The sequence below is a fragment of the Myripristis murdjan genome, chromosome 18, assembly GCF_902150065.1.
Source record: "Myripristis murdjan chromosome 18, fMyrMur1.1, whole genome shotgun sequence".
Taxonomy (NCBI): Eukaryota; Metazoa; Chordata; class Actinopteri; order Holocentriformes; family Holocentridae; genus Myripristis; species Myripristis murdjan.
This window is the reverse complement of record NC_043997.1, coordinates 17,469,078-18,045,793: the sequence shown is the minus strand read 5'-3', so window position 1 is coordinate 18,045,793 and position 576,716 is coordinate 17,469,078. Positions and strand designations below refer to the sequence as shown.

Genomic DNA, 576,716 nt, shown 5'->3' with positions numbered 1-576,716 from the left:
CTGTGTGTGTGCGCCCGCGGCCTGTCATGGAGTCACGTTTTCAGGATCTGTGTTTTGCACGTCTGTGTGTTTGCGAAAGAGAGAGAGGGAGAGTGAGAGAGAGAGAGTGAGAGAGAGAGTCCTCCATGGTCATGCAGACAACAGTTGATAACAGACTGAATTCTTTCCACATTTGACCTCTCCACCAACACCACCTCCTCTAAAGTCCCTTTATATCACCACACACTACCTCTGCAGACCACCCCAACATGCACACACACACGCACGCACACACACATACACGCCCACACACACACACAGGCAGGGGAGGCCTTGAGTGTTAGTTGGTGTGACCGTGGCTCCTCTGTCGTCTGAGAGTGATATGGCCTGCAGTCGATGAGTGGCTCTGGGGATGGATAAAAATACCAGCAAAAGTGTGTGTGTGTGTGTGTGTGTGTGTGTGTGTGTGTGTGTCTGTGAGCATGCGTGCATCATTTTAAAACACAAAGGAACTTGTGGTCACTCAGGAACTGGATGAGGGAGTCAGCTCTGAGGAAGAAGCAGCGTGCGTGTGAGCGATTAACTGTGTGTGACAGCCTGTGTGTGTGTGTGTGTGTGTGTGCGCACTTTTGCACGTGTCTGCATACGCATGAATACTGCACATCACAACAGCAGGGGACATTTCCACACACTCAACAAGCCAGCAGCTATTGTATTATGCTGAGAACATGGAAAGCCTTCTAATCAAGCAGTGAGAGCCGGGTTTCAAAGCCAGCCTCATAACACTGATACATTCCCTGACCAGGGATTTTTTATTTATTATTATTTTTTTTTCCCATCTTTGGAAAGTTTCAAGTCACCATATGAAGTGCTCAGTTCATCATACGGCAGGACTCAGCTAATCCTACTTAATCTGACAGGGGAAAGTTTGCTGCTCGGCAAGGATCAGAAGGCGAGGGCTGCAGCTGCACTTCCTGCCCTCCTCTGATTGGCTCGCACGCGGGGCAGAGAAGCGTCCAATCAAAAGTTGAAGATTATAGACCGCGTTAATAAATGGCCAGACTTAAAGGCTTTTTTTTGTGTGTTTTTTTTTCACACGTTCAGCTATGACTTTAAAAAAAAAAAAGAACACATTTTTTTCCTGCTTTCTTCAGTGTGTGTGTGTGTGTGTGTGTGTGTGTGTGCACGTGCGCGTGATTAATCGTGAGAGACAGCAGGTAGGGGAGGATCAAGGCTGCTCTGTGTCACAGCTGGGTGCAGCTGTCACCCGTGGCCCCCTCTCGAACGCGGAGGCCCGGAGTGGAACCGAAAACAGAACCCCCTCCCCCCCCTTCAACAACTGTAACAGCAACAGATGCGCAAGTGTGAGGAAAGAAAGAAAGAAAGAAAGATAGAAAGAAAGGAGGAGAGAAACCGAAAGAAAAACAGGGAATCGGAGAACCAAACAAAACCAAACCAGCAAAGACAGAGTTTCTTAAAATTCCCCCCGTCCAGCAGCGTTCTCTCTCTTTCATCAGGCCCGTCTCAAAGTCGACTCCCTAAATGATTTGCAGACACAAAGACCAGCATCTCATGTTTTCTTACGTGTTGGTGCCTCATCCAGACTTCATCCGCGTGACGGGCGGCAGCAAATGAGTAAACAGGCTGCGACTCGGTTAAAAAGTCGGGGACTGGAGACCGTGGCCGGGACATCTCCCAAAGTGTTATCTGATCATTAACGGGCCGGTGGAAACTGTTTACATCCTGTAAGAGGCCTTAAAGTGTGCATGTGTGTGCATGTGAGTCAGTGTTTCTATCTCTGTGTGTGTGTGTGTGTGTGTGTGTGTGTGTGTGTGTGTGTGTGCCTGTGTGTGCGGGGGGGCTGTTCCGTAAGCAGCATACGGTGTTAGACCACAAGCTGTCCCCTGGCTGGCCTTTTGCTCTGTCCCCTGCCACTGTCCCAACTGTCCCTGACACGAAATATGGCAAATGATACACCGCACCGACACACACACACACACATATGCATACATAACCGCTCTCACTCCTGGCACAACGTGTTTGACACCTCTTCCAAAAGGATCGAGCGTGAATGTCCACACTCTATTTCGGGCTGCAGTTGTTAAGGGGTGGCTGCCTCAATAAGTTCCCAATGTCCTGCCAAAGATAACAGCATGCAGGCGTGACCCGATGTCTCCCTAACCACAGATCGCCACTCCGATTTCACATCAAGCTTTAACCGTTTGATTGATGGAAGCGCATCCCACCACGTTTTTTTGGGGGGGGGGATTCGGATTCCCGAATGGTCGGGGACGCGGCCCGGCGGGACGTCCGTCACCTTGCACGCGGGCGTGCGGGACAATCGGCGACATGTTATCTGCGTTGTACCTGTCCGGGCGTCGATTTGACGGACAGACGGGAGAAAGGGGGCAAGGACAGACGTGCGACCAAAAGGGAGAGGGGATGACAAGGCGGACAGATGGGAAGCGAGACGGGACAAACGGAGAAACATATAGGGCGGAGAAAGACTTGGGCCCGCGCCAGAGCAAATCAAAGCCCGCGGATTGCGAATAAAAGGCTCGGGGATTCTCAGATAGTTAAACAGAAAGATGGCAGGGCTTATGCGGCATTACCTCGACGGCATATAGGGAAATGCCGCGCCTCTCCGAAGAGTTACACCGTCACGACGCTTTGTCTCGCTTGTTTGTGCCTTTTTTTTTGTGGGGACAGATGCTCGGGTGCTTACTCCTAAGCGAAGGCAGATTAGATTGATCGGGTCATCTTTAGCGGGGCTTTGAGAGAAGATGCTCGACATGTTGTGAGAAAAAAAACGCGTCGCTCGGCGCCTCCGCCCTCCACCCCTCCACCGCGCTCGGCAAACACCGCCGCGCACACTTGTTGGCGAAAGGCAGGAGGAGTAGGAGCCGGGATGAGACTAAGAGACTGTCAAGCCGACACACACACACACACTGACACAGGCGTACACACACACAGCAGAGACCCTCATTGTCCCCGTTCCTCCTCCCCGCTGAATGCTGCTTGCGTTTATTTTGCAAATTTATGCTGACATTTGAGAGTACACCGCCCGCACCGGTTCACCGCTCCAGCAAAGGGTGTATGAATTATCATATTCCACTGTATAATATGATTTCCTCAAGTGAGTTTTATTAGAATACACCATACTTTCCTCATCTCAACTTCCCCCCCTGATTTCCAGCGTGCCCGCGCCGTCTGATGGAAGATGTCCTCCATCAAGGCCTCGCGGTTGTGTCATTTTTTTTTTTTTCGACGCGCACACACACACACAAACTAGGGAGGAAAGAGGCGCGCGGAGATGCAGAGCCCGGGCTGTCCGAGGCGGTGTGACGCCGGAGCATCTGTCAGATCCACTCCACCACGAGAGCTCTCAATCCGCCGCCGCCGCCGCACTGTGGGGGCTCTGCTCTCTTCCCAGCCATCTCACTCGCTTCCGCCTCTCGTCCCTCGCCGCCTCTCTCAAGGAGGCAGAGCATCCTCTCCCCAAACGGGCTGGTGGAGAGCTGAAACTGCAGCGGGCTAAACTAATATATTCAGACCTCTAGGAAAAAAAAAAAAAAAAAAAAGAAAAGGCTAGAAGGAGCAGGGGAGCAAAAAGGAAAGGAGGACGAGCGAGGCAACAGAGGGGGGAGAGGGGAAAAAAATGTCCAGAAAAATAGTCCCCTCGGGGGAATGTTTGGAAAAAGAGCAAGGGGAATATCTTCTGGTCTGGTGGCGGCTGCTTGGCAAGCTGACTGGTTCTCTCTCTCTCTCTCTCTCTCTCTCTCTCTCTCTCTCTCTCTCTCTCTCTCTGTGAAACACACACACACACACACACGCAACTCAAGCCCCAGAAGACCACTGCTGCTGATTGAGGCAGGGTTTGGTGCTCTTGCCCCAGCTGATCCCCCGTCCCGAGTGGATACCCATCTCACTCATCACACCGGGGGCCGACGAATTGCATGTGTGTGTGTGTGTGTGTGTCTTTGTGTAAGCGAGACACCCTAGAAAAGTTCAGACAGGTCTTTTTCTGGCTAGACATAACACTTTCCTAGCCTTCGCGTGTGTGTGTGTATGTGTGCGTGTGTGTGTGTGCGTGTCTATTTTTAGCGCCAAGGGTAATCTCCACTAAGAGCCTTTCAGGGCCGTTTCACTTTAACCTGGCCAGAAACACTAAGCCAATAAGCCACTCCCTTCAGCTGACATAAACACACACACACACACACACTCTCACACACTCACACACACATGTACACAAACATGAAGCATCGGGGAGCCTCGCACGATAAGCCAAACCTTCCTGTATTATTCAGGAGTGTACACTTTGGAGTGGGAGGACGGTATAAACAGGGGGTTCTTACACCACTTTTATACTCTTCCCCCTTATGCAATGAAGAGAGAGAGAGAGAGAGAGAGAGAGAGAGAGGAGGGCGGCAGAACACAAAGCAGCGTGCGCGGAGATGAAATGAACTGATCAAAGAGTGACAGGGAGCGAGGTACAAGGGAAAGCGAGCGAAAGCGATACCCGACAGCGAGGGAGCGGTATGAATAACAGACGGCAGGACGGCGAAAGGGGAAACCTCGAAAGAGAGGAGAGAGAGGAGGATGGAGAGAGAGAGAGAGAGAGAGAGGCCTTCAGTGAGTGAGCCGTGATTCAATGTGAAGCGCTATCAGTCTTGGGTGATGGGCCGCTTCCCCTCTCCAGGAAAGGCCGATCGATCCCAGGTGTGTGTGTGTGTATGTGTTTTTCGCCTGTGTGTGTGTGTGTGTGTGCTCCCAGCCCTTGTGCTCCAGCGTTTTCCCACATCCCGTCCAGCTCCGCGTGCACCCCAGCAGACAAATCATCTCTCTTAGCAGAAAGAGGTAAAAAAAACCAAACAAACACGGTAACAAAGTTTACTGAGGAATTTAAGCGTCAGGAATGAAGTTAGCCCCGTTAGTCCTCGTAGCAAGTTAATCACCGAGCGCTGCGGCGAGCGTTTCTGCACCGGAAAGACATCCTCACCACCGCGTCACTGCTGCACGACTTGGGTTTTGTTGTGTTTTTTATTCTGGATTTGATCCTGTGGTGTGGGATAATTCAGGTGGTCTCATTACAACGCATGAAGCGCAAGTTTCCATTTGGTTGAGAGTTTATTTTGAAGAGCTTTGCCGTGCCACAAAAAAAAAAAAAAAAAAAAAAAAAAACCTCAATTCTAAGCTATATGATGTGCAGTGCATGTTTATAGCTCCAGCTTCCACCCCTCCCCTCCCTTCTCCCCACCTGAAACATTCAGGTCTGCCGAGGCCTCGGATAGTTCAAGAGGCTCTCGGAGGCTCTGCTGAGGCATGAGTGACTGGACGCTTGGATGACTCTCGCTCGCTGTCCAATCAGCCGCTCCCGAGTCCGAGCTGAAAAGCATTTTTTTTTTTTTTCAAGCTTTGGCATTTTCACAGTCGTTTGGCCGCTGCGGATGGAAAATATTCCCCCGCTCTCTCCTCGTGGTAAAACAAAAGCTACGGAATCGCAATCGAGGAAGAGTCAGTCCGACTTCTGTGATGATGCTTAAACATGTACACTTAATGATGTTTCGCATCATTTGTTATGAAATCGTAAGATCCTGGATAAATCTGCAGTGTGTTTCAGCCGGTGATCTCGGGGGCTCCAACTAAACTGTGGCCAGCTAAACACTGCAAAAACTCAAAATCTTGCCAAGATTATTTGTCTTATTTCAAGTCAAAAATGTCTTATTACTCGTCAAAATATCTCCTTACACTTAAAATAAGACATGATCACCTCAGAAGTAACTTGTTTATAGACAACTGTCTCTTGTTTCAAGTGGAAATTTGCTTGTTTCTAGCTAATTTTCACTTATTTCAAGTGACTTTTTCCACTGGCAAATTTTGCCAATGAAACAAGCAAATTTTCACCTGTTTCAAGTGAATTTTCACTTGAAACAAGCGAAAATGGTCTAAAAACAATTTACTTCTGAGGTGATCATGTCTTATTTTAAGTGTAATGAGATATTTTGACTAGGAATAAGACATTTTTGACTTGAAATAAGACAAATAATCTCGGTGAGATTTTGCGTTTTTGCAGTGAAGCACCATTCAAACAGGGGTGTTGTGTAATATCTAGATGGATCGGCGAAGGATTTTGAGAGTCGGATGCTTGTCGGCGAGTGGTTTATGGCCATTGATTGTTCTGCATTTGGCAGAAATGGCAGAATCCAGCACTGCACTGCAAAAACGCAAAATCTTACCAAGATTATTTGTCTCATTTCAAGTCAAAAATGTCTTATTTCTAGTCAAAATATCTCATTACACTTAAAATAAGACATGATCACCTCAGAAGTAACTTGTTTTTAGACAATTTCCACTTGTTTCAAGTGAAAATTCACTTGAAACAAGTGAAAATTTGCTTGTTTCATTGGCAAAATTTGCCACTGGAAAAAGTGAAAATTCCCTTGAAATAAGTGAAAATTAGCTAGAAACAAATTTTGCCAATGAAACAAGCAAATTTTCACTTGAAACAAAAGACAGTTGTCTAAAAACAAGTTACTTCTGAGGTGATCATGTCTTATTTTAAGTGTAATGAGATATTTTGACTAGGAATAAGACATTTTTGACTTGAAATAAGACAAATAATCTTGGTAAGATTTTGAGTTTTTGCAGTGTGTATGTAGCGAGTATGGCAAGCATTCTGTAAAGCTACCCGACCTAAAGGGAATATGATTAGTATTTTTGGGGGGTTTTTCCAGCAAATGCACTTTAGGATTTTATGTTGACACTATAAAAAGACTCCTTCAGAGCTTTTATGCCTGCCAATCCTTTCCCATAGTATTTCTACCTCGTGTTGATCGCGCGGTATCATATCGACTCAACCCTTTGATGTTTGTTTCTTCTCTCGGAAAAGCAGATGAACCGTCGGCATCGTTCCCTCGAAACACACAAAGGCACGCGAAGGCCTCTGTGTTCGGCCACCGATGCACACCGGCTGGGCTAGAAAACACACAGAGCAAAAAAAAAAAAAAAAAACTCAGATAACACGCTCACAAAGTCACGACACGGATAAGAGGCGTACGCGCCGCGGCGGCGAACCCCCCTACCTGGATCCAGGAGCGACAAGGCACCCGCGCACCCGCAAGTCAAGGTAAAAGATAATGCGTTTATTTAGTAATCAGCAAATAGCTTTTATGCAGTGGGTAAGTGGTGAAGCCTGTGAGGCCCCTGATAAGATCATTTGCTTTCAGGTGTTTCCCCGTCGCGCCGCGCACGACGCCGAGCGCAAATTGAATCGGGTGACCTTTTTTTTTGCCGCGGAATCAAATTGACTGCGTTCCCCCCCCCAAAAGATTCTGCCATTTCAATTACCATAAATTTGTGATACCGGGGTCCCGCGCCGCATGCAGGAAAACATGTGCACGTGTGTACACGCGAAAAAAGTCGAATAGCACAATAACACAAAGACACACGGGCCCACGCTGTTGTTTGAATAAAACACTGTATCTTGTCCAGGCCGGCTCTCCTCGCCTTGGCATCCTTCCTAGGCAGATATTACTGTGACAAATGAAAAGCCACAAAACCCTCGATGGGCTTGGCAGGGCCTGAAAGGTCAGGAGCTGTGTGTGTGTGTGTGTGTGTGTGAGTGTGTGTGCTTCGTTTATGTCAGCGGTGGATAATAACGTTGAGTCTTCTGTGTGGAAAACAAGAACTCGACGTCTCTTCTGCTCCGCTCGCAAATCTATGCAAATGCCACCACCAAGAGCACCCAGCCTTCGATATGTGTGTGTGTGTGTGTGTGTGTGTGTGTGTGTGTGTGTGTGTGTGTTATTCTTTTTATGTGTATCTATGCATGACTGCATGGCCGTTACTGCCTTGCGCCCCAGCCAGGAAATGTGGCAGTGTCCATTTAACAAGATGGACACTGGAAACGACATGTGCCCTCCTCTTCTCCTTTCTCTCTCTCTCTCTCTGCATTCCCTCTTCCTGTCCTCCGCCAGCCCATTATCAGCAGCGTAACGGTGTGTTCAAAGACTCCTTGCTTAGTGCTGCACATTCAGAGCTGCCGACTTAAGCAAATAGCTATTTGCATGCCATTAGGCGAAAAAAAAAAAAAAAAAAAAAAGCAGAGGGAAGCACCATTCGCCGCTCCATCTCTGCGTCGAAACTTGAACGTTCCTCATCCGAGGTTCCAAATCTCAGTTTTTTCCTCCGCCCCCCTGCTGCGACCGGAGTCGGGGCAATCACGGCAATCAGTGTTTTCGCGTGCCAGGCGGAGGGAAGTCGTTGCCAGAAAAACAAAAGGACGAGCATCCGATTGGCGATGGCGCCGTGCGATTCTGCGGTGCTGGAGGACGGCGGCTCGGACCATCTGCTGGACGGCTGGAGCGGGAAAACAACAGCAGCTCGGGGCAGGGCTGTGGATGGGGGACGCTCCACCAGGACACACTGAAGCCCCTTGTCGTCCTATCAGCTGTTTGCATGGCTGTGTGTGTGTGTGTGTGTGTGTGTGTGGTTGTGCTCTTTTGGGCTCACGACGAAGCATACGCTGTTCATAGTAGCTTCTTAAGCACCCTGCAGTTGTTGTTAGACAACTTAACCAGCCTAGTGTGTGTGTGTGTGTGTGTGTGTGTGTGTGTGTTTGCTGTCATGCATGTGTGTGTTTGGAGGAAATTATTGTCATAATTCTATGGCACATGGTGTACTATCTCTGCAACACTGGTTTAGGGTCGCTGGCTTTGTTCCTGAGGTCCTCACTGGAGTTTTGTGTTTGTGTGTGTGTGTGTGTGTGTGTGTGTGTGTGTGTGTGTGTGTGTTTATGTGCAATAGGGTACACTACTGAACAAGTGTCAGACAATGTCTTTACAGTGGCCTCAGCTGCAAACCATAAACCTCTCCGCGAGAGTTCAGGTGGTTCGTTTCCCCATCTGGAGCAGTGGGCTCACCAGTCGGGTCGCTTTTCTAGAAAAACTCCCAAAAGAGCCGAATTCGGCCGCGTGGCTGTGAAACACTCTTTGGGTCGCCGTCTCAATCAGATCTGGCCTCTGTCACGTTTCACAACAGCGCTTCCTCCTCTGTCTTTGTCTTTCACACACACACACACACACACACACTCACACAAATGCTATACGTCTTCCTCTCTCTTTTCCTCTCTCTTTCCCTGTCAGCTCATCTGATTGTGCTATAACAGTCCCAAATGGTTCCCGGGAGACGCATCATCTCACACACACACACACACACACACACACACACAAGCAAGCTTCACAGTCCTCATCAATGGGCCGAGGCACTTCCCCACAGTTTTAAAAGTCACGCCGCCTCCTCGGCGGACACAGACGTCTGACACGTAAACAGGCGACACGCTGCCGCACGTCCCCAAACGGCGGCGACCGGACCGGACCGGACCTGCCATTTTGGCTCAAACGGCTCCGGTGAAGCCGCAAAATAGTGGATTCCTGCTGGGAGGAAGGGATTACAGCGAGGCCAGTTGTGGTGTTATCGCTAAGTGGGATGAGAGAGCCTAAAAATCGACGGCCTGGATCTCCCACGGCGCTCAGGCCGGACAGCCTGTGTTTGGAGGGCGCAGGATTAGGACACTTAGCTTGAACCATCATCATAGACCAGAGACTAGACTTTGTGTGCTGATAGAGCATGTCAGTCCAGAGTGTGTTGCTGAGGTGAGGTGGTGCTCATAAATACCGAGCAGCATTGATGGGCTGTGATTTTCGTGGCCAAAGAAGCGGGCGGGCAAGGCAGGCCCTCAATATCCGGTGCACGGGATCAGTTGCTAGGGAAATTGTTTCTGAGTAACGAGACGCTCCGCCGACTCCGGTAGTCAGACGGAAAACGACCAAGGCCTTCGGCGCGCGCATATCCGTTCCGGACCCGATCGCAGCCTTGACCACGGCGGCGCTTTAAACATTTAGTTTTATGATTTGGAACATCGTCGGACGGCGCCACGGCCACCACACACCAAGACACAGGGGGACTTAACGGCGTTATGTATGGTTTCATCGCTCCGTATAGGATATAATCACCCTCTCTCCATCTCAGTAAGCCCATGCTAAATGACCAGACGTCTCCGGCGGCGGCCGTGATTTGTCTCTCCGCCGTGCTTCGCGCTGTACCTTACCCCCTCCTCTCCTCCCTCCCTCCCCCCCCGCTGCCATATGTTGTGCCCGTGTGACCGGCCGACGTGTCAGGCCTGACTAACGCCTCAACGGCAAGGCTGACTTTGATTTATTTCCTCTGAAATCCAGGGGCCGGGGGTAATAACACAGAATGACATTATTTGTTTATCAAATCCGAGGCTGCTTTTCTTGGCGGAGTCGAGATGTGGCGACTCGATACCACCCTCCTCGTCCGCCGCGCACACACACACACACGTTTTTTTTTTGATTGTGCTGTGATTAGAAGGTCTGGCTACTCGTTTAACCTCGTCCGAGGGAATGTTTTTGAAATCTGACAGAGCAGAGAGCGGAGGGGGAAGAAAAAAAAAAAAAAAAAAAAAAAAAAAAAAAGATCGAGACGAAGCAGTGCAATTAAATTGTCAAGGCGCAGATTTAACCCCGAGCAATTCGGGGGCCAATTTATTAAGAATGTTTTCTGTCTGAACGGACTGGTTTCTCTTCCTCTCTTTGCCAAGAGAGAGAGAGAGAGAGAGGGGATGAATGAGCAACAGAACGCGAGAGCAAGCATAAACAGTACTTTTGATACCAGATGACCCATTTAGTGAGCGATTTTTTTTTTTTTTTTTTTTTTTTTATCTTCTCACATCCAGCGTCTCCGTCACATGTTGTGTCTTCTGTCTGAAAATAGTGTTGAAACTTCACGTCTGTGTGGTCAGCTCTGTCATTTCTGGCGCCTCCGCGACACATTTGCTTCCTCTCAGTATGTAAAGGATGCGCTACCCCCCCCCCTGAAAAGCTCGTTAAAATTTGATCCCTGGCAAATTTGCTCAGGAGTTTGGAATCCTTCAAGAGGCAATTAGCCGATTTAATTTGGTGATTTGCCCCGGTGTGCCAGAAGTAAGTGTTTGGATAAAAACAATACCTTTGCCTTCCGTTATCAGCCGTGTGAATAGTATCTCCTGGAACACAATGCTGCGGCGCGGGGCTCAATAAAAGAGTTAAACGCAAGGACAATTTCAAAGACGGCCTGGCTGATAACAAAAGGGCCTCAACCTAATCATGAACAACTGGAGTTGGCTTTCTTTTCCGCGACATGGGAAGGCTTGGGGGAGGGAGAGAGGGAGAAGGAGAAGGTTTGCCAGCACTTGCCAGCATGTTTTATGGCTAATTGAAGCCTTTGGAATAAAACAGCCACAAAATGGCACCCTTTGGAATTGGAGCGGGGTTAATATATTGTGATCCCACAATTAGCCCAGGATTGTTAAGATCTCTTTAATTCGGTGAGGTCCATTAAGCGGGACGGGCGAGAAAGTGCTCCCGCCGAGACGATTTTTCTCTCTTCTCGCTTGTTCCTTTCTGCCCTCTTTTTTCTCCAAGGCGGCCGCTGTAGTAATCAATACAAGTGGACGTGGCCGTCAGCGGGTTGCCAGGTTATTGTGGCGTCCCCCCCCCCCCCCCCCCCCTGGGCGCCATCGCTTCTCAAGTCCGCCCACGCAGAGATTTTATATGTAGATACACAAGGGGCGGATGTTGTAGACTGACTTGTGTCCGGTGGCGCTGCGTGGTGCGCTCCTGACTAGAACCGTTTACTGAGGTTTTTCTCTTTACCCCGTTTCCCAAATCCCCACTTGCCTCCGCCGGAGCTGCGGTGGAGGGCTGCGGCGTGATCGTCACGACTCGGGGTTTTACAAGCGTCCCTTTCAGCCGCACGAGAGTCCCTCCCAGGTTATCTTTTGGGGATGCGGCACGCCCGTGGGAGCCTGCCAGTCGGTGGAGGTTTCTGAAACAGGATTGAAATGTGGCCACGTGTCAGTCTGAGTGAAACCCGGCGGCCGCCTTGGAAATTCACCGATCCCCGCTGCACCGTGACACAATGAAGCCCGCGCAGCCCTCTCAACTTTTAATGTAACGGGCATGCATGCGGCTGCGGATTCCACAGAATATGCGGGGTTGAAATGACTCTTGTTAGGTGAATAAAACCCCACCCAAATCCAGCCTTGCTTGGATAGTTTGTGAGGATGAACCCTAAACAGATGGCTGGTCCATTAAAGACTCATTTGAGATAATCTAAAATGATCCCGCTTTCAATTTCTCAAGTGAGGATGCATGTTTGTGCTAAGAAAAGGCTCCGGCTTTATCAACTGTTATTACCCACCCGCTTAGCGCTCGACTAATAAATTGGGATGCCGGAAAATGGTGAACGGTAGCGCGGGGTTCCAGCACAGTGGATTTGAGGCTCTTTGCAAGTAATTAAACAGCATGCCACCTCATAGAGAGCAATTTCCTGCAAGGCGTTTACTTGGCAATGCGGCACGGCCCCGGTCTCCGTCGCGTTATCTCTGTGAAATATGTCCCCTTTATCATTTTTTAATAATGACTGAATGTGCGTGTTGTCAGGAGACTATCTGGCCAATGAGCATCAGATTAGCGTCTCCACTGTTCGCTGGCTAACTGGATGTCCAGGCGCTCCGTGGCAGCTTAAAATGGAATTTGAAAGGAGGGGGGACACATTAAAATGGCCGCTATCTCCCTGCTGGCTCCAAAAGCCGCTCCGAAAGATATATCCACGGTGGGTGCGTGATTGTGTAAAATTGGAGGGGTGAGGAGAAACAAGTGGGTGAGTGAAATGTGCACATCTGGGAGCCTGAAACGGAGTGGTAGAGCTGTGCTATCTGAGGGGTTGGTTGCCCCCTCGGCATAATGATGGCCACACGCTGTCGCCGAGCGATGCTAATCCCGCCTCGTGCATAAAGGGATTTGTTCTTGTTGGGCTGGCCGCAGAGTGTCCCGGGGTGACGACGCTGTTTATCTTTCCACTGTCTTAGCGTCCCCTGGGCTTTTATGGCCCTGGAACTTACAGTTCCTGTTGTCACTTGTCACAGCGCAAAGGTGCACACACACTCTCTCTCTCTCTCTCTCTCTCACACACACACACACACCTCTTTCTGTCACCTTTTCCGACCAAACCTCATCCCTCTTGGTCTTAATATCTATTTATCTGTGTGTGCAGTTTCACTTAATTCTCTATTTTCCCTCATTCACACAGAAGCAGACGTATTCCCCTCACACACAGACACACATGCGCAGTTTTTATCCCTCTAACACCTCCCTTGTTGGTCGTAGGCAGCTCTCAATCACTCTGCCTCTCTCAAACAAACTCTTTCTCTCTTGCTCTCGGTATCCATCTCTGTGTCTGTTTCTTTCTGTCTCCCTCTCTCTCTCTCACACACACACACACACACACAGTTATAATCTCACCCATTAAATGAGGGAGTCAGCTGCAGCGCACATAAAACAGCTCTGCTACATCAAAGAGGGGTTGAGTGGCATGAACAGGCTTTATTTTCATGAAACGTTGATGCTAACTTCCCGCCCCTTGCAAAACGTCAGCTGTCACGCCGACATTTTAAATATATCACATTCATTTAGCATTAGCAGGCAGTAATTCGCCTTATCTGAGGATTGCTTGCAAACATCTTGTCGGCAAGCCGATCGTCCCTCTCTCTGTGGGGGGAGAGAGAGAGACTTGGATTGAGGAGACTCAACTTCCACTCATTGTTTCCTCTCCCCCCCCCGCCGCCCCCACACCAAAACACCACCCAACACCATCTCTCTTCTCCCCAGATACTTGCTATGTGTCAGCCCTGGTAATAGGTTTCTTGGGGGAGATATTATTTTGGGTCCAGTAAGCTGCGTGCTTAAAATATGAGTGACAGGCTTGACTCACTTGCAGAGGGAGAGAATTTTGTTTTTAAAAAGGCTGCCAGAAAAGAGGCAGCTCTGCTGCAAAAAAAACTGGAAAAAAAAACTGAAAAAAATCTTCCCACTCTAATAACAATGAAAGCTCGCATGCAACCCACCCACCCTCCTTACTTCCCTGGAAGAAAAAAAAGAGAGATTCAACTTCTCCCAACTAAAATGTCCTATTTTTCTCTCTCTCTATTTTTTTTCTGTCTCTGTCTTCCCCCTTTTCCCCCTCCTAAGAAGATAGATGAAGAAAATGAGGCCAACTTGCTGGCAGTGCTTACAGAGACCCTGGACAGCATCCCGGTGGATGAGGACGGATTGCCTTCGTTTGAGGCCCTGGCAGATGGGGACGTGACCAATGCCAGTGATCGGAGCTGTCCCTCCTCCCCTGACGGCTCACCGCACACCCCAGAGCCAGAAGAGCCTTCCCTGGTAAGACCACCAACCCTTGCCTCCTCGTGATTTTCCCAGATTCAACCCCGTGTTATTGCCGATCCATGACCTCCAGCCACCCCGACCCAACCCCCAACCCCCTGCCCCACCGCCGCGTCCATGCAAGTCCACGCATGCAGACCCCGGATAAAGTTGGTCCTCTAGACTTCTGTTTTTGGCAGCCCCCTCGAGTCTTTTCCACCACATTGCGTGTGAAAGAGCGCCGCACATGCAGACAAAGAGACAGAGATGCAGATGAACGGAGATGGAAGTAAATGGACATGGTGTTTGCGTCTCAGTTCTAATGACATAACAGCCCTATTCAGTGATATGAGCACTGTGGTGGGGCCAACTATGGGTGACACTGTGCCACGGGCCTTGAAATCAAGCTGGGGCATAATGAAAGTAAAGAGGGAAAAAAAAAAAAAAAAACAGAAATCCATCTCATCTCATCTAGTCTCAGTGGGCCTCGACTAATCCCCCTGCGCCCGAGTCATCTTTTGGCAAAAAGACAGGCCTCTTGATGAGAATTCGGCTTACCTTTGTGGTGTTATTTTTACACATAACCCCACCATCTGGGCATTTTCTCTCGCGTTCAGGCTTTGACCTAAAATGTTGTTCTGTTATGTTCAGTTATAGTCCATTTTATTCCATGCCGGTCCCTTTCCCAGTGACCTTTATCCATGTGCCCCGGCAGTGTTTATTCAATCACAGTGGAGAAGCCTGGCTTTGTGTACACAAAAACACCTGCGCCGCAAGACCTTTTTTTTTTTTTCGTGTTTTTATTTGACTTGTCCTTTCAAGCGCCGTAAACCAGTTTAAAAATCCCTTTCAGTAAAGAGGGGTTTTAAATATGTTTAGGGCTCTCGTCCTTTTTATTTTGTTTTTTTGCTGCCGTATCAAGAAACCGGCCCTCCAGTTGCACATTTACAAAGCGTCGAGTGTCTAATTGAAAGGAGGCGGGCATTTGCATACACCGCACTCGCGCTCACCCCTCGCTCTTGTTCTGTTTGGGTCCGTTTACAGCTGAAGAAGCTCCTTCTGGCGCCCGCAAACTCCCAGCTCAGCTATAATCAATACACAGGTGGCAAGGCACAGAACCATGCAGCCAGCAGCAACCACCGGATCAGACCACCACCTGCCGTCGTCAAGGTAGGCACGGACACACACACACACACACACACACACACACAGACGCAGACACACACCATCGAGTAGCTTACTTCACTCCCCACACACTTTTTGTTAGCCCTCTCTGTGTTTGTTTATCTCTCTCATTCTGTTCTCGCTCTCTTTTGTCGCTTGTTCTCTCTGTCTCGACTTCCCTCCCTCTCTCTCTCTCTCCCTCTCTCTGTTTCTCTCGCTCTCTTTCTTGTTTTGGTGGCCGCCTTTAGAAGATGTTAGACTACTGCTCGAGTCGGCTCTCCCAGGGGGCCATCTCGTAATGAAAACAGGCTGATTGCTGTTGGGCTTTCCAGGCGAGGCATCGGCACCGTTGTCTCATTAGCTCCAGCACTTATCCGCCTTGGTATGGTGCCTGTCGAGAAGGGAGGGAGAGAAAAAAAAAAAAAAAAAAAAAAAAAAATCTAACAGCGACAGGCGCTCTTGCCACGAGATTGATGCCTTGAGACGACAAGATCAAAATATCAGGCTTGATGTTCTCATTAGATGGCTCTCGTAAGAGTCGCAGTTTTTTGGGGGCGGAGGTGGGGTCGATTAAGATTAATGTTAGCCAGTTTAAGTATCATAGGCTTAGGAATGTGAATTAAATGAAGTATGTGATTTCGGTAATCTCTTTGCAGTTCAGTGTCGGAACATGATAGATGCTGTAGACAAGTTGACTCTTATTTACTGACACGCGCGGCATAAATAAAGCGCTCGTTTGTTTGCTCTTGTTTCGGGGAAATGTTTGAAATCTGCATTTGTTGTGCCTTCCCCCGGTGTTTAAAACCCTATGAATTTAAAATGCATCTGTATGTGCTCATATTGTTTGGTAAACAGCGCGCGGTGCAGACGCCGATGCCGACGTGTGTGCTGTGTTTGCACATGCGGTGCGTCAACCTTCCTCGCAGAGTCTATTTTCATACTGTGCCTTTGAGTCATCCATTTCTGGAGCACGGCGAATGAGGGCTCCCGGAGGACATGGTGCGCGTACGGAGCGGCGCGGTGGCGCTCGGGGGGCCACGCAATTAAGATGATGGGCGGACCGCTCTCCCACCATCGCCTCCCAGACAGTTGGCCAACCACTGTGCTGAGCCTGTCTGAGTCGCTCTCCCGCTCTCCCTCTCTGGCTCCGTCTCTTTCAACCTTTCCTTTTTACCCACTAAATCACTTAAAATTTCACTTTCGGTAACAAACTTTCACTGGATCAACTCCACTCTGCTAACACCCATGAGCAAAACGTTTCAGCACAAAAAACTTACCCTCTGTTTTTCTCTCTCTGTGCCTAACAGACGGAGAGCCCCTGGAACGGCAAAGCGAGGGGGGGCTCCGGCCAACAGAACCGCCCGGTAAGGCGGCCCTGTACCGAGCTGCTGAAATACCTGACAGCCACTGATGACATCCTGCTGCACACCAAAACCAGTGAAGCCAAGGGCGCCTGGGGGGCTGCTGGCAGCAGGGAAAAGGGCGGCCTGGGTCTCGGCGCCTCGTCCTCCTCCTCCTCGCCGTCCTCGTCATCCACGTCCTCGTTCTCGTCCCTCTCCTCCACCTCCTCCTCCTCTTCCTCCTCCAACTCTAAGAAGAAGTCAGCCGTGCCGTCTCAGCAGCAGCAGCAGCCGCCGCAGCAGCATCACCAGCGAGGTGAGAGCCGGGCTGCAGGCGAATGTAGTGTGGCTGGTGTTGGGGCTGGGAAGTGGCGGCGTTGCGCTCACGATGACGGGGTTGAGGAGTCGGAGGGTGCTCCTGTCCCTGTCGGCCGCAGGAGCTCCACCTGCGGCCATGCCCGCCCCAAACTGGAGCACGGGCCGTCCAGTGAAGAAGGAAGGCCGCCAGGCGACGCCGGCCGCCTGGCCGCCGCTAGGTTCATTAGGTACATGCATTCTTATTCCCTCCCTCCCCGAGAGGTGAGTCACAGCTGTGAGCATTGCCGAGAGGCTGCAGGCGCCACTCAGGCTAGTGAGGGCTGGGGCAGGCAAGGCCATAGTGGTAGTAGTGGTGCCAGCAGCGCACCACATAGGCACATCACAGTGACCATTAAGAAACGAGATGAGAAGCCGGGGCACCCCTTACTTAGCCAGCTGCTCACCTCCAAACAGAGGCCCGCCCACTACCGGGCCCACCTGATCCCACCCAAGATCACCCCTTTACCCAGCACCCAGAGCAAATTAGCAGGCAGGCGGTCTGAGAACCCCACCCAGGCTGTTGCAAAGGAGGAGGAGGAGTTTAGGGGGACCATTGACCTCAGCGACCGGGCAGTAGGCAAGGCTCAAGAGCCTGACTCGAAGGCCCTGCTGTCGCTTCTCGCCTTAGACCTAGAGAGCTGGGTTAGTCAGCCAGATCCAGGGCTAGATCTGGGCTTGGGACTAGAGCTGGGGTGGCCAAGCCAGGGGGGCTTTGGGGAGGATGTTGACCATGATGATGTTGATGATGATGATGATGACCATGTCACGGGCAGCCCCACAGCGGTGCTCTCGCAGGGCCCACCGAGCCCACTCTTCCCAGATACTAGAATTGCAGAGCCCGCCCCTCCCTCCATCATACAAGGGCAAGGGTCCCCACACAGGCAGGCACTCAGCGAGCACCCCGACGACCAGGGCCACCCGTTGTTAGGTAATCATCGCTGCATCCCCCCCACCGCCCTTATCTCCGCTCTCTCTTCTCCCTCTCCTGTTCTAACCACTTCCCAGTTTGACTTCACGACTAACCCCTATCCTAATTCGAGCCTAACAGTCACTCTGAGAGCATAAACAACAATGACAACAAACAGCCTGCTAGCCAAATGCTTTTTTCTCCTAGTCCCAGAGGCATCCTTTCAAATTGGAACTGAGAGAAATTCAAAGGAGGAGGTGGGAAAAGGGGCGAGCCTTGTCTTGCTACTGTACATCCTGGCATTCATAAAGCCGACCCTTGAACTATCTTGGCTGATTGAGCTGAGTGTGCTGAATATGTACATTTAGTCTCAGGGCCCGGGTGCTGCTCCTTAGCGACTGTCGTACTACCAAAGCCACGCTGCCTTAGCTGGAGCACAAGTCGGCCAAAGCCTCGGGCAACTGCACAAGCTTTCTTGACTCTCCTTTCTTCCTTCTTTTTTTCCCCTCCTCTGCTGTTGGTGCATGCGATTATGACTTTATTGTCCGGGGAGGGGGCTCACCCACTGTCATGTGTCTTGTTTGTGGCATCGTCTCTGTTTGTCTTTATTTCATTTCGATCCGTTTGTTGTCTTAAGCTGGGTATGTCTGTGTTCAGACACCTGAGTAGCTGCAACACGTGCCATCACTCCATCCTGCCTCACAGAGTGAACAGTCTATCCTAAGAAAATAAGCTTTTAAAATGGGGTCAATCTAAAAAACTCTGTTAAATAGTTGTAGCCATCAAGAGACTTTCTAACCAGGGATGGGTGTTTTTGTAGTGGTACTTGGTTTAATCATCCAATTTGAGATTTTTGCAGAATGTGGACCTGTTCTCTTCTGCCTTGAGTGTCATACCTAGGTCAATAATTACCCATGCTCCTTTGTGTTCTGCAGCCAAACCAACCACCTTGCCACTTCCTTTGACCCCAGAGTCTCCAAAGTAAGTGCAAGAAGTTTTTCCACATTCTTCTAGGCAAGAAAGTAACAACAACAACAACACACACACACACGCACAAAAAGACAAAGCAAAAGCAAACCATGCAGACTAGCACCCAAGATGAGGCATTTTTTTTGTAACTCTCATTTCCATTTCTTAGATCACAAAAAAGCCTTTAAACAAACCTCTTTCACCTGAGAAGTAAAACTTCCCGTTTTTTTTTTTTTTGTTGTTGTTGTCTTGCAGTGACCACAAGGGATCACCGTTTGAGAACAAAACCATTGAACGCACATTAAGTGTGGAGATCGCTGGAACCCCAGGTAAACACACTTTTGATTTTTTTTTTCTTTCTTTCTTTTTTTTTTTTTTTTTTTGGAGGGGATTTGGGAAAAGTGAAAAAAAGATATTTCACAACACATTTTGTTAAGAGAGGAGAGAGGAGTCAGTGGAAATTCCCAGCTTGATTTCATGGCTAGTTAATGGCTCCATCACAGTTCAGAGTTCAAGGTGAAGGCATAGGAGAACATTTTTATGTGCCTGAGTATTGATTAGGCTTTCCAATCTCCTTAGGCTTTATTAGCGACGCCCCCACACCACCGCTGACTCTCCTCCCCTGCAACTCAAGAGTTAATATGCTGTCACTCCCCTTCCTCTATCAGATCCTAATGTGGTCTGGCTGACAGCTCACTTAAAGCTCGTGCACACTAGAGGATTTAAAAAAAAAAAAACATGGGAGACCACAGACGTAATGACAGATTGATTCGATTTTTAATATTTTAATGGTAAGAATGCACACACCAGACAATTCAGTCAAGACGCGGGACCACACACCTGGTACTTACACCAAATGATTTCAGGGTGGTGATTCCAGAGACTCACAGAAACTCACTCATGTGACTTGTGTGACTTCATATAATAATATTTTCTAAGACGGGCTTTACAAAAAACATTTATTTATTTCTCTCTACCGCACATAATGTCGACCCAGGTTAAGAGTTTCATGCCGAACCTTTGCAGCTACCTTGCGTTTGCATTGGCGTTTGACAACACTGGTACTCTTTCCATATTTCCACAAGCTTGTCCTCTTTTTCTCCTGTCCACCTCATTTGAGAGACGTAAGTCCCCTCTGATTGGTGACAATTCCTGGTTTTGATCCATGGTCAGCTCACTGTCATTGGCTTTTGAGGGTTTTAATCGCTGTCCCTTTCACACTAAAAGATATCAAACATGTTTGATATTTACGATTCGAAATCAGGGAGACTCTGATCTGACATTAAGATCCTGTCTGTAAACCCCTCGCGCTATGAGATCATTTGGGCAGATAATCGGCTGACGCCAGCGTTGAATGAGGACCGCTTTTCGGGAGGGCCGAATCGGACCCAACATCTGCCCGATCAGGCACTAGTCTGGGCTTTAACCTATACGTCACCAGCAAATTGAAACGTGTTATTGTTTTAATTGGTGTTATTGCGTCGTTTAGTTGTGCTTATGATCTGCGCCTTCCTGTCGTTTCAGTCCCTGGACATCCAGGCAATTAAATCAACTGACAAGGGAGTCATTTTCCAATGTTAAGACTGTGATATTTATGTAAATGATGCTATTTTGTAAATGGGGTTAGTGTCAGGGATTTTAAGCATCATTATTGTCATCATCCTTTTGTGGTATAGAGTTGTTCATTAACTGCATTAGAAGAAAGCTATAGGCAAGAGTAATTAAAGGAGTGAACTGAAGAGAACGTTGAAAAACTGAGGAACTGAGGGTCATCTCCCTCTCTTTCCCTTTCAGTCTATCTCTCTCTGGTCTTTATCTTTTTACCTTCTATCTCAATTAATCAAGTCAATAAAAACATCGTTATCCTTTTGCCTCTCACAATGGGTGATGTTGCTGACAACAGGGGACACAGTCCTCGCCGCGCACACCTTGCATCCGACCTCCTCACCTTTTACGTAACTGTTATTGTGGACGGGAACTTGTGGCACCACAAAGCCCAAGGGTGCTCCTCTTGTTGACCTTGTTGGAAGTGCCATTTAACCCTTTTGTGTAGATAAGCACCAGGGGTCAAAGGGGGATGCCTGCGGAGACCTAGAGAGGGGCAGGGAGAGAAGGGCCAGGGGCAATCAAGCACGGTTAATATTTCTTCCCGTTTTACTGCATCTGGGTGAGTCGACTGACCTTTGGCCAAATGTGGGTGTCCGTTCTGTTCCGTTGCTTCCAAGTTACGTACACAGTCCAACAAAGTCCTTCACCTGACTTCACCGTTCTCCGCAGATTTGGGATTGAATATTAGCAGGAAAAGTCATTAGTGCAGAGAGCTCTTGGACACTGAGCCCCCTTTCTACTTGGGGATTAGTCCCTGAGTCTCGTGGTGGATGAGACAGATGGATATGGATCTCGGTAAGCGGGGGTGAAAGCTTTATGGTCCAGGGTGACATGTCCTTCGCAGATTCAGAGTAGCATACTAGTATAATAGAGATTACGGTGGTGTAATTGATAACCAGATGGAGGTTAGCCAGGTGGGCGGTTCCACCTTCAAGGCAGGTCAGCAGTTCACTGATGGAACTTTCCATGATCTGTTGCCAGTGACTTATTATTTTATGCCTTTACGCTCAGTTGTAGTAGTAGTAGTTCTCCATGATATATAGAATTTTCCACTGTATTCATGGAATACAGACCTCTGTAATTTCTACTCAGCTAAATGGTGTTTTACGCCAAATGACAGTGTTTTTGACTCTTGCCTGTGTTTCTTATTGACGTTTCTCAGAGAGGTACTGTAAATCAACAACAGGCAGGGCGGCCCTGGGGATTTGACTGTTAAGGCCTAATCTCTGCCAAGCTAATAGATTTACCCTGTGCTGCCGTGTTGTCTTTAATTACTGTATCTCATGACACTAGGGTGGTCTATGTGTTTCTATTTGCATGGCTTACCGCCGGATCAACTCCTTAAGCCCGGAGTTGTTATTCGCTCCGAGGTCTCCTCGCAATTTACAGCTGGACGGAAAAAGATTAGAAAACCCTTCCCTCTCTTTCCGTCTCGCTCACTTGCTCCATCTTTTTCTCTGCGGTGGCTGCATGATTGGTGTTTGCATCTGCGGTTCATCCATCACTAGCAGGTTTGACTGAGAGGCACATATTTATCTAATTCTGATTTATTTCACCCCCATCGCTAATGGCTCCTAGTTTATGACCCCGTGCGCACATTGTTTTGGACAGATGGCGCTTCATCGGTGAAACTGAGTTCCTCAGGCACTGTGTGGCACCCCCTCTCCATCCCCCTTTTCATAGCTCATTTCATGGGCATAATGATATATACATATATATAGATATAGGTGGCTTCTTCAGCGTTGTGGAACAGAGTAGCAATCCTTGTGTCACTATCAGAGCTGAGAGAGGGAAGGGAGAGAGGGAGGGGAGAGGGGAGGGAGGGCTTGCAATCCCACTTGCCGACACATCCAGATAATAAGTGGGATGATAAGCCGTTGGATCAGGCATTCCAAACACAGCAAACGGCTTCAGAAACTTGCATATTTATGTATCAGCCTCCTGCACTCCCTGACGAGCTGCCTTCCTGGTGTGTACTCTTACACTGGATTTGATACTAATAGCTGTCATTTGGTGCAATTCACCAGGAAGGGAAGAATGATGTGCATTATAGGAAAGGCAAAGAAAAGGGGAGAGCGTGGGTGGTTCAAAGTGCCTGGGTTTGACTCTAGTGAGAGACTGTTAGCGACAAGTGTGTGACTGTGTGTGTGTGTGTGTGTGGTGGGGAGGGCACATTTGTTCTGTCTGAGACAGAGAGAGAAATAGATGCTGAGAGACGGAAAGGGAGAGGGAGAGATTGATCCGTGCATGATGGCAGACAGGAAGACAGAGAGAAGGGAGAAGACAACAGTAAAGGAGAGGAAGAGAGAGAATGAGACTAATGGCAGTGGCTGTTTGTGTGAGTGCATTAACAATGCTATAAAGCAGGCTCATCTCAGGACTTCCCATATAACTGCCATCTGTCTGGCTGTAAATCTGTCAGGGGGGCTCTGGTGGGGGGTCAGCTTGGGCACATGCGGTATAGGAGCATGCCATCTGAGAAGAATGACACCCCATTCCCCCAGTAGCTCCCGTGCCTCCATTACATAGCAGAGGTGACATCTCAGCGTGCCCGTGCGCCAAAACATGAAGAGCAGTGATGTATCGGCCTAACTTGTCTGGCACTGGGGCGAGATGGCAGCGGATAATCTTGAAACATGCACAGCTTCATGTCAGCGGTCAATTTTTCAAAACAAGGTCTTTGGTTTTATTCCAATGAACTGGCTGCTGTCCAGTGTGGACATTTGCGTGAGGCAGGCAGAGATGCGATATGTACTGTGCTTTTTTTTTTTTTTTTTTTTTTTTTTTTTTTTTTTTTTTTTTCGACAGATGCATTACCTTTGTCCTCTATGGGGATGTGTGTGACATTTTTTTTCATCTTCCATGAGCGAGGGGATCTGTCCAAGGTCAGAGAGGAAGGGGATGGCAAGTCATCCGTATTACAGCGCCACCATATTAAGTTACACCGAGCATTACATTAATCTGTCAAGATTGCAATAAAATAGAGATCAGGATTAGGCCAAGTGAAAGTGAATATTTTAATCAGGCACACGTGTGTGTTCCCCGTCCATAAACTAACCCGGGAGTTTATAGGTGAAAGGGGGGAGGAGGAAGAGGGGGTTATTTCGGGGAGGTTTGCATTATGATTCCATTTCCTTTTTATTGACCTACCCCTCCGTTCTCTGCCTTTGCCTGCCTCTCCAGGTCTGACACCACCTACCACGCCCCCACACAAAGCCAGTCAAGAGAACCCTTTCAAAGCATCGCTCAAAACCAAGTTGTCTTCATGTTCCTCCTCTGCCTTGGCGTGCAAAAGGGCCAGGCTGAGCGAGTCGGGCCCCGGCGCTCTGGCCCTGGCCCCAAGCGCCTCAGGCGGAGGCCCCACCAGGAAGGGTCCCAAACAGACTGAGCTATATGCCCAGCTGAGCAAAGCGTCCACCGCCCTCCCCTCCTCTGTCACCCTACACCCAGTGGGGGGCGGCCTTGAGGAGCAACGCAGCACTGGCAACAACAAGCGGGCGGCGCCCCGTGGCTATGGTGACCACGACTATTGCCAGGCGTCAGCCGGCACTAAGAAGGACGGTGGCACGGCCAGCGCCACCGTCACCATGACTACTACCGCGGCAACGATGGTCACCCCAGGTGCCATCGTTGCCCCCATGCCTGCTGCAGGCATGGTGGAGGACAGGCATGTGGAATGTAAGGACTCAGCCATGCCGCCCTCCTCTTCATCATCATCTTCATTTCCTTCTACTCCATCATCAGCTTCATCCTGTTCATTGGCTAAGCAGTCCCAGCTGAGTTTTCCCTCCGTGGATCGAGAAGCAGCCCGGGGCCAGGGGTTAGAGGAGCAGACCCTCACCCAGAACACCCAGATTCCCTCACAACAGGCCACGACCGACAGGGACCAACAGCACCCTTCTGCCACCAGCCGGAAGCTCCTGTGCGACCAGGAAATCAGAGCGGAACTCAACAAGCACTTTGGCCACCCGCCACAAGCCATCTACAGCCAGGGTGGCGAGGAGAGAGTGGAGGAGGCAGGCGGCAAGGTGAACCAGGCTGCCGACCCGCAGTCCCTTGAGGAGGCAGAGGATGATGACTACTACTCCCAGAGGCTGCCTGGCTCAGGCTACCTGCACCCGGGGTTCCTGCCCTTCCACGATGAGCTAGAGCTGGGCGAGGGCCACGAGGGTCGCTTCCTCCACCCGTGGGAGGGCACCCCTCTGGACCTGCTCTTTGACTGCCCCCCCTGCTCGCCCTCCTGCTCCCCACCATCCAGCTGTTCGCCCTCACGAGGCTCTGTCTCCCCACCTTCTTCCCTCCTCCTTTCACCCAGCAGGCCTTTCTGTTGGCCCAGCAGTGGGTCCCGCTCCCGTTCTCGTTCCCACTCCGGCTCCCGCAGCTCCTCCTCCCGCTGCCGGAGGCGCTCCCTTTCCAGCTCGCCCGATGGACGTCCCTCCTCTTGGTGAGTTGGTTGTAGTCTCACCTGCCCGCACACACACACACACACACACACACACACACGTACCCCCTGCTTACTCTGGGCAACCCTTGGCTGCTCCCTTCTCATGCCTGTTTAAATGGGGCTAGAACGTGGCAGGGGGTCCAGCTTAGCAGTGTAAAACAGGCCCGCTCAGTCGACAGAGCCCTTGTCAGAGAGGATAGATCAGTGAGTCTCTTTAAGCAACTGCACCACGCCGTGCCTGGGCTAAACACAGAATGGATTCGCCGTGTCTTTGACAAAAAGATTTTAACAAAGAGGTGAGAGAGAGAGAGATGGAGCGAAAACTAACCAAATGGCCCGCGTGTGTTTGACTAGCCAAGTTCATCCCTTTCCGCCTGCTCGATAAAGTGGCACCCACAATCTGAACTGAGAAGTGGGGGGAAAAAAGAGTGAGATCTCACAAGGCAGACAATGAATCAAAAAAAGAAAAGAAAAAGAAAAGAAAGAAAACCAAGAAAATGAGTGGCGCTGGAGGCGTTGGACTTTCGAACAGTATGAGTTTTCATCCCCAGGCAGGGAGTTTTATTTGAGCTTCTTCCTAACAGTCATCCCCCTCGCCCCCCTCCCTTTGCATACTCCCGTTTCTCTGTTTGATGTTGGGGCTATTGTTTTAAGCGGCAGCTGTTGTTTTTACTGAGCGGCGAAACCCCCCTCTTTCACATCCCCAGAGATGAAAGCCAAATCCAAGCTATGGGAATGCAGTCCCGCACCCCTTCTCTCAAAAGAGACTCTCGTAGCTCTCTCTGAGAACTACATTTCCCATGCTTCCCTTTGATCAGAGCCAAGGGGGTGTCTGTTGGGCTTTTGGTAGAGGAGCGGAGACGAGCCTTAGTTGCCGAGAAGGACGGGGAAGTAAGTAAATTCAGTTTGTCAGTAGCTGCTCATTGAGTGCTGCACAGCGTCGCCGCTGAAGTGACTCAGTTTGTTTGCCTGATTACTTAAAGGTCAGTTTACTCTGCAGACCTAATGGCATCGCAGGCTTTATTCTGTGCTGTTCATCGCTTTGCTATAACCAAGTCACTTAAAACACACAGCTTGCTCACAAATTGTGCACTGATAGTCTCAAGGCTCGATCTAAAACAAACATCCAGAAGATTTCTGAAAACACTGGGCTTGGTGTTTTGGAATGTGAAAGAATATTGAGAAGACAAAAAAAAAAAAAAAAAAAAATCAGACAGTCTCTTATCTTTTTCAGGCAAGTTTTCTGACAGGGCTTCAGTGGGAAAATTTTCAGCAACATAATTCACCAAATCCCTCTTCTGTGTTTCAAGTTTCACAAGTGAGATCCTCCGTGTCTCCAAACTAGCTGGCATTCCTTTGCTCCGCTGTGCTACCCAAACTTCAAGCCCTCCATTATTCAAGTCCACCCTCTTGAGCAAGACTTCAATAATTAAGCACTGGAAGCTTAACGAGTATAGAGGCACGGGCTCTATAGTGTGGCCACTGGGGCACATTGACCTTATCCTCATACAACATAGATAGCAGGTGCATGTATATGCTACCTCTGGTGAGGTAAAAGTTGAGGACTTTTTTTTTCCCTCAAATAGAGATGAAACATAAGAAGCTCTGTGGAACATCACAAGCCAGTTCAGTGACAACGGGTTAGACGAGGCCAGGAGAATACAGAATGCTTTAATATGGAATTAAGCTAATATGTGAATGATATAAAGATGATATAAAATTGTTATTTGTTTGGTTTTGTTGTCAAGGTGTCAAAAGTTTACACAAAACAATGAAAATAGCACATTTTACCATCACCAGTGTAAGTCTACATTCACTGTGCGCGGTACAGTTTTCCCATTTTTTTCCTGGTAGGCTGAAAACTTCATTCTTAGAAAAAAGTGAATTTCTCATGTGGATGAACTTTTTCGTTTGTCATCAGTAATGTGTTGCTAACGGATGACTGGCGTTCTGTTTTTGGCCCCAGGTCCCGTCACAACACAGATTCAAGCTCGTTTCGCTCCAGGACTCACAAGAGCCCCCACTCTCAGTCTCGATCTCCTCTCAGCCGCAGGCCAAGGTGAGTATTTAAATTCTGTCATTTGGCCGCCACTTTATTATGTGTTATTAACCTTTGTTTAACCACATGGTCCGGCGAAGGACAAACGTTCACTCGCGGTGACAGGCTGACAAAAGTCGAAAGACCTCGGAGTGGTATGCGGGGGATTACGACTGGGGGGGGAAAAAGAGCCGTCGACAAAGACAAAAGGACAGGCGCAAAACGGAAACAGGCAGTTCTCCCTCACCACTCAATCAGCGCTCAGAAATAAGCTCTCTGTGATTCCCTTCACACGTCACGAAAAAGATGCCTTCTCACAGTCTGTCCCAGCCACACAGCCACACAGCAGCCCAGTGACAAAGATTCAGGGCAAATGTATAATTGATCATGTTTTATTGGACTAGTGATAGAACAATCCCAAATCATAATGATGCACACTCATCGTTCGCTCATGAGTTTATGCCCCCGGCTGTACGATGACACTTATTCAACTTTGCGCCGCTGTTGCTTCCGATGAGACTCCACAGCCACTGCAGAGGGACCGTTTCATACGCAGAGAGGAGCTGGCACCGTGCAGAGGGAGCGAGGGAGACGGACGCCGTCTCACCGCTCCGAGCTGATTCGGCGCCCACGTGCCTAATGACACCCGACAAGCCCGAGAGTCGCTCGTCAGTCGAAAACTTAACGGACACTTCTCGCGCTCGTCTGGGGTTGGGGGGAGAAAGTTGCACTTTCCTTCTTGATGAAGCCCTAACTAAGCAGAAAGTAATGACATGTGAAGTTGTGCTGACAGTGGCAGCTGCCTGGCTCCCCGACCGCGCCGCTCGCCGGCTCTCCCGCGAGGCCTCTCCTGCGCAATCCGTAATCATCGCGGCGGCGAGGAGACGTCTTATTAACACGTCGGCTTCTTTTTCCCCTGCGCAACGCCCCCCCCCTTTTCAGGCGTCAGCGGTGGGAAAATAGGGGAGGAGTAGCCACTCCTCGGTGAATACTGACCGATTGCTCTTCGTAAACGTCACAAGGAAGGGTACATTTGGAGGACGGGACGGGGTAGGGTGGTGATGTCATATGTGTCTCATCCTCCGCAGGTATGACAGCTACGAGGAATACCAGCACGAGAGGCTGAAAAGGGAGGAGTACCGCCGGGACTATGAGAAGCGGGAGTTCGAAAGGGCCGAGCAGAGGGAGAGGCAACGGCAAAAAGCAATAGTGAGTCAAGTGACCCCAGCCGACATCTCATATTCTCTATGGCCCCGCTTATTTGTTCTTTCCCACTCTAGGCTCTCTGGGCCTTCTGCTGACGTTGATGCAGCAGCACATACAATCACTGCACTGACACACGTGCACACCCACCCACAAAAAAAAAAAAAAAAAAAAAAAAAAATCAGACTCACACACTACTTAGTGAGAGAGCCTACAGCCTAGTGCCACGTGCCGCTGTGTGTCTCCGCCGAAAGAATACAGACAAAGTGAGTTCCTGAATGATTCAGGCGACAGGCCCTTCCTCTTTATCTCTGGGTTGTGTATTTTTAACGTCTCTGTCGTCTGGAAACACTGTCGACTCTTATTAATCACACCGCGGGGATAAAATGTTGAAATAGTGCAAAACAGGAACCGGGAGAGCAAGAGGGGGGAGATGAGAAGAAGGAAATGACTGCCAAGGGAAATGTATATTCTCTTGAGTAAGGATCTTTTCGGTTATCTTTTTCAAAATTCACTCTGATGCAGCGAATCATATTTCTCCCGCATCTCCGGTCCCCTTGTCTCAGTGTGAAATTACTCAGGTTTCCAACAGGGTAGCGCCACCGCCACCCGTTGATAACGGCGCGCATCAAATAATGCAATAATGCACACTTGGCTTGGCGTGCATACATTTTCCGACATAGAGATAGAAACAATTATGAGCAGTAAAGCCCAAGCTGTCAACCAAAGTTTGGGAGGCCAGGGATGTGAAAGCGTATCTTTCTCTCTCTCTCTCTGTCTCTCTTTTTCTCGCGTTCCCTCACTCACACACCCACACACACAGGCAGCCCTCAGGGTGCCATCAAGAAAAGACCGCCTATTTATCAGTTGTCAGCAACTAAACCCCTAATTCAGCAAACACTTTTGTCTCAAACAGTATGTAAGCATTAAAGATAGTTGGGAAAGCACAAAAAAAAAACAGTGAATTCTAGTTAATATGTATTTTCTGTAGCTCTAAAGGGGCGAAGGTGAACTTTGGCTTTAGTGGCAGGCAACTGATTTACATGTATAAGTTACCGGCACCCTCAAGACAGCATTCAAAATTTGAACGGGTCTCAATGGACTTGCCCCAGTAATGGCAAGTAAATGAATGAATAAATAAATAATACTAGTGATACACCATAGCCCCAGGCTTGCGCTGTATTATATGATTAGCAGACACAATTAAACTACTCAAAAGCTATAATTGCAGCCTGGTGCAGTTTGTACCTAAATTATTCTGCTATGACCCCCGTGTCCTCTGAGGTTCAAGGAACACCATGTTTTTTGCCCCGTGGCTCACTTGCTGTTACTCTTAATGCTCCCTCTCTCTGGATGTGAATGTCTTTCTAATATTAACAAGCCTCTATTAAAAAAAAAACGTGCCTGGTTTACGGCGTTTCAAGGAAGTACTGCAAGTGTGATTTAGTGGCAGGGTTTTCCTGATGTATACGTGAAGCCGAATCTCTCCACGGCTTTATTTTTAGACTCTCCAAAAAAGAAGGAGCGGGCCCAACTTAAGACATGACATCATTTTGATAAAAATCACCCTGACTCTGGTTGATTAGTTGCCGGGGAGAGAGAGGAATTGTGGTGCCAAGGCAGATGGAAGGCACTTCCAAACGGCAACTCTATCAAGATAAGAGAAAGCCAGTTAGAGAAGTGAACCCATCGCAGGAGGAGCACAACAGACAGAGGAGGGACAAAAAAGGGGGCCCTAAGTCAGGTCTCGCCGCAGGGGTGATCAAGACCAATTCATTAGGCCTTGGCGAGGAGGGAGGGAGAGGGGACAAACAGACCACCGCCCCCTTTCTAATCTCCCTCTCTCGCTCGGTCTTTCCTCTTAACGAGCAGGAGGAGAGACGGGTGGTGTACGTGGGGCGACTGAGGTCCGACAGCACCCGGACAGAACTGAAGCGCCGCTTTGAAGTCTTTGGCGAGATTGAAGAGTGTGCAGTGAACCTGAGGGACGATGGGTAAGGCCCCAGGACTTGGTGTGTGTGTGTGTGTGTGTGTGTGTGTGCACTTTTATAAGGTAGTTGCGAATCAAAGGCAGGGGGATGGGAAACCTATTTATTTGTAGCTTCATTCCTACCCTTTGGGCAATATGTACAGTAGCACAGAGAGAAATCTTAAGAGTTTTAACGTACGAGTCAAAGCAAAGGCAAGGTCTAAGACAAGATAGAGGCTTGGCATTCTCAGAGCATTCTTGATCCATCTATTTCTAGGCCCTAAGGTGCCCTAAAGATACACTTTTATTGATTTCTCTTTTGCATATAAATAGTGTGGACGTCAGCTAAGACAAGGCCCCCCTGTTCAGTTGCTGTTGCCCCACTGCGCCACTCTGATGTTTCATTTTCTATTCTTGACCAGGGACAATTTTGGCTTCATCACGTACCGCTACACTTGTGACGCTTTCGCCGCCCTTGAGAACGGACACACCTTACGCAGGTCAAACGAGCCTCAGTTCGAGCTGTGCTTTGGCGGACAAAAGCAGTTCTGCAAATCAAATTACACAGACTTGGGTAAGTGCCGCTTTGTTGTTCACCCCATCAGCCCCCCTGGGAGTCGCGCAGTATTTTGTGCGGGGCTCGTGCAGCAGGCGGGCTGTCAAAGGCAGGAGAAAAGGGGAAGGGGAGCGACGGGGAAAGCGAAAAAAAAGGGCTTGATTGATGCGTTCGGATTCAAAGGGAGCCACTCGCATGTTGCGCACGATCCCCGCCAGCTTAATGCGCCCAGGCATTCGTGGGCCAAAAGGGCAAACAGAGGTCAGGGGTCAGTTTGTGAACATGCCAGGAAAAGATCAGCCACTTTTCCCCTCTGCTGATGAGAGAGGTCGCTGCTGTGTTCTCCGAGAATACACAACTCCATTACTCATGTGGACGTGCGCTACTTGTTTCTGCTTTGTTGATATGAAACCCAAAGCAGTAAAGGTGTAAGATCGCACTTAAAAGCATGCGTGCAGCTGTTTGGATCTCCTTTACGTGGTACTTTTCATGTTCGCGTGCGCGTGAATGGAAGAAGTGGAAATACATAGAGAAGGACATCGTTGACGAGAAAAAGAGAGAGATGAGGCGAGGAAGAGGAAGGTGGGAGCAAGGTTAAGTCCCAGCAACCCCCCTCCCACCAGAGTGAGGCTCCATCTGTTGCCAGCTGTTGCGGTGCCGAAACGAGGCAGGACCTTGATGTGGCACATAGGGGCTTGTCATTTATATGGAAGGAGGGGCCGCTGTCGAAAGCATACCTGTGCCCGCTTATGCCTTTTCGGGGGGATTTGGGGAGGCGGCGGGGGGGGGGTCGGGGTGGAAGTAGACTGCAGAGTGCGGTGTAGCTGAATGTCAGGCTTTGTGCACAGTATGTACTGTAGGGCAGAAGGTGCTGGAGACTACAAGGAGATCATCAAAGTTAAGGAAAAAAAAAATCTCCACATACATACGTGGTTGTAGCTGCAGACTCCAAGGTCCAGGACTATGGATTCAATGTAAAATAGATGTTTACTGAAAACTGTCATGAGCCATATGTTTGACATACAGCTTCAACAGACGCCTGTAATGCAAAAGCAGAGAATTGAACCAATCGATTTTTTTTTTAGAGCAAACATGTCTCCTGCATGTATGTGCATGTGTGGTAGCTTCGATGTGGGTAGGATCCATGAATCTCAGAGGGCCCGCGGGTTACAGATGGATGCAGCTATAGGGTTGAATGACGCATTTTTGATAAATAATGCACGTTATCGATGAAATCAAAGCTGTTCCCCCCCCGGCGCCGTGCCCCACTTTGGACAGATGAACAGAAAGTAAGTGTTGTACCTCGCCGCCGTTTGGAACACAGCGAGGCGGGGAGGAATACTTGAGCGGTCATGTTGAAACTTCAGCGCGAGACACTCCATTACATTACATGTTGTGCACAGCCACAAAAGATCATCTGCTCCATTTGGTGATGGAGTGGAAGATAGATATTGACTCCTGTATCGGCAGCCGGTTTTCCGCTGACATTTATTTACCAGCAATATGTGAGGTGAGGAATGTATAATGCACCGCCACGAGAGGGTCAATAGGTCATTTGAGAGAAAGAGAGCTTTTTCTTCAATAAATGAAGAAGTTATTATACATTTTCAAATCACAAGGCTGTAAGCCGTTGGCATTTCCAGAGAGGGCATGATGTGAAATTGACACACACAGAAACATTTGCTAATCCAAGAGTGAGAGGCTAGACATTGTGCCCAGATTGACTAATCAGTCTGCTGGAATGAAAAGGCCTTCATTCAACTGCCTCTTTGTCAGGAGCAGGCTATTTCGGTTGTCCCTATACTGATAGTGCAGGATAAAGAGAGTGAAAGGAGCGGAGAGAAAGACTATTATAATAGCATCGTATCCAGGCCTCACCCCCTCTTCTCAATCTTGTGGGCTCTCACTTCTTTTTTGTTGTTTTCTGAGACACTGTCCATTAGTTTTAAGTAGAGCGCCGGGGTATTTTTCATCCCTCAAGGTGCGCAGTGTGACACAATCCACCCCTCGGCCATAGCATTAGATCACAACTGGCGTCTCCTGGCTGCCATGGTCATTCCCATTTCTCAAAGCTCTTGGAGTGTGCTGCTGGCCCCTGTGGGGGCCCCATTTGTGAAGCTGTCTGCCTCCAGAGATAAGATACTCTTTATTTATTATCGGATCCACCAACAAAAATATATGCCTCCCAGTTTGGGCTGTATTTTGTTCCACGTGAAATAAGCGTTGTTTTCTACCCTTCACATTTAAATGCTGCAAAGAGTTAGTGTCTAAACATTTTTTGTTGGATTAAGACTCTTGGCAACTGTTACTGCTGTTGTGCATCTAATGTTTGGCTCAAGACTGAGACTGTATATCCTGCAGCGTCTCTTTCATGATTTCCTTGTGAGTCCTCCTCAACAGGGAACACACGATTTCATCTTCTGATTGTTTTCTGGGGTTGATGCAGATGTGACAACCGCCGAGCTTAATATGATAGTAAGCGTCAGATTAATGTTGTGGTCACAGATGAGCGAGCGCTAATGTTGAAAAGGCAGCGTTCTGTGTCTTCTGTCAGACATACAATTTCATGTGACGAGAGAATACAGAGGTGAAGCTCCACTTTGATGTGCACTTACAAAGAAATCCTGTCTTGCTCCACACTGACCACCAGAAATCTTCACGCTTTCAGACTCCCACTCGGACGACTTTGATCCAGCCTCCACAAAAAGCAAGTACGACTCCATGGATTTTGACAGCTTGCTGAGGGAGGCCCAGCGCAGCCTGAGAAGGTAACAAGTTCAGTGACACCTGCTGTCTGTCTACAAAAGAGGGACTTCTGATACCTCACTGTTGTTTCTCGCTCCTTTGACGACGAGACTACCAGAAGTTTTACACTCTATGTCACAGAGTATATAAAAATACGTCTATAGACCTATACCTATATATGAATATATCAAAAATAAAGTTTACATGAACATAGCTGCTGAAGAGCTGGGAAGAGACATTGCATACTGGGAAAAGCCAGTGAACCCTCAGAACCCTGTGCACAGATTTGGTGCGCTCTACTGCTGTACCACGGTCAGTGAAAGATAAAAAAAAAAAAAAGAAGAAAAAAAAATGAAAGAAAAAAAAAGCATTCATGAGTTTGTTTGTTTTTCTCCAAGCACTACAACACCCACAATGCATTGGGGGGTGAAAACATGCAGCTTGTTCAGTCAGATTATTATTGATATTATTATTATTTTGCTGTTGATTGTCTCCCTTCTTTTTTTTTTTTTTTTTTAAACTTGGTGTTTGGATGTGGTGTTACATTACAAACAAGAGTATAGGGAATTGTATCTCGGAGGTAAAATTCTCAAGGTAACATTGCTGTCTACATTTTAAGGAGAAATGTAGCCCTGTATTTACAGGTATTAAAAAAAAAAAGGAATATTTTTATTTTATGTACATATCGGACAAAGTTCTTTATTTGTTACAGCTATGCACTGTAAAACGCAGCCTTTTTTTAAAAATGAGGAAGAAAATTTCTTAATTCAGAATGTCGATCTGCAGTTATTACAATAATGTAAAGCATATTGTACACCTACATGATGTTTAGAAGACATGATGTGATTGTAAAAAAAAAAGAAAAAAAAAGAAAAAAGATGTGTCAGAGTGCTCATTTTGAGGGAGCATGTGAACAAACTTCCTTTTTTAAGAGTTATTTTGTTGGGGAAAAAAAAAAAAGAACAGTCAACCATGTATAGTTTTCTCTGTTTATAAAGTTTCTCAATCAGTGTTTTTTGCTTATACAACCAGTGTAAAATGCATTTTTAACGTGTTTTTCATGATTGTAAGAAGGAACCCCCTTTTTTTTTTTTTTTCTTTTTATTATTTCTGAAACAATCAGTATATATTCAACCCAGTTTGATTTTACTGCTTTTTATGGTTTCTATCTGATTTCCCTCTCAGTGAACACTGCATTCAAATCTTTTCAATCAGTATGAACACACATATTTATTTATTTTAATATTTGAATCAAATATTTATAGGCTCCATTTCACATGGTGTACCTCACTAAATTTATTTGCTATTTATGTTGTTGTTTGATTTGTGTTATTTAACTTACAATCACTGGTTAGGTCGTACAATAAACGGTTTTGGTGGGGAAATATTACTTTCTATGCCTTTCAGAAACAATCAAAAACGTTCAGCTAATCACTCCGGCCGTCAGCCCGCCGCTCGAGACGCGGCTGCTCATCGCTGCCGTGGTTTCTGACTCCACGGCAGCGCTTTGCAGCTCCGAATCCCATCCGCAGCACATCGTTGGTTTTCCTCCTACACAGTAGAACATGAAGCAATAAAATGATTTTTGCAGGAATTTTGTTGTACCACCGTCAACACCCGCTCCACACACGCTTGATTATGTGAATGCCAAACAAAAGTTTACAATTTTCTTTCCTGAATTTTTTAAAAGATCTTGTATTTGATGTACAAAATATATATACACGATGATGATACTACTAATATTATTCACGATAATTACCAGATGATTAATAATAACAATGACAATAATAATATAAATGAAAGAAAAAAGTATATAAAAAGCAATAAATTATTTTTCAGAGTTGTATTTTAGCTTCTACTGTTGTGTGATTTTTGGACTTGACCCATTACCCAGTCGCTGGCTAGCTAGGACGACTCCATTCCAGTGTCTTGGCATCTCGACATCGCGGTCTTACCCGTGGAGGTAAACGCTCAAATGCCCCAATGCCCACCTGCTCTTTCCCTTTAATATGTATTTGAGTCACTATGTAAGTGTAATATCCCCATCACCTTGTGACAAATGTGCAAATGTGACTGACTCTTACTCCACTCTGTGTGTAAAATGTATAGAGTTGACTTTGGCACCTAAACTGTGTGTTGTGTAGTGCATGGCTATTAGAAGATGACAGTCAGTACAGCGCATACCACTATGGATATCTGGCTCTCAGCTGTCTGAATGGCAGATCTGAAATGACATTCTATAAGCCTAGAGAAAACTACTCAACAATGTATCGCATGCCGCACCACTTTCCATCACCACCCGGCCCCTGCCCCGCTCCCCCTCCCCGCACCCCCCCCCCCCTACACCCGCCTCAGCGCCTCACAGTCCAGATATCACAGCGCCGTCGACATGACATAAAAGGTAACCTTGCGGTTTCTGGTTCAATTAATATCCCGTTTCTAGCGCGAGCCAAGTAATGAGAGAACCAGCTTCCATCAGAGGAAAGAGAAACCTTTTGTATGAAAAGCCTCTGCTGATCACAGGCTACCTTTCATGGAGTTTGACTGTGGAGACGAGAACCGGCTAATTTTTGTGATGCAAAGAGGCAAAAATTGGTTGAGGGAGGGGAGAAAAAAAAAATTCCCTTTACCTGTGTTTTACAACATTGTTTTACTTTTTGCTGTCTGTATAGCGTTTGGGTAATGGTGTCGTGTCCCATTTGATAGATGTGGCTTTAATCATTGTAATAATAAAAAAAAAATGCTTTGTAAATTGCCTAGAATAGCAATATATTATAACACCTTATGGTTCAAATTTCAACTGTGGCAGACTTTTTAATAATGTGACCTACTGAGGAATTTGCCACTGCTTAAACGTTTGTTGGGTAATCATGTTTCTTTTGGAAGGACAATATGTGTGCGAGCGTGAGTCAATGTATGTACCGTGTGTGTGTGTGAGGTTGTGTTTTTAGGCAGGTATGTGTGTGTGTTTGGAAACGTGTGTGTGTGTACGTGTCGGGTGGGGGGAAGGGGTCGCTTCGGGTTGTTACCGGTTTGTGTCCTATCCACGTTGCCTTCTGCCAAGTCCTTACCAATGCCTTTGTGGTTCTACCTATTGTATGACTTTCTTGTGAATTTTATTTTTTATGTGCAATTCTCATCAGCCTCACCATGCCAATAAAGGGAAATGTGTTTGAAAGAAACCTTAGTGGGAGCCTTTCTTTCTTTCTTTCTTTCTTTCTTTCCTTTGCCTTCCCTGTTTTGTGATAAATATCCCCCCACCAAACACAGTCACTCTGTCTGGGCTCTCTACCTTCACCATCAAGACATCCATGAAAGCTGCAAATGGAGGATTTAAACCCTGCATGTTGTAAAATTGGATTTGTGATAAATTTAACATCACTATTTCCCATGCTTATGTAACGAAGTTTTAAATGAAAGCTGACTGGCACGGTGCAAATGACACGAGGCCCGTCCTCGGCACATCTGCCTCTCTCTGAAGTTTCTCCCCTAATAAAGAAACTCGACTTAATTCAGTGCAACTTCCCTCTTTGATATTCATATCACCTGGGAGAGAACACTGTAGTCTTTGTCTGTGTCCACAACTCGACTCCACACCATGAGTCTGCGAGTTAATTAAAAAAGTTGGGGGGAACAAATTCATTAACGCGATGGAGAGCTATAGTGAGTCGATGGTGTGCTTGATATGCAATGGTGCTTCATTATGACTGTAGCCCCCCCCCCTCCCTCCTTCACACAGCCCCCGACACCTCCAAGCCCGGGAGCTGGGCTCACACCGGGAGGCTCCACTATAACCTTTTTTTTCACTGGTGCAAAGGGAAATATGGGAAGAATGTGCATTAAACTTTAAGGCTGGGGATCTGATTGTGTTTTTTATTAAGGCCGCTGTTTAGCCCCGGAGAAGAGAGCGGCTGGCTTTCATTTCGGCTTGGCCGCAGCGCTCCAGCGGGAGGTCTCCCTCTGCTTGCCCTTTCCACAGAATGAAACTGTCCCTGGAAATCTCTCCGCTCCCCGTCGGCTTTTTTTCCCCCCACCTCTCCCTTTCCAGCACGATAGGATGGCTGTTTTTATCTGTTATGTGTCTTTTTTATTATTAACCAGTAGATAAGCAGCTATCTCTACTCCAGTTGGAAGTAAGTGGTAGCCTTGGAGATAATGGGGTTTGATGGGGTTGGGCTTTCTCTGGGACAAACACTGAGATGTTGCTCGTGAGAGGTGTGTAGCAATGTTTCCCTTTTTTTTTTTTTTTTGGCTCGGCACCTAGCGGAGGTTCCACTTTCCACTGAAAAGCCGAAAATGGGACCTGTTTAAAAAAGGCTGCTAAACTGGCACGGAGCGACGCGGCGTTTGTTTTCAGTAATGTGACAAGACTATCGATGCAAATGGCTAGTCGCTCGGGGAAATTGGTGGATAAGAGGGGGAAAGCAAATTGCAACAGTTAAGGTGGCCTTGCTGAGAAAAGATATGATCAAGCACACCGCATCCATCCACTGCTTTTTCTCTCATGTTTCTTTTCATTTCGTCTCTCTCTCAGTATCTTGTGAGTGGGTCGGGGTGCGGGGAAGAAGCAGTCTTTGATAATAAGATTAGACTACCTGGGACTAGTTAATTAAAGCCTGTGGGGTGGAACATGAGCAGTCCTACCAGTAATTTACTATCAAGAACTTTTTCCTTTTTTTTCTTGGTCTAGCACGTGATTATATCAAGAGAAAACTATTCAATTGCTGAGAGAGTAATTTCCCCATCTCGCTTAATAGGGTAGAACTATTTAAGCAAAATTATTTGTCTCTATAATTCCATCATGATAATTACAGTTAGCTGACACAGATAGGAGTACAATGTGGGCCAAGACAGAGAGAGGGAATAAAAACCAAACTGATAGTGTGCCATGATGTAGGATTAGGGAGCTGAGCGAAGACAAAACACCATCAAAAAAAAATGGTGGCAAGGCCGGGTCCCAGTCCCTTCAAGGTTTCCTTTGCACAAACCCCAAACTCCTCTCTCTTTTTCTCTCTGTCCTTTCTTTCTCCTTTTGTTTTTACCAGATTTTATCCACAGAGTGTGTTGCAGTGCAGACTCCCAGAATGCTTTAGTGACACAAAATCAACAAACCTTGCCAGAACTTGGAGGGAAAAGCTCAATCTTGGAACATCATGATGCCATTATTCCCACAGCGGGAGTCCAATAATGTGTTCACTTGTTATTCCAAACAGTTTCCATATATAAAAAAAAAATTGTGATCTTTGTTTAAAGGTGCATTATGCAAAGCTGAGGACTGTTTTGAGGACAAAATTTGATGGTGCTCATCAATGGCCTGATTCACTGATAAATTACAAGCTTATGTTTTTCCATGTTTTTGTCAGTCGAGTCTAAATATTCCTTCCTTAAATTGACCCTTGGCAGTTTTGCAAAGTGTACCTTTAAGTCATACAGCCTGTCGGTGCTCTGCTTTAACACTCACGCAGGCAAGTAACCACAAAGCCAGTGGTCCGATGGCTTTCAAATCAAAATACAGCATTGTTTCCACTGTGGCTTTGGGTCCCATCGACTTGAATCAAACTGTCCATTTTGTCCCCATCAGCTGTGAAAGTGCTCCTTCACGAATCAGCGTCGAGTGAGCCACTAGATGTTGCTTAGCATCCATTTGTTGAAACTTTGTCTGCACCATTTCCCCCCCCACCCCCCCACAAGCCCTCTATTCTATGCCATCTTATGGGAGAGGATAATGACAGTGCTATTAAAATCGCAATCCCCCTTTTCAGCGTTCGTGTTTCAGCAGTTTCTGCTTTAAAGAGTAATGAGGAACAGAAGGACAGTATTCTTCTTCCCCCCAACTATCAACTTTGGGGACTGAATGTATTCTTCGCTAGATAATTAATGGCTACAGACAAATGGTGGTTGATTGAGCGACTCATCCCTCTATTTTCAATCACCATCTGCTGTGTGTTGCTGGCGAAAAACAATGTTAATTACCTCGAGTGTGCCCAAGACGTGGCGTATTAATTAGAACAACAAAAAAGGGAAACCTTCTAAATGATTCCAGTGTTCCAGTGTCTGTAATGGTGTATGTGTATGTGTGTGTGTGTGTTCATACAGTTTATACTGAGTTAGTGGCTTTGCCTAGCCACCACATCCAGAAGGCGCTCCTCTGGTAATTTGCCCCTTTGATCAGTTACTAACTGAACAGCATTGCCTTGACGTATTTGTGCTGTACCTTTACCATAACTGCTGTGCTTCCTGTGCCTCGGGGCAATGCAGGCCTTTCAGAATGCTGGGGCTGGCAACTCTCTGCCACACAGCAGGAACGTCAGCAGAAAGATGAATCTCAGCCGTGACCGCAGGGACAGCCAGCTGACAGAGAGCGTTAGGCCCGTGGACGCAGACGGACGGGCTTTTTCTGTGTGCGCATCACCTGACCGAAAAAGAGGGAGGGAGGGGCGGGGAAGGGAGGAAGCGGGATTGACTCGACGTGACAAGACTGTGAGGCTGCTCTGCGAGGCCAAAGCTGCGCTGCCACCCTGCGGATACCTCACCATGCCCAAACACGCTGTCCCCCGTCCTCTTATCCCCCCCCCCCCCCCTCACCCCAGCTCCACTCCCAGGCTACATGCGTGCAGGCGGTGAAAGGTTGCGAGAGGATCCGCATGGTCTGGGCCTTACAGCATCAGCGCTAACGTCTGAGGCTGACAAGCTAGCGTTGAAAAATAACACGCAAATGTGCCGATGTGAGTGCCATATCATCAGTAATTATTTGGCACTCATCAAGCAGCATCAATAACAATTAGCATAATTTCCACGATTTAAGTCCTTAATGGCTTTAGTCAAAATACTGACAAATCAAATATGCTTATTTCCCTCACATAAATAGGTCATTTACAGTCTGCCATGCACTGGATGAAGAACATCGAGCCTTACAAATAAGAAGCGGGAGATACAAGATCACGTCGGGAAGCCGCAAGAAAATGCAGATGTAAACATCAGGCCTCTAGAAAAGCACTGACGTCATTCTAGAGGCAGCAAATGTAAAGCTAGCTGTAGTTTTTGTTCTTCTCCTTCCATACTAGTTGGATCCAGGCTTTAATGGCTAAAGCATGACTCCACTCAAGCATTCTTGACAAGATGAGTGCTGTCTCTCTCTCTCTGTCTCCCTCTCTTTTATCTGCTCCTTGTCATTTTGCAAAGTGGTCCTGATGAATCTCAGAGATGTGTTTAAGGCCAGTTGCAGCCATACCTCCCAATACATATGCACACACAAGAGCATGAGAGCCTCTCTCTCTCTCTCTCTCTTTCTCTCCCTCTCTTAATCTCTCTCTCTCTCAGACCCATGTTTGAACCCAGGCATGATCACATGACAAGCCATTGGGATGCATCAGAATGGGCATGTGGACAGTCATTGTTTGTTTGCACTATTTATTTCAGCTTACAGTCTACAGCAAATGATTTCACATTATCATGATGGCACAGTAATGCAGCCATTCATTCTCGTCATTCCGTACCCCCATCCATTAGACTGATGGTATTCTGTCCCAGGATAACTGACTATTGAAATCTTGAATGTGAGAAGAGAGAGAGAGTAGGACGACCAAACTATTAGGGCTCATATTCAAGCATCCATATCAGTAAACATCTGGCTTGTTGTAGAGTCTTTGAGCAAGACACCCTACCAGCTCCAGGGACGCTGCTCCGCCGCTGAACCCTGACCTCTGACTTCCTGTGGAGGCAGAGGAAAATCCCTACAGTGAAATAATGAGGCATCAATAGAAGATTGTCAGTCTATCCAGTGAGCAGGGCTGCGTACGTGCCTCATCATTTCCCAGTCCAGATGCACATTCAGTGACATCATCACTCCATTTAAATTTCTAAGCGTCTCTGAAAACAGGCCGTCTGAAATAAAGTATGATTATCTCCACCAGCCTCAATTCCAAGCAAAATGAAGTTCATTTGTGCGGCGCGGGCCAGCAAGACAAAAAGGACGAGCTGGGTTTTTATCAGCTGGCAAGAATCTGTTGTTTCTCATACTCTGTGATGTAACCAGTGATTTCCTGCTGAGGATTGTTTGAACATTTTCCGTTGTTGATGAGTTTGGATCTGCGATTGAAATGCAACCTGGAATTTAAAAATGGCCATTGTGAAGTGGGAGTTCTGTTGCTTTTATGTTGCTCCTCTAATACATAAATAGCATCAAATCAAGGCTTTGTCTCATCAAATTAATTACTCATTAGCACCATATATCCATTTAATCCTTGTTTTGTGAGTAAGATTACAGCTGAAATGCCATCATTATCCGAAAGCATTATAGATACATTTTGTAATGGAACTTTCCTCGGTGTTTGGATTGTCAAAAATTTCAACCCAAATCATCTCAACTAAAGTACATTAAAATGCATGGACAGTCAAGCTATAATTACTGGGTAAAAATACCCTATGCCTTAATCCACATGGTAATAATGCAATTAAAGTGCTGTTTCTTGGGCTTGGTAATCTTCTGTGACAAGGCTTACAATTCAATTAACCCCGTTTTAACACTTTGTTTCAACTTCCTGCAGGAGGCTAATTTGCTCAAAACTTACTTCTGTCGCTATAATTATGGCTTAAAAATTGTCCAATTTGAGAATTATCAGTTGTTTATGTCAGTGGAGCATTGATTTGCAGTGGATGCCATCAAAGAGACTGACCAAAATTCCCCGCCAACTGGATATGGAAAGTCTGATTCCCAGTAAAATGATAGCACTGGTTGTATTGGTCACTTCTGATGTGTTGCACAGATCCTGTATTAGAGCTGATGATTGTCAAAGCAAATGCTGTGTGGCTGCAGTGTCCAAAAAACAATGATCAAACGCATGTGAAATCAGAAATATTCACTTTCAGGTTCATGACCCTCCCCCCCCGAAAAAATGCATCCACGATGAGAGTTTCAGGCTGATCCAGTTTTCGATAATCTCATCGTACAACCGGAGCTGCACTCCTCCTGACATCTACCAAAGCCGACCACGGATCTAACCCATTTAATCACTCCTTTCTTGTTCTCTTTCTAAGCTCACGCTGGCTGTGACATATTGAGCCGGCAAACTTTCCATGTTCTCTCAGAGAAGGTCATTGGGCCAGCCCCAATCTAGCCTCTGAAACCAAGCCAAGATTTCCACTGCTGTCGTTCAGATTAGTATTAGACGTGAGCGCCTTTCCTAAGCAAATCAGACAGTGTGAAGGACAGAACCGTTCTTCCATTCAAGCACGCCCGCTTCTTGTTAAAGAGAGACAGGGCAATAAGTTGTAGGACAAAGGGAAGTTTGTGGGAAGTCTTCACATTTCATCAGTGGTTATTTTTAAATGTGACGAGCTGGTTAGTCATGTTAGATGAAAACAATTGTGTTACATTGGGTAGAAGCATAGGAGCAGCCTGAGGCCACGTTGGATGACTGGACAAATACCGCATTACCACAGTTGCCCCATAATTCTGTACCTTACTGAAGCAGGCACTATTCATATTGTTTTGACTAATATTTTTTTGGGTTTATGTTGGAACGACAGCACTTCTGAGACATATTTTCACACTTGCATCAATAAATGCCTTAATTAGTAATTGTAAGGATAATGATTTAACATTCAAAACGCTCAGCGGGGCACCAGAATCACCAGGCACACTAAGTTCCTTGGAAACATGAACATGAGTTTGTCTTTTCAGCAGCGGCGCAGGGATCACTCTGAGTAAGTAGGCGCTGGCAAACATGATGCAAGGACAACAAGATCCCGCCGTCACCGCAGGAGGACATGCAGCGGCTATGAGCATTTGGATGTAAAAAGGCAACATAATTCAAGAGTTTTGTTGCGAGCGTGAACAAATTTGGTGGGCGAATTGGTATCGATTCAACTCCATAGCACTTGGAAGGACAAACTCGCACCTGGACTCAATCAACGTTGATTGGAGAGCGGCAGCTTGCCCGCCTGCATGCAACACAGCTGATATGGCTGCCCGGCCAGCTCTGCAAAGGAGGAGTCCATGGACAAACTTAGCTCTTGAGAAAGCTTGGTAATGTTCTCCAGTTATCATTTCAGATTGAACTTACTTTTTTCTTGTAAGATGAATTGAATTTTTGTCATGCTTTGTTCTGTCACACACCATTAAAAACACTATCCATCTTAACAAGTAATTTTGTCCCATATGTACTCTTAAAATCAAATTTGGTGCAAAAAAAAAAAAAAAAATGTCAGTCATGAGCTACTTCCCCATGTTTCTAGTGCGAATGAAGTGGTTTCCAGAATTTTCTTGAATCAAGTGTCTTTACACTACTTGGCTGTTCTGCCTTGTTTCAACATATTAATGTGTTCCCAGAAAAAAAAAATCCTTAGACAAGCAAAAGTGTATTGGAAACAAGTGGGATTATCTTATCCCAGCGGCAGTGTTTTTCACTTGTTTGAAGAGAAAACAGATTAAAACGGAGTATGAGACCAAATGACTTGTTAAAACAGTTGATGGAGGCACATTAAGGAGGCCGTATACCCTCCTGGTCACAGAGGGCCATCCATTAGCAAGGGCCACCATGTCTGATGCACTAATGCAGTTCATAAACAGCAGCTGAAAGGAGGAGCAGTATTTTCTGATGCTTCAAAAGGATGGTTTGCTAATAAGAGATTCTTAAAATAATGATGCTTTCACTCATTTAATAAATCGCCTCAGAGAGCATAGAATAAATTCAGTAATCGCTATGTATGGGCATATGTGCACAGGCCTGTAGGCCAACATGTGAAGAGAAGCACGAGCGCCGCTGGAGGTAGATTAATTTAGCCCGCTGTTGTTAATCTAGCACAGACAGCCAAGCAGCAGCAGTCAAATGAGGGCTGTGTTGAATTTTAGAAGTGAAATGCCTCCGCTTTATAAAGTGCTCTTTCATGTGTTTGCTTTGCTTTGCATCCTTTTCTGGAAATTTCTCTGGGAACAAGTATAAATATGGTTAAGCAAGGCGACATAGTGCAGATCAGCTCATGAAGGATCAAGAAAATGCCCCTTAATTGAAGAAAATTCTGGAAACAAGTGGGATTATCTCATCCTGCCGGCAGATTTTTTCACTTGTTTGGAGAAAACATGCTTTGTTAAGTTGTTGAAATGTTTGCCCTGCACTATTATGGATTTCTGCTTTGGGTTGTTGGCCAGTGATTCAGACCAAGGAGGTCAGAGGTAGAGCTCAAAATTCTCTATAACATTGTGTTTTTTTATTTTTTTTATTTTTTTTTAGAAACCTAACACTTTTTCTTCCTCTATATAAAATCAATTTCTCCCAGGTCTGACATCCCAATGGAGAGCGCGGCAGGTTTTGTGAAGGCAGAGAGGAACAGAGCGAGGCACAGGGGTGGAGCAGCTATTTTTACCTGAAGCCCAGGAGTGCGCGCAACACAGAAGGTGAAGCGGGAGGGGAGTGGAATTTGGGTGACGTTTGGGAGCAGGAATCGGGTAACGTTAATCATCTGGACAGCAGAGACATTAACTGTGCATGAAGCTGAGTCTCTGGGCATCGCATGCGCTGTACTCTGTTAAAACTCTGACAGAGGGCGTGTGTGTGAGAGAGAGAGAGAGAGCATCTGAGGAAGAAAGAGACAGAAGGACACGGTGCGATTTTTGTTGTTTGTGTGTGTGTGAGTGAACCTGAGAGAGGACATAGTGTAATTGTGTGTGTTTTTGCCTGTGTGTATAATGACAATGTGTCTGCACCGAGGTGATATACAGTGCCCTGACTTGCTCTTGTAGACGGAGTGCACTTTGCTCCGAGCCACACACACCCCCAAAGGAATAGACCGTGTTTTCCAACTCACTTTTCAGGTTGGGAAAACATACTGATGAAAAAGGATGAGGCTATAGCGGCACACTCAGTCCTTGCGGCAGCCCCGTCACACACTAACATCATTACAATTTCAGCTCCACTGCCTTCTAACAAAACTCTGCATATTTACAATGTGTGTGTGTATCCACTATTGTCTTGTTTAAAATTTTACAATGGCAGCTGAGCGCCTTCCCATACTGAATGCAATATTGTGCCTTAATATGCCCTAGTATAATGCCTACAGATTTGGAGAGTGCTGATACGGCACATTTCGCCGTGGAAGCATGCGAGTTGCACGAAAGCGGAGCATTCACCCCTGAGAGAGCGAGGGGGCTCACCTTTTGTTATTATTTTCGGAGGCGCCGATTCATGCTGACCTACTTTAGGAGCTGGGATTGTTGAGGCACAGAGCTCCGGTGCATATGAAATCTGTTGCTTCCTGCCTGTTGGATTTTAAGGATTTCCATGCACATGGTGCAAGTGAAAGAACGGCTAAATGTCAGGGATTCGATGCAGTTTATGTGGGCCTTGGTGAAAACGAGGCTAATGAGAGCATCTTTTAATCTGCTGCTAATGTCGGGTTTATAGGGGCTCGTCGATATCCTATCAGTGGCCTTGTACCAGTTTGAATCCTGTCAGCAGCGCATTTAGTTTACATACAGGACCTTACATAAACCTGCTCAGCATTGCAAATGACAGTGATCAGACCATGAGCCGCACATTGTACTCCATCTGCTTGACAGCCACCTGTCAAGCATACCTGTCATTACTCTGTCATCTGCGTGGCCTATCCGCTGCCATCACCGCCGGTTTTTACAAGTCTCACATTGTGTTGCATCGTGTCTCGCACACAGTTGCACTGCAGCAAAAAAAAAAAAAAAAAAGTGGATAATTTGAATGTTTGCCTGAGCATGATGTGTCAACTTGATTGGCAAGTGCCACAATGAGGTGCATGTGATGTGATGTGCACTGCCTCCTGATTAATGTAGGGGAATAAAAACTGTGATGTCCAGTCACTGATGGAAATAAGGCATCACTTCCAGTATTGGCAAAAATCAATTACATGTATGGAAAAGCTGCAATTTGATTTATTTCTTGAAAAAAAAAAAAAAATCATTTCCTTGTACCATTATCTTCCCCTTTAATACTACTTACTACAATGTAGGATTAACAACCAAACTAAAAGGGAGTAAATTATATTCCATATTGAAAAAAATAAGTGAAGTGAGTTTAGGTGGCTATTGGGCTGCACTATATAGTTTTTAAAAAAAAAATTACTGCAATTGCGATGTGATTCATGATTTTAGTGGGAGTAATCATTTTTTGCCTAATAGTTTTCATTTTCACTGGAAAAAAAAAAAAAAAAATCTCGAAATGATGATGGTGCAGTTTTATTGCATCTGGAAAATCCAGTTTGTAGGCCGGGGCATCTCTGTAGCAACACAATACTTCATTTAGAGTTATTAATATTTTGTCACACATTTTACCTTTATCAAAAACATTCGTGCTCCTGTGATTTGGGTATTGCCAATACTGCAATTTTGCTCGTGCTTTGATTATTTTTTTCACTGTTAGGTGGATATGTTGTCCACTTTATCCCTGGTCCTGACTGTATGGACTTTAAAACCTTTGCTTCTAGCATTATACATACTTGCAAATCCAGTACTTTTTGAGTTATTGGCAAGTTACAGTGTATCTGTAATGTGGGTGGTGGTGTCAGCATCTTCCAATACACACTATAATTGTAGACATATTCTTAGCAGGTCGCCATTTTTGGTAGAAAGACGATTTAGGACCCCGAGTACCACTGCCAACCCTGCAGGGGAGTAGATAGAGTCCTCTAAATGTGGTGTGGCCTTTGTAGCCACGTGTGAAATATGATTTGGTGAAGGATGTCATTTGAAGGGGCCCGGTTCTGCAGTTATGACAGCCCCCAAGCACTCTCTCTCTCTCTCTCTCTCTCTCCGTCTCTCTCTCTCACTCACACACACATTCACACACTGTCTTTCTGCTCTCTCTGTATTGCTATCTATCGCTATCTATCTGTCCCTCACACATTCTCTCACACCTTTTTCTCTCCCTCGCCCTCCGACTCCCAGTGGCTCTTTTTATTGGGCCGCTTTAAAGCCAGATGTTCCTGCGTTGTGAGGCTGAGGTGGGAGCGAGGGGGGGGGGAGGTGGCGAGGAGGAGGGGCGGCCAGATGACTTGTAGCATCACGGCAGCTCATTCCCTGACACACGGTATAAAAACCACCTCCCCCGTTTTTTATTCTCTCTCCTCTCTCTCTCTCCCTCTCTCTCTCTCCTGCCTTCACTCCGGTCTGCCTCACATCCTCCTCATGTCGGCACACAACTGTTTCTTCCTCATTTTACTCTCCACTCTGTCTTCCTCGCAGCCACGCACACACACCCATCCAAACTTTCTTTCTCCCCCCTTCCCCCCCGCCTGCCATGTGATGTGAGCGACCTAGTTCTAAGTTGAACCAACAGTTACATTTGAATTGGGAAAGAGGCCGGAGCTGTAATTCAGGCTGCCTTCGACACCGCCATGCCACATGCAGGAGATAAGAGGTGTGATCTAAGTGGCCCAGCCCTGTTTTCAAACCCAGATAATACACCCTCCCCAAATCAGATTCCCATGACGGCACGCTGGCCCCTGTAATTGTCTGCTCTCCAGCTGCAGTGGGTTTCTTCCGCGCTGAACTTTCGCACAGTACCGAGGAATGAATAATTCTGTTCTTATAACCAAAACTATCTCAGGCATAGTGTGCTCTTTATTCACCAGGCATTCCGAGTTGGAAATGTCAAGTTGCCCGGTTCTCTCTCTTTTCTCAACTATAATCAACGACAACTCCTATTTTTGCAGATTATACAGACATTGGTGTAAGGAGGGGAATAAAAATTGCCGCCATGCTGAGTTTACGCCTGACAAACAACATCCACACGCAGATCTGACACTGCAATTTGCACTTATACACACAGGCAAATCCTAGCCTTATTCAGATACATTTCCAGTACAGGCCTATTTTGCAAATCAATCATGCAGCACAAAATAGTGGCGCCGAGGCTTATATTTTCCAACTGCCCGGAGTCGGAAAGCAGCAAAAAATCCGAGATGTGGCGGGGCATTTATGGAGAATATGAATGAAGGTAGCATGCAGGTTTTATGCCTCCTAATAAGCCCCCAAGGCTGGGGAACATTACGACTCTACAGTTTTACAACCACTGATGGTCTGCTCAGAGATGTGCGTTGTGCCTCTCTGGGGTGGGGGGGGGGGGGGGGGGATCAGGCCCATAGCCGCCTACTAAAACGATCCACATGAATATCTGGCTATGAATCAGACTGCCAGGCTTCCTCTCACATGATACTCCTCACAAATGATTTGCTTGATAAATAGGGAGCGCGTGCGTGTGTGTGCGCACGTGTGTGTGTGTGCGTGCGTGTGTGTGCTTATGTGGTTCATCACAGCAAATGGATTGGTATCTGACAGGCATTCCAATGAGCGGCTATGATGGCGTGATGAAAACATTACCGCTCACTAAAATTTTCCCGCACACACACACACACGGACACACACACAACCTCGCATGCTGCTTCCCATTTCTTAATCATGTCACATCAGACTGTTTCATGATGGCTACTGTGTAGGTGTGTGTGCACAAGCGCGCGTGCCTGGCATGGCGAAGGGGCAGTCCATCATAGGGCCAACGAGGGAGAACTGACGCAAGTGCATGAGAAAAGGCAGTGAAATAATTTCTCCGGCACAGATCTGAGATGAGCTCTGCAGCCATAATCAGACACCGGAGGAGCTAATTTGAACTTACAGCCACATGCTCGCCGTGTAGCTACCGTTCACCTCCCTGGCTAGACACCTTTTTTTTTTTATTTTTATACCTCTTTCTTGGATTGTAGCTTAAAATGTTGGCTGGGGTGCATTTGTAAATTGGCACACTGGCGCGGCTCCATCAAACTGTTTAATTCAGAGCCTTTTGCATTTATAATTTTGGAGAACACCCTCTCTAAGTGTTCAGGGCTCACGCTGGGCTGAGACCGGCCAAGGAAGAGGTGCAGCAGAGCATTCAGATGTTTAGTAGTGAAATGATATCAAGCTAACCGAATAAGGTTGCCGGTAATTTGCTGCTTTACAAAGTGAAAATAACCCGCACTTCTTAGCCTTTAGTTTATACGCTGTTTTGGAGTGTTTTAGCATAAATGTTCCACTTTCCCCTCATCATATCCACCATCCAAATCCTTTTAAAGATCCCACCACTAGAACGAGAGAGCCCTCTTCTTTTAAAGGGACAGTAAACTGAGCTAATTTTTCACTGAAATGTTTTATTATCATTATTTGGTGTAGAGAACATCATGAAAGTCCTTTCCCTGGAGAGAGAGGGGCCGATCAGTTAATTTCTCTTGAGTCAAATGATCCGTTTTGCTGGGGATTAAAAGCTATTTTTTCCCATATGAGATTCAATCAGGACATGCCCCATGAATGACTCTTCAACCGCACCTTTCATCCTTCACTCATTATCTCGTTAGCACGGCACGCCAAGGGTTATTATTCCCATCTACTGTAAGAGGAAGCAAGGGCGAGCAAAGTGTTTGAATTTAATCAGAAACTTTAGCTCGTAATGGCATCGGACGTGGACTTTGTCGCATCAGCTGTATTACTACAAGCCTCCCAAAGTGTACGTTTTCAGCAAGCGAGCTCTACAGCGATGTTTGCTGAGTAAACACTTGCAAACATACTGTTGCAGTGCTAGTAAGATTTCCAACAAGCTGAATATTTCCCTCTTTTCTGGACAAGGGGAACTAAAGCCCACTCAGCCCTTCTGGAATGTTGTACTGTAGAAAATGCAAGCCCTGAAACTCCAATTCATTACCGTTATTGACCTTTAGGAACTCCCTAATCTTGGTGGATGATGAAGATAGCACTCAACAATAACACGAAATGAGAAAATCTGGGTGTACCATCCCTTTAAATAAAGACAAAGGCTGTAGGGCGTGCACAGCATCCTAGGATAAGAGTGAATGATGTCATCCTGTCCCTCTCAGTGTTTTCCTCATCCCCAGTTGTGGATGTACTGTAAACACGGGGAATGAAAGCAATTGTTTGAGACATCATCCATCACCATAGGCTCATGCAGCTCTTGTTAGCTCTGGCGATGCTCAGGCCATGAGCTTGTTTCCCGCTAAGACAGTTCTGTAGGTGCTAAACAGCCTGCCCTCCCCGTGGAGAGGACCAATTTAGATTGGCTACAAGCAATGCCAACATTTTGTTAGGACAGAGATAATGTGTAAGCAACGCATTGTCTTAATGGAATATTGATGGAGTAACCGGGCTCAGAAGAGGAAGCTTTCTCAAATTTTGGAGATACTGCGGAGGTTGCATTAGAAATCCTCTGGCCCCGACTTTTGAAAATCCTTATCTCACCCTGCTTTGTATAGCTAGCTCACTTCAAAGATGCTGAATACATTAGTTTTGGGGTGTGTTATTCAAATTTGTTGATCCCTTTTGGCCCTTCATAAGCATATTAATAGTATTTTGTCACACAAATGGCTTCTGGTCATTGAAGCGTAATCAAACAATGAATTGCAGTGTGCCACCATAAACGGTTTAGAGCCAGGACAAAACATTGTAATATTTATGCGTTATAACCATTGTTCCACACTGCATTATATATGCTTAGATTTTACCGTTTCTAGATTATAGTAAATGCATAATTGTAGCTGTTAATTATAGTTTTAAGTGCTTAATTTGTAAGATATATGCACCCTGTAGTGTAAAATGAAAATATCTGCTGTTCGTTTTCAGCTTTGTATTAACTGTTGCCCCATTAGCTTTACATAAGAGCTCCATCAGCCCTGTGATAAAAAGAGGTATCTTGTGTTTTTCCTTCAAAGTAAATACTTTGATCTTTTAAAAGTCATCGAATTTGAATTACTTTGATTTTAGGTACAAAACTCGCCTGCAGTACAATTAGCCGTGTCGATGCGTATCTCCCAGGATATCTGCAGAATCGGCACCCAGCAATTTTCCAGAAAGATTACACACACACAACACATGCTAGAAGTTAACTCGGTGCAATTAGAATCTAAGTATTGCCTCTCCTTAAATAAATTCTGGATGTGAATCAATTATTTATGCATTTTAATGTTGGGTAGTGCTAATTCGCAATAGTTTCATTAAAAAGGCAACCATAGATTAACCACGCAGAGAAATCAATTTCTTAAAGCATCCATTTGCACCATTTAGCAGAACTGGCGAGGACGTCTGAGAAGACTAATGTTGTTCTTGTGAAAATTGCTGCGTGTGTGTGTGTGTGTGTGTCTACACGTGCACCCATGCATGAATACGTGTGTGTGTGTGTGTGTGTGTGCGCGCACTTTTGTGTGTGCATGTGAGAGAGAAAGAGAGAGAGATTGGTCAGAGCAGCTCTGTCTGTGTATGCTTGCAGTATTAGACAGCCCTTGCGGTGTGTAGAAATATGGGCGCAGTGTGTGCTTGCTTTTTGATTTGGCTTGCCGCTGTGACACTGCCTATAGGGCCAGCGGGCCGCCTCCATCGAAACAAGCAGCAGTTAGGAGATAACACTGAGCACCACTGCACTGCCAATAGAAGGAACTAGTGTGTTTGGGAAAGACTACATATTACCTTGCAGACTATACATTTTCACAGGGGTATACCGGTGTATTTTGAACGATTTGATAGAGTGCGTACATGGAGGGCAGATAAAAATAGCAGCATTGTAGAGCACTATACATTTTGTTTTGTCTTGTTAGGACCATTTGACATGGCATCTATAGAACCATTTGTCTGAAGTCAAAGCCCTTTGTTTCTCCTCGACACACACAGGCACTTACTGTACATTTTCTCTCCCTCCCTCTCTCTTTGTCAGACTCACACACACACACACACACAGTCAACATTTGTCTGTTAATGCTTCCTGGAACACACTGGCCAATAGAATTGATGGCTTTCTAAAAATATTTAGACCAAGGGGGGGGATCAATGTGAGAGATCATCCTCGTTCTACCGCGGTATGTATACACAAATAGACCATTGACAATATTGAGTGCCCTGGGGGGGTGTATGGTTATGTTGCCTTGCTGTCGAGGTGATGGCCCAAGTTGGTGCAAGCTGCAGTTCGGCAGGCCCGGCTCCTCTTCGCTGACGCACACGCGGCTTTTTTACATCGCATAATGTGAGGTTGAGCTTGTCTCGCAGAGAATAAAAACCTCAGGCTTAGAATAATGCCTGTGAAAAGCAGCGTATACCCTGTCAGAGACACTATCCTTTGGAAATGTGATTATGCTGGGAGATTTCCCCCCGCCAAAAGTTTCAGCTGAGGACTACTTTTTTTTTTTTTTTTTTTTTTTTCCTTTTTCTTTTTCAATCTGCAATCTCGTGCCAAACTTTTGGAACCCAGCTGTTGTCAAATCGTTTGCATTAGGCTTTCTTGTAAAGCCATTTGATCGCTATCTGGCTAATACTGCACACAGTGATGTAAAAGCAGTCGGGAAGTGTCAGCTGTTGTCTGTTGGTAGTGCGGCACAGCACAGTGAATGACCTGATTTCCACTGATACTGTTAGAGAGGGATCTGTTGGCACTGCCGCTGCTGCTGTTTCCAACCCTTAAGAAAAGTTAAGTGTCGCTTAATGGACTTAATAAGACGATGGCAAGGCCTCTGTCTTTGTACGTGGCCGTCTGCTGTCTCGCTCACTTTTTTACACACACACACACACACACACACAAGCCAGTGCACAGTCACTACCTGTGTAATATATCCACTCTCACACCAGAGTTCCCTCAAGACTCATTACACCATCAACAGTGTATTAAATGACCATGAAAAGCAGTGTGTCTGTGTGAAGGCGTGTGCTGACATGCAAATTGGCTTCCGTTCATGCTCCTGTGATAGTAAACAGACAACTAATTGGTCAATTTTGTCCCAGCTAGCAGTGGCCATGAGCAGTAAACCATAATGTAAGGCAACTGACAGCAAATCACCTGCTTAGCATTAATCCAACAGGCCGGAGCATGAGGAAGCAGAGCTAAACCGGGCTATGATGGAGGATGTGAGGGTTCTTTTGATCTATGAAATTGCACCAGAGGTGGATGCGAGATGTCGAGCTGCTTCAGTCGCTGCCGCTGGTTTTTGCCCTCGCTGAACCAGCTTTATCTTCATTTCCAATCGCTCAGTAACCAAGTCGCTGCACTGCACTGTAGCTAATGACCCCAGAAGTCTTAGTTTTAGTTTGTTTGTGTTTTTTTTCTCCACACAACAGTGGATTTAGCAATAACCTCATCCCATCACCCGTGTCTCCCAAACCGGATTTGGCCAAGCTTTGCCTGGTACAATGCGATGTTACTCAAATGTGCTCCCGTCAGCAGGTTGGGAACTGAAAGATCACGCCTGTTGACAGGGGATACGGAGGGTATTACAGCCTGGAATTAACCATCTCCACAACATTGCTTGCGACTTAGCTAGCTATCAGGGGGCAATGCCGTGGCCGAGCCATCGATCCCACGGGGCTCCATAAGCCAACAGGCAGTTTGGGCAGCGAAGCTTTTTTATCCCTTGAACCCCTCCTCCTGACCCCCACCCACCCCATTCTGCCTCCCCAAGGGCTATGCTGCTGTTTCTAGGCAACAGGAGGTGTGTGTGTGCGCGTGTGTGCGCGTGTGAGCGCGTGTGTGTACATGTGGAGAGCAGGGAGGTGGGGGGAGTAATGTGTCCAGTTATTATAGAGCACGTCATGATTGAGACTTAAGGAAGCTTAATATAAATACACTTGCGGTCCATTTTTCACCTCGGTAATTCCTGGAGTCTGCCCTCTGAAGTTGTAATGATGTATATTCACTTTTAATACTTTTTTTTCTTTAGTTATTGTTTGTAGATGACAGCATTATTCAACCTCTTCCTTTAGTGTTGGTTACACTGAGGAGCATGTTATAGAGAGAAAAAGGTATTAAATAAAAATTATGTCTTGGCACACCCCATTGCTCCATTTGCTTCCTCCATTAAATTCACTCAAATTCACTCATGTAGGACAAGATTTCTAATTGCCGTATTTAATGTGTTAATGATTTAATTATTCTTTTAATTAATTTGTTACGACTAAATGATTGACTTAATTCAAGGGCTCTTGGCTTGTCTTTGGGGAGGGTGGGGGCATGGGCGCCTGCTTGAGGATGCCTTTCCGTATCAGATGTCACAGAAAGAAAACAGTGAACAAGAGACATTTGAGTTTGAACGCAACTTTTCATTGCAACAGTTTTGTGTACACACTATTTTTTTCCACCAGCAAAAATGAATAGGCCACATATTTTTCTTTGTCAGATGGAGTCTTTCATAGTTAGTTTGCAAAATGAGTCCTGTGCATTACAAAGATTGACAGAGAAAGCAAGTTCCATTTTTTTCCCCTCCCCAGTGAGAAATGACTGTGGGCCTAATCTGAAGTAAACAGGCTCTCAAGGCCTCGCAGTCAAATGGGGGGCGTCGCAGCTTTTCAAGCACATCAGCCAACCAAGCTGCAGCATCAAAGGGATCACCATTTTTAATTGAAATGCCTTTTAATGTATAATGTAGTTCATTTATTTAATTTAGATTCGATAGCCACGGAAGAGGAATTGAGCTGGAAAGGTCAGCTGAAATATAAGCATTCCAGAGCACACCAGCTCTATTAGTTTTTCAAACAAATCTACCTTCGCAGACTTGGAAAATGTGGCGTGAACTTTTTGGGCGGCTGCAAATTGCCTCAAAGTTTTATTGATGATGGAGTAAAAACCTCACTTTGAGGATGGGGAGGGGCAGCTTTTCAGTATGCGCAGGATACAGCATTCTATTGAGGGGATGCTTTTATCTCTCTTCTCGCAGCTGAGGCACTACATGTGCCTCGCCGTATACGTTCCATGCACGGCCTATCAACAGATGTACAGCATTCACTTACTGTCAGTCTGCAAGACAGTCATATTCCTTTTTAAAGCAGGTTGCATGTACTGTAATTTGCATGGGAGTACTCTCCGTGATTACTCCATTTTCACTGTGAATGCATGAAGGTAAAAAAGTGACTCTAAATGTAGATTGCCAGTTCAGTGAGCAAGAATGAGTGAACAGGAAGTGTGTTCACATCACTCAGTAACATTTAAATGTCCCTGAGAACGGCACAGAGTGAAGTGGTCAATGGCCAGCAATTCAAAACTATAACAACATGGGCAGCACAGTCGGTGTGTATACGGGTATGCTGACATTATTCCATTTTTTGTAGATAAAACACTGCGTCAACTGCATTTTGTGTTGGTAATTTGACAAAATAGGTCGTGCCACACGCACTTTGTTTCCATAACAACCAGCTGCCACCAAGTCTGCAAATCGTAGGCCTATTTATGTCAAGCTCACAAATGCTGTGCAGAAACTCTGGCAAAATAGTCAATGTGCTCCCATCAAGGAAACTCCTGACAACTTTCCGAGCACTAGTTTCCTTGTTTTCATTCCGCCTGTTGCTGTAAATTGTCCGCTGCCTTGCAGTCCCTGAAACCCCACCTCCAGCTTGCCCACGTCATGCTCTCTTCTAAAATGCTGAACTTTTCTCAGCTTAAAAAAAAATGTAATGAAGTTATGTCTAACTTTGCAAGCAGTCCAGAGTTGCTGGAGTTTGCCTTTTGCTGTGCTGTTAGTAACGGTTAAAAAAAAAAAATCATCTCCGGCAAATAATTTTAAGCAATGTACAATACACCTCTGCATTTCAGACTCTCCATTCATCCCAAAACCACTCAAGCATACATTTGCCTTGTATCACTGTGTTCTTCACAACCAAGTGAAGCACTCTGCAAGTCTGCAGAGCTAACTGGCATGATGGAGAGGCGCAGGATGTAATCTGGGATTAATTACTGGAATTCAGTGCACTGCGCCGTGCTTCTCCTCTCCTGGCGGCTCCCAGGCATCTGGTGGTGTCCAGGCTAATCTGGATGACAGTGGATTTGGATGCCGGTAGGTATCACTTAGTATACACCGCACTGTTGTGAACACATCCTAGTTTGTGTGTGCATGTACGTTTTTTGTGATAATTGTAGCAGGTGCTATACATGATGCGTTGTGTGTGCATGTGCATGCACGAGGCCGAGCGTTTTGTGTGTGTGTTTCTGTATCAACACAAACACAATTTTGGTCATATGAGAGAGTAGGTGAGTAAGTAGCAAGTGGAAAAGCCTGACAGGAGGCCCACGCAGGCTGTCGAGCCACGGGTGTTTACAGTTAAAATATTTGCCTGTCTGGGGGATCTGAGAAGCAGGAGATAAGGCAGAGACAGGCCCTGTCATGAACAGAACTGTCTGTCTCCCTCCCACCCAAGTCCTCTTTATTAAAAGAACATTGATTTCTCTTAGCTTTTGATAATCCCCCCCACCGAAGTCTAATCAAAACACATCAAATGTTCGCCACCGAGGACGCCTACGTCAAAAAATGCCTCGCTCACAGGGCTGCCTTGTTTTGCAGACTCGTGTCAGTGCAGCACAAGGCGCTGCAAAATGAGGAATAGTTTAAGGATATTACTGTAGTTTTGTAACTGCAACAAGCCATAAATAACAGTCAAAGCAGCAGTCTAATGTTACAGCACAGTAATATGTACCTCTTTTTTTAGCATTTGTATTAACACCATAACCTAAAAAATGCCACTGTTTTGATGTATCTCTCCACCTAAACCAGGCAACATTTGACTTAAATTGCTACAAACTTTTTGTCCTCTCCAGTGTAACTTCTCCCTAAGCAGTGTGTTTTACGTATGTGTGCGTATAGACAAGCACACTCATACTTTCTGCCTCCACAGGTTTTATTCGAGCACAGCGTTCCCATGGTGACAGGGTGGCCCACATCAGGAGTGTGGGGGGTTGGGGAGAGATGTAGCTTAAGTAGGCATCTGGGCTTGTCTCCCAGTTGCTGGGTTGGGCCCCTCCTGGGCCTGGCGACGAGCAAAATTATTTTTAATAGATCTTCATAAAACCATCTGTATCAGCGCACCTGCACACTGGAAGGCTATCGACAAAGTGATTACGACCGCAGGACCCAGAAATTGCTCTAAAATGTGTAATCATTTTGTTTGCTGTATCCACAGCCTCCCCTCTCTTTCATGTATCTGTATTCTTTGGGCCCAGTTCAACAAAGCAAGGTTATTTTCCTGCTCTTGGGCCCACAGCCTGCAGGATTTCCATTTAGATTTGAGGCAGTGTTCATAACACATAACAGGTTCCCTGCTCTGCATTCAAGGATGCTTTGTCTTGAATGTCATGCAAATGGGTTGTGTGACCCGGCCAGAGGTGCATTGTCTGCAATAAATAAAGGTTAATTGTGGATGTTAATTTACACAGATTGTGGATATAATGAAGCTGATTTGCCGTCCAGGTTCCATAATGTCTCCCTATCTTTCTTTCAAAACAGTGTTGACAGTGGTTGGCATGCATACTGGCAGCCTGATGAATTCTTCAATGAAAAGAGCACATTCTGTTACACAAAACTCAAGCCTGTTTACCGTTTTAAGTTTCAACCGTGTGATTGACGGAGAAAAAAAAAGTGCTATTTAGGTCATTGTAGCAGGTCAGTAGGCTGTCTAGCATACCTCCAAGTGGCAATCATGCATTCTGAATATCATCTTACTTTTTTCTTTTTGTTTGTCATTACGTAGCCCAGCCATAGATCAAACTCCCACCTTACCACTTCCTGTCATAATTTCAGATGCTGAGGGGGACCAACACAGTGTTAACTGACACGTTCAGCCGTTTCCACCACACATTTCCCTGTCACTTCTCATCAAATTGGATTTGTATGAAGGTCTAGGCAATGTTTTATTTATTCATGTCCTCTGGGACAACCTGCAGGGACCCTCTGTGTGTCATGATTTATACGTTAAAAGAGAAAAAAAAAAAGTGTCAGCCATTGTCCTTGCACCTTCTGGCATACAGTTAAATGAAATTCACTGAGATGAGATGCACAACCTCTATTAGGGTTGGCCACATTATTTTGAAGTGCTTCATTACAGCAGTGGTGGGGGCATGTGGGATATCTTCATTTGGGATGTGGCATGCCTCATTCATCACTGTAAGACAAAGAGCCAAAGGCCACAGAGTTAGAGCACAACCACAATTCAGAGCAGGCAGCTTTCTAAGTTTTCATCATGTTTGGTTTGGCTAAGCCACTTGCATCATCCCATGAACTCCGCATCCAATCGGATTTGGCCCAAACTCAGCAAACAGAGGCTTGATCAATAAGGTGTACAAAGCAGGATGAAACTTCAAATGTTTGTAATGTTTTATGTGCCTGTGTGTAAAACACAGTAGCACTGATAGAGAATCAGTAAAAGCAGTTACGGCTGCCTGTGAAAAACAGTTGTGTTGCCTCCCAGCTGTGTGCGCCTGTATGGACTGTCTCCCAGGGGTCCTCTGGGATGACACACTGAGGCATGTATGTGTCAGATCTGTGGATGCCCGGCCAAAAGCTCTTTTATTGACCAGCTTTAGACCCAGATGTTGCAGTGATGGGAAGTTGAGGAGGGAGCACTGAGGAAAAGAAACAACCAAATAATCAAGTTGCATCAGAGTTGCCCCTCTATCCACCACTCTCTCTCTCCCTCACTCTCCCAGTTTGCTATTCTTCTGTGTTTGAGTTTCCTCTGTTTCTCTTTACTCCTCTGTGGCTCTTATCTCCCTCCCAGATTTCGCAATCTCCCCTCTTTTTTTCCCTGTTTCTTTGTGCACTCCTTCTCTGTCTCCACTCAGCCTGTCTCTATCTCTTCCTCCCTTCTCTCACTCTTACTGATGCGGAGGCAGATGCTTCGGGCCCCCAGAAGGGGAGAGTGTCTCTGATATAAAAAGGCCTAATGAATGGGAGCCGCCTGTTTGTGTGCCTGCCGCCAAGTAGCGCAGCTGCACAGGCACTGGATGGCACAAAGAAAAGCCGCCCATCCCCCTCTGTAAATCCCCTCCAAAAGCCAGGATGTTGCATGTGTGCGACCTCGGATTGAGGGCAACTTCCTCCAAATGAGTTAATCCGTGACGAGACCTAACACAGAAACAAAGGAGTGTGCTTTACTCATTTGTAACTTCGGTCCAGTGGGCATTACCCCGATGCAAGGTAAAGTTATTGATGAGGCAAGGCGACTAGATTACTTCCAGAGCCCCGCGAGTCTGCCAGCGGTAACCTCACGCTGGGGCAGTATCACCGCGCCATAGTCGCTCACTGTTTCCCGCCTGTGTTCCGTAGCTATTTTTGGTTAATTACGCCTAATGAATTCGTATATCCTTATTGTCCTCTAGAGCACTGAAGAGTGGCCTCTTGTCAGCGGGAAAAAATAAAAAATAAAAAAGCTATTCTCTGTCAGTCTATAATCAATCTCCTCGTTTTTGATTGATGTCTGCTCTGATTTTTTTGGGGGGTGGCAAGGGAAGTATTATTTTTGCCTCTTTGTTTATTCCATTATCTTAAAGCTTTGTTGGGGGTGTAATGGAAGTTTGGCGGAACAGGTGATGGGGCTAATTAGTCATTAGCGAAGAGATTAGGGTCCCAAATGACAAGTGCATGCTTTACAAGGTCATAATTTGATTAAAGTGGCTGCCAGTTGATGGGAGAAGCTACTCTGAGATGATTAACTCATCCCTCCATCCCTGTCTCTTCCTCTTCACATACCACTGAGGCAATCTCTAATTTTATCATACATCAAAGCAAGCACATAGTTGTCAGTTCATGTATGACAGGCGGAGGTACCATAGACATGTGTGCAGAGTCAGTTTAGCTGCCTAAATAGTGTTTGGCCCTCTTCTTTTGAGATCGAGTGTGATATGGACAAAATCAAACATCCCCATATCTTTGACTGAGTAATTTGACATTATTATCGGGACAATATTGTAGGGACTGTTGGTGCTTTATACAATATTTATATGCAAGAGTTTTTTAAATACATTTTTTTTTTTGGAAATATTGACAAGCACACAATAAAGTGAAGCTATAGTGATGTTTCCATTTTTTTTAACAACATACAGCAAAGCCCCACCACCCGTCCAACCACCCAAGTGTACACACCTAGAAGAGCAGAGAGAAAAAAAAATAAGAGGAAAAAAGAAATGTATGTATGCATATATGTATCCACACGCGCACACACATATTTATGTTTTCACATATACATACATATACGCACCTATACATGGCCAAAGTCACATTTAGCCGTACTCAGTGTCATTGTGTGTCAACTGAATTGCAGTGTTTATTTACAATGACCTCCTGGCAGAAAACCTTGCCACATGTACATAGAAATGTAGCAGCGCAAAGAAACATGCAACTGCCGTGGTATAATTTCAGTTCAAGACAGAAAGAAGTCTTGTTCTGTCTGGAGATACTGGGCAAGGCAAAGAACGGAAAAGGGTCAGGCATGACAGATCTTAAACAACCAGCCTTAAACTCGCGGTTGGCCTGACGAGCATTCAGTGGTGCAGTTTGAAGTTTGGTTTATCAAAGTCACTATCTGAGCAACGTAGACATGGGAAATAAACATAGAATAATCCCAAACCTTTCAAACTAACCTGTCCAACTGTATATCAGTGAACGTAACACTTACAGCTGAATGACAGCCACAGGTACTATGAAATTTGCCAATCTTGCAAGCCACAGTTCAAATGGGCTGCGGGAAGTGACGGTTGTTAGTGTGATGGCATAGCGACTCAGTCAGTATGCATTGATTTTACAGCACACATCTCCTCATGTATACATGCCTGCATCGGTTAGATTGGCATGTGAGGGTAAAGGGGGCATATAAAACAGACAAATACAAATATTCGCAAGGGAAAAGTGCAAAAAATAAATAAATAAATCTAAGTAATTCTATTAGTTAAACTATAGTGTGATTAAACATCCTAACCTGGGAAAAACTGCTAGGGGATATCAGGTATAGATTTAAGTTGATCTAGATATGTCAAAACCAGATCCCACATGGAGAATTATCTGTCCCTGGACCCCCGAAGTGAGTATTTAATCTTCTCTAACTGTATGAATTGCAAGGGATTTTTGATAAATATTCTTTAGTAATGCAGATATGATGACTAGGCAGGCAGAGGAAAATACCTCAAAAGCCATAACCATCTAATAAGTTGAGAGAGTGGTGTGCCTTTACTGTAATGTAGCCTTTAAACTAGAAAAAGACACTGACACTCTATTACGATATCGAAAAACCCAGATGATATCTAGGTTCATATCACAATATCAAGATAATAACAATACAGTACATCACCCGGCCGTAACGATGATATAGTGTACACTATGTAAGGTCCATATGTGCTTTACTTACAAACACAGCCCAAAACTTTCTGATTTTTTTTCATAAAGACATCGCAGCATCCAGCACAACAATGGCTAAGTGCTTCTGAAAGTGCATGCATGTGAACATACACTGTTTACCTTGGAGCAAGCAGCTTTTCCATTCCCTGCTGATAATTGCTGGATCATCAGTTATGCTCAGGTCAGAGGGTCAGAGCAGCCCTAAGGCAGTGTACTTCCTCTGGACTGATGCCTGCGCGGTTAAAAAGCACTCCAGCAACAAGCAACCTCCACGTATCTTTGACCTGTGCAAATCCCAAAGACAACGTGCGCATCTCCTCTTTTGGTCTTCCATAAAAGAACCAAGGCGAAGTGCTTGACACGTTTCTGATCAGCTGATGGACAGATGCGCTAAGAGGGATGCTTTTCTCTTTGGTGACCTCATTTTTATTTCATTGCAACAAATACTTTCAAGGCTGGAAACTGTCAAAAGTTGGATCATGCTTGACTGGCATGCGATGAAGTTTCGAGTGCACACATTTTCCAGGGATGCAGTCGTCTGCTCTTCATGGACATGCCCTCCCCTTCACCCCTCCCTCAAATCACCTTCTTCCCTCATTGTTTACTTGTTGCTGTTTACTGCTATCAAATATTGATAGAGGTCACCAGTAGAGCAAAGTCACCCCATCTCAATTTTTAATGTATAATATAGTGCTGCAATGGTGTTCCCTCCACTTTAATGCTTTGGAAGGCAAATACCTCCCTACCAGTCCCACTGGTTCAGAATTCAGTTTATAAATGTGTTCCCCCTCAGGTCCACTGAAAGCCACACTGCAGTTTCATATGTAGTGAACCATGCCACCAGTGAATTAGAAATACTCTCGAACCCCTTCAAAAACCGAAGAGAGTCAACATATTACCACTGTGCATCCTAAGTGGCCTTTTGGAGAAAGTAATAACCTTGAATAATCTTTGAAAAGGATGAGGGGGGGGGGGAAAAGAGCAGCGGAGTAGGAGTAGGCAATGGAAACTTGAAAAGGCATCTGCGGTTGTGGTGAACTCCCTAAGTGTCAAAGACGCCATAAGTGAGATATTGAGTCCATCTCATTCATGTTTAATACACACATGGATGACGAGTCAAACTGGATATGCGGGGTCAGTTTAGACAGGTCACTGAGCTTTGAAAACCGTAAGGAAAAAGTGTTTGTGTGTGTGTCTGTGTGCATGCATGTGTGAGTAAACACGCTTGTGCATGCATCTCCCCTTTTCCTCTCAATTGTATTTCTTATTGCAGTCTGTGTGCATCCCTGGAAAAAAAGCTAGAATTGTGTTTCTATATGCTCCCAAAATGAGCAAAATGTTTGTTTTGTGTTAGATGAGATGTGCAGTGTTGAACTGATACAGATATTTTTAGGAATGCTCGGGTCTCTCCAAAGAGGTAAAGGATTTATATCTCTGTCTTTTGCCGCCGTTCTCTCTCTTTCTGTCGCTATCCTCTGGCAGGGCCTCGTTTATTTTACTGCCCCTCGGTGGACGAGCGGTGGCTCCTTGAGGGTGTCAGTCGCCACCACTTTAACAGATGAGCATATCTGGAATGAGCTCTGGGGCCAGGGCTACTCCGACAGATGTGGTTTTGGCATTTTAATCCACCACCTCCTGCTCCTCTTTACCCTCACATATGTAGACAGATACGCACACGTGCTTGAACATTGATGCCATCTCAAAACTACTCAATATACAAAGCCAGACAGAGCACAAACAAACACCCAGTCCATTACTCTCCACCTTTGTCCATCAGTGAACTCCAGCTTTACTTTTGAAAGCCACTCCATCCTAGAAAGAGTATCATGTGAAGAGGGCACCAAGGGGTCTCAGGTCTCCTGTGGCTTTCAGAAGGCGATTCCTCCATGGCTTATTTTAGACTGCGCTCGCATCTATATGCAGGGGTCACATTACATTCACGGCCAAGCCATGAAACCCTATCCGGTACTCATGAAATAAGAATGGGGTTAAGTGAATCACCAATCTAGTGCTTCTTTCTCCTGAAAGTGGCCCAGGCCTTTAAAAGGGTTAAAAGAATTGTGCCCTCAGAGAAAGCACTTGACATGGTGTTCCTCAGAGAGGTGGGGGGAGGGTGGGGAGAGTGAATGATGCCGTTCAGAGTTCCTAGACAGGGGTTACAAAGCCACATCTGGCCACATTCCCGCTTCTTCCTCGGCTAATGCATGCCCCTAAGTTTTGGATAATAGTTTTGGAATCATCTGAAAAGAGAAAGCGACTGTGCAGCAAGCAAATTGTGTCCTTGGCCCTCACGCATGCCTGTTTTCCTCGAGGGCTCCAGGAGCTTAATCCAAGCACAACAGATGATAATATTCAAGGCTTGCCTCATCGCTGCAACAATTTTATGATGCCATGTGTACTATTTCTGCTTTCCTGAAGCATAAGACTAGTAGCCTAAATATCAGCAGGGGGTGGCGGATGGCAGCGAGAGAAACAAAGTAGGCAATTCACAGCACACACAGATGTCTCGAGTCAGAAACCACAGGAATGATTTGAAGCTGTGTTTTTGTTGTTTTTTGAAGGACGTCTTACCACTCAAGAGTTGTACAAGTGATTTCCAACCCCCCCCCACCCCTTCAAAAGACTTATTTGCTCACTCTGACAGTCCTCCATGAACTATGCATTGATCGCTGTGAATTAATAACCTTAAGGCTTTTGAAAATGGCATTTGCAGCGGCTCCAGTGGTGGCCAGCAGGCATGAGGACAAGGGTAGGTATGAGTAACTGCGACTTTGTTGGCCTGGGAGCTCACCAACATTAGCATAACCTTGTGCTCTACCATTTGTTTGTTATTCTACATTGACTAGTTTGCCCTCTAGCTAGCGCATAAGAAGTGATTGCGAATGCAACATCACAGAATATGTTTGCTAGACTTGCCAGAAACATTTTTCCATATGTTTTTTTCCCCCTTAAATATTTCGTAATTTCACTCTGTGTTATCCTTTTCTTATTGCTCACACCTCTGTGCTGTTTGTGGAGAGAACGTCAGGCCAAAGTCCATTCAAAAATCCGGCAATTTATTTTTTGCCTTGTTTACTGGCATTTTTAAGGACATACTTAAAAACAGAGCTTAAACCTATTTATTTATTTAAATAACTAACCGGTAGGATAACCTGCCATACCTTTTTATATTCAGTTTAGCCCCTCCTGGCTCAGCAGTGTTTTTCAGTAAATGTGATACTGGACAGCAGATCCAATCTGAAAACTGAAAATGTATCAACATAAATGCATTTTAATGGGTAATGTATATTAACGAGGGATGTTATTTTGCTGAACAGTTTGGTGACCTAAAAATGCAACAAACTCAAAGCTATTATCCCAGTGGTTTATTGTGCTTACCTCTAACTTGGCATTGTTGGCTTGTTTACAGTGCTGTTTGTGTTTGGTATCTTCTACATTTCCATTTGAATCAGCTGGCCTTGCTTGTTTGTCTTGAGGGAAAGAGAAAGGGGAGGGTGAGGTGTGGCATTCGAAGCCAGGACATGCTTATTTTGATCTGTAGTTGTTATTTTATCCCTGGACAGTAGAGGTCAGCGTTGGGGATGAAAATACACAATTGTATCTTTAAACAGTGAATGTAAAGAAACTTGAGGTGGGATAAAAGATGAAGCCAATACAGCGCTTAGTAATCAAAATCTCTTAATTTGGATTATAGTGAGGAAGCTATTTAAGCTCATAAATGTGATTCTTGATGAGCTCCGATTTAACCTGGTGCTTGTGATCAAACTAAATGGGAACAATAATACAATGGCAAAAAATAAAAAAATAAAAAAACAGTGACGAGCATTGCTTTGTTGTTTACTACAAAACGCATAAGCCAGTGGAACAAACCCCTGGGTGTGGAGCTGCAGAAGAAATGTGCAGTCCTCAAAGATGTGGGGACCTGTGTTGAGAAATAAACAAAGGCTTGCATTGAAAGATGACAAGAAAATGAAGAAAGAACAACTGAAATAGTTAGACGCTCCCCATCTCTGCCGTTTCTCATGAGAAAATAGAATGGGGAAAAAACAACCTCTATTTCTATCTATTGGACCAGCCAAAGGCACATCAACTATTTTCTCTCCCCTCTCCCCATTGTCCCTGAATGCAATCATTTCAGAATTGATTTTCATGGCTCAGAGAAAAATAATGGGAATTCTTTCTAATGTAGAAAATGTATGTGTTCCTTTTGGTTAACCAGGATAGACCATATTTCAAGCTTGTCAGTTAGAGGAGTAAAAATATCTCTCATCTTTTGCTCAACTTTTTCTCTCCCCCTCTTCCCACTGTCCAAAATGACAACTCATCTCTAAAAATCAATCATCTAATGCAACATCTTTAGATTCCTGAAACGACTGAGAAGTTTGGCTCTTTTTAGTACTTCTCGAGTCCACATTTGTCTATGTTTTGAAGAGATAAAATGGCGCGCCAACCAGCAAATCATTCTTCATAGTGATGAGAGGGTGGGGGAATGACAATTGCCTTAACATGCCCCAGTTAGCACTCACTTACCCAGTACATTTTCATTCATCCCCGCTCACGCATTTTCACATCTCATTGCTACGGGGCTGGAGTGAAATCTCCATGTCCATCCACAGCAGTCATCAATGCCCCTCCGTCCACCCTAATTTGAAAAACGAACTTCCACGTGCCCATTGCATTCTCCAGCAATTGTAGCTCTCCTATTCACCTGCTGCAACTCACAAAAGCAGAGGCAATCCGAAAGCAGCAGCTCTCTCCCCTGGATGAGCCCAAATCCATTTACCTAGGGTTTATCCATCAGCAGCTGTCGAGTGTGTAACACACTGCCCAGGTGCCATTACTGTACCATTACACACCAGATTCCCCCAGTTTATTACCACTATAGGAGCGTGTCAGCTATTATTAATGATATCTCAACCCCTGCCGATGAAAGAGACTATTGATTGACAGAGGAGGTGAGGAGGTTGGGGATTGCCCAGACATTACCTATGTTTTTTTCTCTATTTTAAGAGTTCTTCAGCAGCATGCTGCAAACTGGGACAAAGTGTGCTGTATAACTTACACAGTTGCTGCTATTTCAAAAGTAGATTTGCTGCTGAGATTCAGGTCAGCAACGCCTCTAACACAAGGCTCTTTGCATCTTAGAAGAATGAGCCTGTACAGATATGGTATCAGATTGGAATTTCACTTGATAACTCCATTCTGGTGGGGCCCTAACTGTGGTTAATTTGATCAGACATGGGTATAAACACACTGAATAAACAAGTGGCCAATCATTCAGTGTGTTGCTGTGATAGCATGTGAACAACAGCTAATTGTCATTTTAATTTTCATCGGTCTACACTAGATGGTCCTCATTTCACTTGGAAAAAGTTTTACCCTAACCCAATCAGTGTTAATTCCGACACTGCATCTTGATGAATGCCAATCTAAAAGCAAATCTCTATAATAACTCACTGAGATGAAGGGTGTTGGAATTCTACCTAGCTGCCATGACACTCGCACAATAAACAACCAAGTTGTCAAAAGCAATTAGCGCCGAACATGATGTGAGAGGAGGGGGAAAACTCATCTCAACTCATAAGCCTTTTCATCAGTGCCATGCTTTGTTAAATTATCATCAGCCAGTGTCAGGAGCAATCTGCAAGTGGCCACTCCCGAATCCTGATGGGAAAAGGTCCATTGGCCTTCATTTTGACCAACAGAATATCAATCAGCGTTTAACTACACAAAGTGGATGACAGAGAAAAGGAGAGTAAATGGGGGACCGGAGATGAGGAGAGAAAATGCCCTGGAGATTTCTGTGGAGTGTTTGCATCTTCCTTTCCCTGACAGATAGAGGAGAGAGAGAGAGATGACTGAATTTGGCTCAGAAAGTAAACAGACTTTGTCTGGCAGCAGCAAGAGAAGTTTGGTGACAACCCTAGTCTTTATCTGACAAGCACCCCCAAAAAAATCCCTCTTCGATAAGGAAGAGAGGTGGCTATTAAATTGTAAAAGGTAGAGGAAAGCAATACGCTGAGGACGGCATAGCGGAAAAAGTACCGTTTCACTGTTGAAAGGACACAAGAGATGGGAGATGTCCCGTTTCTATCCTGTCATTCCCCTTTTCCTTAGTTGCTGTTGTGAAGGATCAAAAGTAGTGTTAGGCATAACCTGGCAAGGTTATTTTCTCAGTATTACTTATCAAACTGAGTGAAAACCTGTTGGTTCAGCCAAGCACTAGGCATACAAATGTCGGTGGTGGTGTTGGCTTGGCTGCTGCGAGGTCACAGAGAAACATTTGGGCCTTGAATTGAATTAATGTCCTCTCGGCTTTATTGTCACCACTAAGGGATACACAAGTGGAAGTATTGCTCTGTCACATCACTGCCATTTCTAAGTGTCTTTTCAGAGTCCTTTAAACCAACATAACACATGAACAGATTGGTGGCAGTCGAGGATGCTTCGCTCAAATCCACCAAGTTAATCTAACAACCCACTATCATCTCTGTTTTTCAGAGAGCTTTTCTCTTTGATTATCCCAGTGCACTGTATGAAATGGCATATCAAGAAGTAGGTTGGGGTGTTGGGCGGAAATGGTGTGGTACTATCGCTCACCACTGGGGTTGTGTCAGGGCTTCCTGTAGCATTACTTAATCATACATCTTCCCTCTGACAGGCTTTTTGTTGTGCCAAGGCCTCCATGCGGGAATATGCCGGCGGCCTCATCTAAATTTCAGATTGGAATCAATTATTCATTTATGACTAATGCTGACTAATTGTGGCCCTTTTTCTCCCTCATGCTACGAGAGAAAGCAAGAAGGGATGAGAAAGGAATAGCATTCAAGCTCTGTAAGCACAGCGATGCCACTTGTGAATTGGTTTGAAAAAACAATTCGTACTTTCCTTTTCAAGGCTTTGTGGATTTTCTGTCCCAGGTGGATTTGCCTTAAAAATATTTGCCTTGCTGGCATCGCTCAGTACTTATGGTGCTGCGGTGCCTGATAATCACCCTTCATCTGAATTGAATATTAGCTCTCGTGTTCATCTCATGTTTATCAGCTGATCTCAGGTCTTGACATTTTCCTAAAAACCAGAACAGGTGTTTTAGTAATAGCCTGCCATTCAAAGAGTTGACTTTACTCTTTTGATTAGCAGCTTCCCATTGAGTGAAGTGCCACCCATTGTGCCCACTACTTTCAGGGCTTTCCTCTCTTTTATACACCAAACTGTGTTGTAAACGATGAAATAAAAGAACGCTGTTGCTGGTCCTCCATGTAACAGAGGAAATTAAATTGCACACCACCTCAAAAAATTATTCACTCTTTATGAATTTGTTTTCAAATGTGTTGTGTCTCAGAATGAGAATAACATGCTCAATAATAACGTTTTTTTTGAATAAATCTAATTAAGTCCATTGGGTCCGTACTGAATTCCTTTGACGGCTGCTTTTCCACATGCTCCCTTGATTCAAATGATGCAAACTGTTGAGTGGAGTCATTTCAAAGTGTGTGACAGTTCAAATGCTTGAATCACATTTGAACTGCATGACAGATGTTTGAACAGCACGCTCCTGTCTGAACGGAAAGATTAAAGCAGTTGTTTATAGAGGAGTGCCATTCAAGAGCCAGTCGGGATGCATTATCTGGAGCTAATCTGTAAATGTCTACACACTGAATGGATTTTTAAAGAGCGAAGCAACTTTAAATAAACTGCTCCCACCAAATTACAAATTTTGACAGCATTTTCATTAAGCATCCTTGATCACTCACCTAGAAAGTCTTGAAATCCCATAATTGTGTTTCTATAATGAGTCATCAGCTTGGCAATGCACCAGCTGCATGAAGATGAACATTGCATTGCGGGACAGACGATGGTGTTGAAAGTATGAAGAATCCCCATCCTTATGCGTCTTTTCTGTTAACATAAAAACGATTCAGAAAACAAACTCGACAATATGATCGTTCAGGACCAGGCAGAGTTGTTCTTTTCCTTTTTTCATGTATTTGTTCAAAAATTTCCACCCAGGAAATTATTTGCTGGTAAACAGATGGCTCAAGGAGTTGCAGAGTGACACTCCAACACGGTGGGAGCTGCCACATCCCCTCCCTCTCTGGTGAGGGCACTGGTGTTGTGCAGGAGGAATGGAGGACAAGGCTCTGTGGACCACAGCCATTACTTTATAGCTAATGAGGAAAGAGGTGGGTGATCTCCCTGTGGCATGTATGCTGCATGTGTGTATTCAGGGATGCAAGCATACACCGTGCAAGGTAATGGCACTGTGAGATCGTGGCCCTAGGCAGTCCCTTTGTCCTCTTTACGTCACAACACAGGAGGCAAGTGCGTGTTAGGGAAACATGCAAAAGGCAGCAAGCTGTGCGCGCTTACCTATCTGCATCACTGAACCTATAGTTTCACTGGCGTCATCCTCAGAAATAGATGACTTAACTAGGCAAAGTCCTCAGCTGACGACTTGTGCACGCGTGTGTGAGGTTGCATGCCGCCTGCATGCGTCAAACAGCTCTATTTGAGGTGGCAGGCACAGGTGCACTGGCGGCATGGCGGGCTCCAGCAGGTTATTGGCCGACAGATGGAGCGGAAGGCGGCAAACTCGCTGTATGTTTATCAGACCCGGGCAACAAAAGGAGCTAAATACAGACCAACTGCTTGAAAAAACATGAGGAGCGCTTAATTAATCTTACTGTGCAGGTAACACATTTATATCTGAGGCTGTTAAGTTGACTAGTAAAATTAATCACGCGCGTCTCAGTGGTAAAATATTTGAACTTATATCGAGTTAGGCAGAGAGTTGCTCATATAGTATTCATAGAGCAGGTACATTGATGGTTAGTGTTTAAAATATTTCAGGAACTGTTTTTGTCACACTTTTTTTGATGTTGCCAGATAATGAGACGTCTGGATAGGCATCATAAAGACGACAGCAATTAATGCAGAAAAGCCGGCTAAATAGGACAGTAAAAATCAAGCGGTGCACTGGTAAATAAAAGAGCACACTGTATCTGTAAGTGTAGCACTCTCAAGTGGTTTTGCCCTTGTTGCTGTAAAGGATGTCAGCCCACTTCCCATTTCACATATTGACTTGGCATTTTGAGCCACACAGACCAATTCACCTGGCAATAAATGTTTCTTATAAGTGCAGCTCTGCTTGTTTTTCATGGAACTGGCAAACTAAAGTCGCAAGGGGGAGGAAAAAAAAAAAAAAAGCATTGTTGTGCCCTGCCCATTCTGCATATTTTAAATCTCTTCTCCATGCTGCTGGATTGGTTATTGGCTGAATGCAACATTTTACCTAAAAAGCTCCTACCACACTGGGAATAGATCAGGAAGAAGAATGTTATTAAATGACATCACAGGAAAATACTGAGTAACACATTTGGCGCTCCACCACCCCAAGCATGTCTAGCAAAGTTAATTTCCATTCCAATGCTTTAGAATTAATCACACCTTTGCTGATCATACCACTGACAGCTGGGTGAGTCACAAAAGCCTGCAATCTGACAGCATTGTGCCTTCAAATGAAAAAAAAAAAGAAAATATGACCATTAATATTAATACAGAAAAGGGAGTAGAAATGGGGTTTGGAAAAACAGGGGTGTCGGAGGTTGGGCAAATCAGCTCTTATTGAGTTTAATACTATGGCCCCTCTGTAGGGCTCATATTTTCCATTAATCTGCACCGCATGAATACTAATAGCCCTGGTGGCTTAATGGCCCTGCCCAAATCCCCGTATTTGATTTCCACTTTTCAAAGTGACCTTTTCCCCATGCTAATGGGCTCACCTGTACTAGATCATGTTGTACCATGGGGAGGGATGGGACAACCTCGCTATTTCAGCTCTCACTCAAAGAAGAACATCCACATTTTAGCCTGACACTCAAGCGGTCAGACAGACAGACGCCAACACACGCACACACACACATCTACACCCACATATACACACATATATACACCCACACATACACACAGGCCTGACAGTCACTGAGCACTCCACCCTTTCATCTCATTTAGAGGTACATTATGAAAAGCCAGGTAGCAGCCAAGCCATAATGACCTGCTACATCCCATTTCTGGCTGAGCTAGCCAGGAAAGCCATTGGGTTGCCTTTACTGCCTTAGTTTGAAATTATCACCTTGTCAGAGAGGGTTTCGGTTTCACTTCATTTCAACAGTGCACCCTGTTCAATGGATTTTTGAGAGTTCGGAAAGCACAACAAGTATCCATGGACAGAAAAAAAAAAACCTCTCTCAAACTGGTCTTTAGCCCACAGGATATCCAAGATAGGATTTTGTGATAATACTGTGGCAAATCCTCTGGAAAGTTGGGCTATTATTGGAATACCTTAGCCCATTTTATTTTTTACACTACAACCAAATGAACGGGAGCTATATTTTGCAGATTGCTGTTTACTGATTTTTGCTTGATGTTATATGTTGACTGGATGCTTCCCATAGGCAGGCCTGATGGACATTTCCATTGTTTGTTTGTCTATCATTTGGTTTTAATAAATAGCTCACGTTGGCGTCCTACTTTTGTTTCTTGTTGTGTTTGTGTTTGCCACTGACATACCGCTGTTCTTTGCATATTCAATTAGTTGATTTATTTGTGTAGCATGCAAACAGACATGCGATGCCTTACAAGGTTATGCGCAAACAAGCTCTAAATTCACTTTGCAATGCTAATTAACTCTTCATCTTTTTCCTCTTTCCAAGCCCATACTGTACGCTGAGTTAGCAGCATGCACTTTTGACCCACATTGTAATTGATAGTGAATCTTTTTTGTGTCCACTGTCAGTACAAGGATCGTGTGGGGAATTTAGATTTTTGGTTGCAAATTATGGACACATCGGTGGTGGATTTACTCAAAAGAGCACATGAGGTGTCAAGACTTCATTCACACAATACTTGGCATGGAATTATCACATTAAAATCTAATAATGTCACTGATTATTTCTACCCATTATGCAAGTCAACAAATAAACCGTGTGAAAGCTCTGCACACTGCACAAGCAAACATTTGTACCCATTCTCTGCCACAGCAATTCAGCCACAGGTTTATGTGTTGGTGAGTTAATTCTCACTGCTATCTTTCTGCAGCTAAGCGACCATACTGTCACTCAGTCCAGCAAGATACTGCATCCTCCCAGCATACAGGAAGCTGGAGGGGAAAATCTGCTTTCCAATCCGGCAGCATCAGCCTTGATTGATGTGGGCCAGATCAGATTGTCCACAGATGAAGGTTGGCAGTTAGCAGGCGGTGAGAGGAGGTAGGTGCACGGCTTGGTCGGGCTGTGTTACCCTTTATGGGCCCCACAACCACCCAGACGGAGGCGGACAGGGGCCTTGAGGTCCAGATAAGATTGGACAGGTCAGCTTCACTTGGGCGCTGGGGCGAAGACCCAGGGGAAGAGGCCTGTCGCCACTGATAGATGTTTGTCCAAAGCTCCAACCACTTGGACTTGAGGGAGAGCTGATGGTCACATAGATGGCTGCATGCACACACACACACACACACACACACACACACACACACACACACACACACACACCTACCTCTCAGACTCTCAATCTCCCCCTTGTTCTCCAGCCCATTGTCTATTTTTCCATCCCTAGCATAAAGCCCAAAGGGCAAAAGCACTTAAATGTCTGTCACAATTGTTAAAGGCCACATAACCTCTATTGCCTTTTTCCTATTCGAACATCTCCTGGGTCACTGTCTGTTCAGGTTTGTGAAACCTTTCTCTGGATGCTGCAGTTGCTTGGCTTTCAAACTTAAAGGAAAATTCCACTCTAAAACACAGTATTTAAAATGAAATCCTTGGATTGGTAATTCCGATGATGGCTTTTGGGCGGTTGTATTTTGTTGTTCTGTGGCTAACAAGCAAAAAGCGAATCCAGGGATGTCACTGGGAAATATTCTCAGCACAGTTACATGGGTGTTAAAATGTTAGCTGTCAGGTTTCGGTGTCAACCACTGAGAGAAAGGGCTTCTTTGTAGATTCACTGATTTGCAGCAATATTTAACAAACACACAGGGAGAAATCCAGCACTGAAACGGAAGACTTTTTTCTCACATTGAGCTCGATTGTAGTTGCAGCTGATCTCTATGTGCATCACATTTTTCAGTTTTACCCATGCAAAACTGATATTACACCCTGAAACAACAAAATAGCATCAGAAATGCAATGTTGGACGCAAATCCCTGTTTTAAATAGGGTTTATGCACACTAGCAGGCATTGTAAAGCAAAAAAAAATGTGGCACTCTGTGTTTTACATCGCAGACTTCAAGCCTAACAATGTGTCAAAAACACCAAAAAGCAGGGGGGAAAATGATGTCCCATAGATCTTTGAAGGGGGACGATAATTTTTGACAGCTTTCTCTTCCCATCTGCCCTGTTTGACCCTTTTCACCTGTCTGGGTGCTGTGGGACCCAGTAGACATTATAGAGGTCTGTCATCAGGAACCTGCTCAGTGGCGACTGTGTCTCTGGTTGTCACATCGCAGAGCTGTGCTGGTGCCAGGACCCCAGGGCTCTGCCGGTGACAGAGCTATGTGAGTCCCTGCAGTCCCCACGGGCTGCACGATGAGTGAAAGGGGTCAAAAATCTCCCAGCGCACCACTCCCCTTCTCTCTAAATGGAGCCCCTTTAGTGTCTCTCAAGGGATCTGTCATTTCCTGGCCCAGTATTAGGATGTAAGCGGGACGTTGGATGAATGAGGCGCTTCTTTGACAGGACAGGATGTGGTGTGTTTATGATGGTAATAGAAAATCATGGCCCATTACGATTCAACTATCATCTTGAAATCCATGCATTTATGTGCAGGACGTGGAGAGATGTAAAGATATATGGCTGAGTCAAACAGATTTGCTCATTCAATATTGAAACATTTCTCTCTGAATGCGCTGTACTTGTGCTCTTTGCATTATACAAATCATATGATATCCATCATGTTTGATCTCTCTGGTCGTAATTGGAACCTGGAGAAGCTTGCAGGCTTGAGCTGGGAATTTGCAGACTGCAAGGTAACAAAGTAGTGCGGCGTTTATGTGGACGTGCGTGTTTCTTTTTTTGTGATTCCAAGTGTAAATCCACCTCCAATATGTATCAAATGTTTCTGCACAGCTCATTCTTTTTGGTGTCTACAGCCCCTCTGGCTTTCAGCTCACCTTTCACCTCTTCGCCTCGTTTTGGATTGGGCCAGAAGGCCCTCAGAGGCCCGAGCCTATTGTCAAGGCACAGCCCCGGGCACAGGGCAGGGTTAGCACACCCCCTTTCCATCAACAGCAAAGCCCCCCAGGCCTCCACCCTTCATCATCTTCCACCAGTCGTCCTCTCATTTTCTTTCATTTGCTTTTTCTCAGCCCCTCCATGACATTCTTTCTCTCCTTTTCCCTTTCTTTCACATTGTTCCTACACCTCTTGCACTCTCCCATCCCTTTCTTTCTCTCCTCCAAGGCCAGTCTTCATCACAGCCCCTCTCACAGCCCACTCATCCATGGGCTCCATCCATCACCATCACCCGGCAAGAGAAAGAGGGAGGCGAGCAGACATATCAGCGAAGAGAGGAGAAGGAGGAAAAGAAACACCCAGGATCCACAAAGGCAAAAAGTCAGACGTTAGCATAAGCGAGAGAGACACTGCGAGCAAGAAAAAAAAATGGAGATGTACAGACATCGTCACAAAAAGGGAAAGAAAAGAAACACTGGAGTGGAAATGACAGAGAGGGGAGGGATGAAACTGGGACACCAGGTGAAAAGGGCGAGGAGAGGTAGAGATGCACTGTTTCATTTTGACAAGATAAAAATGGAGACTGAAATCGGAGGGGTACAGATGAGCATTGCGTTATCAAATGACATTCATCCCATAATTTGATACCTCAATTTGGTGCAAATTCAGTGATAAGAGAGAAGCAGTGGTTGAGGAAGGTCTGAAAGAAAATCCAATGGATTTCAACATATATGTCTTGCTTTGTCTCAGTGTTTGTGCTCGAGGCTGTGACCTTTTGACAGGGTGCTCTCTCTTTTGTTGAATGCGCCATAGGCAAGGGTAGCAAAAGCAGCGCAGCACCAAGAATGATAAAGCTGTTACACACACTGGCAGGCACTTTTTTGAAAGGCTCGAGTTTATTTTAAAACACCTTACCTTGAAAGACAAAAATGCCACAAAGTTGGTCGATGGACTGAAAAAAAAATACACACACACACAACAAAACAACACACAAAAAAAAAAAAAAAAAAAAAAAAACGTCTGGGAAAAGGTAGCAAGTTGGTTGAAGTGGAATCAAAGCCAAGCAGCGGTTCCCAGCATCATCCTCCAGCTATGCCTGGAGGCCTAAATGTCTAGCTGGCAATGTCTATTTCCATCAATCAGAAATAATGGGCTTCAGAAATCCACCGCTATGCCTTGGAACCTCAATCAGCCGAGAAGGAATTCATATGATTTTACAAAAATTGATCACTAATGGAGCAGCCGATGTTGAATCTGAATCTGAGCTCAATACGTGCGACATGTTCATCATTCACTGCCGTATATTGTGCTGCATGTAGCACAAAAATGATCACAGCACTTTGATATCTGCATGGCAGCACTCATATGTTCAGATAGTGCTGGTCATGAATGTGGCTCTATAAGACAAGGCTAGCTTGCCAATAGGAAGCCGTCTTCTGTTAGACAAATTACAGTCTTACTGGTTTGTCTATTTAAAATCTGTCTGTCTGCCTCTCTCTTTTCCCCCCCTCTGTTTCTCTCTCCCTTTGTCTCTCTCTCTCTTTGCATCGAATCTCTTCTTTTTGTCAGAGCCACAAATATAATTAATGGCAGAGCGCAAGGAAGCATGTTACTCGTTTATGGATTTTTGATGGTAATCTTCTGGATTAATTATGTGATATATGTGCCTTGTTAAGGTAATCGGGCTCGGGTAAATACAATGCATGAACTTTGATAGCAAACTGGCAGGCGTTTCTCCCCTGCCTCCCTAAATCAATTTGCCTCGTTCCCCGAGTCATTCCCGCATCGCTTCACAGAGAGATACTGCCAGGTATGAAGGTTGCGCGTTTACCGAAATGGCCAAAAAAAAAAAAAAAAAAAAAGGGTCAGATGATTACAATGATTACAGTGATAATGGCATGGTAAAATCCGTGCAATCACTCATCAACTGTATTATAATAGACGTCTCGCGCGCCAGTATGTTTGGATGCGTTTATACTGTAAATTCAGTTTCATCAACATGGAAATTGGGTCTGGGGTGGGATAGATATCATTCACGTGTGGAACAGCCAATTCATTTGGATGAAAATGGGCCGCTGTTTTATATGTGTTGCACGGGTGTGTGCGCACGTGCATGTGTGCGCGTTTGCATGCACATGTTTGCATAGGAGCATGTATGTCCGCAGATGTGAACACAAATGCCGTCTGTGTGTGTGTGTGTGTGTGTGCTCCTGCCTGCGAGGCGAGGTGGTATGTAATGGGAAGAGAGCAAGCTGGCAGGGATAGTAAAGAATGCATTGGGAGTGTGGACACCCACCCAGCGCCGGCAGACAGTCAATCTTCTCCGCCGCATCGCTGAAAATGCCACTCGGCTACCAAGGTTGTTTAGCAAGTAAACAAGCCCCTGGCCGTCGTGCCTCCAAAGGCGTATATTTCCCCAGGAATAATGGCTGTGCAGAGGGGAAAGAGGTGAATCGGGCCCTGCTGCTGTCCCACCGATCGCCCATGTAGCCAGCTGATAGGTTTCCCCCATCCTCATGCCTTCGCGTGCACGGGCGGATAAATGCAGCCGCGCCTATGCTCGTGCAACTTGTCACACACAAGTACACGCAGGTCACGGTGAGGCAGAAAAGAGAGAGAGAGGAGGTTTTTTTTTTTTCCCGCTCTTCCCTTCCTCCAGGGTTCCTGTTGACAGCTTTGATTTGAGCGCCGCGGTGGCAGAGGGACTTCCAGGGCTTCATCTACGCCAGTAAATCACCACACCGCATGTACATGTTTGTCTGCGTGTAGAAGAGAGCAAGCATGCATGCGACATAGCAGACACGCATGTGACAGAGCATGTGTGCGTTTTTGTGCTGGGAGTGTCACGGTGTGAATTGTTAGGTCGTGTCTGTTGATTTTATGTGCCATGTATGACTGTGTTCTTCTTTTTTTTTTTTTTCTAAGCTTCACATGTGAGAGAAAACATGCATACACGCAGACCTCGGAGACAATGTTTATGTGTGTACATGAATTTTAAATTTTAAAAATAGATTTCCCCTTTTCCTTTGAACCAAAAGACTGATGCAGTCACACATCTTGATCTCATATCACCCATTTAATGTGACATGTATGCACATTAAATGGCTATATGGTATCTCACAAACAAATGCTGGGTGTAATAGGCCCATAAATACCTTAGTGCAATGGTAAAGTCAACATGAGTTATTTTAGATTAGGTTCACAGTGTGTGTATAAGCAGGTCTCAATCAGATTCACTTTAGAACATAAATTCTCACGCAAAGCTGTCAAAATATGTTTAAGTTAGACTGATACACTCAGTGAAAATAATGGATATTGTATACAGCCACCACTGCCGATACAGTTAATTACCAATGCTAATCTGCCGCGTATAGGCACATATCTGGAGAAGAAACAAACTCAGCTGATTTCATGCAAACTAAATGGCCTTACACTCCCACAAACCGCATAAAGCAGGCAGCTCATTTTCTCTGTTCCTAGCCAAATGATAGCATTGTTAGCGGCAGACCATGGTTGTCGCTCTTGTTCCGTCTCTCTCTTTCTCACTCTCTCTCTGGTCTGGTGGTCACTTATTGGGACTTCTGTGGCTGAAAACAGTCATCGCGAACACACACATACATACACACACACACACACACGCATGCATCCACACACAGCATCCACTGCCCCAGCGGAGCTCAAGGCCATTCACACAGCCACTGGGCGTGCTACAGACTCCGATATGGCCTAGTGGTGCGAGCCACGCGCAGCCAGCACCATTGTCCCATATTAATACACTATCGACCCACCCAGACATGCTTTGTCAATGGAAGGTGCCGCCGGACCAGATTTTCTCTGGGCCATATTGATGTGGGGGCACCAGAGGAAGGCAGTAATGGATACATAGTCGGCAATAAGAACCTCGGCCACGCTTGGGGAACAGACGAACGGGGTATTTTTGTTTTTTCCCTTCCCATAAACTCCCCTCTTCGAGCTTCTCGAGGGTCCTGCGAAGCATCGGTGCAGCCCCATTCCCAGGCCAACACACAGACTGGGACGTCCATGGAGGGTTGGGGCTGCTATTTCAGTTTCTGGCATGATGGATTATTGCTCACCTCTCCTTCTCTGTCGCCAGCCATGCATCTCCACCGCCATACTGATTTGGCAAATATGAATGTATATGTTTATATTTATGGGTTCAGATATAAAAATGGGTGGGCGTGGGGGAGGTTTGTCTCAGCAGTTTGTCGTCCCATGATGCCTCCTCTATCTGTAAATATCTCCAGACAGCCATGTCAGGGATTTATGTGAAGGTGACAACACCAGAACTAGCTGTCCAACTGTTTCAGTCAGCTCCATATCGGAGCCTGTGTGGAAATAAATGAAACAGTTGACAGACAAGGTCTGAAAATGGTACACTGCATGCATACTGTCAGCAGAATAGGTCTGTTGACAACAAGACACATAGACATGTCAGAATTATATTTGGGCGTATGCTAATACATCAAGCTCATTGTCCAACATGCCATAGATCCACACCGTTATTAGGATGACTGTCAGAGATTAGAGATTTAATCAAAAGCTTACATGGTGCATTTGCTTTTTTGTGTATTTGTCCGTTCCCGAGGAATTAACTGACAAAATGACTCATTTGTTACCAGACATGGCCTACTTTCAGTTTCTATCCTGCATTTAAATCATACAGCAGCTGTAGGTTTTTGCAGCATACCATAATGTTGGTATCTGTTTCGAGTGGGAAGCAAGAAGAGACACAAGGTAACATCGGCTTAGAGAAGACAAGTTCGCATGCAGCTGTGAGAGACAAGGGAATATGTCTCCCCTCCTTTACAAGTCCCAGAAAACTGCCTAATGCATGCAGAGGCGGAGAGGTCAGGTACACCTGTCCAGCATATGACAGTCCCTTAGCGCTACACTGCACCCCACAGGGGAAAGTTTGTGTGCAGCACGTTGACGAGGAGAAGTAGACCACGCTGCCAGGTTCGGACTCAGCCGCCACACCCACAACAACTCTTCAGGGACACGGAGGTGAACTCCCGCAAGAGCTGACCTAGAAGCTTCAGGTGGGTTACTTTCCCGCCTCGGCCTTTTCTGCTGCCGGAGAATAGATCACTAGATGGATGGATGGGTGAGCAGATAGAGGGACACAGCGGAAAGAGCCAACAATTTCATTTCCCATCTGCCATGTTAGTGCAGCATCAGCAAGCGTATCATTCCCTAACCTATTTTGGTCTGTAAATACAGCGTTTTTTTTGGGCGGGAGGGAGGTATCTCCCATATCAGCATGTTTCAATCAGCGTAAACAGAGGCTAGGTATATTTTTGAGAGAGGGCAGGTGGCATTGAGCTCCCATGCGGCGTCACCCACCAGACCTTTCTCTTAATCTGAAAGGCCAAGTGATGAGTCAGCGTGAGGGATGGTAGGTATGGGAGCGAATGGTCTTGGCTTATCATGGTGTCAGCCGGCAGCTGTAGCCTCCATGCTGAGAAAGACCCTCAGTGGCATCAGTGAAAAGGATTGGCTTCATTAAAACATCCTGGGATTGGGTAACATCACTGGTTGAGCTGATAAAACCAGCTCAGGCCAACTGTAGCAATTTGATAAATGTCCCACAGTCGATCGCTATAGTAAAAGTGGACACTTTAAAGATTGTGGGTGAGGGATGGGGGTTGGGGTGAGGGCAATGTTGTCTTCAACATGCAAGACAGTGTAGAAAATGTTGGGGATGTGCAGTATATTCCAATAAGTGTCAGAATTGAATAGTTCTGGTTGTGGACCTGTCCCAGGAGAATATGCTGCCCAGCAGAGTATGCTGAAGTGTGATGTCTCCTGTTTCACACCCAAAATGAATTCAATCAATTTAATGCAATAATTTCCAGGATTGAAGCATCATTACCATAAAGGCAGATTGATACACTGTCCGGGCGAAATGGTGGAAGATACAAGGGGAATAAAATCACGCAAACAGACAGCTCATTAATTTCCCGGCCCGCGCTCGGGCCCGGCGACCTGAGTTTTTCACGCGGCGCCGGGAAATTTACTGCTTTGACAGACTAACCAAGCGCGCTCCTCCTAATTTGTATCATCTCAGATTTGTTTTTGTTTTGGCGTCATCTTTATTTTTTATTGCAAATTACAGAGTGCCCCAAGTAATCTGGTGGGTCTGCTGAATGCTAATGAGCTTCGCACAGGACTTACTGTTCTGGGAATACGAGTCGGATGTTTATGATTATTGGAGCTTTTTCTCTCAGTCAATGTTTTCTTCTCCCTCTTTCTCACTCCCGCTCGCTCCCTCCCCCTCCCCTCTTTCTCTGATGAGCTTCCTGATCGTCGTAAATCTTGAGCCACTTGTCTCCCCAGAGCAAGCGCCCCTGCTTATATTGTAATCTACTGTACCTCGCTACAACCCGTTTTCAGTGTTAAAGGAGAAATGCTTCTATGCAGAAGGCCAGGGAAAGGTCAATATATTCTCAGTGGGGACATAAACTAGCCAAAACAATATCAAATGGAAAGTAAATGTTTTATATTTTGCCGTAAACATAATATGACTGTCATATAAAGGCCAGAATGTGGCAGAACAAACAAAACGTATACCATTAGTTGTTGCTGCATATTTCAATATATATTACTGTCTGTTGATAAAGGATTGTGATATGATGTTCAGGGCGAGTTCAAACAGATTGTGGCTAATTTATCTTGTGAAATTCTCCCTCATCTGCATGATATTTGTTTGGTAAAAAAAATTAAACGTCCTCTCTCTCCTCGAGTGTGCTCCCTCCCTCCTCCCTGGAGCACCTATCCTCCTCCATATGCATGATCACTCAGCCAGTAGGGTATGGGTGGTTTTTAAAAAAAGGAACACTAATGTCATTAAACCAGTAGACCAGTTTTAAGTGGTGGGGACTAATCAAATGATTCCAAAAACTTGTCAAGGTTATGCGGACAGATGCAACACTAAATTAAATTTGACACTCTGGCTGCTTGGAGGGAGTTTGAACAGCACTAAGTAGAGTTCACCTCGCATGCAGCTGGTATAGTCGGCTTAACTCATCCCTAAGAGAAACACTGTGTGTCATGTTCCTCGCTCCATATTGAATCATACCCCCTTCTCCCATATCTTCCATCTGCTTGCTCTGAATATGCCCCTGATGTGCAAAAACAGCACAATGCCCCTTTCATGTGATTACTTTAAGACATGAGTAATGTAATGGATTACAATTTCAAATCCAACAGCAGTGCATGCCATATGCTGGTACTTATTATAGCACCCCAGTCTTTTCTTTTTTATGCTTTCATTTTATTTCCCAAACCCAGTTTGGTTTAATATGGTCATATTATGTGACACATGCACATAGCGACAAAGCAAAACAAAGGATAGCAGATACAGATGATGCACTAACTTCCAGCCACGGCGGGCATTCCAGTTGCTTTGGCCTCATCGCTTCATTTCATGCACTTTTATTTTCTGCTCTTTGGACTATTTGCCGTGAAAATGTGTGCAGCTGTGCCCATGCAGTTCTGCTGATTCTTGGATGTTTCTTTTGCAAACTGCGGTCGATAAAGCTCACCACTGGCATGTGATAGTTCTGATACGGTCAGGAGCTCCACCTTGTTTTGTTTTCATTCAATAAAGGGGATTAATTTAAGATGTTTATCCATCATTCCACATAACCGATGTAGATCTCGGTTGTGAAGCAACGGTTGAAATGAAATAATAGCAGTTAGGGGTGGACTGGGATGGACCGGGATAATAAAAAGTAATGTAACGCGTAATATAAATAATTATTTTTCCTGTTGAGTTATCAGTAAGGTACTGTGATTACATTCTGAATAATGAGTACTATATTATTTTTTCTGAGTAACTTGTCCAGCACTGGTCTCTTTTCCTCTTGGTTTGCATTTCTTTGCACAATTCTCTACCTCACCTGATCATTGGAGGGGCACAGACATACTGTAGTTGTTATATCTATTTCAGAGTACCACAACACAGGCCCTTGCACACCTTAATAATGGTTGATTGTAATGTCTGTGACCGAGAAATTTCAACGTATTCTCCTGCTGCACTCGTTGTCTGGATGAGACGTGAGCTAAATGCCTAAAATATCACTCAGCAAAGCTCTGATGTTGGCTGTGATTTGTTGGATGGCTTTCTCAATTCAAGTTTCATTTCTGTGTGTGTGTGTGTGTGCGTGTGCGTGTGTGTGTGTGTTTTATTTTCCTGTCACTATTTAAAATGGGAATGCAGGTGTGAGATTTGAATTTAAATCCTCTCCAGAGCTTATCATCGCAATGATACAGTATGTACCAGACCAGAATCTGTTCTGTTCACAAAGTGGGGGGAAGAAAAAAAAAAAGGTAGGGCTTGTCACACACCAGGTGACATCACCAAATGAAACAGGTGACATGGTTTTCAGATTAGCTCAGGAGATTAAATGTTTCTGAAATGTTAATCTGTGGAAAAACAAACAGTCGTACAGTATGTCATGCGGGGCGTAATCAGGCTGAGAGGAAGCCACAGTTTGTTTGGAATGCGATACAAAGGCCCAGTGCCGTGTCACACTGTGTGCATACATGTGCAAGTGTGTGCGTGTGTAAATTTGTGACGTTCTGTGTGTGTGTGTCATTGCATTTGCACACACCTCTGGTATGCATAGAAATGTGACTGATGACTTTCATTAGCGGGAGTGAGCGAGGATTAGGCCTCCTTCGGTGTTGCCTTCTTTCACCTTTACTTTACTGTAATGATTTTCTCCCTTCCTCCTCTCTTCAAGGTTGACCCCGTCACTCCACCGGCCCTCTCTTTCTCTTTCTGTCTTTCTTTGTCTCTTCTTTCTTTGTTTCCTCGCTACTTTCTTCCTTAACTTTACTGCCGTCTTGCTTTCTTCACTTTTTCCATCTCACATACATTAACAGACAACTTTGTTACAAAACTCTCCAGCATACACACACACACACACATTTAGCAGGGGTCCAAACAAGGCATGCGGTGTGTGTGTGTGTGTGTGTGTGTGTTAGGTAAACAAAGCCTGGCTCCTTTTATTATCAATGAAGCATAACCGAATCAATTTATAAACAGCCTTATCTGCTCACAGGAACGCCGGTAGCCCAGGAGCGATTAACTCCACCAGCCATTAACTCTTTGCATACAGAAACACAGCCACTAAGCTATTTAAGCGATAGGGAAAGGTGGGTTGCAGTGGTGGGGGCCAGGGCTGAACTTCATTTGTCCTTTCATGAGTATGTGGACACGTGTGCATGCTTACGTCTGTGTTTGTTTGCGTGTGTGTGTGTGTGTGTGTGTGTGTGCGCGCCTCTGTATGATTGTGTGAAAATTCAGGCTGATGCCATGTAGGGGAATGCGAAGAGGCATATATTGAGAGAGAGGGAAAAGGAAGAGTGAGCAAGAGTGAGGGTGGTGGTGGGGGGGACGAGGGGTGAATTTCGACATGTCATTTCTGAAATTGAGTTTTGATAACTGACAATTTGTTCAGCTAGTGAAATGTCAAGAGTCCAAAAAGATTGATGAAGTGCATAATAGATGTCTCAGATTGACTCTCCGCTGTGGGCTTGAGTCCCACACACGCATCAGACCCCCGAAACGATACAGAAATGAGATCACACACACACACACACATACACACACACACACACAGGCAAACAGATACACACACACTTGACTGGTGGAGAGCACCTCTGATATGGAAAACTGGTCCACGTCAATTTAGTTTGGGTAGATGTGATTTCTGCCTGAACACGGAAGTGTCATTCAAATAGGATGCTGACCAGTGACGGAGGGCTTGTAGATTGATATGGGAGGTGTAGAGTTGTTGAAATGGCCTATCCTGCTCCCTAAATGGGACCATATGAAGGTATAATTTTCTGATTACTACTGCACGAGCGTTATCCCTGCCTAATCCACTATCCCCCCACTCAAGCACTAAGCTGTCACTGGTTTTACAGTTTGAAAAGTGCTTAAAACTTTTTCATTCAAAGAAATGCGGTATAATAAAAACAAAGAATTAAGTTGTTTGATATTATTAGGTATCATTTAAGCAGGTAGTCATTTTAGGCAGACTATTGGAGTTGCTGGATTTTAAAGAGAGGTTTTTTTTTCATATAACAGTGCATTATGTTTGTGTATATAGGAATATAACAAAACCCTGTGGGACCTAACAGATTGCATATTGGGAAGAAGGGATGGTAATTTCTGAAACAGCAATTGTTACTACCGCAAGCTCTGAATTATATATCAACCCAATGTTGGTAAATAACCCTGTTGAAATAAATGTTGAAATTTGAGAGTCATTAATTGGGAGGCCTATACATTTGGAAAGCTCCGCTCTTAAAAAACTGGGAAAATTCGTGGTGTCAGGGAGCTGTTGACAATAGATAAAATACTAAGGCCCACAATCCCTTAAGAAGTTTGTTGGAACGCTATCAAGAGGACAGATGGTGGACTCCATGTTGCAGATATAACAGAACAAGTCATTTAATCTCACATGCACGTCGTCTGAAAATCTTGCTCTTCTTATAAAAAGTAAAAATTCAGCCATCAGGAGGGAGATGAGTCCACCTGTGAGCTGAACCTCCAGTGAAGTTTTACTTCTTTCACAAACTTATTTGCATTGGGGTGACGTGAATTGATTGTACCCCATTGCCAGATTTTTTTTTGTTTGTTTTTGCTTGCTGGAAGAAAAATAAGATTTTGCGACATATTAAATGATCAAATAACTCGGTATTCTTTTTTTAAATTTTTTTTTGCAGTGTGTCAGGCATCTTGGGAAAGCAACAGGATGATTTGTTGCCCTTGGCCACAGATCCAGTCTCCTAAACCTCCTCTCTTTTTCTGTCTGTTTTTATAGTGCCAGTCAGACATCATGTTGAAAGCCTCTTAAGTTATGCTTATACAAAGTGACATTATGTTATGTATTACGACAATGTTAGTCTTTTGACAATAAAGTTATAAGCTATTGCTTAGGATAAGCACTGTATCAGAGATGGAATTGCTCCCAAGCCCATTCAACTCAATTTATCACTGCTGGCAATATTGTATTTCAAAATAATCCTCTATTGATAATTCAGGTAGACAGCAAATGTTAATTTAAAATTTGTTCAGTTTCAGTGTGGGTGGACAGGGGTTGATTTAAGAACTTGGAGATGAAGCAAAGAGGTAGGAGGCTTTCCAAACACAAAGGATAAAGCAAGCTTGCAGCAAGACTCGGCACAGCTAAACATGCCTCGGCTCACAGGGATGAGCTAAGATGTCTCTCCTCTGTATTTGTCTAGCTCAAGGGTGTGACTTACAAAGGTCACACATGTCATTAAAATGAAGGCATCAATAGATGAGATATTTTCACAAAGGTGACACTCTCCCATTCCGGCGTAATTAGCCTCATTTTTATAGCGCGCAGGTCACTTAAAAGTCAATTCCAATCATCACGCCAATGAATCTTTACACCAGGTGATATAAACCTGTTATGCTGTGGCTACGAATCCCCAATGCACAACACCGCTAGCCTCGGTAATACCTCACTTTAGGAAGAGGTCCAACTTTCCCTGTTATCTTTGCGTGTCCTCTGTGAGTTGTGTGGATGCAGCGCTTCAATAAGCCTTAAGGATATTGGGAGCCATCCAGCAAATACATCTGACATAACAAAGGAGTTTTGAAGAGCGAAGGCAAATGGCCCTGACGGCACTGAAGGCATAACTTTTTTTTTTTTTTTTTTTTTTTCTGTGAAATGCCGTGTTTTGTTATTGAGTTGTACCTACACAATTTTCACTTGTGCAGTTATAACTTCACAGTATCGTGTCACAACAGGAGCATTCATTACAGCATAAGCATAATAAGGGCATAACTTTTCCCACATGTCAGCAATACAAAAACGTCCAAGTCCGACAGTCAATTCTTGGCAGTGGGAAGACCGCAGCTAGATGTTTTTGCGGTTTTAATGACAAGATAAATTACGGCGAAGCTAAAAGTATATGCTTGGCTGATATTCACTCGCTCTTGCTGTGAATTACTGTGAGTGATCCAATCGCTTTGCATCACGCATGTATGTGGGGGCTGCATCAGCTCTCTGCAGAGAGGTGTGTGTGTGTGTGTGTGTGTGAGCAACGCCTCACCATGATGAAATTTGATTAACAGAGATTAACCCCCCCAAATTCAGTACAGTACAGTTAGTGTACATCATCATGACACCAGGTCTTAGTACAGGGTTGTGCTGATTTAAATAACAGTGCATGAAAATGGAGTGTTTTTGAAAAGATAAAGTATAAATTAATTGCTTTTTGGGTTTACAGTGCTGCTTGTTTGTCTAGCGACTGCCACGTCTTGTTTTTCTCTGAATAAAGTGAACAATCAGTATTACACATCAGTTTTTCCCCCTAATCAGAACATTGGTCAGCAAGAGCAGAGCCTCCCTGCACGACCTCAGTGCAGCTGCTGATTTGCCGTACTGTATGCACTGTGTATTCCCTGTGCAAACACACTATTAGAGTTTAGAGCGGAGGAGCTTGTGCAACTCCTCTTATCTGCCAAGGATGCCTCTGATGGCTTCTGATTGAAATGCCAGCTCTGAAGTTCTGTGCTCAGCCACACGTGTAAACGCAGCAACAGAATGTAACTTATTCCCTCAAAGGCGCTTGTTTTCTCTCCCCAGGCAACTGGAGATTAGTTAGTTCAAATTCTGGACGGGTGCTTTTTGAAGAAAGCCGTTTTCAGGGAGATGTGCGTGAAAAATTGGCAAGCAAGCATTAATATGTATAATTAATTTTGTTGTTATCCACGTATTTGAGCAACGGAGGGAGAGGCGCACACTGAATTTGGAGCCCGTACTCAGGAAACTCAGGGCCAGCATGTGGATCATTTTTAACATTTACATTCCAATTCAATTTGCTCAACTGGAATTATCTGGCTCCCCTTCTTGGTGGAGATTAATTCAGTTTCCTTGTTGTTCATTTCTAAGTTTAATAACATAACCCAAAGGTATTTCTTTTCTCAGTGAACAAGCTGAAATTTTGTGAGCTTTTTCCGCAGTTATTTTTGTCTGTCCCTTTTTTAGATCTCCATTTTTTTTGCATTCCCTATACATGAATACATTATAAATTCCCGTATTAGGCTTATCAATATCTGCACATCTTGGCAAGCAGCCAGAGCTTGACAAGATAATCAGCTTCGGTAGGAAGAAAAATAGATGTTCATGCAGCTCATTATCACACTTCTTTAAATACACATGTATGTGCATACGTGTGCACAGAGATACACCCACACACACACACACACACACACAATCACAAGATGAGAAGGCTCGAACGTACACAAACACACAGAGGCTCTCAGAAGGGGGAAATCACAGGACAAATTACCAACAACAACTTGTGCATCTGCTGTTGCTTGTCTTTTCAATCAACACCAATTTGACACCTGCTCATTGTGCTCCGCCGTCGTACGAGAATTTGCCGAGATGCACGTGGAAGCCTCTTTCCAGGTGTTCTGCAGCCTTAACGCCAGCCGCCGTTCGTCTCATAGGTGGTTCGAAGCGCACCGGGGTTGCAGTTACCTTCTCCGCCACCCCCTCATCAGGATAATTAAACCTTTTCAGCCCCGCCACACACAAATGGGGAACTTCGCCAGCCCCTCCAAGTTCTAGAGCTACTCTGCAAATTGCCACTGATTCGCCACCTGATTGTGCTATGATTATGTTGTCACTGGATGCTGTGATTATGATGGCCCGTAATTGCTGGTGTGCATTAGCTGCTGCCAACGCCCCCCCGATCTCTTCGTCTACCTGTCTGTGTGTCTATAAACGTATCGACCTCTCTGTTTTTTTTTTTTCTTTCCCCTGGCCCACCTTCTTGCTCTTTTTCTGTCTCAGTCTCTCCTCCTCGTTTTTTTTCACAGGTATAAGCTGAGCATACATAGTGGGAGTATAACGATTCATTCATTGCATTGATCCTTGATTATAAATTCTGATGAATCAACTACACCGTTCTGCTAAAAGATGTCAAACTAAACAAACAAATAAAATACTAAATAAATGGCTTTGGCCTGAAGTGATACTAAGTTATCTAAGTCGATTTTCTGGGTCATGTTGGTCATAATATGCTGCTATTTCTAGTGGAAAACATCTGAATAATTTGGTCATGGGGAACAATTCATTCTAAAGCAATATAGGCCAGGGTTGGTGGACTCTAAGCAGCACACTTTGTAGAAAGGGTCGGAGAGAGGGACAAAAGGGGGAAGGCCAGGTGTGTGTGTGTCTCTTGAGGGGCCAGCGCATTGTTTTACAAGATGTACTGATACACCTGTCCAACATTTATTGCATTTACCAAGTCCCTCCACATGGCACACGATTGTCATTTTCATGAATGGCATCAAGTCACCTGTGGCGAGCCAACAGAATGTGGCACATCTTGGCAGAGCCGAGCCGTTTGTTTGGGTGGTAAAACAGGGAAGTGTTTATTTGGGCTTGCTGGACTGACAGTGTCCCCTGTCAAAGCAACGCTTCAGCTGTCAGCATTTGAACAAATGTGGACTAATTTGCATCTCATTAATCCCACCACCTCTCCCAGCTCCTCTTGAAGAAGTCTACTTTCTTCTTTCTGCCCCCCCCCTCCCTGAATTCCCTCGCTATTTCATGCCATGTTACTGTCTTAAGCCAAGCTCATTAAAGAGAGCACTTTCTTGAAGTCCAGAATTGCTCAAACTGGTCCTAGTGAATGACTGATAGATGTGTGTTTTCCCTCTTTTCAGGTCTGGAGTGCTTGATTAAAAAGGCATGACTTGGACCCTTGATGAGCATATGGATTAAAAGCGTTCAGTGATTGCCTGGCCATTCCCCCAACTCTAATTGAAAGCCTAATGTGCACCCACCGCATATTAATTAAAACCAGGGGTTATAGGCCCTTGGGGCACACCATTTAGGTCTCTCATTAAAAATTAATAACCTCAGTTAATTATTATTATGGTGTTGTGAATCACGTCAGCAGATAAATAAGACAATGGAACTGTCTGGCTACAAAACCCCCAAACACCCGGTATAAAGAGCTCTGGTGGGAGGAGTAACTTAGAGTGTACGATGCAATCTATTTGACAACATGGACCGCTTTTTAATCACAGCGCAACCAGCCTTTATTTGCCTTGCAATTCTTACCACGGCAGTCATACTGCATTCAGCTTGTAATCAATGACACAAACTACAGGATTAAATGGGAAGTCAATCCATTACAGAAATGGAGGAAAGCCATCCTCAACACAAGCGCGCTCAGAATCTCAAAGTGCTCGGTTTACCACAAACACATCATGTTTTTTGTTCACTCACTGAACGGTATTGGCCACGTCAGTGCCACTGGAAAAGGACGATTGACTGACTGTTGATCTGCATTTATCAGTGGGTTATGTGCCTTGTTGACTTATTTTTAAATTTTTTGAACATATCATTGTGATTCATGTATTGTAAGCAGGGGCGTCGTAGTGGGGGGAAAAGCGGGACTGATTACCCAGCGCCACAATGGGGGAGGGGGCCCTCGAAAGGCCTGAAATAAAAAGGTCGGCTATGCAAGGGCCCAATAAGATTTCTTTTCATGGGGCCCAAAATCCCTGGCGGCGCCCCTGATTATAAGTTATACCAGGTGGGATATGATGTTTTTGTCAAAGGACTGCAATACCCTATGTACTTAGAAAATAATGTTGTGTTTATGTGTTTACATATTACAAGTTGCATAATGTTCACTCACCTTGAGTAATGAATCAACCAAAAAAACAAACAAAAAGAGCCTATCAGCTGCCTGTGTTGTGTGAGCCCTGCCTCCTCTTAATTGTGAATGCTTGGCTCGCAATTAACGTGGTTGCAAAGTTCCACATTCTGCCTAAAATTAGCTGTAGGCTGGATGTATATATACTTGTTTAGCTAATGGTTTAATTCCTGTTCTCCGACTTCAAACTGAGCTTTCCATTTTCCTGTTTTTATGACTATCTTGAATGCCTGCAAAAATGATGTGGTTTGGTTCAACAGATATGCACACACACACACACAAAAAAGCACCTGCATGCAATCCAACATGGCAACCATGAGGAATGTAAGAATAACATGATATTTCCTTCAGAGGACACTGGCACCGCTGATATCTCACCCCAAAAACACATCATTGCCCACAACTGGGAGAATCCTAAAAGCTCACAACTGCGCACTATAATACTAAGAAGCAGCCCAAATAGATAAATTTTCCGTCATCACTGAGCACTGATGTTTTATTAATGTAGAATCCAGATTTATGTTGAGGCGAGCCTCAAGTTCTGTAAAAATTCTCTGGGAATTGCATTGAATCTTGGTGGGGAAAAAAAGCCGCTTTTCACCCCAGTTATTTTATTCCTCTGCCACCTGAGCGTAACCTATGGCGGGGCGCCTAGATGATTTCCATGCATATATATTTGATTAATGACATGCCAGCATCACTGTCAAGTCCAATGCCATTCAGCACTGCCAGCTACAAAAGAATAGCATCACCCTGCGATGGATAAGGAATTATAAGAAGCAGCAAAGCTTTTAATAGTGCTTCAAACCGTGATTTCTGCATTGTTTATGTGGTTGCTAATTTTCTCTTTGAAGTGAATAATGATTTCCTGACTTCACAGACGACATTATCATCATCATACCTGTCAGCCTTTTTGCAGCCTAAGATGTTTGGAGTGCAGCAAACACAAAGCATCTGTTTACACTGTTTTTGTCTCAAGATCAAAGACTGTTCTGACTGCAAACAAGTTCAGCCGACGACACGAGGTGCCAAATGTTTCCTCTACATCAGATGGCTCCTTTCCGATCCATATTGCATTCTAGGCCAAACCCTTCCAAGCACCATCGCAAGTATTTCCCTGAGGGTCCTCCCTCTCCATTCACAGTCGTGAAACATCCCGGCCCCGGAGCACAACACATGAAATTAAACGATTCTGAAGAATTCCAATCATAACATCAGAGTTTTGTGCAACAGCAATCCAAGAAACAAGATAGAAGAGTGGGCAAGACGAGGGTAAAATAAAAAAAAATGAAAGAAACGATATCATAGAGCGAATCAGGGAGACGATACAAATAAAGGCACAAAGCCGGAGCTGCTGTCGGATTCCTCATAAGAATTATTCAAGGAGAAATGGCACCTGGCCTGGGGGAAATCAGCGCTGCCTTCAGCCGGATTACTCCTGGCACAATCCGGACACAGTCTTGTTTGATGTCCCCCACCCATCCGTCTTGTATGTAGTCTTTTATCTCACTCTAAAGTAATATAGTCTTCACTGCAATTCAATAATGGCCCAGCCGAGCCTGTCAGCCTGCGTTTGCCCGTTATCTCACAAAGGCCTGTCCACTCCAGCAACGAGCCACCCGACATTTGTGTGTGTGCGCGCGCGTGCATGTATGTGTATGTGTGTAAGTGAGTTCATCCCCAAGGGAGGGACCTCATGCTTGGGTTTGTGTGGGTGTGTTTGTGTGTGTGTGTGTGTGTGTGTGTGTGTGTGTGTGTGTGTGTGTGTGTGTGTGTGAAAGCGAGGGGGAGACGGGAAGAGAGATGCACAATCAATTGATGTGTGTCTGCACCATGTGGCAGACAGAGGGGGAACTGGGGAGACAGACGGTCTATTTATCTCTCAGTGTGTTTGTATGTGTGTTTTGACCTGTTATCCTACCTGAGATCTAAATTAAGAAATAGTGCGGGTGATGAGGCAGATGCTGTGGCCACTGAGTCTGTGTGTGTGTGTGTCTGTCTGTCAGGTTGTCCCAGTGTAAGTGAAGGGTTTTAACTCATTTCCTAATTGGATGAAAGGGGCAGATAAGGCCCAGTCTGACCTGGGCCATACAGCAGGACAGATCACTGGGAACCACAGTAATTTACCCCAAGAGTGACAGCCATGCTGCTCCTCTCAAGTTCCTCTACTGCTTGAGAGAGGAGAGAGAGAGCGAGGGGGGCCAAGCCTGGAGCCCAGACAATGGATCGGCCATTCTACATTGCCAAATTGGACGGATGTTGGATACCAAGATTGACTGACCGGGAAACAAAAAAAAAAAAAAAAAAAAAACTGTACCCAAAGAGGATCACTGGACAGAGTAGTGGATGAGGAGGTGCAGTTCCACAAGACGGATGGCGGCAGGGATTGATGGATAAATCATAAATACACCCAATGCACTGATGCACCTACACAGTACTCCATCTCTGTATAAAATGTTTGTGGCCATTTTCACTTCATGTCGGGTTGTAAATGCATCTGAATAAGCAAGCAGCTTTCATTTACCTTGCAGTCATGGGGCATCATGTCCCACAGCTCATTCAGCGCATGCTAATATATGGCGGCGCAGGCCTCCCCATCATAATCACCCATAACGCTAACATGAGGTGCATGACAGTAAATAGCAGTCACGGCATAAAAAGACTCTGGCATGGGTATGATTCTTGTTGCAAGAAAATACTTCAGATGCCAGTAAATCAGATTTCTGATATATTAAGCTGCTTCTTTTATTCTCATGCTTTAGTGCACCCAGTGCACTATACACATATATATACAGTATATATGTAGTAGAGCTGAGAGTGAACAATGCAGGGGCAATGGGGAGGGGCTTTTATGCCATGCACAAAAAAGTAAACAAACATAAGAATGAAGAGCATTTCTCATTCATGCCCCTTGTAATATATCATTATTTATATTGTCGCATGCCCACATATCTTCTGGGTTGCACCATCACAGTATCACCAAAGGCTTTAATTGTGTACATAGTGAGACACAAAAACAAAATTGTAGCATCAAAAGCTTAACAGCTTTATTTGTCATGCAGATGGTCAATTCTGTCTAGGTCTCCTGCTGCCGTTCCAGCCGTGCCTTAACATTATTTCCTAAAACATGTCAGCATTATTCAACATGCTGGACACGGAGCGGCCATATGTGCACAGTGTGACATGTGTGGCGAGGGCTTTCACGTAGGACACACTGGTGCTAGCATCTGCATGGAGAAACGCGACGGAAACACCCTGCTGATGCAGGGGGCTCTGAGGGGTCAGGTAGACTTAATTGCACTGGGGGAACATGTGTGGTAGTCCAAGCTGGTGGATATGCTAACCCCGTACCCGCTCGGTAAGGGGGCAGCCATCTGCCACCCTGTGCCTCCAAAGCCTAAAGAGCAATTTGAGCTCGGCAAAGGAAGTGACAATACTGTCAAATGACACTGTTTCATGTAAGCTGCGGTGGTAATGCAGTTGACAGAGAGCACCCATTCAACAGATCCAGAACTCTCTGCATTTAAGAAATAAAGACTTGCACAATCGCACTATTGCATTTGAAAATCTTTCAGTCAAAAATGGTCTGCACACAGTCACAGGATGCATTTGTGAAACACACAGAACATTGTGCAGAAAATAAAGGAGGTAATTGTTTGGCTATAAAGGTCTGCAGTCTGTGCACAATCCGCGCATTGATTTTAGACATTTTGTGGAGTCCCTGGTTTAGTTGGAACAATCTGGTTAGTGAGGATGGAAAGAGAAACTCTCTCCCCTTTCTTCCCAGATACTGTTGAAGTGCCGTTGAGCATCAGATATAACCACCAACTGCTACAATGGAGCTGCTCAGGCAGCCAACAGTTGGAGATTGATGTGCTGGGCAGCTCTCGGGTGTGAATGTGTGTAACTAAGTGAATATGAGCCATGCTGTTGCTTTTTTATACTCTTTACTGAAAAGACAAATAACAGAAAACAGCACCAATTACTGACAACACACAAAATTTATAAATACTAGTGTAGTAATAAATAATTACAGCAAATATTTTCAACATAAGGTAGGAGGACAGAACAAGCATGATGTCTTGAATGCATATTCAAATATGCACTAAATACAGGAAAATATAGTCAGACATTTTTCAAGTTTGTGTACAGCTTTCACCTTTTGTGAGCACACAATTAGCCTAACTTCACTGATGTTTGTCATCCAAAAAGGGGCAGTGAGAGAGATTTCCTAAGTACAGTGATTATGGTGCATACTGATACCTCATTTTAGGACGGTGACAATTGTCTGAGTTTCATCTTCATAATTGAGACAATCTGTAGGCTTGATTGCAACTTTACACCCTGCTGCTACTTGAATAGCTTTTGAACAGAGTCCGTGTCACTTTTAGTAGAGTGGTGTACAAAGCTTATTTTGTCTTTCCTGTAAATCAAAGGTAATGGATATGTTTTGTGAGTTGCAGAAGACAAGAAAAGAAAAGAAAAGAAAAGAAAAGAAAAGAAAAGAAAAGAAAAGAACAGAAAAGAAAAGAACAGAAAAAACAAAGCATACACAGATAAACTGCTATTCTAAAGGACCTCTGAGAGAATTTAATTCCAGCCTTTACAAATGTCGCCACACCTTGTCTGTCTCCTTCACCAGTGTTTCTAACTGTGCAGGCCACAACGGAGATGGTTTCTAACATAACTTCTAAATAAACTAAGGATAAGGCTAAGGATTCTTTGCTGATGATCCTCTTGGTGAGGAGCAGAGACAGTTATGCAGACCGATAATCAGAAGTACAAGTTGCCAAGTGCCAATGCCAGTGTTGCCTGTGAAAGCCTGCATTCTGACTCCCTTCCTTTGTATCTATTTTTACACTGCACCCTATTCATTAAGGCTGATGACTGATAGGCTACTTTGTTGGCAGCCAGTGTCCATAGTGTGATGCAATGACCTTGGGTCTGAACCAGGGAGACAGCGCTCTAAATAAAGAGCAGACGGCCATTGAGTCAGTGGGGCTGGCACACAGGCCTACAACAATGGCATTTTCCCCTTTCAGCAGCGGTGATGCACCTAACAAGAACGCCAACACTTTACTGTTATTTAGTGGAGTGAGTGAAACTATGCTGACTTTAAAAACTCCACCTCTTAACACCAAAGTGCTATGGGAGCACAGTTTGGTTGGAGCTAAGAGAATCAGTGAACAAATGATTTTATGAAACACTTATATACAACCATATATATATTTTTTATCAGGTATTCACAGAGTGATCTTGAATTTCCAACAGAAAAAGTTTGAATTGTATTAGTTATGGGTTCTAAAGGTTCCAAAAACTTTATTATTATTATTTACTTATTTATGTTACCTTGGAGTTGACTGGCGCCTTCGACAAACAGTAGCAAAAAAGTAAAAAATACATTTGAAATTCTCAACCTCTTTTTTGCAGCTTAATCAATTTGTATGTTTAGTATGTTCTAAACCAATGTACTCTCCAAATGCCTCATGCATGAGCACCTGTGTGCAACTGGCTAAGCAGGCAGACATCAAGCTGGTTTGTTTTCATGGACCAAGAGCACTACTCACTGTCAGTATTGTCAAGACACCCATCAAGTCCTTGGTAACAGAGTCAACCAGTTTTAGAAACTTTCATTTTCTGTGACGCATGCAAATGAAACTTTTTCCATCGGGCATTCATTTCTACAAGTAAATGACACAAAAGATATTTTTGGGTGAAGTATTCCTTCATTCATACACTGACTTTGCCACTAGAAGCTTCTTCCAGTATGTGGACCTCACACCACTGCTCTTGTGGTTCTCCTTAGGACTCTTGTGGTTCTCCATAGGACTCTTGTGGTTCTCCATAGGGTTCTTGTGGTTCTCCATAGCTTAAAGACTAAAGAGCACAAAGCATTATCCCCAACGGGCATTGTGGAAAACATTCTGCTCAAACAAAATATGAACAAACCAACCAAACAGCACACAGAGTCGATCTCCGATAGGCTATGTGTGCTCCCAATCAGGAACCAATCGCCATTGCCCAGCCCTCTGTATACACTTCTCACTAATTTAATTTATAGGTTGTTCATCCACACAGTAGTTAGTACACTAAGCTGTCACTGACATCCCAAGAATAGCCTGGCTTTACTCTCCCTTTTTTTACTTTATGTCCAGTCATCAGGTTCAACATCTTGCATGACTGCCCACAATGGACTCACAGGCGGGTTGTAACCAATGGGACCCTTGGTGTTAATGTGTGTTTTGAACTGGGAGGCAAGACTCAGAAATGAAGGCCTTCAGTCATATCACATCACTGCCCTCCCGCTTCTCCATTTCCACTCATATTTCCCTGACGGTCCATAAAGAGACAGCCATTGGAGAGGGTGCATTGATTTCTGGGCATATCTGGTGATAAAATGCGCTCCTCCACCCGCAGCTCTTTAACTACCCAATTTGAGGGCCCTTGATTTGGCCGGGCCATGCAGGAACTGTAAATAGAGCTGTGAATCTAAAGGGGGTGGGGACAGTGTCTCTATTAAAGACACATAGAGACAGGAGCAGCATGGCTGGAGCCAAAGGGAGTTCTTCTCCAGGATTTCGAGGCTTGCTGCAGGTGGAGGAAAGCCAGAATGAACAGCAGTGTCCACAAAAATCAGAAATAAACTTCATCTAAGTCCCAGTCATTTGTACCTATCCAAACACTACTGTTCCTCTGTGGATACTTTGTGTAGATCCCCTTAATAAGTAAAAGTTTGCTGTCTCTGTTGTAAATTTGCCCTTCACCTTGCGTTTGCTTCAAATATCTACACGAAAGTAGCTTTATTTTCCAGCTTTATTGAGCTGCAGATGAGAAAAGGGTGTTTCTTCAGAAACACTCCCGAGCTTTCGTCCCCTCCTAGTCATTAATGAAGCATTGTCCCGGTCGCACCACTTTATCATGATCTATGAATCTCTGATTTTGATGCAATAGAAAACCAATCACTTGCAGCGAGTCTACAGGCAAAGCATTAGTCATCATGTCTTTGACACCGGAGAAGAATTGGGTCATTCTTTTAAATTAAAAGCACTCATTTGTAAATATACACTTGCAGACAAAAAAGACACACTCTCTTCTTATTTTGATGTATGAAAGAATAAAGCAACAGTGCTCAGGTGAATTAATGCTGGCCCAGAGCGCAGGGACACTCTCATCCCGCTCCGGCCCAAGGAGGTTGGTAGGGGAGAGTGCCGATGATTGAGCACTTTCCCTTGAGCTTGGCATTTGTAAATTTGTTTTCTTTATTATGATTATTTCTCTGAGCCAGTGCATCCTATTCACCATGTCAAAGAACATACTAATGGGCAAGTGTAAAGATGCTGCGAGATGCCAATAGAATGCCAATATATGTATACTATCCCCTCATTCTTCTTTATCTTATTTTCCATTAAACCTCTCTCCTCAGCACTACTTGGGTGTATATCTTTTTTTTTTTTTTCTCAGCTGGGGAGGCTCAAGTCAAGAAAACTAATCTCTGTTGCTCAATAGAGAGCTTCTGTCATCTGATGGAGTCTGACGGTTATTGAGCACCTGGGGTGTATTCAATAAACCTAAAGTTTGTTCCTGCTTTAGTTCAATAAAGGAGCACTCCTTTCCAATTTGCCCATTAGATATATGTCTCGCATAACTGACTGTGAATTGCCACATGCTCAAGCAATGATATATCCCAAGTTAGGAGACAAATACATTTCTTTGGAATTGACCCAACCAGCTTAATTCTTGTCAACTTTAGGATTTTCTCATTATTTCTGCAATGAATGGAATCTAAATAATTTGGAGGATAATGTACATACAGTACCCATGTTCTTTCAAAGGGTAAAAACAGAGCATGACCCTTGTGGACACAGAAAATAATCTTCACAGATGTCAGTGGACAATAAACCTTAAAAGTACAGTGTTTATCCAAAGGTAACTTGCTCAAATTCGCTGTTATTTCATTGCTTTCTGTTGGCACCAAAGGTCGAAATTCCATCAGAAAACCTCTGCTATCATTTATCTTTCGATATCAAGTCCAATTCATCTTGACACCCAATTGGAGAGGATCGGCCAGTCCTGAAGGGGAGGGCAGCTTATCCGTAGTCCCAGACCCAATGAGGGACTAATCTGGTTATTTCTTCCCAATCGATGTTACTGCACCACCTTGGCACACCTATCATTAAAGCTGTCTCATTGAGTGAGAGGAAAAGCGCCAAACCTCGGGGGCCGCGACGGGGCCTCAATGCCAATGAGACTGCCAAGTCTTTTAAAAGGGCCACAAGTTCAGCCCCTTGTCTGAGCCTATTGTCCCTGGGGAAAGCTAGTAGTTACCACACAGTCACAATAAGTAAAACTCGCAGTCGGAGGTGGAAGAAATAAGACCATTTCTTCCGACTGATAATTACTCCATACTGGCGAAGCACTTTGCTAAATCCAATAGGGTTGCTCTGGGATAGCTGCAAGTGAGTGTGACAGTGATATTTGTAGGGCTCATTATTGGCATGGGATGGCAGGAATGACTGTCTGGGTAAAAATGAGGGAGTGAGAGAGTGAGGGGGGGAACAGCAGAGGCAGGCGTATATGGTTCTGCGCGGTACAGTATGAGGGAGTTGGGGAGTTAGCGGCGGAATGCTAATCGGCCTCTGGGGCGCTGAGCCGCAGCAAATCAACTCCTCAGAGCGGATCATGGCCTGGGCTGACATTAAACCCCCTCCCCCTCAAACACACACTCTCATCTTACTATTCACGAGGGGAGAGGAAGTGGCGAAGGAGAGAGGAAAGGAGTGAGAGAAAGTGAGTCCAGGACCGAGTATGATTATGTCTGTATGTGTGACAGAGAGAGAGAGACACAGAGAGAGAGAGAGTGAACTGGGGGAGAATAAGGTAAGAGAGTCGGACAGACACACCTCAGAGACACAGAAAAAAGAGCAGACAGTCAGAAAAAAGAACGAGGGGAAAGAGTAAGGAGCAAAAGTAAAGATTGCGAGAAACTTCAAGGACAACTTTCCAATGGCCTATTACAACCCAATTGCCTAATGGCTTTCTCCACAATTGCTGTATATCTTTTTTCCTAAAAAAGATTTTGGGCATTCCATTCACCTTTAGTGGATTTACTATTTTTATCTAAAAAGCGGGGAAACAGTGAAGAAGACAGGGCAGATGAGACACAGGCATTTGTGTTCGTGGTGGACTGGGTGGTCTGAACCATTCGATCATCATCAGGAATCCTTGTTTACTGTTGTAATTTCACTCATCTCCGAGACGCAATTCCTTTTTAATTGACAATAAACGTTGAACGGACCAGATTCATTTTGAATTCCGCTAACATGCCTCCCAGGGGACCAACCTGTACGGCGTCTTGCAGCCGGTGTTTGTGCAGACCAAGGTGATGCCTGTCAAAGCAGCGACACAGACGCCTGGTGACTCAGGTGATTGGGGGAGGAGGAGTGGGGGTGGAGGGCACAGCACAGCGATCAATTAGAGAGATTGCAAGCGCTCGGGTGACGCCTGTGTTTTCGTCCGCCATGACACCGTCCCCGCCGGAAAGGCACCTGGCAGGGCTTGCGAGAGCCTCTGCAGTTCTTGCGCGCGCACGTGCACGTGCACGCGCGCCCCACAGCCGCACGCAATCAAAGACAATGACACGCATAAACAAATTACTTTGCTCCCCTCTGTTCTTTTGGGAGACGTGCTTGCCTCAGCATGCTGAGCCCACAGCATCCCCTCTCACCTGGGAGCTGTGTTGGACCACTGAGGTGTGTTAAGATACTACACGCTCTAGGGCTCCGGTGACCTTTGAGTTATGGCCGTCACAAACTGTACGCGTGTGTGTGTGTGTGTATGTGTGCAAGGGACGGAGACAAAGGGACACAGAGAGGATGAGAGGGACAGACGGTGTGCATGTTTTTTGCAATTCCACTGACGATATAATATTGCACATGACTTTTTCCTCCAACTGGCGTGAGAATCTGTTTTTGTTTATGCTTGCATCTCCAACTGTCCTCACCTGTAGGCGAGCCATGCCCTTTTCTAAACCACATTCACATGCAGCATTATTGCGGCCCTCTGAGGAATATATGGTGGCGTTTGAGCGCCTCTTTGTAGTATTCAAGCACTTTACAATGTAGTCAAGTGGGGTTACTTGAAGACCAGCGACACTGCCATATTCAAGGACATTATCATATTCACTGTACAGAAATTGCCGCTCTCAGAGCTGTTTTGTTCTTCAGTTGCTAAACCATGCAGACTCTTGAAGGCTATTTAGCTGCCTCAGATATCAGGCTCTTCTCATAAGGAGCATTAGTCTTTGGAGCATTAGGAGGTTGAAAGGGAGATTCTCCTCAAGTAACACTTTCCTCTGTATTTTCATAGTCATATCATGCACCTAAGAGAGACATTTACACTTATATTGCCAGTATTTTAACTACTTGGCTGTGAGGATGCAAACCGTCACCTCAGAAAGAACATGAACTCAAATTACAGCATTGCAAATCCTTCAGTTTTTTTTTTTTTTTTTTTTTTTTTTTTTTTTTTTGGAAGTGTAAAACTAGAGTGTTAATATATTTCTTTTTCGCAGCATCCGTGTGACTTTGACTAGTCTTGAAAACACAAATCTGTCTTACTCCTTTGATTTTTCTGTTTGGTGTTAAGATGCAGCCTTGTAAGGCACCACAGGGTCCCTGAAATAGTTTGTTATGTTTTGTTACTCCCACACACACACACACACACACACACACACACACACACGAGAGCAGCGAGCGTCTCCCCTAAGATGGAGAGCAATCTGATATCTCGGCAAGCCTCCTTCATTTAAAATATGGTAAAGCCTTCTGCTTTTGCTTTTGAGAGATGCTCCCTGTCTTGCGTGTGTGTGTGTGTGTGTGTGTGTGTGCGAGAGTGTGAGTGTGTGTGCTCCTAGGACTAGGGGATGATGCATAGACTCTGACACTTTGACAGATGAACAGATTTAGGGTGCTCGAAGGACCCGACCCGTTCAATATAGGCAGGAGAGAGTGTGAGTGTGATAGCGCTTGTGTGTTTGTGTGTGTGTGTGTGTCTGACTGCTTGTTTATATGTGAGTGCTGCGATTCACTAAATGCACAGTTCGTCAGTTCTGCCTTTATTTCTGATTATTGATATATAAAGTTGTATAATGGTCAGGGAGACATGGGCGTGTCAATCACGTGCACTGCCATGATCGGAGCTAAAGCGTGTGCGAGGTGTTTATGAGAGCGAGGAGCGACGCATGCATGTTTGTATCTGTGCATTTCAATGTGTGCTGACGGAGCACGTGTATTGAAGCTTTCTAGCGTAGTTTCGGGAGCAGGACCACACCACAACCACACCTCTTCCGGCATTGCATAAATTCTCCTAACCCCTTCCTCCCCTGTCACTCTCGTACTCTGCACGAGAGCCGAGACACGGCAACTTCGTACCCTAAACTCGAAGCAATCTGCGAATTAAACTTTACTCGGCAGCCACTCACCTCACTTCAGCATGGAGGTCGTTTCCCTCTCTCCTTCGGAAGACGACTCGTTCGACCGGGATCAGGGCAATCAGGCCCAGAGTTTTAATCAACCCTTCTCCGCGGTTCCAGCACCAGACGAAAAGCATCTCTCCGCCGCTTCGGTGCCCGAGACCCCGCTTCCGCCATCCAAAATCCGGTCAGTCCAGCCAACACAGTTTCCTCCATATGTGTGTATTCCGCCCGGTTCATGTCTCCTAAATATCCAAAATCATCTCAGTCCATTATCATCGTCGGACGTTTCCTCCACGTCCCCGAGCCTTCCTCCTCATTTCTCCGCCGCCGCTCTCCCACTCTGCCGCCCCGAACACGTTTCAAATTCCCCGCCATGGAGGCAACACTCCGGCATCAGAACACGTAGCAAGTCGCATCGTTACCACGCTCCAGCAAAGTCCCCATATGGCCAGTTTCCCTCAGAAATCTCCGTTTGGACCGTAGCAGCTCTTCACAAAACACTGAAACATAAAGGAATCCCATTTCATAGAAACGATAATAAAGCAAAACTTTTAACATTCCGATGTCGGCCCGACACCTAGCAGCCGCTTTCCGGATGACGTCACCACGCCCACTACGTCATCACGTCCTAACGTCACCACCCCCGCCGCCGTTAAAGGAACAGTTAACAGACACTCCCTAGCTCAAAGTCAGCAGAAAGATGCACCTCAGAAGAAAGAATACATTGCAGCTAGAACAAAAACAGACAGCCTCTTCCTTTATCCAGAGCAGACAACCACAGGACGGCTCTATTCCAGCAACCGCTTCCTCAAGCACAGGCCCAAGGCACTGGGATGCCAGCGCCCTCTGCAGCCCAAGTCCAGCAACAGCAACAGATTCCTCCAGCACAGGATTATGGCACTGGGATACCAGCACCCCCCGCAGCTCTATTCCAGCATCAGCTTCCTCCAACACGGGCTCCTGGCACCGGGATGCCAGCGCCCCCTGCAGCCTTATTCCAGCAACAACAACAGCTTCCTCCAGCGCAGGCTTCTAGCACCGGGATGCTAGCGCCCCCTGCAGCCTTATTCCAGCAACAACAACAGCTTCCTCCAGCCCAGGCTTCTGGCACCGGGATGCCAGGGGCCTTCCACAGCTCTAAATTAGCTAACACTAACCCTAACCCTTCCACAGCTCTATTACAGCAATAGCAGCTTCCTCCAGCACTGGCTTCTGGCAATGGGATGCCAGGGGCCAGCCACAGCTTTATTACAGCAACAGCTTCCTCCAGCACAGACTCCTGGCACCAGGATGTCAACATCCTCCACAGCTCTAAATCAGCTAACACTAACCCTAACCCTTCCAAAGCCCTATCCCAGCAATAGTAGCAGCTTCCTCCAGCAGTGGCTTCTGGCACCGGGATGCCAGGGGCCTTCCACAGTTCCAAATCAGCAACAGCAGCAGATCTCTCCAGCAGTGGCTTCTGGCACCGGGATGCCAGGGGCCTTCCACAGCTCTAAATCAGCTAACACTAACCCTAACCCTTCCACAGCTCTATTCCAGCAAAGTAGCAGCTTCCTCCAGCAGTGGCTTCTGGCACCAGGATGCCAGGGGCCTTCCACAGTTCCAAATCAGCAACAGCAGCAGATCCCTCCAGCAGGAGCTTCTGGCACCAAGATGCCAGGGGCCTTCCACAGCTCTATTACAGCAATAGCAGCAGCTCCCTCCAGCAGTGGCTTCTGGCACCGGGATGCCAGGGGCCTTCCACAGCTATCCCAGCAACAGCAGCAGCTCCCTCCAGCAAAGGCTTCTGGCACCGGGATGCCAGGGGCCTTCCACAGCTATTCCAGCAACAGCAGCAGCCTCCTCCAGCCGTGGCTTCTGGCACCGGGACGCCAGGGGCCTTCCACAGTTCCAAATCAGCATCAGCAGCAGCTTTCTCCAGCAGGAGCTTCTGGCACCAAGATGCCAGGGGCCTTCCACAGCTCTATTACAGCAATAGCAGCAGCTCCCTCCAGCAGTGGCTTCTGGCACCGGGATGCCAGGGGCCTTCCACAGCTATCCCAGCAACAGCAGCAGCTCCCTCCAGCAAAGGCTTCTGGCACCGGGATGCCAGGGGCCTTCCACAGCTATTCCAGCAACAGCAGCAGCCTCCTCCAGCCGTGGCTTCTGGCACCGGGACGCCAGGGGCCTTCCACAGTTCCAAATCAGCATCAGCAGCAGCTTTCTCCAGCAGGAGCTTCTGGCACCAAGATGCCAGGGGCCTTCCACAGCTCTATACATCAATAGCAGCAGCTTCCTCCAGCAGTGGCTTCTGGCACCGGGATGCCAGGGGGCTTCCACAGCTATTCCAGCAACAGCAGCAGCTTCCTCCAGTAGTGGCTTCTGGCACCGGGATGCCAGGGTCCTTCTACAGCTATCCCAGCAACAGCAGCAGCTCCCTCCAGCAGGAGCTTCTGGCACCAAGATGCCGGGGGCCTTCCACAGTTCTATTCCAGCAATAGCAACAGCTTCCTCCAGCAGTGGCTTCCGGCACCAGGACGCCAGGGGCCTTCCACAGTTCCAAATCAGCATCAGCAGCAGCTTTCTCCAGCAGGAGCTTCTGGCACCAAGATGCCAGGGGCCTTCCACAGCTCTATACATCAATAGCAGCAGCTTCCTCCAGCAGTGGCTTCTGGCACCGGGATGCCAGGGGGCTTCCACAGCTATTCCAGCAACAGCAGCAGCTTCCTCCAGTAGTGGCTTCTGGCACCGGGATGCCAGGGTCCTTCTACAGCTATCCCAGCAACAGCAGCAGCTCCCTCCAGCAGGAGCTTCTGGCACCAAGATGCCGGGGGCCTTCCACAGTTCTATTCCAGCAATAGCAACAGCTTCCTCCAGCAGTGGCTTCCGGCACCAGGATGCCAGGGGCCTTCCACAGCTTCAAATCAGCAACAGCAGCAGCTTCCTCCAGCAGCGGCATCTGGCACCGGGATTCCAGGGGCCCTCCATAGCTCTATTCCAGCAACAGCAGCAGCTTCCTCCAGCAGTGGCTTCTGGCACCGGGATGCCAAAGGCCTTCCACAGCTCTAAATCAGCAACAGTACCAGCTCCCTCCAGCAGGGGCTTCTGGCACCAAGATGCCAGGGGCCTTCCACAGCTCTATTACAGCAATAGCAGCTTCCTCCAGCACAGGCTTCCAGCTCCGGGATGCCAAGGGCCTTCCACAGCCATTCCAGCTACAGCAGCAGCTTCCTCCAGCAGTGGCCTCTGGCACCGGGATGCCAGGGGCCTTCCACAGCTTTATTCCAGCAACAGCAACAGCTTCCTCCAGCACAGGCTTCCAGCACAGGATGCCAACACCCTCCGCAGCTCTAATTCAGTAAAAGCAACTGCTTCCTCCAGCAGGGTCTTCTGGCACCGGGATGCCAAGGCCTCCCACAGCTCTATTCCAGCAACGGCAGCAGCTTCCCCTAGCACAGGTTTCCAGCACTGGGATGCCAGGGCACTCCACAGCTTTCTAGCAACAGCAGCAGCTTCCTCCAGCACAGACTCCTGGCACCAGGATGCCAACACCCTCCACAACTCTAAATCAGCAACAGCACCAGCTCCCTCCAGCAGGGTCTCCTGGTACCGGGATGCCAGGGCTCTCCACAATTCCATAGCTCTATGCCAGCAACACCACCAGCTTCCTCCAGCACAGACTTCTGGCACAGGATGCCAGAGCTCTCCACAGATCTATTCCAGCAACAGCACCAGCTTCCTCCAGCACCGACTTCTGGCACTGGGATGCCAACACTGTCTGCAGCTCTTATTCAGCAACAACAGTCGTTTCCTCCATTCGGGGCTCCTGGCACCGGGATGCCAGCACCCTCCTCAGCTCTATCCCAGCAACAGCAGCAGTTTCCTTTATTCGGGACTCCTGGCACTTGGATGCCAGCACCCTTCGCAGCTCTAATACAGCAACAATCGCAGTTTCCATCATTCGGGGCTACTGGCACCGGGATGCTAGCACCCTCCTCAGCTCTATCCCAGCAACAGCAGCAGTTTCCTTTATTCGGGACTCCTGGCACTTGGATGCCAGCACCCTTCGCAGCTCTAATACAGCAACAATCGCAGTTTCCATCATTCGGGGCTACTGGCACCGGGATGCCAGCACCCTCCTCAGCTCTATTCCAGCAACAGCAGCAGTTTCCTCTATTCGGGACTTCCAGCACCGTGATGCCAGCATCCTCCTTAGCTTTATTCCAGCAACAGCAGCAGTTTCTTCCATTCAGGACTTCTGGCACCAGGATGCCAGCAACCTTCGCAGCTCTAATTCAGCAACAACCGCAGTTTCCGTCATTCGGGGCTCCTGGCACTGGGATGCCAGCGCCACCTGCCACTCACATCCAGCTGTCGCGGCAACTTGCAATTAGCCAAAGTTCATGGCACCGTGATGCCAGCGCCCCCTGCTAGCTACCAGAATTCTCACGATATTCTGAAACATCACGTCCACTTTGCTTCCGACGCAGCAGCCCAACTTCATCAGATTCCGGGGCACACTCGATAAGGAAATCTTTTACCGCATCTTTGCGCCGTGCAGCCTTCTGCGCTCTCCGTGCGTAGCGCCCCTCCCACCCAGCCTCCTCCTGCTCTATGGCCGCCCACGCCAAGTCATTTCATCCATTCTAGAGCAAAAGCAGAGCCCTGCTTTCTAACCACAAAATTACGTGGATCGTCCACTTCTCGGATGATTTCTCATAATTCGCCACCCTCATCATCACCAGCTTCGGGTTTGCCTACACTCACTGCAGTCTTCCCTGACCTAGGAGTGTCTCCGTCCTCCGAGAAAACAGAGGGCCCCTTCACATCTTCGGAATTCCTCGGTGTCACACCGGACACAAAACAGCTGCAAGCTTCTCTTTCAGTCATGAAGCTCAATCGAATCAGCTTCCGAATTCGAACGTCCTCACCCCTTAGTGCACCAAACCCCAACTTCCTTTTCTTTTAGGCCACCTCCACTTCGCCATGCATATCATTCCCCAGGAGCAAGCTTCATCTCCCACTTGCTATCCATCGCTGCTTCTGTTCCGTCCCTTCTGGACATCTCACAGTCCCAGTCAGGCCGAACTCCATCCGTGGCTCAACCTCCCCTCAATCTGGAATGGGATTACCTTCTTTACGCTGACCATCTGACTCACCTCACGACATTAACTCTTATACCAATGCTGCTCCATCCGCCGGTTCCTTGGGGGTTTCTACGATGGAAGATGGTTGGCAACAGAATGGTTGCTCGCTAGCAAGTGCTAGATAACATCCCACATTATACATATATACCTTTTATTGTTCATGTTCTGTGTTTACAACATCTATTGCACGTCTGTCCGTCCTGGGGAGGGATCCCTCCTCTGTTGCTCCCCTGAGGTTTCTTCCTATTTTCTCCCCGTTAAAGGGTTTTTTTTAGGGAGTTGTTCCTCATCCGATGTGAGGGTCTAAGGACAGAGGATGTTGTCATTTCTGTAAAGCCCTTTGAGACAATTCGTAATTTGTGATTCTGGGCTATACAAATAAATAAAATTGAATTGAATTGAAAATTGAATCCCCAACGCTCTTCGAAATATACCCCATCGTAGTCGCTGCCATCCTTCGGGGACATGATTGGTTTTGCAAGTCTATCCTCCTCTACTCCGATAACCTGGTATTCATTACATCATCAACAAAGGCCGTTCCAATTTCTCATCTATCATGCCGTTCATGCGTCGTCTAAGTTGGCACTCCGTCACTCACCAGTACATCCTCCGAGCTGCTCACGTCTCTGGTCACATCAATGTCATTGCACATTCGCTCCCGCTTCTCGTTCAAGAAGTTCAGAAGCTTGACCCCTTACGCGGTCAACTACCCAACAACGGTCCCTCCATATTCGGCTCCAACGTTCAATCGTAGACTGCGCCTCAATACCGCTGATCATCTAATCCAACTCCACTCAATTCCGTCTCAAGTAATGAAGCTTTTGGGGGTTCGTCGTACCCGGAGCTACGGCGGATTCCCTAAGAAGCTTCCCCACACGCAGCCGCACTACAAGACTATCAATCAAGTTCAATTCACTTCGCAATAAATCGTTCAAACGTTCCTTGTTGTTGGTGTGGTCCTTGCTCGTGAATTGAAGCTTTCTAGCGTAGTTTCGGGAGCAGGACCACACCACAACCACACCTCTTCCGGCATTGCATAAATTCTCCTAACCCCTTCCTCCCCTGTCACTCTCGTACTCTGCACCCTCCCTCCCACCCTGTGTTCTCTCCCTTCTCCTCTCCTGTCTTCGTAGGGTCCTAAGGGGGGTTCGTCGTACCCGGAGCTACGGCGGATTCCCTAAGAAGCTTCCCCACACGCAGCCGCACTACAAGACTATCAATCAAGTTCAATTCACTTCGCAATAAATCGTTCAAACGTTCCTTGTTGTTGGTGTGGTCCTTGCTCGTGAAACAACCCTCCACACACACACACACACAAACACTACTGTCTCCTCGCCCCTGCCGGGTGTCCTTCACTCCCAGGCCCCTCCCATCTCAATTTGATTTGTTAAGTGCCTTATTTTATCATGCTTTCTGGTCATACGCGTGTTTGTGTGTGTGTGTATGTGTGAGTGTGTTGTGTGCTCACCTGCCAAGATGCACACGTGGATTCGTGAGAGACGGTATATCTGCGTGCATGTGTTTGCATATATGTTTGTTTATGTGCATTTGAGTGTGCTCGCGTGCCGCTGTTTCAGTCCAAAATCTGGCCTCACGCTGCCAGTCAGACACGACTTGGACGCCTGCGAACACAACACAAGCATATGGTCTGTGTTCTTTCCGCTGTCAATCAAACACCGAGCGGCACCGTAGCTCTGTCCTTTCCGGATATCTTAAGGTTACTCGCCGTGTGCCTCGGCATCTCGCAAAATGGGTGAAAATCCACATCCTCTGAGTCGGATATTTTCATACCCTCATAAAACCTGCATGCTCCAATAAAAATCTGGAATTCAAGCTTCCGTGTGGCTGATTGCAGCTCACAGTGCTCACAGTTTGGTGTCAGGACATAAATGGTTAATTAGTGTCTGCCCAGAGACCACGAGACTGGCCTAGCCTCATATTTCCAAACGTAAGTGAAGATGACATAGTGCCCCCGCCCATCACACACATGGACAAAAAAAAAAAAATGTCACAAAAGCTCCATTCGTGGGCTGTCATCTGCTCTTTTCTCCCCCAGCTACACCGCTCCATTCCCCTTGCCCTCATCCGGACACAATGTTCCCCTGTCGAAAACTGCCGAACACAGACAAAATGCTCACTTTGTCTGCCTAAGCAAATAATTACTCCGATTAATTAGCCATGCTGTGGATAGCTGGAGGCAAACATTCCATTAAAAGGAAGCAAAACGCAGCAGAAAATGGCTGCGGCGTCACCACTGGAGGGCGCTACTCCCGCTGACCTTGTCTGACGAGGCCGAGGGAGGCAGATCATGTGCGGGCCGTGTTGCATCTCTTTTGGTTCGACTTGTTGCCTTCCCTCCCTCGGTGCAGAGCTAATTTAAACTGGATGGTTCAAATGGATCAGCTTACACACACACACACACACACACACACACACGCACACACACACACACACACACACACACACAGGCCGCGTGTGAGAACCTAACACCCCTGGATAAATCTCACACTCAGTGACAGCATCACACAGGCTCCAAAGCAAACAATGCCAGATATGTTTAGTGTCTTAATGCCTGTTTTTTTTTTTTTTTTTTTTTTTTTTTTTTTAATCATCCCTTGAGAGGGTTTGGCTTCATTTGTCTGTGATGATCAACGGTATTCCAAACATGACATCCAGCAACTGTTTACTCATTGAATAACTTACTATTATCCAGTGAATCCCTGCTTTGAGAGACAATTATGCAAATCAAATTGATGAAATCTTTTCCCTTGTCATGTCTAATATGTGCAGGATGTTTTTCCCCTGAAAGTGTCACTTCAAAGTTAGAAGAGAGTTTAGTGGATATTGAAAAAAATAAATAAATAAAAATAGGCCACTGGGCTTGTGGTCTATCTCACCTCACTGTGTACAAGTGGTACAAATCTATAAAAGCAAGGTTGTTGTTGCCTCTGTGCTACAAATGGAGAAAAAAAAAAATATTGGTTTAAACATTGGACTCTGAGGACAAATCATTGCCACTGGAATTTATTCATTTCATGGCTGCATGAGAATGGCATGTGATTTCTCTCCATTTATTTCAAGAGTCCGCGCCTAAATTATTCCAAGGATTAGGCGGTCACTCCAAACATGTTCTAGGTGCAATATAAAGTTAATATAAAGTGTGATGTAAAAGCAAAATACTCTCCACAACAACTTTTACTTCACCACATTTGAAAGACAAATCATTAGTTAGCTTGTTAACATGCATAGCTTTGAAGTCAACAGTTGATTTTTGTTTTGTTTTGTTTTGTTTTTTCCTAAAATGTGATCGGCCGCAAAGTAAAACTTTCAAAGTAAAACGCATCCATTCCATTTAATTTGCAAAGCACAAACAACTAACTAAGCAGAGTGATTCTACAAGCGAGTCAGTGCATCATCAGGTGGTTTCAGAGAGCTGCCAGGTTGTGTAAATGCACTGTGAACACACTACAGCAATGTGTTGATGTTAAAAAGAAAATGTACTTTTGAATACTTCAGTATTTTTAAAAGCAAGTACCCCAATACTTTAACTCAGGTAAAAATTTGATTGAGCAACTTATAGTGGAGTAATGTTTGACCAGGAGTATCTTTTTTACTTTGACTCAAGTAATGAGGTTGTGTACTTTGTCCACCACTGGAAAAGAGAGCATATAGGTCACAGCGATGTCAAGTGCTTGCTTATTTCCCTTCACAATAGCTGCTTGCAGCTTCAGCCTGATGGCTGGAAATGAATTCAGAGCACACGCTCTCGTCTAAGGAGACTTCTTGAATTATTTTGGATTTACCCAGTAGATTTGTAGCATATAAATGCACAATTTTTAGGGTTGTCCCCAGGGATACCATTTCATGCCTTCCCGCCTCTGACAGTGAGCAAGTGTGCCTTCCAATGCTCATGTCTGCATGTTGTTTATCTCATGCTATTTGGGCCAAATTGTATGCTTATGTTTTGCTTTTTAGTGTATACATCCATGTGCACGAACATGTTATTAAAAACGCATGGCTGTGAATGGTTTTGTGTGTCAGTTTGTTTATGTAAGAAGGCCCTGATCATTTAATGTGTTGTTTTTTCTTGTTTTTTTACCTGGTCCTCCTGTTTTTCTGGCACCGTCTGGCACCATTACCCGCTGAGTGACTAATGAGTCTTAGAAATGTGTATTATTTGCATCAAAAGGTATGGCACATTTCAGCGCCGAGACGCACCAGTGCCTAGGCAACGAGAGGCAGTTACAGGTATGGCCTGTTGATCTGCCAACAGAGAAAAAGGGAATGAGAAAAGGAGGGAAGATTATATTGTTCCTCCTCTTTCTCTGCACCAATCATTTTCTGTTCTATTGTCCGCAGCAGAGAATGCTGTTGTGTGCATACTGATCATCTATCCACCTTGTTGCATTTCTTTTTTGTACTTCGTATCACCGTGTGGATGTGCATGACTCGTCTGTATATGTGTGCTGTTCATGCTTCTATGCTTGCACGTGCTTGCATTCGTCCATATGTGTGCACAGCACCTTCACTCGTGTGTAAATGTACACATGCACCCCTCCTCCCGTGTCCCTCCCAGTCTCTCTCACACTGCTGGAGGAGGATTAGGATTGACTAATGACCCGGCACCGGATCTTTGCACCTTATTATCCGCAGCACCCACAACATGGTATTAGGGAACGGCAAAGCAGCTGACCCCCAAATCACTGCACTGATCTGAGCTGGAGCACCAACATAGCACAGCAAAAAATAATAAAAACTCAGTTGGAACAGACTTGGGAGCTCTCAGGAAACCCTTATTGACTCAAAACGACCACTCCCCCTAGTGGTTCATGGTGAAATATCAGTCAACATTGGCACCCTTGCACGTGTATATGTGTGTGCGTGTGTGTGTGTGTCTCAGAGGGAGAGAAAGGTAGGAGTGTGTCTGCATCTTGTGCATATCTGTATTTCTTTGCATGGTCACTTCTATTTTCTGCTCCTGTGTGGATGTGCATTTGTTTTTGGACTTCTGAGTCTTCGGCCAAATTCAGCCCAGAAATTCCCCACACGTGGAATTTCCTCCTTTTGTACAGACAGAATGGGCAAAATCGGACCGAGCCCGGTGTCATTCGGGCAAGTGGATGAGGTGATTTCAGTTGTAATGTCAACTGAGTTTGCTCTTGTTTCATTTGCCGCCATTCCTCAGAGCCGCCCAGTCTGTTGTTTTATTCTCTTTCAAGATTATATTGCTCGGCGAAACGACTTGGAAATTGTCACAAGTAATTTGCAGTAATCTGTCCCCTCAATTTTCATTTTCCAAGACACCCAAGACGACAATCCTGACATTACCTTGTTGCGAGATTGTGGACTTCCCAGATATCCTCCACATAATAACGTTCCTTATGTGCCAGTGATTCTGCTGGTGAACGCATACGGTTAGATCCACCGCTCCCGGGGGGTCAAACTATTTTGATGAAGTGAAATATCTAGGAATCCGGAGGGAGCACATCTCCTCCTTGCTGCCACACCACGGGTGGTTGGGTAATGTAACCAAATATATGCGCTACAGCGTGATGCTTGGCAACACTCTCCATGGTTGTGGCGAAGGCAATTTAGAGCTCTAACAGGTATGACAGAGCAAGGCGCCTGTGTATGTGTGTGTGTATGTGTGTGTGTGTATTACCACAGTTTTCAAAAAAAGGTTAGCTTTCCCCACATATTAATGAACCAGGGGAGCAAGCTGTTTCGCAAACGTCTTGATTTGTACAGGTCACTTATTGCATGACACACAAGCTCAGGTGTCCATTTCTCCTATCTCACCAAACATCTGTGATTGGAAGACGGACAAGCTCCTTCAAAATGCCGCCACAAAACCTCTCCCACTGCAACCCGCCCTGTGACTGGCCCTCTAGTTTGGGATTGGGCCAGTGGGGCAAACCAAGGATGGAATTAGTCTCTCAGTTCATGTTAAGGGACCTTGCGGAAAGCAGATATGGCTGTCCCAACACCCATCCCTATTTCCTCTCGCCTTCCTCTCTCCCGCTCTCAATCCATTAGATGGAGCGCTTCCTACACCCGCAGGAAGCAGCAGAGGCCGTCTTGATAGCATCCACCATCTATTTTATTTTTTCTTATTCTTATTTTTCAATTTGGCGGCTGGGGAAAGGTCAGGATTAGTTATCGACGTGGCTGTGTCTAAGCCAGTGACAGGGAACCACAGCCACTGCCCCGGGTCCCCTAAAGCCATTTTCCTCAGTCCCAGCAGTAGTCTAATCTGTGTGTACACACGAATGTGTGTGTGTGTGTGTGTGTGTGAGCACTGCACACACACCTGTGTATGTGCACACCTGTGTACAGTTATGCACAAACATGTGGTTGTGTATTTACTCAAGGGAGACAGCTTATTTGTGTGTGGCTGAATAAGGTGTTCTTGCATTTGTGTGTGTGTGTGTGCGTATGCATGCAGCTGTATTTTGCTCTACATTGTGTTTCTCTGAAAGCAAGTCTTCACATTTGTGTACAATGTATACGTATGCATTTACCGAGCTCTATTTGCATGAATTTGCACAGGAGCAGCGCCACAAAACCGAGAAAATCCTCCCTATATCTCACCAGATGACTTAAGCATTCCCTATACATTTCCATTCACACGGTTCTCAAACGCCATTGTGTACAGTTTCAATCCGACTGTCAATTCACTCGTTTGCTAATGTCAGTGATTCTTTTTTTTTTTTTAAGTGGCAGAGTCTAGTCAACTAAAGTGATTGCATTCCACCTTTCTTCAGCATCCCACCTTTCTTCTCTTACAATCTCCCTCCCAAACCAGCAGTGATTCCCAGTGTGAGACTCTGCTGTCTCACAGTCCCAGACCTGTGAAATGATGATAGAGGAGCCCCAGCCCCTCACCCATCAGTCTTTATCTCGCACTCCTGCCCCCATTCTACTCCCCCCACCCCTCTCTCCCTTATGCTAGAGTGAACGCTGGTCGTGGTCATTCTGATGGTGACGGATGCTCATGGTCAGAGCCCCCTAAAGTCATCTTGGCCCCGGCCTCAACCTGCTGGCAGGGTCCCCTGTACGGGCCCCCACAGGTTAGAGGTCAGAGAGTGATGGAAAGTTCTGTTATTCAGCGTGGGAGAAGGTGAGCATGGAGGGAGGAGGAGAGATGAGCGGCAAAGCTTACCAAACCCTCGCATCATCCTATAGCGCTCTCGGCTGGCTTTGTTTCCTCTGTGCCCTCCTCTCAAGCAGACGATGGATTTTTAAGCCTCTAGAGCGCCGTGCCATGTTTCATGTCATCAATTTATTTTGTGTAGCGCAAATGTATTATTTAGACGATGCATATCTCAACAGCAAAGTCAATATCTTACGAAGAGAATGCAATACCGTTGCGCGGAATGGCATCCGTATCTCCTCCGCTCGTCACGGCTTCTCATATATTAACCAAAAGGAATTCTGCGGGAAAGAAGATATGCCACGATGATTAGATGCTCAGAAAAACTTTGATGCTATCTGTTGGCAATTGGTTTTCCTTCATCTCTGTGTAGCTGCTAGATCTTTAAAAGACATTACCCACATACTGTAAGGAATAAATCAAACAAATGGATTAGCACAGCTAAATAGTTGTCAGGAGCCTCACGAGGCCTTATGAAGACAGATCTGCCTCTTAAGGAGGCAATCAGGTATGGAACTTATCATAACAGAAATTAAGAGTGAGACCCATTTTTTATTTCACAACCCAAGGCTACATTTCCATAAAAAAGTAATGGCCAAGTATATTATTCAACTACACTGACTTATGTGCAGGCTCCCCCGGAATTTGAATATACATATATATAATGTTTAATTTGTCAAGATTAATGTGGTTGACATAGCACACACAAGGGAAATACTTGAGGTTTGTTTTCAAAAACATAAACCTCCAATTGTATTCATCTCTATAAAATATGTTTTTATTATACATATATATTTTAACATGCTCTATAGGGGAAAAACGTCAATCTCCTATGCTAATGTACAGGCAGTATATATTTGGGGATTTTGGAATACATTACATGCACACTTCATGTTTTGTTTTGTTTTTTTGTTTGTTTGTTTTTTTAGGAAGGGCATTTATCTATTGTGAAAATGAATTCTTCATTTGCAGTATGTCATTGCAGTTTTTTTATTTATTTTTTTTGGTGTGGTAGATGGGTAGCTGGTCTAACTTCATCCCCTCACTGTTCAACTGATAGTCACAGAGCTCGTGCAACAGTCTGTCCCATTCACTCCATACATTCAAAGAAATATAAGGCACATGCTTCCACTTTAGCTCGTCTTCCCTCAAAAAAAAAAAAAAAAAAAAAAAATTACATATTTCCCATCTGCTATTTTTCATGAGGGCTGCTAATTTTCAGTTTGGGTAGTGCAAAAAAAAAAAAAAAAAAAAAAAAATCCCAAATGGTCCTCCAATCCAGGATCCACTCAAAAAAGAGAGGTAAACATAGCTGTTCAGATATTTGAAGAGGCTTTCAAATTAAACGCTGTCAATTAAAGAGGATCACCTTTTGAATGTGAAAAACACTTGAGTTGGTATACCCACACTTTTAATTTTTTGCGCATTTGCATGTTTGAGTGTATGTGCTTGTGAGTGTGTGTGTGTGTGTATTAGCAAAGGATGAAGGAGAAGATAGGCTCTCCTTATACTGTATATTGACCTCAGGGGGCAAGCTATAGCACAAACATGCTGATTTGTATAGGTCACCAGCTATAGGTAATTCTAGCTCAGGTATCCATGTCTCCTATCTCGACCGTCCATCTGTGACTGGAAGACGGACATGTTCCTTCCACACTGCCTGACCCCCTCTCCCGCTGCAGCACCGTGACGATTGTTTTTGAAAGTTAAACTGCAAAAAGCTAGACAGTTGGCATGTGAAAATGTCATCACTGTAAACCCACCCCCCCTCCCTAGACGGAAATGGAAAAGGAGGGGGGGGCCACAGCAAGCCAAAAGGCCATTAAAATCTGTGATCATTTATTTCCACTCCCTCGTCTAATCCATCTCTCTGGGGAATGGTTCTGTCCTTATCCACCCAAGGCTACCAATCTATTCTCCTGTCTGTCTCCATGCATCAGAATGAACCTGTGAAACAGTCAGACAAGCTCTCTCTCTTTTTACCCCTCTCTAACTGACTCGACCCCTTTTCTGATTTCCTTTTTTTTTTTATCTCTCCGTCTCTCATTCTCCTACCTTCTGCGTCTCCCTTTCTCTGATTGGCCCCTTGTCTTTCTGTCTCCCTTGTTTTCTCCCTCTGCGTCTCCGGTTCTTTCTTTCCCTCCTCTGCCTCGCTCCGTCTCATTGTGTCAGTGGAGTCTACATGAATCCAATTCAAATCATATCCCGAAAGCAGTCGCAACGACAAGACTTTGTCAATGGCAATTTAATCCATGGTGAGCAAGGTGTATGTAGCGCTGTGCTTGTTCCAGGAAAATGTCTGATTGCATTTGTATTTGTGCAGATCTGGTTGCTGTTCACTTGTAGAGAGGAGGGGGAAAAATACACACAAGGAGACAGCTGACTCATTTTTCACAATGCAGTTTAATTTCTCTTCTCTTTGCTTTTTTGCTTAATCTTTAGTATTTCTGTAGATTTTTGCACGGCAGGATGCTTATTTAGGCTTTGACGGATTTGTTTTGTTTCTGGAAAGGGTGTAGGAGGGTGCGTGGCTTCCTTCCCTAACCTTGTATTTTGGGGAGATAAGAATGAGGGGTCTGAAGCATGCGGCTCATCACTCACTGCCTCACTAGTCATGAAAAGCCAGAGAATAAAAGTGGTGCCTCAAACCAAGGTCTAATTCCCCATCAGGCCAGATCCCCAAGGTTAGCCATGCCATCGCACTGTCACGTCAAGAAATAAAAAACTCCCATCTGCCTCGCCGCCCGACGCAAACGTATTTTGCTAATGGCCACCACAAAGTAGCACTAAACATCGAGTGAATATTTATGGACCATTAATAACCTATGTGTAAACCGCTAGTGTCACCAACCAGTTGAGGCAGATGATAGGGAATCATGGTCACGGCATTAATATTGGCTCAGACTTCCCCATAGATAAATGGGCCTCGGTATCTCAGACTTGTGTGCACATGGGATTGGCTGCCAGGAATCCCAGACGGAGAGGTCTGTGATCCACGCCCGTCCAAATTCCAGCGACATAATTGGTGTAATAGTGTGATGAATTGCACCCATTTAGCTTTTTTTCCCCTCTATCTGCAAGCTTCAGCAATTTTCTTTATAAAGGTATAGCCAGCTGAGTTAGTTGGGCATCGTCTTATAGTCAGGCTGCAAGAGAACCAGGGCGATGTTAAATATGTACAATTGGGCAAGTAATTAGATTAATAAGGCCTAAATGAGCACAAGGGCAGGAACTGAAACCAAAAATCCCTCATCCTTTGAGAGTCAGGAGCGAAACACATTAGGGTATCCGTTCAAAGTTTAAATGGAGCCTGAAAAAAGTTTCTATGCCATGGTTCCTATGCTAGTTTCTCTCCCCCTGGTAGGCTAAACCCCCCTGCACACACACACACACACACTCATCTCCCTGTTCACCAGACTAAGTCAGAGATGTTCAGCAGAAGTAATAATGAAGCAAAACTTGTGAGGCTCTTGTCAGAGAAAAAGAATAAGAAAAGAACAAGCCCCTTCAGAGTACTTAACTCATCTCACATCTTTGGCTGCCGGAGTTTCATGTCAGCTTTTCCTTGATGATTTGGCTTCAACATGCTATAGATTTTTTTTTTCATCTGATTCAAGTGCATGTTATGTGTGGGCCAACCAAGCTGAGTACACAGAGACACTCAGCTCGAGAGGGGACTGGATATAGGAGACCCCCGGGAGCTCCTGGATTTTTTTTTTCCTTCTCTTTTTTTGAGACTTGAAAGTAAATTCGCAAAGTTAGATGGAGTGAACTGAACAATAACAAGGGGGACTTAGGTGCCGGAAAAATAAATTTTCATGGATTGTTTACAATTATACTCTTTCCCCTGTGATGCACTAGAAATGACTGGCATTTCTTTCTCTCTCTAATCAGTCTGATTGGAACTGCTTTGCCTATGATTGATTTATTAAGGCAGTCAAAGTCCATATGTCCCTTTCATTGTTTGGGATGATGAGATGTGTTGATACTCGCCGAGCTACTGTATCTTGCTGTTTACTGCGGTGCAGATTTCACTCATTCCAAACTGAAAACTAGGGCACTCAAATGACACATGCCACTCCTGCGTGACCTACCATTCCCATTCTCACATGCAAGTGTTTGTCATCATGACTGACAACCACAATCCCTATCAAGCTAATTCAAAAGCTATTGAATGAGATGAACTATCATTAAATCACCGACAGTGGAAGTGAAACCAACCGTTTCATCTCCATTAAACCCGAGAAATTAATCGCACAAGTATTTCTTCTCCAGACATTTTGACTTTGCACAGAGAACATTTTTGCAGTATGTGGTATTTTCTGTATGTATGGCACATTTTAATTTCAGTCATTTCCACGCTCCTGGTTTGAGGGTGCCAGTGGAAATTGGGGTTATACTGTGGTCACACATATATGAGCGGCACCAGTGTGCAATGTCTTTTGAAGATGTATATATTTTTATCACTGTAATAAGTCTATTGTTCAAGCCCCCCTTAGAAGGATGGCTCTGTCCTATACTGGGGAGCTGTACAATGGGACAAATGGAGCTTTAGCAGGCATTAGAAACATGAAAGTACTGTAGGAGGCCCCAGATCCTTGGGGGTCCCAGATTTTCCTCGTGAATGCAAAACAATATAGCGCAGGGGGGCGGAAGGATTGCATCATCAAAGGCACCTCGTACTTCAGCTCGTTTTCTTCGCTTTTTCTTCCTCTTTCACTGACCTGACATGGATTAATTACAGCACAGCACAATTTACACCCTGCTGGAACTGTGGCAGAGAATAAAGAATGGTTGAAATGTGAGCCCGGTGACAGGGCGTTAGAATGCTGAATTGCTTTGTGCCGCACGTGCCGCGCCTCCATTGCCTTTTGCAGGGGAGCATGTTTACGAGCCCCGACTCAGAGGTGAGCCTCTGGGCCTTAAAGTGACAAAATGTCCTCACTTACATCAAGACAGCCCCGGTGTTTTATGGACTACACAGAATCTGCTCCATTTTTGTTTTCCGCATGCTGCGGCTCGATCATATCGGCCTTATCTAGAAATTACAGCTCACCTCTTAGCGTCTGTCACCACTGTAATTCTATGCAACTTGCTTTTGAAACCCAGTCGGGGATATGCGTGACATGTGCCACATACCCAGACGAAAGCATGCGAAATTTACACTTATGGAACATGCGCCACGAGGCATGCACGTTGGCGAGGCAGTGTCAGCCAGACAGGCATTAGCGGGCACCTCTGCCAGAGTCAGCCTGGCGCTGCCAAGGAGGTGTCAGGAACAACTGGCACAGCGGGCTCTCAGCCAGCCCGCCTAGCAGCTCTGGCTATGAAAGGTGCTTTTGTCAGAGGTGGCAGGGAGGACAGTTGAGAGGGCTGCAATTAACACTCCCCAAAATTAGAACGCATGACCCTGATCGTCCTGCTTGGAACAAAAGTCTCTTTTCTTTTTCCTGAACACGTTATTATTACTGAGGACATTTTGAAAGAAATAGTTCTGACAAGGTCCATGGGGGGGCAACCACATGTTAGAGGCCACATATGGGAGAGGGCCCACGCAGCCGCCGAGCGCGCTCAGGTTAAGTGGAAGGGACTGAGCAAGAGGAGGGAAGCCATCTTGGCTCAAAGTGACCGGCAGATCAATGCACTAAAAGGCAGAGCCAAAGGTTAGGCTGCTCAGTGGCAGCTCAGGGATTCACTGTGACAGCCACCAGGAGGGGGGAGAGTCACCACCTTTATGTGACCACACACTCAATAGCTGTATATTTAGACAACAGACATGGCTCTTAACAGGATACAAACCCGGGCGTGTTTCAAAAACGGCCCAAAAAGCATGTTGCGGAAGTAGATTTAAACATATTTGCACCAATGCAATCAACTACATTTTCAGCCGACTAAATTCAGAAAATATGTGTGTGACGCATATTTGTAAGTCGATTGAATTTTTCGCTGATCAGGGCATCCATTGCATCAAAAAACTGAATCTTTGACCATAGAGATCTTAATGTCCCCATGAATATAAATGGTATTCTGAGAGGAAATTATCAATGCTTCTGAGATAGGATTGCATGCGTGAAGCAACAGCGTTTCTTCTCCCCTCCAGTCTCATCTCTCCACACCGGCTACGCTGGCTCGGGGGTGGAGCAGTTGATATATTGGTCAGGACAACCTGCTTTGAATACTGCTACCGCTGAGTGGCATACTTGGCACACCACGCCCAAGGCCTCGGTGCTTTTATAGCCGGCGAGCCAACAAGGGAACATCCTGTCCACAAGGCTCACACCTTCGGCTTCCAACTCTCTAAAACAAAAACCTGTTGTGTTTGGCACGCGTTCCTCCCTTTTCATCTTTAATCCTTTATCTCTTATTTATTTTACTATACATTTCAATCCGCTTTTGCGAGGGCCCCTGTTGCGCGTATTGCTTTCATCATTTCCATTCCTGCCTCTCTCTCACTCCTCCCATCTTCCTTCTCTTTTCCTCCCTCCGATTCATTTTCCTCCTCCCTCAGCTGACTATGATATCAAACTGTCCTGCAAAAAAAAAAGAAAAAAAGAAAAAAAAAGAAAACAACTGAATTATAGATTTTCTGAGGGGTGGGGTGTCGTGTTTGGCAGCGAGACTCAGTTGTGGCAGGAAATAAACAAGATGCCCACCAAATTGAAGAGAGGGGAGTTCTCCTGCTGTGCATTCAAATTGGTCCGCGCAGTTTGACAGACCACTGACGAACACGTCTGTGGGATTAGAAGCTCCGAGACGCTGTTTATTTGTGTCCGCTCTTTCGTAGCATATCTTCACTTTTGTCCGCAGCTTATCGCCCCCCCCCCTCCTCCCTTCCCAACCGCCAACATTGCCCAGCCATCCTATTAGCAGCTACAAAACCTCTGTCAGGAAGCACTGACCTCAAAGTCACTCCCTTTTTTGATGTGTTCCTTCCCCACCATTGTTGCTCCAAACAATCAAGCATGGAATATATCGGAAGGATTATCCATATTGCTTGACAGTCACATTGTACAGTCGGATAATGCCCGCGGAACTCTGTGACCGTTTCAGATTACTCTTTTTCACCAGTAATGTGAAAGGTACACAGTGGATGAGTGGAGATAAAAACTTATACATGCCTCATTTTGCTTGTTTACTTTTATGCACTGGCTACTCCACTGTGGGTTAATCTGAGTGGAATCCTCTTGCTGCATTTTGAGAGGAGCCTGAATACGGTATCTTTTTTTTTTTTTTCCCCCAGTTGATCCGTTTCTTGGCCTTTTTGCACCAGAAATATCACGTTTTCTCTGCGGTAGGCACTTCTCCGCATAATAAATTGCCAAAGAATGTATGTTCCTTTTTAAGAAATCCAAACCGGTTTCCTGTACCAAAAACACCAAAAAAAAAAAAAAAAGCATGGCTATCACAGTCTTCTTCCAGTTGTAAATATTGCTGCACAAACATAGAATTGCATATCCCCGTGCAGCCCATTCCCCCCCCCCCTGTGAATGCTGGACGCCGAACAGGCAAGAAAAATGACCAGTATGCTTTCCTTATTCCCATGAGAAGCTAGTCCTACACATAGGGATGGGGCTATTACTTATCATCATCAAAAAGTGCTTGTTTGGTGATAATAAGGGCCTGGGATAGAAATCTCAGCTAAAGGGAGGGAGGGGACTACCTGAAGTTGCGAAGAAGGAATCCTTCCTCTGCTTACCCAAGCATTTTTTGCCTCCCTGTAAAATGGAGGGGCAGCTCTAAGACCCGGCTTAGCCCAGAAATAGAGGAAGATAGGAAAAACTGTTTTTAACTGCGGTTAGGAGGAAGAGAGAAGATAAAGAATAACAGACAACAACTTCAGATGTGCTTACTGTGCAAGAAACAATCGTCCGGGAATAAGGGGAGTGGGAATAATAAAGCATTAGGTCGATAGCGTCTTGTCTTTATCTAATATTGGCGGGTCTGTAATGGTAAACATGAAAGTAATATCACTTCAGACGGAAAAGCTGTCAATTTGTGAGGCCCACCTTGAAGGACTAAGAGTAAAAAAGGCTTTTGAGTGAACAAGCTTTATTGTGTATTCTATCGCTGTGTTTTCTGTCCCCAAAGTATTCAACCTGAAGCGTGGCCACATTGCTAATAGCAACGCTCAGCCCAAAGGGAAAGTCGGAGCACATAAATTTCCATCCACCTTTTTTTTTTTTTTTTTTTTTTTTTGCTGTAGGTCAGACCCGCGGACTCAGGGGGAAAGCAGGACAGCTCACAATTCACCGTGAAACATAAGTCATGTCATGCAACGTTGGGAGAAAGTTCATACGATACATAAATTTAGGGTCATATGTTACAGCTACAGCAGGGGTCATGCTCGATAATAGCCCAATTGCGATGCAGGACTAGCGGTCCTTATCTGTAAAAGTTGGAGACAGTGCTGTATGCTGCTCATTGCCTCCCTCTGCAAGCGCTTCACGTTCCTTGTTTGTTTTATCTATCGCCATTCAGCTATTTGAGTTTGACACTAGGTTCACGACCACTTCAATTCACCTCCTCGTATCTGATGATTCCGTCGCTCACACTCCTTTAATGTATTCTGAGCAGAGGGGGGATACGTGTTGGGGAAAAAGCACACGTCCCATCTGATTACAAGGTCTTCTCTTTACGAACCATACCACAATAGACATCTGAACTATATCAAAGGACAATTTTCATCTGGCCAATATGATTAATCAGAGACGGGCTTTATTGTCAACACAAAAAGTCACTGCAGATGACTGGTTGACCATTTTCATAACATCAAGTATTTATTCTCTCTGTCGGTGTATGGGACCATGACCTCAGCATAATAGGGTGATGTGCCAAAGCTCATTTCCACCAAGCGTAGTGGCACCAAGGCCTCTGTGTACAGTGAAGCCTCAAGGTTTTATCTCCAATTAAACGTTGAGCTTTGTGTCTAATATTTTCGTAAATAATGAAGTTAGCCATAATAGAATGGAGGGATGATATTTGCGTGCAAATCCGAGACAAAAAAGACACAGCTCCATCTTTGAAAAAAAAAAAAAAACAGAATGGGAGAGAACAAAAGACTCCTAGATTAGTGTTGACAGAAATACGAGTTTTGCCATTAGCATTTCTCTGGTTTGTGCCGATTTTTCCAACAGTCACAAGTGGTAAAGCTATACCTGTAGGACAGAAGGGGGAGAGAGAGAGAGAGAGAGGGAGAGGAGGAGAAATTGAGAGAATGAAATAAATATCTATTTAAAAATAGCCTCTCAGCCTGGCAAGGAGAGATTTGAAGATATTATCCTCAAAGGCTGCTTTGAGTGAGGCCGGGAGAAGGGAAGGCTGTCTGCGGTGAAATATGAAAGGCACATACTCTGTGACAGCCCATGGCTTTTCCTGATACTGCCAACACCAGCCCACTGGAGTGATCCATAGACTCTTTGTGGAGACTTGTGATATAAATGCTGAAGGCTAGATGTTGAAGATCCTCAGCTCACTCCCGCCCCGCCCTCCCTCGTCATCCTTCGCCATCGCCTTGCCCGCCGCATGGGGGAATTTGTTATGTTCCCCCTCGTACGCCTGCCTCAGAAATATCAGGACAGCAGACAGGGGGCAAGCTGAATGACTTGTCCTTGTGCCTTTTCAATTTGACAAGGCAAGCAGCCTTGGGGACTTTTGACTCTATTTTCAAATTGACCATTTATAATCAGTTTTCTAAAGGAGAGAGAGAAGGGGTGGAGAAGTGGCGCTGGCCCTGTGTTGTTGAGGAAGGTATAGAGCTGGGGGTTGGGAGATGATAATACAACAGCGTGTTGTCAGATGTGTCAGCAGGTAAGATGAATGAAGAATGGGGAGAGGGTGCATAAAAGGAATGCACGGTGGGGAATTGACCTCTATTCAAAGAAGAAAAGGAGAAAAGAGGAAAGGAAAGAAATCTATATCCTGAAGCAAATAAAAATACACAGCCTGTCTTTGAAATATGCACCACCTCTCCATGAACCCGCAGCGGACAGGACAAAGCTGCGCCGGTGGTGGCTAAACCCTTCCAGGAAGACGAGGCGTCCGTTGTCCATTTTTTTTTTGACGCCAACGTGGCCGCATACATCAGCACCTGCAAGGTCAGGCCGGCTCGGGCGTGGCAGCGTGGCGAGGCCCCCAGCCCGGGAGGCGTTACAGCATTCTGTCACGCTGCCTGCTCCAACACCATCACACGCTGACATTTCCACAAGATGGCTCCTCTGAATTACGCGGCCCAATGGAAGGGTAAGAAGGGAAGGGGGAAAAAAAAGCTCATTTTCTGGGTGTCTGCTTTTGACCTGAAACCGCCACTTGTTTTCATCAGTGGCTTTTGCCGCTTATGCAAAATCGTGCACAGGGTAATAGGGGAACAATCAAGTTGGCCCGCCACTCCCGTTCTCCACGCCGCAGCCGCTTCTCTCTCTCTCTCTTCGGGGCGGAACAACACAGTGTCACCTCTAACACTGCCCCCCATCCTTCCCGAATTAATCCCAATTTGGCCATCATGCACGGGGCCATCGAAAGGGGCAGGTGCCAAGTAATTGACATTCTCAGGTGCATGGGTTTTGTTTATGTAGCGCTGCCGAGCCAAGGCGTTTCACTGCGGATGACAGCGGACCCGGTTTGCATACGCTACTTGATTTGGGAAGCCCTGCATGAGTGACTGCTCAGCAGCGCGTGGCCCCGTGGCATTTCAGCAGAGGACATTTCAGTAAAGATCACCTCAGGTGTCAAGCGGCTTGGAAGGCGCAGGCGGCAGCTGGAGGTCGTTTGTCCAGTGCATTGATTCCACCATGACCCCGCTGCTCTCCTTTAGCTATTGATCCATCCCCGAAAGACCCCCATACAATGCCCATGCCACACTGGGGAATTGGAGCTCAGGCATCAATGTGGCCCACCCTTACACGAAAGAATGGCAAATCTTCAATAGGACAGACCGCATCACTATATGAAATAAGCATTGCGCCGGCCGCTTTCGTCTGAGGTCATTCCGGCGATACATGAAGTCCATTTTGGTTATTGAGATTCCACGAATGTAAGGAGGGGGGTTATAAACATGAGAGCGTGCTGGGAGTAGGGAATGACCATAAGTCATCACAGGTGGTCGCTGTGTGTGTCGAGTGTGTGTGTGTGTGTGTTTGAGGGTAGGGGGCTGGCCTGCGTACATGGAATACCCTTTCCTAAATGCTTTCCTAGGCAGATCTCCCATGCCTTTTAGCATGTCACCCAAGGCCATGAATCACCATTACAGCACCTACATGTTTACCTGGGCACCTCCGGGGCTTTTTCATTAGGGTAAAAGGGACCCCAGGCAGACATAGACGGGGGTTTCTGGGGGTTGGCTGTGTTTGTAGAGGGGAGGTCAGGGATTTGGGTTGGGAGGGTTAATTACAATAACAATGGGGGCGGCCAAAAAAACACTGCAGCAGGGCTGAGCCGCTCTCATTTGTTTCAATAAGGTAAATTGATTCCTATGTCCTCTGGTGCCATTTGCATCGCATCCATTTAGCGCGCCCCTCTCTTCCCACCCTCCCCCTGTTTTTCCTCCTCCTCCCCCTCCATTCTCTTCACGTGCGGAGGGCAAGACAACGCCGACAGGGACACATTGATCTTCTCGGACAGAGGATGCATGAATACACGCGAACTCATGTCCAAACGTGCACACATACATGCGCATTCACGTGTTCGGGGTCTGCGCTCAAAGCACACTGGGCGCACACATGCATTTCCTCATGAAGATGTTTAAGGGCTCGCGCAGATCAATGATTCACCGTGAGTCTTCATGCAAGAGGCGACCACATGCAAATGGATGACATGATGGCCGACTGGCAACGTCCTAAAACCGGCCAGTTCACATCAAAGCGACAACGTTTCGATGACAACGCATTTCACGCACTTAGCAAAACTTTTTTGTTTTCTATGTTGATAAAGACAAAAACAGAAGGTAAAATGAATTACACTAACTCGCTAGCAATCTTTGCAGTCGCACTAAAAAATAAATAAATAAATAAATAAATACAAATTCTAAAAAACAAACAAACAAACAAAAAAAAAACAGCAAAGATGGCAAGCAGATTGGAAGCCGAGGATCTGGAGCCATCTTTGGCTTTTGCAACAACAGACACAGGGAGCCCATGCCAATTTGTGCCTGGAATTGGAGACTGGGACGGCACCGGCCTTTATCAATCTTGCCCGAATTTTCCCCAAACAATTTGATACACAGCATATGAATTAATTTTTGAATGTTCGAAAACAACACTTTGCGATTTGACAAATCCAATTTTTGAGACTCTGGGCAGACACACTGCAGCTAAACAATTTACATAGCTGTGGTCCTCCTTGCATGGGTCTTTTTCTACATCAGTCAATCGTCATATTCCTCCATCCATCTGTATCTGTTTCTCAACCCTTTTCCATCCCTCATCTCTTTAACTTTCCCCCTCCATCCCTTCATCCCATAACCATTGACCTTTCATCCCACACCCCTCAAAACCCTCATCCCTTGACCATGACCCCAGCCCTCCATCACTCATCCTCTCCTCTGGACCCTCATGACATCACCTCAGTTCTCCATTATAAAATAAAGTATTTTCAATTTGTATCCTATAGGCGTGGTCTTTTGTTTGTGATACTACTTTGTGCAGGTGTGTGTAGACATGTTTGTGTGTGTATTCATACTATATGTCTGGAGAGACTTCAGTCACTGTGGTCAAAAGGAAACAGTGGCCAGTTATTCTAAGGCTTCAAGAGAGCCCCATTGCTTATTCCAACAATGAGCATCTTGTCAGTTTTGAGTCATAGTAAAACTATGTCTGACGAGAAATTCAACCCCAAATTAGAAAATAGGGAAGTCTTCCAACCCCTGAGTGTATTTTCTGCAGTGGCAGGATTAAACCTCTCACATCTTTCTGTTTGCTCATGCTGAACAACAAAACAGGGCCAGCCAGCACACTCCAACAGACAACGCCTTTCCCAAATCTTTTCAGTGTCCGCTGCCTGCGCGACAGCTGATCCATCTCGTCAGTGTTCTTGTCCTTGCTTGGCTGGTGTGCCCGCTGCCCCTGCGTCGCACTGCCCACCGGCCTCCAGCAGAGCCTCCAGCCAGGGTGGTATCCATCTCGCCTCCCTCACCGCCTGCCTGCCACAGACCCCCCTCAGTATGACACACACTCCCGCGCTAACACACACACTCGCTCGCACTCCCATCATCAGTCACCGTCAGGGCAGATAGCGGCGGCCGTCAGGCGGATGAGTGACGACTGGGCCCGTTACCTGAGCGCCTGCATGACAATGGGCTTGTGGGCTGAGATAGAGAGACAAAAGCTGCAAGTCCTGCCGCACGCAGCCTTGACGCAACACACCAACTGATCTTTATTGTCTGCTGTACAATTAGCTGTCAGCCAGTGAGATGTAAACATGTGCTGTACAGTGTGCATCATGTAATTGAATACTGTCAGCCTGTAAAAGTTTTTCATCCAACATACTTAGAAGAATATACCCCCAAACACCAATAGATGTAATCACATATGCAAAGCAATTATAATATAATACAGAATGCCTCAGTCGAAAACAGTGGAAACCAGGGTTTTGTATTCTATGTCTATTTAGACATAGCTGAGAGAAATACAGACAAATATGACTATAAAAAGCCCTAGCCTAGAATAATGATTTTATGTATCTAATTCAGCCATTATTGCAGTTTCAGCATAACGCCTTTCACCAGTTCCTTCTAGATGACAAAATTCTCCAAAGAGCTCATTGTTCAGTTAAGAATGGAACTAATAACATACCAGGGTGGATTGGCTACCCAATGTATAGCAACACCTCCTTCAATCTGCATTCAGCAAATCATGTTAAATCCCTCTTAATTGGGCCTCATTCAACGTAATCCCGACGACTTGTAAACGATAAAAAAAATATAGATCCTAATGAGTTTGGGGAGGTGGACGCGCCAAGATTTTCTTTTCTCTGTCGCTCCACTCTAAAGTGGGATGGCTGTGGGCCAGCAAGCTGTGATTACCTTCACAACTTTGATTCTCGAGTTGCCACATGCAGATGTCCCACCCCAACTTAAGTCCGACTCCCCGGAGCACACAAACAGTCACTCAAACATGCACCCTCCGAGTATGCCACAAGATTTATTACAATAAAAGTCCCCCCAAAAGGCACTGAAACGCACAAACCATTTTGCAAGCAGCCTTGAACTCTGGCTGATCTGCTATTTGTTACCTCGAGCACTTGGCAAAACAAAAACGGCTCCAGCCCAAACACTTGAAAGGGCTTATTGCTCATGTTGCCCAAGTTCAATGCTGTCTGGCTGAAACAAACCATCACAGCAAGCTCACCAGACAACGAAGCGACAATACCTTTATCCAATTAGAAACACAGGCTTATTTGCTCAAGTATGAATGCTTAAATTGGTAATACCAGCAGGTAATTATTAAATTCCCCCAACCCACCCCCTGCAGAACGTTTGTATTGCATCTAAAAACAGTGTGCACACAACAATTGAGTCACAGGTTCGGGCACCAAAGGATGATGATTATGGTAATCCAACAATGCCAAAGCTCTATTGTATGTCACAGAGTTTTGTTGCAAACTCGTGACCTTATTAACCTTTCTAATCCTCGACTGGGTGCTCATGATAAGGGGCTTATACACACCCCTACACGTTCACACCCACCGACACACACTCAAACACCCCTTTTCACTTTGATGCCTGGCAAAACGCTATCCACCTGTTTTATCCTGCACAACGGAGGTTCTGCTGCATAATATAAGCAGAGGCCCTCAAGTCATCCAAGACAATTAACACTCTCTGTTAGATCAACAGCACACACACACACACCCAAAAAAAAAAAAAAAAAATGGATGGCGGGGTTTGGAGCAGAGGGCCCTCCCGATGTGGGCACATGTGAAAGCAGGTCTGATTGGTATTAAGTAGTGAGATTAAAAAGCCATCTCATAGGTCAGGTCAGCTGGTGTTCATTTGAATGCATTACCAGGGTCCGGGGCTAGATAATTCTCTCATTAGCGCCACTCAAACCCTGAGTGACAACGCGGGTGAGAAGGGAGCATGTCGTACAACACTTAGAGTTAATTAGTCCGCGCGCACTGTTGCTCCCCGCCCCATGCGTCTGCTCCCTCCACTTATCCTTACAACAGCCCAAACCAAAGACGTCTGCGTTTACACAGAGAGACGCCGCTGAAGAGTTTCCCTGAAGCCGAGGAGAAAGTCCAGTCCTCAGCAGCTGGGCGGACCGTCGAGTTACCTGCAGAAAAGTTGGCTTTTTCACCCCTTGAAACTTTAAAGGGACAGTTCACCCAAAAGAATACATTTTCCAATTACCCTGAGTGCAATCTTAGACAGTTTGCGTGCGATTTGGTGAGGTTTCCAGGCTGCCACTATCCTCCCTGTCATCATTCTCCTCGGTACAATGCGGCTGGACGGGTATTCCTTTGGGGAGATTAAACCGTCGAAAGTTTACACGTGGAAAACTCGACAGCAACCGCTCTTTCCAAAAACTAAGACACAAACACCTTGCAAAATCCACACCTCTCAGAGGCAAAGAGTTTTTTTTTTTTTTAAAGAACTATTTCTTGCAGAAGAACACTGGCAAACCGTATCTATCCACTTCTAATTTGTCGTCAGTGGGGGCAGATAGATATAGTTTGTTTATCTATCTATGCAGTGCCAACAAGAGCAATTTGAGGCAGATAAATACAGTTTGCCAATGTTCTTCAGCACACAAGGGCTGTGGAATTTGGAAGGAGCCTCTGTCGTAGGGTTTTTTTATAATAATAAAAAAAAATTCACAGTTTCAGCTCCACAAAAACATACATATAAAGCCCCATCATATAGAGATGAAGTATCTTCCCCACTGTTTTTCCCCATTTGGAGTATTACTAAACTACAATGGCATTATTCAACAAAGAATCATGTGAGTCTCATGGATAACTACACAACACTACGGGGTTATATTACGGCCATCACTCCTAAATGTTCAATGTTCAAGAACCTCCCCACCACACTTTGCAACTCCATTAAAGTGAAAACCTTGCCAAATCACAAATCAGACACACACACATGCACTTCCACACACAGAATCTATCTGAATAGACCGATTGTACTAGGGCTAAGTTTTCAGTGAACTGTTCCTTGAAGAAAAAGGTTCGCTCTTGAAACGGTCCAATGTCTTTGCGCCAGACTACAAACGGTTAATTCCCCATAAATGAGGCAAGACAAGAAAGGCCAAGAGAGAATGTGGAATGGCTCTTTTAAGTTGCTCCTCACATTCCTTTTTAGTATTTGCAAACAGATAAAAGCTGTCAGGTAAGCGACTGTCGGACCGCTACACAGAGAGTTTTGGATGAGATTTAGAGCTGACTCGTTCTTTGTTGAGGACGCTGTGTTTGCATATTGGGAGCACGAGGTTATATCCATGTCATTAGTCTCTCTGCTTGGAACCGGGCCTGATAAGCACACCGTCATCACAGTATATTCACTTCTGATTTGGAGCCTCTTGTAAAGGCCCCATAAATTCTCTCTTTTTCTCTCTCACTTATGTTCGCTCACACTGATGCTCCCACTGCTGTCCCCATGGGAGAAGATGCTCGGCTCATTGGCCACCTCACACACATACACACACACACAGAGTGAGAGAGAGAGAGAGAGACTGGGGGGAGTCTTTCACCACCCCCGCTGGGCTTACCCACCGCACACACACACACACACACCCTGAATACCAATCTCTGCACGTGCCCCACACACCCCACCCACTGTGCGCACAGGGCCAGCTGAATATTCTAGGAGCTTTCAATTTTTCAGGCAGGTCTGTGAACCCCCTCCCATCATGCAGCGCCACCGTACTCAAGGGAGCTGGAACTTCAACAGTCATTAGCGGGGTCATCTCTAGTCCCTCAGGGAGGGACTTAAAAGAAAAGATGTGGATTGTCTTTTTCCCTTTTTATTCCCATTTCTTCTCTCTGGCTTCAGTTCCCCGTACGGCCCTGTCATAATTCCACTTCCTGTCTCCGAGGCCCTGGTGATATTCATCCCCCTCAATCTTGTCTCTTCCACCAAATTCACCAATCAAAGCCGAGGCCTTCCAAAGTACTTTTTAACTCCGATGTCACGCTTCTTACGCCACTGACAAAAGTGGTAACAGAAGCTGTGGAGCATCGGTTATGCCGTGGTAAAGCGTTTATCCACTTGTATAATGTGCTGTAGTGTGTGCACAGGATCAAATTGGGGATGTGCAGAAAATGGCTTCCAGCTGAAAGAGAAGGAGGAGAGGGAGGGGGTGGAGTCGTGAGGAAGATGGAGGGGGGGAAAAATGAGAAAACATTTCTTCTAACTCTTTTGCACTAATATGAATTCCCAGTGAAATGTCTGGCGAAGTAGGTCAATGGGATTTAGAAAGTTTGTGCTGTTTTTTTTTCTCTCTCTCCCCCTCTCTCTCCTCATACTCTCTTGTCAATGGAAAATGAGCAATGCGATTAGGAGAGGGGAAGATGATGAGCTAGAGAGAGTGAGTGAAAGAGAGAGAGAGAAAGGAGAAAGACAGAAGACAGGCTGAGTGGCGGTCGGGGCCTCTCGTCGGTCCCTCGCCAGCTGACTGTGAGACCAAGACAGAGGAGGAGGGAAGGAGGGAGAGCAGAGAGATATTCAGATAAAGGAAAAAGCAAGCCATCAGTGCTGTGGAGGAGGAGGAGGGGGGTGGCTGGCATCTCTTCATCTTGATACTGAGGCAACAATCTAATTACACAATTTCCCCTGGGAATATGCATATGAAGGTAATCAGTAAATAGAAAAGGTAATTATTTGCCAGAAGTCATACCCTTTGTACCTTTAAGCACTGCACCCATACATGAGATCAGGATTTTGCTATAATTTACGATGATAGTTTATTAGCAGCTAAATTATTTAGTTAATTTATAATAAGTAAATGAGTTTCTCGGTTGGTGAATATTTCATAGTGCCTGTCAAAATATAACAAGTTAAGTTTGGTCAAATACAAATGGGCCTCCCTTGGTAATTTGCCAGAATGTTCCTCCGGGCAAATCTCCGCCAGCGAATGTGATTGAATGTTACAATTAAACGTACTAATTCATTGTCAAAAGCAACTTATCTATACACATGATATATTTGGCGCTTAATTGGAAAGCACATTTAGAAATGGTTTCTTCGGTGACTTTCTACATCACAGCCTAATCAGAATAAATTCTGCCCTCCGTAATGAATTGAAGTTGAATATTCGTAGCCGGGGCTATTAAAGCGACTGGGAACAGTGAATTATTTAAATACTAATTAATGTTTTAAGCTTTCCAACCTGCAATAGGCACATATTATTCCTCAGCTCTCTCAAATGGCTAATTTTGACATTCACTAAGTGAAGAGCAACTTTTTTTTTTAAAAAACTCATAGTTCATTCAATCAATTCAACAGCAGTGGTGGTTCTTTCAGCTACCTCTAGTTGATCACACAGGAAGAAGAAATCCATCAATATTGAAAGACAGTTACTGGAGGAACTAATCAACTCCTGATTGGGAATTCGGTTGTCCATATTCGAGCTGGGTTGCCCCATCAAATCATGAAGAACAAGTGCTGTGTTGCTTTCAGTGCTGATTTTGTTTCAGAAGCAGAACAGAGAGAGAATTTGAAATTGCTGCTTTTCATGTTTTGACAAAAATCAATGTTTTTGTTTCTTTCTTTTTGATTTTCAAAGAATGAGCTTGATTTTCAGTGAAAGTTTCTCAAGCCCACAACTTGCTTGTTATGTTTGTCTAGCAAGTCAGTGTTTTGTGCCCCATCACATGTTATTACAGCTGGATCCATAATACTGCAGGGAATGAAAGATCACCGGCAGCCTCTGGCAGAGCCGCAGATATTAGATGAACTTGACTTCATAAGCCAAGTGCTGAAATCGGCCAAGGCGCGGTTCAACTTTGTGTTTAAAACAGTGTGCAGACGACTTCTAATACAGGCAGCGGTGGCATTATTCATGGTTCCACAATAGCTTGTTATTCATCATAAGACAAAGGAGAAACTCACTCAGCCTGACATAGATGGAGAATGGCCACAAGGGCATTATTCACATCTGTTGAAAACAATATGCACAGCCAACTGGATGTCACGATACACCATGCTTATTAATGCAAACACTGTCTCCCAACATAGAATATAAATGACATTTTCCTTCACATCAGAGCATAAATATTAATTGTGTTAAATCCATGATGTATTGTGGTTACGGGGCTGCTTTAGTGGCTTATTGTTACGGCAATAGGATGCATTTTATTAATCAAAACACCATGTCGTGTGCCACCACAGTCTTTAGAGTTTACAGAGAGTTGGATGTTCCCATTCAAGTGTAGTGCCCTTTGATACCACAAGGTGGCACTGTAGGCTTACAAAAGACAACATCTATAGGTTGTTTTCACCCCACTGATGATAAACATTGGGTTCATTTAAATTGGTATGTCACCAAATGTGAACCAAGGAATTTTCTCCAGTGTCCCCCTCTCCTTCAGTCACACATGTGCACATACGGTACCCAGGGCAAATTCCAAATAACTCCCTTTACTGTGTTGTCACTCTTGGCGCACACGCTTAACAAGGAAAACCTCAAGCTTTGTGGATTTTACAGCGCACCGTTACACAATCCACATAAATAATCCCACCTTAACCGCAGTATGTGCGGAGAATCGGCAGAAGGCCCAAGGGAGGCTTTTCACCTTGTTTCCTCACTTCTCCCTCACAGCGGGGAGTTTGCACAGCTGTCCAGGGCACACAAATGGCATAACACTCTCTCTTCCTGTGGCAGGGCATCTGTTGCTTTCAGTTGGCATCACTTCTGAGCCTACTGAAGTGTTTTATCCAGCCTGACAGCCTTATAATAGCTATTTGAGCGGATGGTTGTATTTCCTCTGGAATTAATGTTTTGTTGGGCCTTCTCCACACAGATAGGTGGAACGGCACTGCAGGTTTGCGTTTTGGCTCTCAGAGTTCTCCGCAGATATGGAGCTCTAAAATAACAAGTGTTTATTAATAGCTTCAATTTCACTTCATTAATTGTTGGTTATTGCAGAAAACATAGGTTGTACGATCAACAAACTAAAAGCTTTATCAGAGAGGTCCTGCCATCATTACAATACGGACTTTTATTCCCGTTTTTGTTGTTCTGGGGTATTGTTTCCCTTCTCCCACAGTAACAGGCATCTAAGGAGGCCCTTTTATACGCCTCTTGGCAATATGTGCAATAAGCTTGTTGAAAGGGTTTTCACTTTGAGTAACGGCATTGTGAAAATGATTTGGAAGAACTGTTAAGTTGGTTTCCAGACCACCACTGCACATGTGGTTTCCTTTCTCCAGGGGATATCTCCACCCGTCAGGTATGGCTGTATTTTTTATTTATTTATTTATTTATTTATTTCAAGTGGGCATGCTACACTTGTTCAGATTCACAGAAATCACAGAAATCAATATGACTTGTATTTTCTAGTCAAAAAATATACCATCAGGTGCCCAAAACATCTTGTTATCGCTCTCTGTCTACTGTATCTGTAAGGTTTAATCTTACAGTTTTACATCAACCTTCCAGTCAACATGAAACTTCCAAAAAAAGTAAAATGTAATGCATATTCAGGGCTGCATATCAGAGAAACACTCATGTGACTCTTGCACTGGGCTTCAGGGACAGATATGATGCTTGACAAGTAAACAGACTGGCAGTATAGGTACATGCCTACGGTGCACACAAGTAAGTTTATTATTTTTCAAAGTGATAACATGATATTTGTACTGACGCACACACACGTTCCTCCCCCAGCCTCTGTGCTGGCAGCAGCAGCTCGGTCTGGAAGGCTTACAGCTGGCCTGGCCCGCTGTGTGGGGAATTCTCCCCTCTTCATAAACCTCCTTGCACAGATTGACTGGGAATTGGGCAAGATAGAATACTAATTTCCATTCCGTTGAATCAACTTAACACTCTTTGGCCATGTCCTCGCATCCCCTGCCAAAGTCAGATTTTCTTGTGAAGACAACCAAGTCAGCTTACTCCTTTCTTTCCATTTCATGAAACATTTTCTGAATTGATAGGACATTCAGGAACAATCGTCGTTTTCAAATCTGGATGCATGTGTAAGTGCGCATGTGCACAGCTGACATACCAAACGAACAAACAAACAAAATGTGTATGCAACAGCTGTTAGTTTATTAGGAATGCATGGAAAAGTGAAAACGGTCTTCAGTCCTTGGTGTGAGTTTTGTGTTTCATAATGATTTCTGCATACTCCTGTCCCGAACGGTAAATGGCTCGAGTTCGCTCTGCTTTAGAGAGGTCCACATGGAACAGTCCAAAACGAACGCTGAACCCATCTGACCATTCAAAGTTGTCCAAGAGCGACCACGCAAAATATCCCTGGACGTCGACACCATCTTCTCCAATAGCTAAGCAGTCGAGGACACACACAGAGCAAGAAACATGGAGAGGAGTTGTAATTGTGCACATATGACAGGAGTTAATGCAAATGCACTTGTTTTACAAGAGAAGTTAACCCCTGACTGCTGGCATGACATGTAAAGGGATTAGCATCCAGTGAGCTGCTGCTATTAACTTTTCTGAACCGAGCGAACCAAGGGAGAGATTTATGTCCAACAAGTTATGACTATCTTAGCCTTGTTTACACACAGCTGCGAGTGCCTTGGCAAGTAATGTATGAATTATGCTTTCTGCGACTGTTAGGGATAAAGACAACATCTTTAATCTCTTACCAATACCTTTTACTCAGACAATAAAAGGTTTGGAGCAGAAGACTGTAACATATAAAAAGTTTAAAGAATTGCAAATCTCGCCAGAAAAAGCTTTTTGTGACCAGTTATTACACATACCTACTGAGGAAATGGAAAACAAAAAATGCAAAAAAAGGAAGGAAGGAAGGAAGGAAAAACACTACCCAATTAAAAGGAGAATTTTAGTGTTTATGTCTCCTAGTAAACATCAGGTACATGGAATAAAGACAATTCCACCTATTTTACCACAAAGTCATACAAATACAATAGGAAATGTTTTAAGTCATTATCCTATGTGCTCTAATGGTTCTATATTGTCTTAACACAGAACTAAAGTGATTTTCTATAAAGCTTAGATGTCCCTTACTGCATAATATGTGACCTCCAATAACAAGCAGAGATGTTTTGGTGGTGCATTTTCTTTGACTGATTAACAGTAAATGCCAAGTAACATGATTATATAGATTAGGGAATTGGTCAGTGGGTTGATAAATGGGTCATCCTGATGATTTTTGACAGTAAACGAGTAAAAGAGGGAAAATGTGTTAACAGCATTAAGCAAAAGGGGAAAAAATAGTCAAGGAGGAGCTGATAGTAATGTGTCATGTATTAGCTGATGAGTAGAATTTGGGCATAGAAAATGTAGTAAAAATAACTAAGCCCTTCGAAAATATAACCCGTTTTTTATAGAATTACAGTCTATTGCCACAGAAGCAGAATGGCCATCACTACACACACTTAGTGTTGTTTTATTTCAAGCAGAGGGAAACTGACAGAGAGAGACAATCTGGTGATGAGGAGAGTGAATGCAAACACACAAGCATAGAGCCAACAGCCATCACTCGATGCCTGGATCCTGTTATAATTGTCATGGAAATCTGACTAGCACAAACATGGTTTAAACTCATTATGTTCTTGGGTGCTGTTGTTTTTCAGTGGCAGACGTTCAATATGCAGCACTTGCCAGCCATTACCTTTAGCCACTTCCAAGATAGTGTCCCGGTAAAACGCACAGCGCTGCACATCCTCCGTCTGCACGGGCCCCGTCTGAGAGAAGCCATTCTCTGTGATGTAGACTGCAGGGCTGTTGAAGGTGCCCTGCAAAGTCACAGGTTCAGACATCATAGTGCAACAAGGCGTCAAGGCTGTCAGACATTCCAGCAAGAGACAAAGTGGCCAACAGTGTGCAGTGTGTGTGTAGCTGCATTTCAACAGTGCCAAGCTCAACTTAATGGCCTGTGACAAGTCACAACAGCAGGAAATTGCTCGTTTGCAAATAGTTTTCACCCAAATAACCGCTTCATTCAATGTGACAGCACTAATGAAGCATCAATGTGTTTCTAGAGGTGTTAAAAGCAGATTACTTCATGCAAAATTGATAGCAAGACACTAAACAAATGTCAGAGTTTTCTGCTCATTTGGCTGGAGGTAATTTGTCTCTTAGTTGGTCTGTAAGGGAGACACAGAAAAATGATTTCACATTTCAGCTGATTGAATTCAAAGTCAAATTGAAGGACACGGGCAAGCCCATTTTTGAGTTTTTTTTTTTTTTTTTCCACCCTTAGTGACGAAGACCAAATGGTAACTGCCTGCTTCCAGCTTCATGCAAAGTACAAATATAAACCAAAGCTGTTGAGGTATGATTAGGACTGGGCAATATATCGAGATGGTATAGAAAGATATGCAATACCGTGGTACAAAACTAGATATATTTTTGGATTTTCATTATTGTAGTATCATGACATGGCATAAGCGTTGTCTTCATCTGATTTATAGGCTGCATTACAGTAATGGATGCCATTTTCTGCACACATTAGACAGATATGTTCTTTTATTTGTCTCTGTCTGCTTAGTTATATCCACACTACTAATTATTTGTCAAAAAGCTCATGTGCAAAAATCTCAACCCTACAATATTGTCACAATATCGATATCAAAGTATTTGGTCATGGATACAGTGATAATCCTTTTCATTCATATCACCTTGCCCTAGGTATGATCCCTAATTCGGTATCTATTTTTTTATACCTTCATACCTTTCTGACATTTCATCTGAGGATATGGTGAATGATATTATTGTGTATATAATTTATTTTTTAAGTAAAAGCTGAGCTGTTGATGACAGACATCATTGTAGCATGTGTGACATTGTCTAGCCTGCAATGCTGGGTGTCTAATACACAGTTCGCCTACTTAGACAAGTCTTGTTGGATTTAAATACTTATGGCCCAGAGAATAATGGATAATAGATAGGAAATAATATTATGGCAGTGCGGTGCACTACCATACATCACCTCAATACAGCATCTCCACATCAGTTTAACGGGAAGATGAGCTTCTGTATTTTTGACGGCAGTGGAAATCATACTCTTGGGATTTTTAAATACCCTGGAGCAGCGTAATACGGTGATACCGCCCAAGCCTAATCCCTTATGACAAAGACCTTAGTCTCCCTTTACCTTGATGTACTTGAGGAGTTTCCTCAGACCATGAGGCACCACAGCAAGCCAGGACACTCCACACACCGGCCATGATGGATCCAACACTTCCTCTGCATCTCGGTCAGCCTTCATGCACAGCATCTGTCCACACCCTCCTCCAGGCTTCACGTTACGGGACGTGTAGTAGTTCAAAGCAAAGAAGTCCGCCGTGCCCAGAACAGAGGGTTCATCTTTGGAGAACCTGGGCAGCCTCGATCCGCCATTGTATCCCAGCTTCTTACTTTGAGCGTCAATGGCAGATCTCATACTTTCCGGATAATCTCCAGTGACAAACACAGGCCAGGCGAACCAGCCCAGTGTAAATGCAAGGTACCGCTCAGCAGCAGCGATGTCCTCTGTGCTTGCTGGGTCTAATGGCTCAGCCCAGTCACTGTTGATTGCCAGTGACACCGCCCCCCTCTGTGCTGGCCTGTAGAGGGAGTTATAGCTATGCCAGGCCATGGCATGGGCTCGGAGCATGTTGTGGCCCACCAGGTAGGCAGCGGTCCCCGGTTCTTTAAGCCCTGGCGCGTGGACACCGTCCTCATGGCCCAGTTTGGCGCACACGTACGGCTCGTTGATGGTGATCCACAGTTTAACACGGTCCCCAAATGTCTGGAAGCAGAACTGGGCATAGCTATCAAAGAGAGCTGCCATACCTGGTGATTTCCAACCACCCTGGTCCTGAAGAGCTTGAGGCAAGTCAAAGTGGTAAAGGGTGACCATGGGTGAAACATTACAGGACAGCAAGTCATTAATCACCTTGTTGTAGTATTGTACACCTGTTGGACAGAGACAAAGGACAGTCGTAAACAGGGTAAATGGTAAAATAGGACTAAGACTGTGACATTCAACATTTACCCCCTTTTGTTTTCCATGACTTCTACATATATTATAGTTTCATGTCCAATTTTTTCAAAGTTGCCACTGATAAGATGTTTTAAAACAATATATGTTGCAGAAGTCAGTCTTTATTTCAAATACTGTATATGAGTCTCTCTAGAAAAAGTGAATAACACCTTTATTTGGCATTTCTGCTGTATTCAATAGCGGCAGTGGAGAGAGACAGGAGAGGCAGGAGAGAGAAGGGGGATGACATGCAGCAAATATGCAGAAAAAGAGGCTGGATTTGAACCTGGGCTGGCAACTTGCATTTGTTTGATCAAAGATGTGGCTGTATATTAAGCAATTTTCCATTTTCTTCACCAGACTTCACCAGACTGAGACAAACTGATGCATGAGAAATCATAAAAAATCCTCATGCATCACCTGTGTGCACTACTTTCACTACATTGCTAAAACTTTTCCAAAAAAATAAATAAATTATAAATTGTATTTTTCATAACTGTACAGAGCTGTGATTCAAATGCAGCTGTTTCTCTGTCCTGCATTCACAAATAATATCCACCAGACTTGTTATAACTCTGACTTGTATTTTATGTTGTGTAACTCTGGCACTGATCTCCCAGGGATACCATGGAAGTACCTTTGTGATTGACATGCTGTGTGGTCCCATCAGGCAGGAGGCGGGCCCAGGACAGAGACAGACGGTAGTGTGTTAGTCCAAGCTGCTGGATGCACTTGAGGTCCTCCTCCCACAGCTCGTAGCTGTCGCAGGCCACATCTCCGCTCTGCTCCCCGAACACTCTGCCTCTCTCACCGTGACAAAACGTGTCCCAGATACTCGGTCCTTTACCGTCGGCGTCCCAGCCACCTTTACACACACACACACACACACACACACACACACACACACACACACACACACACACACACACACACACACACAAATGTTTGTTGTTTTTTCTGCATGATGTTAAGATTGCTTATGTATGCATGACATTTCTCAAACATATGTAAACCTATACTTTTTACTTTTGCTGTTATTGGCATATCATCAGAAAGTTCAGATCAGATTAAGACAGCTCTTTTGGAAAGAGTGCAGCAGAAATATTATTTATAACTTTTTTTTACATGCGAATTCAAGTGTGTCCCGAGTAATTACGGTGATAAGGAAATTCCTGTTGTGTTTTTTCATGGGTTATAACTGCATCAACACAACATGTGGGCCAACATAAATGTGTCAGAGGAACACTACGCCTTGGGTTTGAATGGAGTGTGCTTGCAACAAGCAGCGACCCAACTCTGGCTGGGTTTACATACCTTCTATTTGATACGCAGCGGTGCCCGCTCCCCATGCAAAGTCACATGGGAACATGTTTGCCATTAGCGGTCTTAGATCGACTGACACAAATCAGATTTTGGATATTTCTGGTGGAGTTTTAACTGTTTGCACATTCAGCGTCTGACCGATCCAAACAAATAATCTGAAATCAGCATGAAGAACCGAGCGGCGCTTCCGACTCAAACACTGGGAAGAGGAGTGTTGCCTTTACTTTCCGTCGGATGTTACGGTTTTTACGCTCGTGATTGCGAGGAGCGCTACTGAGATGAAATGTTCAGAAGGCGGACGGGGTTGCAGATAACTCGGCACTTGATGGTAAAATAAACATATCACTATGACATTTTTAGTACTTTACAAAAAATGATACACGTTTGTATTTAGCCGTTCATTTTGTGCATTTGATTTAAATTCGCTCCTATTTATTTTGACGCTGCAAATTAGCTCCGCGTCCACTTTATCGCAAAAAACAAACAAGATTCTCCAAAAAAATATATACCTTTCTAACAGGGTCCGTTATGTTGTCTTCTCACTTGGAAGTTTAGGATTGGGAATGGGATGTTGGGGTGAACTTTACAAGGAGAGCATGAAAGCAGCACGTTGCGCTCCGTGGATACGTCCAGCACACGTCACATACGTCAGTTTTGCAGTGCGTATTTTGGCCTCGATGAGACGGGGAATTGTTTTCTCATGACATGTGTTGATCATTTTGTGGATAGGTTTATTTTATTTTTAAGAAAAAAGTATTCACCCGCATTGTCCAGTGTATAAATGAATTATGTGATATTGTGACAAAATTGACATTTGATGCATTACTCCAGAAAAAAAAAGAAATAAGTGAAAGAAAAAGTTGAAAAAGAAAAAGAAATAAGGTTGAGGTAGAGTGAATTAAACAAGCAAGTAAGTCTCTTTGTATTCAATGACATGTTTTTGATTTATGTTGCACACTCCTGTTCTGCTCATACAATGACCAACCACATACTTCATTCCTGCTTCAGCTGCACCAACAAAAATAACATCTCATCTCATCTTCTGTTGTTGTTGTTGTTCAGGGAGATTCCTGTTTGCAGACAAACTCTTGTCAGTGGACTCCGGGCTCCTGCAAGGTCCTGACAACAAACCTAGATTAATTGAAATAGGAGCATCATGGCCTGGAGGCACTGGCTTTCCTGGCTTGTGATCACTGCAAGGTTATCCAGTGTTTTCCTCCCCTAAAGTGAAGGCACTCACTCGACTAGATCACAACAAAAAAGACGAATAGGCCTCTGGCGCACAAATCCTCTTCTTCAGCAGACCCACCACCACCCCTCCTCTGACATTGACGTTATGAAAGCATATTATTTTGCTCCATGCTCATTTTTCATGGCCACTGTTTCTTGCAAGCAAGCCTGGACTTGTTTGAGGCCAGCAAAGCTGAGAGCAGGCTGGATGTATAGGCCACAGGAAGAAAGAGACACAATAGGAAGAGATAGACATCAACCGCACATGCAATTCATTTATAGCCTATGGTTACTGGCTTGTTCATAGCATCTCAATTATGGCTAATTATAATGTTATGATGTTGTAATATAATAGTCTCTACTACGTAAAATATGACCATGTAACCATAAACTGACTAGTTATATTACTATAGTGTTGTTTTGGTATTTTTACTTCTTCATAACACATGAGACAGTTTCACACCGGCTTTTCATGGATTTATGCCATCATGATGAAAATAATGCAAACTCTGGCAGATGGTGAGCAGGTAGGGAGGCAGTCCATTTGTGTTAAGGGGTACATGACGTCACGGGTTAGGGTTAAGGTGACCAGTTAGGTGAATCGGCCCGGAAGACAGGCGAATTTGCCTTCAAAACAAAAGTGATGAATTTGTCACCTCCAGAATGAATGGGTGAATGAATGAATGAGAGAGAGAGAGATTTTAACTAGTCTGACAGGATTAACTCAAGGTTGGCTATTTGAAGACTAGAGGCTGTGATCCCGATTGTAAAAATTGGGATGAAGATTAATACGCAAATGACTTGTGCACTTTTCCTTCATGGACGTTCACTCGTCTGTTTCTCTTCTTGCTGTAACCTACTGACGGAGGTCTGCTTCCCAGGACGACACATCTAGATTCTGCAAACCTGATGTTGTGGTATCTACATCAAAATGATTCTGTTTGAAAGTTATTTGAAAGTACTGGGACAAGAAAATCAGGGGAATTTCCAAATCTGAGTGATTGCCACAGCCTACAGATTAGGCCTGCATGGCTCAGGAACAGTGGCAAACATGCCAGTCAGAAATAGCTACATTAATATTGGGAATTTTGTCATGTAAGATTACCTGTCGATGCATTAGAATTAGGCAGTAGCATTATCTGCTTTGCATCTAATTACAGTGTGAGATTCGCTGATATTGATTTGGATTCACTGGGATTTAATGGAATTCGTCCAGCTGGAGTAGAACGGACTTTGCCACTTAAATCAACATGCCAGGCTGGGCAAGGTGCGGATTAACTTCCGTATAAAGCGACTCCAATTCCACCTCTGTGATTCATTCACACTGTGCGCCACACTAGGCCTACTAGCCCCCCCCCCCCCCCCCCCCCCCCCCTCCCCAAAAAAAAAAAAAAAAAGATGAATCATTTCGCTGTTTATTTTGGAGGCAAATTCGTAGAACTTCCGGTGCCTTCCAGGCGCCCTCTGGTGAGCTTGACGCAGCTGGAGTCACGTTGACTAGAGGGAAAACTTACTTTGAGTCCACAGTATTTGAAAAAGAGAGGGTAGTCAGTGTTCAATGGCAGGCATGAGTTTTTCCAACGGAGAGTATGGATTTCTACACTGACAGGGTCTTGCAACAAAATTGCCTAGAACGACTAACAGGAAGTTCCTCCATACTCACCTAACCTTCGTTCATGATAAGTGTGAACGAAGTATCAGGTTGGGTGACCAGGACGGCAAAATCAAATCGAAACTTCGAGAAAAATCACTCAAAATACATCAGATATAGGGTTATGGTTTTATAATAAGACATAAACTCAACGTTCCTCCTTTATTTACTGTTTTGTGGGTTGAAAAAGTTGCACGAGACGTTCGTCATGTAGGGTTTTATTTTGAAAGACCATACGGGATATACTGGTTTTGTGCTATCTAGCTTGACACTGGTGGGACCCGGGGCAGGACTATGGGAAAGGACTTCTCAATGGGTAGGGAAGTGGCAGTGTAACTTTCTAAAGAAAGAGGGGGACTGAAAGAGCAACAACAGCCACTTTGGATATTCTTCATTTCATTGCGGGATGTAGCGTAATACACTTTGTTTACGGAAGACTCAACTCAGGAAGGCTTGTTTATTGCGCTTTCGTGTATTTTTTTTTTTCCTCCTGAGTAATTTCCTCTTGGAACTAAACCTGGATACCATTCCTTTGGGGTAAAGTTGAAGCTTTACAGAGAGAGAGAGAGAGAGAGCAAGGGGAGAAAGTTTACTTGCTTTTCCTCGGTTCAGTATACAGTCCACAGAGTCGGGAAATATCCGTGAGAAAGTTTGAGAGCTTCCTGAAGTTAGCGCACAGTGGCGGCGGTGGTGTTGATAACCTGGGATGACTGCAGCCGTCTCCCGCGGAGCAGACAACACTCTCGCTCGGATCCGCGCTATGGCCAACAAAGAAACCCCCTCAACACTTGGACAAGTTATTTTATAACCAGTGGACGTATTCAACACTTGTGAATTTTTTTTCCGCTTTGGCGTGTTGGAGGAAATGAGCACCACATCAGGATGGAAAGGGAATTATAAGCGAGTCGTGTGGCAAACAAAGAAGGACACCTCAGTCGGGCTGAGCGCCGCCGAGCCAAGCCAAAACCTTGCGAGAAATGGAGGAGGAAGGTTCATTTGAGCCAAATGAGATTATCACAACATGACAGAGGTTTCATTTTTGTCTCTAACGGGGTCTATTGAGTGTGTCTTACAGACCACCTTTTCATAGCATACCCTATTGCCAGCCGCCCTGCTCTATTTATTATTTATACATTCTTTTCTTTGCCAATGCTGCAGTGGTTTTCCAGCCGTGTTTGAAAATGAGGGTGGATCTGTTGCAGTTGTTTGTGATTTTACTGCTCGGCGGCGGCGGCTCGGCCGTATCATCTGATTGCAAATCATATGATGAACGCTCAAAAAGCGCTGGGAAAAGCCTGCCGTCGGACAGGAAAGTGGTTTGCAGCAACATGGAGCTCCATCAGGTGTTACCCCCAGACTCCTTCCCCAACAGAACAGTCACTTTGTGAGTATACAGGCAGCAAATCACAGCTCTTGCACCACTGATGCTGCGCCGGCAGACTGATTTGAAGCCATTTAGCCTAACCCCCAAGCCTGTTTATTTCTTTCATTAAACTTTGAATACTGACCTGTTTATTACCGCTGTATTTCACCAGTAGTGTTGCAGTAGTAGTGCATTAGACTACAATGCAATCACCATTCTGTTCTATTCTACAGACCCTAACGATGAATCAGACTGTGTGTCTGTGCAAGTCAATAATAGCCTAAGTTTATAGTGGCCTTATTCCCAGTGGCATCATATAATATCCCTATTATATCCCTAAGGGGACTTTACACACTTCTTTTACCTTTGTCTTTCTGAAATTATTATTGGATTACCACAGTTCTTCTTCATGAAGGAAAGAAAATTTACTACTGCCCACAAGACACATGCCATAGATGAACTTTCACATAGGTGCTTTGTCTTATTCATAATTTTGAGTGAAAATCACTCCATTGTCTGACTTTAAAAAACAGATCTAGGTTAGAAAGAAGTGCACTGTTATAATTGTGTCCATTCTTTATCACCCACATATCTCCTTTTCACAGCAGCATAATGCAGTGGTGTAAATGTAAACCCAGTGTAACAGTAGCCTCATGTCTTTCTGTAGTCTGGTGATCCACACATAGGAAGGTATTTTGGCTATTAAGACAGGGCTTACGCCCAAGACCTATTCTGTCCTCTTCCTATATCTCAGTGGTATTTTAATAGGTATAGCAGCTGACTGGCTGTGAATTGATCCTGGTGGGGTTTGTTCCATTGCCTTGAATATACACTTCCTGATAGGGCTACATCTGGTTTGTGTAGTGCACTGCATTTGGCAGCACATCCAAGTAAGCATGAAGTTGGGACCAGTTTTGCTAAAATCCACTGAAAATCCACTGTGTTGCTTTCACCAGTTGATTATTATTAAATGGGAGATCTAGCTAATTCCCACTGTTGTATTCTAATCTATTCCAAAATGTGATGTTTTATGATGAGAAACATAATGAATGTCTTTCACAGCATCATATCAGCCAATATTTGAAAGGCTTATTGGTACAGCTGTCAGTCTTTGTTTTGGCGCCCTGACTCCCCAAAAGGATGAAAACACACTGGAAGTTGAGCATAAGTGAATGTCCATTTCAAAACCCATCCATGACCCCACTGTTAAAAAAAAATCTTGTAAACTGCAGAGGCATTTATGTAAGTGTGCTTTAGAAATACATTGATTTCATTTTAAGTGTACATTTTGTGCTCGTGGTGAGCATGGGGGTATATAGAGACCAGGGGCGGCGGGGCCAGAAAGCAAATGATAGACTGCTGGGAAGTAAACAAAGGAAAAGAAATGGCTGGTGTGAGTTATCTTCTTAGTTGGATCTAATAAATGGATGTTGAATCAAGACAATATACTCAGGCGACTACAGTGTGACACATCTCTGGTGACAATCTCGTATTAGTTACAGAATAGGAAAATTGGAATTTTTAAATTACACGTTTTGGATTACTTTTACATCTTCGCTGTTGAATACTACCATAACTAGGGAGGGTATAGCTGCTTAGCTTTGTCAGCTCAGTGAGTGAATGAAGTTGCCTGCGGGCCTTTTCTCCAGTTGTGTTTGCTGTGTCTGTTGTCTTCAATGAGCTCGGAGTCTGTCATCTCATTCCTATTGACAGTGACGGATTGGATGTTGAGCCACGTTCCTCATGGCTTCGCATTGAGCTTAAGCGCCGTGACTCAGGGATGGCCTCCACAGAACAACAAAGATGTAATTAGAGAGCCCAGACAGCAAGCAGTGCATAACTCTCAGGAATTCCTCCCAGTCCCCACTTAACTTTCTTTGGGTTTCTGGGTATTTTTTTTGACCTCCTTTGTAAACAAATTTTACAACAATAGCGGTTTGAAATCTCCCTCCATGGGAACACTCCCTGCAGAAGAAAGTGTCAATGAAACAGAAATTCCCGTTGACTACATAGTTTGTGGGTGTTAATTTATGACCTGTAAAATGGGCCAGTTCTCCCTGGAGGTGCTGTGGTCCAAGGGCCTGTTTTATGGCTCTTCCACTGTCTCGTAGTGGGGTTGACAGTGGCCTGCCACGGACACAGCTGGTGTGGACTTAAGTGAACTGAAGCAAGGGTCTCAGCTGCTCCACTAAACCCTTTCCCGAACTTGAAAAATCAGTCATTTACCTGGTTTGGCCAACATAGAGCCCAACACCTCTAACCAAATATGTCCCTTTGCAGACCTGAAAGGATAATATTTAGTTTTTTTTTCCCAAGAAAATGAACAATAATAAACATTACCATGCAAGAAAACTGAACGAGCCAACATTTTTGAATGCCATGTGCTTTCAAGAATCATTCCTAAAAGGATATTTTGATTATTTTGAATAAAAAAAAAGCCATGTTCTCTGAATGTGTTCATGTGGACCTAGATCGAAATGGATTGCATAAGCATAACTGGCTTTCATAAGTGTCAGTAAACACATTTCTCTTTGGTTTGTTTCATTCGGAAGTTTCAGGCAGAAGTAAAAATTTTTCATTTGTAAACATGACACAAAACGACAACAGATTTCACACGTGACTTTTTGAACTATACCTTTCTGGGGTAATGTTGTTATTTCGTTGATATGGCAACCGTTGCGGTACAGTTCCCCTGTGATCTGGATGATATTCAAATTGGCAGGCCTTCCTCTGCATGTTAATTAAAGTCCTTGCCAGAAGCTGCAGCAGGAGTTAGGTGTTATTAGAGACCCATATATCATACCCACCCTTTCTTTAGACGTACACTTTCCTGTTTTCCTCTTTAGCAGTCTGGACAGTGCATCTGAATTTTAATTTGAATCCAAGCTTTCCAGAGAGAGAACTAGTGATTGAAACCAAAAGTGGAGTTGTTTGAATTTTTTGTTGAATGCTCTTCAGGCTATGGTGACTTTGTCGAACCATCTGGATGATCGGTCTGACTCCATGCCAGTAAATTTGCCCCAGACCAGGGTGGAACAACCAGAGCCCTCTACTATTGCATGTCTTACTCTTTATTGTGAGCATACCTGGCCTGCACATGAAGTAGTAACACAATAAAGTATCATTTTAACCGACTTAACTGATTGTGTGCGGTATTAGTTCACCCTGAGTGTGAATGCGTGTAGTTATCCAGTGCAGTTCTCCCCTAGTTAGGGCTCTGAATGCCTCTCTGTAGAGGAGGGATGAGTGATGCATTCCCTGCATTTGTGCTTTCCAAATGATACCGCATGCCAGAGTAATCTGAGAGGAAATGACACAAATGTGTTTACAGCTGGCCTGTCCTCCCATGTCAGTGCAAGACTCTGCTAAAACTGCAAGGGCTTGAATGTAACCTTTGCTTCAGATGGTGGGATAATTCAGGTTGCGTGCATAGTATGTTTGGGTGTGTACATGAGTGATTATTCTTGTGTACCTGTTCATGTTTCAGCCCACATTCCCGTGCAGACAGGAACTGGAACTGACTAGCCTATATATAAGCTGGCTGTTCTTAGTCTTTACTCACCTGGCTCATATTTCTTTACAAGGCTTGTTTGGTGTAATCAGGATCCATTCTCAGAAGCACCTGGGTCGGATCGTGCAAACAAGCACATCTGTTTCTGGCCCCTGCAGTGCAGCGCAGGGACTAACGTAAAGAAGAAAGCAGGGATTTCCTCGCTGGTTGCAGGAAAAGCACGCTGAGGTTGATGACACCTTGGAGTGCAGTAAACTGTCATGGTTCACGGCAGCAGAGACCATGAGTTAAGGTCACACACGCATCTGGTTTCCTTGAGACTTAACTTCCTTTATCTGCCACTGGAGCCGACCAAAGTGAAGTCATACCTGTGGAGTAGCTTTGCCTCAATTTTGTGAAAAATATTTCCACCGATGCAATTTGTATTCATACAGCAAAAAGTCATACGGTTCTGAAACCAACTATATTTTTAAAATGTACTCACACATCCCACTCCTTATACCAGTCATCTGATTTGTTGATCTAACGCCAACATTAAACAGCTGCCCCACAATGCTGGGAGCCTTTGATGTTCTTGTGTAACTAGTAACCAGGTGTTTGCTGTCATGCATGTCCGGTGGTAAGAGAGGTTTTGCTTTTTGTGTGTGTGTGGTTTTCTTTCTGTTTTCCATGCAGGCCTTTGGACAAAGGCAATGCTCCCGTGTTTTCATTTGCACTTCTGCAATGTTTGCAGAAGAAAAACAAAAAAAAAAATCACAAAGGAAAGGCACTGACAGCTGCATATTGAGTCAGTCAGTTCACAGCCTTTCATTATGCAGACCTGTCGAGCTTTGAGTTGGCCAGCTCGCAGTGAGGTTTAATCCCAGACAAGCTATTCAGTTTTGTGCACGGACCTGAGCTAAGTGCATATGATGCCTTGCTGGTGTGAGTTCATTTACTCCTGATCTGCTTTTGTTATTGTGTTTGCATGGTGGATCATTTTTCCATTCAGCCAGAGGAAGCTATAAGGTGAATGCCTCCTCCTGATAGCTTGGCTTGTTGGATGTTGAAAGGGGATATTGTCAGGCTTATGACTTTAGGAGAGTGATGAGGCAAGGAGAGCTTGTATGACAAGCGCTCTTTTCAGCTTGCCTCAACAAAAGTGAATTCCTTTACAGGACTAGATACTGTTTTTCCCTCACTAAGACTGTATGCAGTTGTAAGTAGTGAGCAGCTGGCAGTGTCAATACACAAGGGCTACAGTACTCCATGGGAAAATCAGATGAGAATCCACTTTGCCAGAGGTTATTTGGTATAATTTCACATATTTTTGTGCTAGTTTGTGAAGTGACAAAGTGTTAGATTGCAAAAAGAATCACCTTGGCAAGTCTCCCCCCTCAGCCCCTCAGCCACTGGCGCACTCCCTTTTTCCACCTGAGCTGAGGTCCACTTTTCCATTCACTGTATTCACAGAGGAAGTCACTCCAGAAGGGATTTATGAACTCAAATGCAGTCTCAAAGTTTTCTGAAACCCTCTTGAAGGGTCACAACTCTGTGCTCTCGGGAGTTCTTTGTCCGTCTCTTGAGTATAAAGATGGTGTGGAGAGAGAGCCCCAGTTGGCCTTGTCCTTAAAACGCTATGTGCCTGTGAGGGGCTTATGTAGTGCCCGTCCATGTTAAGTTCATCTCTGGCTAACGTTGTGCTTACAACCTGATGCCTTTGCTTTCAAAGATGGAGTTTAAGTGGAAAAGAACACAGGCATACTCCCGAGACATATATTCCATTTGAAGACAATGGTAACTATAGGCCATTGCAGTTTTTTATTTTATATTACTTTCTTTAAATCAAAGGACAAACCAAGTATGTCTCTCCAAACAGCAAGAAGTAAATCTAAGCTGAATTTCCCAAAGCTTACTATTCCAAGAATTACTGCCATAAAACTTCAGAAAAAAAAAAAATTAAACCATATCTGCCTTTGAGATTTACAACACCTACATCAGGGGGACATGGTTTGAGATTTGGTCAGATCCCACTGCAGCTTGTTCCTGGCTTGAGCTCTGGCAGGTCTTATCTATGCATCAAGATAAGGGTGACTCCCCTCCTCCATCGTCTCAGGCCTAGCCCAGAGGAATTTCCACAGACTGGGCCGGCAACCGAAAACAGACAGTCAGGAAGCTGTCTAGCTACAGACGTCCTGGGGGTGGTGGACACACGAAATGGCAGGGCTCTGCACACAGATGACCACACGCTTTGCTGTAAATATCTGACTAATGCCCTTACACTTAGGGAGATTAAATATTATACTTACTTTATTCACTAAACAGTATAAATGTACAGGAACTTGTTTTGGTGTCAGTTGTGCACAAACTAGTAAAGATGCTAGGGAGCTCCTTCCTAACGTGGGAAATAAATATTTGTACAGTGATCTGGGGTGGGCCACAACGTAATTGACTAATTAGGAACTAAACAACATAAATGTGAATGTCCTGTACTCTGATATACAGTCCTTTAGAGATGCCATGATATCTGAACTTTGTTAGTTGATACCAGTTTTCAATACCTCAGTAGAGCTGATAGTGCTGCAAAAACAGAAGACCCTTTCAGAATTTGCTCCATGACTTTAAAAAAAAAAAAAAAAAAAAAAAAAAAAGATTTGTATAAAGACTAGCAAGTGAACAGGGATTTTATCTGTTTCTATTATTTAAACATATAGGCTAACACTAACCCACAAGTGCAACACTGGCTTGTGGCCTTCAAGTAGAAAACAAATCTGCCCAACAAAATACTCATTTCAAATTGGAGAAACTACACGAATGTTATTCTACATCAGTAAATACAATGGCATGATTCTGATTCGCAGTCCTATAAGCTTTTCTGCAACTTTTAATGTTTCTGCTCTATAAACATAGACCAAAGCTCCATTAGAATACAGAGGGGAACAGAGTGAGGGATCAAGTTGTATCGATCGTACAGATACTGTAAACTCTACTATTGATCATTTTGGTCAGCTTTGGTGTTGACTTGGCACCTCGGTATCAATTGATTCTTGTCACATCCCTACAGTGCTTATTCAAATAGCCCTCAGCCCTGGACAGATTTTCTCCTGTCTCTTATGTGCTTGCCCTGTCCCAGCTGGGAAATAAATTATATTACGGGTCAGCAATGTTCTGTCCAATGGGAGTGTGTAAAGAAGACTCTGTTTTGCAGCCAAAGCAGCTTCCATCACACCGAGGTCACACTGCTGTCATGAGGGAGAGGAAGAGGGAGGGACAGGGCGGACGAAGGAGGGTAAGCATGCAAAGGAGGGAGGGATGGAAAGAGGGCAAGAAAAGGGCTCATGACTCTCAGGAGAACCCTCTTACACGGATTTATTTTGACGATCCATAGAGTCACATGGTTGGAAGTGTATATTTATGCAGGCGGATTTGAATGACTCCCAAGAAGTGTTGTTTTAAATTCATAATCTACTCTGTAAGCCTAATTACATAGTGTTCTGTGAAGATAAGCTCTAATATATATAAATTTGTAAGAAGCATTGGTCTCATTTGCGCTGTATGCAACCTCAAATCACTTTTGTGGTTTGGGACTGAGGATGTTTTGTTTGTTTTCATAATCCAGTGAGCAAAAAAAGAAAGAAATATTGTAGAAAGTCAGCATGGTTAGATGTATTTGATTATGCTGAGCCCCATGGCCCTAAATTCAAACAAGCCCTATGATCAACCTATCCCTGTGTCATACATGATGATCATCATCCATAGGCGCAGGACTTGGGCGGGCCAAATTTTCTCTGATATAAATGAGAACTTTGTGAATGAACACTTGCTGGGAGGCCCAGCGTGTCTGCCTGTATCATCAGTTCGTGATAGAGTTTGCAGTCTTCACCTCACCATGTTTTTACATCTGCCATTTCAGCGTGCAGAAGCCTGCAAAACACACGCCGTGAAACACAGGAACTGTTTGTGTGCACACTCTCCATGAGTGGTTGGGAGCCAAAAAGTAAATCTCCAATGAGTCTCCACTGGCCAACCCTGTAATAAAACAACCCCTCAACACCCCATAATGACTCCAATCTGGCCCCGGGTTGTGGGTGCTGCTAGCATGTATGTCACCCACCACATCCCCTCCCTGCTAGCCAAAAACATACACTAACCACAAGTCCTTGCTTGGTTTTCTGCCAGAAGTTAGCGTCGCTATTGATTTACCAGGCCTTCTGGGAGAGGTCTCAGACATTTAACTGTCACGGACTGAGGATGGAGCTGCTGCCCTTTGCTTTTTTTTTTGCCCTTGGCTTTGCACGAGATTCCTGAGCTTGTCCATTGCACTTGGAGTAAACTTAATAATATAAGCTAGTTTATTACATATTTAGGAACTAATCAAGAATCACACTTCCACATGGACTTTGTCTCAAATTGTCTTTATTCTTAGGGTGATGATGCTGAAAATGACATGACTGATATCTGACTAAACAGGATAGTCTTCCATCGCTTGCTGTAAGGGAATGTTGAGTATCAAAACCCAATTATGGATGCCATTTAACACTACTGGGAATTATTTTATCACACTCTGTAACTGATATTTTGACACTATAGTGCAATCGAACCACAGCTTAAATAGGATTGTGCATTTTGTCTTTACAATGGCATATTTTACTTGTTCCAGTAGATGAAACTTTAGATGCTGATGTAAGCACCCCATCTACAACATGCTCTTTGTTGTAAGATAGCTCCCGTTTGGCAAGTAGGTCAGATTCAGTAAGGATATTGTCAGGCATCTTTTTATGAGTATTGAAATTGCAGGGAAGGAGATAAATCATACATTGTCTGCAAAAAAGGAGGCTCAGAACTGTTATTGGAGTGCATTCAATGGCGGTAATACTTTTGAGCCACTCTAGACATTTGGCGTGTTACGTCGCAGCGAGCAAACATCTAACACAAGTTCACAGTTGACCCTGTTGGTGATCAAACATATCCCTGTTGCTAGAGCACATTACTTATTGTGGCATTTGGACGGGAAAGAAATCCTGGAAGCGCCTCACCAATGAGTCACTGCTACTGCGGATCAGATTATGATACCTTTACCCGCAACAGCCAAGGGGGTTTCAAGGAAAGATTGCACGTTATCTCATTTTGGCTACCTGTTTGAAGAGTGTTCAGATGCTACCAATTTAACATGAAAGAAAATAGTCGGCTGAAGATCATGTTGTTTTTCCTCTGATGTCTTCCTGGCAGCAGGGAACGTTCTGTGACTAGGTCTCGAAATAGGACAAAGGATGAGATCTGACATAATATTGTTATATGTCAATAAGCAGCAGTGTGGCACAGTGCTACTGGCTGTGGAAAGAGACACCTGGTTCTATCAAATTCACTTTGAAAATTAAATCAAACACATACATTCCCTTGCTGCCAACTTGAAAGCTCTGTTGGACCTTTATACATGAAAATTGCATTTATTTTACAAACGCATTCATATTTAATTTGACTTATAATAAGTGCAGAGTAGTTCTTCAGCTAGAAACCACTACTGAGACTTAGTTACACACAAGAGCTCATATATCGTGCGAGACACATGTTTCAAGACACAAATTCTCCCTCCAATTTACCCATAAGAGGCTTCAGATTAAGATTTTTCTTCCAATACTGTACAACAATGCAACATGGCCTGTAATACTCATCCAACGCCTCACTGAAGCTACAGCATACTTGTAGTGAGTGAAATATTCAAACCCAAGATCCCATTTTTATGGCTGTGCAATTAAATCAAGTGGAAAACTATCTAGATGCCTTGTGGATCATTTATACACAATTCTGTGTAATTCAGCATGACATATTTGGTGTCTTTGGGAACATTGGAATCTTGACTAGAATTTAAAATAAATTTGTGTTGGTTTGAACAAAGCTTGGCCACGTAACATGGGTTTGTAAAGATGAAGCGACTGGTGGGGTGGAAGAGATTAATAAGTTAAGACCGTAAATGGTGTGCTTTTAATTTGCTGACTGTATTTCTGATTTTTTTTTTTTGTCACCTACAGAATCCTAAGCAACAATAAAATCCAAGAACTCAAAAATGGATCCTTCATTGGATTGTCTACATTGGAAAGACTGTGAGTATGACTATTGTTCTCTTTTCCTGAAATGTATTTGCATGAGCAGTGCTATATCAGTGTTTACAGTCATGTCTTTGCATACTCAGTGGCATTCTTTTGAATACTTCCCTCCCCAAAAAGTTAAGATGAGGATTTTAATCTGTGGTTGGAATACAAATAAGGCTAAGAGGGACATCTTAGTTTCAGTTGTTACCATCCAGCGTTCCTCGAAGCAGACACATACACTTATCTGTGTCCATGGATCTTGGTCGTGTTGTCAGACAGCCAGGCAGTATTTCATGTTAAACCTACCAGTGCATTAGCAGGAACTATCCATCACTCCACGATTGATGCTGGCGGAGTCGGAGCTTTGTAAAACACACACTGGCTTCATGCCAACAGAACATCCAGGTCATAGAAAATAAGCAGGCATCCACACAGCACTTAGCCTCAGTTAAGAATATCAGTTCATGGCGGAAGACCATGTGCATGGCACTAGAAATGGCTAATTATAGGTATCGGCCTCAGGGGATGGCCGTTGTCTGCCTAGTGACATGCTCACAACATGCAGGACAGTGAGTATTTGGGGGATGGGGCCTGTGTTCCTCACAAGGAGTAGCACAGAGAAACAACTCCACAACCTGTCCTAGATATGCTAAGGCAAGATTTGTGAATTTGATGTTTATTTTATGGATACTCCATTGCTGGCAGGCTACAGTTGTTTTATTGTTAGTGAAGATTGTAAAGTTGCTATAGTTTGTCATGAAAGGGGAATGTCTCATTTTGAGTGCTTACAAACTGGAAAAGATGAAAGTCGAAAAGGAAATGAGCTCTAGTAGATTGTGAAGACATTTATTGGGGTTGTAGTGTATGTTCTCCGTCAATATTTAATGCACTTTGGGAGAATTGCTTGAACCATGGAGGGATATCATTCATGCCATGCAACTATGACTTTGGGGTTTGGAATGTCATCACCCATGTTTCCCCCCAAGATGTCAAGGAAATGGCTCTGGGCCTACATATACGGGCTGTGGGTGATTTATCACTCTGGAATGGCTTCATGCAGATAAAATAACCAGACCATTAATGGCCTCGCTTTTTACCCAAGGCTGCAATAACACATGACTGCATTGATAGGGAATTCTAAGAGTATGGTTCCCCTTCATTTTTCCAGGTTTTGTTAAAAAGGCCAGAAATCTGTGGGAAGTAGTGTATATGAGGCCTTTTTGGCCACATTTAGTGCACTGCTATCCGTTCAGAAACCACTGCCAAGTAGGTGAAGATGTACATGTGAACATGGCAGCAATTCAGAATCGTAGACAGCATCATAAATACTTTGCTGATCCTGTAGGGAAAATTGGGTATTGGGCAATTGTTTGATATCATAGATGCTTGATGCTTGTGGATCTATATTGTAGGCTATGTCCCTACTAAGCGAAGAAAACACTGTATTTGTATTCCATCCACACTACATGGCAACTGTGTTTTCAGACCATTTTCAAAATTTTCTTTTGAGAGCATTGATGAAAAATCATGTTTTCCCGGTTGGAAAACACTGGCATAGTGTGAATCGAACACCAAAATGAAAAAAGATGCATTTTACCCACCTCAGTATGGACATACACAGCTCAAGTCATGAATGGTAGTGGGATTATAGGTAAGTGTATAAGGGTTAATGCACATAAATCTATTTTTGTGAACGCTCTAATAGTGGATTCATGATTCTGTATCTCTTAGGCATGAAACACATGCAGAATTTCTTTCTCCAGTATTCCTCTCATCTTGTGGTCATAATTTTTGGTTTTGAGTTGTGTGAAATTGCCCTGCATGCCTTTTCTCTGCTTGACTCCCATATTAATGAGACGTTCATCTGCCTCCAGATTGCTTATGGATTTGCAGGAGAATTCCCTCTGGACTTTTGAATTAGGTCAGATGTTAGTTTTCAGAGCTGAGGCCCAGAGGATAAACAGGAGGCTGTGTGCTGAATCAACAAGTGTAAAAAGCTTTGATCTTACTGCACCAAGGAAGCCCTGAGGGTGCTTCTGTGCTTTGTCTGTGAACGGCCAGTCAATTCCACTGTAGACTTGGTTCTGCCTGTCGTAGCGTCTGTCTACAGCGTCTACAACCCCCCCTCACCCACCACCACCACCCCCACTCCCATCCACCCACGTCCAGTGAAGCAAACAAGCTTGCTTGCCTGCTTGCTTGCTTTGTCATTGTAATGAGGCCAAGCCAAGGCCAGAGGTGTCGGCAGTATGATTCTCTCTCTCTGTCTCTTTCTCTCTCTCTCACTCACACACACACACACACACACACACACACACACACACACACACACACAGCCAACTCGGCTGCATGCTGAAGCCTTTCCCTCCTTCAAATACTGCTACACCCCCTCACCCTCCCCGTTCCCCAAACTCCAGTAGAGGGGAAAAAACAGAATTTGCTGCCTGAGTCTGTCTGAATGCGCTGAGGCGCTCAATCTTGCCTTTCACCCCTCCTTCAGTTTTTTCTTAGCCCACAGTCAACAAAGAAACTCTCCCTCATTTGGACTGCCTGTATGCAGTTGTGAACACTGAGACAGCAGCTGGCTTTGAGTGGCAGAGAAAGGGGGGGAGAATCGATTAGGCCTGTCCAGCGCTCTGCGTGAAATTGCAGCGTAACTGTGGAGACCACTGTGTTTTCTTAGGGCCAAAGGTGTCCCTGCTTGGAAATAAGCCCCACAGAATCCCCATTAGCACTCCTTTTCACAGGAATATGAACCAAAGCTAGGCAACCGTCACATGCTAATTCTTTCCGAAATCCGCTGCTGTTGGAGGAATGCTTATTACGGAAAAAAGAGTCAGGATAACGGCTCTAGTGTCTGTGGTTCCTGCAGACTTGATTATCTGTTCATCAATGGTACTAATATACTTGCATAACACACGCAACTATGAATTGGCTTGAAATGGAAATTGTAACAATGGCGTGCTTTGCCGGAGTGCACCATTGGAAAAGTGATATTAACATTTTCAGGTACTGTTGACAAGGCTCTTCTTTGTTTTATAATTGAGACTGAGGAAGATTTGGCAGAGTTAACTATTGAGAGAGACATTTCTTTTTTATGGCTTCAGTAGGACTTGTGATCTGTAAACAAGGAGCCATCGATCATTTTGCTCCAGGCTGAAGGCTTGTTTCACACCATCAGTCTCTGCTTCCTCCAGTTTTCACTGTTGTTCAAGAAATCCTCCATGTAAAAATAAAATGACTCCAAAAGACTAATTTTAGGCCAAGTTTAAGAAAAGCTCTGAGACAAACAGACCTGTGCAGCCATAAACCTTCATTGAGGCATGTCACAAAAACTCAGCATGTTGCTGAGAATAGAGCTAATAGGTACCAGGTCATTTGTGGTCAGCAGTTTTTAGGAGCTGCTGAGCAGTTAGCTATGGTTACACATGGGCTGGTGCGCTCGCCTCCCACACAGTGTATCCACAAGCTATCCCAGTGTTTATTATAATGATTAGCAGTCGTAATGGTAGTGATAGTAGTAGTATTTTGAATTACTCTAGACAAGTCTGCAGGCACCCTTCAGTCAGTCATCCCCATCACGATTACTGATCATGACTGAATGTTGATTTGACCTCATTGCACTTGAAATGGCATCAAATAGTAATATAAATATAGTAACATCAACTTCTGGTGATTTTTTTCCCCCCTCTTATACATACAGATGCAAAAATGGCAATTGTGAAAAGCATTCGGTTTGCATGTGAATGTATTATTGACTCTGGGAAAAAACGGACAGTAATCATAAATTTGTCATTCAATTAGAGATTGAATTAAGCCCAGAACAATTCTGTATTGTTGAGGCTGTTTCCTGCATTCTTCAACCAGGATCCCTTTTTTCAGGGAGTGAATAACTAATGTTGGGATTGATTTGCTGCTCAGCTGTGGCACTGATGTTTTGAAATTTGACTTTTGGCTGGCACCAGTCCTGCCTTGGCAAAAGGCTGGCTGATCAAGGAGCTGTTGAATGTAAGATGGATTTTTGCCAGGTCAAGCCAGACTCAGATGAATAGGGGGTTATCGGGTTTTTGTATCGGCCTATATCACGAGCCGAAGTCTGATTTCTTTGTACTCTCTTTTCTCATTTTTCTGTCAACACTGCTGTACAGGGAAGCCAGTTCTGCTAGCTCACATCAAAAGCTAAAACTAGCAATAGATTTTGTTGTCTATGACCTAGCCATAGCACCGCACCCCCGTCCCACCCACCTTCAGATGACAGCTCCTTGACATCAAACGGACAGAGTTACCCAGAGGCCTTTGTGCGGGCTCAGGTGGCGACTAGCAAGCCCCTTGAACCCACAGAGTAATGAGTGACTAGGCAGTGCCAGTGCAGGTGAGCACCGCAGGTATTCTGTGACCGCAAGCCTTTGAACCTGCCGGGGGTGTATGAGTGTGTGTCGGGGTGAGTGAGGGCCTCTGTGGGTGGGTGCTCGAGTGCCTCTGTGTGTGTGTGTGAGTGCCTGTGGGTGAACGGATGTGCGTGCGCGTGTGTGTGTGTGTGTGTGTGTGCGTGACAGAGAGAGAGAGAGCGAGCAAGCCTGTGGGTGAGTGGATGCACGGGTGTGTGCCTGTGCGTTTGTGTATGTGAGCGGACAAGAGCCCCCTAGGGATCAGGCTGTCAAGTGACAGTTGCGTAGTGATGATTGATTTGGGGCTCTGCTTGGTGGGCCCATGGGATAAGAGCCACGTGCGCACCATAGATTTCTACTGTGTACAGCAAACAATTATGAGGTTACTGTGGTGATATTAGGTAGACAGCGAAAGAACTTCTCTCTTTTCATAGTGATGTTGCCTACTGAACTGCTGATTTAAAAAAAAAAAAATGGCAGGGTAACCCTAGTGGTTAAAGAGGTTGTCTCCTAACAGGAAACTCCCAGGTTTAGTTTCCATAATACTGAATCCCTACCTGCTCCTAAGAATGGCACATACATCCTTAACTCTATTCACTTGGAAACCCAGAGTAAGATAATGTTCTACAGAGAGCCAGGTTGACCAGAATTGGAAAATACATTGACATAGTCTGACTAAATCTATGCAAGGGTGTTTATTTATTATTGTTGCTGTGTAATTTGCTTTAGACCTTAACTTTTCTCCCCCTTTTTTGACAGGGACCTGCGGAGTAACATGATCAGTCGCATTGAGCCGGGAGCGTTCCTTGGGCTGCCAGCGCTCAAAAGACTGTGAGTAGTTGTGGAGCCTCTGCAGCTTCATGGTGTCATCTTTTAATGTGCTCTCTGCAGGTGTCTTTGCATACTCTGCATGCATACCACATTAAGTCCCCCTCAGCCAGCATAACTCAATTCTAGCAGTTCATAGCAAGGCGAGATGGAGTGCTTGCTATCGTTATTTGCCATGTGATCATTAGGGTTTATGAAAACTGCAAGTCAAAAGATACATGATGGGCTTGCAGACAGGGACTTTTGTTTGGTTATTCTTGCTTTAAAATTGAAGATTTTTCGGTTCCTTGCACTGACAAATTCTGTTGGAGTCTATACATTGTTTGGACCTTGCCTGTACAGTATGCATGGATATTAATATGATTTAGGGAAAACCAGCTTGACAGCTTTCAGCAGAGACTCTCATCACACATCTTGTGTTTCAAGCAGTTGTTGTTCGCATCTATATGCGCAGCCTGCTGTGCATGTGCGAGCAAGTCCATAATGGATCCCGTGTCTATAAGGGAGCATGGTCAAGCTGCAGTCTGCTCGTATGCTTGGCTTTCTCAAGGCCCTGCTGGCATTCTGCCAGAGACCACTCCAGACAGCATGAGGCCCTATCCACTTTCACACACACAAGGAAAGGAGGGTGGGGATCCATTTGTGTGTGTGTATGTGTGTGTGAGTGTAGTGTGTGTGTGAGTGTAGTGTCTGTGAATATTATGTATAGGCGGTCATTTTAATATGCAGAGGACATATACAATAGGATGGTAGGAATCCATCTGAGATATACATATTATGTGTGGGCCAGATTGTATAGTAGTGTGTTTGTCTTTGTGTGTAATGTGTGTGTGAGTGTGTATGTGAGAGAGAGGGAGAACACGGCATGAATTGGAATCATCCAACAGTACCCAGTTGCTGCCAACGTAAACTTGAGTTTGGCTGCTGCTGCGGAGCAATGAGAGCGAGACAGGAAGGCCGTCAGCTCCTTGGCGCAGACACTGCCTCATTTCCCCCTCCCCGTTGCATATTCATACCTTCATACCTATATGTCCTCTGCATATTAAATTCGCCTCCCACGCATGATAATCATAAACAATTTCCCTGTCATCACTTGAGTCACCTAAAAGTGATGGCAGTGCGTCTTCCAGAGCACAGTTTGGTCGTCTCAAAATACCCCCCCCACATGTCTCAGTTCATTTCAAAGGGCTGGTTTTGTTCTCTCGGCTGTTGTGGCATTTTCCATGAGCAAAATGGCTGAAAGTGGAAAGAGCAAAAGAGTGAAGGAGAAGATGAGGTAACGGGTGTCCTGAACCCTTGGAATGTACACACAGAAGCCCTGTGCTGAGTGTTGGCACCGGCCCACAAATCCACTTGACATTTTTTCTTCAGCTTTTGGAAGATGGCAGGGGAGTTAATTGGCAATGAGGACGACATGGACATACACATTGCCTTTCTCCGTCAGACGGCTTTGACATAGATTGAGCCCTGTCCCTTCCTCTTTATCTGTCTCTGTCTGCAGCTCCTCTAGCCAGTCTTTATTTTCTCCATCTGTCTCTCCATCTCCCTCCTCAGAAGTGCCTAATTAGATTTCTGCTCATTTAAAGGCGTGTCATTTGGAGAGCCAAAGAGATGCTGCTGCTGGTTTTACCTGCATTGTCAAAGAGGAGCAACGGGGACAGTGAAAGAGAAAGTAGTAGACATTTGGCTATTATAGGATTCACCACAAGAACTGTCCCAAGAACTCAGGAACCCTTTTGTTGAACCGGAAAGCCTTACGCCTGTTTCCACCAGAGGAACCAATTGCTCTTTCTGCTCCATGGGTTGAGTTCCTGTCCTCAAAATGGTCCCTGTAACATCAATACTCTCTTGAGTTCCCGGGAACTATCAATGCAGTTTTAAAAATAGGAGCATGCAACTGCAAACACAAATTTCTTTGAAGATCTTTCAGTCAAGAGATTGATAGGAAGGTAATTGTGTGAAAAACAAAGCGTTATTCTCTGCTTGCGACTGCATGACGTCACAGTGTATCTCCATTAGTCCACGTGAAAGCAATTTCCTCCTTTCAGAGGAATTTCAAATGCAACATCACTACAGCACAGTAGTAAATCATGAACATAACGATATATTTGACATCTTCCATGTGAACAGTTTTGCTCTTGTCAATGAACACAAAAGAGGCCCGGGAACCCGCTTCAAAGAGTACGATCCGGAAATTTTGGCTGCGGAATATTTTGATGGAAGGGGGATTAATAGAATAACACTCTCATCCCTCAACAACTACTGTCAAGCTGCTGTTGAGCAAACCACATTACCCTCACCAAACCCCTGCTTCAGAGGCAAACTATAGCAGACTGGTTTTAACGAGTAGTTACAGGTAGGTTCTAGGCAATATGGACAAAATCAAACATCACAAGATTTTTGATCAAATACCTCAATGTTGATATTGTGACGATACCGTGAGGATGATTATTCGTGCTTTCCCTAAATATTTACACAATAACATTTTTGATAAATAATCACCGGTAATGGCTATATAATAACTAATGTTGTGAAGGCCAATAATAGAACAGCTATAATATTATAATATCCAAAATCCCTGATGATATCTAGTATCATATCACAATATCAGTATAATATTTGTATGCAGCCCAGACCTATTTACAGGTATAAATGTCCATGTAATTGGGCAAATATGAAGCAGGACATTGACGGATAAAGAATCTGCATACTTTGCCAACTTTCAATGGATAAACAAACAAAATAAACATTCATTAAGTAATGAGACAGTCAACCCAGTTGTCAAGTTAAATCTGGCGTCAGGAGACTAACAGACTGGCGTCGGGAACTCTCCTTATACACCCTTACGACTGGACTAACATCTGATCTGGTGGTGGTCAGGTGGTGCCTGGTGGTCCCAGTTGTCTGGGGTTCATTATTAGAGCTGGGAGCTGAGGTGTAGGGTGAGCTGTTGGTTACAGCCGCGGGGGGAAAGGCAAGTCTATCCCTTAAGCCACTGAGATCTCTTTACACACAGATTGTTGCAGGCATACTCACCCAATGCATGCATGCACATGCACACTCGCCCACAGTCTCTCTCTCTGCCGCTCTCTCTCTCTCTCTCACACACATACATGCATACACGCATATGTCGCCTATGGATCCCACTGGCCTCAGCCCCCTTCACCCCACATTCCATCAACAGCTGAACAGCCATTGCCTCAGCCTTAATCACATTGGGCTATTTTTGCATCTGCTCTTCATATCATTCACAACAACTGAAGCCACTGCACTGAAACGCCCCTCTGTGCTGTTAATTTGCTACATGCCTGTGGCCAAAAGACTGTGTGTGAGATTAGACTTTGGCAATGAACACTGGGCCACCAGGCTCATAAAGAAAAGCAGATGGAGAGTAGTAGAAATTAGCTGAAATATTATTATTTTACTGGCATTATTGGGTTATGTCAATATAACAGCAATAGAAAAATCAGTGATTGACACGTTTATTTGCGTGATCTTTAATAAATTATCATTTATTGTTGTACTGCATGACAATACAACACTGAATAATGTTTACTGTGAAAATGAGTTTCATGTTAAATAAACGCATCACTCAAAATCATCTCCCAAGTCTTCTATCCTTTGAAGTGCAGTACTTGTAACCCCAGTATTCGAATCCAGGCGATAAAGTAAGATGAAAGTTTATCCCTTTAGCTAAGGAAGCCCCCCTCCCTCGCTGCTACTGCATTATCCTTCCCCTGACACATAATGCTAGCACGAATTGGCAAGCCCGCAAAAGGCGGCTTTTTCTTCCTCTCCAAGCGGAACTAATAACCTCACACAGTAAATTCCCCAGCTGCCACCTTAAGGACCAACAACAATAATTAAAGAGGCTTGGATGTTAGCATATGCCTGACAGTCATTTTCCAGGTATCACTTTGTGTCAGTATCATATTCCTCCATCACCACAGGATATACTTTTGCTTGTGGGTTGAAGTAATCGTCTACCTTTTTTTTCCCTGGCTCTTATTTCTTTACTTGGCACTTCTCTATCATATGATCACTCTAATAGGAACAGAAGAATACTTGTTACAGCTGCTGCCTGGGTGCTGTGACTTTGAACTTTGGGAACCCTGCAACTGGTTGCTTTTGATGTTGGCAGTCTAAGAATTTAAGGTTACTCGACTGCCATGCTGAATGCAAGAGCCTAAAATGTAAATATTGAATTATAATCACATATGTCAACCTTGTTTCAGCCAACTTGATGTGGCTTAAACATTTAGACCTGCGTTGCTTTTGCTTTACTCTTCCCTGACACAGTGTTTAAAAGAAATTGACTATTGAAGTGCTGCTGATGTGTATTAGTGGAAAGTTTACTGAGGTTGACATGGAGCTTCAAGTGAATGATTGCTTTTCCCCTCCAAGCTGTTTCGAAATGTTTGCACATTAGGTGTAATTCACAGAGGCAGGATCAGTCTTTTCCATGTTAGGTCCTGGAATCTGTAATTCCTTACAAAAGGCCTCAACAATCCCAGACACTTCCATCTGATGTTTGCCAGAGACATCATGTCAGGTCGCATCTAAAGGAGAAACACACACTTTTGACGTGTTTGACATTAATCATGGGCGATTAATCACCTCACAGAGTGTTACTCTGCCTTTGATGTGTAGGTTGCCCCCCAGGCCAACACAGACATCATCTGAAATTATCTCGAAAAGTTGTAAACCTGACAAAAGTGAATTTTTGGGCTCTTTGCCTCAGCCTGTCTCTGTCAACTCCTGGCTCTCCTTTTGAAAATCCTGTCTGGCTTTATTTAAGTGACTTGAACATACATTTCCTGGATTTAATCAATTTGTCACATGATTCCATTTGGTTTTTCACGGCTTATCTTGTTGTTTCATGGCCTTAGTGTAACTTTATAATTAATGGTTGCTCAGATCGTTGTAGCTGTCATTCTGCATTGTTGTTCGAAGTGTGGGCAAAACAAACCAGAAGCTTCTTTTCTGTTTATACCACAGAGACTTATCTAACAACCGCATCGGCTGCCTCAATGTGGACATCTTCAAGGGCCTCACCAGTCTGGTCAAACTGTAAGTCATCCTATTGCTGTTGCTAATATCGCCCTCATGTCAGATGGCAATGAGACATTCTGCTCTTATCTTCTATGAACTCTTAGATGTTTGTGTTACTTTTATAATAATGAATGTTTTTCTGCTGGATAATCAATGACTATGTCAGCCTTCGTTAACGTAAAGCACATTACCTCATCAGCTGTTTTGACCAGTTTCTATAAAAGGGAATAAATCATCAAATGTTGTGCTTTTCTTTTCAGAAACCTTTCAGGGAATATGTTCTCCTCGTTGTCTCAGGGGACCTTTGACAGCTTGGTATCTCTGAAGGCACTGTAAGTGTGAGGCGGAGTCAACATGTCGCTCTAAAAGCATGTGATCCCGAGGTTATTTGCCATGAAAATTAAATTAGCCATAATGTTTTTTTTACCAGCATTAAATAAAATACAAATACAAGATGGCCTTTGTTCATGAGGCAAACCCTGTACTAATTAGTCACTTAAGTTATGGCTGCATAGTACAATTCATTGCAATAGATACCTCCCCAATGGTAGTGTAATACCATTGAAATGATTTTTTGTGTGTGCTGCTGTGCTGCCGTGCATCTGCAGCGACTTTCAGACACCGTACCTGCTGTGCGACTGCAACCTCCTGTGGCTGCTCCGCTGGATCAAAGACAGAAACATCGCGGTGAAGGACACCATGTGCTCCTACCCTCGATCTCTCCAGGGCCAGCTCATCACCTCCATAAAACCTGAGCTCCTCACCTGCGGTACGGACCCGCACAGAAGTACATCTGCATACATACACACATAGGTTTATGGATACAGTGATACCGCTTTTCCACTACAATACAAGCGGTGGAGAAACCCTCAGATACTTTGTTTCAGCCTAGTGCTCTTTCTATAATTCAAAATCAGTGTCTGTGCATTAGGTCCAAGCCTAATAATAAACGTTTGTTATATTTTCAGCATTTCACAGAGAGATAGCTTACCTGTATTAAAGTTGAGCAGGTGCACAGAGTAACAGAAATAGCATGCATACATCATTCTTATTGCACACAATAATTTTGATGAATGTGCCATTCTTGTATATAAAACACCTAATTTAGGAGATGATAAAGGAAGAATTTAGATTAATAAAAATATTTTTTTAAGAAATTGGGGTTGGGCAACGACAATGAATGTTGCAATTTCTCAAGACAATATTGTGATATTAAAATTTGATTACTTAAAGGTTACCTGCAAACATTGCTTAATATGTGATTCACTCACACCACCCCCATGCCTGTCCTGTACATGTTCACACATTTCAAGTACTCACATTAGGAGCAAAAAAAAATTGGCACACCATTTTCTATTCAGCATACATACTTACCTGTATGCACACTGAAAAGGCTGGCAACACAGCCATGTCGAGATGTGCAGTCTCACTTGTGCACACTGAAGATTAATCGCTCTGACACTTCAAAAAGGAATTGTTCATCATTTCAGTGAAGCTATCTGATGTGTCATTTGTCCAGTCTTGAAAATGTTGAAAGGCTGAAATAAGTCCTGTTGAATGATAACGTGGATAGTATTGTCAAAATGGCGAGCTGTCTCTTTAATTTCTTCCCTTTTTGGTATCAGAGAAGCCGGTGTTTGGGGAGCAGGGGCTTGTGCAATGACACGGAAGATAAGAGAAGGGCCACGCAGGCCACTGCTGCCTTTGTTTGTACTTGCTCATGTCTTATCAGTTTGGCACTCATCACAGTGAGGGGTTATGAAATACATGGCACAGATCGAGCAAGAGCCAACTGCATGACATGAATGACAAATAGCACTAAACTACTCCCTATCCAGAATTCAAAGCACTGTTATTTTTCCCCTGTTTGTCCAAAATATGCCAAGGCTGACAAAAAGGAATTGTTTTCCTGAAAATGTTTAAAAAAAAACAACCTACAATTTTGTTTTTGTAACAAATAAGAACCAAGTGAGAATTACTCTCTTGAGAGAAATGAATAGCACATCCTTTTAATCAGTTTTTTATTAATTACTTTTGAAATGTCAGTCTTTTTGTTACACTGCTTCATGTTAAAACTCCATTCTGACTTCCTGTCTCCTGCAGACGCGCCCCTCGAACTGCCCTCCTTTCAGCTGACGCCATCCCAGCGACAAGTTGTCTTCCAAGGGGACAGTTTGCCTTTCCAGTGTCAGGCCTCCTTCGTAGCCGAGGACATGCAGGTGCTGTGGTACCAAGACGGCCGCATGGTGGAGCCTGACGCTGCTCAAGGCATCTTCATCGAGAAGAGCATGGTGCAGAACTGCTCCCTCATTGCTAGGTACTGCTGTGCCGATGTTTATGCGAATAGTGGGAAGGCTGTGCTTGTAGATTTGTCATTGGTAATGCATATTTTGATTTCACTCTCGGCCTCAATAATTCTGTGCTTCGGTTGATGCATCATTTTGCAATCCTTCGCTGTTCTTGGAAAATATTTTGAGGGTGATGTCATTCATTTTTGTCATCCCCTGTAAATGTTGCCTGCATGTTTTGTTGTTTGTTGTGTTTACAACAAGATCTCTTTTTATCTGTTCATTCTATGGGGAGTAATTATATTTAGTGTGATTATTTGACATGTGTGTTGATTCTTTATTAGCTGTGTTATGTATCTGCAGTTTGGCTTGCTGCTACAACAGCTCAGTTTCCCAGTAGGATAAATCAAGTGCCCCTATCTGTCGAGGAAACAAAAAACACAATGTTCAGTAGGGTCATGGGACTTAAGTAAATTCATTGTCTTGACTGAGAGCGGTAGTCCACCAATGCCTAAGGCCTATTCTTCTGACTGCCTTGTTGTAACTCTGGTTCTTGGCCAGCATCATGAATAAATCTTCTTTCTCCTCCAGTGCGTTGACCATCTCCAACATCCAGCCTGGTTCTACGGGGAACTGGGAGTGTCGGGTTAGGACGAGCAGGGGTAATACCACCAGGACTGTCCACATTGTGGTGCTGGAGAGCTCCGCCAAGTACTGCGGTCCTGAGCGTGTCTCCAACAACAAGGGAGAATTCAGGTTGGTATATACTGACACAGTTATTGTCAGAGGCAGTACACAGGGTCAAATGTAGCTGCTTCTGATCTTGTGAGAGAGTCTGTTTGTAAACCTGACTTGAATTTTAGAGGAAAGAAGTAGGTGAGCTGGTATATTGTTGAGGTTATCAGTCAGGCATCTCCTTTCACAGAAGGTAAGTTGAATTAGGCCAACAATATTTCCAGAGGGCTCCTTTGCAAATTCTTGTGTCTGATCCAAACTAGAATCATCTGTACTACTCTGTGTTCAGCCTACATCTTATTCCCCAGTAATTTTAAACTTGCTGTAAAGGCACAGCCAACCTGTCTGGCTCGAAACAACCTACTAAGAATTTCTGAACCGGCAGCAAACAATATGCTTATTTAATGGTAAAGTTTGTTGTTAAGATTAGACAAATTGTCTTTGTCATCTGACTTGGTCATTTGTACAGTTTAACCTTAAAGGTAAACCTAGATCTGCTCTCAAAAATGTAATACATTTGGGAAGGATGAACCAGTGTTTATTATGTAAATGGTTCTGAGAGATTGTTTATGTGCTCCGAAGCTGCAGCTTTACAGCTATGCCAGCCCTTTGGCACCCCCTTGTGGTCAAACATATGCATGATAAAGCAATTTCAACAGCTTTGACCTCATTGGTTACATTATGTTGCTACTGCTGAATATGTGCTTGCCTTTGGCAAAACGTCTTATTTTACATTTTATTCTGGGTTATTTACATTATATAGTTCAGTTGATGCTAAGGTTGGTCCATATATGACACAGCTGTCAAAGACATTACAGGAAACAACTGGTATTACTTTGGGTACTTCCAGGTGGCCACGCACCCTGGCAGGGATCACTGCCTACCTGCCCTGCAACAGACTGTCATCGGGCGCGGGCATCTACTCGGGCAGCTCTGGCGAGGAGCAGCGGGCTTGGCGGCGCTGTGACCGTGGGGGGCTGTGGGCAGAGGAGGACTACTCCCGCTGCCAGTACCAGAAGGACGTCACCAGATTCCTCTATGTTATCAACCAGGTCAGTGATTGATTGGTTAATTGGTCTACTGCACGGTCTATCTTTTATATCTCGTTTATTGCATTTTCAACCAATTTTATCTATGATCTGATTTGTATCTACATCCTTCTTATGAATCTGTGATTTTTCTCCTCGGTAACTTTCTGACCTTCACCGTCATTCTAATCCTTTCTGTCTTCTGTCCGTCTTGCCCTCCTTTGTTATCGTCACACTGTTTCATTTATTTTTCCAATTTCCTCTCTCACCTCTAGCACTTGTCCTTCTTTGCTTGATAACTGTCCATACTGATATATCAGACCATTTCAAGTTTTAGTCCTGAATCTCTTTGTCTCTGTCCACTAGATGCCTCTGAATGTGACCAATGTGGTGACGAGGGCCCGGCGGCTGCTGGTCTGCACAGTTGATGCCGCCAACTTCTCAGACAAGATGGACATAATCTTTGTGGCTGAAATGATCGAGAAGTTTAGCAAGTTTTCCGAGAAGTTTAAAGATGTAAGTAGCAGCTGCCATCAAGTTCCACATCGTCAAACTGACGTGCAACCAGGCTTTTATCAGATCATGTTGTGATTATAAGTAATTTAAAAGAAAAGTCATTGGTTTGCATGTTGTTACTGGAATGAACTTACAGTAAAAAACAATGGTTGTATTTCGTGTATTAGCAGGTTCACGGACAAAGACAAGGTCTTCTTGTTTGACTTTCATTTCCACACTGCTGTAGTCCAAACAAAGCAACCTTGTCTCATACAAATCCGCAAAGGAATCAAAATGAGCAGGGATAAGATCGGATCTGGAATGAGAGATATGTGGGTTTTTTCTCCCTGAAGCTCAGGGTTGAAAATAAATGGGATCAGATTTCCACCTCTTGCTGGGATTTTTGTGGTGCACCTGGGTAGTCAGACCTTATAGAGGAAGGGTGAGAATGCGACACCAGGAAACAGACTTGTGGCTTAGACTGGCAGTTCGAGGAGCTGTAGCCAAAGTGATGATGTGATCAAAAACACTTACGTTACCTATTAATGGAGAGCTTCGGGCTATTCCACAAAATGGGATTATCACGTTAGCCTGATAACTTTAAAAAGTCTTAAAAATGTCTTCTGAAAAGTTAGGGTTAGGGTTATAGATAATCTGAGTGTATAATGCATTTGCGTTTGTGTTGACACGGGTTGCCCCTCTCTTGTCTCCCAGCTGGGTGAGGTAATGGTGAGCATGGCAAGTAACCTAATGCTGGCTGATGAGAGGGTGCTGTGGATGGCCCAGCGTGAGGCGATGGCCTGCTCCCGCATCGTCGCCTGCCTCCAGAAGATCGCTGCCCACCGCCTGGTCACGGCTCAGGCCTTCTCCCTGGTCAGTCATGTTAGCAACACCGTGTAATGTTACATTACAGAATTAGAATCGCCATTTTCATTTGTTTTTCCGATGTTTTGAAGAGGTAAAGCCCTTTTCATTCATCAGTAACTTTGCACATTGTCTGTCATACCCTGTGAAAAATGTAACTTCAATTGCTGGCATAAACATGCGAGTGTTTTCCATGCTGAACATGTTGTATGTCCTCCCAGACATCCCCCAACATAGCGCTGGAGGCCCATGCTGTCAGAGCCAGCGACTGGAACGGTATGACCTGCATGTTGTTTCAGAGGCCCAGCCCGGAGCGCACGCCGGGCCAGGACCGGCAGCTCACCTTCAAATGCAACACCACCAGCACCTTCTCCAGCATACTGCACAAGGTCAGTTCATCAAAATGTTTGTGTTATTTTGCCATTGATTTGGTTGCCCACTTGCAACAAGCCATGGCCCATAGCTTGGAAAGCACTGGAATAGAGGGATACTTAAGACTTGCAAGTCAGTGAAATTACGTAGTTTGTGCTTCTGTGTATTTATTTTTCATCATATACCTGGGTCCTCATCCCTGCAGAGCACCGTGGTGGAGGCGTCACTGCAGCTTCCTCAGTCTCTCTTCTCCCAGTCTGTACTCCCCGGGCAGACAGATGACACGGTCTACAAGCTCCACCTGCTGGCCTTCCGCAACGGCAAGTTCTTCCCCTCCACTGGCAACTCCTCCCAACTGGCTGATGGAGGGAAGAGGAGGAGTGTGGCCACGCCTGTCATCATGGCCAAGATAGGTGAGCTTGAGGTGGAGAAGATGCCCGACCGATTTCTACGGTCTCTGGTGTAGTCATACATCATTGATGTTATAATGAGAAAGTCTGCATTGTTTTTCTTGTTTTTAATTTAAATAAGTTGTGGCTGCTTTATAGATCACATGACATGGTCAAAAACCCATCCCATTTGATTAGGAGAGTTATTATTACATAAGTGGATGTTTTGTCTTGTTCCAATCTAATACCCGTGTCTCTGTGGCTGATCAGACGGCATGGCTCTTCGAGGCCTGCGGACCCCCGTCAACGTCACCCTGCGCCGCTTCGCTCGCGGCTCAGACGCCGTGTCCGCCTGCTGGAACTTCAGCCTGGTCGGCGGCCAGGGAGGGTGGCAGAGCGACGGGTGCCGCATCCTGGCCCACCACGACAACTTCACCACAATATCCTGCGATTCGCTCGGCAACTATGGCCTGCTCATGGTAGGACTTCATGTGATCGGCAGCCGTTATGAGGGCCTATGGTTGGATGTTGTTTCTTGTGAATGTATTGTGTTTAGTGTGTTTGTGCTTCAGCAAATTCCCAAATGTGAGACAGTGAATCAGGAATTGTTTTGGCTGTCAGAACAATCTGTACAAATGACATCAATGTGCCGTTGGTTGTTGTTTCCATAGAGTGATGTGACATAATGATCTTATATGAATTAAGAACTCCAATACACTTTGTGTCTTATCCAGGATCTAAGCAGCGTGGAGTACTTCTCACCCAGCATCCAGCCCCTCCACCCGGTTATCTATGCCACTGCCATCATACTCCTCCTCTGCCTGCTCACTATCATCATCAGTTACATCTACCATCACAGGTAAGATCGCAGTGGTTTGACTAAAAAATGCTAACAGAAAAATGTTGCATTATTCTCAACCAGGATGTACTGCAAAGAATCCCCCAGTCAAAACCTCCCTGAATCACTTATGGTAACCCAGGGGAGGCAGTGTTCACATTCAACCATGGAAATTTGACAGCTCAACAAATAGGATATGAGAATGGTGTAATGCAAAAAGCATACTTTTAATTACTGGCTGCATTGTTTTAATTTCATAGCCACTGGATGATCTTCTAAGGCAATTTTTGCTCTGAGCACCCATTAATTTCTTGCCCTGCCTGCCCAGTGTAACCACAATCTTCCCTTGTCCACTTTTGGATTACATATGCTTATTATTGGCCATAATATTAATTTTTTGAGAGTGGTTATGAAACTACATATACATCCATCTTTTTCAGCTCAAGTTGAAATTCTCACCATCTACCGTCTGTCTTGTCCATTACAAGTAAATGCTTGTACAGCAGACATTTTTACCCGTGTTAATTCTGTGTGATTGTCATGTGCCCGTGGCTCCAGGTCCGTCCGTGTAAGCCGCAAGTGTTGGCACATGTTGGTCAACCTCTGCCTGCACATCTTCCTCACCTGCGGCGTGTTTGTGGGTGGCATCAATCAGACGCGCTACGCCAGCGTCTGCCAAGCAGTGAGTATATACTACCAAGCCGTCAAAATCCCCCCACCCACACACCTCCAACACAACAGCGTGTTCTGTTCCAGACGTGACAGGCAGCAGTCAAAAATGAACGAGAGCTTCTTGGATGTTTTCAGGATCTAGAAAAGGCTGCCTTTGGCTAAGTTCACCCCACTCAAGAAACTTGTAGGCGCACAGGGAGAAACACAGAGAAACGTACAGTAGATGCTTTCCATAGCTTCAGGCAGTTCTAACTCACCCTCAGAACACACACACACACACACACACACACACACACACACACACACACACACCATGTTCAGTATTGAGCCATATTACTTATTCATTTTCCTTTTGCAAAAAGTGCCTGCTTGGCTGGAAAAATTTTGGCAAAGTACTTGCTTGTTTATTTACTTTCTTCCCTGTGGAATGCAGCTTTAACTCACAGGTTGATAATTTCAGGAGTAATTTTCCATCTCATGCAATGATGAGGTATATAGGATGAAACTGTTCAGGAGTCACACATGTCATATAAAACACACCCATGTACTGGCGTCCGGCATTCTTACATGAGGGTTTGATTGTGTCTCTGTTGTTTGATACATGTCAGTTCTCATTTGAACTTTTTATTTTGCAAACTCAATTCCTGCTCAAACTAACTGAGCAGTTGTATTACAAAATGAGATCTCCACCAGCTTAAACAAATGGCTCACCCTCTTCCAGGTGGGAATCTTGCTGCATTATTCCACTCTTGCCACAGCTCTGTGGGTGGGCGTGACCGCACGCAACATATACAAGCAGGTGACACGCAAGGCCAAGCGCTATGAGGAGCTGGACGAGCCGCCGCCCCCACCACGGCCCATGCTCAGGTAGGACACTGCAGCACCCACAGAGAAGTCAGTCAGTTACAGAACATAGTATGCACCACATTTTTTGTAATTGACTTAAAACGGGGAGTTGAACCCCAGAGTGGAGAGAAAGTCAAAGAACTGGAAAAGATGTCCCTTTGTCCCACAGTTTCACATCAGCAAGATCCCCAAGTGCATAAATCATATAAAATTGCAGCATGGATCAGTTCACGTTGAGCATTAAATTACAAATTAAAAAAATTTCATCAGCGGTATCCTTGTAATGTAAATGGAAACTAGAACACCTACAGTATTTTGTAATTGAATTTCATCTTTGTGGTCTTTGTGTATTATGAGCAGTTTCCTCGACAAGCAGATGAGTCATTTAATCTGAACTGTCAAGATTTGAACAGATCTGAAGATTTTGTCTTAACTGGGTTCAGTGTAGTTTTAAGCCACAGTATGAAGTTGATGCTTTTTCTTTTAATTGACTTAGCAGTTAGTACCATGTTTACATGTGACAATTTGTAACTTACATGTTAAATATTGATATAGTTGATAGTCCAATTCCCCTTGTTCTCAATGGTCATGTTTGTTGTGGAGACTGCCACTTGGTGTCAGTGTAGAAGCCTGAGATAATGATGGACTCAGATGTCCAGCCCATGCCCATTTTCACTGCCTCCAAAGCAGGGGCTAAAGCAGAACCCTGTTCACTTCTTCCTCCAACAGGTTCTACTTGATCGGTGGAGGAATTCCCATCATTGTCTGCGGCATCACTGCGGCAGCTAACATCAAGAACTACGGCAGCCAGACCAATGCGCCATAGTAAGTACTCCTAGCTCAGCTGACACATTTGTACAGAAGGCAATTATTCCTCAATATATGTTCATGGAAATGCTGTCACATTTTATCTGGGCAACAGTATTTGTCTATTAAAGAGCCCTCCACCCACTCCCAATTCTTTTCCATTCTGTCCTCAGGAGAAATTGCTTTGTTATCGTTTGGCCAGACTGTGTGTATGAGTGTGCGTCACTTTCGTACATAATGGATATTTTTGTTAGGGTACGAAAAGTTCAGTCTCTGAAGTTCTGATTATAAAGGTCTATTAATGGTTTGTGCATCCAAGCACCGAGCAACGGCTGCTGTTTTCACCTAGCCCCCCTCCCCCTCTCCTACAGTGGCAGCTGTTTAGATTGCCTTACGTCGCTAACTAATTGAGAAATCTGTGCCCGTATCTGTCCTTGGTGTTTAATTAATTTCCAGCTAGCAAGACAAACCCAGCCTGTATTATTTAATGTAGTGGAACAAAAACTCCGCAAATTGGTAAAAACATCTTATCCAAAGCTTCTCCATTTAAATTTTGCATTTTACATAACTGCTCTGCTGTAGCCACTGAAATAAAGTGATAAGATGAATTGTCGATTATGATGAAGGTAATTGTTTTTGTATGAAAGCATTTATTTCTTCTCAAAGACTGAATGGTACTGTAGTGCCATAGAGTACGATGCAAAAAGCTGCTGTGTTGCCTTGCTGCACTAAATGTTGACAAATTTGCTTGCTATGTCTCAAGAGGTGCTGTGTAATTTTCAGTTATTTCTAAAAGGTACTGATTGACTTTAAACTCCTATGCCAAAGCTTTAATTGTAGTTAATACCTTATTTGAAATATTAACGTAAATTGCTTTGAATATGTGATGCCTTGCCTCTCTCTTGTAGTTGCTGGATGGCATGGGAGCCGAGCATTGGGGCTTTCTACGGCCCAGTGGGGTTCATCATCTTCGTGGACTGCATGTACTTTCTCAGCATCCTGCTCCAGCTTCACCGCCACCCTGAGCGCCGCTATGAGCTGAAGGAGCCTAGTGAGGAGCAGCAGCGTTTGGCATCGGGCAGCAGCGAGGCCGGTGCAGACGGCCCGGGCAGCCACCTCCACTCCCTCACCCTGCAACTGCAGCCTCACGAGGCCTCCTCCTCCACCGTCTCCGCCCCCCACGCCGTGCCCCTTTCGGCCCTGGAGAATGAGCACACCTTCGCCGCCCAGCTCATGGGTGCTGCAGGGGCATTAGGGCTGTACGCGGCCCTGTGGGTGTTCGGTGCCATGGCGGTGTCACAGGACCACCCTTTTGACTTGGCCTTCACCTGCCTCTTTGGAGTGGCTGCACTGGCACTGGGAGCATTTATGGTGGCGCATCACTGTGTCAACAGGCAGGACATGAAACGCTACTGGACCCAGGCTTGTTGCTCAGGGAGGCGCGCCTACTCTGCGCAGGAGGACGTGCTTTTGCCCCAACCAGGGGTGTCGACAGCATCCACAGCAGGATCCATTGGCAGGGGAAACGGGGAGGTGTCAAAGTGTGGCCACAGCAGCGCCGAGTCCTCCTGCACCAACAAGAGTGGCCCTAGCATGCGCACCTCTCCCCAGGGTAGCAAACTGACCAATCTTCACGCAGAGGCTGCCCAGTGTAAATCCATCCCGCTCCCAGTGCTGGCCAACGGCGCGGCTGTTTTGGACAACAGCCTGACTGAACATTCGCTAGACAATGAAATTAAAATGCACGTGGCACCAGTTGAGGTGCAGTTCCGCCCCATGAACAATAACAACCATCCCACCTCTGCCACTAATGGACACGCGGGCAGGCACCACAAAAATAGGGCACGGGCCCACAGGGCGAGTCGCTTGACCGTGTTGCGAGAATACGCCTACGACGTGCCTACCAGCGTGGAGGGCAGCGTGCACAACGCCCCCCACAGGCGGCACCACCATCATCATGATTTAGCGGCGCGCAATAGCCGGCGGGCGGCCTACATGGCGTACAGGGAGCGGCACCAGAGTCAGCTGCAGCAGGACAGCAGCGACAGCACTAGCCTACCTCGGCGCTCTCGCTACACAGATAAGGGAGGGGGCAGCACCCTGAGTAACGGGGCAGCGGGCGGAGGAGGAGGAGCAGTGGGAGGAGCGGTAACAGTAGAGACTGAGCATGTGACTTCTGCTGCAGTGTCTAGCTCAAGTAAAGACAGTAGTGCAGGGAACCAACCCAGCAACACAGAGCTAGAGAACCAACCCAAGTCATACGGACTCAACCTCATCACTCAGAATGGCACGCTCAAAGACAGCGGGCACTCCATACCTTTAAATAACACAGAGAGTACTGCCAGCATAAAGACTGGCTTATGGAAACATGAAACTACTGTGTAGCGACAGTTTCCGTGCCAAAGACTGCATTGCAATATGCTCTTTCCTCCTCAACTGTGAAATGTTTTTTTTTTTTTTTCTGATTGTGTTGTTTTTTTCCCTATTTTTAGATTGCACATTTTTCTTTGAAAAAAAGAGTTCTTTGAAAATAATTATTGGACAAAATAGCCACATTATTGAGTATGCCACTCAGCTGTCCCTGTAGATATATTTTTGTAAATGGTCTATTTTTGTAACCTTTAATCCAAACCTCCTTACTGCATTCAGAGTTTTGTACATTGTCTGTGCTATGGCCCTGTGCATACCCTTTGGGGCTTTTTTCCCCCCATTTTCTAGTTTGTTCTAACATAATAAACCAAAAGTTACATTCACCTAATTGAAAGTTTTTATTCCTCTGATAACACCCACACTCTCCTCTCTTGGGTCTCTGGAACGAGTGCAAAGGTGAGTCAGGGTTGTTTTGTTTCCAAGAACTACCCTTGCTGACAGCGCTTATTTGACAAGCTGGTAATTGGGTTTTTCAGTGAACTTCATGTGGCCTCAAGTTCCTTTCCCCCCCGGTGAAGCCACACTTTAATTGCGACTGGCTGTGGCTTTGGACTTTGTGGCTGTTTTCCTCCCTCGCCCCCGGCAGATTTGATGTGTGCCCTGTACATTTCTGTGGGCTCCTGCTGCCTCGATACCCAAACTCTGATTGACAGCTGACTCTCAGGGCAGTCGGTCTGCCATGAGAAGAAAAGATAATGAGGGGTGCATGTCTTCCCCCTTTTCCACCCGCCTCTTTTCTCTGTCTCCATCACAGCCAAACACTTGAGCCCAACTCACAGTTTGATGTCACTACTGGGGGAGAGAGTAAGAGAGACACAGATTGTGTTTTGACAACCTGAGTGCTGTCTAGTGATGCTTTTGTTCAAAGATGGATTATCATCACTTCTGTGTGGGTTTATGTCATATTTGACCTCTTCGTACCAACCCGAGACTTGCTGAAGTTGAAAAATTGTTTATCCGAGTTCTTTGGATCTTTAGGATTTTGTAACACTAGAAAGAGCTGTCATTAAACATTCTTGGTGTGAAGACGTTTGCCTCTAGCTGTATAGTCTCAGGCTCACTTTCCTCAGGTATGCAGAGTGATATTCCATAACTTAATGCTGCAGTTTTTGACTAAAATTCTGTCTCGAAGCATTGTGCAGGCAATGGTGTGTTATTTGGCATACTAATTAAATCAAGCCCCGCCTGTTGAACATGATGGCATAGTCATCAGGCAATGACAAATGGTCCTGTTTTCACCAATTAACCTTCCTGAACTTTTGAAGGTCGTGTTGAATAATATTCCTTGAGCGCTGCACATTGAAGAGATTATCAGTAATTGTCACCTACTGATCATCCCAGACACCGAAGCGGCAAAGAGACAGCACTGATTTTGCTCCAATTTTCCATTAATGGTGTATTAATAAAAAGCATATTTCACCCAGGCAAAGATCTATTGCCCAGACTTCTTGGATATGACAAACTATAATAAGACTTTTGAATTATGTAGGGAACAGTTATGCCTTGATTAGTGGCGGCCTCACTGATTTCCTTGAGGCGTGAAAGAGTGATCTTCAAATAATGGCCAAGGTTTTTTAGTGGTCCCATCTGTTATAAAGTTCACTTAAGGTTGTCAACGAGACGGGAATGACAATTGCGCGCGTGCGCTCAAGGCACATTTTCTGTTCGCTTTGAAGAGCTCATCAAAGCAAATAAACTGATAGTATCTGCTTGGAGATCACAGGGACACCTTGGGCAAAAATCGATAACAAATTAAGATTTCATTTAGGCGTCTTTTCTCCAGGACTTATTCAGACATCTTAAGGAGGGATCAAACATCACAGAATCAGAATAACAAACAGTCAATGACATGTGGAAGTCTTCAAAAAATATTTGGCAACTTGCTACTTATTGCACCAAATCAGACCAGATCTGAAAGTCATAAGTAATGAAACACCCATAGCATGACTGAAACTAGGACTGGCTGATATTGACAAAATCAAACACCAGGATATATTTGACCTTGATGGCAAATTTGTGACCATATTGTGGGGATGAATGACATTTTGAACAAACAATCACTGGCAACGTGGATATGATCACCCAGCAGGAAGACCCAAATAACAGAGCCGCCAGAACAGTCCGATAAGTTCAGTTCCTTTACTCCAGTGTTTTGGGCAAAATACCATTTTTCCTACTTACCCAGACTAAGACAAGATGTTTGATACCATTTTCACCTCTGTACATCCAGTGGTTCAGTTCCTATGGGTGGCATTTTGTGTTAACTTAGCATAAAGACTTGAAGTCTATAGGAGTCATTAGCCTAGCTTTTTTTTTTTTTTTTTTTTAATTCCAAGATGTGTACTTAAAATACACATGATACACTGTGGAAATAAGACCGCTTCAGAGTTCTGGTAAGGTTTATTTTTTCACTTTGACGGAGCTCGGCTAATGACTCCTATAGACTTCAAGTCTTTATGCTAAGCTAACACAAAATGCTGCCCATAGGAACTGAGTCACTGGACATACAGAGCTGAAAATGCTACTAACATCTTGTCTCAGGCTGGGTATGTCGGAAAAATGGTATTTGCCCCAAACATTTGAGTATTCCTTTAAAAGCGGGAAAAGACATGTCATATCACAATATTACAACATCCCAGATGAAATCTAGTCTCATATTGATGTAATAATATATCGCCCAGCTGTAACCGAAGCCTGAGGTGGACTAGATAAACACCAGTCCATCTAGCTGATCTCTCCGTGACATCTCCTATTTGCTTCCACCTGTTAGGAGGCTCTGTGGAGCATATCTGAGCGCCGAGCCTCACCGGGAGGCTCGGGGACGACCGGCATCAGACAAGTGATGCGCTGTTTACATTTTCCAGCCGCTGTCCATAGCGCCTGGAGGAAGCATCTGGCTCTGTTGTGGAAACTTGCCACTGGAATGAAGATTGATACCTTGTAGAGAGTTGAGCCATCTGTGCTGAATGTAATTAGTTAGCTTTAACTGTCCAGGGGAACCTTAATATATTACCTGCAGCGTGCTAATCATCAACAAACTTCAGAGGCTGCAAATATAGATTAAAGCATTAATTAGCATCCAGGGTCTGTGATGATCACTGCGCTGTCAGGCAGCTGTCTGTCGAGGTAATTGGCAAATGTATGTTGTTTGACTTGTAGGATTTTTTATTTGCAAATGAAGAAAAAGCACAAGAGTATGCAAATTGTGTTTGAGCTTAGGTCAGGACTTCAGCAAAAATAGTTTTGTTTACTGAGGCATAAAAACAGTACTGTTGCACCGACGGAGCATGACTTCCCTAAGAGATTAATAAATAACAGTGCATAAGATGAAACTGACGATTCCTTTTCATGTTTAAGGCATGCATTTTTAATAGTGGCTGAGTGCCCGTTGGTTTTGTTTTGGTTTGTTTCACTCGAAACTTATGGCACTGGGTGAAAAAGTTGCTATATTTGTGCATCATTCTGTCTAAAATGGCTTACTCACATTTGTCGCTGAAGCCAAAGTGTGCGACTAACTGGCAGTCTGCAGTTAGCAGTGCCACATGTTTTTTTTTTTTCTTGAGGACTGCCAATGATGCCTACAAGACAGTTTAGGAAAACTAAATTAAAAATACCCCTTTCCCCCCCCTGTATAATAATAAAGTGAAACAGGGAAGGGTGAAAATGGTAAAGGTGTAGAAATAGTGACATGATGGGTATTAAAACAGAAACGAGAGTGGCCACTGGTCAGCAATGCCTGGTGTCATTCATCATTAGGGTGCTGTCAGCTTTTGGTCAATGTTTTACCTAAATTTGACATTATAACTGTCAAGGCTCATGGCCACTTCACTGTCAAAGGCATCTTGTCTTCGAGGTTATGTCTCATCCAGCTGGTCGATCACAGATTCTGAGGAAAAGGAAATTCAATACTCTCCGCTTTAGAGGTCAGTGCAGCATTTTCTCTGAGACGATGGCTTTGTGTTGGAGCTGCGTTTTTTGTTGTGGAAATTTCACCTTCTCCTATTACACATAAAACTTATGAGTACTTATTTTTCTTCTCTACTGCCCTTGGCTAGAATAGTGGAACAGTAAATTGATGGCTTTTGGAGAGTGCCTTTGTGAAATTCAGCCGGGATTGACTAAGAATGATGGGACACATTTCTGTCTCACTTTATTCAAACTGATTAAGGCGCCCGAGAGAAATCTTGGCACAGGAGGTGGCTCCAAGTGCCATTGTAAAATTGAAACTCGGCCTGTCACAGAATGGAGATTTCAAGTACACACTCTATCCTGTCCCATCACCTGAGGCTGCCAAATCAGCATCTGGAATAGACATTTCTCCAAAGCTGTTGAGTGTCAGAAATTCAACAGTGACATATTTTGACTCGCGGCGATGTTTTCTCCCATGTGCTCGATGAGTATATTACAGGCGTATTCAAGCTTCGCTATATCCTCAGAAGAAATTAATATCACTGCCTCCTCATTAAACACAGCAGAGAGAGCTTTTGTGCAAACCGGAATGTATCGTGATTAAACTTTTGGCACTCGGCAGCATCAGTGAGAACGGTCTAGCCGGACAGAAATAGATGCTCATTTAGTGATCTCAGGGGGCCAATAGGAGAAGGGGAGGGTTCTGCTGGTGGTTTGATCTCATCATTAGATTGGGATCAAACTAGATTGTGTGTGTGTAGTAAAAAAAAAAAAAAAGACAAAAAAAGTTTTCAAAAGCACTTGAGACACTTTCTCTATATCCAGCCAACCCTATTTAACCTCTTCAGTTTTATTGGGACCACAGGTGAATTTGTCAGTGCTGCACTGCCAAGTTTTGTTCAACACCCCCAGAACTTTATTTCAAATTCTAGCAAAGGTCCCAAGCTTTCCAAAGATACTAAATATGCTCTGCTGAATTACAGGCAATCGTGTATGAAACGATGCACAAGACATCTCCATATTTTCTGTTTGATGTAGCATAAAACAATGGCATCTTGGGTTTGAATATAAGTGTGATGTAGCTTCAGTGAAGTGTGCCAACCAGCTGGTACAGAATGTTGTTGTACAATATGGAAAAAAATGTAGCTATTTAAGGGGAAATTTAAGGGAAAATCAGAGTTCAAGGAGTAAAAAAAAACTCTTATGACAAGGCATATATTAATGGAAATTCAATTCAAGTCAGTTCAGGGTTCTGAGTCGATTTCAAAGGAAAATGCGTATCCATTTAAGTCAACCTACTTTTTTAAAAGTAACAAAACTTTTCATTTTATGATGATGATTATTATTATCGTTATTAAGGAAAAGTGAAGGCCCGTCATTCTCAGTAACCTTTTTCCTTCCTCTTCACTGACAGGCACGCACACACACACATACACATACACACATCACCATTTAATGATGATATCACACCATCTGCAGAGCTCCCATCCCCATGTGTTGGCAGACCTGCGCTCTCATTAAGGCCCTCATATTGCCATCCATCTACCTGTGCCAGTCTGTCTGAACAGATTTTGGCTTCATCTTTCTGTCCAGGTGCTCTGTTATTTATAGCCACCTCAAAAACAGTATTAGTCACTGCTCGGTGACAGCTTTCACTAGTCCTGTCACCCTTGTCTCAGAAAGCGAAAGCTGTCTGTTGGAATACCTCTGTCTTGGTTGCACATAACTTCATTTTGGCGATTCCTGAGGAGGGTTAGGAGTGAGGCTTTAGCCGAAAGCCCATTAGCACCGGATGGACATTTCCAAACAATGAGCCCATGCGAAAGGCTTTATCTGTGACCTACTTCTGTTCAATAGATTATTTTTAAACCACATCGGCGCTCTTTTCCTATGCCAAATCGAGATTTTGGAAGATGCACAAATGAACTGTTGTCTGCAGAATCCCTCAAGCTTGTGATATCCAAAGCATGTTGCTGCAAGCTACTTTTAGCCTCTGACAACCTACAAAACCAAGTCATTTTACACTTTTGAGTTACATAAGCCCATCATGCAAAAAAAAAAAAAAAAAAAAAAAAAAAAAAAAAAGAAGAAGACCTTGCCACCCCCTAGGCCATTCTCATTTCCAGTGCCACATGTTGACAATGAAGTGGAGACCAGTGGTGTCATTCACTGTCAAAGTCACACATAATGGCATTTTAACCGAGGAACATACCACCCTGTCAGACTTGAGGACCGTCTGCCGCCACTGGAATGCCATGTTAGGGGTTGAAAAGCTGAATGTCAGATGTTGCTATTAATCTTGATGGGGTTTACAGCTCAAACACTGAATAGGTTTGAACAATGCAGGACATAAAGGACGTCTGCAGTGTTATGACTGAGTCTCACATCCAACACAAGGCGGACATTGTCGGTCTAGCCTCTGCGGACTTAATCTAATTTGCACTAATTTAACTTAATATTTCATGGCTTCATTTGGCAATAATGAATTTTGCATCGGACCCTTGGACATGAGCCCTCATCAATCACGGTATAATTAGGTCAAATAGATGATAAGTTTATTATGTGATATGTGTGTTGCCTTTTGTTTTCCCGTATCTGCTGAAATCCATGTCCGGAATACTAAATTTCAGCATTACACATCCCTTTTCTGCTGCACATTATGCTTGAGCATCAAAGAGAGAGTCGTGTCTGACATTCTCATCCAGATCTTTTAAGAATTAGCAACTTAGCATATTATCAGCTGAGAAAACTGCCGTCTGTTCTGTGATTTGTCTGCAGCTGTCTACTGCATTTAAAGAGACCGAGTGCAGGTTACATAGCGAGACAGGAAACTTTTCTCCCTGTTGTATTCTTGGGAGGCAGTTCAGCACCCGTTTGCAAACTCCCCTTTTCTCTGGCAAGCAACTGATCCGCTCTGTGATGTTAAAAAATCTTCAAGCCGGCTGACAGTTGTTGTCATGATTTGCTGAGAAGGAGTTCGATTTATTCTTGGTTAGCTTTTCATCATGGCCTTTTTAGCGGGCTCTGGTGGTTTTGTTTCATGGTTCAGCTATGCGTGGATAAGCACCACTTGTTTTTGCCTGCTCTGTCTGTATAGAGACATTGTATCTCTTGTTTTTTTTTTTTTCATTTGTTACTGCAGTTTGATTGTGTGCGATAGACAGAGAAATAAAGATATAGGAAAAATACAGTGTGTGCATTGAATGTGTGATATGTTTTGTGATGTGTGTGTAAATGAGTGTGTCTACTTGTAGACTTGCATTTTAAACAATAGCATCCCAAAAAACTCCATCTGAGAGGATGTTTATTGTTTGTTTTGACTTGGTGCAGAATTATATAACTGTCTAAACTGTTGGTGGGGAGTTGGGAAAGTGGGGAGAGGGGAGCATTTCATAATAACAGCCATCCTATAGATACTCAATGACTGGGCATCTAGGGAGTGGAATACAAAGTAAATTAAATTAAACTATCTTTCATTTTGCTGAGGACCCACTGGAACCATCTTACAGACCCCTGGCGGTCCCCAAACCCCACTTTGGAAACTGCTATTTAATGGTTTAGTATACCTTTAGGCATGAGAAACAGCCTTGTAACAGAGATGCCATAATTACGTTTGTGCCTGGGAAATGCTATATGGTGAGATTGAAATTATAAGATAGTGTTTGGGTGGAATACTGCTTTGAGATACTGAGCATCACAGATCTGAAATAAGATCTCACCTGGCAACACTGGGCTGTACTTTATTTGGAAATATTTAATCCTAAACGGTTCTTCCACACAGACAACAAGCCTTCGAAGATTGTTTTTTATTGGAAAATTATTGGTATGACATAGACAAATTGTGCATACAATTTGTGTGCGAGGAGAATCTCACTTTTCAAGATTCAAGATATATTTATTGTCATTTTCACTGAGTACCTGCATACACAGAGAAAAATGAAAAACTGTTTCCCCTCAGTGACAGACAGTGCATTAAAAAGTCAGTAAAATAAGTTAAAAATCTAAAATATTAAGATAAAATAAATAAACTAAAATAACAGAATGCCATACAAACACACACCATCAACTCATAACACACACCATCAACTCATTCAAGTCTCCTTAGGGTTTTTAAGGCAATTCTCCCTCATCTTTCCCAGGTAATTTTTAATTTTTTTTATATGTGTAAATGTAAAAAAATCTAATATCTAACATATATAATTCAGTGTTTGCATGGCTTTGCTCTCACAGTCCAAACACATGCCGCATGGTCAGTGGACTGCAGGCTTTATGTTGCCCATATGTGCATATGAACATGAGTGGGCGTGTCTGTATCTGCCTGTAAGCGACACAGTATGTTAACCCTTAAGTGGGCTTGCAACCTGTTTCACGTGTCGCTCTATAGACGACCCCCACCCCCTGATGCACGCTCCCGCGAAGACCACAGTGCACGAGCAGCATTCCAGCGCTGTCTCCTCACACTGCGAAACTTGGAGTTGGAGGAGCAACAACTAGTATCCACTGCTTGCTTGTAAGTCAGCGCTGGAGAAGGCAGCCGGTGGACCAAACGAGCGTGCCTCGACTGGACAAAACAAGAAAACCGACCCAACTTCGGAAAACTATGGATGCAAAGAGAGTGGAGACCATTTCTGCCAGGGTGGACGCTGCTGTTTCTTCACCTGGTAGGACAGTGGTCGCATGCTCACCTGGTGGATGATTTGGTGACGGTTATTTGTCACGCTAGCCCCAATCAACGTCGCTGTTCTGCCTTGCATGGAGAAAACTCCGCGCCAAACCGCTTTCAAAAATTAAGGCTATTTATTTATTGTTTCCTTGTTTATCTGTAAACATGTATGCCCACAAGAATGTAACCTAATACCTTTAATAAAAGGTTAAGAGCCACCCGTCAATTGGGCACAGAACCAACACACCAAAGAGAACTTTATATAACTAAAATATACACTTGTATAATTAATTATCCCTACAGTAACCTTCCGCCAAATTATATCGGCGCTAACGCGTGAGTCAATTCGAAAAGTAACGTTTTTTAAATTAAAATAAAGTACGGTTTGTCAGTACTTTTCATTAATTAGACACCATTGAATCGAGATAGATTTAAATTAATCATGTGTGATGCTTGTAAAGGCAGTATTAAGTTGCTATCTTGTTGAATAGTTTGGCGTGATGTTTTCGCAACAAATTTGAACTTGCATGCTTCTTGTACAAGACATTTCTCGTTTTTTTTGTGATTGTTGAGTCGTGTCAGCACTTTTGCCTTCTCTTGAAAGGATAATGATATAGTTTTTGATGTTGAATTGATACTATTGGTACTTTGTTTGAGCTACTGTCGCCAGTTTCATCTAGTAAAGCGCAACCTCAACCTGTCCTGCAGTCCAAAATGGGCATTTGGGAAAGAAACTAGCCACATGGCATTGAACTTTTGCTGTCGCACCTCAAGTGCGGTTCTCCTAGTGCGCTGTCCCGCAGCTTTTTGTTCCTCCCTGATGGTTAATGAGCCACACTTGGACTCAGGTTGATTTGACATCAAGGGGGAGCAAAAACCTGAAAGTCTCAGGAGCTGAAGCACCAGGTTTGAGCATCATGTGGTCTGCAGCAGGTAGGTTGACGGCTGCCTGACACATTACTGTTGCACAAGGATGGGCAGATGAGGGCCCAGGGTGCTTGGCTGGCCTCCATGATGATGATTACCCTGTTACAGTCTATAGGTTCCCCCTCAGGCTTCTCATTGCCTCTCTCAAAGCTACTCATTATTTCTGGCTCAGGTCAATGTTTTTTTGGTGTGTTTGTACACCCAATTGACTTCTAATTATCCTTGGTGAAGAGTGTGAGTCATGCCCTCAAGGATTCAAAATGATTTGTGCTTTGGAGTGGTAATATATAGCTCTCTAACTTAAAACTCTGTTATAAATGTTGCTGTTTGGCTGAACTTTGTTTCCAAGTTTTTTTCATCACTGTTACCTGTGACCAGTGTGTGATGGATGGCGATCTGTATTGTATGCAACTGTTAAATACTGACATTGACAGATGAAACCCAAATGTCAGCCAAAGAACAAATGAAAATGTATTATGCATTTGAGAAATGCTCCTTTCTGTGTGCACAATTGTAAAAGGATCCTTGTACACAAGACAAATTTTCACATTTTAACCAGATCAGAGTCAATTTTGTTGTGTTGTTGAAGGTTTATCTGTCCATTACATTTCATATGATCTCTAATTTGTTAGTGTAGACTACTGCTGTATTGGAAGTTTGATTTTTGCTGTGTTGCTCTGAAGTTGTCCTTCTGAAGGATACTGATTGTTGTCTCCTGTCCAAGATGATGTTTTGTAAAAGATACAAATCCGTAAAGTTTGAATTTGTGCAGATCCTGAAAAGTTGAGAGTTGCAATGCATTGCATAAGAAAACTGGTGTGCTACTAGCAGCACATAACACACCGTTGCTGTAATTGGCACTCCTGCCCAAGCTCCTCATGAATCAAGTGGCTGCATTTTTTTTTTAGGTGGTCCATAAAGTCAACTGGGGGAACTAGATACATTCTGGGCATTTGTTTGTAGCTTTAATCACTCACATCAGTGATTCATGTGAAAAATGAGATTAAATCATGTCACAGGGACTGTTTTCGCTATGCTGTCTCCACTTGTTTTTTCCCCACTCTCCATCTATTTGTCTCTTCTCAGATGTTCTCTCATTCTCTAATGCCCCCTCCTCTTTCTCTCCGCCTGTTTGTAGCTTCATGGTTGGTCCTCGGGGAAATCTTTAAATGTAATGGTCGCCTACAAAAATGCTACAGCCACCCAGCCATGAGTTGATCCTCCCAAGAGCTGCTTCCTTGGGCGCTGTGATTCTTTGCATCAGTGCCTTGGAGCTCTCTTAGATCACCAATGCAACTTTTGTCTGTGCCTGCCAAAGGTTCCCCCCAGACATTTCCCTCCTTTAGTACCATATTTTGAGTTTCAGAAATGTGATGAATAGTGTACGGCCCCTTAAGGCTTATTGTTCCGATTGAGCTACTTTCAGCACCATGGCTAGCTCCGTCTTTTGCCATTTAAGCAGCTGAGCTCTGTGAGCACAAGCTATGGCCGGTGTAGTCTTTATGATGCACGTCCTCATTTCCTTTGCTTGAATATTTACTATCACTGCTAGCCCTGAATACATATTATATATTCAGGGCTTTGAGTGGTGCTGAACAACATTAAACAATAAAACATTAACCATACAAGTGGTACCATGAGGCATCATGTCATAGCCATTGAAGCGTTGCTTTCTTTTGCTGCAGTTCAGATTGTGCTGAATAACTCAGGCTTGTTGTGTTTGGCCTGTCATATATATCAAATCTTAGATGTTCATTAAGCAAAATTGTTGCAGGAGACTGGCCACAATCAAGAGATAACCTAATATGTAAATCAGTGTAAAAATATGGCGGGGAGTTAGGGGAGCTTGCCGATATTCACAGTTTTCTCTGAGGGTGTGTCGATATACGTCTGCTGCATATGCATCACTTAACAAATTGGACTTGGGAGGAATGGATCTTTGTGCAGTAATCAGTGTTAAGGACATCAATATTGACTCAGGATTTGCAGTTTCAGCTGCTGATAAGTTATGTACTTTGGCCCTGAGGCAATGAGATGCAACAACCCTTTTTGCTGCCTTTACAAGTGTTGTCATTTTGTCACCAAGATATCTCACGGTGGATTATAAAGCATTTGATAGTGACAGCAGTTTTCTCATGATAATAACTGCATATTAAGATAAAGACCCATCTATCTATCTGTCTATCTATCTGCATCAGATTTACTTCCATTCTAGTCAAAGTCTGACCTATTCAGAAATGGTTAAAAATCATACATGGTCATATAGAATACAGAACATATTTAGAAAATGCAGATGAGCATTTTTGTTTGGGATGTTTTATACACAGGTCCTTTGAGACTGTGCAGTCCACATGAAAGTAAACCAAGCCTTTTTGTTTTGGGAAGATAAGGAACTAATAAATAGTCATTTTCAAACAGACTTTTTTTTGTCTCCCTCTAGACAACAGCTTTGAGTTTTTACGGAGTGTAGAACTGACCACATACTGTGTGTGTGTGTGTGTGTGTGTGTGTGTGTGTGTGTGTGTGTGTGTGTGTGTGTGTGTGTGTGTGTGTGTGTCTTCCCTGCAGTTGTCAACCAGGGGTTTTGAGCTCACAGTGATGTTGTTGTACAGATTGAAGAAGCTGCTCCAAATCTGTCAGAGCAGTGTGCTTTTTGTTTTTTAGAGAGTAGTTTTGACAGTGTGTAGCACTGGATCAATGAGCTGAAATTTCTTCTGTCTTTGGGACTGCAGAAGACAGGTGCACTAAGATTCAGCATTTGACCAATTACTGTGTGGCTGGTCATGTTCTCACTGTAAAGCACAGGTGGATCAGCTGAATAAACTTGATACAAACACAAAATCAAATACAAAGACAAAATACGGAATACAGTACATCTCTGATTTTTACTTAGCAATTGACAGATTTGAAATGTTTTTTCAGTTGCACCAGCATTTCTGACAATCTCTGGAACGTGTTTACTTGTTTTAGGTATTTGTGCATTATTGGCATCTAGCCAATCTATTAATAGATTCACAATTGGATAGTTTGACTCATCACCATGAGACCTGGCACATACTAGCCCTCAGTAGGATGAATTTAATGGCAATACCCACTGCTATGTAATTAACTATACTTCTTGGCAGTGGGATTAGACCCAGAGAGGAAGACTTGGGTCTTTTAGGATTTTTTAACCACCTGTGCACTTCTTCTCTTCCCCTCTATAAAAAGCAATCTGCAGTCAAAGCCAGGATTAATTGCAGCAAAGAACATCCCCAGTCGTCTCCAGGGCGCCCTCCAGCATATTTTGTTTGCTTTGGATCCAGCCTTTGTTTTTCCCATCGGGAGACAGGGTGGGGAGCATCTGCTTGCATGGACCATCTGCCTTGGGACCCAGTCCAGTGGAGAAGGAGAGGGAGGAGGGGGAAGAAAGAAGGGATGATGGGGCTATGGAAGAGAGAGGGAGGTGGAGTGAGAGAGTGAGTGATGTATAAAGAGCGGAGGAGGAGTGATTGTAATATGGAAGGGGAGAGAGTCACAACAGGCTGCGTGGAACGAGGGACAAGGCAGTGAAGTGAAGTGCCGCCGCTGTAGCTATAGCCGTAGGCAGGGGGGAACAGAAGGCACTTGTTTATGATTGCTGAGGGCCAAAAAGGAGAAGTGGACTGTCTTTCATGTTTATATTTCCACCCTCAGGCTTGTTTACGCCACAAATTCACTCCATTGGACTTCCTTGGATGGAGTGCCAAGCAGTCAGTGCCAACTGGGTGGCAAACCTTGGCCCTCAGATTGCAAATGTCACTGTCTTTGATTGTGCCAAGGTCATTTTAGGGACAGACCACAAGCCCTGGTACTGAATTGAATAACATATTTCATCATCATCAACTAATATAGCTTGCCTCAGTATCCAGGCTTTTAAATGACTCGAGCGGTATTTTGCCACAAAGAACCTTCGAGGAACCCTTTAATCTTCAGCAACACACCCACTGCTTTTCCTGCAGCAGAGATCTGCAGTCTGACCAAACTGTCCAGGGGCAGGTGAATAACACATTCAGAGGATGAAATTCCTCATAACTTTTAATATTCCTAATTAACTTTCCATTGGCTTTCTTTAAGTCTTAACAGATAATGGAATGTTCTTTCATATCACTTTTGCAGCAAAGGAGTTTCAGTGAATTAAAGCTGTGGTAGGCAAATTTTATAAATTGATTTTTTGCTTGAGTTGAGCAAAAGTAAGTCCCTTAATGGGAGGACGCTTTTTGAGTATGCTAATATGTCAACATCACAGCAATATTAATAGCGCCATTGTTCAGCTGTTTGCTTTTTAAAGTAAAATTTGAGCCGCAAGCAGCAGACACATGAGGCAAACTGAAACTGGAGGGTGTCACCACACGCTTGTTGATTACTCACATGGACAACGCTGTCTCCTGACACCAGGGTGAGCAGCTGTAATGAATGGTGACATCAGCACTCAACAATTTCCTGTTTAAATATTTTTATATGAATTATTAGTCACTGGACCTCTACCTTGTGTGCAGGTGTGGTTTACGCATGGATCTAGAGCAGAGGAAAAGCCATATAAATCGAAGTTAGAGCTGTGAAAGTTGAGTCAGTCAGGTGTGCATGAAGGAAGTAGCAGCAGCCAAGGTGGGTCAAAGAGAGCCGGGGGAGGAATGAGCCATGTTGGCATGTGTTTTTCAGTGAACTTTAGTTTGTTTTTGTTTTTTTGTTTTTTTTTATTGTTTCATCTCACACCTGGTTTAGACTATCCTACAGCAACTTTAGTCACAGTTAGTCACAGTAAGTGACAAACATTTTTCACCTTATTAACTAATTTTAGATGCCCATTTAATAGGCTAAACTTTCATTTTCTTGTATTTTTCTCAGGAGAGTTTTTTCCCTCTCCAGTGTATCGTTAATAGGGACCTGATGCTGAGCAGTACCGCCCTTTTGCCCCTTCCACTGAAGGAAAATGCCTTTCTCTACTTGACCAGTATCCCATTGATTTATGCTTTTAAGGCTCCCTCCCCGCGTTATATCTCACACCATCATCCTATTTCAGTAGAGAATTTGTTAAACTATGGAAGGATGCTCTCAAAATGCTGTTTCACTGACTTCAAGCTCAGAGTTAGGCTACTTCATATGGAGATTAACGTAACCTCGATTGGCCTATCAGGAAGACTTGTATATGTTTCAAAAGACCAGACTGGACAGAGTGGAAGGAACAATAGCAAAAAACAACACTTGGATTTTTTTTTTCAACCCAAAGAACAAAATGTGCATCCATTTTTAAATGAAGTAAGCAAATGTTTAGCGCACAGTTAAAGCAGAGTGTGGCATGTTAAAAATCGGATGGTTGATCTGTGGTTTGGATCTGTGTTGCCTTTTACAGTGCTATAAAGTTCCACTGCAGACTGCTGCCAAGACTATCGCTTATTTATTTGTTTGTTTATTTATTTATTCGGCTGTTTGTTTGGCTGGCTAGTTGTTCATTATTAATTTTACCAGTTGTTCCGTATTAAGTGGCATTGATGGTAGCTGCAGTGTTGGCTGCTGGATAGAGTGACTCTCCAATAAGCAGACAGTTGCAGGTTTTTTCCAACAGCAGCCTGTGTGCTTTCAAAGTGTCCTTGAGTAAGACGCTGAATCTCTGCCAGCTCACTATTTCAAAGTGGCTGCAGGTAAGAGAGTCGGTTAAAAAACTGAAATTTAAAATGTAGCGGAAGAGGAAGGTAAAGTCTTGCTGCTTTTTGGTTTCTAACAGTATGTGGCTTTGCTTTGTGAAATGCATTAGATGCATAACACAAGACTGTGGGAAGCAAATGCTATGCAGATGTTGTGTTACGCTCGCACTGTGTGCTCTACGTTTTATGAGATCTCAGCAATGGAGAAAAAATAGTTTAGCGTTTTATAAAGGCTTTGCTGTCAAACCTTGATTATTCATCTTTTTTTATTGCACAGTATCCTTATCATTATACTGACATACACACACACCCTCCCACTTGATGCCATACTCATTTCCCCTAAGATTTCATTTTCTGTGTTAAGGCTATTTTAATTTGTTTTATTTTCCATTTCATTTTACGGATCCTGTTCTGCTGTTTTCCATGGTGTTATATTTGTTTATCAAGGTGGTAATTTTGTTGCATTTAGATTTTGTTTCTCCCTTCTTTGTTATCTGTTCATTTTTCACTTTTTAGGAAACATTTCAGACCTAAGATGTCAGAACAAATCCCTTTGGGCTTTAACTTACACCTGCACAAATTAGTTAGTTAGTTAGGCCTATGTATGAGTCATTTTTGTTTTATCACTTTACCTCCATTATCACTGTGTAAACATAAACAAATGGAAACTGAAAGGAGCATATCATATGCTGGTGTGTTCAGCTCCAGCTTATGACTTTTTTCATATTCTCAGCTGTTCACCGTTATTCTCCAATGTAAACTAAACTAAAAGAGAGAGACAAAAATGCTGAAGCTGTCATTGAAGATTCAGCAGAATGCATTATATGACGAATCCTACAAAGGACTCCTAGATGAATTGGTGTCAGTGCTGAACATCTTACAGGCCATATGTGGAGGCAGGTCTGATCAGGACACTGGAAGCATGGCCAACTGGAGGGGCCGTCTGTCTTTCTTCTGGTTCCAGCGGGAGGGTTTGGGGGGCACAAAAGCCTCTCTAGCTCTACATTTCAGTCCCTCCAAAAGTCTGTGTCCTCAAGAGTCCCCAGCTTTCCAGACTTTCCAGTCAAAATCACCACACAAAGTATAACAGCCTCAAGCAGATGGGAACGGTTGTTATACAAGACCACATTGCCGTCTGCATCATACTTATTAGGCTAAAACTGGAAGAATAACACCATTTTTTTTTTTTTTTTTTTTTTTTTGGATGATGATAAATGTCAGCTGGCTTATCTACAGTGACTTATTAAATTGTTTTGGTCTTATGTCATCTGGCTTTCAACCTGTAATATCTCTGAAATAGTTTGCCTGTGTGGTAGTGGCGTCCATGCAGTATGCAAGGCTGACACCAAGTGGTTGCCTTGAGGAAATGATCTTTCCTTAGGGGAAATGACAAGTTGTTCACACACTATTCAAACACAGGATTAGCAATAGATACACTGGATAAATGCCTCAGCCCTGCTTATGGTATTAATGGCCTATTTCTATATTGTTATATAGGGAAAGCAGAACTTTGACATTATTTGGAAAGGGCAACTTCAATTGGAAAACTGTTTGATTCTGGTAAATAATATGAATATGCCTGACTAGTTAAAATGGAGCAATAATTTCAGGAGACATGGTTCCTCTTTGGATCATCTGGCCGAAAATATATTATGAAGATTGCCTGTTTTTAGGTTTCTTTGTAATATACATCAGTAAAAGGTTTCATCTTGTAACAGTATAACAGTATTTATACTTAGACCAGGCATAAACAGCAAGAAACTTTAATTCCAGGCTGTCAGTCTTAGTTAATTATGGTGTTTTTGTGGCAAAAGATTGCCCTTTGTTTTATGAGCTGAAAGAGAGAATCCCCTGGAGAAAATGAAAGTGACCTTACAATATAAAACTGCAGATAGGCTATATTCTTTTGTATGCTCCGCTGCCACAATGACACGCATCCTTACACAGAAGGTGCCCTAAATCCCTCTAGGTGCTTGTGTAGTCACCAGCACAGTGTCTCTGTACATGCTGACCGATAAAGAGTCACTGTTATCTTCAGATGGCAGGCACCGTGGCTGAATAATTTATGGAGGCATTCCAACACATTGACTCAGAAAACGACACACACCCACAGAGGGCACGGCAATGGGAAAATCTTCTGTGTGCACTGGATGTGTGTGTGTGAGTGTGTGGGTTTATGTCTCTGTATGGTCTGCCTGTACACTTTCTTCCCGGTGCATGTATGTTTGGATTTCTCCTTTTTTTTTTTTTTTTTTTTTTTTTTTTTGTCCCCGATGTGTTTTTTTTCTCCCCTGTCTAAACTTGGCTGTTACTGGGGCCATAATACCACACTCCATTTAACAGGTGGAAGTGGCAGCAAGTGAAAGAGACTGGGCAAATATAAACTGATGGACTGTCCCCACTATTCATTTTCATTATGCTGAGTTGCCCTCTCCCAAGAGCATTGTCAATTACCCATTAAAAAGTGCTGAACTCCTGTTCATGCAATAATTAATACTGGTGCATGATTAAAGCATGATGATGAAAAATGTTATGATTGACACATAATTGTATTGGCAAGGTTGTGAGTTGGATTCTGCAGCATGTTTTTCATTATCTTGTGTTAACCTTTCAGTTAGCCTTAATAACAGACAACGCTGTTGGTATTTTAATTTGAGTAAACCAGCGGCGTTCTGCTCAGGCTGCTTTTATCCCAAATTCTCAGATACTGTCAGAAAACTAGGAAGTGAGGCTTCTTTTTTTTGACATTGACCTTGACTTTCTTGCTTCTTGTGCAGTATATTCTTACTGCTATCACATTACACAGTGAAGGCTGAAGTGGTCGTTGTATTGATTTCAGGTCAGGGTAAGAAAATTATAAGTGAACATCCACTGTTTCCGTAAGGTATAGCATTATGAAGCTCTCATCTTTCAAATGCAAGAAGGAAATGGAGATGCTGGACATCTTGACATGAGCTGGGTGTGCTATTGATTTTTATTTATTTATTTATCTATTTGTTTCTTCATCTATTTATTTTTTCATTTATTTTAATGTGGTGCTTAAAGTTTGACTTGACTTATATAAGCCTACATCACATGGTTGTTTAGAGCCGAGTTCATGATAAGGTTAAAAATGGTTCACAGCAGTTTATTTAATCTGGAAGACTATCTCCCTCCTGCATTCTGTTAATTTTAGCCACTACTTTGGAGGACAAGGTCATGGCGGGTGTGTGAGTGGTTGGGAATCTGTGCGTGTGTGTATGTGTGTGTAAGGGAGAGAGAGAGACTAATATAACACACGACTGCAAACCCGATGCATCTTGTCTGGCCTTGCTGTGACTCCCCACTGATCTGCTAACACTAAACCGCAGGGTTTCTGACCACCATGACATTGGAGCGGGACAAGATGGCAGACAAACTAGCTTCTCATTTCAACTTATCACACTACAGAATATGTTCAGGTTCACGGCCTGACATTGCAACATTTTTTTTTTTACAAAAAAGGTGGTTCTGCAGTTGCTTTTTGATTGCATGTAAACTTTAACTGTGCGGTTCAGATGAGGCCATAATTTCTTAAAGTTGAGATATGCTGAGGTGTAATGTTTACTGTCTGTCCTGATGTTGTCACAGGGAAAAATAAAACTTTCGCTGCACCACAGTTTTGCCTCACTTTACTCTTAATTTCAAGTAATACAGTGTTTTAGGACTGGTTCTCATCACAATCATCACACTCCATAAAAGTCATTCAATTTAGGTCTACATAAATGTTTTCTTTTCCAAAAGATTTAACTTAATCTGTTTAGTGTTGGCTAAGGTATATGAGGCTCTTCCTATAGACTTAACACCACACTTGAGTAATAAAGGCAATTAGAGACTGCAGCTCCAGGAATGTAGCAGAGAACATTGAAGAAATGAAAAAAGCGGATTTCATGTCATGTTGCTGATGCTGCTGGGCAGCAACCTCCTTGACTGTGGGTAATGGCCTCTTTAATGGGCTATTGCATTATCCTTGCAATGCTTTATGGAAATGTGGGACTGGGTTCAAATGAGCCTGTTGTCTTGAATGTGTGTCTTCCATCATTTTATACTGAGACAGCGGGGTTGTTGATATTCCTTTAGCTCCTCTAAACCGCCCTCACCAGTGAGACAAGAGGGCTTGAGTCAAGATTTCCCTTAAAGGAACAGAGACTCCAAAATAATTGGAAGTTTTGCCTCTTAAATTACAATGGCTTATTGACTAAAACGCTAAAGTACCCTCTATTTAAAAAGACCATTTACTTGTATCTGGGAAATCACTGATGCTGATGTTGTATATCACCCGTCCGTCTTCCAAAATGGTCTGACGGGATGAAATCTGATTGTGTGTACAGAGAAAGATAGTTCAGTGTCATTCTTGATATTGTTCAATTGCAGGCTGGTTTGCAAGTATTTAAGCATGTGTTCTGCAACTTTGAATGGACACAGCTGACTTTATAAATAATGCACAAGTACATCTTGAGAAAATGATCTCATGATCAAGTTGAAGATGGAACCCAAGTACATTTTTATAAATGAGTTGGGGACACGCACTACTCAGAAACTGCCCATGGTGAAATGGAAATGACACGATAATGCTGTGAATTATTCAAAAGCCAAGTGAAGTGTTTTGTTTATGTGTGTGGCTTCAGGCTGTAGCAGTGTTGGGATGGTTGTTAATATGTGTATGATGAAATAATGCATGCAAGCTTAGGTTGCTGTCAACAGCCTTATTATGTTTTATGCAATGCAGCTCTTCTTCACACACACACACACACACACACACACACACACACACACACACAGTGTAACAACCTTCCAAAACCAAAGAAGTGGTAATGTCATTCATTTGTAACCCAAGACAAAAAAGGTGAGAGGTGTTGATTGATTTTAGAATACGTTACAGCAAATGGCTTTTAACCGAATCAATGGGTGTCTGTAGTTAAGGAGCAAGGAAGATTTAAGTGTACAAGGCATTCACACGTACCACAGTATTTCACTCAAACCAGCATCATTATAGGATCTGTACATGCACACTCAGCACATTTTATTTTTTCCCCCATCCACTAAGTTTTAGTTTTTTTTTTAACTGTCCCGCTTAAGTGATTTCAACATAGTGTTAAAAAACAATTCTCTGCTTTGAGTTTTGCGCTGCAGGAAACAAGAATAACAGTAACCCAAACCTGGCTGCCAGAGTTGTTGTCCTATAATGGGAAAGTCACAGATTTGATTCCTTGGACAGCTGTCAGTACCCATGTATCACGTTCAAGTGTCCTTGAGCGAGAAACTGAACTCTTTGTCTACTCGCTCATTGTAAGTGACTCAGGGGAGGAAGATCAGTTCAATGCATGAAATGTAAATGTCACCTCAAAACTCACTTGACACTCACAACACACTAGAATGGAAGACTTTGAGTCCTTGGGATTTTGCCCGGGCTGTAGTACATGAGTCGGCCCTTGATTTTTAGTCTAGTTTGTAGACAAATATTCTGATGCATTGCACAGCTTTTAATCTGAAATAACATGCATTAGATAAGATAAAGCCCTTGAAGCATGAGATTTATTTTTCTCCATAGCTTGAGCACCAGTCGTCTAGCTTTCTTCCTCTAGACCGCTTTTCTAACATCTTGGACTCATCTTTACCTTTTATCTTTTTTTTTTTTAACATTATTTTTTGGCATTCCTGTTTTATTTGACGGTGACAGTAGGAGCCTTTTACCTATTACTCATATTGGCCTCTGTCTTGGCCACAAGGAGATAGTGATTGATGTTTTCCTGCCTGTCTGAAATATTTCGAAGATATTTTTTCGCCACCTGGTCCACCTTTGTTTTAATTTCTCCCCAATATTGTAAATTATTTATTCTCTCTGTATAGTATGTAATTGTCCTGAAGCTTTATTGCAATGATTAGGTAACATCCCCTACATAAATGAATCAGAAATTGCGGTGTGTAGTGCAGAGTGCCTGTCTGTAACAGGTAAATGTATGTCCTCTAATACTCAAGAAACTTGTTTTTAAATTTGGAAAGACATGTACATTGCCTGTTTTGGTCTAGAATAGAACATCATCTGTTCTGGTCCGACTCTGTCAACTTGTGCTTGAAATTTTGCCGTATATTTCAGGTGTTGGATGTTTACTGAAAGATAACGACACCTACCGAGACACCCTCCTTTGTCCAAAGTTGTGTGAAGCCGCTCGAAAGATACATGTGTTTTTATGTGAAGCTGCACCTACTGCCATACCCCACTTTGGCCAACCAGTGTGAAAATTAATCAGTTCTTCCACGTGCCATAACCAAAATTTCCACAAAGTTTCATGCAAATTCGTCCATAACTTTTTTGTATTCCAACATTTGTTCAACCTTTGAGCACAGTCTCTTCTACAGTCTCTGTTTACTGTTTTACAGTTTGAGGTTTTCACATCAGACCTGATATGTATATGTTGGAGAGGCAGGAAAGAGATAAAACATTAGATATGATAAACGCAACATGCAATTCCTGGAACATAATTTCTCCTATTAAAATTGCGTTAATTCACAATACATTAACACAAAATTGACTGGTGTGGATTGACTGCATTTACTTTTCATGTAATATTTCAGTCTTGCTCTGTCTATGGGCAGACAGCAACAAAGCAGAGTCTGACATTCTTGAAAGAGGAAGCATGGAACTCAGTTCTTGTTGGTCTTTTTGACCTTTGTAAAATAAAAGAGCAAAGGCAGTGCCTGAATCCATCTTGATTTAAGTAGCCTTTAACTACAGCGTGAACAGGCCTGATGACTACAGCACAAGCTGGAGTGAAGAACTCCAGTCTGATGTCTTGTTGGAGGATTGTTCCTGCTTCTTTTCCTCAGTGTCAGCCAGGCAGGTGGTCAGGCCCTCCTGCACTGCAATGATGGCAGCAACTTCAGCAGGTGGGGTTGGAGGATCCAGAGCTAAATTAACATCAGTCTTTTTCTGGGCATGTTCTTCTCTCTGACCATGTCCTGGATAGAGAGAGCCTTTGCGTCCCTGATGGAGCAGGAGAAGATGACCTGATGCTCGATAAATGTCAAAGAGGAGGAGAGCTTGTCCAGAACCGCCTTTGTGATCCCCACAGCTGCAGTTCAGGTGTGATGGAGGAGAGGCTATGTGAATGGACCCAGGAGCCCTGCAGCTTTTTGGGCATGGCTACCATCACCTCCTCCTGGGGGGCGAGGAGCCATGCAAAGACGCTCAGTTTCACCAAATGTGAGATTGATACGATTGTTGGTGAGATTGAGATATTTTCTTTGGAGATTTTGCACCAACTAGATGTAGAACGGAAATCAATGAGTGAGTGTGCAACGTGAGAGCTACAGAGGGAGGAAAGCTGAGGAGAGCTGGGAGCTAATCAAGTCGTAACCCATCGGCTATCATCTGATGATGATTTAGCCTGTAGGGGCAACAGCCAATTTTTTGAGGCTCCCAGTGTAGAAGCTTCGCACTTCTGTTTGTTTGTGCATTTCCGATTCTTTTATTACTGGAGTTGAACATTCCTCTGCACAATACACAAACACTGACACTGTTTGTGGGTGTTTCAGTTCCATTATTGTGCTGTGACACACAGCTGTTACACATGGCAAGATCTTTTTATAATGCATGTGTGTCTTAACCTTATTTTAAAGGCTTCATAACATTTAAGGGATGCAATGGCAATCAAATTGTCATTTTGTAAATATTTTGTGAAAGCAACAACAGTCATCTCCACAATTTCGTCACAATATTGATATTGATGTATTCAGTAAAAATATCATGACATTTGATTTTGTCCATATCACCCAGCCCTACTCTCATTTCTGTTCACCCCACACTCATGTCTATTGCAGATACTTCTAAGCCATCATCAGTAGTGTTTTCTTAATTAGTGGACTGTATAATATGTGACACAGCCATACATGCACAGTGAAATGGGCTGTTATGGCAGAACATTTAGTTTGAAGTATGTATGCATATGCAACTGAACCAATTCTGGAATTGGCATGGACTCTACTAAGCTGGTCTGAAGTGCATCATCGGCTTCATGAACATAAATTATTCAATATTTTGAGCACAAAGATACTCCGTTAAATTCCCTCAGGTTGTGCGCATTCCATGGGGCATGTTCACCTGTGCACGCACTCACCCATATTCCCATATAACACATAGTGTACTGTCACTGTGAGACCAATCAGCTCACTCAGTTCAGGTATCAGGCGTATGTCTCAGCCTGCTGGGACAGGATGGCATGATTCCCAGCTCTCTCTGTCCAGAACCCCCCTTTGTCCTCACAGGTACATCATATGCCTTGCTCATCTCCGGGGAAGTAATTAGATTTACCATTGTGGTCTCCCACTCAAGTGCAACCATCGATCACCACACAGTAATTAATGTCATGTACTTTTAAAATGTTAACCAAGCCTATTTTGCAGAAGACCAGGGACAAATCATTTGCATGTGATATATATATTTATGATACATTTGTGCTGTGTTAGGTGCCATAATTTAGAACAAAGAGTTTTGCTATGAGCCTGTACTCACTAATTCAATGCACAGCCAGCATGCTCCAAGGAAGATGAGCACAGCGGTGATAAATTCAGGGCTGTGCTGCGGTATGCATCCCCCTTTAGTGAAGAGCTGTAAGACAGGTTTATATCAATTATGAAAGGGAAGCTGTTATAGTTTTGTAAGTGAGCATCTACACTTTAGTTAGACTGATGTGCCACCACAGTTTGCTGCTGACGTTATTAGCACTGACATGAGTCACTCTTGATCCAGTTAATGACAGCATAACACTTCATTGTTCCCTGTGAGCATCAGATAAAGAACAGTGCTCCTAGAGATGTTAGGATTTAGTGTCTTGCTCTGAGACACTTTGGAAGCGTGAATATGTGTCTGATGTGTGTCTTGAAGCCAATTTAAGTATCATATTTCTACTTTCTTTCACCAGGATACCTGCTATTGTTCCGGTGCCTGGGAAGGGTGCGAATTAGGGGCTGAACAGTCAGTCGAAATATTATAGAAGTTGCAGTATGGCCAAGTGCAATATCCCAATCACAGGAGCTACAATATTTTGACAAATGGAAAATGTAAGAAAATATGTTTGTTTGCTGCAGACTCCAGCAAAATTCACACCATCAGCATTTTAAGAGTTTTTTTTTCTCAGGGAAAATAAAAATGATGATGCAAAAATCATCATTTCCACTGAAATCATGAATCATACTGCCATATCTGTCAAAATAATGGTGATGATTTTTTACCATACTGTTCTGTCCAACTGTGAATGATATGATAATAAAAACAGCTGCTATTTCTTACCTACTTGTTTTAGCACAGTTGTGGATTTTGTAAAGGGGAAAGAGACGCCACTAAGTTTGAGAGTAAATTGTTGGGGAGATTGAGCGTGTGTGTGTGTGTGTGTGTGTAAATGGCAGCTTAAAGCAGAAGGTAGAGCTCGTTGAGGCTGACCATATAGAGTTGATGCAGAGCCATCAGCATATACGGTATATATAGCATAGTTATACATATCTCTGTTTCCTCTCTATACATGTAGGCTACATACACAAATGTACACCTTTCCAAAGTGAAGCCAAAATGAGTTTCTGCCAGAAATTTCAACAGACACACACTCTCTCTCTTTTCCTGCTCCCTAGAGCGGACATTGCTCTCCTCTTCCTCCTCCTCCCTCCCCCTTTCACACTCTGTTGATCAGCTCAGGAATAGAGAAAGTGCTTGTGTGAAACCTGAGGTTCACTCGCAGACCGAGGACCCAGAGAGAGCACACATCGTGTCTTAGCCTGCAAGGTAAGACGATGCCTAGAGAGACAATTGATAGGAATTTTTGCCTCCACACTGTACTGTACCTTCATTCCAATCAAGTTAGCAGTGGGATGAAAGCTATAAATAGTTGCAGTGTTAAAAGCAAGTCCAAATGCAGCCAGTCTGGGCAGGTGTGTAATGTGTGATCTGTTGATTACTGAAACTTCTGCTCTTGAAACAGGACCTTCAGGGGGATTGTAATCATAGTACAAGCCAAGGTAGGATATCTCGAGTACATGTTTTATTCAGGAGCATCATGGAATCCTGTTTGTTGTAGGATGATTATTAGGGGACAAGCAGAAAGACACCTCTTTTGGAAACCAATTAGTGCAGTATAGACTGCGGAGAAACATTTTCAGGCCATTTTCAGTTTGTATTAACATTTCAAATGGATTGTTTGGCTCATTTTTACTTTTGCTGTCTCTGTCGTTAGAATAATTTGCCAACTTGATACACAGACAGTGATATATATTTGAATAAAGCAAGTGTTGCTTGGTTCCAAAAGGGCATGTTGAAATGTCTTGCATTTCATTAGGGCCATACATGGCTGTGGGCGAAACAACATTACAAATTAGCATATGGACATGAGATCATCGCCTGAACTGTGTAACAGCTTATTTTGCATTCTGCAGTGGCTGTAGCTGTTTGATTGTGTTTAAATATTTACCAGATGTTATGACCGGGCCTTAATTTTAATTACGGGGCTAATAATAATAACCTAATTGCCCTGTCATTTTGTATAATCATAATTACTACGCCCTCACGGCTACGCACTTTTTTGGTGTTTAGGCTTCAAACTTGGAGGCAGCTCTGCACCAGTCACCTAAATAATAATTATGCCTGGCCCTGCACAGAAATTAATTTGAATACATTCTTGGAAATAATGGCACACTGTATTTCACAGTAGTTGGGTGCCAGCCATGTCTACACCGTCGAAGAGGACCCAGTGGAGGGAGGACCTGCAGCATTTACGTAAAGAGCACGGCTTCTCCAAGAAAGTCCTTCTCAACTGCTGCCTGGTGCGGCGCATCATCACCTGGGCCTCCCCAAACCCCAAAGGTACCCTTTTAAAGCTACCTTGCTCCACAGTACTGCAGAGGTTTGCAACATGTGCATCAGTTTTGATTAAGTTAAATTTCCTCTGAGTACCAGGGCGACGCTTGAACGATTTAGTGCAATCCAAGTCAATTTGGATAAACTCCTACAAGAGTATTGTGTTGAGACCCCTAACAAGCGTGTTTTGTCAGGTAAATAAATCAAATTGTTTTAGCTAGTGATTATCTCATCTTGTGACCTTTTTGAAAAGCTTCAGTTTGAGAAAGTTCTCAGGGGAATATCTTGCATCTTGACATTTAGTGTAGTAGAAACACTAATGTGAAAAAACGGTTGTAGTCTAGCGAGTGTGGAAACACAATTGATCCTCATTGCTTTGTGTTAGGGAATTATTAGTTTTGAAGCTCTTATCATACCGTCACACTCTATGAAGCAAAAGAAGGATCAGCAATCTTTACAGGGCTGCATGTAATCCATTTTTTTCATTTTTCGCCTAGCTGTTGAATTCAAGAAAGTTACAGCCTAAATGTGAAAATAGTAAACTGTGAATGTAATACTGTGACCTATTAATAATTAATCAACTTTGTTGCAGAGGATAAAGATTAAATTCCTCAACCAGTGCATCGGTGCCTGGTGGTTTTTTCCACTGTATCCCCACTTCCACATGGCTATTGAATCAATGTAATCAGCATATAATCATTTGTATGATTTATGTGATTATGTGCTGTAAAGATTTAATGATAAGTCAGCATTTTAGAAAAGAACTTAAAAAACACAAAACTTGAAGTTTTCTTGTTTTTTTTGTTTTTTTGTTTTTTGCTAATTTGACTTTTGTTGACCAAGTTTATTGCATTAAAAAGGCTGGTACTGCAGTGTCACTCAAAACATTATGATGCAGCACACACACACTTCAGATTTTTCTATTTGGTTTTATGAATGCACACTCTGTAAGCTATACCGCTGAAGGAAATTTTGCCTGACTTTGGACTCGAAGGCAATGGAATTGAAGCACTGGAGTCAAGGAAGTGTACGATCCAAGAGCCACTCAGGCTGTCAAGACCATTTAAGAAGTATTAATACAGTATTGATCAGTCATGCTTTCGCCTCATAGGAACAGTGGGATTGATGATTTTTATGGGTTGAAAAATGATGAGAACTCATCGCACCATAAGTCACGGCCGACAGGTCTAGTAAATTAATTCACACTGGTCCTGAAGCATTATTGATTACTGCAAGGGTTTTATATTTACATTGGTCATATAGCCTTATGAAACAATTTATTGCAGCAAAGGTTCCTTGCCATGAGAACGGGAAATTATGATCAGTAAATGCAATTAGGTGCTTGAAGGAAAACAATTACTTGTCATTGGCTAAGGCAATTACGTCACGTTTAAATTCATTACAGAGTGATTTAACCCACCTTTTCTGGTTTAGCAGATGATGGAAATGTGCTGATGCAGGATTTTCTTTTTCTTTGGTGTTAACAGTTTTAAAAACTCAACTCAAATGTGAATTTTAAAAATTTGCAGGGCATAAGAAAGTCCGTTTTGGTGTTAACATGCATGAACCATCGGCATGAGCTCAAACTTTGAAGACATGAATTGAACTGATAGCCAGACTTGATCTTTCCTCAAGGCAGTGCTTCTTAATTGGACATTTTGCTGTCTTGCATAGTGATATCTGCTTATAATTTGCCTAGAGGCAGAGTTAATGAGAGATAAGCTCTTACAGTTTTTGCTCTGCCTTTGCGTGTCATGTCAAAATGCTACTCGGCCCCATAGTAAAACGTGATAAATGAAGATTAGCTTGGATTTCGGTTTGTTTCTCATCTGTTTTCATCGTTTCTGGTGATCAGTTACAGGTGCTTGGCTTTCATGATGGTCCTCTATTTTAGCTCTGCAATATGCCACACATAACTTTAAGCTCTTAGGTATTTTTTTGACAGGTGCTGTTCCATAATGATGTGGCTTGTCCGTCCTTATGAAAAGTGGCTCATGCTTGAGGATGATTTATGAGGCTATTAGACCATCACAAATGTCACTCCAGGGAGTCATAAATCGCATTTGCAGTCAAGATGTTTCTGCAAAGGGAAAAACAACAGCAGACTGATAACAAAACCAATGTGCATATCATGCATACCCAATGTGGAATTATGCACATTCTCTTTCTTGGAGATAGCTTTTCTCATTTTGCTTTGGAAAGAATATTAGATTGGTGTCAATGGGGCAGGTGCAATTTCTAGATGTCTTCATCAGTGGAGTTTCATTTTTGGTTTGAACTGTGGCTTAGCCATTGCCCATTCTCTCTCTCTCTCTCTCTCTCTCTCTCTCTCTCTCTCTCTCTCTCTCTCTCTGTGTGTGTGTGTGTCTGTGTGTGTGTGTGTGTGTATGTGTGTGTGTGTGTGTGTGTCTGTGTGTGTGTGTGTGTGTGTGTGTGTGTGCCTGCACTGTTATTTGAATCCCTCCGCCTAATAACATTGGAGCTGAGGGCCGCAGCTGGACCCACACAAGGACCCAGGTGTTTCTGTCAGCCATCTCACTTTTGAATACATTTTTGGACCTTTATTTAGACTTTCATTTCTTTTTATTGCTCTTTTTTCATTGTAAAGATGCTGCTGTCATCCCACCACGGCTTAGTTTTTGGCTCTAGGTAGCTGATACATGAATTATTTAGAGCAGCACTGCAGCAGGCGTATGTTTTCCCTAATGAAAAAATTAGGTGTCTATTGCTAAACTAACTTGACAGCTAATGCAGTGTTCTTGCATGTTGATTGCAGCTGGATATGTAATATTTACTTTGCTCCTGTCTCTTCTCTGTGTTACTCAGAGTAACACAAGATTAAAAATTCAACTAGTGTTCTTGATTTATTGTTCATTATCTCAGCATATGCTTTGTCCTTGGTCTTGAGTATCACTGGATTGTGGCTCAAGCTAATATTATCACCCCCTTGTGTCACTGCCCAGACTGTCCTCACAGTATGCAGATGATCACAGTACAAACTTGCCAGGTGGCAATGATCCCCTCAGGATGTCGGAGCAGTCTCCAGAAAATGAGCTTGTACACTAAAGCAGGTGTTTCTGGAAATACACAAACCCCATGATGTGTCCTCAGGACATTCGTGTGTTTTCAGACAGCTTTGTGCAAATCACTGTTGTCTCTCTGACTCACACAAATGGGTCAGTTGTTTTATCCACTGGGTGAAGTAACAAATTGTTGTATTGAACCTGATAATTTTAGCCCTAGTTTTACAGGCAAAGTTGGTAAGTTCACATTCAAGAAATAGGGCAGTCAGTATACCTCAGTCTAGGATTTAGGTCTAAGTCATAAATGTAGTTTTTGCCTTATATGGGGACCAGAGCAATGCCTATTTGTTGCTTACTGTTATGTGTATCATACATACAATAAACACAGGCTTGGTGTATTTATCAGATTGAATTGTTGGTAAATAGTGTGTAGGCACATCAACACTATCTGAGTGGGTATTTTAATCACGGATGGCTCGGAAACTGTAGGAAGAATCATACATTTCGTCACAGTAGACTCCTCATGGTGTATGTCCCAATCTTTGAGCATTGATGTACCACGTGTTTCCCACCAGGAGAGGGCAGCAAGCTACAAACTGATTGAGACGGTCCACTCTTTGCTGCCTTGAAAGCAGTTTCAGTGTATGGGTTGGATACATACTGAATGCACATACTGAATTGGCAGATCTTATCGCTTGTGTTAACTTGATGAAATCATTTTCTGTTATAAACTTTGCTCATTTGTTGGGTATGGTAGATGCATATGGTTTGCAACAGCAGTGTGTGAAAAACAATATTAAGGCTAGACAATGATGTTTGTTTGTAAAGATAACAAATTGCAGTGGATTACAGTGCAGCAGCAGGCTACAGACATTCAGCTGCCTTCATCAGACTTTATTTAGACTGTAATATATGTAATCTGCCTCATAGTAACACTCAGAGATTGTAATGGCTCCAGAGCAGATGATATTGCTGTGTACTGCCCCCATGCTGTCATATATTTTCTGAATGTCTGCACTGCAGTAGTCTTTTCCAGCAGTTCCCCATCCACTCAGCGTAGATAGACTGCGTCTGCTCGCTGATGGTGGCACAGCACGAGATTAAAATACGATTACTGTGAAATATGAATATGGATGCGAGGCTGACACACTGTGTATTATTGCACACCCAAGACATAAAGTAGAGTGTGTCAGTATTCATCAGAAGTGAATACCACTCAAGTGAGATTTCTAGCTCTGGTAACTTGTGCCATTTTTCACTCTCGATGCAGAGAGTTTTAATTATATGGAGTGGAGTTAACGTATATCTGCCAAGGCTAAGACATGATAGAGAGCTGTTTGATTACTATGCTGCGATGTCGTTTTAGCCAGTAAAATGTGTGAAAATCAAAGTAAAGATAGTGTTGAGTTGGCTGTGCTGTCAAAGCAAAGTAATTCACTTAAACGAATCTAAATATTGCTGTTGAATGAAAACAACATATGCAGTCCAAGTAAATGTCTGTCGAATGTCATACCAGTGTCATGTAAATGCAGTTTGCCAGGGCCCTGTTCTTCAAACTGCAGGGATAGAAATACGCAGGAAAACAGTGCACAATGAATTGGATTGAACTGGATTTACTGTGGGTCTTTCTGATTTTTCAATTTAAATTCATTAATCTTCTACCATTTTTTTGTCTTGTAAAACACTTATCTTGTTCACAAGGCAATTCTCCAGAATGGTTTTAGATGATCTAGTGATAAATTTAACTTGTGAGCTTTTTTCACTTCCCCCTGCTAATTCCCAGTGCATCTCCTCCACTGATTTGAATTTAATTGCCGAGAGTCCGCTCACAGTGTGACACCACACCCAGAGGTTTGACACCGCGATGAGGAGCACTGCGAAAAAAGACCCCTTAACCTTGAGAATTAATGTCCGCCACCGTAGCGCTCTATTTGGGGAACATGTTAAAAATCAACACAATAAGCAAATAAGAGGCTTCTGCCTATTTATATTGTGATGGATTGAGTAATGTAAGAGTATGCATCCTGAATTAGACAGTTCTCAAATGTGGGATTGACCTGTGCAAATTAGCCATGTTGTTAATGGCTGACTGCCCTGAATGAGAAATCCTCTGTACCAGTGGTGGGGTTTGTGTATACCCTCTTTTAGCCTCAGCCCATATGTCTGCTTTCAGACCATGTGCGTTTAGTTTTTTATCCATTTTCCCACATGGTCAAGAGTGCAGGCCTCTGTAGAGCCCTTGTGGCAATGGGAAAAGGAAATGATGGATTAGGTGGAAAGTTGAGGTAGCATGCAGCCTCTGCATTAGGAGGAGAGGTGAAGAAGACGGATTGCCCAGGGAATGCTGGCTGCGATGCAGACGGTCCTGCCATTGTCATCCTCTTGATTCATATATTGTGAAGTGGTTGCTGGATACTGGGGAATGGGATCCAGCAGTGATACCTATCCCTGACATTAATCTCATTCACGACGGGAGAAGTAGTGACAGGGAGAGAGGAAATACTACATGGTGTTTACACCTAATGAGCTCAGAGATGAAGATGCCATATTTGCTGGAATGCTGTGACCAGCTTGCATGCGTAAAATATAACATCTTTGCATAGATCTTTGCATATGACTTGCAAAACATTGATTTACCGAATATGTGAGGCTTATTCAAATTTTTAAAAATTAAATTTCTGATTATGAATTTGTGAACACTGAAAAATAAAAATGGGAATGAGTTATTGAAAATTTGGAGATGAGTTGAATTAAGACGCAAACAATTTCAGATACATAATTTCAATGAAGAAAAAATTCTGTGCTAAATTCAGCAGCTTTTAAATTTCCAAATCTAATCTAATCGGCTGTCTAATCTTGGTTGATAATGACAATGCCAATGGCAGGTAAACTGAGAAAATTATCAGACAGAAATATTTGTTACCAGCCATAAACTGCATTGTGCAATATTTACATGCTGTGCTTTTGAGCTTCATATTTTAGGCATGATCTCGGGGCTCCTGTGTCGTTCAGATGGCATCTGTCACAAGAACGCCGACCTCTGTGACTTTTGTCTTTGTCTTCATGTTTTGTTTTTGATGCCTTAACAATGGAAATGTATTGCCACATCTCTACTAGCATAACCACCCAAAATCCTGCATTTGGCTAGTAAATGGTGTTAATTTTGGACTCTGATTACAGTGCAGCTGTATTAGACTTACTACTCTCTCTAAACCTCTCTGTAAACAGCTGAAATGCCGGACAGCTTGAACCACACATGATTTGTGAAGCACTTTCCATTCTGTCACACAACAGTGAGTCCGCTGTTGTCATTCCCAGACTCGGCTACAACCTGTGCCCTGTGTTGATAAACATGGATTAGCAACTAATAGCCAAGGATTATCTTAAGAATAGGCGACCCCCGTGAACCATCTTGTCAGCAAAACACCTTAAAGTAGACTGTTGACAGACAATAAGGCTCAGACTGCGTCTTGCCATTTGATACAGATAACTGAGACACCCGGTCAGCTCAACATGTGACCGTGAAGTGGTCATGCCTGTAACCGGCCCGGCTCCTCTGTCCATTCTATACGAGCGGCTCATTCTATACATCATTAAAGCTGCATTTGCCGTGTGAGTGTTTTTCCACCGACTTGTCAGCAATGTTTGTCTCTGAGGAGCAGCAGCATGTGACGCTTGTAATGATCACTTCACCCGTGTTGAAGTATATCGGTGATCTACACCAAGGTAGCCATTTTATTGATTTTTAGAAACATGTTAAGGAATACTAACCGGCTTTGTGGAGGGCCATTGTGGAGATGTAAAGACTCTAGTTCAATAAAGTAAATGGGCATAAAAAGTATGGAAAATGTTGCAGCAAATAGGTAGTTTTGGAAATAAAATACCTGTATCTCCACATTCACTGTCACAGTCAGGGTGTGTTTGTATTATTGTTAAACAACAACTAAATGCTAAGACCTGTTAACGCTCATGATCTTATACCAATGACTAGGTACAAGATCAGTGCTGATTCTGATAAACAAAAAAAGCTACTAGAGTAAATGTTTTTAGCAAAATGTCCAAATAAACAGAAGAGAATACTTAAAATGAAAAACACATGAGAGATACTGTCAAACAATATTGAAAAGTCTTTTGTAAAATTAGATCTAGATCATATCAGAGAGGGAAGACATAGACTCACCATTAGTGATGTTAGACATCACTAATTCCAATGCAGTAGAGCTATTCTGCAATATGTCATAGACCCTTAATGCCGATTGAAATTGAGGGAACAGGGAAGGAAAACAATTTCCTAAAAGGCGGCATAATGGTGTCCTGTATTTTTTGATAACTTGCTGCCGTCAATCATCTCATCAACTATTTCTGCATTGCTTTCATTCAGGTAATAAAACCCAGTTTTTCTTTAACCTTGTCACCCTCCTTTCGTCAGATGCCCTCCTTTCTCCTCTTGTCCGCCGGTGATACAGTAGTACGCCGGTAACCTACTTCAGTCCAGTGTTTGTATTCTAGCAGTGGCCTGGACGCTCTATAAATAGGCCCCGCTGATTGATACGGGGTACAGTGAAACCTCGTAAGCCTTTCTCTGCTGCCGGGCAGAAATGACTTTCATGCGTCTGTGTCACTCGGCTTTTACACACCTGTCCCTGTCACGGTCTAATTTATCTCCCCCGCCTGTGTGTCAAGCAGCATCCCAACAGCAGGCAGAGGTTTACCACCATGCCTGAAAGACCAAACAAGTTCATTCACCCGCCCCCAGGAAAGGCTGCTAAATAAGTGCATGATGTATTTAATGTTGAACATTTAAAGTATAAGCATCTCAGGCCTACTGTAATTTTGGCATTTTAATATTTGTTAATGCTTTGAACATTTACAAAGCCATCATCTATGACATCTATTTATAAATAATTTATTCATAAATAATTGCATGTTTGCTGCTGCTGCTGCATATGTGCTACTACTTAACTCAAAAGCGATTCCGGATGCCAGATAGGTCTTTCCGATTTTTTTCAGACTGTTTCGATTTTTTTCTGCTGAATCTGGTCAGTCTGTTCTTGCGTGAAATGGTAGAAAACTAGCAACAGCCAATATAGAAGTTTAGATGGAGCAGGATGAAAAATGCTGTGCTTGGTTGAATCCAATTATTCTTATAATGACGTCAGTTCAAAATACATTTGTAATGTAAACTTAAGGCTAACAGTGTAAGAGAGTACAATTTTATATTTATAACACGTATCAAAATCTTGGTTACAAAGTGCTAGTCAACAAGTTAAAAAATAAAGCATTTCTCAATAACACAAGAAAATTGCCTAGTTCTGTTTTGTGATGAAACTGCACTGTAATTGTAACTTCTACACAATAAATCAAGACACCATTGAAAACCTAGTTTGTAATTGATTTAACAGTGAACTGATCTGCATGAAAACATTCTCGAGTGACAGAATCGGGTAATGTGTGATCCCTCATCTTCATGTGTGACCCCCGTCATTGTCTTGTCACCTGTTGTGAACGGCATCCGACCAGACTTCAGACATTTAGTTTGAACTGTTCTAGTCGGGTGGGAATAGAGAAGTTTAGTCTGTTCCAGGCAATTAAATTCTGATCATCACTTTGACTCTGATGTTGTAAAGGTTTTTCAACTGAGAAACCTTCGTCATATCAAGCTCCCGTATGGGGTATTCATGACAAATCCGACACAAGGTGTAAACAGTGTCCCAGATGGCTTCGTGGACCTGTCACTATGGGAGGTGGCAGGATAAGCCCTGCTGGGACCAGCTCAGTAAAGCTGCAGTGCATTTATCAGCAGATTGCTCCCACATGACAGCCGTGCAAGACTTTCAAACTGCTGGTTGATGGGCGCTCAGACCGTATCCCGGGATTTGAATATGCAAAAATATGTCCATCACATCATTGGTGGTCATGCTTTGATGTGGTTGTTTGATGAGGGTTGCAGGCAGTTTATGATTTTGGACTGGTTTGGATAGTTTCACTTTATTAAATGTAATATACTGGTAATATGGTGACATCTGTATACGCTCTGAAAGAAGGTAGACATATGGTATATATTTAATTCTGCTGGTTTTTAAGCTACGCTAACACTTTTTCTTAATGGACATTTGATAGCGTGGTAAAATCTCTCAAGTGGTGTTTGCCTTTCATTGCTAATGCTGTTCTCAGCTCATTTCAAAACCTTTTCCCTCAGTCCGCCACTTTTCAGACTCACAAAACTGAGCACATAAAAATTCAACTAGATACTTTTTGACATATGGAAGTTTGATACTGATGTTTTTTCAGTTCTCATCAGAACTGTGCATGAAAAAAGGACATTAATTATTCAGATCAAGTGAGTTAGCATGATTAACAAGCAACAAGAAATTCAGTAATGCAAATCTGTGAATGCCGTTACAGCCTTTACCAAAGTAACTGAGGGTAAGAGTCTCATAGGGTTTGAGTACTCTTCAGTTTTTATCTCATTTCAAGCTTCCAGCTGAGGGCATCTCTGTGGTGGGTAGATATTCGATGGCTGCAGCTCAGCTCTAAATGAGATTATGATTTTAAAACAGGGCCAATCAAGTCCATGCTTATTAAGATATTAACGTTCTGAAGGCCAGAACATTGATTCAGACTGTGCAAAATGCCATCAGGATCATCAGTCGGGCCAACTTCCAGACCACATACATAGAGTATATGGTCTCAATTCAGTTATGGCACAGTATGTTCAAATGAAATGAAACTGATAAGAAATTAAGATGACAGCTTACGGAGTGACTTCTTGTCACTGGATAGAGTTCATTTCTAACCTTTGCTTAAGCTCCAGTTACACTACCGTCTCTTGACTGTGTGATATTTAAGAACACATATTTGCTTTGCCCTACCGAAATGAATAATTGAGTGATGGCAACTTTCCTTACACTGATTATAAAGTCAAATCACCACTGCTGTTAATAGAGCAGATAGGCCTGCTTTCTATGTCACTCCCCCATCTGCGCTGCATTTAGATTTACACAATGTAGCTGTCACTCATCCAAACTGCACTATAATAGTCACTATCTCTTACTGGAAACCTGTTGGCCATTGTTGTATGTGGAGGAAGTCTGATGAAGGTCCACAACTGAAATATCACATACATTTTATAAATAAAATCGTGACGTTTTGCTAGTTTCATTAGTGTACGGGACTACTCCTAAGGCTAAAGTGTTAGCTCCAGGTGAGTTGTGCCACTGTACACAGTTTATTACACATTATAATTTTTTGTCTGTGTACATGCTATGTCTTTATATAATGTCACTATGAATCATGTTTTGCTCCATCTACCACTATTGAAAGTGTTAGTTTACATTTTGCTTTCAGTTGGATACTTTGCTACTCCTTTTGATGGCAGTACTTAGTTGACTATAACCCACTTTGTCACATGAGGCAAGACAAAGCAATATAAAACATTTAAGAACAAAAAAATGCTGTTTTTTACTTAAATGTAGTAAATCACAGATACGTAAAAAAAAAAAAGACAAAACACAACCTGGGAGACCTTGAGAGAAAAATTCCTGCTAATTAAGGAATTGGTCCCTCTGAGTACTGTTTCCATTTTTTCGTCTTTCTTGTGCTGCCAGTGTTGTTGAGTCGAGCCTGAGAGACTGGTGAGCAAGGTTAGATTCTGTGGAAGTTGAAAGGTGGACCGGTTATTGGTCCAGCAATGTAGATCACACCGGCCAAGAGGGACGACGTGTTTGAGGAGACAGATGGTGGAGGTTGGGAGGTGGGACTGTTGGAGGATGGAAAGCTGGGAGAAAAATAGTGAAAAGACACTCCAGAGGGAGAGAGTGCTGAATGAATGGAGATGGATAGAGTGATAGCGGTGGGGACAGGGCACTTGGGGAAGGGCAAGAAAAAGAGATGGCACAGAAAACAAATTTTTAAAGTGGCCTTCTGCATCAAGGAAGAGAATTCACAGAATCCTCTGAGACGCAAGCAGAAATTTGTCAAACAGACTAAAAACTGCTGCAGCTGTGATGAGAAGCACAGATGTGACGGATGGACAGAGGCTGATCATCTGCAGTAGCTTTAATAATAGAAGAGGATGAAAACGTTGCCTTGCTGCTGTATATGTGTATTGCACAGGTCACTTCATAAATTAGATTAATGTACTCTATAGTTCTTTAGCGTTCCATCTCCAGAGGTGTAGAACCCTATTCAGTTTCCCTTGCTTAATTTATTTGATCAGTGATGATTTTGACTCTGTCATGGATGTGAATTAAAACGTAGTGAGGTACAGTAGTCAAGCCAAAATGTACTTAAGTAAAAGTAAAATTACCGACTTTAAAAAACTGCTGCTCGTGGCAAGTTTTTAAAAGCCAATTGCTGCACACGTGCCTTTGAACCATGGTTGCCAATTGCAATCCCCTACATATTAGTTGAACTCCTAAAGGGCTTGATTGCTTCACGGAGGTTGCTGTAAGAAAGAGAAAGCTCTGCTCGTTATCTTCGTTATAGTTAGAGTCCCTTTGCGAGTCTGCAACTAAAAGCCAGTGTCTTATTAGTCCCCTGGGTGCCCTGAACCCAGCCAGAACATTCTTTTTAAATGGCATTTCTAGGTTTTCACACCTTCACGGCGAACAGTCAGGCAGTTCTCGCCCACACAGCTACACATTAAGGGCAACCTCTATGTGCTGCCCTACTAATGGCACCGGTCCCATTTGTTCTCACTTGAGAGGAAAACCGAAGCACCAGCAGTCCCCATGGATGAAGTCTATCATCCTTAAGTAACTGTTGTAGTTTGTGCGCGTCGACCCATCTAAGGCACATCCTTGGATGTAGGTCAAGCAACCACACCAGGCCTCCTGGAAGAATTAAACCAAACAAAATGAGGTCATGGAAAAGAGACGCCTCTCAGCTGGCCTGCAGAGCTTTTTAGCGTGGCACAATATACGCTTTGTTATGACAGTTAACTCCATCTTAACACTAACACAGTTCTCCGCCAGAATAAATTGTCCTCATGAGCTCTTGCCGTGTGTTTGTTTGACGTTCTCAAACCAGCTTAAGTAACAACACCTATTTTGGAGTAACAGGTCTAGTTCATTACACCTACATGCTTGGATTGGGGCAAAAAGTTTGATACAAATACAGGATTAAAAGGACTCTTGTATCATCCAGTGCAGTGTTTACAGAAGCGGCCTCCACTGATAACATTCAGTACATTATCCATACATCCAGACTCCCACATTTACCTTACAGTGGAGTAACGCACAATTCTGTACCTAGAAACACAGGCTCTTTTCCAAGAACTGCCGGAGTAACACCTTTTTGTAAAATGGAGGACATTAGCCCACCACATAATCCCCTTGTGATGCATTTCTTCATACTTCCAGGAGTGCTTACTGGCAGTCCACTTTTACTGATGAATTTCAGACATGATGGCCTCCGGTAATTACAGCGCTAATGATCACTTGCGCAGTGTGGTGGTGGGTGTAATTTTCCCATTCCCATGGCAGCAACAAAGTTATTTTATTTTTCTCATCTTCAAGGCAGTCATTCAGTAAATAGCTTTTTTTTTGTGAGAGAGAATTGTGATGGACTCCCTCAGGGTAAACCAAGGAAAACCTTCATGAGTTGCTGCAAAATAATTGATTTGAAAGCTTTGCCGATAATTAGCACTTGCATGAAATAGTTAAGCCACATTTCTATTCCTGACTCTTACCAATTATTTACTGTATTTCTTCACAGACACAAGTTTATTTCAATTCCACTTACGTCGGCTTAGAAGTCATCTTATTTCAGTGGAGATTTCATTGCTGCTGCATCGCTGCTAGCCGTTGAGGCTTCATCGGGAAGACAGCTGTAGGTTTTATTGAGCCTCAGCTTACTTTGCAATGTGATTCTCTGATAGTTTCGTCTATATCACCCCTCAGTTGAGAATCTGGCAGGTTCATTTGTGGAGTTTGTCTTTGCTCTGGGCTGGTTAACAAAATGAACGACACAACACCAAACCCTGATTGTTCCCTCTGGACTGAATAACTCCACTAGTGGCTGAATGCCGAGTGTGATTTGAAGATGAAGCAAGGTTATTGCGTACCACACTTAAATTACCTTTCCAAGTATTCAGGAGCAAGACTGAATTCCCTCACGAATACCAGTTTGTGGCACATGGTATGTAAAATATTATTTCCTCCTACTTCCTCCCTTTATGTGTCTCCATCTAGTGAGTACTCGCAGCGTGACCTGCTCCCTCTCCGAGAGGATTAACAGATCTCATGAGATGACACAGACTGTGGAGGGTATGAAAAATGATTGGCCTGTCTCATTGATCCTAACTGATTGTTCAAATAGACTCAGGCTTTTTAATAAGTAACTCAATATTTTATGTACACTTAAAAAGTCCACGTTTGATTCACTGATGGAACAACTGGTACATTTTGTTTCACTGTGAATATGAAAATCACATCAATGGCAAGGAAGTAAAATATTATAATTGATTATTTTAGTGGGAATATTTGGCTCTATGCTGTGCAATGTGAGTCTGGCCTGACTCTTTTTAAGCACTCCCAAAGTTGCTACAAAGTCAGCCTGGCCCATGACTGTGGCAGTTAGTAGACCTTTGTGGGTTTTCTCTGCATCATGAAATGTGAAATGAAAAACAGCTATACAACAGTAAAACTTGTCTTCCACCGTGTATACCCCCCTCTTTGCCACCCACACACGCCTACAACGCTCAGGGCTGCCTCTGCCAGGTTATTAGTGAGTGAACTGAAAGTAGCCTTGGTGAGCCGGCTCCACCGCGCTATTTCTCTTGTCCATGATTTAGGGTGTCACGATTGTTGTTCACACCCCACCTCAATGTTCAGTCAGTCCTTCGGCTCTCTGTTTTCAATATTTGGTTTGTCCATATTATGTTTTTTAGGGCCTTTGGAAGGAAAAATGTAAATGCTTTATTTGCCTAGCTGTGGTGGGAATATCTTTAGAGAGCATCGTCCTGCATACACAGATTTCTTTTGCAAATACAGTGTGTTTTCCTGGCTGACAGGGAGTGTACCCCTCCTTACTACCTTGGTTAGTCCAGCATTCAGTGTTCCTGAGATTTTGAAGAAGGACTTATTGGCCTCTGTTAGAATGAATTTGCATAAACTACTCCCACATGAGTACTGTAGAACTGGAGTAGCTCGATTACTGAAATCACAATATTTTCTATTGCGGTATCCACATCTCAAGAGATTGGAAGAGGAAGATAAGCTTCCTAAACAAAGTGGTGCAATGTAAAGTCCCTGGAGCTTTCATTCAGTTCAGTCTGCAAACTCTAAATGCTTGCATCTAAGTCCACCCTATCCTCCTTTTTTCAGGTTTTAAGGGATGAAAAAGAAAATTTGTAGATAAAACTATACTACCAAATGTAACAGGATTTTCAGTCACTATTGTGTACCTTTCACACCAAAATCAGCAAGAGACAAAGTTTTGATGCAGTTTAGCACATTATCCTTTCTTTTTATCGTGTCTGAGCTACTTTGTTTTCAGTGTTACAACACCCTAACAAACCTTGGGCATGTTGTTTTCCTCATATGTCTTGTGTTTGTTCGTTGGCAAAAAGTTAGCTCTTGCATCCTTTCACCTGTTCCAAAAAGCTAGACACCTATCTTAACTAATTAGCCTCACACTCAAATAATAGAATCTTAATTTTACCATTGCTCAGTTAATTAAATATAATTATGAGGCACTTGATGAACGTCAAGTTGTTGGGGTTTTTTTTGTTTTCCGTGCTAATGATTAATTATGAAGCAAGGGGTGTGATTGCTTGCTAATTCTCTATGAGTAGGTGATTTATTTATTAATTTTTAAAATTTTGTTTATTCACATTGAGACCATACTTACCTGCTTACTATAAAATATGTTTCTAAAGATCAGAATGTATTTCTAAGGCTCTGTGCCCTTAATGGCACAGCTATCAAATAGAGAGACACTTAACCATACAGCTGGCCAGAGAATTTGGTAATTATTTTGTCCATGAATTACAATATGCAAAAATGACAATATAATATCGGGATCTTCTTGACACAACATTCAATATTTGACCAACCCCATTTATGATAGAAGCAGCGCCACCAAGCTATAATTCAAACGCCATGTATTTTTCCTCAGTGACACTCTGTCCCCCATCTCCCATACAGCCACCTGGAGGAAATTTATTGAGATTCATGATGTCTGCATCTCGAGTGGGGCATCATATTTAAAGACCTGGCAGGCCCTCCGAACGGTAAATGGGGTGGACTGATGCCTTCCAGATCATTATTGTTTTTGCTCTCACTGAAAATGAATCCTGACCCTTTACTCAATCAAAGAGAGTGATGAAGATGGGGAGGGGAGGATGAACATCATTACCATTCCCGGCCCAGAGGTCTTCATTACTCTGACATATCTCGATTCCTCTGATCTGTCCTTCTCTGGCGTTCTCCTTTCATTCATGTCGCTCCCATCCCTGTGCCCTCTGAGTCTCCTCCTTTTATTTTTGTCTCTCTTTCCCAGTCCCTCCTGAACTTCCACTCTACTTATTTGCTCAGCTGGAATAGACTTGACTTTCCTTTTAAAGTAACAATTTTTCCTCTACAGTGACAGAACTAATAGCAGTTAAAAGCCAATATATTTTACACAAGTAGATGAAGTCAGTGAATGAGGTGTTACGCTGATAGAAGGAACTACATGGGCATTTTTTTCCTGATAGTAACCAAGACGTGATGCAATTTTTTTTCTTAACTTCCATATGTCATACATAGTCTGCATTTTCTACTTTATCAAGTCAGATTGAAATTTCAGAGCTGGACAGTAATCTGCAGACCAGTTTTGAGTGTCATATTTATCTAGTACTGTAGCCACCGATATGGATTTTCAGACATTATAGTCTTTATCTTTGATTTATTCATTCCCAGATCAAGACAGATGATGTAATTTAGCCTACTGTGCTTTCATACTGCTGTTTCTCCTCCATCCTGTAACCTTAACATTTACTACATGACCTTATGCCTTTCTATTTTTGGCAACCATTAGGCTAATAGCTTTGTTTCCCAGTGATGAATACGAGTTCTGGCCATTTGAGAGATGCTGACATTACACTTTGATATGTAGAACACATAAAGGACTGGACATAAGACACGAAGGACAAAAAGAACTGTTGCTCTGGTCTTTTATTTTCCACAGTTTTTACAAACTACAGTGTTCTTTCTGAACCTTGTTCAGTATATCACCATGACCTCTGTTAAAGATGTTAAACCTATGTTATTCACTAATGCTAGTGATAAACTCTGATTTAATTTTGATTAAGTTCACTCCCATGAAACCTTAGTAATTACATGAACTACATGCAAATAAAACAACTAAGCTGAATGCCCATTCAATAACCACCTTGCCGTTACAACAATCACACTTTGATAATTCACATTTTAATTAAGTCAGCCCTTCTTTCATCAGGCTACAGGGGCCTGATGCATTAACTTTTCCCTGGCCTCACATAAGGTGCTACATTAAAAGATATGCAGCATGCTTTGCTGTTTGATTAGCCAGAGCAGATGACCTGAGTTTTCGCAGTGCTAAATGGATGTACACAGAGGTGTCTTTGGTTCAGAGCCAGCCCAGAGGTGATGACCTGCCAAAATGACAGGGCTGGAGACGCACCGGTGATTCACCAAGGCTTCGTCAGCTGGCATTAGTGGAAGACCTAGTGCCCTGTACAAAAGAGTTCAAGTGAACTTTACCAATTTGGAGCCTACAATTAAAAAGGCAGCAGGGAAGAAGTCAAGCATTTATCTTTGAGTCAGAGCCAGGCCCTAGCTCATCCTTTTGCCCTTGCTTCTCAGTCCGAAAACTTTTCCATGGCTTATGTTTCTCAGAAGATAAGAGTCTTCCATTACAGGTCCCTTTCGAGCCATATGTGAGGAGACATTCAAAACAAGTCATGCTTATCAGTGTCTTGTTCCGAAACCTTCATCTCCCCAAAAAGCCTCAGCAGATACTGGACTTGAGATAAAACATCGACAGCGCGTTCAAAGTGTAACAACGAGAGATATACTCTGTTACCACCTGGAGGAAGGCAGGATAGTGTCTCAGGTTTTACTGTGCTCTTTTAAGTATCCCATCAGCAAGTTTATAATGAAGGGGATTATATCACTTTTCTGTAATGACCTTTTTAAAACAAGCTCCACCTAATTCGAAGGCATGGGAGTGAATGCTAATGAAGCCTGACTGCAGTGGGACTCTTGATATCACAGGCATTAACGCACTCCTAGAACAACATTACACCTCACATATGTTGAGTTATCACTATACATCACTGCATGACAACTCTTGTTTTCTTCCACATATCAAAAGTGGCAGGATACCTATATCGTATGTAAATGATTTGTAATGTCCCGACTGCATACAAAAGAGCAACGGATTTTAATGCGAGGAGGCATCCCCTCTGCCTTCCTGCAGTGTCCTCAGGGAACAGTTGCACTAACATTAGCACGCTGATGTCATGAGCGATTCAGTACTGTCTTAGGATAACGACCTGACTCTTATACGGGATGACACCCCACTTTAACGCAACCACCATTAACTCTGTCTCAGAAAAGCCCTGAATCGTTTCATGTGACTTTTTAAAATATTTCTCACTGGCTGTCTTTTCCCATGAGGTTAGTTGATGGCTTCTTAGCGCCTTGTCTAACACATGTTCCTTTGGATCGGGAAAGTGTTTTGTCCCACATGTAAAAATGTGCCTCAGGGATTGAAGACAGTCAAGTGCAAGCCGTTTTGTAATGGACAAAGTGTCACGTTGTGATTGACCCTCAGTATTTCCTTCTGGTGAATTGTGATAGAAGCTGTTGCTGGTTTGAAATGGCATGCGTCAGTGACCTCACACCTGTAAATTCTCTCAGAACATATTTGATTGGTAGAATTGATTTCAAATGGGAGTAATGCACTTACTCATACATTTACATGTAGGCAAGGCTTTATATTCTGTACATGTACAAATATTAATCAGTATTCAATATTATGGAGTCTTACATTAGTAATGAAACAGACTTTGCTGTTGGCAGTTCATTTCCTGTATTTATGATATTTCCTTGTGAGCACTCCACTTGGATTGATTGTTGAATGATTTAAATTTAAATGGCGCTTTTGCCCTTTGAATGAACTCTCAATATTTAATGTGGCAACCACACTTATGATCAGTACACAGCTAAGAAAACAACACACACTCTATGCACAACAGATGTACACCCATGTGCTGTGTACATGCTTACTGACCTTTGATCCTTCATAATGAGTTTTTCCTAAAAAGTGTGTTTTATTCGAATTAAAGACCCTGTCTTCCTTAAATAAAACCCCAAACCTTATATCATCAACCACACAAAGATATTTACCTGCCTCTTGCCAAAGCTGTTGTATCCCCCAGGTCGGTTTGTCATCATCAACGAAGAGGAGTGGTTAACTATCGCTGTACATTGACTGATTGTTGGCGCTTACTGAGTAACGCATCGATGGAAGACTGAACCCTTTCCTGGCTTCATGAGTTTAGCCCCGAGGCTAATTCCCAAACTGCTAACTTGATCTGCTGAGGGAAAATGCATCAGCTTTCTCTTATTGACAGCATCTTGAGCCTGCATCTTCAGTCTCTGCTTCCTTTAGGCACATAATCCAGCCTCACAAATACCTCTGTTTTTTTTTGCAATGATATTTTAACATTGTTTTTTAGGCACACACAGCCATCTCATACCTTTTACTGGCATTGAGCAGAAATAAAACCTTTATGTAGTATCTAGAGAGGTAGAATGCTCTCTGGCTTTATTGGGTTCAACATGACAGAGTATATATCAAACTTTGAAGAGAAATTCTACAGTTAGGTTGTTTTTTGTTTTGCACAGGTTTTCTGAATAAATCCTTCTGTATCTAGTGTTGAAAGGACTTTTCGGTCATTTAAGGTTAGAAGCTGCAAAAGTTTCATTTGTTCTATTTGCATTTATTTCTACTTGTTTTGTCATGATCCATCACTGTCTGTCTCTCTGCTCTGTGATTGTCCCATTTTACTGCCCTTGTGTTTAAGGGGTGCACCGATCGATTGGCCACCGATCGAAATGAGCCGATTTTACGCCTGATCGGCTCAGTCCGGTCTGAGTCAATCAGGTCTGTCAGGTCTGTCTGACTATATGTGAAGTCAATTTGTCGTCACACTGTGGCTGCATTGTGCGTTCTGTAACCTTCAGTATTGCAGATCAGGCTTTTAAAAGACTCAACAATCGGAACTGGCCAAGAAAAATACAATTGGTGCATCCCTATTATGCATTGTTGGCAATGATGCATCATATTACCATCCTGATTTAAGGCTGATGAAACTTTGTCCTCAGTAAGCATTCCTGGGCAGAGAGCCCAGATCTAACTGTACTTTGTGAAGTTGAAGGTATCATCCTAAGTCTATAGCTACTGTTTTTAGCAATTTCTCTGCTTACTTTTGAAATCCACTGCAGCTAAAGTGTTTACTCAGGCAGCCTCCTAGGATTTATTCTTTTTCAAAACATTAACTAGAATTGATAGTTTTACTTAGTCCTCTCAGCTTTCCTCAGCAAAACTCCCTGTATATTAGTGTCTTATGTTTTTGATTACATTTTTTTCCTTGCTTCATGTTTGTGGAACAGGTTGGCTATTCTTTATACCCAGTGACACAAACTACACTGGCAATGAATCACATAGCCAACGGCCACAGAAGTCAGTTCATTATTACATTTATTTATTTATTCATTTTTGTGATTACAAATTGTGCAACATGGATGTAGCAGCTTTGCGAGCACACTAATTTGTTTTCCCAGTTTTTGCAGTGTCAAGTAAGCATTTGAAAGTGGCAGCAAACACAAACCAATATTAAAGTTCTATTGTGCAATTTTCCATAGTTTTTCATGGGGGCATGGTATAAAGCACTATGTTAAACATATCGTAAACATTTAAAAAATTGAACTCCATTTCTGTTTGACCTGGTGTGTCCTGCACGTTGACTGGGTTCTCTACGGTAGCAAACATCTGTGAGGTTGTTTGTCTTGGTAGTTCTCGAGGAAAATGAGTCTTGCATTTTCAGGTCTCCACTGGCTCAATGGCTGCTTGCACCATAATGAAACCGCATGCCATTTTGTCATCCCCTTCATGCTGTGGTGAAACACCTTAGCGAGAATGATCCCTTAATGGGCTGATTAGCTTGAAAACAGTGGAGAGACAATAACATGCTTTGGCCAGCTCATTCATCTTAGTCAGTCTTGTTGTGTTGTGTCCCTTCTAAGCACTACACTCAAAGCTATATACTCTTGTTTACTGCATTGTGGCAACTGCAGAAGCTGCACTTTGCATCAAAATAGAGCCAGTGTCAGTACAGGATGTATAATTTCCCATAGTTAGCTGTTTTGCATGTATACATGTCACACTGAAGGGTATGTCAGTAAATTGTATACCCATTTTTCACAAAAAGCTCGTATCTGCAGTTTTCCAGCCAATCAAGCTGCTTTCAAAGGGTAGGGGGAGAAAAGCTCTTGTGGTAATGGTGGCCATTTCACCCCCAGGCACCAGCGCTCATTGTTTTCTAGATGGATCAATATATCTGTCAGCTTCTCACCGAGTGGAGACTATTTCATGTTACTCCTGTCATTGCCATAAGGCTCAACATGGGAAAGTTCATGTTCCATCAAAGCCTGCAGTGAAACAAGTTTCTTTTAGACTTTGTGCTATATTCCCCCAATGCTGTATACCAGACAACTGAGTAAATGCTGAAGGGGAAAAATATGGGGAAAACATCTGCTCCTGTCTTTACTGGATTTGAAGGTTTGTTACAAAACAGACAAATTACTTTTCATTCCTTTTCCCTTGCAACACTTGTAAACATACATTCTTCTAGCTGTTTGGTATACCTTCCACTTTAATTGAAAATGTATTATAAATTCCTCAACTCTTAAATCTTTGCCACATCCAGATCCTCTTTTCTTGACTCTGAGTTCATGATTGATTTGCACCAAAAGAGGCGAGGCTACCCTTGACTTGATTCTACCAGTCATATTGTGTCTTATAACTTCACAAAGATGTCTTCTCTAATTAGACAGTGGACCCACATAGTGTGTTCTGCACCACAGCATCCAACTCATAGTTCCTATCTTTTTCCCTTGTAGAAGCCCTGGGGAGTCAAAGAGGTCATAGGGTTTTGTCCACATTTTTAATTTTACAGGCAAGCACCCTTGGTCCGCAACTTGGATTCTGGCTTCCTTTCAGCAGGAAAAGAGTTGAAATCAAGCCACGCTTCATCAGCTTAACTACTCTGGTAGGCTCAGTTGCACCGAGGTATGTCAAGTCTATCCAAATGATACCAAGTAAAGGCTGCAAGCTTGTTAGTCCATGCTCAGTAGCCACATCTGCCCATGTCATGTGTAATAGTGAAAATAAGCATTTTCATTTTGAAGTAACCAGTGTTGAAATAGAACAGTCCTTTGCAGTTATGCAGGTATGGCTTAAATTAAGGATATATAATTTAACGACTGCATATAGAAAGCTCCTACCTGTTAATTTGCTCAACTAATTCATCACACTGGTCTTAGCGGCTGATAGTGGTGGTTGAAGATATTTGTGCTGTTTCTTCCTCAGAAAACTATCTTAACAAGCCTTTGCTGAATCAGGGCAGCAATTTCTAAGAAGTTAGTAATTTTAGAAATGCTATGTTTTTTTTTGTTGTTTTTTTAATTGTTTATTTGAGACACTGACTATTTTTTTTTAAGCTTGTCCAGTGATTAGTACTCAAACAGATATTTGTTTAGCCAGAGACAGCCTAAAGGTCCACACTGAATGCTCCCTTTTATAGCAAAAGGTTCTTGTCACCATCTTTATGGAGGTGCTGCTGTGCTTTCACACAGACCTTTTGAAAATTATGGACCTTAGCTGTTCTCTCAAGACAGAACACATTTTCAGTAGTTACCCCCCACCCCCAATCCAACACATGCTCACTTGCACACCATACCATTTCAACATTTGTGCTTGTAGCGACCCCAGCTTCCATATCTGTTTTTGTCAAGACCAAATTCATTAAGATAAACACGACTCTTGTTGAGTTTTTTCCTGACTGTATATGGACTTGGAATGTAGTGATTTGTTGCACACATCACACTTCGTAGTGTGTTGGGGCGGCGAGGTAGCCGTCAGAGTGATCTGTGATTTCACTTACTCATGGGCTGGGTCAGTGAGCAAAAAAAAAAAAAAAAGGCAACTTTTAAATTTTCTGAATGCAACATATTCCAGAAGCACAGCACCTGAATGATGTTGTGGTCAGTGTTCCTTTACCAATGACTCATGTGAGCAGCAGGCCATCTGTTCACCGCAGAAATATTGAGGTGACAAACCTCATTGAACTCATTTCTCATTTCCTCTTTGTGTCCTTAGATGAGTGTGCATTGTGTGACCTTCTGTGTGGAGCTCCTCCTAGCCAGGCCTATGATGGAAATTACTGAGACTTTTAGGGACCCTTTTTGTTTAATGGAAACATGGATGAAAATGAAACCTGTTAGAGAGGACAGAGTTGCACAGATGTTGATCATGTTTGCCTTTGGGGCAGCATGCAAATTTTGGGCCAAATGCACGTCCATAGATGTGTACAAAAGCAAATAAACACAAACACACATTTAATGATTTACAGTATTCATCCTTTCTCCATTTTTTTTCTTGTACCATTTTGAGACGAAATTAAACCTCTATTGAAACTGCATGTGGATGGGTAGTTTTCCTTTTTAAGGAAAAGGCAAAATGGATTTTTCTCCTGTACTAGTAGAACCAGTCATTTCTCACTTTAGAGACTATTGGGGGCAAAAACATACTAAAACAAATATAAGATAAAGATGATAAAAGTGGCACTTAAAAAGAGTGAGTACAGAAAACTTAAGAGACTTACAACAACAACTAAACAGTACAAACAGATTGGTGTGACTGGTAAACCTGAGTGATTAGGCTGGTGTTAAGTCTGCTTTCTGATATTAGTTGATAAGGAGTTTCACGTATGAGCACCACGGTCCTGATGCCGATATGCCCCATGGTCTGGTTTGTGAAGATCCTGGCCTCAGAGTTTTATATGTGTTGTAGTCTATTCTGAGTTTTAATAGGGAGCCAAACAAGCAGTGCATTTCTGTAGCCCAGATCTGAAAAGACGAATGTCTGGAGAAGTGTTTTATTGCCAGTGTCACTCTGCCAGGATCAGAGCTGTGCAGTATTTCTTAGGTGGAAAAAGACCGATCTCAGATCTTGGGCACACTGGGGTTGAAAGAGTTGGATGGTCCCCAGATTCCTGACTTCTGTGCTGGTGGTGATAATGGTTCTATCATTTGGCAGGCTTCAAAAGCACTGAGTTTACCCCAAATAATGTAAAAAACAGGCTTTCCTGTGATTATGGCCAAAAGACATGACAAAATTATCTTCAAATGAAAACAACAGCAAAATCTAGCTCTTTGTTTGGATTTTTCTCAGTGGCATCATCGGAGGGACCAGTGATTGTCCCCAGTCTGTTTATCTGTCCGTGCGTTATGCACAATATCACGGATGCTGCTGTTCGGCTTTTTATGAAACTTCGGGGAATGATGCCTGTTTTTATTCCATTCCAGCATTTACAAAACTGCACTGACTGGAGCTGCAAGGTTTGTTTAATTGTGTGTATGTCACGCATAAAAAATCTTGGATGTCACTGATGGAATGCATCTCGCTTCATCCTTGTATTCATTTTTATGTCATTTACCCTGCCAGGATCCACTAAAACAATTGAATCTTGTCATCAGGGAGCTGCTACACCCCACAGGTACCTCGTAAATTATTCACCTAATTGAGACACAGCACTAGTTCTCAGTGCTGCGCTGACCCATTAAGATAGCTTCGTCCAGCCCTTTGAGTCCTTGAAATCTTCATTTTCTCCTCACCTTCATTTTTTTCTCTCTCCTCATCTGTGGAAGAATCCCCCGACCAGAAAGTGTGTACTCGCATCACATGTGAACAAGAACTCTGAGGTCAGAGTCTTCAGAGACTTCTTCGCTTGTGGAAAGAGGTCTCTACATGGAGTGGGATTCACAAAAATAGACCTGTCTCTCTGTCAAGTGACCTATGGAATGTTAACCTCATTTCACAACAGATTTCAGCCAGTCTTATTTCACACCTGATGGGGTTGGCTTGCTGGACACGTAATGATGAGTAAAATACCCTCGTCCTTTTGTCTGGCATCAGTATTTCCTCAAGCGAATGCGCTGGGATAATACCACCGAAAAGAGAACTGATGGCTGTCAACCTTCACTGAAGGAGTTGATGAGGTTTGAGTTAATGACAGCCTCTGCAGAAGGGGCAGCTTGGCAGTGACAGATGAGGGCTATTGTGGTACAGTATGGGCTAATTAGTGAAGGAGATGATGCACTTGGCTAGTGCTGATGTCATTGCAGATGCTGGGCATAGTCTGTCAGTCATTATTAATACTGACCTTGCCGTTTTGTTTTTGGAAAATCTCATCTCATCAAAATTGGCTGTACAAGTTGACTTTTTATCGTTTTCTCTCCGCTAGTGCCACTTCATTTTTCTTTTAACCCCCTTGGCCCCCTGCTTTGCCACAATGTCATATCATTGACACTGTCCATCACACTGCCAATCAGTACTTTAGTCCTCCATGACACATCATGTGGCAGGCCTGTAATCAGCTGTCATTGCTGATTTATTGAGGTGGACACTTTCCCCTTAATTCCTTCTACTGATTCTTCTTTCTGTCCCCATCTCTTCATCTATCCTTTATTTCTCTCCTCCTCCTTGTGCTCTCTCACTCTCCTCCTCCTCCCACTGGGCCAATCAGGCCACGCCTCCATGGCAACCGTCAGTGAGGGTAAAACATCCACAGATGGTGCTGAGTAGAGCGAGCAGCAGGCTCACTACGAGATCAAGTGAGGGAGTGTGTGTTTGTGTGTATGTGTGTGTGTGTGTGTGAGAGACAGAGAGGGAGAGTCATTGGATAACCACTGTATTGTGGAGCCAACAGAGTAGTCTCTAGTTAAACAGGGAGAAAAGACAAAAGAAGGGCAAGGGAGTGTGTTTTCAGAGAAAAGCAGAGCAGTTGCAGAGAAGATCTGAGACAGAAATAGAGATAGATACTGGGGAGGAAATAAGGGTGGGAAAGAAACTCCCACAGAGAGCAGGAGGTAAACCGCCGGTAAGCAAAAATTAATGACCTGACAAAAGAGCGCACAGCATCTGTGTTGATCAGAGAGCCTTATCCTGGAGCCGCGTGGTAGAAGAGCCCTGATATACATGCACACACACAGACACACACCCACAAAGCGAGCCCCCCTTGCTGCTCTCCACTCATGATCGACACTCCCGCCACACGCAGATACAAGTGTCACGCTGATCTAGCCAGAGGAGTGGTGGAGAGGAGAGGATTGCCACTGGTTCTTGGGACTTTGTCAAAGTAAAAAGTCTTCTCTGGATTTTACCCCTGAAGCCAGAGTCCTCCTTTGCACTGAGCTTTCCAGCCTCCAGAGCAAAGATGAGCTGCAGGAAAAGGTGCAAACGGGAGATCTTCAAGTTCGCACAGTACTTGTTCAGACTTATCACTGGCACTCTCAACACAGGTAAGGCTCCAGTTGGACTTCGAGAGGCACCAGTCTCACTCTCCTCATGCGTTTGTTTCCATTTGCTGTGATTCCCTTATTTGTTGCCAGATACATAGTTGGTAGTTTTTGTCCTTTTCCGTCATCCTCTCGGCAGTTCTGGCAAACTTGTCTGCCTGATCCACAATGTGATGAAATTGCGTGTAACCAAAATCCATACTTCACACATGAGACACATGGGACACACATTTACTGTCAAAGCCTCACAGTGCCTCCACTTTAAGTATACATTTATGCCCGTGAACCTGGCTACAGCACTGTGAGGAATCACAGATTGGGCTTGAATTTATTACATACTCCAGATCATTTTGTGCTCAAGTGCATGTGCAAGTGGGAGCAATAAAGTTTAAGCTTCATGTAGGCAAAGTTGACATTAATTAATGACACAAAAACAAACTGTAAAGTAGGGAGGACGGAATCAGACTGAAAAGAGGGCCATGCCTCGTGCTTTTATCTGATTGTCGCTTGTATAGGACAGTTGACACTCAGCCAGGAGTACCACTCATCTTGCAGATGGCTTTTTGAGTGTGAGTGTGGCTGTTAAAAGCATTGGTGTGCACTAAGTTTAGGGATGTGTCACTCTCATTGTTGTCAACTGTTTCATTTCACTTGTGGTAATTGTTCTTCCAAGTGCAGCGCGTAAGTGTGGTCATCATTGGAACTGAAAGAATGACCGTGGGGAACATACCCATACCCAGCCATCCAAAATGATCCTCAGAAGCAGATTGTTGCCCACTCCGTTACTTCATCACTCTCTCTGTTCCTCTAGAATGCTGCAAAGCTTGTTAGATTTTGCTTCCCCCTTTGTCCCAGGCACACTCACCAGGAGCTTTTCTAATAAGACTGATAATGAATCAATGGTTTTAACGAGATTAATTCCCGGATTATAGTGGATTACCGGCAGATTACTGCGTGAAGAGTTCAGTGCGGGACAAAGGTTGCCTGCAGTAACGTACACTGATCACTGGCACGTATTACGCTGGTGTGCATCACAGTGTTGCTATTGATTATTTATGTGCATTACCCAGTCTGTGTTGTGATTGCTTCTCCTTGGTGTTCACAGTGTAGTGTGCCTATGTGGACAGTGTATATGACATTTTGGGGAAAAACATGACTTACCATGGACACCCTTTTCTTTGTGTGCCATAATTTGGCCATCTCATTCTTACATTGATTGCACTCCAATGCTGAATAATTTGTTGATTGTCTCACTGCATGAGTGAGATGGTGCTCAGCCCTGGAGAGGTGCTACATGAACATGCTAATGAATTTTCACCTGCTCCCTAACACTGACTGACTGTGATTCTACATCCTCTAGCTCCTCAAAAAGCATTTTAAAGCTTAAAGAACACACACACAGACAGAAATTTGATGAAAAGGGGATTCCAGAGTTATTCTACTACCTTCAGCAGAAATATCTGTATGTCTGTGACCTACTTTCTACAAGCTCAGCTTGACCTTGGGAGACAGAGAAAGGGGATGGTAGCCTTAGATGGTCCACCAGTGGACTGCACCCTAAAAATAGTAGGTGGCATCAGCTTTCCAATCATACCAATTAATTTAGGCTCAGTGGGAGATACCAAGCCTCAAGAAATTCTCTCTCTAAAACAGATAGCTGTTAGTTTCCATAGCTACCAACAGGTTATAGTGATGATATTAGAGTTCTCATTTAGGGATTATTATTAAGTTCATCAATAATGTCCTTTGTCTTCAAAGCTTTGAATGATGAGTGCTGAAAGTATTACATTGCTGTACCATGCAGTGTTGGCTGCACTGTTTGTTTGGGTGTAAACCTGTGGTCTTGAATGTCAGTATGTACTTATTAATTATTAATAATGATAAATAGAAGGTCAGACTTATTTCCCTTTGGACTATGCCCAATTACTCTTAAGTGTGCTGAGTCGGAGAAAATATTCCTTTTTATTGACCACACTGCCTGCTAAATATTGCTTTGGCTGTAATTTCCTGAACCTTTTCTTTCCACACATAAACATCAAAGTCCCATGTGTGGCATAACGTGATAATTAATTTTGCTAATAAAAAGGTAATGCACACCGCTACCAACAGCCTCTATATCAGTATACTGCCCATGCACAATCACCTTTTCAAGTGTATTCTATATTTTTCTTAGACCATTTAATGTGGAAAGCATGGTGGTGCAGCATTTTTTGTATGTTTGGATGGAGGTCATGTGTTAGATTACTTGAGGAGTCACATTGGTCGGCTCACAACCTGTCAAATCCCCCCCCCCCCCCCCCCAAAAAAAAAAAAAAAAAAAATGGATTGTTTGGTGTAAAAGTCTGTATGCTGGCTCATGTTCAAATATCATCTATGTGGTTAAATCATAAAATCAGATTAGACAAAGAACCATCAAACCCATTATCAATCAGTCATTATAAATGCCATTTTCCTCTTGAATGGATTCATTTCTCCATGAGTGCTGCACATTAAATTACCTTACACAGATTGTGCTGTAGAGGTTTACAAATGTAGTTCGATCAGAGCAAAGCTGGTTTGACCAAAGCTGGGAGAATGATGCATGAAGTCAGTTAGCCGACCATGGGATTTTAATTGAGATGTTTATTGTCCTGGAATAGGCCCTTAGTCACTGCTTCATTGATCCCTTACTTTGCATGGGTGACAGACATATAGGTTAAAGGTAAAAGCATGATTTAAGAAAAAAGTGCTGTAATCTGTAGTGTCATTAATGTTTTCAGTGTCTGCCTTTGTATGAGATGCTGGTTGGAAGTACAGCTGTGATGGTGTTAACAGTAATTTCCGTTTTTGCTACATTATAACTGAGTTATCACACAGTAATCATGATAACACTGATTCAATGATATAACACAAAGAGGATTATTTTATTCTTGCAGATGGACAAAGATATATCTTCAGTGAGCTTCTTAAACCTTTTAGCAACCTAAGCAGAGGTGTCCTTCTTGCAAGGCAGTTGTTTGTAAGGATACAGTGGATACAGTAGGCCAGAAGTTCCATTTGTATTCATGTCACTGTGTTAGCAGTGCTGCCCAGTAGGCCTTGAATTTTTCAGGGAAATCTGCCAGTATGAGGGGGAGAAAAAAAAAAGAAGAAACAAATCACTGATACACAGGCTCCCTGGTTATAAATCCTAACAGCACTGTCAGCACTTCTTCAATATATTAGAAAGGAGAAACATATCCCTTGCTCACACCAGGGGGAAATATTCATGTCTCTTCCGACATTGAAAATAGAGTTTCTCTGACAGGAGAGGGGAGAAAGATACCAGTGGACTGTACACCAGAACATCTATCAGGATCATTTAGACATCCTACAGCCTGGTGATTTATACAGCTTACTTTTAAATGGCACAACTTCTGTGCCTTCCCATTATCTTATCAGTAATACTGAATTTGCAGGGAGTCTGCATATTCAGTCTTTTGTACCCCTTTCAACTTGTGCCGTGTATCAAGTACACAGTACATCTGCTATTTGCTCCGGATGAGAGCGGTTTATTTTTTAAAAAATCATTCTACACATCTCCGCAGTTCACTAATTCCTGAGTGTTTTGGTGTCAGGTGCAGCAGCTTTTGTAACACATCGTCCTTTTTTTGTTATTATCAGGACAATCTCAGATACTCGGAAATGATTTTAGTATATCATCTGACATCGCATCCCCATGCCCTCTCAACCCTTCCACTCACCCTTTTTTAAGAAGACTAAAGTGTAAAACATTTCTCTGTGCTTGAAATGCACATAACTTGAGAAAGTTTGCTTGGCTGAACTTTTCTCTATAACAGCTTTAATGGTCCTCTGAGCTATAACCCGCTGGTATTGATTTCAAGTAATTTGATTTAGCTTGTCAATTCAATTGCTGTGAGTTCTGAGGAAATAAATATTTCCTTGGCCATGTTCTTCATAATTGAACAATGGCAACATCTCAGTGGTTCTAAATTATTATGCGTTGGGTGTGTGAGACTGCAGTAAATGCCATGCAGACATTTATTTTTCTGGCTGCCTCTCTCAAGAGGAAGTGAAATTAGATATTTCATTTTTATTGTTTCTTCATGATGCAAATGCTGCTTGTGGTTCAGTAGTTTTGTTTTTTGTATTTTTTTTATTTATTTATTTATTTTTTTTACATTGCAGTTCAGTTGTGCATCTAAAATTACATTCATCTATTCATGTTCACCTGTGCGGGTCCAAATCACAGTGGTTGCAGGGCAAGCAGAGCAGCCCTGGTCCCAGGTCCTTTTTTCTGTCAGCTGCCTCCAATTTCTCCAGGCCAAAGGGCAGCTTTTATCCCTTTTCCACCAAAAATTTTGGGGCCAAAGTTCCAGAGTCATGCTCTATGAAGAGAGTTCATGCAAATAAGGAGGAGGTGTCGAGTCATTCTGCTTGCGACTGACAGTTAACAGTAGACATAGAAGATGTCAAATCCATCTGTATATTTATGATTATTTACTACTGTACTGTTGTGATATTGTATTTGGTTTTGGACAGAGCACGCTAGAAAAGCAGGAGCTGTACAGAGGAACCTGCTTTGGCATGGAATAATGGACATCTTTTGTGATATGGCATGCAGTCGCAAATGGAGAGCATTTATCAGTTTTAGCTCGAGCGGATATGCTTCTAACCTTCCGCAGTGACCTTTCAGCCTGACCCCTTTCCCACAGTTTACTGGGCATTTTGTGCAGAGTATCACAAGATCATTTTAAATTACTGCCCTAAAATTTAGATCATGAAAATCTAGTGTTATCAACTGTCCTGTAAAATACTGAACCATTCTCTAATTGGAAATGTTAAGCCACAGCTACATCATAAGCGTCACATTATGTTGATATGATATATAATTAGATATCATCTAGGATTTTGGATAATGTAAAATTGTGATATGGCATCTTTTCCTGGTTTTAAAGGCTGAATGACAATAAAGAGATGCAATTTTCTGAACGTGGCAGTCTGTTTTAGATGTTCTGTTTTTTTTATCTCTACCTACACAGTCATCAAATCAACATTGCTAATGATTTTCTCATTTTGTAAATTTTGTGAAAGCAATATTGATATATTATGGTACTTGTATAAAAAATGGGCAGCAAAGGAGCAGCCAGTTTCTCACATGTCTGCATTGTAGAGTTCTCAAAGTCATAAAAAAATATCCTGAAGTTGCTTTAGCCTGTACCTCTAACCGTGTGTGTGGACTGTGGAGCGTTTATGTTGTTGTTGTCATTCTGTACGGTTTAATGGGACTGTTACAATGCATACAATGCTTTCTCTCTCTTTACTCCTCTCTCTCTCTCTCTCTCTCTCTCTCTCTTTTTCTCTCTCTCTCTCTCTTTTTTCTCTCTCTCTCTCTCTCTCTCTCTCTTTTTTTTCTCTCTCTCTCTCTCTCTCTCTCTCTCTCTCTCTCTCTCTCTCTCTCTCTCTCTCTCTCTCTCTCTGTGTGTCTCTCCCCACAACAGCTGTGTTGTGTGTGTGTGTGTGTGTTTGTTTGTGTGCCATGCAATGATGCATTTTGACTGTGTTTAAAGGTACTATTATTTCTGTACAGCGCTGTTTTCTTTCATTATTGTATCAGTGGCGATGTTATTCTCTCTCCCACTCTGCACCCAGTATTGACCACGTCATTTTACTGAAAGTGACAGAAATTCTATCAGCAGATATATAGTAAATTGTAGTAAACCCATGAAGTTTGAAATAATGAATAGGCTGTAAAATGTAGAGACATAAATAAATTCAGTGCCTAGTATGTTTTTGTTGCTTTAATTTGAGAAATATCTTCCAGAAGAACTATTTTTATCTGGTACTTCACACAGTTAGCAGAGCCTTTCTTAAGCATCCTTTAAATTTGCATTGGTTCCTGCCCAAAAATAATTGCTTTTAATTATGAATTAAAAATGTCTCTTATGTGAGTCCAGACAGACAACATCAGACTCAAAGTACTCAAACTCTCCTGCACAGAGGAAGTGTCTGCATGTGGCCTTTGTGTGTGAAATTGTGCTACACTCCAAAAAAGCAATAGTGACAGCAATAGTACATTGTAACAAAAAAAGTCTTGGTGACATTTTAGTGAGTAAATGTGAGCACACAAGCGTGGTGGCCTGCCCCATGACGCCAGGGCTCGTCTTTGTTTCCCTCTCTTTGGTTTCCTGATGGCTATTAGCAGGTCATGTTCCACCTGTCCCATGAGGACAGTGCGTTCAAAGCCCATAATCCCTGACCAAACACTGAATATTTGATACCCGCAGGCAGATTGGGTTGGCATCATGTCTGTGCAATGGTGTCTCATTCTGAACATCAAGAGAAGACTTGTTTTTTCACTCTGCCATTTCTATCCACTGGAGCGCAGAACAGAGATTAGGCATCATGTATTTCCAGTGTTTTCCTGTATATACACCACTCTGGTATCAACAGTGACAATGCAGTGCACATGCAGATGTGTTCGGAGACTAGCATCTTGCTTGCAGAGAAGCCTCATAATGCTGGTTTGTAGATTAACTCCCACTCTTTGTGTTGGTTTTGTAATAATTTCCTGAAGTTGTGAATCTGTGCAACCTCTGCAGGAAGCCTTGAAATATTAAATTGGCATAGAATGTGCAAGGGAGCTTCCAATATTTCCTCTAGTTTCTAATCCATTTTTCTTCTCGCTCTGTAGTTGCCGAAGAGCTTTGCTGTCAAATTCACAGCGATGTAAAAAAGCACTTAGATAATTTATGATTGCCTCTAAAGTAGAGTATGCACTGTGCTGTTCACTGTATCAGTTTTAGCTGGACATTTCTCCCTTGTTATTTGGACAGGCTCAACAATAACAGATGGCTAGCCATGTTGCATAATGTTTCCTTTCACACCCAGTGAACTAACATGGCATCTGCTTCATTACCTGAGAAGCATCTGTGTGCATCACAGGTGGAGGTTTGATGTTGGTGTTCACGCCATAAAACACATGATGACTTTCTTATATGCTTATCTCATTTTAAAGACAGTGTTCTCCCAAAATCTTCAATCCTGCAAGTTTGATCTAATTTCTTTTGAATTAGTTGGGATTCCCTAGACATAAATTCTCACAGAAAACTTCTAGAAGCCAAAATAAACTGTGAGCACAGACCAGCCTCAGTTGACAACAAAGTACATATCAAATGAGTTTCAGAAACAGCAGCTGGATAATAATATATAATGGGGACAACTAAATTATCATCATTCCAAGTTATGGCAATTCATTTACAGTGTGTCTTCAAAACTGTTCCACTTCTTTTGAGAATATTTTGAAGAAACATTATTTTTATAACCAAAAAAAATTATATTTTCAAGTTAGTATGTGGGACGACACCAGTGTGAATTCAGATTAAAGGTTCATACTGTGTTATTTTTGTCACTACCGAGTAATCAAATACAATAATGCGGCTCAGCTCCATGTCCAACACCGCCTGACTTGATGCAACAGCTGATTAGGGTGTTGTTGTGGACCACATGTCAAAACATAATCGCCAAAACATCACCGCTTAGCCCCTTACATAATGGAAAAACGAGAGCGCGTATCAGTTTCAGCTCAAGCAGGCGTACTTCTAACCTTCCACAGTGACCTTTCAACATGACCCCGTTCCCACAGTTTACTGCCTCATTGCTATTCACATTGTCTTTGACGTCTTGCAGTTTCTGGTTTCTGTTGATGTGCAAGAGTAGGACAGATTCTTGGATGTACCGGGACTTCACATGATGCATTGACGTGTTCTTTACGTTATCAGACCTTAGTTGCCCTTAAAATAGGGTTAGATGTCAGACGTTGTCTGGGACAGAGTCCAGTCCCCCGTACCTAACTGGAAATGAGTGAAGAATTGTCTAAAGCAATCATCTGCCCAAGTAAGACAATCTGCACAGGGCTATGTAAAGGAGGACAGGGAGAGTGTAGGCACTGTAGTGGCAAATGAATGTCATCACCAAGTTGAGTCTGCAAGTCTTTGTGGAGCCAGAGTAAGAATATTCTTTCAGCTCCCTATGTCTTTTTTGCTTAGGAGTGGGATGTGGCTGCACATGAATTGTTGCGGCGTTCCAAAAAAGTTTTGACATTTCCCAAAAGTATCGGAGCTCTCCGTTGTAACAAAGCCTCAATGCCCAAGCAGACTCTTTGCTGCACAGCTTTCTTTGCACTGGTTCTACGGTAATCCCTCTCTCCCACACCACCCCCACAATTGAGTACCTTGTTATTAATTAGATGTAAAACGAATAATTAGACAATGATGAGCTTGTCATATAAATGTCACCCCTAGGGTTGAAAGAAGTGATTACAGCTTCCTGTGCCGAGGGACTCGAGACAGACTTTTTGTGTACGCCCCCGCATCCTTACTCCAACACATCCCATGTCTTAAAATGCATACATTGTGTTTCATGCTACCTTACATGCCGTAGGTATTATTCTCTAAGAGGAAAAAAATGCCAACAGAAGGTCAGAAATCACGGAGCCACAGGAAACCATGAACCCAATTATAGCACGAGTGGTGTAGGAACAAGGAAAAACATTCTTTCAGTTCAGAATAAAATGCAATAGAAATTGCTAATAACTGGAAAACAGTCTTTACATCTGAGTTTTATATCTGATAACAGTCCAAGTTTCCGTATATATATTTTATGAGGTGCATTAGATGAAATGGCATTGACATTTATAGAGTGTGATGTTCTTAGCCTTGTGACAGTAGCCAGCAACACCAGCAGAACATCCACCACCAGCATCTACAGGTTACTAGGACTGCATTTTCCCTCATTTTGCCATATTTGCATTTGGCTATGGCCTCTGGTTATCCCAGCTTGCTGTCCATTCAAATTCAGCCCCTCTAGCCAATGTAATCAGTTTTCCCATTTGCACTAATGTTTGTAAATGAGAGTCTCTCTGAGTGGAAAGAATGGTCAGGTTATTTATAGCAAGTTTGGAAAGCATGTTTATGAGGCACTGTTGTGCTCTGTGCCAGTAGCAAAATTCAGCTCCCCGGGTTTTGCTTCACAGTGAAATATCATCTATATACTTTTTCCTCTGATTAGGCTAGATATGTATGTGAGGAGAGAAGCAATGACAGTGTCATTTGGACTACAGCCAAGCAACTCTGAAGAACCACAAAAGCAAGAGTGTGCCCTTTTTAGATCAACAGCAATTAGAGGGGAGTCTTAATTTGTTTGGGCTTGATTTGTTTTCTTTATTCACTGTTGTTATCACCTCAGAGAATAGTGCCATTACTCTAGTGCCTCGCCTATCTGTTCTGGCTCTCCTTCAAGTGATCATTACCGTTGCTAACTTAAATTAAAAAGTTTGCGCCCCCTCCACTATCACTTCTTTTTCTTTGCTTGCTTGGTCTCAGTCCATCCCGCTTGCTTGTTCACTTGAAGTTCATTCATGTTGAAGCTCAACTTTACCTTTTCTTCTTCCTCATGGTCCAGCTTGTAATCGCTTTACGTTATGCTGCCTCTGAAGCTCTTTGTGCTCAAATGCCGTCTATCAGTTCCCTCTGTCTCCACCGGCCTTGCCAATATTCCAAATGTGAACTCTCTGCCCCAGACACTCTGTGATACGAGAGACGATGTCCTCTCCACGCACTGTTAGCTGGCAATTACTGGAACTGAAGCCCTGCCATTGCTCTCTGCCAGCGAAAGGAGAATCAGTGCACCTTGGAGGGTGAGATGGAGACTCATGAAGCTACAGGAACTTGGTGTCATTAGCGCCCTCTCAGATACTGGCGCATTTCATCATGCCAGCATCATGCACCGTGCTGGTAAAGTGTCATTTTGCTGACAAGTGCTGGTTGAGTAGAAGCCCTTGTACTTATTACATCATGCTCTATTGATGGTCTTTTTTTTTCTTGCTGCAGTCCGACTGGATTTTGGATTTTCAGTTTATTTTTTCTTTCATATATAATTTTCCTCAAGCAATAACAAATGACATGGTTTCTGTCCGATGATGAAATGTCTATTCTCAAAGGCGTTCCATGTCTTTTTTGATTGGCTGCAGATTGAAATTTCAAACACAGCTCTCCTCCGGAGAAAGCTGCAGCTCGCACCAGAAGTCAAGTAGTCGGATAAACAGAGGCAATGAAAAGATGGACAACAGACAGGAGGTGAATGTGAATGACAGCCTATTATGCCTACACACTGCAGCTTTTGACATTTTCAGTGTGTAGCAGTTCACTTGACACCTTTCCAGCACTTTATCTCTGTGATTCATCACCCTAACACTTCCCTTGCAAACATTTTCCATGTATAAAAAGAAATATTGTTGGTGCTGCTTTGCACCATTCTAAACCTTAACAGAGTTAAGGCAAGAATGCCAGATTTGGATTGAGTTGTTGTTCAAGATGGATGTGTTTTATTTCCAGTGGGTATATTTTTGCTCACTGCAGTGTGGCTTTTCCAGTACCAGTAGTTTCAGACAGGCAATAATAATCTTGTACCAGACCCATTATCTCATTTTTGGGAAGTTTTTTTAATTCACTGAGCCAGTAAATGGAGTGCACTGTATCAAGAAAATAAAATATGAGCGAGTGTATGAGCAGGCAGGTTGTGTAAACACTGTTTTGTTCCATAATTACACCTTGTTACTTTTTTATTTTCCAGTAAGCTGAAGTTTTTTTTTTTTTTTTTTTTTTTTTTTTGTTATTGTCTCACGTCGGTGTGTCATTGGGTAAGAGTCAGCCGCACATGTCCCAGCTGGCCTTGAAATAGCTCCAAAAGAGAGCCTGCACACGGCTGCACATTTGCACACACCTGCACCACTCTCTCTCCCGTCCTCGCTAGATAGACCACACAGTTTTTGTGAGGCACTGCAGTGAAGAATAGTTACAATATGGCATCAATATGGCATGTTTAGGCAGGACAAATACTCAAGATGAGATCACTTTGTAGAATAGTCCTCTTACGCAGAATTTGGTGGTAGGGCTTTATTATATATCTGTTATAATTACATTCTGATATAAGACTAGATATTTTCTAGGATTTTGCATAAGGTAATATTGTGATTAGACATAAGTGTTGTCTGTTATTTTTCTTTTCCTTCTTGGTTTATCAAAAATGTCATTGTGTAAATATCTTATGAAAGCACCAATAGTCATCGCTGCTACATTGGCACAATATTGTGATATTTGATTTTGTCAATATCACCCAGCCCTATTTGGTGGCCATAATATGGCTGCACACTCAATGTTATGAGACGGCAGTGCGGAGTAGCTACAACAGTGTTCATTTAGCCAATCTTGGCCAGATGTTGTGTATGCATGTACAGCTAATGTATAATCTCATTTGTGTATGATTCTCAAAGCGTCCAAGTGCCATGGTTGCTCCAGAGGTCAAGCTGAGAAAATGAACTCTAATGCTATTCTGTTTTTGGAGTGGAAACTGTGTACCCAGCTCTGATCAGTGGGGACTCTGTGTGTCTGTATGGGGGAGACAGTATCCTGAAGGTTGGATAAGTGGGCTTGTATAGCCAGAATGTCTCTGCCTATCATCAGCAGTCAATCCATAATCTTCGCTGTAGGCATGCAAGTCAAGGACACTACAACCTAGCTCCTAGTCTATAAGGGTCATGGATGGGGTGGGAGGGTGACTGTTTCATGCCAGGATTAATCCCAGATATCCCCCACCGCTCCAATCACCCACAGCTCTGTTGTAAACTGGTGTAATCAGTCACTCTTGTTGGCGGAGCCCGTTGTGGATGGCCATGCAGAAAATGGAGCACCTTCTCCATCATTCCTCCAGCAGGCCCACCCCTGGCCCCATTACTTACCTGGTTCCGTCTGTGTCAGCACCAGGCAGGTGTAAACAGGGAGGGATCTTGTCTGAATAGCAGCCGTGTGAAGGCATTTGATGTTAATCAGCCTCAGCTCGAGTGCCTCCGTTAGACAAGACAAATGAATTGACAAATGTGTCAGAGCTGGGTTAAAGTGTTCTGCAGGAGTCATTGGTCTTTGTGGCGTAATGAGCGTAGCATTGGTTTTTAGTGCATGTGAATGTTAATGTATGTGTATGTGCTATATGGCTCTGAGTGGAGTGTTTTGCGTTTTAAAATAAATCCAATGTAAAACACATTGGTGCAAACCATAAATTGGTGACTTATATTACCTGTCTGGTGCCATTTTGTTGTATTAGGGTGTACTTTCAGTTTGCTGAACACACAGAGCAGAAAGAAGTGTGCACTGTTTCTTCTGCGCTACATTTCTCCCTGTATGTTTGACCTTGCTGCAAATTGGTGAGTCCACAAAGAAACCCTTGCTCTTTTATTTTTAGGGTTGAAACCTGACAGGTAATATTTTGAGTTTAGATGTTAAAGTTTTTCCTTTTTAAATGCCATTGTAGCTGTGCTGAGAGTATTGGTCTGTGATGTCAGTGGAATAACTTTTGTTTAGTTAGAAGTGCATACGACATTAAACAACCAACACCAGAAACACAATACAAGTTGCTAATCCAACGTCTTAAATAGTGTTAATGTGATTTAAGATGGACCTTTCCTCTAAGACACATCTTTTTCTCTGTTTCTTTGAATAAAATGAGAGATTGAAGTGGGAAAGATTCAGTAGCATCTATATAGGTGCTTATTTCTGAATTTGAGTCCAGAAGTATTGAAAACAACATTTACTCTCTCTATGCATTTTATGAGATATACAGTAAATGGCTCCAGTTTAAGCCAAACTAAATGCACAGCCTCTAAGAGTGCCAAGTTGCAGAGCTGCCAAGACAGATTTCCAAGCTGTTTTCTTTAACACGTTTAGACATGATGCAGCAAAATGCAAAATACCTCCACCGGTCTAAATGCTTGCAGCTCGGTGTGTGAATGTAGCAAAGAAGGGAGGAGGTGATGTATGACACAATGAGCAACGACACATCCTCCGTGGAAGCAGGTATCATTTAGCATTTCTCTTTGCTCTGCTGCTTTTTCCACGGACCGCTGAAAGCCTCGCAGATTCAATTTAAATGCAAAGCAACAGAGGAGAAGGTGTTTGTGTTTGCCATTTACAGTACTCCTGCCTCAGCAATCATTAAGCATGGTCCAGGACAGCAAGGTCCCATCTTTCTGTACACAGTGACCGGACAGCACACTGACCATCCTATTGATTGTCATTGGTTACTTAATATCTATTAGGGATAGATGACCCTTTTGCTCATATGCCTGTGCTCAGTTTCTTCATCCCACCGTCATCCTCCCTCTGTACTGTGATTAGACTCTGCCCCCAGAGGAAATCTCTGGGGGAAGAGTGATTAAACTCTGCCCCCTAAGGAAAGCTTTTTCTCAGATCTGATTTTCTGTTTAGGTTGATTCTACAGTAACATCTAGTCATAGAAATTGCACAGTGGTAATGACCATTGACTACTTTGCCTTAGGGCTAGGAAAAAATTAAACATCACAATATCGTTGACCCAGTACATCCATATAGTGACAGTATTGTAGTGATAGCTATTGGTGGAAAACCTCTGAAATTGCTGTAATTTTACAACCATCTGATTTCATGTCAGCTTATAATTATGTCCTCATCATAAATATTGGTCTGTGTAACAGTGACAGTAATGGACCAGTTATTGGTAAATGCCTGGAATTGAATGTGTGCATTTAGCCCCTGTGACCACCATGTATTCTACTGCCCCCAATGGCCAAAAGCTTGAACTCCCTCTACAGGCTTTGCTGATGTCATATCATGATTTTACAATATCCAAAATCCCTGTTGACATCTAGTCTCATATAATAATGTCATTGTATCACCCAGCCCTAGTAGATATAAAAGCTCTTTTTAGGTTCGGAGTAAATAGGCAAAGGCGGGATTCATGCATGGCACCAATCACAGCATTAATGTGAATACGGACACATTTAGAAGCAAGACAAACCACACCACAGCCTGGTTGATCTCCTCAGACAGCTTGGAAAGTGTGAAAATATGTAGACTGTTGGAGCTGCACATGAGAGCACACAGTCGCTGTACACACGTGCACACCCACGTGATCTGTATCAAGATCAAGAGATGCAATCTCCCTTAATAAAAGAGCGAGAAGAATCGTTACCTCTTCTGAAAGAGACATGGTCCCCCTGCTTCTGGGGACACAGGGGAAATTAATCAATGTGGTCACCACTGCATTCATAGATCTTTGTGGCAGATGCTGTGATGTGCCTTTTACAGTATTGCATTCAAATAGAATTTTTATCCTAACTCTTTTCCCATCTTGCAAATAATATGATTATCTCCAAAGGCAGAAGATAAGGCTCGAACCCAGACTTCTGCCACTGCCAAGCTTAAAAGCCTCAGCATATACCAGGCCTCCAGGGTCAGCCCAGCCCCATGAATTTTGCCGAGAAATCATGCTATAAATATGGCTGTGACAAAAATTACCCGCAGTTCACCATCAGGCTTGAGAGATGCAAAGTAATTTTTTAGCTCTTAATGGCCAGTAGTGAGCTGTATGAGTTGATGTCTATGGTTTGACATATAAAGTGCCACAAACATAGAATAGTATGTGATACACTCCAATACTTGTTAAAAAATGTCTTAAAAAGATAATGTTTATAATGTCTAATTATAAAAAAAATGTCTGAATGTTTGAAGCAGGCTGACGCTCATGAGCAAAACACAGATGGTGTAGTACAACGCCTCTCTCAATTTGCATGTGGTCCTGCCCAGGAAGGTGTAGTTCTGCAAGATTTCTCAGCTGCTGGGGCGAGCTCACGAGACACAGAAGGTGTTGATGTGTGTTTTGCATGTACACCCTCCACAATAGAAAGATAGAATTATGAGTTAAGAATTTGTGAAATGATAATGAGTAAGAAAACGATTAATCAAACCCAAAAACGAGAATGTCACTCCCAGTTGGTGTGTCATAACTGTCATAAATATCATTTTGCTAATTATTGTGGAGATTCAGAAGATGCCATATTAGAGGACAAAACAGCATGCAGTATTTTAGTAAAGTGTTGGGCCACCTCAAGTTGCCAGAGTAGGTTCATTGCTCCTTGACATCAATTCTCCATTTCTCCTACTGGAGGGATGGAGCACAATTCTTCCAAAAGATATTCCCTCTTTTGGTGTTTTGATGAGGGTGGTGGGGAGTGCTGTCTAGCACATCGCTCCAAAATCTCTGACAGGCGTTCAGTTTGGTTGAGATCTGGTGACTGAAGGCCATACCATATGAGTTACATCATTTTCATCCTCATCAAAACTTTCAGTGAGCCCCGTGCCCTATGGATGGGGCGTTGTCATTTAACTCTCATACGTTCATTTGTCTTTGTGATGAGGGCTTTATGCACTGCAGCCATAATCTGTATCTTGAATGGTGCTAAATCCCTCCAGTCGAGTCCTAGACACTTGGAGAATATATGCCACGGATCATTGAAGCTGTTCTTGGATGTTCGTGGTGACCCAATGCCTTACCAAGAATCTTCATGTTGTTTTTTAATTGCACTTCTGTGTAATTTCTAGTCTGCAATTCTTACCACTTGGTCTGTACTGAAACTGCTGCTGTGTGTCATTTTTGCTGTCCAGATACAGTATCACGACTCTCACAACCCAATTTTTAACATGTTTGTATAGTTACTTCATAAAGCAGATCCAAAGTCTCTGATTGGTTCAAAGCATCAGGTTTTAAGCCTCTTCACACCAAGCATGTCTGAAGCAGTGTGTTCAAATTCTGGAGCGTTAACTCCAGAATTATTAACTTTAGTTCAGTTTTTGGACAGGAGAGAGAAATGCCTCTCAAACTTTCGAGTGTGCACTAAATAGCTGTGATAAGATACCAGGTCAGGAATGAGAGCATAGTCCCGACAGACTACTGGAAGCAACCCCAAACTACTCGGTTTCCTGGATGTAAGGAGTTGGATGTTGGCATCTACAGTAATAGCCAGCAGCTACTTGTGCTTGGAAAACAGTCTGAGCTGATGCTCGTGTTCAGCTCCATTTTTTTTTTTTTTTTGGTAAGTTTTTCACTGATATCAACTCCAGAGCAGGTACATTAAGCCAAAGAGTGCATAAAACTCCATCGTGTTTAGTTACAGGGATTGAAATTGGATTTGTGTAGACTTTCCCTGCTGTCAAAATCTTTAACCTGCTGCGATGACAAAGATGTCCAAGGTCACTGGTTTGTTTGCTGTATGTGTACGGGGTGGTGCAAATGCATTTTATGTTTACAGCTTGCTGACAGAGTTTAATGTCTGCATTTGTCTCACTGAAAGGATGCAGAAGATGAATGAGCTTGTAGCTATGATAGAAAACAAATGTCCTGCCGAACCACTTCTGATTTATTGCTTTATTTGAGCTGGACTGGGAGCATGCATGTGCCCACAGCCACATGTGCAGCCATCCTGATAAACAAAAAAGTGAAGTGAGTGCAGCTTCTGGTTCATTGAGACAGGGCAGGATTGGAACCGCTGTGTCATTAACATGCTACAATTAAAGGGAAATAATTTAAAAGACATTTGAATTGGGCTCGAGCAGTAGGGCATCCAACTAAGTAGCAACTAAGTGCTTTTTATCAGCCCAAGTGCACTCCTCATTACTAAACACATCACAGCATGGGGATGTGGCTAACTAGCATGCTCATTATTGCCACAGTGAAGTTTTACCCATCTATCCTCGAGATTACATTTGACTTATGGTGTGATATGTTATAATACTCCCTTTTGAATATTAAAAAAAAATACTGCCTGAGGCAGCTTCATTACAAATGGGAACATGTGGGATATTGCATGCATTTATGCACATGCCTGGTTTGCATGTATTAGCGGTAATTAAATCACGACTGCGGGAATGTATTATACCCATTCTTTACTGTGACAATACTTAATTGTGGAAGGTAGAGTGTACAATGCAATCATTTCAACATAAAGCTGTCCTTATTTTTAAGTCCCTTTTAATTCCACAACCTCTTAGTGTCCATTATTATTATTGTTTGTTTGTTTTTATTAGCGTTCCACTTTAAGTTTTCAGCAGGATTTTGGTTTAGATTAAACTGTCTGATGGCTATGGCTTTGTAGTTCCAGGGCAAATAGAGAGTGCCAGAGTACACCCTGGCTGGCTGCATTTGAAGCAATATACCCCACAATGCGCTGAAGGACAATGCCATTAAAGACCAAGGCACTCTTGGGGAGGCTGATATTGTCTGTCCTGCGGGGTTAGTGGTGTGGAGTTTCAATCTGTTCCGAGGCTAGATACTGGTACAGTATTGTGCATGTAATCAGACACTTCAGGGTTTTGATAAGGTAGTGTATAAAGATGTAGTGGAGCAATGCTTTGCTTTGAAATATGTGTGGTATTACTTGGTCCTACAGTATCTGGTACCTCAGCACCTATTTGCCATTTATTTACAGTAAATGCTATCCTGTATATTATATGTTTTAATGTATGTTACTTAAAGTTACATCTCAGTTGATGCTTGTCTTTGGTTTCACAATATTTTGAAAGCCCTCAACCAGGGTATTTTTATCAGAACAATCAACTGCCTTCAAAAAATAGGTTTCTAACAGATTAAAAGCCAAATACATGCATGTTAAATTAATGCTTAAAATTTAATGATAATTTGAAAATCTGTTTGAGCAAATACTGTTTCTAGATAAGAGAGAATACCACATTTCTTCTTGTACTGTGGTAAGAGGTTGATGTCTTTTTTATAAGATTTCTTCTATGCATTTACCAGAGACCATGTGCAGTAAAGAGCTTTAATGACAACAGGGGACTTGGGCACTAAGTGCATTCTTTTGTAATTAGCTCAGCTGGAGTCACAGTGGTAGATGCAGGCATGCAGCCGTCATATGGACAGCCCAGTGGAGGATCTTTCTGAGGCAGTTTGTCACGCTACCTGTAGTACATAAGTCCAATAAGTCGCCAGCTGTGATAAGCAATTCTCAGATGAATGACGAGCATATGCAAATTCTGTTAGGTGTTGTTTTTGACTTTGTTTTCATTCTCACAACCTATTATGTGCAAAAATGTCTGATCCACTAACATGTGCACGAGCACTCAGTATGTAGAAAAGGAAGAGGCTCTTGACAGCAGACTTGTAGTGTGTCAATACTCTGTGTGAGATGGAGGATGTTATTGAAATAATAATAATACTAACAATCATGATAATATACCTGAAGAAGCTCACTAACCCATTGGTGGACGAGAGCACCATTGTAGTGTGGATAGAAGGGCATATCGGAGACATAAAGATGCGTTTTTGGGTTTCTGTGTGAAAGGTTGTAATAAATTAGGTGCTAGCTGGATGTTAAGTTTCTGAGTATGGTAGTAATTAGTAAGACGTCCTGCTAATTACAGCTCCATAGCTGACCACACCTACACAATTTCACCGAGCATTCGTTAGAATTAATTCTGAACCAGAGACTGAGGCCAGTTTTTAGTCTGTTCCTTTGTTCTATTTTCTTTTATTCATTGTTGCATTTACCTCCCGATGGAAATCTGTTTAATTTATTTAATGCTTTTGTCAGTGTGGCACATATAGGCTGCAAATCTTGAAGGTTATAGTAGGCGGTCTGGTCTGTGGAATTGTTGGCGCCAAGCTAAGTTATAGCGCTTCCAGGTTCATGTTTAATGGTGGACCCCATTACACATGAAAAATGGTTGGCGAAATCCCGAGCCTGGAGCATCACAGTGAAAATATACTGAAGAAGAGAGGACACCTTGAAGGGTGGTGATTCCACACTAAATAAGCCACATTGTGTCTTGTGATGTGTTCCCCTGAGAATATCAAATTTGTTCGCAGGTACCGCCGCGCTGAAAAATGCATTCACAGTATGTTATTTTTATGGGAGAGAGATGTCCGTGGAATGTGTGACTGTGAAAATCCATTGGGCTCTGGACAGATGGGCTTGTTATGGATTGTTCATGGTGTTAGCTTGTTAGGAATTCAGATACGAGAGGACGGTGCTGACATTATAAACAATGTTTTCAACAGGTTATATTGATAGAGAGATTTGCCTGGCCAAGTCAAGATGTTAAACTGCTGGACAACTGACAGGACACAAAGATATGTAATGTATATCTGGGGACGCAATCTCTTAGTTTTTTCAGCTTAAGTGCAAAATCATTTTTGGAAAAAAAAGAAAAAGACGACACAAAGAGCTAGAAAACTGTATTCCCAGATTAGTGTCAATATAGTGTCAAACTAATTCCACTAAACAAGGTGGACAGCAAATTATCTAGAATCAGAATCAGAAAGCTTTATTTATCTATGACCACAGCTTGTTATTAACATGAGGAAGCTATTTCCGTTTTTGTGAAGCTCCTCTCCACTGAGACATATATCTGAAATACAATGCTTTGAAGACGGAACAGCATGCCACACACACAAACACACGCACTCACAAACGCAAGGAAGAAGGGGCCTCATTATCGATCGTCAGTGTTGCGTTACCCCAGTAGTACACACAGGAAAATACACACTCAGTCATCAACAATCAAACACACAGAGACAGTCGGGGAGGAAGCACTCGACACGTCACAGAGGAGATCACATTTCCCATCAGGCCTCTACCCTGCCCCACACTGATTCTCAGCCCCAGGCCTCAAGTGACAACCAGACAAATTGGTCTTGAAGAAGCCCAGAAGCAATCTGAGCACACCACTCGCCCACAATTACTTGTCCTTTAACAAAACGATCAATGTGCTCAGCGAATCTGACCGTAGCAAGTGGGGGACAAGCTAAAATAGACTCTCCAGATGGGGAGATAAGACCCAGGACTGAAGAGAAAGTGAAGGATTCGGAGGGTAATGTTTGATATGTGCGGCCAGTCAGTCCCTCCGGCTTGAAATGTCCTCAAGCTTAACTTGGAGTTCTTCCCCTGTGATGCATGAAAGCTGCAGGTGGAGTGTTATTTATTTATTTATTTTAGCTCATTGTTAAATAAGCTAAATGACTATAGGGTATGGGATTTTTTTTGGTCTCCCCCTGATGATGATGAAAAAAAAAAAAAAAACCCTAATCATGAAAATTATGATAAGCGGATTAAGTGAATTCAGGCTGTTAGACAATTAAAGCACAGCATAAACGTAGTTTTAGTCCCATAATGATTCAGCCAGACAGGGATAGAGGGACATTACATTCTGGCAGCCGTGGTCCCTCACTAGACAGTCACCTCACGTGCTGACTGCTCTGATTGTCTACCACTGTTTTATAACCCTTGCACGATATAACCTATGCTAATACTAATAGCCCCTACTTTGCAAGTCTGATTATTTAACCATAGTGATATAATGGGCTATCAAACTGAATGATGACTAGGGCACTGAAAGTTTGTGCTCCCTTATACAAACACTAATGCATGTTTGCTGTCTATATTTGATTTTTATAATATCCTGTAATCCATTTACCCCTGGCCAGACACGACAAATGCCAGACAGCATTCATTCTCATAATATGACAGTGAATCTCTTGTATGTGTCCACAGTATGTAGGTGACATTGCAGGGGGCCTTCTCCATGTCTGTGTCTTTTTTTCCGAAGCAGATGGCCACTGCAGTGGCTTTACTGTGGCGTGCTGCCTGTCACTGGCATCGTGGGGGCGGTGCGTGGGTTAATATGCTGCTGCTGTTGCATCTGCTTTGATAGAACAGGGTAGAAATGCTTGTACGTTTCAAGGGGACTTGTGCACACGTGGGCTGTCGCAATGTCTCTGCCTGCAGTCGCACACAATGTGTCGGCGCGACAAATTAGCGCTGTTGATCATCAGATACACCTTTTCAGTGTGAGATTGTGGGAAAGTACAAATTAGCAATGTATATGTTTTTTAAAAAAGGTTTGGTGCATCATTGACTTTTGAATAGCGAGGAAATACATCAACCAGGCACTCAACAACTTGCATTAATAATTCAGTCATCTCAACACCTTACAAAAATCCTTTTTAAGCTCTGTGTGGGTTTAGTGTCCTTACCCTGCACTGTAATTGAAACCATTTTTTGTTTTGTTAAAAAAAATGAGATCACTGCAAGTGCCTCTGTTTGATGTCTTATTCATGGCCTCAGCATGACTCCACTTATCTTACATAAAAAACAACACAGGCAGGAAGCACACTTGACTTTTCACTATCAAAACAGTTATGTTCTTATTATTTCAGATTTAACCCATCTTTCATCTGTCGGTTTTTTGTTTTATAGTAAAGAACTGCAAAACATGAGGGGAAACTGCTCTGTTTACTTCCTCAATATGCGTTCTGATTTGTTCAGAGCAGGATTTCACCGGCAGTACTGTGACAAATAATCGCATGTTAATGGTGAAGACAAAATTGGTTTGTGTTTTCTGACTGACCCACTGAGTGATTTTTGCAGTCCTGGAGGAAACAAGGGATCCTTGAATTTTATACCCACACCATGCGCAGTTGAAGATAAACTGGCTCTATAATTGATGATGTTGACACACTGACATTGTGTTAAACAGGGCTTTTTTAATTAAGCAAATTCATGCCTTGACTAAATGAACTGAAATGTGCATTTTATTACAATAGACCTAAAATGCTCCTTCTGTATGGTGTTTTAGTGGATGGAGAATTCACACACACTGTGTGTGTATATGTCCCCCAGACCTTGGTCAATTTCCAACCTCCGTTCAAATCTTATCAAAGGCTAATATGCCCTCAAATGAATTTGGTCAGTTTCTGCCGCTGAGCTATGAAGTTGGAAAATGAATTTCATTGATTTACTATTGACCCCTAGCCCAGATACAGTAGTGTGACGCAATGGCTCGGCTATGAAATAGGATTTTATGATGCTTGCCTTGCCTGCACTGTGGGATGCAGACTTGAACACTTTCTGTTGAGCTTAGGCAAGGGCAGATGATTGACAGGTTAGGTGTGAGTGGAGGTCAAGCATTTCGGCTGCTCTTCTGAGTTGAGCTGTGCAATTTGCCTAAATCCTGGTTGGTCTCACTCCCTGTGGGTATTCCCAGAGAGCAGTGAAGATGATGGGTTATGAATTTGGGCTGTGACCGTGGCTTAGAGAGTGATGTGTGTCTTCCACCAGAGATGGATGACAGGGCACAGCAGACCCTAAGTGTATTAAAAGACTGCCACCCTGTGTAGAGTGCATGAAAATCTGAGCCCTGCTGCGCGTCCCCTGGGTGGAAGCCTCGTCGTAGGTTGGGATGGAAAAGTGTGTTCGTATTTGTGTCAGTGTATTTGTGTATGCTTCGTTCAAGTATTGAGGTAGAATGAAAACATCACCAAGGGAAATTTGCAATCATTTATTTCTCCCTATTCCTTCAAAATGAACGCATCAGCCCTTGAGTGGTATTGGTTTGTGCTGCGGTAATGAATGCATGTCAAACAGTACCTGCTGCAATATGAGGTGCACTCGCATTAAAACAGCAATGAAGCTTGTAAACCTGCAGAGTGTGAAATTATAATTGACTCCTGCAAACAGCATCTTGGAAATTCGTTGCATAATTGCGGGGAAACAAGCCAGTTTCCAGCAATGTGTCCTGATTTAAAACAAACCATTGTAATCATTCTGCCAAGCGCCATCACTGGCCACAATGCTCGACTGACTGACTGTCAGAAGTAATCCCTGCCTCCGATTAGCTTAGGAATGCTAGAATGCCTTCACCTTGGGTCTTTGTTGCAGAAATTTGGTTGGTGGAAGTGGAGAATGATTCCACCGAATCTAATTTGGACCATGGACCTTCACCTCCGTTGGGATTTTGAGGCTGTTTTGACAATGCGTGTGTATATATCCACATTGTGTGTGTTTGTGGGTATCCATGGTATGACACTAATTTGATTGTGCCACATGGTATTCATGAGCAGGAAACCATGTTGAACGGCAGGATTCAGAGACTGTACCAACCTGACAAGTAGAAACTTTGTTGCGAAGGAGAGGAGGGAAGGAGATTTTGGCACACCACCAAGAAAATATCTGCACTTCTATTCTTTTGTGGTTGACTCTCACAAATCAGCCACCCTTGTCTATTTAATGATAACAGCTCATACTGCATGCTGTTGCAGATCCGTGTATAGGCCAATAAATGAGCCATGACTGGATCACATAAAGACAGGTGTAGCACGTAACAGGCCATTAACAACTACAGCTGCCGGCGTCAATATGGTGACGCCGTTGGACACTTGACGTCTCCAGACGATGTGTATACCATTACCACGGCCCAGGGGAATGTTCACTGTTTGTGTCGGCCTTAAATTGAACAGAAACATCTCCTCAAAGTGCTAAAAGGAAAGACGGAGTACAGTGTTGTAGCTCAGTATTTATCCATGCAATGCATAATTCAGCTAGACATTTCTGCCAGTCAAGTTAACCTCATGTAAATTTTATGAGCAGGAGCTCAACCTAGTTCTGCTAAGGTACACCATAGCCAGGTTCATTCTGGAAATAGCTTAGCCAGGGCGAAAGGTCATTTTTGATCCATAACTGTGGTGTGAAATTGGATTTAGTTGCTGTATTGTTATTTACACCTCTGGCTTAAAGGAGAGGCTATGAAGAGGATAAGCCAGTTGTATTTAGCAGCTACATGTTGGAGGTTTGTTGTGTGATTTATTCATAGTTTTGTGCCATAAGTTATGCATGAGCTACACTGCATGGTGTGCTCACATGATGGTTTACCTCTATCATGTTGCATCATCTTGCCCCTCACATGCCATGGTGATGTTGATGACATTCTGTGATCTGTGTGATCTGGAAGGAGAAGTATAAAGGGGTATAAATGAATATAAAGCAGTAGAAAGATTTATTGAATTTCAGTGCTTACTCATTTACAACTCCAACTCTGTATTCTACAGCCTGTAAAGTCTTTGTATATTCAACAGCATTGCCTTGACTTTGGTACTTTAATGCCCCTTAGACCACATATTGAACAATTTACATAACCTCTTTCCATCTAAACCTTAAAGAAACTTGATAAAATCTCACTTCAACACGCTGCTCTTTTGCAGTTTACTGCCCGGGCTCACATCCTACACCGACATTTACAATGCAGTTGGTTGAGAAGTGATTGGCTAAAACCATTTCCACCGTTTCAGCGTGTTGAAGCACACCAACAGCATTAATCAGTGTTTTGTTCTCCACTGCCTGTGTGAAGCGTTTCTAACTGAATTAGCCTGACAAGATGTGTAGCATCCACTTGGTATACAATCTCTAGCCAGTGGCGTTGAGCCATTGTTTCTGTCACTGCAGAATGGGCACATTACTGCAATGGAAATAGGACAAACAGACATTAGAAACTCCAGTAATACGGAGGCATTCTGATGGTGCAGTGCGCATCATTGTCCTCTGAGTTTATGGGTTAAAATACAGAGGAAGGCAGAAGAGCATTGCAATACATTTGATACTTTGGTCTCAGAGAAGCAGTTTGTCATTGTAGTCTATTTAAGAAAACAACATGCATTTTGCTCCACTAAAATTTACAAGGAAAGTAGTTTACAGCTTTTTCTATCATTATATTAAATCTATTATTAGATTTAATTATTATCAGTAGTAATAGTCTCTTTTAGGAGATGCTCTAGTAGTAGTAGCAGCAGCAGTGTTGATAGCAGTGGCATTTCAAGAGCATAAAATTTCATACACTTTATATATACCAGTGTTAGTCTATAAGAGAAACCCCGTGGCTGCTCAGGGCTTAGGGCCAAGTATCATTCCCAGGAAAAATCTTAATCATGACTCTTCATTCAATACCCTGGGTTGCTCTGTTTTTAGGCCATGTATCTGAAAGGCCGCCCCTTTGTAAAAGCCTTCTTTCTCTCCTCGTCCATTCTCACAGGCTTAGCTAATTCAGTACCTTGAAATCATAAAGAACAGCCATCGTGACGAGCGGAGCGAAAGTGCTTTTCATTTTACCAATATGATGTAACCCACATGGACATTTCAAAGCATATACCACATATTAGCTTGCATGGGGGATGCGGGGGGAGGACCGTACTCGCCTTTATCGTAGCATTACAGTTCATGCAATTAAGACATGGAAAATTGCATATGGGGAGACTGTTAAAGAAATTTTCAGGAGTTGTATAACAGTCTGCTCATGCTAAACCACCTCTCAGTTTTTTTTTGCAGTAGCAGCAGCAACAACAGTAGCCGCAGCAGTATAGATACTCCTTGTACATGCTATACACATGTGTATATGGACATGCAATATTCCTTATTTTGGTTACCTATTTCATTTTTTGTGCTTGCCAGTGTGGTAATAGGCTTTAGTGTGCAGAATTTGATACTTTCTGTGTGGTTGTTGATTCTCAAGGCAAGATTGTAGACTTGATACTGGTTGGCCGCTCAGTTTCAGGTGGACAGAACAAGGACGTAAGAGAAAATACAGTAGGAAGTACTCGCATTTGTACAAACTGACTTGAGATTCTTGGTGTTTGCAGCCACAATCAGGATTAATGTTTTGATGTCTTTTTTTTTAATGTATTTTTTATTAGTCTGGAGAAGCATAAAGCAGAGATGCACTCCATTATTCTCTCTCCAACTGCAGGGGTTTTATGTCCACTAAAACGATTGGCTCAGGTTCAGCTTCTAAATGAGATAGTAAGCACATTTTTAAAACAAAGCTAGAACAGCTTTGTTTAAACAGCATGGAAACTGAATTTAATTTTGAACCAACACTGTTTTCAGTTAAAGCATTCAGTTGCCCCTCCAAACAAGATGAGACATATAAAAAATTAATGTCAAAAACATATCTATTGCTTTTTCAGCTCCTGAGGGGGATTGCTGGTATAACATGAAGAATTGAATGGTGCAACCTGAGGTGGTGTGGTTTTTACTGTATGCATTTGGTGACACGTTAGCGTTCGGTTACAGGATGCAGGTCTGCATGAGAAGATGGCTTTCAACATGTCTAGGAAAAGGATTTCCCTTGCTCTCTGTGTTATTAATAGAGTCGCCGTATGTCGGGCGGGACCTCAGCATCGCCACAGTATTAGCATCAATGACACGGCTAGTGTTTCACCTGTCAGTGTTGGTGATGAGCTGTCATCAGAGCCAGGCTAATGGATTTTAGATGAGATCGTGACCTGAGGGAGTTGACAAGTGTGGGATTTGTGGTACTGTTTCTGACCCAAACACAGCCCGGGGCTATTCAAGGTTGTTCATCCAAGGACACTCGATTACACTTTGCTGTGAGCACTTACACCATTTACAAGCAAACACCTGCAATGTGTGCATTTCTCATCATGTTTGACAAACATGCTTGGCGAGATTGAGGGTCATGGCCACTGTTTTGTTTTTGCCTTGAAACGGCAGTGTGCACAAAAGGACACACCCACCCACACACACACACACACACTATGGCTGCTCATAATGCTAACTTGACATTGCTACTCACCATACTGACAATTTTTCATGTCAGATTATCGTGTTACACGCTTAGTTGAACATGACTAGAGTGTAAATTACTTTTGGATTTGGAGATGTAGGTGATGTATTCAAATGGAGCACATAAATTATTTCCGTAGTCTATTGCATTACATCTGGACATGAGTGATGATGATGATGTCCAAAGCCTAAGCCAATTTATCTATCTATTTATTTATTCATTTATTTATTTTCAAGAAAACCAAAATATAATGCAAAGCAAGCTGTCAAGATTTTAGTTTTATCACTCTTGATCAGTTTTAAGATGCATTCCTACATTGTGCCACAGCATAAAGCAATGACCACCAAGATTCATCAAGATTCATGTAAATATTTAAGTAAGTATTTGAAACATGCCAAATTGTCAGACTACCCTACAAAACACACATACACACATTAAGTCTGGCCATGTTTCCTGTTGCTCACTGCTGTTTGCTGTCTAGTGAAGTGAAGCCCATGTGCCATAACAGAAGCATAAAATTATGCGCAGACTGCTTGTGCACATTCTCTTACACGACCTTGCAATTTGGACGAATCGCCCCTCGCTCACTTGAACAAGACGTGATTGAAAAAGAGCAAGCTGATTAGGCTTATGCATATTTAATAATACATTTTAGAACTCACCATAATTTCACATGCAGTGGACTTAACTGCTCCCTCACTATCTCAAATGGAGAGTAATTGGGTTAGATAGTGTATTCAGTGGTGATATACAGTATAAAATATTTCTAAAATGAAGTGGAGGAAGGAATAATGTTTATTGCCATTGGGGTTTGGGACTGCTCTCATTCAGAGGAGCATTGAATTTTATTTCCAGCCACAGTTCGGATTGCTCATTTAGCTATATTTGTGGCCCCGAATAACAGCAGCAATCACAGAAGTGAACTAACCTCAGATGCTTATCAAGTTCAGCCCCATATCTCAGCCTTAATTTGATAGGTTTTTATCTGAAGCCGGATCCCGCGTGAGACCAAATGATTCAGTGTTCATCAGGCTTCTGTATTGTAATATTCATAGTGTTCACAAGGATTAAAAAATGAATCACTTTGGTTTGGAAAACAAAAACAGAATTTTAAGATTCTTGTGGAGATTTGTCATATTTGTCATCGCTTGATGACAGTTTGGATGCTCATATGTTTTGGCTTGACCTGATTAATTTCACACCCGACTGAGCATGGTTGAGGGTAGAATGCTCACTTTGTTGCTTTACTGTATTTTTTGTTGTTGCTGCGGACACTTTTAGGCGTCCTGTACGCCTCGCTGAACACTGATCTGTAACGGTGGGCTCAGTGTCAGGCAGACAGCAGCTCCATGTCAGGGTGTAATAAAAGAATGTGACACAGGCCAGGCCTACAGGGTGCTCAGTAGCAGCAGGTGGGGCTGTGCTAATGACAGATCGACTACAGCGGGTGCCATTGAGACTAGCGCCCAACTGTAACTGCCTGGCTGGCAGCCATGTTGGACCGTCCCACATAACCACTGGTGCAAGATGTGAAATAGAGTTTAAAATCAGTGTTGCTTCAAGTAAACAGATCTACTCATGCTGCAGTAAAGGTTACTTGTTTTTAATTACTTAGCTGTTTGCCTGGAAACTAATTATGATATATATGCCAAGACATTCCTTATGGTATGGGGTGACAATTTGATTAAAAGTGCAGCTGTAACCAACTCTCGTGTTTTAGTTATGGCTGTTTACTCGAAGAACGTTGTGCACTTTAATGTTTGGCTACACTGAGTGATGAGTCACACGCCTCTATCCCCATCTGAGATAATGCACCGTAATTGTGTTGACAGAGTACTTGAGCTGTGTTGGACATCGACAATAGAAAAACCTGGTTTGTCCCAAAAACTTAACAGCCATGGTTTTCATTTTGTACCTTGCAGACTAGAGATATGTTGTTATCCGAGATAAAGTGGCTAACAATTGCTGGATCCGGTGTTGTTATAGACACTTTGAAGTGGCTGGGCTGCCGGCAAGAAATCGGACTGTTGTCTCTGAGCCAACATTTTAAGGAAAATAACCTTTTCCTGGACGGTATTTGTCAGTGATTGATGGCAGTGGGAAGGGATGCGCATCTTGAGGCCTAATGCCCACTAATTCAGAAGCAGACCATCTGGGCAAGTAGCCCTCTGTTAGAGCAACAGCACAGTATGTTGAAAAGTCCTGTTGCAGATGGAGGTGTACTATATATTCATATATTTAGGTATACTGTAAAGGCAGATGCTCGTGTGATTGATTGGATGTGCATATCCCAGGATGGTCATAGCTGCATGACTGCTGTGATTGCATCTTGTGTTGTTCTCACATGTGTATCCATCAAATATGATGCAAACTGTGAAACTTGCATGCTTGCAAACACACAGTCACACACACCCTATCTCTTTTCTTCTCTTATAGTGCACATTCATGTCTTTGGCACTCATTGCATGTCTTACGTCCTGAAAAGACCACGCTCCTAACTGGACCCTAATTAGAAAAAACAGACTCAATCCAAAGTGGGCATCTGGATGTTGGTGCACCAGAAGCTTGCAGACCTTTGCCAAAGTGTTTTCTTTTGTTTTGGACGTTATTGCTAGTCTTAGCATCTGCTTTTAGATAAGCTATCGCCACATGCAAGGTGTTATTTTTCCCTTCATTTGCACAAATAGTCATGGTGGCTGCACAGCCTAAACCAAGTGATACTTGGATCAGTTTCTACTTCCCTGTATGACTTTGTATTAATGATTATTGTGCAGTAATAGGAGATAATAACAGGCCTTTCTGCTGACTTTTCAGTACAGCGGACAATTCAGTTTCCTGTATTGGTGCTTTCTTATTGCCTTTCTCTGCAGAAAAAAACACCGTTCTTTAAAAATTTTCTCATTTTCTGATCTTGCTACCAAAAAGGCTTAATTTGAACCATTTCTATACAGTCTGCCTCATTTTTTCTTTAAGGAAAAAGTCGCAGGGATTTCCTTCTGTCAATCACTGAAAGAGACGAAACTGAACGTGAATGTGGACGTGAAGTGCGGCTCATTCTCAGTCCTCTGGCTTGTTATGATGCAAGTCCTGTTTTTTGTTTGGATTATCATCCTATGACAATTTTGATGCATACTGGAAAAAGTTAGATTCATCGTTTGTTTTAGGAAGAGCTGTTACAACGTGCGATGTGCTTTTGGCAGCCCTAACATTAAGTCATGGAAAAAAGCTTGTCTGTTCTGTGTTATTTACACTGTCTTTTTTTTTTGTCAGGGATCTCTAATCTTTGTTATAAAGCCTATGTTGCATGCAGTGTTTAGTTATTCATAGGCAAAATGGCTTTGATCTAAATAACTGATTAGATAGGCTAAATGGAATCAGACATACTTTTGTGAAGGTAACATGATATTGTTGTCATTTGTAAAGTAAACCGCACAAAACTGAGGATGAGATGGAATGGCTGAGGGGCAAGAGGCTGTATGGGTTTGGGTGAATCAATTGCGCCCTCTTCTGTCAAAAACTTGCCAGTGGTTGCTTCCTTTTCCTCATCCAGCACTTGTTCAATAAGGACATAGATACACAGGTATCGTGGGACACAGTTTTTATCATGTCATTGACCTTTGCATGCAAAAGTTAAAAAAAAATAATAATTAAAAATTACATAGGATTACATAGGAGATACATGAATGATTGACTTTAAAAGCTTTATTGCTCATATTTTTGTGATTTAAAATAAGCCTTTTCTAAAATTAAACTGTTGCCAGGTGATGCATAGCAATTATATTTTTGTGCGATATAACATCCTGTTTTGAGTGACGGGATTCAAGGGTTGGTGATTTTCGGATTTAAAATTTATTGCCCAAATCTGTATTTAGTTTATTGAGTCACACCGCTTCTGAAGATGATGAGGTAAAGATGCATGTATTGCTCTTGCATAAAGTAAAAGGGCCACATCTCATACATCTCTGTTGATATATATTTTTTTCCTGGTTTGTGTTTGCATATGCATTTGTTTATACATCTGTCCCAAAATAACAACTACAACTTTTTAAACATACCTTGAAAATCTTCGCCTACAAGTAACGTACCATGTGACAGCAGACTCTAGCCAGTTGAAAAAGGCACAGCTGTACGTCCTCTAATTCACCTGTTGCACAACAGCATCATTTTCATGACAATTCAATTGCTTAAGATAATCAATATGTTTCCTGCCAGTATGATCGAGGTTCATCCCTGACCTCAGTGTGAAAAGGGCAAACACTTTGTAAAGTTTGCAATGAAATAGCACACATTTAATTTATTCAGTCAGTTATTCAGTGATGTTTTCTTTTTGTAGATGAACTCTTTATTTCAGAGGCCAGAAGGATCCCAGAGTTTCTTCCTCTCACTTGAAAAGCTGCTGCCCACTGTAGAAGATTTTCATGAGTCTGTGTTTCAGTAGAAAGTTTTAGTGACACAAAGTCCAAATACTGTTTCACAGGCTTTTCCACACCCAGCCAAAAATAAAATGATGTCAGAAAACACTAAGTGCCCTCAGCTTTTGCCATTGGAAAAAAAACATGAAAATGGTCCAAGTTACAGATGTGACAAATATTGAATATTCACAAAAAATATTGTCTGTCAGACAAAATATTGTCTGTCAGCCTTGAGCACCCATTGCAGTTTAGCTTTAGTTTGATATTTTGTCCTGTGCCCTGCACAAGTTGTTCACAAGATAAGGAACTGAAATTTTGACAAGATTTAAGTCCGAAATCAAGACCATGGCCCTCAGTTGCCTCAATATGTGGCATCAAGTAGTTTTGCACATTATACACAAGTTATATTTTTTGTGGTACTTCATAGATATATTAGGTGAGTAAAAACAAAGCCTGAATGTGTTCACAATCACCTGTTTGCTGTGGGGAAATAATGTGACACAAATTAATCAAATATTGCATGTAGTCTAGTTACCAGCAGTCAGTTCATCCACTGATAAGAGCTCTTACTGTCTCACAGGGACAGGCTCTCACATTAGTTTATTGATCAGATATCCTCTCTCTATTTGCTGGTGTCAGTCAAAAAATAACTGCTAGAGCATTTCAAGAATGTAGAGTTTACCATGTAGCACACTTTGCAATATGTTTCCCCACTTTTTCCTATTGGAACACACAAATTACAGGTGGATTCAGGTTTTTCTAAATAGTAAATCACTGATAAGGAGAGCACAAGTACAAAATAAAGATCCATTTCTCTCTAATTTCTATAAAAAACAGAAATGACCAAACTGTGAACAGCACCGATAAATCATTCAATGCAGCTGTTTAGCAGTCCCACACTGTCTGCCCTTATAAGCAAACCTGTCAAATATACTTAAGTCAGTAGTGTGGCAGTGTTGCATTATAAATTCTGATTTGGTGTTTAACTCAGTAACTTGTAAAGGACTTGCGATCTTATTTAAATGCAAATGCAGACGAAGGTGCAATTGATTTATAGAATTTTGCTGCCACTTAGTGGACAGAATAGATACTGTTCTGTCTTTAGATGAAACTTGAATGATCCCTGTGGGGTTTGTGGGCTGTTGCTTCAGCAAGCAGTCACAGGACACAGTGAAGGAAAATCAAATACTAATAAGAATATAATTAAACATGGTTACATACATGTACACAACCAACAGTTTTAATGCTTGAACATGCATGAAATGTGGGAATGAAAGTGTGTAAAGGTACAGCTTACAGCATTTAAGAAGGTGTACAAAATACCTAGCAGTAAAGCTTGAAATATAGAGAAAATATAGCATGTGCAATACAAATGGTCAGTATAAAAGCAGTGTATATCATGTAAGAAGAATAAAAGAAGAGGAAGAAAAAATATAAATTTCAACATATATATAGCATGTGTTGTAAAATCTGCTTATATTCACATTAAATGTCTGCGAAAGGCCTTACATATGTACAAAAACACATACATGTTATGAAATATTCAAGCCAAAGATGTGCTATCAATAGATAGATTTGGATATCTGCATTACTAGTCGCCCACCTTTTCAACAAGAAAGGCAGACAGAGGCACCACCTTATTTATATATTGCTGACAAGGTGCACATAGGTAGTTGACGCTTCTTATTGAATATTTATGTGGATGGGGAGGCAGCACGCATACTTACAGAAAAAGTGTTCAGAGATACAGAGTTAACCAACTCGGATGAAGAGCATGCACATGTACAGGCCAGAGACGGCACAAGCAAAGGTCAGACCAAATAATTCAGAGCATATTGCAAAAAGCACCCCAGGATCACCCCTCTTGGTGGCTTATATGGTTTACATGCCCCTCATTTGCTGGCTTCACTTGCCTCAACATGTGTTATGATGATGATGAAGACGAAGCATAAATACTCCATCAAGAATATCAGAGTTAGATGCATTAACTCTGCAAATGATGTGGCATTTTACATCAGTAAGGATGAGTTCTGAGTCACTCACAAGGTGTGTTGAGGCTTGCAGAAATCTGTGACTTTTATTGGAAGAGGCCCAGGATTTGTGACAGCATCGACGGCCTTGACACAAATAACTAACATAACACAAGTATAAACGTCATACATTCACAGTAGATGAGTAAGTGCAGTAATTTGAGAGGAGAACCAGCAGAAAAGTCTTGTGAAAAGAGAATTTATCACAATGCAAAGTACTGGAATAATGATAGCACTGTCTTGCCATTTTGTTTTGTTTGGTTTTAAATGATTTATTTGTATTAATTTTGGCTTGTGTTGCCGATTGTAAGGTCAGAGTGGGTTTGTGCCACTTGTATGACTCACATACATGTAACTCTATCCACTGTTTCCAAAATGGTGGTTAAATGCAAGTGAGAAGTGTCAGAGCCACAAAAATAAATAAATAAATAAATCAAAAGGAAAAAAAGGTCAAGCTCACAAATTTAATTGACTGTAAAGTCCTAGCCAAACTATTTATTTTCATCTGTGCTTGTGCACCGCTGTGCAGCCTAACTGCTCCAGCTTTACTTTTCTCTCATCATGCAGGAACTCCAGTTCAGATGGTGGTCCAGCGCTGGCGGCTTGATTACATTTCCATTTGCTTTTGCATATTAGCAGTTTGGATGACAGCGGGGGCGAACAGCCACCCTCCTCTGACATGCCAGTCGCAGGATCTGAGTCACAGAGGAACACCTACAGGCAGACAGCTTTCCTTTTTAATGCTCTTAGTACAGTGTACTGCATGACATCAAAGTAATGAGAAGGAAGAGAGAGGAGGACGAAAGGTCATGGGGTGGTAAAAGAAAGAGGGAAGCTGTCAAATCCTCCCACCTGTGTTAGCAAACAATCATCTGAAGTAGGTGTGCTCTTGGCAACAGACAAGAAAAGACAAACCTCTGTGGACTTGTTTGCAAAGTGGAAGCAGCATAAACCACGCACACTACCGATCAATGCTATCCATGGAAAACAGTCGTTCTCACAGCAACCATAGGGCTGCAAAATATCAGTGTCAAAGTAATAATCTTGGACATTGTCATACAAATAAATGGCATTTTTGCTTCTCTGTGTTACCAATTGCTGTAACACAGCTGTGATTCAGCCTATGCACAGTTCCTAAAAGCTTTCATGTTTGCATTTTTATGGTTTATTAGATAGGAATACAGTTTACGCAAACTGAAAACTATCCAGTGCAAATATCAGATTGTCTTTAGTGGATGCTCATTTGCAACACCCGTCCCTAAAAGGGCTTTTGTGAAAATGAGCTATTAAAACAGTAAATTAAAAAAAAAAAAAAAAAAAAAAAAAAAGCTGAATAAACACAGCAAGATACAATAAAACACATTTAGAAGTGACATTTTTAACACCTGTCGTCTGGCACTGTCGGTCTTTTCTGTGAAAAATCCTCTCATGCACATCAAGTGAGGTTTTTTCTTATTTCCAGCAACAGCAGTTTGGATTAAAATGGTAGAACTGGGCAGTTAGCATGAGTACCATTGAGTACCACATATTTAAGGATCCATATCAACAGTTTATAAACCCCAAAATCATGGATTAGGACTTTTAACTTTGCTCCAGTTAAGTTTTGCCAAACCAAAGTGCAAATGCATGGAGTCCTCCACGTCTATGCCCCCACATGGTACCAAATACTGTGTGAAAACAACCTACATAAAACATAACATCGCTGCATTTGGTTCTTGGAAACGCTGATTAAAATTGGGTTACATTCAGCTTAGATGGGTTTAAGCAAAAAAGGCAAAACATTTTCCTCTTCTTTGCAAAATGAAGATGATCATTTCCTATCCCACTTGGAACAGTAGGTGGTGTTTTTAACTGTTGTCAAGCCAAACAGGAAGAGGAGGCAAATCGGATTTGGTTTGCACTCTAAATCGTCCTCACCCCCAGTAATAAAACAATGAATATACAGTAAGATTTATAAGTCCAAACTACCGTTCTGCCATCTTGCACAAGGCATCTGGCAGCTGCACAAAGACGATCATGCGTTTGTTTAATTTACAGCGGGAAATGGAAATATGACAAGCTTGAATTGGTGCTGTAGTTATCATATGACAGACGTTACTGTAATTCCTTTTTGTGGGCCTGGAAGTGATTGTTGTTAATAAGTATTGGCATTCTCTGTATGAGAAATGCAATCTTTTTTTTATGTCATGGAAGGTTGCTAAAATCCAACTTTAATTCAATTTCAAAAACTCTCTTTGTTGGGCAAAATGTGCCACCACTGCACTTTGTTTGCTTTGTTAATTCCATGCAGCTAATCAAACTATTTTTTTCCTCTAGTGATGTGGAATAAGCTTTGCTATGCATGGAGATGATTTACCCCAGAGTCATTTGATTATTCCTCCCTGCTCTCGGGAGATGTGTCTAATTTAATGAAAAGTCATTACTGTGCCAAAATAATTAGGCTGCCCTTTGAAAAGCCATGCCCAGTTGATTTGGACTGAGCCTCAAATTGGGTCTACAGCCTAAGGGCACATACTAACTAGCCAGGCTTTTGACACCTTCTCACATTGCCAATTAAGCAGGCCATAGCTTAACAATTGAACCGGGACCTCTGGCTGGGAGGGTGCTGTAGGCGCATACAGTACACACATCCCCTGAATGAAGACATCTCCCCATTATCAGTCGCTCTGCTCTCTTAACTGGTCATACAGCATCCACAACACAGTCTGCAGTCCATGTGCAGTGTGTTTCGATCATGTAGAACATCTACAGCTTGCGACTTACCTCGTCTTCTTATTAAATTTTTCTGAACCTGTCTGACCTTCGGGTCACACAAATGTCTCAACTCCAGGGGTATCACTCGTTATCCTTGGGTCACACTCCAAAGCAGGGCATAGTTTCTCAAATTGTAGACGATAATGAGGACTGCCAAATCTTCGGTGTTTCAGAGTTTAACAAGACTGAAACCATTTTTTTTTCTGCAGTAAGTCGGAATAGTTACCGTGGCTGCACCATGTTTTTGCGCACTGGACTCATGTGAACAATTACAGTTTCTCTTTCCATCCACCATGGTGCTCAGATTAGAACAAGGAAGTACCTAAGAGGAACCAAAGTGATGACAGCAGTGATGCAGCTGGTCAGAAACTCAATCCTGTAGATAATATTATATAATATTATCTACAGGATAATATTTCAGTCTGTAGTATGTGTGGAAGTTATTTCAGAATACCAGCCTTCAGCTGCACTGACAGAGTATATGCACAACACCTCATCCTTTGATCCATGAATGAGCAAAAACAATTGTGAACGGTGGGTGGTTGACCCCAGTGTGAACACACAAAAGTGAATCCAATCAGTCAACACATCATCCCCAAAACCATCCCACCATAGTGGTTTCACAAAACTGAGCATCGTTAGCTGACCGTGTCAAGAAAAGCAGGCTTAGTGCAGTTTGTAACCACACCGTGCCGAACCATGACCAGGTGGAGATGAGATTAGAGCTCAGTGTTCGCAACTGTTTGGCCTGACAGCGTGTGGGAGGAAACCAATACGGACACACGAAGAACATGCAAATTTCACACAGAGGGACAGACATTGTTGTAGAAGTTTGCTTTTTGTACAGTCCCTTTCAGTCTGAGATGAATGCCGTGTCCATGTTGTGATCATTTCTTATAAAACAATTTTTTTCTTTCAGTGTTGGCGATTTGTCCTCACAAAAGCAGCATTTTTGTGCATGAAAAAGCACCTTTTGTAAAACTCTCCAGAATGGAATTTTATAAAAATGCTGTTTCCTTTTCACATTTGAACAGTGAAAATGGTACAGTTTGATAATGCTGATGTCGCCGCTGTGACTTTGCTTTTTTGCACATGATCATAGTGGAAAATGTTGACTGGACTCGGTTTAGACTTTTGACACCCTTCATCATTTGTGTTCACTTGTAACTTTCAGGAGGAGCTCTTCCTCGTCATCTGTTCATATTAACGACCCAGCCTTGTTTTTGTCATCCTATTTCATCTTCCACATGTTCTACACATGCTCTTTCATATACACATCACGTAGTGGATTGCAGTTTTGTGTTCTTGTGTGTACATTTATTCATATTTATATTTTTCTCCAAAAATGGAAATAAAGTATCTCTTCCTGGCTCAGTCTAACCCTCACTATTTCTGACACCTCTCTCAAATGGGCATTACGATTAAATCTAATGAACAATGCAGCTGTACAATATGTATAATTCAATGCTTAAAAAAAAAAAAAAAATCTAAATATCAGAGCGGGTGCAAACTGATCTGAAGTCACTGCTGTATTTCAGTGTTTCCAGAGAAGAGCAGCAGATCTGGTTTGTAGCTACGCACATGATCAGATTTACAGAAGGAGGTAGTGTATGATGTGCATGGCATGCTACAGACTCATAGATGGAATTGCTGTAACACTTTGCAAACTGTATTTATATAGCACCTTTAAAAACAAAGATGATGATGATGATGAGTATTGTTATTATTCTTTTCCACCATAGAGCTGCCCCTGTGCTGTCAAAACAGCACTACAGTCCCATATTCTACCTAGTTATTTTTACTCAAACAAGTATATATAGATAGAGATGGAGACAGACAGATAGATAGATAGATGGATAGATAAACTTGAGGAGTGCACTGAGTAGAGGACAGATCTTCGCCAGGCGTATCCCCCCTCTCCAGACTACATGATACCTTATGTGCTGAGCAAAACTTGAGGGAAATACGGCAGCTGATTGTATTGTCAAATGCTTTTCTAATTACAAAATAAATTAAACAGTCCATTATAGAAAATATCGCATAAAACTCAAGCCTGTCAAGTTTAACTGTTTCTTGTTTTCTCAGTATCTGTTTCAGTTTCTTTCTTTTTTTCTTTTTTTTTTTTTAGCATTCACACACATGACCTGCAGCCAAATGTTCAGATGTTTTGGAGCCTTGCATTTCTCTGTCCACACCTCTGCACTCCATCTGAAGTGGGTTACAACCAATTCTCACACAGACTTTGGTACTCTGGAGTAGCACTCAGATCAAGTTTTTTGCCCCTGATCCCGATCTGAGTCATTTAATATGGAGCGTCTGCTGATACTAAGTCCCCATCCAATACTTGAATTTTCCTAGATAACACAGCTGCACAGTGGACAAGTACGTTAAAGTTATGTACTGGATAGGCTTGACAATTGAATAGCTCTCTAATGCATTAAGAAAGAAATTGCCTGCATCCAAGCTGTTCCTTAATGTTTTTTTTTTTATTATTATGAATCATTATTGTTATATAAAATAACAAACAAACTGAAACATGTCCATATAAAAAGCTCTTATCAACTCCACTTCAACTCCAAATGTCTGTGGTGATGCCAATACCCTTCACATCTGCTAAATGACCTCAAGAGTGTGACCACTTATGAGGAAAAGCTCCTGTAGAGCAGTGTCTGAAATGCAGTGTTGAAAAGGTGGGACACACCTCGGCTCCAAAAGCTCCAGAAAATGGTGAAAACCTGCATTCCTTGGTCCGTATTCCTGGTCATTTCAGGACACCTGACTGTGCAGAACAAAACGTGAGCTCTGTATTGTGGCCAGCATATAGTGTTCTCTACCAGGAGATAAATGCAGTGCGTTTTTTGGATTGCATGGCACAAATGACCAATGAAAACACCTCCAAATGATGGCATTAAAACAATATATGCATGAACACAAGTGCTTTAGCATGTGACTTAAAATGACTCAAAAGCAGAGTCACTCCATCTGCAATCAGGCAGGAATTGGGAGGTATCCAGGCTCACATCTCAAACTGTCCTCACATTGTTTTCATCCAAACCTTCTCTACTCAAATTAATAAAGACATAGTAGAAGTTGTCAGTCCCTAAACATGAGAGAAAAGACACATAAGAGGTATTTTTTTGATGAGTTTGCTCTTCACTGGTTTAATGTCATGACATGTTTTGTGGGGTGGGATGCTGGTGGAGGAGGGAAACAACTTAATCTTTTATTTGTGCAAACAACACAATTTAATTAAAGCTAAATCTCTTAGTCCAAGGGATTGCTTATTGTGCTCGGGAAGCAAATTGCAGTCTCAAAGTGTAGAGGCAAAGAAATGGAAACGTGACTGTTGCACAGTACTACCTCTCTACTTTGCCACAGCAATGACTATTTTTCAAAGTGGAGGCTTGTATTATAATTCAGTTGTCAAGCTGAAGTGATTTCACCTAGACTCACTGAAAAACTCAATTATGATGTAGATAGTGTGCACTGGGTCATTCAAAGGTGCATGGCCTTTGCAATGGCTGTAGGAGTGGTAAGTGGTCCCCTCTGTTCCAACACAAAACATGCATCAATGCTGGTACCTTGAACCTTGCCATTTCATTTTGCTCTTACCTTTTGCCTCAAACTGTTGGAGGCCGCAGAACAACACGGTACACGTGGTTGACAGGAAGTGGGTTAATGGAGTGGGTGAAAATTGCTGCTTGATTGCAGTGGTTGGTGCGTGCGTGTGTGTGTGTGTGTGTGTTGAATTGGACCGCCGTCATGTGGTTCGTGAAAAGAGTGCGGGGGTGGCAGAGAGAACGGAAATGGGTTTTTATTCCCTTTTCTCTTTTGATGTGTTTGAGCAGACAATCACCATGGTGATTTTTTTTTCCCACATGTTCAGAAGAGTGCAAAAAAGAGAGATGGGTTCCAACATGATGGTGACCTCTAGACATCTTCTGTGATCCCAAGAATTTTCACCCATTCTAACAGCCAACAAGGTCCATTTTTTTTATCTGCCAAATAAGCAGCCACAGGATCATCTGTAAAGAGGCAATCACATTTTTCAAGGGGGGGTATGATGGACCGGGAAATGGCTTGAGCGTGGCTGTAGGAGATTTTTCTTTGTGATTACAAACACTGAACTGGATGTCAGCATCAGCATCCACCCCCCTTTGCTTTGAATAAATTGTTGCAGGATGTTTCCCGGGGTCGAACATTCATTCTTTCCTTTGCTCATTATTCATTATCTTTGGTTCTCAAAAGAATTGCATTACAAGCATTATCGTTTCAGTGATTGCAGTTGCGGAAACCTACAAGCATTGTGATTGAGAGAAACAGCATTTGCATCAAAAAGAGATGAATTATTGTAGTTAAGGACACTCAAAGCAGACATGGTGTGGAACACAATTTTCTTGCTATCATTTGGTGATTTGCAACTTGTCTCTATTACATATTGAAGCATCTGTAGAGGCGGCCAGAAAAGCAGGACAAGGTTGACGCTTTCCATACATTAATCTGCTTATAAATTGGACACCCACCTTTTGAGGAGTGATGATGGCGATGAGATGGAACTTGCTCATTGGTGATTGCATAAATGTTATTGAAATATCTACACAAGGCACTGCCCGGCTCTGTTCTTTGTCAGTGTCATGGACACGGCACGGTTTTCTACTCTCACTCCCAGCAGGAGATGTAGTTAAAAGGCAGCTAGCAAGGAATAATGGTTATCTACAGCATGAGCCCTTGCCTTCCTCCAATCTCTCCCTCCCCGTGGTAGCAGAGATCTGTTGAAAGAGCGGCAGTAGCATTCTGCTCAGCATGTTGCTGGCTCCCTCTCACAGCTCTCAATTAATCTAGGTGCTCAACTGGTACAAAGTAACGGGCACAGCGCAGAGATCAGCAAGCAAGCTCCCACTTCAGAGCCGACAAAGGAGGGAGGGGGCTGCGGAGGGGGCGCGTCAAAATTCAAAACTCAACAGAGGCACGCATGTTTTACTCCCACTCCTACTGCTCACCGGCCAACCCACCTAGCCAGAGTGAATATAAAGGGAAGCTTGGACTGGAGTCTTGGTTTTTCATTCACGACTCCCAGCATTTCTTTTTCTCTTTTCATTTTTTCCTCCATACTTGCTCTCAAGCCATCAAGGTGTGGGGCTGACAGAGTCTGAAATCTAGCAGGACTTCCAGATCACTGAAGAGTGTGAAGGGCAGCATGGGGGCTCTAATGGTCATCTTCTCTCTTCAAACTAAACAAAGGCGCAAGAGGACAGGTAGGCCTGGTGCAAAGGGGAATAGACAGTTTTATTTGGTAAGATTGACATGAGCTAACAACTAAAGTAATTACTTCAATAAGAAATGTACTGCTAAGTCTAGGAGGGGAAGGTATCCCATCCTCAGTCTTTCATTATGTTACATTAGAGCTGAGAAAATTGATGAACAAATACACAGAGACATGTTCTTTCTATGCATTTAAGATTCTCTTCTGCATAACGCTGTCTGTGCAACCTACTTCAGGCTATGGCATTCAGAAACTTCGCCTCTAATCACATGCTGCTGTTTTGAGTGTTATTCCATCATGTGCCACACCAGCAGTCCATGAAATTGACTTGAAATCAGCTACTTTTGGTAAACATTTTAGACTGAAGTTCACAAAGTTGCTAGACTTTTTCCATTTGCTATTCCAGTATTGATTTTACAGTGGCCGCACACGCAGCGTGCCACATCGACTCCCTGCCAAGGCAGTCTTTTAAGCTTATGTTACATCTCGGTGTCTCACTGCAATAATGTGCTGATCAGCATCACAGTCATGGCTTGTCACCATAACAAAAGACAAGGAAGTCCAGTCTTCATTAGAGGACAATGAAATATTTAGTGGGTGGCCACTGGAGGACGATAACTGTCAAAGGTTATATTTAGTGGTGTGGTGGGAGAGAGACAGAATGGATGACACTTAAAGTAAGTCATATTTCACAGAGTTATTGTGAGAGAGCTTGAAAGCAAAATGAATGAGGGACTCATCCTAACTCTCTCAAGCAATAGATCACAGACCGGGCAGTTGTGTGCACTGCAAGCACATTTCACAGGAACCTAGAAAGGAGAATATGTGATACACACACACACACACACATCGTAGGTCTTAGATTGTGTGTAGGTACCATATTTCTAGAAATAATTGGAAATACAGTAAACGGTTTATTAATATGTACATCTACAAGTTGAAACTTCAAAATAAGGACATCACAGCAGCATCACCAGGAGTTGTTGATTTTTAAAGATCGGTTGTTGCAATTTTTGGCAAACATTTATATGCATCACAGAAACTGTTGCAATTACACTATAACAGCTGGTAAAATTCACCAGTAGTGCACTGAGCTAATTTCTCATCCATTATGCAAATCCAACTCAGATCACTGAAGACCTAAGCAGTTGCCCTGGAGAAAACTTTCATTTCAGGAAGAAAAAGTAAAGCAATTGCATATGCATTTAAAGTGCACAGTTTCACACATCAAGGAGATGCAGGGAAAAATGTTAATGTAAACATGCATCACACTTTATGGGGTGCATCAGATGGAGACAGGTTGATGAAAAGGGTTGACCATCTAACAAATATACAGAGCCTGAGAGACCTGAGTGCTACTCCACTACCCACTCTAATGCCTACGATTAATTATCATAGCTGCACTTTTCCACATTAAAAGAGTTGATGGTCCCACAAGCACCCATACCGTGGGTACTCTACCCTCCAAGTCCACAACTTCACCCAGCCTTGCTTTAAGTGTCCCCACTTTGCTTCAGATGTCCCAAGGATAAGAGACATGTCTGTGTAATTGTGGAGGTAGGCACTGATGATAGCATTGTGTGTGTGTGTGTGTGTGTGTTTTTATCGTTATTTGATATGCATTGGCTGCTTGTGTTATTTGAGTTGTTATGGGAACAGTTGGTGTAGGCGTGAGTTAGGTACACTCACAAGTGTAACTGCTCAAATGAAAGCAGCAAAACATTAACCATGACTCAAGCAACCAACTGGGAAATTAATTTGTGTTATGATATTTTGTGTACTGCTCCTGACACTTGATCATGCATTACCAAAAGATTGAAAATTTATTTAAATGATTAAATAATTAATTTCAGCACGATGTGGACTAGATGCTTGATTGTAAGAGCAGAAAGGCTGCAAGTGTAGTGTTGCCAGGCGCAGCTAAAAGTAATCTGTTTAGCTCCATTTACCGAGGATTTGCTTTTGCTGTGTCAAGTCTTTGTGATATTAATACAAAAGGTAGTGAGGATGTTCTTATGGTCCTTGTTGCTTCTTGTTGCTGGCCCTGTCTCATTCCAGGCCTTCTGGTGTTTACAGAACCAAGTAGAGTCTTCGGCCGACCACAGGGAGAGCAGCTGTCAGTTTTTGGTGTAGCCATGCCACCAACGTCCAATGCTTGTCCATGGCCAAATCTGATTGCATGAAAACAAGCCACTTCGAGTTGAAAATCCAAACCTTTCGAACCGCCATCCAAAGCCAGTAAACAAGCGGTCGCTGTGTCACTTCAACATTGGCTGAGCAGAGTAGCAGCAAAGAAGTATAAACTATTTAAACAAAAGTAAGCCTTCTCTCAGGACTCCAGTTCCATTCTGGATGCTAGTGTCATTAAGCTATAGCGTTAAATTCCTCTTTAAGACTGAATCTTTGACGAATGTCCTCTTTGTTCAGGCTCAAGAGACCCAGGGGAGATTGCTTTAATATATGAACTGTATTTATGGCACTTCAGCATAAGGCAAAGAATTCCTGAAGTAATGGATAGCCGGCATAAACTGTCAGCCACCCTGAATTGATGTCGTACAATTTTTCAAACCTGTCTGTTAGTGTAAGGCACACCCGGCATTTGCATAAATTTGTCAGAACCAGACGACTTATTCAGAAATAGTGTGTGGACGCTACAGTGTGACAGGGTTTCGAAAGACATCAGGCTAAAATGCTTTATCCACGTTGCCCATTAGCATTCTGTATTCATCTCATCACAGGGAACATCTATATGAGTTCATTACATGATGTTGCACTGCAAACCGCTGAGGAGTCCTGCGAGGACTCAAGTTGACGGTCAGGGGTCATTTCAATATGGTACATGATGTACCGTAAGCTGTTAAATCCCTCAGAGCCTTTGTAGAGCAGCACTCAGCTCAGTGTCAGTATTTCACATTTCAGCGTGTTCCCAACGTTAGACTCACCTTGCATTTAAAAGGCGTTCGTTTGGTTCATTTTCCCCCCACATGAAAATTATCTCTGAGGTGCAACAGCAAACCATATAATCACCAGCAGGTAGATGAAGTCATTGATGTTGCTGACCAAATGCTCTATCAAAGACTTTGGATGTCAAAGAAGGTTTGAATGTCTGTATTCTCTGATATACAAATGTATATAGCTTTCTCTTGCATGAGGGGAGGAGAAGGTAATCCATGCAGCATCATGCACACCTCCCTTCTCTTTTGAAATGCAGCCTATAATCTCAATACTTATTTTTCAAAGTGACTGTTGAATCATTAGACTGTATTGGTTTGGCAGGTCTCTAAATTAGCATTTAAATTGAAACGCAAGGCCACAGCAGTTGGCTTTTCAGGGCACCTGAGCTGCAAACCTGTTTTTGTTTCCATCGTGGCGTGGCACTTAATGCAGAGGTTTGGCTTTGTGAAATTAATCACTCCTTCCCTATAGGGTACTGTGACCAGTATTAAGAGGGCTCAGTTAGACCTGGATTAATGACCAGAATCGCTCACATAGACGCTCCGCAGGTGCAGAAAAGTGGGCTCAGCCATGCGCCGACAGTGATGTTGATCCCAGCGGACCAAGGCCAGTGTGTGCTGACAGCCCCAGGGCAGATTCTTGCTGTAACCCCAGGGTGCAGACCTGGTCCACTTTCATAACCACTTCATTCCCTGCCATAACTTAGTTGAGAGCATTACTTGGCTCTGTTGTTGCAATATGATTCTTCTAGATACAGTGAAGACATTTTACATAACCAGTGCTCATTCAAGTATAGCCCATTACAAAAGAACTTATGGGAGGTGTTTGATTTTTGCCTATTTACTGGGCCACTGGTGTTGTCCAATCCAAAAGTATCACATTTTTTAAGTTAATAAAAAATCCATTTGTCATGCTGTGGAGATTCACAGATTTGTTGGTTTGGTTATATTTAAATGATGTCCTCCTTGTTTCCTATTTTCCCTCCATTTCTGGCATTTTGGACCATCTCTAGCATTTAGTAGATTTTGTCTCTATCTAGCTCAGAGTTTTGGTTTGTCAGTTCTCCCACTTTCCATTTGATGGCAGCAAAATCTCACAAACAAGCTTTGTTCCAGCTGGACACCAACACAAGACAAAAAACAGCAGTACTGCATTTGAAGTGGACATGACACAGTAGCGACGAAAAAAAAAATATTTGCTCCTCATTATTTGACAAATGCTTGAACCTCATGATGATTTGTTATTGACCATGAGATAAGAATAAAACCTTTAATAACATAAGGTAATAGTATTTGCACTGAACAAAGCCCCAAATGCTCTGACCTTGAAATGATTGCTATATTATTGTGGTGTTTTGTGTTTGTCGGGTCATCCTGATCCTCCAAGAATAGCATCACAAATTTGGACACCGAAAAATGTCGGAGTACCATTGGTCCCTGTCCTATTAGAAGCCTATCCATTCTGTGGAGGAGCCAGAGCTTTTCACTGTGGATCAATTGAGAGGAAACAGTGGACATAAACCCAAGCCAACATTGTTAATCAGTGGTATTCTGTTAATGAATATCAATTGCAAACTCAGTGTGAGGTTGCAGATTGTATGAGATAGAGTTGGTGGTTATTAGATGTAAGCCTAAACTCACACTGCTTGTAAAGCCAGTAGTGTTGAGTTGCCTTGATTGATCTCTGAATGTGAACAGAGATCCACATCCACAGGCTCTATTTTTCCTTAGGGATAGTTAGTAGTCTGGTGCATTACTATTGCATGGTTAAAGAGCAGGTTAACATATTGTGTGTCTATGTCCTACATGGCCTCTTACACGTGTACATCCATGATAATCTTGGAATCAGGACCATGTGGATTGTGCAAATTTGATTACTGCTATGACTATTGATCAGGATTGCATTCGGTTAATCCTCTGTGGTGTCTAATTATTCGAGTTTTAGATCAGTGCATATGCAAATAGTCATAACCTTTTGAGCATGGGCACATGGCCTAAATAGGTCAGGATGTGATGGAAATAATCTGTCGCACCATTCAAGCATTTCTATGCAACATTTTTGATGTGATATTTATCTGGTAAGGTTTTAGATTTGGAATTTCATGCACAGCCACTCTTGAACAGCAGGAATCTGAGTGCCTTGCAATATTATTCTCTATTAAACAAAGGGGCCTGGCTAATTTGATTCCATTTGAATTCCATGTGAGTAAGTTATAAAAGGTTATGGTCTCTGGCCAAGCAAATGTCTTACAGGACAAATTTGTCTACAAAGTCATTGTACTGCAATCCATTACTGGGAATTTACCAAGAGCCAAATCAGATTAATTTGCAATTAACCATATTGTTGGAAGGCTACAGGCCATCGGGGCCTTCTTGTGTAATTTCACCCACAAATGGAGGACATTAATTTGTTTTAACGCCACGTAGCAGCGCCGTGCTTTCAGGAGTGTTTTGTTTAGGGATGGGAATTCAATGGTAACTCAATATAAACAAACATAAGGAAATGGTTTCTTCCTTCCATGGTGTTTACCTCTTTACGTCTGGAGCAGTTTTTACTTGCAGGCCCGTAAACTGCAGCTTTCATCCTCTTTGGATAAAAACAAGCCCAGAATATGCAGATAGCAACAACTAGTCAGGTAGTAAACAACTGTTGAATAAAGGAAATCCAGCTGATTTTATGCTTTAGGCACTGAAATAATTTCTGCAGATTCGTCATTTGCAAAAGCAAGGGCACAATCAGCAGTTTTAAAGTGAACCTTGATTGACACACAAGTCACTATTGAAAGCAGAGGACTTAAATGTCTGATTTAAAAATAAAAGACTGTGGCTTTCACTGTTCCTTTCAACAGAGGGCCAAGAAAGGGTGAAGACAAGTGAAAATTGGAGGGGAGCAGCACAGAACAGGCTTGAAAAATAGCCTTTCATACACTGTAGCGCAAAATATAATAGAGGTAGGGCACTAATGGTGGAGAGATGGAGTGCTTGGCAGACAAATTCAAATAACAGGCACAGTAACATTCAGGTGCGATTTCAGGTGCTATTCTCATGTTAGACTAAAAATAGCAAGCTCGAGCCACCTTTGGACAAGTCACCACAATTCCAGCTGTTTTTTTTTTCTGATGTATGAATACAAAATAATGTTTATTAGTGTTCCTATTAGCAGGGATCTGTAAATCTTAACTTGGACTGCTGAATTCCTTTTTCAATCCTCTGATACGTGTATTTATTTTTAATGCAACAGTTTGTCCGCTTGCAGGTGCTACAGTCTTTTCTGCCATCGCGTTCCCCCTGCATGTTTTCCGCCTTAACCAATGCACCGCCCTGCTCAGGATTGGCAATTACCTTCATCACAAATCACACACTGCTTGATCATGCAAACTGTGTGCTGATGACATGCACAAACCTTGATTATTTTCATTCCCTTTTTACCCAAGGACCTTGATTACTTGCTCTTGTGAAAGTGAAAGTTCTCAAGTTCAACTTTCTTTGAGCCTGGCTCATGCTCTGACATTAGTCTGCTCCATTAACTGCTGCTGAATAGGGCCACTTGTAAGATTTTGCAAGCGACATTAATTATGGACCAAAGGGTGTTGATGGAGTCTGCTTGAGGTCTTAAATTCGTGATAAATTAACACATAATATTGCCTTAAAGCAAAACAATCCTGCTACTGCTTCTGCCTGCAGTGAGACTTATATCACACCTTTTTTCACCTCTGCAGCCCCTATTCTTCTGGAGCTTCCTCCGCAGTTGCCTGTCTTGTCATGTCCAAAGACAACACATGCACATGCACACACAGACACACACACGCTCACTTGGGGCTTGCAAGCTATATTTGGAACTTGCTCAGCTGCCACAAATAAAGAAAAGTAACCGATAGTGGGCTAAATGAGCTGGCCAAGAGCGTGCAAGGCACAGAGGTCGTTTCCATGGTAAATCGCTATCCTAACAATTCCCTTTGAGCTACATGGAGCGTGAAGATGAACGTGGGATCAGTTCCATCCCCGAGAGCCTCTGTAAAGCACCTTATCAGTGGGGCATATTGTCACTTTTGTCTTGCTAAGCATGAATGGAGACTCTTGGATGGAACTGGGCTAGGTATTGTTGGATGTGTTTGATAGATATTTTTTCTTTGTATGAGAGCCAATTTTCCTTTTTGGCTCAATTTGAAAATTTTGATAGAGGTTGTGAACTCTCGTCAGCAGGTTTTGGCAGCTAGACGTCGCAGGTTTATCTGCCCCACTTTAGAAACACTTTCAGGTCACACTTTAAATGGTGTTAATGTCTATTGTTGATTTTTTTCTATGGTACAATATGAGGTACTGGGGATTGGTTTGATATACATCTGTGGAAATGGTGTGAATTTTCTGGATTTTCAATCGAGTTTTCAAATTAAAATATTTTCAAATTGCAACTTAATGCAATTAAGACTGGATTTGCCTGTCTTAATTTCAAATACATTCTCACTGCCTGTTGAAGAATTTGAATGATGACTGGAAAATGAGCAGAAGATAACCCCATGTAAGGTCTGTTTTAAACATGTATTAATAAACAGCTGAAAGGCCGTTTAACCTTTTATATCCCATAAGTGCATTTAAAACCCATGGTTAGCTCCTGCTTGCTATCAAAACCTAATAACTTGCTATGTAAAAGCCAGTAGAGCAACATCTTTCAACTGTCGGTGCCATAATGCAATTACCATGATTACAGAATATGAAATAAAGAAGCAATTACATTACAGCAATTATGGAATAAGACACAAAGTGATTGATGCCCACTGAAGGTAGCAGGGGAGACGAGCATGATTCCTTTCTCCTTACTACTTTGTCTCCAACGACCATTAGCCACTGACCGCAGGCAAATTTCCACTTGGATCTCTTAAGTCCTTTCTTCTCTGTCGTGTTGTCTTTCTCTCTGACCTCCCTCCTCCCAACACTCCCTTAAGGTTTCAGGGTTTATTTTGAGTTCACCCACAGCCACTTCGTTGAGTCTCCAGCTCAATCATACCCATTATTAGTCCTAAATATAAATCTAAATAGAAAGTAAATATCAGACAGTTGGTAAATCTTGGCTTTTTCATTTTATTGATACAGAGGAAATTGAAAAATGCCTTTTGTCAGAGAATAGTGGATTTGAAATTTACTAGTATTTTTCAACTTCCTGCTATTTTAAGACACAGCTGGAAGGAGGAAGTAGCTGTAACGTTTTACTTACCTGGAATGCATTTAAATTTTACACCTGCAGATATTAATGGATAATTTGTAATTATTAGTTTGAATTTGCCACAGTTTGGGCTCTCATCACAGTCAGTGCCGATTCATTCCACACCAACTCTGGGTTTCCAAGGCGAAACACTGGCTAATGCAGCTAAAGCACTTTCTGTGTAAAATAACATTGCCATCTCATTTTGAATATGAAATATGGAATCTTTGTCCAATTCAAGTATTGCATGAGAAAGCAATCTAAAAGGGGAAAAAATGAAATTGACAACAAAAACCATCTATTTGATACATGTGATTCACTGACTACAACTCTAAATTTAATGGATGTCCATCTCTTGCATTTGTCATATTTTCTGCTCTCTTCACGACATAAGTGGCCATTGTGCGCTAATCAACAACAGCTCTCACATTATTGCCAGAGAAGGAAAGAGATCCACTGAAGTGGCCCCAAGAAATCCAATCCTGCCTTTGCAGGAGACTAAAACAGCACAGAAAGACATTGCCAAATTGAAGTTATAATATGGAAATACTCAGTGGACTGTTAGTAGTTACATTTAAAGCACAAGGAGAGGAAACAACTTTAAAAGAAACTGAAAGAAACTCAGCAATGGATGATTTTCTTTCTCTTGTTACATATTTTGTAATGACTGTTGAAAACCCATTCAAAAACTGTTTGAAAATCTTCAAAATAAGCAAACATGATAAGTGAATGGATGCTGGAATGAAGACACAAAAGCTAAATGGTTAAGTGGCAGAATGGAGCACTCAGCTTGTGTATCAGAGCAGTCAAAAAACACAAGTTGTCGTCTTCAGACAAGACCGGAAAGGATCTGAATCACCAGTAGCCAGCAATATATTTATGAATCATTCTCTATGGTTGTCTAAACTTAGTGCTCTTTCGTGTCCTTGCATTAGTGATCTATTGGCAGGCCTTGAAAAATCCTTGAAAGTTTGTGGATTTGAGAAAAATAAAATAAGGCATGGAGATTTTTTTGGAAATAAGTATGATTTTAAACATAACTGATTCACTGAGTTTTCAGCTTGACAAGAATTTAAGTAATAATTTAGGCCTTCATGTCCGATTCAGTGATCAGTGACGTATGTTTCCTTAAAATATGCACTTTCCTGTCCTTGAATTTCACCAAACAAGGCTTTCAGTACTGGATAATTTAAGACCTACACACTGATGACCTTTGCATGTGGCCAAACTCAAAGCAGTGGTCAGTATCCCACAGTTACTGGTAGTGATCACTCGTCACATGATCCATTCTTCTCCTTTTGTCACCGTCTGTCCATCACATCTCTTTTTTCCCCCCTCTCTGCTGCTCATGATCAGGTTAACCCCCCCTCCTGGCTTCTTTTTTTTTTTCGTTCTCTCCTCACGCCCCCTCGTCTTTCTCCTTGCCACTCCATCTCCCCCTCCCTCTTTTCTCTCTTCCACACACTTCTCCCCCTCCCTCTCCAGCTTGTGTCGGTCTCTCATCAGCACAGAGATGCAGGACTCTAAGTGGAGTTAAATGGCCTGTAGACAGTGCTGCACACTGAGCTCTACATGTTTGGCCATGGGCAGCCTGTGATCCGTCCGACATGTTTAACATGAACTTGGAGGGACTGGAAATGATTGCTGTGCTGGTGGTTGTGGTCCTCTTTGTGAAGGTGCTGGAGCAGTTTGGTTTGTTAGAGGCTGGCTATGACGGTAAGGAAACAGCAAACTCTTTGAATGTCTTAAAGAGCTTTGTGCATTTACAGCAAGGGAACAACAAGTGGCTGATTAGCACTGCAAGCGTAGAATATTCAGTATGTTGCTGTTGCATTCAGTATAGATTCAGAATATATTTCAAGTGTCGTCTTTTCAGCTTATCATGTGTTGTGTTTTTTGCAAAAGACGAAATGTGATAAGACCAAGTTTAAGCGTCTCTCTAGTTGTTTATTCATGGATCAGGACAATGTCTTGCACCTGCAGTGTTTTTGTCCTCTGCTAGTTAATATAGCTTAAAAATAAAGAGCTTACTATTGTCAGACTCCCTTTGCAAGCATCATGAAAAGACTGTCACAAAGCTATTTTTAAGGATTAAAAAATGGCAAAATTGCCCAAATCTGCCCTGGCTGCTTTTGAAGTAATAATGACAGCTTTATCTTAAGAGTTTGGCCAGTTGCAGTGTAATGCCGTGCTTTGCTCTCTCGTGCACAGCCACAACTTTCAGCCTGTCACTGACGAGAAGCAAATCTTCTTCCGCCGATGCATTTATGCAGCTAAGTCTGTGAAGTGAATCCTCCAAAGCAGCTTGTTAAAATTCATCTGTTGCATCTCTTCATGTTTCTCCTGACTAGTTTTTGATTGGATTTTCAGTTTTGATGAGTCATGCATTAACCATATGGACAAACGTTGTAGTCTCCCATGATTCTCTGATTCCTTTGTTTTTGGCTGTCCACATAGAACCCCTGATGCAAGTCTAGGCTTTAATTTCACATCCAGTGTCTTCGGTACCGTCTTGCCAAATTGCTTCCTTAAACACCCACTTTGATGATTGATTGATCAAATTTAAGTTTAATTGGACTGGATGTGAGAACTAGTCTGTGTCTGTGGGTTGGCTAACTTGTTTATCCAAATGAGAGTCGGAGACAGCTGAGGATTGAATATAATCTTATAGCAGCCGGAAATTTACTTCCTAAGAACTTTGGACTAAGAAGCTACAGGCTGCCGTGAAGGGATCTACTTTTCTCTTGTCAGCTTGGAATAAAAGAGTGAAGTTACAACGCGATCGGGTATATGCTGTACTTTTGGAAATAGTCTTTTTCAAAGTGTTAAGGAGAGATGACTTGCTTGCAAATGTATTGAACAGGATTTTTTTTTTGCGACTGAGTGAAGAAGAAGTTAATCTCGAGATTGAGTAATGAAAGGTAGTACTAAGTTGGCACAAAGTTGTGTTGCCCTTTTCAAGCGCTACAGTGCCCGGCATTCAAATGGAAGTCGCAGATTGATTGCAGTTGATGAAAGACACACTGCTATCGCTTGGTACATAAATAAATCAGGCCACCGGTAATGGTGTAGGCACAATTACCAAAGAAATGCTCCTTCCAGTGCTCTCATGATCATCCTGAATGTTTTTTTTATAAGACTTGGAACTTCACTTTCTGCGGCGTGATGTAGTGCCTTTTTTTTTTTTTTTTTTGTGGCGTACAGGAGAACAATGGTTGAACTCGCGCCCACTGGAGATTTGTCAAGGCGGTCATGCTGTTTCTTGCTTTTGAAAGTGTGAATCTAATATTCAGGAGTTGGGCCTTTCTGGTACCATAGACCACCTGTTATTTATGTGCTCTAACATTCAGGCTGCCAAGCTGTTTGCCTTATGGCTGGGCTTCTGTACTGAGTGGCAAGCAAACATCTTCAAACCCGTGCCAAGCAGTAGAATAAAATACCCCTGGCTAACAGTATTAGCCTTTGACAATTTTAGACTTTTTCTGAGATTGAGGGAGGAGCAATTTGCATTTCTCTCCCAAGTTATGCCTCTTTATTTGGTTTCTACACTCATGACGTATGTCCCTTTTCTTGGCATAAAATCCCAAACCGTGTATTTACATGAACACCCTCTCAAAATGTGCTAACAGTCGCAGTTATATTGGGAGTGAAAAAGTCCCACCAAAGCTACTCACTTCCATTCTAGTCGCAGTGTTTGTTTGGGAGGGCAGAAGTGTAATTTGCTTGATGTGGTCTCTGTTTTAAGTGGCATTGCCTCTAGTTTTTTTTTTTTTTTTTTTCACTTTTTCAATTTGGAGAAGTATTGAAGAAGCACACTAATGCAGTTTGTTGTCGCACTCGTTAGATTAATTATTTTTTTTCATCTCTATAGCAATTGATGGGAAAGTGTTTTCAAAGCCAAGAATTGCAGTGAGCACAACAAAATATCTGACTTAAACTCTTAGCACTTATATTAAAAAACATGAGGATAAATATCTGGTAGTTGTCAGTTGTTGTTTTTTCCCTGCAAGATTTCTTAATCTGCCCCATGCCAAATAGTCCATTATAGTCACTCTTTTGATTAAAAAGATTATAGAGAAATATAGCATGTGCTCACTTGATTTAGTAATGACTTTTCCTTCTGAATGGTTGACAGGGCTGTGGGATTGCTTTTAAAGAGGAGGAAGAGCTTAATCACACAAATCACTTTGAAGTACTGTCTGGCAAGTAGTAAGGAAAGTTTTAGCAGAGAGGAATACTCAGTGTAATGATTTACTGTCAGTATACACAAAATAGCTTTTGCTTTCTGTCATGAATATAAGGAAATTCTCTTCAAGAATTCATTTTCAGAGATATTTTGTTCCTGTGCCTTGTGCATGGTGGTGGATGTGCATGCTGGATACTAGGAGTGGGAATCACTACATAACTGGCAATACGATACTATCTCTGACCCACGATAACAATGGTAACATGATACAGGTGATTCTGCGATGTGCAATATATTGTAGGTTAATCAGCTATGATCCATCACAATAACTGTGACTAAAGAAGAAAAAATACCTTGGAAAGGCAAAATAATGTTTCAGTTAGAGGGAATCGCTCAAGTTTTCCAGTGTGTTAATATGCACAGCGGCTGCAGTATGAACATGACAGAGCAGTTCCAGTTAAAATACATAAAAGCGGGGAACGAATATGCCTCGCAGGAACTCAAATGTGCATCTCTGCAAAAATGTTTGGCACAAGTTTATCAATGAGGAATCACAAGAAGAAGTATAGCGATATTGATATTTCAACATTTTGTCCCACCTCTACTGAATACATTACTTGGTTTTATTTAGAGTTGTGGGATCTTGACTAAAGTTTGGGATGATGCCTCATGTTGAGTGAGCATGTCAGTGTCCAAAACCATGGTGGACAATTTTTAACTGCTTGTTTAACCAAGGAGGAAATACCACAGCTAGTTTCATCACAGTTTTGTCATTGTCTTTCACATCATTTAGCCGTCAGAGAACGTATGTCTTGTTCATGCTCGGTGCTTAAGCAGTAGCTGTAGAGTGTCCGTCACCTCCTGCAGCAACATTTTCCCGTTCAGAATTCAAAGCAGGCACCTTCCAGGCATGAGTACAGGGCATCTACTTTGAATACCAGCGTTGTTACTGACCTCAGGCAAGTGCTCATCAAAATCAGTCAGAAACCAGCATTATCAAATATAATGATATTAAATCAATAGTATGTTATCAAACTAGACATTTTCTGGGCTTTATATATCATGATACGGCATAAATGTTGTCTTCTCTGGGTTTAAAGGCAACATTGCAGTGAAGCGATGCGATTTTCATGTTAGTGTTCTAGTTTATTTGCCTCTACCTGCGTAGTCATCATATTCGCATTACTAATGATCAAAAATCTGTGGTAAAAATCATATGAAAGCACCAGTCTTCATGCCTTCAGTATCATCATAATCCTGAGATGAAGGTATTCAGTCAAAGATGTTGTTATGTTTGGTTTTGTCCAAAATCACCCAGCTCAACAACCAAAGTGTGACCTTGAGAAAAGGACTCCAGTGGCCCAACAGGTCAATGGATACATAATAAATGTATTTTACTTGTGTAAATACAAGAGGAGGCATTGATCTCCCATCATCCATTGAGCCGCAAGCTGTAAACATGCAGGAAGTGTGGTGTTAGCCTATTGGGTTGTTTGTCCCAGTGAGTTTTCAAAGACATGTAAATGAAACCACCTGAGAGAGCGGCTCCTGAATTTGCTCGGGGCTCAATGGCTGTTTACTGTTTACATGAGTGCAAAATGTTATTCTGATCAATGCCTTTGGTGCAGGATATGGATTATCAATAGCAAAACAGTCTCAGGAAGGTTTTTACTTGAATCTGAGATTCATTGTGACTGGATTTTTTTTTTTTTTTTAAAAACATCATCTTTCCAAAAAGTCCTGCACATAAGGCACAAGATGAAGCTGAAATGTGGAGGCTGCTCATCCCTCCGTGATACTCTCCCACTTGATGGCTTAGGTTAAAAATAGACTTGCAACACAGCCGGACGCAAATGGCGCTTTCCAGTCTCTGTGCCTTCTCCTTGGCGGTGTGACAGTGAGTGACAGTGGTGTGTCGCCAGTGCACCGCGACGTGACAGCTGACAAGAGCAGTGTCTGATATGGCAGTTTTTTTACAGATCATCCCCCCGCTGAAGGTGTGACTCGCATCAGCCAGAGACTTTGTAATGGTGATTTATGTAATGGATCAAGGTTACAAATGGTCCTCACCACACTCCCTTGTGCGGCATGGCTTCTGCATCCCAAATGTCTTATCTGCAGCTTTGCATGCAGAGGAGTATTTGTTCATATTTTTTTTTTTTTTTTTTTTTTGAGAACACCTTTTGTTTTGGAGATACCATTTAGAAATACAAACGCTCTCAGAGGGATTTGTGTGTGTTGTGTTGCGTTTGCCTTTGGGACATCATCGTTTGACTTGGAAATTGCATAGCACATGACATTATAATCATAGCTCCATGTAATTTTTTTTCTGATGGCATTGTTCTATAAGTTTTTGCCTCCTTCTTCTTTAAAAGGCATTGTGCGATGTCAGATATCTACTAAATCATCTCTGCTGTTCTGACTCTCTCCCCCTTCCTCCTTGATTTTTTTATGGCCTGGTTCAAAATAAATGTGCCAGTTATGGACAGTTTCTTGACAGCAGTCCAATACTTTGTCAAATTATTGAGGATTATTAACCATAACAAGAGACTTTGTTGACATGCCAGATTGGCCTTTTTCCACAGTTTTACTGCCACCTATTCCTCTGTCCTAACATTTTGGAACAGCAAATGTTTTACATGCAGCCTTTAACCTGTCGCCCCATTCAGTCAAGTGATCTGGTTTCCGATGTGCTGGTGTTTGTTTCCAGGTGTTGCAGGTTTTGCTCGGGTCTGGTTGAGCTGGCAGTGGCGTGTGCTACAGTGGTAAAATATGAGGCTGTGAGTCAACATCGCAGATAGTTTTCCTTTATTCAGTATCTGAATGAAAACATTTTTGAGCCGCAGTACGAATGGGTTCACATAAGCCGATCAAAGAAAACGCTTGGACAGTATATTATTTCCACATTAATTTCTATTTATCTTGGAGAGCATGCAGTTTGCAAGGCAGCACCTCATATTTTCTATCATGAATGCACAGTAGAATGTACATTTCTTCGCTTTGTTCCCCCAAGCAGATGTCTTCATCATACATATTTAAGAAGCTTGTTTGCTTGTGTATTGCAGACATATGTGCCGCAGTTCAAAGAAGTGGCATGAAGTTGCTTAATCTTTTGGATCCTGGGGGAAAAAAGCCAAGGTTAATTCTTCCACCAGCTGTCAGGAAGCAGCTTTTAGTCTGTGATTTTTGCACCAGAACGAGCCGGGTGCATACTGAGTCCTTCTGTGCCAGAGAACCGTGCAAATAATTATTTAAAGCACTAAGCCAGGTAATTTTACCTGATATTATACATTTTTTTTTGTATATACATTCTTAAATAGGTTCATTTGAAGTGGAAAATGTTATTTCCAAATTCTTTTTATGGTCGATTTTACATCAAGTAAACATATACACAGTGGGTAAACATAATATACACAGATTCAAAGCATTATTTAAAGCCATGTTCAGCTGTTTGTGTCTTAATATCATTTTTCTTCATTTGGTTTTTAGTTGAAAGCTGCTTTTCTGACAATGTTTGGATGAAAGATTGAGTCCGGACAGTTTACAGCTTGTTCCCTTTCCTTCATATGCATGCTGCTTGTGAGAATTACCAATCAGCCACAAGAGGGAGCCAGAGTTTGCCAGCAGCATGGAGCACTCACACGCCTCCTGACAGTCCAGTCCCGAGTCTGAAGACAAACACAGTCAGGACCCACCTCTGCCATCGTGCCGTTTTTCTCCACTTTGCAACTTATGACTGAAAACAGAGTGAAGAAATAATAATTAAGGATAATCTGTTCACCAATAAATAACCGTCCATAAGATTGGGCAGCTTTACTCCTTTACTTAAATTTGTATTTATCACTATCGGTCATTCCATGAATTTTCTGCTGCAGTGCTTTTCAGCATTTAATCACCCTTCCAATAAGCTGTATTTCATGACTATTTCACACTAGTAATTTTTCTGTTATTGGAAACAAACTTGGTGCATTTAATAGATTAATAGAGCAGGAAATCAAGGCGATCTATTTTTCTTTTTCTTTTTTTTTTTTGGACTGTTAAACTGTTTGTAATTCTCATTCATGTAAGTGTCGCTAGTGTGCTGTTTCTGCCACACTTATTAGATTCTGGAGAAATTACTTGGATATTGTTTAATAAAGAATCACAAAACCTCAACAATTTATTATCATTTTTGATAATGGCCTAGAGTAATAGGCAGGTAGAAGAGCAGGCATATTGCTGTTCCCCAGAGCTTTTGCAGTGAATGAAGCTCTGGTAAACAGTCTCTCCACGCGCTTTACTTTTATGCATCATCCATCACAACAGTAATAAGGGAGCGAGCAGTTACTGTGCTTTTTAGGATCCATGTCTGTTGTGCTGTAATTTGTTTTTGCCGTCTCTACAGACACGCTTTTAATACCGCAAAGCACTCGCCCATTTTTGAAGTATGGTTTCAGTGTCTGCATGATGCACAAAGTAAAAAAAACAACAACAAAAAACAATACAGTGCTCACCAGGGAAGCTGGAAGATGAGCACTGTTTGAGTTATGTCTTTATTCTAATTTTACCAAGGTCCTTTGAGCAGCCACTCAATTGATTATCAAACTTTCATGAATATCAGCTCTGAAAAGAGCACATAACAATATAATCTCCATTGAAGTGAAGTATTTCAATCCGAAAGCGGACAGCTGTGCCACAAGCAACTTGGAGCAACTCTTGCCTTACTGAACAGTTTGTTTGTCAGACATTGGCAGCGATAAAATTGAGCTTTTCTTTCCTGTTCAGGCAAGCATTTGAATTCAAGTGGGTCAACGATAATGTACCTGCCTGTGTTGGCTTGGAAATATTCTCCAGACTCAGCCCATGTCCCATTTTCTCTCGGCGTAAACTAATACCATTGCAGTTGGGACTTTTGAAGTCTTGACTGAGAGGAAGAGTCTATTTTAAATCCCTTTGTTGCATCCAATTAGCAAGAGCTGTGCATCAGCTTGTGACCAGAGGTGATTTTTACAAAGAAAACATCAGGTGGAGGCTCGAGCGTGTCCTTGACCTCAAACCGATTGAGTTTTATAACATGTCCCACATGAAATTGTCTTTTGCTCATTTCCATGCAGTTTGCTTTTGCTTTCGCTGATTGGAAAACTGGAGAGACCGTCTATGAAAGGATGTTCATGATGTGTAGAGGTTACTGAGAACAGTACTTGCCATTCTGTACATGTCTGCTTGTAATATGAATTACAATATGAAGAATTGATTTTTTTTCAAAAGAAAAAGAAAAAAAAATAGCCGGCTCAGTATCAATAGTCTGACTCTGTGCAACAAGGCATCTTTGTGCAAAATACATCTCAGGGACTGGATGCTAGTTCTGATTGACAAGGAGAGTGGGATTGATCATCATGTTGGAGTTTGTTGGGCTTCCCGGCTGGATCAGATCAATGTTTGAGTCTCAAGGCAGATAAGGGAATTGAACTTGGTTCTGAGACAACACGGTTATGTCAAGGAACGTGTAAAACAAGGAAAGGACATTCGACCAAATTTGCATTGGTGCCAAACTTTGATGCCACTGATATTTCAGTCAGTGGAGCGGGCATAGAAAATCCCACGACACTCTGACACATTGATGCCATTTGAATTTTGACAGGAAAGTGATTGAACTAAATTTAAAAAAGGGAAACTATTCTGTTGGTCTCCAAACACTGGGACTCGCTCTCACCCTGTTCAGTCCAATAGTTGTACAGTCTGAGGAAATTTACATAAACCAATATATCAAATTTGAGTTAGTCAACAATGTAACAATTCAGAGTAAAAACCCACTCACCACAATGTCAGCCACACTTCTTTCTTTCTTTTATATGCTCCCTGGGTGATGTTATGTGCCAGGCTTGCAGCCACAATATTAAAAAATGGGCTTTGGTGTGAGATATTTAACTTTAATTTAATTGCAGCCCAGTAATTGGGAGCTTAATCCTGCGCTAAAACTACACAATAACAGAATCCTAAAATTATAATGTAATTAAATTAACGTGATAAATGACGGCGAGTTGAATAGATTGAATTATTCCTCACCATCTGATAAATCGGCACACTGATAACCTGCATTCAGGCTCTGATCAAAGAGCCACACTGCAGAATTAAACCTAATTCCCCCTTTAGCTCTCTAGTTTGATTGAAGCCCAACTAAATTACAGCGTAGGCTCTAGAGCACTGAATACCGTTTGACTGAAACACAGTTAAATTAGAGCATTGCCAAATTATTTTGACTTTATGTGGAAAAACATGTAGGACTGAGAAAGAGCTTTTGGAAAATCTATAATTACTGAACATTTTTTTTGCCGTTAGCTTTCTGTGCGGTAATTGCGCGTACTTCCCACACGTTATTTTGTTGTTTTATATTATAATGCAATGCATGATTGTTTGCCACATACGTGCTTGTCACAAGTACCTGGAGGATTTGATGTAATTGCGCTCAGTGTTATTAAACCACAACTGTCTGGGTTAGAGGTTAGAGGTAAGGGGTTGGGCGAGTGCCGTTAATTCATCGAGGTTATCAAGTGGGTGTGTACATTCTTGTGTTGATTAATGTTCATAAGGGGTTAATTACCAGTGTCACCACCCCACACTTAATCATTGTAAATGTGCAGCAGCTTCTATTATGTGACATGCCTGGCATAACATAAACTTGCATAACGGTCTGAAGGACAATGACTGTGAACAGAATTAGTATGCATAATGTTTTCACCCCACTATTGCCTGCTTTTTTTTTGGGGGGGGGGTTTAATTTCAGGAAATCTTTTGACCACAAATTCTGCCGTCTCCTCCGTGTGGTTTCACTCGTTTTAATTCGACCCCCTGATGCTTTGGATTTGGTGGCAATGCAATATCAGCGCAATAATGCCCCCTCCAGATTTAACTCAGTCATGGGGTGCCGTTTATTCTCCAAATGTCTTTTTTATTCTCGGTGTTTCGCTTAGGGACTGTCGAAGCCTCCGTGTGGTTTCTGGTGCTGCTCGCTACAAAGTGATATCTGATCTGTTTTGTGGATCAGTGCACAAAAGAGCTCCAATAAATTCTACAATCGTTAAACACTTCTATTATTTCGTATTTATATGGCAAGGGATGTCTCCATACAATCAAGTAAGAACAAGGAGGTATGAAGTGATGGAATATCAAATGGTAGGAATTTATTAAAAACCTTAATAATATAATAATATGCCTCAGGAATGCCCGGTATTGCTTTGAATATTAAGCGGAGGGGTCCACTTGATGTATTTTTCATCATGGACTTTATGACCATTCTGTGCATTCTTGTTTTGAGAGTGAAAGTAAACTACCTCTGCTCATATTTCTGAATTGTGAATCAGGATACGATGAAGCGGTGTACCTATAAATGCAGGACTTTTAACATTTTAATTGAACTTGTTTTGCCTCTGCACAGTTATCCGCTCTAAGGGATTTCTAGAAGTTACTAATAATTGGTGAGCTTAGTTCTAATAAGAGATTTAGAGATTTCTTTATATATATATATATATAGAAGAGAAGGCTACATAAGATTCAAAGACATTTTTGCTATCAGTCTGAGAGGTTGTTTATTTCCACTATCTCTATCCCTAAAAAATATCCCCAAGTGAACAATTAACTGCTTCTCCAGGGTTTCTGTTATTGTGGTGGCACACACACACACACACACACACACACATATACACACACTTCATTACATGCTGCTTCGACCGTTTTCCCAAACACAATCATGATTCCGTCAAGAGATAACCATCCATATTGATTTCTTCTTAGCGTCCATTCCATGCCGATGAACTATGCTTGTCATATCTCATCCTCTGGACAGTGGCTCCAGACGTCCTGTATTCTGTCTGCCACTTTATGTCCCCCTGTCCCCCCTTTTCTTTTTCTCCTCTTTTTTTTTTTTTTACTTTTCTTGCTAATGCGTAGTCTCCATTGACCTTCACGCTTTAAGTTTAGCTGGATTGGCACTTCTCTGTGAAGGGATAACGCTGTAAATCAGGGGACAAGCAGGCCCTTCAAATGTGACTCATGTCTTCTTTCCCTGTACTTGTTGCCCATAGTGAGGCTGACAGATAACCGTGCCAAAGCTAATATGGCTAAGACACATGGAAAAGCAGGTCAATGTTATCAGCTGCAGCACACTGCCCTGAGCTTTGTGCTACTGTCCATTTGCAGACAATGCCATTGACTTTTCCCATTTACAGTGAAACCGGGCGTCTGGAATGGATCTGGACGTTGATGAAATCTGGTGGCTCAGCTGCACAGGGACGACCAGCACACCTGGTGAAAATGAGTGGTGATTCCAGGATGTTAGCACTCCTTGACACAGGCTTTAGGATTAAATGGATTGAATTTTGAGCAGGCACACTGAAAAGGCATGTTCCTCCTTGTGAAGAAGCATGCCAGCAGATGTAAGTCTTGGACAGGTGTGCAACTTTCTTTTGAATGTCTCAGGTGAATGTATGCTGGAAGGCTAGTTTCACTGAACCCTGCCGATACAGATGGGAAAATATTCAGCATTTAGGAGGCAATCTTCTGTGCTTATTGGCCCGCCAACTGTAATTGCAGAGACCTCAGCGCAGAATGTGCAGAGATACATTTCCCATAATCTTGGATTACTCTGAATGGACCCACTGACAGGGAACCATGAATTCCCATATGAGGCGGAAAACAGTTCAATCAGAATTGCCCATTTCTTCTCTTAGGATCAGTCATCTGTGTGGGTGTTTGTATGTGTGTGTTAGGCGGTGAGGGGTGAAGACTTTCCTATCTCTGTGTATGCATGCATGCACACGCACCTGGCAGTGGCAGGCTGTGTTATCCAAACTCCACAAAGTAAGTCCTTGGTACCACAGTCGCCCCATACCTCTCCATGCTTGATTACACTTGCAGCTTCACTGAGGGTTACTTCGGTTCATAGCTCATAATTGCCTTCCCCTTCACAGGCGCCGCTTCAGTAAATATGACAGGCTCATTTTAATGTGCCTTCCAAAACACAACACAAACACTAATGCTGCTTTGCATGCCTGAGCAAATCGCTGCAGGTGTCACCTAATTATATCACACACTTGTACTCTAAGCTGATCTGTAAACTGCGGGCCGATCTCATCTTCGCCTCTTCGCCCGTCCGCCGACCGGCGTCGCTTTGATTGATGATGGCTACACGCAAACCAACCCCCACCCGATCCTCATCCCCGTCTCTTGGTCCCGTACTTTCACGGTAGCTCACGCTGCGCCTCGAGAAAGATAACAGCTGTCCAATAGTTAATGGAAATTTTATTCCCTTGGGAATTGTTCGGTAAGCATGCTTTGTTGCTATGAATGTAGAGAAAACTAATAAACAGACGGCAGTTACATTGAGAAGGAAACGCTCACTTAAATTACTTAAGCACCTTTGCTTTATCACAATTTTATCTTCCAGAATAGTTTATCTAATAGTCAAAGAAATTTGGAAGGGAATGCATTCAACAGATACGATGGATAAAAAGCATTGGAGATCAAGTCTGTTCAAAGCATAGTAACTGTTGGCTAATTTGCATATTTATAGATTGATTGTCAGTTACTCCATTATCCTGTGCGTCTTAGTTGGGGAGACGGATTCATTGACCTTTACTGCCAGTTGTGTCCTCTGTGTCCAGTCAGCCCAGACAAGAGGCGATAAGATCCTCCCCTTGTGGCTGTTAAGGAAAGAAGGAGGTGGGGCAGGTGGCAGCCACGCGTGTGAAAAATATGTAATCTTCCCCCAAAAATCAATGACTACTGGTCTACAGAGGCAGATGAACAAAAGGCCTCCAGGTTTGTCACTCTGACTTATCGTGCTCGTCACACAGATAAGGAATTTGGATTGAGAAATAGAGATGTGGCCAGCCTCGGTACAGCTTGACATTTCAGATTTGTGGACTCTTGTTGGAGATGCCAGACGACAGAGGTTATGGAGGATGGACATGGGATTTGTGAGGCGCCTCAGTGGAGATGGAGTGATGACATGTGGTGATTGGGGTGGCGCAAGCTGTCATTAAGTGATTGGATATTTTTCCGTAGTCATCAAAGGTTCCCAAGATTTCTTATTGTAACAGTGTAGCAAATATTAACACAACAGTTTTTTTGTTCATCTGCCTCTGTAGACCAGTCGTCATTCAGTCATGAGTTTTCTATTTAAATACATATTTATCTGTTCAAATAGGCCCCAATTGGTCACCTATTTCATGACCTTTCCTTAAATTATTCTCAGGCAAGTGGTTAAAATTACCCTTGGCCTTTTCTAATTATTCAAATGGGCTTTTAAAACTAATAATGTGTCTTTAAGTCTTTAAAATTTGCATTTTTTTTTTTTTTAAATGACCCAGCAAAATTCCAGGCTTACTGATTTAAGCTGATTGTTAGCCTCTGTGGTACCAGTTGCATGTGTTCAGTAATATTGTATTTGTCTGCTGGATTTGCTTTAATCTCTGTGGTATAAAATAATTCTTATTTTAAAAAAAAAAAAAAAACTAAAATGCAGGTGATTACCTCATGCAGAGAAAGCTGGACTCACCAGTGCTATCTGAAAGAACATGTTATTCACAACCTGAGGACAGCACACTTCACATTACAAGACTTTTTTAGTATTAAAGTCTTTAAAATTCAAAGATAACTCAGTGCCATTTGGGACTGCCAATGTGCAAAATTGTCTAGTGCAGCTCTAAAGTATTAACACAAAACGCACTGTTGAATAAATCAAATTTTCAAAATCGCAAAGTTTCCAGCAAGAAGTAACAACAAAAGTGTAGCGCTATAATAGAAATCTAAGTGTGACAAAACTTTGAAGGATAATTTCTCAAAACCGTATTTTACAGCATGGCAATTTTGAAAGACTGCAAGAAATGGCACTCTTAGATCCATGATGTCATGTTTTTCCTGTTATACCAGAATGTTGGCATGAGATATGACATGCGGAAAGATTATTAAAAAGTAGTAAGACAATCAGTTAGGGAGACAAACATAGCTTTATTTGATGAGATGGGCAGAAGATCACGGTTGTTCAAAAATTTGTTCCGATTTTATTGATGGAAATTTTTTATTCACACCTGTTGGTGCCGCATGAGGTCACCATTTATGACACACATTTCCCGGGAAGGGAATACAGCGCGAGTTCATTTCATGGGAACTTAAACTCTCTTTAGCTTCATCTTCATTCCACCGATGAGGGCAGACCAGACACATCCTTTTGTTGATCTGATCTTCCAAGAAAATAAAGCAGCTCTCTCGAGTTCATAAGTGCGGATTTGTCAGGCTCTACATCTTTAAGACATAGCCTGCTATAACAGCATTACAGCGGTGATGGTTCAGAATTTGTGTGACGTTAATGGAACAAAATACAGGGTGTATAATATACCTGTCACTGGGCTGATAGAATCATGGCCTCTGTAGCGGCTGGATGGACCGTCCGTGGCACAACAAACCCATCCCCCATTATCTTTTTTCTCATGTGCCCCCCTCACTACCCTTCAGTCAATAATTCATCACTTGGTTACAGTATCTCCATGCTTGGGAGAGGCTATGATTGGTCCATCATTTCTACATGTTTTATTAATCATCGGTCTATCAGAGGCCATGAGAGGAGAGCCAAGCTATGGTGGGGAAAGGCCAGAGGCAATGTGTCTCCCTTGTTTTGGAAATTTTGGCTGTAATTCAGCAAAGTGAAGCCGCTGGCCGCTGTATGTGTGGCTTCACTGATGTAGTGCCAGCGCCCACATATAGGCAGCACTGCTGTGACTTTGATGTTGCAGCCTGTGAAACACTGATGCATGCAACACGTGTTTGAGTGTGAGTGTGAGTGTGTGTGACAAGAGGCCAGCTGACATATATGTGCTTTCTAACACATTTTATTTGGCTCTGCTGTCATGTCAGTTAAAGCTTCATTCGCTTTAACTCAAGAACTCTGAATGTGCATCTTGTAAATTTCATCAACATGGCATTCAGTGTCAACTCGGGAAAAACAGATGCTCCTTTCTTTGGTATTCATCGTGGAGGAAAATTTAGATTTTCTTCTGCTTCAGTATTACTGTAATACTGAAACCAATTTCAGTATTACTGACAATAAAGTTGTATCGTGTATCGTGTATCGTGCTTGTGAGCACTTATTTATCCCAAGCTGACACTTTAAATGCCCACAAGACCGTTGAGAGACTGGTTTTTACTTCTGCAGGGTGTTCAGCGGCTTGTGGTGCATTTGAGACGATGCAGACACATGACATTGGATGTTTTTCCAATACCAGATATGCTGCTATTTTCCAACTCTTTTGGCCAATATATGCACATATTTTTTTCAACTTAATTGTAGTCTCTCATCTAGCCTAATTAACATTAATATGACTACTCTTACCATGATTTTCAAAATGTGCACATTCACGGAGCAAAATAAGAAAACTACTTCAGTTTAAGTTTGTAAGACATGCCATTTATTTTTATATAACATTTCTTTCAAACAAAACTATAATGTTCATCCTACCTATACGGGCTTGGATAATGCTCTCCTTGGGACAATCCTGACAACAGCCACAACCAGGGTAAATTTGACCTATTTCACATATCGGCAGAAATTTCCATTTTGGACTGATGCGGATATTTCATTTTAAAACCCATGACAGGTGAGGTAGCTTTTGCCGTGCTATTAATCAGGGATCTCTAAGTGGACTCAAGGGGTTCCCCAGCAAAATGAAAAACTACTTTAAATTCATGATTTTTCGTCTCTGTGAAAGTTGGCAGACTGATATATTGTATAACTATAGCTATTTTCACCAAAAGGTTCATCTCATCTCCCCACCACTAGTGTTTAAAACTGGCCGATTCTCTGCCAAATGACAACTGGAAATCATATTTTCTAGTCTGTCACTCGGAAAAAGGGGATCCGTGAGTTATTTGGGAGTCTTTATTAATGGAAGGGTTAGGGAACCGCATGTAAAAGCATTCTAACAGGGACGTGGAAAAAATAAACTACTGCCACACCGTTGTCACATAACAGTAAGCTGACCAACAATCTCAATCCTCAAAAAAGCAGAACAATTTTTACATCGTCCAAAAAAATGCACGGTCTGAGGTCCAGATCTGCAACACACACAAACACACACGCATTGTCCCGTTCTCTACATATCTTATTCAGTCAGCCGCGCTTTCTCTTCACTGCAGTAACACAGAAATGATCCTTGAGATGAGTCCGCTGTCATTTTTCCACAAGACCTATGCAGCGTTATTGTCATGGTGGGTATTTGTAGATGAGACACACATACCAATGAGCCTTCCCGAGGCCTGGAGGCCATACAGATTAACCGGGATGCATCTGCTGAACATTATTTTCTTTTCAAACATCACCACATTAAATTATGCATGTGTCAAAAACATTAGGAAAAAAAAAAAGATTTATGTCCTTCATTTTTCATTCTTCACTTTTCAGAAAGCAACAAAAGCAGATGGGTTGAATGTAAATTAATGCATGTGAGGAATAAACCACTTCCCTTCTTGCTTTTATGAAATGCAGGCCCTATTGTTATTGAAAATTTGCCATTGAGTAATTAATCAAGTGCACCAAGCACCAAAATAATATACTATCATGTTGATTGTAATTACAGTGGCTTTGTTCATTTCCGTCAGTAATAAATGTCTGACATTACTGGAGAGAAAAAAAGCAGTCACGCTGCTTTATGAATAGTTAATGATTATGGATAAATAAAAGGACCTTTTTTGTGAATGAATGTCAGATACGTAAGATTTAGATTTCAAATAATTACTGTTGGATGTGATTTGAAATTGTGTGAAACAATGAGTTCACTTTTTGTTAGGAGAGTCTCCACATGGCCAGTAGATGGTGGTGTCTTCACTCCTTGACTCTAAACACTGACCACATGAGTCTCTCTCTCTCTCTCTTTCTGTTACACACACACACACACACACACACACTCATTCTGTCGTTGTTCTCTCTTTACTCCTCCACTACATCACAGTGGCTCTGACTTTGTTTAGTAAGAAGTGGCAGAACACAGTAACATTTAATGACCAGGCATGATTAATGACCTCAGTTTCTGTGACCACACCAAGAAAAAAAGAAGAAAAGGAAAAAATCTGCACCACATCGATTGGGATTTTGAATATTTTCATCTGCATTGCTTGGATATATTCTTTTTATTTCTTTTGTGGGACTGTCACAGTGCACTTTAAAAACTTTGCTGTTGGAAAAGTTAGTTGATTATCATTATTGGGGATTTGCAGCATTCAGCGTTGAAAGAAAGCCTCTTCTCGGCAGCAGTTTGGACAGCATAAAAGATTTATTGAATGCATGGTAATATAAATTATAGTGGCCCTCTGTAAGAAGCCTTTATGTAAGTTTATAATTGTGCAGGCCATGATTGCAGTTTTCCTTTCTGCTTTTGTGTATGAGGATAAATTAACATTTTCCTCTTTTCTTTACATCATCTTGCCCTGCAGCCTGTGTGAAAATACATTGTGATTTTTACAGTGCTTTTCATTATTAAATGGCGAAGCACACATACATCATCAAATATAATGTATGTTAGTACAATGACACACTCAGTTACTTTCTCTATTACCAAGAAAGTCAATTTGCATTTCAGCATTTGTGTCTTGGTGTTTGAAATAAGTCGGTGTGTGCTTGCAGAGCTTGTGAGAGGCTGTGCATCCTCTGGCACCACACCTCCCTCCCCTCTGTCCCATATCCCCTCCCTCTCACTCCCTCACTCATATCCACTCCCTCTCATCTTCCCTCCCTTTACTTCGCAGCGAGGCAGCGTGCCTGAAAGAGCGAGAGAGAGAGAGAGAGACGCAAACTGTCAGGGAGGAGCAGAGAGTTCATTACCCCGGCTCTTCAGGCTCTCACATGTCTCTTCATTTGGGAGGAAAGGGGAAGACAAAGAAGAGCAAACACAACTGAGATCAGCAGCCGGTCTGCTGCTCGTCCAGACTTCCCTCCTGCCTCTCTGGGCCACTTTTCGAAATTTTCGGTGACTCCACGACTTCAGACAGAACCTTAATGCCTGGCTCTTCTCAAACCTGAGGCCGGCTATCACGTGTCACACCCCGTCCCATCCCAACCTTACCCAGACTGGATTTAGGGAGCGAGCGGGCGACAGGAGGGTGCCAGGGGGCGCCTGGCCCGTGTTTGTGGGCCGGCGTGGCGGTGGAGTGGGCACTGGGGAACTGGAGTGCGGGGGAGGGGGTGGGAGCCGGCACAGGGGCGGGCGGCGGCGGCGGCGGTCCTGAGGGCGAAGAGGCCGGCTCGGGCTCGGGCTCCGGGTTCGGGTCGGGGTATGGTGGTGCGGAGTGGGGCGAGGGTGGAGCAATGCTGACCGCGATCTGGGAGACAGAGGGGCTGCAGACGGTGGGCATCGTGGTGCTCGTGTGTGCTTCGATCAAGCTGCTGCACCTTCTGGGGCTCATCAACTTCTCTGAGGGTAAGAAACTGGTGGAGATATGGAAAAAGAGGTAGAGACAAACAGAGTGAGATGGAAAGAAAGAAGTGGAGAGAGGAAGACAAACAGATGATAGCTGAAATGAAAATGACTTGCTGATGGAGATGCGACTTATGTAAATTGCTGTCGCTGTAATGCATTTTTTCGCAGTAATTTTCCCTCAATTTCCGGTTTTACTGTTTCCTTGGCGTAAGAAGATTACTCTTATGTTGTCAGAGCGTCTTTGTAACAGGCAGGAAGTTTCTAAGATAGCAAAGATTGCATAACTTGCGAGTTAATTGAGGTCACCGTACCAAAGCGGTATTGCCTGAGAAATGCAAACAGGCCATATATTTTTGTATGCAGTGAAATCATGAGAACAGAAGATGTGAAGATGTGATTGAAAAGAGAAGGGAAAAAGTGGTGGGGAGTGCTCAGAAAGATCGAGAGAGCAGATTTTTTTCTTAAGAGACCTGAGCAGCTTTGCGGTGTGAAGAGAGTGCCTTTGTCATTTCAAGGTTTTCCTTTTCAGCTAAGGTTTGTGGGTGTGGTTCCTCTATCTTAGTATACATACAGCATATACTGCACATGTCTGTGTGTGTACATGTGCGCAGCCGTATGCGTGTTAGTATAAAAACATCTTTCAGTGGTAGAAACATGGCTTTGGTGGGTGCCTTTGGCAAGTTCACACTTTGTCTGCATATGCCTCACTCCCTTTGCTCCAAATGCAGTTGTAAGATGTCTAAATTACTGCTCCAGGTCCTCTGCATGTGCATCTCTGTGCACTCGAGGGAAACCGTCCCACATCATATGTTACTAAGTAAGGGCACAGTCGGACTCACCAGGCACAGAATGTGTCAGGCCTAAATAAACTGTTTAGCTTGGCCCCACCACAGTTGTCTCATTAAGTAAAGTAGAGCAGCATAGTAAGCAGTTTGAGCATAAATCCATGCCGTCCATCAGACTGTTTAGTAAACATGCTTTATCTCCTAATTAAGATGATCAATCAGACATCCCTACAGCCTTACCACTATTCATGGATGCAAGAAGTAAATAGAAAAGTGATATATGTGTTAGATGATATAGACTTTGGAAAAAGCTGACCTGACCTTAGGGGAATGTTTAGATGGAGCAAGGAGGTGTTAATACCACTGGAGTGATTGTGTCAATGTTATTTGGATTTAATGGTACATGCTTAAACTGTGGACCTCGTGCACAGCGCTGCAGTTTATGCGCTTCACTAAACAACAGCTGATTGAAACTTATTCCCCCACCACGTTTTCAAATACAGTTGTCATCGTATTGATCAGCTGCCATGGCACGACAAGAGAGACATCAGAGCCAATGTGTGCAGCGCCATCTGTTTGCTGATGTGATCAGTATTCCACACAGGAGTTTCACGCAGAGTGTAATTACTTACGGAATATGTGCTGCCTGAGTTTGCTGTCCACCTGGCAACCCAGTCAATGAAGGTATTGATGTTCAACATGTGTTTCAAATCATGTTCAGGAGAAGATGAGGAGATTTTAATCCTGGCGTTGCCTCAGTCCAAGCACAATCAATTTATGAGAATCGGTCTTGAGAGAAAAAAGTCCTTGGACACAGGTGTTGTTTGAAATCAGCAGCATAATTATCTTGAAAATATTTTTATAGAGACTCTGGTTAGATGGAGCTGTTTGGATTCACTGTAACACAAAACTGTATAAGTGTCAGCTTTTGCAGGCAATAAAAGTGCTTGCTTTTATTTTTGTTTAACCTTTCGGGAAAGTGTTTTGCTGAGGGTGCAGGCTCTGCTTCGCCCTCATGCAGCTGGACATGGCAGAGGTTGGAGCAGCCCAGCAAAACTACACACCTCACTGTTGGCCACTCGAGCAGCTCCACTTGACTGGAGCAGTTTGAGGATTCACGTCTTGCCTAAGAGCGCTAAGGTTGTACATTCCCCCTAATCTGGGATTTCTTAGCTGGACTGTAGATTTGAACTAGCAACAAAACACACCTGACCCTGTGGGTTTGTGTGTCTATATTATATGTGCATACGTATTATGCATGCACATCCAAAACTCACCTATGCGGTTTATTTGCATGGAATCATAACAAAAATCCTCAGCATACTTGGCTCCAAATTGGCTCCATAGAGACCATATGCGGGGATTTGGTTCTTCACATATGATATATGGCTCTATCGCACTTTGATGTAAACTTACAGTAGCCAAGAAAGCTGTGGGCAGTTGTCTAGACCAAGTAGAAAATGTTCATTGACAGCAGGCCACATGTTGCAACTGGATAGGGTCATGTCTGCCCTGCAGGGACTGTGTACAATGCACTATTACAATAACTGTACTCTGATTAGGTCTACTACACAGAACATAAGGAGTTGAGTCCTGGGGAAAAAATGCACAGCCTCTCGCTGCCAGTCGCTTCTTTGTTTGAGAAGTGTTGCATGATAATTGCATCAGGCTTTGCACAATCGTCACGCCATTATACCGTGAATACATGCGAGGCAATTGAATCCTGATAACTAGCGGATGCCAGTCTCTGTTTGATTATAGCTGCACCGGGGTGATATCTGCATGTACTGTTAATATCCCGAGGCCTGGATTAGGATTTCTGTGCAGCTGGGTGTCGGAGAGATCAACAATCAGTGCTCTTTCTCACGTTTGGTCTTTATTTTCCTGCAGTCGTTGTGTGGTATGAGTTGGACGTTTTGTGGTGTAACCGTACACAGACACACATGCACAAAACACAGCAGCATGACACTCACCTGCAGGCAAGCTGTTTCTCTCTTTCTCCTCCCCGCCACCCCCTCTCTCTTTCAAACACCTTTTCACACATTTCTACACACACCACTGAGCTATTAGTGCTGAGCCAAGTCTCATAGGGTACAGACTAATCAGTGTGTCACAGGATGATAAATATTTCTACTATGGTTCAATGGCAACCCTCTCCCCTCCCTCCACACACACACACAAGAACACTCACATACACGCACGCACACACACATGCACGCACACACACTCTCGTGTCATTACAATGCTGTGTCAATTTGGACTTGCCGTTTGCCATTACCGGACCGGAGCTGTGAGCGTGTTTTAATGCAGATAACCATCTAACAAGGTTTTTGTCTTCTCCATGTCCTTGTTGGGGATTTATGGCCCAGCCACAAAGACATTTAGTGTCAGCACTGGCTGAGGTCAGTGGTATCACCTGATCGTTTGCTCGTCGTGGTCTCAGCAGTAACGAACAGGTCATAAAGGGGATGTAGACGCATCAACAGTTACACTAATCACACTCCATAATCACCAGTACAATATACTCCAATCAGTACACTGCAAAGATCTCCGTCTTAACAAGTCATTTATCTCATATTGAGTCTTTAAATTGTTTTTATTAAGTGGGGAAAAAATCTGTCCTCTTTCCAGCATACAAGTGTAATTTTGCTTATTTCAAGAATTCTGTGCAAACATGCTTAAAGAAGGCAGAATAAGGCAGATCAGCCGACATGAATCAAGAAAATGACACTTGATTCAAGAAGATAATGGTAACAAGTTGATTAGCATCAGAAACAAGTGGGATTAACTGTTCCCACTGGCAGGTTTTTTCCACTTGTTTCAAGAAAAACAAAGTTACGACTGAATTACTTCCGCGGAAGGAGAGTACATGTCAGGTGGACATGTACTAATTATACTTTTTTTCCTCAGTTTTTCATGCAGAGAAAGTAAACTGAATATGTGTGCTCTTTTCCATCAACACCTTCTCTCAAAGTCACAGCCTTATGTTTATTAACAGCTTGTCGCTGCTCAGTACAACACAACCGCTGGCCACTAAACAGCTCCACTCGTCTGTATTTGAAGGTTGTGCCTCGACTACAGCTGTTACGCAAAAGGAGTGTTACTCATTCACTTTGTCCGCCCACATTTTTCCAGCCGTACAAGGAATTTCAACAAGCGACATCCTAGTCACAAGCTCTCTTTTCTAACTCTCGAGGCAAAAGCCGCCTCAGTCTGATCAACGTAATTCATTTTATGCTCCGAAAAAATTAAATGTGGTGTTCGAGGCAACACTTAGCCAAGCTTCATGCTTTTGACCACCATCAGATCATGCAGGAAACAGTCCTCTGTGTTTTTGATCATTAAAATCCACAACGACAGCGAGTCAGAGCATGTAGGACTTCTCCGGTTCTCTGCCATCCCGTGCTTGAAGGGTCACTGGAGGCCAAAACCTACGACAGGTCAGAAATAGGGTTTAAAAAAAAACATGGATGTCCAAAAATGTTAGGTACAAGCTGAAAACATGGCTGCTGATTTTTTGTGATATAAAATTATGAATGACCTTTACTGTTTATTTGCTGGCATTCAGTTGTTATCTAGCAGTTCTGACATGCCTGTCATCGATTATCACATCACTGCTGTATAATGACAAAGCAGGCATACACTGTAAGAATCACAATTATATTTTTCAGAGCCCGAGGCTGACTGCACAAGTCAAACTGCTCTTTATGCCTCGACTTCCTGTACAGATCATTGTGGCAATATTGAAACGTGTTCTTCATTTCATTAAGTGCAGAAATATTTATATTTCAAGCACACATGCTGTTTTATGGGAGTGGTGTAAGCTGTTTTTTTTTGTCGAGTCACACATCCATCAAGGTTGAGTCAGCAGGACCGTTCAGCATCTTTTCATTATTCGAGATGATGGCTTTTAAGATGCATCCGTTAAGTTAATTGGCAGTGCACATCGGGGAAATAAATCGTCTCATTCCTGTACAAACAAGCGGCTTTGATGGCTTGTATCGTGTTGGAGGCTGAAACAGTGCTCAGTTATCTAAACAGAATACAGTAAATGCAAGGCCGTTTGTCAGCATCTCCCATTAGGCACTGTCGTAGTTGCCGCCCAGTTGCCCTTTGGTTATGTTACACGATGGTAATGTGATTGACTCGGCCTTTGACTGAATGTTAATGGTCCCTCTGGTGTGTTTTTAACTGTAATCAGAGAGGGAAAAAGGCGTGGCATTGCAGCTTATTGAAAGTTAAGAGGATTCCCCCTGACAATTTGGGTTAAGAAAGCAAGGGGCTCTCAATCAAGTAATCAATTTGATGAGAACATCAGAGATAATCAATCCCGGTAGAGGGAGACTGACAGATGATAGTGAGCCGTGGATCTGCTGCACACTCCTTAAGACTCTGTGTGTAAGGGCGAGCCTGAGACAGATCGCATTCCTAAAGATGCATTTAATTGAATGACCTGCACTGCCCAACATAATCTGCACTGTTATTAAACGAGCGGGGCAGCAGAGGTCTTGTGAATATCTCGGGACGTTATTAGAAGACATGAACATGAATATGCTTGTTGACTTTTTGGGATATTCATGAATTCAGAAAGCCTCAGTGATGTTGGCCACAGCGGTATTCGGCTATGCAGAATGCAAGGGTCTTATCAAAGGCAAAATATTGCATAATTAAAGAGTCTCAAAAAGTCATAATTTCTTGAAAACTTCGTCACTTCTGTGCGGAGGGCTTTGAAGCCGCACGCGTGTGACTTCATGTAAACTCATCTGCTATGTATTCTTTCAATCCGTGCATTATAGGCAATATGCTCACTCAGCACTTTCATGATTTAATTAGTTGGCTAAATGAATAAGCATATCACCACATGAATCCGGCAACAACACTTTCCATAATTAAGCCAAGGACGTAGTTTCTCATGCATAATGTATAAGTTCCTTGCAGACATTAAAGCTAAATGAGAGGTTTAAACTGTTTTTGTTTTCTTTCTTTTTTTTTTTTTTTTGTGTTGAATATACTTGGCTTCACTGTGCCTTCACATTTTCATAGATAAAAAGCACCATTTTGTTAGAAAGTTAGTTTTGTGAAGTTTGCATGGAGTGTCTCACTAGTTCAGATTGATGTTTTTGTCTCCTTTGTTGCTAACCCTCTCCCCAAACTTCAAGAGGTGCATTCCCTCTATTGATTGAAAATAAAATAACTGATGAGAAGAAACGTGGTGAAAATAGCCCGTGCTCTCAGCAAACCTTTAGATCAGTGGGGTGCACCATGATTGGAGAACTGGGACACAGAGATGGAAAGTGCTGACTGGTGCCTATGGTGAACCAATCTCATTACCAATGACTCGCAGTATGATGTATCGAAACCATTAGCTGCACATTGCTAAGTTTTAATTTGCTTTGAGTCTGATAAAAGAGCTCACCAGTGACAAGGGAGGCTTTATTGAACTGCATATATGACAAAGTGCAACGCATCATCAGTTGTAAAGCCAACAATACCCATGAGCTCGGTTGGGCCACACTTCATCAGACAATAGAAATGCTTACAATTTGATTCCTATCGCACAAATCACTTCACTCCTTTTAGTGAAATTGGCTGGTGCCTGAAGTTCGTGGGACATTAATCATTCTGCCACAAAACTGGCTGGGACCTTTTCATTAGAGAAGTGTGCAAAAGCCTCAGTGTTAAAGTGGTAATCAGCCCCTCGAGCCAGTTGTGTTTTACTGTTTATGTTTTCAGTGGGGAAAGCACCTTGTATTTACCAGAACTGCATTCACCCAACCATAAGATCTCAGTCATCTAGATGTCAAGTTTTTGAAATAACCGAGAAATTGTATTTGTTTCCCCACATTTGGTCTCTCTTTTGAGCTGTATAGAAATCAAGTTTGGCTCTAAGGGTAGGAAGCATCATCGTCATTGTCATTTTCAAATGATTATGTCCAGTGAATTGGCATTGATCTTTAGCATCAATAACTTGTAGGGAGCGAGTCACAGATATTCTCTCCTTTCTTTTCTTGCTTTTTGTCATGAAAATGAGACGTGTTCTTGCCTCCCTGTTTGCTTCTTTTTATAAACTTTAAAATGATTTCCCGTAGAGAAGAGAGGTCATGGGGCCTCTCCTTCCATGCTGGAACAAGTTTTTTTTAGACAAGCCATATTATCTAAACACTTCCAAGTGACAAATTATTGCAATTAAAAGCATAGACTATTCTTTTCCCCAGATTCCAACAAATGTCTCAGCCGTCTGATGGTGTGTCGTTATGGCTGGCATGAGAGCTTGCTCTCCTTCATAAAGAATCTGGCAGTGAGTCCCCAGCACTCCTGTGCAGTCACTCACACTCAGCCCCGAACAGCAAAGGACAGCATTTTATTTGACATCCCTCTCAGGCTGAAAAATAGGCTTCCGAGACTTCAGGACACTGACATTTTATGTAGTGGCTAACAGTTCCTGTTTTCAGTCGAGGGAATTTTCAACTTACTCAAACTTCTCTTAAACGTACCAACTCATATACTGTTGCAAATTGCACTGATGGCAGAAACTTTTTGTTAAAACAGTTTGGCCAGTAAGTTTCCTCTACTTTGCCATCTGTGTCTTATTAGTTTGTGCAAATCTACAGGGAATGATGACGACTTTAGACCTAACAATTGTACCATTTTGGCTGTTTGCCCAAATCTATTTTCAATCTCCCTTGTCTCTGCCTTCACATATTTACTTGAAACTGCCTTTTTCATCAGCATGGCTTGTTGTCATATCCCAAAACAAATAAATTCATATCTCAGCAGAAAGATTTCAAATGCAAAACAGTTTTTTTTTTTTGTTTTTTTTTTAACCCAGGGCCATTGCATGAGCAGTTGGTCTTTTTCATCTCAGTAATTTGGCTTTACTTTACAGATAGGCCATACACTGACTCTATCTCTCCAGCCAAGTCGATTTCGCTGCCATTTTTCCCGCCAGCCATATGGAACCGGAGCCCGCTTTATTAAATAACCGGGATGACATATTGCTCTCCTGGATTCCAATCTTAGCGCCTATTTGTATTTGGTCCCACCAAATGGAAGCAAATGCCTGATCTGTATCCTCTTCTCTCATCTTCCCAGTGATTTATCGGATATAAAATGAGCCTCAGTTCTCATTACTGAGTGGAGCGGTGTGTTTGAATAACTTTTCTCTCTATCGACTTGGATCTACAGAACACATGCAAAAGCAGGAATTCAATCAGAGAAATGTCCGTTATTGGCAGCTCCGGTGTTCTGACATCAGCTAGAATTTGTGTTGGGACGTTTGCAAATAGTTGGAGCTGTGAAGAGGCCAAAAGACTTGCATTACACATCAGGAGAGGCAAACTCAGTCAGCCACTGCAGTGTTGCCCAGGGGCGCTTGATATTTTACCTTTTGAAAATGCCTCCTCTCCCTCCAGGCAGACCTGGAGACATCAGCATATTTTCTGATGCACTGTCATTCACCTTTTGCACTGTTGACTCATTTGATATTAGTTGATATATCTCTGTGGTGTTGGTGATGGAGATTAGTTAATTTGGAAAGTGGAGACTCACTCTCTTGCAATTAGGATAAACTAGTAATGCAATGTCAAAAGTTCATGTGTAGGGCTGGATATTGCCAAGAACCTCACAATACAATACGATACAAATTAAAATACAGGGATTATAATACATTGCAGCATTCTATAGACTGACCGAAATGTGCAACTAGAGTTTAAAATACAACCTACTGCATAAGACCTGGTTAGATTAACAATGATAGTGACTCAATTTCAGGCAAATAAACAGCCTTACGCATGCATTTGAAAGCCATTTTTTCTGCATATTAAAATAATTTTTGATGGCCAGCTAGATGGAGCTTTTGACTCCATGTTCACCAAGAACTGATCAGCGTCAGTGTTGTTTCAGGCAGCTTGATGGATTGAAGTTGTGCGGTTGGCAAGTGAACTCAAGAACCTGAGGCAAAGCATTCTGGTCTCAGGTTAATTTCCTAATGCCTTTCGCCTCAATAGCGAATGCAGAGCTTGAGGCAGAGTTTCTGTAAATGCACAAATTGTCTTTTCTTTGGAACACAAGACACATTTTCCTGACCTGGTAGCATATTGTGTTTATGAAGGCAGCAGGTGACACGTGAATTCACACCTTGCCATAGATACACTTACAACCTTTTTATCAAATATGGCATTAAACTTAGTCCTTACATATGTTACCTGATTTTGTTCTCTTTATGTCTTAAAAAGGAGAGATGGAGGGCTCAGCTCCAAATGCTACTGTAACAGATGTGCATTTGAGCAGACCATAAGGTGAGCACTTCATTAAAAAGCTGCACAACCCATCAACTGCCAATTTGAATGTTCTGCCAATTTGATCTCAACATTCATTTTGCAGGAAGGTTGCCAGCACTGGTGAAACCCACCATGGGCCAGAATGCCAAACTTAGCTCATCTCGTATCGCATCCCCTGTTTCAGGGAATTACTGGCTGCAAAGGAACAAATTCCAGGCTTTTTGACTTCTGCACTGGAATGAGGTGTTGAAGTAAACTTGCTGTCCTCAGCCTGACACAATAAATATTGCACTTCAGAGTGCAGCATGGAAATGCAAAGTCACCTCCCATCCTTTGGCTTTTACCGACTGGCTCAGATTTAGTTTGCCCATGAGACTTTGCCTCTGCACTTGCTTTATTGACAACATGTAGAATTGCTATAAACGTGCTATATGCCCATTTCCATAGATCGATCAATTCTGTGACTTTCAGTAATGCATTGACCTTCAGAGAGTTGAAGGTTTTGAAATCTAAATGGAATGAGGTATTGACCAGCCAGCGTAGCATGTGGCCAATCATCAGTTTCCACTTAAATATCATGTGAAAAGAGTAGTTTTTCACTTAATGTTAACACTGTATGACCATCAGCAAACACTCAAGAGGAAAGTTTAGCAGTAACGAAGGTGCTGCAGATGCACAGGTACAGGATGACGTGTTTGCTCAAGGTTAATGACAGGCGGAGATGTCTTTATATGATTCTGGAGGACAGTTGCTATGTGATATTACTCTTGAGTCTGAAGCTAATGAAAGAGATAGAGGTGCCTCATTTTGACTTTGGCACCATCTGTAGATTTGCAGGACAGTTTCCCGACACCTTTAAACCCTCAAGTTTAATACCCAGGGATGAGGAAAGCATCCATGACAAAGTACTCCTCCAGTCAAAGGATATGCATATGACATCACTGGAAAGATGCGTTTTTTCTTCTATATGTATATATTTACCCACAGAACAATGTGTGATCATTTCCTCTCTTCGCTTTATACATATTCTCTCTCCATTCTTGTTTGAACTGTGCTGTCTTTCCCATCTTATTGCCTGGCCTGAAAATATCTCCGCCAAAATCTGGAAGCTGTGAGATGACCCAAAGTGAACATCAGCCAAGTTGTAACATCAGGTATTCCTGTGTGAGTAAGTGTAGGGAGATTCTTTGTGACGTTACTGATGATAATGAGCCAAGAGATAGGATAAAATTAAACCGGAGCCCCAGAATCAGAATTGAGATGATGTTTCTGCCAAGTCAGAGAGTTGAATACTTACACTGGGATATTGCTCACCATGTCTGACGTTAACATATTTTGTCCTTAAATGCACAAGTTCATCACAGCGTAGCCCTGTGATGAACTTGATACCACAAGGTTGGTGGCTCTTGGTTCTTTGTTGCCTTTCCAAGACCCAGAACAGACTATATTAGGAGTGCGCTCGCGTCCAGATAAGATCAGTGTTGAGTTTGGCTCGGGGGGTTAGTGTGTCAGTGACAGCAGGCTGCTGTGTGTCATGAGCACAGAGAACGTGTCGGTGGGAAGCCTCAGGGTGGGCAAGATAAAACTGAATTGAGTTCAGATAAACTGTCAAAATCAATATTTGGTCAGCTGAGCACCATTTCAGCTGTCCAACCACAGAAGTTGTTGAATTATGATATAAAAAAGATAGATATATAGATAGACAGACAGACAGAAAGAAAGAGACTTTGTCCTTGAAGGGGAATTGGCTTTGCTCACCACAGACAAATAAAGATGGATTTTGAAATATGTAAAAATATGCAGACATTTATAAGTCACAACTTAAGTTTCTGTTTCTGTAAAGCATAGCTCTGTTACCTCAGTCTAATTTTTTTTCATGCCACCCACAACAGGAGATGAGTAAGAACATTAACATGTAAAAACAACATTTGGATCCGATCTCTAATTCAGCAGTGTCACGTAACCATAAGAGCAATAATGTTGTTAAAAACCTGATCAGTTCTCTGGTAAAAAGTTATAATGTCAAAACATTTACCAGTTTATTATGTAACTGACCTCTCATCTTGACTAAAAGGGTATAGTGGAATCAGCATTTACAGTCTAAATGCCTGTGCATGATTTCAGCCATTATTCTTTATATCCTATTGCTGGAACAGGCTTACTTTTGTCTTATGGTGTGTTTATATTTTAATTTTCAAGTGGCACATCTTTGACAGTCTCCTGTGATAAAACAGTGATAATCAAAACTGCTAATGATATCAGGCTTTAATCAAAGGTTGTCCATCTGCTTCCCATCTTCTTCCACCAAATGTTACTGCACACAGCTGCCATCATCAGGATATAGTTATTAAACCTAAAATGATCCAAAGAAGAACAGCTGTTGAAATGTTTAATGTAATTATCAAAGGGTTACCACCAGCTCATTAAATTGACATGTCACTTGGATTTCTGTTTATTGGGTTATTGCCTAGATACATTTTTTTTTTATTTGAAATAGGATAAATCAGTTCTATTAAACTGATAACTGACTGTAAACTGACTGTAACCCCAGTCATTTAAAATACATACATATGTTCAGTGTCCCTACTCTGTCATCTTGAGTATGTTAATTTAGGTCTTGGTGTGCTGGCCTTCCTCTGTGTCATGGAAAAAAATAGGGCAAGAATGGTAGGTGGGGTACCTGTAATTTACGTCTTCAGATGCAAAATATATCTGCTGCAGCTTTTTCATTATTTAAAGGGGTTTTCACATTACCTGTGCAAACAGGGATTTCCTTTCTCAACCTGGCTGCAGTGAGCCTCAGGAAGTTAAACCCAGAGAGGACACTGAGACTCAGGCAATTAGTCCGTAAGGCAGAACGACTGTCCGAGCATTGTCCAACATCTTCAGCCCATTGGTAAAACTTGAGCCGCACACCCTGGGTGCTGCGGCCCGTAACACTATCATGTGGACTGTCAGAAGATAAGTAGTGCTCCCTCTGAGTCCATGACCTACTTTTGTGCGCCCTGCCCCCTCCAGTTCAGTTGAGTTCTTTATTATCCTGGATGGTTAACTTGGTTTGCAGTCAGGAGTCATGTGAGTGCATCCATGGTGTAAGAAATAAATAAATTACATGTGCAAATTATGCAGATTTGAATGCATAAGGAATGACCCTTGTACTCTAAGGCTAATTTATACCTTGCAATAGGGCTGAACCATATAGACAATATCAAATATCACAATATTTTTGAACAAATGCTTCTATCGATCGATATTGTAATGATGATATTGTATTGATGACTGTTGGTGCTTTCACAAAATATTTAGGCTGTGAGATTTTTGATTATTAAAAAATATTAGCAATCTGGATATGATGACCAAGTACAGGCAAATAATAGAGCAGCTAGAACAGCCTAATGTAAGGTTCAGAAAATTGCAACATCTCATATTGGTGTAATATCTACATCACAATGTCGATATAAAATCAATATACTGCCCAGCCTTGCCCTGCAAGACAAACATCATATGACTTATTTTCTGTCATTTTGACAGAAATTCGAACATCTTCCAAGACATTAGACACCTGTCGCATGCCTCCAGCACAGTGCAGACATGCATCATGATTTGTTGTGCAGTGCTGATTGCTTGACTGACCTTGGAGCATGGATCGTTCTGCTTTGCAACAAAAAAGCAAACTGATCTATCGCGATGTCCACATCAGCAGATGCAGGCGGTTTACGCTCAACTAATGCAGACATGTTGCATTTGAAGGCTTTAACTTGCAGGCTGAGCTAGCCAAAGCCATTAACATGACTGAAAAATCAGACAAATCCCACGAGGAACAAAGAAAGAACAAAATTTGTTTTATGAAGTGTAAACAGGCCTTAGTCTTCAGCTGGAGATGAAAGTCATAAACTCTAAATGAAAAAGGCTGGTCTGTCAGTCCAAGAATGGCCATGTCCTTGGTCTTAGAGACATTTAATAGGAGGAAGACCTTTTTTTGCATCAATTACAAACACGGCACAGTGCCCAGTTTCATCTTTATAGAGCAGGCTGATGGTAACAGTATCATTAGCAATTTTCAGAATATGCCCGTCTCCATGTCTGCTTCTGCTCTCATTGGTGTAAAGAATGTAAAATGACTGGGACGTGATACCACCCTGAGGGGACCCAGTCTAAGAGAAGGGCTGCTCTGATAGAGGGGTGTTAACTCTCACCCCCTTTGAGATCTGTATGCTACAAACCGCACAACTCAGCGCTTCAAATTTACAGTACATCAAGATTAAAATGGGCGGTTTCCTCACTAGAACGTGGTGAGATAACATTAAAATTAGATGAAAAGTCAAGAATTTAAAGTGCAGGGTGATTATTGAGACCATTTTGGTGTTTATATATGCAGCTCGGGAACAAAAGACAAATCAAACAAACTGACTTAACAGGAAAAGCCTCTTTGCATATTTTAATCAGCAAAGTCATGGGTATCAAAATCTAAATAAAAACAATTAATTGCTTCAGATAAATCTTTGTCACCATCATAGCTTACATGCAAACTGCTTTGAAATCTGTTTCCTGCTGAGATGTCATTTCCCTGATACCATCATGCACTGTTTGAAGGTTGCTTTTTAATTTTCCCCCTGGCTTGTGTCTATATTATATAAACTTTGCATTTCCTATTTGACCTCTTTGCTTTTTTTGTACATTGCTTTAGTGCTTTTCTCAGAGATTTAGTAACCCGTGGCTGGGCTTCTTGGAAACAGCAGCATTCTTACCTAAAGCAACATAGCCACATAAAGAATAATAGGCCTTGAATATTAAACAACCAGTACAATCTAAAGTAGAGTATGTCCTTGGGGCCGTGGTGCTAAAACAATGGCAAGGAGCTAAATTGCACAAGCGGGTGAGGACCTTGTCACACACAAATACTGTAGTTGCTCTTGGGAAGAAACACTTGGGACCAGAATGTTAGACTTTAAGTGGATTAAGTCCCAAACTAATATTCCTGAAACCAATCCAGCTGGTTCGTTTTCTCTCTGTAGTCTGATAATACTGGATAAAAAAGGCGAGTAATAACTAACATAGATAAGACAAGAGACTGACAGTGAAGAAATCATGTGTCTAATTTGATGATGGCATCGTGGCTGAGATAAGAATGCGCTTAACTAGGAAAGTATCTCACAGATGAAATATAGACTTAAAAGTAGACCAAAAAAAAAGTTTAATTCATGGAATGTGTGCGTAAAATACAACACCAGTACCTTTACACTTAGTAAATTCAGCAGTCTTGCGTGGGCCTCCAGGGCATCAGTTACCTCTGTGCGCTACCTACCGTATATATACCAGAACAAAGAGCTGCAAGCACAGCAGCAAAATTCATCAAACTGTATGTTTCAGCACATAATCTGGCTTAAGATTTATTGATTTTGAGCAGCCATCCATGGTCAACTAAGGAGCTTTAAGTTTGTACAAGATACCGATTTGTCAAATATTTATTAGCCGCTCCATAGAACCAATTGATTTAGGGCTAGTGAGGTTGTACCCTGCAGCTTGACTTTACCTTTGAGATAAATGACCTCTGAGTCACATGCCTTGAGGGAAAGTAGCAGTCCGGACTATGATTGATCAGTCCAGCCTCATTTTACAGGAAATGTTCCAAGATTCATTTTTCAATGTGTATTTCTATGGGTTTGTCAATTCTTTTTTTTTTTTTTCCTCAAGAAACGTCTGATTCGCAGCATTTTTATGGCTGTAGCATACAAAGGTAGTTACAGTGTGTCCCATGGTAATTACGTTTTGCTGAGGCATTTTTCTTTGCTCATAAACTCTCACTGGGTATTCAATCTCATTCTCTTGTATTGCCAGGGGGCAAAATGGCAAATGTAGCTTTGTTACTCCAGGCCGGCAACATGAATTACATTTTTGATGAGTTGTACATTCAAGTACAACGTGCCGCTTCAGCATCAATCAGTAAACAAGCTGCTACAAGCTGATTTTTTTTTTCTTTTTCTTTCAAGGAAGGCAAAAGCTCGGCATGACTTTCTGAATGTGCACGTAATGATGAAGCAGTGCCATGTACAATGTTTAGGTTTCCTTACAGCATCCCAATCTTTGCTCGATACTTGACGCTTCAGGACAACAACACGGATGGTTTAATGAATCGGTGATGTGATTCGATACCAGCATGGCGAGAAAGGACACTCGGATTCCAGCTAACTCACAGCAAGAGCCGTTCTCTCCGTCATGACACTTCATATCCTTTTAGTCAGGAAAGAAAGAAAAAGGGCAAACATTAATCCAGACAGCCCTGACTGCATGCTCTTTTCCTGCCTGATTAAGAGCAACATCACTCAAGCTCCACATTATTCCACTTTGGAGAGCAAAATTTGTCGCTTTCGTGTCAATGCAGCGATTCACCAGCACGCCTCTTAAGAATAGATCGTACAGAAAAGACATATTCATCACTGTGCCCGACATATGCTATATCAAGGTACTAATTACTTTTTCTCAAACTCATATATATTATCCCTCCTGCATTCAAGAACCTCATCACTCTTGAGATGAATTGATATAGAAACAAATATGTGTTGCTTTAATGGGAAAAGTAATCTGTAGAGCTCCATCTTATCACAATATTTTCACATTTGAGTAAGCAACGTAAGGAAATATTACCTGAAAAAAGTCTATCTTCACAAATAAATGAAGCATTACATATTTTCATTGCATCCCAAACTCATTAAACCAGTATTGTAGCCCTCCCAAGCTGTCCTTGAGTTCCCCAGTATGAAAGATGTGTCTGTATAGGCCAGAAATGCTTCCAAATAAAGCCGGCTTGCTGTCAGGACCAATATCTCTGAGTACCAAAAGGAGCATCTGTCTACTTCAACCTCAGTCAGGACACTCAGACGTCTCCTTTCCACTCAGGAAGGCAAGGTGTGTGTCAGGCAGGTAACAAGAACGGATGAAGGCCCACAGTCGCCCGTCTCTCTTCAGTCCCCAAATCCCAAAGTCATTGTCTCATTACAGAGGGCAGAATGAATCAGCGGTTATATAAAAGGATGGACGGTGTCATTCGGTGTTGTGCACCGTGAAGTTTGGTTATTGTGTGGACGCTGACGGATCCGAGCCATGAGCTTTCAACCATCTGCTCTGTATCTGTGCTCTGCGTAAGCGTGCCCACTCTGTGAGGGCCGGTGGCTGTGACCAGAGTCGATTTTTGACTTTGTAACTTTTTATGCCTGTCAGGGGTCTGCACCGGCTGGCTATAAAATGCTTGGCAAGATTTCTCGGTGACAGGGAACCTTGCCACATGACAGCTTTGGTTGATTTGGACCCCTGATACAAGGCTGTTTTGGCCGAATTCTGGGCTTTGAGACCAGCCCATATAATACATACGATGCATTCTAATTTTTGGATAGATATGATGCTCTTATGGGCACTTTTGTCACCGTAACATTATGTGGCTTTACGGGCTAATTTAACTTGTTCCCAATGGCCATTATACTCAGTGCTGTTAAGTTCATATTTACAAAATGGTAAAAATATTCAAATTTTAAATAACGGAGTGACAGATTAAGAGTACATTCATCCTCCATTATCCTGAATAGCTCCTAGTTTTTCTCAGCATATCATCTTTAACCGGCTGTTTAACCCTCATTATGTTTATTTTAAATTATATTCCTTTTTCTTCACTTTGTAGCCTTTTTCCTCATATTTGCTGTAATGGCCCAATTTCTGCATATGCATATTACAGTGTCATCTTATGTTGTAACTAGTGTCAAGAACAATGTGAATACCAGCAAGTGTGAATCTCTTGGATCGGCAGAGCAATACCAGTTTCTCTGAAATTTAAACATTGCCGGTGTTTATTTGAGAATGTTGAACTAAACTGAGTTCCTGCAGGCGTGGTTTATATTTTATCTTCCAGCATTACGATAATTGCAAATGAGTTTTTCAGCTACTTTTTACAACTACTGTGTGCCGGTGTATTTATTTGCATTTTACAAATTGTCTCGCTATTTTCATTCAGCCTGCTGTTTATTGAGAGTGCAATCCGCTGACACAGTGGGGAACTAATGGTTGTATAACGATTTCAACAAATAATGAATTTGGATTGGAAAATGGAAAATCAGAAAAGGGTATATCGTTTTGAACCAATGTATTTACCTTGGAAAATGGAAATAGATGCTATTTTGAGATTACTTTTGCAGCTCCCCGCATTAATTAAAAGTTTGCAATGAGGAGAGACAGGAAAAATGGAGAGAGAAGGTCGACTATTTGCAACAAATGTCCACTGGCCAGACTTACTTAGGATGATGCTGTGGGATGGTATTGGCTTTTAGTCAACTGAGCCACCAGGGCACCCTAAAAATGAGCATTTTTAACCAAATGAAAGTTGTAAAAACATGGCATCATTTAGCAAATGACAATAAATAAAAAGTTAACAGGCTGTGGCATTTGAAAAGTCCACCTTGACCTCACAGTTGAGTTAAAGGTGATGAGGGCAGATGAGTTCTGCCGGCCAGCTGGAAAAATTCATCAGGTTACCTGTGTAATCAACCAGAGTGCACTGGTTACCTCAGGTGATGTAATGCACCCTCTGGTAGCTGGAGTGGACACCCTCAACACTTAGGTAACAGTGGCTGCAGCTGATTTTGTTTGGGAACAGTCTGTTTTCTTGTCTCAAAAAAAAAAAAAAAGAATGAAAATATGTTAGATATATTTATTGGTTTTGATGGCGATCTGATCATCTGATACATCTGATTGGTGTTGTTGTTAAATTATCAGCTTGCTCAGCCACTAACCATCACTGTGTATCTCTGATTTGTGAACTAACTAACTTATTTAGCAGGACCAAACAAAATGACCCCAAGAGTTGAGGGGTGGAACACTAAAACAGCAATTTTTTATTAAAATTGTTTCAGTCGTCATCATGGGGTATAGAAAACATCATGAAACTGTAAGAATGAGAAATTCTTTCTATCCAGATAGAGACATGTCAGTTGAGTTCTCCTGAGTCAAACGATAGGTTTTGATGCGGATTAAAAGTGGAGCAATCCAATCAGAACACAACCTTGTTTTTTTAAATTCCTCCACCCCTGTTTGATTGGCTCTTAAACTGCACTTGTTATCATCCTCTGACCTCAACAAACGGCAGGAGGAGTAAATTTTAGATTTTTGGTTTAGCAAAATTGTTGTCTTCACACAACACACTGATTTTGTGCTGTTCTTGGATATAAATCCTACTTTTTCAAGATTATATCGGGATTATTATATTAATCAAACGTTATATCAGAGGAGGCAGGGGCTAGCAAAACACTTCAATCTGATGCACTCAATCATGGCTCTTCTGTTCTGCAGTGTTAGCCATGAAAACATTTGCTAACATATTGCTGCAGCAATAGTAAAACCTGTAGCTACTTCATTTCCAACAAGCGGGACACTCACTTGGCCAGACTGAAGCCCACCCTGCCCTGCTGGAATAGAAAAATACATCCCCTAAAACCCAGTTTTATTATTGTTATCATTGTATTGTTGTGCTATGATTGTATTATCATAAATATTGACTTTTAGGGACTCCCAGGTCTTGGTGTATGATGAAGACAGTCCTCAAAAATAATAATAAATAAGAAAATCCCCTTTAACTGGGTTTACCAAGTCTTTTAAATAAACATATGGTACTAGTTCGGTAATAATGTCAAACAAGAGCTCTTTGTTCTGCTTAACTAAAGTGACTCTTGTTAAGCTGGAGCTTGTGTTGTCTTGAAGAACAGATGAGGGGTACACAGTTGTTTCCTGTCATAGTAACCTGAAATGGGAAGCAAATCAGACTGTGAAGCATAGCAGTCTTTCCCACGCAGGACTTTTTCCGTTCCCAGTTGCTTTATATTTAGTCATCATTTGCACACAGCCAATTTCCCACTGGACCACCATGATGATGCCATACATGGTTGCTAGGAGACTGGTGACGCAACTTCAAAGCCTCTATTTGATGATGGATTTGCTGTCACCACATCTTTTATAGTCAGGTTCAGTGAGGCCTCTCCATCTCCTTCAAAACTCCCATCTGCTGTCTTGACATTTGTTTGACGAGTAATAAACATGTCATGAGCTCTACCGATGCTATTACTTTCACCTGGCATCGCTGCCCTCAAATTAATTAAGTGTTGGCATGATTGACAAATGGTTTGCAGCACTCAAGAGCCCGTCTTAACGCCCACTCTCACCATCAAACCCCCCACTAAATATTTCAGAACAGCCTGGAGCACGAGGGGAAATGGGTTTGAGCGCTTTTAGGCAAGCCTCTAAAGTTATTACCTAATGACATTCATATTCTTAGAGTGGCAGTGAGTATAGCATTATGTAGGTCGATGTGTATTTATTAGTTGGTAAAGGGGTTGGCATTCACACGTTGAGCTCAGCAGTCATGCACCGTCCTGCATTAGTTAAAGTGGTCAAAGCAAAGTAGCCGTAGAGTTTTTGTTAAAACGATACGCTTGGCTGTGTGTGAAAAGAGTTTACACATGATGAGAGATTGAGTTGCACCCTGACATGAGGTCATAGCCTCCATATCATATTCAAAGCCTGTCTTTTACACTAATGACCCGCAATGTACCAGGATACATGATATTAATAAGTAATGCAACCCAGTGAACTAGTTGCTCCTGAGTTGGAGAGGTGCCACATCGAGAAAGCACTGGACGATGTGATGGACTGCTGCAAGTTGCCTAACAGACACAGAAAGAGGCAAGTGTAAGTGAGGATGACAAATGTCAAAAATAACTGAGATGTGCACTTACTTCCCCCTCATACATACAAACCACATCGATACAGACTGTAGTCAAATGTAAACTTATATTTTGCCTTTGACATTGAACATGCTTCCTTTTACGGAGACCATAGTGATTTAGCAGTGTTAGGCATGTAGACAGGCTGGTAGCATGTTCACTAAGACGTACCTGCAAAACTGATGTGGTGCATTTCTAGATGGAGAAATCTTTGTATGTTTTGGGGAGTTTTTTCTTACCCCGCTATGAGGGTTCAAGTCGGGGGATGTCATCCTGTTTTGTCTTTTGTAAACTTGTGAGCCTGGGAAGCCATTTGAGAGTGTAAAGAGTGATTTGGGGCTCTAAATAAACTTCAGTTTGACTTTGACTTGGAATATTAATTAATCTGTACATCAGCTAAGCCATTTGCAGATACAATTACTCAACAGGCGTCACAGGTAATAATATGCACAACAAAAAAAAGATGGGAACAAGGAATTCTTTCCTAAAATTAGGGCTGTAAGTAACAAATACTTCAAAATAAGAAATGGACACAAAATATGCTTCGGATGGCAGCTACTAAGTTGCAGCACCTTTCAGTCTTGGCACTCGTTCCTCAGGCACCATCAAGAAACACATTACTGCTTTGTTGCTGCCTTACTTAGTCTATTTTGTGTATATTTCAGTTTTGAAATGCTTGTGATTTACAACATCAGTGATAGCAAATTATTTGTTTTTTTTACTGTTTGTTTTTTTGTTCTTTATGCAGTTCTCCACCTGTCCTGTTTCATGCCATCACATTTTTTGCATACGCCTTCTTTGTAAAGACAAACTTCTCAGCAGCCGCAACAGAGAAGAGGGTCCCATCTTTAGAATTGGTGCTATATAGATCCTCCGTCTTTACCCAATTGACACTCTGGTGTCACTTCTCCTCCCACTGGAATTGGCAAAGCAAAACTTAAGACCGAAATCCAAGACTGTCTCGTAAACGGCGGTGAGCGAACTCTCCATCGAGAGAAAACTGGACTTGCCAGCGTTCGATCGTTTGTCTCTCTCGTCTCGTTGGTATCCTTTGGCACAGAGCAGCCCCACACCGGCCAGTTGAGCGTGCTGTTTGACAGTTTGCTAACATCACATTATGTAACTTCTGGGTGTCCCAGTCCAACAAAATTCAAATAATTACTTCTAGCTGTTTGCATGACATATTGCCTGGTAATCTTTAAAGCCAACTGCAAGTACTCCACGGTGTTGTTGTCCTGAACAAGCGGTTACACAAGCCATGAGTCTCTGTTGTCTTTACCACACCCTTCCCCGCACTGCATCCTCATGTCCAGTCTACTCGAAAGTACTGAAGCTGCTAGTTGCCTGGGTAACAGTACATCTCAATGCTGTATTTCCTAGGTTACCCTCAGAATGGCCACAGGCGAGGGGTGAGAGCTCGACTCATGAGGCTCTTTCCATGCTCAACTGCCAAAAAGCCATCCGCCAGTAATCAAAGCAAGTGGCTCTCCTCTAAGCAAGGCTCTCTCTCTCTCTCTCCTACACCCTCTGTCTCTGTCTCCCTCTCTCTCTCTCTCTCTCCACTCTCTCTCTTTGTGGTGATTGTCTTGTTTGTCTAAAATGTTTTCTCTCTCTTTCTGGGTCTTATCTTTTTCCCTGGCTGCCGGCATATGCACTCAGTATGGGCTGCACATGATTGTTCTGGCCAGATTTAGGCTGCAACTGCAAAACTGCCATTCATTTTGATGGTTTATGAACTATATATATTTCTGTAGCTTTGTCTTAAGCATCTTGTAGTTCTGCTGCGGAACTGGAAAAGGTGAATGTGTTAAAGGTGCACCATGTGTTGTTTGGGGGCTTAGTTGAAGTGAGACCCATATCTCATAATTTGATACTACATGCAGATCTTTACTCTTTGCCAAAACTTCAGGCGGTGGCTTTACACTACTGCAAGCAGGAAACCAGTGCTAATCCAATTCCTTTGGAAAGCAGTATGTTCAGACAAGTGGAAATTTTGGCCCCTGAGAAGATACCAGACCTATCAAATGTGTATATTACACATTCTAAACTACGCTCATATTTGCAGCAGAAATGGTTTTAATTGCATGTCCTAAGGTAGTGCCAATAGTTGCAGATAATTGGAACAATATGTATGTGTTGCAGAATGTTGAGTGTGAAGGTAAACAAGACAGATAACAATGATCTAGTGGGTTCACAGCTCAAAATCTTTGACTTACAGAACAATTTAGTGGTGAAATCCTAATGGAGATTCTATTTATGAGACCAAAAACCTGCCAGTTCTATACTGCAAATCGGTTCATCTCTCTCCCCCAGATGTGCACACAGCTCTATCTACATTGCAGCAGGTTAATCGTAGGCTGATAGGAGATGTGGCCTTTTGGCTGTGGGCCACAGTGAGGCCTCTAAAGCTAATGAGGCGTTTGAAGACTGTGTTGCACTTCAGGTATATGAGGGGGGCTGTGCCAACACGACAAGTCAAACACTGGGTTGCGAGGACAGCAGCGCCGGTGACAGGGCCCAGACAGCAGCTGCCATCATTACAGACCCATTAAAAAGCTTCACAGGGTTCACCGGCCCCCATCTTTAAGAGACTCTCTGCCAGAGGGACTGTGCTCTGAGGTCCTGATAACACTAATTACCTCTGCCGTCATATTTGGTGTAGAAAAGAGGTTGAGCATTCACATTTTCACTTGTGTTTTTGAAGTAACGTGTTCAGATAAAAGGACCTGGGGAAAGGAGGGGAACAAAGCCTTTCACAATGGATTCACTTGAATGGGTTTTTGTGTCTGTAGAGGATGCCTGTAGAGTCTGTGGCAATTTCAGGCCAAAATGTGACAACTCCAAAAGAAAGGGCTTCTTGAGGTGAAAGTGCTAAATTTAAGTGTCTGGACAAGTATTTGCCTAGCTGTAGCCTAAAGCGCAGGCAAAACCGTGTAAAAGACAATTTCATTGCGAGCCTGAATAATGCTGATCTGCAGAAAGTGTTAACGGCATCTGGGAAAATCTGACACTCTTCCTCCTTCTTGTCTCCAGACAGTGTTGAGGATGAGCTTGAACTCTCTGCAGTGCGTCATCGTCCCGAGGGCCTGGAGCAACTGGAGGCGCAGACGCGTTTCTCCCGCAAGGAGCTACAGATCCTTTACCGAGGCTTCAAGAATGTAAGTGGCCAGGCCACCGTGCAGCCCAGCTCCATACATAATGCACACCTCACCGCTCTTTGATCTCCCTTAAAAAGAAGATGTCTCTTTGTAGACATCAAAAAGGACATTTCCCTTTGATTATATTTGATTTATTCTTTTTACCATCCTCTGTGATTTGCACTGGTTTTGAAGTTTTGTCTACCTTTCTGCACTACCAGACTGAAATAACTATGCTTCCCGTAAGTTCCTCTTGTCACTATTTGATTCCCACATTGCCTGTGTAGTAATAAAATAATAATTGGGAGGATTCAGCACTGGCCTCTGAGGAATTCTGCTGAGTCACCTGCATATTCCAACAAATGTTACCGCATCAACTCCCCGCAAAAAATTGCCATGTAGGTTTGTTTCAGTATGTGCTTCATGTGCCAAGGATAATCAGGTCATACCTCGAACATACTTCTCAGAGATTACTGATGAGCAATCCAGGTCGTGAAAAGTTCTCGAGAGTGGCCCATATAAAATCGCCTGCTTTCATTGTCACCTCTGGTGTGAGGCGTAATGAGATGACCCAGAATTAACTCAACCCAAATTGTCTGGCGATGAAAGGGAGAAGGATAGAGAGAGTGGCAGCTCCTGTCCTGTGACACAAGAATTCCCATGGGGCTTCAGCTTCCTGTTGAGCCTACACTGGGATCCATCCAAAGCTTGTCCATTAGCCATCTGCCACCGGAGGCTGGGAGTACGAGGTATGAGGCGTTTTAATGAGGCTTTTAATTTGTGCCTGATTTCCACTACCCTGTGGGAGACAATATTATATACTCTTATAAACCTCTTCCCAGTCCTTGCTCATTTCACATTCAGTTTTTTTTTCCCTTTTATCTTGTGTTGAGGATAAATGCTGATTCCCCAACATGCTCATTCAAAGTTACTCCTCACTGCTACGTGGTTAGACAGATACTGTGCAGGCAGCAGTCCAAACTGGGCAAAGAGACAGTCTCTTTGCCCAGCACTCAAATTACAGCTACTAAATAGCTTCTGTCCATCACTGAGTCTATATCGTAGCTCATTTTTTAACTGGCTGGGTCAAAAAGCTCATCTGTGTCGTACCCCAGCCCGGTGACACTGCTGGAATAAAGGCAAGCTTTTAAGGCCCAGCCAGACAAATAGAGGCTGGCACGGTTCCCATTATGAGAAATTTGGCCCTTTGTCCTTGGTGTCTCGGGCTTGGAAACAAATCAAATAGCTCAAACGTTCGCGGCTGCGGGTGGCGGGAAGAGGTCGTCTGTCTTCACAACAAAACTTAACGCGTCATCCGTTTGTAATACGAGTGCTCAAAGTGAAGCTTTGTTTTAGATTGCTGAGGCCACTGTGTCTCGCAGGGATCAAAACAAGACTCGTTGTCCTGGGTCTTGTCGTCAAGGAAAGGAGTAACATAAGGAGAGGTCACCCTCAAGTGTAGCTCTAAATCATCGCAGTATGACAGAATCCCATTGCTTCTGAAATCCCTTGACCTCAGGCTCTTGGAGATGACACTATATCGCCCTCACGTCTGACTAAATCTGCTGCGCTCACACTGTTCGTCGTCCAGGGCATCGGCTGGGGCACAAGATTAAGATCTCCCAGTTTCTATTCCATCAGTGACGACGTCCCTGTTCGGAGTTTTATCTCCCCCGTACGGTTTATTTTGTCATCCTCTCATCAGGCTCAGAAAGGAATTTCACGCCTGGCTGGTTTTTCGCATTTCACAAATTGTATTTGTGATTTTTTATTGTTATGGATGAGCTCATCTCATAGCCTCAAGTATATCAAACGAATTCAAATACATTTCATTTTACATTTTCTCACCTTTCACTTTCACAAGATATGCTGCGTATAATGTGCAAAATGGAATAACATCCAAGTACAATCAACGCAACACGTGCCAAATAAAACATCCAGAAACTCTACTATTGCACTTTTTTTTTTTTTAACCATCCTTTAATTTTGCTTTCCTCCATTCCGTCCCAAAGACGGGTGGACTGTAGTCTGCTGGTGTGTCCCTGTGTCCTTAAGCTAAACCTGTGCCTGCTCACTCATTATCAGTTGCTGTGTATATTACCTTCAAGTAAGCACCTACAGTTTAAATGGAAAATGTCAAAAATGTAAATGAATTTGTGTCCCGCCCAAGGTAATTTTAGGCATCTGTCATTGCTCCTCTGAAGGAAGAACGGTCCTATTCATCAAACCCCGTTCATTAAGTACGGTTCATTTTTCAAACAGATGATTACAGTAGGTGTTTAGCTTGAGACTGCTCGTCGCAACTGCGCGTATGAGCATTGATTGAGTCTTATTAGGTCGTTTTTAATGCAGCACAAGGTGCAGCTTTTCAAAATGCTGACTCTTAATGACTGTCTGAGAGGCAGTGAGTGAATGTGGCTCTCACCTTTTAGCTGGGTGACGTCCAAGTTCATCTTGATGGGGTCTTAAGTCAGAGCTGCTGTGTCACTTCACAACAAAGAGCAAGTGAGTTTGACTGTGTTGCTGAACATGAATATGGATTTCAAGGCACTGTTTGACATGTGATAACCAGGACATTTTCACACATTTGCTCGATTCCCCATTTAAAATCCATCTCCTTGGCTCGCATCATCATGAGGTTGGAAGAACAAAATAAACTACAGCCAGATGACAGCGGTTCCACATTTGATTTGGCCCTTTTTTTAAACAAATATGAAGCTTCTTTAGTTTCATTTTCCTTGGTATTTGTTTTTCATTGCTAAGGTTAGAACTAAAATATGGAGCTGATTTGGAAGCCACTCCATACTGTTTCCCCTCTAAATCAGTGTGTTCAGTTAATGTTAATAGCTGTAACTGCTCATCTGTACACACACATACACAAGTGTGCAGTCCAAGCACAAGACAAGTACACAGCCTAAATAATAACTTGACACTTGCTTCAGCAAAACATAGGGAGCCTTTTGACTGCAGGGTTGTTCAACTCATGCAATCCTCTAATTAACTGAAGCTTAACCGAACAATATAGGAAATAATGACAGTGTCAAATGTACTGCACATGTCGGACAGCGACCTTTGTTTTTTTTGTTTTGTTTTGTTTTGTGTGTGACTGTGTTTGATGTTAAAGGTCGTAAAACAGTGCTGAACATTTTTCCAATATTTGTAAGAGCATTAACTTTAAAAGCTTTTAGGGTAACATTTAGTGGTGGCTGCTTTGGCTCTGTTTATTCGCAATAATTACAACTCTTCCAAGTCGTTAATACAAGGCTTCTCAGATAGTTCTGCCTATTGCTGGTGAATAGCAGGACTGGCAGTTGAAATAAATTAGTTTGTCACTTTCCATGTCTCCATTGATATTTTCATTAAGAGAAAACAGCTCACCCAACATACAAAAAAGATATCTTACCTCTTGGCCCTTGTGCAGTCTATCCTTCCAGCCTCTGTGTAATTTGGTGAAGGTGCCAATCTACAGTAATCTGTACTTTTTGGGGTCTGATTGATAGTTTATCGGTGTTCTTTGGCAGGAAATAGTTCCCAGCAATCTTCTTTGACCCGGAGGGCTGGGGATTACGCCAGGTATCCATGTCTTTGTTTTTGGAAAGAGCTGCTGCTGTTGAGTTTTTTGTTTTTTTTTTGAGTGCATTTGATGTGGTTTTAGCGCTTGTATTGGTGTGCCAGGAGACAGGGGAAGACTGGAAACATCACCAAATCATACACAACCTATTGGCATGGTTTGGTTACACTAGTTGGAAAACATATTTTTTTGTTTCTCGGGTGAACTGTTTTTTTTTAGCTGCTACTTAGCCCACCTACAAAGCCATTTATTTTTCCTCAAGCAGCATAATTTGGATCACGCTTACTCCACAAATGTGTACACTTCATATAATCAGGTCACAAACTGCCAGAGTAGTAGGCTGAGACAGACAAATGCTCATTCTGTTGCCCCAACTTCCCCAAACTTTAAGGCAAATTGCGAGATATTCTTAACCTCACCTCACAAGGTATGAAAGTGGGTTCATGAGAGAAGAAGAAGAGCGCCATGGGACCCATGCAGCCAACCCTGCAGCATCCCCCTAACCTGAACACAAGCAGCCTATTTGAAGCTAGACAACAAGGTTCTACTTTTTTTTCCCCCCTTTTTTCCTCCGCCCCTCCGTTCTTCCAAAGTGTCTCTTCAAATTCAAGAGTGGCCACAGTAACGAGGAGCCCCATGTGTCCCATGATACCCACTCATTCTCTCACACTGGGAAAAGTTGTCCTCTCTCACTCATGCCAGCCCCATCACGTCAAAGAAAATAGAGCAAATCGCTGGCTGTATCAGTGAGAGGAGTGACCTGATAAAACCACAGGATAGCTTCAGACAACATAAAGTTGACAAGATGCATAATTTTTGCATTTTTAGTTTCGCTGTTGGCTCTGGTGCACCATGCATGCCCCATCTGGGTTAACACAGCTCATTGAGTTAGTGTAGTTTTTCTGCCCTCCTAGTTCTTAATGCATTGTAAATCAAACACACATAAACCGATGATGACAGATTTTATGTTAGAATAAAGCTGTGTGTGGTTTAACATCAGGAACATGGGCCCATCTTCATAATAATTAGGCACTGAAGGGTAAGCTGGGCAGAAATCACAGCTTCATCATCTTGTTGGTATTTCCCATGGCTGTGCCTCATCCACATTTCTCCACAGTTTTAACCGGCCTTGGAGTTGCCGAACATTAAGGCTGCATATTGAAACCCACAACAAGCTTTTCTTTGATTTTGAAATCTCCCCATCAGGCTGCTGGTTCTCTCTCTAAGCCTTTGATAAGATAATCTGCAGTGCATATTCATTCAGTGTTGATAAAGTCTCTGTAGCGCTTTTTATTATTATTATTTTTGTTTTGCTTTGTTTTTTATCTTTCTTCTTTCAGTGTGAAAAGCATATCTTCATAGCGAGGATCTGTTTGATTCAGATTCTTTAATTACGTCCGTCAAAAGAAATCTTTGCATCTAGTCAAGGGACTTCTTGTTAAAGGGAAGTCTTGTTAAAAGCAACATTATCACTGTGTGGGGGAAAAAATAGAAAATTTGTTTGTATATAAATGCACAGAAAAATGACAGATTGTGTCTTTGATTCGTTGATTTAGGTTCTCTTGTTCACCTGTTCAAAGGTGTCAACTACTTTACCCAGAAAAAAATAATAATTCTATTCCCACAGCTCCTGATTACTTTTAACTGAAGTCACAATGTTTCAGTGTATGAACACATCACCTGTGTACATTTAGAAGACATTTAAAGCTTCTGTCCACAGCATGCTCTTTATGTCATATTGCTAAACAGCCTCGCCCTTGCTGCATGTTTATTCCTTATATTGAAAACTGAGGAAAAACAAGTTTCTGGGCCTCCTGATCTGGAGATCACAGATACACTGCAGGTGAAGCATTTTATACTTGAGGAAAATGCTCTTCCAAAATTCAATACCCCGGCGGAGTGTGAATACAGGCCAGCACCAAGCAGGTATTGAACTGGCAAAACTCGCTGCCTATTCTGACATATCGCCCGACGGCACAGCGCAAGGTCATCCGCCAAGTCTTTGCTTTGGCATTTTCTTTTCACGCAGACAAAAGGCATGTTTCTTTGAGGAGTTATGTAAGAGTATTTAGCCTCTGAATGCTACCTAGACAACCACATGTGGGTGACTGTGAATGGCTTTGGACAAGATATCTGTGGTGGCTGGGAATGCAGTGTTGTTTTTTTTTTGTATTTTGGAACGGCGTGAAGTTGAAGAGGTCTTTTCGTCTAATAGCCTGCGTACTGTTTGGGAAATGCTCAGAGAAACAAAGTGCAATCTAAACGAATGAATACACCTTTTATTGCTGTTTTGCTGGTAAGTCAGAAATAAAGGTTGGCTAATGTCAGCTGTGGCCACGTTTCAAAGCTGGCCTGAGATCAACCTGTTGACTCTCAACTTAGTCGGCTGTAATGACGTGTAATGCTGTGTCTTTCGCAGGAATGCCCCAGTGGAGTCGTCAACGAGGACACCTTTAAAGACATCTATGCGCAGTTCTTCCCACAAGGAGGTGCGTTGTCATGTACTTATTCATGAAAAGTACTGCTTTTACCTTGTGTTGCTTTCCACCACTTTAGCAGACTAGCGTCCTTGAACGCTAAAGTAGTCCTTGCCTTTTGTGGTGCGTTAAGTGTCCGTACCTTTGTGTAGTATTTGTAGCTTTTGATGGATGTACCAAGTGTTTCTTCAGCCACAATACTGAATGGGCAACCTTGCATTTTTTAAGATCGCTTCATGGCAGTGGCTTTTGGCCTCAAACAAGTTTGCTCTGTGAATAACAGCCGTTATAAAATTCACACGGGCTCCTGCAGTGCGTTTGTGTGCAGAGAGCATGTGTGTAACTGCTGATTGAAGCCCTACAAGGTCGAAATTTTTCAGTCGTGTTCAGTTTTGCAGGTTTTCACAGGCAGAAACAGCTGTCTAAAGCCATCAGCGCTGTGTCTCAATCAAACACCTCTCACAGTGAGCGAGGTGGTACTCCTTGTGAGGGTTTCGGTTTACATATAGGACCGGGTAGTGACTGTACGAGAGGATACGGATAATGGCATTACATAAACTAACAAATCTAGTTTAGGGATTAGCTTTGCATTTGCTTTTGTTTTCTGTGTGATCTGTGTTGACACTCTCTCACCAATCTGCTTCTCACACAGGAGAACTGAGTCTTAGAGTGCGTCTTTCATCCATTTTTGTAGATATGTATATAAAAAAAATATGCATCCAGTCAGAGAAACACTCAAAATTCACAGAGAGAGGGGGCAGCCTAGACATATTCCCTTTTGGCTGATATTGTGTAAGGATTCCTCTTCTACCTGAGGACAAGAAAGACGTGCATAAAGAAGCTTTGATATACCTGTGCCGCGGTAAAGAAAAGCAGACAGGAGCAAATCTGAGCAGGCACTAGACTGGCAGCAACGATAAAGTATTAAAAACTCTTATCGCGTTGCTACTGTGTCGCCTTAGGGAAAATAAAAAGTTGCACAAGGAAGTTACAACATGCGTCTTTGAAGCGGTTTCTTGTTTGCTGCGCTGACAGGTTGAAATCTCGGTGTGAGATGAGCTGTCATGTCAGCTGTTGTTTAACTCTGCATGTTTTTGTTTCTCCTCCTAGATGCATCGACATATGCACATTTCCTGTTCAATGCATTTGACACAGATCACAACGGGTCTGTGAGTTTTGAGGTAAGATGGTTTTCAAAGTCTTTTGCTCTAAATGGATATTTTTCTCAGCACTTAAAGTTCTGTCAAAGAGGGCTAGGCACACATATTGATCTCATGATATACTGGATCAATACTGGCCTTTACTGGCCCTAATTATTGGATATCAGTCCTTAAATGTCATCCACCTCTGATGTGATGCAGGTTCCGCCCCATTTTTCCAAGACATGTATTTCAAATTTCAAAGGTTCATTTTTTAACTTTGACAGAGCTAGGCTAACAACTCCCATAGACTTCAAGTCTTTATGCTAAGCTAACACAAAATGCTACCCACTGGACGTACAGAGGTGAAAATGGTATCGAACATCTTGTCTCAGTCTGGGTAAATTGGAAAAAGGGATATTTTGCCCAAAACATTGAGTATTCCTTTCACTGTTAAAGGAATAATGTTGGTTTTTCTCTCATTCTGTCACTTGAAGTCAGTAATACATAACATAGAAATTTTATTAATATGGTTTTCAGTGGAAAGTTTTAGTGTCCCATTGAGGTGTGAATGGCTCCCTACTAAGAAAAAAAATGAGGGAGACACTGAATCTGTTATTTGTTGGCATTTAAAGGGTCAAATTTTAGGCACCAAATGCCAACATATACACATTTGGCACATAATTAAAAAAATATCGCTTTCAGTATCTTCCTTCAAGAACCGACAGTGGTCGATCCCTGCTTTCAGATGTTTATGCAGTTAGTTGAATTGCTGTTTAAAAGCGCAGCTTGCTTGCAGGGAAGTACTGTCATGGTCATTTGCTCTCCATAACGCCCCTTGTTTAATCAGGCACATTTGGGTTTTCCATGTGATCCCAGTACTACTGTATAATTCTGCAAGTAATAAAGTTGTCCTTTGTATCTCAAGAATGAGCGTTTGTGTTTTGGCAGTCCCAGCGACTGCAAATGAAACTGCGGCCCAGACAGCACAGGAAACTACCACAGAAGTATATCAAATTTGATGTTTTTCAAAGTCAGACTCTTGATACCGCAAAGGCCTCAGATAACCTGCAACCCCACGCATTTTAATTTATCCCAAAAAAGTCTGCTTGGGAGTGCTATTAACATGTGGTTAATATTTATGAAGAGCATAATTTTGCTTATTAGGACGGAGAAGCTGTCATCGCTGCAGACTAAAGCTTGACTGGTTAATATACAGCCAGTTCGGTTCAAAAGCGCTGGAATTCCTTCAGGGCCAAGAGAAATTATGACTTACTTGATTCATAAAGCCTTGCACCTTTGCCGTTTCATGATTTGTTTCTATTTAACACCTGGCGTAATATCCTTGTGGAAATCAGGATTGATATGAAATCACCTGAAATATTTTCAAAATTATAATATACTGGAGGAACAAAGGAGTTTCTCATTCTGTGTGTTTGTCTCAGATTTCTGGGCCAGATGTTTTCCAGTCAGTGTCTTGGAAAATAGCTGTGTGGTGTGTATTTTGCGCACAGATAAATGCTCAGCTCATCTGGTTTCTCTTTTAGGATTTTGTCATGGGCCTTTCAATCCTTCTGCGAGGGACAGTCCAGGAAAAGCTCAACTGGGCTTTCAACCTCTATGATATCAATAAGGACGGATATATAACTAAGGAGGTAGTGACCCTAAACAATGTCCATAACAGGAGATAACCATTCAAGTACACCCATGTCTTTTTCTTGCTAATCAACAATAAAACTTGTGTCTCCTAGGAAATGCTGGACATCATGAAGGCCATCTACGACATGATGGGAAAATGTACATACCCTGTCCTCAAAGAGGAGACGCCTCGTCAGCATGTGGAAATATTCTTTCAGGCAAGATGACCGTTGGTGGTATTTGTATCCCAATCAAAATTTAAAAAAAAAAAATGCTCAAATGACCTTGTTTCTCTATTTTTACTCCTTTTCCTTCCGAATCCTGCCCTCCCCAACAGAAGATGGACAAGAACAAGGATGGCGTTGTAACCATAGACGAGTTCATTGACTGCTGCCAAAATGTAAGTGGGACACCCCGAGACTTGTTGTTGGCAGTTGACGAGCACAAGCTGAGCGTCTCACCGTGTCGTTTCTTTTGTCCGCAGGATGAAAACATCATGAGATCGATGCACCTCTTTGAAAACGTTATTTAACTCTTGACTGACCGTGGAAGCCGTCGAAACGACCGTCATCTTTAGCTGACCTGGACTCATACTGTGTACAGTGTGCTATGCAGACTCAACAACTTTTGACCATCGATGAAACATTGTCCACCGCAGAGGGCCACAAGTAGGACGTTAGACGTTGTGGCTCGAACACTCTGGAATTACTTGCCTCTTGAACATTTTAGCGCTTAAGTTGTCGTTTTGTCACGTAAAGATTCACAGAGAGATTCGCAAAATGGAGAAATAAATTGAATATCAATGTTGACTGTATGTCTCTAGAGCCTCTTTTTGTTTGCCGAACACCGACCTGCAGGCGGTGTTAGCCTCACCATCACCTGGGAAATAAGAGTTCCACATCAAAGTCAGTGTTTGGACTGCAGGCTGGTGTCGGGTACAGCTCATTTATTTATTTATTTTTTATTAAAGAGTAAAATCACTGTGACTTCATCCATCGAGAACCGCATAGGATACAATAACTTCTCTTCAACATATCGGATCAAATCATGCCACTCATTTTATACATTGAAGATCCTTTTTAAATACAAATCGGCTCACGATTCCAGAGTGTTCTTTCCACAATCTAGTGAACCACTGTGGTCTTTCCTCTGCTCTCCTAAGGAAGCGTTTCAAAAGAAGGCAAACAAACAAAAACAAAAAAAACATTGTATCATTTTTAAAAGTGTAAATACTAGAGATAATGCGATACATAAGAACTCTATGAGAACCTTTTCGACTTTGTTCATGTTTACTTGCCAACTAGAACGAGACAACACAAGGATTGCATTGATGTCAATTTGGACCACGATATCGATGGTTTGTCAACAGAAGCACACCGGTAGCTGTATTTACCACGAGTTTAAGATTAGAAGAGGATGTCTTTGTCATAAGAGAAATGCTGCTTTTAATGTATTTCATTTACTCCTGTTCATGTATATTCCCTGTAAAGACATGATGTAAACCATCTATCAGTATGTTCTCATTTGTTTTGAGGCGCTATTTTGGAGTTTACACAGAGAGCGATGTTTGAGTGTATTTATATGGTATTATGGTCATTGTACAAAGGATTGTCAGGTGTACAGTATTAAACAAAAATTCACTTTGGGGTGAATTTCAGGTCCTTGGATTTATGGATTTTTTTGTTTTCAAGGAGCAATGCTCTCACTCGATACATGTCGCAACTTTGCATTTTAAACTTTAGTTTGTCAGTACACGCGCGTGTCCCCCTTTTTCTTGCTTTAGGCTTCGGTCTAGTTTGTCTGCAACCTGTTCAGCCAAACTGGCTCCTCCTGTCTGCAATAAAACCATCACCTGGCCCTGAATATGAGCAAATACAAGGCATGCTGGGTAGGAGTCTCATGGAACTGATTTCCCCTCCTGCTTGTTGGGAACTACTGGATCATTGTTTGTGGACGTGATGTAAGTAAATAACTGGGGGTTACACTCTCTGCTACAGCTCCAGGCCTATTATACTGGCTATATTATTATTATTATCATTATATTTGGTACTTTGGTACCCATGAAAACCAGCCGCACACATGACTTCTTCTTAAGTATTGGTTAATATCTGGTGCATATTTAGTGTATTTTGCAGCATTTGGCAAAATAATTCACCAAGTTACTTTTTGTTCAAAGTAATAACAGTACAACATCACTCTCTGTGGAGAGTAAGCAGTTATATTGCTAATTTTATTGCTTATGAGTTACAGTCACACACAATTTGATGAAGTAACAGTGTGTTTCATTTTCCTCTGTTTCCTTTCACTGATATTATTGAGGTAATTTGTCTGTTGCCATGAAGAGAAACATCACCCCTGCCCTCTGCTCTTCATTTGTGTTTGTGTGCCTCACTCTTGGATGTGAACGCTTGATTTATGAAACTAATTAAGCGATTGTACATGTCTTCAGGATGTAAGACGGAAGACCCAAAGTCAGTGAGCTCTGAAGAACACGCAAGAGTAACTGTGACACCTCAGTCTTTCAGATGTGTGAGAAAAGGTCCAGCTGGGGCGAATAACGGCCACATGTAGACCGAAGGGATCTGCGTGTTTTATTGTCCGCTCAAGGTTCTTCAGCAATTCATGACTGCCCTTTTATAAGACCAGATTTGGTAATAGTACTTTAATGGTTCCTTTTAGAATGATTATGCTTTTGGTTCTGTAATGGCTGCACATAAAACTGAATATCCTGATTGTTTGAGGTTTCATGGTACTGTGGGGTTCAATGCATTTGCATTTTGAGTCACGTTCTCCGCTCTTCTTCCTAAATCCACACTCTTGGAGCTCTTCACTATGTGATCTGAATGTTTTCTTTTTATATGAATAGTGATCAATTGTTGATTGTGTAATATCAGTGCACAAACCTTAAGTTTTTTGGTTTTTTGTTTGTTTTTTCAAACAAAGTCCTTCTTACTTTGTAAATGTCAGTGACACAAATCGCAGTTATATAATGACTTCCCACGGCTGTCAGCTTAATTCAGATAAATCAACAAAAAAGGGCCCTTTATCAAAAGTTTTACCAGAACTTACTGACAAGCCAGTTTTATTTCCCCAATATTTTGTTGTATGTCTCAGTTTGTGTTTATTGCTGAATTTAAAAGTAGTTTTTTATGCACTAAAAGCAGATGACACTCTGGAGCAGCTTGTGCAGAGTGACCACATCAGCATGACTAAACAAGTTATCTGTCGCCCCCTTGTGGTGGTAAGTGCATCACACACTCGACAGAAATAGGAGCAGCCTCTGGATTTATATTGCTCATTAACAATACGTCATCAAATTTCTGAATGCTTTTATTGCCTGGTTATACTAAAGGGAACAGTCTTATGAAAACATTCCTCTAGGTTATTAAAAGGAAAATAAACATCGATGTTTGTTCACTGATGAATCATCCGAAACTGAATCTGCATATTGAATGCCGTGCAGCAGCTTGTGTGTAAATGAGAGGATAAGCATGTTGTAAATTTTGGATAGTGCTACCTTAGATGCAGTAGCTTTGTTTTGCAAGGAACTATGTGAATTAGATAAGAGGGAGCCATTGCTCTAAAGATATGTTAGGGTAACAGGCCCCTGGAGACTTGTCTGATGTACAGTGTCATTGTAGATTTTAGGGTTGAGTGCATTTTATAAGAAAGCAACAATAAAAAGGGCAGAATGTTATGTTTCTGTGTTGATTTGATTGACATCCACTGACTGAAATTCACCTTTTCAGATACAATTTAGCAGATAACAACACACCAAACTGTCAAAGCTGAAAAATAATATTGAATATTCCAACTTATTTTGGAGCTGTACACTTAACAGTACATATGGGCATTACATTTCAAATAATTTGGCCTGTTTGAGTGGTGAATTTCTTGCACTTGCTTAATGTAACACTTGAGGTGTGAGGTGTACAGAAAAAAAGGAGCAGTGAGAAAAGTTACAATCAGGAATTTAATTGAAACAAAGATTTGTTTAGGATTTGGATTAAAATGTACATGGCAACCGAGTCTACAGATGTCCACCAGTCTACTCACAGCACAGCCACAGACTCCAGTCTTTCCAGTTGCACTTAAATCACTGCGTCTGACTCAGCACTGAAAATTGTAAGGTACTCAAATTACCTGAGATAAGTTTGTATACAAACCAAATAGATTGAAATCTGGGTCCAACAGCTCTAGAACAACGACTATATCAACTTAAGGCAGATGGTAATATTTTGCAAACAGAAGGTTGGCTACTTAATGTACAAACACATTTTTTTTGTTGGCCACAAGTAAAACATAGTACAATATTCATCAAATGCCTGATAACATCAAATACACGAGCAATAACCTCCATAAAAAAAGTAAAGCATACGGCATGATGCTGTATTTGAACTTACAGTTGGAATGTTTAATACTATCATTACATATAAATAATTTTGCAGAGTATAGTTGTTTCCCATTTTAATAAACTGGTTTTGAAATAGGCAATCTATTTGAATTTGGGCTTGTTTATATCCTAAAGACCAGCTGACAAAACTGATCTTCATATCATATCTAATAATTCTGCAGCTGTCCGCACACACTGATACATGGCACGGGTCCAATCTGTGTATCCTGACAGAAGTTTGTTGAAATGGCTTTCGTTTGCGCTGAATGTCAGCCGGCACTTTGTTTACACAGATGTGACTAACCTCGTCTTCCGCTCAACCGCAAGTTCTTGAGGGCAAACCTGAGGTAAGGTGACAGTCAGGGACGTTTGGATGGTATTTCTCTAAACGAATCACTTTTGTGGAGATGCTGTGGGGCGACAGCTCGACTGGAAAAGTGACCGTGGTGCTAGGAAAGTCCTTCCATCCATCACTGGCCTTCCGCTCTCTTGGCAACTCTGAAGCCTCTTGGCATCATTGGCAAACCATCGTCCATACTCTCTCTTATTACATGAATATGCTAAATATATCCTTATCCTTTTAGGGCCAGTTCTGACTCTTGTGGAGAGGGGGAAGAAGGGAGAAGCTTTTGCTTTTGACAGCATTTGTCATCAGGACACGGGTCTGTGAGCAGTCGAATCTTTTCATCCTCAAACACCAAAACAAAACATTTATCTATGTCGCTGCACACTGGACATCAAATCTTTGCCACATGGTCAAAAAAAGAAAAGATTATGCCGAATACATTGGATCACTCATCGTGTAATGAGCCATAAATTTCAGAACCATGTTGTAGCACCAATTTTCCGTTCTTGTAACGAGAGGCTTTTATTCTAAACATCACCTGTGCCAGATAAAGAATCATCTGGTGTCACACTGTTCTGACGAATGAAAATGCACCTCACATCCAATTTTTAGACAAAATATCTGCGCCCAAGAGGTTATATATAAATTGAAAAGGATGATGTTATACTAAATGAACTTAAGAGTTGGTGATGCTGTGATATATACAACCCAAGGCCAGCAAAGCCTTCTCAAAGTTGTGTTGTTTCTTTGACATTTTCTTGCTAAAAAGGGAATTAAGAGAGTTTGAAATGAGTTATTGATGCTATATCTATCTCTCTTCTGATATATGTGATTTCTAGGAGAAAGTCATGTACAGCAAAGGCAAGCAGTTTCACTGAGATTGAAAATGGAAAATGAGCACATGGCCCACAAATAACCCCTTGTCTTTGATCCTCCTTGTCGTGTCCAGTTCCTGGCAATCTACAGTACAGAGTGACATGGAGAAACCCTTTCCTCAACAGAATGCACAGTGGAGATTTTATGTGGTATTGCTTATGCCAAAGGACCATGTGCTTCTCGGTATTTCAGCCTCTTGGATGGATGTCATTCGACTGGCGCGCTCCACAGAGCCATGTCCAAAACACTTGAGAGCGAGAAAACACTGGGTGTGCAGCAGTGAGACTAAAATACTGCAGGCACATGGTCCGCTTAATTCGTCCAGATCGATTTGCAAGTTCCTCAAGTACATAAGGGGTTATTTGAGGATCAGAAAAGAGTTCAATATAACTGTGTAATAAGGGGAAGGGCATGTTGGAAAGGCAGCGTTGGACTCTTTGAGGTTACATCTCAAAAGGCTCTCCCTGGTTCATTGTTCCCTCTTCCACCTTCGCACGTACTCATGAACGGAGTTTCTTTGGATCTTCCTTGTCCTGTATTCAGTCAAAAGCTGGAGAACCAACCGGAGCCTTTTGAGAGTGGCCCTGTGAGACGTGTGCGTGGTCCACTGGGTGCGCCGTGTCTCCCAGGCCTCTCAGGAGGGGGACACTGGTTAAGTGAGGAGCTGCCTGATCTCCCGGTGGACGTAGCAGAGGAAGTCCATGTAGGAAGCTCCACCGTAGAGACCCTTATCTTCCACCAGGAACTGACGGAACAACATCTCAGGCTTGTCCTTCTGCCTCACTATTTGGAGCTGAGAATTAAACAAAAGATATAAAATAAGGTACGGCGTCAAACCCTGCTCCCAGTCCCACTGCAGTTCACCACTTCGGGCTATCAATATAATATCAATCACTAATATCAATCATTTTAGATATTAGGAATGCAGTTTTCTGAATTACTTAAACTGTTCGGGCTGCTTGGTCATTATATCTACATTACAAATGATTGTTTATCAAAAACCTCATGTAAATACCTTATGAAAACAGTTATAGTCCTGATATACAATATGATGAATATACTACTTATTTCTACATATAAATACGTAGAAATAAATAGGATATTCATCAAGTTGGTCTAGAGCGTGTGTGTTAGTGTGCGGCAATATTTTTTGATCAATAATGCAGTACTTTATCAAAGATACTGTTGTATACTATTTAATTTTGTTCATATTGCGTGCCCTACTACCAGTTGTCCCAGTCCCAGATCCTGCAGGGTAGAGAGAATAATCTTCAAAACAAAAAAAAAAAACAATGCTCCAACACTCAACCTATTCCAAAAAGTGCAAGAAAGATCTTACTATTAGTCTCTTTTCAAGAAAATTGCTCCAGTCTACACCTTTCTAAAGACTGTGATAAGAGCTCTGTCGTGTGTTCTTCCATTTCTTCTGTATAATGAATGCGACTCTTGACTATGTAATTTCCTCTGCTGATTCATATGGTAATACGATAAACAAGAGTGAAGTTAATGTGGCAACTGTAACAAAAATGTGTGTTTATACACTCGCAATATTAGGTCGAGGCAGAGAAAACAAAACAGCTTGACAGCTTGCTTCCTTTTGTTGCCCGCTGCAGATACCACACAATTATCAGTTAGACAAAGTACCTCATTACTGTTTTTCATCTCAACAAATGTAACACATTTCCTCGAGTGTTAAGAAATCAGAGAGCAGAACAAGCTTGCTCAATGTGTATTTAAGAAATTACCATGCAACAGCTGCTCACATGATATATTGCTACAGTGAAAATGACTAGCTTCTGGTGTAAAGCATGGAGCAAGCAGTGAGATTTAGATGTCCTACCTTCATGGAGTTAGGCCTCTTTTCAAACAGGGCACTGATGATGGAGCGGACCTTCTTTGACTGGGGGTTATCCAGCTCTGGCAGAGCACTCTGGAAAACACACAATCACAGTGTTGGATAATTTTAAGATATAAGTCGATTTGCTCATAGATTCATCACATGCTGTAGCAGTAATCAGTATCTAACCAGGGGTTGCTTGTAGTCAGCAGTAATGCAATTTCAAGAGAGTAAATTATCTTTAAGTAGTAGTTCAGGGATTTCCAGATGCTAATTTTCTCCTAAAAAATGATATTGCTTCATTTGTTGGTGTGAAAACTAAAGCCAACAAAAATGGAGGGTGATTCGTGCTGCTGGAGTCTGACCATGTGTCCTTGCAGGTGGGCGAGGGAGGGCAGGTTGAAGATGCTCTGGATGAGCTCTGGCGGGCTCGCTTGTCCCAGCCACAAGAACATGGTGTGGCCGTTCTCCAGCAGGAACATGCCGGAGTCGGCCAGACGCTCCTCTGAGCAGCGCACCGGAGCGGGCAGCGCCTCGCTGCTTACGTCCATGTTGTGCTGGAGGAAAGAAGAAAAAGATTTGGGAAATGGGACGGGTATGGATTTACGAATTGCCTCAGGTGTAAGAGTTCACAAAGCACTTAAAGTCTGTGTTATTAAAGAAAAATATCCATCCTCAGATTCTGGTTATACTGTTAGATATTATCAGGTTGTGAGGTGTTAATATTCATCAGGTGTGAAATCCCTATAGCTTTGTAGTTTGTGGACACTGGTTTCTTTCTCTCTGTGACTGCGGCTGCACCTCTTACTCAAAGCACGTCTTGCGGCTATACTGCCTTATGGTTCATCTGGGGTGCAGTCAGTGGAGAAAATGGTATTTCTTTCTCTTCTGTAATGGATTTCTTTCCTAGGATTGCTGCACACTGGTGCAAACCGAGTCTAGACAGAAGCCCTTTGTCTTCAGCTGTGAGGGATTCTGATTCCCAAACCTGACATTTACTGCAGAAAAATTATAGACAGCTGAAATTCTTTCCACTATAAGGCTTCACCGTAACTGTGATGGAATAACTTGACGTCATGTTGTCTGTGTGTGGCTGCTTATCTGCGGGAACAGCAACACATCAAGTGGCCTCCAAGAGGTAAGTTACATCACAATGATGTTTGTTAACATGCTTTAAGGGTGCACTTTTTCTTTAATTGCACACTGGAGGTGAGCACAAATACATTCCCTTCTGTATGGGTTGAAGTAGCTCCTCACCAGTGGGATGAGGCGCGGGTAGAGCAGCAGCTGGGTGTCTTCCACTCCCATGGCCATGACTGACAGCCTCTGGTGGGCCCTGTCGTCAGTGGAGAGCTCTGTGCTGCCCACCAGGGGAGCCGTTTTCATCAGGCTGTTGATGTAGACTGGGAACACCTTCATGGCATCAGGCAGGATCAGCTACATGAACGTTCACCAAAACACAAAAGTGCAAAAAGGACAAGATGTAAGGCAATACAATGGATCCATTATTGAATCTTCATACAATAAGGGATAGGTCAGCGTTAAGGTCTGCCAGTCCAGTCTGATGTTAAGATTAAAGCTTAAATTGTTATTGTTTAAACAGTATGTTAGCCGACTGAAACAGCACTCATCAAAATTATGTTCTGCAACGTAAAAAGTGTGTCAGTAATTTGCTAACATGACATGACAATGTGAATATTTGTTAATACTGTGGTGTTAAAGTTATCAGATGTGTACTTTTTGATACTGTTACATTATATCATAACTTACATTTTCAGTTCTGATAAGTGCAATGTTTGTATAGGCTGCCAAGTTATGCCATTGTAACTCATTATTTATTCATGGTTATTTGTTTTCTTGGATGTTTTGATATTTCTATATTTTTAAATGGTTTCTCCTTTTGAATGAGGCCAAAATCTTATTATTTGTTTTACTGTTGATGTTTTTCTTAAGAACAACTGAATGGCTGTAGTGGAAAAATTAAAAAAGAAACTCACACTCAGTTGCCATTATTTGGGATTGTCAGGCTACCCAGCATGGGGCGCCATCTAGTGGTAAAAGTCGGTACTCTGGTTAAATGCAGTAATCGGTGATACATGTCTAAAAGGTCTTTAACAACATGTCCCTCGGTCACTGTACAGAGAGCTGACACAGATTAGAGTAACAGCTTGATAGAAAATATAGATTTTCATTAACAAAGGGAAGTAATTAGATGTAAATGTGTACTTTATGCATAATCCAACAGGATCTAATGACAGAACATGTTATGCCTGTACATATGCAGATACATATCATACTCATGTTTTACATTTACTGTTAAATTTTTTTGCACCTCCTGATGATTAATAATTTCCATTGTTAGTAATGCTAAAAGAATTTATAAAATTTATACTTTATCTGTGATGTTGAACTGAACTGCATTTTTGTGCCATAGTTGATTAAGCTGATAGCTGCTCTGTTGTATGAGAGACCAGCTGCCACATGTTGTCTGAGCAACGTGTGTCTCACTGTAACAGTTGGTGTTTTCAGCTGGTTAATACCAGAACTGATAAATTCTTTGTTTACACTGTCATCCAGTACAGACTGAAGAAAAACATCTTTCATGTCTCCCCAAGCAAAGGAAAAGAAAAATCTGCATTCAAACTTGACCTTGAACAGAATATTTCAGAGAGTGCAAGGCTCCTTTGGTCAAGTACTTGTTTTCTCAGGTCAATGCACTCCTTTTGCTTTGCTTGTGTGCGCAGTGAAATATAACTGAATTGTATCCTCACGGTGAAGCCTAAAAATATCTCGCAAAACAGATTTCCACATCTCGATCCAAAGACTGTCCTGCACTGACCTGGCTGGCAGCAGAGGGGCTGGCACAGTTCTTCCTGTAGCAGGCCAGCATGTGGGCCGTCTGGCTGACCAGGATCTCCCTCACGTTCTTCAGAGGCTGGTTCAGTATGGCACGGTAAGCTGAGCGGGCATGAGAGAAGGTTGGTTAAGGGGGAAAAATGAAGAACGGAGGAGCCTAACTGAGATCTATGGATAAGGAGGGGAGTAAGACACAGGGAGTGGAGGAGCAGAAAATGAGGTTTCAGCAGAAAGAAAGTAAAAGCACCAATAAAACAGAGGAGTGAGGAGAAGGCAACTGAAGGTCAGCTGTACAGCTGTATCAGAGGTTTGAGACACTGAGATTACAGCAAGAGCCTCAGTGTCGTCCATTCTTTATGGGAGACATGTGGTCCTTATTTCCATGAGTCATTCTTCTTTTACTGCTAAGCCAGTGAGTGCATGTAGCTGCGCATGAGTAGATTATCAGGTGATGCATGAGGTTAATTCACCAAAGGTCAAAGTCATGCTGCAGTACATCAGCAAGGTATGTCTGCACTATATTACACCCCAATATAAAGAGTGCTGACAGCACAAGCTGGCTGCCTCTTCCAATGATGGCCTGTTAATCATCATGTGCAACTGAATTGCTAAAATTGTTTAAAAAAATAAATAAATAAAAATTAAGAAAAAAGTAAAAAAAAAACAAAAAAACATACAATTTCATGTTTTCATCTCATCTGCATCAGTGAATTAAAAACTATGTTTCAGAACGAATAATGAGTATAATCTTCATTAATTACCTAAAAATATGAATTGCTAAGTGTGAAATAGACTATTCAGTTACATTTCAGTGCAGATAAGTGAAAAATGTCCCTCACCTGACTTGGCAAAGAAGTTGATGAGTGAGTCGGTCTCACAGCTTTTGTAGAGCTCTGACAGCTGGGAGCTGCAGTTCAGACTGAGGTTGTGGATGCGCAGACGTCGCTGCCCGCTGATGGTGGTGTACAGCAAGGCACACTGGGAGAACAAAGATGAGTCATTTCAGAGCCCTGAGGGTCTGGCTGCTGACAATCAGGTATCAATAGCCACCTAATTTGTCTTCAGTTTTTCATCAAGCCAATCAGCAAATATCCACATTAGCCACCGTTTTTAAACAAAGTATGGTGTGTTTTCTGTCTTTGTCACCTGTATGAGTGCTCCAGCTTCCTCACTGAGCGTGTCGTCATGCTTGAACTCCACCGTTACAGCCTTGTCACTATCCACACCTGCCATCTCTACATCCGTGGTGTTGTTCATGTGAATCGCTCCGAAGAAGTCTGTGGCTCTGAAGCCTGAGAGAGAGAGAGAGGGGACAGTAACGTGACTTCCTGCAAAAGTGCACACGTCTTTTGATCGATGCTTTGAAAGAGCTGTGCACTAAGAGCATCTGCAGAAAGATAAGTCTGGTTCGCTCATGGAAACTGAACAGCGTCTTTACCTGTGCTGGTACGAACGCGCATTATGGCATCAAAACCGATGGGCTTCTCCACATCTTTCCTCAGGTCTCTCAGGAAATGCTCTCCATCTGTCTCCACCTGGTTGTGCAAGGTACACAGTCAACAACAACTCTGTGTGTGTCTGCCTCATCCACCAGGGGGCAGTCTTGTCCTTACAGTGCTCCTGGGACACTTGGTCCGATGGTAATGACTGGCTCATGACACGCCTTTTACCATATCACAGGCACAGATGATAGGCTGTATGTATGTATGTATGTACCATCTAGCGTGTTTCTATGATTTGCTACATTTCTTCATGACTTTTGCGCCGTTCCCATGGGACAGTGCTAAATTTGACTGTAACTTCTGTGCCAGTGTCATAAGCTTGTATCCTATAAAAGTCCCTGCCTTTACATCTGATAAATTATGACTCCTCATTGTAATGGCATCAATATTTGTCAATTCAAGCTGTAAAAGTAGATAAGCTGTACTTGCCATGCTGTGTGTTTGTGCTGTTATCTACCGTCACGTGTTTGTGTGTGCAAGTGTGTGTGTGTGTGTGTGTGTGTGTTGAATGTGCTACCTGGAAGTTGTTGTACTTGTAGACAGAGCCGCCGGTGTGTGACGGCACATCAGCCATGGTGGCCATGTCCATGTACTGGCTGGGAAAGAGGAAGAGATCCACGCAGCAGCCCTGGGCCACACACTCCTTAGACAGCTGCTCATACACACCTTTCTGAGGCTGAAACAGCATCTGTAGGAAATGCAGATAACACAAATAGGTAAGACAGAAGCCTCCTGCAAAAACTCAAACAAAAGCTTCAAGATGCAGACTTGAGACGTTTCACTTTCACTGAATACATTCTAATCTAATTCACAGCAAATATTTTTTCTAATCAAATCCAATAATGGAACTTATAGAAGTGATATTAAAAAATATCTGAACTCAACTGAAGTGAGCACAGTGCTGCACTCTGCTTTCACACAATCTACAACTGACTGCAGTCTGGATTTGCAGTGCAGCATGTGATGCGAAAAGTTCACCCTCAACAAAAAGCAACTCACTTTCTCTTTCTCGGTGTTGACCAGCTTTTTGTCGTCCCGGTTCTTCAATTTCCCCGGAGCTTCAGCAGTGGGGATGGAGGAGTGGAAGATAAACAGCTTTCCACTACACTCCGCTGCCTAGAGCAGAACGAATAATGAGACAGAAAAATGATCACAAAATTAATCTCAACAGCATGCACGAAAATCTGACTCGGGTGTGCAGCACGTTCGTTCCTGACGTGACTCACACGGTGTTTCGTTTATAGCTTTAAAGTGAGATCATGAGATGATTAGCAGATGACAAAAATAATGTAATAATAACCTTTATTTATAGAGCGCTCATCAAAACATTCTTGTAAATTGCCTTACAAGACAAATAAAAGTGTAAGAAATACTGGTGATCACGAATAAAGCTAAGCAAAAAAACAAAGGAAGATAAATAAGGCACTGATTGTGAGCTCTTGTATGTTTTTGCAAAACTGTTCCCAGTTAAAAGCCGCGTGTGAATTTTTCCTATACTTCACGCCAAACACTAACCTCATATCACTGGGAAAGTTCGACTTCAAAGTAAGCACAAACATATCAGGAAAAGAAAAACATAAACTCGCTGACTCACTGGGTTGACAGGTTCAATGACTTTCAAAGTTAATGCCAAAGTTAGCACAGGCAATATTTTTCAAATGTGTCAACTGTTTTTATGGAGCGAGGAGGAGAGAGACCAATTTTAGCTCTTTTTACATTCAGATTTTACATTCAAGTTAGTTGCCCTTTCTGAAAAACATGCCCTTATTTGTTTAGGCTGTTCCACATTCTCTATTTGGTATACGATTTCACAATCAACTGGAGTGACAGGAACTGGAATTTTAAAATGGAGATGGGACTAGTCATGTACTGTGACTTAAAACAGATCTGTTGATGAAGATCCTGAGGGACTTGGACAAATTTGAAGTGGAAGTCTGAGTGGCATTGTGGCCTCTGTGACCCATTTGTACATGTAGTGGTGAGTTCATATCTGGGGCTACAGCAGCAACAGGTCTGTTTCAAACCGGCTGCAGTCGGCTGCTCATGTCCCCTTGCGCTGTATGTTGACAGGTGTCATGTCAAGGCTAACCTTAAAAGCCTCCACGCCGGCCTGGATGACAGGGGCAAATACCGTCTCGCTCTCGTTGGTGTCTGCAAACATGTCAGGGATCTGGTCCAGGAGGCTAAACGGGAGAGAGACAGGGATATGTCTGGGTCATGATGTCACACGGCCAGCTGACTTCTCTGCGTTGAAGTATGACAGATCAGTCCCGTTTTCATGTTTGATAGGTTGGTGTAGTTGTAGTTGTTTTGAAAACCAACTACATGTATTGCATTGTTTCAGTTCCAGTACATGGTCATGAAGAGGGGTTGATTATATTAGATGTGTGGATATTACTTGATATATTTCAAATCTAGGTTCACATATTACAAGTTTTAGTGATGAAATGCCTGTTACATGATTTGTAGCTTTACCAGAATGCCTCTCAGCCAATCACTGGTCAGATCTAACAGTCGGACATTTTATCTCATACTATAGTGTATCATGGCATGTCATAACATTGATTAGTAAGCTACATTAATCCGTGCCATGATAAGCAGCTTGTTATCATGCTACAGCTTACACTGTTTTCAAGCTGTGTTTTGAGACCCAACACGTACCGACAGATCTCAGACAAGCTGTTATCAGAGTTAGTAGCTCTAAGGAATAAACTTGAACACTTGAACACCTTTGAGAACTGTGTGTCCAATCAATCCTAAACTCAAATGTGCAGTTTCGAGAGACAGAATCCAGAGGAAAGGAAAGGCATGATGAAAACAGACTGCTGCATCACAATACACAATTACACCAAAGAAAACAAACATGTCCTGTATGTTTACTTTTTGATAGTTTGTCATTTCTTAGATCCATGTTGCCAAATACCATGAGAAGTCTGCTACGGAGTGAGAGAAACTTCACAGGCTAGAAACTGTGCAGACAAATATTTAACTCGATAAGCTTGTATAAATCAGTGGTCATGTTTCCAATCCAAATCTCTCCAGAAGCTACCCTTAACATGCATACAGTATTCCCGGCATTCATTAGCTTGATGGAAACTAATGAAGCAAAGAAGACTTAGAGCCTTTTCTTTTGCAAAAGGTCAGGAAGAGCTGTCAATAAGCACTTAAAGCCGTTCCAGTACATTGCTCATGAAACATTAAACTGGAACATTGTGGATTGCCCTTGCTTGTATCGCAATTTAATGTGTGTACAGCCAACAGACACACAGTTAATGCCATTTCTTCTTTTTACACTATTTTGATTATTTTTTTACTTGTTATTAAACACCTGTGTCCTCCTCATGTGAAGCAATTTGGATTTCCTTTGTGCTCACTTGTATATACCTTAACTTACCTAATAAATCATGTATGACTGCATTAAATCCCAGAGTATTTTGTTTAATTTGAGAGGCAACATATAAGACTGTTTCTCCTCATATTGCACAATTGGGGATCTCTGATTAACAGTATCTCCCCAGATCGATGATCAGTTCTATCTTACTTGTAGATAACAGCCCTTGAGTCCTGGTAGTTGACGAGGAAGCCGTCGAGCAGTGGGACGAACATCTCGGCTGTGTCTGAGACCACCATCATCTGGGGCTGGGCCAAGGCGCTCTTCACGTTGTAGAAGTGGAGGATCTTGTTGTAGGTGACGAAACCGACCTTTATCGCTGAACTCTCTGCACCTTCCTCTCTGGTAAGGGGTAAAGAAGAAGCATTTGCAAGACCCACAATGCATCTGGCAACTCGGTCTCAATGTGATTTCACGGTTGGCGTGCATGCAGTGCTCCCTACACCAGAGTGATGAATTTTGTGGCAATCGAGGAAGGGCGTCAAAGTTCTGTATCAGCTGCCATGTTTACAAAAAACCCAATGCATGGCACCGCTGGAGCCAGTGCTGAGAGCCAACTGGATGCCTGCTTTCGAGACCCTTTGTGTATTTGCACTACCAAGATAACTTCCCTGTTCTATAAATCATTGAGGCATAGCAGCTGATATTTCATGCAGAGACAAAATCTGTTTCTTTTCTGACATAAGAGAAAACAGAGGAGCATGATCTGGTTTCATTTTAGGATGGATCACTTCCAAACACTATTTCACCAATTAAAAGGACCATTGCACACTCATGTCCAACGGGCAAGCATAAACATCCATCCAGGAATGTAATAACATCCGATATGGAATCGTTTATTGGTATTTGAGGGTGTGTGCGCATGTCTAAAGTGGGGATGAGACAAAGGAGGAAGGAAGTAACTGTTGGAGATTAAAGAAATTCAAGTAAATATTGGTTGGTGAAGGAAAAAACAATCCCATTTGCTGCTGAGTGCTATGACTTGACTGCTATCTTTAGATTTTTTTTTCCCGTCTTACTCCCACACTTAATGTTTTTGCTTGACTTAAGGTTGATCTATTACGGCTGAAAAAAGAAGCAAAGAAGTGAGCAGCCCTGACATTTGCCAGAACGCCCTGACTTGGGCTGCTGAACTGGTAGCTAGGCTGAACGGACACTACATCAAAACCCTTTGCCATCATGATAATTTAAAGCATTCCTTACTGACACTGCTGACTGGAGTTTGTATGTCTCTCTTTTTAAATCATGCAGGCACAGCAAGGAACATGTAATGTGCCTCAAATCATGAGGCTTTTGAAGTAAATATGCCATTGGTCAACTGTAAGACCTAAGTAAGGCTCCTCTGTGAACATTACTCACATGTTCTGCTACAAATAACAGATGTGGACTGGAGGAGTTTATATTGTTCATTCTCATACCAGGCAGAAGTGCTGAAAAATATCAGCAATAATAAAGAAAATGCCACTGCGAGACATGCTCCACATCTGTTTCTACTTTGTACAAGGGCTTGAGTGGATTCAACATGTATTTGACAAATTTTGCAACATTGCTTGAACCATATAAAACTGCAGCGTGTCCAACGTGTTTTCAATTTAGTTCCCAAAAAAGACTGTGTGAGGAGGAAAAGTCTGATTTAAAACACAAGTTTGTGTGTGAGTAAGTGTGGGGGTGTGCCGAGGGAGGGTGGGGGGGCTTATTTGGAGTGCACTACAACTAAGTGTTTGAGGAATGATGTAATGGCTGCAGACAAATATGGACATATTGCTGCTGCCACTGAAGAAACTCAGAGGAGAAAAGTAAGTTTCCAAGTTATTTTAGGAGAGCCCAGGTGAAGTATATCATCAAGTCCTCCGTGATTAAAAACTCACTTCTGGACTGGCTACCACAGAGCCGGAGCCATCTGCACTGCGAACGCTTTTGTTTTGTTTGTTCTGTACGCCTTTCAGGGATGAGAGTCTGCACTATAATATTTTCCGTTTACGGCAGCCCCAGCACCCTCCTCGCCCGATACCAACCCCCTGCAAACCTTCAAGCAAGAATTTTCGACCGATGACATACTCGAATACTTGGCTTGAAATGTTTTCCCCTCTAAGTTTAAGACTTGTGGAAACTCCATATTTGGAAAGGCAAATATGGAGCTTTTTTGCGTGTTCAGGTAAAATTTATGGACATTCTGTCTGTTTGTGAGGTTTGGGCTACCTGGAATGGTGATAACAGTTCTGCAGTCCCCACCTATGAGCAAAACCACCTCGGTTGACTTTAGCTCAATATTGCAAGTGAATGCAAACTGTGTTTCTGGAAGTAGGCACGTTTTAAGTTGCTTCAAGTTATTACAGAGGACAGACAACACCTAGCAGATGGAGTGCCAGTGATCCAGTTTGTGCCACTGATAATTCTTTTAGTCTCAACTGCATGTGATTGTATGTGCGTACCTGGGCAGCTTGTCGAGCAGAGTCTTCAACTCATCACATATTAGTTTGACCAGTCCACTTTTGATATTGCTGTAGGACACGTCAATCATGAAGATGTAGGCCGGAGGATTTGGAGGCTTGTTGTTCTGTGGGAAAGGCAGAGGATGGAAAGCATTAATTGCCCTGTTTTTAAAATCTTCACAGTTGGAGATGGCTTAGTAGGCTTTTACAAGATTTTATAATTGAGAGTATTGCAATAAGAAAAGTTGGTACACTGGCTTACTCAAGGTGATCGTGCATACACAGGTCAACACCATAATTATACCTCTCCTCCACTTACTCTTTGAACACTGACACTCTCAGTTCTGTGAATTCTCAGTCATAGTACAACAACATGGCCCCAAATTAGGGTTAACACTTATGCCTCCGATCTTCAGTTTCTTCCATCTCTAATGCCTATGATGTTTCTGCTTTGTGTTGCTTATAACTCGGTGTAGCTGTGAGGAGACTGTTTGTAACAGCTATACATTCCTAAGAAATGGAGGGCAGTGGAGATGGAGTCGAGGGACGTTGTTATGTTTCCCCAGTTACAACCCATGACAAGGAACTCACCTTAGAGGCTTTTGTTTAATAACCGTCCTGCAGAGACTGTTTCCAAATGTTAATAAACAGAGCAAAAGTAGGCCAGGGGAGTGATTCACTGCTTTGCCAGTTTGCTCTTACCTGACTGTGCTGTTCCGGACAACTACAATAGCCTCCGTGAACAACAGTAGATTGAATAGATTGTGGTCTCTTTGGTGGTTTCAGCAGAACTGAGCTGAACACATTTTGGCCTGCATTCAGCTGCAATCTAATCATCTGCTGCGGAATAAAATGCAAGGTGCCTGCCAAGAGGTGAGCACACCTTCTTGATAGCCGCAAAGCAGGGGGGATCTGACAGTCAGGAAAATAACTTTTTCAGTGCTGTAGATGCTTATTAGTTTCATCTTTGCTTCAAATTTGTTCATGGCATAACAGACTCCAGTGGGGTCCATCTATTTCAGTTTATGAAAGGCTTCCAAGACACTACTGGTACCAAATCTCTGAGCATAAACTCTGCCACATGTAAGCAAGTAAACCCTGAACGTACCTGTTTTGCCTCCACTGATCAACTGAGGGTGTTATGTGTGTCAGATAACAGTTCTTCAATTGCTGTCATACCTTGCAGTAGTCCAAGGTGGCCGCAAACTCATAAGATCCCAGGGACAGCTCAGGTCTCTCATAGAAGTCCACTCTCCGGCCCATGTGGTCAAGATGTTGGAAATAGAAGACTGGCACTGGGAAAACACAAACAGTTTAATGTCAAGTACAAAAGTTGTATTTATTCATTATTTGCTAGTTGTCCATTGGTATTTCTTCTGATTCCCAGCTTTGTCAAGCCACAAAGTCTGTATAAATAAAATTAACTTTCCTTTAAATGGTACTATACCTTCACTGACACAATTGCAGAAACCACACTGGTAGCGACGACCACCATCAAGGAACTGCATGTAGGGACACATGTAGGCTTTGCAGCGATTGCAGCGGATGGGGCCGGTCTCGCCGTGGTTCACTACATATAGAGGAGTCTGAGCAGGGATAAACACAGAAGATAACATTACAGCCATTTTCTGAACATCTGCTGCCAATTCAGTTCAGGCACTTGTATTTTGCAAAGGTCTCACATAACTCTTTCTAACAAGGTAATGGATGACTATAACGCTGCTGTTTAGATTGAAGCTAAAGACTGGACATTTTTCAGTCTGAAATGAAAGCACAAACATCTTAAGGTTTAAACGAGGAGGGAAAGCATGCAGATAAAGTGTTGAATTTAACATGCCGTAAGTGTTCAAGTGCTATGTGAAGTGTTCAGCTACAAAGCATTTACTCGGATCTACGTCAATGATCATGAGACCATAAATTCATTTTTATCCATAACAGTACTACAGCATATATGTCCACATTAACAATGCTTTCTCTTAAGTATCAATACTCTCACAGCACCATAGCCATATGTGTTTCACATTCATATGCAGGACATTCATTCATGGTGGAATGTAAATGCTACAGTAGGCTTCTCTTTTGTTTAATATAGCAAGTTAAGTGGTGATTGTGCAGACCCACAGATGTTGGACACTGTCTCAAAGCTATCTAGACTAGATGCCTCTCCACTTAGTTTGTTCTCATTTTGGAGATGGGTTTTGACACAGTATAAATTAAAAATGTTTGCTTCCAATGAACTCAATCACCATAAGACACAGCAGACAAGGCATTCAAGCAGGGTTATTATTAGACCAGTTCATCTAAAGAGGACTTCAAGATGAACTGTCAAAGAGTTTACAGTATTGAAAAGACGTTTATCCAAAGCAGTGAACCCAATCTGTCAGATGATAAAACAATATGCACAGCGTCCTAGCACAACATGCTCTCTTGAGCGATGAACACATGCAGGGCATTTAGGAACTGAATAGGTTTTACTATTATGGTAGCATATTGGTGGGAAAATGCTTCATGTTGCAGGCGCTGGATGAACATAAATCCAAGAATGCAATACACTTAAGTTTGAGTCCTTTTCTATAAACCACCTTTCATCTTCAATGGTCCCTGCGGATCTGACATTAGCTAATTAACCCAAAGCAAGATGAGGAGAACGCTAACATTGCCTAAAAAGGCTTATTGGCGCCTGAGACAAGAAGAGTGTAGGGGGAGAATATCTAAGGCAAGATTCTTGGACCACACATGATCCAAAAGGAGGTCATCCACGGGACAATGGAACTTTTACTGTGCCTGGATTGATGCTTGAAAGGAGACGCATCCATCCAAAGAGAACTAATGCTTTTTTTACTATTAAGCATACTTTTTGCTTAGGCCTCTTACTTTGCTATAGTGTCCCAACTGGATTTTTAATTTAAACATTTAACTCTTTTTAAATGCGCAATTTAAATTAATTTAATTTTTAATTAACATTTTAATTAAACTGAATTAAATTTTAATTTAAATATGCAATTTTTAAAATGTCATCCTCTCAATCCTGAAGGGAACTGCCAAAATAAAAATATCAACATAACTCACTGGGTTACCCACAAACTGTCACAAAGAGCAGTGCTGCTGACAAGGGGGGACAAACGGATCCCGGGCCCTGTGCCAGGGGAGGGCCCCACAGGGTCCAACTGTCAACTAATTTGGTGGATTATTTTGTCAAAAATGCCTAGTTGTGAAAATTACAGGGATTTAAATAAATACAATATTAGAAATGCACAAACAATACATTTTAAACATATACAAACATTATCTGGATGGCAGGCCCCAAAAAAGACTTTTTAATACCCGCAACAATGTAACGCCAACTGTGTGTATTGCATTGTGTTCTCTGCAGAGCAAAGACAAGCTCCCACCAAGACAAGGCAGTTCTGGTTGTACAGCGCAAACAGCACCAATATGGGTCACTGGAGCCTGTTTGAATTGCTGTCAAGTTTATGGAACCCCCTTAGTAGGGCCCCACCAGTCTGAATCTGAGCCGCTTTGGCTCGCAGGAGTCCTTGAAAAGCTAGAAGCCTTTCTACATAATTTCTGTTTCTCTCACTGTTTTTATAACAATAAAAGTGTAAAATTGTCAAGATTTGAGCACTGCTGAAATTAGTTTCAGCAGTAAAGCAAAGTAAAAATCAAGAGGTGATGGATGATCAGGAGTCACGACCAGTGACTGATGTGGTGTTTAGTCTTGTCAAGTTCAAGTTTGGCTAGTTTGCTACTTAGCAAGCTACTTTGTTGGCAACTTGTTTTATGGTCATGATAAAGCCTTTTACTGTCATAGATGCTAACAACAGCTGACCTTTCCAGAATTTGTCTTGTTTGTTAACTGCTTGTGTTTTAATAAGCCATGTGCACTTGGTAATTTTATACGCACATGGTCAGCCAGCTCCACAGCACAGACAGTTCGGGTTGCACACATGTAATTTGTTATGTGTATGGCTCAACTATAGGCCTACATATGGCTGTGTGGCTCAACACCAAGCCAACATCAAGGGCTCTAGTTTTCCGGCGCAGCGCGGTGTGGCGCAGTGAGGCGAACCCCACGCAGAGCTAGTTTCGACCGGCGAAACGGGAGAGGCGGACAGTTTCCAAGTTTCGCAGGCCGAGGTACGCTGAGATGGGAGTGGCGGCGCAGCGGGGGGAGGTGCCGACAGATTCAGCTTGGCGCAGTGACAGTTTCGTGCCAAAAGGCTTCGCCGAGGTGCGCCAAAAGCTCGCCATCTGAAACCACGTCTACTTTCAGCGCAAGGCGGAGCGGAGCCGGCGCAGTCGAAGTTTGGCTGACTGGCGCACATCACCAAAACCTCACAATCAGCACAAACGGTGCCAATCTCCTTTGATCTGACATCAGTTGTGACGGGACAGTTGATATGGAGATATATGTATGTGCTGATTGTGATCGTAGCATTGAATAGTATTTTTTTCGGTATTTATTGCATTGTTCATGTGTCTGACATTCCGGAAGCCTGCCTGTGAGGTTTTGGTCACGTGTCCGCACTGCTCGCCGGTCTCCGCTCCGCGCCTGTCTCCTGGGCTCCGCTCCGCCTGCGGCAATAGACCTCCGTGTCAGCTGTGTAAACTTTCATTACGCCTTCGCGCAGCGCATTTTAAAGGCGAGGACAGGGGCTCATTTGATTGGTTAAATGTGAATCGGGTGTGTCAAACCCACTCCACGCCTTCTCTCCTCCCCTCCGCCGGTAGGAGGGACGGCGGAGTACTTGCGCCACCGAGAACGGCGTGCCAAACTTGGAAAATCCGCCTGGCCACACCCAGTGGGCGAAGCACATCTGCGCTATGCCCCCGCCTCGCCAGGTCTGAGAAACTAGAGCCCCAAATGTCAGCACCAGCACCCCTTGCAAACCTTAGTATTGGTCAGTGTTTCTCAAATGGGGGTATACGTACTCCTAGGGGTCCTCTGGAGTACTGCAGGGGGTACATAAGACTTTTTTTAAGTGTTCATTTAGATAGCATACATTATTTCTAAAATAATTAGCCAATGCTAGCGTATAATAAGTATAAAAACTATAAATTATAAAAAATGTGTTTGTTCAATATGACCGGGAAGACAGACAAAAAAACTGAAAATGCATTTGTGGCAGAAACACAGCATCGATACAGCTGAAAACAAGGAGACCGATGTGTAAAAGAAGCAAAAACAGAGCGAAAAAAATATCCTCACCATCAGCTTGTCGTTTCAGACACTGATGGAGCTGGATTGGACCTCTTTATATGGGCTTTTGTTTGTTTTTGTACAACCTTTTTTTTTGCACTGGTCAGGGAGTACTTGGCTGAAAACATATTTCAAAAAGGCTACATTTATGAAAAAAGTTTCTGAACCACTAGTAGCGATCATATGTGTATGTATTGATATAAAAAGTGTATTATGGATCACTGGCACTGACCATGGTCCTGAAATATCATTATGATTTGGTGGTGGGGGCTCCCCTTTTTATTTACATTTGTATTAATATAGGTTTTGTGTAGTTGTTGACATAATAGAGGGAGGGAAGGAGGGAGGGAGGCAAAATCACACAATGGCAACTCCCTGGGCAGAACAACTATGGTGTGGTCTGAATGTGAAAGCACAGAATGTCTTTGTATCCACTGGAAGTTATCTTGCACTGAAAGATCTTGAAAGGTCTTAAAGCATGCCAGGAAAATGCACTCTACACCACAACTGTGCTGCCAGAAATCTATTTGATATCCTCCATTTCTTTATTTTAGCAGGTGCCTGTATATTAGCTGGGGGTTTTCCACAGCAATCAAGTCAAATTCCCTACATTTTGAACTTGCCAGTGTTTTCTTGGGGAAATTAGGCATATGATGTATGCAACAACCCTGACTTACCTCATTCTTTGGCAAACTGGCAAGGGGCTTAATGATAGCCGCCAGGGGCACTTGGCACTGTTTGGCCAGATCAGCAGTGCAGGGTAAGGAATAGGTGGTGCAGCGAATGAACCTGGGACTGGCATTACCTGAAAAGGGAAACACAAGGAATATTAGATGACTCTGGCGTTGTGACAGAAAACATTTCCTGCTCCCTTAGAAATGGGTGGCCTTCTTGATGTTCTGCAAATGTTAGTTGTTTTTATAGTTTTGTGGTTATTAATAGTTTACAAGCGGCCTAATGCTGTAAAAGTATATAAATAATGTTGTTTAACTTTTCTCCTCAAGGAAAACACATAGCAATACAGCTCTGATGGAAAAGAATGGCAGGTTACCTGCAGCTGCTGCCATAAAGCATTTACTAGTACAGACATTTTGTGCTTGCAGGACAGTTGATATGCTATTGTGGGTTACCTTGGTCTTGCACTGTGAAGTCAGTGGTGACGAGAGGGGGAACCTGGCCTCTGAGGTTCGTGGTGTAGGCCTGTCCTCCATGTTTTGCTTGATTATCCTCAATAACCTGGGTCTAAGAGAGAAAAGACTGTTCAATTCATGTCAGACAGTACAAGCTGATTTCTTCAGAGCTGCCGGACAGACAGCAGGTTTTCACAAGCAATCCGTCACTGAGAAATGCACGTTTTCTTGACATTTCGCTTGACAGATGTTATTCATGAATGTGCAGCACAAACTAATATCACAGAAAACTGAACACTATCCCTCTTTTGGAATCCCAGATCCTCCCCTGATTCTTTTTTTTTTTTTTTTTTGCATTGGGATTCTTTTTGCCAGAATCTTAATACAAGAAATGCATTACCCAATTCTCCCACAACACATTACCATAATTAATACAAGCACTCAATAATGTAAACAAAGTAGACAAAGTCCCTGGCTTTGTCTGGGTGCTTAGAGGTTGGGGGGAGCGGAAGAGGGAGGGATTAAGTATTTCTTCAGGGCAGAAAATGTGGAATGACATATGTGGTGTGTTGGTATGTGAAGGAATGCAGTCCCAGGAGGATTAGTGGTCTACTCACTATGCTGGGGATAGAGTCAGGGTCCAGCTTCTTCTGGGGTGGACCAGCCAGCTGAGCTGCTGCTCCAGGGAAAGCCCCAGGGAAGCCTGGCTGGGGCCCAGCCATTTGGCCCCCAAATTGACCTGAACACAACAGCAGTTTAATTATTAGCTATTATGTGAAATCTATTTTATTAACTAAAACTTATCCAGCAGTGAAGAATCCTCTAAGATCTACATGAGTGGCAATGGGATGAATATGTTTTGCTCTTTGTGCTTGGAGTGAGCCCAGATTGTTTTGGGTTACATGGCCACAGCTACCTGGTGGCTGAGGGTACCCTGGTGGACCAGCAGGTCCAGGGCCAGGCTGCTGGAAACCCCCTGCGCCTGGAGGTGGTGGCCCAGGGAAGGGTCTGCCCATGCCTGCTGCTGGGGGGCCTGACATTGACATGCTGGCTGGGGGTGACTGTGGTGGAGACATCTGAGGGGACATGAGGGGCGACTGGGGTCCTGGGGGCATCTGTGGCTGGCCCATGACTGGGGGAGGAGGCGTCTGGAAAGGCTGTTGGGCTACAGAGCTAGCTGAGGGAGGAGCACTCTGCATTGGTCCTGGGGCTACACATTAAAAATATGGAAAATAATATATCAAGTATGACAATTTTGAATGAGTTTTTACTATCACCACTCGCAGCAAAGTATACCATTTTACACCTTAAGGCATTAGTTGTGTGGCCAATCAGTGGTATCCATTGACAGATAATTGCCAATTACTTCACCAAACAACAAAGACATCTGTATTAGTTGTGACTCATCTCATCTACCAAAACACTGTCAGGATTGTATACTGTTCTAATGAAGAAGAATAAATTATTAGCAAACTTACCATAGTTGCCCAAGTTCATAGCACTCATCTGATTGGTGAGCTGCTGTGCTGGAGGCGGGGCCTGAGAGGCCATACTGTTGTATGGGGACAGTGGTGGTTGACCATAGGCAGGAGAGACAGGTTGGGCAACTGGGTACCTGAGGAATGAAAGAACAACAAGGAACATCAGTAGAGTGCGGTCTCAAACTGGCAAAGAGGAAAACAACATTAGATCAAACCTTTATTTTTCTAGTTCCAAATGGTACTGGTGCTACTAATGCTTGTTCATTCACCACCAGTAATTTAGACAAAGACTCAGTTCAGTTTCAGAAAATACATATTCAAGTGAGTAACCATGGTGTAATATTTATGAGGCTTTATATAGTTTTCTTTATGTAGTCTAACAAAGTAAAGCATTACACAATACAACTGATTTTCACCACAGACTTTCATCTGAAGTGCACTGCTTGCATTGTATATAACTCCATGCTATTTTGACTAATTCTAGAGTGCAGCTGCTTGTGAGTGGAGATTGTTACCTTGGTGGAGGAGCTCCATTCTGCTGGACATTTGGAGTGTACTGACTGGACACTGGTGGTGGAGGCATACCGGGGGCAGAGGACACTGGTTGTTTCATCATACCTAAAACAGGTGATGTTGTCAAACACAGGAATATTTTCACTATCCACACTGTATCCTGGATAAGGCAGATCTGGATCCACACATGGAGTCCATTCACTGAGGCCTGTGAGAGCATCTTACAACTCTTACAACAAGATGTGCTGATGTTTGTGTAATTAGTGGTTGAGGCTTTAAGCATAGGCTATAGCTACTGAAGCATTATCATAGCTCCAGTGGAATTTTACAACAATGATACCAGGACTTTAACTGCGCATACGACAAAGGATGCCTTTAATTATGACAACTATGCTTAATCATAAAATATGTAATAGTCGAGACAATCTCCATGTCTGCGAGCTTTATATTTGAGAAGTCCTTTGTAGGAGAAAGAGAGCTAATTTCAACAACTGACATTTGCCAAACAGGCTGCAATGTAGGCCTTCAGAAGACAAGACCAGACCTGTCAAATGCATCCTACCTGTTGGTGGAGCAGAGAATGCCTGTGGCGGTCCCCCGTAGTGTCCATAGAGGGGCTGTGTAGGTCCAGATCCAAATCCAGCCTGGTAGCCCCCCATCCCTGGCTGGGCCTGGGAGTATGGGGGTGCAGCAACATAACCCTGTTGACTCATTTTCTTGGGATGGTTTTTACAGTCCTCTCATGCCAAGATGAATGCGTTTTGACAACCTGTGAAGTTGAAAAAGTGCAATGTAAAGATACTTCACTGTTTCAACGGCTTTTTGACAAAGATGTGTATAGAATTTTTCCTTGAGGCTGACAGCTACATAATATGCAGCCACCATAGAAAATAACGATATCTTCTATAATGAATTGGAAAATGCCTTGAGAGAGTCTTTAGTTTACAGCTTTCAGCTGACACTACTTGTTTTATTTTAACTCTCATAATACTGCAGGATGAACACCCACTCCACCAAGCTAAATCTTTGCTAAGGTGCTGGGAGCATCAATGAGTCCAGACTGATAGAGGAGATCTCTGCACACTTCAGAAATACTGGCATTTATTCCTTTCAGAAATCTGGCAGACTATAGTTATAGAACCACACTACTGTACCAACAATGTTATTTACCCTCAAGGGAAGATCAGCCCTCATGGACCTTTGGCACTGCTTTATTGACAGATAAGGCAGGCCTATCATTGATAATACTATCTCCAAGTGACTTTCCATGTGTTGTCTGTTTCTATTTTCGACAAATAACGCATATACTCATTGGAAACCTTATTAAGTGATAAACCATTTCATTAAGTTCTCCCACTTACAGATAGCCTCCACTCCTCACAATATGGATAAACATGCTGGCGAGGAGTTAAGGCCATCTAAAACCACTTGTAGGCGACTGCACCGCTACATGTTGTGCGCATTTAAGGTGTAAGACCTACATGTTATCCACCAGCTAGGCCTATATGAACTGTGTAAACAATACAGTCCAGTAAATAATAAATTACATGTACGTGTTTGGGCCTATCGACCTTTGAAGCTGTCAGCGCTGCCTCTTAGACGAGTTAATGAACTTCTGCACAGCTGGGCCAACAAAGGTGACAGCTGCGTATTGACAACTCCTTTTTCAAGATACGAAGGCCTGCTATTACTGCATCGTAAATAAAAAACAATGTCTTTCAACAGTGTTAACAACAACCCTTTAAGTGTCATTGCTCAACGCGATAACGAGCTCTGCCACTGCCCAGAAATGCCACGTCGAAGACCGTTAGGATGGCTAAAAATCTGAGCATCCTCTCCCTTCCTTAAACCCAAATTCCTCCCTGCGGATGAATATTCTCACTGAAACACTATATTCTGTTAGCAGCCCAACGAAGGCAACATCCCAACACCTTGATGTGCATATGTATCATTGTGATTTTAAAAACATGGATACACAATATGTTGTGGACACGGAAATGTCTTGAAAGTTTTCCCTTGCAGCGGGAGCATATTTCATTCACACACACACATAAATCGCATCAAATAAAATAATCTGTGAGACGCAATTAGACTGTTTTCTGAGCTAGCTAACGCGTGGTTTGCAGAATTTGTTCATTTACCTGGATTTTATGGGCAGTTATCAGCCGAGTCCTCTTCACTGTATAGGCTATGGCATATAGTGAAAGCAAAGCGGAGTGCCACGTCAAACTCCAACACAGCACCGGTCGCTATGCTACGCACTCAACTCCGCTGTCAAGCCAGCCACAATACAACGTTGAGTTTCCGGTGGTAAAATTCAAAATAAAGTCCTACCTAACGAAGCCGTTGCAGCGAGGAATACAAAGTAAAAAGTACCTAAATGAAACTCAAACGCATTAAAACCTACGCGCGATAAATTTAATAAAATCCTGTTAATAAGGATTTTCTTACACGCCACAGCCGAGTGTTTGTTCTTTCATGTAACGAATTTCTGCTTTTATACTGTCGACTGGATAGCTCGACTTCCGGTTTCCTTTGGGTAACTTGACCAACGCTACGTAGCTGTGGTCTAGCCGGTCTGTGCGCACGCGTGAACCAGCTGGAACCGCTACACGTCAGCACTGGGGCCGCGCGTCGTACAACATAACATCAGACACAGAGGATAACACGTATTCAGTGTTATGTTATGTTGTCAAGCAGGCCAGAGTGCTTCTTTTCACATGTGTTTCCTCTTTTCACCTTAAACATTCACGTTAGATAGAAAAAATAAAAGAGTCACACCAAGGAATAATAGGCGTAAATAAATCTATCATGTCACACATGGGATGTAATTAGTGGGTAGAGATGTGCATAAAACCTGAAATTGGTTGATAGGTGGTTAGACAGATGTACTTTATTGATCCCAAATTGAGAAACTCTTGTGTTACAGTAGCAGGTTGCTCAGAGATTGCACAGGGACTATAGTAAACTACATAAAATATACCTCTCAACACTAGGTGGAATATATAGGCCAATCTTCAGAAAAATTCAGCAGAAGTGACAAAATATAAAGAGTAAAGTGGAAAAGAAAGGCCTTTTCATACCCGGTAAGAGTAATAAAAAAAATAAAATAAAATAAAATATACTAAAATATGACGCTAACATGACCTCAGGTTATTGCTTAGTCATGGTTTAGGTCATGCCTATTTGAATACTGTGTGGAAGGCAGTTAACTGAATTAACATCTTATCTAACATCTATCAACCAGAGTTGGAGTCACCCAAATGAATAATTTCTGCTAATAATATTTTATTAAGAGAGTCTCCACCCTTCAGAGTTAGAGCACGTTTTACTCAATTCTCATGTCCCCCGCAACACGATATATGTTTTCGTCAACATTCTTAACGGCTTTTTCAGGTTGTCTGTGGTTCATAATGTGACACCAATATCCTACGTGTTCCCTTGTGTGGTGTTTCTGGAAGATTCTTGTGGTATTCTTTGCTTCAAACGCCGTGGCAATACTGTTTTCTGACTTCCGAGAAGTTGAGTGCAGCCTCCATCCTGATCTTACTGCAACAAGTCAAAGAGCGCAGCACACACAGTCAACAGTTGGATGCGACGCGCGCAGGCGGGTCCTTGCGCCGTGACGTTTCCGAGCGGGCTGGACTCGGGATAACTCAGATGATGGGGATTATACAGTGGTGCGCTGCTGTTGGTTTTGTAGAGTGGTGTCGGCGGGGCTGACAGCTTGATGCCTGCGCTGTGGAGGTCCAGCTGAGCCGCTATGCGCAGCATGGGCACCGGGGATTACATCTGCGTAACGCTGCGCGGTGGTGCGCCCTGGGGGTTCACTTTGCGTCAGGGAGAGGGGGACACCTACAGACCTTTTCACGTTATCCAGGTAACTTTTCATCTATCTATCTATCTATCTATCTATCTATCTATCTATCTATCTATCTATCTATTTATCTATCTATCTGTTAGTTTTGTGTGTGTGTTTCCAATTTCTTCACTTAAACTTTTGGAAAGTTTTTGGAAGCTTTTGGAAACTGATTTTTGTCGGAGTATCCTTGGCTTATTCTCGGGCTTTCTACACTGATAATAGTGATAATGAAACAGTTTTGCCAGTGCTTCTTAGGATTCACGCCCTCTGCTATGACAAAGAAAACTTAAATTTGGCTTGCCAGCAGTCATAAACTTTCATTTCTGCCGAAGTTTTAATTCCTTGCAAAGAAGGAAAAGCTGGGAGAGAATTTATTTGGATCTGTGCGTGTCCCCCGCATTTTTGTGCGCGTCGGCTCTGTTTTGGTGTGAGATTGCTAAGGACCCTTATATGGTCAAGGCCAAGGGAATGTGTGAGTGTGAGGGGCAGTGTGATCTGTTATCACTCAGCAAGACTTCAACACGAAAGCAAAGCAATATGCAGAGGAGTAGCCTCACCTTACCTGATGAGTGAAAGATATCTGGAGACTGCAGATGGCATGAGGGAACGCCAAACATAACAAAGATAAAGGTCATGAAAGTTGACCTCAAATTTAGGCATGACTGTGTAGATGTTACTTTCTAATAAGTGACAAAAATGAAGTAATCCCAATAACGAGCCCTGAAAGTAATAATAAACAGTTCGTGACAGTAGAAAATGTCATCTGCTCCCTGGTGACCACTAATAAAGTTACTTCAGTTCAGCCTTTATTCAATTCCCCAAAGGGACAAGTTGTTCGCTGCAGCTAAAAACAAAGTCCAGATGCAATATTGTGGATGCAAGCATGGTCTAATAACACAAAAGAGAATAGCCCATAGTAGAAGAGAGAGTGCAATTTTCTAAATTACTAAAGTCCCTGTGTTAAAATAAAGACTGTTGACAGACTATTCGGTGAGTTACCAGCTGAGGGGACAAATGAGTGCTGAGTGTTTCTCAGAGCCTGCCAGCTGAGCAGCTCATGTCTGTTGAACTCACTATCACAGAGATGCACTGCTGGCACAGCAAACAGCATTTGGTCATGACTTATATTTGCATGCAATCAATAAATAAAATCAATAAAAAAATCCAGCATCTTACCCCCCATCCCAAATGCAGGCAATGTTATCTGTCAGCACTGAAAATAACTTAAAGAACTTTATGCACAAAATCACTGAACTTTATTGAGTTTAATGCCATAGTTACGAGCTAATCAGGACAGTTTCTTCCAATCAGCATCCAAATTCACAGTTTGTTCTTTCACCAATCACCATGACATTTTTAGACACTTTTAAAAGCAGCAAGCATGTATTCATCTCATAGAACTGCACAGCATCATCATCAACAGCTTATCTCTGCATGCATAATGTTCCAGTTCATTTCAGGTTGCACAGAACCAGTGGCACCGCCTCAACACAGTAACGGGCTACTGCATTTAAGTTGCCTTTATTAGAAAATGGATAAAAATAGGTTTTCTTCACAAAGTGATATATAGTACTACAGGTGATTAGTACATTGAAACATGTGAAACCAAGTGACATTACTTTGAATAGCAGAGGTGCAACTCTAAAAGGCGCTAAATATGGTATTGTAATCAATGACTTCTCAGGCTCTACAAATCTGTCATCAGCTTGTCGCCTACATGGCGAACAAGTAAATGTTTTTCTTACACTGCATTCCACCGACATCAAAGCTCGTTCAGAGGAAAGCTTTTGAGTGGCCGAGAACTTCAATATATCATGTTAACAATATAAGCTTAACCTGTTTGGAACAAGTCATACCATGCTCCTTAAGTTCATGTGGGATTTTTACTTTGATATTGCGTGAATATGGACATTGCTGGTGTGAGGTCTGGCTTGGCCGCACAGCCTCAAAGAAGCTCATAAAAGTCTGGCTGGTTGATATTCAGAGAGTGAGAGAGATCGCCTGTCACTGAGCTTTAAGCTGTGGCATCTGGTGAGTGGCTTTGACCAGAGTGTTCAAGAAGAGAGAGAAAATAAAATCTTACCATGCCAGCCTTTATAGCTGTCAGTGAAGTTGTTTGCTATAGGTGTGATATTGACATTCAGATTCATATTAAATAATCATTTGATAAAAATAGATAGGGAACGTCACAATGAAATAAGGAATGTATGCAAAAAAAAAAAAAAAAAAAAAAAAAAAACCTGGGTATTTTTCAACCTGGGTATTCACCTTCACATTTTAAGCTGCCTCTGCTCCCTGTAAACCAATGTTAAATGACCATGAATTGTCTGTAATATGTGTATTTCAGTAAGTCTATCACAAAACCTTGTGCAGCACGTGAGTCAATATACCATTCAATAAATGCATTGTAAAGAACTCTAGCTTTAATTCACATTAGATGAGCGAAATCACTGTCAAAGAGAGGAGACAGTCCCTTTCTCCCACTTGGGGAAGTACACAAAGTGGAAGTGCGCCGTACCTCTAATTCCACTCTTAACATTGCTGTTTCGTTCACAGTTTGCATCTTGAAACCTGATTATATTCAGTTCAAGCAGAAATGTGGTGTCTAGAGGTGTCTGACATCATAGCTCCAGAAGAGGTCCCCACAAAAGTCTGTTCCCAGGTTACATAACAGTCTTGTAAATGTGAAGTAGCAACATATGATGGATCTTACAACTGTGTACCTCAGTCTTAAACTTCTGGGGGTCTGAGCTCACCTCATCTGGAAGGCATAACTCTAAACAAACCTCAGAAACTCTTCTTGTGGGGAGCTAAGCCTTTTAGTTAAAAAGTGAAAAAGCAAACATATCAAGATCATGGGAAATACTCCCATACACAGCTACAAGCTTTCCAGTGTCTGATAAGATATGTTGTTGCTGGTTTTTTTTTTTTTTTTAGACTTCTGTTGAATTCAGTGGAGACTGGGTTTTGTTTCCTGAGGGAAAGTGATTGCTCATTGTGCTGACAGCCATTACAGTGCGAAGGCATGGGGTATCCACTCTCAAAAGGTTGTTTCCATATAAGGGAAGCTGTTTTTTCTTCTTATTTGGAGTCCTGGCCGCAGTACAAAGTTGATGAAGTCATGACTCCCTTGGTTTTAAAGGTACAGAAAGTTTTTGTTTGGTTGGGATGGAAAAAAATAGGATCAGCTACATGCAGGCATTGTGTGTTGTCTTCTTGCTCGATACATCTGATCTGTGGCAGTGGTGCAATTCATGTTTCTGTGTTTGAGGAAGTGGAGGACATTTTTATGTTATCCTTTGGATATTCCCATGAAGAAAGTGCTCAAATCCTGCAATCCTGAACAGAGGTATTTTGGCCTCCCAATTACAATGGTATGTCATCCTGGTATGAGATACGTCAACATGCATCAAGTCAGACATGGAATACCGAGTAGCCAGGTGAATGGTACCTCAATGCGGTGGAAATGCAGACCTCATGAAAAGCAAAATTTCATTTATATTACATAAGATCATATTTATAGCTAGAATAAAGAAGCTGTCTTTTGCTGGGCTGTCTTGTCCTTTACAGGGCAAAGAGGGCTCTTGTTGCTGATGCCTCAGTCCTAATAGTGCACCACAGGAACTCTATTAAGCCATGCAATCAGCAAAATGCCATTGCCTCATTCATTCACTGCAGTATTCCTGAAGTAAACAAAGTGCTCCAGAGCTCGTGTCATTAACGGAGCTTTGGCATTGTGCATTTCAGCAAAAACATCGGCATTCTGTTTTCTGCAAGAAAGAGTATGACCTCAGTTGATGCTTGCTTGATTTTTTTTTTTTTTTTTTACCCCTCCCATTTTATTCCATAGTGTATTAAACAAAACAAACATTACACTCCCACAGCATTATATTGTTGTGCTGTAGTGATGACCAGCAGTGTTTCTGGCTATAAGTGCATTAAGCTGAAAAGAAAACAGAGGAAAGACAAGAGTGAAGGTAGCTATCCAGCCCGCACGGTGTGACTGCTACCTGTAAGGCAGCTGGAAAATGTTTGCCTAAAATTTAAAAACATAATTGCTTAAAGCTGCGGAGGGGCAGGAACTGCTGCAGGCTGTGTGAACTCATTACACAACTGTGTATTTCCTGTGATTTTGTGCTGTGTTTAAGCCCATTACGGGGTCCAATTGGTAATTTGGCAGTGGAAAACCCAACATAACATGAGCGTAAAATTGTGTCTAATCGCAGCCCCACCAATCGTGACATATTGTCTGCCTGTCGTCCAAGAGGCAGGTAAATTCTGAGCTTTGATGTAATGAGAAAAAACTGCTTTGAAAGTTGCTATTATTTGAGAACATGGACTGAAAGCGCTTATTTTTGGGCCTGTATGCCTGCTATCCTTTAACCATTTTTATTTGTGCAGTTGTGACAAAACAAAACTGAGGAGGTGCAGTTACTCTGGAGCAGTGGTCTTCAAACCGGAGTCCAGGGACCTCCAGGTGTCCTTCAGGGGCATCACTTCACTTTCATTTCACTATACGCTCAGTTAGTTATTTCACTAGAAATTAAGATCCCCAAAAATGCACAATTTTATAATTAATACAATCCAAACTGTCTTTTTATATCAGGGTCCCGAGGGCAAAATCACTTCAAATGGGTGTCTGCAGCTTAATGAAGGTTAACTTGGAAGTCCAGAACATGAAATTGTTTTAAAAAAAAAAAACCTTCTGCAGACTGTCACTTTACGATTCAGGCCGCGTATGGCAACGAATATTTAGACACTGCAGGCAGTAACTGCCTCCCTTGAACACCGCCCGACTATCTGTGTATCTTTGTGTTCAGAGGGGTGAGGACAAGAGAGGTTTCCCCTCCTTTTTTGGAGGATGAGTGGTGACTGTGGTGGTCCAGACAAACCTTCCTCCCCACAGAGAAGTCTGAGTCCAAGTGCACAGGCGCACACAGGAGGCCTAATACGGCTTGTTTGTGCACACTCAGGTCCTAAAAACTGAGGCATGGAGGCAGAGGGCTTTTATCTGAGAGTTACCTCTCCATAAAGTAACTCATAAAATATTTTTTTATATACAGTAAAAGCAGCAGCATTTTATTACCCATGGTGTTGCTTCCATCAGAGTTAGGCCTAAATGTTTGACATCTTGCATTCAATAAACTGATAAGGTAGAGCTCCATTCCCTTCTGCAGTTGGTGCCAAATTATGAAAGCAGAGACAAGTATCAAAAGAATCAGAAAGAGGATGCATTTCATCTGAATTTTAATATAAAATATCTGCATTTTCAGATGAAAATCATTCTTTTCTCCCCTGCAGCAAACAGCAGAAAATACATGAGTCTTGGCCTTTTTTCCTCCACAGAGGTCATGCATCGCCATCTAGTGACAAAGCTGTGTTACTGCAAGTATCTGTAGTTACATCCATGGAAATGGTGCTTCAATCTATGAAGAAATATCAAAAAGTCTTGAGTTTTTGTGTCAAATTCTGACTGTAAATGTGACACAAAGTGGTACATTTTGCGATTAAAGAATAGTATTCATCCTGCATCCAACAGGATCATTGCAGAGTCATTTCAATGCTATTGCTGGTTTATCAAACTAACAATTTTAACCAGTTTTGTTATTCTGGATTTTCAATTATTTGTATGTTGCTGTTCACTTTTCCCCATTACCATCAGCTTTTCAAAGCTTAAAATAACATAGAAGCAAAGGCACGTTAAGTTGTGACACTATTTCTAAGAGACAAATAAAACAAATCTTTCTTCCTTTTTCTTTCTTTCTTTCTTTCTTTCTTTCTTTCCTTCTTTCTTTTATATGTCTTTTGTATATTGTTTTAGTGCTAAAGGAGCTATTCTCACTCTGTGTTCGGAGATGGTCATTGTAATTGCCTCTTTAAAAATGCCTAATGGAAGGCGAGCTTTTTAAATGATTTATGTGGCTTGCTGTTTGCCAGGGGGGTCTGTTTTGGTAACAAGTTTAGACATAAAGCCAATGCCAGAGAAAAGGGAGAACTTTATTTTAAGATGAATTCATCTTTGGAGAGAGTGCTGTCATGGCAGCTAGGGGTCATGATTAGCATGACAGAATAATCAGTAACGAGACTATTGTCAGTGTATCTACAGAGTTTCACAGATTTTCTCAATTTTCATCAACAAGTTCCAAGATTATCATGTATTTACTCACAGTAATAGCGAGTAAATCTTTTGTGAGAACTAGCTGAGACTTACTATTAGGATCAGGGAGTCATTAAGTATTATTTCAAGGAGTATTGCATATATTTAAATGTAGACTATACAAACTTCCTTTCTCAAGTATTTTCAGTTTGCAATATAGGCATCATACCTTAACACATTTCCTGAGTGTGTCCTAACTGCAGTGAAGTAATAGTTTATCCCTCTAGTTGTATAAGTGGCCTTTTGTGCCAAAATTTATGGCATGTTTCTCCTTATTAAACCCTTTTATTAATGAAGCATTTTATAGGCTTCAGGAACCAATTACAACAGAATGAAGCCATAAGCCATTAGTTTAGCTGTGTAGAGAGGTGCCCTTTAAATGTGTCTGCACACAGCAGCCTTACAGCCACAACATGCAGCTGCAGAGTTACAATGAACCACAGAACACTATTTTTATTATTGCACACCAAATCTTGGTTAGCACAGCCTTTGTTTTTCCATGTGACTGACTGTACATTACAGGGAGAAATGTGCAGATTGCTGTTTGGCTCTTCAGTGACGTGTTGGCGGTGTTGCAATGTGAACATGGGGCAATAACAATTGACTTTCCACTAATCCTGTCCCCTTGTGTGCTGAGCTGATATTGTGTCTGAACTAGCTACTCCCAAATCTTTCTTAGCACTTTCACTTTAAATATTTCACCAAATCTGACAGGGTTATAGGAATAGTAACAAATGAGCTCATTTCTAAAATGTTATGTATACTTTTGAGAGAGGAACAATCTTTTAGCTCATCTTCATCATTTACTATGTCTAAAATATGAATGGTCCAATGTGAAAATGTGGTTTCATTTTGTTAACTTAGGACTCTGTCCTCACATTGAAATATTCCACACAAACATAATTACCATCCATTGCCTGGATTGAATTGAATACACACTGATGTGGAGTGCTCATTTGGCATTCATAGGAAGCCCTACTTTATCTGTACAGGCATGTAGCAGCTGGCTTGGTGATAAACATAAAGCACTGTGCATTATTTACAGGCTGACTGTGGTTTGAAAATGCTTTTCTTGTATTTATGCCAAACTCGGAACTACAACAGCAGAGTTTTCTGATATTACTCACATGAGAATGCATAATGCATTATCTGGCTGTATTATTAACTTAATAAAATGCATGAGTCCCTTACTTTCCCAGTTGAGGCTGAACTTATGTTGGCTGTGCTTTTGATGTAGAATTGTCTAGCAAGGTAGCATTTCTTATGAATTATTTTGTCATGCTGTATGATACACATAATCAATAATGCAATATATCACGATACTTTCTCTTGCAATACATTATTGATACACTTGTGCCAAGTATTGAGTTTTGAGTTTTCAACTTAATTTGAGTTCCTCTGAGACACCTGTGTACACCTTATGTATTTTATTTGGAACCGCTTTGTTGCAGTCACTGTGAAAATTTGGAAAACATGATTGATTCCTGCTTTTTGGCAATTTATTTTGTCTTTTCCAAGGTATTTTTTCTTCTTCAGTTACAGATATCGTGATGTATCATGGCTGATTGTATATCGCAGAATTGCCTGTATTGTCATACCATCGTTATTGTGGTTAAAATATTGTGATAGAATCATTTCACCAGTTTCCCAGTGATTCATATTCCTATGCTGTACAGAGCACCATTGTCCCAGGATGTCCCAAATAAGGTCAGGGGTAACCTTCACACTTGAGACATCCCCACTGTGCAGCTATTTCAGTTCTTTGTGTTTGGGGTCTAAGGGAGCACATTTGTGTTTTTGTTTGGTTTTTTTGTGCTCTGAACTCACAGGGGAAGGGTATGCCTACACAGATAATGGATTCCAGCATTTGACATGGCTGACTGTGTTTTCCAAGGGAAAATGTTAAGATCTAACCATATGTGCAGTCATAGATTTTTTATGTTATATGTCATAGATAGAAAATATCATCTAATAGGTGTGTGAACATAACAGGCACAAACTATACATTTTGTTGAAAAAAAGCAGAAGCTGTCTTAGAGCAATAGAAAAGGGATGGCAGTAGTTGAATCTGTAAGTGTTAAATATGCTGTCATATCTCAAGATAATACACGGGCTTAGCACAGCGATAGCAGCGTTATCATTGATCCACGTTTGATACCTCATTAGTATGTGGTATATGACTGACATAATCACTCTAAATCTCTGTTGGAACCATTTGTTTTTATATAAACAGTTCCACTTTTTTTTTTTAAATAAACCTTTTTCAAATAAACTACTTCTGTGAATGTGAACTATGGGCCAGTACAACTGATTATGAGAAATAAAATTAGATTTGTTATGTTCTTGTTTTGCCAACATACCACTATGTTCTGCTCTGTTCTCTTCTGTTCAAGTCTAGTCTGTCCTGTTCTGTCCTATTCAACCCTTTCCTTTCCTTTCCTTTCCTTTCCTTTCCTTTCCTTTCCTTTCCTTTCCTTTCCTTTCCTTTCCTTTCCTTTCCTCTCATCTCATCTACTCTCATCTCCTCTCTTCCAATCCAGTCTAGTCCTCTCACTGTGCTGCTGTGATCCGCAGGTAGAGGAGGGAGGTCGTGCTTCCCTGGCTGGAGTGCGGGATGGTGATGAGGTGGTGTCACTCAACGGGGAGCCATGTGCTGATCTTACCCTCACACAGGCCTTTAATCTCATTGACGCATCGACCGACTGCCTGCAGCTACTTGTCAAAAGGTAGTGCCGCACATCAGCCATTAGCCAAGACACTCTAGTCACAAGATAAAACCATTTATATGGGAATTAAAATTGGCGCAGACAGCATCAAAGAAAATATGCATTTTCTGTCAGAAACATCACACTGTTTTCCACACTGCCCGAATAACAGAAATGGGGCTTTAGTATGAGGACTATTGTGATATTTAAGATTAAAATAAACCTATAATGTGACTCAGCATGCAATTATCTGTCTGTCGTCAGTTCCAGTTCAGTACAAGATCCATATTAAACACAGCAGGCATAAAGATTACTGACTACATTAGCATTTTGATAACATATTATTTTATGACGTGTGTGTGTGTGTGTGTGTGTGTTAGGGAATGCTTGTCCATCTTGCTGACCTTCCAGCTGTCAAACTAGGTGTTGTGGATTTGTGTGTCTGATCAACAAGCAGCTGCTCAGCCATTACTCAGGGGGGCATTTCAAGTCTGTATCAGGGCAGCGTGTCCTCAAATGTTGCCACATATGTCTTGACAGGATCATATTAAAAACAGATTTAGAGCAGTGGGGCGCACGGGTGTTTTGAATGCAGCTTATGACAAATCAAGTTGGACCTAGTTCCTCTCTGTTTTTTGTTACTGCGCCCCACACACTTGGACTATGCACCAGCAGAATTTTAAGCTGACCTCATTAATACCACTGAGACATTTCCAAGGTTTAATTGCTAATCATATTGTCTGTAACTATCATTGCTTTTAATACATATATTTTTTAATTGTTCTTATTCTTATTAATCTTATTTTTTATTTATTTATTTATCTTATCATCAATTACTACCCTTTTACTTTTTAGCATTCTTAATTTGGCCTTTTCATTAATATCGCCATCTATTCTTTTTTTATGTTTTTTGATTTTAGTTGTGCTTATATTTGTTGTATGTATCTCAGCACCACTGAAAGGTTTTCTCTCTTTGTGTTTTCCGAGGTTTTAAAGAAATAAAATGATGATGATGATGATGATGATGATGCAAAGACTGCAAAGACATCCCTATTGGTCTGTAGTTAAATCAAATAGGAATATGCATGATGGGAGTAATTCTTGTCTTACCGTCCCATGAAGCAGATGACTTTAGCTTGTGGCCATCAAACTGTTTTAGGACATGTCATTCCTTCCCCTTTGGAGACCATGACTGGTCACTGAGGTCTAATTGACTTAATTTCAATAATCGTGCTCACAGATAATAGCATTCTGTTTTTCAATTTCTTGGTGACCTTGAAAGAGGAAATTAAGCAGAGCCGTGTTAAAATGTGATTACCTTCCACTTCACTGCTTCGTAGTCGTTTAATTTGACGCATGAAGATTGAATTTGCTTGATTACATTGACCACTTGAGTACTGGGAGATGAGATAGGCCTCACTTATTGGACAATACAATGGCTCCATTTCTCGCAGACTATGTATTACTTATTAAAATACAATTTCAATCTAATTGTCAAGTAAAAGAAATTGCAGGGAGCTCTCTCTTTCTTTTATATGAGAATCAAAAGTCAACAACAAATATTTATGTTGACATAAAATCTGACGCTTCTGTACAAATTTGAAGGTTGATTGTAGTCTTAGCTAGTCACAGGAATTTTACTAGTTGCAGTATGTACCACTCCATTGCACATACCCAAAACAATCTACCAAAGTTTGGGGAAAAATCTATACAAGCAAGCAGAGTAGCATCTTTCATGTGCAGATTTGGTTCTTAGGTTTTATTTAACATAAGTGATCAAAACTGAGCAATAGACCCAAGAAGGTTCCCCCACTTACTCATTCTTCTTCTCCCCCTGTGCTCTAAAAGATACTGCTCCATCATCCCTGGAGACTTTGAATCAGAAGGAACCTACTGTGGTGCGAGGACATCTCCTGATGAGGCTTTGGAGAGTACCACCCTCCACATCCTGTCCTCTAAACACAGGTCCCAAGGCCCTAGGGAGCTCTACATATCTGAGTCCCAGGATGAAGCTTACTATGGGGAGGTGGAAAGCGACACAGAGTTCCCCAAGGGACCCCAGCTGCTTTGCACCCAGCTACAAGTGCCTAGATCTGGTAATGCCAAAGGCTTGCAACCACATTACCTGGAAAAGGTTGAGGGGGAACAACGGAGCTTCTCGCCTGGGGCCATGGTAGAGCTCCAGGTGTCCCTGTCTGAGCAAACATTGGAGGATATTGGCTGCACCTCTCTTGGGAGTGCTCGTGGGATCGAGGGGGGACTGTCGAGCAGAGAGAATGCTGAGTCCGTCCACACCACCACTCATTCACTCTATGTTCCATGCTCAGTAAGAAAGCCACTTGGCCAGCATGGGGTGGTGCTCAGGTCCCCCTCAATGCTGGGGCAAGTAGAGGTCACTCTACAGCACCCAGCAACATCAGGCACAGGAACAGGGAGGGGCATTCTGACTGTGGGTGGTGGGGTGGGTGGCCCCAGGGCCAGTGGAAGTGTTGGATCCCAAGGGGAAGAAGGGGGAGGGCACAGTGAGGGAGCTCCTGAATCTTTTGCTGTCTCGTTTGGAGTTCCCTCAGAGGAGGCGGCACCGGCTGGGGAGTGGGACTCAGATTCTGAGGGGGATCAAGGCAAACCCAATAAGCACCGGGCAAGGCACGCCAGTAAGTAACCTCGAACCCTTTCCTATTTATACCATGTGGGAGAATTTTAGTGTACATCATGTGTGTATGTGAGTATGAATGTGAACGTGTGGCCCAGAATCAATAGTTAAAGGGGAAAACTGCAACCCAATAAGCATTGGTCAGCATTAAATTGCATTTGTCAACAACATGTGTGCATGCCACAGCCTGACGACCAGTGTGTGCGCTACAATGTAGTCTCAAAATAGGATAACGTCTCTCTTGCTGTGGATGGGTGAGGGTTTTCATTGCTTTGTATGGAAGCAAATAGGTCATGTTGTAACATGAATCACAATAGAATGAAATTGGTAATAGTCCAGCAAGGCATAAATGGAATAGTAGTGGTTGAAAAAAAGCTGAATTGTAAAGAATAAAGTGTCAAAAGGATATAGGAAACAAAAGTACAGTCTTGATGGGTCTCGAGTAATCCATCTGTAAAGGCTTAATGAGAATATGGTTTCCACAGTTACTGAGGCGTTCCTCTGAGCTGTGTAGGAGACATAAATATAACACCAGCATGCTGATGATGCCTGCAGAAGTGGCCCTTTGACAGACACCAGCATGTGCTTCCCTGGCCCGTTACCTGATCCTTTCTAACTGAGTGCTTTAACTGAGCTAAAAAAGTGAGTCCACTGCTCACTCCTGCTGTCTTCTCCAGCTTCAGGTTTGTCTTACAGGAATATAAAAATGTAAAGGTTCTTGTTATTTTGTTGCAGCTTTGCATTGTCAGTTGGGTTGGGCTGTGAGAGAGAGTTTGCTTTGTGAACTCTGTCATCGGGATAGCCTTACAAGTCAGTAAATGTGATTGATTCGGGAGGGCCATGAGGTTTAAAGTGGACTGCTTCCGAACTTACAGATAAGGAGTGGTAAAGATGCTCCTGCTGCTACTGAATGTATTGCCTGCAGGCTATTTTTAATCTCTCCCATTTCCAGCTACTGGGTCTCTTATGAAGGTGAACAGACAGCTGTTATATAGTGTATTATCTGAGTACAAATGAGGATATTATACATGGGTCACAGAATCTGATAATTGCTTTATGGGTTGTTGCTGTTGCATGTTCAAGTGAATGAGCAAATCTATAGTAATACAGTCACAGATTTGGATCAATAGATCTGTAAACCACTTGTTTAGCTCTAAATGGATTTTTTTTGTGTGTGTGTGGATGCAAAGCTCCTCAGATAAATGAGTGATGCAACTAATCAATTAATAATTTAGTTTATGTTTGCTGTGTGCTGGTGTCAGTTCAGCTGCTTATAATATCAGTGGTGTGCCAGATTTTAATTGATTGTCATCAACTCTGTGGCTGTCCTCAGCGTAAATATCCATGATATTTATTTAAGAAACTTATTTTAAAAAGCTGTTTATTTGTGTGATGTACCTAATTTAAAAGAACTTTGTTGTTTTTTTATTTTTGACTCTGTCACCATCATTATTGTGCACACTTTGTCATTTGAAAAAGTTATTCAAGTTGCCTGCTAAATTAAATTTTGAGGTTACATCACAACGAAATTATTCCCTCCTCTTGTTGCTCAGGTCACAACGAGGGTGTGACTATTTTCTGCACTATTTTAAGCTTTCTGCATTGTCACATTTAAGTAACTTCTCTGAAATGCAGATATAGTGAGCAAAAACTCCTTCTTGAAGATAACTTTAATACAGAAATGAAGATATTAACCAAAGGCCTCAAAACTACAAAATAAAATAGATTAGATAGACATAATTCCAAACAGACTGAATGATTTGTGGTGATCTCAACTCCATCCTAACCTGATACCTGTCACCTCATTAGAACTTGAATAAGTTGTCCAAGACACGTAACCACTTTGATTTCCCCCTTTCCCTTTTGAACACTCCTTATACTGAGCACTAATCTTTAATCTTGAATTTCTTTTCCTTCTGTATACAGGGCTCAGGCGCAGTGAGAGTCTGTCTGAGAAGCAGGTGAAGGAGGCAAAGTCCAAATGTAAACGTATTGCTCTCCTTCTGACGGCTGCTCCGCCCAACCCCAACAACAAGGGGGTGTTGATGTTCAAGAAACATCGGCAGAGGGCCAAGAAATACACACTTGTGAGCTACGGCACAGGAGAGAACGAACCAGAATACGAGGACGAGGAGGACGAGGAAGACGAAGACAACAAAAAAGATACCCACACTGTCGAATTTACCCTTGTCGCCACTAGCGATTCAGAACTTGATGAAAATTTCTTCACTAATGCCCAGGGTGACAAAGGTGTGATAACCCTCAACTGGGACAAGGGACTCCTTGAAATCGAACGCAAGTTGAACAGCCAGGAAGAAATGGAATGTTTGCCGGAAACCAAGGGCAAAGGTGCCCTAATGTTTGCTCAACGGCGGCAGAGGGTGGATGAGATTTCTGCTCAACATGAGGAGCTAAGGAGGCAGGGGATTGCTGTGGAAGGGGTGCAGATTGCTGAAAAGAGAATGGAGGAGCAATCTTACATGCAGGGCACAACAGAGGGCCATGCATACATGGACGTGAATATGCACCAACAAAGCCAGCAACAACAATACCAGCAGTACCAAGAACAACAGTACTATGAGCAACACCAGCACTATCAGCAGCAACACCAACAACAGTATCAGCAGCAGAAACAGTATGAGCAACAGAATTATCAGCAGCAAATGTATCAACAACAACAACAAGGGTATCAGCAGCAGCAACAGCAATTTCAGCAGTTTTCTTCAAACATGAATGGAATAGTCCACCACCAAACCAGTGAGGTGCAGAGTTCTTTTAACAATCGTACTGCCAAACCTTTCTCAGTACAAAATATGGTGCCTACACCCTATGCTCCTGCAATTAGTGGGACCAACCAAGATGCTGTGGGCCAAGGAGAGCAAATAGCTTCCCGTGATGAGCGCATCTCTACACCTGCTATCAAGACTGGCCTTTTGCAGGATACAAGGAGAAGAAATACTGGCAAGCCAATGTTCACATTCAAGGAGGCACCTAAAGTATCACCTAACCCAGAGTTGCTGAACCTTCTCAACAAGAGTGACAAGAAAGGTTTTGAGTCAGGACCTGAGGAAGACTACCTCAGCCTGGGAGCAGAGGCCTGCAATTTCCTCCAGTCCCCAAGAGTTAAACACAAAACCCCTCCACCAGTGGCTCCAAAGCCTATGATCAATCCCAACTGTCCTCCTTGGTCCTCACAGATTGTAGAAACCAACCAGGACATGCCTCAGCATGCTGAAAATAGTGTATCCACACCTGCTGTGGCCCCCACCGCAGAGACTACCCCTGCGCCAGAGCTACAGCCAACCCCTGCACCTGCCCCTGAGCCGTCTCCCCCTCCTGCTCCCCAGGAAGCTCCTGCCAACACCCCTTCAGAGGAACAGCATACATGGGCTGTCCCAGAGCCTCAGATACATCAACAGCCGCAGCAAGTGGCAACGTGGGAGGAAAATGGCCACACTAATTCTCCCCCACAGCCTGAACCTGCCCCTGTTAGCTCTTGGGCTCCAGCACAAACACAAACTCCACAGCAGTCTTCTTCTCGCTCCTGGGATCCAGCTAAAGTGCAGCCCCAGGAGGCAGCTCCAAATCAATCCTCGCCACCACCTTCTTGGATGTCACATGCACAACCTATTCAGCCCCAAGCACAGCCTCAACCTCCTATGAATACTTGGGCCCCTCCTTCAGGTCAGCCTCAAGGTCAGCCATCATGGGGCCACCCTCAAGAGCAAGCACAATCCCAGACACATGTTCAGCCACCCTGGGCCCAGCCTCAAGAGCAACCACAGTCTCAGCCTCAAGGCCAGCAATCATGGGGCCAGCCTCATGAACAAACACAATCCCAGACACATGTTCAGCCCTGGGCCCAGCCTCAAGAGCAACCGCAGTCTCAGCCCCAAGTTCAGCCACCTTGGGCTCAGCCTCACGAACAGCCACAGCCCCAACAAATTCAGCCTCCCTGGGCTCAACCTCAAGAGCCAATGCAACAGCAGTCCCAGCCTCTGTGGGCACAGCAGTCTCCAACAGACTCTCAGCCTCAACCACCATGGGTTCAGCAGCCTCAGCAAAAATCCCAAACACAACCGCCTTGGGTACAACAGGTTCATCCAGAGTCCCAGCCACAGCCACCCTGGGTTCAACAATCACACCATCAGGCTCCACAACAAACATGGCCTCAGTCCCAAGCACAGGGGCAGCCTCAACCACCTTGGGTTTCATCGCCTCAGCCTCAGCAGCAGGCTCCAGTGAATGAATGGCCTCAGTCACCAACCCAAGCTCAACCTCAGCCCCCTTGGGTACAAGCAGCCCAAGCACAACCTCCAGTCAGGCCTCAAGCCACTTTAAATCCATGGGCCCCAGTAACAGCCCACGCTCAGCCCCAACCATCCTGGACCCAGCCGCCTCCAGAACATGCTCAGCACCCCATGAATTCCACTGCCCCACAGCAGAATCAAGCCCAACCTCAGCCACCTTGGGCTCAATCGATTCCAAGCCAGTCTGCACCACAACCAAACTGGCAGCAGCCCCCTCCACAGCAACAAACTGCACCACAGCCACTAGTGAATGCATGGTCTCCAGCTCAGGCACAGCCCCAAGCACCTGTGAATGTCTGGACTTCACAGTCACCACAAACACCTGCGAATGTTTCAGCTGCAATGGTGAATGTCAGAGTGGCTCAGCCTTCTCCAAAACCTTGGCAACCTGCACAAACTGCACCACCTCACAGGACCCCTCCACCTCCCCCACAGCGAATGACCTCCTACACCTTCAATCGCAGATCTTCATCACCTGTCATCAACCCAATGGCCACTGTCTTAAATCCATCTTCAGCAGGGTCAGCTTTTGAGATGCCAGCTGTCAGAGGGAAAGGAGCTGATCTATTTGCCAAGAGGCAGTCCCGCATGGAAAAGTTTATTGTGGATTCTGAAACTGTGCAAGCAAATAAGACAAGCCGCTCTACATCGCCAACCGCTTCCTTACCAAATGAATGGAAGTATTCCCCGAATGTACGTGCTCCTCCTCCATTATCATATAATCCCATACAATCCCCTTCCTATCCCCCAGCAGCAATAAAGCAGCCCCCTCCATCTAGCCCATCAGCCAAAGCCAAGAAGAAAGGCAAGGAGAAAGAGAAGGCTACCCCCAAACCCCTCAATGTTATAGATGTCATGAAACATCAACCCTATCAACTTAATTCCTCACTCTTTACTTACGGCCCAGCAGCAGAGGCTGCCAAGCCCCCTGCCCCCAAACCTGACCCTGCTCCCACTCCTGTCCAAAACCAACAAATTAGATATGAGCAAATGGCTCCTGTCCAGCCGGCTGGACCAGTTAATGCCCCATATCCCCAGCAGTCCTATGGAATGCCACCACAACCTGTCATGCATGATGTCTATTGCCATCAAGCCCCAGCTAATGCTTACCCTCCTGCCAATCCCTATCAGCAAGCTCCTGCTGGTCCATACCAGCAAGCATATAGTCCTCAGTATCAGCAAGCTCCTCCAGCTGCTTATCAACCCCAAGCTCCTCAGTCTCCAAACCCTCCCTATCAACAGGTGCCCCAGGCTCCCTGCCAACCAGCCAATAGCCCTCCCTACCTTGCTGCCCCCATGGTGCCCTACCAAGCTCAACCTCCTAGTGCCTATGTTGCTCCCAGTTTCCCCATCGCCGCAAGGCCTGAATCTGCTTCAGGTGGCAGCACTGTAGCTGCTCCAAAACCCAAATTTACAGCTAAAAAGAGTTCAGCTCAGGTGTGGAAGCCTACAGCAGTTGGCAAAGAATGATTTTGGTAGTATAATTACATGTTTGCTTTTTTTTTTTTTTTTTTTTTTTTGAAACATTGGTAAGTACTCTTACAGTGCACAACCGAGCTACATATTTTGTGCGTTTAAGCTAGCTGTTGCAATTATTATCTTCTCTTCCATGTGTTCTACTCTTTTGATAATGAGAAATAGCTTGAAGGTTTACAACAGAGTTTTGAAAGCAAATGCTGGCGGCATCACACTCAAAATATGAATGTGAGAATAGGATGTAAATATATCTCATCTCATATCTCATTTATTTTTTATAAGGGTTGTACACATGAGACATAATACAATTTTATGTGGTGGTGATACCAGAATGTAGGGGAGTATGATGCTCAGTAAGAACTGAAAGAAATGTGAGAATGGAAAAAATAAGAGATGACTGATACTTGACAGTGATAACAGGAAGTTGAAATTGAAAAAGAGATTTAAAAGAAGTAACAAATTGCAAAATATGTTTACTCATATTTAATGATGTATGATGCACAATGCAGTCTGCTTCTATGTGCAATATTTTGCCTGTATGTGACATAAAAATAGGGCAGTAAGGAAGGGAAGGGGGTGGGGTTAGAGAGGTGTAATGATACCTAAGCAGAAACTGAAGTCTAAGATAGCAGTGATGTCACTGGTTAAGAGATTATGTGATAACTCAGTGGAGTGTGAAGCAATATCTGGGAGATAGAGCAATGATGAAAATTCAAACTAGCTCTCGCTTTATTTTGCAAAACATTTTCAAATATTCTGTTATGAAAAGTTATATTTTTGCTAATGCCTTATTTTCCCTCATTGTCTTTCATAGATCCCACTTGAGTGGGTTGGTTTTATTTTAGACTTTTTACCAGCTGTTGCGTCATGTTAGGTACTATATTTAAACTGTCTCATGTGAGGGACTGCTGAGGTCCAGAGATAGTAGGCTTGAATTTCAACTTCAGCCAATCTAATTTACCACTTCTCAGACCCCCATATTGTGTTTTTTTCCCAATGAGAGCAAAAAATATATATTTGTATATTGCTTTCTCTCTTTGTTTCACCCTTGCATCATTTCTCCCACGCATCTCTTTCTGCTTTTGTTTTATATGGATATATGAAAAAAGATACACCATAAAAGAATTACTGAAAGGATAACCAGCCCTAGAATGTTCATACATATAATTTTGTTATCAGGCTGCTTTTTTCTTCATGTTCTTTTTTCATTTTCCTTGTGTGTTTCTCTTCATAGTGCACTTTGTGTATGATTTACTGCAGTGCCATTAAAATGTCTTTTTTTCCCTGTTTGGCTTTTCTTTGTCACTTGAGCATGTCCATTAAGTTCTCTCTATTTCTTGTCTCTTTTCATCACAGCTTGCTGAATTTCACTACTTCTCCATCTGTACCACAAATATTGAGAACAAAGTTATTCTGTATTTATTCAGACAAAAATACTGATTGAATTTCACTTGTGGCTCAATCAGTTTTCACTGAACCAACTTCAGCTTTGATTTGATTAACACTCTTACAGCTGCTGTCCTACCTTGACAAATACAGTGATCCAGAATGGATCAGTTTTCAACAATAAAGCCACCCACAGTTTCTGGTCTATGAAGATCTTGTTAATGCCAGCCAGCAACACTTCATTTTCCCACATTACACATTGTCATAGTTTCAAGTATGTGCTTCAAAAGCATATTGTTGCAGGACGAAAACTTGATGCTACATTTATTAAAGCTATTATTAGACTGGTGATTTTATTGAATATAGGCAATCTCACTGGATAATTCTGGTGGATAAGTGAAGTGAGCCTTGGCTCAAATGTTCAACTAAGTTGCATCATGCAGTTTCAGACAGGATAAGTTAAAGTTTGCAGTTATATCTGATGAAATATGAGCCCCACTCAGAAAACTTAAGTTGAGCACCATTGCCTTATTGGTTAATTACACCTGTTTCTTAATCTCAAATGGATTTCGTTTTCGATGCAAACTCGAGGCAAGTATTACATTTTAATGCTTATTTAGAAACTGCACTGGAGATGTTTGTTTTATACCAGAAAAAAAGAGGAAACAACCAACTACTGAAAAATGTACTGTAGGTTCAGAAAACAGCAGTATATTTATTATAATGTACTTAGATGTAAAACACAATATTATTTCAAGTTTCACCAAAGATAGGCATGCATCATCAACAGAATGTTATTGGAAAAAGTTAAATTAAAGCTTGAATAGCTCAGTCAAAAGAAAACATTAATGTTCCAACTTAATCAGATTCTTTAATCTCTAATTATGTTTGACCATAAACCCTCATGCACACTTTCTCACTGACCTCTGGCACCTAAGAGCGGCTGCCCTTTGCTTCTACCATGAAATCAGCCAGTTCAGGTTTCACACTTCCATCCAAAAACACACAGGGTTTTTGTTTTTTTTAATCCAGGACACCAACTTGAAAGACCTGCAGTGTTCACATCTGACCCCGGATTACCCCAGTAAATATATTACACACTCTTTTCAGGATGGTATCATGTCCCTATATTCACCTAATAATCCCAAATGTTATCTCCCATTTCCCAACCAAAAAACAAACCAACAAGGTGAACTCAATGTATGTTAATGGTGACAATCCACTTTGACCTCATTCCTGCATGAAAATATGACCTGAGATTGTCGACTAATCTACTTATCCTTTCTTGTGTCTGTCTTAATCCAGGATAACACAGACATCTTAGACTGATTGAACATCATACCAAATACTTGAGTCAGTACAGATTTCATTCCCTTATGACTCATTCAATTGCATTCACACTTTTTCCCAGTGACTTCACTCTTCCACTCTGTCTTTGTTTCATGGCTAATCTACACATTTTTCACCAGATGATGGCAGCACTGCCCTTCCTGAGCATCCACCCTATACAGCAGAGTGTATAGTGAGACTTAAAGTGCAGTACAGGGATGATTTATCCTGCCCTGTCACTCCACATATTCCCTGCCTGTCGAGGCATCTTAATGAAGACTTAAAAGGAGCCTCTGGTCTTTGACACATCGAGACGGAGCTGCAGCAGATAACCACTGAGCAGATTTGCCAGCTCATTGAGATACCTTGAGAGCATTACTGTTTAATCCACAAGGCAGAGAGCAGATCTAATTTAAACAAGCTAAATGTGGCTTTCTGGGGAAACCCACTCTCATGAGGCAATTGTTCTGAGAAATCAGAGGCAGACCATCAATTATTGTGCTGTTTGGACTAATGGTAAAGTAGCCAGTAGGTCTTGTGATTATGGTAAAGTTGCTCAACTAAAGACTGTTATCTGTGCTCTGTGCTTGAGATAATACAACTTGTTTCCTTTAACACATCATAATTTTTGTCCATTACATGTATATGTTATGTATTAAGGAAATCTGTGTTGATGGAAGAGCATTTTTTCAGGCCTTTGTTTAACAAAAATGTCACTGTTAGCTCTATCTTTAAGAGAAACAGGTGGTTTAATTTACCTTGCATACTCGAACAGAGTATTTTTAAAGAATGACATAGGCCATGTTCCTCACAATAAAATTAGAACAGTGCTTACTTAAAAAAAATGTGTTGGGGAAGAGAATTTCTATTTTCAAACATGTCCCAAGATGTTCTTTGTGATTTGATTTGGCCAGAGTGCTAGTCAGACAAACAAGAACAAGCCCTTGCTAAAGTAAACATGTCTGAATCTTTCCTTGCAGGCACTTGGCCGGAGCTACTCCCTTTCCCCACCCGCCAGAGCACCATGCACGAGCCAAAAGTCAGCATCGGCTTCCTCTTCCCCCAGACCTTCAGCTCGGGCCTCCATAGCTGTCCAAGAACGGCAGACATCCTGGATGGAGAGGAGCTACAAACCCCCCACGCCCTGGGAGGCTGCCTCTCGCCATCCCCTGGGCCTGGTGGATGAAGCCTTTGCTTTCCAGAACCTCCAGCATGCTATTGCCTCAAATGTCCGCTTGGCAGCCCAGCGCAAAATGCTCCCGGAGCCACCAGTGGAGTGGAAGGCCAGAGTGTCCTACCAAGCCCCCCAGAAAACTGGCAGCCAGACTTGGAGCCAGAGCCAAAGTCGCAGTCAGAGTCGAGTCCCGCTGCCATCATTTGTTTCCCCAACCAAGAGCACTGTCTGCGCCCCTGTCAGTCCTGCTGGTTACAGGTCCCTGCCCAGACAGTGGCAGCCTCACAGGTCCATGACAGACACGAACCTCAAGCACCCAATGTCCTCCTCTGAGTATAAGAAGCCCTTGGGAAAGCCGACATACAAGGCTGTGTACACCAGCAACACCACCTGGAGCTGGAAGCAATAGAGCACATCTCAGCATGTTGATCAGCTGATGAGAATGAGATACAAAGATACAATAACAGGCCATCATGTTGAATGAAGAAAGTACGCTGATGTTTGATGAAAAATGGTGAACCTTCTGTTTTTTGAAATGCCACTTTAATCTTTAAAATTGCTTTCTACTCTATGCTGTTAGATTTAAAGTATAATAGGATTTAGTTGGAATCATTTACTATGCATGCCACACTCAAATGTGGCCAATAAGGATAATTCTTACTGTACATGGAGACTTATAATTTACTTCAGAACATTTAATGCACAACTTTTGTTTTTGTCCGGCAGTGTAATTTCTGTTTTTTTGTTTTGGTAAGTACAGTGGAGTATATTTCTTCAGAGAAGGCAACAAGTATGTGGTTAAGAAGAGACGTGCAAATGCACATATATAGATCAAAACAAGTGGGATATGTGAAAGATTTGTGGTCAGTGATTTTATAGATATGCAAAGATTGTAAATGTTGACGTTTGTTTGAGATACAGTCCAGTTCACTTCTCACATAGACCAAATAAAACAGGAATGAAAAGGATTATCTCAATAAATAAGAAATTTATACAACATTTATGTGAGAATGCTAGGAGAAGGCAGTGACCTACCCATCGCAGTTGCAATAGAAGAATGTTTTGATTTTTTTAAGTCTAATTTATCAGTTTGTGGGTTTGCAGTTCATCCACCTTTGGATGTATTTAGCATGCTGGTTCTAGTGGTGATTGTGCACTTTTTGTTTGTTTGTAGGTTGGTTTGTTGTTTTCATTTTTAATCCGTGAAACTTGAGGATGGGTAAGTGAAAGATTGTCATGTTTTCAGATAAAGCTTTATCTGTGATCAGGAAACCATCGAGCTGCCAGAACACAACCAGTGATGTGTTATGGGTATAAATGAGGCCTAAAACTTGGGAAAAGGCTCATTCCATAACTCAGCACATTGTGGGTGGACACTTGTGCAAATGTGCAACTCCAATCAGAAAGATTAATTAAACCTTTTGGCGACTGCATTTTTATTTAGTACATTTGCATGTGGCTGATAATGGACGATAAATAGAGAGAGGGGAGACTTGAAAACTAAAATGGGGCAACTTTTCTCCCAGTTGAATGTTTTACTAGATTAAACTCTGGGCACCTGGAAAAATTACCCTGGTAGTAAATAATCCAGTCATCACAGTTTAGCCTGCTGTATATTAAAGAGTGAGATATGTATGTTTTTTATTAATTAGTAGTAGAAAGGCTAGTGAGTCGTGCTGTTCGTTGGGTGGTTTCCAGAATGAAGAGCGTATTTCCAAGGAAGTTGCTGTTTCCAAAAACAAATGACTGTTTTAGTTTTTCATATGTACAATGTTATAGATGAAGAAAACTGCATACAATGTGTAACCTATTAGGCCTATGTTGCATTATTTTGTTTCAGGATTATGCTATAGACTGCTGATTTACAATCATCTCCAAAGACTGAAGATTAAATCTAGTTTGGCATTTTGGCATTTTGGCAGTGTATGTAATGTCCTAATCTGATTCTCACCAAGCAATCTTCTGAGCACAAAACTGATATTTAGCACGCAGTATTGTGTTGTGTATCAGCCGACTTGTTGAGCACCCTGAGGATACTGCAGGATAAACACTGACAGCCTGTCTTTGTTTGTTAAGCTGTTGGTCGTGATGCAAGTGAGCAATTTCTGTTCCAGTCTAATTTTGATTTTGATTGACATCAAGCATTTAGACAAATAAATATAATTACATCGCTTTATTACACAGATTGTAGTGTGTGTTTGACTCTTTGATCTGTAATCCAAGCATGAAATACTCTGCTTTGGACCATTTGTTGCTTGCTGTGCCATCCCATGAAGCTTTTTGTATGATGTGTTGTCTTGAAGAGTCACTTGCTCTGTATCCACAGGAGGGGGTTGGGAAACGATTGTGGGGACTTGTCTCCATGGAGACAGTTACATAACAACAGTGGGTACCTACTGTAGCTTAACTATGATAGATTGGGAGACAAAGACAGACAGAGAGAGAGATACTTTAGGCAGATATTATTGCACTACCAATTTATAATACTCTATCATATGTTTTATTCAAATATCATGAAAAGTGGATAGTGTACATATAAATATGAATGATGCATCATAAAGTGTGACACTGATGGCTTGCAAATAAATTTTCATTCTGCCTGTGGGGTTATTGCAATAGATTTCTCTGTGTCAGGCACTCCAGTGTGTCACTGAACATATTGCTATTAAAATCCCACCTTTTACTTTCCTGCCATGTTGGATCCTATAAACCGCAGCCCTCTGGCTTTTATTTGTCTGTTGTAACAAGCATAGAAATGAGCAGAGACTTTTAGCAAGGCCAAGTAAAATATACTGAAGTAGCCGGTTTATTGTTTAAAAGTAGGTAATGAAGGTTCAATATCCAGTGTTTGTATGATTTTCCAGGGTCAGCTTGTTTAACCCATTGAACTATGATTTTTCCCTTGAACATCCCCTTAAGTGGCTTCAAGATTGGTTAGATTTTTGCCCCGTATTGTATGACAATGCCACATACTGTCCATGCTGTGTCCCTGCAGGTTGCAGCAATTTACTGGAGTGACATCGCTCTCATACTGAGTGAAATATTGACAGCCAAGATTCCATTGTTTTACAGCTGCAGCATTACATCAAATTGAAAATATCTAGATGTCTTGTGCAGCATTTTATGCACATTTCCCTGTAATTCAGCAGGACATTTTTTTTGTTTTGTTTTGTTTTTGTTTTGGAAACCTCAGGCTTTCTACTCGAATTTAAAATGAAGTTCTGTGAGTTTCAACAGAGCTTGGCTGCACAGCATGCAGTTGTATCGATGAAGCCATCGATGTGCCTGGCAGGGTTAAAGAGACAAAAGTGGAGTGAACTGTATGGCCGTTCCTTCACCAGATGATAGTTTTTTTTGGCCCCCTGCTGATGAAATCGGAGGGAGAGGACTGTGATATCAGTGTGCATCCTTTTGTCTGTTTGTCTCACAGTGTTGTCACTTCCAAATGAATGCTCAGATTTCCACCAAATTTGGTGGGAAGGTTGGTCATGGGTCAAGGAAGAAGTGCCTATCTTAAACCTCTAACACACAAAAAGCTCATGACACACCCACCACCTCTACTTTAGGTTTTTCGGGCGTCCCCTGACTTGGGATATAGCTGCCTAAAAGTTAGCAGGCGCTTTTATGTTCTTTATTACAGATCAGTGGTATTTAGCTCTAGTGGATTTCACTCCTTGATTTGTTTATTTGTTCATCTCACACAGTGTTAAATGAATGAAAAACTCTCTACTAAGGATAGCTTTTTAATGTTCAGCTGCCTCACATGGTCCTGATCAAAAAAGGAGGGGTGATGCACCATTGAGGGTGGACAAGATGTTTACTTGTTTATTTTTCAATGAGGACATTTGATTAGTCTGTGGGCCCTGAGGGGGCCAAACCTGGAACCCTGACAAAAAAGATATACTGCCAAAGCAAACAGTTTTTCAATGTTAAAGCTTTGCCAATATTTCCAATATTATATAAGTGGTAATTTTCATATTTTTGGTTCTTTAACTTTAACATGCTCTTTGGTGGAGCTGCAAGGTTACACATTTTTTTTTCACCTTTTCAGGGGCATTAGACAATGTGAATGGGAGAGACAAACACAGCTAAAGCACATACATTGCGGTGAATGTGGGTGAAGTGCAGCTCAGTGGGCAAAGCAGGAATCAAATCACACATCCTTAGCTACTGTACAAACACTAGAGAGAGGGGGCAAAGGGAGCAGTAGCGGCAGCACTCTAAATTTAGTCACCCCTCTGCTTGTGAACTAAATACCAATGACAACAGACAAACTGACACCCACCCACTCATTCAGTCACTCGCTCACCCAGTCGGTTAGATCAGGCTACCGCCCCCGCCTCCCACCCACCCCACAGTAGCGCCGGTGCTGCGGAGTGTGAGAGCACCCACACAGGGCGCACTTCCCACTCTGACCCCCTCGCCTCTCACCTTTCTGACTTCCTAACCCAACGGGACAGGCACAACTTGAGACGCCCCTGAGGGACCCACTGGACAGGTAAGCCATCACTGAGGTCACATGTGTGCCACAGGTTTGCTGTCAAGGTCTAAAACATGACACTGAGGATCATCAGGAGCATGAGGATCAACGGGAGCATGATTCTCACTAGCTTCCACAGATTTAGTCTTTTCTTCCACCTGTTCATGTCAATGACACACATTGAATTTGACCCTATAATTAAACTATATTTTGTTTATGCTGTTTATGCATATTTAATAAATGTGATTCCACTCTTGTCTCAGTATTTGATGGTTTAATGTGCACAATATCTTGACTGAATGGAATATATGACTGAATTTATTCATTTCATTATGTTTACATAATGGAAAGCTATGACAGCACTGAATAAATTAAGAGCCTGATTTATGGAAGATGAAAATATACTGTACAAACATTCCTTTTATCTGGTTAGTACAAATAAACAAACAATGGAAAGAACTGCATGTTGAATGGACTTTGTGTTTTAGTATGAAACTTTCCTCTGTTTCTTCAAGAAACCTGGGGGAAAGAAGTTTGGATTGGAAAGAAAAATGAGTGCTGTGCTTGTTGACAGTGGTAAAAAAAAATTTTTTTGTCTTGCTGTGAACTTTCTCCTGCCCTGTGTCATCAACTGTCTCACCTGCTTGCTGTGACAGCACCCTGTTCTCCAGCACTGCCCTTTCAGCGCACTTGGGCAATTTCAAACATATTGATTCCCAGACCCCTGACACAGCTGGTTGCCATGTCTGAAGAGCATGTGCGTGGCGTTTAACAGCCCAAGGTTATTTAAAGGGATGTGCTAACTTTGCCCTTTCCGCTGCCTCGATAAATTCTACCTGCTTCGGTGGGTGTGGGTGCACGTGGTGAGGGTGCTTAATGTCGGTCAATCGATGGCCGACATGCCGCTGCGCTGTCTTCCTTTTGTGACTTGTGTGCTTGAACAGGGTGTGCTGATGTGAACTGTCGCCCATGACTTTCTCCTCCCCGCCTCCCCAGGGGCAGCCATGTCACAGTTCTCCACCATGACGACCAGGGAGAGGAAAATGCAGGCAGCAGCAATCTGCAGGGAGGTTCAAGGCCCGGAAGGTAGCCACATCACTTCCCCTTCACCTCTCTGTTGTGTAACCCCTCTGACCTCTGATCCCTCTCTCTCTCTCTCTCTCCCTCTCTCTCTGTCCCTGCTTTTTGCTCCCGTCTCACCCTCTGTCATCACTACTTCTCCCTCCTTTGCAAAAAATCTCCATCTTCACAAGTCATTTAGTCCAATATTCAGTTGGAAAATCTTGTCTTTCCTCAATCAAGTGAAAAAATCAGCCAGTTGGATCAGATAATCCCACTTGTTTCCATTGCTAATCAACTTTTTTTTTTCCAGGACTTTCCTGAATCAAGTATAATTTTCTTGATCCTAGTGGGTGGATCTGCCTTCTTCTGCCTTGTTTCATCATATTTATACTTGTTCCTTGAAAAATAAAATCCTGACACAAGCGATACAACATCAGGCACAAGTGAGATTATCTCATCCCACTGGCACATTTTTTTTCTTATTTTCTGAAAAAAACAAAATTTTAAGACTGAAAATGAGTTAAAATTACATCAAACACGATGGAGATTTTTTTTGTGTGTGTCTGCTCTCCTTTCACTCCTCTTTTTTCTAGCATATCACCGTATAATAAACAAACATTAACTGTGCAAAGTGTACACTCACTAAAATGTACTCATTAAAACGCTGTACTTTCAAGTATGCCCACCCCCAAAGACACAAACATGCACACACACGCTGTTGCCAGATTGACTTCATAGAAGGAATCAACTCAGTATTTGCCAGCTTGCACCAGTTGCCAGAAGCCAGTACTCCCTTCTACGACCCTTACTATAAATAAGCAAATGAGAACTTTTATTGGCCAAAGTAACTAATCCCTTTGTCGTTGTCCTTTGAACACGCTATTTTGGGGTGAGGACAACTGCGCGGCTCTTTGGGGCAGGGAGGGTCTGAAGGCTACTGACAGCTGTAAGATATTCTGGCAGATCTGGCGCCTCACACTTGGATATAGGCCTATGACATCTCCATGATCAGCATGCATTAGCTAGCATTCAGCGCTAACCGCAAAACAAGTGCCGGACATGTGGACAACGTTGAAAGATTACTTCTCATTTATCATAGTGGCAGGAATACCAAGTCAGCAGTCCTTGTAGTCAAAGTGTTTTTTAAACGGATGGATTGTCTGTGGAATGTAATTAGTGTTTAATGAGTGCTGATAGGTGTGAGTATCAACAGTGTGATAAGAGCTGAAACTTGTACAGCAGTGCATTGCTGCCGCTGAGGGAATAAAAGAATCTGCTCAGGATCATGTTATAATGAGAGCTGTATCTTCCTGCACTGAGATGATTGTTCTTGTGATAACAAGATATATTGTAATTATCATTGATGATCATGAATCATCTTTTCTCATCATTATGACATTCTAACTTGTCTCATTAAAAAGGCTTTTCTTGCTGTAACAACACACCTGCTTATCTATTTATAACAAAATATCTCTCCTTAGAACAAGATAATTATAACAGAAAATATCTCTTATTATAATGAGATAAATTTGTCTGTCATTTCTGTCATTAAAACATATCAGAGTTTCATGATAAAAGGTCTCTTGTTATAACAAGAATTGTTCCATGTTATAACAAGACAAGTTGGTGTGTCATGATAACAAGAAAAAGCTTTATTATAAAGTAAAAATATCTTATTATAATGAGAAAAAGAAGTTGTCGCAACAAGGAAAGTTCCTCATTATAATGAAATACTGAGCCAATTCTGTTTTCTTGTTTTTCCCACTGTGGCAGCAATGCGCTGTCGTAATCTTATTTTTTAGCCTGGTGTGTTTTCTTGTGTCCTTGCAACAAAATGCAACATTTGCAACACACGGTTACAGCATGAGGACTATGTGTGTATATATATATATATATATATACTTAGATATATATATGTATACACACATACGTATACTGTATGTCTTCAGTTTTGTGTGTGTGTGTGTGTGTGTGTTCACTTGTGTTCAGACGTAGAGATGGACCTCGGGAAGAAGGTGAGCGTACCTAAGGACATCATGCTGGAGGAGCTGTCTTTCGCCTCCAACCGGGGCTCCCGTCTCTTCAAGATGCGTCAGAGACGTTCAGAAAAATACACTTTTGAGAGCATCCAGAATGAAGCCAACAAGCAGAGCAACGTAAGCTACTTCAAAGAAATGCCATGCAGGAACACACATAACAGGCGGATCATACCCACAAATCATTCACCCCTCAACCTCATTTGTATCCCACCATAGCAGCAGACTTTCACATTGCTGGATCTGCTCTGTTCGTGTTTCCTTGTTGCAAAATCTTCCATTTTCACCACCTTTCCCTTCCCTCCCCTCATGTGAAAAAAAGACCACATGACTTTGAGTAGCACACAATCCCTTACATCCTGATTAATTATTTTGTGCGAGTGATTAAGTGCTTCAAGTGTTTATTTGACTTGTGCCTCATGCATTGATTGACACAGCAGGCGTGAAAGTCTCACAAGCAGCCATAAGAGACTTTATTAATGTCCCTTTGTGTTCGCATGGGCAGCGTGCCAAGTCATCATTTTTCTCCTCGCAGTAGCACTTATCTTAACCTGCTCACACATTTATGCACTAGAGCTCACTCTCAAATTGAATCAAAATGAAGTAACATAAGTTTGTCTTTATTTTATTGAATTAATTGGTAACATTCACTCTTATTCTTTTGTTTTACTGTGTAGTGACCTTTTCTGTTTGAGCCTGCTCTCTTACAGTACATAGGTAAAGTGATACTGGTGCTTCAGGGGAGTTTTTTCCTCCTTCTTTTGTGAAAATAACTCCATTTTCTGTTTGCTTACTTTGTGGGGCAGTGGAGGGATTTTGTTTCAAGTTGTCAACATTTCCTGAGGAAGTCCTGGAGTAAATCATCATAAATATCTTTCAAGGGATGAAAGCCGGCTGCTGGGGCTGCAGCGCATTACAGCCCAGCCCCAAAACAATGTTTATAATGTTGAGGAAATCTGGACAGCCAGAGAATTTGTCTGCGTGTTGTTGCTGGAAAACTTGTCAAATGCAGGTTCATTAGCCGCTTTGAGTCAAAATGAAAAACACCAGCGCTAGCACGTGGAAACTTTTGATAATAAGAATCAAAGCAGCTGCTACAGCATGCCTTGGGATACGTATGCATGCAGAATCACATTTTAGTTTTCAGATTTCAGTAAAATAGCTGCACCACACACTTGGTAATTTTGCCATTTATATAAAAGTACCATGAGATAGGACACTCACTTTTCTCTCACACCGAACTCATCCCTTTCTATTTTTCTTTTAGAACATATTGGCCCCTCAAGATGAAAATGGCAATGCCACAGAAAATCAAAGCGGCGAGAACAACCCGAATGTTGACCAGCCTCCTCAGACGTCACATGACACGGCAGACACGAGAACAGAGCCAACCCCAGACAGCATCGCCCCTGGTGGGTAACACAGGCTGCACGTTTCACAGCCCAAAATCACTCCAATAATGATACAGCTGAGGCTGAGTCGACAACCCAGCTGACCTCTGCTGGCGACCTTACTTGACCCCTATGAACTCGTGGCCGCAAAGTCTGGAGAAGAAAATATTAGGAACTTCTTTCTGTTTGGCACATCACTGAGAATGGTTGGATGCTGAAAACATAGTCAGGGTGTCACTGTTATTTTCTATGATAACTGGCTTTGACATATTTACTATGATTTTGCCTCTGCATAATTTGCTCTTTGGTTGTGTGCTTTTATATTTCGCCTGTACATCCAGCCTATATGGCACAGTATATGATAAGCAGGTATTCGTCCTGTAGAAAGGCTGTTGCTGTTATGATGGACAACAAAAAGGGCTGGATGTTCCAGTGTTTTGATAAGGATTCAAGTGTTTTCATTTTTTGGACCTGCGCACACTTTGATCATGTGGGAAAACATTTTATCCCTGCCTGGAATCTGCTGGCGTCAGGCGGAGTATGATTACGTGTTATTCTTTTCATTCTCTCTCTCTCTCTCTCTCTCTCTCTCTCTCTCTCTCTCCGCCTCTCTCCTATCTTTATCTGTCATTCTCGCTCTTTCTAAGTTTATCTCACTCGTGTGTCTCTCGTTCTCTGGCTCCTTTTACCCCTCCTCGCTACGATCTGCTGTGACCATCGTTTTGTAATTGTCTAGTTTTACCCACGGGAAGTACGAAGAGTTTTTCCTGTTTGCCTCTCCTGCTACTGATAGCATCAGGATCAGCATGGCACTCACATCCTCCCTCATCTCTCAGTTGTGCCTAGTTGACACAAAAACAGGACTGATGAGCACATATACCCAGAATGTGCTGTTATTTCTGGAGCTTACGATATAGGAAGTAGAGTCTGGCTCTTTCCAGATGCATCAGAAATCAAGCCAAAGTGTATCAGGTATCAAATGGGTAAGGGCTCTTTAAATAGGCCCGTCATTTACCCTGATGTTATAGGTGCATGTCCCATGACTTGTACCATAACGCTGCCTGGAATAAGTAGCTAAATTGCTTAACCATGCCGCAGTGATTTACAGTGAGCTCCTCAGATTCCCCTGGAGACTGAACAGGAAAATTAATTGAGAGAAGATCAGCTGAGGAAGTTCATGCAAATCTTTAATCTTTGTAGCAGGAAGGCAGTGATTCATAGATAGTTTGATGCTCTTATTAACCTTTAATTTATCCAAACTGGCATACTGCCACGGCTATGGCTTAAATATGGCTGAAAGTGTCCAGTATTCTGTTTTTTAAGGTGATGGTCTTGTGCCATTTCACATGAGAAGTGGTCAAAGTGTGGAGCAAAAACATCAAACATCTCTTAATGTTAACCTGAGAAAATATTGTCATTTTTTAAAATTGCACATACAAAAATAGAAAAACATTGTATATATAAAAGTTAAATAGTTGTCCTTTCATCTACATGTACAATAAATAGAGCTGGGTGTGGGGTCGCTATTTCCAACAAGAACATCTACTCATCCAAATGTGAAACCACAGGAAAATTATTCCATGGCCCCAGAAAATCTTTTACACAATGTTTTGCAATAGATTCCCCCCAAAAGTGTAAACTTCCCAGAGGTCTCTGTTTGGTCTCTCCTGCTTCCTCCTCAGGGAAAACATAAACTCAGGAAAGGGGATTGTTCATTGTGAGTGGGTAGGACGTGACACGACGCTGCACATTATGTAATGCACAAGCTTGCAAGCCCCCCCTGAGTGAAGCACTGGTTTTGAAGGATACTGCTTTGGAAAGGCCTTTCCCATCAACACACAAACACTAAGCGGGTAGACATACCATAAAGGCGTGTACACACACACACACACTCAAGGAAGCAGCCCTTCGTTTTATTTTACCATGAACAGTGTCTAGAGATCGAGATAAAAGGATACAGAAGGACTCATGTAAATGTGAATGTGATGACCACAAAAAGGTCAGAAGATGTTACATTTTAACAATAATGCATAAAATGTTCCTCTCTCTTTCCCTCCCTCTTTCTCTTTCTCTTTGACATCATCAAATACTTCAGTCCATCTCATTTCAATTTAGTTAAATGCTTCAGCATGTTTTACTGGCATAAATGTAAGGAGTGTCAAGTCACTCGATTTTTTTCATAATCAGTGTTTTGCAATTTTGCTCCAGATGGGAGCAAGAGGTAAAAATGATAAATTTCAGCTCCCAGAAATCATGTGATGTGACGTGACAAGCTGCACACAGCGCATTCATGTTTACTGATCAAACCAGTCTCTGATCGCTGGTTATCAAAGGGACTAGAGAAGCAATAGATCTAGCATTGATGAATATAGTTTTCCCTAGATGGAGTGTTGAATGTTGAGGAGTTTGTATTTCACTTGTAAGTTTTAATTGTGGAGAACCCAATCTTTAGTGAGTGTGTGCGCTCATTTCCTCAGGATATGGTGGTCCCTTGAAAGACATCCCTCCAGAGAAGTTCAACAGCACAGCCATCCCAAAGTCCTACCACTCACCCTGGGAACAGGCCATCATCAACGACCCCAACTTGGCAGACACCCTCATCAGTCACATGCCAGAGCCTGAGCCGCTGCCAGAGCTACCAGGGTACAAAAGCTTCAACAGGTAAAAACCTCACAGGTAGCAAAGCATGACATAATGAATATAACACTGGCTGCATAACACATACACAACCTGACCTGATTCTTGCTGTCATGCTAATGGTTTAACAGACTGTAAATTAATCCCACTGAAGAAGCACATACATGCATCCTCATTTATGCCAACCCTGTCTCCTAAAAATTACGTTTTCATACAGCTAAACTGCACTATCAAATACATTTCGAGGGGAATGTAGGGCGGAAGATGGGTCAAACAACTGACTTTCACCCAGGTGACCCAGGTTTGAGTCCAGCACAAAGCAACAGTGGTGTTTGCTTTTTGCAAATGTCAGGTATGTTATTTTACATTACCATAACCAAGTGGGTTTTATGCCTAAATGTAATCTTTCCCTGGCTAAAATGTCACCCAACATTATATACCAGATATGTTGATTAGAAATGTGTTTGTGATATGTCAGAAACAAACGTAATTCATGACAAAACATATTTCCCCCCAAACATAATTAAGAATGCAGTTTAGTTGTATGGGAACTGAGTGAGCAAAACGACTACCCTTCATCTAAGTCACATCCATGCATCCATCCATCCATCCATCCATCCATCCATCCACCCATTCTCTGGCCACTAATACGGGTCAGGGTCGCCACAATGTGCCATTACATGGCCATAACTCACAGCAGCTATCTCTTAGAATATGTCCCCTGGTCAAAGTTTTCACTTCACTTTAATTAGATGAATCGGCTCAACTGTCACCTCAGTCGCTCTCATTAGCACATGACGGCTACTGTTAACGTTGTCAATCCAACACCTCCAGGGTGGCAACCCCATTCGGCGGTTTTGGCAAGACACCCAGCCCCGCTCCCATCAAGTCCCCCCAGGTGGAGCCGCTCCCTGATTACCCTGAGCTCCGGGGGGAGACGGCAGCACTACGACCCTCCTTCAACAGAACTGCTCTGGGGTGGGTGTCAGTGGGCACCCCTGTCCTCCTCCCTACCATTTCCCTTGAGCCCATGTTCATCCCTGAGTCAGACGACCTTTGAACCCCTGATGAAGTCATAAGAAGATGCTGTCTACTTAGTCGCTACACCCGCGGTTATTGTGTGAGGGGTGAGATTTAGTTCAGAGTACAGTCAGGGTGAGAAAAAGCATCCAGTAAGAATTAGCTGGTATGAGTTACCATGCATGCAGCATGCAGCAGGATCCTTACCTTGCATTGCCAGGGCCTCCAAACTATTTCACTGCACTCAAAAGTAAATTAATTAGCCTGCACAGTATAATGTACTAGCCACAGTCACTATTTGAATATATAAGATGCATTGTATATTAATGTGTATTCAAGTATTTTATCTTCCTGACACATTTCTTTGCTCATGCTATTCATTTATGTGCCAAATAAAGTGGTGTAAAACACACCATGCTCACAACAGCTATCTTTTCAGGGTTTTTTTTAGTGTTTACATTTCAGTTTTGGATTTCATTTCCTGCTGTTGATAAAATGAATATATCAAGATGCTCTTCTTTTTTTAGATGCATATATCTGAAACATATTCTATAAGATATCCCTCAGCTAATGCATGAATAACCTCACAGTGAGTGTCTTGGTTTGATCTACACTGAGCACTTGACTGAATGATGTTGGTGTACTGTAGCCGTATGCAAACCCATCACTTGTCACGTCTTATGAGAGGGCAAAGATACATGTGAGCCACTGTAACATGCCTCAAGGTTACACTGCCTGACAAATCAAATCTGCTCCGCTGACGTGAGTGGGTTGACTGATGTGTCTCTCACCTTTTGGCGATGCCTAGTCAAAGGAATGGGACTGATGGGGGATCTGTCTCTCTACTCATTGGACTTAGAATTTTAACAAAGTAATAATTGGCTCGCCAACAGAAGTGGCCATTAAAATGGACCCGTTAAAAGCATGTTAAAAAAATGTTTATTGAGCATGCCAAACAGCAACGTAATCCTACCTTATGTTCTTTTTTTAATCAGAAATTATTTATCTCGATTTTAGCTGGGTCTCTTGCTGAAGTTATTTTTGTGAGGCATTGTAAACGTTATATATTGTGCCTTAAGCAACAATTTGAATCACTTCAGGGTTATTTTGAATTTCAGTCAGACTGAAATTCAAAATAACCTACTTAATCAGACCCTTATAACAATGTTAAACGTGTATTGTCCCCTCAGTGAACCAAAAAACAGCTTTTTTAGCATAACAACAGCTACTTGGCTGCACAATGACATGCAGGCTTACGGCTATCAGTGCTCACTGCTTTTAATGAGCAATGGAACCGAAGATTTTTGAGGAAACTGATGGACAAATGTAGAGCATTTTTCAGGAGCTATAAGCGGTTGTAGTGTAAAGTGAAGAAATATAAACATATATGTGTGACAGACGAAAATTCAACATAAGCTTGTACCTGCATGATTGCTGTACCACAACCAACAGTAACATACAGCATGTGAAGAAATGAAGTAAACAATAACATGAAGCAGTATAGAGAGGAGCAAATAATTCAGATATTTCTGAACAGCCTCTGTCATCCATTTCCATTATTTCCTGCTTCTTATGTAATCACTGACCTGTCAAGTCCTTGTGCCACAAGGCTAAAGCTATAAAAGACCATTACCAGTCATTTCACCATGACCACCACAAGATACACTGATGTTAAGAGTATTGTGTAAGTGTTACAGTCAGGAACATCTCACAAAACCTACAAGTTTACATGCTTATTTATTAAAAAAGAAAAAAGCAGGGACCATGCGTAATTAATAAACATAAAAAAAATAAAAAAAAAATGTCATCAAGGCAGATTTAACCATGTGGGCTTATTTTCATCTGTCCTCAGCAGGGCATGTTTGGAAAATCCAAGCAAAAAGACAATAATGACACCACAATGACCACTTTGCACCAAAGATGACAAATTTTAAAAAGTGACAATTTTTTCTGATAACCACTTCAAGAGAAAATTCAGATGAAATTAATTCCCAATAACACTGAAAAATGAGCTTTCCTACATAGGTTTTATGCAATAGCCAGCAGTATTTACATGTGCACCGCATTCTCATGAGAACTGTGTTTGAACATACAAATTGCCTTTCCAGGTAGCTGGAGGCCTTTGATGTGCCCTTGTATGAAGAAGGGATGTGTTTTATTTCATAAAAGTTGAGGGTCTCCCTTGTTCCCTTTGTGAATGAGGAAATGCCTCTCATATTTCCTGTGGTCATATGACTCGAGCATTGGCATTCCTGGCCTCTGTCGGACACTCTTTGGAACGCATGGCTGCCGGTGTCTTTCCCTTTAAGGCCTTATTGAATTCCTCTTTCAGTCTGTTCAGAATGGTGTATACAGCGCACTTCCCTGCATCCAACAGGACTAGCACCTCTGCCAAGCACCACAGTTAATATTGAGCACTGTTTATCAAGGGTGGGCATGAACTCTCTTTGAACTTCGATTGCAACCATTATCAAAACGCAGCAGTGGAAATATTATTGGCAGAAACTGTTGCCTAGACTGAGGGTAGGGGAACCAGACGGTTCAATTATTTGTCTTTAATCACTGCCTGTTTCCCTTCAGGGGTGTTTACCTTGGCGTAATCTGCACAGGGCACACACAGGGTCAGATGAGGTCTCGAGCAGTGATTCCCAAAGTGTGGTCCTCCACCACCTGATGGACTGTGATGGTACTCCAGGTGGGCCGCAAGGGGTCATTTACAACAAAAACTTTATACATGATTACATACCACTTTATACATGATTACACACACACACACACACACACACACACACACACACACATATATATACACTACTCACAAAAAGTTAGGGATATTTGGCTTATGGAAAATATAAAAAGTTCACGCTACAGTGATATTATATCATGAAAGTAGGGCATTTAAGTAGAAGCATACACTGGTGATTTCCTCATCTCAAACAATTTCTTGAAACAAAAGCCAACAACAGTGGTGGATATACCACAACAAAAAATGTCAGTGGCAATAACTTGTCATGTGCCCTTGAGCATCAATTACAGCTTCACCACGACATCTCATGCTGTTCACAAGTCGACTTATTGTCTGCTGAGGCATGGCATCCCACTCTTCTTGAAGGGCGGCCCTCAGGACATTGAGGTTCTGGGGTACAGAGCTCCGAGCCTCTACACGGCGACTCAGCTGATCCCATAGGTTTTCTATGGGATTCAGGTCTGAGAAAGTGCAGGCCACTCCATCTGAGGTACCCCAGTCTCCAGCGGCCGTTCCCTAATGATACGACCTCGATGAGCTGGAGCATCAAACACCTGATGTGAATTTTGCCGTTAAACTCCTTGTTAGAGAACAGCAACTTGTGCAAAAAGTACTGAAACATTGAACAGTTGGACATGTGCATTCAAAAGTTTACAGAAGGTCACATTAAGTTCACCTGTAAAGGTTATAATGCATTTTAGGTTCATCCTGAAATTTCACCCGAAAGCCGAATATCCCTAACTTTTTGTGAGTAGTGTATATATATTTCAGGATCTTCTGCTTAATCTAACCATGTCATAGCAATTATGTCATAGCAAGACAATCCCCTGCCTGTCTGTGCTTTGTTCAGAGGTGTGAGCAAGCAAAGCCCTGAAACCATGCAAGCTGTGCCGCAATCTAGAAACTAAACATGGGCAATATTCATCAAATCTTCAAGAATTTTTTGAAAACAAGCTGAGAGAGTATGTGAGCTGGAGGAAAGCAACTGAATCCACATGTGTCACTGCGGAGGTGTCCGGGTAGCAAAGCTGATCTCAGAAACCGGGAGGCCACACAGCACTGGGAAAGATTTGATTTTGCCTGCTGCCAAAGAGATGGTTGGAGTGATGACTGGGGAGAAAGCAGCTAAACAACTTAACATGATTTCTTTGTCTGATAACACAGTAAAGGGCCATATTGATGATGAGTGAGCAGAACATGTACAAACCTCTATGCTCTCTAGACTGATGAGTCGGCAGATGTTGCAAGTTTATCAAATTTTCCTGCTTTTGTCAGATGTGAATATGATGGAGAAATACATGAAGATTTTCAATTTGGCAAACTTTCACCTTCACGTACTACAGCGGAAACCATTTTTTAAAATCTGAAAGTATTTATGGTGTCCAGTGAAATAGGCTGGACAAAGTGTGTGGGACGAAGCACTGATGGAGCTCGGACAATGGTGGGGGAATTCACCAGAGTTGTGAAAATGGTCAAAGATGTCATTCTGCTGCAATATCCACAGAGAGGTTCAGGCCACAAAGACGATGCCTGTGGATTAAAAGATTTTTTTCCCCCGGCATTTTCTGCTTTATTTGACAGTCACAGTGAAGATGGACAGGAAGGGCAGGGTGAGAGAGGGTGGATGACATGCAGCAAGGGACCTGAGGTCGGATTTGAACCCTGGGTGCTGCGATTGGTCCTGAGCCCTGGTGCATGGTACGCGCTCTATGCCAGTGAGCCACCGGTGTGCCCCCGATTTAAAGATGGTTTTGAATGACTCACTGAGAAGAGTAAACTTCATCCTGCTTGCGATCCTGCTTGCCATATTACGTGCAGAAATGGGAAGTGGCCTCTGGTAGGTTCTCCTGCACACTTAAGTCCAGTTGTTTTCACGTAGTAAGATGGTCACTCGACTTTTTGAAGTGTGTGACCAGGTCAGGACATTTTTCATGGACTCCCAGTTTGTGAGATCGATTCTGTGACCTCAAGTGGCTTTGTAAGTTGGCATGTTCGACTAACATTTTCCACTAAATGGACTCAATCTATCCTCTCCTGGAAAAGACAGTCCAACACAATAAGGAAGCTCAAGTTGTGAGACACAAGATTGGTTCAGAACAGCTACAAATCCTGTGATAATCTGTGTGAATTTCTCAACAACGAGGAGAAGCCCATCCCAACCTCTGTGCCAGGTGCCATCAGAGAGCACCTGCAAACCCTGAGGAGGCAGCTCTGGGAATACTTCCCTGTGCTCAGCAAGCAACACAGCTGGATACAGAATCCTTTTGCTCTTGACAATGAGGATGCCATCATAGGTCTCCAGGGAGCAGGACAGCCTTGTGGAATTATCTTGTGATAATGCTTTGACATTGATCTTTACACAGAAGTACTTGGCATATTTCTGGATGCAATTTACTCAGAATATACTGATGTATTTAGCAAGACGTTGTTTCTGATGCCTTTTGCTACCACGTGTGTGTGTGTGAAACTGGATTTTCAGCACTTGTGACTTTAAAGACAAATGGATGTGGGCCTTATCTCCACCTAAAGCTGATGTCAGTGACATCACCCTTTTTATTAGGTGAGCTGCAGGTGACACAATGTAATGTTACCCAATGTGTGATTCATATCCCGTGCATCGAGATAAGCTGTTTGCGGGTGGGCTCAGACAGACTGGGATAATCTTGTGTTAATGTGAATTAATGAGGTGTGAATGTGGGCTCTTTGTTTTGTGCTGTAAAATACCTCAAAATATAACAGGGCAGTGATCCCAGCTGTGATGGACTGTAATAACTGTGCATGTGCTGAAAGACAGTGTTGGCCTGATTCAATATTCAAATGATATCTTCTGTCTGTTTTTTCTTCATTTAGATATTGGGTTATATATTGTGAATTTTATGTATAAGTGTTTTCTTATCCAGTCAAACAGCCAGGATATGGACGTAACAGTTCCCTATTTGCACTTTATTTCTTAGATTTGTTGCTTTACATATTGTTACGGGTGTGTGAATGGATGACTAATTTGCATTGTGTTGTTGAGGCCTAGTTTCACATAGAGTGGTTCTATTAATTAAATAAATGTATTCTTGGTCTTGTGTGTTGATCAGAGTTTTAATGGGCCGCAGTAGAATGTCAGATTTCAAATTGGGCCGCATCATTCTTAAATTTGGGAATGGCTGGTCTAGAGAGTCTGCTCTGAGGTCTTCCTTTTAGTTGAATGGTCAAGTTCATTCTTAAATTTGGGAATGGCTGGTCTAGAGAGTCTGCTCTGAGGTCTTGCTTTTAGTTGAATGGTCAAGTTCATTCCTCTAACAGCTAATCACCCTTTTCCATCATAAAGTTACAGGACCAAAGTAGGTCAGGAGGAGAGTTTCCGTGGCAAAGCAAGAACTCTAACCCTAGTTTGTCTCTGTTTCCAACACACGCTGCGAACAACAAACTTGATGCAAAAAACAGTAAAAGATGTCAAAGCCGTCACTGTGTTGCTGAATATTTTCTACTGTGCCCCTGTGATGTTGCATTTGGTTTTGGAGAGGAGATTTGCAAAGATAAAAAATCAGATTAAGGATGCTAGGAAGTTGAAAAGAGCTGAAAAGAAGAAGTTCTTATACAAAGAGTAATGGGGATCAGCTGTGACATGGCATGTAGTTGCAAACAATATTTTGTGTTTCAATCTCTAGCTGAACAAACTCTTGATAAAATGGCCTTTTAATAATCGTGCTTGCGGTCACTGACTCCTGTTTTCAAAAGCAGTGGGGATGATACTTTCATGCATCTTGTATCATATGATGAAATAGTCAGGGATGTTCAGGGCTAAAATGTCACACCAACAGCCCCAGTAACTTGCAGAGCACTACCTTTGTTGCAAGGACTACTTTGGGGCCAGGAACTCAACCCCAAAGGCAAAAAGGGGGGATGGTTCCTGTGGTGGAAAAAGAGGAAATTGTTCCTGATTCTTTAAAAGAGTTCCTTGTTTCCAGGAACAGTTTCTGCAGTGGAAAAAAGGCATAAGTCTCTTGTGGAAATGTCTTAGGTCCTTTAAAGTTTCTCTGGTAACAGCTTCAGGTAAATGTAGTCGAGAGCATGTTTGCACATCACTTTGGAGTGGGAGGAACTGCCTTTGATAGATATCAAAGGTAGGTCTAGTGAGTGCTTGTTACATAATACTAGAACTCTGATAAGATGGAAACACACCTTTTATTTGTGTTTGAGAGGTGCTAGAGGGTTGGTGAAATTGGTGAAATTTTAATCGTCTTTCACCTTTATGCTCTTTCACCCAGAGCAGTGTTTAACTATGAGCCACTGGCCTTTGGTGTCTTCATCAGCAGTAAACAATGAGCTCGGCTGCAGCCTCTCTTACTGTCATGTGTTAGAGCCTCAGTCCCTCGGGTTTCCATCTGCACACACAGCACCAAACAGCGAGCGCATGCTGCTGACACAGACAATTACTAAAAGGTTGAGCCACGCAACCAGCCAATATCCCCTAAGGATTTTCTTCAGCATACATGGGTTGAGTGGGAAAAAAAAACCCAACAAATCTATTGTGAAGCAAAAACTGCAAGGACACTGAGGTGTAGCTAGAGGGAGATGTTATGAAAGCTAAATGCACAGTTGGTTCTCAGTGTTGGCATATGGTTCTCTCCAAGATTTTGCATCTGCAGAGGACATAGACATACTTTTGCAGAGTTTGCAGTCGGATTTTAGTCAGCTGGAAGTTTGCATTGGTGGAGGGGAGTCAGCATATTTACATTCTGAAATCTCACATTTTCCACTGGACACCGTCAAGACCTGTAATCTTGCTGTGTGACCTCCTGACATAAATCCATAAATAACAGCAAACAAAGCATAGCCATTGTATGTGTCAGTGTTCTTGTTTACTGGTCAGTCTGTTTTAGCTGATGACACAATACATGCTCATGCACTTGGTTAGCTTGATGGATGTTCACAGCAGCTGGTCATTCTCGCTGGGAAGTGTAAAAGCCGATGGGATATCTAAAAATATGAGTGAAAATAAAGTCAGCCAGTGGTCAGTAGGGTGGTGTTGGGTTACTGATGAGATGGGGCAGAAGGTGATGGAGACACATTCCACTGCTGACATGAGGGGAAGTGACATAATAGGCTGAAGTATGTTTCACTATGAGAAAATGTGCAATCCATCAAGTGTCACAACGGTGTGTGAGAGTGCATGCCTACATATGCACATATAAGTGCACAAATAAGTGGGAGGGTATTTATTGGGTGGTATCAGCCAGAGAAATCACAAGATATGCCAGACAAATATCTCTGATCTTCTGGTACAAAAAAGCACTTGAACAGTATGCACTCCTGTTGAATCAAAGTGGTCCAACACGCAAAAATGCACCGCTCTAGAAACAACTTTATGGCACGATGCACACAGAGAGGTAGTAATTAGCGTATATGGACAAGTGAACATTCAAGATTGTGTCCCTGTTTATATGCATAAAGCCCTGGAGACCAATTACAGCAGTGTTTTCTCACAGTGATCCAGCCCATGACCTTTACCTCAGGGGGCTCATCTATATTCTCCCCCCGCTGAGTGGTCAATATATATGTTAACCTCATCTCATTGGTTAATCATCAGTGAGGAATCATGAACTGACAAGACAACACAACAAGTAAATAAATATATCATGGCACAGTGCACTTTAGGTGACAAGTAAGTAAGTAAGCTTCTCTGATTCAACAGTTGATAAAGAGCAAAAAAAAAAAAAAAAAGCTTTGAAAGTCCAGGGAGGAAATACCCCACCTCTGATGGTGTTGCTGGGAAGGAATAATAAATGCACCTTTTCGAGGAAGGAGAACTCTTTCATTAGCATAGAGCACTGAGGTGGTGGCATGCTTTCCGCATGCGCTGCAGCTACCACGGACATGGCAAACACAGCAGTAAAATATATCACAGTCACCCTTTGGCTGCAATCCAAACTTAATGTAACATGGTCAAATGCCAAAAAATGATGCTTATGTCATCCCCTTTTCTGCTATAAAAGAAAGAGTGCAGTCCAACTCAGTGAATTAGGGAAGTAAATAAGTGGCTACAGTAAATAAAATATTAAATTAATACATGCAAACATGTTGGTGGAGTATTGAATTCTTTGCAGTCTTCCCAGTTTTGTTCATCTTGGTTGAACAGTCTCTCACCTGCATCCTTGCATTATGAAATACAGTCAGGCTGGGCCATCATGCTGATGTTATGCTAATGCAAGTCATTATGATTGCACACAAATGAATTCCATTCCAATGAGCAATGTATGGAGTATATTTTAGAGCAGCTATAGAAGATTTTGTTGTGTATATCTATTTCAGCAGGACTTTTGACAATGTTTTTGTGTACAGCACTACTTGGATATTTTGCTTTAATAAAGGCATTTCCTAGATGATGACGCCACAAACAAGAAGTAATTGGAATGACGGATGTTCACTAACTCAAAAAAAAAAAAAAAAAAAAAAAAAAGCACCAAAGAACAACTGATTTAATAGTTCTTGAGGAGGAGTGGTTTTGTTTGAAAAACTCATCATTATTACAGGATTTTAATCCCTGGTTAAATATAGCACAAGTTGCTTCAGAGGCGTTGCCTTCCATTGTGGCCCTCAAGCATGTCTAATCTCTTATGTAACAACAGGGCATCCAAGTTCTATGTAGTTCCTCATTAGGGGTAATTCAATAGCAGCACTAGGAATTGTGCTCATTGAGATTGTGAAATACTTTATTTTGTTCAGTCACTCAGCTCTGTACAATTTGTACAGGCATCCACCATGAAGAAAATGGTTACAGACAGATTTTGTAGCAGTAGCACAAGCACACACACACATGTATCAACACAGAAACTAATGTATTCTCAAAAAAATGTCAGATGCGTGTGTGTGTGTTACTACAGCCAGGGCAACTTATGTTTTTATATGCTGTTCACTAGCGCAGGCTGTTCCCTTCTAAATTATTTGCATTTTCCGTGACAGTACATGCGTAAAAACACACATAAAAAATGCATATATTATCACCTGAGGTAAGAAAGGACCAGAATAAGTTTACCTTTTAATTACATGCATTTACTTTTTTCATTTGTTACCACAACAACAGTTGAGGCCAGAAGGAGCTATAGCCTAGTCATTTATTCTAATTTATTCTTACTTACCGCATACCTTTCCTGTCAGAAAAGGCTTGATGACTTGCAGTGAGTCTTACTTTCTGTCAAATACTTTTTAAAAAGCATGTATGACTGCTTGACTTATTTACATTGATCTCAGTGTGAACAGGACCGCAGTGAAAACACTGACTTTAAAAAAGCAGCATGATTACAGTATGGAGGATTTCATTCATTGCCTCCCATTCCCTTTGTGCCTCAGCTCTACCAACAACAGAGTATCGGTTGAAAAGTCAAACAACCATGCTAAAATATGACTCAGTCCCCTTCAAATGACACAGCACATTTGGATTAAAATCACATTTAGCTGCCCAGCGACCAAATTAAGATCTTCAACAAATCAGTCCAGCGGTCAAAAACAAGAGCTTGACTCTGCCAACTGCAGCATTGGTCAACAGCCTTAGAAACTTGAGGTTGCCTATTGAGAAAAACCAAACCATATTAAGTAAAAACAAGTGTGATGTCTCTCATTAAAATTAAACCTGATACTGCACCATCAATAATATTATTATCACTGGTGAAAAATACATGAACAGAGGATGCAGGTTTTGTCATTTAAGCTGTTCATTCCCTGTGTTCAGCAAATCTCTTAACGTTCATTGGGGTTTTCTCAAGGTGAGAAGCCAGGGCAATGGCACCAACCCTCAGTGGGACATTTACTCTGTGCACTGTCCCCTTGCAGAGCTGGCAAACTCTTGCTAATTAATCTGAAATTAAAATGCCCTTCACAACACAATCAAAGTTGTAAAGGATCAGCAGCTTGCTCAGCCGTTAGATTTGTGATCAAGAACAACTAGTCTGACATAAATCAACGTATATCCCCACAACCTTGGGGAATCCAACTGAAATAGTGGCTTCATAAAGCTGAAAAGTGGCAAAACTGAGGGAGACATATCCTGGGATAGCAATGAATACACTGCATTCAGAAACAATAGGAAACCCCTCAGCCATATTTCTGCAGAAGTCATACACAAAAAGCCTGCCAGCCAAGCAGTAGCTTGTCAATGGACACACTGCAACAATACAGTCATTTTTGGACATTTGGCTCAGTACTATTCAGAAATGCTGACTGGGTACAAATTAGTCATTTGTGCTGCAAACCGTCCACCAAGGTCACACAAAATTTAAATTTGTAATCCTGTAAAAAACCACATGTGCTTGAGCTGCCTGATCTATAATGCAGGCTATATGGAATAAAAGGTATTCACTGGCAACACTTCAAAGTAAGGAAGCCAACACCCAAGGTGGGAATGTCCAGCATGGACAGGGAAGCTTCAAAATGCTCTTTGAGGGCTCACAGCACCATGCTGCTAACAAAATACCTTGTTGTTAATCTTGTCTTGCAAGTAAAGAAACAACGTTCTTTTTCTTTGAGAGGAATTTCTACCTCGCCTGATCACATCAGCCCTCCAATATGGCTTCTGTTCAAGTTAAACAAAGTGCAAACAAGTATTCTAGTTGAGTGTATTTTCCTGTGTGATTCAGCTTTGCTTACAAGGTTCTCTGGGTGGTTTTATTCCACATACTGTCGATGTTTTGAAGTGTCCCAAGCAGTATAGCGCAGGAACAGACTTGTCACTACCTGTATTTTCACTTGACAACTGAACAGAGGTCAAATACTTAAACAGCAAAGGTCCTTAAGAATTCATTGCTTAGAATGATTAACTTGTACTATATTTTAAAAGGAAGCATTATGCGTCCCCTGGGGAAACGTGTACAGAGGGAAAAGGCATTGTCTCCTTGATGGGCCCTTTCAACTACTTCCTGTGGAAAGCCTGGAGCACTCTGATACACTGTGACCCCTCACCGCACACTTGATCACTGTGTCCAATTTCCTCAGCCACACTCGCTCATTGTGCTCATTTCTTTGAAACCCAATGTTTTGCTACAACACAAGGTTGGTTGGACCTATGGCCTGCGTGAAAATGATTAGCACACACTCGATTTTACAGCTGATTGTGGGTCTACCTCCAGGAGTGTCTACGCAGCATTTAAGTGGCCGATAGAGGGTGACACAAAGCTGTTTAGAATCGAATTTCCTCCAACTCTATTTGGTCCAAATTAAGTTGATAACACAAACTAGTTTCTCAAGGACTTCTAAGAGGCGAGTGTGAAGTCTGTACAGTGACACTGAAAGGCCTTTGAGTTTGAGAGACATGGAGAAACAGATGGCCGGGAAAGTGGGATGACCTTTGCAAATCAGCAAGAGTGAAGTACATGCATGCTTGAATGTGCACTCAGCCATATTAATCGTGTCAAATTTGTCTTCAGCCTTCACTTTGACCCCAAAACTAAATTTCCTCTTTTTTGACAAGGATTATCATGCACTGATTAATCTATGGCTATAGTGTATTTCTTAGAGAAAATGTGATTTGGGAAATAAATAAATACGTGCATGTGAATGGGACATTAAAAGTATAATTTAGAGCCTTAAAAAATATTTTTCATAATGTCACATATCTGTTGGAATTTTTTTTTATTTATTTGCAGAACACTGGACTCAAATACATGTTTACATTGTAATTATTGTAATGTTATTATGTTCTCCTTTATGCACTAAATGTGTAGGTTATAATACAACTCATTTTCCCTCCATGGTGAGACAATAGAGACACATAGAGCTTATTTCAAATACAAACGTGTGCAGCCTGGTGGAGACCTTAGGCCCTGACATCACAGAGCTACTACAGCTAGTAGTCCCTTGCTGCTGGAAAAAAAGGGGGAGAAAAGCTTTAATTGTACATGGTTTCATTGCTTTCTTTATGTAACAGGATCAGGCAGATGGTGTTTGGGTAGCAAGAGCCTTACATCACATTCCTCTACTCTCTCTTCTTTATAATCATCTCGTAGTGTTATAATTGTCACCACATTGCTGCAGTATAACCATACGTGTAAATATTTGTCTCCCCTCAAAGCATGTTTAATTATATCTCACAACACAGCCATACTGCAGTCTCTGCATACATTTGCACATGCTCATGTACATATGAAATAGACTGTGTGGGGGGGTGTAACAGTTGAAATATTGACTTTTAACATTGTTTTTAATGCACACATAAGAATAAATAAATCAGTTAATACATAAATGAATAGGCCATATACTCCCATATAGCCACCTTTTTATGCTGGCATATATTTTAAGATGATTATTTAGAATAGAGCCTACACATTTAACTCGTGTGACATGAGAGTCTTTCAATAACAAAATGTGTTATTTATTATCATTATTATTATTATAGTTATTATTATTATTATTATTATTATTATTATTATTATTATTATTGTTATTATTATTATGTTTACAATGGCCTCCATCACTTTTTGCAGACAGCACATCTTTTGTTCATTTTGATATACATTTATAAACGTATTCTGTTAAATGCATTATTTGCAACGAGGGGATTTTGGCCGATTGTCAATACAAACAAGTGCGCTGCAAACTCCTGCAACCTAAACGCAACACAAACTAGACCGAGACGGCTGGTGCCCTGCAAACGGCAGTGTGTGTGTGTGTGTGTGTAAGAGAGAGAGAGAGAGAGAGAGAGAGAGAGAGAGAGAGAGAGAGAGAGAGAGAGAGAGAGAGAGTGGGAGAGGGGGAGATGGTGTGTGTGTATGTGTATGTGTATGTGTGTGTGAGTGTGTACTGTAGCTGTGGCAATGGTGTACAGTAGCATGGCTCAAACACACTGCAGTAAATACAGTGTTGAAGAGGCGGGGTTTGACCTCGCAGCTCTGAAAACATCACTAATCCAGTATTTCAGGTGCCGAAGTCGACCATTGCTCACTACCGCCGCGCGTCAGCAAACTGCAACACAACTGCACGCCTCGCAAAAACCGGAATATACCTACCAAGCCGCCGCAAGTGAATGGCACGGCTGCGGGGTCCGAAGTGGAATATATGAGCGAAAGAAAGGGTTTACAACGGGGGAGAGACTGAATTTCCAGCGCCGTTGAAGCCGCACGTTGTTTTGTGCTTAGTGTTTTTTCCACTTTACAGCGACTCAAGTAAAAATTAACCAGCGCGCCTGCTACTTCTGCTCCTCCTAGCCGAAACTCCCGTAAAGTTTAAATATTCCCACCCGCCTCTGTCCACACTGGATGTGTTTATCTCACTGGAATTACTGACCACCCTCTCCAAGGTGAGTGCCTCTTCGCTCGAGTCTTAATTTTCAACTTTTTCAAAAGCCATTATTATCGCAGCAGCAGGGGCGGAAATGCAGCTCTACCTGAAACTCAGGTAAGTCGGAAACCAGGTGAAGGGCTAGCGTTAGCAGCAGCAGCAGCAGCATCTCGGTCGGTCGTGTCGCTCACACACGCGTATTAGCTTACAAAATTAAATCAAGAAAGTTGAAAAACACGCTCAAAGATACGTGTTGTAATTGGACACTGTGTTCACAAAGTGTAATTTGTCATTTTGTGCTCAAGAAACGCTGTAGAGACGTTTTCCAGCCGCACCGCAGTTGACAGCTCTTGTTATGTTTATGATTAAATATTGAAGAATGTAACAAAAAGGAGGCCGAAGTGACGCCTCGCCGGCTACGGGTTGAATTGCATGGCTTATATGTCTATTGGAGCTATTTAGCCATGCAAAACATCCCTTTTAGTTAGTTTTGCTCGTTAAATAATATCATCCTTCCTTCATTATTTATGTTTTCTGGCACCTTGAGGAAAATGCATCCCGGCTCGTCCCACCTTTTCTGCCAGTCCGACTCCCTTTGTCTGTTTTTCCGTGATCTGAGAGGTTTGATGGTGTGTTATTTCTCTGTACTCATTTAATATGTGGTGGAAACAGCCAGAAGTCAGCAGAATTCCCTCAAATAGGCAACTCCAGGCTTTATTCCGGTGATGAGACCCTTGTTCAGCAGACTCACCCTCATAACGTTTTAATGATGTAGCAGTGAGGTCATCAGCTGCTACAAACAGCCATGTAAGACATCGTGAATACTGTGACTTGTTTCCTTAAGGGTCAAAATGAGAAAGTAAATATAGAGGCATGCTGAAGAACCAGTTTTGACAGTAGCTTTCCATGTCACTCCAGTGTTTGCAGACACTGACAAACACCTTAGAGGGGTTTACTTTTCATGTGTTTGACTGGGCACGGGTGGAAATGTAATTCTCAGATTACTAAGCATTCTTTTGGCAATTGTACAGCTGTCGATGAGGGTTTTCCTGCTTTACCACATTATGGAGGCAACTGCAAACCCTGCTTAGACAGACTCTGCACCAGGATGTGCTTAAAAACACCTGACCTAGTGGTGCGCGTCATTATATTTAGTTCTTGGGGCTGAATAAACTCATGAAGGGAAAAAAAAAGTCATTGGTCAGCATCGTAACACTGACAAGCTGTGAAGTGTGTGGTGAGATACTTGGGAAGTAGTCTGAAGAGTGGAAAAGAGGATGTTATATATCAGTCAAAGTCTTCAGTATGGGCTCCAGGAACATGTGCTTTTGTTCTGCCTCTTCCTCTGTTGGACAGAGCAGGGGGTAGTGGGTGACTCAGCGCCGTGCGGGTGACCTGTTCAGTTTCACAGGGCTGAACGTGGTGACCGTGTGCTGGAAAGCAGCAAGCCTTTGAGCAGGAAGCCCACACAGGAAACGACCACTGCATTGTTGCCTGGAGGCTTGAACCGTGTCTGCAGTCTGTAGGGAATTTTACAAGTCTCACTGTTATTTTAAGGGCTTTAGCATGCTGGGTCACGTTTCATTATTACTCCCTGTGTTATATAGAATAGACGGCTGTGCTCAGGCTTGTGTATATATTTTCAGACTTTCTGTGTATGGGCCTGCTGCCAGGTCTTAGTAATTAAAATATAGGGATGGACATTTTGGAAACCCAACACACCAAATCGTAGAGAATTATAAGCTGCTGTTGGTATTGGAGGGAAGTCTGGGAGCAATTTCAAAGGTGAGAATCTGTTCATGTGCGTAACATCCGTCATTTAGATATCCTGATAGGCTAGATGTTCAAAAATCACACCTGTGAGAAAGGACCCTGCATGATGAACAGTCAGTTGTCACCTATAAAGACGTCCCAAGGCTTTGTGAATTCATCCATCTTCCATGTGAGGCACATCTTTGAAGTCTGCAAGCTTGGAAGCATTTTTTTTTTTTATCCATCCCTAAGGCTAAATCCAGAGTAGAAAAAACTCAAGATGTTGTCCACTTCTTCATTGTCAACATACATGTTCCAGGAACTGAAATGCATTGGTGGGCAACTGGAAAAGGGAGTACATCTAGCACGGGAAGTAGTTCAATATGTTAAGCTACAATTTATGGCCACACGTACACAATAATCTGTTACCTTGCTTAGTATTTGTTTTTTTCCACTCCATTCATTAAGGCATTGAATTTATGCCTGTATTTCCCAAGTTGATAGCCTAACCATGTCCAGTTAATTGCCAACTGCACTTAGTGAATCCTCAAAACATCTGTGAATAAAAGAGTTGGACGAAGAATTTATTCCACATTTAGTGCTGCAGCTTCAAACACTGTTGTTACTCTAGCAACAAGCCAATTTATTTGTTATCTGTTATCACCCATTTATGCTGTCAGCCAGCAGTTAAAGTTTACATGTACTTTAAAACAAAAATAGTTGCTCTGTGTGAGCAAATGTCATGTGCGTGTGGAACATATGGGCACATATTTCACAGAGTTTCAGTTTATTGTACATTAAGAACTCAAGGGGCTACAGAGTGTATTCCCGGAGTTCTTTATCACAATATAAAATGACATTATTATCCATATTTATTTTTACCCATGGTTAAATACAGAAAAAAGCAAAAATACAAGGGATCAGAGAATACTTTGCCCCCCATGGGAGGAGGTTTTGCTGTTGAATGTTGTCCCCAGTAAGGAAAGCCATCCATCAACACCAAGACACGGAGAGTTGAGGATGAACAGGAAGAGACACCCTAGCCGTCATGCAGGTGTGTAATGCGGCAGCTTGACGGGATGATGTATTGATCTGCATTGAGAAAAAGCAAACTACACCGTGGTTCAACTTCTACAGTCTCAGAGGTTACATAGAGGATGGAGGCTGTGCCACACTGTGGGGCAAGTTCTGCCTTTTCAAGAGAAATTTCAAGAGATCAGGCATGCAAGGCCCATGAATTATTTTATAAGCTTTTCGAATGTGATCAAAAGGAGTTGGAAGGAGGAATGTAGAGAGAATTGTAAAGATTAGTTGAACTAGGGAAAAAGCTGCCAGACTTTTTGCATGCCTCTTAAGGTTTTTCTTGAGGAGTCATGCATGCAGTGTAAATGCATGAAGAATATAGAAGAATAGGTTTTCGTAATATCAGGAAAAGCTGAAGCTCTCATTGCCTTATCAGTACCATCTGTTTGTTTAAAGGGGCATTAGAGATTGAACCTGTACACCCAGTTGCTCCATCAAATACCTCTTATTGATCTTAAATACTAATTCACTCTGTGTGCAGCTATTCTCACAAGGTGTTAGTGTTTATTCATCTTACAGACACTGAATTAGAGTGGCTCAGTGCACGACAGATCGATCCATCAGAAGCGAGCTGTTGGCATTAGCCTATAAAGAGATCAATTAAATCATTCTTAATGAGGGTATCCATCAGCGGATCGCTGAAAGATAAATCATAGACTATCACCAGACTTCCCACACCTTCACGTCAGACGTCCAGATCTAACCGACTCCCTCAGCCTGTCGAAGCTGCTGATGCACAACAGACTCTTTGGCTGATTGCTCCAAGGTGCTAGCCTTAGCATTTTCCTTATGACAAGAAAAAATGAGTCAATCCTGGACTTTACTCAACGAGACTGAGCAAGCCTTTGTTTACAGAGGAAGACTGTGGGCTTCCTGTGCTGTACTGCTTCCGAAATCCTGAAAAGTGAAATGACTTCTGTTAGCCCCCTTTGTTTGGCTTCCACTCAGATCTATATTACATCTCTGACAGGTTCCCCGAGTGCAACGAGAATTGTTTGTTTTGTTTTGTCCCTGTAAATAATTCCTTATCGTAACAAACATGAATGTCAAATTTCTGTTGGATCCTCCTTTTAAGTCAGGACAGAAATGACTGAAATGATGTCTCAGCAGGTATATGGCAACTGAATCGTAAAGAGTGACATGAAAAGCTCCTGGAACTGTGGAGGTGGGATTCAGTTGAACTTATCAAGTTGAAGGCAGTTTCATGGAGATAAAGGTTGTTTTGGTGTTGCTTTGTCTATTTGATGTGCTTTGTTCCCTTGAAGACAGACTGGTGTTTCACAGAGAAATTTGTATTTCAACATCAGCTGCCTTGGAAAGAGCTTATATGTGGTTGCTCATTCCTCTTAAGCCAGAGGGGTTTTATGAGAAAAATTATTGGAATATTAACAAACTCATAAGGAACAATGCCTGAAGAGAGTGATGTAATTCACCCCTAAGACCTGAAACGGAAGGGTGTGGACAGCCGTCTTGGCTCACATTATGCCATGACATAACCCGGCTTGTTTACAAAGCTGTGGCCAATCGGCATAGTCATTTTCTCCAGCTAAATGCTTCTTAGCCCAGAAAGCATATATTTCATGTGACTGCTCTCATCATACGCTAATTAAATAGAAATAATTATGAGGTATTAGTCGTAATATATTGGGTCTGAATCTCTGAATGACCATGCAGAGACATAATGGCAGCAGTAGGCTTGATCTTGTCTTAACCTTAGTCACCTGCACAGGCAGCGTGCGTCATTCTTTCCAGCTCATCAGCCTTGCATCTCACCACCGTTCACACTAAGCAAGTTAGGTCTGTGTCACTTTACCCTCTGTGGACTCTTATTCAGGCAGTTCATGTCTGAATAATGTGTGCATTTCCTAATCCCCTTGGTATGCTGTTGTCTGACAAAGGGTGTCATATTTAACCTACATAATACTGTTTTTTTTTTGTCTTGAAAAAAAAAGAAAAATTAGAAGGTAAGGAGCATCAGAAGTTAAACAAATATCTATTCCTTCAGCACTTGGCCTCACCACATCATAAAAGAAAATGAAATTGCCATGGAAGGAGTGTTAATTATTGCTAAGTATGATGTGCCAAAGGAGTTAATGAGAAACCTGAGAGGGCATTGTTTAAGGGGAACTCGGTATTACTCCCTTGTGTTGAAAAAAGGTGATCTTTGCCCTTCAGAAATAGGGCATAATCTTTTCAAATCGCATCACCCAGTTGTTGTCAGCAAGTGCCAATTTAGCTCAGACTAAAAGATTGTTTAACCTAAGTGGGGTTGGCAGTTTTTCAGATAGACTACCATAATGCAATCGAGTTTGTATGACTAGAAAGGCAGAGCCGTCTTTACTCTTGCTGTTGTCATCAGTATCTCGATCCAGAACATACATTAGCTTCATTCCCCATGCTACTGTATTTGATGTTAAATTATTTGGACATGGGGATGGTTGGTGTTTTTTTTTTTTTTTTTTTTTTTTTCATGCTTTGTGGGACATGCGCATGGAAGAGATGCTGCTAAATCATCTTAGAGGTTAATGTAATTTATTTAAATGGCACTCAATACTCTTATTTAATTAGGGAATGAATTTAAGACTGATTTGTGAACTCCATTTGATTTGGCCTTGAGTGATTGAGATATGGTATTAAGAATTTTTAAGAAAATCTGTATAGAGATCAACTAGTATTAGAATGTAATATATTATTTAGCAGATATAGGGCCTAATTTATACATATGTTGCTCTATTTTTTTTTTTTATTTACAGTTATTTATAATTATAAAATTCCCAGTCACATTTATTTGATATCAGTACACTGATGTCATTTTTGACAATAAAGTTAATTGTTAAACTGTAAGATATCTTTGTCAGTGAGATTGTGAGATATCAGTGAGTTTGTGAGATATCATTGCAAAAAAAATGTTTATGTATACATGGGACAATATACTGATGAGATTTTTTTTTTTTTTTTACTAGTTCTAGTTCTTAACCTGTAATCAGTTGCTCTACTTATTCAGCTTGTGTCAGGCAATGTCAGTAATAATTTTGTTCACCATTCGGTCACATCTTTAACAAACTGTATGGACTGCCATTAGAAAACTGATAACTTGTATTCCACTACAGATAAGAGCAACATGTGAGTAAGGGCACATGATGTCATTCATAAAGGTGGACTATATAGTTTCAACCTGCTCGTCGAGCACTGAAACTAATCCAAAAGACAACAGGTCTTAAGATACATGAGGCTAAAGCGATTTCTGTGGAATGCTGTTGCTATGGAGCCCTGTTGCAAAATAAATAAAAAACAGGGTTATTAAATATTCTTGTGTTGTAGAATTATTAAAAAGGTGAATGCGTTTATGCTAAACTTGTGGTTCCATGGTGTGCTGAGGTTACATGGCTACAAGTCTGGATCAGTTGAGAATTCCTGAAATGCCAGGATGGAAATGTTGTCCAGCAGGTTTTGGTTGAAACTTGGTGGGTTTCTGGAGCCTGCCACAAGAGGGAAGTTCAATTGTTTGTGCAAACTAGGGCAGTATTTCATGTCCTTACTCTGAGTAATAGAGGATTTTAAGTTCAGTGGCTGAGATTATTTTTTTAGGTGTCTGGCGCTAAAAAAGAGAATGATTCACCTTGGTATCACGTATGAAACTATTGCTCACGCATTTCTTCCTGTTTTTATACCGGATGTACACATGCTGTGCCCTCAGTTTTCATAACACAGTCATAACACAGCCTTATCATTTAGAATAGTGTAAAAGAACATGATGTAATGTTCAGATTAAACATGTTAGAACTGACGGACTGTGAGTATATGTCCCTTTTGTGGTATTTGCTACTTTCGTAACCTTGACACAGATTTGACTGCCTCAAGCAGCACAAAAACACTCATCCGCCAAACTCAACCAGCGCACAACCTGCAGACAACACATTTAAAAGAGCCTCTCGAAGTCATCTGTGTCTTAACAACTCTGCCTCCATAGTTTTATACTGCTCGTTCACTGCTGATTTCTGTTTCTCTTGCTCACTTGGTTGATTTGGCTGCAAGTAGGTATCATAAATTGAACTGCACCCTCAGTGGTTTGTTATAATGTGCTCTGCTGCTCATGTCGTGTTTTTCAAAAAATAGGTCAGGGCAGTCTGTTGTTAAGTTGATAAAAGAATGTCTCTGTCAGGAAAATTAACACAGTGGGGGAAAAAGAAACTTGAAGCAGTGTTTCACTATGGAAATTTTCAGTTTTTAGGCCAGAATATATTTTAGGACAGAATACTGTTGTGGACTTTAAACTGAAGTTATCTCCACAATATAATTTTGAAAAAAGGCTGAAAATCATTCTTTTAGCATATGAAAACATGCTAGTGCAAACTCAGGCATTTAGGCTACTTCAGGATATGGGCATAGTTTATCTTGATGAGTCTTTGTTCACTTTTAGATATTTGTTATGGCTGAAACAGGTTGTTGGGGCAGGGCTTAACACAGATAGGCATCTTTCAAAAGTGAAAACCAATGAGAGATCAGTTAGGGAGATCAGAGGGACAAAATCAGTTAGGGAGAGGTCAGTTAGGGAGAGAAGATGCACTGCTTTACAGGAAGGAGAAGTAATTGGATTTTGACATAAAAATGCAGAAAATCAAAATTTAATAAGTGCTTTTGATTTTTTTTTTTTACATAGACAAGTGTAGTGGCATGGAAGATTAGCTAACAAATTGAAAAAGTTAGCCTATTTTTCATTTTATTGTGACTTTAATACAAATGAATAGCAGGTCAGTGATATTCAACATGTTGATGCAACGTCTGCTTTAGTGCAGATAGTAGCTTTTCTGTATTTTCTCTTTTGTTCTGCATTTTTCCCTATTCACATTCTAGTATTATTGTACTGTTTTGAAAACTGGAACTGAGTGATAGTGTGCAACTTCAGATGTTGATGTTGACAGACCCTCAGTGCAAAGGGTGTCTGTAAAAGTTAATATATAAGCTTTATTGACATGCCTAGAAAGAGTCAACTTTGACAGCTAGCCATGGAGAGACTGATATTCCCAGACTACACTATGTGCTCTACGTGTATTTAAGAACTACTCACTGTTCCATTCAACTGTTACTTACAAGGTAGATCATAAATAAGGCAATCACAGCAGACATACAGTAACTGATAATAGGTTTCATAATATCTTCCATAAAAATGTAGTCATATTTTTACATTGTGTTAAAATGACCTTCTTTTCTCTTTGTCTTGCACAGTCCAGCTGTATTCAATATCCAATGCCAAGAGATGCCCGGGTAAATGTTCTCTATGGTTGAACCTTGGAAAAGGATGATTTATTCCAACTGATTGTTCTCTGGAGCATCAGGACCATGTGGCAATCCCCTCAGGACGCCTGGGGTTTACATTCCCTCCTGAGCCTGTTTTGAAGCTTTGTGCACAAGCATCAGGACTAGAGGATGACTGAGGCGTTCCCCTCCATCGTCAAAACACATCTCATGCCAACACCAGGCCAGCCTACATCAAAGGATTTCCCAAACTGAGACTTTCATTGTAATTTTCCCTTTTTTTTTGTTTAGTGTTTCTTGTTTAAAATCCGAGTGACTTCTAAGGAGCAGACAGAGTGCAAACACGTTCCTCTCGAGCTGCAGGAGTGGAGTAAAGGCTCATGTGTAACAGGACAGTCTCTGCAGCCAGCGGAATAACGTAGCCTCAGACTGTTGGGGAGTTCCTCCCTCAGGGGCCGAGGGATCCTACCCCAAACACCAAACTGCCCCGTCGTCTGACTCTCCCACCTGTCAAAAGGCAGACCCCGCTATCCAATGGCATGGGTCAAGTTCTTCAGGAAGCCGGGGGGCAATCTTGCCAAATCCTACCAGCCGGGGAGCATGCTGTCTCTAGCCCCCACCAAAGGCCTGCTGAACGAGCCGGGCCAAAACAGCTGCTTCCTCAACAGTGCCGTGCAGGTAGGCCTGTCATACTGTGACCACGGTTGATTGTAGCTGTGTTTAATTCAGCTTGACACCTTGGACATTTTGAGCTGTTCACAAGTCCCTTTTCAGGATAATGAACAATTGTTAATAGCATGCCAAATATGAGATGGAATTTAGAAAGTGTAGAGGGTATTTATGTATTGTTTTAAAAGTTAAATTTTTACTCTTTTGCATTTTCAGTTTAACCTATAAGTGATGTTCAGGGTTAAACTTGGGTTAATTTCATGTCACTTTGTGGCTATAATACATGTGGTTTCATTCTTATTAGACTGAACACGACTAAAACGGAATAGATTAATATTACTGCAAAGCAGGTCAGTAATTATCTCTTTGCAGGCTGCAAAATCCCTTGGTATTACACAAGTATAGTAATTAAAAGCTTTGATGGTTATTATTTCAGTTCTCAGTAGCATTCCTCCAGGCTGTAGAGCTGGTCAGCATTAGAGCTCATCCATGCATCATGTACTTTAAAGCAGTAGGCTACCTTTTGCAAGTGGCTTTAATACACTTTCCACATTGTGAAACATGCAAATACACAAAAGCAATTCTATTGAAATGAATTAACATTGTTTATTCACTGATATCAAGAATGTACAAAAAGCAGTGGCAAGTAAAAAGGTCTCAGGGGAAAAAAGATATTTCCTCAGAAAAGTGATTCAAGTTAAACTAATGCTGCACCTCAGGATGACACATCAACTAAGCAGACATATTAGAAGCAGTGATGTTATCCCTCCCCAGTGTGCTCCATTCATCATGCTTGTCGCTTTGGCTGTAGGGGCTGTACGCTGTGTTCCACCCTCTTCAAAATATGACCATCACTTATTTTAAATTTCCAAGGCTTAGTCACTGTCTAAACTTGTCATCACTTCCTAGCAATTTACTAATTTACTGGAAGGTTGTTTTTGTCTTATGGGACAGTGGCAGGCAAGTCAGCTCCCTATTGCAGTCAGCCCACAGTGAGGTCACTCTCAGGGACTGTGAGTCAGATAGTGAGACAGCCGATTAGCTGGTTGAAGATGATCATTACCTTGGGCTTTGTTTCTACGCAAAGGAAGTCTTCACTCTCACTCTCTTGTCCGCATGACCTCGGAGAGTGTGTCCGGGTGCCTTGTCGCTCAGCCGTATCCGACAAAAGGAGCCAAAGGATATGGAGAGTTTGCCTCCAAAATGAGAGAGCTATTACTTGAAAATCTTGACGTCTGCTCTTGCAAAATTATTTATGGCTAATGGTAGCCGGCAATTTACATTGATTGGCTTTGAGCCTTTGATCGTGAATGATTTCTTGACAATGCCGTTTTTCTTGTAAGCAAATTTAAAGGTGTTGAAGCTCTTTCATAACACTTGTGACAATGACTTTCTTGTATTCAGCTGTTTGGTAAGAAATGCTGAATTGGTAAGGTCAAGGTCAAGCCCAGGAGTTTAAAAGCCTTGACTTTTCTCATGTGTGGCCTCTTCAATCCCTTGTCCAGGTGCTGTGGCAGCTGGACATCTTCAGGCGAAGCTTGAGGCAACTACCTGGACACTTCTGTCTTGGAGATTCGTGCATCTTTTGTGCACTGAAGGTAAGGTGCAGTTACCAGCGTAGTTAATGAGGACTAACATCGTTGAGTCATTGCTGTGTGTCAGGTTACACGACTCTGGATATTGAGCAGTGAGGGTGCCGCACTTTGTGTAAATCAACAAAATTTCTGATAATTAATCTGCAGACAACTTCTTGCTTTCCTCTGCAGGGCATTTTCTCCCAGTTTCAGCATAGTCGAGAGCGCGCCCTGCCCTCTGACAACCTGCGTCACGCCTTGGCAGAGACCTTTAAGGACGAGCAGCGCTTCCAGCTGGGCTTCATGGATGATGCCGCAGAGTGCTTCGTAAGTTCCTGTGGTAACCAGGCTATCCTGGGGGAGGGAGATGAGTGAACGGAAAGGAATGTGTATGTTTGTGTGTTACCCTGCCACACAGTTAGGGGTAATGCACTGTAACAAACTGTTTGGCGAGGTCACTGAAAGAGCTTGTGTCCCTCCCTTCCCTTCCCATCAACCCCTGCCACACTGCCTCTAAATATCATCATGACAGGTTATGTAAGCACCAGAGTTGTGTTTGAACCCCTCTGCTCTGTTCTACCATGTTATGCAGCAGCACCTTTTTGCTCTTTAAAGTTGATTTCATGGGCACTTCATCATTTTACAAATATCTATTTTTTTTGTTCTGTTTGGCAAAAGGGAGGACTGCTTGGCAAGAACTTTTTTTCCAACTCTAGATTGTTTTATGGCTCAGCTTTTTTTTCTACTCCAGTTCTCTTTGACTCCAGCCATCCAATATAAAACAGATACTGCAGCTTATTGTAGCACCTCTCTTTAATTTATTTTTCCCTTTTTCCATCAGGCTTAATAAGGTTTTCTTGTTCTTGCCATGTTTATAGCTTGCATTTTTTAATTTTAATATAGTTACCTTAAATCCAGACATCACAGATGTGTTCTCATTGTATTCTGTGTTCAGACTTTTTCACTCAGGATGTCTCATTGCACAGCACTGGGTAAACAGCAGAGATAATCAAGTCTCTGTATAGCAGGTTGTTGAGACAATGAATGGAGAGAATGTGATAACCCAACTGGGTTTTATGTGAACCGCAGGTTAAACGAGCGTAAACTGTAACCCCTCACTCTTGGGCTCCTGCACTCATGTATAACACTGGTTGCTGTTTGAATGAGAAATTACTTGAATCCAGTCAGGCAATAGCACATCTGTTGCACTTTGAAATCAGATGCTTTGCTAAAACAATTATGTTGTTTTGTTTCTTGCTTTGTATACAGTTACAAAGTCTTGTCGTACAGACACACTCTGACATAGCCTTTTTCCATCTCAGAGAAAGTGTGCATGCCAAAATTTTCTTTCTCTATGTCTTTTATGGGGAATCTTAATGCATAACCCCACACAGGTCTTTGCCTTTGAGCATCAACCATGTAATGCATTGGCAGAGGTATGCTGTGGGAGAATTTATGGGAAGAATTAGCCAGCTTCAAATTAAATGGCTGTGAAGTTGCGCCTACGACCTTTGCAAGTCTGCATGCAGCCTTAATAATTTATAAAGACACAGGGACTCCATAGCAACAGAAAGGAACTAAAATGGAGTGCCACTTGCTCCTCAAATGCTATACTGTTGCTGGTACGTTCTTGACATGACTCTTACGCTTGAACTCAGCATGAGTCTGTGATGTTGTGTGCTACTGTACTCCTGTACTTCCTGTGCTCCTGGAAATTCTGGGGTGAAAAATTAAAGTAATGGCTGCTACTTGCTATTAGTGCTTCAAATGATTTTCTTCATGAAGTGGGAATGAGAATGTGGAGTGCTGCTCATGTAGTGGTTTGAATAAGCAGTGGCTTCCCTACAGCAGTAAAGGAAATCTTCCAATATTTCATCCTATTCCTTATAGACCTCTTACTCTGTCACAGGAGAACATTCTGGAGAGGATCCACCTGCATATTGTGCCTGAGGAGACAGATGCCTGCACTTCAAAGTCATGCATCACGCATCAGAAGTTTGCTATGTCACTTTATGAACAGGTATGTTGGCGTTTAGAATTAATCAATTGGTGAATTAATTTACCTTGATAGATGATTGCTTCCAGCTGCTCCAACAATATGTGGAAGAGGTGTTGACTTTTAATTCACACTGATGAATTGTGTTGTGCCACAGCATCAGTCTGTGGATGCAGAGTTTATTACAATATCATGCTGTGTAGCTTTTTTTTTTTTTTTTTTGCACATAGCTGCAGATGATTTAGTTTATACATAATGTTTGCTCCGCCTTACAGTGTGTGGACAAACTGAACACGCTAACCCAGGCAATGTGAAGATTCAGCAGCGTACACATACAAACAGACAGGCACATGGATCACTGTCTGAAAGAGTAGCCATTCAATCCGTCATGTTGGGAGATTGGGTTACCCCACTGGAATAGTGAGGGTGTTTCCGGTTGGATTGCCCAGAGCAGCGGCAGCACCAGATAAATCAAAGATGGTGTACACATACATTCCAGCCAACCACACACCACCCTGCCCTGTGGCCATGATGCCCATCGCTGACACTGTCCCTTAGTCCCAAACCAGTTCTGCTATCTCTACATCAAATAGATAACAGCCTTTGGAATAAATCCCTCAGAGGCTCAGTCAGTGGATTTTGTTCCACCCTGAATTCAGGGCACCCAATCCAACAATGATTGCACTATCCAGGCCTTGCACTCTGAATAGGATGACTTTGCATCATATCAATATTATATCAATATTGTGACATGAGTCGAGATATCATGAGGGATTTTTGCTATCATAATATCGTAGTATGACATAAATGCTTTCTTTTCCCAGTTGGTTTTAAAGGCTGCATTACAGTAAAGGGAGGAGATTTCCTAAACCTATTAGACTGTTGTAACTGTTGTTTTGTTTACCTCTACCTGCTTGGTCATATTCACATTAGTAATGACTTGTCAAAAACCACCAGTAGTCATCCTTCCAATATTGAAATTGAGGTATTCGATCAAAGATATTGTGATATTTGATTTCCACCATTTGCCTTGATGTGGATTGCCTTGACTGATGAATGATTACTGACTACAGAAATAAAATGGACACTTGACATATTAATCATTAATGTTACGGAATTAGAAAATATTATAGAGACCGCTGTTTGTAATTGATGACGGAGAAAAGCTGCAAGACTTGAGCTCCGCTATCTCCAAGACTATTGCTGCTGCCATGTCTGATTTGCATTCCATCATATCTCTCCACAGTTTATACAAAACAAGCCTGGAGGGGTTTCTTTTACCGTGACTATCTGCGAACCCACCCTTTGCAAAATGACATGCTGACTTGATAATTAGTGCTTGGCAGTGGCTATGCGGTGCCTCAGTAACACCCATGTGTCATTTTTTTGTGTGTTTGTCACCCCTCTCGGTCTCTCTCACTCTCCCCTCTGCAGTCTGTGTGCCGTAGCTGTGGGGCATCCTCCGACCCCCTGCCATTTACTGAGCTGGTGCATTATGTCTCCACTACCGCCCTCTGGTAAGGCACTCTGGTGTTGTTTTCACCAGCAATATGACACTTACTTTACCATTATCTGTCCTGCACCACCCTGTTTTTGCTTTTCACGTTTTGTACTGCCCTTGTTAAGCAGGCTACCCCTTCACTTTTTAGCGGACATTTCACACACAGGGATTTGAACTCTGCAGGTGTCCTAACCCTCACTTGTCCGCATTTGTCTTACTTTAGTTTAGTCTGCCCTTTTGTCCCTGGCTTGTTCTGTCTTCCACTTCTGCTGACAGTATGTCTGTCTGCCGTCTTTCTTAGCCAACAGGTGTATCAGCGCAGAGACGAGTCATTTGGGGAGCTGTTACAAGCAGCGAGCACCATTGGGGATCTTCGTAACTGTCCGGTAAATGCCAATGCAAAGTTGTTTGTTTATTTATTTATTTATTTTTAGATTGCTAACAAATGTTCTCAGTCTGTGAAAGGTCATTTAGTCTGGTAGTAGCAAAAAAGAGCAATCAGCGTAACAAATACCCCACTGCCCTACAAAACACTTTAATCTGCAAAAAGTGAGAAAATGCATTGTTGTTGGTTTTTTTTGTAAATAAATGCTAGATGCTCATATTTTTGTCTAGCTTAGTTTTGTGGTCATGAATTATTCTTTCCGTACATGGCAATACGACAGTCTCAGCTGTTACCACAGAAAAAAACAAATTGTAGGTACACAGTTTCTGCAGGACTCTGATTAATTTAATGTATTTTCTTTGATATTTGTTTTTGCAGGGTGGCCACTTTGACACTGCGCTGGCTAATATGGTCCACTTGGGTAATAAAGTCTCTTTCTGTGGCTCTCTTTATTTTCCAGAGTAACTGTGGCCAGAGGATTAAGATCCGGCGGGTCCTCATGAACTCCCCAGAGATTGTTACCATCGGTTTTGTCTGGGACTCGGAGCAGTCAGACCTCACAGAGGATGTTATCCGCTCACTGGGACCTCATCTCAATCTTTCTGGGGTAAGCATGTTTATTCCAAGCTGCACAATTACCAACAATTTATCTATGTCCTCCATTCTATAATTAGGTTTTTTATGCCTTAAAAGCACTTAAACTAGTCATGTTTTGTGGTTTGTGGAATTGTTTGGAGTTGCTGCATTTTTAAAAACATGTCAGAGTCACAGGAAAGCTACAGGATCCTTCAAATGAGATTTTTTTAAAAAAGAACAAAAATACATAAAACTTGTTCAAAGAACAGGGCTTGTCACACTGCTCCACAGCTAAGTCAAAAAGTACAATTAAAGATTTAAGTTGCGAAAGCACTGAGTGTACCACAACAAAATTAAAGTAAGGTTTAACCACTGAACCCTTCTTTTCAGTAGGAGGGGATAAGCTCCATGTTTCTGTGCTGGATTGGTTAAATTTCAGAAAGGATGTCATACACTTCTTTCCAAACCTGGCTTATTTGGTTACTGTAGCATGAGAATTTGTTTGTCACAACTGAAATTTTGCTTCCTTCTTTGTTAGGGTCAGTTTATTTTGGTGCAGTTGAGCATATGTAGGAAATAAAGTGGGGATTTATTTCTCTGTAAGTCGAGGCCGTTGCGTAAGCAGTCAAACGCCCAATGCCCAGTTGGCCTGAGCCACTCATCAAAAAGCCCCTGCTGGCCTTGGTCAGCCTGTCAACCTAGCCCTCCCCCGCCCCAGCTGTGTGTGTGTGTGTGTGTGTGTGTGTGTGTGTGTGTGTGTGTGTGTGTGTGTGTGTGTGTGTGTCTCAGTGAACATGTGGGCTGAATAGATGTCATTGAAGTAGAAAACTGTTTAAGACTGTGTTCATTGTCCTGTTCATATTCACACATGCTTGATCACAATTACATGTGAGCATGTGTTTTGAAACCCAAACATAATCACTATATAGCGTTGATGTGGTTTTTAATTGTGTTACACAACACTTGCTTTGCCAGCTGCCCCCCTCTCTATAAAATTATGTTTTCCTCTTACATACATTTGGGTAGTTGACTGTAAGAGTCACATCTGAATTACATTAATATAACAAAGAATATATAATAAGTTAAAAATGGCACATAACAAACTAAATATTCCCTAGTGGTTGGTGTACTGTGGTCCACTGTATTGGATGAGCTTCACAAACAACAACAAGGGAAAAAAATCAATCAGCACAGTTCAGATGAGGGCCAACTCTCATATGCTTGACACATTACATAACTTCACCATTGAAGTATTCAGACCTTTTATTTGACAGCTTCCTCTTGTGAGTTTCGAAAGCATTCCATCACAAGGATTAGTCAAACCCCCACCATCCCACCCGTTTGCCACAAAGGCCTTGATTCATTAGGGAGCGTTTCATGTGACTTTACTGGGTGTTAAAGGAAGCCTCCCCCTGCATTGGAATCTATTGTCTCAAATGAGGAGAGAGAGAGAGAGAGAGAGAACCGGCTGCACAGGAAACATGGGAGGGAGAAACAAGTGGCTGCTGTTTCACAACCACTTCCCCCATTGGTCTGCTCAAAGCCGTAGGAGTTAGACTTTTTTTTTTTTTCTTTTTGTTCCGAGAAAGGCTGTTGTTGAATTTTTGGCATTTATCTTAGTTCAAGATAACCAACTTCACGAAAAGCAAGTAATGAGGCCTGCAAAGGTCAGGGTTGGTGACCAAGTAATATTCCTCTGAGCCGTGGATGTTCATTTAAGAGAAAATTACTTGGTAAAGAAATCAAATTAGAGCTTAGGGAAGAGGTAGAAGGGATTTATTTGAACAGCAGAAGAGAAGGGATATAATTTAGTAGGGATAGGGTGAGTTGAGGTACTTCTTAAAAAGATGTGTTTTGAAATACATATTTCTGGGTTTGTGCTTTTGCCTCATCAACATGCGTTCAGTGTTCAGAGAGCTCAGTTTGGTGCTCAGCCCTACCACAGTCCCATCATTTACAGGGTTTCTGTTAAGGTCAAAGGATACAGCAGTTAGTCCACTGATTCATCCAGTATTTTTCCTGGGAAGCTGAACAATTGAAGATATGTATATCAGTATGTAGACCTTCACAAAGAATGCTGTGGACCGCTGTGGTTAAGCGGTGGTCTCGATATCAAGTGCTGCTATGACAGCTCTGATTTAAACCAGCCCTTATTCGTACTGATTGTGAAATCAATGCCGGTTCATTCCCTCAGAGCTTAATCTATAAACAGATGGAGTAACTGATTCCGCTAGCTATCAACATCACTCACTGGCCTGCCCATGCTGGTGCAGTGTTGATGCTGATGAGTAATTGGTGTTTGTGTGTGTGTGTGTGTGTGTGTGTGTGTGTGTGTGTGTGTATGTCTGTCTGTCTATCTCTGTGTACACGAATGTACGTAGCTCTTTTACAGGGTGACAGATGAGCACGCCAAAAAGGGAGAGCTGCTGCTGGTTGGGATGATCTGCTACTCCAGCCGTCACTACTGTGCCTTCGCCTTCCACACCAAATCCTCAAAGTGGGTCTTCTTTGACGACGCCACAGTGAAGGAGGTGAGGAAATCCGTACACACTGGCACAAAGATATGCATCACACAGATGAAGTGGTCCCACCACACATCACACAAAATGTAATATTTGTTTGTCGATGTATGTAGCAGCGTAAAAGCGGCTGTAGACTTCCAGTGACTGTTGAGTTGTCTTTAAGTGCCAGACCCAGACCCGGTGATTTGAATTGGAAGAGCCTAGAGTGAACATTGTCGCTAGACTTTTCCACTCTGCAGACCACCACCGGTCAGCAGTTTGTCCACAATTTTTGTTATGCCTCCGTCACATACAACTCTTTCCAAAATGAATGATTTCCATGGTCATTGCCAGCAAAAAAACAAACAATTCCGTCCATCCATCTTGCGTACAGTTCAAGTCACATGCAGTTCTGCTGTTCATTGTGCAAAATTGCGAGAAAAATTGTGACCCATCATGTATTTGAACACTTCACTGGAATAGAATAGAAAGTTCAGCTTGATGCATCAGAGCCGTGTCCACTCTATATACTCTACTTTTTTGCTGGAGAAAAACTGTAGCCGGCTTTGCGGGCCATGTTGACAACAATAAATATTGCATAGGTTATAAAGCTACCACACACAAATCTGGAAATGTCTTTATTTAACCTGGCACTGGTGTCACGGAAAGCTGGAATTGTGGGGAGTATATTGTCAGGGTCAAGTTCATTGGTGTCTCAAGTGTCGCAACGTTGACTTCAAAAAAACCTATGGGACCAGTTTAAAGATGTGCAGTGTTGCTGCTCTGACCAAAACCTGAGAAGAGTGCTGATGTGCACAGAGCATCATAAACCTACAAGGTACACAGTACATGTTCTTAAGCAAGCACATCTGCATTTTGTACACACAAAGAGTTTAGTCATCTGCTGAGTTACTGTACAATTAGCCCCTCCCCACACTTTAGAAACCTGACAGCTGAGCCTTAGGTTTCCCTGGCCCAGGAGGCGCAGTGCATAAAATGTGCTTGTGCGAGTAGATAAAAAGGTGGGCTGTTTTACAAGTGACAGCAGAGAGTAGCGATGTTCAATCTCTTATCTCTAGCACCAGTCCCTTTATCGGCCAATAAGGACTCCATCGATTGCCCTTCATGAGCCCCAGGCTTGATGAGCCTTTATAGTTGTGGAACCAACACACACACACACATACCTTCCCAAGTCTTTCACAAAATGCTACAGTAGTGATGTGAAAATGCACATGTACCTGCTACTGAGTTTTCCTGTCTGTCTTTGGATCTTCACTGATTAAACATAATTGGGTGCGAGGAATACGTATTAGCAAGGGTATAGATGTGTATGCTGTTGTGTGTGTGTGTGTGTGTGTGTGTGTGTGTGTGTGTGTGTGTGTGTGTGTGGAAACTGTGTATTTGTATCTGTTACATATGACAATGGCTGTGCCTGTGTGAACATCTTGTACATTTGTTGTTTTTTTTTTCTTTCCTGATTTGATGTGTTTTTTTTATGGCGTGCATGTGTGAGCCTGCCTCGTATGCACCTCACATCTTCACTATTTTCCCTGGGACTGTGGTGCAGCAGCATGCTGGCTCTGTGTCAATCCATCAGCAGCTTGTGCTGTGTGTGCAGCCCCCCCCGACTGAGATGGAAGAGCTACAGTGCTCAGCGCCTGCCAAGTCCATACCTGGATCGAAACTCGGCAGCATTTCTGTGACTCCTCAAGCCCCCCCACCCACCCAAATGACTACCCTGGTGTGCCTTGATCAGCGCTTAACCAGGGTGGACCACTCAGACAAACAAGGCATCAAAATTACTGTTTTATGAAGATTAAACACTGTACTTATTTATAAAATGGGCTGCAAAATATTTCTTCTTATTTTGCTTTTTTTCCCAGTACCACTGGAGTTTTATCTGCACAGTCAGAAGTTATTTTTATCTTTAATAACAAGAGAAGTTGCTAAGCACTGTAATTGTGTGACTATACTTGGCATTAACCATTACTATTGGTTTGTTCAATATGGTTCACAGACAGAGACCATTTAAAGGAGTCTATTCTTGTCTCACTTTCCTCAATGTCCCTTTTTACTGTTTCATCTGCAGTAATTTCTTTTGCTCTCTTTGGCTTTTTCCTTCTTTGCTACATCTTTTCATTCATTTTTCTTTGCATAAGCCCCTGCCTGATCCCTGTACCTATAGTTTTCCTCTCCTACCTTCTGCTCCCCCCTCTCCTTTCGTCATTTGCTTAATTAAGGAGCACACAAGCATCTGTTAGCCTGCAGCATGCCTTTGTGGCACTTTTGTGGTGAGACACGCACCTTACCCGGCTTAGCTAATGTGATTGTGTGATCATGCCTCAGTGGAATATACACTCGAGTTCCAAGACAAATTAGACAATGCACAATAGCAGCAGGAGCACCAAGGTTTTGTTTTAAAGTTGAGAACAATGGAGCATTTACCTCTTACTTTGTTTGTGGCACGTCAGCCTATGGAAAAATAATGCGGATCAAGTCAAAACATGTGGAGGCCTGTGTCTTTTGACTTTGTCTTAAAGTTGATTATAACTTCTGTGGATGCTGCCTGAACTTTTCTTGCCAGGTTAGAATTGAATTGTGCTGTGGCTTTTAGGTGATGCAGCATGAGTTGGGTATGAGGGATTTTTTCAATTTGCATTGTAGTTCTAAGAGTTAATATCCGGTTTTAAAAAATGATTTTGATACCTTTTACCTAGGCTGAATTATGAGACAGTAAATGATTTTATGTGAAACATACAGGCCATTTGCTTTTCAAAAGTCTGTTGTAAACCATGGTCCCGTGTTTTTTTTTCTCTTTTTTTTTAATCTATAGAAATGCTCATGAACTTGTAAAATTTCTCACATCCGTTTTTAAGAATCCTATATTGTGGAGCCTTTTGATGTATTAAAATGTATTGTTACCGAAACTCTATGTAATGATCCCTAAAAAAAGCATATAAATAGCAGATTATGCTCATCAAAAGGAATTCATTTATGGAGTCATAAGTATCATTTGGCAGTGGAGAGTAGACTAGCAATAAATCTGTCACCCACCCTGCCCATATATCCTTCCCGCCCATGTACAATAATACATGCATTTGCACACAGCTGCATAAGTATAATGGTGTGTTTAAACGTGCATGTGAATTGACCTTGTCACCCTGTCTTGCTGTTTTTCCGTAGATTGGATCCAGGTGGAAAGATGTGGTCTCCAAATGTATCAAAGGTCACTTCCAGCCTCTCCTCCTCTTTTACTCCAACCCTGACGGGAGCGCCATCACTGTAGATGACGCCTCACGCCAAAACAGTGGCCAGTCCCACTACAAGACCCCTGTTAACGGAGAAGGTATGATGTGTGACCCCATTAGATCTAAAGATGCCAAAGTAACCCCCAAGTAAAGTTTCATTACAGGATTTCCTGCCAGTTCAGACGACACTCTTGTCTCTGTCCCATTTGCTCATGTTGTTAACAGTTTTGACTGTATTCCCAGCTTTACTTGAACAAGGCCCCCAATAAAGAGTAGCTCAAGGGCTTTCATGATGAAAGTGAAAATCACCATCATAATTAGCATCAACTGCATCATTATTATCTCAGCTCTGTTGGCAACATAGTCTCATTATGTCAGATAAGATTAAACAATGTCCTAATCTGGTGTTGACAACAACCAGCTCCTGACAGATTTTGGCTTGCTTGGTAGCATGCCTATTAAGTATTGTTTTTTATATTGTTTTCGTTGTTTTATCTCCTATACATTACCCCTCGGTGTTATGCTCCACCATAACACACTCATTAGTATGAAAACAAGTGTTTTTGTGTATGGCATAACCACCCAACAATGCACTTGTTCATATTCTTGATTTTTAGATATATAAGATAGGATAGCATCATTACAGAGAACTAAGAGAGAAACTGCTTTGTCAACCTTTTCCAGTCTACAGAAAAGGACACCCCCAGCCCAGTGCCTTACATGTGCCAATACACGAGAACCACACAACATTCATTATTCATCTTTCCCTTTTAATTCATGCTTAATAAGGCGATGCTATATTTAACCAGTAAAGTAAGTTTAGAGTTGGCTGTGGGGTGTGGATTGAAAACAAAGTGCTGCAAAGAGAGTTTGTGCAATCCCAGCTGGGCGGATGTAACAGCAGTGAGTTTAGCCAGAGCTGATACTTTGTCTGGTGTTTTGAACTCGGAAGTGGCTCACCCTGAAATGTATGCCAAGCTGTATTCTAAGTCTGGAGTCTGAGTACAAAGGTTGACTTGTGAGGTCAGGCATTATTTATCTGTTTGTGTGTTTATTTTCTTTTGAACTATTAGCCTCCGTACATCCAGACAGTTTGAGACAGCGCTCAGTAGAAAAGCAAACCCTCTGTGTGGGCAGGAAATCTGGAGAACATGGTGTTTTCATGTAGGATGAAGTGTGCAGTTTTTGCATGGTTTGCTTGCTCTATCTTTAAAAATTAATGCGGATTGTTGCACTGCACTTTCATGTGCAATCAGACTCAAAGATACCACAAAAAGAGACCCTGCGAGGGTGTTTTCCTTTTCTCTCTATTCTGTGATGTCTAAAATCCCATCCATATTAGTCGCCTGTGCTGGCAGCAATAAAATTTTGTTGATGACAACAGCTGAACATCTCTGCTGTGTGGATTATAAAGCTCTGGATTTGTTTGGTCGGGGAGGTTTTTATCCCCTTTAAAGATCCTCCTCTAACTCTCCATGCTGGCCCTGCCTCAGGTCCAAGCTGTGGCAGCCGCTCACTGCCCATCAAAGCTGGCACGGCGCTGGACCAAACTGGATCATCCTCCAAAACCAAGAAGACGTTTTTTGGACGTTTCTTAATTGAAATTTTGTTGTCATTAGTTTTTTTTTTTTTTTTTTTTTTTTTTTTTTTTTTTCAAGTGAAGTACAACTCATAGTTCTTATCAGCTTTCTTGTGTTGTCAGTCTTCTGCAACTTTTTTGTGACTTTAGTAATTAGGTCTGATGTGTTCCTCTTTTGTTCGTTCAAGCTTTAATGGATTTACCTAGAAAATTCAAAATCTGTCTGTGTTTCCTCTTTGCTGCTGCTCAGGCTCCGAGTCTCCACCTCTAGCCCCCAACAAGCTCGACCTCACCAGGGAGAACCTCAACACTCTGCTGGGCCAAGGCTCCTTCAAACAGAAGGCCCCTTCAACTTTGAGCAGGAGCAGTGCTCAGACCAGCGGGGGACGAGGACCAGGTACAGAAAAGAAGTGGAGGAGAGTCAGAATAAATGGATGTGGTGAGAGTGCAGTGAGATGAAAGTGAGAGAGAGATTTATAACCGGGAACAGAGTGAAACATTAACATCCTTTTGATTGAGATAATTTCACTTATTTACAATGCAGATTGAAAGAGGACTTTCCTTGATAATCTTGAAAGTACTGTAGAGTCTGTTATTTCATGATATTGTTGTTTGCTCAATGAAACCTCTGGCGACAGGCATATTATATTGGAAACAAGTGGAATTATCTCTCTTCATTGGCTCTTTTTCACTCAGTTTTAATCTTTGGTACTTGAATAAATAGCTTGTTAAGATGGATATTTTTGCTGTGCAAGAGGAGAAACTGGGAGGCAAAAAATGGCTGATCTAAGAATTTATTTTTGTTTTAACAAATTGGTCTTTAATACTTAATTCTAGATTAAGTGACTTGTGTTTTTGCAGTGCTGTTAGGTCAACGAAACAAAGGAGGGATGGGTTGCATTGTGTGGCCACTGTAGTGTAAGTTAATGGCCTTGAAAGACCATGTAATTTATAAATATGTGGGTTCATAGAGAAACATGACAAATGAGGATAGGGCACAGCAGCCAGAGGAAGAGATAATTAAATGCCTTCCCTGTAAAACCAAATCTGGCCGTGTTCGTAACACAGAGGGGATTAGGGACATTGGAGAGAGGTTAGACAAGGCTACCTTTTGTTCACATACATACCAATGTACAAGGAGGGAGTTTGTATTGAGAAGGTAAGAGTGATGGCAAAATAAGTAAATGCCCTTACTGGAAAGACAATGAAACATACTCCACTAAGAGAAAACAAAATTCAGGCCCAGAGAAGCGTGTGATGAAAACAGGGTCAAGGATTGTTGCTGACAATAGGTAGTGAAATTGCAGCTCATTTGGTATAATTGCATTTTACAGTGTTGGTGTGTGGCTGTGCGGAGTTGTGTATATCCCTATATATGTATGTATGTCCTCTTTTCCTTTTTGTCATTATCCTTGAGTTTCAAGTTGATAGCAGCACACAAAAATGCCACCAATACTCCAAGCTTTCCAGAGCAACAAAGTCCAACTAGAAAGCTTTGCACAGAAAAAAGAAGCTGGATGTCACAAAATGTTTGCTTTCATTGGATTAGTTCTATGTCAAGAAATCAGTCAATAATAGCTTGAATATGCACACAATCCACTGTTTTTTGTACTGGAGAGAATAGGAAATATGTGACTTAATGAATAAAATAGCTACATAAAGGGACATTATTTCAGTTGCATTTGAACACATGTAACTTTTTCAGTGGTATTGCATTTCAAAGTGAATGCTCACAAAAGATATAGGACAGACTTTAGAGAGATGGCTTTTGCATGGCCGTAGTTCCACCTCGCTGCCTTTTCCCTCAAGCTGCAGAAAGTGTACCGTTTATTTCAGTACATTGATCTGCAGAAAAGCCCCCACCCCACCCCATCTACACACTCAGCAACTGTGCTGAAGGGAGGTGGGGGGCTAAGAGGTGAAGAATGTTGGCAAGGAGAGAGACGAGGAGGGTATAGTGACCATACATATCTTCTTATCTTTAAATAGATGTACATGATCATTTTTCCTCTTTGGGTCAGCAGTGGGTAAATTCTTCTCCTTATGCAGCAGAGGTACATCTGAGGTTGGAAAAAAATTACTGCCGAAAAGTTAACTTTCTCATCTTAAAGTTTTTTTTTTTTTTTTGTTATTTTGTTATTTCCTATTTAAACAGTTTGTTGGGGTGGGGCCTAATGCAGAGAGGCATCTCTCAAAAGTGTAAATTGATGGGTCATCAGTTAGCAAAGCAAAGGAATTTTTATTTGATGGGAGGGGCGAGGTTGTTGAAAAATGTGTTTTCATTCTTGTTTTTTTTTTCAATTTTTGTTCATTCCTACTGATACTGGCATGAAGTCACCACTGAAGATTTACTGTTATCTGGTGTGCAGAAGTAATAACATTTTTAAAATACAAAAAAAAAAAAAAATAATAATAATAATGATAATAAAAATGATATTGTGAAATAGTTGAGTGTTTGGGCATGGAAAGTCATCCAACATGTACAAAGCAATATAATTTTTAATTTAATTTTGACTTCACTACTTGCACATCAGTCCAACGTGGCTTGTAGCAGCCATGTGTGTATATCTGTACTTATCTGAGCCCTGTTACACATTTTTTTTGGATATCTATGTGTTGTCCCCTTTGTCCATCAAGACATGCTAAATGTCTTCACTCCTGTTTTTAGTGAAGATTGGCATCAGTGATCCCAAGAGTCGCCTCAGGGAGATTTCCAGAGAAGTTGCCCGACGAGCAGGAGAGGTCCGGGGGATGCATCCAACCAGAAGAGAGCCTGATAGGAGCGGCCAGCGGAGGCCAGAGTCACGCTACAGAGGTTTGCTCTCCTCAGCGATCCACCAAATTACTAGAGATAACAATAAATGATTTTTTTTTATTTATTTATTTTTTTTTAATTAAGTAGTCAACAAATTTAGGTAACGTAGATTATCATTACTTTATTTACGTAAATTATTATTTAGAAATAGATGTGGACAGATGGATTGTGTATATACAGCAGAGTGAGAGAGAGAAAAAAGGACGACCCTTTTCCTTTCCCACATGTCCCACATGTTGATGCAAGTAGGGTGTTAAAAAAGGCACACTAGTCCTTAAAACCTAGGCAGCACTCTAGACACGCAACCCCATACATAAACATATGCATAAGAATCGCCAGGCTTTATGAAACAAAAGGCTATCCCTCTGCTCGAATAGCCCTTATGTAAGCCTGGGTCTGGGAGCAATGTGTCAGAAAGGGGATTAAGAGCTGACGTCTGTTCAAGCTTGCATTCATCCCTCACTCATATTCAGAGCCACTGGTTCTGGTCTACATGAGCATTCGCATGCAAATACACACACGACAACAAGTGGTGATATACAGCATATCTTTCATACGACTTGTTAATGGAAGATTTTAGTCAAATCTGCCGAAAGTTCACCTCATACTCCTGCCAGCATCTTCATTTGTCTCATCTCTCTTGCTCTTATCTCAACAAGTGATGAGTTTGTGTGGCGGCTCTAATCAGTAGGTTGATTGGTCCTCTCCTTGCTTACATCAGTGCTTTCAATTAAGTATCTGTGAGGGGATTACAGAGCACAATTGTAACACAAAATCCACCATGTAAACAACAGCAGCCCATGTTAGCACCAGGCTCACGTCCCATTATGATTGAATGCAGTTGGCTAAAGGAGGCTAACGTCATTGCTGTGATGGATGGCAAGGCTGGAGGTGACACTTCAGTTAATGTAAGTAGTATAAATCTACCCCGGTGCTCCTCATGCCCAGGCTAGCACTTTGTTAAAAAGCCTACTTCAGAAAAACTTGAGCCACTCAGAGAAAAAGCTCAAGAAACTCTGGTGCGTGCTTCAGACTGCAGGATTTGGGCATTTCGAAATGATCTCTCACTGTATTGAGGTATTTGTGTTACCATGCTTTCAAAATGAACCTCTGCTTCATTTATGCACTGATACCACTGAGCTGGCAACAGCAACTCATACACATTGCCAAAGACTTGGACAGCAATATTTGAAATGATTTAAGTCTTGCGCACAATTAGCAAAATCCAGTGTAATAGGGAGTCACCTCTTGCGAGGTAACTTCCAAGGGCCATCTGTATTGTATCTTAATGTGTTCACTTTGTTACACCTGAGACCATAACCCTACAATAAATCACATGTCACTGTCTGAGCCTGAGCCTGAAAAATTTGATAAGAATATACACAGTAAAACATTTTCACTCATATTGCAGGAATATTTTTCATCATTAGAGCTTCTAATGGCCGCCTAATTAAACTCTAATAGACATTATTGTATTTATCTTATGATATATACACATTTTTTGTACAGCATGTGTAATTTTCCTGCCAGCTGTGAAAATCCCAGTGATTTTTAGCCAAAACGATTCCAATTTTTAATAAAATAGTCATCTTGGTAATTTCACTTCATTTTAAAAAAATGACAAAAAGTGTTTTGCAACCTGTTTGATGCTTTGGAATGTCATGCACCAGATGAATGACGGAGTGTGTGTGCCTGCGGTTTCATATGACGGTACAAGCTTCCAGGAGAACTGTCTGGCCAACAAACACATCCAAAGCACACTGTTGTGTTGTGTGCACACATCACCTGCAGATTTCTTTTTTTTTTTTTTTTTACACACACAAAAATGTACACATACACCACAATGCCAGCTTTTTTCAGTAATATCTGCATGGATGTCAGCACATGAACACGCTCCTCCTGGTGGACATTATTTACACCTTCCTCTCATCTGTAGACATCACTGCCCTGTTGTCATCATGCCCTTCCCTCACTTTCTCCTCCACCTGCTGTTATCTTTAGCAAGGTGTTGTGTCTTGGGTCAAGGTGTTTGTGAAAGTCAATTTTTGTTCTTGGCAACATGAGACATGGCACTGGCAACAGGAGCAGCAGGGGAGATATGACGCCAGCCAAAATGCCACGTCAGAATCAGCATTATTTTGCAGAAAAAGTGGCTCTCCTTGTTACAGCCGTCTGGATTAGTTACTTTGACCGCTAAAAGTTTCTATTTGCACACATCACTCTTTAAATGAAAGATGATTAAATTGTATTAAATTTTGATACAGGTATTTTCATCCTATTTATTGGAACCCTGGGTTCTGGGAGGTGACAGAAGTTTGAGTAGATATATCAGTCCAATAAATCTGCTGTCTTGGGTGGTTTTGTTGGTTAAATGATTTGGGGCAATTTTAACATTTAAGCTTTAAAATTTAAACAGTAAACTTTAATATTCATGAATCAGTGCTTAAAGTATCTGTTGAGAATGTGGTGTGCTGTCACATAAAACTCCTATTATATTTCTTTCACTTACATCTAGATGCAATTCAAGAGAGAACCTACTCTCGCTCTGCCTCCCCTCCCGAGAATGGCTTCAAGCAATACCTGGACACTCGACTTTATAGCAGCCAGGGCAAAGGTCCCACTCGGACAGAGCGAACACCACAGCTGGGAGGGCGGTCCTCCCATGAACCTCGCTCTCACTCAAGGGTGCAAGTGCTCCCCAGTGTTCCCAGCAGTGGCAGCGGCCACCATAGCCGTAGGCTAGACCATCTGTCAAATGGATATGACACAGACAGCAGCCAGGATTCACGAGAGCGTCCTGGAAGCGCAGCGAACAGCCGTGGAAACAGGTCTAGTCGACCATGGAAGCCCATGCGGGAAGCGCTAAATGTCGACAGTGTCTTAAGTGGCGTTGGTGGTGGTAATTCGGTAAGCCAGGATCGCAGGCACCATAGCCCCCGGAGGAGGCCCAGTAGTCAGTCACCCTCCCGTGAGCGAGATCGAGACTTCACATGGGGAGGCCGAGAGGAGCGCAAACCCAAAAGCCTAATGACTATCTATGAGGATGAGCAGAGGAATGAAACTGGCGGCAGCCGAAGCTCACTAGATTCAGTTGGCCGGGGTGGCTACAGTGACAAGGACAGGTCAAAAGGTTCAGCTACCCTTAAAGTCCGCAGTGACAACTGGAAGATCCAGCGGACTGAATCTGGGTACGAAAGCAGTGACAGGCTCAGCAATGGTTCAGCAAACCTTGACTCTCCTGTGGTGGAAAACCTCTCTTCCAAAGAGCTGAGGCCCATACCTGAGCTACATCTGACCAGGTAATGCATACTTTAATTTTATCTTCTTAATCAGCCTTATTATTCTTGGGTAATATGTCTGTTGAAGTTGTAGCACTGCACAGTATGTTAGAGCAGATTTAATAGCAAACAATATAACTTATTTTTGTAAATCCTGTCTGCTGAGTGAGCTATCTTTTGTAATCTGGCTTGTCAGTGTTTCTTTGTCATCCCATGCCCCACTTGTGCAAGGATTTGGATCTCAAATGTGCTGCTATTTCTAAATAATTAAAGATTACAAACAATCTGTTCTAAGAATAGCAATACCCATTTAACATAAATGCTCACAAGGCAGATATGCAGAGGTTATTGTGCTGGGCTGTCATTTGTTGGCTTTGCAGTGCAGGTCTTGTTTGGAGATAATGATCTCGACTAGCTGACATCCCCTCTACTCAGAAGGGAGAGCTAGCTGATGGCCGACTTTTGGTATAAGCACTAGTGCATTATGCAAGACTATCTCCTGACAGTACATTGCTTAAGTGCTGCTCAATTATTCATTCTTCACTGTATATCCTGAACATGTGCTGTGACTGAGTTCAATGCAAAAGTCATTAAAAATATGTAAAAAAAAAAAAAAAAAAAAATACAATTTATTAGTGATGAGGTTTGCTTTTTCATTGCTAGTTGTCACAATGAGATGGCTATATAGTCCTCGCTGAAGCAAAAAATGTTGCAGAGATTAATATCAGATTACAGCATTATAAATCATTCATGATTAAAAAGATATATTATTTAGGATGAATTTATGAAGGCTTATTTCCCTGTGTGCACCCTGTTCCCTAACCCTGCACCCAGACTTAACAAGCAAAATAATGGCGAGAGAAAAATCTGCTTGTTGAGGCACAGAACAAGATTATACTCAGAATATCTTATGGCATTATACATTGTATAAATTAAAACAGAATTTATTTTGCATTTTAGGGATCCCTTTGCTCAAAGAAGAAGTGATGATTTGAAGTCTGATGTTCTGCATTCCTCCTTTTCCTACGGTAAGAAACTCTGCACTGACTTCTTATTCATCTGCACCTAACATTTGGTTAGTTTGTATAATGTGTGCTTCTTCTGTATATTGTTGGGCTACTGTAAGTGTACATCATGAGACAGAGCACCTATGAATGTTTTGAGCCAGTATTTACTGATACTTGGTGGTAGTTTAATCAAGACAAAAATCATTTATTAAGTAGCCTACTTCAGGAATTCAGTAGCTAAGACCAGAAGAAATGTAAATTTTCTGTGTATTATGTCATGGAAATAGGTCACTAGTGAAAGAGTCTATCATTCACACAGCTTGTCTCTGTCATTACATAAATATCCTCTGCCCAAATGGACTTCCATGTATTGTAAGGACCTGAGACATTAAGATAGTATTGAGTAATTTCCTTGATTTATAGTTCTATTACAAGTGTTAAGGTCAGAGCCTGATAGAAAGGATACTGTATGGAAATGTATGTGCTCTGGTTCCTCACTGACTGGCCGTGACCTTTTTCCAGAGGAAAGTTAATGCCATGCACCACACAGGAAAATGCACATAGTCTTCAAGGAAAAATTAAACTAAATAGTTAACAGGGCTTATGGGTTTCAAAATGGTGTTTTGTTTGCAAAATAAAAAACCCTGGCAAATCTGAAGTGATTTGGTTTTCAGCCCAACCTTTTTTGTACATTATGTCCAATAATATTTTGAGCAGTCATTTGATAACTTTGACTCATTCGAGGCAATGTGGAAACAATGTGCAAACATTACTCCTGGGCGATAGATGTGTTTGTCATATCTGAAACATGTGCAAAAGCAGTTTTACCTAATTTGTCAGAAACTTTTTTTTTTTACATCATCTGTCCCTCCTCACAGACAGATTTATCAAAAAAGGGAGAAAAAAAAATACATACCCAACTAATCTGCTTCCCCTTCTGTATGATTGGTGAGACGAAAAGCTTTTGGTAGCAAAAACACTGGATGCAAGTCAAGATGAGAAGTTGCAATAATGGTTATTTTTATCTCTCAGGATTGAGGGAGATTGGATGACATGAATAGCACTAGGGGGTTTGTTGCCTGGACACCATTCACGTTCTGTCTCTTCTTTTTAGCACAGGCTCGCCCTATGTGAATCAACATTATCACCGTAGAAAAAGAGAGGCAAAACACCTTTTGAATGATCAGTCAGTAATTCATGCAATAGGAATACGCTGAGTTTATCTTCAGAGATAGGGAAAGATGAGTGAGCTGGTCAGGGCCACCCAGCTGTGCCTAGCTGGGCAGAAAATGCCACATCCGAGCCTGTCAAAAGGTGGTATTCAAACATGTTGGCAAATAAAATGTCATTCTCTGGCACCATGAGTGTTTTTACAGTCCCACATGGTTATGAGGCAGTGAATAGAAACATGGGTTTAAAATAACAACCACTGAAGTGTTTGTGAGCTATTATACAAGTGTGGTGAGCTGAGAAATAGAAACAGAAAAGGGTACTGTTTAATGCTGGTCTTTTTTTTTTTTTTTTTTTGGCCTGTGAGCATCTGCCTATGCTGAGTGATCCATGTGGAACAATCCCTGGCAAAGCAACAAACACTTGGGAAGCAAATGTGTTTATTTTTTCTCTGCTGCAATTTCCCTTTCCCTTTATTGACCTTTTGCTAAGATTTTTTTCCCCCCACAAATTTAACAATGGACTGAATCTATCAGACACACCTAAGTATGTTTCAGTGTTGTTAGTTTCGGACATTTTAGCTTATAATATTTTACAATTTTGTATGGAATTTAGGGCTTCTCGTAGGTCTAATCTGTAATCGAATGGGGAAAAAGATGCACCAAAAAGAGCATCCTTTTTCTTTTCTTTGAACAGCTCAAAGTCTTTAAACTACATGAGTATGCTCCAAGTTTATGGCCCAAAATCGCAGCGTGCTCCTGTGCAGATTTCTCTTTTACAGCCACCGTTTTGAAGCGAGTATGAGACATCTACTCCCTGCCGTTTGCAAATTGTATTGACAAGCTGCAGCAAATGTGTCTGAAGTCAATTTGGCCTGAGTTCAGTTGTGGTATTCTGGCATGGGCTGCTCTTCCAGAGAGGCCTGAGCAGATTCCAGTAGTCCATTAAAGTCCAAAATCCTTTCTAAAAGCACATTCATGTGGGAGAGCAGACAGCAAAAAATGAAAAACAAATAGAAGCATTTTTATATTGTGAGGAGTTCATGTGTCACACGGCCAATCTTTGACAGTTTCACCATTTTCACATCTGAGATACGGACAAAGATCATTTCCAGCTCACTTCAAGGGCTGAGGTCCAGCTTCACTCCCCTAAATACCAGAACTTTTGTCCTTGTCGCTGAAATTCTCATCGAACCACAGCATACCTAAATGGCTATTGTAACAGAGCATTCAGCTTATAATAGTGTGAAAGGTCATGGCTGCTGAGAGATGGGCGGGAAGTCCAGACACTTAACACTGCACAGTAAATCATGGCCACGCTCGGTTTACCCTGATTGGCTCCTGTGGCTGCCAGACCTCAGTGAGACTCCTGATAAACAGTTTTTACTGATTATTGCTCAGTTTGCCCATCAACATAATGTTTACTAAATGATGATTACTGAAACAGAGGAAATGTTTATTTAATTCAAACAATTTCTCACTTACATTGTTAGAAAATATACAAAGTACGACACAAAGATTGCCTCTAGGTAGCATTAAAACCAGACATGAAATAGGCTGATGATTGTATGGTAATATGTAAATGTATACATAGTATGTGTGCACTAAAGATGTGCAAGACCAGTGGAAAATAGAACTAAAAGTTACTAATCTGCCAGTAGTCATGTAAATATTTTTTTATTTTAAGTATTATTTGCTTATTTTTTATTTTTTCCCACTTAAAATGATTTCATTCCCATGCTTTATTAATTCCTGGAATAGTTTTATGGAGTCACTCCTTGTTTTACTCATAATGAAATGTTGCCTTGAGATGTGCCTAGATTTCTCTCAGCTGCCAGTGGGGAGCTCTGTAATATTATTACAGCTTTGTCTAAAAATGCTTAGCTTTTCAGCAGCATTTCAAATATATTTTCTTGTTAACATATTTGACAAAGCCTTTACAATGGTGACTACTTCATCTCTTGTCTTTTTTCATGATCATGTCACCTTAGATTTAAGAGAAGGCTGTTTTCGGAAAAATCCTAAATTTTAGAGAAGTTGTTTAGTTATTTCCAAAACTTCTGTTTAATCCTCCTATTATGTTTGGGGTCAGTTTGAGCCCATTCAATGTTTAACATCTCTAAATAAATGAATAACTTTTTTTTTTTTTTTTGCTTCATATTTAATGACTTTTCCTAATTGAATGGGTACTACCAGGTAAACATGAAATGCACATGATAGGTTTTCAATGTCCTGTACACACTTTGTAAGCATCGGTTATAAATAACAAAAATCTGTACTTAGAAATAATATAAAGCAATTAAAACACCAAAAAGATATTTCTTTCCAATTTTAGGTCAGTCAGTGAGATTTTATGGTGATTTGCATATTTTTCCACAGTCGTAATAGGAATACTGGATGTATAAGTGGGGGTGGGGGAAGTTAGGCTATGTTTCATTTAAAGGGCTATTTAGGTAGTCAACAAAGAAACATAAAGTACCTGACACATAAACTTTGGCAACAATTTTAATTCTAATAATTTGGTGGAGGTTTAACCTGCTGGGGTCAAATTGACCCCAAACATAAAAGATGTTAGTAAATTTGAACATAACAGGAGGGTTAAATGTTTGTGAAATCCATGTCTCTAGTGTGCACCTGTTGCTTGTACCTTGGCTCTGAGGCCTCTGTCTGTTGGAAAACATTTTTTTGGCTTCCACACAGTTGGAAAGCACAGACAGATTTGCCTTTTTCCTTCACCATCAGTCTGAATAAACTCACTTATAGCAAATAGATAAAACTTGTCATGAGGAAAATAAGGATATATACTGTATGATATTCACTGCTTTAATATGTTGTCATACATCTTCTGATGCATATGTGTGTATGAGTCAGCGAGCTCAGAGTTGCAATGCTGTCAGGCTTAGATGGTCTATTGATGCCACTGAACAAGCCAGTGAATGATGTGATAACCAAAGTGTTAATGCTATGGGATGAGTCCACATTTATATTGTGGCTTAGTTTTCCCAGGCCTTTGCCACATCAGCACACACAACACACAAACACTAAGCTGTACTGAGGAGAATGATTCGGTAAAGCACAGGATAATGCATTATCATTATGCAGTTAACATGACTTATGGCATATTATTGTGTCATTATGTTGGGTTATTGTAACGGATACATCTTAGCAGCCCAAAATAGATATCAAGCACATTTTATATGTATGCTATCCAGTGGCATGCCTTAACAAGAAGTTATACCTTATCGAGAATTATAAATAAACCTTAGTTAATAAGTTAACTTTTTGAGTTTTGTCCACCAGCTGATCAAATTTAGATTAGTGGAAAGCTTGATATTTTGCCAGGGTTCATTTGTCGTTCCCATGTGGTTTAGTTCTCCATGCAGAACTGAATTGCAAATATGCATGCGAGTATGATTGATGTTCAAGAATTTTAAGTATCACAGATCAGCAGAATGCGGAGAGCTACAAATCTTGACTCGGCAGCCTTAGAACTGAAACATGCAAAGTTGTCTTTCTCTTGCGTCAACAGAACTTCAAAGTGCTGTCAACAAATTTTGCACTTCCAATTTTTCAAATCCCCGTTAGTGTTGCTTTCCAGAATCAGGTTTCCATATCATTTGAAAAATTGATACTGTGACAGGTGGAGTTTTTGAAATGGTGTCGAATCACTGTCCCCTCTGTGATCAGTTAATTGACCTGAACGACGTTTTAGCAGATCATAGCAACCCACCAAACAGGTGTCTTTTTTTGGCCTGCTGAGCGTAATCCTTCATGCTGGAATGGGATCAGAGACAGGTCTATCTGTGATTTATATCCCTAGAAATGGTATCTTTATGCTCATCACTGTCTAAAAGCCGAATTTCTAGTCCTAGGTTCTATTTAATCAACTTCTGATTGTAGCTGGGCAGGTGAAGCAGTCTTACATGCACAAGAAGAAAAACAAATCTATGTGAGACAGCTTCACTTTACTCAGTTTTTCCTACTAATCTGACTGAATGATTGAATGCCGTCCGGTTAATATAAATGTCTGTGAACATTTAATGTTGTGATTTAAAGAGAGTCCACTTATTCCACTCTGCAATTTTAATAATACAGTAAATGCCATCAGTCCACATTCAAATCCATCCAATCTCAGCACATGGACCATTTCCCAGGTGAGTGCAGTAGGCCATGTAAATAGCAGGATGCTCTGAGTATGTCTGGCATTGCTAAATGCAGGAGTGCTTCCCAAATTCCTCTGTATGTGCTGTGGATATCAGCCTTGCCTTGAACCTGAGTAACTGGAACACGGATTTGCATTTAATTAACATGGAATTTTAACAATGATTACATAGAGGTTTTATTTCTGTTTTCCTGGTAGTTGTTTTATTTCAACAGGAAAAGGCAGCCTTGCTTTTCGTTATCCAACTGTTTTTTTTTTTTTTTTTTTTCATGGAAGCTTTCTCTTGGCAACAGTACATGTGACAGTAAAGATGAGGGGATTTACTAAGGAGCAATGTAGCAGGGCTTGTAAACTGCATCCCGCTTTGTTTTTGAGAATGATATTGTTACACTTGCTTGCCAACATTGCAAATCAGCAACATCAAATTGTGAATTGCCACATGGACTTAGCGGCTTAAAAACACAGCAGTGCCGGGGAGGGGATCTGGAGTCTGGAGTCTGACCCTCGCGTAATTGCATGCCAGCACAAAGGATTTAGCCACTAATGCTCTGAGAGAGCACAAAAAAAAGAGAGGGTGTGCTGACACATCACAGATGGTCCTTATCCACTCGCTCTCCTCCGTGTCTTGTTAGTCAGCTGTTGTCTGTCTCAAGCCTTGTAAATCACACCCCTTCCGCCAACTTTGAAGCTTTGTTTGTTTTGTTTGTTTTTTCTGGGAAGCTATTTGTGAACATGCCTCTCTATTCATCTAATAGGCAAGAACATCATGACCTGATTTACCCTGATGGATGGAAATGTTAGACATAATTTCACTTGGCTCTTATGACTTTGCATGTATTCCTTTTTCTTCTCTGCTAGAGTGTTCATCCAGTGTTTTTAATGTTTATCGTTAGCACTGTTAGCTCAAAGCTAGCAGGGCCTGGATATGAACCCAACTTCCCTTTGAGGGGCCTCACTCTTTGGCTGGATCAGACAGTCAGAGTGGTACACAGGGGGCCCGAGGGCGCTCTGCCAGACTATCTGCTTTGATACTTCCTCTCCCAGCGCCAGGCAATGGCCCTCACCATGACCTCTGTTAGATAACATGTCTTTGCTGGAGAGACCTACAAAAACATTGTAGCGCTGTTCAAATGGAGACCCATGACAGATGTTATCTAGTCCTCTTTTTGACCATCTGGCTGTGATGACCATTACTTTGCAAATTAGTCTGCTGTGATATGAAATGCTCATGAGCCTTCATTCGTGTTGTCTAGGTGATCATGCAAGAAATTCTCCAGATCTTCAAGACTCAAACTTCAAACTAAGTCAACACTTACAAAGGTAAAGTAATGCTTATAAACAGAATACACAGCAGCTATTGTTTCTCAGTTGACTCACCTATGGGAAAGAAAAATATTGATCTTTGTTATTTTGCCTTGTATCAGAAGAAGTGCTTTTCGATACACCCCCGGGATACTGGAGCATAACGACGGCCAGGATAGTGAACAAGAGGAGAACGTTGACGGCAGCCCTGTGAGCCCTGTGCCCCCTTACATAGCAAAAACCAGCAGCTCAGAGTGGAACAGCTCAGATGATCTTGCTGGCCCCCTCTCTGAACAAGAAGACACAGCCACTGTCCCCTACAAAGAGCCCTCGCATAACAGCCCCCCACCTTTACCTCCCAAGCCTTACGGCCGCGGGCACCAACAGTTAGAGGTGCCGTCACGGACGAGCCCCCGGAATGAACCTAAAAACGGCTTGTCTTCCCTCTCGCACACCACCCTCCGCCGGTGGATTGAGACACCTGCCGAACACAAACTCTCATCAGATGCCAGCTCTAAGTCGGGCTCGTCCGACCAGGACAGGAACGATCTGTCAGCCAGCGAGAGCGACGAGAGGTTCCCCAGTCCGAAGCCCAGTGACGATGATGGCACCGACTCCCCGGCTTCCACAGATGTGGCTCTTCCCACCACATACTTTTCTGTAGATAACTGCATGACAGACACGTATCGAGCCAAATACCATAAGAGGCCAGTCATGTACATGGTGACAGATCTGAAAGGAGAGGAGCGTCCTTCATCAGGGGAGAGTGATGTTGAGGGGAAGATGCTTCCGATGCCAGATGTCCAACCACCAGAGCCTCCAAAAAGCAGATCAGAATCAGGTATCTGGAAATGAGATGTACTGTACAATTTAGATGACCTTTTGATCTGTGTCTGAACCTTTGCAACGTAGAGCTACCATTGATTCATTTCTCCTTTTTTTTTTTTTTTTTTTTTTACAGGTTATGCTACTAGTAAAACTACTGCAAAGTGGAATCCCGTTACTCCAAAAGGACTTGATGAGCATGGATTCTTATGATTTTTAGCTGAAGCACCAAGGGACCTTGTATGAACCAGTGACTGGATGTCAGGTTGAACTGTTACCTATTATGATATGCTACACGATGAGAATACTTCAAACTTGGATGTGTTTTTGCCTCTATAGCTGTCATTTTAGAGAACTGGACATGAATCTAGATGCCAAAGAGATTGGTCCTGTTGAATACTGTTGAAATCAGTGGAAGCGGTCCTTGCTAGCAGCGCTCTCTAGCTGTTCTGGTATGAGCTACTTAGTAGCTAATTTTCAATTTGCACAGTAGAAAGAGCCAAAAAAAAAAAAAAAAAAAAAAAGTACAGAGAAACAAACACTCTTCGGATGTTGCTGTTGATCGTATCTGGACATGTTGGAAGTCCCTGGCCAAGGGTCGGATAAGTGAAGAATGTCTCACAAAAAGCCACTTTATTCTGTAAGACAGAGAAAATCACAAAAATAAGCAACCCATTTCCTACCTATTTTTCTTGCACTGTAGAATGCTTTTATTTCCTTGATTAACTTATGTCATTTCAGTGTTACAGTGTGTACATCCCAATTCTGCCTGTGGAAAGGTTTTGATGTAATTTACCCTCTAGCAGCCTTTTAAAACCGCAAAGAGTTTTCTGAAATATTCACAAGTTGTTTTTTTTTTTTTTTTTTTTAGATTGTGGGAAGTTCTACATATTGTACATGTTTATGGTATGATCACTACTTAAAAATGGATCCTAAGGGTCCGCGTGGGTATAAGAAGATCAGTAAATTTGTTGACTTTGGTTACTGGTCTAAAGGTATCTGGCACATTTACTTGCTGCACCTCTCAGCCTCCATCACTACCACACACACCTGCACACACACACACACACACACACACACACACACACACACACACACACACACATCATCCCTATGCATTTGCTGTTTTATAAGGCTTTAGACTTTCCCAGTTTTAGAATTTGTCTTATTACACTCCCTCCAGTTAAAAGTGCTTCCATTTTCCTTACAGTTTGATGTTCTTTGTCACATATTTTTTCTCAGTTTCTCAGTCTTCTCTACTCTTTCTCAAAATATGCTCCAATATAATTCCCATTTGCAGTAAACATGCACCGGTAGGATGTGGACATAGGATTTAAGATTCTTCTACAGATAGATAGGACTTGCTTTTTTAGCAGGTTATGATTTTGTGTAAACCCCAGCACAGTGGTTTATTTTTGAAGAAAAAAAAATGATGCTGTAAATTTCTTTCCTTTTTTTTTTTTAAAGATGTTTTATACTCTCCAGCAGAACTGTCTGCACAGTGCCTTTGTATTTTTCTATGTCAAGACAACTTTAAATAGGAGCCATGTTTGTACAGTTCTGTAACTTCAGAGGTTCTTTTGTAACAGTAAAGTTCATTTTTAATGATTGACAGTTGTTTAATAAACAATTTTATTTAACCATATCGCCATGTCAGGTTTTTTTCTATGCATTGCACCAATTCGAAGGGAATCTGGTCTGTGATCTGGGCTTTCACTTGAAAATAATGAACCAACAATGAACACTGGTATTGATTAAATTCACAAATGAGCTGATGCCACTAAAATGAAAACTGATTCAAAATGATATGGTTCAACAGAAGACAGGGTGTATGGCATTTTGCTGCCATCTGGTGTGTGTTGATCTTAAATGCAGCTTGTTAAAAGGTTGCACTTCCATTTCAAGTTCACTGTGAACGGTCAGGCAAATTGAGCTATTTGCATTATATTCAATATGTTGGACAGACATGCTAGTCCTTTTGCATGGCATCAAAATGACAGATAAGATGTTTAACAGGTAAAGACACTGACAATATTAATATTTAGTGAAAGGTCATTTATGCACCAAATGCATAAAGATATTGACCTCCAGGAACAATAGTAATACAGTCCTGCTGATACAGTGTGTAATGCTTTTGGGTACCATCACTTCAGACCATCTTTACTGAGGACTTCAAATTCCAAGCTTTACTTTGCTTGTTTCCCATTGCGAACAATGGATGTTATATGAAAATGCTGGAAATGTACACCAAGCCTAATTAGTAAAACAGATTGGGCAGATTAAATATCTGTTTTTTGCCTTGTCAACTAAGTGACCTCATAATTTACAACCAAAGACGTACAATGGAAGTGTCACGTATCCCACACACTCCGCCCACTGTTTGGTACCTGCAAGGAATAAAAAAAATCATCAGGTAAAATCATCAGAAGGAAACAAACGAGACATAATTGGACAAGCACAGTTAGAAATTTCAATTACCTGTTATTTTCCCAATTTAAATATGTAAAACGTGCAACTTGGAGCCCAATTTTGAACTTTCTGTTACAACACTGTCCACTATGTCAGCATACAGAGTGAGGTGATTTGTGAAGCTCAAAGAGTTTCACTTCATCTGAACATCATATTAATAACTTTGTTGTAACTTTTTCAAAACCATTTTGTCCATTCCCACCTTCAAAAGTGATATGGACAGAAATGATGTCACAAGATGGGAAAATCAAGGCAATTACCTGATTAAACATTCAACAAAGCAAGGTCCTCTCTGATAAAAGAATAACATGTGCCCCTGTAATTAATGGGTGATAATGGGAGACAAGACTTCCCAGATGATGCTGCCATCACAAAGTGGCTGGAGTGAAAGTCTGGTCTCTGCTTAATGCAGCTTTTGCATGCTAATTAGTAGATATTGTTTGACCTCCATAGAAAATCACAACACGGTCTATTTATATACATGTTGATGTGTTCATTCTACATGTGAAACATTACACTGCTTTTCAGGGTTCTGCCTAACTAAATGCACATTAAAGTGAACAATTTAACAGACTTATATAATATGTGACATTTTAACCAGCAGCAGGTACACAGTGGATGGGAGTTTTTCTGTTTGTGCTCCTTCCTTGAGTCAGTGTTCCTTCTTTACAGCTTGACTGACATTTCTCATCCAGACAAGCAGTAAGCGCTTTTGTTAAATACTCTGTCAGAACAGAAATGCTGCTGATGTGTCGCCAAAACCGTGGCACCAATTTTTCAAGCTGTTGCGGATAACATCAAATTTACCTCTGTGCAGCTTCAATAATTGAGCGCCATGACGTGTGAAGCATTCAACATCTTTCCTTTACAGCTGGGAAGAATGAAATGAATGATCAGTTTTCAGTGATAGTGGAAGGTTAATTCTTTCAGTTCAAATGACAGCCACTGAATAATTTTCATTAATGTGGAGGACAGGATCTAGTATGTTTATCTTCTGATTTTGAGAAGATGAGTATGTGTGCAAAATCCCTTAAGCATTATTTTTCCTTCCTTCCTTCATTCCTTCCTAACTTCCTTCATGTATCAGAGAAAAAATAAACTGTCCATTCTTTCTTCATCCTCAAGAGGGAAGTAGAGGACTTTGCAACCAAAAATAAGGATCCAAAATGTTGCCTTTAAATGGGATAAACTCCTGTATGGGTGATCATCACAGGAGGCTGTTTGTTCATATAACTGCATACAAATACAAACTCCATCCAGCTATTCATGTTAATGTCAATTACTTTTTTTCTTGACATCATCATCAAACCATTGCTTCAGATTTTTCTCTCCAATTTCGCATTCTGTACAATAGTATTCCCTCCCTGCAGGATTTCTTTGCACAAAATTGCGCAGGGTCTTTCCAGCATCGCCTGTGAGGTGGAATCTGGATGGGAAAGAGCGTGTTTCAGTTCCCTCTGGTTTCCTCTCATTTGTATTTTTGGATGAAATGAGAACAAACTGATGGATCTCATGCTTGTAAAATAAATAAATAAATAAATAAAAAAGATTCAAGGAAATTTCTTCACTTTGGTACAACAATTTCATTTTCTTGCACACTGACTTCAGCATGACTTCTTGAACAGTCAACCTCCAGGAAAAGCGACAAACATCATTCACCATGGGCCCTCCAGCTTTTTTTCCCCTCAACTCACTCACTTTTTTGTCACACTGAAAATAGCCAAAAACTTTTTATTTAAAAAAACATCAAAAAACATAGAAGTGAAAAATGAAGCAAAGTGCTATTGACATAACAAGTGACCAGGTTACCTAATATTGGACACTCTCAATTCCTGAGCCGACAGGAGAGTATGACAAAATAGGACAAAAAAAAAAAAAAAAAAAATCTTCAAACAGGACTATAAAGATGAGCTGACATCAAAAAAGCGACATCCCAAATGACTAATGAGCAAAACTGGTAAGTTAATTTTCACTCTCAGTGGGATGCTCCAGCTCTGGCAGGTTGTATCCACATGGTGTCTATATCAAACAAAGTATTTGTGGGCAATTGTAGAGAGACAACTGACAAAAACAATTATGAAAGATTGGGGATTTATTAAATGTCAACATCAGTTAATAAAAAAAAACAAAAAAAACAATCCAATGTTCACCGGAGTAAGAAGGGAAAATGGCTATGCTGCCATGCACCTGCACTACCTTGACAACTATCTACAGGTCACCCTTCTCCTCATCGCATGGGATGTCTATCACAGTTTGGTATGTTTAAATCTTAGCTGTCTTCTGGTTTGCGTGTGTGTGTGTGCATGTGTGTGTGTGTCTTCTCTTCCATCCGTCAGAGTGGGACTCTGCCTGTCAGTGTGGGCTCCTCCTCTGCAGCTGGCTTACTTCATTAGGGGCCATCAGCTGAGCTCAGTGCTGCACTGTCAGAGTCAGGCTTCTGCTCTCTCGTTTCTCCTCCCTCTCTTGCTCTCTGTCTGTCTCTCAAACTATCCCTCAAGCTCGCTCACGCCCTCCATCCTCATGTGATTTCTCACTCTGTCAACTTACCCCCCATCTTCCCTTCCTTTGCTAAATTTTGCCCTGTCCTCACACTGAACCATCTCCTTTCGCCATCACCCTTTTCAGCCACCCTCTTCCATGTTTTTATTATTTTATTTCGCCTAGCCCACCACTCCCTACTATACTTAGTTGTGCCCTAAATATTTCAACCTTTGTGTTTCCTCCTTCCTTCCTTCCTTCCTTTAGTATTTATCATTCCAACAACACCGAAATAACTCGCCACATGAACTAAAAAGTAAAACATGGTGTAAGCCTTTTAGGTTTTCTTCGAAACAGTGACACATCCGCCTAGATAATATTCTAAAAAGCATTAACATCATCATACAAAGGAGGAAGAAATCTTAAATGAAGCCACATGCTTTTACTGCAGTACCTCAGAAACCATTTGCAGCGTGGCAGACCTACAGGAGGCTGTTTGTGAGCGCTTGTGATGCTTTCACATGCTGTCAAAAATATCTTAATTATGAGTTGAGCGCACATCAACCAACCAAGCAAGTGGTAAATAAGGGATTTTCCATGACACCCACGTTGCTGAGATGTGACATTTAAAGAGCTGGAGAGCGTGGAATCTGTATCAACAACCGATGGTGAAAGTTATGCACTTAATTATTACATGTATATCATTGTTTGGTCGGATATTATATGTACATAATTAGAGTGGTCGAGGCAAAAGGACATCTCTAACACATGCATGCACGCACGCTAACAAGTCTAGCGAGACAAATACATGATAAATATGCAATAGCGTTTGGGTATTGAATTAATTCAAACACCAATTACATGGCCGACGCGCATTTCCTCCTGCCGTTCTGACCCTGCCGCTTGATTTTTAAAATAAATCAAAAATGGGACCTTGGTTGAATGGTCCCAATTATTTCCGACAACGGCATTTGAATGCGTAACACATCCTTACATACGAGCGCAAGAGGAGTACCTGAAGGCACCATCAGGTCAGCAGGAAACAATAAGACGATATTACCTTATGTTTTTGGGATTTTCAAAACAAACTGAAATATTTTAGTGAAATGCGTAACTCAACAGACATTAAATTAGCCAGAATTTAAATTCTCTAGCAGCTGAGAGCCACTCGCTTAAGAGGAGACTGACCGACAAAACCACAAATTTGCCATTTGACGGTTGACCGTTTCCACCAACATTTTTGAATTTGACCTAACGTTAGGCAGCTAGCTAGCTAACGGCTACATTTTCCTCGGTTTAACTTTACAAATGGCGAATCCACAGAGGAACTGCCTAGCTTTTCTACTTGGTGAGAAGTCACACAACCTGGTCCAACGCCCTCAAAAAAGACATTTCAACCATGCGGTGTGCACAAACGGGTCCGTGGAAGACGCCGCCTGGACCCGAGGAGGCCGGTTAATTGATCAACGCAGCTAACTGTAAGTCACATTTTGTCCATTTGTTTTTACCTTGTGATATATTGTTTGGATATCCTGCACATCGATTCCGACGCTTAAGAAATACTGATAATAATAGTTTCTAAAGATAGGGCCACAGTGATTTTCCTGTGGGTTCAAATTTCTGTAAATCTAAGAGATGCGTTTTCTTTCTTTAATGGAGCAAACTCAGGCAATCACCAGGTCAAGGGAGTCCAGCGTTTTTGTTTTTGTTTTTGTTTTTTTTTGAGGGAGTGAAATTAGTCTGTCTATTAGCGTTAAAAAAAAATATTTTTGTTGTTGGATATTAACCAGTTCAGGAAATAGTCTTGGCCAGTGGTCCTCAAAGTGGGGCCCTCAGGAGCCCTTGAGGTTCTTTTAGGTGGTCCTTAGCAAAATGAGGACTAGTTAAATTTATCCGAAATTTAATCCACTACAGACTTTGATGATGTAAAAATATATGAGTGGTTATTGTAAAATTATGCTTTAATCACACCACTTTGAATCTATTTGTCAGTGTCAAAATGTGACACCTAAACAATTTAATACTCAACACAAACCAAAATATCTTTTCATATTATGCGTCCTTAGGGCACACTAACCTCTAATGGGTGTCTGCAATTTAATGAAACTGACATTGGGGGTCTGGAAGATGAAAAAAAAAAAAAAGTTTGAAAACCCCTTGTCTAGACTGTCTGAGTTTTACCAGAGTGAAAACTAAAAAGTAAAGACTGATGCATTTTTGTCATTCTTGCTGCCATTGTGCGGCTTCCTAGTAGGAAATGAAATAATATTGAAATTAAAGCATGCCACATTTTGCTAGGATCCCAGTGGGACTCCTTCAAGGACCACAGAGGAGGTGTTTTAGGATCTTGAAAGTAACTACACATGTCTAATTTACTGCTGCTTGGGTTGCTTTTGTCACATATTGTGACGTTAAATTACTTAATATAAAGTGGGGCCGCATTCTTAATTGGATTAAACGTGATGGTGTTTCTTATGTCAGTGGGGCTTGCTTTGAGTGGTGCTGCTGGGTGTTGGTGAGCATGCTGCGACATATTTTCAGTCAAGGAGACACTGTGCAATATCCTGGCTCACACCTGTGCTGTCTCTCTGTGCATATAATAAAATGACAGCGGTTGATTATGATTTAGTGTAAACAGAGCAGCAGGGAGACCGTCTTTAATCGGTTTAAACCCCTGTGACAGTAAGCATCCGCCCTGCTGAAATGTTTTGAACAAGAAGCCGAATCCCTACTTGATGGTGACCCCTGACCTTCTCGTGTGGGAATCAAATTATCAAAACATATTTTCAGGTGTTCAGAGCCATTTTGTGTGCCTGAAATGAAAACAGCCGCTCAAATGTGAATGTTTTTAACCAGCAGTAAACAATATTTCACTGACTTCAGTTCAAGAATGCCCAATTCCCCAAAAAACTTGGTCCTGCTGTATCTTTTGCCACAAGGCTGTTGTTGCACCAGCCTGTTTTTGACTCTGTTTGTCAGAGCTCATTTTTTATTTTCTGTTGGAAGTGAAATCTGGGAGCTATCTAGCCGCGAGTTCTTAACGACAGTAACATATCTCTGATGGAGAGTTTAGTTGCTGGGGGTTGCTTATATTTATACATTGTATTTTGTTTGGTGTGTTCAGTAAACTGCCAGATGTTCAGCTTCAGCCAGAACAGTGGCTATAGCTCAATGGGTTCTTTAGGTGAACTTAATTGAGGTTGCCACACCAGATGTTGTTCAGCCATTTTTGCTGTAGTTTTAACAAACACCTTAGACCTTCTTGCCTTCCTACCTCCTCCCTGCCATGATTTTTCCTTCCTTCCTGCCCTCCAAGTAACAACCTGCAGTGGGCATCGAGCCAAAAAGGTGGCAGAAACTGAGAATGCTGAAATATGAAGTTTATGTTGTAAGTTGACATGTGTCTTCTACTGTCAAAGAATGGAGAATGACATGCTTCCACTGGGTCCCAATTTATAATCTGTTGCTGACTGACAACAGCAACAGATTCTGCTGAAGCTTTACACGACTTCAGAGTGAATTGCCCCAGAGTTTCTCTCTTAAAGGAGGTCTTAATCAGAGGAGATATTCTTGAAATAGAGGCTAAATCTTTGTTTACTAAAGCTGGTTGTGTGTTTATAGATCTGTCATTTTGATGCATTTAATATGCATGTTTGGAAAAATGCTATTGCTCCATTTGTCCACTTTACTGAAATTGAGTTAAATTCTCTTTCAGACAACAAGTTAAATCTTTATCCACACCCAGTTTCTCCTTCAGCCCCTTTCCACAGTGTTCCTGTCATGGTATCTATATTTCTTCTTTAGTAGACCACCCTGCCCCCAGTTGCATATGTACATGCACAAACACAGACACACTCAGCCCACAGGCTTCTGTTCTCCTTGTCATCCTGACAAGCAGTAGGAACAGGATTATGGGTAGAAGCCCCCCTTACTCGGGGCAGAAGAAAGTGTGAAATCTGATTGCTTTGGAAGATTTAAAAAATAGGAGCCTGTGAGGTCGGTAGAATCCTAAGTATGAGCGGGCTGGGGAAGTAAAGCAGTAGGGTGTAGTCTGTTCCGGGGATTTGCCAAATTTTCAGACGTGAGAGGGTGGCTTAATAGAGGACAGAGAGAGGAGGCTGCAGGCTGTATAGGTGGCAACAGCTACTCTTTTCCAGCATCTTTTTGCAAGTTTGGAGTTGTCAGTGTGATATCGGTAACTTGTTAAAGGATGTGTTTCGCTCTATTGGACTGAAACAGCAAACTTGAGGTTTCAGGTAGATGTATAGCCTAGTATAGTCTGGGTTGTTGCAACAGCCACATATTTTGTTTTTTCCTTTTTAAACACTGTATGTAAATATGTGCACAAACACAGCTGCATTAGTTTAGTTTGAAAGTGCAGATATCTGAGGTTAAATGCCTGACACGTGTAGGGAGATCTCCTGTGGCATTATTACAATTCATCACTAGGGGGCATTGAAGTATTGCATCTTTCTCCAGTCCAACCTGAGGCTATTTGGCAGAGCCCACATGCCAGTTTCCACCACTTCCACTCATGTGCCTCTCCCACTTGCCTGCATGAAACAAAATCACTGTAATGACTGCACGGTGCAGAGAAACAGTAGTACAAGACTGTGAGGGAAGAGCTGTCATTTGAAAAAGAAAGAAGAAGTCAGATATGGCAGTGTTTTTGCCATTTCCCTGGCAGTGTTGAAATGGAGGAAGTGTGCCACGCCAGCAGGACACGTAGAGATTAGTCACACAGCACCATGCTCATGTTTTACTGAAATGCTCTGGAAAGAAAAGCAGTTGACAGAGATGGTAGCCTAGGTGTTGGATTTTTAGCTCCTTGGTCACCACCTGCATCCAACCAGATTTCTACAGGCTCCCCATTTTTTTCTCAAGAAAAAGTCTCCAATATTATTTGAGAAATTTAGCTGGAGTAATTAAAGCTGTCCCTTCCTTCCCTTAGCTTTCCCCTTATTCTCTTATATTTATATCCAGTTGAGTCAAATTCCTGGCTCTTGCCCCTCTTATACAATACACAGTTGGTGGCCAAGTTGTGTCTTTCCTGCAACAAACAAGTATCAGCTTTCCTCACCTGCAAAAAAATTGATATCAGGTTTCTGCTTTAACTCGAAAACTTCAAGATGTTTTTAACGAAGGAAGCTAAGTTGGTGCTATAAGCCCAAGCACAGAACAAGGATTAGCCTAGAATGACAGAAAAAATGGAACAAAGCTGGACAGACAACATTGAACTATGAAACATGTCTTTCATTAATAAAAGCCTGCTTTTAACTTTTGCTCCCAGTGACTTTTGAAGAAGTGTTTTTAATTGCAAGTTGAAGAATTTAATCCTTTCTTTAGCGGGGAAAACATAGTTCTTTTTTTTCTTTGTGCCATCCATAATCTTTATGCTTTTCATAGAGGCTGCAGTGATTACATGTTAGGGCTTTGACCCCAGCAGATAGTTTTTGAAAACTCATTTAGGAAACTTCACATCCTTTTTTTCATTTGATCACTGAGCCCATAAGTTGTTACCATCGAACTGTAAATATTCAGAGAGAAATGACATCAGCTGTCAGGCTTTTGAAAGGGTATGCAGGCGTGTGTGTAGGATTTTGTGTTGGTGAGGCAGACTGTGAGAAAAGAATATTGCTTAGATTAGTATTTCTGGCTACATGGCATCCTGTGCTTCTGGAGGTTGTGTATATTGGTGTGGAACATTAGCTTTCTATAAATATCTGTTTCAGCAGCTGAATGCTACAACATGAAATGGATGTCATGCGAGCACCTTCCCTGTCCTGTCATACTAAAATCAGGTGCTGCTGAACCACTTGATGGCCAATGTTTTTAATATATTACAATGCACAGTGTTCAATTTCCTAATTTGTACTTGACTGCCTTTCACTTCATCCTACATGGATAAGGATGATTTTTTAAGGTACGAAAAATATAGGTAGAGTATGCCTATACTATATAGGCCTGTAGGTTCCTTTGATTTATGAGCAATTTTACATTAACATGATGTGCAAGTGTTTTAGAATTCCTTTTAATAATAATTTAGACTAACATTTACTTTTTAGTGATTTGCACCTTGTCCATTGTAAGTGAATTTAAACTCAGAAAACAATCATGATTTTTACTCTGACAGCATTAAAGTCACTGCCTCAATATGTTACTTCTCCTGAAAAAAAAAAAAAAATCTATATATTTATATAGATTTAAAATCCGTATTACTTGGTTGGCTTGCACAAGATAACAGGGTTGACAAGGTTGACATTTAAGGTTACTTCTCGCTGATAATTCTAATGTGATGAAGAACGTGGTCACAGACAGACGTGATTTTAAGGATTAGATGCAGTGTATGTCTTCTGAAATATGGGTAACACAGCTGATATATTGCCACCTTAATCATAAAGGGTTAGAGACATTAATTGGGCCTTTTAGTTACCTATAAACTATAGCTTTTCCTCTTCAAAAACATTGCCAGTTCCTTTAAATCATGTGGTGTGATGAACAGAATATTGAATACTTTGAAGGAGAGTTGAATTACTGACAGATTCAACGGTTCATAATATTTAAAACTGTTGTAGTTATTATTTTTGGTTTTGAAATATGTGAAATGGATGTAAAATCCCCCTAAGTGGTGGAATTACTCAGTAAAGCATCACCGAGTAGCAACAGCAAACAGCATCCATACTTTTTTTTTTTTTTTTTTTTTTTATCCCCAAAGAATATGTGGTAAACATGGGTTCAAGCAGCAGCTTGCTGGATAGAGAACTCGGTGGTGTGTGCCTGGGAGCAGAAATGGGGCGTAACACATTGTATCCCTGTACATCTAGGAGCGCTGCTTTCGCCGTCTCCCTGGAAACCATTACTGCGCTGCCACTTGCAGGCCGTCTGTCACGGTTTCAGGTGGAAAAGCGAATGTCTTGGTGTGCCAGTGAAAAAGGAAGGCAGCGAAATAAATAAATAAATAAATAAAAGTGGAAACGTAGGGGAGCATTTGCAAATGGCTCTGAAGTCTGCAGGCTTAAAAGTGTTGATAACTACGGATTAGCAGTGCCTTCTCCCTCAAGCTGCTTTAACTGTGTGGTCTCTTTCTCTCTAACCTCTCTCTTTCTCTGCACATATTCCGGAATGCATGTGTGTGCACAAAAAGAGTGTATGTGTGCTTGGAGGTGTTTTTGAGAGCATTTAATTTTGATCTTCTGGGTGGTGTTGTGTGTGTGTGTGTGTGTGTGTGTGCGTGCTTGTTATTGTTCAGCATGCTGTGGTGTTGTGTTCTGTGGATTGCAGTTCAATCCGTGGGCATCATGGATAATCTGTGAATTGGGTGGGCCAGGTCATAAAAATTTACATTCTGATTAATAGCAGATGTGTTGTGGGTGGGTAAAATAATACCTCATTAATTAATGAGGAAAATATTGATTGCATTCTCTACAATATGAACACATTTTACTCTCTGCCCAACAATAAAAGCAGCTTTCTCATATGAACTTTGGACAGGTAATGTTTGGAGTAAAGCAGCTGTCCTCCTGATAAATCGTGAGTTCCGTCAGAGCTGTCTAAAAAAAATTTTTAGACGCTAAAAATTTAATTCTGTTTCCCCTGGAGATGTTGCTCTGTCCTGACAAGTTTAGAATCATAATTTTTTATTTTGCTGATTAAATGTCCCACAATATTTGCTACAGTGACATTACAACATGCATTGAAAATGTTTACAATTACTGAAAGCAGCTTTTCTCTAATTTTTAAAGTAAGATTGCGTGATGATTTTTTGCTGATATCCGATATGCCAATATTGTCAAACTCTTTTGGCTGATTATCAATACCGATATATGCACATATTTTTTTTCCCATGTAATTGCAGAGAAAATAAAGTCTCTCCTGTTAACATTACGATGGCTACATATAAAATACAATGCTTTTCAAAATGAAAATGAACACATTCAAAAATAATTGCAAAATAAGACATAAGAAGAAAACCTCTTCAATTTAGGTTATGTAAAAGATATGCCATGTTCATCATGACATATTTTACACATTGGCAGAAATTTTCATTTTGGGGTGATGCCAATATTTAATTTTAAAGCTGATATCTGCCGATACTGAGGCTGTGCTGACATTATTGTACATCCCTACCTTAAAGTAAAATGTTAGAGAAAACAGTAATACATCAATGTAACACACAATAAAGAAGTCACATGGAAAGCTTGTGCTGTTCAACATAGCAGGGGCAGGTAGAGGTGGAGTGAAATCTAAAGACTAATCTAAAGTCTAATCTAAGTCTAAATCAGAGGAAATTATTCATTCAGATGGGTGGCAGGTGGATGATTTATGCAAACATGTGGATTCAGATGACGTCAGAGCCAATATATGCATCACTACTGTGGAGTGTTCAGCTGTGTTCATTGTGTTTGTTTACTGTCATATTTGTCTCTTTTACATTAAAATAGTTTGCATACTGTAGCAATCATTTGCATAACTTGCAGTGCAACAAATGGTGTACATATGTATAAGCTACCTTTTAGTTAGTGAAATTATGCTTGACTTAGCAGTTGTCATGTGTTTGGTGCCAAGGAGGAAAGCAACCTTATCTTTGATACTTGTTTAAACAGACCATGGGTGTACGTTTGTATGACTAAAGCATAATCCTCAACATCTACTCCCCATGTATGTGTGTAAACAGCTTTTGCTATTTGGTTGCAGCGATGACAGCTGATTGACATTGTGCAAGCGGCTACAGCGAGTGTTCTCAAAGACTGGTGGTGGTATTCAAATTAACGGTTTACTCTTCTGTTGTCCTTTTCCATAGTACAAATTATCTCACTCACATAGTGAGCAATGCTTTCTGATCAGACTGTCAAAGTACATTGGATCATTTACAGTAGAACTGGCAGCCTTTATGTTGGGTGTGCTTTCAAGGAAAAAAAAACACCCTGAATATTTCAAATTAAATGTCAGAGAAAACAAAAACAACTGTCATTTATTTCAGACGAGATGCTTTCCTTTGTGCTTCCTTTCTATAAATGTGCATTCTTTTAAACTTCAATTATAGGATATACCTTGATGTTGAACCAAAACATACAAAACAAAATGCAAATCAATATACATGCAAAATAACTTGAATAGCAATGCGTTGATTGATCCCTCCTAAATACTTTGCTTGAGTACTTTTTGGATGTCCATTATGTGATCAGTGCTACCCCCTTTTCCAAATGGCTCCTATAAATCCTGCTGCTCATCTGTACATACGGTAAAAGATGATACCCTTGTAATCATGAACACCATAAACAACTTCATTTTCATTAAGCCTCTTTACGCTTTATGGCAAATTTAATTTAGACTATCCTATGATTAATGTTCTCAGCTGGCTACACTTAAGAGGAGCACTGGGGTAACATCTGCCCCTCCCAGCTTAGTGTAGGAATAGAGGGTTGGAGCCAAGTCTGTTGAGTAATGGATTACATGTAATGGGGTTCAAGAAATTACAGAAGTGTATTGTTAATCATTTCCATTAATGAAAATAAAAATACAGCAAGATTACAGATATTTTAGTGGTGAAGTGGATTATAGAAATCATATTTTCAGGGAAAAACTATTCAGGCTGTGAAATTAGTGGCTACTTTACCTGCATGTTAAAGGTCAATCGAGGCAATTTAAGACAAAATAACTGAATGTAGTAAGACAGTCAGGGGTTATTATACTAAATTACCAATTACAATTTTAAGCCATTATATTGCAAAAACGACATTTCTAACACTGAAGACAGACTATATGAGGTGATTTCAAAGTCAGAACAGGATTGTTAGTTGTTTCCAAGATTGTATTTAATCCCCAAAGATTGGGGTTTGATGCTGAGACAGCTATGCCTGATACAGAGCATATGGTACTGTACTTATTTCACTTAACAGTAGCCGCAGTCATGCTCAAGTTGAAGTCATCACCAGTATGCATTCTACCGTACGCTTGACAAAACTGTGTACACAGACACACATACACTCAGACACACCACAAACCCCACTGCTGTCATCAAATTAATTCATTTTGGATTTCACAAATATGACCTGTGATTGCTGGTTGTCAGTGGGGTGGGGGAGGGTTAGAGTGGGGAGGGGGTCAGTCAGCAGCTGATACATGAAATGATTGGGAGAGTGCGGCGCGTTCCCATTATCTTGTCCCTTGCATTGTAATTATCGCTCCTGCTCTTTCTGCACCACTGCTCCCATCTCTCCTCGCCATTGTAATCGTGATTGACTGGCGCAGCGGCCAAAACAGCGCAGTCTGAAAAGGCATCAGACACACATCTCATAACCGCCCTGCTATTTGATCTCCTCCTCCTTCACACTGACTGCTCCTCCATCTCTCCAGCCCCTCTCTTTTTTTCAGGTTGAGAGGAAGTGGCAGCCACATGATAAGAAAACATGATTGTGTACAAGTAGAGACTCGAGACATGGCAAATACACTTTATTCAGTGTTTTCTGATTCCATGTGATTTAATACAATTACAATTTACGTGTTCAACTCATGCATGAATTCATAATACACGCCTTTGCTTGTAATGCAGCAATACAATCTTTTGACTTTGAGATGATGGTTATACATCTTGACTTGCGTGCCCCATCATGAGCAGTCCTAGTGATTACTTGGAGAAATGAATCACTACATTTTGGACATATAGTCAGCACTGCAGACTTAACATGTGTCTACTCAGTTTCTTTCCAAGGAATATTTTGGCCTTCAGTATGCTCGATGCTTTGAAATGCCAGACGGAGGCTTGCTCTGCGACAGGTCTGAATGATACACCTTGTCAGAGAGGGAAGTTCATCAGCAGCCACTGAGAGTGCCATCGATTGAGCTGCCCTGAGCCCCACCAGGTAATGGATTGGATTTATCCCTCTCTGGATAAGGCTTGTGCTCAGACACACACACACATACACACACACACACAGTCGCACACAGACACACACAGACACACACACAAATACTACTTTTATAGTGGTGCTCTTTTCAAATCCATGTGCCTTTTACACAAGCATGCACATGCACGAACATTCTCCACACACTATATATAGGCCTATACATACATAAACACACACTGACAGGCTGTCTGGAAACTTGTGACATTCAGCAGACGGGACAGTCGGGATCAAAAGCAGTGATGTATTGTCAGTAGCTCCATGGATAGGAAAAAAACAAGACAAGGAAATAGTACTTTGATAGATATCAGGACATTCGTCAGGCGTCTGTCTGTGCTTATTTTAGGAGTGAGAGATGAGTATCATCAAATCTATATTTTGAAGAGGAAAAACGGCTCAGAGCACTTGATGGAGGAAGTCTTTGATGTGGAAGAGTTGTTGCACCTTGTCTATTTGTTGTGGCCAAAAATTCGCATGGAGGTGAAAAACAAACAAACAAACAAACAAAAACAAATATTAAGCAAGTCATCATCATCTGTAAACGGTTTCAAGAGCTGTTAAAGCAGTTCAAGAACTATTACAATGACAAGGGTAAACAGATTGGAAGATTCAGAACGCTCTGTTTAAGTGGCATTGCACTTACTTCTGTAAATTTTAAAGAAGAAAAATGCATCACAAATGTGCACAACCAAAGATGAGTGTAGTTAAAGAGAGAACTAATTAGACTAATGTTTGCCAGGAGGTTTACCTATAATGGCTATAATCTATGGGTTGTAATATGATTCATGAAACACTTAGTGGCAATCCATCTTCCCCTATGCCTCAAGGTAGTTTGTATGTGTGTGTGTAATGGCGGCCAGTGTGCATCTTGGAGGTGGATGAGAACAATAGCTTTGGAAACGTCTGTGTAGACCATAAAAATGGATGAGATATGATACAGCTCGTTTCAAGAAATTCTGGTGTCAGTTTTTTGTGTGACTCACTTTTGTAAACTTCAGTTAATAGCTTTACTTATGCAAATATTACCTAACTTTGTATTTCTTACCCAGTGTTTTGAGAACATGATAAGGCAATTTAAATTATGGAGTGTTCTTGACTTCCTAATGTTCTTTAAATAGATGCAAGGTGTATTTTTTTGGAATACAGATGGCTCTGGTCAGGGTTGTAGTCTCTGGTTCAGAACCTTGATGGCCATTGCTAATGAGTCTGTGTGGGTGAAGCATCTGTCTGGTCATCTAATGCAGCTCGCCATGTGGAGAATGTCACCCTCCGTCTGGCTGCGAGCCACAGTCATGTCTCTGTGGGCAGGGTTAACATTATAATTAGTCGACATTCAAGACATCCTGAGAGGTCCGGTTTACTTTGTGCTGACCACGATTCACCAAAAGTCCCATCAACTTCGGCTTCACCATGTTGTACTTGCTGCAGTCACAGTGGAAGCCAAGCAACTAATTCTGGATCAGATGGATTTGTCCCACCTTACTGTGTTAGAATTTAAGAAAAAATATGCTTTATAGTGTTGTTTTTAGTTTTGTGAATAGACAAGTGTTTTTGCGCCTGCCTTTTGCCCAATGCATGCTGGGATAGGGTCCAGCCTCTTGTGATCCTGAATGGAAATAAATGAGTACAGAAACCAGACAAATAGATGGATAAAGTGTGTAATCTCAAAGCTACAGAATGTTCGTTTGAGTGATTTACCGAAGTTATCATGTCATCGTCAAAAATCCTGAATCTCCTCCATAGAAGGGTGGAGTATGTAGAATTATAAAAGCTAAAGAGATGGATGCTTTTCGTCCAAAAAAGGTCTTCCTATTTCTTTCTTGGAGTGAGACGATAAAACCTCCCAATTACTTAAGCTTGAGGTAGATTTCCTGGTACCATATAGCCAGCATACAGACTTCAAATTGTTGCAGTCAAGGACTCTTTGGTTGCCTTTTTCACTCTGTGGAAATGGCAAAACTATGAGCAAATGCAGGCAACTCGGCATAAAAGCTAATGAAGCACCCACGTACCCGCTGTCGCGAGGTAATGAGTGTACTTAGCTCTAAGGGAAGGGACATCTCCAAAGGATTTTCAGTGTGTGCCCACTTCCCCAAGTGCTTAATCATGGTGCTTGATTATGGGCAGCCATTAGAAGCCTGTGAGTCAGCCCCACTCATGCACTGCAAGGAATTATAGTGTGCTTGATTGAATTCAGCATTCTTCGCCCCTGGTCTCTCTGAGCTTGCCAGAAGATGGCAAAAAAAGCCTTCAGAAGCTTGCCTGCATTGGTGGATCCCTCCAGACAAGCAGGCAGGTTTTGTTTGTGGTACGCTTATTAGAACTGTTGGTTTTATTTTTGACAAAGGGCAATATATATTTAAGTCATCAAGAACAGCAAGCATTGATTAAAATTAGTTAAATAAGCCATCTAAAACTGTTTTGCATGCATACACTCTTGATATCACTGTAATGTACACTTGTTGACACGTCCCTGTTTTATGTCCATTTAAACTGGCCTTTGATACAGCTGCTGTAAAGAATTCTTGTCAGTGCTTTCTTCCCAGCAGGCTACACAAATTGTTTACTAATTAACCTCCATGTGTCACATTTACAATCTAAAAGGAAGGGTTCACTGCCAAATATTTCAGTTGCTAATGTGAAAAGCTATTCGGTGTAAATGTATAAGTAATGCACTTATTAAGCCTGGTAATGTAAGTTGCTGGTGGACAAATGTCTCACATGCAATCTAGAAACATTATCTCAACAATTAATACACCTTTGAGTATTCACAACTACAATCCAACAATATCCTTGCTAAGGAGAAAGGTAAGGCAATTTTTTTCCCTTCCCTTATCACTTCCAGTTCCTTGTCCCATCATGTCATCTCTCCCCATCTTTCTGTCCCGTTCTCCTTTGTCTCTTGCATTGTGCCACTGTGTCACTGGGCACACCTGCTTCATGCAGCTGTCAATTACACCATCGAGTTACAGACTGGCACGCAATTAGGGTCCGCCTCACGCACTGGCCCACGCTGGTAATGAGTTTCCCCAGTCATTGATCAAAGTCACAATCACACTCCAGCCCAGAGTTTCCCAATTAATTTCCCCTTTTTTTTGCTATCCATAGAGCATCTATGTTGAGCCGCCTGAGACTGTTGCTATATTTATATGCAAAAGCAGACTGAGTTTTTCACCCCCCCTCCCAAAAAAAAAAAAAAAAAAAAAAAAAAAAAAACAAGACAGAGATAATCCAATTTCTGTGTCATGGTATGACTATTTCTTAAGCGGACTGTGTGGAGGGAATTTAAATTTGCTGGTGAGAAGTTGTTCTCCAGCACTTTGAGGTTTTAAAAGGGAGTAGCTAGCATGCTAACATGGCTATGGAATCTATGGCAATATTGCATATTATACTGCATCCAACCTCCTTATTCCTCAACATTTTTTTTTTTTTTATCTAGGTTTTCAGTAATCTATTTTACTACAATATGTCCTCAGAAAAGTATCACATAAGTATTATAAAACACAGCTGCAGAGGACATGCCTTCAATATCCATGCAGTTCAGCTGTGCTTATATATTTCTCTTATCCAAGAAACTCATCAAACTCCCCGGGCTGTTGCTTTAGATCATTTAATGGAGCTCTTGTCTGATAAGGGGCTGTGTGTACATCTACTTCTCATTATGCAAGTGTCAAGACTTGAGTAGTGGGCTTCCTGGCACATAATAGAGGTATGACATTGCTTGTTTGTTTTCCCCTGGATGTGAAATGCGCCGAAGCACGAAGGAAGTGGGTGGCGGGCGGTGCAGGGTAGGGGTGGAGCGAGGAGGAGAGCAAAGGAACAAGCCGAGCATGGTCGCACACAGTGTTCAAAGCTGCTGGGCACAGGTCTCTGTGACTGACAACCCGCTGTAGATGGGAACCTCCCAGTCACACATTCCTGTCGGAATAAAATTGCTTCAGTGATACTGAGACGGATGCAGTTGCGTTCTCCTTCCCCATATTCACTCGAGCAGTGATGTTGTGCCCCTGTCTCGGCTTTGTTTTAGCCAAGTTATTCTAATTAAGCTGGCTGGGGTTCATGAGGATATACAGAAAACATCAAATGTTGGAATTGGAAATTAGGAGCACACACCTCCGGCTAAGATGGGAATCTTGTGGTGAAGACATGGTAATGAATTAATTTTGGTTCATGGCTCACTAGTGAAGAGAACTAGGTTGAGTAATGAGGAGAGGAAGCTGTGATAATGGAAATCCAAATGATTAAAGTGTGTGTGTGTGTGTGTGTGTGTGTGTGTGGGCGGGAGGGTGAGAGGGCTTAGATTGGGGTGTGTTGTGCAGCATGGTAGAAAGGTAGCACTGCATTCATAAGTGTGAAAGCAGTATTGTCCTTATATGATACGCTGCCTGTAACCCTCAGCCCTGCCCTCCAGCTATTTCCTGTCCAGTGTGACCTCTTAATCAGACCACAAGAGATCAGCGCCACCCTTTGTTATCTCATACACGTACATACACATGTCAAATTCAGCAATGTTACTAATGTGATGGCATGTAGTGTTGTTGATAGTGAATGCATGTCTGCCTGTGTGTTTTGGGTTTATCTATGTCCAAGTTATATGTTGTGGAGGACTGATAAAACCACTAGGTGTAGGAAGGTGTGCATGTATACATACATGTCTTTAACATATCCTTTTTTCTGTCAATCTAAGATCATGTTCCTGCGCATAAAGTGGTAAGAAAATAACATGTTTATTCCAGAAGTTCACAGTCTTTATTTATAAAGCTATGTACCATTTCAAATACCATTTCCAGTTTTGGTATTAGGTAATTTCAAAACCATAAATCAGAATCACATTCACCATGTACAATAAATATACAAAAAAAGTGCTGCTGCCACTGATGCAGAGACACAGAAGCTTACATAGGCACAGACATCACATGCAGTGCATTTACGAAGATATCTAAGTCACAGTAATAACATTGTATTACTTTGCATTTCAATCCAGGACATACATGGATGTTATTCCAGAGTGGCACAGAGCACAACAACTGAATTAATATAGGGTTATGCAGACACTGTGAGTGGTACGTGATGGTGAAAACGCTACCTGGGTAATAACAAAAAGTCTTTTACTTCAATGCTACAGTATATTTTTAATTTTGTTACAGTGTTTCAGAAAGAGCCTTAACACTTCATCAAAGGCCGTCACTCAAATTACAGGTCATTCTAGGGTAAATGAATTTGATTACAGGTTGTCAGGCCAACAATTTTTATGTCAAATGAAGCATCAGTCATCCTGCTTTAGAATTGTGATGATAGTTGCAGCGCCTTTAATTTTGCATACTGTCAGATTAAAAACTTTTTTTGGAGAAGATATATTCTTTTAATAGTTTTCCTGCCTATGCTGTTAAGAGTCAACACAGACTTATTATTATTATTATTATTATTATTTTTGTATTATCATTCATTGAACATGCTTGTACAGCCTACATTCTTTGCAGATGCAGTTTTGAGCTTGGAAAATTAAAATGACCTTTGAGAGAAAGAAGAAATTCCATTGTTAACTGTATAAAATTGTGTAAAATTCTTTATTGTAAAATGACCAAGGAAAAACATGTGGGCTAGGTGCCATTATGATCATTTGTCTGTTTTCTAATTAAAGCAAGCAAAGGATACAGAATCCTTACACATAGTAATCACAACAGGTAGCACATTTGCAGTCAACATAACAAGATGAATTCCCAGAAGTCTTTAAAGTGTGGAATTAAATGCTTCATTTTGTAGCATGTAATGCTTGACTGCAGCAATTGAAAGAGAAAGTTGATTTGAGAAGCTTAACATCATTGTTGTGGTAATTGTCTCTGAGGATGATAAGCTTCCCAAACAGTGATTTTTAGTTTTAAAGATATTTCTTCACTTGGAAATGAGGAGCTCTGTTAGGTGTTCAGTACAAGGAATGGCAGTAAACCTGAGCTTTACCTGTTGAGCCATTTGAAGGCTATTTACATTTGATATGATTTGTAGTTATGACAGTTAACCAGACCTGTGAGTGTGACCAAAATTTAAATAGCAGAATACACTGGGGTATTTGGAATGCATATGCACTGTATGCTGCCTATGTAAGACAAATCTAGTAGGACACAAGATTTGTGCAGTATGAGCTACTGTTTGAGCAAAATAGTGAGTTGACCTAGACTTAGTTCATGAAACTGGTTGTTTGGTTGTGCTTTCTTAGAGAATCCTCCATTGTGCTAGAAGAGTTACATGTGTCTAATAACAGTTTGTGTAGGAATAAGTCAAAAAACTTAATCATTACATTGACAAGCGATAGCCACTACAGCTGAACACTGCAGATGAGGATGAATAGCTACAGAAATGACAAAATGAAAAGAAACAGATATTACAGTCTTGGCAGTTCTCTGACATTCAGAGCCAGGGTTTTAGGTCTTAGGCGGTAGGGGGGTGTGCACGGTTCTGGGGGGGGGGGGTTAATTGATTAACCGATTTATTTGGACATTAGATTAATATTTCATAATTTAATTATTTTTAATTATTTTCTCAAATGTCTCCACACACAAACATAAATGGCAAGATCTAAGATACTGACAAAATACGTACAAACACAAACAGTAGCAGGAAATAAAATAAAGTACAGAAATTAATACAAAAACCGTTTGTTTTTGTATTAATTTAATTAATACAAAAACATTATTTAATTTAATAAATAATGTATTAAAAAACGGTTGGAAACTAGTATACAGCTGATTGTTTACTGCGCGGGGGGGCTGGGTGCTTGTGTGAGAAAAGCGAAGCGAACAGCAAGTGGAACGAAGGAGAGATGGGAAGGCAGCCAGCGCACGGCATAGCAGCATAAAAACGAACACAATAATTACACAAATCCGTCTCTGATTAACGTTAGGGGGTTTAGTCACTTGGGGGAGTTTGGAAAGTCGCTAAGTTGTCATTGTATCAGCAAGTGGAACGAGGGTGACATGGGCGGCCAGCGCACGGCATATCAGCACAAAAACAAACACAACAAACGTGACATAAATAAGTTTCTGACTAACGTTAGGTTATTAAGTCTCTTGGGGGTATTTTGGAAAGTCGCTATGTTGTCATTGTATCACTGGTATTTGCGAGCGCTTGTGTTTTTCGCGCTAGGCGATTCATACATTCCCCCTCCGCCTAGCCTACAGCGGATATGTCGCGGCTGAAAGCCATCCTCTCAGCATGCACGCAGAAACTATTCGCTGCAGTGATTGGTTAATTCCGTTGTCAGTATTTCATGACATATGGCCCAGAACCCGCCTAACTCCCTCCAGACAATCCAAGCTAGCATCAACAACAGATTCCTAAAGGAGCCGCAGATTGAATATGTCGATGTGCGTTTTTTCCCCTTTCCGCGTTCATTTGATCTAGGCGGTCGGTGAAAACGTCTAGGCAGTGCGCCTAAGAAATTATAAGGCAGGGAAAACCCTGAGAGCAAAATATCCACTGTTTAACAAGCACGTCACACCAAAGAATTTAGCAAATTCTCCCCCCCAAAAAAACAAACAAACAGCAACAACAAAAAAAAACTTGGACTGGCCATAGCTAGAAGTGGATCATCCTTCAGGATGATCCGTCTGCTCATTACAGTAGTATTGCATTGTACAACATGACATTTGTGAAGGAAAGAAGATGACAACAAAACAGCATTAGAAAGTGACATGACTCAGAAGCTAATCATCTGGTTCGATCCTTGGCTCCTCCAGAGAGCGTGTCAACGTTTCCTTGCGCAAGACACTGAGCCCCTGAACGCTCCTTATGAGCAGCTTGGCACCTTGCATAGCAGCCTCTTCCATCAGTGTGTGAGTGTGTGAGAACGTGTGAATGTGAGGCAAACATTGCGCTTTGAGTGGTCAAGAGACTAGAAAAGCGCTATAGAAATGCAGTCCATTTACCATTAAGCCACAACACAAATATTAAGGCACAGCACTAGGGCTGCGCCCTGAAATTGAAGAGTCTAATCATTTGTAGGAAACCCCTGAGTCACCTTGAGATGCCTCAAGTCAAGCGGTCACGTTTTTCTTTTTTTGTTTGTTTGTTTGGTTGTTTTTTTAAGATAGTTACTGGGCTTTGCAATATGACAATAACTTATAGAACTGGTAGATGATGTGCAATTAATTGGATTAATTGGCCAGAGAATAGACTGTATTCTAGGGCTGGGCGCTATATGGATATAAAAATTATATCGATATATTTTTAAATGTGATATGGAATTAGACTATTTTGCATATATCGATATAGTTCAAATTTGCGCTGTGATCCTTGCTCTGCTGCGCTGCTGACCCGGAGCTCTCTGCGCTGCTCCGCGCGCCTCCGCCCCTCCTCTGTCGTGCACAGAGGAGGCAGGGGCAGGAACAAACACCCTGGCGCACTCGGAGTAATTTTATGGGGCCGGGGCTGGGGCCGAACTACCCCGAAGGAGAGAGTTCCTGAACTTTTACAGGGGCTAAAAAGCGGACCTGCCTCGGGGTAGGGACTCTGAGCGGCCCCGAAAACTCCTGGGTGGGGCTTGGGGTTTACTTGGTGCTGACTGGATTTACTCACGGCGCGATGTGCTGTCAACAGAAAGTAAACAGCTGGGCACTAGGCGTCCCTAGCAACACGGCCAACACTACCAAGCTAACGCTAACGTGCTAGCTAACGCTAACAACACACTTTTTAGCCGGCATTTTTAGGGACGCTAACGTTAGTTTCAGCGGACGTTAGCTAACGCTAACAACACGCTTTTTTAACAACACGCATTTTGATGCCCCGGTCATGGTCGCGCAACTGCCCGGTAACTTTACAGGAACCTTCCTCCTCCTCGGCCTCTCAGTGGAGACACGGCAGTTGAGAGGGCCGAGCGAGAGGACGTTCCTGTAGTAGCTCCTGCCCCCCAAATACTACCAGGAACACTGCAGAAGCCCCAGCCACAAGCCATCCACAATCCGAAAAAGCTCCAGCCCCGTCATGTCATATTTGGCTTTGACTTTGACTGAACATTTGCTCTCACTTTGCGGAAAAAAAATTCGGGATATATATCGTATATCGATATTCAGCCTAAATATATCGGGATATGACTTTTGGTCCATATCGCCCAGCCCTACTGTATTCAGACCACGGCAATCCTCCTCTGTCATCACACTAGAGTGGGAAGCTCAAATGCTGTTATCATGTTGTACTGCTGTGTTACAGGCTGCACGTTATATAAACATAGGGAATACAAGGAATTGTTGTCCTTTCACTGCTTCCTGATTGATGAACAACTGACAAGACAACTGGTTAGTAGAAAGCTTTAAAGCTTTAATGATTAGAAAGCTGGAGGGACATCGGGCCATATTTCAAGGTAAAACAATACATTTGATAACCTTTTAGCTGCCATTAGCATTCAGTCACTTCCTAGCTAACGTGACTGTTTGATAGCGTTACATGATACGACAGGAAAGCCGTAAATTACTTAAGATCAACGAACATGGTGGACACATTTAGTAAAGTCTGGAAGTAAAACACACTCGATGTGATCCAGCCTGCAGTATAATGTTTACTGTCCTGCTGTGTTTGCACCCTACTTCAGGAATGTTGTGGTTAACTCAGTAACGTTATGTTATGGTATGTAATGTTATGGTATGTAATGTTATGTGAATAACGGATTTCTCTATAGCATTCGGCTCTTAATGCCTCATAAAACACGCACTGCTAATTAATATTTGGTGTCTTTTTAATAATAATGAAAAGTGCCATAGTATATGGCGGTTTTAAGTATCTCACACATCATTGCAGGTTAAGTTTTTGTAGTGGCTTTGTTGCCATCTTTGCAAATGTCATTGTGTTGTGGACTCGTGAACCACTATAGCTCATTCCAGGGCAGCCACAGTATCATTATGTGTTGTACTGTGGTACAGTTTTACAGCATATTTGCAGATTTTTATTTGTTTGTTCTACCACCATCCGACTCTGACGAATGGTTTGGCATTAGCATCAAAGCTCCATTCCTGTCTGATGTGGCAGGTGATGTGATTCAGTACACATGCTCATTAAAGGGAAGATTTCTGATAGCGTTTACTTGCCTTTAAAGTGCAATTCATCACTCAGGTGCCTTGGTAATATGTACTGGCGACACAATGAATTATAGCTTATTAAATTAAACGCTTTTAATGGCACTTTTCAGAATAGAAATGACCTCAGTCGGCAGCCACTTGCTTTCTCACCAGCTACTGCAGCAGTGACTTACACACACAACACACATATTTGCACGCACATGTACACTTGCGCACACACATATAGACACACAAACACACCACGTCTATGGGGGTATGGGCTGGGAGTAGATATTTCCCTAATGGAAAAGCTCATTGCGAAAAAATAACTGTAAAACCAGCCAGCGCTCTGTCAAACTATTTCACAGTGTCAGCACAAATGCGCCAGTCTCTCTTCACTCTGCAATGGAATTTATGGCCATTGATGACTGATTGCATTGCTCCCCCTCACAGTACTCTCAGGCTTTTGAAAGTAACCCAGCAGCACATTAATTTCTCCCAAGTCATCCTTTCAAGTGCAATGACTTGCTGGAGAAATGAATACTCAGATGAAGGGAAGGCCTAATGTTACTAGATCTTACCAGAGCTGGCAATAAAGGCTGCTAAATAATAATTCCGGCGTTTAAAAATAAGTGTGTTATGTATGGATGGAGTAAGTGTGTGTGTGTGTGTGTGTGTGTGTGTGTGTGAGAGAGAGAGAGAGTGTTTGTGTAACTTCATGTCTACATACACATGCAGAGTTATTAGTGTTGTCATGTCTGCATCAGACTACTCTTCTCTAACATATTAGTATTGAATTGGCCAATGGCCCCTCAAATTCAAGGTCCAGTTATTATGTCATTATGCATGGAAGACCAAGAACAATCTAAGCGTCTCAGAGCATTTTCAAGAACATCAATACGCAGCGTGCATTTTGCAGAACCATTGAGGGAGGTAGACACACTGGCTCAGAAGTATGCCTCTAATTAAAGGTCTAATGTCTCATCTTGTGCATGTCCTTTCCATTTCTTATCCTGCCATTCCCGTCAAATGCAAAGAACGCTCAAATGGAGATGGACAAAAAAGCTTGATGAAAAGACACTGATTAACCTGTCATGTTCCAGACAGGTATCCATTAGGCTCTTTAATCAAAGTCTAAACGGCATGAAATTGACATTTTCAACCTAACACCAGGCCTCTCAAGATGCATTGAACTGAGCTGATACGGCTCTATACGTCACCACACTTCTCGTTGTTCCAACCTGTACTTCCATTTGCCATCTTCACGCTGCATTGCTTTTGAATGACCCTTTGTTTTCCAAGCCTTTTTGTTTTCCCAGCCTGCGTTGAAAACAAATCTCGCGCATGCTGGCAGACCTTGTAGAGATACTTGTCACAGGGTCTGCTGACAGATCCTATGGTACCATGCAAACTGGAAATTCGTAGACATAAGAAAAAATGGGTCTGTAACAATGGGGGAGTGTCCTCTGCTGGGTCTTTTTCAGGCCGAAGGAATTGACTGATGATGCAGTATTGAGTAGTGAATCATTTTACCTGGTTTAACAGATTGAGATCAATAGGAGAGTTGATGACAACCATGGGGCTTACCTGGCCTCACAGCCCTAGAGTGCTAGAATAAGTGGAAGTCTTTCTGAATTTCCTGTATCATCAGTGTATAATTACAACCAAACTATCCAGGCCCTCTTGTTGTAGCCACAGTCCTCCCTAGAGTGGAATAATCCAGTGGTTGTGTATAAGACATGATCCTGGGGGCAATAATTTACCACCACTAGTGAAATTAAGTCTGCAATTACCCAGTATTGAAGCAAAAGTGCTTCCTCGCTTGGGGCTTCTCTAAAGTCAGCAGGTTGGATCAAAGGTTTAGTATAGCCTGCTCTGACTCCCTCTCCTTCCCTTTCACCGCTACCACCTCCTCCTCCTCTCCTCCCTCACTTCTCCCTTCTGCTATGTCTGTGTCCTCAAGTCACAGGGAGAGAGAGCACGGTTGTTTTGATGTAGGATTTGATAGATTTGTTTGCTGCTGCATTCATTTGCTCCATATCAGGGAGCTGACGGGCCGTAAAATGAAAATTTGCCTTAGATTTTCAGCATGACTGTTTGGGGGCAAATGTGAAAGAACTCCCCATGCATTCCAGATACATATTTTTCTATAACTTTTAAGTGCATACATGTTGTGCATGGCAATTAATAAGAAGAATTGTGAGGTAGTTAACTGACAGAAAATGATGCAGCTCATATTTATTAATATATGGCAATCTTTTTTAAAAAATGACAAAAAAAAAGAAACAGCACTGATATTGTGGAGGAGGCTGTGATACTGTAGTGAGAAACTCTTCCAATTTCACTTGTTTTGTTGCTCTTTTAAGGGAACCTCATGATTAAAAAGTGACAGTTATGGATAGAGTCCTGCTTTTCAGGTAATTAGATTAAATTAAAATGCATGTTGTCGTCTTGCGATGCCCACAATCTCTAATTAAAATGAATGCGATGCAAACAAGGGGAAGCGTTTTCTTGTTGCAAAACAAGTTGAAGGAGAGAAAGTCAAACAGGAGGCCAGCTTTTTATTAGCCTAAACGACAAGCCACAAGTAATTTCTTTTACCTGAGGGAAATTACATCATTAATACTATAGTTAGTATCGAGAATTTAGCTGCTTGGTGATGCTGATACAGACCATAAAGCTAACCCTCATAAACCTGGCCAAAGAAACAACCTCAGCAAACTTTTATGAACCTAGTTCGTAGCATGCATTTAACATAGGGATTCCAAAAGACAAAACATCTTAAAGTGTATTCTCTATGGAAAATGGGATTGATCATGCACAGCCACCATGGTGGTTCCTCTTTGCCCATGTGCAGTTGAGGCATGAGGTGAAACCAAAGCAGGCCAGGTCGCGCCATGAGGAAGGTGCTCGCGGAGAGCACGACACCCCATTGCTCTTTCCACCCGGTTGCCCAGCCGGTGTCACAGAGCGCACTCGATGATGGAGCACTCTCATTCCGAGTTGAGAAAGCGCTGAAGGTGAGAGTCGCACGGAGACCCAGTTCTTTAAACCTGCCCTGCCTCTGCCACCTCGTTCAGCAAGATAAATGGACTTTTTGACACGCAGTCAGATCACACACTGGCCTGGCTTTGATAAACAAACACCTTGTTTGTTTGCACTCCACTGTCTCCAGAAACCATCATGAGGCCATCAGCAATAGTCACAATGACTTAAAGAGATACACTATCAAGGAGGGTGAGGATAAGCTTTGGGCAAGCATGACTACTTTGCATTCATTATGTTCTGCCTCAGGGCAGAAATTGAAAAGAAACTAAAAGTTACAGAATATACTTTTTTAATAGCAGTGAAGCACTTTTATTGTTAGGTTATGATCATGTTCTGCACGTGCTTGCTAATCCATCATAAATTTTACATTTCTTGTATAACCACAGAATCACTGGAAAACACAAACATTTTCTCTGCAATTACATAGCTTTTTTTTAAAACTCAAGTTCAAAAGTTCAGTGTATTCTTAGGTTTGTCAAAAAAAAATCTGTTCTCCATGATGAGACATGTACAAACATGACTATTTGAGCATTTAGGCTTTTTTGATATAGTCTTCCCTGTCAGTGTGTGTCATCAAAATCCAGGTGTGCAACAGACAGTCAAGCTGTGGGGGGCAATTAGGAAAGATCTCCAGCACCTGGGCCCATGAGTGTGATGGGGCCTCAAGAACATCCCAAATGTCATTTCCTCAAACACTTCACGACATCACAAGATGTACATTGCATACACAGTGTTAGAGGTATATACCTGAGATAAATCACCAGCAGTTACATTTTTCATTGTCTTCTGTCGTGTCTCAGTCATGTCTACAACCAGCTGGATCTCTAACAATAAATAGCAACCCTCTATGCCATTCTTAATTATAAACGGCTCAATTTGAACATTTGTATATATGAACTAATGTGTTGTGCATCAATGTGTTGCAAGTGTCACAAAAAAATTGTCCGCTGTCATCTGAAGTTTCTGAGCTTTTTAATCAGTAGTCAGATAACACAGGAGTCCATACGCTGTGCATAAACATCCATCCATTTTCCATGTGGCTTATTCCAAGCCACAGAAACACAAGTGCTGCCTGGCTTTTGGACTAGAGCATGGCTTGGGTGGCATGTTTTTGTCTGAAACAGAAAACAGTCTGACGCAGTTAATGTAGGTTGAAGCAGAAGAGTTTGTGTTACCCTGTTGCACAACTGTTGTTAGCATGCTTACAGCTTGATAGATTATTTTAACACACACTCACACACATTACTTGGAGCCAACATTGAAGCCGATTGTTTGGCCAATGTGACCAACCTGAACATCATTTCCAGAATTTTGTCTGCGCCCATCTTGACCCAACATGCTTGGGTCGGGTATCCACCCTCTGTTTCTGACTACCCGTGTAGCCTACATGTTGGAAAAACTCAAACATGTATTCATATAAATAACGGAGTGTTGCATGCTGCAGTGTTTTTTTATATAATATAAAATTTTCTTTCAGTTCAGAATCATCTGGAGGGAGCCTAGCCTACTAGCCTAGCAGCAATGTTGAATGAGTGAATGAATATAATCGGAACACACTGCTATTTGTCACTTTGATTATGAAGGTGCTTTTCATCAGAAATGGGCTCATTATCTTCCACAAGTAGATATACAGACAATTTAGAGAAATTGTTGTACATTGAAGTATTAATAGCAACAGGTCAAACAAACCTCTCTCCTCCTCCCCACCCAGTTAATCCATTAATTAGTTGTTACTAAATGAAGAGATATTTCGATTAAAGGATGAGGAAAAAAATTGTCATTAGTTGCAGCCCTACTTGATTGAGGTAAATCTGCTGTTAGAGGAGCGTCCAGTTGTGCATTCCATTGAATGAAATTAATGGGCACCCTCCAGCCAATCAGGATGGAATATATGCTGCCATATATACTCCCAGTAGTGCAGGGTATTGGACATCATCCAATATATTGCTTATTTTGCTACATGCTCTGCTAAATGCATTTCTTAATGTGGTTTGGCAGCAAGTGGTAAGAGTGTAAAAGTCAATTTTTACTTAAGTACCTTGTGATAGGTTGTAAGGTCCAATTTATAAAGAGCAGCTCTCACACCCACACTCCCCTGGGCACTGTGTAAGCACTGTAGACAGATCGGTTCATTGTGGGAATCAACACAAACCTTAGTCTTTTTGTAATTGTCCACCAGTGCCATTGAGATAAAATAATAGCTGTTAACTTCTGTACAATAATTACAAGCAGGCAACTCTTACTCAATTATGTATGCTGTTGCTAATATAAGCAAGTTTAGAGCAAATGGTACAATTTTAATGTAAGTTTGATTTTTTTTTTTTTTTTTTTTTTTCTTTGTCTGACAAGAGCACTGCCTCTTGATCTGCTGGTCTATTCATGGCCAGATGATAGCAGATCATGGGACAGTTTTCATCCTTCATCAACACTGACAATGAGAGATCTTAATGCCACTTCCCTGTGTTTACTGAAGTCTGTCAGTGTGTCAGCTCACTCTAGCTAAGAACCAGTAAATTCCCCAGGCTGGCTCTAAAATCTGACATGTGGGAAGGTGTCATTGGTTTTGGCCATGCACATTACATACAAACAGTATGAGGAAGAGATACATCCATCCTTCCATCCTTTCTTTGTACCTCTCCCTCTTTCTCTCTTGTCTCCTTCTCTCACGGCTTGTACCATAAATGGATTTTCATGCATCATCTGAGCGGGTGTATTGGAATTGATGGAGTGAGGAGGATGACGAGGATTCCAGTCACACAGCTCCTGTCCTGTATCTTGCCACCTATTCCCTGTCCTTCCTTCGACTCCTCCCTGTTTCCACTATATCCTCTCTCCCCTCAGTTCATTTTTTCACACCCTGCTCCACCACCCCTCACCCCTCCATGTTTGCACCCCCCCCCCCCAATATGGATTCAGCACTTTGATGTTGTTATGCATGTCTGGGCATAATTTTGTCTCAAAACATTACTAAGCTATTTGAAAATGATGTGGTTTCAAGACAAAACCCCTCTTGGTTTGGTTACATGAAGATGTAACATTGTCAGTATCAGTGACACTAGAGCAGCATGTCTTGTCAGAGGAGTGTGATGTGCCACCAGCACTCAGTATGACCTTTGCAGTGACTCACACATTATCTGTACCATCTTGCATCATTCATAGTCTCAACACGGTGAAGTCTGCACATAGTGTCTGTATCACAGCAAATGTAAAATTATGTGCCTATGGATTTCTTTTCTGAGTGCAAAAGCAGAGCAAACGATAAATACTCCATTTAGACACCTTTTTTCTAAAGCACTTGCAGTCCATATCTGTTAAAGGTCTCTCCACATATTATTTTATAGAACTGACGGGATATATATAACAGCCTCCAAGGCTTCCAGTTCATGTCATGCCTTTCATCAGAGAGCCCTTTGTCTTAAGTTATTGATTTTAATTAGCTCCTAGCTCTTAAAGTATGGTGATATTTTGAAAAGACTTTCTTTTAATCTGGGTTACTCCAGCTATGAAAAGCCACCCTCCCCCCTCTGCCATCAGGAAAGAATAGGAACTGATATTGTTCCCTCTCCCGCCAGTCAGCTTCCCATTTGATTGCTTATCTCTTTTATTAGCTCGATGCTATTACTGGCGCGGCTTCTCGGCTTTCATTATCCATTTTTATGCCGCAATATTCCCTCAGAATTGTTATCGTAGGCGAGTTCATCTTGTCGTGTTGTTTATGCGTGATTGATTTGTGGGTTGCTGATCTCGCCTTCTACCCCTTGCTCAGTGCCGACTTGGCTGGTCGGCGAGGTTACTTATTCACAGATGATAGACATCTTTATTAGGGGAAGAGAATGCTTTAAACCCTTAAGCACAGGCATTTATCTGGGGCGCGGCATCTCGCGGCCGAACACCCAACATGCCCAAGCCCATCCATCACAGGCCAGCCGACGGCCCAAGTTCAGTCCGTTTGCCCTCTCTGTCAGCCTGAAGGACGGAGCGAGGCCCGAGTTGGGGGGGAGAGAGAGCGGGAGAAGAGCTGTGGGCTTTCGCCATGACATGACTGGGCCGAGGGTGGGTCACTACTTCCTTTGTGTTTACCAATAGAAGATCATTCTCCTGTCCATCACTTTGACTCTGTAGGTTCTGCTGGAGGTCAAATCTACTGGGCTCGTAATGCAGGCCTGTCAGTGTTTGGGCCTCAGGGATGCATAAGTGAAGCCTTCTCACTTTCTTTAAGCTGTCTTTTTCCAGACCATGTCTTTATTTTCTTTGTTTGTAAAAGTCTCAAGCAAAAGTGGATGACTCTGAAAGTAGTCATTATGGATTTATTGGAGAAGAGGGAGTCAGCCTTCTTCACCCATCAGCTCTAGCTTGAGTCTTTATGCATTCGCGTCTACGTAATGAAGTTTTTGCCCAGCAGTGATGGCAAATGTCATTAAGGCTTCTGAAGATGATGACTCAGAGTGCTCACATTAAGCCATGACTGTGGATGCTGCTTGTTTTCTTTAACTCCTATCATTCTGCTCTTCCCACTGTGTGTAATGGCATTTGGCTGCAGCGGTCAGTGACAAGGCGATTTCATTTATCTTTCAGTATTTAGTCTTTTCAAACGCTTTACTCTGCCCACATCGGCTACAGTTATCGCAATGACTGATCCCTTTACAGTCCAGCTGAAGTGTATACACACATGCAAACACACACACAATTACATGCAAGAGTTCCCTGGTTGCTGAGATAGCTTGCTCAGCAGACATTGCCTTTCAGCCTCTGTCTCATCCTGAAGCTCTGTAATCCTGTTGATATTACAGCAGCCATATAAAGCTCCAACACACTCATAACAAACCCATGAGTTAAATAAATGTTATGAGTTGGGTCAGGTATCTTTAGGATTGGGTATATACTCTGGGGTGTTTTTACCCTTTACTTGGTATGTCTTATGGCTTTTAACCTTATTGACCACAAAATTAATCAAATGTAATTTAGCACTTTCCAAATGAGGACTATTCAAGACCTATTCATAATTTCAACATTTAACATGGCAGCTCTCTCCATTTTTATTGGCCAGCTAAATGGTCTTTTCCCAGAGCTTTAATTATTCATAGATATTAGAGTTTAAATCCAATGGCTCTTGGGTATGTAGTTGTAGGGCTAGGGAAATGAAGGTCTTTAACATAAAATGATATTAGCTTAACTGTTCAGAGCTACTTTGTATCTTTGTGTGGTGGTGCTTGAAATTTACGCAAACACACTTGATAATGTGCTGTTTCATTTTGTCTGATAGTATCTAGCTGGCTAATGGTGAACATACAAACTCTGAATCAAAAGAAGCCCATTCCTTTTGCTGGAGGCAAGCTGTAGTATTTGAAGGTGCCACTATCCTTGAAATTCTCTATTTCCAGACAGTGAAATGAGAGGAGGTCGCTTCAGTGGGAAATAAGATGTGAAATCAAGTGTTCTACTGCAATCCCTGATTTTTCCTCTGGCATTTTTGGCAAATTGATTACTCATGCTTGGCTGCCATTTTACATTAGAGCCCCCAATGCCCCTAAGATGATTGCTTACATGTGCTCAACTGATCTATATTTGAAGTTTAATTACCATCAGAGAGCCATTAGCCTCTTTCACATCATAACAGAATGGGAGTGGGAGCACCCGACTTGACAACACTAATTGGTGATTGTTGATGAGATGCAGGCCAAACATTTGGCCTGGCTTTATTTGTTTGTAGGTTAGGGAGGGGTCAGTTCACTGTCCAGTGCTTGGCAGCCTGCTTAAACACTAGCTCCACACACATATTTTCCCCACCCAAAAATTTGTGCAAGGGTTGTGCTTCTCAACAATAAAAAAGAAAAAAAAAATTCTCAGGTCTGCTTAACTGGTCATTGCAGGACAGGCTATTTTTCTTTTTAGTCTGTAATTTATTAAAATTTACTGTGCTGGTTATTCTATTTTATGATGTTTTTTTTTTTTTTTTTTTTTTTTTTTTACAATAAGGAACTTTAACTTAAAAAAAAAAAAAAAAGCCAGATACAGTATGGTGGCTCACATGGTGTTCCAAGTAGTGCAGTCAGTCCAAAGATGACTCACAAGTCTTTGCAGACTTTGATTAGTGAAAACCATAATTGACTTTTCAGGGAGTGATCGATGAGAGCCCTGATGGCTGATGGTTCAAAATGGCACCCCTCCCGTATTGATAAGCACTCATTGGGGGGAAAAAAGTCTCCTACTTGTTGGATCGCAGGCAGCATCCTCGACTCTCAGGTAATGGAACTGTCATTCTTCTTCTCGCAGATAAAAATCGTCTCCCTTCTCCTCTCTCTCTTTCTGTCCTGCCATCCTCTGCCATATTAAAAGACTTATAAATTCAGCAAGGTGGTGACATCATTATTGAAATACCTTTTTAGTTGTTTTCGTTATTGCTCCAGCGGGCTAAAACAGACGAGGCCCTGGAAACCAAAAGCGGAGGATGATCATTTGCATAACAATACCACAATCGCTCCACAGACTAGCGTTATCAACCGGTGTTTTTTTTTTCTTTCTGCTTCGTAGCATCTTGTTCTGCTTCCTGTGAAAGACGCCCACTCACAACAGTATTGGCATCTATCCAGCTGTTGACTTAATTAGTACAGCAATTACATCCTAGATGCAGAAGGACAGGTCAGAAATCTCACTAATCTTAATAGTTTGGCTCAGTATTGCATTTTGAAATTCAGGGAAAATGAGGGGTTCCAAATTCCTACATCATGTGCAAAAATTGAATATAAGTTGGTTGAATGTTTGACTTAATAAAAGGCGACAATGAATTTTGTGTTGGGCACGCTTGGTACTATGACAGTGATTGTGGAGGAGTGTAGGGTCATCCTCTCATCTTTATCACTGTAGCTTTAATGACATTCAAAGGGTTTGAGATGGAGGCAGCAAACAAGCCTGTGTCCCTTGCCTCGTTTTGCAGAGGAGTTAACAATGACACGTCACATGACTCATATTTCCGCCTGCCTTCCTACAGTAATTCTATTTCAAGAGCAGCTGGATGTGTGGGATATTCCAGGCAGTCCAGTGACAGTAAGAGAGGATGAGAAAGGGATGGAAAGCAAGAGCGAGAGAAGGGGATAGAGAGAGAAACAGTGGGTGTTAAGAAAGGAGAAAAGTCCTTAGAGAGTCCATTAGGTCTGTTGTGTACTCTTGGATGCCTGCCAGGTATACATATGATAGAGAAGGAGAGGGAGAAAGAGAGGTGGAGAGGAAAATGAATGGATATTACTATTTAGTGGAAACAGGGAAGAGCATATGGTCATGCAATCCTCATGAAGCCAGCAGCGTCCCTGTGGAGTGAAACGTGCCTCAACTCTCTGGTCGTGGAGTGTTGAGACAGTGTGACCAGCAAACATGTACTTGATCCAATGATATAACTTTGTTGCCTGCGAGTATTTTGTGTGCCATCATTTTAGAGCATCTGTGATCTGGTAATAGGACTTTAATAATGTGCAAAGGTTACAGACTGTCAGTCTGCAATTAGCTTTCCTGTAACAAATGAGCGAGGATGATTTGATTTATTGCATATTCAGTTTACAACAATTTCGAGGCTTTGGGTCCAGCCACCACATTTTCTTCCTCCAGTGTTTTCCATATTCAGGTGGGTGTTTGTGGGGTAGAGCAGCTTTCATCAATCAGGTTGTTATCTGATTTGGCACCTGGCTTGACCAGTTGGTACAACATGCTGCCGACATCCCTGATAAATAAACCTGGAAGAACTATCCATCCCATCTGCCCCTGCATATGTCATCTGATGTAACTTGCTGGGATGGGAGCTTACACCTTACTGAGTCAGAATAAGCACATTTGGCTGCCAAGTAATTGTAACACATTCATTCAGAGGTTAATGTATGAATGCTTTTATTAAAAGAGAGCACTGATTAATTTGAGAATTCACAGACCTGCAGTGTCATTAAATGCTCTGCACGGAGCTGCTCAGATGATGATGAATTTAAGACCCTTTTTTGTGTGTTAAATGAACAATTGTGTGATCTTTTGAACCCAAATAAACTTTATATTGCCTATTTCAAACCATAAAATGTACCAAGGCCCCCAGAAAATAGTCCTCAGCACTGTCACACAGTTATCTTTTCCATACTTTCCAATTCATTTGCTGATTAGGAAGCAGGATAGACTCTTCCTTTCTTTTTGTGACTAAAGGAGACAGTGGTGAATTAAGCCCTATGGACAAGGTTAGTTTTACAAGGGGAGGCAGGGTAATGTAATCATTCTTGGAGCATGTCTGCAATTTTAGTCCTGTAGTTCCATTAGCTCACACCACTAAAAATCTGGTGCCCTTTGCACCTGCCGGTGTGATGAGGATGAGCGAGTAAAAATCTCAGCCTCTTTTACCACTTCCTAAAAATGCTCGATAAATTACCTCAGGTAAAAGTAGTCCCGACTGAATTCACTTCTCTGAAATTGTTACCAAATATTGTGTCATTTCCTTGGCTAAAGGACCATCTGCTCAAATGGCACCTGTAGTGTTGCTCGCCCAGATCAGACCCAAAGTTTGAACTTTGATCCTGTTGCAACTTTTTTCCAGTCTTGCTTGGTGCATTGTTATGGCTCAACTTAGCAGATCTACCTTCAGATGTGAAAGTTTCATGTGCTGCGTGCTGCGACATGTAGGTTGCACTGCATTCCTTATATCATCGGATATCGCTGTTTTGCTTTTATTATTAGGCTATACTGTCCTCAATATCAAAAGTAAAGTTTTTCCATATGTCAGTTATTTTTTGCCTCCCAAAAGTGTGGTAGCAAAACACATAGTTGCACCGAGACTTGTAAACTAATGATTGGATCATTTCCAAATTGAGGTACAAGTAGTTTTCATTTGTCTGGTTCTGAGATTTTCATTTTTATTTGTTGATAAAAATGTCATAATGTCATGTGTGTCATATTTTTTTTGTCAACAAAGGTTCATTGCTATTTAGTTTTCATCTTATTTTCGTCCTGAAAGGATTGTTGTTGACTATTTTTTTCGTAGTTTCACTCAACAAAATTAACTCTGAGTCATATATTTTTAATATGATAACAGCACGATTTACAAAGAAGAGGCACACACTCAACGTTTTAAGGCAAAGCCTCCCTCAGACTGCATCCTCTTTCTTTCCCTGTTATGATAGCACTGTGTAAATGTAACTGCATGCAAATTAGTTACCTATATTACATGTGTCCTCTGTTAGTGACCTTACACATAAGGTCCAAATAATAATCTTGTCCGAATAGTGTGTCTGACTGTATTCGCACTTGGGAATGGACACACTGTGTTTCAAAGCAGGAATTCAGTCACAGTCCCCTTGAACTGTCGTACCTGATGATAAATACAAAAAATGTGAGCTTATCATGTTATAAACATGTACAGACCTCAGACTCAAATGTCAAACATGGTTATGCCATCTTTAACTGTGAATATAACGGCAGTGTGGTGAATAACTAAGATACTGAAACGTATTATAAGAACTTGCAAGTGTTAACATTTGGAAATTATTCAGTTTAGCTGACAAATACCACACCCTAACACCCCCAACTCCCCCACCCCTAGTTTGCATTTAAGTCAACTGACATGATATTCCTGATAGGTAAATTCAAATTTTCTTCTTCTATATTTATGTCACACTTTTCAATTATATCCCCATTTGCCACTTTACCTCAGGGGACGCAACTCCATTATGTGCCCCCTCACATAAAGAAAGTTCCATTTTCCTCCAGATTTTCAATACTTCTTAAGCTATGATGGCCTACACATCCTTATTTCTTTTCTGTATGGAAAATAGAGATGATAAAAGAGCGGAGGAAATCCTTGCCTTTTTCATTATTTATTTCCACAATACATGCTCATTATGTATTATCTACTGGCAGTTATTATTATATATATTTTTGAATAAACAAGAGATAAGTGAAATCCCCCATCTCTTCCCACAACCTTGGCCCAGACCTGGAGCTTCAGATAATGAATGCAATTAAGGGCTTGCTGCATTAAACCTGCCAGTAAACAGAGGGCTTAGAGCTGCACAATATTAGACTTGTTGTGTGTTTTTAGGGCAGAAGAAGGAGAGATAGGAGAGTGAATCCATGAGGGAGGAGACATTTTGACAGAAGAGAAGAAATGTGTTCCCACATGAGTTGACCTGATAGTTTTGGTAAGTTTTAGAATAAGGGACTGACCATCACTGTGGAAAAGGATGCTTATTTTGCATTGACATTTTGACTTTTTATGGAATTCAGATGTGTCTAGGAATTTGTTTTCCTCATTAATTTTTAATTATAACAAGTTTAGATAAGCAGAATGTGGACTGTCAGGTAAGTTGCAATACATTTCACAAATAAGACTTATCCTTTGAAGTAGGCTGGACAATGTGGACATAATCAAATATCCCAATATCTTTGACTGAATACCTATATCAATATTGTAGGAATTAATATTGGTGTTGTCATCAGACATTTACACACATGACATTTTTGATAAACAATCATTAGTAATGTGGATATAGGCAAATTGAGCAGCTACAAAAGTCTAATAAGTTTAGAAAATTGCATCCCTTAACTGTCATGCAATCTCTGAAACCAGGAAAAGACAACACCTAGACCTAGACAATATCTAGTATCATATTACAATATTGATATAATAGCGACGTATTGCCCAGCCCTCGTAAAGTATTTATGGTGATTATTTTTGTGTATGAAGACGGCATGCGGCCATCATTATGGTGTCTGTTTGGTCTCAGACAGTGTGCAGCCACTGAAGGTGCTCCACAAATCTTTAGTGCATGACATGCCTCCTGCCTTCTTGATAGCAAATAACTTGTATGTGAACATTTTCAGAGAAAGACAAATAACACACTGAGTCAAGCCTCGGGCTAGACAGACCAAGCAAAACCATCACAGTTGGAGAGCAGCAGCAAAGCAAAGTTTGTGTTTTGCGAGATTGCAGTGCTGCTTTAGAAAGGTATGTGAAGTCAATCTAGTTGACATGCGACTCTAGTGGCATACCGCAGGCCATTTTACCTGCCATAGACGGAAGCAGTCCCATGGCTTTTTCCTAATCTGTAAATCATGTTTTTGTTTTCTAATTTCCTGAATGTACCAACAAGGTCCCTAGGGAGTGAGTACTTGTCAGTCACAGAGGGTGGAAGTATTGTGCTCCACTATAGTCTAGCAGTAATGCCTCAGCACAACACCATGCACAATGGATAGGGAGTGGCACTTGTTAGTTAGATCAATGTGGTGGCAATATTTCCTCTGTGGGTTGTACCACCTCCCCCTGTGCACCATTAATTTTTTCTTCTTTCCTTCAATTCTACCAGCCACCCCTGATGATTTACACTGTTAAATTCACTGTGTAGGTGATATTTGTGGAGGAACTGATGTTTTTTATTGGAGGAAATATTGTACTTACAGCCACAACATCCCTTTCTTATGCCTCCAATACCTTACTGGGATTGTAACGCTTTATACTCTCCTCTTTCCACTTGACTTATTCATGATTATCATCCATATTGTTCATATATTTCAAGTGGTTCTCTTGCAGAAGTGTATGGCCATGCCTTGCCTTGTGGAACCTGCTTAACATTCTCATTAATGCACTGCCTAAGTACCCGAGAGATAAGAGAACCAGACAGATAAACGAGGGAGAAAAATGTAATTTAGGTCACTAATAATAACGTAGCACACCTCTGTCTTTGTGTTGTCGACTTAATCACTATTAGTTGTTGGAATAGGGAATACATAGTACCTCTGTTGACTTTTGTGGACTGGGTCCCATGGTGGTGTCAATCATATATAGTCAAGGGACAATCCTTTTACTAAACACACACACATGCAGCTGCTTTTGTAACACGTGTAAGGTAAGAGGCACTGCCCCATACCTCCTTGACACATCAGGAAGTGATAATTGGCCAGCACTAAATTATGACAGCACTCCTTAAGCCTTTCCCCCTAACAAGAATTATAGTGCAGGCTGGGAGCAGTCAGACCTTATTAAAATAAGAGGTGGTGGCTATGAATCCTGTGTGTCGGAAGGGGGTGCTGACAGTTGTAACGGCTAAGTTGTCCTAAATCACGGCGCAGTTTGCTAACTTACTACCTGCTACAAGCCGTTTGGTGGACATTGATGCAGAGAGGGAAGGAAGGAAAGGTTTTTACAGAAACTGTAACAGTGGAGTCATAGGTGCCATAAAACCTAGGCACCAGGACCGGGTAGGACAATTTTCTCACACGTCTCTCAAGGGAAAATGAATTTGGAAGTGAAGATATGGAACAGTGATATGAAATGGATTTGGTACAGGAAGATGGCAACCTCCTGCAAGTCATTATGTGCCCCACAGTACACAGTACCCCGGCATCAGCATCCACTCCTGCCAGTTTGTAAAACGTTGGAAACCATGGTGTGCCACTTTGGGATATTTGGAGGACAGAATGACATTAATATCGGTGTCTTCCTTATGCGCCCAGCCCATTTTATGTGCGCGTATGTGTGAATATTTTGGTGAACAGACCTTTGAAAGATGTTATTTTTCTTTGCCTTTTCATGTGGCAATGTTTCCTGTTAATATTTTATGAATGATCATATGAAATGATGCCGCCACAGCCATAATATGTTCCTAGTGGGGTTTTAATACGAATGTAAGTCATAATCTTCATTCAGAAGTTGTTTTAACTGTGTGGTAAAGAGCAAGATGAATACTTTACATTTACTTTACATTTACATTTACCTTACTCATGACCCCTATAAACACAGAAAAAATCCAAAGCATAAAAAATTGTATTTGTAAATTTGTAATTTAGAAAAGGTTTTCTCTCCTGTGCCATTAATTATCTCCCAACCCCAAGATTGATAACCGCTACCGCTGATAATTATTTCAGCTCCCAAAGCCTTACTTACACATACAGTGCTCCCAAACATCTCTGAATAGTCAATAGAGTAGTAATAAAATGTGTGTGGGGGTATGCATCAGCCTATTTGCTAAAGGGAAGACTGAGAAAGATCCGCAGGTGGGCTAAATAAAAGCCATATTAATGGCCACCCCCGGCAACCCCCACCCCCCCACCTCCCCCCCAAAAAACAACCAAAAAAAAACAACCAAAAAAAAAAAAAAACAATCAAATTAAAGCAAATGACACCTTTTCAGAAAGACGGCAAGGGGTCTGTCAGCCTGATGGAATCCTCATTTCTCTGGATCATTTGGCAGCGAGTTGTGCCTCTCTTTCCTTCGTTCTGCCTTAATGGCCACGCTGACAGTGACATGATATTCCACATAAAAGGAGCCAAGAGGAGAGACGGGGTGCAAAACTTCCATTAACGTGATCAAAACTTGCATGGCTTCAAGGCCTCATCAGCATTTGCCTATTATCACCCGATCTATTTTCTCCAGCTTAAATCGGAATCAGGCTAATGATGTATCAGAATTTGTATATTAGTGCACTGAATATCTGCTGTAAGGTGTGACTGGTTTTATGTCTGAAAAGTTTTTATAATGTACCATGTGATTACAAATCACTTGAAACAACAGGAGAATGTAAGACTGTATGTTGTTCCTTGTACAGTACTTCTGTAGGCTTTGTATATCATATTCAAATACATCAGACAAGTTCACATGTTGAGGTTCATGTGTTGTGACACCTCTTTGCATAAAAATGTGTCTGTGTGTGTTTGCACATGTGTGTATCCCAGTGTGCTTGATTCTCTCTAAACACCCCAGCTCCTCCCATCGGCCTCGTTCCGTCGGCACAACTTCAGCAGGCTAATTATAGCCGTCAATCACCGCTGTCTCCCCACAGTTTTTTACCCAGCAGCCCCCTTGTGCCCTTGCCCGCTGCCGCCCACGCCGCTCAGAGCCAGATTAGCTGTAGCCAGGCACAATGAGTTGAGCTGCAGATGAGAGACAGAGACAGAGACAGACAGGGATAGAGACGAGACTCAAGATATGTCGATGGGCTTATGGCTCACTTTCATGGACACGGTTGTCCCAGCTTTGGTTTGGAGCAGCTAGGTGGTTCTATGGAGCATTGACAAAAAAAGTGAGGCTTCAGCTGTGAAGATACAGACCTGGATAGAGATCTGGTGTTTTTAAAGCATGCAGGACATCCCCATTCATCACATATTTCTGTCATTTTCTCTTTTTTTCTTTTTTGCCCTTCTCTTTCTCTCTTTCTGTGTCTCACTGTCAGACATACCCATATCTTCTCTAGTAATGAGAATAAAGGCTTATCCAAGTTAAGAGACCCTTGTTTATTTGTTTTGTAGTCAGACAGAAGACATGAAAGGGTTGTTGTTATTTAAGTGTTTGATCAAGGCATAGGCCAAGACCACAATCTCCTAAATTAAACATGTTTTGATTGTACAGCCCAGTCTACCAATGTAGCTTGTTATAGGACTCTTGAGGTATATGAGATGATAGTTGTCTACTAAAATGGTATCTCCTCTTTCTCACCATGCTCAGCTTTTTCTGATGGGTTCTTGCACCTTCTACAACTAGGGGGCAGTGTTGTCCTTCCTTGTCTCCAGTCAGAACTGGTGTTGCAGTAGTATATTCAAATATGTGGCTGGATTTCATCTCAGTAGCCTCTCTGAGTGTTGAGATGAGGGAAAGCTTTGGGAAGATTTGTGAATATGGGAATTTGGAAAGGAAGATCATACAAAAGTGAGGGCAAGGCAGAATACAGTAGAGAGTGTCTACCTACCACTTGCTGCTCTGCTATTGCATGAATAGGACCTAAAAATAAAGATATGCCTATCTGATAGCTGTGGTTCATCAAACACTGCTGTTTAAAAAAGTCATTTATCTCATTTAAAAATGAGATATATGTATATATATCAACACTGATGTTAGAACTTTAAGTGTGTGCATTACTTTTTGACGAATTTCAAACATCCTGAAAATCCTGTGAGTAGTCACTTGGACAGTTGTCCAAATATCCTATAGAAATGGTGACTTCTTTTGTTGTTAGGACAAACAACTAATTTTTTTAAAAGGCGTTTAGCTGTTTGTTTGAATTTGTGTCGCATTTGTCACTTGAGCGATGAATCACTTCAGTTCTAACTCGCTCCGGAGGGAGCAGGATGAAGGTCCAAGAACTGTTTCTCCAACTTTAATCACAGCTACAGCCATTATGACTGCTGGAACAGAACTGATCTGAAAACAGCAGCTTGCTATCTGCGCCCTGCAGTTGCTCCGTTGTGGATACCATTACATGATAAACACCTTTCACTATCAGAGCCCAGTGCACTGTAGTACTCAGCCAGTCCAAGAAAGTTAGTTGGAGTCAAAAATGGCAGCAGGAAACTTGTTGGACAGACTGTAACTTACTCAAAAGTTGGCTCTACATTGAGACATATTATTGTCGGCATTCCATGCAAACTCACTGTCTAACTTTTTGTTTGAGAAGGTTTTTATGAAAGCAGATGATTTAGAGGAATGGACCAGATATGTGAAGATGACGGCTTGTTTAATGATATTGCCTTTTTTTGTACCTATCCCACAGTCTTGACATCTGCACAAATGCTGGGTGAGCATTGTGTCATTGAATGGCATCATCTAGATGCCCCTGGTCCATTGCTTACAATTGTGTACCAAGGCAATCTCCAAATATGCATTTTACATGACCATGTCCATTTTATTACTCCCTCACAGAGGCCCTATTTCTTAAGTGTGATTGGTTCATCTGCTTTTCCTACTGAGGATGCCATTTTACCATTCTGACAGGTCTAACTCGCAGCAGGCTAAAGACCTTGTGCAGATGAATGGAGCCAAATGTCAGTGATGTGTTGCTTACATGCTGAGCGAACAACCTCCAACATCAGCAATTCTGCATGGCTCCACATATACCCACTGTGAAATTAACTATGCATTCAGTTTCTATCAGACAATGAAACAATTGCCCACACTCCACTTGAGTTTTCACTGCAGAAAACTTGCAGGTGTGCAAAGGAGCAAACTGTTAAATTGAAGGAATATTGGCTTGTCTGCGAAATATTAGATTCATTCTCTGGATGATGAACACAATACATCAGAGTCAACTATTTGAGAGTAGAGGGAGGGTGGCTAATTCACACTGTTGATTTTCTCTAATATCAAATCCTTGTATGCAAATTTGGATGCAGCACCGCCCTCTGCTTTGCTTCCCCTGGGTAGCATCAAGCTTTTTAATCCTAGCCTGTGTTGCTGGCGGCGATGTGAACCACGTCTCTTGCACTCTTTACTGCTCAAAGCCTTTTCACATAGCAATGATGTCACCACTCTGCAGATGTTTTACCCAGAATGGCTTTGCAGGTGTGTGTGTGTGTGTGTGTGTGTGTGTGTCTGTGTGTGTGTGTGTGTCTGTGTGCGTGTGTGCGTGCGCATGGGCGCGTGTGCATGCACATGTCTGTCTAAGGTTGTAATAGAAAAACATTATATCATCTGGACTGAACCACATTGAGTGGGAGGCTTTTCTCATGGTAATAACAGCAACAGCGTGATTTGAAATAATTTTTGGATGTCGATCACATCCGCACAAATTGCCAATTATGACCAACATAAAAGCTGAATGATAAATCTAGCTGCAAGTCTATAGCTGCACTTCTGGTCAATGCTGGGCTGAACAGCACACATGTTTACGCTTTAACTGCGAGTTCAATAAATTAGAGATTTACACAAACCCAGTTTTCATGGTCAACTAATCAGTGGATGGTATGAATGAATATTTGGGTATTTGGTTTGCACCAATGTTTGCAAAAAAAAAAAAAAAAATGCATTGACAACATACATAACTTTTTTAATGGACTACTTATATTAACATTACAATACCAAAAAATATATATTTTTGGAAGTATGCAGTCTGCAGTAGGATACATATTACAACATTTGGCATAAACTGATGGAACAAGCAAACAGATAATCCCAAATATTATTCAAGCATTAATCCACATTTTTTTTTAAACTGATGATATTCTACAATTAACAGAATTTTCTGATGAAAGCAGCAGCAATAGCTTTGATGGTAATACACAGTTCAGTGTTCTGGCAATGCAAATTGTGACATTTGGCATAAACTTGTTTGCTTGGCAAACAAGCAAACAAACCCCAAAATTATTCAAGTATAAATCCACATCTACTTTCCTTAAAATTTACAGCAGAGGAGAAAAAGGCCCTGACAAAATCAGCCAGGTTTAGATTGAGTCCAGGCAGGATGTTTCTGTACAGCAACTTTTTAACAGTGTTAGCAGGCTAATGGCTAGGAAGTTAACAGCTGACAGACCAAAGAAAGTAAAATTGTTCAGGCTACGTTCTTGCCACGAAAGTTGCCTGGGAGGCAGGCTGCCTTACAGGCAACATTGTGTGCAATTCTGGATGTTGTTGCCTTGTCACGCTCAGTCCTGCTCTACCCACACTGGTGCGCAACGTGAGTTCTGCTCAAGTCAGTAAAAAGAAATAAAGGGGGAGAAAAATCAAATGACTAAATATTATCACTGAATTATTGTTGACAATGGCAGACTTGAATAAATAATCGAATAAACATATAATCATCACATCCTAATTGTAAACATGGAGTGAAATTGTGACACCAAGCATGAAAATCTACAATGATTCAAACAATCAGTTTGTCAGTTATTACTTTGTTAGTAATTTGTCTGTCTGCTGTGGGGTTTAAATGTCACTTAGTGCTGTCTGATTCTGATATCTGATATCAAATACTGGCCATGTTTCGTTTTTGAACCTTTTTTTGACAAAGGTGTTTTCAGGGGTTGAAAGGTGGGCTAACGGTGTTTTCTGTTGCGCTCTCAAAGCTGATTGCTCATGAATCAAGCTGTAAAAAGGTCACTTTCAGTATGAGAAATCAAAATCTCTTTGATAAAACCAGTTAAAAGAGCAGGATCTGGATTTGACAAATTGTTGCATTTAACCCCAGATGTCCACATACACACCACTGGCAAAAGCTAAGGAATGTGTTCAGAAGTTAAATGTAGTAGAAATACAATATTATTTCTCATTAATATTATTTCATTTTCTCAGATTATTGTTATATTGTACTAGTTTGAAAGTTATTTGTGTGTTAATTCAGAACAATCACAGTTTTTTTCCCCCCAGCTAGAGTGCATGTCTTCCTCAGTCAGGGTACTTTTTCAACATTCTGGACTGTGTGGGAAGTCACTCCCTCAGCTCCTTTGATTAAACTTACCAATGATCAGTTCAGGAGGAAAATATTGATCATTGCTAACTGAAGTGCTCTGTGTAATTTTCAAGTGGGCAGTGAATTACAGCCTGTAAGAGCTTGCTTATTCTACCTTGGACAACAGATGTAGTTGGCACTTACATTCCTTCACCTTAACTTTTAACATAGTTACAACATCGGCTTTCATTGTCTTTGGGGATCTCGTTATTTTGGCGTGGTAAGTCTCTACAAATGCGGCTTGCAAGGCCTGTAATGGCCTCAAATAAATGACCCTATTGGGTTTGATCTCCCAGGCAGGCAGACAGCAGAGCCGGCATCCAGGGAAGCTGCCATGCCGTTGTGTCTGCTTGTCAGGCTTTAAAGGCTGGAGGCGAGGCACTTATGGATCTGGTGGCTGATGAAGGAGCCAACATTGAGCCCCTAAAGGCAAAATGGCTGTCTTACCCAGATGAACATAAAGAAGCCCAGCCATGTTGTTTTGGTTCTTGGGTGCTGTCATGAAAAGTGAAAATTTTTTGTAGTGTCTTGTCTATTCTTTGGCTTTTCTTACATCTCTCTCCCCTGCTCTGTATCTTTCTTTGTCTCACTCTTTTTTTTTCTTTCTGTCCCTCTTGCAGGCTCTAGTGAACACAAACAGCTTGCGCCAAGGGATTTGTGGATGTGTACGAGTCGAGACTGTGACTTGGGAGCACTGGGCGTGCCTTTTGTTAATAGAATACGCATGGTTGGGTCTCCCTGGGGCTGTTAGTGATGAGAGGAGAATGAAAATGTTAATGTTTGTGGAGCTGTCGTGGATTCTCTGAGACCTATTCAGTTCATTCACTTATACCACAATATTGCATAATAGGAAAAACTGAATTGATGTAGAGTTAGAATATCAACTCTGTATTCCAAATTTTCAATAGTGTAAGTGCAAAACTAAATTGCACTATCAACAGTTTTTTTCTGCCTGTTTACCTAACCTTGGCTATTTTTGAAGTCTTGTACTATTTAAAACATTCAAGTGTTGTAAAACAGAAGAATAGCTGTTATGTACACAGTTTTTGCCTTGTACATATAGGCTAACATCTTTATGCATTGTTATTCACCCCTAAGATTGTTTGCTGAGCACATACACTCCTTTTCAGCAACACCGTTTCACACTCAGTTACACACACTCACACCTTGGAGGTCTACAGGAGCAGTTGAGGCATGAGTGCCTTTGGGATGGGCATTTCCACAATAGTCCACAATAGGAGAGGAATGCATTTCCCGGTCACTTTTTTCATCCAACCATCAAGGTTAGTACAGGGATTTGAACTGGCAACCCCCCCACCATATACTGTAGCTGCTTACATGAGGAAAGTGCACATATCAGACAGAATAAAAAACACAACCTAATAATTTAAATGCAAATTTAAACATTCGCACACAGGTACACCAAAGATAAAACGTATCAGTGAATGTGCCTAAACTTCCATGTCTAACCTGTCCTAACCTTCCATTTAGTTTGTTTTGAGGGTTTGTTTTCAATGGCAGCATATAATCTTGATTATGGGCTGTGTCAGGATAGTCATATTTGTGTATGATGGCAAACTGATCAGACAAGTCATGTTTTCACTTGGATAGTATAATTGCTCTTTCTCAATTGTAAGACATTTCTTCATAGTAAAGAAGTCAAGAAGAAATGGTATTTCAGCGGCTCTAAGAATGCAGTGACATATTACGCCAGAAAGCATGTATTGTACATATTGTGTGAGTACTGTGTGTGTAGGGTTGGGCAACATATCGGTATTGCAGTAATGATATATGATATGAATCTAAATATTGTCTGGGGTTTTTGTACGGTTTTATTAAACTAACTACCTTAATTTAATAACTCCCACCGTAAAGGGTGTGCTTGGCTGATGAAACAGTGTCTTACTCAAGCTTAGACCATCCGATTACTGCCGTTTACAAGTTTTATTTCACACGCGCATTCACATATACATTGCATGTGCTATGCTAACTAACTAACACCAGTACAGTAACCGTGTCGTTCGCCAGGTAATCAACTGAAATGACACAAATAAACATAAACAAAACATCAACAACACGGACATATTATCCACTATATAATTCGCATACATGGACATAATCGTGATATCCAACATAGGTGGTTAACACATTGTAAAACATTTCTTAACTCACCAGCTCAGCTTCACCAGTCAAAGCAAGAATATGCTACCACAGGCAAATCCGACAGGTTAGCATACGCACAGACAGGACCACATCACATATCACGCCAAAACAAAAATACAGGGGTGATGAACTGTGTATAATCGCTACTACCACAAGAGGGCACTGTAAACCACAGCAAATGCAAAAGTGGCAGAAAATACACTAACATGTTTGAAAATGGGAAAACTCCACACAGTTTTGGATATCTTAATATTGTGATATGGCATAAGTGTTATCTTTTCCTGTTTTTAAAGGATACAGTGCAGTAAAGGGATACAATGTTGTGAACTTAACAGATTGTTTTAGCTGGTCTGTTATTTGCTTTTACCTGCTTAGTCATTATATCCACATTACTAATGATTATTTATAAAAAATCTTGAGTGTTAATATCTATGAAACACCTATATCGTCTCAATATTGATACTGATATATTTGGTCAAAGATATTATCATACTTTATTTTGTCCACATTGCCCATCCTTAAGTATATTTGTAACCATTTTTCTCAGTGACTGAGTAAGGAAGTGTTCTCTGAAAAGAAATTGTAAAGTTTTAGATATTTTGACAAATGTACTGCACAATTGTTTTAATCAATGTTGAAATGACCATTATTGAACATGATTACGCAGTGACTTTGGAAACATGCACTTGTTGAACTGAAAATGTCTCTTTAACAGTGGATTTCCTTGAAATGTAAATATAAACATATCACATTCTGACTGAGTTTTGGCTTTTAGTTTGGGCCGAGTTTGAGTTTTGAGAGCATTGTTGTGAAAAGTAATGGCGGCACAGTCTAGATTATCTTGTTTTTATAATCGTTGGAAACCAATTGTAATCAAAAATAAAAATTTGATTAATTGCCCAGCCCTTCCTAAATGTATTCAGTGTTTTTTTTTAGTTCAAGTAGAGTGGATCACATGCTTGATGTTTGTGTTTTATGTTCTTTTTTCAGACAGTGGGGAAGTAAAGGGGGTGAAGTATTTCCACTGCTGCTTCCAGAAACAGAAGCTAGCCATTGGAATACCTCTGTTTTTTTTAGTGAGTTAACAAGCAGACAAGCAAAGAACAAACAAAGTCTGACACTTGGGTGGTTCAAATGGTGTATTATGAGGTTGCCCATGTAAGTCTTTATCGTAGGGTGAGCTGTCTTCCAGTGGAACCTGCCTGTGAATATTTCCAGGCCTTAATTGGAGTCAAAATGTCAAGGTTTTTCAACCACAGCAGTGACGGGTGACACTGCGGTATGAATCATATTTCCCAGCACAAAATCATAACTACAGCAAAAAGTGTATTCAAACCCATTCCCACCCTCCATTGTTGTTGAAATCCAAACAGAATTTTTTCACATTTCCCTGATTTCTCCCCAAACTTTAATTCACACACGGTCGAAAAGAGGTATCCTGTGGTTTTCTTGAACTGGCCTTCCCCCTAGCAAAGTGGCAGAGGCAGTTCATATTTGTGCGACACAACAGGGATAAAGTATTTCAGCATATATCCATCCTGACAGTCCATAGATCAGAGAGGGAGGGAGCACTTCAGTGCGTGTTCATTGGAGTGAGCGGCAGTGTCACAAAGGACGTTTTCCATGCTCCCTCCTCTTTTCACCTCAATTTATTATTGTTGGGCAGTTTTTTTTTTTTTTTTTTTTTTATCAGCAAGTATCCTGAGATGCATTTTTTTTTTTTTAAATTGTATGTTCTTTGGACTTTACAATTTATTTTGCTCTTTCCCTGTCCTGCCACTGAGTATTATTATATAAAGATGATATACTTTATATGATATATTTGAGAGCTTCCAATTTCAATCCACACACAGTTCTATAACTGAATAACACTCAAATTACCTATAAAATTATGGACGAAAAGAACTTTTTCTTTGATGCAACTCTTTACCTAAAATGACACCCTTTGTCCTATCATCAGGTGATCAGAAAGCATTGTGTGATCTGATAGCAATCGGATAGCGCTTGACATATCATGATATTATAATACAAGTGTAAATGCACCCAGGACCCACTGCAGTGTGACCACATTAAACAGAAGTTTCAATGCAGATGTATCTCCAATCCACATTCAGCAAATTCACTATATGGACAGAAGTATTGGGACTCACCTCTTAATCACTGAATTCAAGTATTTCCTTCAGTCCCATTGCCGTAGGTGTTTAAAATCAAGCAGCTAGCCACGCAGTCTCCCTTTACACAAATTTCTGAAAGAATGGGTCGTTCTGAAGAGCTCACTGAATTCCAGCATGGTACTGTAATAGTTATGTCATAGGACACCACCATTGCAACAAATCAGTTTAGGAAATTTCTGTGCTCCTAGATATTCCATGATCAATTGTAAGTGGTGTTATTGCAAAGTGGAAGCGTTTGGGAACCACAGCAACTCAGCTACCAAGTGGCAGACCGAGTAAAGTTACAGAGTCCTGTCGCCGAGTGCTGAGGCGCATAGTACATAAAAGTGGCCAACGCTCTGCTGACTCAATAACTGCAGAGCTCCAAACTTCCTCTGGCATTAACATCAGCACAAAAAGTGTGCACTGAGAGCTTCATGGCATGGGTTTCCATGACCGAGCAGCCACATCAAAGCCTCACATCACCCAGCATAATGCCAAGCATCAGATAGAGCGGTGTAAAGCACGCTGCCACTGGACAATGGAGTGGTGGAAACATGTTCAGTGGAGTGACGAATCACGCTTCTCTATCTGGCGGTCTGATGGACGAGTCTGTGTTTGGCAAGTTCCAGGAAAACGTTACCTGCCTGACTGCATTGTCCCAACTGTAACGTTTGGTGGAGGAGGGATAATGCTATGGGCTTGTTTTTCTGGGGCTGGCCTCGGCCCCTTAGTTCCAGTGAAGGGAAATCTTAATGCTTCAGCTCACCAAGACATTTTGGATAATTCTATGCCTCTAACTTTGTGGGAACAGTTGGGGAAGGCCCTTTTCTGTTCCAGCATGACCGAGCCCCAGTGCACAAAGCAAGGTCCACAGAGCTCTGACCTCAACACCTTTGGGATGAACTAGAACGGAGATTGTGAGCCAGGCCCTCTCAGCCAACATCAGTGTCTGACCTCACAAATGCTCTTCTGAATGAATGGGCAAATATTTCCACAGACACACTCCAAAATCTTGTAGAAAGAGTGGAGGCTGGTACAGCTACAAGGGGGATCAGTTCTGTATTAATGCCTATGGATTTAGAATGGGATGTCATAAAAGCTCAGAATGTGTAGGTTGTCCAATACTTTTGTCCATAGAGTGTATGTAGGCAGAAATATGTGGAAATACAGTTGGCGATATTGCATAATCGGATCAGAATCGGATCTCAATGTAGACACTGGTGACACACAATAATAACGGGTGTAAGTGGAATTTAGCTAAATTGCAAATACAATCACATATGTTTACACGCATGACACATATGTTTACCAGGTATAAAGGAGGTCATAGGTTAGTAGCTGTTACTGGATCAATCAGAAAATTAACCAAAATACCAATTGCATTTTGTGACTTTTCAGGCACCGTGGCGACTCTGGACAGTGAGCAACAAATAGAGATAGTTTTTGGAAAACTAATAATGTTTTGACTCCAAAGAATTTGGTGACACATTACACCTAAAGAGTAAAGCTGTCCTTTTTGTTGTTTTAATCACTATACCAGCATCAATAAAATGAACCCAGATAGGGCAACACTAATCCAAGGAAAAATATTAACATGAGTAGGCACATGTTCTTTCATTCGTCTGTGTTATGCTTTATGACTGCACATTTGATAATCTCTGATGAGGATTTAGTTCATTCAGTTAGGTTATATCTATGGCTCCCATACTCACACTTTGCATGTTAAGGAACTTAATGACATTGATAATATATAAACTATTGCGTGATGTAATCTGTCATTTTCTAGAGACATTTTACTTGCCAAAAGCTACTTTACTTGGAGAAGATGTGGCAAATCCAGCCTGAGTTCCCCATCAAATGCTTTTCACCACTCATATAAGTGGCTCCCAGAGAAGCTTCCAAATCAAAATTACGGACATCTCTCCAGCTTACTATCCACAATCCATCCATGTCTCTTCTGAAGAATGATGCTTTCCAGAGCCATTATCTCATTCTTAGAATGTACTATAAGTGTTTTATGTTATCCATGCCACCATTTGCTGTAGCTGTAGTCTTTCTCACTGGTACCACCATTAAGATATATGGCTCATTTGTGACTATTATGATATATGTACAGCTGTAGGTCAACTAGATCCCTTATGCATGCAGCCCACTATTCAAATTCACTCAAGATACACACTGATTGGCTCTCCACAAGTGCAAAAGCCGATGAGGTACTTGTGTGATGTGGAACAGGGTGCCCAATTATACACTTACACCTCAGAAGCCTATATTACATGTGACCAACCATCAAGCAAGGTGATTTCTTAGTCTGTTTTTGTCATTTACATATAATCTTATTTAGTTAATCAAAATCAATTAGCTAACTCAGCTGGCAAGCAGATATTTCCACTAAGCAGGAAATAGTGTGACTGACTGAATTATTATCAGATGCAATATTAAAACTTAATCCTATATAGTTATCAGTAGATTTTAATATAGCTAAGTCAATTTTTTTTCTTGGTACACTCAAAAATTAATATATGAAGATCTGTTTAAATGTTGTTTAATCAGTATGCTGTATTCCAAACACCATAAAGCCGAACTATGGCCCGATCAAACAGACAAAAACACAGTTTTCTGGTTTTCAATATTTGCTGAACTTTTCCTTTACTTCAAGGCTGTCTCGTAAAAGGCATTGTTTTTGTTTTAAGAACACCCTTTCAGACTGTCTGCGGGCAGGGGAACATCCCAGTTATGAGCCATCGGATACGTCTGACCTGCAGACCACATAGGCTGTGGCAGCGTCCAAACCTCACGGCATGCTGGCCAGGGAAACCACACTAACAAGTCAGCTGCTCTCTAATGACCAGGCAGACCTGCTATTTATCATGCATGCTAGAGGTTCCCACGATCAGAGAGAGCATTCATGAATCAGATGAACTATGTGTGGGCCACACATGTAAAGAGTTGGATTTCAGTTTGCCTTTCCAGAGAATACTTTAGTCTGTTTTATTTTTTGAAGAGGTAAAATGTGTGCATCATTATGGTCAGGACTGAGCGCTGTGTTTTGACATGAAATGTCCATACACATTATGTGTTCTATTGTGAGTTTTATCTCAGAAAAGAGCAGCTTTTCCCCCCTTAGTTGATCTGGTGGAGATGGTGAATCTCTCCGCAGCTGATGACTGAGACAAGGTGGTATCAAATAGCCTTACCGCGCTGAGTGATCAATATGGGATGGTGCTGTGTGATAACAAATGACTGTTGTGGGGCACTCATTCAAGAAAATGAAAACCCATCCTCTCTGTAAGAAAAAAAACAAAAAAAAAAACAGAATTCAATCATTTATCAGCCTTGGGCAAACATTTTCACTGTCGCCAATGAGTAATAACATTAAAACAAATAACACCAAGCACTAAACAATAAGCCTCTCAATCTAGATCTTCCTTTTAAGAAGCTATATGCGAAACACACGCAGGGTCATGACCAGACAGGCTTGGCTAAAAGCAAGCCATGATGGCTCTGAGCCATTGAAGACTGTGAAGAGTTTAGGAAATCATGGTTCCCCTTCCGTTTTGCAAAGTCACTAAGGTAAATGTTTTCCTCATGTTGCTCCACAAGCAGTTAATCAATGGTGGTGGGCCGGTGTGATTTGCGCTTACTTTCTCTCATTCAGTCACTCATACACTCACTCTCGCACACACATGCACGTACACACCGCAGACAAAGACAGTAATCCTCTTAAACTGCTTTTTAAGCAACCATTTGTCATCCTGGTGTTACTGTTGCATTTTGGGAAATAGCAGGGCTACATGGAGGAGGAACTGGAGAAAGACTGGGAGATAGCATACACAAGCATGTAGCCACCTTTTGTAAATGGCCATTTCTCAGAGTCATTAAGGGGGGATTGAATAGCCCACCACTCTCATAATGGCAGCAAGTGTCTCCTTATGCATTCTTCTTTCTAAACATAACTGTTTGTGCAATGCAATCTCTTTACCACTATTGATCCCTGGATAGATGAAGTGCACCCAATCTAGAATGTTGTTATCATCAGAATCATTTTATAAAGGCCACAATCAGTGATTTCACAATAATGATATGCATGAGTAAAAAAATGACATGATTGAATTAAATGCCTGCTAAGGGTGCTTGATCTTGGCTGACATCATTTCAGGCTGGCTCCAGTGAAGATGAGGACAGGGCAAAGCACATCACACATTTCAACATTGCTAAAAAACATTTGCAGCTTTTTAGATTTCGCCCTAGCACTAGTAAAGAACACAGGGAGTGAGAATGTACGCTTAAATAGAAGAAAATGAACAAACAAACTTGTGTCCTTGTGTGAATTCATAAATACGCAGCATTTTGCGGCATCACACGTTCACTTTAAGGGTGTTCACAGAACTGATTTGGGGTTAAGCTTGTCAGCACAAAGAATAACACTGTTTTTGTCTGTATCTTAATGCTGTCAAGGCTGGTTTTCAGTGACAAAAAAATTAAAAAAAAAAAAAAAGTCCAACTACTTTACTGATAAGACCAAATAATCTTAAAGCAACTGCAGAGTGAATTGTGACTTAACTCAATTTATATGTAAATGTAATATTTTTCTTTGTTATAAGCTTATTGTGTCATGTCAGTGTAGGGTGGTTTTGTTTTGTGTCCCCATCCACGATGGCAGCCACAATCTGTGTCATTACCTGGTTTTTATTTTACTCTAGGAGGGCAGAGATTTGCATTGTTTATAGACATTGCGTCAGCATTGCTTATGTGACAAGGACTACACTGGGGTAAATAGTACATGACAGCATGAAGATTGATGTCATCTATGTAAATATTTCTTTGCTTTAACTCTTGTTTACTTGTTCAGAGCTACTTCAGTGGATGTAAAATACTATAATTTGGGCATTCATGAGCTTTTTGTGAAAGCCTCTGATTGGTTTATTTTTGCTTTGATAGGTCTAATTAAAGTCAGCTGAAGCAACAACTTAAAGCCGCACGTGTGTGCCTTACATGTATGGCCTTGACTTTACTTGGGCCTTGGTGGCTTATAACTGTCTGTCTGTACACTGTGCATCATTGTACAATAAGTAAATGGTCCATGACATGTTTGCTAAAGCCTTTAGTCAGCACTTCACAAAGCAGCGAGTGTGAGATTAAAATGGTGAGCATTTTTTTTGGTGCATGAGACCATTACACTAAGTTGATGAGAATCGCACTTACTAGATTTCTTGATGTGCCACTTGGCCATGGCTCATATGCCTATTCAGATCAGTTGCTCTTTTAGACCAAAAAAATGACCTACAACCTTGCAAATTGTAGGTTTTTCAAATGTTTATTAAATAGTAGATAGACCCAATAAATGTATACCTCAAATGCACTAGTAGCATCAGATCTTTGCATTTTTAAACATAGCAGTTGTTTTCAGCGGTCAAATGCACATTAGACATTATTTCTCTAAACTTAGTTCAAGTTTAGGATTGTCCAAAAAAAAAAAAAAAAAAGCACTGCAAAAAAAAGTGTCCGGCATGTGTTTTGGTGTGTAAACTAGGCAGATCGTTTTGGATGTTTTCTGTTAGAGGAGGTTAAGACAAGTAGCACCATCAGTGTTGCATGGTTTAAAAAAAAAAAAAAAAAAAAACACCAGTCGGGCACAAGAGCTTCAGGATAGCTATGAAGTAGAGCAATTAAGGTCATTCACTCTTTGCTTACCGACATACAGAGGAATGTTCCAGACATTGCTACAGTGTCCTGAAGTTTTAATTGTACAGCAAAATAAAATGCACATTATGGTATGCACATACCAGTGTCAGAAAACTGCATCTACATATCGACCACATCACACATAATGGTGGAGAAGACTGCTTGGCTCATTGCTACTGAAACATCTGCACTTTGTTAGACTGCATGCTTTGTTTTTGGGCTTAACACCTGCTATTTTTCAAAACATTATAATGTCATACAAACACAGTTTCCATTCACAGAATTTACTATCAGTGAACACTCCTTGCTTTATGACTATGCAGACCTGAACATGCTTCCCTCGTTAGCACACACACACCTGTGCTAATACTTCCGATGGCATATTTAAAGGGCTGCAAGCCTTTTGCCATCCTGTTCATGTTTGCTTTAGCAGAGCACAGAGGATCTCGTGTGAATGATCCAGAGCGCTATGTCATAGCATAGCTCTGTTTTACCCAAGAAAACCACATTGTGAAACCTTGAACCCAGCCATTCTACAAGACTTGTGATTCACTCCTTCCTCCTTTAGCCTTTGCTTTTGTAACTCCAGTCACGACACAATAAACATCTCTGACAAAAACCTGCATGTTGGGTCACAAAATGCAAACAGAAGACCCATTGGTTGTTTTCAGCAGTGGTGACACGTCAGAGGTTCAGTTCTCTTTTTGCCCGCACAACTGTAAATATGTGGTTCCGAGAGGGGTATGAGGAATTTTATCTCCTTGAGGCTTTCTATGGCATTATATTCATTTTTATAAGGAAGGATTACTATAAAAAATACAGAACAGGATCCTTTGTCCCAGCTTAGCTGCATATGCAATAATAAAAAAAAAATCCGTTTGGCTATAAGTCTTACTCAGTATTCAAAAGAATTGAATGAAATAATGCTTACAGTAAAAATGTACAGCATTATTCCAGTTTTGCACAGAGAGATAGAGAGAGAGAGGGAGAGAGGGATGCGCTAAAATAGTTTTGGGAGCAAAGAATTAGCGTGGAGGAGAGGTGGACAGCCAAACCTGGTCAACAAACCCTTAGTTGCGGACACCTCAGCACCCTCTCCACCTGACACTCAATGTCAAGATACAGACAGTGTGGAGGAGGAGGAGGAGGCAGTGGATGGAGGGGCGGAGGTATAGCAGTCAGAGGGAGGGAAAGGAAGCCCGGGCCAGGCCCTGATAACGGAGAGCTGTCGGGGCTCAGGAGAGGAGTGGGAGACATTAGCCAAATCCGGACGGATCACAAGCCTCTGGATGCAATCCAGTTTTGCGGGGCAGCGATAAGGGGGCTGATTATGTGTCACCCATCAATTCGCCCGCCTCCCGCTGCTGTCTCCCCAGCCATAAATCCACTCATGACAAGCTCTGCTCTTTGGCAATCACCCCCCGCCCCCCACCCCTCTTTCTCTGTCTCACATTTCCTCCGTCTCTCCTTCCTCCTGCTTGCTTCTGTCTGCACTGTGCTCTCAGTGGTTTGCTGCAGAGAGAAAGTGAAGGAGGGGATTAAGGAAGTCTGGAAGTGACTGCAGGGATTGGGTCCCAAGTAATAGAGATTTCATTGATAGTTCCTTCCCGTGAGAGTCAATCTTTTTGATAGGCTGGAGTGCAGTGCGAGTATGTGTCGATGATGATTTGTTCAAGGAAACTTAAAAGTAAAGAAAATTATGTAAAGCTCAGCATCAGGAGGGTTACAATCACTCTCTAATCTGTTACAGATTATGGATTGCCCCCTCAAAATTGAATTTTCAGTTGTTTGTGGTTTAACTTTTTCAGAGTTTTACAAAATGTTATTGATTTTGTCTGTAATTTGATTCCACTTGCCAGACTATATTTTGAACAGTTTCCTAAGCATCTGCAGTTAATATTAGCCAATATTGCAACATATTTATACATATAGGCTACTGTATTACTTCAGTACATTCAAAACATGTAAATTATGTTGGTAAACTATACAAAACATACACATACAGATCCAGTGCATCTCTTTGTTGAAAAGTGTTTGGACCTTTTTGTGCAACAGTCATAGTGCCTTACATATCAGACTTGAATTAGAAACCATAATCTGTTCCTCCCTAACACTGATTACTGTAGGTAGATATAGACAGATTAAAATGCAGTTTTCATAGGTAGAAATATTCCACAGTGAGGCATGCAGTAATACAGATCAGAGTCATAATTGTGGGTGTGCTCCCTTTGCAAAATATTGTGGAGTATTATCACACTTCTTTTCATAATAATAGAAAAACTTTTGCAGGGACATCAGAACCAAAATAATATTTTCCTTCGGTGCGCACACAAAGTTTTCCTTAAATAGTCACTTCAAAGTGGCATCCGCAAATTATGGCCGGTTAAATGCTTTTAGCACTTATTAATTACATTAGGAAACCAAATTGGGCAGCCAAGGTTTGATTTATTACTCTGCTAACTAGTTTTGTCACTCTGGGAAATATGCAGATGGGGGCGGATGTTAGGATGTTCACTGAGAGAAAGATGGGGAGAGACAGCATGGCCAAACTCGGCCTGACCCTTGTGCATATCTCCCAGATCTCAGTAGTAACCTGCATCTCTGGAGCAGCAGAGGGCTAAAGTAACAGAGACCTCTTGACCCCTTCAAGCTGAAGATTAACACATTTTGGAAACATAAGACCAGAGGGATGAATAATATAATCTGGAAATCCTAAAACAGTTACTTTGATTGTCACTCTCACAGTTAAACAGGTATTCAGAACTGCTACTACATTTAGGGCCCTATCTTGCGCTAGAGTCCCTAAACCCATTATTTGGTGATTTAGCATTGCGCAAGAGGCGTTCCCCCGCAAAAGTTGCTATGTTGCGCAACTCCCATTATCCGTAAAACACCTGCGCTACCCGCTATATTATGCATAGGCGTGTTTTGGGCGTTGCGCCAGTTAAACCAATCAGTGTGCCAGGTGCCATTGCCTTTAAGGGCAGGCTGCACTATCCTAAATCCTATACCCTAAACCCGCGATGGAGAGAGGGAGGTAGATTTTCTCAGGGGTTCAACTGAGGCTAAGGCAAGGTGGCTTTATATATATACATATTATTTATTATAGGCGAGTTAATTCGGGAGGTGGAGCCACATGTGTCCAAGTGGACGTGTCACAAGGTTGTACTGATTGAGTAAAATCTCCGGGTCACACCACACACACACAAGAGGCAGAGGGGGAACTATGTGTAAACTAATTTATTGACAAGGTAGATTGGGCAAATAAAATATTAAAAATAAAAATATAGCACAGCTGCTGGCTTATGATAAAACAATAAAATGCGCTGGCGTAAGTGTCCAATTAAAACAGTCTTTCCTCTAAACAGTCTATATGAGTAATGTACTCAGTCCATTCCGGCGGTGTCCCGGTATCAGTCCGACTGCATGCGTGGCGAGGCTCCGTCGGGGCGTGCATTGAAGCCGCCTGGGCGCGCTCTTGTAAAAGTCCAAACTTTGCTGTTGCTGTTTTTGCGCTTTCCCTAAAGTGTGTGCGCAAGATAGCAATTTCAGGGATAGCGCATGAAACACACCCACGGACACACCTCCAGGGGCAAATAACGGAGTCGGTATATTGTATAGCGGGTAGCGTGGGCGCAAGATACCATTTAGGGATAGCGGAAGCTCCTAAATCCGCAATTCACGGGTAGCGGGTAGTGGCAGCAGGTAGCGGGTGGCACAAGATAGGGCCCTTAATGCCAATAATCATTTGGAAATATATGAAATTGTAATTTTGAGTGAAAGTTGATTTAAATTGGCTGTACTTGGCTAAACAGTACGACAGCACAGTCATAAGACATAATCTTAACATGTATGTTTGTGTACTTGAAAATCTAGTATCCCTTGTAATAACTCATTCATTCTGTTTAGTCTTAAATAAGGTGTTTCTTACAGCAGAGAAAAAACTCTGAAAGAAGTTGGTCTGTAGTGGATACATCAATTATGTTCATTTTCATCTTGATAATAGCGAATAGAGTAATCTGTGATTTTTCAAGATACTGTCACTTGTCTCAAAACCATTCTTGACACAATTGAAACTGCATTGGGAGCCAGTGAAATTATCACACCCCATTAGCTTGTTTTTGGTCATACTAAGGAAACTAAAAGACACAATAGTAGACTAGATACATGAAGTGAAACCCTTTCATCCACCCATTTTCTATGTCGCTTATTCCTATTCAAAATCATGGAGGGCTGGAGCCTACCTCCCCAACACGCAGACTCCTCCCACACTTACCCATGTGTCTTCTGACGATGGCAAATGATGTTCTTTCAGCCAGTTACTGACAGATGAGCTGGTCCTATCAACATTAATGTCACTGGATGTGCCCTTGAAGTCATGTGTGTCATGATACTATCTGGAGCGCAGTTACTCAATCATGCATGCAGGCATGCCTCTGTCCAATCTATAGATTCAAGGGAGATGGATCACTAAGAATATAATGGGAGTTTCAGTTATTCAGCTTCCCTGACAACAGATGATTTGAGCAACACTGAAAACATGCTGCAATAACTTAAATGAATCTATAAAATGGTGCTGGTTTTGAAACATGGAAGAACATCATCATTTTCATTGTGAGAAACTATAATTCTGTAAAGGTTTCTGTGCCTATAATTCTCACATCGATTTAAATGGGTGACAGGATGTGATAACCCGTGATGTCAGTGTTAAACCACCATTCTCCCATAATAATGCACAATGATCCCCATAGAGAGACCTTACAGTTAGAGATGGGAACAGCATATAAAAGAAAACAAAACTCAGAGGTAGTTTATCTGAAAATAGAAAACACCTCAAACAATACCATTTCTTTTCAAACCAAGTTTAACATTTGTTGGGAAAGGTACAATGTGTGTGTGTGTGTGTGTGTGTGTGTGTGTGTGTATATATATATATATATATATATATATATATATATATGTGTGTGTGTGTGTGTGTGTGTGTGTGTGTGTGTATGTATATTTGTGTATGTGTGTGTATATGTATATATATGTATGTGTATGTGTGTGTGTGTATGTATGTATGTGTGTACATGTATGTAGATATGTAGATGTGTGTGTGTGTGTGTGTGTGTGTGTGTGTGTGTGAGAGTATCCCTTCACCTTCTGCCCTTCATCTTCTCTGGGTGACATAATGACCAGTGTTTAAAGAGATTGCTAGTCAGAGACCAGGTTCAAGCACCTCCTGTATGTTTGCTCTGCTGAAATGTCCAGTTCGTAGCAGCTCCAGGGATGCTGTTCTGTAGCTAGGGATGTATATCGTTAGGATTTTCACGGTATCGATACCGATACTGATACCGCTTATCGGTGCCGGTACTTATTGATACCCTTATCGATACTCTTTATATTTAATTTGGTGTAAAAAATAAAGACGTGAAAAGAATTTTTAAAAACCATGTTTTTTAATGATATTAAATATCAAAAACAAAGTTCAAGGGGCCGGGGGTAACACCATCACAATCATGATTCATGAAAACACTGGCAGGCTACAGCAGCAAGCAACACAAAGAATAACAGCTTATTTGACTTATTTTCCACCTCGCCATCCAAATCTAAAATGGGGTCTCTGCAGTAGGGTTAATATTGAACACAATATTAACTTAAATATTTAAACAATATAAATACAAGTAACATATGGTACTAATAAACTCATGCCATTTGTGCGCAACCGCGGGGGTGGGAGGGTTACAATCGGGCTGCACGGCCCGGTCGGGAATGTCTCGCGGCCCGGTACCGGTCCGTGGACCGGTGGTTGTGGACTGCTGATGTAGATTATCAAACACGGTGCATTGTTCGGCTTTGAAATAAACTCCATGTGTGCCAGGTGTTTCATTAAATTCGACGTGTTACCTCCCTTGCATGATGTTGCTTTACGGCATCTGTTGCATGTCGCAGAGTCTGCATCCTCCTTAGACATGAAATAGCCAAACCTTGGAGCGTTTTGCCCTTATCGCTGCCCCGCCATCAACAAGTGTGCGGAGTAGCGGCACTGACGTCACGTTCAACAACCGCAAGTTGATGCCAGAACACCAGCGGCCGGCACCGAAATGAGGCACCGAAATTTTCGTTCTTATTCGGTCTCGTTACTACCATTTATGTCGGAACCGGAACCGTTTCAGTACCCAACCCTATCTGTAGCTGACCCTGACATCTAACTGGAGAGGATCTCCCTATGGGAATCAATAGAAGTATCACATTATTGTCTTATGTTCCCTTGTTCTTATCCCAGTGAAGGCTGTCTGATGTGTCTTGGATCATTTTTTCCTTCATTGTCCAATTAGATTAGCATCATAACTGAGTTATTAAAGTAACTCTGCATCGCTAGCTGAGAAATATGATTTTTCATTTTACTTGTGTGTGGAGGCATCAAAGTCTGCCTTTTCATGTGCACAAATTATTTTCAAACATTTCCACACAGCACAGTTTAATTAAATATAACTCATTCTCATTCAAATTGTATCTCAGGCAGAAAACATCAGTTTTGAAATGCTAAACATGATGTCCTCAAAAGGACAACAGCTTTATGAAGATTGAAGTGGTTGCTCCAGCCAAATGCAAATATTTGACCTTATGCATACGAGCCAATTACTATAGTTGGCGTCCTTTAAACCGTGGTGTTGAAGATGACAGGCATCATGTTAGAAAGCAGATTGGTAATTTATTAGCTCTGTGGAATGTCACATCTATAAGACTGATTATTTTTATCGCTTATCATATCCAGAGAGAACAACTGCATATGTCAGCAAAAATGCAGAGTTTACATGTTTTACTAATGTGCTGAACATTTTTTCCAACATGTAAACATCAGTGACTGACAAAACCTCTTGAGATTTCTTGAATAGAGCATCTATTTTAATCACATCCCACTTCTGAAAAGTTGTACTTTTGAGCTTTGGGGGTTAATATTTACCATGTAGGCCTATATATTTTTTTATTCATTTCAATTCATGGCTTTATTCTGAGTATGTAATAGACCATTTCAGTGATGGAAACTTTTATTTATAGGAACCTCTTCATGTAGATTTTGCCTCAAGGCCATCAGAATCCAGCTATTGATCACACTTCAAAGGTGCACCATCACTTTCCCCACAGGAGAAATGGTGCAGGTTATAAGGCACCACAGCACCAATGGGTAAACAGCACTGAGTTGTTGCTGCCATATGGAATATTTTTATTGACGTTTTAATTTTTCTATTTTCCCTGACTGCTTCTCTCTGAAACTGGTAGGGGGTGGAAAGGCTGCTGGAGTGTGCAGTGGCTGTCAGTCGGCTCTCAGAGGAGAAAAAATGGAATTTACCAACTTTGATCATGAGCGGTAGGATTGGAAGGAGAGAAATAAATCAATACATGTAAAATGTGATGGTGAAAACAATGCATAGTGATTTGTTTTCTAAAACTGTCGATTTTGACTGCATGCAAACAATGGGCTAATTGTTGTTATGCTTTGTGTTTGATATTCTCGCATATGTTAGACACAGTCACATTACCTTATTGTTCTGTACAATGTGTTTTACTCCAGACTTACTTGGCAGCAAATTAGAGGATCCTGAACATGTTAATAATAAGTGGGCTTTGTCATACATTTGGAAGTCTGTTCCTGAAGACATCACTAGTCTTTCCATGCCAGTGGTGCTCAAACAGTCATTGCACATTTCATGGCACCAAAGCCTCTTCCAAGAAAATCAAACTGATGTGATTGTTAAGTGTTATGGCTACTCAATGCGTTCTCACACTATGTTGCGGTTGGTGATTGCTGCAAGCTCCAGGCAGGAATTGACTAAACCTCTAAACTAAAATTAGCATTCCAGCCAGCCTATAAAGTAGCCTGAAACTGCAGAGCTATTTTCATCTTTTTGTGTGCAGAAGAGCTTCGCCATTATATTAGAGAAATAGCTTAATGTTTGATTTTGACTTAATTTCATCTAACTTCTGAGCCTATAGAAATTCAGTTGCATTGAACAATAATGCAGGGGAATAATGCTTATGAGGTACCAAGTATTCCCTGACTTTGACCAGCCTCTGTCAGTGACGAGAGAATTGCAACAACATTGGCAGTTCTATAGCATATATAACAGAAATGTCTGATGACAAGGTAATATCACCATGCAAAATAATACTGCTTTGCCCTTTGCTTTATTTGGCTGGAAAATGAAATGTGGTCTCTTGTACCACCATTCTTTATCCTCAAGGAAGTGAATATGGTGAGGCTCCAAAATGTTATGGGCCAGAACCCTTTTTCAAAGCCCAAAGTAGGGCTTCACAATCAACTGTATATTAATCAAGAATACGTTTGCATCAGTAATTGTGTAAAGTCACATTTACTGTATTCCACTGACTACTTGTGATGCACTGGCAAATCAAAGGCTGTGCTTGTTCTTTGAGGAGTGTGAGTCATTTTGATCCAGTAGACTGATTTAGCCCTGCACAGCCAAATCAATTTGACTGGTTTGCCCCTAAGTAAAATTCGAACTAAAGTCACCTGATGCTGAATAAGACACTTTAGTGCTAACTTTTTACTTTGTCATCACAAAATATTTAAATGCTATAGATAATTAGTAGTTATCAAAATTACAATTGTAATTAGAATAGCAAAGGAATTAATTAAGTAAAGTTTTTGTGATAATTGTGCAGTCCTAGCCAGAAGTTTCAGTAAGTACTCCTTTAGTCACTGGTCCAAATCAGCAACACTAGGGTTGTGTCATATGACAATATATATCGCTGGACGAGAAATGTCTATCAGTAGAGATTTTTCTGTTGTTTGTATTGCTGTTGTCGCAAAAGCTGCTTCACAGCAGCATTTTACGCCAGTGGGTAAGAGCTCCTAGTCATCTTTGAACACATAATTTACGAACATGGAGGAGCATGACACAGAATGAAATACAGAACAGGACTAAGCCCAGGACAAGATGACGTACTTGTACCTAAGAAGAGGGCTTCTTCTGTCATTTGGACATGCTTTGGATAAGAAATCTGAAATCAATCAGAAAATGGTACTTTGCAGAGTATGCCGCAGACCAGTTCCTACATCATACTCCAACACACAAACCTCTTCTACTACTTTCAAATGCGAGAGATGATGCTGAAAGAAAGATGCTGAGCTACATAGAATACAGTTATTGAACGCAAAAGCAAACCTCAGTTGTGTTCACTGTCACTTCCAGCTAAGAGGAGAAAAGAGAAAGTGCCTTTCATTTGTATTTAGTTCACAGAATTATCAAAAAGGTGCCATGATGCATGTAATCATTTTGTATAGTTTTTTCATCAAATTTACAGCAAACATACTTTACCATGATATGTGTTGTTATCAAGATATGAAGTGATCTATATCATAATGGAATATTTGACCATAACGCAAAGCCTGGAACAACACTTTTAACATGCTAAACTCTTTAAGCATCTTTTGGAAGATTTAATTGTCCTGCTCACCGTTCACTACATTGTTCTCATACTGTATGCATACCTTTATACATACCTTACATTATGTAAGCTGGGCACCTAAATTTGTCATACTGACCCTTGGAGGGATTCTCTCATTCATTTCCAGATTCGTCTTGATAAATAATGGCTGTCAAGCCCTGCCCACACCCGTTAACTCTCTTCAAATGCTGCCTTGTGCGCCGCTTCCAGTCATCGCTGCCCTGTCCAATAACTCTTCCCATGTTTAAGCAAAGCGTGTGCCTAATAGACTGTTCTCAAATTGCACACAGGGGGACGCTGGAGTGAACTGAATGTCACAGTGCATTTATCTCCTTCTTGCCCCCCACCCCCCACCCCTACTCGTCCAACCCGTTGACGCTGAGACCATTATTTAACCTAAGAGAGGTCAAGTCCTCCCTTTAAGGCCTGAACAGACAGAGAGAGCATGAATTACGCTAAATAGTGTATCCATCCATTAAAGTAACCATTGGCTGCTTTAAAAGCTCTTGGAACACTACTGTCCTGCATTGCTTTATGGGTGTCACGGGCCAAGTGGGCTGACAGCGGGTGTGCCTGACAGCACGTGACTTCCTCACCTGCCAGGGGAGGGGGTTGAAGGGCAAGAGGAGCATGGGGGTCTGGGATGTTGCTGGGTCAGCACTTGACATGCCATGAGGAGAGTAATGAGCCTGAGTGAGAGAGAGAGAGAGCTCCTTCTCTCTCTGTAGTCTATGACTTGTTTTATATTTGGGAGAGTGCACCCAGTTCTACTGTATCACTTGATTGTCTCTCTTGCTATCTCATCTCTATTTCTGATCACTTTCTGTCCCAAAAGCTGTTTTTGTCTGTTTCCCAGCCTCTGAAGAGCTATTAAATAAAGGAGTACGTCAGCATTTAGCTATTGCTCCCATCCACGTCAACTTAAAATGAATGCAAGCGCTGAATAAGCATGAATTCCTAAATTTAGTAACATTAACAGTCACCTTAGACAATATGGGAGACACAAATGTAACATGAAATTCCTCATAATAGAAGCACAGGGTAAAGAATTAAGAGCTGAGAGGAGAAGATAAAACTGTTTTTTCCCCCTCAAGATGAAATAAAGCGCACATAGAGCAGGAAAGGTAAGGGAATAGGAGCCTGTGATTCATATTGGAAAGAGAAAAAGAAAAGTTTGGGGGTTACAACAGAAGGCTGGAGTGTGGAATTCACTCAACCATTGGGGAGAGGAGTCGAGGTCAGTTGGAGCATTGGAGCGGGAGGAGTCACCATCTGGTTCCAAGAAAAAGCGGTGTCTAGTTGATTTCTAAAAAACTTAATCCTTGGTTTCATAGTTGATAATTCAACAGGCTTCCAACATAGTAAATAAAGAAAATTCTTTTTCATTTGGTTATTTGGCTCTGCAGTCAAAGAATTATGCTGCAGGCTAGCTGTTAGCAGCCAGTTGGCCAGTTAAATTTGGATTTACTCAACAATGGAACCAAGGCCCACAGCTGTGTGACCGTATTGCATAAAAGACATGGCAAGACAAATCCCCCCTACGAAACCTGATGTATAAATACAAGCTCCAATTTCTCACTGAAGCAAAACAAAAGAAGAACTTCTGCTAATTCCATGAAGACCAATAAACATTGACTATTTAGTCAGTATTTTGGATAGTGAGACAGAAATAACTACAGTTGATGCTGATGAATTATAGCCTTTATTTTAGGTTTTGGCTGAAAATCTGCATTCAACTTGAGTTTAATGTATCATAAGACCTGAGTGTATCTGATAGAGAAATAACTGACCCCTGAGTTGACCTGGGCCACAGACACTGAGGCTTTATCCATTCTGACATGCCAGAAGAAGCCATTAAGATGGTGCTTGGATCTTGGCTCTGTCAACCCCAGCTAATGTCTTCAAATAAAATAAAGCACTGAATAACATAGTGGCCATGTATCGATCGAGCTAGATTATAGCCTTCCAATCACTACTACCCACACCATTTGTGAAACAGGGCTTGAGAAAATGTATTTGGTTCAGCTTGGTTTACTAGGCGAGGCTGTTCATGGGTTCAAGGGGAGCAATTTTTTGCAAGGATACTTTTTCATATTTCTCTGCTGGTGACCTCAGAGGATCTAGCTTGACCCAACAATAATCTACACATGATTTGATGCACATGCAATTAGAAGAGGGTGTGTGAATAGAGGTGTGCCTGAATCAATAACATCGCCAGGGAAATCAATCATAAATGGTGGCTGAACAAACGGGATAGATTTATTGATTGCTTTGTGACAGCACTGCTTTGTGAATGTACGGAGAGTGTACCTGGTTGTGTGCTTTCCGTTTCGACACTGTGGCAGCCAGAGTTTTAAAAAAATAAATAAATAAATACAGAAATTGCCATATTGGCAGAGGTAAGTCAACTTCCCCAAATGTATTTTTGGCTTTGCATCTGCTCAACAACAGAGTACGATCTGGCAACCTTCCATCCAGCAAATGGCCCTATTATTTTTGCTTTGGCGCCCTCCGGTTACTCTGAATAAGCAGAATTTATCTATGTCAAACAGCCTCGTCTGTGTTGTTCCCTATTTCACCTCTTCTCTTGCTGTAGCCTCACAACCACCGCCACCCACATAAACACACACCTTCCCTCAGCTGTGCCCCTTGTCAAATGTCTTTTTTTGACTCTGCAGTGCCTTTGATTTTTGTATTTTCTTGTATTTTTTTTTTTTTAAACTTTATTTAAGTACTGTACTCACTCTGAAAGTTTTGATTCAGGTATGAAGATGGCATTTCCTGTGAAATGTTTTTCAGTGTTACAGTACATATTTATCTTGTCTTTGTCAGTAACCCTGTCTCTGTTTTTTTTTTTTTGGTACTATGTTTAGTAACATCAAAAGAGCATGGTACATGATGGAAACATCTTAGCAAGTACAATGTGTTAAAATGTTAAAATAGAACTGGCAATAGAGATGTTTCATGTTACAACAGTAAAATAAACCATGGAGTACATACAGTAGGCTTTTGTACACAAATACAGCGTTAAGGGTTCACTTTAGGAACATTTTAGTTTTGTGGTTTTCTCAACTTTTGAACAAGTATTCACAATATTGCAGCCATTGTAACGTTGTGGTTTAGCAGACATTTGGTTGACAAAGCAGCACAAAAGTCAAGCAAGTACACTTCCAAACTAGACATACTGATATTTAAAAATGTAGTATGTCCTGTGTGCGGTGGTTTTATGATTGTCCCATTATTTTGCTTAAGAAAAGAGAGAGAGATTTTTTTTTTTTCATTTTTATAAGTCTTTGATGATGTTAACCAAGTCAAGTACTACATACTGTATTTGCTTTTTCCACAAAGTGTAAATTGATCTGAATTAATGACTCTATAGATATGAAATTGGATAGAAGGATAGAAGCTGAAGTATTCTGGGGATGTGCAAAAGTGATGTTTCACATTCCTCAGCTGTCCTGACACTCCCCATATGAATCCAAAGTTGTGTCTTCAAACTACAAGTCACACATTTCACTAGTCTGTTTTGCGCTTTCCCTGACAGACACATCAGGTAATCAGTAATAGCAAACAGGAGAGACTTAGATTTTTTTGTCCCACCACCTTTATTATTTGTCAGCATAGCAACATGGCTGACAATGCAGAGGAGATGGTTCCTTAAATAAATCCAACACTGGTAATATAAACTGGTGTGGATTTTCCAAAAAACGATGCAGCACAAATGATCGTTACTGTTATTAACCACCTCGAAAGAAAGCAACCCAAAGAGCATTGCGAAACTGGAAGGGGACCTCCCATGAGTACATCAGCTTTAGCCACACAGCCAGGAGATATAAGGTCAAAACAAACAACTTTAACAAAGGCATTTGAGAAAGGCACCCTGCATGACAAGACAAAATTAAGCGCTAGAAAGAAGTAACTGTCAAAATGACACATTAAATGGACAAATATATGATTCCCATAAACCCTGTTTCAAAAGATTGCTAAAAGTAGTTGATCCGTGTTACAAGTTACGGCAAATATTGTTTTTCAAAACACGGGCATAGCTGTGCTCGGACTGCTGTGACAAGACTGAACACAAAATTCACAACATCCAGTTTTGAAAAGAGAACATGACCCGCATGACCAGACAGTGGGTCAAACATGGTGAGGGCCTTGCAGGTGAAAAGTAAGACATTGAGTGAAATGAAATAAAATAATTATAAATAAAGTATAAGCTCAGTTTTTCTTTTTCTTTTAGGTTTTGGGATACATTTTCTAGAAGTTTTTTCCAAGTAGGGAAATTAGTTTGGCTGTAGTGTTCAGTAACTTGCAAAATATCAACTTGAAAAAGAATTGCGATCAAATCATGTACTGTGATCCTGTCTGAAAAATAATCATGTTTTTGCCATATTAACCACCACTAGTGTATTCTATTAATCTATTTTGACATTTTATTGTATGTTAAGAACAGTATCTTCTTGCGCCCTGTTGGCATGATGCACATTCATTATGTAGAAAAAGAGAACTAACCACGAATCAAAACTATCATGCAATCATGAGTCATTCATGTTTTTCCTTCCACACAGTTCAACTGAGGTGAAGTCAGTGGACTGAGTCAGTTCATACACTCAGAGAGAAATCCCCAAAATTAGACATAAGATCATTCTTTTTATTTTCCCTTTTGGTGTTGCCCTTTCAACCCTGTCCACAAGCACGCACAAAGACACACACATCCACAGAACACTTTACCCTGGCTCATCAGAGTTCATTGTGTGTGTGAAACTCCATTTAGTTGCAGTAATATGCCTTTCTTCCCTCCAAACCTCCTTTCCCTTGGGTGAATCCCCCTTCACAAGCCCTACAGTTCTACAGGAGGATCGATAGCCAATACCACAGTCGCTGACCACTTTCCCAGGACTCCTCTCTCACTTTGCTTGGTCGCCAGGCCCTCAATGCTGGGTGAATGAGTTGAGTGAGGTTTTGCAATGACTTCAGGGAAACCGACAATTTGTGACCCTTCGTAAAGACCATAAATAATGTTAGTATTCCTCACTTTCTCCCCTGCTTTTCTCCAACTCTGGCCTCAAATGGTGTTATTCGAACCCAGTGGCCACGGTACAGGGAGTTCCATATGGCTGTACTTGCAATGAACAACAGGCCTTGTTTACAAAAGGGAACTATTTGGATTTTTTTTCATCTAGAGAAACTGCTTTTCATTGGTCTTTCACTGAACCTTTTCATTGCACCCTTTGGGCTGTGGGCTTATGCTAAATCTGTAAACGATTCTAAAGCATATTTGTCTCTGGCTTTTTGGTTTGGAAGGAAAAGGAGAGGATTTAGAATTATGATTCATCAGGAGATATTACACATGCCTCAGTTAAATGGAGGATAATAAAAGGGCAATGCATTCTTGGCCTTAGGTGTAGCTCGTGGCCTGTGATCCTTCCACATAACATCAGTTAACATAACCTCAATCTGAAACGTTAGGGTATGAATAAAAACCTGTGTTCTGTCAAGGAGGGACGGACAACATTTTAGAAAAGTGAATATGCCTTTGGCAGGCCTACTGTTGAAATGTCTACGATCATGCCTGCAGCGCTTTATGTCAGAATAGGCAATATTTCACCTGAAGTAAGAAATGCAAATCTGACTAGATCGCAGAGGAGCCTGTAGTCCAATAAGATGACACCATTCATCCATTGGGTCTCTTTGAAACTGCAAGGACTTAGCTGCCTGTTCACAATAAAGAAGCAATAGAGACACAAAGGGTTAGCTATATCTTGCTTAAAATGAAACACTGGAATAATTCTACTTTTTTCCCCCCTATTGCCATTATTTCCCAGCGATATATTGCTGCAGTCATAAGCTATTACTGCCTTTTCCAGTGCAGCTTTGCCCCGCCTATTGGATGTCATAGGCTCCCACTGTTTGGAAATACACATTAAAAACAGCTTGCAGAAGATATACTGCTGCCTTGACTAATGGAATACATGATGTTGGCTCATATGTTTTGCAGTTTTTCCCTAACATGCCTTTATCACGCAGGTAATTATCATGTTTAGGCACTGTTTTCAATTATTCCATTATTGTCCACTGTACTTCTGGCGACAGAGAAGAGGCAGAAGGAAACCATAAGCCCCCTTTAGCGATCACTGTTGGGAGCAGGTCATTTGTGGTGGAGTAAGGAATTATCACAGCACATTTCATTTGGTTTGCTGTTTGCTCTGTGGGTGCCTGTCCAATCCTCTTTCACTCTGCTGTCTCCAAAGTGTAGGGGGTTGACTTTCTTGGCTTTGAGAGAGGATATATTATTATATAATATTGCTTTCATTGTCACAACCACAATTACGTTTTGATTTTAGAGGGATGTGCATCGCTAGTTGATTCAAAGTTAAGCAGCTACAGTAAATGGCAGTTTCTAGATGGTGAAAAGCAACTGGCATGTAACAGTTGTCTGGGCAGTTTCCAAGACTCTTCAGCTCACACACTCTGGCTCCTCAGCCCTCTCTTGCCTGCTGCGAAGGCTGCCCCAATGTATAGGCTACAAACAAAAACAAAGAGAGCTGAGGTGATGATGGGGGTGCTTTACAGCAATAACAGATTGGGGCTTTGAGACAGAGTGAGAATCAGTGTCTAGCAATGCCTAGCTGGAAATGTGCACATCTTTTTCTGGCAGAATGTCACTACTTTTGATATAATTGCAGTAATTGTGGCAATATAGAGTCATGAAAAAATAAAATAATGTAAAAATGCTAATGATCATTTAAAATGATGCAGCAGTATGTTTATGCAAGGTGCTTACAAAGCATTTTCTGAAAATAATGGGAGCCTATGACATCCACTGGGTTGGGCAAACCTGCAGTAGCTTAGACAGCACTACACATTTATTAACAGCCTTTTCATGTACATTAATGGCAGGAGGAAAGAACTAAAATTATACTAGTGTTGTCCCTTAACACTAGTTTCAGTGCATTTGTGTATTTCACTGGTATAGCTCATTCTTCTGAGGAAGCCGTTTTAACAGAGGCTGGTCATGTTGAAAAACACTGAGTATCTTTCCAGTAATATTTACTAAAGTGCTGAATCACGAACAGAAGTGGATACTGGCTCTCAACCAGTTTCAGTTTGAGGGACTGTGGAGTCTGCCATAGTGAAATGTGCATGAACTAATGAAATATGTGTACAGACAGAGCTCGGCCGAGGCTTCTCTAAAGGGACATCATGTGTTGAATCTGACGGACTGAATAGTGACTCCATGACAAGGTCAATATGTTTTCACACTATTTAATAGTCAACAATGTTAAACGGACTATACTCAGTTTTCAGAGAGTGGAAACTGAGTATGTACTTTTACAGTCCAGGGGAGGTCATTCCATACCAGCAACCTCAGTCAATCATATGTAGTTCTTAAAAAAAAAAAAAAAAAAAAATATATATATATATATATATATATATAGTTTTACTTTTATCAAAGCAAAACCTCTGTTCTAAATCTGATTGAGGTACAAGTACATATCTATTTAATATCATCCAATATTTTGGAATAGATATCTTGAAATTGCAAGTATTGCGGAATTGGATATTAGTGGAAAATATAAGTGGAGAATATTGCATGGATTATTAGTTTGAAGAGCCTGCTGTGTAACCACCTACATAGGGTGGATTTCGGGCCTATCTTTGGATGCCACCCTGGAGAGTACATTGTTCCTGCTTCCCTGAGAGTTAATAATATGCTTATGCTATGCAAATTTTGTTCGCTGTTTTTAATTGTTGTGTTCGCTAGAGCCCACCTGATGTTCCTCCCCCACTTGACTATAAAAAGCTCAAAATCCATGACAAAAAACATGCATATTTTCAGATGAGTAGCCTATAACTTGAAAACTTGGTGAGGAGGAGGAATCGTAGGAGCTAACTTATTTCAAGCTTATTTCATCTGGTTTTATTACTGTAACAGCTGAGTGTTGTCTTCATTTGGTTTACAGTTTGCTGCACTCTTTTCTAGATCTTTCTAGTGAAACTGTTGGAAAACAACCTATTTACAGAGAGCAACATGTTTTTTTTTTCTGCTGCTGCATTAAAGATATTTCCAAGAACTCAGCATTCATGATGTTAGAGATATTTTACAAAATGATTAAAATGCAATTTAAAACAATTTATTACACCTTTTGAAGTAATCAGTTGACTAAATCGAAACTCTTTCACAGTGACGATACTCAGTGGGACTGCACTCATGGAACACTTTTAAAGCAGTCCACATGGTATTATTCCCACTGATGCTTTCTGCTATTTAATGGTCATTGCATGTGCACACAACAAGAAAACCATTCCCACTGTCTGACATTAACAACAGCCTGTTTTCATTCATAGCTGCCATGAACACCCCAGATTTTCAGCCACAGCCTATAATTACTGTTTCTATGGAGAAAATGTTTAAGGTTTTGTTTACATATGACATTTTAGTTGCCGTCATCCATGGTTTGCAGCATGCTATTGTGGTGGCGCATTGTTACCACGCCAGTCTATCAGTGTTGATCCATGGTCAGTTTTATAAGAATCATAACAATTCTGCAAAAGTGGCAAAATGAATCACTGGTGACATGGAAGGGACATACACGTCATCTTGCAGTACAGACAGAAACACTCGTAAGTGCATGCACTTATGAGCACACATACAAGACAATCAACCCTTCCAATAGAAATCTCAAGGCTGTACAGTTTATCTCATATTTAAATATCCACATTTTCTAGACTCCAAACAAATCATTGATTGGTTGATTACACACCATTTGTAACAGCATGGTTCTTTGAAATGACCTTCTCTTCAGTCCTCTGAACTGATATTTTAATGATGCATGAAATGTGCAGATTAGCAGCGTTAGCTTTATGTCAGTGTTCTGTGCCAGACTCAGAACTGGTCATAGGTGCTTCTATGTCATATTTATGAGACTCAATCTGTCTATTCAAAGAAGACCTTTCATACTCTTCACATGGGAACAGGTCAGCAAATGTCATTTCTAATAATTCATATTTCATGTCAGATTTGAAATGCCTCACCCATCCATCACACCATGAGTAATAACGTGTCTTGGAGACCGTATATTTTAGATATCTTTTCTGTAAGAAGGCTGAAATGTAATTGTTAGAAGCCAAGATATCAAACAGTTAACTTTGTCACACACATTGTGTGACATCAATTGTCTGAGGAAATAAAAGTGTCTCCACACCTGACTTCCTAGGGGTGGGGGAAAAAGTGAAAATAATTTTCACTCATTTACGTAAATTAGAAATCCAACAAAGGGAAGTGCCTTGAGGCAATATCAACAATTAGAAAGGAAAAATTAGTTCTGAGTAAAGTCATAAATTACATTTTCCTTAGAATTCAAATGAAGTGAGCTGTTACTTGGAAGTCGTCGGCGATCATATCTTTAATATTTCATGGGGGCCAGGAGGGTGCATATTGTTATGGTCTCTTGCTCATCAAGCAAAAAAAAAAAAATGTTTGCAAATTAACATTACGTGTTATTATGCCATTGCTGTGTTTTGATTAGACTTTTTAATGAGCTTTAACTAGAGCCATGGGCAAGAGCTTTGAAAGGGTTTTGAAGCCTGTGATCTTTCTTGTAGTCCTCCATTTACAAAAAAAAAAAAAAAAAAAAAAAAAAAGCCTATGCCCAGGCTTCCCTGGGCATTTTGACGAAAACCAAACAACTTGTGGTCTGTTGTTTGGATCAATGTCTGATATGGGAGGGAGACACCATGAGGGCTGTGTGTTGCCTCAGGATGAATCATCTTTGTCATTTCAATTCCACCTCTATTTGATCCTGAGATGAATGGATGGATGCGAGGGACAGATGAATAGATGAATGGATAGATCAAAATACAGAACCATGCCATTGGTTTCAGAGTCAAAGACATCATGCATGTCTTCAGATTGCAACTACAGTCTTTTAATAAACCTGTAAATCCAGCAAACAACTTCCCCATACATGTGTTTAATCTTACATCTGAACCTCAGAAAGAGATTTCATGTTGGGCAGCTCAGTGCAAAGACATGACCCTGGAAGAGTGAGAGAAGTCCCTGCCCCTGGTGGAGTATTGGCTCCTGCTTAATGGATGTTTAGTAAATGACCCTCGTTCTCCAGTGTTTATCAGCATTAACAGCATTCCCCTCTGCTGAGAGTAATGCCACAAAACTGCCCAGGCGACAGCCTGCAGTGATTTGTCGCGTTCCAAACACACGGTGCCATGACACTCCAATAATGGGCCCGTGTGTTTTACTCAAACAAATGGCACAATGACTGCCATGATGGAAGCAACTTGCTTCATTTTTATTCAGGCGGGCCTGTCCAGGGCAGTGCGACAGGGCAAGGAAGGTGCAAGCGAGCCACCATCAACAAAAGATGGATCCATACTGATGACGAATTAATGGAGAGGAATGGAGCACTATTGGAGCGTATGCACCTGAAGGGCCCGGCTCGTCTGAACAGCTGCCAATACCTGCTCAATAAGACGCAGAGAGGACACACGACTGCAGGTTGAGTGAATTTTACAAGTTCTGTCATACCTTCAGAGTCCTTGACACCCAAAAGCCTTTTTTAAGGAGAGACTTGTATAATAGTGCTTTATATAGTTTATGATGCTAAATCTATTGACCCTACAGAAGGAAAGATATGCTATAGGTTTATTCCCAAGGTTAAGGTTACTCCCACTACATGTTTTTAAAGTCTAAGGGAGTGATATTCTGTGAAATATTACAAAATGAAAACATTTTCAAAATATAGAGTTATCCTTAGACTGCATAGATTAGCAGTACTACATCCTTTCCATCTGTTCTTGTAGATCATCCATAAATTCCCAAGCAAATTGCATCCTCATGCAACCCTTGCAGTTAGCCCAATGGAATCAGCCCACACAACTATTAACTAGCTCATCCCATGTTTATGAATCTTAATGAGTATTGCCTGACCTAACCAGTTGTGAGCTGTGAAAATGATGCCCATGCATCAATAATCCTGCTAATCGTCTTGCAGATGGACCCTCATAATATATGACAGGGTGGTGTGTTGTCCTCATGGTGAGCTTCATCAGTGAAACAGACTGGAAACTTTGTTGACATCAGCAGATCTCTGCCATGTGAATCCGACTGTGGGCTAGCTGAAAGGACTCACAAGCCATCCCTGGTGTCACTCCTACAGGCGCTTCTCCTGTCATTGTGTCACCCACCCTTCTTCCCACGTACACCGTTGCTGCTGGCAACTGCACGCTCTTTGTAGACTGAGGACCATAGAAAAGCAAAAAGTTATTTAATTAAATAATCACAGTAATGATTAACAGCCTGTGAAATGAACAAGTGAGAGAGCGTGTGGCAGAAAGCAAAGGTGCCTTTCACATGTCTTTCTGCTCTTTGACCAATTTGGATGATGTGTGAGCAGTTTTTAACATGCTGAAAACCAAGGCTACTTATTATCCACAACAAACATACTAATGTGTGGTGGCCTGATGCAGTGCTTCTCAAACAGTTTTTAGCAAATGACTGCAGAATACAGTAATTCATTTCCACTATTCGCCTGTACCGCAGTTGTCTCCTAATGACAAAACAGACCAGAATACAGAAAAAGATTTAATTTGACAATATTTTGAATTAAGGCGGGGAGAAGCATAGAAAGTATTGAATGTGGTTTCCTGTGAAGATTGTCTTATAATTTGAGAGCAGTCGGGTGCATTTGGCTTATTATATTCCAATATTATATTACAAAACATGAAGACAGGAAGACACAGGATAAATGATGGGGAAATGTATCTTTTTAATTTTCAGTATAAGAAAAATTAACATTAAAAACTACAAGAGCTGTGCCCTGTAAACACTGCTGCTCTAAATTATCAAGATAGTACATCTTTAAAAGGGTTGTAAGTGTGAGTGTCTGGCTCACTCTAATTAAAAAAAATGTTCAATGAAGGGTAGTTGACCATCAGTAAGCCCATTTATGAATGCAGTTTTCTCTCAATGGCACATTTCATTTTGGCTCAAGCTTCATTTAAACTAAACTGATCCTTATACTCTCAAAGAGCACTGCGTGTTTACAGGGATTACTTGCGTGATTTACAAATCTGAGACATTTGAATCAGTGTTTTCCTGCATTTCTGTAAAGTGGTTCAAGAGCAGTTGTTTGATTTCCTGGATAGTGTGAATTTCATGGAGGTGGGGGAAGAAGCTTACTTGAAATTAAAGGTTTATGTAGGCAGTAGATAATTAGGTTTGAGGTCATGGATAATTTATAATCTTGATAATTTTGAAAATTTGGAATAACACCATCCCCATGGTGCTTGATCTGGCTTTGTGTTATTGTTTAAATACCTTTCAGCAATACTGCTGGTAGTGTACTGTATTCAATGGCCCCATCTCTGCCAGGTGCCCAAAGGCATAATGTTTTTATTTATTTTTTTTATTTTTTATTTTTTTTGCATTTCAGGGGAGGCTCTATTAAATGAGCAAGGCCTTGGATTGCAATGAAAGTGTAATTTGAGTTTTGCTTTTATTACATACCCTCTGTCAGAGGTTTACATGGAGAAAGCACACAAGCTGATTTTTTTGTTTGTTTGTTTGTTTAGCTCACAAAGAGTGTGATTAAATTGTTAAGTAATTGCTTTGAGAGTGGATTTGCAGTAGATTTTTTTAAGCACTAAGATAACATAAGCCTCTGATCTAGACCATCAGGCTTTCCAATTCAGATGTATTTCTATGTCCATCATGAGAAGAAAACGTGAAGCAACTTTGGATAAGGCCTTTTGTCTGCAGTTTAGTAACAGTAAGATGTCATATTTTTTGGCTGTTGAATCCAAATCCAAGTAAGCCAGAAGTTCTTGCTTTGGTCCATTATGTTAGAACTGGAAAAGAGATTGAAATAATGGCCCATTTGCAAATGGGGGGAAAGTCAAAGTCAACATCTATGGCACCCTACCAAAACAACAGCTTGCACTTTTCTCTCGTCATGGAGTGTGGAAACATAAGCAATTTAAGGCACCATTTCCCCTTCCTTTGTTGCATAGATATTGCTTTAAAAATCTCCACAAATTTCTATGTTGTCAGCTCAAAATGCTGAAAAGGTTGTCTTCTTTTCTTTTCTCCTGTGTCTTGTGAACAAAATAAAGCCACGGAAATGAGGTTTTAAGAACTGCAGTGAAGCTCAAAGACTCCCGTAGGCCAGTAATTTGTATTTGACAACTCAAGCAAGCAGTCACAAGTGTACTTTGTGTACAGGGACATTGTGGGAGCAAACATATTGGCCGGCTGGATGTATGGGCTTGGAAGCCAGACGCTTTGCAAGCGCCCAGAACATTCCGCTTATGTGCCCTCTGTGGAGGGGAGATAGTGAAATAGTGTGAAGGAGAAAAAAAAATGGGGATAGTGCCGTGGAAAGCAGGAGAGGGTAAGACAGTGGGAAGAGTATGAATTAAATGTGTGAGGGGAGGAACAGAGGAGCTGAAGCTGAGGAAGAAAAGAGAGGGACCTGTCAAGAGAACAAAAGCACAGCTAAAAGGTGGGAGTGCAGGAAAAATGATAAAAAACCCTACCTTAAAGACTAGAAGCACACTTATCAGCACATGTAGTTAAAAATCTATAGCACTCATTACTTCAAGAGCTACGGTAGTAAAAGGCAAAAGTTTCCATGTACGTTTCTACAGTATGTTGCCAAGTCTTCCCCATGAGGTAAATTAAAACGTATAATGTGTAAATGAAGTAACTGAAATCATGATTGGAGTATTATGCATGTGTAATAGTGCTCCTTAACTGCTTTTTACACTGGCACCGTGGTATCCTATAGATTGATCTCAAAAACAGCATGCATATTTTGTTGGGTATGAGGCTGTTTTGTTTTACTGTTCACTTTTAGAAAATGCGTATCACAATCCCACAGGATTACCGAGTCGTTCCATGCATTTACTCAGTCTAAAAATCGAACACTACACTCAGAATGCCATTTTAAAACAGTGATTCATAAGGAAAGCTGTACATTTGAAATGCAGAGGAATGTGCGCCTGGTGCTTACCCCTTGCCTCAAGACATGAAACCTCCATTTGTAATGTCATGATTCTCACAGACACGTGGGAGTTTGGAGAAAGTGGTGTAGGAGTGATGTGTCTTTGCTGTAACCCTTTGGATTTTTTTTTTAAATGCATATACTGTATACACACATGCCCTCATGGCTACGTATCTCTTAAAGAAACAACAACTTTGCAACAAAATGATGCAAAGTAATGTTCAGAATGTGCTGTGATTGGATTTTGTGCTAACTTTCAGCTACAGTATGAGGAGCCTTTAGGCAGCTTTAATTTGCAGCCACTATAAAATACAATGTTACAGTTTACTGGGACATACTATTATCAGTTTATCAGATTTCCAAAGCCATGATTGGAGTAGTGAGGCTTGAAGCCTAGATGTCAGTGCTGAAATAGACTTTTGGACATAAATCTGATATATAAATAAATGACTTGGTGTACAAGGCGATTAGACTTGTTTCTCCTCACTCGCCTAAAGATACAGATATTAATTTCACATTTCATGGGGCATCGATGATGTCTCCAAGCAAGTCAGTTCACCTTTACTAGCTTTGAGATAAGCAGACACACACTGTGATGTTCTTTAGCACCTTAAATTAAATTTCTGTATGAAGCTTACTGTATTAATGAAGAATTTGTCTGTTTCCCTTTTGCTTTTAGCTCGGCGTATACAAAATTTCTGAAGATGTCTTCTGTTTAAACCGTTCATGTGAACTAAAATATGTAATTTCAGTGTTATCAAAGTCACATTTTAACCCCTTGGACATTGATTATCCCTTAAGTAGCTTAAGAATTACAACAAATATTTTTTGCCCCTCAAGGAAACTTGGCTGTGCAGCTTGTATTTGTAATGATGAATCCCCAGTGTGACAGGCAGAGCTGAAGAGGTTAAACTGGTTTTCAAACACTTGAACTGTATCTTATTGTAGCATCCACCACACTTTTTCATGGGAACATATTGTAGATATTAGAAATTTTATTTTTAAAAAAGGTATCAGTGATTGTCAATATTAAATTTGGCATGACAGTAAACCTCAACATGCATTATCATTCAAGGAACATCATATTCTAAATCATATGTTTTGGTTACAGGTTATTGTCCCTCAAAATCAGTTTGCTGATTTTTAGGAACTGACTCGGTCTTCTTTATTGTTAGTCCATCCTGCCAGTTATGCTAACACATTCCACTGTTTACAAAAACGTTAGTGGAAAAGAAGAGCTTTTTCCATGCCGTCATGTCTCGTGATTGACTAATCACACACACATATATTATGTATGTGTAGCAGACCTGTCAAACATGTTTAAAATGGCTTGACTACCTCTGTCAAGGTTGTTCACGGTCATTTTCAAACTATGTTGTAAGTGCTTGGCAGCATGCAGTGTTCAGGAAATAAGCTGTGACAATAGATTACAGACATGTTGGAAAAAATCTTCTCAACTTTGGGCAACACATCAAAGGTTAGATTTATTACAAATACTTTATTTTTCTGGTCATGGGAGTCAAGAAACATTTTCAACATGTTGGTTAATCGGCATCCTAACACCAACAAAACTGCTTGCCCGGGGTCAGTATTACTCACCACTGTGTTGTAAAGCTGTAGCTTTGAAAACCTGTGTACTTGAGCTGTTTTCAAAGAAATGCACTTAGAAGAACAAACAATGATGAATGAATCATTTATGAGCTTGAAACATATTGAATCTTCAGTGTCGCATACTATTGCATACCCACTTTTTTAAGTATATTGTAACTTCCACTGCAGGTTTCCCATCAAAGCTTATTGGGTCTCTTTCATGAAACGGGAATAGTTGAAATTTTTCTCTAAAATGTTACAGAGAAAGCACAACTCTTTTGCTCCACACTCCACATGAGCTGCCTGCGGTGATCTATGACTAATGATTTGACTTCTCAACTTTAAGAGGGCAGCCATGGTCAAGTGAGTACAAACTCCAGATTATCTTCAACATCATCTTTCACTTTTATTGGTGAAACTGGAAATTAAATAGGCTGTTTTGAACATAAGCATACTTTTTTCAGTTATTACATACAGCATAAAGAAACCAAAACTTTAGAGAGAGAATAATGTTGTGGATAATATTTCAGTTAATGGCTCATACTTGTTCTTTTGCTTTGTAATTAAATGTTCTTTAAGGGGGAAGAAGCTGCATAGCCCCAAATAATTTGGATTGAGGAGAGTGAGAAACAGGGGAAAAGACATCGTCCAACCAGTTAACCCATTGTCAAGTGAGGTCTGTTCCCTTGAGCCTGTTGGCCAGAGAATAGTTTCAGGACTTGGCATGATGTCGCTGTCACCATCTGGAACAAAGTCAGAAACTAGCACATCCCTAGTGATGGCACCGATGTGCTCGCTGGTTTGGGAGAACACCCCAGTTCCCTACAGTCCCCTTTTGTTTTAAATCAAGCCACTTTCTCTGAACTTCTTGAATGGCTCTCTGCAATGTAACAGTGTTTACCGGTATTCAAGTGATCTCTTGCCAAATGTATTTTTTGTGGAGGTGTAATCCCACTGCTTCTGTTGTGGAGTAGTATTTGTTTCCATTTCTTCCCTTTGACTGACACCAAGTATTACCTCAATTTCTGTATCGCTTAAGTTCCTCTTTATCACTTTCTTCAATCACAATTTTGTCCAGAAAATTGAATGAATGTGGGTTTTCTGCTTTGCTTAATATGACATTTCGGAGGCAGTGCCATTATCTTAATTCATGATAATTAAGGTCCCATGAATGCATTTTCCATTTACAAGCAATTGGGATTCATTAACATACGCAGTTTATAGTCTGAACATTTTTGTGTGAAAATATACTTGCACATTATGAGAATTTCATGAATGAGACCCATTGAATGAGTCTGATTGCAGATCTTTCAATGTTTGCCAAATCTCCTTCTCTCCGCCCATTTAGTCACAAGCTAAGCAATATGCTGTCCATGTCAGAGACTATCCACAGGGTATACATACATATTTATATAGGTATATGTTATACATGACCAACATTTTAAACAATCATTGTTAATTCAGATGAGCAAGTAGGCCTTAGGTGTCAGCATTGCAATGGATAAATGATCCGTAATTGAGAAGTGATAATGTCAACTTGACTGGTATTCATTCATACACCTGGGGCTCCGTATCCAAAGATAGGCCAACACTGCCATCCGTTTTCCCGTCACATGACATGTCTCTTCACTCAAATCCTAATGATTCACTGACTGATTACTTTTCATTAGGTCCTCATACCTGGCCGGAGCCTGTCCCATCATCTTATTTCTTCTTTAATGGCAATTCATATGATTAATTGAATCTATTTTTGTTTTACATCGTTGGTGACATGGTGCGCAGGCTTATCAGTTTCCCGTCATTAGGTGGTGGGGCTCTACAATGAGTCCGCTGGCTCGGGTCGACAGGACTTATCAGGATAATGTATGGCCTCTGGGTTTTAGGTTCAGAGTCCTTCTCCTCTGGTAATATTTCTTCATTTTGTGGCCACGGTCGTTCCGTCAGTCGAGCAGGTCTCTGCTCATGATAACTGTAATGTTATCCCTGTGGGCCACAAGGCTGCAAAAGAAGGTAGGGGCTGGATGGTAATCTTGGCTCACCGGTTGTCCCTTGGAAGGGTGTGCCAGTCATTTGCATTGGTCTTTACATGTGTGAATGAGAAATCAAAAGGCAATTGTTCAGTCGAGAGACATTATAAAACTGTTAAAGCGGTGATGTTTAAGTCATGTACTTTATACCTGTAATAAGCAAGTATTATTGGATTATGCTGACAGCCGCATTGGCTTTCCACTTCTCCCTCTGATGGCATGAAAGTTGTCTGAACACCAACTTAAAGACCTTATGACACCTTGTGTGAAGCCAAGAAAGAAACTGACCATGAGATTAACCAGGCATAACATGCAAGGGAAGGGTGGCTGGTGATAATGCCATAGGCAGCAGTGTGTATCAGGTAAGTGCCAGAATAGAGGTTGGTAGGGTTGACATCCCTCACAGTCTGTACAGGCTTGTCTGCCATCCATGGAGTGAGTGATGCGAGACCATGTCACTCCTTCAGTGAGAAAATTTTTAGCAGTTGCTGTCTAATGAAATGCAGAGAACTGCCTCACTTTGGCTTCGCTCATTGCTTGACACTGTAAATCACGGGCTGTAATTGTCTGAGAGTAAAGGATAATTCCTTTTCATCCCACCTGTTTTTCATGGAGATCAGAGTTTTTCACTTTGTGTGCAAGAGAGAGAGAAAGGTGGTGTGCATGCACTCTGCTGTTTACCTCTAAGCCTTTAAGAACCACTCCTCTCCACTAGCTTTACATTTTGCCTATGGATATGAGGGTTGGGAATCACTGGGTAACTGGCGATACCATACGATATTTTACCTATGATTGTATCACAATACAGACAATTCTGTGATGTGTGATATACTGTAACATAATCAGCTGCAATACATCACAATATCTTTAACTTGTGAAGAAAAAAATACCCTGGAGAATGCAAAATACTTTCTCAGTAAGCAGGAATCAGTTGTGGTTTTCAGTGTTTTAATATGCACAGTGGCTGCAGTGTGTACATGATACAACAACTCTAGTTAAAATACCTAAAGGCAGGGAACAAATATTTCCCATAGGAACTCAAATGTGCATCTGTGCAAATGGGTTGAAAATTCAAATATCGATACTTCGTACAAGTGCGTCAGTAGCATCTTACAAGAGGGGCCATCACAATATATTGATATTTCAATATTTTGTCCCAGTCCTGATGGATATTGCAGCCAGACCTATGAGGTTCAAGCTATCACTTTTCCAAAAACTGTGCATCAGACACTTTGAGATGCCATGTAACACGGTTGAAAAATGGCACTGTCGTTTTTGAGCGCTTTCACGTGAACGTTGTATGCCACACAAGGTGTGTCCACTAGACTGCAGATAATTCGAATGGATGGTGCACTGCATGGAAAAGCTCAAGTGAGCAGGACTTCATTTTGTGAGCCATTTCACCACATCACTCACCATTATTCTTTACATTACCTTCACGTAGACTCACAGTGACAGGTACCTTTCCGATGTCTCGCTGTGACATAAATACAGGTGTAAGTGCGAAGATGTACATGGTCACAATAAACGTCACTACATTTTCAATTTTTCTAAAGCCCTTTTCGCTATTTATAGATCCAATTTCTTTCACTCTACATTTATGTTCCATTATCATTATGATTAAATGTACTAAGCCAGGCTTTTAAAGTTTCTCCAGTTACATAAGTTTCCTTGTGAAAGTTGGAAGTAAACCCTTTCTAATACTCCTAGGTGCAGCCATCATTTAAAATGATATCCCTCTCCCTTTCTAAACCTATATAACCCCCCCCCATTTTCTCCCTTCCATTTCCCCCTTTCTCCATTTCTCCCTTATTACTGCAGAAGGTTTAACATCATCTACCTAGGATTTAAATGCTGTATATGATACAATGCTGTATGTCTGTTGCTCTCATACATCACCACACCACCTCACCTCAATGTAAAGGTTTAGCTGTGAACAAGATACATGCTTCACGGTCAATATTTCAAGAAGTCATCACACATTCCAGGAACTAAAGCTAGGAAACTGCGCACACCATGCATTATTCATAAAAAAGCTCTTCCAGGCAACCCAAAAGTGAGCAGAAACCCATTCACAGCTGTATCGGCAAAAGCCAGCTCTGCTGTTCCCTAGGTGTAGAATAAGTTAGGTGGCTGGTTGGGTTGGGAGACAGATGGACAACACAGATTGCTGACATTAGGCTGCTCTTGATCTAGATCATGATTCCTCATCAAGCTAATCATTCATCAGAGGAGTCCATCTTGGTTTTTGGAGGGAGAAGAGGACAAGCTGTGCAGCATTGCCTGCTTCAACACTTGACCGCTTGGAGAAATGGAGTCATGGAGTGTGTTGAAATGACAAAACATTAGGGGTCTGTTTCAAATGCTGCCTTGACTGAACACATTCAAATATATGTAGCTCACAAAATGTGGCTTCTCACAAATGGAAATTTTCCAGATCTCTGTCAGAACCTTTCCTGTAAACACATGAACTGGTGCACTTGTGCTAACTCTTAATCCTTTTTATTACTATTCTTTGCTACAGCAACATCTCCATCACATGACACTTAACCAACCGCTAGTCTTCCTCTGGTCGACGAAATAGGATTTTACAAAACAGTTGGCAAAATTGAAAGGCAGTCCAACATTATAAACTGATTTCATAGCAGAAATATTTTGAGCCAGTATGAAATATCATTTTAAGGTGATCTGCCGTTGATAAACATTGAGCTTGGAAGCTACAGGATTCGTTCAAACATATCAACAGAAGATATTACACAAGACAGATGCAAGGATTCTCAGATCCACTTTTCCAGTCAGGTGACTATATATACTGTATTGTAGTGAAAATATATAAATAAATAAAGTATATGCTGTACATACAATAGGTGTACAGTGGGACACCTGCATAAGAAATGTCTGTACATATTTTTATATGTATAACAATATGTAAGTTGAACATATGTAAATAATGAGAAATTAGAAAGCAGGTGGGAGTAAATAGGTACCTCTTCCTGCTCCCTTTCAGGCATTTGTTACATGTCTCTTTATATCTTGTTAGGAGTTGTTCCTGACATGTCAATCAATCATGATTGTCACACATGAAAGCAAAGGAGAACACACCACCCGATTCTATTACTCAAGAACATTTACCCATTCACACAGAACAGCTCTGGGTCTTAATGAGGATTTTAATATGAGCATTTTGCTGTAAATAAACTGACAGTTTATATGCTCTGTGTTGGATTTTGCCTGATACCCCTATATAGCATATCTCTATTGTTGTTTCTTTAGTGGTATGCACTGACTCTGTATATTTTAAATACATGTGCTGTTTGTTTTTGATGTATTGCATACACTGTTTGTAGTCCATTAGATGAGTCATGGATTACAATACCCTTGATATGTGAGTCAGATGACTTTTTGACTGCCTTGATCACTCACCGTATGTTTGAACATGCCTTTGTTGCCACTGAAGGCCTTGAAGAAGGTTTCTGACCTAAAGCTAGGTTATATTAAAGAAAATATTTGATTCCTTTGACTCATGCATTTAATGTTTGGTGGCTCAGACAACTTCAGCTCAGTGGTTGGATGGACCTGACAAGACCATACCCCAGTAACCAACAAAATAATTAGCTCTCAGACTGAAGATACACTAGACATGTCGTTTAAAACAATAAAATATCATATTGACTTCAGAGTTGTGCTCCGCTTGATGTCAGTCATTGAAAAAGCCCTTTTATGTTTAGAAACAACAAAGAATTTAGCTGTCAAGTGTTAATCTAAGCTAGCTTTCTTTTGTGGATAATCAAATATTTATTTACCAAACCTGTCACATATCCTGCATTTCTTTTTGGTTTGATTTTTTTTTTTTTTTTTTTTTTCATTTTGGCATATCTTCCTTGCAGAATATTTTCTGGCTCACATTGACCGATTATTGCCTGTAGATGCATATGGCTACAGTGCATATGATAATGCAAAAGAACATTTTTATTGGAGTTTATTTTTTTCCTTAGCTATTTGGATATTTATAAATGAATTGTGTATGTAGTAGCAGGGCAAAATCCACAATAGCATTTGTTAAATGCAAAACTACAGTATTCATTGTTGAAGACTCTATCCTGCATTTTTTTTTTTTGTACCTGTAAAACCTGATCTGTTGAGGCTGTAGAAAGAGACCTTAAATCCCTCCGAAAGCAATGACATGGAAACAATCGGACCTGACACAGACTCTGCTCACCATCACTGACTCAACCACTCTTTGTCATCGCTCCTGTTAATTTTATAACTTTCTGCAGCAAACTTTCAGGAGCAGTTGTACCCATCAAGTATTCATCAACCGCACTGGCCTCAGAACGTGTTATGTATCACCATCACCTACAAGAGCTGTGGTTTCTCCCTGGAAACTTGACCTTAGAGAAAGCTGTCTGGTATAGACACTACTAGCATATTTAAGACAGGGAACAAACAAGAAAAAAAAATCCATCAAGATGGAGTTTTTGTCTGCAGAGCTGTAGCTCAAGCTCATGGACTGCATGTAGCATCAGCACACATTCAGTACACGGGGTGGGACAGCAAAAACAAAATAAAAATACCAACAAGGACATATGACTGGCTTTCAGGACTGATCTAATATTGCCATGAGCCTTTAATCTTGTGTTTTATTAAGTGCCTTGTTTAACCCTTCACATGAGGCTATGATCTTAGACACTCCCAGTTAAACACCTTCCACAACACACTTGAAATTAGCAAAGCTTTCATCAGTGAGTATGCCACAGAGTGAAATCCTCATATTTCTCTCAATACCATCAGTCCTGGCATATTGGCCTGTTTTCTGCCACCCATCTGTTCACAGCTGGGCATAGTAGCAGCAGCCAGCAAGTGCCGGAGTCGATGCCACGCGGGTAGGGCTTTGGAGGGAGGGGGAATGCTCTAATGAGAGCATCCACACAGCCCCCCCCCATCTCCGAAAATATAATAGAAAGCACACCAGTGTTTCCCTTCTCTTTTCATGACCTGGTGGCAGATGAATGGCTTCATTTTCTCTGGCCCTCGGTAAAAGTGGCATCTTCTCCACTCATTGCCCCCCTCACCAACTGATGTTTGGAGAAAAAAGGAGAAACATATTGGTCACATGCCAGGGATAGAAAGAGATATGTTTTCATGTGTCAAAAGACAGACACATGAGCGAAGCAGGCAACACAAAGCCTCGGAGGCAAATTGGATTTGAGTAATGACTCACCCTGTCACCTGAAAAAGCAGAGAGAAACATGGAATGAGCACCGGGGACTTTTCCGGAGTGCAGTGGAGTAAAGCAGAGCGGAATTGTCGGAGGAAAGCTGGCTTATTTAGTTTGGTATTTGTCAAGGTTCTGTAGCCTCGGGCTTGTGGGGGGAAATGCCTTTGTGTTGCCTTGTGTTGCACATTGCGATGATTAATTAGTTGCTTATATGATGCAGTAGCTTTCTGACTTCATGAGCTTCTAAATAGAACATGTTGGACTCAACAGTTGTGATGTGATGATGTGGGGGAAAAATTAATGCCCATACATCAGAATTGCAGTATGCATGCAAAAAAATTACTCGGTAATAAATAGTCCTTGGTTGAGCAGTCCCGTGTTTCTGATGTGTGAGACTGCTTGGTGTTTAATTGCAGACATTTTTCATTTTTTAGGTTTAGCTTTACCATATTGTATAGCTGCCTTTTGGATTAATTCAGTGAATTTCCATCATGGTGGTGTATGTTTTTTAGAATGCAGTACAGGTCGGATATGCCTATATATTTATTTAGAAATATAAAAACAAACTTGAGTATCAATACATTAAGGTCAAAGCTGATGATGCGGTGCTTGTGTAAAATCTCTTCATCCTCACGGCCTAACTGCTTTACCTGGGTAGCAAACCACGGTAGAAGCATCTAATTGCATGTAGCCTATTTGTTTGACTGTAACTGAGTTGCTTTTTTGTGCATTTACTTTTGAGCATTATTACCTAATCTTAAAGTACAGATTTTGTTAGGTTTCCATAAGCCACACAAACTACACCACTGTAAACTGGGCAGTTGAAGGGATGTTTGCCATTAACCATCAGTCAGAATAGAAATAAAGAGTAATCTGACTTTATTTTGTCCATTTTTGGAATTTTCCAATTTTTGGAGATTTCCAGTTAAAATAATCAAGTATGAACTTGGTCCTACATTTTGAGCAAGCTAGTGTCTCCCTATAATTAAGTATTAATTAATTAAGTGCTGACTTCTACTCAAGTAGAATATCAGAAGAGTAATAATGCAAACAATACTTCAGCATGGCATTTTGTCCACTTTACAGCACTACTACCTCAATGCTCTGTACCACATCCACTTTATAAATGTGACATTATGATAAACTAACATTTTAAAATACCTTGATTTGGATGTTAACTTTAATTTTCAAAGCATTTCAGTCATTATTCAAAAGTCACTAATATATGACGCCACCACAGCCTGAAGGGGGAAAAAAAACTACAGAGCCTGCCAGCACTGGGGAGTGGGCAAACAGAATACAAGATTAAAGAGTCTCGCTAGCCTGTTGTCATGCTGGATATATGGACTTGTCCATCATAGGGGAATAGAGTTGTTTGCTCAAAAACAAGCCACACCACACTACCTCAATGGCCTTTTCACCAAGTTCAGATCTCAATTTCACTCAGCATTTATGATTTTGAATTTCTTCATTTTCTTTTTATCAGTGTCACAAAGTAATGATGGACTTTAGGCAAATGATCCAATTGCGTCGATGACTGTTTTAAGTAAAGTGAACTGAGTCTCTAAGGAATAAAAATTTCATTGTTCCCTTCAAAGAAAGAAACTTCCACCCTAAAACATTTATCATAGTTATCAGCTATTGTCAACGGCCATTTTGTAACTTGGTGGCATATTTTTCTTGTTGCAGTGTTTAAACTGAGACATAATGTCATGATGAGAAATTTCTAATGCAGCTACAATGGAATTTGATCTCAGGACTTTTTTTTTAAGCAACCATATAAACATCAGGTGTCATCAAAGAGCAAGGACTTCTTTTGCACACACATGCATTTTGCACCCACATTCAGCAGTTAAACAGGCATAAATTCAACACAGAATACCAATTCAGTGTTACAAGTTCACCTCTTTGCCTGAGCAGTTGTCTAAAGTCATTCTGGGAAATGGTGGAAGTCACTAAGTGAAGCAGAAGTAGACAAGCTTGAGTGAAAGTGGGTACACCAATAACATAAATCACAACTCTTTATCACCAAACAGCTCTTGGAATCTACTAAATGTCACAGGTTGATGATATAGTGAAAGAGCATCTGCTTTTTTTTTTTTTTTTGGTCCTTCAGTGGTGAGTCAGTTCCCATCACATCATTATCAGAAATGTTTACAGGGAAGCTCAAAGTGTAATTTTGCCAGCCTGAAGTTGTGTTATTGTGTGTAACAAGTTATACTGTGCAACTCAAACACACATAAATTAGTTGATTCTTACCACAATGGCAACAGAAATAAAACACTTTGAATTCTTCAGTAGGTCTAAGATCTGCACTCATCTGATTGGCTTGATCCTGTATCACATACTCACCCTCGCCCCCGCCCCATCCTCCTTTGGTCAAGTGGGGTCGGATGAGAGCTGATGAAGTGCTGGCCATTTTCATATATAACAGAGAAAATGGGCAACCTCTTCAGATGCTATCATAGACCGGGTTATTAAGTGTAGTGGCACTCCAGAGGAAGAGATGGATTACTTTTGACACTGAGCGCAGTGTAACTAAGGTAGTTATATAACTAACAAGGACTCAAGGGTGCTGTGGGATATATTGTTTAAGCCTTTAGATGAGGTGAGGATTTAGGGTGGCCCCCTAACCCCTGTCATCTTCCAAAATCCATCCCAAACAACACCGGGTAACACCAACATCAAATTCTGTAAGGAGCCGTGTTTTCTTTATATTGCTTGTAAAGGCTTATTTTTAAAACTTTGCACTTAATACTTGAATGCTTGCTTTTTAAAGAGTCTGAAGAAAAAAAAAGCTATGTGATAATTGAAGGGTGATAGCGAGCCACTTTGTGCTACAACAGTTTAGACTGTCGAGGAGATAGAGATTGGTAACTACTTAGGACAGAGCTTTATTCTCATCGGCGGGCCCCTGAAACTTGCCAGCATTGATTAGTCATAATCAGCTCCAACCACACAAAAGAGAATAAATGGCAAAAGCTCCTTACTCCATCTCTCCCATTCTGTCTGTAGCAACCAGCCTTCTAATCCAATTATGGTCACACTGTGCTCAAGGAATCTTGCCTGAAATCAGCCTTTGGTGTTTCATCCCTTTTGGAGCTACATTTACTCAATCAGTGGTAGTACAGAATTTCTGATGTCTCCAACACTTGGTTGAATGAGTCATTTTGTTAGACTGTCCCGTAATTTGGTTACAGATAATAGGCTATATCGGTTTTCGGCTTTTATGTATGGCACACTTTTGACATTATCTGTGGCAATAATGTGGCAGTAGAAATCACATTCAGTGTTTTATTGAAAGGAGTAAGAGAGAGCTACCCACACGAGGAAGTGGCCTAGTCGCGCACACACAGGGACTTGAGTGAACTCAGCGATGGCGGACGTGCAGGAGGGCACTTCTATGTGTGTTTTAACAGTATTGCAGCTTGTGAACAAAAATCCATATTTGAGCGTGCTCACAACCTCAGAGAGTCAGCAGCATTCATGCTCCACACACAATCAGCCTCAAGCTTTTTTTTTCTTGCAATCAGCCTGAATTAAATCAGTGAATACATTTCATTTATCAGTGTAAAGTGCCTGCCATTGTACTGTGTTGTGATTGCCTGTTTGTTACCCTGTGAAACAGAAAACATGCTCGTGCCCTTTTGACACAGACAGTTTTTACTACAAGGATAAAAAAACAATGGTCCTACCTCAGTCTTCTTTGACTTAGTTTAGTGTGCCTTCATACACGCCACTCGCAACATGGTGTCAGGAAAGAGTGTGAGCTTTACAGTTTTTTAAAATTAACTTTGTGGATCATCTGCCAATGCCAGGTAAACTGCTAAAATTTACTGCCCAGAAATATTTTTAATCATCCATAAAACTGCATCATCCATTTGACTAAAAATAAATACTTAAGTGACCTTAAGTTTATTCAAGATCTCAATGTAAGTGAATCTAAGAGGTTCACTGAAAAAAACAGTTTTACATGGTTACATCATTAAATAGGGTTCAATGTGGCTGCATGGGGCTGTGAACAGAGCTCCGGTTACAAGCTGGTGTGCGAGCAGGCAGGGGGTGGGCGGGGACTATTTGAATATTCATAGATTACAGTTCTGATTTTTATTATTATTATTATTATTATTATTATTATTATTATTATTCATTTTGTATGCCTCTTGAATCTATCTTCTAAAACCTATTTTCCTCTCTGCTCCAGGTAATAAGTGCTGCTTAAACCTGATTGGCTGGTGGAAACATACAGAATTTCAAATGAATAGAACACCAGCTGTTTTCTTTTTCTACCAAAACTGGTTGGGGAGGCTCTGCAGCACCTGCCATGTTTAGCTAGTGATTTTACTTTTGGGAGTAAACTCTCGAAAGTAAAAACAGGAAGTTGAATTGTAGCTAAGCTATGTGGCTGTTTTAGAAGGTTTTTCTTCCAAACTCAAAATTTACCTGCACAGGTGTAAATTTGGACCTTGTATCCAGTGATCAGTGAAATGAATGGATACATGTCTGTGAATCTTTTATTTCAGGTTATATGTGCACTTAAATATGATTTTCTGCGTGTAAGCCTTAGTAGTTTGCACAGAGTTCCCTCTAATCACTGATCTGAACAGATGAAACTGTGTATGCGGCAGTGCTATTTTCATACCATTTTTTGTTCTTCAGTGCTTTGCACCACCCCATGTCCCTGAATACTTGAAATGTTGAAAAATGTTGTCATTTTATTGCAGCAAAAACTAGCTACAGTGTTTATATTTGCAGCTGTTTCACATTAAATGTCAATCAACATGCGACAAATGCAGGATTGTTGGTGGCACATCACTGCATACACCAAAGCCTTAGAGCTGGAAATCATTTGCTTTCATACAGAAATTACAGAAAATAGAAAAATCAGACCAACTAGCCAGTATTTACTTGCATTTGGTGGGTTGTTAATTTCATGACCTAAAAAGACTTACATGAGTAGGTTTTTTTTTCTTTAAATAAATAACCTGAGGTTGTGCTCCCCTTAGTGAATCATATTCCCTTTCTGCCATACATGCTGTAAATGCTCTCAAAAACAATCTTCTCTGCCGGCGTCCTTATCTCCTGGTTAGGTTCCTTTCCTCGCACTTGTCTTGTACATGATCACTCAGTGATCACAAGAATATTGTCACAGCTTTGTTGCTGTGACACTTGGTCTTCTTGCTATTGATTGCTTGTTATTTTGTTGATGCAAGAATTAAAGCTCAATTTCTGTCCCTCCAGTTAACTGCGTTGGCTAATTGCCTAAAATGTTCATGTAAAATGTAGACATAGCTGTTCCGGGGTTGTGCTCTCTTGGCAGCTGGAGGTCTAAACCTCTCCATGGGACTGGAACAGATCTGCACAATCAGCCAACATTGTGAGCAAGTGATTATTATTATACATGGAGGAATGACAGTGATAATTATTAATTAATTAATTATCAATTATTAATTAATTCTGGATGTGCTGGAAAGTTATACAGTACATTTTTCTGTCAGTGTATCCAAGCTAGCAGTGGCTGTCTGTAAGAGAGCTGGGAGCTATGCTTTCAGGCATTTCATTTTATTTCCTTCAAGGGATTTGTGATTATATGTTTGGGGCCCCAAGTGGAATTACTCTGGGACATCTTCCAAAATCATTAAGCAATAAGGAACTTGTGTTCCGACCCTAAGAACTTTACTCTGGACATTGTTGTTTATCAAATGAAACTGCCATCAATGGCCCATTCAAAGTTGCTCAAAATGTGTAATGTAATAATAAGGCCTGTTGGGACCCCATATGCCACCCTCACTTTGGTGCAAAATAGAGAAAGATGAGACATTGCCTTTGTAGGACACTTCCCTCTCTGTCTCAGTCTATCTTTTCCTCTGCTTGAGCTTTATCTTCACAGTCGCAGCATTTTCCTCTCCCTCTCTGCTCACATTGCGCTCACAGAAGAAAACATCAAGGTTCCCCTCATCGCAAGGGAACAAAGTTTCACTCAAGGGAAGAAAGTAAATTATCAGACTGTTGGTTCATATTTCACTTTTAGATATTTGAAAGACAAAAACTTTGGATTTTCAATCAAGTTCAATGAGAGGTTGTCTTCATGCGCAATAGCACTCCAATAAATAAGGCAACTTTTCTCAGTCTTTTTTTTCTTTTTTAATGTTGCAGCACACTTAATATACATGAGACAGCTAACTCTAGTACATGCCTAATTGCTGCCAAAGGCGCCAACAGCATTAACTGTGAAATGAAAATTGAAATATGGGTTGTGTGTAATGTAAATATTGTACACTAATTGAGAAACAAAGGCAAAAATGTATGTGTGTGCTGGCAACACAGCCTCAAAGCACCAAGCTTGTTGCAGGTTATCACTGCCTGCTTGTTTGTTGTGACAGCAGATGAGAATTAGAAAAATTAAATGGGAAGCAAATGATGTGCAGAAGACTGTAATAATAAACATGTTGAAAACAGGTTAAAGACAAGTTGGCAGGGCACAAATTGGCTATCAGGACATTAAACATGGACATACAACTTATTTTCTAAATTACATATACCAGTATCCCAATGAGAAAACACTCTAAGCAGTCATATTTATCAGCAGATCTCTGAAAGTGGACGGCACTCAGGCATGTCAGGCATCCATTACAGCTACAAAATGTTAAACACACTGTTTTGAGTTATTCTCCATGTATTACAAAAGTTTTCTGCATGGACTGCAAGGGATAATTGCAAAAAAATGAGAGCAGGGAGTGAGAGTGAATTGGGAGTTTGCATGTCCTTGTCTGAGTGGGTTTCTGCCAGGAGCCCTGGTTTCTGAAGACATGTAAGTCAGGTGAATTGGTGATACTAAATTTTCCCAAGGTGTGCATGTGTCTGCCTGTGTGTGTCTGCCCTGCAATTGACTGGCGACTTGTCCAATGCCTTCTCACCTTCCGCCCAGTGAGTGCTGGGATAGGTTCCAGCACTCCACGACCCTAATTAGGATAAGCGGCTTGGAAGATGAATGAAAAATGGATGAATGTTAACAGATTGCCTGTCTGTGCTTTGGGGCAATGACTGATCTCATCACAGAACATTTGATGCTGCCAAAGGCAAAATACCTGCCTTGACATCACTCAAGGCGTGGCCGGAAGTGCAACACAGCTGAAATATAGCCTACAGACAGCAGTGCAGCAATTAAAAATGTTGAAATTAAGTTTAAGGTTAATGCCGTTCACCTCGGTTATAACTTAAAAAACATGATTTACAGTAGTAATTTCCCGTTTAGTGTCCAAGTTTTCACACGCAGAGCCACTGCTTTCCCAAGGTTGAGCAAGGCAATAAATCAGTGCCCATAGCCATAAAACTGAATAAAAACAGACTTTGAGTTATCACATCATATTCATTCCCATATTTTCCACTTTTTTGTTATTTCCTGATTTTCTGTTTTTTTTTTTTTTTTTTTTTTTTTTTTTTTTCAGTTTCCCCTCTGTTAATGATTTGTGTTTCGCTTCAGGCTCACAAATGCTGACTCAGGTTTCCCATACCATTACTTGACAACCTATGGTGATCATCTATAATCACTGTCATATACTTACTTGTCAGCAAGATGGTGTACTTTCACATTCTGCCTTTACATTCTGAGAAGCACAGTGGGGCCAGTATGTGCAGGTCACTCTTGTTTTGCTGTATGGTGTGTGTGTATATATATATATATATATATATATATATATACATACACAATACAATCATATATCAGATATGGCATGGGGTTCTGTATGAGGCAGGCCAGACACTACAGCCCTGATGCCCACTGCATAATGAAAAACAGTACAAGCCTTCAAGGATTACAGATATGGAGGTTTATGTAATTAGACGAAGTTATAAATATCTCAGACAGACTTTACCATGTTCCTTATTTTTTGAAATTCCATATTTAACAGACTTTTCCATAAATCCTGGAAAAAATGTGCAGTAGATACAAAACATCCCATTTTTACACATAAAGCACAGCACTTTTCAGGGTTGTGGAGGGATATGTTTGATGTTGTGTGCATACCAGAGACAGAGAGATTTGTGGTGATAATCCTCTCATATTCCTTGCAGAACATCCCATACATACAGTTTAATATCCATTTATCTGACAGTATGTTCTTCCATCTCCTTAAAACTTGAAAAGGCATGACTGTGAATCCGTCAGGAGGATAATTTACACAAAGTAACTTTTGTTGGAACATCATTATTAACATTGCCCTGATTTTGTTTGCCATTCAAATAAATCTATTCTCAGTTTTCTCTGGATGTAAACCCTTATTATTGTTTATGTATTGGTATGTATTGGATGGTTTGTTTGCTCACTCCAGAGAAGCTGTATTTGTCCAATAGTAACTTTACTAGCCTCCTCTTTATCATTCTTTAGGCTTGGTCATCCTAAACTCCATCCTTCAGTGCCAGACATTTATTATCACCTTCTCACCCTCTCTCACAATAATGATGGGCCGTGCTTCACCCCACAGCTTAATTGATTTTTATCATACATGGGTCCCTCACTTCACCTTGCAAACTGTAACTAAGGCAAATGATCTTCCTGCCCCAGTGATAAATAACAGGATCCACCAAAAGGCCTTGAGAAACTATGCATATTTTAGATGATATTTCATGATGTGTATTAGATGCCAGTGCTTCTTGTCACAGTAATTGTGTATTGCATCAGTGGCCTGCAGTTCTATTCAATTTTGTTCAGTTGTTTTAGTTGTATTTTCTTGTTCACTTTGTTTGCGTAGGAGAACATGGCACCTCATGCTGGCTCCATTTGCAATATTACTGCAATGGCAGGGGGACATAAGGTAGCCTGAGCATTTGAATGGTTATTGATTGGTGTTGCTGGCCAAACATTCGCATGTCGTCACTCTGCACCCAAGTTGGCGGAGGAGCCAACTGTCATGTAGCTGCACTAATATCTGAGCAAAACATTAGCCAAAGGAAAACATTAGTCAGTTAGCTTGCTAGACAAATATTACTATATTGATGTAAGGTTTCTTGCATGCACTGCTAATCAATAAGTGGTTAATTAATGCACATGAGCTCTGGATGAGGCAGGCATGCCACAGGTCAGAAAATGCATTCCTCCTGCCCACTGCATCATGAAAACAATACAAGTCTCTGAGGGTTGAAGTGGCCAAAAGTACATGTTGAACAAAGTCAAGTGGAAGCATATCATTTTCAAAAATATGATACAACAGCATTACAGCAACTGCTGACGTTCATGATTTTTTTTTTTTTTTTTTTTTTTTAATAATAATTTTAATAATTCTTTGGAGCTTTCAAGGTTATCAGATTCCAGGATCTGATAGGATCACTGGTCCAAATAGCATGACTTTGTCCCAGAGTGATGAAGTCATTCTGGGAAATGGAAATTAAGTTAAAACTGTTCTATACAATTTTAATGCATGTGGCCATAAATGGCAGCAAGAGGTAACTGCTTGGATTTTGAGGACTTAATTAGCCAGAAATCATTGAATGTGGTGCCATTAAACTGCACTAGCAAGATTATATTACCAGTGGACGAGAACATAACTAATGATTGGAAGAGATCTAATGTTTTTAACAAAAAAAAGTGTTAAATGTCCTTTAATGTACTTTAAAAAAGGTTTGGAAGCAAGTTTTGGATTTTTCTTTCACGTTTTGATTGTTTGCTTTCCATGTGCAGAAAAGAGTCACAACTCCCTGATGCCAGAATTGGAGACAGATAGAGCGCTCCTCTGTGTCACAGCCTTCCTTCTCCATTACAGCCAATCGGATGGGTGTATTTTACATAGGAATTTTGCATAATGCCGCTTTAAAGGGTTCTCAGTTATATTTGTGCAGCATACTTCACATGAGAATCAGTGAGCAAATGTTTAACGAGGCGGTGTGCCCTGAAGAATGATTTGAGGAGAACAGAGTGTCATTCCTCCTGCTAATGTGTGACGACACACAACCAGACTTGTGTGCTGATGCCAGACCTGACAACAATTATATTGCTTGAAGGCAGCCTCCACATTAACCATAGTGCTCACCCCTGGAGGTATTTCAGTCTTCTTACTGGCAGATGGAAAGTTGCCTGGATCCAATCCAGTGAATGGCTTGTTAGTCCCAGCCACTTTTTCAGATTGGGTTTTTCAGATTCCCTCTTTAATGAGAGATACTTATCCAGGATAAGTATCAGGCAACATTTACCGATACAGAAGGTCCAGAGTTAGGGGTTGAGAGTTACTAAGTAATGTTCGCAACAAGTAACAAGTTACAGTAATCAGATTGCAGTAACGAGCAATTTGTTTTTTTTTTTGTTGTTTTTTTTTTTAAATTTAGTTATCAGTTATTCGTTGGAATTGAAGATCTTAATTTTGTTACATTTTAATTTAAATCTGTGAAGTGTGAAAGAAACTCTTGCGCTGCAGTGGTACATAATGTGTTGCCATTGATGGGCTGTTGACTTGTTGTTTTATCTTACTGATGCTGATGCAGATGTTTTTGGTAAGCACGCTGGCTGGCAAAACAAGAATAACTAAGCTGGAAATGTGTCAGTGTCAGCCATGCAGCTGCAGTGGTGCTTCTTGTGCCTGGTGTAAAAGGAAATGGGATCTGTACAGCAACTTGTGCCTCATTCACTCTATGCAAGTTTGTTGTGTTTTTCTCAGAACTAAGAATAAATAGATTCAAAGGACTTCCCTGCAGTCCGACTTGTTGTTACGTATTACTTGTGAACATTTAGTCAGTCTCAGTTTCAACAAATTGAAATTAGTTTTCTTGCCTATAACAACTTTTTAGTTGATAGTTCACTCACTGAGGGTTTCTTTCTCAGCAGCAGTGACAACATCACCAAAATGCATATTTAAAAAGCATGCTTTAAAGTGGGTAACGTAAAAGTCTTCTAACAGGTTACTTGTAATAAAGATTAATTAAGTAAAGTAATGAGGTACGATTTAGGTGCAGTGATGTAATAAAGCAAATACTTACTCTGAAAAGTGAATTGTCTCAACACTGATAAGGGCTGCTGTCACCTGACACCTATGAAACAGAACAAACTCATCTACACTTCCCTGTGCCTATTCTTTGGGCCAAAAACCCCTTCTGCAATATTGGGCCAAAGCTGGGTCCCAGCAAGCACCAAATGTGGGTAAAAATCGTCTCTGGTTGATATGTAAATTACCAGCCAGTCTGGCAGTGTCAAATTACAATAATAAAGTCCGGTGGGATTTCTGATACTGACCAGCTGAGACTCTGTGATCCTTGTGCTGCACCGTAAAAATCTTAATGTGATGATGTGAAATCAGTAATAAAAAATAGCCTACTGGTGAAAAGGTCAGTGATTGGCTGCTCTGTTGCACATTTTATTAAGTTTTATCGGTCACTGAAAAAAACAAGCTATTGATTTGAATGAAATGTTTTTTTAATCACTTGAACATTTAATGAACAAATGGGCCCAGGGTAAAAAGGACATGGTTAAACAACTGATAACACAAGGCGAAGGGTATCGGCGATTCATTGTTTCAAGAAGAAATTCTGGTAACCACATGATGCCGCCTGCAAAACCATTGTCTGCAGTCTACTGACTGTCACAATTTAGCAAAGGAAACATAATATAATCATTCATTTATTCATTCAGCATAGGGACAAAAATCATGAAACCTGTCTCATTTATCTGCCACTGGCAGATGAGCAAAAAAATATCAGTGTAGGACTCTGTGCCTACAATAAAAGAAAGTAAAATGATTGAAGAATATTGAAGAACCAGTATTTGCACGCATGTTTTCCTTGATGCATGATAGACTACATGCTCAAAAATAAATAAATAAATAACGGCATGCCTTCGAGTTGTACGTTTTATCACTTGAGTCATGCTTTAAGGTCCAGAGAGTGTATAGTAAATTAATATAGGACAAGTGTTTACATTAATCTTATCCATCACTCAGGTCCAAGTTGGAATATTATCTAAAGGGTAGAACAGTCCCATACATGGAAATCCCAGCAGAGGCTCCATCCATTTAAAATCACTGAAGATTGACTGCAGACGGATGGCAAGGTGCGAGTGCAGATTTTCAGTATGCACTTATCTCAAAGTGAAAGCCTGCACATGCCTAGGGGAAATAATGTCATTCTTTACAAACGTGCGCACGCACACACGCACACAAACGTACCAGCGCACACACACACACACACACACACACACACACACACACACACACACAAATAAACAGAAACATTTAAAGTATGAATAAACTGTAAGTAAAACTGCTGCTCCTCTTCCTATCTTACTTCTCCAATGTATTTTTTTTCCTTTAGTATAAAATTTCCATCTGCTCAAAGCTGAATGTTAGCTAATTATTTTGTTATCTTTCACTATGGCTAGGGGCCCTATCAGACTTATATGCATGCAGTACAGATAAGGGCTTATTGGCAGAGAGAAGCGGCCGATTTTTAATCATAAATACGGGCAGCTCTGCTCATCAAAGTACCAGTGTCTGTAGTTGTCTAATCTGGTCTTCTTTCCAAACTCACCCCACTTCCTATGTTTTACCAACATGATTTTATTTCTTGCCTACCCCCACCTCCCCTCCATGCTTCTCCTTTCCTGTCGCTGTCATCATGTGCATATAAGTGTGTGTGTTTATACCAGTGCAGATGCTTGTAAATTACTGCCCCTGCGTACATGGTTGCTCCCCAGAAGTGAATGGTGTAATTCAGTGCCAGGTAAGGCTTGTTCATCCCACCCTGTAAAATGGCTTGTGTGGCTGGCATTTAATCAAAGCAAGTGCAGGGGGGGAAAAAATGATTTGCTTTATACCTTGTGGTTGATGACAAGAATACAAATATTGTTAAGTAATCCCCTAGGGACTTTCAAACTAAACCTTGAAATTTGTTAAAAGTTTTTGTTGTATTTTCCGTCAGTCTTGTCGTTGTGGAGGTCAGATCGGTGGGGTGGCATGGTGATTGTGCACAGTTTCCAAAAGGCAGAGAAGACAAAAAGGCTTCCAGAGAAATGATGCACCCCTGATTTCACAAATTAAAGATCGAAGGCATGTTCTCTCACTGATTTGATTTTGAGTTGATTTCCAAATAGCTGCGGTAATTTTTCCATGTCTAGACCTAATTTACCGTAGAAAACTTCCCCAAACCTCTTCACAATTATAACTACAAGCATCCCAGCAGGTTTCCTCCCTTTGTTCAATTTTGCAATCTCGGCTGCTTATCGACTTGCGGTGGCACGCATTATGTCTCAGTAGTTGAAGTTAAAAAGAAGAAAAAATTGCAACACCATCACAGTATGTTTCTATTTTTTCATATTTCCTTTCTTGTTACGTGTACGGCTTGTCTTTCTAGTCCCTGGGGGACAGCAGTGTCAAACTCAATCACGAGTCTCATTGAAATGTCTACATAATTTTGCAAGCCAGAAACACATATAATGTTGAGTGTGTATAATGTTAGGATCAATTACTCATTCTCAGTCTTTTTTTTTTAATTATTATGGTTTGTGCTACCAAACGTAGCATTCTACTGAAAATGCAATTCAGTCCATTTACTTGCCTCTTTAGTAAGTTAATGAATAGATGATACAGGCTTAATCATAAAGAGCATTATTATTGTTTTTTTTATTACGTATTATAGGCCTAATTATTTTTACAAATTTGAAACAAATATTTTAATGAGGTTTTAATTAATTGTGCACCCACAGGCAGTTTGCAGCTATGTAGGGTTACTAACCACCACAACAGAGGCTCAAAGTTTTGTGAAATGAGCATGAACTCTGAAATGCAGATTATGTGGTGTGGACACAATAATGTGAAGATTATATTCCTCTACCATGAATTGGATTATATGACAATACCACAAATTGAATTACATGGCAATAATGCAAATCATTTTCATCTGTTTGTGATGTGTAAAGCTTAGCTAATGGTTAATTTTAGGCGAGTAAGACATCTTTGAAGATGAGAGTTAAGGATAGCTTTAGTTCAAGGGAACTAAAACTTTTGGTTAAGCTATAAAACAGTTCAGTAACGATGTGTTTTTGGTCATGGTTAAATTGGAAACATTGCAGCTAAAAAGGGAAAACTTCAAGGCATGAGTTTAGGAATGAAACAGATAAATGTGAACAGCCATCCACCACCCTGACCTCAGCAGCCTGACTTCCCTCTGCCTTTTTTTTTTTTTTTTTTCAGGGTCCAACTACAGCTGTTTCCTTTCACATCCCCTACATGTAATCCTCTCACTTTATGTGCATGGGACATGAGTTTGCATTGTAAGGCATCTTGCTCATTTCACTACTTTACTGGAAACAAGGCTGACCATTAGGTGCTCCCGTCTTCCTCTTTATAATTAAGCCTAGATCATCTGAACATTGCAAGCACACACCCAGGTCCATGACTCAGCCTGTCACACATGCACTAACTGCTATTTTACCTTCAATTGTCTGGCCAAACACATTTGAAAATGCGCTGGGACCTTTGCGGTCATTCACAACGCAGTTTAGTTGAGTATAACTAGCTGCTGTACTCTGTGTGTGAGAGGGTAGGGCTGCAACCATAGACCGTAAAACTTATTACTTCCATTCTCGATTAATCTAACAATTATGCTTTTGATTAATCAGTTAATCATTTATTCTTTGAAGTGAGAAAAAATACTGGCAAGGCTTATGGGACGAGAGCAGAGCCTAGTGATATCTTTTAAAATGCTTCCTAAGTCTGACCAGCAGCCAAAAACCCATCAAAGTATTAATTTTAGGATGATATGAATGGAGAAAAGTAAGCAAGTCATTGTGAGGCTGTAATCATAAAATGATTGGTAAATGACTAAAACAGTTACTTGATTATCAAAATTAAAATCAGTTAATTTTCTGTCAAAGACTAATCGATTAATCAAGTAATTGTTTCAGCCCTTTGTGAGGGGGGGAGAGCTTTACGTGAGGCATGATGGGGCTCGAATCCTGGTGACAGACGTGCATGTTCATTCCTAAAAACCTTTTGTTCCACCGAGATGCACCACCGATATTGTTTTTTTTTTTTTTTTTTTTTTTTTTTTTTACAAATAAGGATTAATGCACAAAGTAGAATTGAAGTACACATTTTTACATAATGGACATACTTTAAAAAAAAAATGATGGCACACATTTTTCTTATTTTCCTTTCCTGATTTGATTTTACTTATGCTTATATATATTTTTCTCTTCAGAATTTGAGCAACTGACCCAGGGCTTTCCCCTCCAGGATCAATAAAGCTGATTAGTATTAATTGCTAAATAACGGTTTCAACTGCAGTGGACGATGAAAGCCGCATGTGGTGCATTTTTCAAATATATATCGCTACACTGTTGTCCTCACTGTGGAGATCTAAGTGCACATGACTTGTGTGTTCACAGTGCTGCGAGTCCCAATCAACTTTAACACCAGCAAAACACCAGGGGAAAGCACCCGCCGCTGACGACTGATCTTCCAGCTTAAATCATAATTTATTCAACACAAAAGCCACACGACACCCGGCATTTCGATCATGTCTCCTCCAGGGCTGTGCTGTGCATTTTCATGCATAAATATTTTTATACGGAACAGTACAGCCCAGGCAGCCCGACACAGACACAGAGCGCTGTGTACTGTACATTTGCTTGCACAGTGTAAATTTTGCATTGCATGCAGTGTGAGGAAGGTATGTAAAAAGCTGAACAGCACCATGCCATCTGTTTTATCAGATTCATAAAGTCGGTAATTTTGAAACACAGGCGAACATTAATCCAGAACTCCAGCATGAGTTTAACAATGAAGATGGTCAACTTTTCCCCACGCTCCCTCTCCCTTTTGCATGTCATTACAGTGCTTTGCACATGTTGATAAGATGCAGCCCCCAATTCCAACCAGCTTGACCCAGAAATTATTCCATTCTGAACACTGCAAAATCTCCCCTAATGCTAAATGCTAATTACTGTGACTCAGTGTCATCTAATGATGCTTGAATCAATGTAATTGCCAACTTTCTCTGCCAAGTGCCAGCCAAACTCCATTTGCAAATGAGCGGCAACTGTAAGCAGTTTAATGAAAGAGAAAAATAAAGTAAATAAATAAAAAAATAAAAACTTTTTCTATGATTCTGCTAATGTGGTGCTGGATATCACCAAAGACATCTTGAGTTGGACTGAATACCTAATCAAAACTACCCAGTCGCTGAGTGTTACTATTTTGGGGGTATGATAAGCATTTACATATTTGCTGGGTAAAGCACCCCCACCCATGGCTTTTTCTCCATAGCAGGAACCTTCAGATGTTCAGCACAGTGAAGAGCATTGCCAAAGCTGCACTGTGCTGTACTGCTTTTCCAGACACTGTCATCACAAAAGTTAGTGAAATTGCACTAATCACCATATTCAGTGTACCTCCCATGTGCTTGTGAAACAGGAGGTAGCACAACAAAGCAATCAATCACTATCACACAAATGTACGACCATCAGAAGGTATGGCTCAGGATTTTCCGTTCCTGTAAATATGTTCAACTTTAAAAAATAGCTCGCCGGCACAGCACATCAACTTGCAAGTGTGTTAAGTTAAAAAAAAAAAAAAGGAAAATAATTATGTCTGCTATTTTTTCCCCTTGTGAGAGTTGAGACAGTTTTCTCCATGGCTCTGATGTTGTCACTAGTGTAAAGAGGCAAGAGTTCAGACAGTTGCAACTCCCATGCCAAAACCGCCTCAGTCGCATCTCGGCAGCTTAACCCATGTGGGGTGAATAAGGTAGGGAAAAAAATGAAATGAATCAAAAATAGATGGGGAACGAGACACCGCCGAGGCTGCTGACTGTGGCTTGAGGTCTGTCTGGATTTGACTGCGACTGTGAGAGAGCTTGCCATGACGTCTTTCTCTCGAGAACCTACCGTGCTGTAGTTTACCCTTTGCGTACAGCTGAGTGTTGTGAGCTCTGCTTGTGCCACACTGTACTGAAATATAGATTAGAATAGGGCCAGGCAAAAAAGAAGTAACAAAATATTCCAATATCTTTGACCAAACACTTTGATATCAATCTTCACCACACTCAACGTGAGGTATCAGTCACATTTAACTAATAACTTCACAGTAGAATTCCTTCACTGTAATTTATGTAATTAATTTATTATTTCTCTTTGGTTGTGCTCTTCACTTCATTGCATAATGCCTTAACACAAAGTTGCAACCCTGAAGGTGCGATGTGCTGTTTCAAAAACACATTTAGTGAACCTGATATCCCTGTGTGTGTCTTTAAGCCATTCTGTTTTTTTTTTGTTTTGTTTTGTTTTGTTTTTTCTCACCAGTAAGCTGTATTAAACTAAGTCTTCATACTTCTTACCAAGGCTAGGCAGTATCTGGGCAATAGCTTAAATCAATTGTGACTGTAATGCAGGGATGACTGTTGTTGCTTTCAGAAGATATTTAAGAGATTTTTCAAAAACAATATGTAATGTGGATATGACGACCAAGCAGGTAGAGGTAAATAACTGAACACCTAAAAAGGTCTCATAACTTCAGAAAAATGCATCCCTGCAATCCAGCCTTTAAAAACAAGGAAAGAAGACAACACATCTGGCATTTCATATTATCATAAACAAAATCCCAGATGATACAACCTGGTCTCATGATAGTTTGTGATGTAGTCATGATAATTTAATTTGTAGATTTGTGTGCAAAGACATGAATTATTCTTTTTTTTCATTACAGCACGACTTTTAAAATTCTGTATTTCAATTGGAAGTATATTTTGTGCATGAGTATCGTAGTATACAGGCACAAACTCTATTGTTCATTTTCATAAACTGAGACCAGTGTCCAGTTTCCTGGTTTGGTGCGTAACTCTACCCTTTCTCTAACCTTAAACAAGTGGTTTTTATGCCTCGACCTAGCCTTTTGTGTCTATATGCATGAAAAAAAATGAACAATTTGTATCCACTGACACAAATCTGGAGATTCAATTTTGCAACTATTGCACAAACTCCCATGAGACAGGCTTGGATGATATCTAATCTCATATCACAACATTGATACAATATCAATATATCACTCATCCTAGACTAGAGTTATGCTTATGTGATTCCTTTCTTCTCTTTCTTCCCAGATTTGATGGTATTGAGATTTCAGTTTTGCATGTTGGTAACTCATCTGTTCTATAGTGTAAAAAAAATGCTGCTGTGTATTTTTGCATGCTCAGTTTCCCAGTTGTTCGTGAGATGCCACATGCTCAATTACGTCTGCACATAAATTTTTCCGAACATGCTTCCCGGTCTATTCCCACAAGGCCGAGCCTACATTTTATACTGATACTGGCAAAGCGCACAGGGCACCGCTGACATTCATGTTCTGATCGATTAACACCATCGCTACCCGGTGTCTGTGATGAGCATGTTAAACATTCAGGTTTTTCACCACAACTCACAAGGGACCCACCTGCTAACAGGATAGGACGGGCGAACTGGAAGTATAAAGGCTGTGAGAGTATTCTCAAAGCCAGAGTTAGGTCTATGATCTGAAACATGAAATATTAAAAAAAAAAAATCTGTTCAATTATTGATGCTGCCCCGAGTGAGTTGGCAAAATCTATTTTTATGGGCCTGTTACTTAGTGTTTGAAAGACTTCTCTTTCTCTTTTATTTAGGACATGTCTACGTAGTGGAACATCCGTGGGCGGTCAAGTATAATATTTGGCAAAGGGGGATTATTGAGGCACAGCATGCTTGAATAAGGAAGATAAAGACATTAGAGAAGGAAAAATTAGACAGCATTTCTTTTCTGAATGCTTATTCTTTGGGGCTTGAAAGCATTGTTAAGGGGTCAGATGAGGTATTGGTAGCATAATTTATTCATTTATTCACTACTCATGACAACTTGATGAAGCTGAATGGCAGGCACAATGAATAAACAATCTTAATAAAACATAGACAGACGCATAACAGATAAACAGTGTTCAATGGAGGTGCAATCTATGGCCAAATCAGTCTGTAATCAGATATTCTTCTGCAATTGAGCCATTCAAAGTCGAACTGGGATTTGTGGCACATGTCCCAGTCCAGTGATGAATGATTTTGTCTCTCCAAAATTTTGTTGTCCACTGAAAAGGACTTATCAGCGAGCCTTAGCTCAAATTCAAAATGAGTAGAAATCATTTTGTTTGGAAACGTTCAGTAGCTGGGCATCTCTAGACAGAGTATTAATGACTGTGATAGCGATGATAGTGCATGAACTCGTTCTCACCTCCCTGCCTGTCACTAAAAACCTATTCATTGGCATTACTGTAGGTGCAGATAGGAAAGGCGCGCACACACACACACACACACACACACACACACACACACACACACACACACACACACACACACGCATGCATACATCCATGGCTGCTGTGGATCCACTGGAATTGGTAATGACACGATCCATCTCCAGCCCATTTTCAATTCAGCTCTGGGAAATGAGATAGGACGGTAATGGAATCTCATTGATCTGAGTTTGCTCTCATGTTTATGGTCCGTAAGTGTGGAAGTCATTTCTAATGTTCTTTCCTACATTGGCTTTCAGTGTTGGCTTCATTTTTGTATATTTGCGGTGGGCTCCGTTCAGTGTAGTTTATGCTAAATTGCATGTGTTTTTGGTTTATTTAGAAATAGCAGTTCAAAAAAAAAAAAAAAAAAAAAAAAAAAATCAGTGTGTGGTGGGTGGCAGGGGTTCCATAATCTGCCTTCACTGCAAAAAATCTCCATTTTAACAAGTAATATAGTCTTATTTTCAGTGTTAAAATCTAGTTATTCTTCAAACAAGTAAAGAAATCTGCCAGTGGGGTGAGATCCTTTCTTGATACTAGTGGGCTGATTTGCCTTGTTCTGCCTTGTTCCAACATGTTAGAACTTGTTTCCGGAAAAAATCCTGAAACAAGTGAAGCTGCTATGGAAACAGTTGGGATGATGTCATCCCTGTGTCCCACATCACAAAATAAGATTTGTCAAAATCATGCCTGAAGCAAAAAAGGAAATTCACTGTCGCTATGTCTACATAATTCCCCGACATATATGTATATTTGTCTATTTACTTAAAAAATATGCCAATTCTGGTCTCATTTCAAAGGATTTAGAGAAACCTATGGACTAAAGAGGCGTCTATGAGTCTGTCCTTTCTGAGTTTAGCTGTAAAACCTTGCTGCTGGGTAACTGCATTCTTATACTTTTAGCAGTCACCAACACTTGAGAAGAAGACTAAAATACTGCTTCTCTTACAATGACACAACTCTGCACACAAGGTCAGTTGGTGCTTTGGTCGGGGTAATCCTTTGGAAAACATAAAACGCCTCTTGATCTGAAATATGTGATTCGTATCACAAGTAATTGGTTTTGGGGTATTTAACGGCTGCAATAAAAACATACCAGTCAGCCATTGTTAAAATGCTGATTGCATTCCCCGACATACCAATTGTTTAACCACCCGTACCAGTCAGGTCAGACTGCTGTGTCAAACTAACATTCCATAGTAATTGTGTGTATATTCTGTGTGTGTGCACTTACCTACCTATCCAAGAGGGGACTTCGGCGTCGTCACACATTCACCAAGTGGGGACCTCATAGCCAAGTGGGGACATTTTTTAGGTCCCCTCTTGGTCATGCTTTAAATCATGCTAAAATCAAGTGTAACACCCTCTGGTGAAGTTTTTTTAATTTTAGCCAAGTGGGGACCTGAAGGTGTGTGAGTGTTTAAGTCCATGCTCAGCTCTGCCCCTGTAGGCTGGAGCAGGGATTACAACGTCTCATAAACACACGTCGTTTTAAACACACTCCTTCAAGGTGTGAATGGCTTGCAGGTAAGGCAGCCTTTCAGACTGTAGGGGGGTTGTTAAACAGGAAACCTGTCTCTTTAAACACGACTTGTCTTTGTTTTTGTAACAAAATATAAAGTCTCAACTTTAGTGGATGTCTTAGGTTTCAAGCTCAACAGTATTAAAATAAAGGTCTAAGGGGGTTAGGGAGCAAGGAAGTAATAAGTACTTAGAAAGAAAGAAAGAAAGAAAGAAAGAAAGAAAGAAAGAAAGAAAGAAAGAAAGAAAGAAAGAAAAACAACCAGAATGAAATTAGATTAAAATTTAAATTATTTCATTTTTGACTAACTGCTAAAAAAACAATTTATTATCAGACTTCGACTAGACTTCTAAAACTGTGATGACAGAAGTTCCCTGTTGGCTGGTAAATACTGACAGGAGTCCCCTCTTAGATAGCATGCAGCGACCTTCACACTCCAGCATGGATGACAAGAAAAAATAAGCAAAATGAGTAAGTAAAATTACAATCTTAACTAGATAATTGTTGTTCAAATATGATTTGTTATGTTTTTTGAGGCACATTACAGAAAAAAAAGGTACTTCTACTGTTTGGAATGACAGAGGTCCCCTGTTGGCTGGGAAACACTGACAGGAGTTCCCTCTTGGATAGCATGGAGCGACAGCCACACTCCAACATGAGTTAGGAAAAAATAAATGAGTAACATGGGTAATTCTTAAAACAAAATAATCTAAACTAAACATAATCCAATCTGTGGTGTTATTTTTCAGAAAAGTTGCACCAGTAATGTTGTCATTGTTGCTTTTTTGAAATGTGGGATGTATTGTGAAAACCACCTATCATGACTTACAGTATGTAAGTATAAAGAAACTAAAATCCTTTAGTACCTAATTTGGATATCAATATTAAGGGTTTGACAGAGAAAAACAATTTTACACGGAATGAGAAGGGTTGCCTGTTAGAGAAATAAACCGTTTGGCCCTTTAACTTACTACCTAATAGAGACACACAATACATAAACACTATTTTGCCACAGAGCGTTTAGAGGATATGCCATTGTTTGAAAATAGAAATACAGGTAAATCTGTTTTTGCATATGATAATCACAGTTTTCTCAACTTGAGAAAACTGTGATTGGGTTTAAGTCAGAACTCAGGATTTCCAACTTCCAGTAAATTCCCAGTAAATAATTAGAGTCCCCTCTTTGCCTGAACAAAATGACACAGGTGCCCTGTTGAATGGTATGGAGCGACGCTCACACTCCTGCATGTATGTAATTAGGACAGAAAAAGATATTATCATTGGCAGTAAGCTGTCACAAAGTTGAACAAAAAACAGCATTGTTACTGTTTGATATGTTTTTGGTTTTCTAAAGATAGTTTTCCCTGCTCTATAGAGGGTGATAAATATTTTGCCACAGAGCTTTTAGAGGATATGCCATTGTTTGCAAATAGAAATACAAGTAAATCGGTTTTTGCATATGATTAAAAAAAAAAAAAGTCAAAGTCAAACATTTTAGTGTAATAAATTCAGTAGTTTTTAACAACAGTTAAGTATTCAGTACTGATACATTTTCAAACCATAAACATTAAACTGATATTGTCATGCCTGCCTGTTAGGGAAATAAACTGTTTGGCCCTTTAGCTTACTACCTAATACAGACACCGAATACATAAACACTGCAAAACTGCTAAGAGAAGCACACTAAAACATTGAACATCTGGTTTTAAGTCAGAACTCAGGATTTCCAACTTCCAGTAAATTCCCAGTAAATAATTACTGAGTCCCCTCTTTGCCTGAACAAAATGACACAGGTGCCCTGTTGGATGGTATGGAGCGACGCTCACACTCCTGCATGTATGTAGTTAGGACAGAAAAAGATGTGATCATTGGCAGTAAGCTGTCACAAAGTTGAACAGAAAGGTAATAGAGGATTTTAAAGATTTTGCCAGAGCCTTTAGTATCACAGAGTATCAGTATCAGTAACACAGAGCTCCAATATTTTCATTTCTATCAGCTCCTCAGATTAAAACTCTAAGCAAGTGGTACATCTGTTATAAAATCAGAGTATGCATGATATTACATTATCTGCTAATTCAAAGTCAAACATTTTAGTGTAATAAATTCAGTAGTGTTTAACTCAGGATTTCCAACTTCCTAGTAGTAAAAAGCATGTAGAAGTTCCTTAAATTGCAGTAGTCTTAAGGTAAGGCAACTTTTCTCATCCTCTTGGTCATGATAATTTTACTATGCACTTTTAAACACTTTGATTTTCACCATTATACAGTAGTACTTTGTTTTAAACTTTGTGATAAACTGTAAATAATTACTGAGTCCCCTCTTTGCCTGAACAAAATGACACAGGTGCCCTGTTGAATGGTATGGAGCGACGCTCACACTCCTGCATGTATGTAATTAGGACAGAAAAAGATATTATCATTGGCAGTAAGCTGTCACAAAGTTGAACAAAAAACAGCATTGTTACTGTTTGATATGTTTTTGGTTTTCTAAAGATAGTTTTCCCTGCTCTGTAGAGGGTGATAAATATTTTGCCACAGAGCTTTTAGAGGATATGCCATTGTTTGCAAATAGAAATACAAGTAAATCTGTTTTTGCATATGATAAAAAAAAAAAAAAAAAAAAAAAAGTCCAAGTCAAAGTCAAACATTTTGGTGTAATAAATTCAGCAGTATTTAACAACAGTTAAGTATTCAGTACTGATACATTTTCAAACCGTAAACATTAAACTGATATTGTCATGCCTGCCTGTTAGGGAAATAAACTGTTTGGCCCTTTAACTTACTACTTAATACAAACACAAAATACATAAACACTGCAACGCTGATAAGAGAATTAGGATTAGTGGGTTAACAGTTGTCTTGGCTTAACTCAGGTTTTGCACCATCATGAAGCTGCTCAGTTTTAACCTGAGTAGATCACGGTGGTAACTTGTGCTGTATGGCCTGGTCTGGAGCAGGTTAACTTCAGAATATTATAGTATCAAAACATGTCAGTAACCCTTACTGACTACTAGACTAAAGTACTAGGCTATAAGGGACCATACCCACACTTATTTTGAGCCTCAGCCTTATTTTTAATGTTTGGATTTTTTTTAAAAAAAATATCTATCTATCTATCTATCTATCTAGCTTATTAAGCGATGTCCAAGTTATGCGATAATAATGTTTACATTTCACATTGGACTTAACAGTTAACTAAAACTAAAGTAAAAACTAAAGCTGGGTTTGAAAGAAACATTTTAGTTAAATAAAAATAAAAACCTACCTTTAAATTAAGAAAACTGCAATAATATTGTGTGCTTACAAAATAAACTGAACAAAACAAATGAATGAACAAACCAAAAAAGAAAAAAAACAAAATGTCTTTAGTTCTATATTTTGCCAATTTGGTCAAATTTGTCCACACAAAAACCATGAGGAGGAATTGGTATTTATGTTTATTGAGACTAGGATGTCAACATGACTGTGAGGCAGTTGCCTTCACAAAGTGTTATTTGTACTGTAATACCTATTCTAAACTTCCTCAATCTTGCCCCTGACAAATACCCCTATATTACAGTATAATAAAAAGTAAATAAAACTAATACTGAAACTACTAAAAAGTAAATTGAAACTTAAGGGCTTTTAGAGCTTGAAATATTGAGGAGGCGGGGACAATCCAAGGGGACATAAAAGTAAAGATCAGTGATATTAAACACACACACACGCACACAAAATAACTGTTGAGAAACCAAACAAACAAATAACAGAACACATTTAAAATCAGCTGCATTCGGGAGTGGAGTAGTTTGTAATCATGGTTTTAAATTGGCACATGCTCGTGCAGCGACCAGCAGCAAGCCATGTCTGTCCTGTTTATTGTTCTGTTTTGGGGGACTGTTTATTGTTTTTGGGGGGTTTTACACACTGAATGTAGCTGTTGACTGACGAACAATATTTGTGGCAGTGGAGATAGTGGAAACCTACAAATATTCACACTCTAGCATGGATGAAAAGAAAAAATAAGCAAAATGAATAAGAAAATTACAATCTTAACTAGGTAATTGTTGTTCAAATATGATTTGTTATGTTTTTTGATGCACATTACAGGAAAAAATCAAGTGCAGCCAAAGACATGGAGACAGGAATTAATTAATTAATATATTTATCTTTATGCACAAGATAAGAGCTTTGTTTTGTATAGCTATATTGTTAACAAATAGAAAGCAGTACAAAAAAATAACAAACATATAGAACTAATAAATATATCACTGGCTCTAGCAAGTTATAATCAAGTTATCAAAATTGTTTCAATGTTATGGCACAGTGATGTGCCGTTACATGAACAGCCACTGCTGCGACCTTTACACTGAATACGTGTACATGCACACCATATTCCTGTATTATTCGAATAAGACCCCTGGCATGTGCCTGTTCCAACCGGAATATTGTGCCATGTAAACACCTTAATCTGAAAATGCCCCGTACCGGAATATTCAGTTACATCTGTGCATGCTCGATTCACAGTGAATCCTGGGTCGTCTTTGTTGCTATGGGTACTGTAAGCAGGGAAAACGACATGGTGAATTCCAGCAAGAGCCAGGAGTCTGCAGTCTGCCTTCAGTTAATGAAAGACTTAAATATCATGGAGTATATCGATTGGAGAAAACGCAGAAATAGCAACAGAAGAAGAAGAAGAAGAAGAAGACTTCTTCTGCGATCACAGCAGCAATTCTTTTAAAAATGACACTGCCGGCACAACAACAGGACGTGACTCTGGAAATGATGTAGTTTGGCGGACCAATCATAGCTCTTGTTGTCAGTGGGGGGCCTGAGTTGGGGGCTACGTGGGGTCCGCATAGTTACAATTTTCGCACAACCCCTGTAAGCTTTGCACAACCCCAGCCTTGATGCTCCGTTTACATGAACTACCAACGTCGTGACCCTTATACCGATGCTCCATAATGTGAGCTCCCAGTATTAATAATTTTACAATGTTATTTACAGGGACCCAGCATTCCCCCATGAGCAAGTACTTGGTGACAGTGGTGAAGAAAAACTCCATTTTAACAAGGAGAAACCTCGAGCAGAACCAGGCTCTGGGTGGGCGGCCATCTGCCTTGACTGGTTGGGTTGAGAGAGAGAGAGGGTCTGGCCTGAATTTTCCTTTTCAGTGGCCCATCCTCTTTTACCTGCAACTTGCAGCGCTTATGATATCTCCAGCGGTCTGTTTTGATGTACACGGCAAAGCAAAACTTGCAAGGCAGATAGTTTGTTGCTGTTGACGGGTAGGTTGCTTGCCTTTTGGGGATGATTTGTCCTTTCCCAGAGGACAGTACTGAACAATTTTGGTAGTAATTTCCCTTGTTCCTTACTTTGCTCAAAAAAAGATTGCGCATGGCTGATCGTTGTTTGTGTGCAAGTGCCTGAGCCACTTCAGCTATGTTAGAATGCTTTTGCTTGAGGTGTCTCGTAATTTTCACAAAAGGCTTCTCGCAGTAGAGGCAGTAATTCTTCTTGTCATATATTCGCTGATGTGCAGTGTTTGAGGACATTTTCACTTTGATTGAAACTTCTTGTTGAGGGTTACCACCATGGGCTATCTGATCCATTGCCTTTGGGGTTTTTGAAAGTGAATTTTCTTGGAATAGTGCATCAGAACATGTCAGACATGATGCATAAAGCTATTGTTGTGGATTGGGCACTTTCTTACCCATGTCTCAGGAAGTCTAAACTAGACATAATTTGCGTAGGGTAAGGGGACGGGGAGAAGGTTTGTTTAGGAGCCAGAATAGGAGCTGTAATGAGGGGGGTGGGAGTATTGGAGTTGTTAGTGGTTGGGGGTAGAAAACAGATGAGTCAAAGGGCTGATGGGCAGGGGCCATCTTCATTTTTTTAAAAGAACATATTAACCTTGGGAGGCCATTTCTAACAGTAAGATGTGGCAAACATTGGTTTCTATTTATTTATTAAAGCCCTTAACGGCAACTTACATGTGTTGCTAGTAACTGGGTAATGCTTAAAGTTCTAAATGTAAACACAAAATTTGGGAAAACTGCTTTTTGTGTCCATGCTGCACACATTTTACAACACAAACTAAAACCTATAGTAACCCAATTGTACTTAAAGGTCAGCCCTCAGGTTGTAAAGGTTGAGAAACTCTGCGGTACAGGTTACAGGTAGGGGCGGGGGAGGGGGAGGGGTAAAGTCGTCAGGTTGGAGAGGGTTTGTTTGAGAGCCAGAGGAAGTGTGAAAATGAGTCTCACTGGGGAATGGGGGCTGTAATGAAGGGGAGGGGTCATTGGAGTTGTTAGTGGTTGGGGGCAGAAAACAGATGAGTCAAGGGGCTGATGGGCATCTTGTCATTTTTTTTTTTAAAGAACATATTAATCAACACTATCTGACACCACTATCTATTTGTCAGTGAATCCATATTCTATTCATAATTTGCCCTGTCATAAAAATCCAACACCTGCAAACACAATTCTAATAATTATAAACAATAGACATAACTGCAGCAATCTATCGCCATATTCTGACAGAAACATGTCTTAAACAGAGCATACATATTTCTGAAGTTTCTTTACATAGATAGATAGATAGATAGATAGATTTATTTATGGATTAAGACGAATAAAACAGCAATCCATCGGATGACATGCAAAAGTACAAAACTTATTTCCAGCATGGTCCTTGGTGTTACATACAAGAAACAAAATAGACAAGAAACAGACAAAGTCAAGACAGAGGTCATACAAAAATAGGTGGGAACAGAAGACATCCCAATAAAACAAATACACAAATAAAACAATTAAAAAGCAGAAAAACTATCTAGAATCAAGGCACATTCACCTTCTTCCATAAAAGCTGCTTGACCTGCCTTTTAAAAATTTCTCTAGATGTTAGGAGTCTTATGGCAGTAGGCAGACAATTCCATGCCATGATCCCAGTATAACTATAGTATAACTATAACTTGTACAGAACAGAAAGAGTCAGAAGAGGAGGTGGTGTGGCTATATACATTAACAATCAACTCAAATCATTCCTCTCAAGAAAGTCTGGGTTTAAGCCCACACCAATCTGGTTTTAGAACTAAACATAGTACTGTCTTTGCTAACACTTTGGTTATAAATGCTACCGCATCTGCTGCTGACAAAGAGAAATATTGTGCTGCCCTGTTTGTCAGTTTGACAAAAGCATTTGATAACGTTGATCATGCTATGCTCCTAGAGAGGCTATGTGATATTGCTTTTGATTATAAGTCCTAAAAAATTTTCGGGATGATCTTTCTCATAGACAGCAAAGTGTAACTTTAGGAAATGATTGTTCTGTATTTTTAACACTGCCAAAGGGGGTTCCACAAGGTTAAAGATTGGGCCCTGGCTTGTACTGCTTTGCTAATACTGTACATTCAGCCACTGAAGGCCTACAACAAGCTTTTGACAAATTGCAGAATGCCTATTTTTATTTGAAACTAAAAATTTTACAGCTAAAAAATGCAAACAAGATATATGCTGTTTTCTAGAGGCAGAGATATTGTGGACAATGGCTTGCATATTAAAAAAAAATAAACAAAAAAGCCTTCCTGTCTGTTTTGAATAATAGTGACATAGACATACCTAACTAGATTCAGTATCACTCTGCCCTAAGATATACCACCAGTGACAGTTATTTTACTCTCAAATGAACAAACATCTTGAATGAAAACCTTGGGAGGCCATTTCTAACAGTAAGATGTGGCAAACATTGGTTTCTATTTATTTATTAAAGCCCTTAATGGCAACTTACATGTGTTGCTAGTAACTGGGTAATGCTTGAAGTTCTAAATGTAAACACTCAGTTTTGGAAAACTGCTTTTCGTGTCCATGCTGCACACACTTGGAACATTTTACAACACAAACTAAAACCTATAGTAACACAATTGTACTTAAAGGTCAACTTAAAGGCGATGGGTTATGTCTGAGGAAAGAAAGCAGCCCTCAGGTTGTAAAGGTTCACAAACCCTGCCGTACAGGTTACAGGTAGGGGCGGGGGAGGGCTGAAGTCGTCAGGTTGGAGAGGGTTTGTCTGAGAGCCAGAGGAAGTGTGAAAATGAGTCTCACTGGAGAATGGGGGCTGTAACGAGGGGGAGGGGAGCATTGGAATTGTTAGTGGTTGGGGGCAGAAATTTGAAACTAAAAATTATGTACCTAAAAAAGTGCAAACAAGATATATGCTGTTTTCTAGAGGCAGAGATATTGTGAACAATGGCTTGCATATGAAAAAAAAATAAAACAAACAAACAAACAAAAAAGCCTTCCTGTTTGTTTTGAATAATAGTGACATAGACATACAGTGGTGGAAAAAAGTTTTCGGACACCCTTAAAATTTTACACAATCTCAAATATTATCATGAAATATTTGTGGAAAAATCTTTTTGGTGTTTCAAAAGGTGTGGCTGCATTAGACAGATACAAACAAATACAAATTATATTTTTTTGTTTATTATTTACAAGAAAAACTAAACTAACCAAAACTAACAAAACTAAATTCTTGACAAATTCTTCTTCCAGTTCCTGGCTGTCCAGTTCTTGTGTGCCTGGGCCCGACGACGCCGGGCTAGCCTCTGTCTCTCATTGATCAGGGGCTTCTTGATAGCCTTGTAGGACCTTAAGCCATGATCTAAAAGTCGGCCACGTACAGTGCGGGTGGAACACTGGACACCAGTTTGGTTTGACCACTGCTGCTGAAGCTCCTGTGATGTCATTCGGTGGTTTTGTCTGCACATGCGGATCAGGATGTGGTCATTTCTTGCTGAAGAAACCCTTGGACACCCAGATGTTGGTTTGTCTTCCAAGCTGTTGGTTCGTCTGTATTTCTGCAGAGTGTATCCAACTGCTGAAGGACTGCATCTGCACTTCCTGGCTATCTGGCGGCAGCTGTGCCCTTCCTGGCTGAGAATCTTTATCTTCAGGCGCGTTTCCTGCGTTAGGTTCCTTGTTTTAGCCATTTTTGTGTCTGAAGAACTTTCAAATGTGCTGGCTTTATATAGACACGAAGCTTGGCAACAAAAATTGTGTCTTTTAATAAAAAGAACGACCTTCATCACTGGTACCAAAATGACCCAATACTCAAAATTTCTTATGTATTTTTATGGAACCAATCAATTTGAAGTTTTTAATGGCTTTTTTAGGATGTATTTAGTATTTTGGCTGTGACTGTACTAAAAGAAATTGCACTTGAAGACCTAAGAGTGATTCTTAATGCAATATTTGACAGATGCATGGGGTGTCTGAAAACTTTTTTCCACCACTGTACCTAACTAGATTTAGTATCACTCTGCCCTAAGATATAGCACTGGTGGCAGTTATTTTACTCTCAAATGAACAAATGAACAAACATCTTGAATGAAAAGCTTGGGAGGCCATTTCTAACAATATGCCAAACATTGGTTTCTATTTATTTATTAAAGGTCTTAATGGCAACTTACATGTTTTACTATTTATTGGCTAATTTTCCAAGTTCCAAATGTAAACAAAATTTTGTAAAATTGCCTTTAGTTTCTGTGCTGCACACACATTTTACAACACAAACTAAAACCTATAGTAACGCAATTGTACCTACAGGTCAATTTAGATAGATAGATAGATAGATCTTTATTATTGTCCCGAGTAGGCAATTGGTATGGCAGCAAGTCATAAAGACAAAACAAAAGACAGGTCATAAGAACAAACAACATAATACATAATACAAGCGGTTATGAAGGTGATAGGGCACTGAATGTAGCAGCTGCAAACAGGCGAACAGACCCTCAACTGTAACAGCGCCTTGTCAACAAATGAAAATACTGAGGCAACAATAACTAATAAATAAATAAACAAATAAATTAAGTAATTTTTTTTTCTCCAGTAGGATAAAAAAATACACCACTAAAAACATCACAATCAGTAAAATTTCACTTCACGGGTTCACAGAAGAGCACTGCCACCGTAAAACAGCATAAAAAAGCAACATCACTACCATGAGCCCAACTGCCTACCTATCACTTCCCCTGGCCTGAGTTAAGGAGATAGATAGCACTGGGGACAAATGAGTACTTATATCTGTTGCTCCTCGCTGAGGGAAACCTTAAATGTGAACCAGAAGGCAGTAACTGAAACTCAGAATGGAGGGAGTGTGTACTATGGAGTTAGCTTTTTTCAAAATGTGTCTGTCGTACAGGTCGGATCAGCTGCTTTGTGGAGCACCTATGATTTTGCCACTGGCTTTCACGATTTTGGAAAGTGCAGTTTTGTCATCAGCACTAAGATTGCCATACCAGCAGATCATAGAGAATGTCATGATAGACTTGACATAGAATTTATAAAATATACGCATCAGAGTGTTACAATTGGCCTTATAGTTCAATGTTTCATGCATTATCCAATGTATTACATAGTTCAGGACAGCTTGACTGCTAAGCAGAGGACAGACAAAGCAAAAGCTAGATGTACTTTCTCTATCTTGTTAGTTAGGTCTGTTGCATTAGATACACGCCCAGTCAACATTCACACACATAGCATCACACATTCCAGAAACAAGGCATGGACAGTGGTTGGCCTGTCCATGTCCGGGTAACTGGCCAATTATTCTCGGTTGTGTTTAAGTCCAACCTATGTACGGGGTAGGCCCAGCCCAAGAACATAAATGTGTATCATTTCCTGATATCGACGCTCTTTCTGACTGAGATCCTGCAGGAGCTCTGTCACACTGAGACCAGCGCTGCCTTGCTTTATATGTGACCATAATAAATATTGCATCAGAAAATTGAAGACTGACTCCGGTCTGTTCTTGGGCTTTCAACAAAAGAATCGGGAGCTAACGAGTCTTATCTACATTGAATTTTGCCATCTTGCGGAGGCATTGCTGGCCTTTTTGCAAATAATATCTGCGTTCAAATTAAATTTCAGCTTGTTATCAATCACACTGTCCAACTATTTGTAGGTTTCCACTATCTCCACTGCCACAGATATTGTTCGTCAGTCAACAGCTACATTCAGTGTGTAAAACCCCCCAAAAACAATAAACAATATCACTGATCTTTACTTTTATGTCCCCTTGGATTGTCCCCGCCTTCTCAATATTTCAAGCTCTAAAAGCTCTTAAGTTTCAATTTACTTTTTAGTAGTTTAAGTATTAGTTTAATTTATTTACTTTTTATTATACTGTAATATAGGGGTATTTGTCAGGGGCAAGATTGAGGAAGTTTAGAATAGGTATTACAGTACAAATAACACTTTGTGAAGGCAACTGCCTCACAGTCATGTTGACATCCTAGTCTCAATAAACATAAATACCAATTCCTCCTCATGGTTTTTGTGTGGACAAATTTGACCAAATTGGCAAAATATAGAACTAAAGACATTTTGTTTTTTTTCTTTTTTGGTTTGTTCGTTCAGATTATTTTGTAAGCACACAATATTATTTCAGTTTTCTTAATTTAAAGGTAGTTTTTTACTTTTATTTAACTAAAATGTTTATATATATATATATATATATATATATATATATATATATATATATATATATATATATATAGTACAGGCCAAAAGTTTGGACACACCTTCTCATTCAATGCGTTTTCTTTATTTTCATGACTATTTACATCGTAGATTCTCACTGAAGGCATCAAAACTATGAATGAACACATGTGGAGTTATGTACTTGACAAAAAAAGGTGAAATAACTGAAAACATGTTTTATATTCTAGTTTCTTCAAAATAGCCACCCTTTGCTCTGATTACTGCTTTGCACACTCTTGGCATTCTCTCGATGAGCTTCAAGAGGTAGTCACCTGAAATGGTTTTCACTTTAAAGGTGTGCCTTATCAGGGTTAATTAGTGGAATTTCTTGCTTTATCAATGGGGTTGGGACCATCAGTTGTGTTGTGCAGAAGTCAGGTTACTACAAAGCTGACAGCCCTATTGGACAACTGTTAAAATTCATATTATGGCAAGAACCAATCAGCTAACTAAAGAAAAACGAGTGGCCATCATTACTTTAAGAAATGAAGGTCAGTCGGGCCGGAAAATTGCAAAAACTTTAAATGTGTCCCCAAGTGGAGTCGCAAAAACCATCAAGCGCTACAACGAAACTGGCACACATGAGGACCGAGGAAAGGAAGACCAAGAGTCACCTCTGCTTCTGAGGACAAGTTCATCCGAGTCACCGGCCTCAGAAATCACAAGTTAACAGCAGCTCAGATCAGAGACCAGATAAATGCCACACAGAGTTCTAGCAGCAGACCCATCTCTAGAACAACTGTTAAAAGGAGACTGCGCCAATCAGGCCTTCATGGTCAAATAGCTGCTAGGAAACCACTGCTAAGGAGAGGCAACAAGCAGAAGAGATTTGTTTGGGCCAAGAAACACAAGGAATGGACATTAGACCAGTGGAAATCTGTGCTTTGGTCTGATGAGTCCAAATTTGAGATCTTTGGTTCCAACCGCCGTGTCTTTGTGAGACGCAGAAAAGGTGAACGGATGGATTCCACATGCCTGGTTCCCACTGTGAAGCATGGAGGAGGAGGTGTGATGGTGTGGGGGTGTTTTGCTGGTGACACTGTTGGGGATTTATTCAAAATTGAAGGCACACTGAACCAGCATGGCTACCACAGCATCCTGCAGTGACATGCCATCCCATCCGGTTGGCGTTTAGTTGGACCATCATTTATTTTTCAACAGGACAATGACCCCAAACACACCTCCAGGCTGTGTAAGGGCTATTTGACCAAGAAGTGATGGAGTGCTGCGGCAGATGACCTGGCCTCCACAGTCACCGGACCTGAACCCAGTCGAGATGGTTTGGGGTGAGCTGGACCGCAGAGTGAAGGCAAAGGGGCCAACAAGTGCTAAACACCTCTGGGAATTCCTTCAAGACTGTTGGAAAACCATTTCAGGTGACTACCTCTTGAAGCTCATCGAGAGAATGCCAAGAGTGTGCAAAGCAGTAATCAGAGCAAAGGGTGGCTATTTTGAAGAAACTAGAATATAAAACATGTTTTCAGTTATTTCACCTTTTTTTGTTAAGTACATAACTCCACATGTGTTCATTCATAGTTTTGATTCCTTCAGTTAGAATCTACAATGTAAATAGTCATGAAAATAAAGAAAACGCATTGAATGAGAAGGTGTGTCCAAACTTTTGGCCTGTACTGTATGTATATATGTATATATATATGTATATATATGTATATATATATATATATATATATATATATCGATAGATAGATATTTTTTAAAAATCCAAACATTAAAAATAAGACTGAGGCTCAAAATAAGTGTGGGTATGGTCCCTTATAGCCTAGTACTTTAGTCTAGTAGTCAGTAAGGGTTACTGACATGTTTTGATAATATAATATTGACAACTGTTAACAACTGTTAACCCACTAATCTTGCTTCTCTTAGCAGTGTTGCAGTGTTTATGTATTCTGTGTCTGTATTAGGTAGTAAGTTAAAGGGCCAAACAGTTTATTTCCCTAACAGGCAGGCATGACAATATTAGTTTAATGTTTATGGTTTGAAAATGTATCAGTACTGAATACTTAACTGTTGTTAAACACTACTGAATTTATTACACTAAAATGTTTGACTTTGAATTAGCAGATAATGTAATATCATGCATACTCTGATTTTATAACAGATGTACCACTTGCTTAGAGTTTTAATCTGAGGAGCTGATAGAAATGAAAATATTGGAGCTCTGTGTTACTGATACTGATACTCTGTGATACTAAAGGCTCTGGCAAAATCTTTAAAATCCTCTATTACCTTTCTGTTCAACTTTGTGACAGCTTACTGCCAATGATCACATCTTTTTCTGTCCAAACTACATACATGCAGGAGTGTGAGCGTCACTCCATACCATTCAACAGGGCACCTGTGTCATTTTGTTCAGGCAAAGAGGGGACTCAGTAATTATTTACTGGGAATTTACTGGAAGTTGGAAATCCTGAGTTCTGACTTAAAACCAAATGTTCAATGTTTTAGTGTGCTTCTCTTAGCAGTTTTGCAGTGTTTATGTATTCGGTGTCTGTATTAGGTAGTAAGCTAAAGGGCCAAACAGTTTATTTCCCTAACAGGCAGGCATGACAATATCAGTTTAATGTTTATGGTTTGAAAATGTATCAGTACTGAATACTTAACTGTTGTTAAAAACTACTGAATTTATTACACTAAAATGTTTGACTTTGACTTTTTTTTTTTAATCATATGCAAAAACCGATTTACTTGTATTTCTATTTGCAAACAATGGCATATCCTCTAAAAGCTCTGTGGCAAAATATTTATCACCCTCTATAGAGCAGGGAAAACTATCTTTAGAAAACCAAAAACATATCAAACAGTAACAATGCTGTTTTTTGTTCAACTTTGTGACAGCTTACTGCCAATGATAATATCTTTTTCTGTCCTAATTACATACATGCAGGAGTGTGAGCGTCGCTCCATACCATTCAACAGGGCACCTGTGTCATTTTGTTCAGGCAAAGAGGGGACTCTAATTATTTACTGGGAATTTACTGGAAGTTGGAAATCCTGAGTTCTGACTTAAACCCAATCACAGTTTTCTCAAGTTGAGAAAACTGTGATTATCATATGCAAAAACAGATTTACCTGTATTTCTATTTTCAAACAATGGCATATCCTCTAAACGCTCTGTGGCAAAATAGTGTTTATGTATTGTGTGTCTCTATTAGGTAGTAAGTTAAAGGGCCAAACAGTTTATTTCTCTAACAGGCAACCCTTCTCATTCCGTGTAAAATTGTTTTTCTCTGTCAAACCCTTAATATTGACATCCAAATTAGGTACTAAAGGATTTTAGTTTCTTTATACTTACATACTGTAAGTCATGATAGGTGGTTTTCACAATACATCCCACATTTCAAAAAAGCAACAATGACAACATTACTGGTGCAACTTTGCTGAAGAATAACACCACAGATTGGATTATGTTTAGTTTAGATTATTTTGTTTTAAGAATTACCCATGTTACTTATTTATTTTTTCCTAACTCATGTTGGAGTGTGGCTGTCGCTCCATGCTATCCAAGAGGGAACTCCTGTCAGTGTTTCCCAGCCAACAGGGGACCTCTGTCATTCCAAACAGTAGAAGTACCTTTTTTTTCTGTAATGTGCCTCAAAAAACATAACAAATCATATTTTAACAACAATTATCTAGTTAAGATTGTAATTTTACTTATTCATTTTGCTTATTTTTTCTTGTCATCCATGCTGGAGTGTGAAGGTCGCTGCATGCTATCTAAGAGGGGACTCCTGTCAGTATTTACCAGCCAACAGGGAACTTCTGTCATCACAGTTTTAGAAGTCTAGTCAAAGTCTGATAATAAATTGTTTTTTTAGCAGTTAGTCAAAAATGAAATAATTTAAATTTTAATCTAATTTCATTCTGGTTGTTTTTCTTTCTTTCTTTCTTTCTTTCTTTCTTTCTTTCTTTCTTTTTCTTTCTTTCTTTCTTTTTAAGTACTTATTACTCCCTTGCTCTCTTGCTGGTTATTTTTGTTAGATTTTTCTCACAGAGAAATGTTTAAATAATGATAACATTTAAGTTAAATCACCCATTCTTGAAAGAAACCAAGAAAGTCTTTGTGGTAAACGAGCTCTCATTAGGAGTGTGAATGGGTACAGACAGCTCCACTGCCTTATATGGAGGTCCCCTGTTAGATAGGTACACCTCACTCAAGGATCCAGGTCCCCTCTTGGCAATTTCTTTAAAAAAAATTAAAAGTCACATTTGAAGTAACATTATGGTAAAAGACCTTAAAAGAAAATTTTCTATTCTATTTTTGTTTTATTAAAATGACCAGAAATAGAGGTCCCCTCTTGGTCAGTCTGGGCTGATAGTCCCCTGTTGGTAAGATAAACGTGTATGTGTGTGTGTGTGTGTGTGTGTGTGTGTGTATGCAGGCATGTGTGTAAGATCTGTGACTAAATCATCAAATTAGGGAGGGTTCATTGTGAAAACGCTGCAGTGTCGGTGATAGTTATTCAGACCTGTCATGACTTTATCTTGTCTCATCTACAAAACTAACACAATTTATCCTTTATCACTACAAAGTTTTTTTTTGTTTTGTTTTTAAGGTTTCCGTAAGGGATTCAGAAAAGCACATATCAAAGGTGTGACGAAACTCGAGATATCCATTATTATAGGTAAGTGATTAAGTAGCATCGCAATTTAACTGTGGTGAAAAGGGCACTGACAATATTTTCAGACAGTGTCGCTGTGATTTACTGAGACATTTCACAGCACATATACAGGGTACAGTTGTATTATGTGTTACAGCTGTGTAGTGAAACTCAAAAAAAGCAGCATGCCCGTGACCCTGCTGGAAAATCAGTGCCACCAGAAGATGAGCTTTCACTCATACAATCATATGACTGTGTGATAAGGAAAGTCCTATTACTTTGGGTGTTTGGACCTCCTTCCATATCATCCCAACACCATCCCTTAAAAAACACACACGCACGCACACACAGACACACACACACTCACGCACACACTTGTCACAATCCAGCGTTATACCACAATGACATCCTCCAGCACATGCAGTAAATCTGCATACCTCATATTCTGTGTGAATATGATTGGGCTGACTGCGCGAGACCCCGGCAATATGGCCTCCCAAATGTTCCCTTACATCACAAAGTATCAAGTGAAGTGTGAAATTAACTGATGCGATGACATGTCCAGATTGGTCCCTGTACAGAAACACTGGAGAGATTGGTTTGCATCCATCTGAGCAAAAGGGGTATATGTGGCATAAACAGCCATGAAAAGAATGTGTGTGTGTGTGTGTGTGTGTGTGCGTGTGTGTGTGTGTGTGTGTGTGTGTGTGTGTGTGTGTGTGTGTGTGTGTGTGTGTGTGTGTGTGTGTGTGTATGTGTATGTGTATGTGACTGTGTGTGTGTGTCAGACTGTGGGTGTTGGCCACCCAGTGTAACACAACAGTCACTTGGGATATACCCGGTGTAGTGAAAATGTGTGAGGGCTGAGAGTCCTTATCTGTAGTCTTTTACAATTAATGGAAAAACCCTGCTGGAGGTTAATTCCATTTTCTACTGTAGTAAGGGGAGCTGATGTTTGTGCACCGATTTTATTGTTTGCTCCTCTGTGGCCACCTTTTTAGCTTTTTGCTCTGGTGATGTTTGGGTTCTCTTGATATCTAATACAACCTTTTCCTGCAATAATAAAAAGCACCGTGCACTGTTTCTCCAGAAAGCTGCATTAAACATAACAAAATGTAGACAGTTGTTTTGTCATACATATAAAAAAAAAAAATAAAAAAATCAGGTTCACGTTCTGCAGTGCAGCGTAATCTAAAACAGTTTGATGATTGTAGGCAAGACGGAAACTGCAAGCATTGTGTGTCTGCCACTCAAATGCAAACACAAGCACAGCGTCCCCAGATAAGCACAATCTATTGTCCTTTTGTGGTTTCAAACCAATTCCTAGACAAGTAGATAAGTGTGTTCAAATTGTCTCTCTTGCTCTGTTGGCAGATTCATGGGGGGAGGATACTGGAAGATACCCCAAAGCTTCAAGGAGAGTTGTATATTCTCATATTGTCTTAAAACCCTGTGGCTACAGTTGTCTGTCAAGGGCATAGACTGGATCCAACTTTTGATGTAGAGTACCGACTTTTTTTTCCCCACAGGTCAGTCAAAGAATTGGCACAGCGTCAGGTTACCTTGCCCTGAGGTCAAGGAGTCTTGGTTTTGAGTGTCTAATAAATCATGACCCCTCCATGCATCCCCTCTGTTTTAATGCACCCTTTTTTTCCTCTTCTGTTTTTAAATTCTTCTCGGTAATCGGCTACTGAAAAATGTTAAAGTGCAAAGCCAAAGTTTGCTACTTCAGTTTGCAATTTAGCATTGTTTTTCATCCAATCATCATTCCTCTTCTTTAACTAAAGTGACTGCTGATTGGCTCACTATGGATCACTTTTTGCCACAGACATGAAAAACAAACATGTGCAGGTGTCATTTCCCCCTCATTTCTCAGTTTGAACCCAGTAAGCAGATACACAGTATGGCAGAAATGGCCATATGGCTGCTTTTAATCAAAATTGATAGCAGTACATAGCGTGTCATGTGATATGTGTGACAGTAAAACAGCTGTAATGTCCGACAACACCCTGAACCATATGAAGCACAATGTTAACTAGAGCACAGCAACTACAATTGCTTTAGCTGCATGACAAAAAAAAAAAAAAAAAAAAATCACCTTTCTTCAATCTGGTAAACTGCATTTTACATAAATGCATCAGACATGTACATGTTGGTAAGTTTTACATATGAAGGACTGTTTACTAATTAAGCTTTCTCTGTACAGTATTTGTGTTACCAGGGGAGGTCTCGTGATTAATTTTAATCTGAGAACTATGCTGGTCGGTGGTTATCTCTGGCAAAATTCCATCTGAAATTTGCTGCTGTATTTGTCAGATCTGATGTCCTGCGGTAATTAGAAATGGGTCGTTACAGCAGCAAGCGTAATAGGATTCAGCAGGGGAAAAGAATAGAATAGAAGCACACAAATCGAATTCAAAATAAGGAGTAAAAGGAGGCACCAAACTGTGCTTCAGTGCACAGTTCGGTGCCAAGAATAATAGAGAAAGTAGTGGGAAAGAGTTCTGGGGCTGCTGCGTCTGGCATGAAAATCATATGGAACCACTTTAAGGGAGGTTTTTCAGCTTCGCCGTGTTGTGACATTGTGTGGCACATTACTGACATGTCTCTGGATTACCAAGATTCCCCACTAAGTTATTCTGCTGTCCAGATGACTTGCTGAAATTACTGATGCGCATAGGCTAAATCAAATTACCGACCTCCCTGGTATAATGTTGTCCAGTGAGAGCTGTGGTTCCAGATGTGTATGTGTATCGTTCCAATTGAATCGATGATACTACTCTCATTGATAGTGCTCATTGGTTTGGACCTATATGGACACACCTATTGGTTATTTCGGTTTTCTGCACAAAGAAACAGAGGGGGTTTAATTGACATTCTTTTTGGAAACTTATTGGAAATACTTGAAGAGTTATGGTTAAAAAAGTCTTTTTGTTCACATCACATGATTATGGAAAAGCAAAGCATTTTTGTACTGGTTTTGGTGCCAACAATATTCCACTGACACATAGGGCTAGTGTTTACTTGTTTGTCCTGAAATCTAATCTTTTTTACCATAAAATTGTGTCACATAATTTTTGGCCGCAACAATGATATAGTGAGTGGGTTTTCTTCAGTTCTATAATTGTATAATATTATAGGATTCAAATATTTACATATAATATTTACATAATATTTTAAATATTTTACAGTAACACTCGCATCAGCTATGCTAATTGAGAACCATGCCATCTAGTGATATTTATTTTGCCTCAGATTTCAGATTTGAGATCAAACATTATTTATTATTATTATTTTTTTTTTTACTTGAGCAGTGGTGAGCCCTTCTCCAGGTACAGCGTACACTGAACAAGAATTATCCCATACATCTTTTTTTCTGTTACCTTAAATCCACTGCTGATGCTGCTGAATATGACAGCTTTGGTGTTCACTTCCTGCAGCAGTGCCTCCACTTCAGAATTATTGATGTTTTTTTTTTTTTTCATGCTTTGAGTGTGAGCTCCACCCTCTTTAGACTTTCACTGGGGCATTCTTGACTTGATCAATTTCTGTGTGTGATTTCTGTGTGCACACGGCCCTGCAGTCTCATGCCCTTTTATGGAATTTGGCAGGGCATTTACCTATGCTAATGAGGAACAACTGGCCCTCGCTCGAGGATTCATCGTTATGAGAACACAGGTACGAACAATTTCGCGGCTCAGGAACATCTCGAATCTGATGTAGGCTTTTATTAGGACCTTTCTCCAGAGCAGATCTTAGACAAAACAGAGGAAGATATTGCTGAATAAGGCCCAATGAAACCATGATGTGTGTGTGTGACCTCTGTATTTAGACCTGCTTCTGAGTAGTATAAAGACATCCGGATTGGGCACACCTAAGCAGCATTGCCACAGTCTCATGGAGTCAGTTAGTTGTGTGAGTGTATTGATCCTGTCGTGTTGAAGCGCTAAAGGTTAATGTGTTGCCTATCGATCTGAATAAAGCCTTTTACTTAACTCCACAGACACTGTGTTCAATAAGGCCCTGCAGGCACTGTTTACACCCACTTCTAGTTTAACTGCCTTTTGAGAGCCAGCAGCTAGCCTTGGGAAATGCTTAAGCTGACTTCATTACGTAACTGCACATTCCTAGATTACAGAGAGTACACTGAGAAATAAAGTATCGATGTCATTATCAGTTGGGATTTGCAAAGTAAAAAATAGAAGTTCAAGGATTGAAAATGGCCATAAAACCTAATTAGACTATAGCTTCTCTGAATTCCACAAGGAAAATGACTACAACTATAAAGTGCAGATAAAATATTGTATTGAATAATGTATTGCATATTTCTGCTGCAAAGCTTCACTTACTGTACTGCCTACAATAAATTCTGCAAGGCAACTCATCCCCAAGTTCCTGGATGTTCCTCAGCTCCCTGTCACCTAACCCTCAGCCAACTCCACAACTTGTTTTGGCTTTTTTTGCACAAAGTTCCACAAACTTCCAGGACTACATGAGATAGTGGCATGAACTTAGCATTAGCTGACTGCTCTACTCAAATACGTCAGCGAGACATGGATTTTTTTTTGGGGGGGGGGTGAAAACTTTTTCTTTCTTTTATGGACGATAGCCCCCATGAGCACAAGCCTACTTGGCTTGCTAGTGTGAGAAACTGATCCATGAGCAGATATCATAGATCACCTGTTAGAGCCCAGCCAACACTGGATTTTTTGGCCAGTACAGATAAATATTTGGAATATATTGATGGAAATTTACCTCTTTCACCCTTTTCCATTTGTTTGTTAGCAGAATATCTTTAAAAGTTAGGAACAGATTTACATAAAACTTGATGGAAAGGTTGGTCATGTCACAAGAAAGAATTGATTCACTTTTCTCATTAATTGGCCGAAGTGAGTGTAATTAATTTTTGGTGAATATCCAACCTGTGGAGGGATATGTCTTGACAGTTGCATAGTTTTGATGGAGGTAAGCGCTCCCATGATTGCTTTCTAGTTTTATTTATTTATTTATGCATTTGAAGTAATAACTTCTCAAATTTGGTAATCATTGTAATAAAGTTATAATAAAGATATGCACTCGGGGCTTGATATTTTACAACTGAACAATACATTTCAACTTCTCAACACGATCTGTATGCACACTGCTTTACCAAATTGTGGTATTCAACATATGGTAAACAATTAAATGTGCTAGTAAAACTATTTCATTACTTTGGTGCATGACCTTTTTTGACATATAGGCCAACATATCATCCAGCCAATATCTGTTGGGCTCATTATTATGTACATGGAAGCGCTGCTTTTAAAACATTGAGCTCTATTATGCACACTGATGTATGATAACAGCATGTGTTATCAATGCAATGGTTAATTTTATCCATTATATTTTGCTCAGTAATTTGTACCAAGTGACATAAGTTAGTGAAATGTCTCACTGCCTCTCACCCTGTCTGAGTTTGGCTCCTGAAGATCCTGGCACAGTTACCACAGCCAAAAAGAGTTTGAGCTACAACAGGCGCCAGGCAGTGCTGATAAAAATAGAAACTTGTCCCTCAGTGGGAAACTTCCCACCACCTAGCAGTCTTGATTATTGATGTGCTTAGCAACTTGTCTTGTGTTCAGAAATGTATTATTTGTATCCATTTTTCGCTTACACATGTCATCGCCTTGGCACTTGGGGTTATTGCAGGAGCGCGGAAGGCTTCTCACTTGCTTTCGTGGATGGTGTTCATAAATACACAACAGGATGCGGCATTTTGTGTACGGACATGACTGCTAATGCGGCGACCTCAGAAGCTAAATCTGATCCTTGACTTACCAAAGCCGCATGTTACATTTTTAATGCAGCTTTTCAGTAATACAGTTCAGGATTCAAAGTGTCAGTAATGTTTGACGTGATTTCCTGTCTGCACTGAAATGTGGAATTGACCGAACCAAAAGATGAAGCTGCGAGAAAATCTATAAGATCAGTAAATCCACCGAATAGATGATGGTTCAGGATGTTAAAAGTATTATCACAGAAAACGACCTGTCAAGAATACAACATTCAGATGGAGTTCTCTGTGGGCCCGTTTTCCCTATTACAGAAATGAATGGTTTCAATATCTGTGCAATGGTGTGTTAAGAAAGAACGGAATATCATTAACAGGAAAAGAAGCTATTAAAACATTTTATTTCTCTGAAGGCTTGGAAGTGAATCCTGCCACTGAGCAGAACTACTTTTGTTTACAGAAGTCGTGCCATATTCACACCCCAACAATTGATCATAATTGAGATTATCATATTAAGTACTTCCAGATAAGATTTCATTAAGAACTGTCTTGGATGGAAAAACAATCTAAATTCTGTTGAATGAGGTAGATGAAATGCAGGTCTGACACAAATCTCCCAACCCAGGTAATAATAATCGAGAGATACAGAGTCCCAGAAGAGCCTTTTTACATGTTGCACAACACAGTCTCTGCACGTAATTAAGCCTTTAAAAGACAATTTCTGACAATTACCATGTCTAAGCAGCACTTTGACTTTACAGCATTACTGTACTTTATGCCATACTGCCACTGATTGATTTAGAAAAAGGACAAATATCTAAAACTGCTGACATACTATGATGGACATTGAATTGGGGATGGACGGTGGAGACATGTCCCTGCCACTGTAACTCCACATAGGGCGATAAGTGGCTGGTATAAAATCCATGCAGCCTTGTAGTTGCCATGTTTGAGTGTTTTGTGAGCTTTTTTAAAGAGATGGTGAGGGAGAGCGCAAGTTATGAGGGGATACCCAACATGATTACCTGGCAACCCTCAGTCTATACAAGATGAAGTCACCAGCGGGGTATTTGAATGAAATGGTCAGTATTTACCGTTTAAAACATTTACTGATTCAAACATCACCGCATTAAAAAATTCTTCATAAGTGAATTTTGTTTGTAAAGGTGCTCACTAGCCTGTGTTCATTGCTCAAACATCTTGATTTTAACATTAAGCAATATTATTATCATTGGCAAAAAAAAAAATGCTAATAACTTACCATCACTTTGATATGGATAACTTGTGCAGCCTTTATGTTTAGTAATGCCCTCTTTTTTCCACAACTGGATCACGAGTTAAGTTATTTCTGTATGGGTCAGTTTAACATCAGCATTATTTAAATGGAAGAGTAGCCACAGCACAGCTGATTTGGTTTTGAATGTGTTAGGAGAATCCTGTTTCACAGCAGCAGGACCAGCACAGAAACTCAACATGCAGGTGGAGCTGCAGGGTCTTACGTGAGCTGTCATGCCACTTTGAAAGGGCTGGCTGAAAGTTGAGGAGTTATTTAACATAAAAACAGTAGTGGAATCTTTTGAGAACAGCGGTGTGATTTTTGAGCAT

The 576,716-nt window shown here is 41.8% G+C and overlaps 8 protein-coding genes and 1 long non-coding RNA gene across 18 annotated transcripts in view; 7 read left to right on the top strand and 2 right to left on the bottom strand.

Moving 5' to 3' along the window:
* Nucleotides 1-36,728, top strand: part of ppargc1a (peroxisome proliferator-activated receptor gamma, coactivator 1 alpha) — a 275,578-nt gene extending 238,850 nt beyond the window's left edge. For 3 of the 6 annotated variants that reach the window (XM_030076275.1, XM_030076277.1, XM_030076280.1), the window contains exons 3-13: nt 14,070-14,264; nt 15,291-15,416; nt 16,718-17,066; nt 18,950-18,995; nt 19,239-19,312; nt 23,775-25,035; nt 27,002-27,094; nt 28,162-28,282; nt 30,149-30,270; nt 30,668-30,819; nt 33,470-36,728. In XM_030076275.1, the coding sequence (XP_029932135.1) occupies nt 14,070-14,264; nt 15,291-15,416; nt 16,718-17,066; nt 18,950-18,995; nt 19,239-19,312; nt 23,775-25,035; nt 27,002-27,094; nt 28,162-28,282; nt 30,149-30,270; nt 30,668-30,819; nt 33,470-33,573 (2,643 nt within the window). In that variant the 3' untranslated portion in view covers nt 33,574-36,728. Of the gene's footprint in view, nt 1-14,069; nt 14,265-15,290; nt 15,417-16,717; nt 18,036-18,949; nt 18,996-19,238; nt 19,313-23,774; nt 25,036-27,001; nt 27,095-28,161; nt 28,283-30,148; nt 30,271-30,667; nt 30,820-33,469 lie in introns of all 6 variants that reach the window. The other 3 variants (XM_030076276.1, XM_030076279.1, XM_030076274.1) reach the window with 2 other exon arrangements.
* Nucleotides 36,729-135,603: 98,875 nt separating this feature from the next.
* On the bottom strand, nt 135,604-141,062 carry gba3 (glucosidase, beta, acid 3). The gene is made up of 5 exons (XM_030075886.1): nt 140,846-141,062; nt 140,169-140,396; nt 138,662-139,464; nt 137,177-137,300; nt 135,604-135,860 (listed from the first exon to the last, which is right to left on the bottom strand). Exons 1-5 carry the CDS (start codon nt 140,907-140,909, stop codon nt 135,658-135,660), a joined length of 1,422 nt encoding a protein of 473 aa, XP_029931746.1. The 5' UTR covers nt 140,910-141,062; the 3' UTR covers nt 135,604-135,657.
* Nucleotides 141,063-144,090: 3,028 nt separating this feature from the next.
* On the top strand, nt 144,091-177,037 carry adgra3 (adhesion G protein-coupled receptor A3). Of its 2 annotated transcripts, XM_030075884.1 has the most exons (20): nt 144,091-144,765; nt 144,894-145,119; nt 154,618-154,689; nt 159,825-159,896; nt 164,892-164,963; nt 165,206-165,277; nt 165,554-165,714; nt 167,049-167,262; nt 167,825-167,989; nt 168,819-169,020; nt 169,363-169,512; nt 170,206-170,364; nt 170,577-170,744; nt 170,933-171,140; nt 171,387-171,595; nt 171,851-171,975; nt 172,513-172,636; nt 173,348-173,493; nt 174,202-174,297; nt 175,188-177,037. In XM_030075884.1, exons 1-20 carry the CDS (start codon nt 144,741-144,743, stop codon nt 176,662-176,664), a joined length of 4,143 nt encoding a protein of 1,380 aa, XP_029931744.1. In that variant the 5' UTR covers nt 144,091-144,740; the 3' UTR covers nt 176,665-177,037. The 2 variants fall into 2 exon arrangements, with proteins under 2 accessions (XP_029931744.1, XP_029931745.1); XM_030075885.1 differs by having other exon boundaries at nt 144,091-145,119.
* A 7,943-nt stretch (nt 177,038-184,980) lies between these two features.
* Nucleotides 184,981-330,333, top strand: kcnip4a (potassium voltage-gated channel interacting protein 4a). 3 transcript variants are annotated; one of them, XM_030076570.1, is made up of 9 exons: nt 184,981-185,279; nt 202,584-202,738; nt 319,738-319,862; nt 325,832-325,901; nt 327,000-327,070; nt 328,576-328,683; nt 328,780-328,884; nt 329,004-329,066; nt 329,151-330,333. In XM_030076570.1, exons 2-9 carry the CDS (start codon nt 202,600-202,602, stop codon nt 329,196-329,198), a joined length of 729 nt encoding a protein of 242 aa, XP_029932430.1. In that variant the 5' UTR covers nt 184,981-185,279; nt 202,584-202,599; the 3' UTR covers nt 329,199-330,333. The 3 variants fall into 3 exon arrangements, with proteins under 3 accessions (XP_029932430.1, XP_029932429.1, XP_029932431.1); XM_030076569.1 differs by lacking the exon at nt 202,584-202,738 and adding an exon at nt 318,085-318,180 and having other exon boundaries at nt 184,982-185,279; XM_030076571.1 differs by lacking the exon at nt 202,584-202,738 and having other exon boundaries at nt 184,989-185,279.
* A 4,600-nt stretch (nt 330,334-334,933) lies between these two features.
* sec24d (SEC24 homolog D, COPII coat complex component) lies at nt 334,934-355,336 on the bottom strand. The gene is made up of 22 exons (XM_030076752.1): nt 355,186-355,336; nt 354,626-354,728; nt 354,108-354,244; nt 353,546-353,839; nt 353,247-353,368; nt 352,630-352,741; nt 352,177-352,304; nt 347,747-347,885; nt 347,479-347,594; nt 346,300-346,424; nt 344,018-344,209; nt 342,566-342,659; nt 341,476-341,592; nt 340,994-341,164; nt 340,413-340,509; nt 340,121-340,266; nt 339,814-339,952; nt 338,958-339,076; nt 337,376-337,555; nt 336,484-336,675; nt 336,122-336,211; nt 334,934-335,074 (listed from the first exon to the last, which is right to left on the bottom strand). Exons 1-22 carry the CDS (start codon nt 355,334-355,336, stop codon nt 334,934-334,936), a joined length of 3,105 nt encoding a protein of 1,034 aa, XP_029932612.1.
* Nucleotides 355,337-358,341: 3,005 nt separating this feature from the next.
* synpo2a (synaptopodin 2a) lies at nt 358,342-382,264 on the top strand. The gene is made up of 5 exons (XM_030076324.1): nt 358,342-358,503; nt 367,217-367,368; nt 369,196-370,001; nt 371,927-375,003; nt 379,482-382,264. Exons 1-5 carry the CDS (start codon nt 358,387-358,389, stop codon nt 380,082-380,084), a joined length of 4,755 nt encoding a protein of 1,584 aa, XP_029932184.1. The 5' UTR covers nt 358,342-358,386; the 3' UTR covers nt 380,085-382,264.
* Nucleotides 382,265-384,065: 1,801 nt separating this feature from the next.
* On the top strand, nt 384,066-392,684 carry myoz2a (myozenin 2a). The gene is made up of 7 exons (XM_030076267.1): nt 384,066-384,173; nt 384,671-384,731; nt 385,152-385,241; nt 387,207-387,373; nt 388,521-388,665; nt 391,122-391,305; nt 392,116-392,684. The coding sequence occupies exons 2-7, from the start codon at nt 384,707-384,709 to the stop codon at nt 392,339-392,341; spliced, it is 837 nt and encodes a 278-aa protein (XP_029932127.1). The 5' UTR covers nt 384,066-384,173; nt 384,671-384,706; the 3' UTR covers nt 392,342-392,684.
* Nucleotides 392,685-405,958: 13,274 nt separating this feature from the next.
* On the top strand, nt 405,959-443,590 carry usp53a (ubiquitin specific peptidase 53a). Of its 2 annotated transcripts, none has more exons than XM_030076176.1 (17): nt 405,959-406,325; nt 414,368-415,075; nt 416,572-416,664; nt 416,833-416,967; nt 418,550-418,660; nt 420,071-420,153; nt 420,439-420,523; nt 420,983-421,129; nt 423,480-423,629; nt 426,783-426,945; nt 428,677-428,823; nt 431,095-431,241; nt 433,757-434,540; nt 435,480-435,547; nt 442,111-442,177; nt 442,285-443,000; nt 443,121-443,590. In XM_030076176.1, the coding sequence occupies exons 2-17, from the start codon at nt 414,932-414,934 to the stop codon at nt 443,195-443,197; spliced, it is 3,117 nt and encodes a 1,038-aa protein (XP_029932036.1). In that variant the 5' UTR covers nt 405,959-406,325; nt 414,368-414,931; the 3' UTR covers nt 443,198-443,590. The 2 variants fall into 2 exon arrangements, with proteins under 2 accessions (XP_029932036.1, XP_029932035.1); XM_030076175.1 differs by having other exon boundaries at nt 442,282-443,000.
* A 5,385-nt stretch (nt 443,591-448,975) lies between these two features.
* Nucleotides 448,976-570,864, top strand: LOC115376149 (uncharacterized). The gene is made up of 3 exons (XR_003929781.1): nt 448,976-449,409; nt 569,297-569,365; nt 570,716-570,864. It is a non-coding gene; the product is annotated as an uncharacterized LOC115376149 (long non-coding RNA).
* The last annotated feature ends 5,852 nt before the right edge of the window (nt 570,865-576,716 follow it).

Bases quoted from the DNA above. Each gene is read 5' to 3' on its own strand.
- gba3 (XM_030075886.1), bottom strand. From the start codon at position 140,909: ATGGCAAACATGTTCCCATGTGACTTTGCATGGGGAGCGGGCACCGCT. The intron at 140,397-140,845 runs GTATGTAAACCC...GTGTGTGTAAAG, and splicing joins CGCTGCGTATCAAATAGAAG to GTGGCTGGGACGCCGACGGT. The intron at 137,301-138,661 runs GTAAAGGGAGAC...GTGACTTTGCAG, and splicing joins AACTCCTCAAGTACATCAAG to GGCACCTTCAACAGCCCTGC.
- adgra3 (XM_030075884.1), top strand. From the start codon at position 144,741: ATGAGATTATCACAACATGACAGAG. The intron at 169,021-169,362 runs GTCAGTGATTGA...TCTGTCCACTAG, and splicing joins TCCTCTATGTTATCAACCAG to ATGCCTCTGAATGTGACCAA. The intron at 172,637-173,347 runs GTGAGTATATAC...ACCCTCTTCCAG, and splicing joins ACGCCAGCGTCTGCCAAGCA to GTGGGAATCTTGCTGCATTA.
- kcnip4a (XM_030076569.1), top strand. From the start codon at position 185,219: ATGGATGCAAAGAGAGTGGAGACCATTTCTGCCAGGGTGGACGCTGCT. The intron at 319,863-325,831 runs GTAAGTGGCCAG...TGTCTTTCGCAG, and splicing joins TTTACCGAGGCTTCAAGAAT to GAATGCCCCAGTGGAGTCGT. The intron at 325,902-326,999 runs GTGCGTTGTCAT...TTCTCCTCCTAG, and splicing joins GCAGTTCTTCCCACAAGGAG to ATGCATCGACATATGCACAT.
- sec24d (XM_030076752.1), bottom strand. From the start codon at position 355,336: ATGAGTCAACAGGGTTATGTTGCTGCACCCCCATACTCCCAGGCCCAG. The intron at 354,729-355,185 runs GTAGGATGCATT...CACCTGTTTTAG, and splicing joins ATTCTCTGCTCCACCAACAG to GTATGATGAAACAACCAGTG. The intron at 352,742-353,246 runs GTGAGTAGACCA...TTTCTCTCTTAG, and splicing joins CTGACTCTATCCCCAGCATA to ACCCAGGTTATTGAGGATAA.
- synpo2a (XM_030076324.1), top strand. From the start codon at position 358,387: ATGCGCAGCATGGGCACCGGGGATTACATCTGCGTAACGCTGCGCGGT. The intron at 367,369-369,195 runs GTAGTGCCGCAC...GTGCTCTAAAAG, and splicing joins CTGCAGCTACTTGTCAAAAG to ATACTGCTCCATCATCCCTG. The intron at 370,002-371,926 runs GTAAGTAACCTC...TTCTGTATACAG, and splicing joins GCACCGGGCAAGGCACGCCA to GGCTCAGGCGCAGTGAGAGT.
- myoz2a (XM_030076267.1), top strand. From the start codon at position 384,707: ATGAGTGCTGTGCTTGTTGACAGTG. The intron at 384,732-385,151 runs GTAAAAAAAAAT...CCGCCTCCCCAG, and splicing joins TGCTGTGCTTGTTGACAGTG to GGGCAGCCATGTCACAGTTC. The intron at 387,374-388,520 runs GTAAGCTACTTC...TTTTTCTTTTAG, and splicing joins AAGCCAACAAGCAGAGCAAC to AACATATTGGCCCCTCAAGA.
- usp53a (XM_030076175.1), top strand. From the start codon at position 414,932: ATGGCATGGGTCAAGTTCTTCAGGAAGCCGGGGGGCAATCTTGCCAAA. The intron at 428,824-431,094 runs GTACAGAAAAGA...TCCTGTTTTTAG, and splicing joins CAGCGGGGGACGAGGACCAG to TGAAGATTGGCATCAGTGAT. The intron at 431,242-433,756 runs GTTTGCTCTCCT...ACTTACATCTAG, and splicing joins GCCAGAGTCACGCTACAGAG to ATGCAATTCAAGAGAGAACC.